At 39.7% G+C, this 576,716-nt stretch overlaps 3 protein-coding genes, 1 non-coding gene and 1 pseudogene across 9 annotated transcripts; 1 reads left to right on the top strand and 4 right to left on the bottom strand.

Moving 5' to 3' along the window:
- Nucleotides 1-2,326: 2,326 nt before the first annotated feature.
- LIPF (lipase F, gastric type) lies at nt 2,327-19,349 on the bottom strand. Its single transcript, XM_027960331.2, has 10 exons — nt 19,289-19,349; nt 16,496-16,604; nt 16,162-16,279; nt 15,223-15,421; nt 14,036-14,145; nt 8,217-8,353; nt 6,203-6,349; nt 4,952-5,023; nt 4,460-4,531; nt 2,327-2,695 (listed from the first exon to the last, which is right to left on the bottom strand). Exons 2-10 carry the CDS (start codon nt 16,595-16,597, stop codon nt 2,459-2,461), a joined length of 1,194 nt encoding a protein of 397 aa, XP_027816132.2. The 5' UTR covers nt 16,598-16,604; nt 19,289-19,349; the 3' UTR covers nt 2,327-2,458.
- Nucleotides 19,350-33,938: 14,589 nt separating this feature from the next.
- Nucleotides 33,939-82,420, bottom strand: LOC121817662 (gastric triacylglycerol lipase-like; annotated as a pseudogene).
- Nucleotides 82,421-92,860: 10,440 nt separating this feature from the next.
- LOC101122743 (lipase member J) lies at nt 92,861-114,375 on the bottom strand. Its single transcript, XM_027960658.2, has 9 exons — nt 114,270-114,375; nt 113,405-113,525; nt 108,995-109,193; nt 108,387-108,496; nt 104,842-104,978; nt 104,318-104,464; nt 101,068-101,139; nt 94,240-94,311; nt 92,861-93,094 (listed from the first exon to the last, which is right to left on the bottom strand). Exons 1-9 carry the CDS (start codon nt 114,372-114,374, stop codon nt 92,861-92,863), a joined length of 1,197 nt encoding a protein of 398 aa, XP_027816459.1. The 5' UTR covers nt 114,375.
- A 17,304-nt stretch (nt 114,376-131,679) lies between these two features.
- RNLS (renalase, FAD dependent amine oxidase) lies at nt 131,680-495,297 on the top strand. 6 transcript variants are annotated; one of them, XM_060404926.1, is made up of 8 exons: nt 131,680-131,917; nt 132,791-132,896; nt 133,506-133,648; nt 136,369-136,485; nt 143,636-143,794; nt 342,810-342,983; nt 385,296-385,471; nt 489,019-495,297. In XM_060404926.1, exons 1-8 carry the CDS (start codon nt 131,800-131,802, stop codon nt 489,058-489,060), a joined length of 1,035 nt encoding a protein of 344 aa, XP_060260909.1. In that variant the 5' UTR covers nt 131,680-131,799; the 3' UTR covers nt 489,061-495,297. The 6 variants fall into 6 exon arrangements, with proteins under 6 accessions (XP_060260909.1, XP_042094978.1, XP_060260911.1 ...); XM_042239044.1 differs by lacking the exon at nt 489,019-495,297 and adding an exon at nt 411,565-412,112; XM_060404928.1 differs by lacking the exon at nt 489,019-495,297 and adding an exon at nt 407,808-407,867.
- On the bottom strand, nt 290,321-290,393 carry TRNAG-UCC (transfer RNA glycine (anticodon UCC)). Its single transcript has one exon. It is a non-coding gene; the product is annotated as a tRNA-Gly (tRNA).
- Nucleotides 495,298-576,716: the final 81,419 nt, after the last annotated feature.

Below are 576,716 nucleotides of genomic sequence, written 5' to 3'. Positions count from 1 at the left end.
TAGGAATCCTCACTGTGACATAGATACGCTGTACATCCAGTGTTCATCTGGGTCTGCCTTCACATTATCCCCATAGGTCTTGAGGATCAAGAGAAGTGTAAAGATCATGAAGTCTGCTGTTCAGTAGACAGTACATTTAATGTTGACTGGTCTATGAACTTCTCACTAAGTAGGTTAGTCCACCTTAAAGCTAAGATTTATTAAAGCTGATATTTAAGAACAACAACAAAATGATCTTAATACATAGTGCCTTGGAGTTATAAAAACTATAATGGGTCATATTAGTTGGGCGCTCTCATGGATCATGCATTAATTATACTAAACTCTCTGGCGCAGAGAAGACATTCAATAGATGGTTCAAAATGAATACAGAAATCCTCACAATGCTTTGAGGTTGAAATATAGATCCATATTTACTGTAGACCTTGCTGTGTTATCAACCTGTTATATATAGTTGACTTGTTTATAATTTATTTCAGCTATAATTTAATATCTTTGATGAGGTTTTAGATATACTGTTATGAGCAACCCATCTAAAAACTACTTCAGGTGGATTACCTAAGCAGACAGTTCTCATCTATATTTTAATTTGTTTCCCTAAGTGCTATTTTCAAAAGGAAATTCTATGGTGGCATCCTCCTTGTATGCTTTAAGTAATTTTTCCTGTTTGGTTTAGATTATACATGGCTTTTGTGATCTGACTTCTCTGAGTGGGGCTGCAAAAATGACCAGCTGAGACATAGCAAAGCAAAAAGTTTTGCATGTGAAAGCACAAATCCTTTCCTGCGTCTTCTAATATTTTCCAGTCTTTACTTTTTTCTCATCTCTATTCCTTTTCCCTCCTTCTAACATCTACTTAGCTACTTCTACCTTCTTTCACACTAGCAGAGAAAACTCCCATTCAACTGGCATTTTTCCCTTACTAGATATCTATGTAGAACCTAGTAACTCATTATTATTGAGTTACCCAATAATTATTATTATTGAGTAATAATCTGAGTAATACTTTATAAAATCCTAAGCATCACCTTGTTCCATTTCCCCTCTTAGATAACTCTGTTGCTGCTGCTGCTGCTAGGTTGCTTCAGTCGTGTCCAACTCTGTGCGACCCCATAGATGGCAGACCACCAGGCTCCCCCATCCCTGGGATACTCCAGGCAAGAACACTGGAGTGTGTTGCCATTTCCTTCTCCAATGCATGAAAGCGAAACCTGAAAGTGAGGTCTCTCAGTCGTGTCCGACTCTTAGCGACCCAATGGACTGCAGCCTTCCAGGCTCCTTTGTCCATGGGATTTTCCAGGCAAGAGTACTGGAGTGGGGTGCCTTCTCCCAGATAACTCTAGAAATATTTAATTTGAAAATGCAACAGAGCTGTGTAATCAACTTTGTGCAGAAGAGTATTTGAACTAGAATATGTGGATTTCAGCTCTGACAATGCCAATCATATATCCTTTATTAAAGCGCTCAACCTTTATGAACTACAATATCCTCATTTGCAAAATGATGGGGATTAAACTAGGTAATGCTTAGCATCTTTTAATTTTAGATTATCTTGATTTTTAAAAATATGAATTGCATCATATCTAATAAGTTTTAGATCACAACACAGTTCAGATATATTAGCCTTCTTGTATACAGAGAATATGAATACATACTTGTAACCCCAAAATAAATTAGACCAAATTTTGGAGGGGAATGTGAGCAACAATATGATGGTGCAAAGTAAGATGTCTATATGAGGCACAACTCAGGGAGGGTGTGTGCTCAAGGCATCTGGTGAGTAGAACCTAGGGATGGTGCTAAGTACCCTAGAATGCCCAGGACAATAAAATGAAACCTGTCCCAAAATGTCAACAATATTGAGGGTAAGAAATCCCTTATCTCCCAACTTCCTGAACTGGGGTTGCCAGTTGCTTCCTAACCTACCTGTGTTCTTTTCTCCCTAGAAAGGGAAAGTGAGCTGGCCTCAATGCAACTTACAGTCTACTTGGCCTTTTCATGGAGTGTAACAGTCAAAAGAGCAAGTGATAGCCCCACTGCACAAGTGAAGAGACTAAGCTTAACAACAGCAGATGATAGAAAACAATCTACTCAATCTCCAAGTGTGCCGAAGAGGCATCAATAGTCAACCCCAGGACTGTCTCTTGGCAACACTCGTGATTCAAGGCTCATTGTCACTCTGGAGTTTAGAAGAAACCTGAATGGGAGGATTGGAAGAGAAGTTTCACTTCCCTGAGATCACAGTCTGTCAAGAGTTTCTAGATACATTTCCAAGGGAAAAAATAATTTTAAGCATTTTTTTCAATTAAAAATGACCAATGGAAAGTTTGTTGATGCTGATATATTTTGAAAGTCAACATTACAGAAAGAAGCATTGCATTTATAACAGTACAGAAATCATGTAGGTGAGAAGAAACTATTTTGGAAAAAGTAAATGAATAATTCTCTAAATCCAGAACTACTTTTTGTCTTCTGCCATCAAAGAAATAATTTCATTGTAAACTTCTTGAGGGGCATCCATTGCCCAGATAAAGTCCAGATGATTGTAATTTGGAATTTCCTTGTAGTGAATGAGATTAGAGAGTTTTGAAAGCAAAAGGTCAACATCCTGAGGGTCAGCCAACAGGTCTTGGCCAGCACTCCATACTGCAATTGGGACATTCATGGCTGTTAAATTGTAGATGGGAGGTGTGGGCTAAAACACAAGAGGAAAAGAATCAGAATTTTCATAGGTAAATGCACTTGAAACTCAATACTTATTCAGTGGGTAAATCAGATATCACTTAAAAAATTGAGATATAATTTATAAATAACATTATATTTGTTGTAGGTGCACAGCAATGATTCCACACATGTATACATTGTGAAATGATGACAACAAAAATATCTAGTTAGCATCTACCTCCATGTGTAGTTTTACCCTAACCCTAACCCTAGAGAGAGAGAAAGAGATAACTTTTAAGATTTACTGTCTTGGCAAGTTTCAAATGTACAGTACAGTATTAGTAACTACAGTCTCCACACTGTAATTGCATCTCCAGGTCTTACTTATTTTATGACTGGAAGTTCATACCTTTTGACCACCTTAATCCATTTTGCCCATGCCTCTAGCAACCACCAATCTGTTTTCCTTATCTATTAATTCCAAACTTTTCATGTTTTAGATTTCACATTTAAGTGAGATCATATAATATTTATCTGTATATGAATAACATTTCACTTAGCATAATATTGTCAAGGTCCATCCTTGTTGTTACAAGTGGCATGACCCAATTTCATAATTAAATTTTAAGAATTTACACACTCTAAAGGTATAAGCTTCTCAGAATGGCCTGAGTCATTTATGTTTACTTTGTCTGACTTCCCAGTATAGTCATTGGAAAGGTAGTCAGTTGGTTAAATGAGTTGTATTCTAAATACTTGCCTGATTTTTACTAAATATAGGTTCAAATTCTTAGAAAATCTATCAGTAGCCCCGTTTCCTATTTCGACAAAAATCACCATTCACAGAGATTTTAAAGGCATTTATAAAGCAGACCAATGGTAGACATAAAGCAGACAAGAAAATCACTACTAATTTTCCCACTGTTCACAGAGAATTTTGTTAGTTTTTAAAGATGATATTCTCAAGAATTCTGATTCAATACATTAATGTAATGGCTATATACTTATGCTTATAGCTATTATACTAATAGCTATACACTACAATGTACTTATATAAGTATAATATATAGCTATATACTACAATATACTTATACTTATAAAAGTATATACTTATACAATATACTTATATACTTATATAAGTACAAGCTATATACTTATACAAATAGCTACATACTACAATACTTACGCAATAGCTAATTCACAAAGAAATGTTTTATTATATGTATATAGTATTATATGTATAGTATTTTAATACTTTATTATGCTCCTTTACATGTTGGACAGAAGGGAAAATTGTAGAGAGCGCCCATGAGAATTAACCCACTTTTCTTCACTCATATGCCACTGTTAGAAGTGTTTTCCAGGACCAGCTTCTGGATCTTAAATTATCATCACTTCCCCAGTTAGCTGACACCATCCTGAGTTGTGTTTGGCTTGGTTGCAGGGAGCATGGAGTTGGGGGTGGGTGTTTCACCCGCTTCTCCGCCCACGATGGATCTCTGGTTACTAGTGTTAAGAGCCCAGGATAAAGGCAGCCTCTGAGGTGCTGCTGGTTTGATTCTTCCCCTGAGCCTTCACAATCCAGTGTCTGTGCTCATTCAGCTGCCCTCAAAGTACCACATGACTGCAGTAAGAAACTTCCAGAACTTATCACCCCTGGTGGCATTAGACAGACTTCTGAGGTCTGGACAACAACTTGACTTTGGAAAATACATGGAAAGTTATCACAATTTCATCTTTAACCTTTTATATGTTTGTCTTTAAAATGTGAATAACTGCTACTTAAGACGCTTACCTGATTATAATGCATTAGGTTCTCAACTGAGGCTCCCCAGTCAAAAGCTTGGAATTTCCCAGACTTAATAGCCTAACGGAGAGAAATTTAAAAAACTAAGAAATTTAAAAAAATTACTTGGCTATGTGAATGATAACATACCAACATTTCCAAGTAGTTTACTTTTAATTTAAATATTATTTATTGTTTTCTCATTCCAAGAATAAAGACTATTAATCCTAGAGAACAATTTATTCAAGTTCAAATGCAGCTCTGCTTGAAATAATTTTTCTTGCCACTCAAGTCATGAAAATCATTTATTTCTTGCTACCCAAAGCACCTATTTTTACAGGATTTTCATTCACATGGATTGATAATTTCACCTGGTAGTCCCATGCCAGAAAAATTCCCTGCTAGGAACCTTTACTTTGACAGACTCTTTTAAGACTTTGCTTTAGGTAAATTGGTGATGGTTGAGGCCCACAAGAAAGTTTTAACAGCTTGAAATGATACCTGTCTCCAGTGGAGGATGTTTTGAACAGAAGTTCCTGCTGGATTATGTGCTATATACACATCTAAGCGACTCTAGAAAGCAAGCACATAAGCACACACACACACTTAGATATACGTTGAGTTTCTTGAAAACACCCAAGACTTAAACTTTCCTGATCCATATCGGGTTTTACCAGCAGCATTACTGGCAGGATATGAGCAAAAGAGTTGTACATCACTTTATGGCTGGCAAGCTCTGATTATATGGGCTAACTTTAAGGATGTATAGCTATACTAAACAATTTTCAGTGAGAATAGTTGTCAATGGATAATACAAAACATGAAATATGTGACATACTGTGAGCTAGATTGTTTTGTTCTATGAGCTGCATATGTTGGGGCTTCCCAGGTAGCGCTAATGGTAAAGAATCTGCCTGTCAGTGCAGGAGACACAAGACACAGGATCAATCCCTGGGTCAGGAAGATCCCCTGGGGTACAAAGTGGCAACCCACTCCAGTATTCCTGCCTGGGAGATTCTATGGACAAAGGAACCTGGTTGGCTACAGTCCATGGGACTGTAAAGAATCGGACATGACTGAGCACAGTACATACTTTACATATGTTAGCTCATTTAATGTTCGCATTGACTCATTTCATGGATAAGGAATCAAAATGAAGGTGTTCAAGTGTGTTACAGAGGTAGGATCTGAATTATGCTTTTAACCTGAATCCATATTTTTAACTTCTTTGCAATACTGCAGTATGTTGTATGTGTTTTTAAACATCCACTTGGTGCAAAGCAAATGAAATAGAAGATGAAGAGTATGGACAAGATCTTACATAAAGAGCTGCTCTGAAAGAAGTTTTGGAAGATTTATAGGGTTGACTATCAGCATTACAATATTTTAAATAATATTCATCCAGTATCTAGACATATTTTTCCTGCAGAGGAACCTGACAACATGGTTCAATACCTCATCTCACAGAAATTAAAGTCACAGTGATTTTCAGGTGATCAGAGGTGAGCAGCGAGTTTTCTGTGTTTGTTTTTTCTACAAGCTGTTTACTTCAGGGCACAACGAGGTGATGGAAGGAACCTGGAGGCAACAAAACTAGGAGCCATGGCTTGTGATTTCTCTTGGGCTTATCTGCATATTGGACAGAATTTTGAAGTGACTCCTGGTTCTAATAAAGTACCATTCCTAAGTGATGATAAGACAAGAAATCAAGAGAGTTTCTCAAAATAATCAGAAATTTCAGGGCATACAAACCATGTTGAAGTTTTTATTGTCAGCTCCAGTAATGGCAAACAAGGCATTCTTACAAAGGACATCCAGTGTCTCACGAGAGCACACTTCAACACCAAGAAATTGTTCAAAAAAATTGTGTGGGTAGAACATTTTGTTACCAAATATAATCTGAAAAATAAAAGCATCATTATAGATTTGCAAATAACAAGCTACAGAAAAGACTTCTTAATTTGTCTAGTTTACTGAGAGAAATGTCTATTTCAATATTTCTATATGTTGTCTTAGGAAGTTTAAATACTTTCTCTCATTGAATCCCAATGATAAAGATGTGGAATGGACAGGGCAGGTATGAATACTGGGTATTTATTGTTGCATTGAGAACTATACTGGCTAATGAAAATTGTAATGCATAAAAATGTACAGTCTAGTTGGGGTAAGAGGAGCTATGGGATTAAATCAAAAAACAACATCGTAGAATATCAAAAGTCAGTTCCAAGATGTGTGGTTTCAGCAATAAATGACCAAAAATCATCAGGGAAAAGGATGACTTCAAGCCATATTTTCATGAAAACGTTAAAAAGACAAAGAGGTTTGGTAGCTTAATAATTGAAAGGACTCACCCTCATTGTTCTTGAGGAAGGTTGACACTTTGTTATCCCCATTTTATTTTATTCATTGTTTATTGAAGTACAGTTGATTTACAATATAATATTAATTTCAGTTAGATGACTTAGTGACTCCATATTTTCAAAATTATACACAAAGTTTCAAAATTATACACATGCAAAGCTACTATACAGTATTGACCATTTTCTCTTTGCTGGACATTTTATCCATGTGACTTATTTAATTATTACAGGTAGTTCGTACTCTGTCATCCCCATTTTATACAGGAGAACAGAAGGCTAATAAATAGTCAGGGTCTTGGTCTAGTGAGAACTCGATTGCAGCTAGAATCCTGATCCAAGCCTCAAGATTTTGACTTAAAGTCTAATACTATCTTTTTTTAAACCCCTCTCTCCACTGCCTGTCAGAAATTCTGAGTACAAGTGAAAAATAAACATGTTCTGAATCAGGGCAGCCTGTAAATATATTCAGGGTCATCACACAATTTTACATTTTGAGTAAAAGTTTTACAAATATAGTTGCAGGTAAAAATCTTTTAGGTTTTAGACACCTGTGTTAGTTTAGTGAGAAAAAAATGAACAGCACACACCTGAGTGAAAAAAAGAAAAAAGAAAAATACACAACCATAGAAGAGAATGGCATCAGTAAATTTTGTAGCCTGAGGCAAACTGTTCTCCTAATGGAGTGTGTGTGTGTGTGTGTGTGTGTGCGTGTGTGTGTGTGTGTGTGTATGCACTCGTGTGTCTGTTGGTTACAGTGGGTGGGAGAAGTTGGTGATTAGACTTTGGATACAGGAAAGATTATTAAATCCCTAACATATATGCCTACATATATATCTACAGTTTATTGAAATCTATTCTACTGCCCTACGAAACCCCCATTTAAAGAGAAAAGACCTCTTAGGAATAAGACTTGGAAAGCCAAGGGTATTTGATGAGGGGTCTCCAAGTTCTTGCTTCACTTCTCCACTGCTATCTTACCCTTTCTCTCCTTTTCCTTTCCCTTCCCTTCCTTTCCTGTTCTTCCTCTTCCCACCTTTCATGGACTAGGTAGTTGAGGTATTTTATTTGACTCTTCTGTGTTGCTTTTAGCTCCTCTTCCCCAGGCTGAGGGTGGAAACACAGCCTTGAAGACTTGTGTGGATACTTGGTAAAGAAACATCCATGAAGGAGCAAAAACACTGCCAGGTGTTGCTAGCACACAAAGAAATGGAGAATTTAAAAAAGTGGGGATCTCTTAAACTATAATGGGGATTCGAACATGGTCAGTGCTATTCAAGGTGTAACATAAACACATTCGTTTCCATTCCTGGATATAAACACGATCGTCCACCATGTGTGTTTTCTCTATCACTTTGAAATCCACAAACAATTCAATATCTTAGGTCTGGGTAAAGGGAATCACATACCTTGAAGAGGAAGTGAGGAATAAGTGCAAGTTTGTTAAACAGGCTCTGGGTGTACTTCACTGTGGCAACTGGGGCTAATGCATGGAAGACTTCGATTTTCTCAGCCAGTGTGGGATTGGTAGAAAAGGCAACAAAACCTGAAAGAGAACAAGGAATATGTGTAAAGGTAGGGATGTGAGTGTGTGTGTGTGTGTGTGTGTGTGTGTTTTACAAGTAGGACATCATTACTTTGGACTTACTAAGGGTGCCATCTGGACAACCTGAAATGAACAAAATGGTCAGATTTTAGTATATTTTATTTTCATAGATTCTCTCTGGGGACATGAGGTTTGCTGTTGTTTAGTTGCAAAGTCGTGTCTGACTCTGGCGACCCCATGTACTGGGGCCTACCAGGCTCTTCTGTCCATGGGATTTCCCTAGCAAGAATACTGGAGTGGACTGCCATTTCTTTCTCCATGGGATTTTCCTATCCCAGGGATATAACTCACATCTCCCATTTGGCAGGCAGATTTTTTTTACCACTGAGCTACCTAGGAAGCCCTGGACAGGAGGTTAGAACTTTTAAAAAGTTACATTTAATAAAAGCTATATATGACACACCCACAGCAAACATTATCCTCAATGGTGAAAAATTGAAAGCATTTCCCCTAAAGTCAGGAACAAGACAAGGGTGTCCACTTTCACCGCTACTATTCAACATAGTTCTGGAAGTTTTGGCCGCAGCAATCAGAGCAGAAAAAGAAATAAAAGGAATCCAAATTGGAAAAGAAGAAGTAAAACTCTCACTGTTTGCAGATGACATGATCCTCTACATGGAAAACCCTAAAGACTCCACCAGAAAATTACTAGAGCTCATCAATGAATATAGTAAAGTTGCAGGATATAAAATCAACACACAGAAATCCCTTGCATTCCTATACACGAAAAATGAGAAAGTAGAAAAAGAAATTAAGGAAACAATTCCATTCACCATTGCAACGAAAGAATAAAATACTTAGGAATATATCTACCTAAAGAAACTAAAGACCTATATATAGAAAACTATAAAACACTGATGAAAGAAATCAAAGAGGACACTAATAGATGGAGAAATATACCATGTTCATGGATTGGAAGAATCAATATAGTGAAAATGAGTATACTACCCAAAGCAATTTACAAATTCAATGCAATCCCTATCAAGCTACCAGCCACATTTTCACAGAACTAGAACAAATCATTTCAAGATTTGTATGGAAATACAAAAAACCCCGAATAGCCAAAGCAATCTTGAGAAAGAAGAATGGAACTGGAGGAATCAACTTGCCTGACTTCAGGCTCTACTACAAAGCCACAGTCATCAAGACAGTATGGTACTGGCACAAAGACAGACATATAGATCAATGGAACAAAATAGAAAGCCCAGAGATAAATCCACACACATATGGACACCTTATCTTTGACAAAGGAGGCAAGAATATACAATGGAGTAAAGACAATCTCTTTAACAAGTGGTGCTGGGAAAACTGGTCAACCACTTGTAAAAGAATGAAACTAGATCACTTTCTAACACCGCACACAAAAATAAACTCAAAATGGATTAAAGATCTAAATGTAAGATCAGAAACTATAAAACTCCTAGAGGAGAACATAGGCAAAACACTCTCAGACATAAATCACAGCAGGATCCTCTATGATCCACCTCCCAGAATTCTGGAAATAAAAGCAAAAATAAACAAATGGGATCTAATTAAAATTAAAAGCTTCTGCACAACCAAAGGAAAATATAAGCAAGGTGAAAAGACAGCCTTCTGAATGGGAGAAAATAATAGCAAATGAAGCAACTGACAAACAACTAATCTCGAAAATATACAAGCAACTTATGCAGCTCAATTCCAGAAAAATAAACGACCCAATCAAAAAATGGGCCAAAGAACTAAATAGACATTTCTCCAAAGAAGACATACGGATGGCTAACAAACACATGAAAAGATGCTCAACATCACTCATTATCAGAGAAATGCAAATCAAAACCACAATGAGGTACCACTTCACACCAGTCAGAATGGCTGCGATCCAAAAATCTGCAAGCAATAAATGCTGGAGAGGGTGTGGAGAAAAGGAACCCTCCTACACTGTTGGTGGGAATGCAAACTAGTACAGCCACTATGGAGAACAGTGTGGAGATTCCTTAAAAAATTGCAAATAGAACTACCTTATGACCCAGCAATCCCACTGCTGGGCATACACACCGAGGAAACCAGAATTGAAAAGACACATGTACCCCAATGTTCATCGCGGCACTGTTTATAATAGCCAGGACATGGAAACAACCTAGATGTCCATCAGCAGATGAGTGGATAAGAAAGCTGTGGTACAGATACACAATGGAGTATTACTCAGCCGTTAAAAAGAATTCATTTGAATCAGTTCTGATGAGATGGGTGAAACTGGAGCCAATTATACAGAGTGAAGTAAGCCAGAAAGAAAAACACCAATACAGTATACTAACACATATATATGGAATTTAGGAAGATGGCAATGACGACCCTGTATGCAAGACAGGAAAAAAGACACAGATGTGTATAACGGACTTTTGGACTCAGAGGGAGAGGGAGAGGGTGGGATGATTTGGGAGAATGGCATTCTAACATGTATACTATCATGTAAGAATTGAATCGCCAGTCAATGTCTGACGCAGGGTGCAGCATGCTTGGGGCTGGTGCATGGAGACGACCCTGAGAGATGTTGTGGGGAGGGAGGTGGGAGGGGGGTTCATGTTTGGGAACGCATGTAAGAATTAAAGATTTTAAAATTTAAAAAATAAAAAACTGAATATATATATATATATAATAGAATAAATAACTATGTTTCTAGTCTTTAAAAAAATAAAAGTTACATTTAACTCTTTTATCTGACTTTTGAAAACAGGCCAACTTTAGAATAATCACATGGTAATAAAAGTGTTATAATTTATATGACAGCAGGTTTGGTTCAGCTTAAAATTATCTCATCTTATAACAATGAGATAATTAACATTTAACATGAATAAGGTATATAAGTGGAAAGGTTAAAGCACAAATTTGAAATGTGTCGAAACAGAGTTTGAAACTTAGTTCTGTGGTTTATTAGCTTTGTGACCTTGGAAAAGAGACCTAAACTCTAAAAGTTTTAGTTTCCTCATCTAAAAATAGGTATAATACTGACTACTTCCTTAGGTTGTTTAGGAATAATTAAGTTGAATCATGTAAAATATTTACCAGGAATTAAGCCATGCCAGTGGGGCCACTCAAGATGGGCGGGTCATGGTGGAGAGGTCTGACAGAGTGGTCCACTGGAGAAGGGAATGGCAAACCACTTCAGTATTCTTGCCTTGAGAACCCCATGAACAGTATTGAAAGGCAAAATGACAGGATACTAAAAGAGGATCTCCCCAGGTCAGTAGGTGCCCAATATGCTACTGGAGATCAGTGATGAGATGGCTGGATGGCATCACTGACTTGATGGACGTGAGTCTGAGTGAACTCCGGGTGTTGGTGATGAACAGGGAGGCCTGGCGTGCTGCAATGCATGGGGTCACAGAGAGTCGGACATGACTGAGCGACTGAACTGAACTGAACTGAGTCACATAGTAATGCTTAACAAATGAGTAGCAGAGATAATTCCAATATTTGTATACAATATTCTCAGCCCTTATCTGCTTTTAATTGTTTTCATGAATAGTACCATATAAAGTGAAAGTGAAGTCACTCAGTTGTGTCCGACTCTTTGTGACCCCGTGGACTATAGCCTACCAAGCTCCTCTGTCCATGGGATTCTCCAGGCAAGAATACTGGAGTGGGTTGCCATTTCCTTCTCCAGGGGATCTTCCCGACCCAGGGATCGAACCCGGGTTTCCCGCAATGGAGGCAGACGCTTTAACCTCTGAGCCACCAGGGAAGCCCTACCGTATAAATAGACTGGGTTCTAATTAAACAGTTATTAACTTAAATTCTTTACAGTTGAATTTGATAGGACAATCTCTCCTTACTGTTAATAATGACATGTTGACTAGACTTAAGAACAGCTTGAAACAAAACTTTTCAGATTGTGCAAAACTTAAATAAAGCAAAAAGAAAGAAAAACTTTTCAGGTTTATGCCACTCAGTAATATGCAGCCTGATCCACTGGAAGAAGAACATGCTTTCCAACAGCACTGTGTTGATTAAGGAGTTCTTTATCTGGCTTCCTAACTCTGAAGATGAGAGCCAGCAGGTCACCCAGAGCAAGCAGGACTCCTTCGCAAGGAGAGTCAGTCTCCTCCTGCTAGAGAATTAGTAGCAGCACCACTGACACTGAGTGATGGTCAGTAGGTCCATAAAGGGTCAGATAGGTAATTTCTCAAAACAAGCTTAATCCCATTGTAGATGCAATCCATCAAGGACACTTCACTAAACATCGTGTACACAGCAGATTGGTAGATGTCAATTAGAAGGCAGAAACACCTTGCTGAAATTTATGAGTATGGTGACACAATGACAAACTGTCCACTGGTGAGGAAGAAGAATGGAAATGTTCAACATTTAAATACTCAAAAGAGCAGTAGCTTGGAGTGATTTTCCGTCAGGACAAGCGGTTCTATTTACCTCAACAAATCTTAAGGACATTTCTGCATTTCAGCTAACTGCAATAATTTTATAACCCTGTATCACTGAGAAAAGGTTAAGCTGTGTTCAACATGTTCTATACAAAAGCATAGGAGTCAGTCATAAGCACCCCTCTGATGCTCCCAAATCTGACTCCCTGATTTATTTTTCTCTTCATAGAAAAATGCTACCATCATCTAGCATCATATATATTTTACTTATCATTTTCTCTGCCTCCACCTGCTAGAGTATTAGTAGTAAAAAGACAGAGATTTTAAACTATTTACTTTTTTGCTATATCCTTAGGATATGTTATATGAGACCCATAAATAGGGTTGACTGAATGAAATAAACTGAGACCAGAGACCATGTGGTACAAAGTTTCAGAGCATTGGTTCCTACCTGTAATAACTATGTTATCTTACACAAACTATTTCTTCACCCACTATTTAGGTTGCCTATTTTGGGGCTCCAAAATCACTGCAGATGGTGAATTGCAGCCATGAAATTAAAAGACACTTACTGCTTGGAAGGAAAGTTATAACCAATCTAGATAGCATATTCAAAAGCAGAGATATTACTTTGCCAACAAAGGTCCGTCTAGTCAAGGCTATGCTTTTTCCAGTGGTCATGTATGGATATGAGAGTTGGACTGTGAAGAAAGCTGAGTGCCAAAGAATTGATGCTTTTGAACTGTGGTGTTGGAGAAGACTCTTGAGAGTCCCTTGGACTGCAAGGAGATCCAACCAGTCCATCCTAAAGGAGACCAGTCCTGGGTGTTCGTTGGAAGGACTGATGCTGAGGCTCCAATACTTTGGCCACCTCATGCAGAGCTGACTCATTGGAAAAGACCCTGATGCTGGGAGGGATTGAAGGCAGGGGGAAAAGGGGACAACAGAGGATGAGATGGCTGGATGTCATCACTGACTCAATGGACATGGGTGTGGGTGAACTCCAGGAGTTGGTGATGGACAGGGAGGCCTGGTGTGCTGTAATTCATGTGGTCACAAAGAGTCGGACATGACTGATCGACTGAACTGAACTGAACTGATACAAACAGTAGGAATAATAATGGCCTTATATCAGTGGGCTGTTGTAGACATTGCATTATATAATGAATGGAAAGCAATTAGCAAGCAAGAAGACCAACATACCTGCATGACCATTGGTAAAGGATCTATACGAACTACACTACTTGCTAATTGCTTTACCTACCAATGGTGGTGCCTTGGGAATGGCCAACATACTGTAGCTTCTTCTGTCCTGTTCTCTTTAAGATGAAATCAATTGTAGATGGAAGGTCATATTCAGCCATTTCATCAAAGCTGTAAAAAAGACAAAATAAGCTAAATGCACATCTTTGTTATAATTGCCGTAAGTCAAACCTATTTAAGCTAAAGCTTCCTTTGAAAAATAGAAAACTGGATGCTCTAAACATTGCTGCTTATAGACTATTTGAGAGTCAGGGGCTCTTTGCCGATGACTTCTTTAAAGAGCTGACATTATTTCTAAAGCACAGCATGGTAGCTGCCATTTGATCCAATTTGAAACACTAGTATTTGTAGTTGGGGACTACTTCCATCCCTGAATCTGACTGTCAGATTTAATAATGACTTGTATTTAGTGTTCCACTACCATGAAATATGAATAATTTCTCTATTTTATTCTTTACAAGTCATCCAGAATAATTTTTTTGAAAATGAAAACAGGCTATGCCCTCCCCTGTTAAAACTTTCCAGAAGCTTCTCCTTACATTTAGAATGAGCTCCAAGGCCCTCATTGTGACCTACACTGCCCATCCTGATCCTGGCTTGTTGGCATCTCTAGTCTCCTCGCCTCTTGGTCTTCCTCTTCCTCACTACATTTGGGGCAGACAAGCTTCCATTCGGTTCCTAGAATTTTTAGAGCACTTTTGTGCCTCAGCTCCATCAACCAACTTTTCTGTTCTCCACTTCCACTAGTAATTCCTAGAGATAAGGCACCAGAAGGCCAGTAAGAGAAAATCTTTGATAATCTCTCCATGGTGTCTGAATTTCATTGTCTCCCCCTCCACTTCATTATTGCTGGTGAGAGATGTTGCCCATGAACCCCAGCTGGGTTTAAATCCATGTGGATGTTCCTCTAGAAATTGCCAAGGACAACAAATTTCCTTGCTTACTCATTTTGCTCAATCCTTGTGGAAAAGCAGATTCAGGGAATCTCATAATAGTGGGCCCTGGGATCACAGTTAGGAAGAAAACTATCCTTGGAATGAGGTGTATGAAAAATCTAAGATAGATTAGAATCAAAGGACTTCCTTCTCCTCCTACTTGAAGTGGGATTTGTTAAGATATGACTGGATTGGAAGCAGTGACTACTGATGATTTTTAACTCAATATTTATTTTTAATTCTCCCTCTTTACCTGAAAGCCCAGAATTCAGGGGAGTCTGGTGAATAGTATAAATGTTCCCTGGCCCAAGTGTTTCCTCTGCTGTTCCCCAGCCACACGTCATAACCAGCATCTGCCAGGAGGAAGCCCAGGCTGTTGTTGGGAAGGTTGGAAATCCAGTTTGTAGCTGAGGCAAGAAGACCATGCTGCAGAAACACAACAGGTCTCTGACCTAAGGAAGAAAATTATTCAAACCTTTATAAACTCACTCCTTATTCTCAGAGAAACATTAATTTAGAAAGACTAGAATTAAATGTTTGCTTGGTGGGGTGAATATTTTTCAAATTGTTATCTTAATTGTGATATTTTCTCAGATGACAAAATATGTGCACCTGTATACTTTAAATTGTGTGCAGTTTGTTGTATGCCAGTTAAACTCAAAAAGCTATTGAAAAATTATATTAAAGAAATTCAGCATAATGTTAATTAAGTGGGTTTGTTATTCAGGGACTCTGAGTCCCCACCCAGCACAACAAACTAAAATCGTGGGCCAGTGTGCTTCACATCATAGAAGCCAGTGTAAATCTGGTGCCACTCAGACCCTTAGCTTAATCTCAGAAGTCCAAGGTGGATCAAGGATTTTTTTCCCTGTGAGTAACTTAATCTCATGTTCTAGAATTAGAATATATTTGAATGGAATGTATTTGATTCACAATTCAAGGCACTCATCTTTTCCCGTCATTCCAGCCCCCCAAGCTTCCCTGGTGACTCAGTGGTAAAGAATCTGCCTGCCAACACAGGAGGTGTGGTTTCAGTTCCTGGGTCGGGAAGATCCCCTGGAGAAGGAAGTGGCAGCCCACTTCAGTATTCTTGCCAGGATACTCCATGGACAGAGGACCCGGGCAGGCTACAGTCCATGGGGTTGCACAAGAGTGGAGCATAACTTAGTGACTGAACAAAAACCAGTCCTACCTAAATGATTAGCGTCATTCTTTCCATGAGGAATCCGATAGACCTGAAGGATATAGCCATCTGCAGTTATGACTTTATGCATCTCACTTGGGTAGCCCCAGAAGGAAATCATCTGACTCTGAATGGAGGGAAAAAAAAAATTAACTTCATGAGTTCACGGGGCCACTTTTATGATTCCTATTGTAAAACTTCTCATTGATTGTTAACATACATTGTGTGAAGAAATATTTCAAGCTTTAAAATAAAAGATATTTTTAAAGAATTAATGGGAGCAAATAGCATCGATATCTTTGGAAGTGTTGTTTTTAAAATATTAGTGATATGAATAACTTACCACATTCATACTGGCTTCAGGGTTCTCAGCAATTTTTCCAAGGAAACAAAATGCATTTCCAGACATGTGGATGAAACATACCGTTACAAGTAGCCACCGCATTTTCAACCTATTAGGGAAAACAAAACCTTATTGCATCATGTGGTAAATCTTACAATATAACATGAAGTCATGATATTGACCTGCCTTGCTCTTTTCTTCACATATTTTTCACTTATTACCTTCTCTGTCATATCATTCTCCTGTTTCTTATTAGTTTGTCAATTAGAAGATTTTTATAGTACTTCTGCTATTCTGGTCATTTATTCAGTTTTGTACGTGATTCTAGTTTTCCAAAGGACCTTTTATCAACCTACCCTTGTAGATATTTGCTATTTACCATCTGTTATGGTTTGAGTTGGTCTTCCACTGACATCCCAAAAATAGATATATTGAAGACCTCAAAACCGCTGAATTTTACTCCATTTGGACGTAGAGTTATTACAGATGAAATTTAAGTTAAGATGAGGCCATCCAGGAGTAGGGTGAACCCTTAATCCCATACGAATGGTCTTCTTCTAAGAAGATGGCCATGTGAAGGCAAAAAGAATGGAAGCCAAGGGGCAAAAGAGATTACTGGCAAACTACCAACACCTAGGAAGAGACATTGAAAGATTTCTTTACATGTTCTGGAGGGAGCTTAGCCCTTCAAACACCTTGGTTTTAGATTTACAGATTCCACCAATGTAAGATGATAATTTTCCATTATTTTAAGAAACCTGCTTGTGGTTCTTTGCTCCAGCAGCCCTAAGAAAATGATACACCATCTGTCAGAAAAGAGAGAGAAAGCCAACACTCAGGATGGTTCTCTTTCTTGAAACTGTGAATGAAACAAGGAAGTCTGTCTGTTTTGTATGTGAAAACTTGCTTTAATCCCCTCAAAATGGCAGAACAAATGTTACTCAAACATTGACAACTCAGATAAATTTTTTTATTATTGTTTTAAAATATCTGGATTCAAAGATGACCCACTTAACACGTCTTTTGTTCACCCGCTGTACCTCACATGATAAATATGACAATCGATAACCACTGCTCTATTTGTACCTTCAGGCATCCTGATTCCTCTCCATTCCTATTGTTGATCGCCATCAACTCTTCCCCTTTCCTAATGAATACTTTTCCCAAGGGGCGCCTGCACTAACATACCCCTGCTCCCACCCCCACCTTGCAAATGCTCCATTGTGTTCCATTTGCAACTATGTAATTTTTTCAGTTTCAGACTTAACATTTTCCCCTACACTCTGTTCAAATACATCATATCTGAATATGACTGTAGGTTTCCACAGCTGCAGTATTCTGCTCTAAACTTGACATGATCATTTAACAAAAAACAAAAAAAATTAGCCCAAGGAATACATGAAGGAATGACATGTTCTCTGCCTTCAAGGAACTTACAACCTAGTGATAGCTCAGTAGTACCAACTCTTTCTACTTGCTCTCTTACCTGTACCGTCCATGCATTTCTCAGTCCCTTTCACTTCAGGTCAGCTCAGGGCTTGCTTGCCTGCTCTTAAAATCCCATAGGTAGACTTAGGCTTTAGACTTAGTCAAACAAAAGGATGGCTGGGTAACAAGGTAGCTATAGAGCATTCTGCTCAGATCTTGGCTTCATAAGCATTTGCTGCTCAATGAATGAAAATTCATCACACTATTAGCAGTACTTTTCAAATCTAACTTTTTGTTAGCTCCATAAGTGATTTCTAATAAGTGGGCTTCCCTTGTGGCTCTGCTAGTAAAGAATCTGCCTGCAATGGAGGAGACCTGGGTTCAGTCCCTGGGTTGGGAAGATCCCCTGGAGAAGGGAAAGGCTACCCACTCCAGTATTCTGGCCTGAAAAATTCCATGGACTGTATAGCCCATGGGGTCACAAAGAATCAGACACAACTGAGTGGCTTTCACTTATTAGAAATCATGTAGGTACTAACAGCTAAAATAAAATTAAAAATGATTGACTTTACTATTCTTAAGAGCTACCTATGTCCCTTTACTTTTTATCAAAAATTAAAATAAATATTCTATCTCATTTACTACATGAATCTCTTCAAGGTTTATTAGGGTTATTTTTTCCTAAAGAAATGAATTTATGTATGTTCTCTTGATCAAGGCTGTATAGAGCTCAATTCAAAGCTTTCAGGTTTTAGTGGTAGAAGGAGCCTAGGAGAGAAGGCAGAGGGAAGGAAGCAATTAGAGATGAGAGGGAGAGAACCAAAGAGAAATATGTCCATAGGGTATCAAGACTGGTGACTGTGAGGAACCTAAGCTGGTCTTTTCTGATAGCTATAAACATAGACATTCTTTGAATATTATTTGAATTGCTAAAATAAGTGAGCTTTTCCAGAAAACCCCACAAACATAGTTAATAAAAACTAAATATTTTTCCAAACTCCTACTACTTCTCATAGAGATTGTGAACAGAGTACCATTCTACCCATGTTGATTTGAAAATCAGTCAGGTTTTATTTCAAGATAGAAACTGCACAGTGAGGAGATAGAGCCCAGTGGACATATGGCCTGTACCTGTTACAAATTCAGAGCATTGCTTGTTCTTTCTTTTTCCCAAATCATTGACATCAAGCCCCAAAGAAGGAGAAAAAGAAGAAATCTCCTAGAAAAAAACTATATACATATAATCAAGGTTTAAAACTTCAATGGAAAATTATATTTTTTAAGGTAGAAATAAATTTCACATATAGATACATTACTTTTGAAGTATATGAAATAAACTTTATAACACCAGAGAATCATACTCACTGTCACCAAAGTGAATGCCTTCTAGTTTCTCGAAGGTAAATGAAAAGCCTAACTCTCTTTGTCCTTCTCTCTCTCACTATATGTCTATATATATAGATATAGTTATAGATAGGTGTACATGTGTATGTTTTGGGTGACCTTTCCCAAAAACGTACAGTCACTGCATTTCCAATGAACTCCAATATTTGCCAAACAGCAAGTCAAATATTACATAAGCGGTAAACCCGCAAAAGGATGTAGTTCAAAAACATCCTTAGAGATTCATTCTTCTTGATTTATCACCTGCTGAAATTCTGCCTCCTGCTTCCTTGTTCTTTGGGTTTTCTTAATCCTAGCAATTATCAAGTCTTCTCCCACACTTGGGTAGGAACACTTTAACTCATAAAGAATCATATATATATTAAAACAAGTCAATATGTCCCACTGGAATAATTTTCAAAATTTGAGAGCAAAATAATTATTATCACAAGCTTTTCATAGTTGCTTTTGCCTAAATTAAGAAATAATGCCAAATATTGCACATGTGAACAAAATGAAATTATATCTATTTATGTATTGAGATGGTATTTTATTGTGTTTCGAACATTTAATATGAGAAAAACTGTACGAAAAAGATCTTCACAACCAAGATAATCATGATGGTGTGATCACTCACTTAGAGCCAGACATCCTGGAATGTGAGGTCATGTGGGCCTTAGAAAGCATCACTACGAACAAAGCTAGTGGCGGTGATGGAATTCCAGTGGAGATATTTCAAATCCTGAAACCTGATGCTGTGAAAGTGCTGCACTCAATGTGCCAGCAAATTTGGAAAACATAGTGGCCACAGGACTGGAAAAGGTCAGTTTTCATTCCAATCCCAAAGAAAGGCAATGCCAAAGAATGCTCAAACTGCCGCACAATTGCACTCATTTCACACGCTAGTAAGGTAATGCTCAAAATTCTCCAAGCCAGGCTTCAGCATTACGTGAACTGTGAACTTCCAGATGTTCAAGCTGGTTTTAGAAAAGACAGAGGAACCAGAGATCAAATTGCCAACATCTGCTGGATCATTGAGAAAGCAAGAGAGTTCCAGAAAAACAGCTCTTTCTGCTTTATTGACTATGCCAAAGCCTTTGACTGTGTGGATCACAAGAAACTGTGGAAAATTCTGAAAGAGATGGGAATACCAGACCACTTGACCTGCTTCTGGAGAATGCATGTCAGGAAGCAACAGTTAGAACTGGACGTAGAACAACAGACTGGTTCCAAATAGGAAAAGGAGTACATCAAGGCTGTATATTGTCACCCTGCTTATTTAAATTATATGTTGAGTACATCATGAGAAATGCTGGGCTGGAAGAAGCACAAGCTGGAATCAACATTGCTGGAAGAAATATCAATAACCTCAGATATGCAGATGACACCACCCTTATGGCAGAAAGTGAAGAGGAGCTAAAAGTCTCTTGATGAAAGTGAAAGAGGAGAGTGAAAAAGTTGGCTTAAAGCTTAATATTCAGAAAACGAAGATCATGGCATCTGGTCCCATCACTTCATGGCAAATAGATGGGGAAACAGTTGAAAGAATGTCAGACTTTATTTTGGGGGACTCCAGAATCACTGCAGATGGTGATTGCAGCAATGAAATTAAAAGACACTTACTCCTTGGAAGGAAAGTTATGACCAACCTAGATAGCATATTCAAAAGCAGAGATATTACGTTGCCAACAAAGGTCTGTCTAGTCAAGGCTATGGTTTTTCCAGTGGTCATGTATAGATGTGAGAGTTGGACTGTGAAGAAAGCAAGCTGACTGCCAAAGAATTGCTGCTTTTGAACTGTGGTGTTGGAGAAGACTCTTGAGAGTCCCTTGGACTGCAAGGAGATCCAACCAGTCCATTCTAAACGAGATCAGTCCTGGGTGTTCTTTGGAAGGACTGATGCTTAAGCTGAAACTCCAATACTTTGGCCACCTGATGCGAAGAGTTAACTCATTGGTAAAGACTCTGATGCTGGGAGGGATTGGGGAAATGAGGAGAGGGGACGACAGAGGATGAGATGGCTGGATGGCATCACTGACTCCATGGACATGAGTTTGTGTGAAGTCCAGGAGTTGGTAATGGACAGGGAGGCCTGGCGTGCTGCGATTCATAGTATCACAAAGAGTTGGACACGACTGAGTGACTGAACTGAACTGTACTACCATCTTAAGGGCTTCCCTTGTGCTCATTTGGTAAAGAATCCACCTGCAATGCAAGACACCTGGGTTTAAGCCCTGGGCTTGGAATATTCCCTGGGGAAGGGAAAGGCTACCCACTCCAGTATTCTTGCCTGGAGAATTCCATGGACTCTCTAGAGTGGCAAAGAGTCGGACACACCTGAGTGACTTTCACTTCACTACCATCTTAAGAAAATTGTATGTGAACAGTCCAGTACTGGCCCAGCACTAGTACACCGGGATCTTCCCCAGGGCTTTAAAACTTGTAATTTTTTTCCCCCAGTGATGTGCTAAAATCCCTTCCAGATGGCTGGACTTCTGCAAAGTTCTTCTCATCGCTAGGTGCCGATCCACATCAGCATCCCACAGGTTTTCTCAATTGCAGCTGTGAATCGTTGTGTTAGCGACTGAACAACAGCAACAGTTTCAAAGGCTTCTGCTGATTCCACAGCCCACACAGAGGTGGATTAGATTTTTCTTGGGTCTCTTGTAATGACATGCTGGATACTACAACTCCCAAAGAGATTTTCTTGTTTATGATTGATATTGATTTTTAGTTGTTAAACAGGGGAACAGAAAAGAGGAACATTTAATATTTACTTGATTGTGATATTATCTCAGCATTATTAAGATGTTAACTATCTCAATTTTTTCTATATATTCAATAGATTCCAGTAAAAAATTTATCAAACTTTTAGTCAAAGTTAACAAGCTGACACTAAAATTAATATAAAAGCAAAAAATCTAGAATATTAAATGAAAATACAATTAAAAAACCAATGTTGGAGTATTTCTTCCTGATTTGACTTAAGTTATCATAAAGGTACTCTCACCAAGACAGTGTCATAAACAAACTATTTCTCTATCCATTCAATAGAATTCTACTCAGTAATAAAAGTGAGCAAACATAGATGAGTCTCAAGTCATTCTGTGGAATGAAAAAAAGAAAAAGAGATCCAAATCATAAAGGAAAAAGTAAAATTTTCACTATTGGCAAATGACATACTAAATATGGAAAATCCTAAGGACTCCATCAAGGAAAATTAAAATAAACAAATTCTGTAGAGTTTCAGGATACAAAATCAATATACAGAAGTCTATTGCATTTCTATTAACTAAAAATGAACTATGAGAAGTATAGATGAAAAAAACCAATCCCTCTTACAATTGCATCAAAAAGGAGAAAATACCTAAAATAAATGTAGACAAGGAGAGGCAAATGGCAACCCACCTCTGTCTTCTTGCCTGGAGAACCACAGGGACAGAGGAGCCTGGTGGGCAATAGTTCATGGGGTCACAAAGAGTTGGACACAACTTAGCAACTGAACAACAATAATGAGGTGAAATATTTATACACTGAAAACTGTAAGACATTAATGAAAGATATTGAAGAAGACACAAGTAAATGTAGAGGTGTTCTGCACTCATGACAGAAAGAATATAAACTTTTCATCTTACCTAAAGTAATCCATAGGTCCAATGCAAGTCCTATCAAAATTTCAATAGCTATCTTTTTTTTTTACAGAAATAGAGCACACATCCTAAAATTTGTATGAAAACATAAAAGACCACAAAGAGCCAAAGCAATCTTGAGAAAGAAGAACAAAGCATCTCAGTTTCCGATTTCAAACTATAGTTCAAAGCTATAGTAGCCAAAACAGTATGATATTTACATAAGAACAAACACATAGATCAATGGAAGAGAATTGAGAACCCAGAAACAGATATGCACATGTATGGTTAGTTAATTCATCTCAAGAGAGCCAACAATGTAAGTGGAAAAAAGAGACTCTCTTCAATAAATGGAGCTGGAAAAACTGGACAGTCACATGCAAAAGAATGAGACTGGACCACTATATCCACTAGCTGCTGTTCAGTCACCCAGTCATGTCTGATTCTTTGTGACCCCATAGGCTGTAGCACCCCAGGCCTCCTTGTTCCTCACCATCTCCCAAAGTTTGCCTAAGTTTATGTCCATTGCATTGGTGATGTCATCCAGCCATTTCATCCTCTGATGCCCTCTTTCCCTTCTACCCTCAATCTTTCCCAGCATCAGGGAATTTTCCAATGAGTCAGGTGTTGGCATCAGGTGACCAAATACTGGACTTTCAGGTTCAGCATCAATCCTTCTAATAAGTATTCAGGGCTGATTTCCTTTAAGATTGACTGGTTTGATCTCCTTGCTCTCCAAGGGACTCTCAGGAGTCTTCTCCAGCACTACAGTTTGGAGGCATAAATTCTTTGGTGCTCTCCCTTCTTTATGGTCCAGCTTTCACAACCATTCACAACCACTGGGAAGATAATAGCCTTGAGTATACATACCTTTGTCAGCAGTGTGATGTCTCTGCTTTTCAACACACTGTCTAGGTTTATCATAGCTTTCCTGCCAAGAAGCAATAGTCTTCTGATTTCACGGCTGCTGTCACCATCCACAGTGATTTTAGAGCCCCAAAAGAGGAAATCCGTCACTACTTCCACCTTTCCCCTTCTATTTGCCATGAAGAAATGGGGCAGGATGCCATGATCTTAGTTTTTTTAATATTTAGTTTTAAGTCTACTTTTTCACTCTCCTCCTTCACTCTCATCAAGAGGTTCTTTAGTTCCTCTTAGTTTTCTGCCAATAGGGTAGTATCACCGACATATTGAGGTCGTTGATGTTTCTCCCACCTATCTTGATTCCAGCTTGTAATTCATCCAGCCCTGTATTTCTCATGATGTGCTCAGTGTATAAGTTAAATAAACAAGTGAACAGACAGCTCTGTCATACTGCTTTCTCCATCCTAAGCCAATCCACTGCAGGAGGGAATGGCAAATTTCCCTTGAGAACCTCATGAACTGTATTTTAAAAAGACCACTAATTAATATACTATATATTTGAAAGTTGCTAAGAGAGTAGATCTAAAATGTTCTCATCAAAAGAAGAGAAATATGAAACTATGTGTGATGATAGATACTAACTAGATTTATTGTGGGGTAATCATTTTGCAGGATATACAAAAATCAAATTACTATGTGGTAGATCTGAAGATACTGCAATGTTATATAACAATTATACCTCAAAAATTATCTATTTAAAATTAATTTCTTAAAGAGTAACATCAGCTTAAGGAAAGCTCCTTTTGACTTTGCAACTTTATAATTAGCAATGCCATAAGGTTTCTTTGTTGTTGTTGTTGTTGTTGTTTTACCATTGCTGTGATATCTGGAAAGCCCTCTGTCAAGGTTCTGTCATACGTGTGTTTTAAAATTTCAGGACATTTCAAATATCCTTAAATACTAAAGCACTCTCTACACTGACTACACTATTCCTAGAAGTTTTTAAAGACTTTTATACATAATTTACTTACACGTAAATACTGCAAACTACAAAAATACATTATTGTATATTTAGACTATGTAAGTTTTCAGTTAAGTGTCCATAGTCAAATTCCAAAACTTCCCATGGCCATGCCAACATTCGCTAACAGAAGGAGAACAACGACAGAGAAGAAATAAAACTGGAAACATCCAATTGTCTTCATCAGTTGTGGTTAATACACATGGATTCTGCAAATTTCATAAAAATACATCACCTTGTGAGTAAATCAGAGACCTCTGGAATGGACTTATGCAAATGAGGGTCTTCAAGCTTAAGCTTCATGACTTTCCACTATCACTCCAGGTTGGCTTGGATAGAAGCACTCAAATTTGCAGAAGAGCAGGGGAAAAGGTATAGCTGAGAGAACTGAACACGCTAACAGAAAATGTGTTAATTTAAAATACATGCAATCTACTATAAGGGAGAAATGTTACCATATTGGAATAAATTTATTATTCTGTGCTGGCCTCCACCACCTTCCTTTGCCCAGATACCTGGGGTAGGGAGGTTAGACGAAGACTGCATTTTTTAATGGAAAATAAAGAAACTCTGTTTTCTTTGCACTTCTGAATATAATCTGAATAAATGACAAATATTATTTTTAAAAAGACAAAAAATCATATCTACTGTATTACTTGACATATAAAATTATAGAAAGTGAAAACTGATTTTTGATGACTAAAATTAGATCAATGTTTGGCTATGGAAAACTATGAAGGGATAAATTAACAAGAAACATGAGGGAACTTTTTGGGGTGATGACAGTGTTTGGTATCTTGATTAGGATGTTAGTTTTCTGCATGTACACTTGTAGTAAAACTCATAAAGTTGTACCTTTCAAATATGTATAAATTAATGTATGCAATTACATTTCAAGGTAAACAGAATAAGAGAGAAGTCTTTCTTACAGAATGATCTTCACACTTACTCCAAAGGTGTAATTCAAGCAGATAGGGTGGGTGTTATGAAACCTGAATCTTAGTTTCACCTTTCTTTGGAATTCCTGGTCTTGATCTTGTTTTTCCTAAATTAACACCTACTCATACCATCTGACTTAATTGGTCCTAAGAGAGGCATCACTTACTTGGTCTTGAAGATTATGGTTTAAGCCACCCTCTGAAGTTTATTTCAGCACAACTCCCAAATATCTATTATGGTGATCTTTCTAGACCTAATTTACATATGCCAAATTTTCATATAAACTCCCAATATAAAGAGACCACATTCTTCATGACCATGAAATTCACTGAACCTATTCATTCATTTTTTAAAAGGATAAGCCTACAGAGAAAATACTTTACTGGGCTATGGATATCAATATGTCTATGAACTCTAAAGACATTATAATTTGAATTGTGTGATTTATAAACATATTATAATGGTGATTAATAATTTAAGATCTTGTCAAGGACTAAACCATGAAAGAAAACTGTTATTTTGGGAGAAAGGTTAACATATCATTCTTTCATCTATCCATATTCTGGTTTATAGAAAGGATACTTGGCAGAAAGGTGGGGCATGACATGTGTCTTTGTACAAAATACTAGACTTGGGCACTTTGCACTACCAGTTTTGTGGCTTGATAGTGCTCAGTAGGTGAAGATTAAGCTGCTTCTCAGGTTTAAAAGTGGTATCTAAAGACTGGCATCAACTCATCTCTGACCTAATGTATCTATAGCTGTCTGACCCTGTACGCAGGTGTGCTCAGGGTACCCAAGGTTCTGTGCAGAAGTGAATATTTTCATGTTTCTACTTAGTCAGGGCTTTCTGAGCAAATAAATGTTCAACCTGAATTAAGGGACAATCCTTGAAAGTTAAAAACTATTAGGCCTAGAGTGATTTTCTCCCATTCAAAGAGTAATAACTCTTATTTCCCTGAAATCAATTTCTTTCATTCTGATAGAGACTGCCCACTTTCTCTTCCAGAGAGGTTGTTCACGTTCAAAGAGGGATGAAACTCTGAGTCATGGAGCCAGCCATTTACATTCTAGTGGAGCGGCTTTCTTTTTCTCTCCCAGAAAGTGAAGTGACAAACAAACAGCTCTCCTATCCCTATTTAAACTGCAGGATTCATAAGTCTAGGGTTCTTTCCCTATGGCACAAGAGAAATCCTTCGTGCCTCAGGCTTAGTCATCCTGCAGTTTCAGAAGGGGAACAGATTAAGGCATGAGGAACTGATGTGTTTATCACTACAATAGTCTTGCTGATACAGAAACTTCGTGTTTACTTGTAGGATGAAATAAATGAATAAAGATAGTAAAAACTATCAGCATAGTTTCAATTAATATCTAGTCTGACTAGTATCAGAAAACAAGTGCACTAAAAATCACTTCAATACTTCAGTTCAATAGACAGGATTTTCAGATTACCTGAAAACGCCAACTAGGGAAAAAACAAAACAAAACTGTAGTATGTGGGAAAAACCTCCCTGTGTCTCAATGGGATCACATGCAATTTTTCTAAAGAAGCTATTACCATACAAAATAAACAAACAGATTACCAGTAATATGAAGAGTCTTTGTACTGTGTAGTTTGGACAACAATGTCTTTAGGAGCTAAAGGTTAGGATACTCATGAATGCATGGAAATGTCTGGAAGGCTTGTACAACTGTTCAAACAACTAGTAAATAGCTAATGAGAGTTCCTGCCAGTGCTGCCATTCATGGAGATGCATAATGCATGAAGTGAATTCCGGAGCTGTTGAAAGAGGGAACAAGAGGTAGGGGAAAGTAAAATAGAAGGTGATTCAGAAAATAGAAAAGGTTGAAAGAAAGTTTTCCAAGTACCTGTGGGGCAGGGTCGAGAAAAGTAAAAGGAAATATTTTCAACAGCTTTAGCTAAAAGTAGTTGATGACAATGTAATAGAGGATAATGTCAGTTTACATAACATTTTGGCATATCTGATGCATTTTGACATACATTCTTTGTTGGCAGGGGTGAAACTACATAATCCCATTGGGATTTTACTTTTAACTGTAAAGAGGACATGTGCATTCCCAGACCAGAGACTGAACCTTTGCTCCTGGCAGTGGAAGCACGGAATCTTAACCACTGGACTGCTAGAGAGTTCTCCAAAGTTTTTTTCAGTTCTTAACATAAGGAATCTCATTCCTTTAATGGAATTTAATGGAATCTCATGGTTCCAAGGGGAAAAAAAAAGAACACATAAATTCCATATGGCATCTCATGTTTCATCAGATATAAATTGATATTTATATTTATCAATATGGACTCTTTTTGTATTTGATAATGTAAAATCAACATTGATCTCTAATTATGGTGTCATTAACTACGTTGTATTGATAAAGTCTTACAGAAATCCTACAATATAGAAATCATAATGAATAAACACATGACTTTGTTTGCTTTGTGCCTTCTCCACATGGAACAGCTGAATGCACTGGGATAGGACAAATTGCATTTCAGAGATCTTCAGTTCAGAGTACAGATGAAGGTCAGTGAATGAAAGTCATGACCCACTTAGTTACCACAAGAAAATATCAAATGCCCCTACTTCAGTCAAAGGCCAGCTTTAGACAACATGGAAATGAGAGGATGTCTGAAAGGATGAATTTTTGTCCCATAAACTAAGTTACCTAAAATACTGTACTAATTATGAGATCAGGAGCTCCAGATTGTTTTAAAGTGTACTTCTGTCTAGCAGGTTGAGACTCACAAGGTTCATAAGGAGATCTTCCTATTAGTTATAGTAACTCAAACTATGTTTTCTTTGTATATTAACAGTTTCAAAAAAATTAAAATATCTATAAAATCTAAGAGACAAGTTAAATGCAGCCCTGAAATTATGGCAGTATGCTATAGTAAAGGGCCCGCTGTCAAGGGAGTATGGTGGTCTACAGGGAAAGAGCCCAAGCACAGCATCAGGAGTCAAGTCATGCATTAGTGGAAGGAGCTTCAGTTTCATCCTTGGAAGGACAGGCAAAGGAACCAGAGATCAAATTGCCAGCATTTGTTGGATCATGGCGAAAACATGGCAGTTCTAGAAAAAACTTCTGCTGCATTGGCTACATTAAAGCCTTTGACTGTATAAATCACAACAAAGTGTGGAAAATTCTTAAAGAGATGGGAATATCAGACCACCTTACCTGTCCCCTGAGAAACCTGTATGTGGGCCAAGAAAAAACAGTTAGGACTGGACATGGAACAACCGACTGGTTCAAAATTGGAAAAGAAGTATGACAAGGCTGTATATTGCCATCCTGCTTACTTATTGTTTGAACTTTTTATTCTGTATTGGGATATAGCCAATTAACAAAGTTGTGATAGTTTCAGGTGAACATCCAAGGGGCTCAGCCGTGCATATACATGTATCCATTCTCCCAGACACCCCTCCCATCCAGGTTGCCACATAACATTGAACAGAGTTCCATGTGCTATGTAGCAGGTCCTTATCGGTTATCCACTTTAAATCTAGCAGGTGTCACCCTGTTTATTTAACTTATATGCAGAGTACATCATCCAGCTGAGCTGGATGAATCACAAGCTGGAATCAAGGTTGCCAGGAAAAATATCAACAACCTCAGATAGGCAGATGATACCATTCTAATGGCAGAAAGGTAAGAGTGACTAAAGAGTCTCTGGATGAGGGTAAGAACGGAAAGTGAAAAAGCTGACCTGAACTCAACATGAGAAAAACTAAGATCATGCCATCTTGTCCCATCACGTCATGGCAAATAGAACAGGGAAAAGTGGAAGCAGTGACAGATTTTATTTTCTTGGTTTCCAAAACCACTGTGGACAGTGACTGCAGCTATGAAACTAAAAGATGCTTGCTCCTTGGAAGGTAAGCTGTGACGAATCTAGACAGCTTCTTAAAAAGCAGAGACATTACTTTGCCAATAAAGGTCAAGGCTATGTTTTTTCCAGTAGTCATGCACAGATGTGAGAGTTGGTCCATAAATAAGACAGAATTCTGAAGAATTGATGCTTTCAAACTGTGATTCTGAAGAAGACTCTTGAGGGTCCCTTGGACTGCAAGGAGATCAAACCAACCAGTCCTAAAGGAAATCAACCCTGAATATTCATTGGAAGGGGTGATGCTAAAGCTGAAGCTCCAATACTTTGGACACCTGATCTGAAGAGATGATCCACTGGAAAAAACCCTGATGCAGGCCAAAACTGAAGGCAAAAGGTGAAGGAGGCGACAGAGGACAGATAATTAGATATCATCATTGGCTCAATGGGCATGAATTTGAGCAAATTCTGGGAGATAGTGCAGGACAGAGGAGCCTGGCAAGCTACAGTCCATGAGGGTCACAAAAAGCAGACATGACTTAGTGACTGAACAACAGTTACCATTGTAATCATTGTTCAGATCATATTCACCCACATGACTGAGACTTGTAACAACCTTTAGCTATGACTGATGGCTTTGTTTAAGATTTAAATATAAATCTTTAGTTTATATTTTATTTAATTAACATAATTAAAATTTAATAAGTAAACACTAAAAAGTTACATATGTATATCACATAATTGCACATGTAATTACACATGAAGTATATGTAAACTAAGTTAAATAATTGCATGTGAAATTTACATAAGTGAATCTTAAATATAAGATTTAAATCAGGATTTAAGTTTTAAATTAAGAAACTTCATGATTTAAATCAGGACAGTGTCAGTAGGGATTTAAAAATAATCACATAGACTGATTATATGTAAACAAATCAAAGATAGTGATAGATCTTTAGGATGCCATATTATGCTTAATAGATCAGAGAAAATTATCTGAACTATTAGAATACTCCTCTATTTATTCAATTCTTAAATGTATAACAAAATATGTTTGAAGGAATTTTCTAGAGCAGTGTTTGTAAAGAGAAATGATTGTGACATTTAATTGAAAACCCTTGGCTTCTAAAAGTTTTAAAATTTGAAAGAGCTTTCTCATCTTACTTTTCTTTCAGATCTGGGACCTCAGCAGTGTTTGAAGAATGTGCGAAAGGCCAATTTATGGTGTAGGATATAATTCCTAAATGGATTTTTCATGAATAAATGTCAATTCTGGAATACTTCTGTGACCATTTACTGAGTACAAACCCATATTTAATCTACAAAATATTGTGGATACTTCAGGTATAGATTCAGTGAAGGCAAAATAATATACAAATATTTATTGAGTAGATGTCAGTGGACTAGCTTACACAGTAAGACAGCCTCAGGGTTCAGAATTGCAAGAGATTAAAAATTATCTATACAGAAAGTTCATCAAGATCAGAACAAAGGATGAAATCACTTAGACACAAAGCACAGTGGGGAAGTGTCAAGGACTCAGTATAGCGAGATGAGCAATTAGAATACACGAGAGTAGATACAGGACAAAAGAACCAGAATAGGAGAGTGTAACCTGGGTTATAGGGCAGCAGAGGTAGAAAGGAAATGATAACAAATAGCCATAAATGTAAGAGATGAGAACTGAAAGTTTGTTGATTAACTTGCTGAGCAGGTTTAGTAATATGATACAGGAACCACTTCAATTAAAAGACAGTTGGTTGAGGACTTCCCTAGTTAACTGCTTAAGACTTCACCTTCCAATTCAGGGTGTGCAAGTCTGAACCTTGTTGGGGTGGCCAAGATCCCACACTACTTGCAGTCAAGAAACCAAAGCATAAAAAAAAGAAACCCAGAAGCAATATTGTAACAAATTTAATGAAGCATTAAAGATGGTGCGCATTAAAAAAAAAAAGTTGTGTGTTTTTTAAATGTAGGTGGTTGGTAAATATAGAAATTGAACATAAACTATTGAGTGAAATTCAACATTAAAGGAAATGACAAAAACTAAAGCAGAAGAGGAGTTACAGAAGGTAACAAAATGGGCTAGTCTTTCATTTAAGTAATTTAAGACCCACTGTTGACATCAAGGAGGTGTACAATGACACAGGGCTCCATGTTGAAAGAGCCCATCTTTGATCTAATGCTTTACTATTATCATATCAAAATACTTAGTAATCTTAGAAAAAGGGGCCTTGCATTATCAAAATTCATGGGCTCAAAATTCATGATGTCCTTGAATTATGTCACCAGTCCTATGAAAACCTGAGTATATCTGTTGAGAAGAAGAAGCCCTAAATTATGGTAGTACCTTCAGAATATGTTCACAATTCTACTATGTATTGAGTATATAATGTAGGATAGATACTTTTACAATTAGTATTGAGTTGCATCACACAGTGTGGTCCTTTGAGGGTATCTGCATATTTCCTGTGAGGATCAATAAAAATTAAGACTCTATCTATGATTTTGGAAAGGCTTTTGATACCTGAGTCAGTGGCAATGCCCAATAACTTGAATGTTTGTGGCAGTGTTTTCCAGTCCTTTGTAACTGATATTATAAACCATCTATTTTTTTTTCTGCTTCTTTTGTGGTATATTTTGTGGAATGTTCTAAACCTTGATAACTCTACTGTTTGCAATCCCCATGTTTTGCTCTCTTCCTTTTGTAGGACTTTTCAACAGAACTTTATGTAATAATTAAGTGTTGTCTATCCATGCTTTCCAATATGGTACCCAGTAGCCACATATAACTATTGAGGACTTGAAATGCAGCTAGTGAGACTGAGAAACTGAAATTTTAATACAATTTAATAAATTTTGATTTAAAGTTAAATAACTACATGAGGCTGTTAGACATCTAATTTACTGGACAGCTCTCTGACAAATACACAAAAGAGGCTGAAGTATTTGGGTAAGTCATGTTAATCTTGGGCTATCAATACATCTGGAATGACTAAATCCTACTGCATAATATGTTAATGTCTTAGATTCTTTTACATCAATTTATGACTGAAAAAGAATGGAAACAGGAGTAAATAAAACATCTTCTGGGCTTTTGGCACTTTATATTACCAGTTAGCAAACTTTTCTCTGAAACTACTGTCCTAGGGCAAGCATTATCCATAATAAAAAATGATGCTTAAAAAATTTCCTCTTTTCCATACTAGAGAATACTAACATATTCAGTTTCTTTGAAATAGTTCCTGGTTCATATAGCTGGTGCGACAGGATAAGACTTGGTTTCGTGGAATTACATCCAAGAGGACTAACTAAAAAAGTTCCCATTTGGTTTCTTGGCCAAAACGTATGAAAGGCATCTTTAGGATCCCTTTTCCAGGAACCATGTTTTCTTTCTCACCCAAACCAAAAAGAGTTTCATACAACTTAGTTTCTTCCTGCATGAATATTTCAAGACTTTTAAAATTGCTAGTAAGATAAGGCTATGGTTTTTCCAATAGTTATGTATGGATGTGAGAGTTAGACTGTGAAGAAGGCTGAGCGCTGAAGAATTGATGCTTTTGAACTGTGGTGTTGGAGAAGACTCTTGAGAGTCCCATGGACTACAAGGAGATTCAACCAGTCCATTCTGAAGGAGAGCAACCCTGGGATTTCTTTGGAAGGAATGATGCTAAAGCTGAAACTCCAGTACTTTGGCCACCTCATGCAGAGTTGACTCATTGGAAAAGACTCTGATGCTGGGAGGGATTGGGGGCAGGAGGAGAAGGGGACGACCGAGGATGAGATGGCTGGATGGCATCACCGCCTCGATGGATGTGAGTCTGAGTGAACTCCGGGGGTTGCTGATGGACAGGGAGACCTAGCGTGCTGCAATTCATGGGGTCACAAAGACTTGGACAAGACTGAGCAACTGAACTGAACTGAGCTGAAGATGCATATTTGTGCTTCAAAGAGCTCTCTTCTTGTCTAAAATATCAAAATCACCATGGCTTGGAACACATTCACAGATGAATAAAATATTTTAATAGTGTTCATACTTCATACAAGTACAAAAGTTTTATCAAGCAGATTCTGACTTAAAAATTATAAAGATCATTTTAAAAAGCAAACAAAAGAGACTAGCAAAAAACCCTTTGCATACAAAAAAGCAAGGAAACTTTAGGAAAGATGGAAAATATGTGTAAAAGTGAAGAAAATTTCAACGTCATTAAATTTCATTCATTGTCATAATGATTTCAGTATAAACTTGATAATAAGCATCTAATCTGGCTACTAAATCAAAATGATTATAGGTGGGAATCTTCTTATGGTAAATGAATTTGGAGATATGTGGTTCCAAATTCTAACCATCTATTGGATTGGCCAAATTGTCCCGTCCACCACTCCACATTGCAGTTGGAACCTTCATGTTCTTCATATCATAAAATGGAAGAGTGGGCTAAAAGAAAATGAGAAATTGTAAGATTTATGTTAATAGCATATCAAATTAAAAATAGTAACTTGATTATTTTCTTCTCCCAAGAAAACAAAATGCAATTATCCATTGAATCTCAATTATTTTCAGACAGAAATGGACTACTGTCCAAGCCTTTAAATTATAGTAAACAAATGATTTTCACAAACTAGAAATTCTGTGTACCTTAGGTTCTTTATATATGAAATAGTGATATTAATAAGTATATGGAAAATTTCATAAGATTGTTTTGAGGTTCAAATAATATACAAATTTGCTCTGCATAGTATTGTCATAAAAATTGATCTAATTGTTTTGAACCTATCATTATGTCTATTTATATCATTTTCCTGGGAAATGTAAAATATTGCATAATCTTTCAAAATCTAATGTTTAATTAAATCTTTAATTCTATTTTCATTTTTGTCTTGTAAGTGGGGTCAATTGCTAAATTTCGAAAAGTGAGCTTACCTGATTATAATGAGTTCAGTTCAGTTCAGTTGCTCAGTAGAGTCCGACTTTTGCGACCCCATGAATTGCAGCATGCTAGGCCTCCCTGTCCATCACCAACTCCTGGAGTTCACTCAGACTCACATCCATCGAGTCCGTGATGCCATCCAGCCATCTCATCCTCGGTCGTCCCCTTCTCCTCCTGCCCCCAATCCCTCCCAGCATCAGAGTCTTTTCCAATGAGTCAACTCTTTGCATGAGGTGGCCAAAGTACTGGACCTTCAGCTTTAGCATCATTCCTTCCAAAGAAATCCCAGGATTGATCTCCTTCAGAATGGACTGGTTGGATCTTTTTGCAGTCCAAGGAACTCTCAAGAGTCTTCTCCAACACCACAGTTCAAAAGCATCGATTCTTCGGTGCTCAGCCTTCTTCACAGTCCAACTCTCACATCCATACATGACCACTGGAAAAACCATAGCCTTGACTAGACGGACCTTAGTCGGCAAAGTAATGTCCCTGCTTTTGAATATACTATCTAGGTTGGTCATAACTTTTCTTCCAAGGAGTAAGCGTCTTTTAATTTCATGGCTGCAGTCACCATCTGCAGTGATATTGGAGCCTCAAAAAATAAAGTCTGACACTGTTTCTACTGTTTCCCCATCTATTTCCCATGAAGTGATGGAATCGGATGCCATGATCTTCGTTTTCTGAAAGTTGAGCTTTAAGCCAACTTTTTTGCTCTCTTCTTTCACTTTCATCAAGAGGGTTTTTAGCTCCCCTTCACTTTCTGCCATAAGGGTGGTGTCATATGCATATCTGAGGTGATTGATATTTCTCCCGGCAATCTTGATTCCACCTTGTGTTTCTTCCAGTCCAGCATCTCTCATGATGTACTCTGCACATAAGTTAAATAAGCAGGGTGACGACATACAGCCTTGACGTACTCCTTTTCCTATTTGGAACCAGTCTGTTGTTCCATGTCCACTTCTAACTGTTGCTTCCTGACCTGCACATAGGTATCTCAAGAGGCAGGTTAGGTGGTCTGGTATTCCCATCTCTTGAAGAATTCTCCACAGTTTCTTGTGATCCACATAGTCAAAGGCTTTGGCATAGTCAATAAAGCAGAAATAGATGTTTTCTGGAACTCTCTTGCTTTTTTGATGATCCAGCGGATGTTGGCAATTTGATCTCTGGTTCCTCTGCCTTTTCTAAAACCAGCTTGAACATCGGGGAGTTCACGGTTCACGTGTTGCTGAAGTCTGGCTTGGAGAATTTTGAGCGTTACTTTACTAGCATGTGAGATGAGTGCAATCGTGTGGTAGTTTGAGCATTCTTTGGCATTGCCTTTCTTTGGAATTGGAATGAAAACTGACCTTTTCCAGTCCTGTGGCCACTGCTGAGTTTTCCAAATTTGCTGGCATATTGAGTGCAGCACTTTCACAGCATCATCTTTCAGGATTTGAAACAGCTCAACTGGAATTCCATCACCTCCACTAGCTTTGTTCATAGTAATGCTTTCTAAGGCCCACTTGACTTCACATTCCAAGATGTCTGGCTCTAGATTAGTAATCACATCATCATGATTATCTGGGTCATGAATCTTTGGGAGTTGGTGATGGACAGGGAGGCCTGGTGTGCTGCGATTCATGGGGTCGCAAAGAGTCGGACACGACTGAGTGACTGAACTGAACTGAATTGTAATATTATACCAATTATATATGAATAAAGATTATCACTTTAAAATTGATTTATTAATGTTTTAGCTTCAGAAAAGTTATTTTCAACTTCACACCTTATAATTAATAATGCTGTGAGGTTTTTACCACTGTTGTTAAATCTGGAAACCCCTCTGTCAATGTCCTGTCATATGTGTGCCTTCAAATTTCAGGACAGTTCAAGTCTCTCTAAATATTTAAGTACTCTCGACACTGACTACATTATTCCTAGAAGTGTTTAAAGATTGTTAGCAATAATTTACTTACACAGAAATGATGGCAAAGTACAGAAATGATGGCAAACTACAAAAATACATTTCCCTCTATTTAGACTATATGTATCAGCTAAGTGTCCATAAGCAAATTGCGAAACTTCCCATCACCATACTTAGCACTAGCTAGCAAAAGGGAACAGTGACAGAGAGGAAACTAGAGCGGAAACATCCAGTAGTCTTCGTCAGTTGTGGTTGATATATATGGATTTTGCAAATTTCATTAAAATGTATTACCTTGTGAGTAGATTAGAGAGCCCTGGAAGGGTCTTGTGCAAACGAGGATCTTGAATTTTAGATTTTGTGACTTTCAGAGTCACTCCAGGTTTGGCTTGGAGACCACTCAGATTTGGAGAGGAGCTGGGGAAAAGATAGATCTGAGAGAACAGAACAATCTAAAAGAAAATATGTAAATTTAAAATATATGCAATTATAATGCACAAATGTCATATGGGAATAAATTCATTATTTTGTACTTGCCTCTGCCATCCTTCTTTACTCAGATACTCAGGAGGTGAGGGGACTCAGGTGAGCATTGCATCTGTTAATTTAAAATAAAGAAGTTGTGTTTTGTTGCATTTCTGAATATAATATGAATAAACACAAGACATTTTTTAAAAGACAAAAAGGTATATACTTTATTATTGGATTTATACAAAATTACAGAAAGTGAAAGCTGAGCTATAATGACTAAAATTAAGGAATAAATTAGCAAGATGCATGAGGAAATTTTTTGGGGGTGATGAGAGTGTGGTCTCATTCTAGTGTGACTAGAATGTTAGTTTTCTGGATGTATACATATAATAAAACTCACAAAACTGTACCCTTTAAATATGCATAGATGAATGTACATTAGTTATATTTTAAGATATTTGTAAAAGAAAAGAAGAGAATAAGAGAGAGACTTTTTTAACAGAATGATCGACACACTAATTCCAAAGGCGTAACTCAAGGGTGTTATGGAGACTGGGCCTTGGTCTTATTTTTCTTTGGAACTCCTGGTCTTGAACTTTTTTTTTTTTTCTTGAATCAGCACCTATGAATACTGTTTGGATTAACTGGCCCTAGCAAAGGCACCTCTTACTTAGTTCTCTCCCTCTCTGAAGCTCTTAGCATAACTCCTAAACATTTATTATGGTGTTCTTTGTAGACCTAGTTTCCACTAGGCACATATTTTCACCTAATCTCTTAATATAAAGAGACTACAGTCTTCATGAATCCATGGGACTTATTCATTCACTTTTAAAAATTTAAGCTTACAGAGAAAACATTTTACTGAGCTACAAATAGCACCATCCCTATAAACTCTAAAGACTGTAATTTGAATTGTATGACTTACAGATATATTAGAATGGTGATTAATGAAGTCATTTGAAAGAATAAAAAAAGTGAACTATTATATTTGGGGAAAAGTTAACATATCAAGAGGTTAATAACATCTATTTTTAATTTACTGATATTCTGATTTATAGAAGAGATGCTTAGCAGAAAGTTGAGGCATGACAAGTGTGTCCTTACAACATAATACACTCCTATGCAATCTGCACGGAAGGCAGAAGGAGAAGGGGATGGCACAGGATGAGACTGTTAGATAGCATCACCGACTCAATGGATATGAATCTGAGTAAACTGGGAGATACTGGCGGACAAGGAGCCTGGCATGCTGCAGTCCATAGGTCACAAAGAGTCAGACGTGACTTAGCAACTGAACAACATTTGGACTGATAGTGCTCAGCAGATGAAGATTAAACTGCTTATCACATTTAAAAGTTGTATCTGGAGATGGTCGTTAACTTATCTCTAACCTAATATATGTATGGCTGTCTGCTTCTATAGTCAAGTTTGTTCAATGCACCAAAGGTACTGTGCAGAAGTACACATGTTTCTTCTTAGTCAGTATGACTTCTTCTCAGCACTTTGTGAGCAAATAAAACTTCAACCTGAATTAAAGGATAAGCCTTGGAATTTAAGGGTGTTAGACCTAGCTAGATTCCCATTCAATGAGTAATAAATCTTATTTCCTTGGAATCAATTGCTTTCATTCTGTGATAGGGTTTGTCCCCTTTCTCTTCCAGAGAAGTTGTTCACATTTAAAGAGGGATGAAACTCGGAATCATGAAGCCAGTCATTTGCAGTCCAAGGAGTAATGTTTTCTTTCTCTCTCCCAGGATGTGAGGTGGCAGGTAAACAACTGTCCTATTCTTATTTAAATGGAAAGATTCATAAGTATGACAGTAGAGAAGTCCTTTTGCCATGGGCCTAATCATCTTAAAGCTTCACAAGGGAACCAATTCAGGCATGAGAAACCGGTGTGATTATTGCTATTATAGTCTTGCTGGTGTGGAAACTTTATGCTTACTTGCAGGACAAAAGAAACGAGTTAAGATATTAAAAGCTATCAGGAAACTTCAAATGAGTATCTAATCAGAAAACAAATACACTGAACATTTCACTTCAATGGTTCAAAAAATTCACAGGTTTTAGATTTCTTGTCAATGCCAACTAGGAAACAAGATTGGAAATATATGGGAATATACTGCATGATCAATGAGATCACACTACTTTTCTAAAGAAGCCAGTACCATAAAAATAAACAAATGGATTACAAGTAATATAAAGAGTCTTTGTACTGTGTAGTTTGGACAACCGTGTCCTTGGGAACTAAAGGTTAGGATGCTCACGAATGCATGGAAATATCTGGAAGGCTTTTACAATTATTCAAACAACTACTGAATAGCTAATGAGAGTTCCTGCCAGCGCTGTCATCTATGGAGACGCATAAGGCGTGAAGTGAATTCCGGAGCTGTTGATAAAGAGAACTGGAGAAAAAAATGGGTGACAGGAAATACAGAGAATTGAAAGAAAATTTTCAAGGCAACTGGGGTCTCTTGAATTGCAGGTGGATTCTTTACCAACTGAGTAAAGAATCTTTACCAGTTAAGAACATTTAATTTTACTTCATTTAACTCCTGGGTCGGGAAGATCTGCTGAAGAAGGGATCTACTCATGCCAGTATTCTTGGGCTTGCCTTGTGGCTCAATTGGTAAAGAATCTACCTGCAATGTGGGAGACCTGGATTCCATCGCTGGGTTGGGAAGATCCCCTGGAGAAGGGAAAGGCTACCCACTCCAGTATTCTGGCCTGTAGAATTTCATGGACTGTATAGTCCATGGGGTCACAAAGAGTCATGACTGAGCGATTTTCTTTAAGAAAAGGCCTAAATTTAAATCTCAGCTCCTTTATTTGCTTTGTGATTTTGCACACACAATTTATCCTCAGCGTCCTCTCTTTTTTAAAATCCCTGATAGCTCAATTGGTAAAAAAATCCGCCTGCAATGCAGGAGACCCCGGGATGAATCCTGGGACAGGAAGATCTGCTGGAGAAGGGGAATCCCCCTGCAATGCGGAAAACCTGGCTTCCATCCCCGGGTTGGGAAGATCCCCTGGAGAAGGAAAAGGCTACCCACTCTAGTATTCTGACTTAGAGAATTCAGTCTATGGGGTCACAAAGAGTCCGACCCGACTGAGCGACTTTCACTTTCATTTCACTACCAATTTTGTAGCATTTTTGTGGGAATTGTGATGTCATTATAAAGTACTTAGGAAAGTACTTGTTTTCCCTACCTTCTGCTTGTGAGATTGTCTAAGATTTAATTACTGATTTTTAAGATAAACTCTGCATAATTTTTAACACAGAAGTTTAACATGCTGAGTAAAATGAGCACAAGAACCACCTAAACACAGTAAATACCCAAGATTAAGATGAAAACAGAAGCAAATCTCCAAATGTTCCCTCTAGTGGCAAATCTGGGTAACTGCATATGAGGTGGTTCGACAGCATCACTGACTCCATAGACTAGAACATGAGTAAGCTCCAGGAGATAGAGGGGGACAAAGGAGTCTGGCCCCCTACAGTCCATGAAATTGCGAAAAATCAGACACAACGTAGCGACTGAACCACAACAAATAATTCCTATAAATTTCCTTTGAAAATAGACTGTGAATATGAAAATATGATACTACTTTACCAAGAGACCCCTGGTGGTTCAATGGTAAAGAATCTGCCTGCCGATGCAGGAGACGTGGGTTCAATCCCTGGGTTGGGAAAATCCTAAGTAACAGTAAGTATTTTTCTCATAAGGTTACTGCCTTCTTGTCCCTGTCTGACCACTTCCAGAATTTATTTCATAAAATGGTTTTAGAGCCGCTAACACTAAAACACTGCTAGATCTGTAGCAATTCTGATATTACCATTAAGCACATTTCTGTATTAATGGCATTCATTGATTTCTGGACCTGTGCATAATCTGAATTATTTGAATACTAATAGGTTATTTAAAACTCAAATTTGACCTCAAAATGTCTTTATATCTGAAGAAACCAAGAGTATGTTATAGCAGATAGAAAATAATCATCACTTCTAAAATGATCTGAAGAGTTTCAGAACAAACCTCCCTAAATGTGCCATTTGGGCATGTAAACTACTTTGAGCTGAAGGCAGTTGGGACTCAGAAGACTCAAGAAGAAATGCTATCCTTCTTTTAACTAGTTAAAACTATTGAAATGTGGGACTGGTCTAGGAAGAGAGTTATTGCTAAGAGAGAACTTTTTATCTGAATGACTATCTGTATGGCAGGACAAACATAAAATTACCAAACACCTTGCCTTCTTCTTGTTCAGGGAGTCACCTGTCCCCACTTGAAGCCCCAGGCTCCTATCCTGTTCTTTAGCTCAAGATGGTATATAAGTCCCAATTATCTGCCTTGTCCTTGTGTCTCATTGTCACTGTGGATCTCTGATATTTACACGTTAAATTTAGCTTTCTCCTTTTAATCTGTTATATTAGTCTGGTAGAGGAAAGTTTTCTTTCTCCCCTGCAGATCTGTACTTCAATCAGTGCATCTTATAGCTATAGACTGGGAAGTCACTAATATCAACATTAGACATGAAATTACCATTAATATTATAAAGATAATACCAAGAGAAAATTTTTTTCTCCACTATCTCAATCGTTTCTTTGTTTCATATCTGGATAAACTGAAGTTGATAATAGCTAAAGTGTGTCGGGTGTGGAAATAGGAAAGCCCCTAAACTGAACCCCATTATGTGATATAAGAATTATCTCTAATAAGAGATACTTACCAGAGTCAATGAAATAAAGGTAACAATGGGTACAAGTATTTAGAACAATGGGTGTAAGTATTTAACACGTTTCTGACTATAAAGCATAGACAAAGGAAAGCAAATCAACAATAACACAACAAAATTTGTCTGCTTAACAGACTTAGAACAGTGATACTCTTAGTATTTCTGACCAGAAGCATCAATGTCACTTTAGAAATTGTTATAAATACAAATTTTTAGACTCACTCCAGACCTGTTCAATCAAGAACACCTAACAATTTATGTCTGTAAAAGTCTTTTTGATGTATATCAGAAGTTAACATTGAAAGCCTATTCTTCAGGATGTTTCTGCACTTCTCAGATCAGGTTTTGTTCATTTGAAGGATGTCTGTATAGCAAACAGCCTCAGAAGACAGAAGTATTATCTCTCTTCAGGTAGAGGGCAGGGTTGTTCTAGATGGGCATGATTAAAAAAAAAAAAATCTCTCTCTGGGGCAGATACTGGATAGGTTTGCTAGCACATATCCCCCTTTATAAGACGGGGTTTGCTGAGCCCTGGAATCCTCACTGTGACATGGACACGTTGTATATGCTGTGTCCATCTAGGTCTGCCTCCACAGTATCCCTATGAGCCTGAAGATCAAGGGAATAGAAGGGTCATGAGGTCTGCTGTACTGTGAGTAACAGAGTCCTTTATCTTTGCAATGGGGGCTTCCTGCGTTCTGCCAGCATCCATGAAATTGTGCCAGGCTACCATACTAGCTTACAGGACTAGTCTTATCTGTGACAGATCAGACCCACTGGACCAGGACACTCAAATGCAGTGGAATTCCCTCACTTTAGTCAGTTCCCTGCTTAGAGGGGCCTTTCCTGATCATTCTACTTAATGTAGTGTCTTGTGTCCTTCCTGCTCCTCTATCTACTATATTTTTATCATTAGCTGTGATATTACCTAATTACTATATATATGTATATACCTGTTTATATTTTATTATCAATCTTCACCACTAAAATATAACTTCTAGGTGGGCAAAGGGTTTGTCTTTTGTTCTTTACACCCAGAACAATGTCTAGCTTGATAAACATTTATTAAATGAATATCAGTATCACATATTCTATATAAGCTTATCAAATGAATATAAATATTTTCTACAAGAAGTAGAGCTACGATAGACCAAGAAGCTTCTTTAAAATATTTACCATAACAGATTTACATGTTTTTCCCCAACCACCTTCTCAAACTTTCCAAACAGAGACTCTATCTTTCTATTGGGCTCTAACATCAGTAATCAAGAGGCTCCATCTTAGAGGGCCAACTGGGGTGTGAAATATCCACTCCAAGTCCACCCTCCCTCCAACCAAGCCAATGACAACTTTGGATTATCTTCAACTAACTCAGGCAGTGACATTAATTTAAGAATCAGAAGCTAGCATCTGGGAAACTCTTTGAACAACAGAATGTAAGTGAAGGAAAAGATGTTTGTTATTATGGGTATTCCCCACACTTTTCCTTTTCCCCAGTATATAAGGGAATATAATAAAGTATCCCGCCACTTCATTATTGATGATGACATGTGTTTTCATGAACCCTAACTGGGTTTTATTCAAATTAAGTGACTTTCTTTAGTTGGTTGAGATTAAGGAGCATCCTAGTAAATTGTTCATTTCGCCTGAGGAGTAAGTACAATCAGTAGCTTCTGAGTTGGTGTTGTTAACTTTGCTTATTTTGTGGATAACAGATAGATTTAGTTTGCAAGTGAATCTAAGGGAATGGGAACTCTGCTTATATTTTTCTAACAGTATATTGAATCCTAATTTCTCATATCTAAAATACTGCGAGTTTTCTTTTTTTGACCTTTCCCCATCTTTGTTCTTCAACACTAGCTATTACCTAATTTCTCTTCTCCTTTCCCTCTTTCCTCTGTCTGTTTCTTCTCCACAAACTGATGGACAAAATTTCAGAATTAAATGCATTGAACAACATAAAAGGTAAGGGGTCAAAAGCCTGAGCTAGGAGGGAGAAAAATCCCAGATTTTTTCTCCTTGTGTTTTAAGTCTTTAGAATAAGTAATCAGAAATACAAACTATATGAAAAACTCTCAAAGGTGGTTCTATAAATCCACCCCTTATTAACACAATGTTCAGTCACTCAGTCGTGTTTGACTCATGGACTGCAGCGCGCCTGGCTTCCCTGTCCTTCACTATCTCCCAGAGTTTGCTCAAACTCATGTCCATTGAGTGGACGATGCCATCCAACCGTCTCATCCTCTGTCGCCCCTTCTCCTCCTGCCCTGTTTTTGCCAGCATCAGGGTCTTGCATCAATAATATGCTCCTAATGCCACTAATGACTTCCCTGGTGGCTCAGATGGTAAAGCGACTGTCTACAATGCGGGAGACCTGGATTCGATCCCTGGGTTGGGAAGTTCCCTGGAGAAGGAAAAGGCAACCCACTCCAGTACTCTTGCCTAGAAAATCCCATGGACGGAGGAGCCTGGTGTCCATGGGGTCACAAAGAGTCGGACACAACTGAGCGACTTCACTTTCACTTAATGCCACTAAGTAAAAAGTATTGAATTACTGAGACGCTAAATTGAGAAGTAAGCAAGTGTGTTTAAAGGGAGAATCAGAGGTGGGAACTGTTATTCAGTATAGAAGTATCCATATTAGGAGAAAAATTATGGATAATGGCTCCTTATGTTATTTCTAGTATAATTAATCAAGAGTGGCAGGCTAATTGTTTCACCAATGAAGGAGATGCTAACATTTTTTAGAGTAGTTCCACCTTGCCCTCAGAAGATTTCAAGAGAGGCTTACTTCATAGCAGCAATGAAACAATAACTGGAAAAGGTCTTATTTAGGACTATTCTTAAAAGTAACCTGACCAAGTTTGGGCCATCTTGGGTATACTAGGATACTAACTGGTATTTTAATAAGGTCAATTTGCTTCATGTGTGAAATGAAAAAAAAAATTCTTTTAACTTGGAACTTCATAGAGCATAAGTGATTTGTTTGACAAAGATTAAACTTGCAATATGAATACATTTTATATTTTATTATTTACATTTTGATCTATATTTTCTATAGCTCAAATACAGATAAGTATTAATTTGAAATGGTAGATCTAGAAGTGTGATTCTAATATTGATCATGAACTTGTTCTCTATAATGTAATGGTGAAGCCCTGAGCCCTAATGAATGGAAATGTTTTTTAACTGTGAAAAAATGATAATTCTCTGGAGTCAGACTCTTTGTGTCTGAATGCTGGCCTTGCCACTGACAACTTGTGAGAGTTTCAGCAAAATTAATTGCTATCGACTGACCTGTGTCTCCCTCCAAATTCCTATGTTGACCCTTCACTGCCATATTCAAAGCCTTTGGGAGGTAATTAGCTTTAGGTGAGATCGTAAGGTTTAGGCCCTCATGATGAAATTAGTTCTCTTACAAGAAGAGATCAGAGAAGCTGCTGTCTAATTCTGTTTCTTCCATGCGAGGACACCATCAAAAAGGTGGCTATCTGCAAGTCAGGAAGAGGGTCCTCACCAGAAACCGAATTAGTCAGCACTTGGATCTGAGACCAGTCAGCCTCCAGGGCTATGGGAGGTAAATGTCTGCTGTTTAAACCACTCAGACTATGGCATTTTTTCTCCAGCAGTCCCAGAACACCATGATGTTACTTCTCCTTCCCTTACCTCAAATTCTCAATCTATAATATAGAGACAGCGATGGTTCCTATCTTACAGGTTTTTTTTTTTTAAATTATGTGTTATTTACCATAAAAAAATTTTCAAATGCACCTAACACATTTTCATCCTCAGTAAATGTCATTGTTTTTCCTCTGTATAAAAGTTCTCTGAATAATTAGGGAGTTCGGGACGGACATGTCCACATTGCTACATTTAAGAAGAATAACCAACACATAGCACATGGAACTCTGCTCAATGTTATGTGGCAGTCTGGATGGAAGGGAAATTGGGGGAGAATGGGTATATGTGTGTATATCACGGAGTCCCTACTTGTTTACCTGAAACTATCACAACATATTTAATATGTTATAGCCCAATACAAAATAAAAAGGTTTTAAGTCCCTGAACGTAGGGATCTTTATCTGTTTGGTCTCAGATGTACCCCAACTGCTTAGTATAATGCCAAATATTAATGGTGGCTCAAACAGTAAAGAATCTGCCCACAATGCATGAAACCAGGGTTTGATACCTGGGTCGGAAAGATACTCTGGAGAAGGGAATGGCTACCCACTCCAATATTCTTGCCTGGAGAATTCCATGGACAGAGGAACTTGGTGGACTACAGTCCATGGGGTCTCAAAGAGTCACATACACCAAATACTTTCACTACTTCACTTCAAGTGACCTGTTATTTGTTAAATGATTGAACTTATCCAGGCTCTCCTTTTATTCCTGTGTCATTCTAATTTTTCATCACTTCTCTCTTTCAATTTCCCACTCTGATATTCAACCCATGATGAGCAAAATTTTATTTATTTTTGTCCCAGTTAGCACATATATGCAAATTTTGGAAAATTGTTTTTCTCTCTCTACTGCTTCTCAAAGTTCAACTTTTATTTGAGCACTTCCCATTTGTATTGTCCCTATAATAAATATCATTGCATTCCTGTTCGCTATTTTACAAACCAATAAAAATGTTTATAAAAATTTTCTCCATATTCAAACATTCTTCCTTCAGTTCCTGTTGAATTCTATATGAAGCTGCTTTGTAAGGGAATTTCTAGATCTAAACAGAATTCTAATTTGAGATGAATACTAACAACAGGTCTCCTTAATTCTCAAAAGCCCTAGAGCATGGTTATTGTCTTTAGAACACCATTGCAATTCTACCAGTTACTATGTATTGAATATATAATGCAGGGTAAATACTTTCACAATCAGCATTAAGTTGCATCACACAATGTGACTTCTATGAGGGCATTTGCATATTTCCTGTGAGGACTTATAAAAATTAAGACTCTCTCATTTTGGAAAAGCGTTCAACACCTAAGTTACTGTCAATGACAACTTGAATTGTCATGGCAGTAGCAGTAGATTCAGGTCTTTGGCAACTCTTGTTATAAACTCTTCAAAAGAACTTTGTGCAATAGAGAAATGTATATCTGTGCTTTCCAATATGGTACCCAGTAGCCACATATGGCTGTTGAGGACTTGAAATGCAGCTAGGGAGACTGAGAAACTGAAATTTAATATAACTTAATTCTGGTTAAAATTTAAATAGTCAATGACTTAGAAACTGAACAACAACAAATGTAGCTCTTGTCCACCTACATTTTGGACAATATTTTGGATATTGGACAGTATTTTGAGACTGATAAATGAAAGGAACCAAAGTATTTTGGTAATGTCACATTAATTTTGGGTTTTCAAAACATAGAATGACTAAGTTCTACAGCATAACATGCTAATGACTCAGATTTAGTTAGACCAATGAGTAACTGAAAATGAATTAAATCCTGAGAGTCAATAAATAGGCATATCAATTTCTGACACTTTATGTTTGGTTTTTTTTGACATTTTAATATAATTACTGATGGACAAACTTCTCTGTGGAACTACTAGTGCTAGGATGAGCATTTTCCATAATGAATAAGTGATCCATAAATATTCCACTCCTTTCCATTTTAAAAAGCACTAACATAATCAGCTTCTTCAAAACAGTTCCTAGTCCATAAAGATGGTGGGACAGAGACCTGGTTTCATTGAACTCTAGCCAAGAGACTAATTAATGAGGTCTCATTTGGCTTCTTTGCCAAAAGAATAGCAGGCATTTTTACAGTCAATTCTCAAGGCACCATAGTGCCCAAATGCATACCATAAAACTTGCATTCTTTCTCCATAAATATTTCAGGATTTTTTTTTTTTTTGCTGGTAAGAAACGTGCTTACTCTTCAAACAGTTCTCTTGTCAAAAATACTGAAATCACCATGGCATGGCAAGCATGACAAAATGAATGAAATATTTTATTAGCCCTTAGTATACTTCTTTGGACAAATGCATATGATTAAGCAAAATGATTCTGGCTTAATCCAAGATTATTTAAACAAACAAACAAAGAGACAAGCAAGAAAACTTTGTGGATAGAGAAGTGAGAAAACTCAAAGAGGTGGAAAATAGGAGTAAAAATTTTAACCTTATTGAGCTTCATTTATTATTGCAATGATTTCAGTATAAATCTGATTGTAAACATCTAATTCTAGTACAAAATAAAGATGATTGTAGTGGAGAACATTCTCACAGTAAATGAAATTGGAGACTTTGACTTCCAATGCCTTAACATATTCTCAGTTCTGTCCAGCTCAGTCACTCAGTCGTATCTGACTCTTGGCCGACCCCACAGATTGCAGCATGCCAGGCCTGCCAGTCCATCACCAATTCCCGGAGTTTACTCAAACTCATGTCCATTGAGTCGGTGATGCCATCCAACCATCTCATCCTCTGTCATCCCCTTCTCCTCCAGCCTTTAATCTTTCCCAGCATCAGAGTCTTTTCCAAAGAGTCAGCTCTTCCTATCAGGTGGCCAAAGGACTGGAGTTTCAGCTTCAGCATCAGTCCTTCCAATGAATATTCAGGACTGATCTCCTTTAGCCTTGCTTTTTAATATGCAGTCTAGGTTTGTCATAGCTTTTCTTCCAAGGAGCAAGCATCTTTTAATTTCGTGGCTGCAATCACCATCTGCATATAAGTTAAAAAAGCAGGGTAACAATATACAGCCTTGATATCCTCCTTTTCCTATTTGGAATCATTCTGTTTCACGTCTAGTTCTAACTGTTGCTTCCTGACCTCCAATACAGATTTTTCAAGAGGCAGATCAGGTGGTCTGGTATTTCCATCTCTTTAAGAATTTTCCAGAGTTTGTTGTGGTCCACACAGTCAAAGGCTTTGCCCTAGTCAATAAAGCAGAAGTATATGTTTTTCTGGAACTCTCATTTTTTTTGATGATCCAGCGGATGTTGGCAATTTGATCTCTGGTTCCTCTGCCTTTTCTAAATCCAGCTTAAACATCTGGAAGTTCATGATTCACATACTGTTGAAGCCTGGCTTGGATAATTTTGAGCATTACTTTACTAATGTGTGAGATGAGTGCAATCGCGCAGTAGTTTGAGCATTCTTTGGCATTGCCTTTCTTTGGGATTGGAGTGAAAACTGACATTTTCTAGTCTTGAGGCCACTGTTGAGTTTTCCAAATTTGCTGGTATATTGAGTGCAGCACTTTCACAGCATCATCTATTAGGATTTGAAATAGCTCAACTGGAATTCCATCACTCCCACTAGCTTTTTTTGTAATGATGCTTCCTAAGGCCCACTTGACTTTGCATTCCAGGATATCTGGCTCTAGGTGAGTGATCACACCATCATGATTATCTGGGTCATTAAGATCTTTTTTGTACAGTTCTTCTGTGTATTCTTGCCACCTCTTCTTAATATCTTCTGCTTCTGTTAGGTCCATACCATTTCTGTCTTTTATTCACCCATCTTTGCATGAAATATTCCTTTGGTATCTCTAATTTTCTTGAAGCAATCTCTAGTCTTCCCCCATTTTATTGTTTTCCTCTATTTCTTTGCATTGACCACTGGAGGAAAGCTTTCTTGCTATTCTTTGAGATTCCTTGCTATTCTTTGGAATTGTAGAACATTAACATCTCCTAGAACTTCCTAAATGTCCTGTCCACCACTCCACATTGCAGTTGGAACCTTCATATTCTCCACATGGTACAATGGAGGAGTGGGTTAAAGAGAAATGAGAAATAGTAAAGTGTATGTTAATAACATATCACATGAGGAACAGTAACTTGATTATTTTCTTTCTCCTTAAAACTATAATAGTAATTACCTGTTATTTGGTCCGCAGAAATTATCAGTGGAATCTCAACCATTGTTAGACAGAAATGGACTATTGTAAGCCTTCCATCATAGTAAAATGATTTTCACAAATTAGAAGTTCTGTGTACCTGGGTTCTTCATGTGTGAAATGGTAATAATAACAAACATCTGCTGAATATCACAAAGTTTCTGTGAGGTTCAAATGGCATAATACATTGGATTTTACCATGTGTGGTACTGTTGTAATACAGTTATGCTTTATTATTTTGAACCCATCCTTAGGTCTATCTATATCATCTTTCTAGAAATCATAAAACATTGCATTATCTTTTAAAAATAAGTGGTTTGTTAAATCTTTGCTATATCTTCATTTTTGTCCTTTAAGAGCCAAATAATTTTGAAAACATAACCTTGCCTGATTATCATGTAAAATATTTAGAATTGTATTTCCCCAGTTATATGCTTGAACTGTAACTTTAATAACAGCCTTAAATCAAGACAAAATAAACTATTACTTATAAAATCTTACAAAATAAGTAGAGCTGGAGACTAGTGGGTTTAGTTGCTTCATTTTACAATATGACCTATTGACTCAGATTTAATGTTTCTCATATATAAGTCCAGTCTTTCTGCCACAATACTGTGTGTTCCTGGATGAATGACTGCTAAAATATATTCCCATAGAACTAGAAGCAGACAATTTGGTAAAAATATCATACTTTCAATAAAAGTAATAAGGACATTAAACACACATTTTGGCAATGTTTGAACCATAGTGACTTATACTACCTATTAAGGAAGGACCTAATAAACAGATGAAAAACTATAATTATGATTTCACACAGACAAATGAATGCTTGTCACGTTTTCTTAAAATGTAAACTTACTATAATGTTAAGTTTTGTATTATATTTTATTTTGGTGGTATAAATTAAATTTCAGTCTATAAATATTGCTTAAGATCCAACTACTTCAAGTCACTAAGATCCGAATTAATTCCTATAGCACATAAAATATGGAATACTAATTTACTACAGGTATAAAAGCTGCTTTGTTGCTTTACAATTCAATTATCAAATACATTTTCAAACAGAATAATTCAGTTAATATTTGCATACAGAATTGATATTCAGGAAAAGTTTTTATCCTTTATATAGAATTTCCTTTTAGTAAAAATTTCCTCATGATACTCCAAGAAAAGTTAAGTTTTCAAATACAGTAAGACAAAGATTTCTGGTGCAAAAGAATGGCCTCAGAATTGGAAGGAGTGAAATGGGGCTTTAGTAGCATTCTATTATAATTGTGAGACAAGAGTAATTCAGGAACTATCTTTTCTACAAAGTGGAGATGCTAGGCAGTGGAAGTGTCCTAAACAGATGCCTGCAACCAAGATTTTGAGATGAGCCATCTCTTCTAAGGACAAATGTTGATTTGTTGACTATAGGTAAGTGGAGTAAAAACTTTTAGGGCAAAGAAGGCACATGACATCCAAGAGTATCATTCATCTACAGATTTCAAGGGTATGTACCTTGGAATAATATGCACTCACACCCTGTATGTAGATATCAGCTTATACCTTAGCAAATGATTTTAGTAATGTGAGGTCACTTTGGCCCTAGTATTTCTTCTATCACATGGGAAATTCTTCTGAAAGAGTAAGAATACTGGAATGGGTTGTCATGCCCTCCTCCAGAGGATCTTCCTGACCCGGGGATCAAACCCACATCCCTTATGTCTCCTGCACTGTAGGCAGATTCTTCACAACTGAGCCACCAGGGAAAACTGATGGTAAGTTGACATAAAACACATTTGTACCAGTTCTCCAATTTGAAATGAATAGAAAGCTATCACCTTTGAACATAAAAGTAACAATTCTGTCTTTATCACATCCCCCTAATCTTCAGTCCCTGGCCATTATCTATTTTTGATATCAAAGGAGTTCCCTTCCATCTCCTCAAAAAAGATACAATATCCTGGCTACAATAACAAACAGAGAATCACTAAGGCTTATAAAGGAGGAGAGCTTTCAAACAAAAAAGAGAGAGAGAGAGAAGAAAGGGAGACAGGAGAGAGGGAAAAGAAAGAAGGGTTGAATGGAAAGAAGAGGGAAATGTTTAAGAAATTTGCCACTTGTCATCTGGTTGGAGATGACTTATACAATTATTTTAACGAGACTATGAAAAGAAATGACAGAAATGTTACTGATATATTTATGAAACATTTCCCTTTTCTACTAAAAACTCAAACTGTTCCTTTAATTATGGGATAAATTTTGGGTTGCCAGATAAAATACAGAATTCTAAATTAAGCTAAATTTGGAATGCGATAGTAGATATACTAAAAATTTATTTGTTTATCTGAAAATAAAATTTAACTGAGTGTCCGGTATATTTTTTAAATCTGACAACCCTAAACAAAAGTTATCTGATTGAGATTTAAGCTCTGGAATAACTTTTCTTACTCTAGTCTCCAAAATCAATTTAAAAAATATAACACATCACCCAGCAGTGCTTTATTCCCCCCATGCTTTTTAAATAAGTATTGGAAGTCCCATAAATACTGAGTGGCAGAATTTGAAAAGTCAATCTTGACAATAGTTTAGCACATTTTGAACTGATGTTCCTGCTGGATTCTGTGATATGTATACATCAATATGACTCTAGAAGAAAGAAAAACAGCATATATATTTGTCAGTCATTAGCTCCTTTATAAGAATTAGTATTTTTCATAACAGTATAACTGTTCTACCTCAATCAGTTTAGAATGAAACACTGTGCATTGCCAGAGAAATCTAAATCACTTTTTTTAATATGGTAATGTTTGATCAAAATTTTTTTCTGAGATAAAGGTCTTAAATTGAATCAGTGCCTAGATAATGATACTAGATTAATTAGGAGGCAAACAGAGGAAAAAAGATTAAAATTCTTTTGCATACCATATTCAAACATGCTTTCATATAAGACATAAAAACATAATTTGAATTATCTACATAGTCATATTGAATAACTTCATCCCAGAAATATTGAACTTTAAATTTTGTGCAAAATACATCTTGGATTATAATATAGTTTACTTTATTATATATATGGTATATTATATTATACATATAATATAATATATCAAACATTTTAAGATATACATAAATTGGATAAGTTGTCCCTGGGTCTATACAACATCATTAACACATCATCAAAAAATTTTACTTTAAATCATTAAGTGACGCCTATCTTATTTAATTTTGGGGATCATTTCCAAAAAACAATATAGTTAATTTGCTACATACATCAATTACCACATGGTTGCACACATTCTGACCAATGAACTTGCTAATGTATGTGTTACGTAAAAATTCTTTTTCACCAAACAGGATCTGAAAATGATATATTTGAAAGATAACTTTTGATGGAAAAATGTATTTCATGCAAGAGAAATCAAGAATGACAGAATTAATGAAATATACAAAATTTGCAGTGTGTTACTGAGTAGTAGAGTTAGTTCACTGTGATACTGTACCAGCAGTATGAAAAAAATTGTCTAGTAAAATAGAATATGTTAGACATTTTTTAAAAAATTCAACCAAACGAGTACCTTTGAGAGTAATGAACTGAATCTCACCTCAAGTAGAGCAAGTAGAATACAATAAAGCTAATGGGCACAGAACATATTTTTTGATGCCGTGCTACATACATAAAAATGGAAAGAAAACACACCCACACTTAAACATTCACAGTTAAGCAAATAAACCTGCTCATCTTAATATATGTTCTTTGTAAGAAAAGGTAATAGAATGAGATTTATAAAGTGAATCTTTTAAAAGAGAGAAAATAAATTTCCAGAGATAGTGGATGAGAGGCAAAAAAAAAGAAGCCAGATTAAGCACTGTAATAATAAAAATAGCAAGAAACAATACCAAAGAGTAAATTATGGAATGCATTATAGGAAAATATGTTTTCTCTGAAATCCTTCAAGAAGAAGACAGCGGAAGAAGTATATTTAGAGAAATTTATAAGTTAAAAACAAAATAAATTAGATAAAATTTATAATTGAATTCTATCTCAGAGACTGAAAAAAAGGAAAATAGAAAATACACAGATAAAAGTCAAAGAATAAATGTAAATCAAAAAGTAAAGCACAGATTTATACATGATATATGACTCCACTTACTTGCATTTCTATAAATTTAAAAACGAATTGTTAGCAACAAAAAGCACAATCAACATAGTTAAAGTGACTAAAGGCTGGGAGTGGGAGAATACCTGAGCTCTAAGGACAAATGGAAACTTTCTGGGATGATGGAGATATTCTATAGCTTTATTTTGGTGGTAGTTACATAGGTTTACACATTAGCCAAAACTTACTGGATAATATATTTTAAATAAGTGCATTTTGTTGTATATAAATCTTACCTGTGGTAAATTAATTAAAAAATAGCATCATGAAGTGAAGTGAAGTGAAGTCGCTCAGTTGTGTCCAACTCTTTGCGACCCCATGGGGTGTAGCCTATCAGGCTCCTCCGTCCATGGGATTTTCCAGGCAAGAGTGCTGGAGTGAATGGCCATTTCCATCTCCAGGGGACCTTCCCAACCCAGGAATCAAACCCAGGTCTCCCTCATTGCAGGCAGACGCTTTACCATCTGAGCTACCAGGGAAGCCCCTGGTGTTAAATTTATTAAAAAATAGCCTCATAATATTATAAATATGGCAACCATAACCTTTAAAGGAGCATTATACAAGACAGATAGTAGAAAGAAAAACCTACAGCACAAAGACACAACTTTGGGATGTTGAGAGAAGATAATCTGTATGTATGTCCTGTGAAAGGAGCAAAGCTAAATTATGAGTGAAATTAATTCCATGGAAAGGGGCTTCATCTCCAGTATATCTAGGTAGTAAACAATGCAAACCAAAAAAGACTACAAATTTAAGCAGTTTAAGCAACATAATGTATTTAAAATATTTGTAACATGGCCTGGGAACATGAGAAAAGCCACATTCTTAGCAAGTATATACAAGAATAATTTACAAAATTTGACCAGGGGCGTGACTTCCAACTTGGTGGTATAAAAACCTACAAAAGACCCACTCCTCAGTAATGGCAATGAAAACTTCTAAAATAAATTTTTTGATGATTCTGAAAATTAACCAAGAGCTTGCAAAAATCCATAGAATGTATGTTAAAGAAAACTCCTGAATCTTGGTAAGAATAATACATTATGAGGTGTTTAGCTTATGATATGCCTATGTGTTTTTCCAAACTTGTAGTAGCTTTGAAAAACAGGAGCCTTGCCACCAGTGTAGCTTTGTAAATCAGCAGCTTAGCAGACACTGAAAGAAAGTGAATGGGATCGAAGCTTTTCAAAATGTCCAATTTCCAGAGAACTAATATAATTCGATTAGCCTGACAAATCTTGGAAAAGCCTTTTTCATAGAATTTGCTTTTATTTGCCCTAACTTAGAGTTAACCAAGTGTGAATAGCCCTAATTCATCCTTAGAGATTCATGAGACACCACTAAACATGTTAATGAATGCATAGTTGGAGTTTGGGAATTGAGGAGAGTTAAGAAAAATATTTGTAAGAAGAGTGGAAAATTTTCCAAATTTACCTTGATATAAGAGGCTAAATAAACTCTAAGTAGGATCAACTCAAAAAGATCCAGACCAAGAGACATAGTCAAACTGTCAAAAGGCAAAGAACTCTGAAAGCAGCCAGAGAAAACAGTTCATCACATGAAAGCGATTCTTCATACGAGAAATAATGACATTTCCAAAACTCACAAAAAAGTAGAGAATTGGCCAATAACAGAACTGACCTACTAGAAGTACTAAAGAGAGGCTTCAGGTTGAATAAAAAGACACTAAACAGTAACTTGAATTCACAATACCAAATAAAGAGGAACAGTGAAAAGAAGTATAAACATATTCATAAAAGGCAGTAAAAATATATTTTGGGTTTTTCCTTTCAGTTTTCTCGAGATATAGCTGACATAAAAAACGATATAAGTTTAAGGTGTACAGCATAATGATTCAACTTACATGTATCATAAAATGATTAACACAATAAGTTTAGTAAACATCATCTCTTATAGATAGAAAATTAATAAAATAGAAACACTTTCCTTGTGATCAGGATTTACATCCTTAGCAATGTTCATGCATGATATACAGCAATGCTAACTATATTTATCATGCTATACACGACATCCCTTAGTACTCATTTATGTTATTTTAAATTTGTTTACATATTTTATAACATTATGTTAGTTTCAGTTGTACAACACAGTGATTCAATATTTTAGATTATACTCCATTTAAAGTTATTATAAAATAATGGCTGTATTTTCCTATGCTGTACAGTATATCTTTGTAGTTTACTTCTTTTATACATAATAATTTATGTCTTAATCCCCTACCCCTAACTTGCTCCTCCCTTCTCTCTCCTCACTGGTAACCACTAGTTCTCTAAATCTGTGGATTTGTTTCTTTTTTACAGTATATACATTCATTTGTTTTGTTTTTTAGATTCCACTTATATTAAATTATATTGCATACAAGTGAGGGCATAAACTGTTTTTCTCTTTCTGACTTGTCACTAAGCATAATCTAGGCCCATCCGCATTGTTGCAAATGGCAGAATTTCATTTTTTTACTTATGGTTCAGTAACTTTCCGTTGTGTGTGTCTACCAGAACCTCATCCATTCAGCTGTTGATGGAAACTTAGGGTACTTCCCTATCTTGGTTATTGTAAATATTTCTGTCAGGAACTTTGAGGTTGCATGTATCTTTTCAAAATAATGTTTTATCTTTCTGTTTTTACCGAGAAGTAAGATTGCTGGATCATATTGCAGTTCTATTTTTAGTTGTCTGTGGAGCATCCTTTCTGCTTTCATAGTGGCTATAACAAGTTACATTCCCACCAACAGTGTACTAGTCTTCCTTTTATGCCACATTCTCACCAATATTTGTTACTTATAGACTTTTCAATTCACAGATGTGAGGTGATATATCATTGTGGCTTTCATTTCTATTTGAGCTACATTAGTTCAAAGTGTTTATATACTACTGGGGTTTAGTTGGTATTAATTTAAACTTGATTGCTTTAAGATGTCATTTGTAAACCTACAAGTCATTCAAAAAAAATAAACAAAAAAGAGCAGATAAGAAACAATGGGCTCTTTTTCTCTGCCTAACTAGTGCTATCATGGGTCACGTGCATGCTCCTGGGAAAACACCTATCCCATTGAGCTCTGCCTTACAACAGCACTGTCACCACCTGGCTGAAGTTGACATCTGATGAGATGAAGGAGTAGAGCTACAAAATGGCCAAGAAGTTCCTGATTTCCTGAAAAATCAGCATGATTCTGAGACTCACATGGTGCTACACAAATATGTTTTGTGACATGCAATTAACTATTGAATTCTTAAGTCAAAAAACTTGCTCCTGATCTTCCTGAGAGTATCCATATTTTACAGAAGCTGCTGTTCTTTTAAAGCATCTCAAGTGGAATAGAAAGGATAAGAATGCTAAATTGCTTCTTATTCTGATTGAGAACCATAATTATTGACTGGCTTGATATCATAAGACCAAATGAGTCTTCCCCTTCAACTGAAAATAGGAGTCATCTACAGCCTTTACCTTAGTTCTATAAATTTGTCTATGTACTGAAGCAGCAAAGTCATTGTTTAACTAAAAAAGAAAGAAAAGAAACAACAACAGAATTAAATGGTATGTTAAAAAGTCTACATAGCACCAAAAATATCAGTAAGGAATGAATAAAGGAACAAAAAGGCATGAGACATTTAGAAACTCAACAGTAAAATGGGAGAAATAAATCTTGCTTTCTCAGAAACTACATTACTCCTAAATGGATTAAATACTCCGGTCAAGAGGAAGAAGTCAGCAGAATAGATTTAAGTAGGAAACATAATCCAATTACAGATTCAGTTCAATCCCTATAGAAATCCCATTTGCCTTATTTGTAGAAATTGGTAAACTGTTCCTAAAATTCATGTGGAAATACAAGAGACCCTAGTGGCTGAATTGTAAAGAATCCACCTGCTCATGCAGGAGATGTGGGTTTGATCCCTGGGTCAAGAAGATCCCCTGGAGAAGGAAATGGCAACCCATTCCAGTAGTTTTGCTTGGAAAATCCCATGGACAATAGAAACTGTGATGGGCTACAGTCCTTGGGGTTGCAAAAGAGTCAGACATGACTTGGTGAGTAAATAAACAAAAGCAGCCAAAACAATTTTGGTAAAGAAGAAAAAAGCTGGAGGATACACTGTTCCTGATTTCAAAACTTACTACAAACATAAAATAATCAAGATTATGTGGTATGTTCCAAATAGGAAAAGGAGTGCGTCAAGGCTGTATATTGTCACCCTGCTTATTTAACTTCTATGCAGTGTACATCATGAGAAATGCTGGGCTGGAAGAAACACAAGCTGGAGTCAAGATTGCCGGGAGAAATATCAATAGCCTCAGATATGCAGATGACACCACCCTTATGGCAGAAAGTGAAGAGGAAGTAAAAAGCCTCTTGATGAAAGTGAAAGAGAAGAGTGAAAAAGTTGGCTTAAAGCTCAACATTCAGAAAACGAAGATCATGGCATCTGGTCCCATCCCTTCATGGGAAATAGATGGGAAATAGTGGAAACAGTGTCAGGCTTTATTTGGGGGAGGGGGCTCCAAAATCACTGCAGATGGTGACTGCAGCCATGAAATTAAAAGACGCTTACTCCTTGGAAGAGAAGTTATGACCAACCTCGATAGCATATTCAAAAGCAGAGACATTACTTTGCTGACTAAGGTCCGTCTAGTCAAGGCTATGGTTTTCCTGTGGTCATGTATGGATGTGAGAGTTAGACTGTGAAGAAGGCTGAGCGCTGAAGAATTGATGCTTTTGAACTGTGGTGTTAGAGAAGACTCTTGAGAGTCCCTTGGACTGCAAGGAGATCCAACCAGTCCATTCTGAAGGATATCAGCCCTGGGATTTCTTTGGAAGGAATGATGCTAAAGCTGAAACTCCAGTACTTTGGACACCTCATGAGAAGAGTTGACTCATTGGAAAAGACTCTGATGCTGGGAGGGATTGGGGGCAGGAGGAAAAGGGGATGACAGAGGATGAGATGGCTGGATGGCATCATTGACTCGATGGATGTGAGTCTGAGTGAACTCCAGGAGTTGGTGACGGACAGGGAGGCCTGGCATGCTGCAACTGATACAGATTAATGGAACAGAAATAAGAGGCAAGAAGTAAACTCATATATCTATGGCCAGTTGATTACCAACAAACACGCAGGGCAATTAAATAAGCAAAGAATATTCTTTGCAAAAACCAATGGAGTGTAACAATTGGATGTTTACATCAAAAATAAAATGATCTCATTCCTCATTCCATATACAAGAATTAACTTAAAATGGATCATAGATTTAAACACAAGAAGTAAAACTATAAAACTTTTAGAAGGAAAATAAGAAATGTTTCTGATCTTGGGTTGCTTTGTTTGTTGTTTAGTCAGTAAGTCATATCCAACTCTTTTGTCTCTAGCCCACCAGGCTCCACTGTCCATGGAATTTTCCAGGCAAGAACCTGGAGTGAGTTTATCATTTCTTTCTCCAGAATGTCTTTCCGACCCAGGGATTGAACCCATGTCTCCTGCATTGGTAGGTGGATTCTTTACCACGAAGCCACCAGGGGTCTCTTGATCTTGGTTTAGGTAATGATTTCCTAGATAAGACACCAAAACCATAAGAGACAAATGAAAAATGATCAATTAGACTTCTTCAAAATTCAAGCCTTTATGCTTCAAAGAACACCATGACGACAGTGAAAAGACAGCACACAGAATGGGAGTAAATATTTGCAAATCATATATTTAATAATGTACTCATATTCAAAATGTATAAAGAAGTCTTACAACTCAACAATAAATAGACAAATAATTAGCAAATGAGCAAAGGATTTAAACTGACATTTAAAGAAGCAAATGGCCAATAAACATATGAAACAATTTAAGACACCCTTGCGTGTTTAGTTGCTCAATCATGTGCAACTCTTTGCAACCCCATCGACTGTAGCCCTCCAAGCTCCTCTGTCCATAAGATTCTCCAATCAAGAATACTGGAATGGGTTGTCATTTCCTTCTACAGGTGATCTTCCTTACCCAGGGATCAAATCTGGGTATCCTGCATTGCAGGCAGATTTTTTACTGTTTGAGCCATCAGGGAAGCCCAAGACATCATTAGTCATTAAATAAATGCAAAATAAAACAAAACTGAAGTAATGTAATATTTGATAACAACTTTCAAGGCTATGATCAAAAAATAAATAATAAGTGCCAAGATGTGGAATGGTCATAAACTGTTGGTGAGAATAACAAATGGTATAGCTACATTGGAAAACATCAGTTCAGTTCTGTTGCTTAGTCGTGTCCAACTCTTTGTGACCCCAAAGACTGCAGCATGCCAGGCTTCCCTGTCCATCATCAACTCTTGGAGCTTGCTCAAACACATGTCCATCAACTTGGTGATGAGATCCAATGATCTCATCCTCTGTCATCCCCTTCTCCTCCTGCCCTCAATCTTTCCCAGCATCAGGGTCTTTTCAAATGAGTCAGCTCTTCACATCAGGTGGCCAAACATCAATCCTTCCAATGAACACCCAGGACTGATCTCCTTTAGGATGCACAGGCTGGATCTCCTTGCAGTCCAAGGGACTCTCAAGAGTCTTCTCCCACGCCACAGTTCAAAAGCATCAATTCTTCGGTGCTCAGCTTTCTTTATAGTCCAACTCTCACATCCATACACGACTACTGGAAAAACCCTAGCTTTGACTAGACAGACCTTTGTTGGCAAAGTAATGTCTCTGCTTTTCAATATGCTGTCTAGGTTGGTCATAGTTTTTCTTCCAATGAGCAAGTGTCTTAATTTCATGGCTGCAGTCAGCATCTGGAATGATTTTGGAGCCCCCAAATATAAAGTCTGTCATTGTTTCCATTGTTTCCCCATCTATTTGCCATGAAGTGATGGGACCGGATGCCATGATCTTAGTTTTCTGAATGTTGTGTTTTAAGCCTAAATTTTACTCCCCTCTTTCACTTTCATCAAAATGCTCTTTAGTTCTTCTTCACTTCCTGCTATAAAGGTGGTGTCACCTGAGTATCTGAGGTTATTTGTCAGCAAATTGGAAAACATAAATTGGAAAGTTTGAAACAATAAATTTCCTAAAAATATCAAACATAGCTATCAACATGACTCGGCATTCAATTTTCAGGTATACACCCAATAGGGATAAAAGCATGCTGCTGCTGCTAAGTCGCATCAGTCGTGTCCACTCTGTGTGACCCCATAGATGGTAGCCCACCAGGCTCCCCCGTCCCTAGGATTCTCCAGGCAAGAACACTGGGATGGGTTGCCATTTCCTTCTTTTATATATAAAAACATATATCCACACTAAAACTTTAAAGGAATGTACATATCAACACTATTCATATTAGCAAATAACTGGAAACAATGCCAGTGACCACCAGTGGATGAATAAACAAAATGTGGCATATATATATATACAATGGAAGGTTATTCTGTCATAAAAAGTGAAGTAAGCACAAATGTATTAATATGCTACAGCACGGGTGAATCTTGAGAATTTTATGCTAAGTAAAAGAAGTCAAACACACAAAATAGCACATGATTGTATGATTCCATTCATGTGAAATGTCTAAAATAGGCAAATCCATACAGGCAAAAAGTATTAAAAGATTACTAGTTGCCCAGATTCTAAAAGAAAGGGACAGTTGGGTTTTTCTTTTTGAGATTACAAATGGAACTAGATAGCAGTCATAGTTGAAACATAAAAATCCATGAAACAAGGGTTTTCAAAAATTGGCTATTAGGCAGCACAAGACAGTGATTTCTTAAAAAATTAAAAGGTGAAACAAACAATTTGAACCCCACAAATGCTCAGCTATTATCAATGATCCCAGGCTGGCTGCAATATAGAAACTCAAGCAAACCAGGAAAACCATGTAAATTAATGCGACAGGGTTGAGATTTTGGAGTCTGCCAAAGCAGCTAGAGTCACCATGGGGAAAAGAGAGAATGAGAAATTGAGAGACCCTGGAAGACGGAGACATCCAGAGAGATTCAGAGATCTATAGAGGTCCCAAATGAATTCTTCAGCTTACTACAGAACTGCATGTACTGGGCTTCCCAGGTGGCAGTAGTGGTAAAGAACCTGCCTGCCAATGCGGGAGACGGAAGAGACACTGGTTTGATTCCTGGGCCAGGGAGATCCCCTGAAGGAGGAAATGGCAACTCACTCCAGTATTCCTGCCTGAATAATCCCGTGGACAGAGGAGCCCGGCAGGCTATAGCCAGCCCATAATGTCACACAGAGTCAGACACGACCGAAGCAACTCAGCACACACACAAATATATGTGAGGAAACTGACTCAAAGCCTTGGATTAAGCCATTTGAAAGCATTCAAGATAACAATGCTTAGAGCAGAAGGCCTTAAATTGTATCTGTCTGCACCAAATGCATTTGAAAACTTCATGATTAACCAGGATTGGAGTAATCAGAAAATAATTGACTCATAGGAAGAAAAACCTAGACTGACACTAAAAGGCTTTTCTGGTTCCTAGTGAAAAGTGAAAATGAGGTCGCTCAGTCATGTCCGACTCTTTGCGACCCCATGGGCTCTAGCCTACCAAGCTCCTCTGTCCATGGGATTTTCCAGGCAATAGTACTGGAGTGGATTGCCATTTCCTTCTCCAGAGGATCTTCCCAACCCAGGGATTGAACCCGGGTCTCCCGCATTGTAGACAGACACTTTACCGTCTGAGCCACCAGGGAATTCTGGTTTCTAGTAATGAAGCAAAAAAGCAAGCCTCAAAAGATCAAAATGTTTCCAAATAAGCTAACTGTATCCCACAAGAAAAGTTAAAAACAATTCCCAGAAATACAAGAATATTCTACCCAACAACAACAACAAAAACAGTTACAAAGGCTGATAATCTGTTAACAATTTCCAGTCACACCAAAACCCAGGAATTAGGCCTTATAGAGAGATTAATGAATCAACAAAAGGCTCAAAAGACAGATAATGTAATTAATAGATGAAAGTTATTTTGATTGCATTCTGTATGTCTTAGAGGCTTCTTTGGCAGTTCAGCAGTAAACAATCTGCTGGCAATGCAGGAAACCAAATTTGACCCCTGGATGGGGAAGATGCCCTGGAGAAGGAACGGCAACCCACTCCAGCATTCTCGCCTGGAGAATTCCATGGGCCACAGTCGATGGGGTTGGAAAGAGCCAACACGACTGAGCAACTAACTCACATGCAATGTCTAAGACAGAGAATGAGCAGGTCAAGTATTAACATGGGTGACAGGAAACCTACATACAATTTTTGGAAATGAAAACTAAAGTGTCTGAGACATAAAACACACTGTGTAGAATCAGTAGGAAATGAAATAGTGTAAAAGAAGATTACCTGAAGACAAAACAATGGAAATTAAGCAAACTGAAAAGGAATGAAAATTCATTTCATTTTCATTTCTTTTCAATATCTTCCTCTCATTGTTGCATATCAGTGATGCAGGGAGCAAATTTAAAAGTCCAGTATATGTATAATTGTAGCTCCTGAAGGAGAGGCTGCAGACGTGCCCCTAGAAAACATATCTGAAGAAATAATTGCTGAAGTTTTTAAAGTTTGATTTCCCCAAAGTATTGGGTTGCCAGAAAGATGTAAGATACTACAGAAAAACCAGAATGAACTGTTTCACCAACTCAATGTATAGTCATAGATCCAAAAAGTGTAATGAATACCAAGTGTAAGAACTATGAATGAATTATATCAAGGCATAAAATTTTAAAACTGCTTAGAACTAATGATAAAAGAAAAAAAATCTAAAAGTGGCTAGGAAAAAATCATTACATATAAAGCAAAAATTATAACAATAAAAGACCTCTTGCTGGAAATATCTGCCATGTCAGAAACATGGAACAACATTTTTAAAGTACTAATGAAAAACTAAACGCTATAAACCTCGAATTCTATGCCCAGTGAAAATATTTTTCAGAAACAAAGGCAAAATGAATAGCATTCATGAATAAGAAAATGGATATAATTTATTATCAACAACAGGAGAAACATTAAAGAAAGTTTTATAATGCCAAGAAAATGATACATCAGGATCTATACAATGAAATGCAAAGCACAAGACATAGTTCATACACAGGAAAATATAAAAGATGGTTTTTCTGCTTTTAATGATGAACTAATTTAAAAGATAAATTTCTTTCTAAAGAATAATAATATATTTTAGTATTGGTAAGATATGTTAACATAAAAATTATGACAAAAATAGCACAAATGCTGGGAGAAAGGGAATGAAAGTTTAATGCTTTGAAGATATTATACTACATGTTAAGTAGTAAATATTACTTACACATAGACTATAATGAGTTTAAAAAGTATACAGTGCTATAAACCTTAAGGCAACCACTAGAAAACAAAATAAAATGATATACCTAAGACAATGAAGGAGATGAAATAATAAAATATACACAATTCAAAATAAGGCAGAAAAAAAGAGAACAAAGAACATATTGGACAAATACAACAAATAGTTTTAAACATAAAGATCCCAATTATATTGTTAAATTTAAATGGTTGAAACAGGGTGATTAAAAGACAGGGATGGTTAAATAGCATTGAAAGGAGAGATTCAATTCTTTATAAATAATGCCAAATAGAGAAAATGGATAGAAAAAATATATACCATGATAATGATTAATAACAAGCTGCTGCTGCTACAGAGATAATATGGATCATTTATTGGCAACAGGATTAATTCATCAAGAGGACATTAAAAAACCTTAGAAGTTTATAGACTCTGAAGAGTTTCAAAATGAATGAAACAAAAAACTGATAGAGCTCAAAGGAGAAATGGACGAATACATTACAGTTGGAGGTTTCAACATTTTCGTAATAACTGACAGGAAAAAACACAAAGTCAGTAAGAACAAAGAAATCTTGACAATACTTTTGACCAACATGACTTACCTGAAATTTAAAGAACACTCTACCCAATGGCAGCAGGATATACATTCACTGCACATTGTTTTCAATGCAAATGATAGATTTACCAAGATGGATTCATATTCAGGACTTTAAAACAAGTCTCAATGAATTTAAAAGTTTTCAGATCATGTTCTCTGGACAAGCTAGAAATGATTTTAAAGCAAAAGAAAAATCCCTGGAAAATATCCAGAAAGATCACTGGAAACTATATAACACACTTTCAAGTAGCAAAGATCAAATAAGATAACAAAAAAGAAACTGAGGTAGCTTAACTTGAATGAAAATGAAATCATAACCTTTCAAATTTATTTGACAGCTCTAAGGCAGTGCCTAGACAGAATAATATGGCAATAAATGCTTAAATTATAAAACAAAGATTAAAAAGTGATGATCCAAGAAATCAGGAAAAAAGAAATCACAAAATCAAAAGTTAGAAGAAAGGAAATGCTAAACAGCAAATGGAAATCCATGAGCAATCTTTAAAAAATATAGAAAAAAATCAGTAAAATTAAAGACCAGTTCTTTGAGAAGATTAATAATATTTGTAAGTATCTAGCCAGACTTTCCAGGACAAAAAAAAGAGATGTAAAATATTATCAATATCTAGAATGAGAAAAAGGACATCTTTTAACAGATGTTAAAAGAACAGGGGAAAAAATGTTAGGCTTCCCAGGTGGGTCAGTGGTAAAGAACCTGCCTATCAATGCAGGAGACACAGGAGATATGGGTTCAATCCCTGGGTCAGGAAGATGACCTGGAGTAGGAAATGGCAAGCTGATTCAGTATTCTTGCCAGGAAAACTCTGTGAACAGAGGAGCATGGTGGGCTACAGTCCGTGAGGTCATAAAGAGTTGAACACAACCGAGCAACTAAGCACACATGCAAGAAAATATTATGTATAATCTTATGACAATAAATTTAAAAACTCAGATAAAATGGGCACATTGAGGAAAGATTACCACAGTATATTCATGCTTCCCTGGGAAATCCCATGGACAGAAGAGCCTGGCAGGCTACAGTCCATGGGGGTCACAAGAGTCAGATACAACTTAGTGACTAAACCACCATCCATTCATAAATAAATAACTTGAATAGCCATAAGTCTATTGAGGATATTGAACTTGTAGCTAAGTACTCCCAGCAGAAACTTTCAGTCTCAGATGCCTTTACTGGTAAAATAGATCAAATATTTTTTAAAGATAGAATATTAATTTTACACAGCATCTTCCAGGAAAGTGTAAGAAAAGGACTACTATCCAACTCATTTTATGAGGTCAAGTATTACCTTGATACCAAAATTAGAAAAACAGATTACAAGAAGAGAATTATAGCTAATAGACTTTATGAATATACTTGCAAAAATATTCACAATTTTTGCAAAATGTTAGTAGAGCAATAGAAAAAAGCATAACACATCAAAAAAAAAAAAAAGATCAAGAACAAGATGGCAGAGGAGTAGGTGGATGTGGAGTACATCTCTCTTCACGGATACATCAGGAATACAATACTTCTGTGTCTGAAGCGCACGCAAAACACCAGCTGAGAGTGGACAGAAGTACCTGACCAGTGGAAAAGAATATATAGAACCATGCAAAACTCAATAGGATGAAGAACTTGGGGCGGGGGGGGGGGGGGGGGGGGGAAACAGGAGTGTTAGTAGGACTGGATCTGCCCTTTGTGGGTGGGGGAACTGAAGCAGGGGTCCTATCCTCACATCGGGGCAATTGTCTGAGTCAGAGGAGAAACATTTAAGGCTGAGAGTGAAACAGCTGATCTGTGGCAGCCTAAATGGAATGAGAAGCAGACAGTCTTTGCTGTAACCATACATACCCTAGACAGGGTTGCAGGTCCCCTGGAAGGCACAGCAGCTGGGAGCTGGAGTTTAAGGATTGTGGAACAATCCCAGGGCGAGGGCTGCTATTGACTGTGGAGAGATGGACCAAGGGGAGGTGAGGGTGGAGATTGTGGTGGGAAATGCCTGTGGAGGAAAAGCTGGCCAGCCGTGGAAGCAAGGCGATTTTGCTGAGTCATGCATAGGAGGTGGAGCCATCTTCACACCTCTCTCTCCTCACATGCCAGCGTGGCAGCTGAACAATAGAGAGGCTGGCCCATCAAATGCCTGATGCACTGAACTACAGAGAAGGACCCCAGCCAGAGGGCCCCTTTATGTGCCTGATCCACCTAACAGCAGAGAAGGACTCCAGGCAAGGGAGCCCTCTAAGTGCCTGAATGTGCGGAGCTATGGAAAAAGACTGGTGAAAGAGGCCTTCTGATTGCCAGCTACAAGAGGCTCAAAAAAAGACTCTGATAGAGTCATAACACCTGCAGCAGAGGCAGTCTGTGTCCCTGAACACTGCCAACAGGGTCCCCGCAAGCCAAGTAGCTCTACCACCTTCGCGCTCAACCTTCACCAGGGCAGAGCAGCCACAGGCGAAAAAAGTCTTGCATCTATGCATCCAGGGTTGCTTCAGTCGTGTCCAGACCCTTTGCGACCCTGTAGACTATGGCCTGCCAGGCTTCTCTGTCAGGGAGGGGGGTTCTCCAGGCAAACATATCAGAGCATACTGGCCAATATTTGTTGCCATACCGTTCTAGAGAAGCATATTTCTTGCTGCCTGAGTCGCCAACTCCACTGAGTACCTGGTGCTGCCATAACCCCTGAAAACCAAGCAGCTGCACCACCTCCATACTTGGCCCTCACAGGGGCAAACTCAAGTGCTCCAGGGCAACCTCAGGAGCAAACCCCAGTTGATGACCCACATGCGGAGGTGGAAATAAAACCACAATTGAAATCCAGGGGCAGTGTGACTAAGGAAGAAGACCCAAAACGTTCCCACCAGCTGTACAAGCTACAGATTAAATCCTTATGATCAATTAGGTAGACTCTGTCTATGGAATATATAAAAGATCATTGAGAGCTCCCACAAAAGAAAACGCACTAGTTCTGGTAGCTGTGAACATTGGAGGCAAGAACACACACACAGGAGTAGGACCAGATTAGAATCAGAGCTGCCCCACAGCAGGTCAGAGATCAGCACAGTGCTGGAAGGAAGTGGTGAAGTGGACTGTGACTCCAAGCAAGGGAAAGGGCTCTGATAGTAGCGATTCAGGAAAACATTTACTATTCGTGGGTTTTGACTTGTTCTATAGATTATTTTGGATTTCCCCCCACCAACACTTTATTTTCCCTCTCTCTGTTGTAGTTGTCAATTTTATTGGCACTATGAAATCTAATGAAACTTTTGAGCTTTTTTTTCTTTTTTCTCAGTCACATATTTTATTGTTATAAACCTCTGTCTCTAAGTTGGGCTTTTGCAGTTCTGTGGAGTTTTCTTCTTTTTTCTCTTTTTTTAATTTTAATTTTTAAAACCTATTATTTTTTCTACGTTTATTCCTTTGTTTGCCTTTCCTACTGTTCTTTTCCCTGGGAGTTAATCATTAATGTATATAAATATTCTTCATCTACCTCTATTTAACTTTGCAAATCTATTCTTTCTTTTCTTTCTTTCATTTCCTCTTAACATATTTGTTAGTTTTGTTTTCATTGCTTTATTCCCTGCTTGGCACCTTGCTTTAGTTTTGCTTTCCAGTTTGTGTTTTAATTAGATTTGTTCTTAACTGGTATATATTATTTTTTATATTCTTTGTTTGCTGGGTCAATCTATTGTACTTTATTTTTGTTAGACTGTTTTGACTTTGTTCAGAGGTGTATATGTATATGTGTATATTTCAGTATTTTAATTATTATTTGCCTGATTTTGTAACTGCCATTTGTCTGGGGTTCATTTTTGGTTTCATATTTTGGGATATTTGTTTTAATCTCACTTAATGTCATAACAAACCACTGTGGAATCTTCGTTCCCAATCAGAGATCGAGTCCTGAGCCTTCGGAGTGGGAGCACTGACTTCAAGACCCTAGACTACCAGAGAACTAACCCTAGGGAGTATCAAATAGTAAGATCTCACATGAAGGAAACCGCTTGAATACCAAACCTGGCATCACCTAGCCACCAGAAGCACCCTGTGCAGGACACCTCATCTAAACAATAAATAACACAGAAATACAAACCCAGTCATCAGCAGACAAGATTACCACCTTACTCACCCTTGTCCATCAGAGGAAAAACGAACAAACAAATAAAACTCAGCACAAATCTCACCCTATAGGAACCTTACACAAACCACTGGACCAGGCAGGGCAGAAACCAAAAGGAAGAAAGAATTAAACCTTGAAGCCTGGGAAAAAGAGAACTCAAACACAATAAGTTAAAAAAAAAAAAAATGAAAAGGGAGAGAAATACTACACAAATGAAGGAACAAACCAGAAACACAGAAGTCCAAATAAATGAAGAGGAAATAGGCAAACTACCTGAAAATGAATTCAGAATAATGATAGTAAAGATGATCAAAAACCTTGAGAACAAAATGAAGAAATGGCAAGAATCAATTAATAAAGACCTAGAAGAATTAATAAAACATACAGAGACAAACAGCACAATTACTGAAATTAAAAATACTCTGGAAGGAATCAATAGCAGAATATCTGAAGCAGAAGAAAGAATCAGTGAGCTGGAAAATAAAATGATGGAAATAACATCTGAAGAGCAGAATAAAATAAAAAGAATGAAAAGAACTGAGGAAAATAGTCTCAGAGACCTCTCGGATCAACATTAGATGCACCAACATTAGAACTATAGGCGTCTCAGAAGAAGAGACAAAGAAAGGGTGTGAGAACATTTTTGAAGAGATTATAGTTGAAATTTCCCCCAACATGGAAAAAGAAATAGTCAAGTCCAAGAGGCACAGAGTCCTAAACAGGAAAAACCCAAGGAGAAACATGGAAGACACATACTAATCAAATTGACAAACACTAAACACGAAAAAAGAATATTAAAAGCAGCAAGAGAGAAGCAACAAGTAACATACAAGGGCAACCCCCTATGCTTAACAACTGATCTTTCAGCAGAAACTCTGCAGGCCAGAAGGCAATGGAAGGATATATTTAAAGTACTGAAAGGGAAAAATCTACAACCATGATTACTGTCCCCAGCAAGGATCTCATTCAAAATTGATCTCATTCAAAAGCCTTAATAAAAGGCTTTTCCCATAAGCAAAAGTTAAAAGAATTCAGTAGCACCAAACCAGCTTTACAACAAATGTTAAAGGGACTTATATAGTCAAGAAATACAAGAGAAAAAAAGATCTACCAAATCAACCCCAAACAATTAAGAAAATGGCAATAGGAACATATATATGAATAACTACTTTAAATGTAAATGGTTTAAACGCTCCAACCAAAAGACACAGCCTGACTGATTGGACACCAAAAAAAGAAAAAAAAAAAAGACCCATATATATTCTGTCTACAAGAAACCCATTTCAGACTTAAAGACATATATAGATTGAAAGTGAGAGAATGGAAAGGTATATTCCATGCAAATGGGAAACAAAAGAAAGCCAGAGTAGCAATCCTTATATCAGACAACATAGACCTTAAAAAAGAAGATTACAAGAGATAAGGAAGGATGCTACATAATGATCAAGGGATCAATCCAAGAGGACGGCATGACAATTGCAAATATCTATGCACCCAATATTGAAGCACCTCAATACATAAGACAAACACTAACAGACATAAAAGGAGAAGTTGATGTAACACAATCATAGTAGGAGACTTTAACTGCCCCCCCCACTCACACCAATAGACAGATCATCAAAACAGAAAATTAATAAGGAAACACAAGTCTTAAAGGATACATTAGATGAGATGGATCTCATTGATATCTTCAGGACATTCCATCCAAATGCAGATGAATACACCTTCTTCTCAAGTGTACATGGAACATTCTCCAGGATAGACAACACCTTGGGTCACAAATCAAACCTCAGTAAATTTAAGAAAATTGAGATCGTATCAAGCATTTTCTCTGACCATAAAGCTATGAGACTAGATATCAATTACAAGAAAAAACTGTAAGAAACACAAACACATGGAGATTAAACAATAGGTTTCTAAACAACCAAGAGGTTACTGAAGAAATCAAAAGGGAAATCAAAAAATTTCTAGAAACAAATGTCAATGAAAGCACGACAACTCAAAACCTATGGGATGCAGCAAAAGCTGTTTTAGGAGGGGAGTTTATAGCAATAGAATCTTACTTCGAGAAACAAGAAAAACATCAAATAGGCCACCTAACTTTACACCTAAAACTACTTGAAAAAGGAGAACAAAAGCCCCCAAAATTAGTAGAAAGAAAGAAATCATAAAGATCTGAGCAGAAATAAATGAAAAAGAAACAAACAATGGTAAAGATGAACAAAACTAAAAGCCGGTTCTTTGAGAAGATAAACAAAATTGACAAGCTTTTAGCTAGACTCATCAAGAAAAAAGAGAGAAGAATCAAATGAACAAAATTAGAAATGAAAAAGGAGAGGTTACAACAGACAATGCAGAAATATATAGGATTACAAGAGACTATTATGAACAACTATATGGCAATAAAATGGATAACCTGGAACAAATGGACAGATTCTTAGAAAAGTTCAATCTTCCAAGACTGAACCACAAAGAAGTAGAAATTATGAACAACCCAATTACAAGCAATGATATTGAAGTGGTGATCAAAAATCTCCCAAGTAACCAAAGCCCGGGACCAGATGGCTTCACAGGAGAATGCTATCAAACATTTCAGTTCAGTTCAGTCAGTTGCTCAGTCGCGTCTGACTCTTTGCCACCCCATGAACAGCAGCACGTCAGGCCTCTGTGTCCATCACCAACTCCCGAAGTTCACTCAGATTCACATCCATCGAGTCAGTGATGCCATCCAGCCATCTCATCCTCTGTTGTCCTCTTTTCCTCCTGCCCCCAATACCTCCCAGCAGCAAAGTCTTTCCCAATGAGCGAACTCTTCGCATGAGGTGGCCAAAGTATTGGAGTTTCAGCCTCAGCATCAATCCTTCCAACGAACACCCAAGACTGGTATCCTTTAGGATGGACGGGTTGGATCTCCTTGCAGTCCAAGGGACTCTCAAGAGTCTTCTCCAACACCACAGTTCAAAAGCATCAATTCTTTGACACTCAGCTTTTTCACAGTCCAACTCTCACATCCATACATGACCACTGGAAAAACCATAGCCTTGATTAGACAGACCTTTGTTGGCAAAGCAATGTCTCTGTTTTTTAATATGCTATCCAGGTTGGTCATAACTTTCCTTCCAAGGAGTAAGCAACCCAGAAAATCCCGATTGTGTGATCACTCACCTAGAGCCAGACATCCTGGAATGTGAAGTCAAGTGGGCCTTAGAAAGCATCACTACGAACAAAGCTAGTGGAGGTGATGGAATTCCAGTTGAGCTATTTCAAATCCTGAAAGATGATGCTGTGAAAGTGCTGCACTCAATATGCCAGCAAATTTGGAAAACTCAGCAGTGGCCACAGGACTGGAAAAGGTCAGTTTTCACTCCAATTCCAAAAAAAGGCAATGCCAAAGAATGTTCAAAGTGCCACACAATTGCACTCATCTCACACGCTAGTAAAGTAATGCTTAAAATTCTCCAAGCCAGGCTTCAGCAATACGTGAACCGTGAACTTCCAGATGTTCAAGCTGGTTTTAGAAAAGGCAGAGGAACCAGAGATCAAATTGCCAACATCTGCTGGATCATGGAAAAAACAAGAGAGTTCCAGAAAAACATCTATTTCTGCTTTATTGACTATGCCAAAGCCTTTGACTGTGTGGATCACAATCAACTGTGGAAAATTCTTCAAGAGATGGGAATACCAGACCACCTGACCTGCCTCTTGAGAAACATATATGCAAGTCAGGAAGCAACAGCTGGAACTGGACATGGAACAACAGATTGGTTCCAAATAGGAAAAGGAGTATATCAAGGCTGTATATTGCCACTCTGTTTATTTAACCTATATGTAGAGTACATCATGAGAAACGCTGGGCTGGAAGAAGCACAAGCTGGAATCAAGATTGCCAGGTGAAATATCAATAACCTCAGATATGCAGATGAAACCACCCTTATGGCAGAAAGTGAAGAGGAAGTAAAAAGCCTTTTGATGAAAGTGAAAGAGGAGAGTGAAAACGCTGGCTTAAAGCTCAACATTCAGAAAACGAAGATCATGGCATCCGGTCCCATCCCTTCATGGGAAATAGACAGGGAAATAGTGGAAACAGTGTCAGGCTTTATTTGGGGTGGGGGGAGCTCCAAGATCACTGCAGATGGTTAATTGCAGCCATAAAATTAAAAGACTCTTACTCTTTGGAAGGAAAGTTATGACCAACCTAGATAGAGGCAAGGTGACAGCAAACAGAAAGGAATTTGAAAGGGGAAAAAAACCCCATACAACCTTATGAAATTTCAGTGTGTAAATTAAAAGGAAATTACATGATAGTAAAACTTGAAGGGGCTTTCCTGGTGGCTCAGACAGTAAAGAAACTGCCTGCAGTGCAGGAGACCAATCCCTGGCTGGAGAAGATCCCCTGGAGAAAGGAATGGCTACCTACTTTAGTAATCTTGTTTGGAGAATTCCGTGGACAGTGGAGCCTGGCAGGCTGTACAGTCCATGGGGTCGCAAAGAGTCAGACATGACTGAGCAGCTAACACAGACACACACAAAACTTGAAAGAGAAATACTGATTATGGATTTACATATGAAAAAAGGACTAATAATGATTTCAAAAGATTGATGATAGATATAAGGAAAAAGGTAAAATAAACTGGGTGATGCAGGCTGAAAACAATGCAGAATGCATCATCAAATTCCAGAGAACGCTGCATTACGTACTGAAGCCAGTGAGGAAAATGGAATATTTTAATCCAGCAGGAGCCTATGTAAGCATCCCTCTTCTTCAGTATTATTCACATTTCCTCATTTTGGAAACTATAAGCATATGCTATAATGAGTCACAAACCTTTAACTGTGTTGGTTTGGTGAAAGTAGGAGGATGCAGTAAAATTGTGTTTTTAATAGAAGTAGCTGGAGCCAGTGCAAAATAAATTTTAATCTTTTCAGCCAGTAGTGGATTTATTGAAAATTCTCCAAAAGCTGAAAGTAAACAAGAAAATTGACCAGTTTACTCGAGTTCTGTCTTGCCTCAACGTTTCATTGTTACTTGCCTAGTTTACCTATGATTACGTAATAGGGTTGCTATCTTTACCATATATTCCAAAGTGGTCTCTAAAGATTTCCTCTACAATTTACTCTGCACACTGCTGCTGCTAAGTCACTTCAGTCGTGTTCGACTCTGTATGACCCCATAAATGGCAGCCCACCAGGCTCCCCCATCCCTGGGATTCTCCAGGCAAGAACACTGGAATGGGTTCCCATTTCCCTCTCCAGTGCGTGAAAGTGAAAAGTGAAAGTGAAGTCTCTTAGTAGTGCCCGACCCTCAGCGGCCCCATGGACTGCAGCCTTCCAGGCTCCTCCGTCCATGGGATTTTCCAGGCAAGAGTACTGGAGTGGGGTGCCATTGCCTGCTCCAGCTCTGCACACTACACAAGATTAATTTCTTGGAATTTCATTTTGTTTGTCTTTTTCCCAATCTGCCTGTGGTCGCTAAATCCATAATTTAATATTCAGTGACACCTGTTGTTTATTTCATTAGTAAAAAATCTGGGTAAAATGAACCATTTCTCCTCCCATTGAAGAATTTCCCTTAGGCTTTCAGGATTATTTTTTAAAATTTCATTTGGTTTGATTTGATATTGTAGTATAGTTGATTTATTATGTTGTGTTAGTTTCAAATGTATAGCAAAGTAATTCAGTGTTTTATATATATTCTTTCTCAGATTCTTTTCTCATATGGCTTATTATAAAGTATTGATCTGAGTCCCCTGCACTTTATAGTAGGTTCTTTTTGATTTTCTATTTTATACATAATAATATGTATATGTTAATCCCAACGTTCCTATTTATCATTCCCCCTTCACCTTTCTCCTTTAGTAACCATTAGTTTGATTTCAGAGTCTGTGAGTCCATTTCTGCTCAGTAAATAAGTTCATTTGCATTTTTTTAAGATTCCATGTATAAGTGATATCGTATCATATTTGTCTTTATTTGACATCTCACTCAGTATGATAATCTCTAGGTCTCTCTATTTCATTCTTTTCAATGGCTAAGTAATATTCCATTGTAAATATGTATCACAACTTCTTTATCCATTCATCTGAGATGGACATATAGGTTACTTCCATATCTTGGGTATTGTAAATAGTGCTGCAAGGAACATTGGGGTACATGTATCTTTTTGAATTACAGTGTTTTTTTCTTTATAAATGCCCAGGAGTAGAATTGCAAGGTCACAGGACAGTTTCCCCTCTGGGCTGTTTCACCTGCTTTTGACTCCACTGATCACTTTAAATGTGGTTTACACTTACTGAGGGCCTAGATACATCCTCTCCTCTTTTGACCTCTTCTCTAAAACAGAGGCTGGGCCATCTTTCTTTCAGAAACCATCCATATTCAAGGTGCAGTTAGTTCAACACTCTTTCTTTTTATCACAAAATCTTCCCTAATAACTGTGATCGAAGGAAATGTTTCCTTTCATGGCCACACGATTACTTTCAAGGCCCAGACGCTTTTGCCTTCACAGGTCCCTTTCTCCCCACTCCCACCCCAAAATCTATGTAAAAACCATGTTTTGTGACTGTGTTGACATGAACATAATCCAAAATGAGTTATATTCCTTTACTCTTTTGATTTTGAAAGTAATTAACTATTTTGAGGTGCCCATAAAGTATTATGAACCCTAGGAGCTTGGCCTCCTATGCTGGGTTATTTAACTCTCTCCTCTATGCTCTCCTCATTCTGGTTCACTCGACTGACTATAAGCCTGCTGAAAGCATCATCCCTTTTGCAGCAATTCTCCATAGTGGTGATTTGTCCCCAAGGGTCATCTGAAAAAGTCTGGAGACATTTTGGTTATCATAACTGCAAGGACAGAAGGGGGCGGTGCGAGTATCCTACTATGCGCAGGCAAGCCCCAACCCTGACCCCCAGCAAAATACCAGTAGTGATGAGGGAGACAAACTTTGCCTTATTAGATTGTGAGCTTTGAGGAAATGAGATTTCTTTAGTGTATACATTGCAAATACCAAATAATGTTGCAAATAATAGCCAACAAAGTATATTTCAAATAGTAAATACACTGCACATTTAAAGAATGAATACCTGAAGTAATTAGAAACGTTTTACTGTCCAACTGAAAAGTTTTGAAGCATCTGATCTTTCAGGATGTAAATTAATATGCCTCATACTACCCTCGGAGAAGGCAACGGCAACCTACTCCAGTACTCTTGCCTGGAAAATCCCATGGATGGAGGAGCCTGGTAGGCTGCAGTCCATGGGGTCGCGAAGTCAGACACGACTGAGAGACTTCACTTTCACTTTTCACTTTCATGCATTGGAGAAGGAAATGGCAACCCACTCCAGTGTTCTTGCCTGGAGAATCCCAGGGACGGGGGAGCCTGGTGGGCTGCCGTCTCTGGGGTTGCATAGAGTCGGACACGACTGAAGTGACTTAGCAGCAGTAGCAGTAGCATACTACCCTAGATGGGATCCCAGGCAAAGCGCAAACAAAACTCACTGGGCAGCAGAATGTCACTGATCAAAGAAACCATACCAAGCAACTTCAGACTTTTTCTAAAGAGTATCAACACATCAACCTTCTGTTAAGAAAACACTGTAAGGGCTTCCCGGCTGGCTCCGCAGTGAGGAATCCACCTGCCAATGTAGGAGACACAGGTTGGATCCCTGATCCAGGAAGATCCCACGTGCCAGGGCAACTAAGCCTGTGTGCCACAACAACTGGGTCTGTGCTCTAGAGCCCAGGAGCCAGAGCTACGGAGTCCACATGCTGCAACTTCTGCAGCCCACATGCCCGAGAGCCTGTGCTCAGCAACATCAGAAGCCTCCACAGTGAGAAGCTCACACACCCCAAATGGAGAGTAGCACTCACTTGTCACAACTAAAGAAAATCCCGTGCGGCAACAGAGACCCAGCACATTCGTAAATAAATAAACATTTTTTTTTTAAAGGGAGCACTAAAGGAAAAAAAAAATTTAAACACACATGCCAAGTCTTCAGTCTTGGCAATTCTAGTTGTAGAGAATCTTAGGTGATTCTAACACATACATCTTGTTTAGAATGTGCGGTATGATTGGAAAGATCACATTAATAGATGATGATATCCATTAATCATTTTTAAAGGATCATATACCTATATGCCATAATAAAACAATACTCACTGGCTTTTAATATTGTTCTCTTATGGCTTGTCTGTATGTTCTAAATAATTGTAATGAATAAGTATACTTTCTAAAATAAATTCTTTTTAACAAGAAAAGTTTTCTGTTATTTAAAAAATAAAAACTATAGCACAATCACATTTCATTATTTCTTAGCATACGAGTAAGTGCTCCTTGGGAATGGCCCACATAATAAATTTGCTTTTGTCCTGTTTTCTTCACAATATAATCAATGTTGGCTGTAAGATCACATTTTAACATTTCATCAAATTGCATGAAACAAAATGAATAAAACTTGTTTTAAGTCTTTATTATAATAAGAAAGTTATCTTCATACCTTAAATTATGGACTTAAAAAGCCCTCTGTAAGGACACCTGGATCATAAGAACTAACATTGATTTCACACTTCCTATTTGTTAGCTACTAACATGTTACCTTCTTCTAAGCACCGCTTCATTCCATGCTCACAAAATACCTTTAACCTAAGTAACTATGGACATTCTAGAACAGAGGAAACAGGAAATGTGTCTGTGAGTATAACCAATAAGTGATAGACTAAATTTCAGAGTGTTCTTGTTCTAGAGCCCAACTTCTAAGATATATAGGAAAGATATGGCTTTCCCATAAAAGAATTTTGAGAAATATACTTTTTAAAAATATGTAGTGCACAAAAATCACTGTCAAGTGAGTGATAGGAAAACTAAAATATGCAATATGCTATAATAATTTCCAGGTATACAGAAGTAAAAGTAGAAATTTAAATTATTTTTGGCAACTGATAAGAGTTGATGCTATTATATTATTTGACTTTTCTGTGATAAAACCCTGGAGGAGGAAATGGCGGCACACTCAAGTATTCCTGCCTGAATAATTCATGGACAGAGAAGTCTGGTGGGGACTAGTCCATGGGGTTACAAACAGTCAAACACGACCTAGGGGCTGAGCATAGATGCACACTGTGGTAAAAAAGTAACCATTGACACATTTACCCTTGCCTTTTCCTCTCTTCTCTATGTTTCTCTGAAAAGCCTAAAGCAAAAAAGTAGTGATGGGTTCGCAAAGTGATGAACATTTGGAAAACTGGAGTTGTTATTGTTCAGTGGGTCAGTTGTGTCTGATTCTTTGCAACCCCATGGACTGCAGCAAGCCAGGCCTCCCTGCCCTTCACCATCTCCCAGAGCTTGCTCAAACTCATGGCCATTGAGTCAGTGATGGCATCAACCATCTTGTCCTCTGTCGTCCCCGTCTCTTCCTGCCTTCAATCTTTCCCAGCATCAGGATCTTTTCCATTGAGCCAGTTCTTTGATCGGGTGGCCAGAGTATTGGAGTTTCAGCTTCAGCATCAGTCCTTCCAATGAATATTAGGATTGATTTTCTTTAGGACTGACTGGTTTGATCTTCTTGCGGTACAAGGGACTCTCAAGAGTTTCCTACAACACCACAGTTCAAAAGCATCAGTTCTTTGCCTCTCACCCTTCTTTATGGCCCAACTCTCACATCCATACATGACTAATGGAAAAACCGTAGCTTTGACTATATTGGCTTTTGACTATATGGACAATATGGACCTATATCGGCAAAGTGATATCTCTGCTTTTTAATACACTGTCTAGATTTGTCATAGCTTTTTTTTCCACGGAGCAAGTGTCTTTTAATATCATGGCTTCAGTCACCATCTACAGTGATTTTGGAGCCCCAGAAAATAAAGTCTGTCATTGTTTCCCCATCTATTTACCATGAAGTGATGGGACCAGATGCCAAAATCTTCGTGTTTTGAATATTGAGTTTTAAGCCAGCTCTCTTTCATCTTCATCAAGAGGCTCTGTAATTCCTCTTCACTTTCTGCCATGAGAGTGGTGTCACCTGCATATCTGAGGTTATTGATATTTCTCCCAGCAATCTTGATTCGAGCTTGTGCTTCATCCAGCCCAGCATTTTGCATGATGTACTCTACATATAAGTTAAACAAGCAGGGGGGTGATATATAGTCTTGACCTACTCCTTTCACAATTTTGAACCAGTCTGTTGTTCCATGTCCAGTTTTAACTGTTGCTTCTTGACCTGCATACAGATTTCTCAGGAGGCAGGTAAGGTGGTCTGGTATTCCCAGCTCTTCAAGAATTTTCTACAGTTAAAGGCTTTAATGTTCTCAATGAAGCAGATGTTTTTCTGGAATTCTCTTGCTTTTTCTATTATCCAACAGATGCTGGCAGTTTGATCTCTGGTTCCTCTGCTGTTTCTAAATACAGCTTAAATATCTGGAAGTTCTCAGTTCATGTACTGTTGAAACCTGGCTTGGAGAATTTTGAGCATTACTTTGCTAGTCTGTGAGATGAGTGCAATTGTGCAGTAGTTTGAACATTCTTTGGTACTGCCTTTCTTTGGGGTTGGAATGAAAACTGACCTTTTCCAGTCTTGGGGCCACTGCTGAGTTTTCCAAATTTTCTGACATATTGAGTGCAACACTTTTACAGCATCATCTTATAGGATTTGAAGCAGCTCAGCTGGAATTCCATCACCTCCACTAGCTTTGTTCATAGTGATGCTTCCTTAGGTCTACTTGACTTCGCAGTTCACAATGTCTGGCTCTAGGGGAGTGATCATACCATCGTGGTTATCTGGGTCATTAAGACTTTCTTGTATTCTTGCCACCACTTTTTAATATCTTCTGCTTCTGTTAGGTCCATACCATTTCTGTTCTTAATTGTGCCCATGTTTGCATGAAGTGTTCCCTTGGTATCTCTAATTTTCTTGAAGAGATCTCTAAGTCTTTCCCATTCCTTTTTCCCCTCTAATTCTTTGCATTGATCACTTAAGAAGTCTTTCTTATTTCTCCTTGCTATTCTCTGGAACTCTGTATTCAGATGGGTTTATCTTTTCTTTTCTCCTTTGCCTTTCACTTCTCTTCTTTTCTCAGCTATTTGTAAGACCTCCTCAGACAACTTTTTTACATTTCTTTTTCTTGTGGATGGTTTTGATCACCACTTCCTGTACAATGTTAGGAACCTCCGTTCATAGTTCTTCAGGCACTCTGTCTATGAGATCTAATCCCTTGATTCTGCTTGTCATTTATACTGTATAATCACAAGAGATTTGATTTAGATCATACTTGAATGGTCTAGTGGTTTTCTCTACTTTCTTCAATTTAAGTCTGAATTTGGCAATAGGGAGTTTACGATCTGAGCCACAGTCAGCTCCTTGTCTTGTCTTTGCTGGCTGTATAGAGCTTCTCCATCTTCAGCTGCAAAGAATATATTCAATCTGATTTCAGTATTGACCATCTGGTGATGTTCATGTGTAGAATCGCCTCTTGTGTTGTTGGAAGAGGGTATTTGCTATGACCAATGCATTCTCTTGGAAAAAATCTGTTAGTGTTTGCCCTGCTTAATTTTGTACTCTAAGGCCAAACTTGCCTGTTATTCCAGGTATTTCTTGACTTCCTGTTTTTGCATTCCAGTCCCCTATGATGAAAAGGACAGGTTTTTGGCAGGGAAGCTGGGGAATTCTTTACAATCTGGGGAATAATAGGAAATGATGTTTTTGGACATATTTTCATTTTAACTCTTGTTGCTGTTAGGCCTCTAAGTTGTGTCAGGCTCTTTTGCAACCCCATGGACTATAGCCTTCCAGAGTCCTCTCTCTGTTGAATTTCCCAGGCAAGAACACTGGAGTGGGTTGCCATTTCCTTTTCCATGGGATCTTCCTGACCCTGGGATTGAACCCAGGTCTCCTGCATTGGCAGGTGGATTCTTTACCACAGAACCCTCAGGAAATTCTTAGGCTCATTAATAACCAGAAAAATTAACATCTAGAATAACTTTTACATATAAACATTTAAAATATTTAAAAATATTATTTAAGCTACATTTGTTAATGAAATACCTTCATTCCACTGAAATACCTTCCGAGTTCTACAAAATTATATCAATATTACTAATTTAAAAACACATTCAACACATTTTTATGTCAAAATAAAACAAACTTTTTTCCCCTACCTGCAAGCCCAGAATTCTTTAGAATCTTGATCTAGGTATAAGTGTTTCCTGAACCAAGTAGTCCTCTGTCATTCCCCATCCACACATCATAACCAGCATCTGCCAGAAGAAAGCCTAGACTATTGCTTGGAAGATTGGAAACCCAAGTGCTGGCAGTTACAAGCACGCCATGGTGTAGGAACACAACTGGCTTTTGGACTGAAAAGAAAGCATTGAAAATAATTTGATAGCAGAAAATATATCTGAAAGTATAACAAAGGTCTTCAAGTCACTTTAATATAGTTAGGACTGATTGGATTGTATCCAAAAGAAATATGCTAACAATTCATTATGTTTATTTTATGCAAACATCGCCTAGAGAATGATACAGCAACCCACTCCAGTATTCTTGCCTGGGAAATACCATGGACAGAGGGACCTGGTGGGCTATAATCCATGGGCTCACAAAGACTCAGACACAACTGAGTGTGCGCACACACACACACACACACACACAGACACACACACACACACACACACACACCAAATACTGATATTTTTCCTTAATCTTCAGAGCAAAAGAACTGCAACATCATCTATGGGGTCCCATGTCCTCTTCTTATCCCACTTCCTGGAGCACACTTTTCCTTAGTTACTGATTTTAGTTTCTAGGGCTTACAATTTATATTTTTTATATATCCATATAAAGAGTTTACACTTCATGAAAAACTGAAAGAGAAATCTCCAGAAACAGGAATGCTTTGGGTCTTTAAAATCTCATGTGCAGATAATCGAAGGGAAAAAAAAAAAAAGATACCCTCGTAAGCTTGAATAATGCTTGCTGTAAGCACTTAAGGCAGAAAAGAGGAGTGAACCAGAACTATGCTATTATACCAGGAAGAGCAATGATAATCCACACTTGGGTAAACCGAAGAATATCAGAGAAAAACTGGTTGAAAATTCTGGGTTGGGCTTCTATTCAGAGGCTTCCACCCAGTTCACCAAATCAAATTCATGGGCCAGTGTGTGCTCCACTTTGTTATAGAATCCAATGTAAACCAAGTGTCATTCAGACCCTCAGCATAATATTCAAGAAGTTTCTATGTTTTTTATGAGTAAATTAATCTCATATTCTGTGATTAGAATATATCTGACTGGATTGTATTTGATTCAAGATTTGAGATACTCATCTTTTTCCATCACATAAATCCTACCTAAATAATTAGCACCATTCTTCCCATGAGGAATCCGGTTGAGCTGAAGGATGTAGCCATCTGCAGTGATACCTTCATACTCTTCACTTGGGTAACCCCAGTAGGAAATTATCTGACTCTGAATGGAGAAAAGACAGACCGTTTAGTTTTATGAGTTTACTTGGCCAATTTTATGATTCTTAAGGTAGAATTTCATATTGGTAGGTTTCATATACTATGTAACGAGAGCTTTCAAATTTTATAATAAAAGAAATTTTAAAAGAATGAATGAAAGTAATAGTGACAGTCTTTGGAGGTGTTTTAATTAGTGATAGTAATAACTTACAACATCTATATTGGCCTCAGGATTATTAGTTTTTTTCCCGAGGAAAACAAAATGTATTTCCAAACACATGGAGGACACACACTGTTTTAAGTAACCACCACATTTTCAACCTACTAAGGAAAAAAATTATTAGCATGATGCAGTAAATGTTTCAGTATAAAGTCAGGGTTCTTGTGCTGTCTTGCTATTTGCTTCACAGTGTTTTTGTTTGTTACCATATCCTCTGGTTCTTCTTGTTTTATTGCCTTGCCTATTAGATGGTTTTATAACACTTCTGTTTTCCTGGTTATTTTCTTTCAGTTGTGTACATGATATTTCCTCAGAGGACCTTTTGTCTATCAGCCTGTAGATTTGATTTCAGAGCTACCATTTACTATTTGTTATAGGCTGAACTGTGTCTCTGCACCACACCCCCTGAAAAAGGGTTTAAATCCTAACACGCAATACCCTAGAATGTTTTTGCATATGTATATAAGGTTATTTCAGATGTAATTATTTAAGTTAAGGTAATACTGGAGAAGGGTGAGGCTCAGATCCTATAAGACCAGTCTTTATAAGAAGATTATGACATGAAGACAAGGACGTGCAGGGAGAATGCCATGTGATAGAGAAGACAAAGGTGGGAGGTATATAGGTGCAAGCCAATGAATGGTAAAGACTGCTAGCAAACACCAGAATCTGGGAAGAGGCAATAAAGGATTCTTTCACTGCCTCCTTCAGAGGGAGTATAGTTCTGCAAAGACTTTGATTTCAGACTTCTAGCTTCCAGAACTGTGAGATAATAATTTTCTATTATTTTAAGCTACCTACTTTGTGCTATTTTGTTATGACAGTTCTAGGAAAATGAAAAACCATCTGTCAGAGAAGGGAAAGAGTTTTAATACCTGGACTGATCTTTGTCGAACTTATAAATAAAACAAGGTGATCCCTGATTTAGTGTCTGTTTTGTATGTGAGAATTCACATTAATCCCCTCAAAAAGGCAGACCAAATGTTACTCAAACACTGCCAAAACAAATAAATTTTTGTATTTTTGCTTTAAAATATCTGGATTCAAAATGACCTATTAAATGTTTCACTCACTGTAATACATGATGCATACCACTGTAAAGATCTACAGCAAGTCTTCACCTGTCTCTAGTAGTTTCCCTAAAGGACATCTGCACTAGCAAGCATATCCACACTCTCACCCACACCTTGGAAATGCTCCTCTGTGTCCATTCACAGCCCAATAATTTTTCAAAGTTTTAGAAATTGAGTTTCCTGCTCCACAGTCTTCTACTCTAAACCTGGCCTATTTTTTCACCAGGAAAAAGTTTAGCCTGAGGGGATACGTGAAGGAATGACACATTTTCTGCCTTTGAGGTGCATATAATCTAGTGATAGTTCAGCAGCACCAGGTCTCTCTACTTGCTCTCTTGCCTGTAATGTCCATGCATTTCTCAGTCCCTTTTACTTTTGGTCGACTCAGAGCCTACATGTTTGCTCTTAAAATCCCTTAGGTGAACTGAAACTTTAGACTTATTCAAAAAGAAGAATGACTAGGTAACAATGTAGATATAGAGCATCCTGCTCAGTCCTTGGTTCTAATAAGTATTTGCTGTTCAATAAATAAAAATTAATCATATTATTAGGAGTACTCTTCAAATTCAATGTCTTGTTATAATAACACTATCCTTTCGAAAGAATAGTTATAATTAAATGAAAGAATAAACGATACCACTGTTCCTAAAATCTACCAATGGTCCCTTATGTTTTCCTCAACAGTATAATAAAATTCTTTCTCACTCACTGTACAAACATCATCAAATGCTCCTTAAGGACTTGTCTTGAAGTACTAAAAATTAGTGTTTGCTGTTTAGGCCAAAGACTGTAAAGATCTCAACTCAAAGCCCCCATATGTTGAGTCGAGGTAGCCTAAGAGAGAAGGCTGAAGGGAAATTAACATTTGGGGGTGAGAGGGAGAGAGTAAAGAGGATGACCTCCCTAGGCTACCAAGACTGGTGCCTGTGAGGGACCCAATCTGGTCAAGTTCCAACCTGGCTTCTTTTAATAACTATAAATACCAGAAACATTCCTTGCATCTTATTGGAATTAGTAAAATAAATGAATTTTTCAGAAGACTCCACATCCATTTGCTAATAAATACTGAATATGTTTTCAAACACCTCATGTCTTCTTATAGATATTTTATTAGAGGGCCGCTTTCCCCTTACTGATTTGAGAATAAGTCAGATTTCATTTTAAATTAGGAACTAGGAGCTAGAGCAAGTGGCAAGGCAGCCTGCTCCTGTTACACATTCATAGCACTGCTTCCCCTCCCTTCCTGCGGTCACTTCAGCCATGTCTGACTCTGTGTGAGCCCAGAGATGGCAGCCCACCAGGCTCCCCGTCCCTGGGATTCTTCAGGCAAGAACACTGGAGTGGGTTGCCATTTCCTTCTCCAGTGCATGAAAGTGAAAAGTGAAAGGGAAGTCACTCAGTCATGTCCGACTCTTTGTGACCCCATGGACTGCAGCCTACCAGGCTCCTCCGTCCATGGGATTTGCCAGGCAAGAGTGCTAGAGTGGGGTACCATTGCCTTCTCCACAGAGCACTGCTTAGTCTTTCCTTTTTCAAATTCTCTGAAATCAAGTTCCTAAAGAAGTGGAAAAGAGGAAAGAAACTTTTTCACTAAAGGTTTATATGTATATAATCAAGGCTGAAATTTTTAATAATTACATTTTACCTAAAATAGGACTAAACTTCACGATTAAATATATTAATTCTTAAAGTATAATAAATAAACTTTACCATGCCAGAGAGCCATAATTACTGCCACCAAATGTGGATGCTTTCTGCTTCCTGGAGAAGTGAAAATATTAATTCTTTTTTCCCTTCTCTATATTTATATACATGTATCTGTATATTTTGGATGGCCTTTCCCAAGAATGTTCAGTGGTTACATTTCGGGTAAGTTCTTATATTTGCCAAATTGCCAGTGAAATACTGCATTAACAGTCAATTCACAAAAGGATCTGGCTTCAAAACCATCCTCCTTGATCTATCAGCTAGTCAAACTCCGCTTTCCCTGTATCTTTATTCTTGGAGTATTCCAGACTCTGGGCTTCCCTGGTAGCTCAAATGGTAACAAATCACCCGCAATGAAGGAGACCTGGATTGGATCCCTGGGTAGGGAAGATTCCCTGGAAAAAGGAGTGACTTCTCACTCTAGTATTCTTGTCAGGAGAATCCCATGGTCAGAGGAACCAGGAGGGCTGAAGTCCATGGGGTCGCAAAGTCAGACAGGACTGAGCAACTGAAAAGAAAAAAAAAAAAAAATCCAGACTCTAGCTATCAAATCTTTCACCAGGACTTGGATAGGAGCATTTAGCTCATAAAGATGTCCATTTATCTTAAAACAGCCAGTAAGGCTTCAGTTCAGTCAGTTCAGTTCAGTTCATTTCAGTCGCTCAGTTGTGTCCGACTCTTTGCGACCCCATGAATCACAGCACGCCAGGCCTCCCTGTTCATCACCATCTCCCTGAGTTCACTCAGACTAACGTCCATCGAGTCCGTGATGCCATCCAGCCATCTCATCCTTGATCGTCCCCTTCTCCTCCTGCCCCCAATCCCTCCCAACTTACTGGTATAGTTTTGAAAATTCTGGGCAAGACAGTTTTTACCAGAGTTTTTGAGAGTTGTTATATCCAGAGTTATTTATAAAATGACATACCAAATTTAGTATATACTAACAAAATGAAGTTTTATATGTCTATTGAAATTTTATTTTATTGTTCCAAGAACACATAACATGAGCTCTACCCTCTAAAAATTTTAAATGCATGACACAGTATAGTGGCAGCCCTTACAAAGTTCTTAACCTCTCCAATGTGCCCAAACTCGTGGGGACTTGGGTTTTGTTTTTCTCCAGTGGTATGCTGAAATCTCTCTTCCAGATGGCTGGATTTCTACAAAGTCTGGAGGTATCTGCTCAAGATAACATCCCCAGGTTTTCCCCAAACTCAGCTTAAAGAGACCGTGGCAGGTTTGCTGGCTTCTGCTAATTCTGGAGCCCCTATGGAGGTATGCCTGCCTATTACCAGATACACGGGGAATGAGGTTTCTCCTGGGTCCTGTGGGCTGGATTCCACAACCCTCAAAGAAATGTTTTGTTTTGCATGGTTGCCAATGTTTAGTTGTCAAAAGGGAGTACAAAAAAAGCATATCTTTCGCCACCTTGATGCTGACATCATCTCAGTATTTTATAAAGTCAATTTTCCTCAAATTTTTCTATATGTTGAATATAACTGCAGAAAAATTACAGCAGACATTTTGCTCAAAATTTTCCAAGCCAGGCTTCAACAGTATGTGAACTGTGAACTTCCTGATGTTCAAGCTAGATTTAGAAAAGGCAGAGGAACCAGAGATCAAATTGCCAGCATCTGTTGGATCATCAAAGAAGCAAGGGAGTTCCAGAAAAACATCTACTTCTGCTTTATTGACTATGTCAAAGTCTTTGACTGTGTGGATCACCACAAACTGTGGAAAATTCTTAAAGAGATGGGAATACCAGACCACCTGACCTGCCTCTGGAGAAAGCTGTATGCAGGTCCGGAAGCAACAGTTAAAACTGAACAAGGAACAACAGACTAGTTCCAAATAGGGAAAGGAGTAGATCATGGCTGAATATTGTTACCTGCTTATGTAGTAATATGCAGAGTACGTCATGAGAAATGCTGGGCTGGATGAAGCACAAGCTGGAATCAAGATTGCTGGGAGAAATATCAATAACCTCAGATATGCAGATGACACCATCCTTATGGCAGAAAGTGAAGAAGAACTAAAGAGCCTCTTGATGAAAGTGAAAGAGAAGAGTGAAAAAGTTGGCCTAAAGCTCAACATTCAGAAAACAAAGATCATGACATCTGGTCCCATCACTTCATGGCAAATAGAAGGGGAAACAGTGGAAATAGTGACAGACTTTATTTTGGGGGCTCCAAAATCACTGCAGATGGTGACTGCAGCCATGAAATTAAAAGACGGTTGCTCCTTGGAAGAAAAGTCATGACCAACCTAGACACCATATTAAAAAGCATTACTTTACCAACAAAGGTCCATCTAGTCAAAGCTATGGCTTTTCCACTAGTCATATATGGATGTGAAAGTTGGACTATAAAGAAATCTGAGCACTGACAAATTGATGCTTTTGAACTGTGGTGTTGGAGAAGACTCTTGAGAGTCCCATGGACTGCAAGAAGATCCAACCAGTCCATCCCAAAGGAGATCAGTCCTGCGTGTTCATTGGAAGTACTGATGTTGAAGCTGAAACTCCTTTGGCCTCCTGATTGGAAAAACGGACTCATTTGAAAAGACCCTGATGCTAGGAAAGATTGAAGGCAGGAGGAGAAGCAGATGACAGAGGATGAGATGTTTGGATGGCATCACTGAATCAAGGGACATGAGTTTGGGTAAACTCCTGGAGTTAGTGATGGACAGGGAGACCTGACTTGTTGCAGTCCATGGGGTTGCAAAGAGTTGGACATGACTGAACGACTGAACTGAACTGAACTGAACTGAACTAACAAGCTAATACTAAAATCTATATGATTGACAAGGAACTTAGATTATTCAAGAATTTTAAGAAAGAATAATAAGTTGGGGGACTTGTCCCTGATTTCAAGACTTTATCAAGTTCCTGTAAAATTATTTTAATCAATAAAGTGTGATAAATAAAATATAGTATATATCCATACAATGGGATTCTACTCAGTAACAAAAATGAGCAAACTATAGTATATGCAATGCCTAAAAGACCCGAGCTCCCTAGTGAATTTCAGGGAAAGCAAATTTTAAAGGCAAAGTGAGGGAGAGAGTATAGATTAAATTATCGTCTTGTGCATAATCCTCTGATGGTTGATGATGTCCTACAGGTTAACATTGCCAATCCAGCTGGACTGGGGGCTACTACATGCTCATGGTCACCATGCAGTCAGCTTCTTCCATTTGGTAGGGACTTCAGTGTCTTGGGTTTCCCTGATGTCTCAGAAGGCAAAGTGTCTGCCTGCAATGTGGGAGACCTGGGTTCTATCCCTGGGTCAGGAAGATCCCCTGGAGAAGGAATTGGCAACCCACCACAGTACTCTTGCCTGGAAAATTCCACAGAAAGGGGAGCCTTGTAGGCTACAGTCCATAGGGTCGCAAAGAGTCGGACATGACCGAGTGACTTCACTTCACTTCACTTCAGTGTCTGTAAAATAACTTGTTGTTCAATTGCTAAGTTATGTCTGTCTCTGTGGTCTCATGGAAGGCTGTTTGCCAGGCTTCTTTGTCCTTCACTGTCTCCTAGAGTTTGCTCAAATTCATGTCCATTGAGTGAGTTTTCATTCCCATCCCAAAGAAAGGCAATGCCAAAGAATGCTCAAACTACCACACAAATGCACTCATCTCACACAGCTAGTAAAGTAATGCTCAAAATTCTCCAAGCCAGGCTTCAGGAAGACGTGAACCGTGAACTTCCAGATGTTCAAGCTGGTTTTAGAAAAGGCAGAGGAACCAGAGATCAAATTGCCAACATCCGCTGGATCATCAAAAAAGAAAGAGAGTTCCAGAACAACATCTATTTCTGTTTTATTGACTATGCCAAAGCCTCTGACTGTGTAGATCACAATAAACTGTGGAAAATTCTGAAAGAGATGGAAATACCAGACCACCTGACTGCCGGGGTCCAGCCCCGGTGGATCCAGGGAATTCGAAGGGTGGACGGCGTCGGCGTGGAAAGACTTGTTTATTTATTAATGTAAGATTAGATTAAGAAACTATAGTGTAGTAAGAAGATTAAGTGGAGGAAGAGGGCTGAATAGCTTGGTTTACGCGGAAGGCCAATAAAATTCCAGACAAGGAATTTGCACCATCTACGTTGGGCCACCGGCGCCCGCTTGAATATCTAAGGGTGCCTCGCTTTAAGCTCCCTTTCTCGCAGGTCTTAACAGCCGGGGCAAGTAAGTAGACCTGGCGAGCCTCCGCGCCCCAGGTGGAGATTCAGCCCGAAGTTAAAGTAAAGAGCAGAGAGAGGAAAAGAGAGAAGAGAAGAAAGAGAGAGAGAGACACGGGGGGAGCCAGAGTGCCAAGAAACCAGGCCGGGAGACTAGTTAGAGAAGCTGGTCCAAGAAGCTGGCCCCCGGCCCCAGAAGCTGGCCCCCTCCTTTATTGTTCAGAAGGCCTTTTATACTTTTGATAAAACACAGAGATCAATGGGTAACACAAGATTATGTAGCATTCGCAGCTCAGGCTCTTTCTATACATCATTTGGTATACAAAAGGTCTCAGGTGATTTACATTATCTTCTGGCCAAGAGGCTTGTTAACACTTTTTGGCTCTCTTCCTTAATGAATGTTAATCTTGTTTCCCCTGAAGTGTTTTTCTTTAATCTACATCTCCTTAAAGCATTAACATTAAAGTTACATCTCTATAGAACAAAGGTGCAGTGGGATATAACAAAGAAGGTACTTAACTCAAAGATCTAATGTTGCTAACACAAGGTCTACTACTTGTTTTTCTAACTATATCTACAACTAAAGGATGTGAAAATTTGGCAGCAAATGTTGACTCAACAAATGAAACCTTTAATCAGTCCTATTCTAAAGATTTTGACTCCTCGGAAGCTCCTACATTCCTAGGATGTTTTAAGCTTCCTGTGCCTCCTGCGGTCAGGAGGCCTCAAACAATCACACGCGCAGCTGTAGGAGTCCTGCAGGCAGGCTAGAAAGCCATCAGAGGGTTTTTTGGATTGAAACACTCTTTCAAATGCAGAAGACTAAAGCCCTAAATTGACTTTTTCCAGAAAATGTCAGAAGAGTGGAAAAGCAGAGCACAAAAGCCGGCAGATTTTTGTTGGGGTACATGCTTAGGAATTTCCAGAGGGGTCCCTGAAGTCTGAGCACGCCTTGCGTATGTCAGCTTCCTTCCTCATGACCTTGTCACGGGCGGGATTCCTCACACTGGCTCCCAGCACCTGACCTGCCTCTTGAGAAAACTATGTGCAGGTCAGGAAGCAACAGTTTGAACTGGACTTGGAACAACAGACAGGGTCCAAATAGGAAAAGGAGTACACCAAGGCCGTGTATTGTCACCCTGCTTATTTAACTTCTATGCAGAGTACATCATGAGAAATGCTGGGTTGGATGAAGCACAAGCTGGAATCAAGATTGCTGGGAGAAATATCAATAACCTCAGATATGCAGATGACACCATCCTTATGGCAGAAAGTGAAGAAGAACTAAAGAGCCTCTTGATGAAAGTGAAAGAGGAGAGGAAAAATGTTGGCCTAAAGCTCAACATTCAGAAAACGAAGATCATGACATCTGGTCCCATCACTTCATGGCAAATAGATGGGAAAACAGTGGAAATAGTGTCAGACTTTATTTTGGGGGGCTCCAAAATCACTGCAGATGGTGACTGCAGCCACGAAATTAAAAGACGCTACTCCTTGGAAGAACAGTTAGACCAACCTAGATAGTATATTCAAAAGCAGAGACATTACTTTGTCGACTAATGTCCGCCAGTCAAGGCTATGGTTTTTCCAGTGGTCATGTATGGATGTGAGAGTTGGACTGTGAAGAAAGCTGAGTGCCAAAGAAGTGATGCTTTTGAACTGTGGTGTTGGAGAGGACTCTTGAGAGTCCCTTGGACTGCAAGGAGATCCAACCAGTCCATTCCAAAGAAAATCAGTCCTGGGTGTTCTTTGGAAGGAATGATGCTGAAGCTGGAACTCCAGTACTTTGGCCACCTCATGGAAAAGACTCTGATGCTGGGAGGGATGAGGGCAGGAGGAGAAGGGGACGACAGAGGATGAGATGGCTGACTGGCATCACTGACTCGATGGATGTGAGTCTGAGTGAACTCCGGGAGTTGGTGATGGACAGGGAAGCCTGGTGTGCTGCGATTCATGGGGTTGCAAAGAGTCGGACATGACTGAATGACTGAACTGAACTGAGTCAGTGATGCCATCCAACCATCTCATCCTCTGTCCCCACCCTTTTCCTCCTGCCCTCAATCTTTCCCAGCATCACGGTCTTTTCCAGTGAATTGACTTTTCCTATTGGAGGTGGCCAAAGTATTGGAGCTTCAGCTTCAACATCAGTCCTTTCAATGAATATTCAGGGTTGATTTGCTTTAGGATTGACTGTTTTGATATCCTTGCTGTCAAAGAGACTCAAGAGTCTTCTCCAGCACCAGTTTGAAAATGTCATTTCCTTGGTGCTCAGCCTGCTTTATGGACCAGCTCTCACACCTGTACATGACTACTGAAAAAACCATGGCTTTGACTCTACAGATACTTGTCAGCAAAATGATATTTCTACTTTTGCTTTTTTTAATATAAATTTATTTACTTTAATTGGAGGCTAATTACTTTACAATATTGTATTGGTTTTGCTTTACATCGACATGAATCCTCCACAGGTGTACACGTGTTCCCCATCCTGAACCCGCCTCCCACCTTCCTTCCCATACCATCCCTCTGGGTCATCCCAGTGCACCAGCACCGAGCATCCTGTATCATGCATTGAACCTGGATGCATCTCTACTTTTCAATATGCTGTCTAAGTTTGTCATAGATTTTCTTTTAAGGAGCAAGCATCTCTTAATTTCATGGCTGCAGACACTGTACACAGTGATTTTGGAGCCCAAGAAAATAGACTGTCACCGTTTCCATCTTTCCCTCATCTATTTGCCATGAAGTGATGGTACCAGATACCATAATCTTTGTTTTTTGAATGTTGTATTTTAAGCCAACTTTTCCACTTTCTTCTTTCACCTTCATCAACATTTTGTAGTTCCTCTTCACTTTCTGCATTAGGGTGGGGTAATCTGCATATCAGAGGCTGTGTGCATCAGACACTATGTTCTTCAGGAAGTAACTAAAGAATCTACTATATGGTTGATTTAGTGTTTAAATTGTTATGGGTTCTTCTGGCCCAACTGCTATTTTTTTGCTGTTGCTACATATTCACATTATTTTAAACATTAATTCTTGAGCCAGCCTTTTGTAACTCAGGACAGGCCTGGATCACTAAAGCTTTTCCATAAACATGAGGCAGCCAAAAGACAGGGAGGTGGTGGGCAGGGTCTGTCCTGGGAAAGCCCCAAAAGGCCCTACTTGGTTACAGAAAAATTAGCTTTCATATCAGCAAGTATTCTTCCAAACTCTTATGTTTCTAAAAATTCATATGTTCTCATATTTCTTGAAGGAAAAAAAACTCTACCTTTCTCAAAAAGCCTTCTCCTGTAATTGAAAATATTTAAGATTATCGTTTCTGTTTTTAGTTATTTACATTCTACTTAGAAACTCAACAGACGGCTTTGGGCTGAGTTATAATCTGCCATTACCCCTAGTGTAATAAATGCCACTGACTTTATGAATGAAGAGCCCAGGGGCAATGCCAAAAAGAGGAAAAAATTCCAGACTTCATATAAATAACTGGAAAAGTATACATAGCAAGGACAAAATAATTGGATTTTAATAGAAATTATATAGATCCTTCAACACAGAATACCATGGTTCTTTATGGGTTGCCTTGGATAATATCAATGATCTCACTGTAAACTTGATGATATACATCTAATCCAAACAAAAAGTCTAAATGATTATAGTAAGAAATAGTTTTATGGTAAATATGATTTGTGATTTCAGAAAGTAAAATTTTAACATCTTCAGGATCAGCCAACAAGTCACTTTCACCACTCCAAGTTGCAGTTGGCACATTCATTTTTGTCACATTGTACAATGGAGAAGTTGTCTAAATGCAAATAAGTAAAAGCAAGAGTTTTCAAAGAGAATAATACATATAAAGTGTTACTTACTAATTCTTTAAATTATAATTTAAAGTACAATTTAAAAGTAAGCTTAATCTAAAATAATTGTTATTAAGGAAGCAATGAGTATGAAAGAACATTGTAGTTTTAATTATTAATAGAAATAAATCAGATACAAATTAAAACTAATGTTTGTTCTGATTCAGAGTATTAAAATTTTATTTGGCTTATATAATGGTTCAGTTATTTGGCTTTTTATTTGGCTTATATCAGTTCAGTTCAGTTCAGTTGCTCAGTCATGTCTGACTTTTTGCAACCCCATGGACTGCAGTACGCCAGGCTTCCTTGTCCATCATGAACTCCCAGAGTTTACTCAAACTCATGTCCATTGAGTCGGTGGTGTCATCCAAACATCTCATCCTCTGTCATCCCCTTCTCCTCCCGCCTTCAATCTTTCCCAGCATCAGGGTCTTTTCAAATGAGTCAGTATGTTTATTAGTAAATGATAAACATTGGCAGTCAAGTTCAATATTATTTTAATGAATTAGATCTTTATATTTCACCTCAAATGTTTACACAAGCAAACTACATCAGGCATTGGAGCTTAACAAACGCAGAAAAGTATGGTGGACAAGCATAAATTTTGAAGTAGATAGACTTGGGTTCTAGTATTTCAAGACATTTGTCATCATACTCAGACAGTTTTTATCAGCTTCTCAGTAACTTCTACTTTTTCTAGTTAGTATATGTGTTTGTCTTATCTTCCCAAACACAACAGTCTTAGGGTCAAGAACAATGGTATGCTTGCTTTTTTATTTCTTATTTAACCAAGCTCAGAGCTATGCACATTATAAATACAGTATTTTTCCTCTTGAGGGATGATGAATTATTCTACTGCTTGTCAATTTCTCTAGACTTATCTAAGATATTTGTTGTTAAAATACATAGAGAATATGGAAAATTCACTTTGGTTGGAAATGAACCTATGGATCCAAATCAAGATAATCTTCGTTTACTGGTCCTTCTCACTGTACTACCGTACTCTTGGGTTTCACAGATGAATCTTTAATAGTAAAAATCATTTCAATTGATCAGGGAGATAGTCTTTAATTTATACATAATTCTGTACCTGATTAAAATGAACCAAGTTCAGATCAGGACTGCCCCAGTCGAAAGCTTTCAAGTGACTAGAATTAAAAAGCTGAAAGAAAAATTTTGAAGTAAGACTATACTCATTTTTCCATTACAGTGGCAGCTGATACATGTTAGGTATGCATTGCACAGAAAGCCCCTTTGTACTAAGTCTGTTAGTATTTGTGTAGGTGGGATTCTTTGCTCCTCTCTTCCTATACACAAGTTAAGAAATGGAAGAGCTAGGAGATGGGGGGCAGAGAAATCTGCAGACAGTAATTCTACCATCTTCATATAAATGCACATCTCCTGAAGGCCTTTTACCTTATTAAAGGGGGCGTGTGTGTTTGGGGTAACATTAGGCTTCCCCAGAAACTCTCTGCTGTGTCTATAGAGGTCTAAGACTAAGCGTGCTAGGACTAAGATGACACTACCCTAAAAAGTATTGCTTCAAATAACAAAGATCAAGAGCATGTCCCAGAAGCCACCCCCTTCTTCACCCCTTAACACTTGCAGCTTCACCACCAGCTTTGAACCTATTAGGTCTAATCAGACTTCGACTGTTTTCTCCCGATTATGTTTTCATTTCAAGAAGGCTAAGTTTCTCATGTTACTCATCTTCTCCAGGATGATAAAATGTCTACATCTCTATATATCCCATATTTTATCTCCTCCCAGCACTCCCCAACTCTTAAAACTCTATCATCTGTTATACCATCATCAACCTATTAAAACACTTCTCTGATTGTAAATCTGATTTTCCCTGAGAATACTTCTTTCCATGGCCAAGTTTATTTATGACATTAACGTTTGTAAAACTTTGGTCTTTTCTGAGACATTTTTTTCATCTTATCTATGAGAAGCATTTGATTACCTATTTATTCCCTTATCCTTGAGATATTTTCTTCACTTAACTTCTAGAATAACATGATATCTTGGTCTTCATTATTTTTTTTTCATTGTTTCACTCAGTGCTTCTTTTAAGCTTCCTTGGCAAATTTAGCCTCTCCTGCTGACCTCTAAATCTTTCCATTTCTCATCACTTAATCTTTGCTCCTCTTTTCTTCTCTATTTATACTCAGTCTATTTGTTTCCTCATCCAGTCTCTTGGCTTTAAATGTTACACATATTCAAAGTGTTTATCTTCTTTTATAAGTCTTTTCTAAATTCTAGACTCCTATCAGGCTCCTGCTCAGTTGCTTCAGGCACGTCTGACTTTTTGTCACCCTAAGGGTGTAGCCCACCAGGCTTCTCTGTCAGCGGGATTCTCCAGGTAAGAATGCTGGAGCAAAAAAAAAAAAAAAGAAGAATGCTGGAGCAGGTAGCCCTGCTCTCCTCCAGGGCATCTTTCCAACACAGGGATCAAACGCCTGTGGCGTCTCCTGCGGCTCCTGCAATGCAGGTGAATTCATTACCACTGAACTGCCACAAAGCCCTCTAGACTTCTAAACACAATTTATTCAAAATCAAGACTTAAATGTCTAAAACAGCACCTCCAAAACAGAACATCCTATCTTTCCTCTAAACCCATTCCATCATCAAACTTCTCGCTCTCCTTCAAAATTAATTTCATCTTTTCATTACTTAGTCCAAACACTTCGGATCATCTAAGATTCATTTCTTTTACTTCTCATATTTTCATGATTAAATTTTGTAGGCTCCAATTTCATGATATACACATGCATATTCAGAATCTAACAATTTTTACCACCTCTACTGGGAACATATCAGAGCAAGCTATCATCAATTCTCTTTTGCATTGCTGCAATAATCTGACTTTCACATTGCTTATACTCTTGCTTCACTATAATCTATTCAACATAGAAGCTAAAAGCATTCCTTGAAACGTGTTCAGTTCAAGTCGTTCAGTCGTGTCCAACTCTTTGTGAACCCATGGACTGCATGCAGCCTGCCAGGTTTCCCTGTCCACCATGAACTCCAGACCTTGTTCAAACTCATCCATCGAGTCGGTGATGCCAATAAACTATCTCATCCTCTGTTGTCCCCTTTTCTTTGATTCATGGACCTAACATTCCAGGTCCATTTTCAGCCTGTGATTCATCCAGCCCTAAATAAAGTCAAGCACTGTTTCCACTGTTTCCCCATCTATTTGCCATGAAGTGATGGGACCAGATGCCATGATCCTCGTTTTCTGAATGTTGAGCTTTAAGCCAACTTTTTCACTCTCCTCTTTCACTTTTATCAAGAGGCTCTTTAGTTCTTCCTCACTTTCTGCCATAGGGGTGGTGTCATCTGCATATCTGAGGTTATTGATATTTCTTCTGGCAATCTTGATTCCAGCTTGTGCTTTATCCAGCCCAGTGTTTCTCATGATGTACTCTACATAGAAGTTAAATAAGCAGGGTGACAATATACAGCCTTGATGTACTCCTTTACACATTAGAATATGGTATTTATCTTTCTCTTTCTGACTCACTTCACTCTGCATAATAGGTTCTAGGTTCATCCACCTCATTAGAACTGATTTAAATGCATTTCTTTTTATGCCGAGTAATATTCCATTGTGCATATATACCACAACTTCTTTATCCATTCATCTGTCAATGGACATCTACATTGCTTCCATGTTCTAGCTATTGTAAATGGTGCTGCAATGAACAATGGGATACATATGTCTTTTTCAATTTTGGTTGTCTCAGGGTGTATGCTTAGAAGTGGGATTCCTGGGTCATATGATGGTTTTATTCCTAGTTTTTTAAGGAATCTCCATAAAGTATTCCATAGTGACTGTATCAGTTTACATTCTCACCAACAGTGCAAGAGCTTTCCCTTTTCTCCACACCCTCTCTAGCATTTATTGTTTGTAGACTTTTTGATGAGGACCATTCTGACCACCAGACCATCTGACCTGCCTCTTGAGAAATCTGTATGCAGGTCAGGAAGCAACAGTTAGAACTGGACATGGAACAACAGACTGGGTCCAATTAGGAAAAGGAGTACGTCAAGGCTGTATATTGTTACCCTGCTTATTTAACTTCTATGCACAGGACAGCATGAGAAACGCTGGACTGGAAGAAACACAAGCTGGAATCAAGATTGCCGGGAGAAATAGCAATAACCTCAGATATGCAGATGACATCACCCTTATGGCAGAAAGTGAAGAGGAACTAAAAGGCCTCTTGATGAAAGTGAAAGGAGAGTGAAAAAGCTGACTTAAAGCTCAACATTCAGAAAACGAAGATCATGGCATCTGGTCCCATCACTTCATGGGAAATAGATGGAGAAACAGTGGAAATGTGTCGGACTTTATTTTTAGGGGCTCCAAAATCACTGCAGATGATGATTGCAGCCATGAAATTAAAAGACGCTTACTCCTTGGAAGAAAAGTTTTGACCAACCTAGACAGCATATTGAAAAGCAGAGACATTACTTTGCCAACTAAGGTCCGTCTAGTCAAGGCTATGGTTTTTCCAGTAGTCATGTATGGATGTGAGAGTTGGACTGTGAAGAAGGCTGAGCGCTGAAGAATTGCTGCTTTTGAACTGTGGTGTTGGAGAAGACTCTTGAGAGTCCCTTGGACTGCAAGGAGATCCAACCAGTCCATTCTGAAGGAGATCAGCCGTGGGATTTCTTTGGAAGAAATGATGCTAAAGCTGAAACTCCAGTACTCTGACCACCTCATGTGAAGAGTTGACTCATTGGAAAAGACTTTGATGCTGGAAGGAATGGGGGCAGGAGGAGAAGAGGACGACAGAGGATGAGATAGCTGGATGGCATCACTGACTCGATGGACGTGTGAGTCTGAGTGAACTCCGGGAGATGGTGATGGTCAGGGAGGCCTGGCGTGCTGTGATTCATGGGGTCGCAAAGAGTCGGACACGACTGAGCAACTGAACTGAACTGATTCTGACCACTGTGAGGTGATGTCTCATTGTGGTTTTGATTTGCATTTCTCTAATAATGAGTGATGTTGAGCATCTTTTAATGTGTTTGTTAACCATCTGTATGTCTTCTTTGGAGAAATGTCTGTTTAGGTCTTTTTCCCACTTTTTGATTGGATTGTTTGTCTTTCTGGTATTGAGTTGTATAAGCTACTTGTTTATTTCGGAAATTAATCATTTGTCAGTTGTTTCATTTGCTCTTATTTTCTCTTTTTCTGTATTTTCAGCTTGCTTATAGTTTCCTTTCCTGTGCAAAAGCTTTTAGGTTTAATCAAGTCCCACTTGTTTACTTTGCTTTTATTTCCATTACTCTAGGAGGTGGTCATAGAGGATCTTTCTTTATGTCATCAAATATTCTGCCTATGTTTTCCTCTAAGAGTTTTATAGTTTCTGGTCGTACATTTAGGTCTTTAATCCATTTTGAGTTTATCTTTGTGTCTGGTGTTAGAAAGTGTTCTAATTTCATTCTTTTACATGTAGCTGACCAGTTTTCCCAGCACTATTTATTGAAGAGGCTATCTTTGCCTCATTGTATATTCATGCCTCCTTTGTCAAAAAATAAGGTACCCATAGGTGCCAACATCCGCTGGATCATGGAAAAAGCAAGAGAGTTCCAGAAAAACATCTCTTTCTGCTTTATTGACTATGCCAAAGCCTTTGACTGTGTGGATCACAAGAAAGTGTGGAAAATTCTGAAAGAGATGGGAATACCAGACCACCTAACCTGCCTCTTGAGAAATCTGTATGCAGGTCAGAAAGTAACAATTAGAACTGGACATGGGACAACAGACTGGGTCCAAATAGGAAAAGGCGTACATCAAGGCTGTATATTGTCACCCTGCTTATTTAACTTCTATGCAGAGTACATCATGAGAAATGCTGGACTGGAAGAAGCACAAGCTGGAATCACGATTGCCAGGAGAAATAGCAATAACCTCAGATACGCAGATGACACCACCCTTATGGCAGAAAGTGAAGAGGAACTAAAAAGCCTCTTGATGAAAGTGAAACACGAGAGTGAAAAAGTTGGCTTAAAGCTCAACATTCAGAAAACTAGGATCATGGCATCTGGTCCCATCTCTTCATGGGAAATAGATGCGGAAACAGTAGAAACAGTGTCAGACTTTATTTTTGGGGGTTCCAAAATCACTGCAGATGGTGACTGCAGCCATGAAATGAAAATATGCATACTCCTTGGAAGAAAAGTTATGACCAGCCTAGATAGTATATTCAAAAGCAGAGACATTACTTTGCCGACTAAGGTCTGTCTAGTCAAGGCTATGGTTTTTCCTGTGGTCATGTATGGATGTGAGAAGAAGGCTGAGTGCCGAAGAATTGATGCGTTTGAACTGTGGTTTTGGAGAAGACTCTTGAGAGTCCTTTGGACTGCAAGGAGATCCAACCAGTCCATTCTGAAGGAGATCAACCCTGGGATTTCTTTGGAAGGAATGATGCTAAAGCTGAAGCTCCAGTACTTCGGACACCTCATGCGAAGAGTTGACTCATTGGAAAAGACCCTGATGCTGGGAGGGATTGGGGGCAGGAGGAGAAGGGGGCGACCGAGGATAAGATGGCTGGATGGCATCACGGACTCGATGGACCTGAGTCTGAGTGAACTCCGGGAGTTGGTGATGGACAGGGAGGCCTGGCATTCTGCGATTCCTGGGGTCGAAAAGAGTCGGACACGACTGAGCGATTGAACTGAACTGAACTGATAGGTGCACGGGTTTATTTCTGGGCTTTCTATCTTGTTGCATCGGTCTATATTTCTGCTTTTGTGCCAGTACCATACTGTCTTGATGAGTGTAGCTTTGTAGTATAATTTGAAGTCAGGAAGGTTGATGCCTCCAGCTCCATTCTTCTTTCTCAAGACTGCTTTGGCTATTCATGGGTCCTTTGTGTTTCCATATGAATTGTGAAATTTTTTGTTCTAGTTCTGTGAAAACTGCCATTGGTAATTTGATAGGGATCACATTGAATCTGTAGATTGCATTTGGTAGTATGGCCATTTTCACAATACTGATTCTTCCTACCCAGGAACATGGAATATCTCTCCATCTGTTTTATGTCATCTTTGATTTCTTTCATTAGTGTCTTATCAATACTAGTAACACTTTAAATGCTTCTAGTGTTCATTAAATTTAAAGACACTCTCATAATCATTATCCTATTTAATTCTCATAGTTATTTTTATTAGGTGAGAGCACGATTATTAGTTCTATTTTTAAAATTAAAGAAACTGAATTCATAAAGATTTAGTGATCTTATTTAACATCCTACTGCCAGTAAGATTTTGAGAAAGAATTCAATATCTTATATTTTGATCTCAAGCATATATATTCCTATTTTATCTTGGCTCTCAACGTTAAGATGGCATTCATATGGAATTTTCCTTTATCAGTATTCACTCAACAAATATTCTTCAGTATCTACTATATGCCACAAACTTAGTTTTGCAATAGATAACTGAACAAAACTTGGTCATGGTCTTCATGGAGTTCATAATTTAACAGAGGAGAAAGTATAATCTAGTGAAAGAGTAGGTATTAAGAGACCTCTGTTCTTGTCTTAGTTTTTTTGTTTATTTGTTTTGTTTTTTAAGAAAAAGTTTTAAATATATGAGCATATTAACTCATGAGCATAGCCTAGTTGATCCCTTGCCTACTGTTCTGAATGAACATTTTCTCATTTGTAAAATAGAAAATAACTATCCCGATCTTATTGCCTAAACTGAGGATCTAATAGATTCTATTATTAACATATATTATAAACTTTTAAGAATCATAGATATTTTTAATAATTTCAATGTATCCTTCTAAATGTATCATTCCATGGCAATGGCCAGCACTAGAATGGTGAGATAAGCTGCAAGCAGTTTAAATAAAATTGTACCAAAATGCACTTTAAAATGTATTTTAGTGTACCTGACTCCAGTGGAGCATATTTTGAACAGATGTTCCTGCTGGGTTTTGTGACATGTACACATCCACACGACTCTGAGGGTTTAAAACATTATTTTTATTCTTCCAATCAGAAAAAATAATCTTTGATATTTATTAAACTAAAAAATTTCAAGGAAATTTAATTTACAATAAATAGTGTTAGTAAAACAAATTATATTTAACTTAAATACATTAAAAATGTACTTATTAAATGTAAATTTTGCATTAATATAGAAGATATTATTGGATTTCTAAGTGCTGAGGTCCATCACCCATACTGAAAACAATCAAAACTGATGTAACACACACCTTTTGAAAGCACTAAAGAACTGAAAAGATAGAAAGAAATTACCAGGACAAATGGAAGAGAAAAGAAAGAGAATTTAAAAAGAAGAGCAATGTACTAAAGTCATTTAAGTTTATCTGCCAATCCTAGAAAATTTTAAGTTTCATTTTAAGAAATCAGTTCAGTTTAGTCGCTCAGTCATGTCCCCCTGAACTGCAGCACACGAGGCTTTCCTGTCCTAGAGAAGGGAATTGCAAACCACTTCAGTATTCTTGCCATGAAAACCCCATGAGCAGTATGAAAAGGCAAAAAGATAACTAGTTAAGGATAGCAAAAATCAGCCCAGGACTTTTTGAGGACAGTGGGAAAGTTTAAAAAGAAATTCTTTCCATAATAAACTGGGGTCCCAAAGTTCTACACAACTCAAAGTAAAGCTTAATCAGAAATACAGCTGTGCTCATGCCAATCTGTAACCTAGGTCTGCATTGCCTACATATTCCCTGGGAACCTGCATCAGTGATATAAGGTCAATGTAATCCTTACTAAAACCTCAACAAATTATGTTTATGATACTGACAAACCTCTTCCAAAGTTTATGTAGAGAGACAAAAGATCCCAAAATAGCCAACACAATTATTAAAGGGAGGACTGACAAGACATAACCTCAAGACATTATTAATATAAAGCTACACTAATCAAGACCGTGTAGTATTGGTGAAAGAGTGGACAGATAGATAGATAGAGCCAAATACAGAGCCGAGAAATAGACCCCTAGAAACACAGTTAACTGATCTTTGACAAAAAACAAAGGCAATGTAATAGGAAAATGATAATCTTTTCAATAAATGGTGTTGGAACAAGTGGATATCACATGGAGGGCAGGGGGCGGGGAGAATCTAGACACAGACTTTACATCCTTCACAAAAAATGACTCAGAATAGACCATAGGTCTAAATGGGAAATGCTAAACTATAAAACTTCTAAAAGATAACACAGGAAAAAAAACTAGACAACTTGAGTGTGGCAATGACTTTTCAGATACAGTACCAAAGACACAATCCATGAAAGAAATAATCAGTAAGCTGAATTACAAGAACTGGACAAAGTCAAAATTCTGGGTTGTTTGATGACATATTTTCCAAATTACATTGATGAGAGTTTTTGCTACCCAGTCTTTCTTGCATGATAACTTCCTTTCAGTTCGCTGAGTGACATTGGCCTGATTCTAGTCACTGCCTATCTGCAAACTGCAAGATTCTCTTCTGGTTTTTCATACTGCCTACAGGAAAGAAATTTCAAGTCAGATCCTAATTTCCCCATCGATCTTGATAGGATCAAGAGGACTGAATTAAAGAAAAAAAGAACTGAATCAAACTGAACTATCACTCTTACTGTTCCCATACACACTGTGTGTGAATTTTTTCACTTCAAACTTTCCCAATCCTAGATAACTTAGTACACAATTAATTGCAATTGATGACACCGTCAACTTTTGTCCCAGAAAGTAGACTCACAAATTTAATGGCTAAGAAGTTAGAATATAAGCTTTCCTACTGCAAGGAGATCCAACCAGTCCATTCTGAAGGAGATCAGACCTGGGATTTCTTTGGAAGGAATGATGCTAAAGCTGAAACTCCAGTACTTTGGCCACCTCATGTGAAGAGTTGACTCATTGGAAAAGACTCTGATGCTGGGAGGGATTGGGGGCAGGAGGAGAAGGGGATGACAGAGGATGAGATGGCTGAATGGCATCACTGACTCGATGGACGTGAGTCTGAGTGAACTCCGGGAGTTGGTGATGGATAGAGATGCCTGGTGTGCTGCGATTCATGGGGTCACAAAGAGTCGGACACGACTGAGCGACTGAACTGAACTGAACTGAATAGTCCACCTACAAAAGAGTTCTCAAAGACATTATAATTACAATAAAGACATCAATAGCTAAATATACTATCCAAGACATAGAATAACTAAGAAAGGCAAGCAGAAATAAAGATTATATTTATGATGTTTCTAGACATTCTATGGTAGATATATAACACTAGATAGAAGAATATGAGAGGCCTTTTTAAAAAGGTAATCTTCTATGACAGAAAATTATGCTTTTCATATCTTTGGGGAAAAGGGAGAGAATGGAGTTCTTTTCTTCTATTATGAAGAATATTAGTGTTTCTTTCAAATATCTGTAATTGTCCGAAACTTGCAATAAGACCTTCTTGAGGTTAAAGAAAAAAATCAACATATATCCTTGTGGTATGAAAATGTGCTTGGAAATGAAGAGAATACCTATTTTCTTATGAACAGATATATTGGTTCTCATTAAGAACTTTCTTTAAAGGCCCAGGAGCAAGAATCAATAAACTAGTCCAAATGCCACAAAAAACTGCTTTTTCCAAATTTGGGTTTTTTAATTTAATGTGCTGGTAAAACCTTGCATCTTTAAGAGAATTTATATACAATCAATACAAATGACCTTCTAATAGTAGCTTGAGTACCAACAGAGTTTCCCACCCCAGTAATTTTGATGAATGCCAAAAGCATATAAGTTAATTGCCAGGAACCTTGATTATGGAAAAATCAAGGAAGTGGAAGAGTGTTAGGTATCAGGATATAAGAGGAAGAGTTATGTAAGACAGTGAATGGAAGACAAATACATGAAACCTCAGACAACTAACATCTAATTGCAAAGACTAATAAAGATAACTATAGCTGTAGCTAGTCTCTATTCTTTACAGAGATTAAGAAAAATATGGAAGTAAAAAAAATCCCAGCATGCTAATACAAATTAGTTTCTTAATGTTGGTACAGTCACAAAATTAGAAAGGCTAAGAATCTAACTACAAGAGTAAATGGATAAAACATAATACACAAAGCATAGAATAAGCACTATTAAAAGCTGCTTTCTAAAAATTGGCAAAATATATTTTAAATACAACTTGTTCTCACCGTGTTTAAGTTCTTTAGGTCATATCCACTTATCATAAACAAGACATCACGACAAATCTTACCAAAAATCTTCAGTGGACACAGCTTTGAGCCAACAAATCTTTTAAAGGAGGTATTAGGTAAGAACTCTTTGCTGCCAGTAAAAAGCTGTAAAATAAATTTACTGTATTCATGTTTGGAAGACTAAAACAATTTAATCAAAAATTGATGTGATGAGTTCACTATATTTACAACCAAATACATTATCTTACTGTTTCAAACATTTAAATTAAGGGATGAAATTTGAGAGCAATATATAGAGACAATTTGATTAATGAATTTCTTATACAATGAGTCATCCAAAAGTATCATAAGTAAAATCTTATTCCTGTGTAGAAACAAAGGCAAGAATCCAGTGTAAATGAAGCCAAAAAATTCAAATCATACATGTGGCTGTGCAAACATAGCTAAGACCTTTTATTTTGAAAGCAGAGCATCATTATCATTTTGGGTTGTCAACTACAAAAAGGGAAGAAATAACATACCTTGATCAGTGACTTCCAGTTGTATGCCATTTTAATTAAAGGGCTTTTTGAGTATTTAATGGAAAAAACTGGGGCTAAGGCAAAAAATACTTTGATTCTATCAGCTATCTTTGGTATTGTGGAAAATGTTATGAAAGCTGAAAGAAAATAAGATATAAATAAACTATTCTTAATTACGATCATGTAAGAAATGACAATGGTAAGTTCAATAATTAATTTACTAATTCATTTCTTAATTTATATATCAGTTATTGACTACCCATAATGAGACATGCATATTGATTACAACATAATGCTGGTTATTAGGATCGAAAACAAATGTGTAGATTGTAAATGAGGATAATTCAGCAATAAATCAGTTTTATAACACCCTAGTTTAAAATCAGAAATATTTGCTATTATACATTAGTATAACTGGCAATGGTAAAAACGATGTAAGTGAATTTTTCAGATAGATGAATCTACTTTAGGTGAGAAATTCAATAAATATCAAATTGTTTTAATATTTACTTTTAATTAAAAATTTCCTTGCCTTCTTGAACAGAGGCTACTAAACACAATATTTTATTGATAATTCAGAGTAATTAATATGACAAATAGAAGTGTTTTTTTTGATAACTTATCAAGCTATGTAACTGCACGTCACCTCTATTTTTATTAGTTCTTTTTTCCCTGGGTTCTGAGAAGTCAAAGAAGCAAAGAATTATATATCATATCAAACTGTGAGTCAATAAGCTCTGGCACATCACTCATTTTTTTTTCTTATTTGATTATCTCCTAGGATTCTTGGTTCCATACAACTGAACAGCTGATGAAAACTTGGATTAAAATTCACACATGGTTAATAAATTTCAGAGAAAATGTCTATAAGAAATGGAATGCAATTGTTATTCAACATAATTTTTCTGGTAGAAAGTGGATGATTGCTATAAGAAATACTTCATACACTTCAGTCTAGATAATAGTCTTATGGTCTAGATGAAATGATGATGATCAATACAATCTAGACGTTACTCTACAGTTTAGAAAAAACTCATTTAATGTCTGGTTCTATTATAAAGTAGACTTTTCTGCTTCCCAAGTAGAAAGATTAAGTTTTATGGTACCATGGAAGAGAATTACATTAAGTTTTAAGGAATATTTTTCTGAAAGCAAAATTGATACACATTAGATAGAAGTGTCAAGCATTGTAAAGGGATGAAAGTTCTTTTCTACTCATCTTTAAATATAGGAAGGATTTCTTCAACTTTGTTCATTTCTTAAGTTTCAGTTCAGTTCAGTTCAGTTGCTCAGTCATGTCCGACTCTTCGCGACACCATGAATAGCAGCACGCCAGGCCTCCCTGTCCATCACCAACTCCCAGAGTTCACTCAGACTCACGTCCACCAAGTCAGTGATTCCATCCAGCCATCTCATCCTCTGTCGTCCCCTTCTCCTCCTGCCCCCAATCCCTCCTAGCATCAGAGACTTTTCCAATGAGTCAACTCTTCGCATGAGGTGGCCATAGTATTGGAATTTCAGCCTCAGCATCATTCCTTCCAAAGAACACCCGGGACTGATCTCCTTCAGAATGCACTGGTTGGATCTCCTTGCAGTCCAAGGGACTCTCAAGAGTCTTCTCCAAACACCACAGTTCAAAAGCAGCAATTCTCCGGTGCTCAGCTTTCTTCACAGTCCAACTCTCACATCCATACATGACTGCTGGAAAAATCATAGCCTTGACTAGACGGACCTTAGTTGGCAAAGTAATGTCTCTGCTTTTGAATATGCTATCGAGGTTGGTCATAACTTTTTTTCCAATGAGTAAGCATCTTTTAATTTCATGGGTGCCATCACCGTCTGCAGTGATATTGGAGCCCCCCAAAATAAAGTCTGACACTGTTTCCACTGTTTCCCCATCTATTTCCCATGAAGTGATGGGACCAGATGCCATGATCTTCGTTTTCTGAATGTTGAACTTTAAGCCAACTTTTTCACTCTCCTCTTTCACTTTCATCAAGAGGCTTTTAGTTCCTCTTCACTTTCTGCCATAAGGGTGGTGTCATCTGCATATCTGAGGTTATTGATATTTCTTCTGGCAATCTTGATTCCAGCTTGTGCTTCTTCCAGCCCAGCGTTTCTCATGATGTACTCTGCATAGAAGTTAAATAAGCAGGGTGACAGTATACAGCCTTGATGTACTCCTTTTCCTATTTGGAACCAGTCTGTTGTTCCATGTCCAGTTCTAACTGTTGCTTGCTAACCTGCATATAGGTTTCTTAAGAGGCAGGTCAGGTGCTCTGGTATTCCCATCTCTTTCAGAATTTTCCAGTTTCACACAGACAAAGGCTTTGGCATAGTCAATAAAGCAGAAATAGATGTTTTCTGGAACTCTCTTGCTTTTTTGACGATCCAGCGATGTTGGCAATTTGATCTCTGGTTCCTCTGCCTTTTCTAAAACCAGCTTGGACATCTGGAAGTTCACGGTTCGTGTATTGCTGCAGCCTGGCTTGAAGAATTTTAAGCATTACTTTACTAGCGTGTGAGATGAGTGCAATTTGTGTGGTAGTTTGAGCATTCTTTGGCATTGCCTTTCTTTGGGATTAGAGTGAAAACTGACCTTTTGCAGTCCTGTGGCCACTGCTGAGTTTTCCAAATTTGTTGGCACATTGAGTGCAGCACTTTCACAGCATCATCTTTCAGGATTTGAAACAGCTCAACTGGGATTCCATCACCTCCACTAGCTTTGTTCATAGAGATGCTTTCTAAGGCCCACTTGACTTCACATTCCAGGATGTCTGGCTCTAGGTGAGTGATCACACCATCGTGACTATCCGGATCGTGAAGATCTTTTTTGTACGGTCCTTCTGTGTATTCTTGCCACCTCTTCTTAATATCTGCTGCTTCTGTTAGGTCCATACCATTTCTGTCCTTTATCGAGCCCATGTTTGCATGAAATGTTCCCTTGGTATCTCTGATGTTCTTGAAGAGATCTCTAGTGTTTCCATTCTGTTCTTTTCCTGTATTTCTTTGCATTGATCACTGAGGAAGGCTTTCTTATCTCTTCTTGCTATTCTTTGGAACTCTGCATTCAGATGCTTATATCTTTCCTTTTCTCCTTTGCTTTTTGCTTCTCTACTTTTCACAGAGAACATTTAAACATTCTTAAGTTTAATGTGTCCTAAATGTAAAAATCCAAGCACCCTTTTAAAACTTCTTACTCATAAATCCCTGTGCTTGATTTTTAAAAGAAAAATATTTATACAATTTCTATTTGTGGAATAAATGACAGCTATGACTTCACTGTGCTATCTAGATGGATATCCAGTTTTTATACATTGCAAACAAACAAAACTTTGTTTTTACAGTCAATTCTTTGTGACTAGAGAATACAATACAGAATTAAAACAGGATATAATCTTCCAGGGCACTGCTCTATATATATGTCTCTCAGTCCTGCTTTGGTTCACTTGCAGGTCTAGAAGCTGACCTATATCCTTAAGAATATATCTACAAACTTTAAAAGTGTAATAAAATAAGAGCAGCAATGATCTTTCTTGCCATACCAATGGTAGTGCCTTGTGAATGGCCTACATAAAATATTTGCTCTTGTTGGGTTTGCTTCACAATGAAATCAATGGAGGCTGGAAGGTCATATTTAGCCATCTCATCAAAGCTACAAAAGAAAAAAGAAAATAAAAATGTATATTCTACTATTGTTATGTTAACATTTGAATATTTTGATTAGGTAAATATATTTAAAGCATTTTTCAACTCTCCTTGGGTACTATCAATAAGTTAGATAATATAATTTATCTATTGACTAGAGACTTCTATGAGAGCACAAAGTTAAGGAAATAATATAGCCACAAGACAGTTTTATGAAGAAGGTGATTGTATATTCTAAGTACAGTGAAGTAGACTAAATATATAGGTTACAGAGAGAAAAAATAGAGTAGGGTAGTCAGTAAAGCTTACTGCTTAAAAATGAGAAATAAGCTAAAATCAAATAAGTACTCTTTAATTTTCCAGGTAAAATTTATATAAGTTTTAATAGTCTTTTGAGAGCCTTAAGTTGAGAAAAAAAGACTTATGTTTCATTTAATTTCATTTAAAAAGAAGAAAACAGTCCAATACACTTATACAACAAAATATTACTCAGTTTTTTCTGTACCTGAAAGCCCAGAATTCTTTGGAATTTGTTTTTAGGTACAAGTGTTTTCTGGACCAGGTAGTCCCTCTGCTGTTCCCCATCCACACATCATAACCAGCATCTGCCAGAAGGAAGCCTAGGCTGTTATTAGGAAGATTGGAAATCCAGCTGCTGGCAGATGTGAGCAAACCATGTTGCAAGTATACAACAAGTCTCTGTACTGGAAAAAAAATGTAGAAAATTTCTTTTAAAATATTGTAGTGTCTACATGAGTATTTCACCTCAAATTTAATCTTATAGGATAAAAATTTTTTAAATTGTATAAATAGGGTAAGTTTTACATGTTTTAATCTGATTTTATGTCAGAGTTGTTCACTAATGAATTTCTTTCATATGACCAAGCGGGCAATTAGGTCATGTCACATACATAAACATGGGCTTCCCAGGTGCCACTAGTGGTAAAGGACTGGCCTGAGAATGCAGGAAAAGTAAGAGATGCGGGTTTGATCCCTGGGTCCAAGAGGTCTCCTGGAAGAGGGCATGGCAACCTGCTGCAGTATTCTTGCCTGGAGAATCCCCATGGGCAGAAGAGCCGGGCAACAGTCCATAAGGTTGCAAAGAGTCAGTCATGACTAAAATTACTTAGCCCACACATACTTAAACATACAAATTTTAAAGGATATATAATATTCAAATATCTCTTAGTAACTTGGGGACTCATTTAAATAGCATTGTTCAGTTCAGTTCAGTTGCTCAGTCATGTCTGACTCTTTGTGACACCATGGACTGCCGTAGCCAGGCCTCCCTGTCTATCACTTATTCCCAGAGCCTACTCAAACTCATGTCCATTGAGTCAGTGATGCCAACCAACCATGTCATCCTCTGTCGCCCCCTTCTCCTCCTGCCTTCAATCTTTCCCAGCATCAGGGTCTTTTCGAATGAGTCAGCTCTTTGCATCCGGTGGCCAAAATATTGGAGTTTCAGCTTCAAAATCAGTCCTTCCAATGAACACCCAGGACTGATCTCCTTTAGAATGAACTGGTTGGATCTCCTTGCAGTCCAAGGGACTCTCAAGAGTCTTCTCCAACATCACAGTTCAAAAGCATCAACTCTTTGGTGCTCATCTTTCTTTACAGTCCAACTCTCACATCCATACACGACCACTGGAAAAACCAGAGCCTTGACTAGATGGACCTTTGTTGGCAAAATAATATTTCTGCTTTTTAATATGCTGTATAGGTTGGTCATAACTTTCCTTCCAACAGGTAAGCATCTTTTAATTTCATGGCTGTAGTCACCATCTGCAGTGATTTTGGAGCCCCCAAAAATAAGTCAGCCACTGTTTCCACTGTTTCCCCAGCTATTTCCCATGAAGGGATGGGACCAGATGCCATGATCTTTGTTTCCTGAATGTTGAGCTTTAAGCCAACTTTTTCACTCTCCACTTTCACTTTCATCAAGAGGCTTTTTAGTTCCTCTTCACTTTCTGCCATAAGGGTGGTGGCATCTGCATATCTGAGGTTATTGGTATTTCTTCCAGCAATCTTGATTGCAGCTTGTGCTTCTTCCAGCCCAGCGTTTCTCATGATGTACTCTACATAAAAGTTAATAAGCAGGGTGTCAATATACAGCCTTGATGTACTGCTTTTCCTATTTGGAACCAGTCTGTTGTCCCATGTCCAGTTCTAACTGTTGCTTCCTGAGCTGCATACTTATTTCTCAAGAGGCAGGTCAGATGGCCTGGTATTCTCATCTCTTTCAGAATTTTCCACAGTTTATTGTGATCCACACAGTCAAAGGCTTTGGCATAGTCAATAAAGCAGAAATAGATGTTTTTCTGGAACTCTCTTGCTTCTTCAGTGATCCAGCAGATGTTGACAATTTGATCTCTGGTTCCTCTGCCTTTTCTAAATTCAACTTGAACATCTGGAAGTTCACAGTCCTGTATTGCTAAAGTCTGGCTTGGAGAATTTTGAGCATTATTTTGCTAGTATGTGAGAAGAGTGCAATTGTGCAGTAGTTTGAGCATTCTTTGGCATTGCCTTTCTTTAGGGTGGGAGTGAAAACTGACCTTTTCCAGTCCTGCGGCTGCTGGTGAGTTTTCCAAATTTGCTGGCATATTGAGTGCAGCACTTTCACAGCATCATCTTTCAGGATTTGAAATAGCTCAACTGGAATTCCATCACCTGCACCAGCTTTTTTCATAGAGATATTTCCTAAAGCCCACTTGGCTTTGCATTCCAGGATGTCTGGCTGTAGGTGAGTGATCACACCATCATGATTATCTGGGTCATGAAGATCTTTTTGTACAGTTCTGTGTATTCTTGCCACCTCTTCTTTAAATAGCAGGTTACATAAGATATATTTTATATGATTACTCCACCTTTCTCACTTCATAAAATAATTTTATACTCACATTTTCACAGATATATTTAATATAGATTTTATCACTAGAACCATTGCTTTAATCACCAGTGTTTCCAGAGCTCTCATTTATACTTCCAAAGTTTTTGAGAGGCAACAGCTTTGAATAACATAATGTGTACTCACTGATAACTTTGTTTTACTCCAAATTGCCCTTCACACATAATCCACATCATTATTATCATTACTGAATCCAGGCATTGTAGCTGGAATATTGAAAAAACCTTGCATATTACAGCACTTTAATGGCTAAAATATTACATTTCCTGTGATGATACAGGAAAGTTATGAATGGTTTGTACAGACTCTCTGACAGTGCAGACCAGCCCTAGATCTGGAATAACTGGCCTTGATCATCATAGAGAGGTAGGGCTGCTGATATATAAGTCTTTATTGGGAAAAATTGGGAAAACATATTTGGTATTGAAATGATACACATAGGCATCTTTTGTTACTCCTATGCCTTGTTTTAACTGTAAATGTGCAAGTATGGCAACTATGACATATTAGGGACCTAGTAGCCCTTAGGGATAAAGACCTGGTTTATCAAATAGAGAAAGACAGCCAAGAGGAAGAGAAATTTACAGTGGGTAGTGGAGGGAGAGATGTATGAATACCAGATATGGCATTAGGATTAAATGTAATAGCAGATGAAATAAACAATGTGAAAAACATGTAGATCTGAGCAGTGCAAGAGGTACCCTTTACTAGGTTATTTTAGTGTCACACCTAGATTGCCTTTGTTAAGCAGCTGAGTCATTCTTCCAGCTATTGTGACTGGTGATTTTGAAGGGTTCACTATTGCCCCTTTCTGTGTGGAACTGCCCCAAGGCTAAGGGGAATTTCCTCAACCAGACTTTATTTCTTTCTATGGATGCCCTGGCAGTGACTAACTGATACAAGAATGTAAAAAAGCTAGCCCTCTACCTTCAATGTGGGACCATGTCTGCAGGGCAATTCAGGGATTCATAAACTCCTCTGAGACAACATTGTATTAGCTGAGTCTCATCCTTCCTTAGCTCCTTCCCCTGCCTTCCCTTCTTGTCCACATTATCTTCTCATGAAAGTATTCCAATCAGTAAATTACATGCGCCTATATCCTTGTCTCAGGGCTGCTTCTGGAGAATTCTAAGGTACTTACTATATTTTAAAATTATCTTTAATTCTTTTATTACAGTGTTTAAAAAATTGAGTCAAACCCTGAGGAATGATTACAATAATTATGTCAAAATTTTCTGCCTAGTAGATGTGACCTCTATAAGGATCAAAAATTATATTGGTAGAGGCTATTCAAAATTAAACAATTTTCTCTGAAATGTACCATAATGTTCAAAATGAGAACTTGACAGAGTGTTTTAAAATATGAGAAACAATTTTTTAAAGGAAAAACTTTAAGGAGAAAAGGAAAATTCTCCGTTTTTTTTTTTTTTTTTTCGCAACAGTTAGACAAATAAGAAAAGTAGTCAGTTACATATTGTGCTAGTAAGTGGTACATCTAGAATTATTAACATGACCCTAGTGACAAATTCTAGTGCGTTTTTCAGCGTCTCATTCTGCTGATAGTAGTGTATGTAGTACTGGAGTAAAGAGCCATGAGGCTGCTACCAAACTTATCTCTTTGCTATTACTAGAGGAGAGATTCATAGGCACAAAGAAAGAAATTTTTACCAGCCATACTTCAAACCTACAGAATAAAGCTACTGTGTTTCAGAGCGTTTCTAACCCCTCATTAAACAAAGAAAATTCTAGGTAATCAACATGTATGAGTGTGGTGATCCACAAAGGAAACTTGGGAGGGGCAACGTGCGTTCCACCGTACTTTAAAACCACTCTGAATAGGAAGCTAAAGGAGAGTCAGATCCTCTTTCTGGGGCATATAGAGATATGCATGACAAGTTAACTGTTCACTTAATCTTTAAACCCTTTTCTTGTTCTAAACTCACTGAGAAGAAATGGAGAAATTAAGAGGTTCAGATAGTCACCAGTTTACCTTGAACTGAGCGTTACCTGAATTGTTTTCACTGTTTGTCTTCCCATAAGGAATTCTATAAAGGCCAAGGATATAACCGTCTTCAGTTGTAATATCATACTCTTCATCTGGGTAGCCCCAGTAGGAAATAATTTGACTCTAGATAAGGAAAAAGCAAACCTTTTAGAATAAGACTGTTAGTGAATTAATGCAACCTAATTAATCTAACCTAATCCCATGGACAGAGGAGCCTGGTGGGCTATAATCCATAGGGTCACGAAGAGTAGGACATGACTGCCTAACACACACAAACACACATTAATGTAATAATGAATCTTTGTATTCTCAATCTTAAACCTATGTATTTTTTTATTTTCACTGATTCACTGATTAATTCAGTAATAAATATTTATAGAACATCTACTAAGCATCAGTCTTATATACCAGGGGTTCATAGATAAATAAAACAGCAACAACAAAAAATTAAAACCCCTGCATTCAAGGAGATATCTCAAGAACTAACCAATTATTTTTTTCTGACTACTAATCATAGTTTTACCTACATACCAATATACAATTTTAAAATATGTTTACCCACAAGTGTTTGTTTGTTTATATACATAGCTAAGAATATATACATATGTGGAATTTTTGTGTAAATGCATATATAGAATAGAGAAATGATATGTTTATGCATATTTTTATTTCAGACACAGAATAAAGCAGAAATGGAAACTGAAAGCTATAGGATAGCAGATGAGAAATATTAGTTGACCCATATTCAAAATACATGAATGCAGAGATTAAACTGACTGTAGAACTATTCAAATAAAACCCCTCAAAACAGAGGAGTAGCATTCCCCATTACTTTATTAGCTTAACATTTATGTCCTAGCAACTTACAATATTCATATTTGCTTCAGGGTTCACAGATCTTTGTTTTCTAAAGACACCATGAGTAGTTCCAAGAATTAGGATGAAAGACATCACCTTGAAAAGGTACCACATTTGGAATCTACACATAAAAAGAGATTTTAATAGTATTAAAATTGCAGCAATTAATACTATTTGACTGCTTAAATAATTCTGTGAGGTAGGGAATATTACCATTTTCAGATGATAAAACAGGGGCTCTGAAAAATTAAATAAACCTTTTTAAGGATATACAATGTATAACTGGCAATCATGGTTCAGATTTAGGCCTACTTAACTCCAAAATCCATGTTTTTCCAACTACTCTTCTGTAGCACAAATTCCCTCTTTAAAGTCTTCTTAATAGTATTGCTTAGCTCAGTTTTAAGAGTTTTACTATATACTGCAGGTTAACTAATATAATTGATATAACTTATATAACAATACTCTTATCAGACTATTATTTATTTAAAGTATGTTTAAAGGTTTTTGGGTTTGGGAGAGGGAAAGGGGGCTAATGTGAAGATTAGAAAGCTTGCATAGCTTACATTCAGCCTCTCAGGGTTTGGATTTTATTTTGTTTACAGAGAAATGACTTTGAGTTTGAGTAACCAAATTCTGGAAAGCCAGGACAAGTAAATCATTTCTAGAAAACTGAGAAACCAGGGAATCACAGAGGTCACCATCTAGATTCTCTCCCCAGACCTTGATTTACCAATTTCATGAGACTTGTAAAATGAGCCAGACACTGTACCTGAAAGGATATTATGAGGCATTTTTAAAACTCCCGACTTCACAACTTATAAACTGTGTGACTTAAAGCAAGTTACTTACCCTCTCTGAGCATGTTTTCCTACTTAAAAAGTGTAAATAATGCCTACTTCTCAGGTTTGTTATAAAACTTAAATTTGAGAAATGTGACATGATGCTTTCTTAATATAATATTTCATTTTCTTGGGCTCCAAAATTATCGCAGATGGTGTCTGTAGCCATGAATTAAAAGACGATTTCTCCTTGGAAGAAAAGCTATGACCAACCTAGACAGCATATTAAAAAGCAGAGACATTACTTTGTCGACAAAGTTTCATTTAGCCAAAGTTACGGTTTTTTCAGTAGTCAAGTATGGGTGTGAGAGTTGGACCATAAAGAAAGTTTTTGAACTGTACTGTTGGAGTAGACTCTTGAGAGTCCCTTGGACTGCAAGGAGATCAAACCAGTCAATCCTAAAGGAAATCAGTCCTAATTATTCATTAGAAGGACTGATGCTAAAGCTGAAGCTCCAGTACTTTGGCCACCTGATGCAAAGAACTGATCCACTGGAAAAGACCCTGATGCTAGGAAAGATTGAAGGCAGGAGGAGAAGGGGAAGACAGAGGATGAGATGGTGGGATGGCATCACTGACAGGATGCACATGAGTTTGAGCGAGTTCCAGGAGTTGGTGATGGACAGGGAAGCCTGGTGTGCTGCAATCCATGGGGCCACAAAGAGTTAGACAAGACTAAGCAATTGAACTGTAATATAATACTGGCCATATAACTAACATTTAATACATATTAGGCCACCTTAAGAGAACAAACAAAACACTAGAAATTCAGGAAAATAATTTGCATGCAAATAATTGCTATATCTTATATATTTGTTAAGCTAGTCTCCAGTGCAAAATTTAATAACGGTATAAATTAGGTGGATATGAAATTGAAACTGTGTTTATTACTTAAAGTTTCTTTTAATTTAAAGCTTTGATTTATGGAGACTGAACATATCACCTTTGGTCCAGAGGTTTGCATTATATTTGGTATAATAATCTGTGCTTTTCACTGAAGGCAAAAAGCAAATTTTAAAACAGTATTACCAAACTTTTTACCAAAGAGAGAGAAACCTGCTAATTTAAGTGCATAAGAAAAAAAGGTATAACATTTGTAGTCACAACAGTGTTATACAAAGTGTTAATCAAACAGTGTTATGTAAAATGGCAACAACAACAAAAAGTTCAAAGACTACTTTGTTCATACTGATAAACTCATAGTTGCTTTTCATCTCAAATTGGATTTGATATTGATGTTATTAAGTTAACATGAGTTTTCAAATATACTTTGGACATATGCAATTTTTATACTGGTATTCTGCTTAAAAGTTAAATCAATCCATCTAAAAATATTGGAAATAATTTTGTCAAAGTAGATGAAAATATATAAGAAATATTACTTATTGATAGTCAATTCAGTTACTGAGAATTTAAAATATATTCAGAACAATTTGGGTACTTGAAACTACTCTTTCAAGTATAAATTTTATGGAATCTAAACACATTAAATGTCTGATAAAAATTTAGCTCTCAAATTGAAATTTTTTAGGAGTAAAAGGCACATCAATTTTTAAAGGCTTAGTATAAAGGAGTTTTTAAATATATCAATGATTTTTTAAATGCTTATGTTTTAAAATGATCATTTGAATACAGTGGACCACTATTTCTTAAATTTATACAGATACCATAGAGTTAGATGTTGTTACTAAAGTATCATTTTACCTGTAAAACCTAGTATCTAATCTAGTAATTACTATTACCTCAACTTTAGTCATCAACCGTAATTTTTCATCTATGTTGGCTGGTTGGTGAAATACTATGTCATGAACTGGTGCTTTGCTTAGTGTAGGGGCAAACTTTTAAAAGATGATTTTAAAGATGGAAGCGTGACAGAAAATTGAGCTTTGTGCAAGAGTAATAAAATTCAAGGTAGCCAATATCTTACATAATGATTTTTAAAGATTATCACACAGTTAGCAAAAGCACTTAAACAAAATTAAACCAAAAAGCTGCATTACTAATAGCACCCATCTGTAATTAAATATAATTTTCTAAAAGTTGATTTGAGGATCAGTTTTCTTCAGTTTCTGCCATTGAAATCACTAGTTTGACTTTAGATACAACCCACAATAATAAAAAAAAAAATTATGTCATACTTCTTTGTTCTTCTTGATTTTAGGTGCCTAATATATGTGTCTTCAAAGTAGTCAATTACATATTGTGCTCCTTTTGGCAAAGGTTGCTAAATATAATCATAGATAAACTGAAAAATAAAATAAAATAAAAATGAGAACATTTAATTTCAGTGCAAAAATCAAACCTGGCATTATATAAATTGGCAACAGAAACCACAAAAAATTTTGAAAGAACACTGTTGATACTAATAAATGCTAAGTAGCTTTTCAAGTCACTGTCCCATATGCTACTCTAAATACATTCACAAAAATATCCACAGAGGTTGTTAGTGGTAGTTTCCCACTAGTGCAGTTTTTTTAAAAATCAGAATTATTAAGACATAATCTAACTCCCTTAAAGTGTTAAAATAGATTTCTGTTCTTCTGACTGGCAGTCACTGTAATAACAGTAATGAGTAGTAAACACGCAGTCTATGACGGTGTAGAGCAGTTTAAATATAGAAGAGACTGTCGTATCATTATTGCTGGGTTCTGAAGATTTCTCCGTATGGAAAACATAAGCAAGTGCTTATTTCTTTCCCTAAAACATATAATAGGAAGAATAATATTGAAGTTTAGCTTAAGTTATTTAAAAATATATGTTGTAAACTCAAGAAAATCAAAAAAACCTTTAAGAAGTACAAACAGTGAGTCAATAAAGAAGGTAAAACAGATTAATGAAAAATGCTCAGTTAGACCTTAAGAAGTAAAAGATTTTAAAAAAATAAATGAAGAACAAATAAACACGGTAGTAACATGGTAGATTTTAATCAACAATATAATAATCATTTGTGAAAGTGAAAGTGGCAGCCGTTCAGAGGCGTCTGACTCTTTGCAACCCCATGGACTCATCCACAGAATTCTCCAGGCCAGAACACTGGAGTGGGAAGCCTTTCCCTTCTCCAGGGGATCTTCCCAATCCAGGGATCTGAACCCAGGTCTCCCACATTGCAGGTGGATTCTTTACCAACTGAGCCACAAGGGAAGCCAAAGAACACTGGAGTGGGTAGTCTATCCCTTCTCCAGGGGATCCCGATCCAGGAATCGAAAAATCATTCATAAATGCTGTATATACCAGTTAAACACAGAAATTGTCTAAGTGGATTAGAAAAGCAAGACTCCACTCTGTGATGCCTATAACTACAGTGAAAGTGAAAGTCACTCAGACCTGTCGGGCTCTTTGTGACCCAATGGACTATATAGTTCATGGAATTCTCCAGGCCAGAATACTGGAGTGGGTAGCCTTTCCCTTCTCCAGGGGATCTTTCCAATTCAGGGATCAAACCCAGGTCTCCCGCATTGGAGGTGGATTCTTTACCAGCTGAGCCACAAGGGAGGCCTATAAGAAATCTGCATTAAATACAGATTATTATTATCAATAGACAGATAGGTTGAAGAGTAAAAGTGTAAAGCAAAATATACCAAAAGAAAGCTGGACTATGTTGATTTCAATTACAGTAGACTCAGAACAAGAAATATAGATAAAAAGCAAGATTAAATAACAATAGGGAATCAGTTCTCCAAGAAGACATAACAATCCTAAATGTGTATGCACCAAACAGCTCAGTGTCCGCTTAGTCCCCTCTGACTCTTTGTGGCCCTGTGGACTGTAGCATGCCAGGCTCCTCTGTCCATGGGATTTTCCAGGCAAGAACACTTGAGCAGGTTGCCATTTCCTACTCCAGGGGATATTTCTGACCCAGGGATCAAACATGTGTCTTTCATGCTTTCTGCATTGCAGGCAGATTCTTTACCACTTAGCCATGTGGGAAGCCTCTGCACCAAAAAACAGACTCTTAAATATATGTAAGCAAGCATTAATAGACTAAAAGGAGAAATAGACAAATTTACCATTATATTTGGAAAATTCAACCCCTCCTTTTCAGTATTTGATAGAATGAGTAGACAGAAAATCAGTAAAAATATAAATGACCTGGACAATACCTAGCAATCACTTGATTTAATTGACATTTATAGAACATTCTATACAACCATAGCATAATACACGTTCTTCTCAAACACAAAAAAAATTCATCAATATTGTGGCCAGTAGGAAAGATTTAAATTAAAAGGAATAAAATTCATACAAATTTCTTGGGCCATAACAAAATTAAAATAGCAATCAATAATAAAAGTTATCCAGAAAGTACCCAAATACTAGGAAATTAAATAATACATTTCTAAGTAATCCATAGGTTAAAGAAGAGGGACTTTTAAAAATATCTGAGAGTCTTCTCTGGTGGCTCAATGATAAAAAATCCGCTTGCCAATGCAGGAGACACAGGTTTGCTCCCTGGTTGGGGAAGATCCCACATGCCACATAGCAACTAAGCCCTTGTTCCAATTATAATAAGGGACTACTTAACTCTATGCTCATAAACTTGAAAATGTAAATGAAATACAATAATTCTTTAAAAAGAGAAACTATTAATGTTAAAAGTCACATCCCCCAAAAAGTGATAACCTGAATATTCCAGTATCTATTTTTAAAATTAAATATATAGCATAAAAACCTTCTGAAAAAGAAAAATCCAGGTCAGATAGTTCACTGCCAAATTTCACCAAACATTAAAAAAAAAAATTCTTTACAACCTCTTCCAGAAAATAGAAGAGATGGGTATCCTTTCCAATTAATTAAAAAAAATTGTATTGGCGTATAATTGATTTCCTTTTCAATTAATTGTATAAGGTCACATTATGAAAGAAGAAAACTGTAGACCAATTTCACCCATAAATATAGATTCCAGGACTCTCATCAAAATATCAAAATAAATCCAGCAATATATTGAAAAAATACATCTCAGTCTAGTGGGGTTCAACCCATAAACAAAAGACTGATTCAACATTCAAACATCAATTAGTGTTATTTACCATATTAATAGGCTAACTGAAAAAAAAAAAAACCAACCTCAGAAGATGCAAAAAAGTGTTTGACTAAGTTAATCATTTAGTCATAAAACTTCTCAACAAATTATATATAGAAAGAAACTTCGTTAAACTAATAAAGGCCATTTATGAAAAGTCTACAGTTCCAATCATACTGGATAAAAGACTGAATGCTTTCTTGATAAGAATTAGGAGCAAGAAAAGAGGTCCTTTCTCTCCACTTCTATTCAACATTGTACTGAAAGTCCTAGCCAGTGCAATTAAGCAAGGAAAAAAAAAAAAAATTAAAGGCATACCTGGTTATCTATGTAGAAAATAACAAAGAATCTATGTATGCTTTAAAAATTTCCTAAATAAATAAGTGATTTTTAAAGGATTAAAGATAAAAGATAATATAGAAGAGTCAGCAAAAAGCACTTGAAATTTAAAATTTTAGAAATCCCAATTATAATAGCACTTTGCCTCATAAATGGCTACTTATGTATAAATCTAAAAGCCTAATTAAAAGAGATTGTATCGAACAGTCTTTTGGACTCTGTGTGAGAGGGAGAGGGTGGGATGATTTGGGAGAATGGCATTGAAACATGTATAATATCATATAAGAAACGAATCGCCCGTCTAGGTTCGCTCGATGCAGGATATAGGATGTTTGCGGCTGGTGCACTGGGATGACCCAGAGGAATGGTATGGGGAGGGAGGTGGGAGGGGAGTTCAGGATTGGGAACACGTGTACACATATGGCAGATTCATGTTGATGTATGGCAAAACCAATACAATATTATAAAGTTAATAATAATAATAATAATAATAATAAAATAAAATTTAAAAAAAGAACATCATGAACAGAATTACCTTTACAAATAAATTAAGCAAAGGAAACATCCAACTGTAACTTTATTACATGTACTGTTTTTGTGAATTAACTTAATAAATAATTTGTGTGAGGCAAATGACAAGAATAAATCTTACCTAGGATAAAAAAAAAAGAGATTGTCAGATTGGATCAAAAGGAAGGCTATCCTCAAGAAATTTGCTCTAAAGATAGAGGCATGACTATAGTAAAACTGTAAAGAGGGAAAATAATATAACAAACTAATATTAATCAAAGGAAAGCTATATTAATATCAGGTAGTACAGATTTTAAAGGAAAACATAACCTGTGACAAATAGTACAATTTCAAAATGATAAACAGAGCAATCAGCAACAGTTTATCAATCTACATATTTATATCCATCTCTCTCTAAAAAGAGAGTCAGGAGTCAAAAACCCAGACCTGATTAAGCTGTAAGAAGAAAGACTTATGTATTTATATCCTTATTTACAGTTAGAAATGTTAATTTATAAAGGATAGGGCACATATATAGAAAATCAGTAAGGATTTAGAAGGGCTGAAAAACACAATTCTTATTAAAATCTAAGGCATTTTCATAGAAATTAAGCTCTTTGTAGACGGTATATGGAAATGGTGAAAACCTCAAAGAGTCAAAATAATTTTGAACAAGAACACAACTGGAATATTCACAGTAACCAAATTCAAGATTTATTTATTGTAAGGCTACAGTTATCAAAAGAGTGTGGCACTGGTAGAACAAGATAGATACATGGATGAGAACAGAGTTTAGGATAGATCTACATTTACATGGTCAATTAATTCTCAACAAAGATGCAAAGGGAATTCAGTCTAAAACACAGTGCTGAAACAAATATTCATATGCGAAGGTATGAACTTTGATCCATATCTAACATCAAATACAACAACTAACTTAAAAAGGACCATAGACCTACAAATCTGGAAAACTCAGCAGTGGCCACAGGATTGAAAAAGGTCAATTTTCATTCCAATCCCAAAGAAAGGCGATGCCAAACAATGTTCAAACTACTGCACAATTGCACTCATCTCACATGCTAGCAAAGTACTGCTCAAAATTCTCCAAGCCAGGCTTCAACAGTATGTGAACCGTGTATTTCCAGATATTCAAGCTGGATTTAGAAAAGGCAGAGGAACCAGAGATCACATTGTCAACATCTGCTGGATCATCGAAGAAGCAAGAGAATTCCAGAAAAACATCTACTTTTCTTTTATTGACTATGCCAAAGCCTTTGACCATGTGGACCACAACAAACTGTGGAATATTCTGCAAGAGATGGTAATATTAGACCACCTGACCTGCCTCCTGAGAAATATGTATGCAGGTCTGGAAGCTGCATACATATTTAGAACTGGACATGGAACAACAGACTGGTTCCAAATAGGGAAAGGAGTACATCAAGGTTGTATGTTGTCAGCTGCTTATTTAACTTCTATGCAGAGTACATCATGAGAAATGCGACTGGATGAAGCACAAGCTGGAATCAAGATTGCCAGGAGAAATATCAATAACCTCAGGTATGCAGATGATACCACCCTTATGGCAGAAAGCAAAGAACTAAAGAGCCTCTTGATGAAGGTGAAAGAAGAAAGTGAAAAAGTTGGCTTAAAGCTCAACATTCAGAAAACTAAGATCATGGCATCTGGTCTCATCACTTCATGGGAAATAGATGGGGAACAATAGAAACAGTGACAGACTTTATTTTGAGGGGCTCCAAAATCACAGCAGCTAGTGACTGCAGCCATGAAATTAAAAGACACTTGCTCCTTGGAAGAAAAGCTATGACAAACCTAGACAGCATATTAGAAAGCAGAGACATTACTTTGCCAACAAAGGTCCATCTAGTCAAGGCTGTGGTTTTTCCAGTAGTCATGTATGGATGTGAGAGTTGGACTGTGAAGAAAGCTGAGCACCGACGAATTGCTGCTTTTGAAGTGTGGTGTTGGAGAAGACTCTTGAGAGTCCCTTGGACTGCAAGGAGATCCAATCAGTCTATCTTAAACAAAATCAGTCCTGAATATTCATTGGAAGGAATGATGCTGAAGCTGAAACTCCAGTACTTTGGCCACCTGATACGAAGAAACTACTCTTTGGAAAAGACCCTGATGTTGGGAAATATTGAAGGTGGGAGGAGAAGGGGATGACAGAGGGTAAGATGGTTGGGTGGCATCACCGATGCAGTGGACATGAGTTTGAGTAGGCTCCAGGAGTTGGTGAAGGACAGGGAAGCCTGGCATGCCGAAGTCTATGGGGTCGCAAAGAGTGGGACATGACTGAGCGACTGAACTGAACTGAATAACACTATAAAAATCCTGGACAAAAACATAAGAGAAAAGTCTTCATTACCTTGAGGTATAAATCCAGTATTTCTTTGATAGCAGACAAAAAGTAGAAACCATATAAGTTAAAAATGGACAAATTAAGGACATCTGCACTTGGAAAGATGCTGATAATATAATGAACAGAAGTCATATACAGGAAGAAAGCATTTGCCAGTCCCACATTTTATTTGTATCCAAAATATATAATAAACTTCGTAAATTCAGTGATAAGAAAATAAACTACCCAATTTATTTAATAGGTAGAAACTTTGAACAGACACTTCACAAAAGTAGATATATGAATGGCAAACGACCACATGAAAAGATGGTCAATATCAAACATCATTGGAGAAATTAAAATTAAAACCTTACTGAAATGCCATCACATACTTATTAGCATGGCTAAAGTTGAAAGGATTGGTCATATTCAATGATACTAAGGATGGGGAATAACTGGAATCTTCAAATGGTTCTGTCAGAATGTAAAATGGTAAAGCCGTTTTGGGAAACAGTTTCACTTGATAGTTCCTTTCAAAGTTGAACACACATCTACCATATAATCAGACTATTCTACTCCCAGATATTTACACAAGATAAATGAAAGCCAATATTCATATAAAGACTTTTATACGTCATAGCAGCTTTATTTTTCATAGTAAAAAACTAGAAACAACCCAAATGTTCATCAGGAGGTGAACAGATAAACATACTGCGATATATCCATATAAAGAAACACCATTTATCCATAAAAAGAAATGAACTGACACATTAGACAACATGAATTTCAAAATAATCATGCCAAATAGTCAATGAAAACAATACAAATAACAATAAAATAATAACATTTGTAGAAAGAATATTTTTTTTGACCACTGCTGCTGCTGCTGCTAAGTCACTTCAGTCGTGTCCGACTCTGTGTGACCCCATAGACGGCAGCCCACCAGGCTACCCTGTCCCTGGGATTCTCCAGGCAAGAATACTGGAGTGGGGTGCCATTGCCTTCTCCAAAGCATGAAAGTGAAAAGCGAAAGTGAAGTCGCTCAGTCGTGCCCGACTCTTAGCGACCCCATGGACTGCAGCCTACCAGGCTCCTCTGCCCATGGGATTTTCCAGGCAAGAAAATGGAGTGGGTTGCCATTGCCTTCTCCATTTTTGACCACAGTTATATGAAATTAGAAACCAACTACAGAAAGAAAACCAGGAAAAGAACAAACGCATGGAGACTAAACAACAGGCTATTTAAAAAATGAATTCAAAGAGGAAATAAGAAAATACCTCAAGATAAATCAAAATGGAAACAAAATTTTCCAAAATCTATGGGATGCTGCAAAAGCAGGTATAAGAGGGAAGTTCACATATATACACATACTTTACTATATACTTGAAACTAACACATTGTTGTGCATCAGCCATACTTCAATAAAAAATTAAATTACATTAAGGAACAATCTAAAATAGCTCCATGGGGCTATTTATCTTGATTTTATGCCATCTAAATACTATTAGATATGCCATTAATGATTATGTAAATTATCAATGCAATAAATAAGGACAGAAAGTGCTGTGAATCACATTATCAAGTATTCTTTGTTCACTGACACTGTATTTTATATCATTATAGTCATATTATATCATAGAAAAGAACCCTCTGAGAAAATATGTTTAATATTGATATCACCCCACTGAATTACCATTCAGCCTATCTTCCTTTAAGTATTATCCTCAAAAGTCTTGGCTATCTTCTAGGCAAAGAGTTAGTGAACTCTCAGTCTCTGAGAATTCTAATTTGGATTTCAGTTGCCAAAGATACTGTATTGAACATGACAATGTTTCTGTCCTTTTGTTGCTTAAATTCTAGTGAGAGAAAAACTAAACTAAATAAACAATAAATAGTTAGATAAGTAAAAAGCAAGTTCAATTCTAAAGGTAATTAAGTGATATTAAGAAAATAGGTTAATGGAAAAGAGGGTCACTGGGTGGCTATTTTAGGTCAAGTGGTTGGGGAAGACCTCTTTAGGTAACTTTTAAGCTGGACTTGAATGATCAGGAGGAGCCAGCCTTGCAGAAAATTGGGAAGAAGGTAAAATGCCAAGGTGAATAGGAAGAGTAAATATAAGTACATCTGTCCCAGCTGTTTTACAATACTACCTTCTCTAGGTCATTGAGTCATTCACACATCTCTCAGAGAGATACACCAGTGCTAGTAGCCAACCATGCACCCACACAACCTTACAGTTATAGCTCTGAATTAATATAATCCATTTTGGAGGTTAGGAGTGCAGGTGGGGAGGGTGGCTCTATCACTCCCTGAAGACTACACGTGATAAGAAATCACAAGCCACCATGGATACTTCTACTGAATGGTCATAACATTCCCAAATTTTGGATAACTTTTTAAAAAGGATATTGTTGATCATAGGGGGGAAAAAAAAAGAGTGAAGAATTAACGCAAATTCACAACTACTGGCAACACAATTCAAAAAGTATAACTTATACTCAAGAACAACAGAAGCAAATGTTTCCCACTTCCACAGATAAGTGGAAAATCTGAGAATATGTTCACCGGAACTAAAATAACTCAACTTAGTTGTGAAAGTGAAAGTGTTAATAGCTCAGTATCTAGCTCTTTGTGATGCCATGTACTACAGCTTGCCAGGTTCCTCTGTCCATGGAATACTACAGGCAAGAATACTGGAGTGGGTAGCCATTCCCTTCTCCAGGGGGTCTTCCCAACCCAGGGATCAACCCTGGGTCTTCAGATGTTATGACCATTGCAGTCAGATTCTTTACTGTCTGAGCCATCAGGGTAGCTCCAACTTAGTAGCACAAGACATATAAACACTACCAAGATAAGATATAAACATAGACTTGAGAAATATCATTGAATACTTTTTAAAAATAAATTATTGGTGCATTATTGATTTACAATGTTGTGTTAGTTTTAGGTGTACAGCAAAGTGAATCAGTTATACATATACCTATATCCGCTCTCTTTTTTTTTTTTTTAAGATTCTTTTCCCATATAAGGCATTGCACAGTACTGAGTAGAGTTCCCTGAGTTATACAGCAGGTTATTCTTAGTTATCTATTTTATATATAGTAGTGACTGAATATTTTATACCAAGTAGTTGAATTTTCATCTGTATGAGACTGAGAATTACTAAAAGTTATTTGAGAATGGCAATGACCAATCTAGAAACTTGGTGCAGAATAGAGATTAGGAGCAGAGAGGTCAGTTAGAAAGCTACTATAATAATTAAATTAAGAACTAATGACTGTTTGAACTTAAGTAATAGATTAATCTGCATTTAGATGCTTATATCTGATAGACAGAGTGCCTGATGAACTATAAACGGAGGTTCGTGACATTGTAGAGGAGACAGGAATCAAGACCATCCCCAAGAAAAAGATATGCAGAAAAGCAAAATGGCTGTCTGAGGAGGCCTTACAAATAGCTGTGAAAAGAAGAGAAGTGAAAAGCAAAGGAGAAAAGGAAAGATATACCCATTTGAATGCAGAGTTCCAAAGAATATCAAGGAGAGATAAGAAAGCCTTTCTCATGATCAATGCAAAGAAACAGAGGTAAACAATAGAATGGGAAAGACTAGAGATCTCTTCAAGAAAATTAGAGCTACCAAGGGAACATTTTATGCAAAGACGGGCTCGATAAAGGACAGAAATGGTATGGACCTAACAGAAGCAGAAGATATTAAGAAGAGGTGGCAAGAATACACAGAAGAACTGAACAAAAAAAGAGCTTCACGACCAAGATAATCACGATGGTGTGATCACTCACCTAGAGCCAGACATCCTGGAATGTGAACTTAAGTGGGCCTTAGAAAGCATCACTACGAACAAAGCTAGTGGAGGTGATGGAATTCTAGTTGAGCTATTTCAAATCCTGAAAGATGATGCTATGAAAGTGCTGCACTCAATATGCCAGCACATTTGGAAAACTCAGCAGTGGCCACAGGACTGGAAAAGGTCAGTTTTCATTCCAATCCCAAAGAAAGGCAATGCCAAAGAATGCTCAAACTACTGCACAATTGCACTCATTTCACACGCTAGTAAAGTAATGCTTAAAATTCTCCAAGCCAGGCTTCAGCAATACATGAACCGTGAACTTCCTGATGTTCAAGTCGGTTTTAAAAAAGGGAGAGGAACCAGAGATCAAATTGCCAACATCTATTGGATCATCGAAAAAGCAAGAGTTCCAGAAGAACATCTATTTCTACTTTATTGACTATGCCAAAGCATTTGACTGTGTGGATCACAATCAACTGTGGAAAATTCTGCAAGAGATGGGAATACAGACCACCTGACCTGCCTCTAGAGAAACCTATATGCAGGTCAGGAAGCAACAATTAGTAGTGGACACGAAACAACAGACTGGTTCCAAATAGGAAAAGGAGTACATCAAGGCTGTATATTGTCACCCTGCTTATTTAACTTATATGCAGAATACATCAAGAGAAACGCTGGGCTGGAAGAAGCACAAGCTGGAATCAAGATTGCTGGGAGAATCTTAATAACTTCTGATATGCAGATGAAACCACCCTTATGGCAGAAAGTAAAGAGGAACTAAAAAGCCTCTTGATGAAAGTGAAAGAGGAGAGGAAAAATGTTGGCTTAAAGCTCAACATTCAGAAAACGAAGATCATGGCATCTGGCCCCATCACTTCATGGGAAATAGATGGGAAAACAATGGAAACAGCAGCAGACTTTATTTTGGGGGGCTCTAAAATCACTGTAGATGGTGATTGCAGCCATGATATTAAAAGACGCTTACTCCTTGGAAGGAACGTTATGACCAACCTACTTAGCATATTCAAAAGCAGAGACATTACTTTGCCAACAAAGGTCCATCTAGTCAAGGCTATGGTTTTTTCAGTAGTCACATATGGATGTGAGAGTTGGACTGTGAAGAAAGCTGAGCACCGGAGAATTGCTGCTTTTGAACTGTGGTGTTGGAGAAGACTCTTGAGAGTCCCTTGGACTGCAAGGAGATTCTACCAGTCCATTCTGAAGGAGATCAGTCTGGGTGTTCTTTGGAAGGACTGATGCTAAAGCTGAAACTCCAATACTTTGGCCACCTGATGCAAAGGGTTGACTCATTGGAAAAGACTGATGCTGGGAGGGATTGGGGGAAGGAGGAGAAGGAGACAACAGAGGATGAGATGGCTGGATGGCATCACCGACTCGATGGACATGAGTTTGAGTGAACTCTAGGAGTTGGTGATGGACAGGGAGGCCTGGTGTGCTGCAGTACATGGGGTTGCAAAGAGTTGGACATGACTGAGCAACTGAACTGAATGGATTAATCTGTCAATGATCACCTTTCAAAATTCTCAATATCCACAGCTGACAAGAATGCAGTAAAATAGGCACTGTAGAATATTGCTAGTAGAAATGGAATTTGTACTTTTCTGAGGTACAATGGAGAAGGATTGGATTTGAGAGACAGAGGAGAAGAGATAAAAAAGACCAGAAGACTAACAGAAATCAAGGATGAGAAAAGAGAATAGATATATTGAAGATGACTATGAGATTTCAAGTCTGATTATGCAAGGTTACCAGACTATTAACAGAAATGAGGTAACGAGGAGATGACAGGAAAGAGAAGAACATACTCAACAGATCATGAGGACCTGCATTGATTCCTCAAGATACTGCTTAACCTAGGAAAAATTCACTTGAATTTAGCGTGTATATTTACATATGTAAAATGATGCAAGGATGGTTCAATATCTGCAAATCAATCAATGTGATACACCACAATAATAAGAGGATAAAAATCACAAGATCATAAAAAGCATTTGACAAAATTCAGCATCCATTCATGATTTAAAAAAATACTCTCATCAAATTGTATAGAGGGAACATATCTCAGCATAGTAAAGGCCATGTATGATACAATCACAGCTAATATCACCTCAATGCTGAAAAGCTGAAAGCATTTCCTCTAAAACTGGGAACAAGATAAGATGCCCACTCGTACCACTTCTACATAAATGGTACTAGAAGTTCTAGCCATGGCAATCACATAACAAAAAGAAATTAAAGCTATTCAAATTAAAGGAAGGGCAGAACTGCAAAAATGGGGCTTCCCCGCTGGCACAGCAGTAAAGAATCCACCTGCAGTGCAGGAAATTCAGGAGATGCAGGTTCGATCCCTAGGGAAGGAAGCTCCCCTGGAGTAGGAAATGGCAACCCAGTATTTTTGCCTGGAAAATTCCATGGACAGAGGATCCTGGCAGGTTACAGTCCATGGGGTCACAAAGAGACACAACTTAGCAACTAAATGACAAAAACAAGGGCAAAAATGACACTACTTGCAGATGACACGCTACTCTACATAGAGAAACCTAAAGTCTCCACCCAAAAGCTATTACAACTAAAGAATGAATTCAGTAAGGTTGCAGGATACAAGATTAATATACAGAAATCTGTTAGTTTACTATACACTAATAATGAACTACCAGAAAGAGAAAGCAAGCAAACAATCTTGTTTAAAACTGTGTTAATAAAATACTTAGGAAAAACTTAATCAAGGAGGTTAAAGACCTATACTTTGAAAACTATAAAACATGGATAAAGGAAATTTGTAGATGATACAAAGAAATGGAAAGCTATTCTGTGGTCATAAATTGGACAAATTAATATTGTTAAAATAACCATACTATCCAAAGCAATCTATAAATTTAATGCAGTCTATCATCATAACCAGGACATTTTTCACTAACGAGAATAATCGGAAAATTTATACAAAACTGCAAAAGACCCCTAATTGCTAAAACAATCTTGAGAAAAAAGAACAAAGCCAGAGGTATCACCTTCTCAGATTTCAGACTGCATGAAAAAGTCTTGAAATCAAAATGCTGGTATTGTCACAAAAACAGACACATAGATCAATGGAACAGAATAGAGAGCCAGGAAATAAATCCACACACTTAAGGTCAATAAATCTATAACAAAAATGTAAGACTATACAGTGGAAAGAAAGATAGTCTCAGTGCTGGGAAAACTGGACAGCTACATGTAAAGAAATGAGATTAGAACATTTCACATTTCACATTTTAGCCAAAAATAAACTCAAAATGATTTAACAGTCTAAATGTATGCAACTGAACTGAAAGCCATAAAACTTATAGAAGAGAATACAGGTAGACCACTCTCTGATATAAATGTAAGCAATATTTTTTTTTGGACTTGTCTCCTAAGGCAAATGAAACACATGCAAAAATAAAGCATGAAACTAAATTGAACTTATACGCTTTTGCACAGCAAATGAAATGATTATTAAAATTAAAAGACAATGTATTGAATGGGACAAAATATTTGCAAATGATACCACCAATAAGCGGTTACTATCCAAAGTATAGTTCGATTATCTTTTCTTAGATATTGTATCTTTATTAGATATATGTAATATTGATCTATCACCAACTTGAAGCCTGATAATTTCTCCCTCGTGTGTACATACAGTAAAACTTCTAATTTTTAATGTTTTCATTACAATTGACTATCATTGTCAATTTTCTTAGAAAAGTTTCTCTAGTGTCCAGGTAATAATTTATTTGCAATTCAGGGTAACTGAAATGGTTCAGTCTTATCCTTGCATATTACTGTTTCCTTGAGAATTTCCAGGACAACGTTAGAAAGCAAACAAACAAAAAACTAGCGGTAAGGGCATGAATCCTTGTCTTGCACATCCGCGCATCTCTTACAGCAATTGGAATGGGTTTTGTCATAAAATTTAATATTTACTGAAGAGAAGATTGACCTAAAATTCTCTGGTGAACCAAATATCTTTAACTGCCAATCACCTGGAATACAGAATTTTCTGGCCCCCTCTTACAGGTGGAAAAATCGAGGTTCAAAAAGTTTATCATTTACACAATGCCCGAGGGTTAGTTTAAACAAAATTTCTCCCAAATTCTTTTTCTGTTATGTGAATAGTGACTGTTAAGGTACTTGAAGAAAGCTGGCTCTGGCATCACTGCTGTGTTCCTTTCAGACTTAAGGCTATTAAGCCAAGGTTCCAACAAGGCACAGTTACCCTAATAGTCAACCCTGGGCTGGGTCTCCGCAGTAGTCAACACCAGCCCCGTGGCGAGGCGGGGTCTCACGCTCTAAAATCTATATGATTTACAGGTTTGAGGGGCGAGAGACAGGTTTGAGGGGCGAGAGGCAGGTTGGAAATCACAGCTTATCGGATGGAGCCACGATCCTTGAAGACAGCTCCTGGCTCTCAAACCAAGAGGAAGGCCAAGATTTGCTGGTCTTCAGCGCTGATCATTCTCTCAGCTCGAGTCGCCTCCTCTCCGCCCCCTGCAGGCCGACCAGGGAGCTGCTCAGGGGCCGAGTTGGGCCGGGAGCACTGAGCCTACAGCTCTGGCCCGCTGGGCTGTGGCGGCGGTTCCACCGACTGCAGGCCGGCCACCCGGGCGCGGGACAGCGGGCCATGGCGCGGGTGCTGATCGTGGGCGCCGGGCTGACGGGAAGCTTGTGCGCGGCGCTGCTGAGAAGGGAGGCGTCTAGTCCTCTGCGCCTCACTGTGTGGGACAAGGCCGAGGATTCAGGTGGGTCGTTTCCGGACGGAAGCCAGGGAAACGAAGCCGGCGGGGGCCTTCTCCGAGTAAGGCTCGGGGGAACACCCAGCAGGTCGGCGGGCGCCGGTCACGTGATCGGAGACTTCCGGCGCCCGGGACGGCCAGAAGAGTGGGCGCGAGCTGGGGCGGCGACCCAGGCCGGGCGGTGGGGCGGGTGGGGGAAGGGCGGGGCGCCGGAGCGCTTCACTGGGAGGCCTGAGCGGCCTGGGAGGCATCCTGACTGCAGTTTGCAAAGCTTGCGGCTGCCGCTGTCAGCAAGAAGTGAATTTTTTTCCTTGGCTGCTCGGTATCCTGGCAGCTTTCTTTAGATTATGAGAATCCTCCAGTGCCCATTGACCACGACTTTCCGAAGATCTATCTACTTGAGAGAATCCTGTCACTCTCCTGAAGCCTGACAGCAAGAGGGAAAGCATTCGTTGATTCATTCATTCTGACATTTCATTCATTATTTTGTTTTCTTTGGTCCGTTCATTCATTCCCTTTTTTCAGATCAGTACGTAGATGCAGCAGGCACATTGCTGAAGGCTGCTGTATATTCATGTGTCCTTTTAAAAAAATATCTCACACCCCCTGACTGAATTGTCTCTGTTAATTACTTCCTAGCAGTGTTAGATGACCCTTGAACTTAAAAAACAAACAAACAATTTTTTTTAGATTTCTGGAATCTGGAGAAAACAAGATTTTAAAATGTATTATTATGACATCTAAAAGTAAAAAAAAAATTAAAAATATATTTTCTGAAACAGTTCTAAGTTATCCATTGGCGTAACCTGGGGTGATCAGTGTTAATTGTGAAATATTCATTCTAATATATTAAGATATTTTCCTGGGGACTAATTCAAGGAGGAAGAATGACTACAGCCAGCAGTCCTCATAATCCACAGAGCACAGTGGACTTGGGTGCCCAGTACATCACCTGCACTCCTCATTATGCCAAAATACACCAAAGGTGAGTTAGTTGAAAGGAGTGGTATCAAGCCTTCCTGGTTGAGGATGTAAAAAGATACAAATCATCCATTTTTAACAGAGTTAAGCTTTGACTCTTGTAATATAGTGAAATTATATCATCATCATCATTGATCAAAATGTTAATAGCAATAAAAGATTCACATGAGTAAAGTGGGAAAACTGCAATACATGCCTCTCCAATTGTGAAGATCAGGTGAGATGTTATATGGAATATGGCAAGGGCTCAATAAATACCAGTTAACTATGTTGGTGTTGAGAAAGAGGACAGATAACTGTGATGGAAGTCAAATCTTAACCAGATTTAAAATCGGTGTAATGAATACTGTTCTGTTTATTTTCACTGACTTTAATTTAAAATATATGAGAAAGTAGACCTTTGACTACGGTCAGCAAAAGACTATGGATTCTCAAAATATTTCCATTCTTCACCAAAAGTATGTCTTATTAACAGAAAACATACGTTGAGTTGTTTATAAGAAGATTTCTAGGTTTTATTTAGGATTATAATCTCAAAGAATTCTTCAAAGAGAGTATAATGTTTAGAGCTAAGTATAGCATATAGTTATGTTATCCATTTTGATTTTTTCAGTTTTTATGATGAATTGTTAGCTGGTGGCATTTTGAAGCCTCTGACCTCTCCTATTGATGGAATGGTGATAAAAGAAGGAGATTGTAACTTTGTAGCACCTCATGGAGTTTCTTCAATTAGTAAACATTACTTGAAACAATCAGGTGAGAATAAAATTTTCTCTGCCTTCTTTTAAAGTAAGCATTTTAAACTAAAAGTTATACACATAATTAAATATTAATACTGTAAGGAAAGTTATAAAATAGATGTTCTCCTATGCACCACTCAATAGCTGGTTTTCTTCCCCTAAAGTAATCACTGTTTCCTATATATGCTTCCAGAAAAATGTTTATGCATCTATCTCTTGCTCTATGTGACTATCTCTATTTCCCTATTCATAGACATTTGTATATATTCTTTTTTAAAACATAGATGAGATTATTTTATATAAGCCATTCTATGCTTTATTTCATCTATGTTTATAACAAACCAATCTGTATCTCTGTCTCTCTACCTATGTCTATGTCTATCCTATTGATACTATCTCTCTGGAGAACCCTGACTAATATATAATCATTGACTGAATCTTATCTTTGGTCTATTTTCATATCAGCAAACTCAGTGTTCTTCATTCTTTTCAATGCCTGTTCAGTATTACATGATATATATAAAATTATTTATTTAACTGTTAACTTTCTGTTAAGTATGTAGATTGTTTGGGGAGTTAGGGATTGTTTTGCTTTATGCTAGTACCAATATTGCTGCAATTTCTAACTCTGAGACACTTTTGAAAGTATATCTGTAGGATTAGTTCCTAACAGTATAGGAGGAGTGTCAATAGTTTGTGCATTTTTTATTTAACTAAGTTGTGTGATCTATTCCTATCAAGGAATATATCATCAATAGTAAATGAAAACATGTCTTTCTATACATCTTGATATTATAGAAAATAAAATTTTTGCCCATATGATGGGTTGAAATGATATTTCCTTGTGTTATGATTTGCATTTACTTAGTTATGAGTGAGTTTATGCACCTTTGTTTTGCTAACCAAGTCTGTGCATTTTTTTCTGTAAATGTCTTGAAACCTTTGCCTAGTTTCTATGAGGGTTTTCTTATGTTTTTATGTATGAGTGTTTTAAAATGGACTTTTTTGAGACTTTGTATTATTTAATAAGCTATATCTAGAATAATTACTGTTTTGGACTACATCAAATATTACTTGGGCATCTCTGGTGGCCCAGATGGTAAAGAATCTGCCTGCAATGCAGGAGACCTGGGTTTGATTCCTGGGTTGGGAAAATGGAGAAGGGAATGGCTCCCCACTCCAGTATTCTTGGCTGGAGAATTCCGAGGACAGAGGAGCCTCGCAGACTACAGTCCATGGGGTCTCAAAGAGTCTGACATGACTGAGCGACGAAGCACAGCACAGCACAAATATTACTTATTGTCAAGCCTGAGAATCCCAAATCTGGGCATGAGAGAAGGCAGTGAGATTGAATATACAATATGAGGACACAGTAAATACCATTCCAGGCAAGGCCATTTCTTCATCTAGGATTTAGAATATTCTGGGGTAGTCATCAGGATTTTCCAGAAAGAAACAGAACTGAAAGGATATATTTATATAGATAGGTAAATTTATTGTACAGAATTAGCTGATGTGATTTTGGAGGGTGGCAAGTCTGAAGATCTGCCGGGTGAATTGACAAGCTAGAGATCCAGGAGAGCTGATGGTTTAGTTTCAGTCCAAAAGCCTGAGACCCTGGAGAGCTGAAGGTACAGTTCCAGTTTCCATGCTGGCAAGCTCAATACCCAAGAAGACAGATGTTTCAGTCCAAGTGTGAAGGTAGGAGAATGAAACAGTGTCCCAGTTCAAAGGCTATCAGACAGGAATACTTTTTTACTGGTGGGGTGGGAGTGTCAGCCTTTCTGTTTTATTCAGGCCTGTGACTGATTGGATGATACCCACCTACATTAGGGAGGGCAACCTGCTTTATTCAGTCTACCAATTTAAATATTACTTTCTTCCCAAACACCCTCACAGACATACCCAGAATAGTGTTTGCCAAATATATAAGAACCTCCTGACTCAGTCAAGTTGACACGTAAATTTGACCATCACAGATGGTGACACTATTTGTATATTTTGTAGATTGTCATCAGCTTCATATATTGCCACCATATAACTTTTTTAAAAAGTCTCATTTCCATCATGACTTTACTTAACCCAAATTAGATGTACATACGTATTAGAATCTCCAAGTACTTACTAATTGTATTATATATCTAGCCATCCATATATGCATAGGTTAAAGTGTCTGCCTGCAGTGTGGGAGACCTGGGTTTGATCCCTGGATCGGGAAGATCCCCTGGAGAAGGAAATGGCAACCCACTCCAGTATTCTTGCCTGGAGAATCTCATGGACGGAGGAGCTTGGTAGGCTACAGTCCACGGGTCGCAAAGAGTCGGACACGACTGAGCGACTTCACTTTCACTTTCTATTCATTCAATAAACATTTGCTGAGTGCTTACTATATACTGTTTTAGACACTAGTGATACAGAAACCAAAGTTCCTGCCGTCATATAGCCAAGGGACAGTCCTTGAATACACCACACCTACACCCTTTTTGTGTTAGGTGTTTGGGGTAATATATGGGTTTTGGTTTTCTTTTGCTTCGGAAACTCTTGGGAGAAGAGGTCATATTTAATTATTTGTAGCTCACATAGAATCTAATGGTACCTGGTATATAGTAGGCAGGTATAAATGATAGAGATTTGGATTTCTAATATATGTGTGTGTGTGTGTGTGCGTGTGTGTGTGCGTGTGTGTGTGCTTAGTCACTTCAGTCATGTCTGACTGTGCAACCCTATGGACTATAGCCCACCAGGTTCCTGTCCATGGCAAGAATACTGGAGTGGATTGCCATGCCCTTCTCCAGGGGATCTTCCCCACCCAGGGATTGAACCCCATGTCTTTTACGTCTCTTGCATTGGCAGGTGAGTTCTTTCCCAGTAGTGCCATCTGGGAAGCCCTATATATAAATATACATATATTTATTCATTGTAGTTTAACCAGTTCTTCCTAAAAACCTCTTTATACTTTGAATTTGAACAGTCTCTTGAGAGCATGAGTACTTTAGATTTTCTTATCACTATGTGAAATAATTCAGTAATTTTTAAAAAAGAATTACATACTAATAGTTGAAAATTTGGAAAATACAGAAAAATAGCAGGGAAAAGTGTCACAATAATATGTAAGTCAGCTGTAAGTTCATTCTCTGACATACTTTCAGCTTTTTTAAAAAATAATTTTTATATAATTGAGTTCAAGTCCTACATAATTTGAGTGTATATAAACTTCTTCTTAGTTTATTTTTACATTATCTTTGTAACGTTTCAAGAGGTCTTTCCACCCACTACCCAGATCTGTTATTAGAGATTTTATAAATCATCTATACCATTTAAAATTTTATAATTATATCCATTCGAAAAAGTGTTAGTTACACAGTTGTGTCCCCATGGACTATAGCCCAACAGGCTCCTTTGTCTGTGGAATTCTCCAGGCAAGAATACTAAAGTGGGTAGCCATTCCCTTCTCCAGGGGATCTTCCAGACCTAGGAACTGAACCCGGGTCTCCTGCATTGCACACGGATTCTTTACTGTCTGAGCCACCAGGGGAGCCCCTATATCCCTTTAAACATTCTTCAAACTTCTTTAAATCTTTCTGCCTATAAATGGCTCCTATCCTATTTTAATATTTCCACAGTGAAATTTCAGAGAGTCCCTGGAGTCAGAATGACCTGGATTCAAATTCACATTCTACCACACTTTCCTATAATATTAGGAAAGTGTTAAAATCTGTACTTTAGTTCTTCACTGGAAAAATGAGAGCGCTAACAATACCTACTGCAAAGTTTTGTGAAGAATAAGGGATATAATCCACCCATTGCCAATTCAAGCAAATAATAGGCCATATACTTAAAAATCTCTTGATAAATGTTAGCTTAAAAAATAATCTTCTTAAATGAAGCTGATCTTTGCATATGCTCAGTGTATAACAACCCAAACTGCCAGGTCATTCCAAAATATGCTTTACATTTTGGAATCAGTTGAGTTCACACCCCTGCAATCTTGTGATACAATCAGTTTTATTTAGTTTGCAGCCAGACTTCCAAGGAAATTATCTGTAAGGGGTATGTCCAGTCAGGTATGCTTTAGAATAGGTCCAAATCTCTAAAGCCAGTATTGAAATAGACCAGTTTTCCAGAAGGAGTGGTAAAGGGTAGGAGGAAATAGGCACATGCTACTCGTCTTCTGTTCTCATTTATTGTTCCATGTGTTCACATTAAGCTTATTACAGAGAAAACTGTTTATTGGCATTAATTTTACCCACTTTCTGTTTTCCCAATTAATGCTGTCTTCTGAGTAAATAAAATGTGATTTTCCTACTTTTCTGTTTTATTTATTTATTTATTTGTTGTCGTTGTAGGAGTAGGAGAAATTCAAGAGAACAAAAACTACTCTATCATTTGTTAAAAGCTATTTATCTGATGCTGTGTTAGGCATTTAGCATACATCATTTCTAATTATTTTATAGCCATTCATAGTAGTTATCATTATCCTCATTTAGTAATGAGAAAAATGAGACTCAGACAAGTTAAGTACATTGCTTATAATGGCTTAACTGGTAAGTAAGACGCGAGCACTCTCTTTAAGGTGACCCTGCTGTCATTTCCTTTGGAGGATTCCATGGAGGACAATGAGAAGGCCTCAAACCTCTGATTTAACATCTTTTCCTTCCTGGTTTTTGCCCTACGGTTTGAGAGGATGCTCCCATCCCACCCTGGTTCAAGAGAACAGACTCATAGAGCCCTTTCCCTGGGCCCCATCTTTTAGTGATTAGTCTCTGCCCCAGGGGGAAGGAAGGGGCTACCAAGGAGTCTTGCCATTTTATTTCTTTATGCACCCAGGAAGATCAGTCACATGATGGTTCCTTCTGTGACATTTGAACAGTGATGAACCAAATCCTTTTGCTTTTGAATAAGGCCCATGTTATTAAATCATTCATAAGAGGATGAATTTAGTTTCTAGGACAGGGTGAGCAGCTTTTATTTGGTTTGGCCTTGTGGCTCTGGTAAAGAATCTGCCTGCAATGTGGGAAACCTGGGTTCTATCCCTGGGTTGGGAATATCCCCTGGAGAAAGGAATGGCTATCCACTCCAGTATTCTGGCCTGGAGAATTCTGTGGTCCATGGGTTGCAAAGAGTCAGACATGACTGAGTGACTTTCACTTTCATTTCTCCATAGGAAGAACTATTGCTATATTTATCTGTTTTTATTTTACCATCTACTTCAAAAAGGGACATGGACTAACAATTGAAAATCAATGTGGACAACATATTGGTTTGGCCAAAAAGTTCATTGGGATTTTCCATAAGCTGTCATGGAAAAGTCTGAACAAGCTTTTTGGCCAACTGGAATGATTTATTGGAAAAGATAGTTTAATTTGCAGATGCTATCAGCTGGTGTGATTTCTTTCTGGCAATATTTAATTTTATCATATTCTCCCTTTTTACTTCTGTGTTTATTTTCTTTCTAAAATTAATGTAAGGGAATTAAGCCTGGGCAATTCTGTCTCAAAATGGCTCCTACGCAGGTGATCATGGCGCTCATCCATAACAGTGTCTTTCGGAGAGAAAGTAGAGGGTAACCTGGGAGCCTTGGTTAAGCACTCCACAGTGAACTTTAAGCAGTGCTTATAGTTAGACACTGCTTACTGGTCTATTTCAGTAGTTCTTTGTAGGAAATTATTGGAGAAAGGTAAGTTTAGATTCTCTAACATGGAGGGGCTTCCCTGGTGGCTCAGATGGTAAAGAACCTGCCTGCAGTGCAGGAGACCAGTTCTATCCTTCGGTCAGGAAGATCCCCTGGAGAAGGTAATGGCAACCCACTTCATTGTTGCCTGGAGAATTCCATGGACAGAGGAGCCTGGCAGGCTATAGTCCCTGGGGTCACAAAGGGTCGAACATGACTAACACTTGTGCCTAACATTTTCTAACATGGAGGAAGGCAGGGGATAGGCATTGAATAAATATGTAACAGAAACATATTTGCCTTTGTAAAATGGTTAAAATTTCTTTGTAGTTTGATATCTTTGTAGCTGTCTGGAGATTTAAAAAAAAATTTTATGAAATATGTGCTGGGGAAACAGTGGTAAGTAAAACACATTGAACCTCACCTTTGTTAATGTAGAGCATAGTTGGAGGGAACAACAAAAACTAATTTCATGTACACAAAAATGTACGTAATAAATGCTAAGAAGAAAAAGTGAGAGCATTATGAGGGAGCTATAGTAATAGGACCTAAACTAACGTGCGCCTGAGAAGAATGAGAAAGGGGAGATGTGTCAGGAAAAGCATCTCTAAGAAACTAATGTTTTCATAGATGCTTGAAAGGTGAGCAAGAGTGAACTAGGCCAAGAGCTGAGTGGTGAGAATTGCGTGCAATGGGCATATCAAGTTGAAACTATTCTCAAGTAGGAGGAAGACGGTACATTTATGGAATGAAAAGATCATTGTGACTGGAGGGTAGTAAATGAGGGAGAAAACAGTAGGTGAAGTTCAAGAGTAAGGCAGGGGCCAGATCATAAGAGGCTTTGTAAACACTATTAAGATTTTATACTTAATCCTAAATACAGTGAGAAACCTCTGAAAAATTATATGTAACACAGGGACATGGTGACATTTACTAAGCTCAGACTGAAAATTTTTATGGCTGTTTAAAATTTTCTGGCTGTTTAAAAATGATCTTCCAGAGCCTTACATTTGGTTGTGTGGTCCTTTCAAAAGTTATTAGTTACTTTCACAAGGAAATGCCACTTTCCCAGAAACTTGAATCATCACAATTGGAAAGGAAAACTTCCTGGTTAGAGCAGGTATACCACTGCCCCTAATTCTTGGAAAATGAGTGGCTTTGCCAGTTTCAGTGTTAGATTTGGGTCTATTTATCTACCCCTGTGGTTCTCACAGTTTAATGTGCATGGTAACAAACCTGGAGGCTTCTTAAATGCAGACTACTAGGCCTGATCCCCAGATTTTGATTTAGGTCTGAGTTGGGACGTAAGAATTTGTATTTCTAGCAAGTTCCAAGGTGCTTCTTGTCTGAGGTCCAGAGAACCGTGGTCCTAGAGAACCATGGATAGTCATCTTGCAGAACTCTTCAGGACCACTGGGATAGATGTCTAAGGCATTTTACTGGATATGAAGAATTTCTGTTAATAGTTGGTGTCGTTCACTTCTCTTAACCACACCCTCCTAGTGACCACCAAAAACAAAACCAATGTAATGCTGTTTTCAAAGGGAATATGATGTAGAAATGCAACTGAATAAAGTTTATAAAGTCAGTTGACTTACTTGGAGTCTGGATCAGGGCCAGGACTAAAGAGAGAGGCACGTGAGGCAACTGAGTCAGGGGAAAGACATCCTGAAGAAACCGAAGAGAGGGAAGTGGAGCCGCTCTGGCTGGAGTAAAGGGAATGGTGGGTGTGAGTTCAAAGCGCCAATTGTTTGCACCTTCTCTAAAGAGGGGCCTCAGAGAAACCTTCAGGCAAGTTGACGGAGAAAGCGATGGCGCCCCACTCCAGTACTCTTGCCTGGAAAATCCCATGGACAGAGGAGCCTGGTAGGCTGCGGTCCATGGCATTGCAAAGAGTCGGACATGACTGAGCAACTTCCCTTTCACTTTTCACTTTCATGCATTGGAGAAGGAAATGGCAACCCACTCCAGTGTTCTTGCCTGGAGAATCCCAGGGACGGGGGAGCCTGGTAGGCTGCCGTCTATGGGGTCACACAGAGTCAGACATGACTGAAATGACTTAGCAGCAGCAGCAGGCAAGTTGGAACGCTATTTACAAACCCTTGCTCTAATTCTTTGAACAGAACGACTCTAATTGCCTCAAAGAGATTGAGGGCATCAGTCCTTCTATTTGCATTTGATTTTTAAAATTTGTAATTACTATATTATAGAGTTATTCAAGGGAATATGAAGGATATAAAAGTGTATGAGATCTAGAGAAGACCTGACACGGAGGAGCCCAAGAGTGCTTGGGGATTGATAAGACATATCTAGGTCTTCCCAGGCGGCACTAGTGGTAAAAAGCCTGTCTGCCAGTGCAAGAGATGTAAGAGATGTGGGTTCCATCCCTGGCATGGCAAGATCCCCTGCAGGAGGGCATGGCAGTCCAGTCCAGAATTCTTGCCTGGAGAATCCCATGGGCAGAGCAGCCTGGTGGGCTACAGTCCATAGCGTTGCTAAGAGTCAGACACAACTAGAGAGACTTAGCAAGACATATATAAAACATAGAGATACTTTGAATCAGTGTCCGAGTGAGAGGTAAAGGCAGTGATTATGGAGATGAGAAGTTCACGCTGAGCTAGAGTAGCTGTGGAAAGGGAGCTTCATGCCAAGGTTGGGCGTAAGCTGGATTCTTAGTAGCTAGGAATATGAGATGTCACATTCAATGATGGACATGATCTTTTAGTGTCTTTTTTCCCCCCTTTATTCCATTTTCATTTATTTCCTCTCTATTCATGAGGCCAAATGAAAGTAGATTTATTTTAAAATGAAAGTTTCCTGAAAACTAGAATGTGAGGTAAGAAGTAGTATACCAAGGGGACTTAATGATCCAATTATATTTTCCTAGCTTTCAGTTCATAATTCATTCTCTTAAACATATATTGATTAAATACCTCTGTTCCCAGTACAATACTTTATATACTATATAGCATATTCAAAAACAGAGACATTACTTTGCTGACTAAGGTCCATCTAGTCAAGACTATGGTTTTTCCTGTGGTCGTGTATGGATGTGAGAGTTGGACTGTGAAGAAGGCTGAGCGCTGAAGAATTGATGCTTTTGAACTGTGGTGTTGGAAAAGACTCTTGAGAGTCCCTTGAACTGCAAGGAGATCCAGTCAGTCCATTCTGAAGGAGATCAGTCCTGGGATTTTTTTGGAAGGAATGATGCTAAAGCTGAAACTCCAATACTTTGGCCACCTCTTGTGAAGAGTTGACTCATTGGAAAAGACTCTGATGCTGGGAGGGATTGGGGGCAGGAGGAGAAGGGGGCGACAGAGGATGAGATGGCTGGATGGCATCACGGACTCGATGGGCATGAGTCTGAGTGAACTCCGGGAGTTGGTGATGGACAGAGAGGCCTGGCGTGCTGCAATTCATGGGGTCACAAAGAGTCGGACACGACTGAGTAACTGAACTGAACTGACACATAGGAAAAATAAGTGTAAACTCATGGAGCTTACAAATTAAAAGAGAATAAAATATCAATCATATAAGTACTCAAATAATTATTAAAATATATTTGTGATAAGTGCAAAGAAGGGAAAAGAGAGGATATTCCAGATTGTATTTTTCTTAATTTTGATTCTTCTTAATTAAGATAATTGATCTATTGATGAGACTTGGATTTTGCTTACAGAGATACTTTTTCAGGTTTAATAGGGAATATCAATACTTTTAATAAGGAATATTACCGGAGAGAAGAATCCTTAACCACCTTTACTAAGATGTATACTTGCTCCACCAAGATAGTGATCTTTATAGTCAGAAGGATGTGGATTTAAATCATGGCATGACAATTCTAAATCTGTTTCCTTTTCTGTGCAATGAATTGGTATAATGTATATCTAGTGTTTGGCATCGGAGAAGGCAATGGCACCCCACTCCAATACTCTTGCCTGGAAAATCCCATGGACAGAGGAGCCTGATGGGCGGCTGTCTGTGGGGTCTCACAGAGTCGGACACAATTGAAGAGACTTAGCAGCAGCAGTAGCAGCAGCAGTGTTTGGCATAGCCTTGGCATACAGTAGTTGATTAATGAAAGATAGCCATGGTTACTGTTGTTATTAATTGCAGCATTATTTTTTTCCCCCAGCAGGCATTGACAGGGAAATCTAACAGTGCCAGAAGGGAGGGAGTCCTATTATGTGAGATAGAAAGTGAAGCCCAGGAAGCTGTAGAAGATGAACCTCACATTCTACTCATCTGAGTGGATCCAGTTTGTGACTTCTCTTCCCCCTCATTCGCATGGAAAATCCAGATAATGTGAGCATGGTTTTGCTTTTGGAACAGGTGCTGATATCTGCTTCAGACAACGTGTGACTCAGATCAATTTGAGAAACAACAAGTGGGAAGTCTCCAGGGAAACGGGCTCCTCTGAGCAGTTTGATATCATTGTCCTCACGATGCCCGCTCCTCAGATTCTGCAGCTTCAAGGTGACATCGCCAACTGTGAGTCTCAGCCCGTGCTCTTTACCTCAGGGACTGGGCTTTCTCTGATCTGAGTGAATTCAGCTTAAGTGTCTTAGCAAAGGGTAGATATGGGTTCTACTGATTTGCATGTTCTAAAAACAGATACTATGGCCTGGTTCATGATACTAGTCTAGGTCAAACTGCAATCCAGATTTTTTTCAAAAAAATTAAGAATTGAGTATTCCTCTTTTTGTTTTTGCCTTTAAGAAGTAAATATTTTTGAGGGAGATGTAGTAGTCTGACTCAAAAGAAGAACAGTCTCTTTGTGGCCATTCTGGAAAAAAAAGATTTTTATGATGTAAACATTCATTATGGGACAAACATGGTAAACTTTATCTTGACTTGTTCCTGAGCGTGAGTCTCAGGTTCTTCCGTGACTGAAATTTGTTGGGACTCACCCTTTATCTGACTGCTCCCACCTCTTTTCCTAAAAAACAGCTTTGAGACTAATTCACATACTATACCACCCATCCACCTGAAGTGTATATTTCAATGGTATTTATTTCAGATATCCAATGACATGAAACCATTCCCACAGTCAATAGCTCTCACTTCCATCCCTCCATCTTCCATCCCTGCCCCCAGCTCTAAGCAGCCAATACTCCAGTTCCTGTCTCTACAGAGTTCCCTGTAATCTGGATTCTCAAGCTTTTCTATAGCTCTGCTGTGCGTCTGCCTGTGCCAGGTTTAACTGATTATTCCCCGACCTTCATCACGTTTTGAGTGAATCTGACACATCAAAGTCGTTGATTTCTGGATGATACTTCATGTTGCCTTGAATTCCATGAGTTGGAACAAAACAGAATCTGGTGATGGTGGCAAGACTTCAAGGATGTGACATGCCTATACCTTCTGACTTTGTTGCGCAACTGAAGGCGTTTGATTGAGAAATGGCCTTTTGTCACCATTAGAAAGAAACCCGGCAATAACTATGGTTTCTAGATCTTAGATGTAGAACTGTAATAGAGCTTGTTCTCTGAGTAAGAATGGAGCTGGGTATTTCATCTTGAAAGCAGTTTGAGTATCAGTTCTATCATGCAGTAACAGTATATAGCTTCTTTTCCAGTACAGTGTCAGATAGGAATATAAAAAGGATTGAAATATTTATTAGATGGCTATAGGCAAGCTAGAAAATGAACGTCAAAGATCTCTTTCATGTGTCTATATCTAGTGTGCTGCCAAAGTCATTTTAAAGTAGGATAATTTATTGTCATGGATTCTGTAAAAATTGAATTGATTTTGAGACAGTGTTAAATAACATACTGTAACTTTTAACTAAAACATGGTTATTGGTCAGTGTATTCAGTTGTATTATAAATTGCATATTCCAGTTTTTAAAGCTACATAGCTTTGTATGTGATGAGAGACCCTTCAGTGTTGCATTTAAAAAATATTTCTCAATATTTGTATTAAATGACACGCAAAATATCACACCATGACATAGAATGAGTCCTAAGATGTTCAAGGGCCTGCTAATCAATAATTTTATTTAGATCATCTATAATCTTATTTTTTGAGTGGCTGAACTGTGTTGGGCTGAGAGAGATAACTTAATTCTACTATTACTGTATTGCTGGTTTCCCGGGGTTTGGGGAGGTGAATTTTGCTTTATGAATTTTGATACTATATTATTTGACTCATAATATGTCTCCATTAAAATTATACCCTTTAACTTAAATTCTTTCTTTAGTGTCATTTTTATTTTATTTTGCTTTCACATCAACCTTGACTGATAAGTAAGATGTTTGTTCTTTTAATTTGTCTGGTACATCCTTTTTACTGTAGCTTTTTGGAGATATTTTAGAAGTACTTTTTTATTTGTTTATTTTTGAGTCCAGTAATTTCATAAAGATATATCTCATTGTTAATAGCTTTGTATCAGTTTTTCACAGATTGTGTTATTTGTTTTTTATTTGAAGATTCAGCTTTTCCCTTATTTTCAATTCAGTTTCCTTTTAATACTTAAATGACAGTTTATCTTTGTTCCATTTATTCCAATCCCAGAGTATCTTAAAAATTTCAATACACAAATATCTGCCGTTCGTCTCAACTCAGTTTCAATTTTGGTCTTTCTGTTATTTTTTACTTTCTATTTCTAGCCTTCCTCTATGTCATCCATGTTGCTTCAAATGTATTCCTTTAGCTCCCTTCCTTGAGATGTTGTTTCAGAGAGGTCATAGATTTCTTCACTGTTTTTACGGCATTCATTGCCTGAGTATTTGTTGAACTAATCTGCTTCCTAAGAAAACATTTTCTAATATGTCTTTTCCTCAGCTTATTTGTTAGTGTCTATTGTGTTCTATCAGAGATTGTCTTCCTTTCCTCTGCATAGGTTCCTGCTTAATAACTATTCATCTTTAAACAGGGCCATTTCTGTCAATTCATGAAACAAAGTGTTGTCACAGAAGACCAGACATTTGAGTTAAAGTATGTTCCACAAATTTTGTAAATATCTATCTGTGAACTATTAAATGCTAGTGATCATTTTATTTACTAACGTGGGAAGATTTTTAAATATTTTTAAGTTAAAAAGGATAAAAAGATGCATCGCTTTTTCTTGTGTCTACCGAAAATAGTTTAATAGCATTGTTACTGCTTTGAGATGATTTTCATTTTCTTTATTATACTTTTTTGAACAGTCATAACTTTGAAAATAAAGGTAGTTTATTCTTACTATAAAAATGTAATGTTTACATCATTTTAAAAGTGTATCTTGCTGAAAAGGAAATAGATCTTTTTTTCCTTTTCTTTTTTAGTGGTAGGATACATAGGCTCTTTAGGGTTTTTCCAGGTGGCTCAGTGGTAAAGATCTGCCTGCCAATGTAGGAGATGCCAGAGACACGAGTTCAGTCACTGGGTTGGCAAGAACCCCTGGAGGAGGAAATGGCCACTCACTCCAGTATTCTTGCTTTAAAAACCCCATGGACAGAGGAACCTGGTGGGCTACAGTCTATGGGGTCCCACAATCTCTGGGGCCCCAAAGATCTGGATGTGATAAGAGAGAACATATAGGGCTCTTTGTGATGAAAAAGATTAAGAATGATTGACTTAGTACTTTTGACTGAGGGCAGGGATCTTTGGGGTGTTGTTCCAGCTCAGTCCAGAATTGGCCTTCATGCAAATAATTCTGTGTTTACTTCGTTGTTATGAAATAACCCACTCTAGCAGTAAAGGTTAAAAACAGAATGTCCTAACATGACCCTTGAATACCTGTGGGTCTAAAACAAAGGGATTAAAAACATGTGATTCTCTTTATGTTATAAATCTCAATAAGGACCTCAGTATGAGAAATTAGTGTCATCTCTCTGTTTTTGGAGAACCTTAAACAGTGTTGCTTGCTTGTTCAGTCAATTCAGTTCCAACTGTCAATCGTGTCTGACTCTTTATGACTCCATGGACTGCAGCAAGGCAGGCCTCCACGTCCATCACCAACTCCCGGAATTTACTCAAGCTCAGGTCCATTGAGTTGGTGATGCTAGCCAACCATCTCATCCTCTGTCATCCCTTTCTCCTCCTGCCTTCAGAGTCTTTTCCAATGAGTCAACTCTTCACATGAGGTGGCCAAAGTACTGGAGTTTCAGCTTTAGCATCAGTCCTTCCAAAGAACACCCAGGACTCATCTCCTTTAGACTGGACTGGTTGAATCTCCTTGCAGTCCAAGGGACTCTCAAGAGTCTTCTCCAACACCACAGTTCAAAAGCATCAATTCTTCGGTGCTCAGCTTTCTTCACAGTCCAACTCTCACATCCATACATGACTACAGGAAAAACCATAGCCTTGACTAGATGGACCTTTGTTGGCAAAGTAATGTCTCTCCTTCTGAATATGTTATCTAGGTTGGTCATAACTTTCCTTCTAGGGAGTAAGCATCTTTTAATTTCATGGCTGCAGTCACCATCTGCACTGATTTTGGAGCCCCCAAAAATAAAGTCTGACACTGTTTCCACTGTTTCCCATCTATTTCCCATGAAGTGACGGGACCAGATGCCGTGATCTTCATTTTCTGAATGTTGAGCTTTAAGCCAACTTTTTCACTCTCCTCTTTCACTTTCATCAAGAGGCTTTTGAGTTCCTCTTCACTTTCTGCCATAAGGGTGGTGTCATCTGCATATCTGAGGTTACTGATATTTCTCCTGGCAATCTTGATTCCAGCTTGTGCATCTTCCAGCCCAGCGTTTCTCACGATGTACTCTGCATAGAAGTTAAATAAGCAGGGTGACAATATACAGCCTTGATGTACTCCTTTCCTATTTGGAACCAGTCTGTTGTTCCATGTCCAGTTCTAACTGTTGCTTCCTGACCTGCATATAGGTTTCTTAAGAGGCAGGTCAGGTGGTCTGGTATTCCCATCTCTTGCAAAATTTTCCACAGTTGATTGTGATCCACACAGTCAAAGGCTTTGGCATAGTCAATAAAGCAGAAATAGATGTTTTTCTGGAACTCTCTTGCTTTTTCCATGATCCAGCGGATGTTGGCAATTTGATCTCTGGCTCCTCTGCCTTCTCTAAAACCAGCTTGAACATCTGGAAGTTCACGGTTCACGTATTGCTGAAGCCAGGCTTGGAGAATTTTGAGCATTACTTTACTAGCGTGTGAGATGAGTGCAATTGTGAGGTAGTTTGAGCATTCTTTGGCATTGCCTTTCTTTGGAATTGGAATGAAAACTGACCTTTTGCAGTCCTGTGGCCACTGGTGAGTTTTCCAAATTTGTTGGCATATTGAGTGCAGCACTTTCACAGCATCATCTTTTAGGATTTGAAATAGCTCCACTGGAATTCTATCATCTCCACTAGTTTTGTTCGCAGTGATGCTTTCTAAGGCCCACTTGACTTCACATTCCAGGATGTCTGGCTCTAGGTGAGTGATCACACCATCGTGATTATCTGGGTCTTGAAGATCTTTTTTGTACAGTTCTTTTGTGTATTCTTGCTACCTCTTCTTAAAATCTTCTGCTTCTGTTAGGTCCATACCATTTCTGTCCTTTATCGAGCGCATCTTTGCATGAAATGTTCCCTTCGTATCTCTAATTTCTTGAAGAGATCTCTGGTCTTTCCCATTCTGTTGTTTTCCTCTATTTCTTTTCATTGCTTGCTGAGGAAGGCTTTCTTTTCTCTTCTTGCTATTCTTTGGAACTCTGCATTCAGATGCCTATATCTTTCCATTTCTACTTTGCTTTTCACTTCTCTTCTTTTCACAGCTATTTGTAAGGCCTCCTTAGAGAGCCCTTTTGATTTTTTGCATTTCTTTTCCATGGGGATGGTCTTGATTCCTGTCTCCTGTACAATGTCAAGAACCTCCGTCCATAGTTCCTCAGGCACTCTGTCTATCAGATCTAGTCCCTTAAATCTATCTCTCACTTCCACTGATTCGGTTCAGTTCAGTTCAGTCACTCAGTCATGTCCAACTCTTTGTGACCCCATGAATCGCAGCACGCCAGGCCTCCCTGTCTATCACCAACTCCTGGAGTTCACTCAAACTCACGTCCATCGAGTCGGTGATGCCATCCAGCCATCTCATCCTCTGTCATCCCCTTTTCCTCCTGCCCCCAATCCCTCCCAGCATCAGTCTTTTCCAATGAGTCAACTCTTTGCATGAGGTGGCCAAAGTACTGGAGCTTCAGCTTTAGCATCATTCCCTCAAAAGAACATCCAGGGCTGATCTCCTTCAGAATGGACTGGTTGGATCTCCTTGCAGTCCAAGGAACTCTCAGGAGTCTTCTCCAACACCACAGTTCAAAAGCATCAATTCTTCGGCGCTCAGCTTTCTTCACAGTCCAACTCTCACATCCATCCATGACCACTGGAAAAACCATAGCCTTGACTAGACGGACTTTTGTTGGCAAAGTAATGTTTAGTCATCTTCAATTTTTATGAAAGATCTCCATTTACAAAGCTATCTATTGCCATCTTGTGGCCACTGTATATATTGCAGTTTCCCTCCAAATTGTTTAACTCTAGAGAACTGGGGGTTTCCCTGATGGCTCAGAGGGTGAAGAATCTGCCAGCAATGCAGAAGACACAAGTTCCATCCCTGGGTCGAAAACTATGAGTAAGACTGAAATATAGGCTATCTATAAAATTATCTCTAATATAATTCACAAAACTCCATTCACGCAAGGAAATAAATTTAGGCCCATGATAATTAACTGCTGCTAAGTCACTTCAGTCGTGTCTGACTCTGTGGGACCCCATAGACAGCAGCCCACCAGGCTCTCCCGTCGCTGGGATTCTCCAGGCAAGAACACTAGAGTGGGTTGCCATTTCCTTCTCCAATGCATGAAAGTGGAAAGGGAAAGGGAAGTCGCTCAGTCGTGTCTGACTCTTAGCGACCCCATGGACTGCCGCCCACCAGGCTCCTCTGTCCATGGGATTTTCCAGGCAAGAGTACTGGAGTGGGGTGCCATTGCCTTCTCCATGATAATTAACTAATTTGCCCAAAAGTTTATAGCAATTAGTGACAGACCTAGGGCTGTGCTACAGGTCTCACATCCATGCAGCCTACCAGCAGCCCTGTGTCTCTGGATTCCTCTGTTCTTTTCTTCTCATTCTCTCTGTCCCTCTTTCTCAATCATGACTACTTGTAGAATCAATATAGAACCATCTCTAACCTGAAAGACTTCCCTTTGGATTGCAGCATGGTCTGGATTTCCCCTTATCTATTTCTCCCTTTCCCTATATTCCTTTTTACAGGAAAAACAGAGCTAGTGTTTTTGGCAGTTAATTATTACATTCTCCAAGTTGGGAGAATAAGGAGGCGTTATGCACAATATAGTGAACGTCCTGTGATTCATGATTTGCCATCTGGTTGTGGAATGGCAACCCTCTCCAGTATTCTTGCCTGGAGAATTCCGTGGACAGAGGGGCCTGGCGGGCTACAGTCCATGGAGTCCCATAGAGTCAGACACAACTGAGCGACTAACACTTTCACTTTCACTTTATAACTGTGCTGCTCTCTCTATATTAATATGGAGATTAACTCACTTGATCCTCACAACGATTCTAAAGACTGCTCTTTCCATTTCTGGTGGTGATGGTGAGACGTGAGCCTTAGTAGTACGCTTTCAGGGCCCATGTGCATAACCGCTTTTAGACACAGTGTCTCAGACCTTGCTATTACTGATTGTTTCCTGTGCTTGTGAATTCCCACAGTGTCCCGCTCATTCTTGTTCACCATGTTTTCCAAACTTTCCTTAATGAACACTGTGAGTTAAAAAAAAAAAAACTTAAGGGGCTGACAAAGGTCTGTATAGTCCAAGTGTGGTTTTTACAGCAGTTGTTTATGGCCGTGAGAGTTGGACCATAAAGAAGGCTGAGTGCCAGAGAACTGATGCTTTTGAATTGTGGTGCTAGAGAAAACTCTTGAGAGTCCCTTGGATGGCAAGGAGATCAAAGCAGTTAATCCTAAATGAAATCAACCCTGAATATTCATTAGAAGGAATGATGCCAAAGCCAAAGGCCTGATACTTTGGTCACCTAATGCAAAGAACCAACTCACTGAAAAAAGGTCCTGATGCTGGGAGAGATCAAAGGCAAAAAGAGAATTGGCTGGCAGAATGTGAGATAGTTAGATAGCATCATTGACTCAATGGACGTGAGTCAGAGCAAATTCCAGGAGCTAGTGAGGGACAGAGGAGCCTGATATGCTGCAGTCCATGGGGTCTCATAGAGTTGGACATGACTCAGCGACTGAACAACAACAAGGGGTACCTTTGAGAAGATTTTGGTTCTTACTCTTTGGATCGAGCCCAGGAATCTGTATCTTTAACAGGTACCCTTATGGGAGTTTTTTCCTCCCAGTTAGGCCTGTTTGGCCCAGTCTTCCCTATCATAGTACTCATCAGACTTTATTGTGATCCTTATTTTTTCAGTAAGTGTCTTCCCCACTAAGCCATAAAATTCAGAGAAAACGGCTCCTATAGGCCACTCCATCCCCACCCAGCATCAAATACCATTTTGCATCCAGACCCACCATGTGCTGTGTTCAGTCATGTTTGACTCTTGGAGACCCCACGGACTGTAGCCCACCAGGCTCCTCTATCCATGGGATTTTCCAGATAAGAATACTATAGTGGATTGCCTTTTTCTCCTCTAGGGGATCTTCCTGACCCAGGGATCAAACCCATCCTACATCTCCATGTAGACCCACACATCATAGTTATTGTTCAGTCAATATCTGCCAAGTGAATGTCTCTTTTATTTCCAACTTGATTATAAGCTCCTGAAAGTCAGTGAATCTTTGAGTCTCCTGGTCCTGGCTTGGGCCCTGGTTAATGATACTAGGATAGAATGTCAATAGACCATGGAATTTTAGGAATAGGAGGAACTTTGAGGCTAATTGCTGCTTTCACCCTCATGAGCCATTTAAGACATCATCAGTCCTGTATAAGTTCATATAATATAGGGGCTGGACAGGAGAAAGTATGGTCAAGAAAAAAGGAGACACCTTTCAAATATCATTGTCTTGATTTCGTGTTTCCTATACATTTAAAGTGGAGAAGGAAATGGCAACCCACTCCAGTATTCTTGCCCGGAGAACCCCATGGACGGAGGAGCCTGGTGGGCTACAGTCCACGGGGTCGCAAAGAGTCGGACAGGACTGAGCGACTTCACTCACTCACTCACTCACACATTTAAGGGGGGCTTCCCTAGTGGCTCAGGAGTAAAGAATCCGCCCACAATGCCGGAGATGTTCAATCCCTGGGTCAGGAAGATCCCCTAGAGGAAGGTACAGTAACCCACTCCAATATTGTTACCTAGAGAATCTCATGGACAGAGAAGCCTGGAGGGCTCCAGTCCATGGGCTTGCAGAGTCAGACACGTCTGAAGCGACTGAGCACGCACACTTCAATAGAGCTCTTCATCAGTTGTAATGGAACATCTGAAATACACATCCTGACTTTCCTGCTATAGTCGTTTTATTCTCTTGCTGGAAGAGTGACAGAGGCAGTGAGATAAACATGTAAAAATAAAGCAGACGGCATGTGCTAAGTGATTTTGAGGAATGCTGCTACTGCTAAGTCACTTCAGTCGTGTCCGACTGTGTGACCCCATAGACGGAAGCCCACCAGGCTCCACCATCCCTGGGACTCTCCAGGCAAGAACACTGGAGTGGGTTGCCATTTCCTTCTCCAGTGCATGAAAGTGAAAAGTGAAAGTGAAGTCACCCAGTCATGTCCGACTCTTAGGGACCCCAGGGACTGCAGCCTACCAGGCTCCTCCATCCATGGGATTTTCCAGGCAAGAGCACTGTAATGGGTTGCCATTGCCTTCTCCGTTTTGAGGAATGAGAAACATGAAAAGTTTCTTTTCTCTGCACCAGACCTCCCCCTCTATGGGGCTCCTTAGGTTTTCTCCCACATGCTTAGATGAGAGGAGTGAGTATTTTTAAGGGTCTCAATGAATATGCGCCCTTTATAGTTTAGTCCTTAAAACAGAGTGATAAATTTTTCTAATGAAAAGAAAGGAAAGAAGGGAGGAAGGAAAAGAGAATGGAAGGATGGAAAAAAGAAAGAGAGATAGAGACACAGAGATCCAGGGAGAGAGGAGACGGACTGGGTGAGAGCAGAAGTGAGGGGCTATGTTGAGTTGAGCACATGGCCACAGATTGGACGAGTCGCCAGGAGGAGAGGGGAGAGAGGCAAGGGGAGTCATCGAGCTAGCCTCCTTCGGGGATCCTGGTTTCCTCTGGGGTCTTGGAATGAAGCACACACTCTTCACCTGTGCTTTGTTCACAGAGCTCCCGTTGCCCAGCACAATTCGACACATCCTCTGTGTTCTTTCTCCTTCAGGATCCAGCTCAGCCTCTGTCCTTCAGCGCTTCCAGGGGGAAGCTGGAATGAAATGAAATCTGTTTCACAGCAAGTGTGTTTCACAGAAAGTATTCTGTGCTTCACAGAAAGTGTTCTGGTCACTTGGTGTTTATTTATTTAGCATTGGCTACTCTGTGGAGGGAGTTAAGGGACAGAGCCAGAATTTGTAACCCAGCGCTGCCTCTTAATGTCTGGGTGATCTGGGGCAAGTTGCTTAACTTCTCTGAACTTTGGTTTCCATCTTTATAAAATAAGGATAAGTATCATTATCTAGCCACATAGGATTTAGTGAAGATTACATGAGATAGCCTGAGTAGAGGACTTAGAAGTATGCTGAGCACACATTAAGAACTTGTTAGTATTGATATTAATACTGCCAGTAACTTTTTAGTGTTTACGATTTCTTTACCCTTAATGAAAAGTTCTGAGATGTCTGTTTAAAGGGTTGTATGCTTAGTGTTGGGGTTTAAACAATGGTGACTATTTTACTTTCAAGGTTTTACAAATAGAACACATCACAGACATATTCACTATTGTGAAAGAACATGACAATTGCCTTGAAAACTCTACTTTAATTAACTTTTGATTAATGAGTTGATCACTTTTGTAAGAGGAATAAGTCATTATTGAGCTTTTTCACAAGTCAGCAGCTACATTTTTATGAAAGCCACCTTTTTCAGAGGGAGGTACAATCTCACTCGTCTGCTACATCTCTTTACCTCACACCCCAAACCTGTACCACAGTCAATGAATAAACACCTTGTCATAACTTCTGCACCCACCCATGTGACCTCCATGTACACTGTTCACAGAATCACCCCTACCTCTGAGGAAGCACCATGATGGGAATATTTCTTAAGTGTCCGCATGTTCCTGACATTTTTTCTAAATGCTAACTCTCGTAAATTTAGAAGATGCAAAGCCCACTGGCCAGGTGTTCTCTTTAGGCTGTGTGTGAGAACAAAAATAACAGATGAGCTTTACCTCTGACAAGTGTCAAGTTCTGTTTTAAGGGACACCAACAGGAAAGCATTTTTATAAGGTGGTGTGATCTGAGCTCTTGGTTATGAATAAGCAAATGATGGTGGTACAAATCATCTCTGTAGACAAGTCAGATTCATTATTATCACTCAAACGTGTGCTACAAAAAAGCAGCCAGAAATCTCCTAGTAAGGATTTTTGATATCAATAAAAAAGCATATTGGAAACACAATGAGAAACATTAATTTGCCCTTCTGCGAAACAATGGTGTATTTGTATCCAGAATATCCTGTGATCATCTTGAGTTAGAATTTGCAACACTAGGGAGCAAAGGATCCTTCATTCCTTCATTTCTCTAAATATGCAAATTATCTGCTTAGACCATCTTTCTATCCACCTGATAGCAAACCCAACCTCAGTAGGCATTAGAGCTGCTTCCCTTCCCTTGGGGATCCCACCGGAACCCCAGGCTTCTGTAATGCCAGAAAACAGAGGAGGCATGGGACCTAAGTCCATAAGGCTGTCATTGTTACTGCCCCGTCATCTCTGCTGCATGGGACTGGGCCAGCCCTGGTCCTCTGACATGCGTTAGATGCGATGCCTTGTGTGAACTCAAGGATGCCTTTCAAGGGATAACACTGCACTGACACTGAGCTTTCCACTGTTCTACATGCTGAGAGATACACTTCATAGGCATTGTGCAGGAAGATCCCAGCTGGGCCGGGCACACAGTAAGAGTTAGGTCTCCACCTGGACAGGAATCCCCCCAAACCCCTGTCCCTTAAGCATCCACCCCCTCCCCCTCCCATTTTCAGGAATCTGCCAACTTAATCCAATTTAAGACTCTGCAAAAGAAAGACACTTTACTTTTGGCTGTGTGTATGTGTGTGGCTATCCCAACCTTTAGAAACACAATATTGAGCGTCACTTTCCTAGATTGGAAGGTGGAGAAAAGGGAGTTCATTTTTCCTAAATAACATATTTTGGAGAGTTCTTTAATTTCTAGTTGCTGTATTATAGCAAAAATGTGGTAAAGCTACAGGTCTCAAGAAGGCAAACTATAATAACCAAAGGATTACATGCGTATATGAATATAATCCAAGAGAAATGAAAATTTCTTTATCTAGAAATATAATACTCCACACTTGTACAGTGGAGATTTACAGTAGTGATGAAGATGCATGTATACATGTACATATATATTCAATTATAAATTAGGAGAACCTGAAACTGTTATTAAAATTCTAGAATATAGCCACTAAAGGAAGAGCAGAAACCTTTAAGCCTTAAGGTACATAGTTTTACACTAAGGAGATGCCACTCTACTTCAGTGTACAGAAGGTTTCAATACAATAAAATATTATTTATTTGACTACATCTAAAAAATGCTTCCCAGGTGGTGCTAGTGGTAAAGAACCCACTCGCCAATGCAGATGTAAGAGACTAGAGTTGATCCCTGGGTTGGGAAGATCCCCTGGAGAAGGAAATGGCAGCCCACTCCAGTATTCTTGCCTGGAGAATCCCATGGACAGAGGAGCCTGGAAGGCTACAGTCCGTGGGATTGCAAAGAGTTAAACATGACCAAAGTGACTGGGCACACACGCACGTACCATACAGTATAAAAAATGCTTACTTGGCTTACATTTTAAAAGTCAGAACACTTGTTCATCTCAAGTGTAATCATTCAAAAGTTTCAGTAAATTCACAGATGGTAGGTTTTTAATGAACTATTAAAAATCCTGGTGTTAGATTTTTTACTTTCTAAAGCTGTGCTGGTAAATAACCAGCTTCTCAGTAGTTGCCTACGTACCACCGCCCCTCTCCTCTCACGCTTGTGCTCTAGCAAGCAAAGCAGAGCTCCTCAGGCTGGCCCCTCACCCTGTTCCTTTCCAGTCTCTGATTCCAGATATTCTACCACCAATTTGCACCTTCGTGCTTATATTTAAGGTACATAAAATTGTTCAGAACATTTCTTTTTTTGATATTATGTACTTCTTAAATTTGAATTTTATTTTAAAATTGATATATTTTATTGATGAAAGTTTTGAAAGTAAAGAGAAAATAAAACCAGTCAATTCCAGCCACATAGATATTAACCCATCTAGCTGAGAGTTTCTAATCTAACATGAAAAGTCTATTTCTTTTGATAAGAGAATTCAACCCTTTTACAGTTACTGAAATAACAATTAAATTGTATTTATCCTTAACATTGATGTCTATTTTTTATTTTACTTTTTTTCCCACTTTTTCCCTTTTTATTATTAGCCAACTCTATCAAGTATTCTTATTCCTTTCCTCACATTGTTCGTTTATACGATCTATAGTGCTTTGTCATTCCATTATTGGTTACCTTCTTACCTCTTCCAAACACACTTAAATGTAAACATATTTCTTCTCCCTCCTATTCCCCTGCACTTCATTCCACAAATATTGTTTGAATATTTGCTATATTACATTTTGTTGGGTAAGTTAAAAAAATTAAGTAGTCCTGCTTCTCTTCTCCCCCAAATAATTTTTCATCACTTTAAATGACAAGGCTGATTAGTAATCTTATAAAAATGAAACAACCCAAAGTTGAACTAATAATTCATTTCCTGTTCTGTCTTCCTTATCTACTCCCTGGAGGTATAATTAACATTAACAGTTTAGTGAGTGCCCTTCTACACTTTGCTCCAGGTATATGGGTATCTTCTAAATATATTGTCTTGAAATCTGCATTTTAAATTAACATTCCTTTTAAATAAATACATCTGATTTATTTCTGTTTAACAGTTGCATGATTTTCTGTAGTTTGGGAGTACTAGAATTTTGATTGTCGCCTCTTATTGCTCATTGATAGCATTCACCTGGTTTCCAGTTTTTTCCTTTTTATTCCCATTTATTTCTAAACTGGGTGATAAAGGATCAACATTGGAATTTTGACATCTGTATGTTTTAATACATATTGCTATATTACTTTCCCAAAATTTTGTAATGGTTCTCATTCTAAGTGTTTGAGAATGCCTGTACACTCATTAGCACTGAATATTTTACATTTTTTATTAATCTTTTAAGATTTCTGCCAAAATGATAAATGAAAACAGGAACTTTATTCTTGCCTTAATTTGTATTTCCCTTGACTTAAAGTAAGATTGAGCCTCACGGCCTAAGTTTATTGGTCACTTAGATTTCCTCTTTTGTAAATGTCCTCATCATCTATTATGCTTTCTTTTCTAGTGGGCTATTCTTTTAGGAGCATTTCATATATGAGACATTAAACTATATCATAGGGAAGAGATATTACAAATATTTTCTAGATTATTATTTACATTTTGCTTTTGTTTGTCATTTTTCCGAATAATTTGTTAAGATTTTTATTTAGTTAAGTATGTCTGTCTTTTCTTTCATAGATGTTCCATTTTCTGACTTGCTAAGGACTATTTTTCTCACTATTAAAAATGTTATAAATTATATTTTAATAATTTCAATTCTTATGCCTTACATTTTAATCTTTGTCGGTAACGTGTTTTATAAGACATGAGAAACAAATCCAGTTTTGTGGGCATTTCCCCCCACAGCACCATTTATTTAGTATGGGTTTTTCACTCTCACTAAATCAAAATTCCACATTTATCACATGTTCAGTTCCATACATGCTTGCATCTGCTTCTGGATAGCTATTCTATTCCACTTGTTTATTCCTTTGCCAGTACCATCACTATTTTCTTTATAGTCACTTTGTGGTGGTAACTCATTTTTAAGGAGTCCGAACTATATGGGTACAAAAATGGGGAAGTTTTATTTTTTCCTGGAACTGCCCTCACATTTTCCTACTTGAACTCCATGTCTTTCTAGAGGTTGAGTGCCTTAATGACATCTTGGTCATGTGCTCCAACTTTCTAGTCACTTTTGTCTGTTAAATATTTGGTTTTTAAGACTCAGCTGTGCTTATTTTTGAACTTCAGTCTCGATTCAGAATCATTCTTTCTATCCCTAGTGCCAAGAAGGCCTGTCTGTGGTACCAGGGACTTGTGGGGTCTATTTTATATCAATACACATACCCTTTCCGTTTCTTTTTTAATATCTATGCCTTCCTCCCTTTAGACTCTGTATTCTCCGGGAAGCATCGATTGCTCCCATGACTGACTGGCAGCTTGGTGGTGGTAAGAAGATGGTCTAGGTTTCCCTGTACTTCATTCCTGTTGTCTGATGGTTGGTGATGGGTCCACATAGACAGTGTGTGATATGTTTTCTTGGTCCAGTGGGCAGATGTCAACTTCACGCTGAACATTTCTGGGGCTGTTAACAGCCCCCTTCTCTAACCCAGAAACAGCAATGTCTCTCCCAGGCAGTCGCGTCAGCAAAGTTTTGCCCTAGCCCCTGCAAGTTCTTCAGTTCAGGAAGTATCTAGTTAGAAAACAAGGTCCTGGCTACCCCTTTGGGGAGTTTTCTACCCAGAGTTTGTTTCTGAATTATTCTTTTGGGGCCTTTTGGAAGGGGAATTATCCCCTCCCTGCAGGATCTGGGGAAAAAGCTTCTCTCCAGGAATGTGACATTCTTCATCAAGCTGAGCTTACATATCCCGTTGAGTCTTCTTCCTGTACTGACTGGGCAGTGGGGCTCGAAGCAGTAAGGCCTGTTCTTATGGATAATTTCTCAGACCCCTCTGAGAGCAGTTGGCCAGGTCCATCTCCAGGGGCTTTTGTAATTGCTTTTTATCCCCAGTTCTATAGAGAGCCAGGGTAAAGGGGCAAAAATACTATTGCAGTTTTAATGTCTGAAAGGCAAGAGATTCCTTAACTGTGTTTTTATTGTTGTTGTTTAGTCAGTAAGTTGTGTCCGACTCTTTGTGACCCCATGGGCTGTAGCCTGCTAGGCTGTCTGTCCATGGGATTTTTCAGGCAAGAATACTAGAGTGGGTAGCCATTTCCTTCTCCAAGGGGTGTTCCCGACCCGGGGATCAAACCCATGTCTCCCGCATTGGTAGGTGGATTCTTTACCACTGAGCCACCTGGGAAGCCCTTATTTTTTTAATACACCCCAATTTAATGATAACTATGCATATGGGCTTCTCCAATGGCTCAGATGGTAAAGAATCTACCTGCTATGTGGGAGACCCAGGTTTGATCCCTGGGTCAGGGAGATGCCCTGGAGAAGGAAATGGCAACCCACTCCAGTATTCTTGACTAGAGAACTCCACGGATGGAGGAGCCTAGCAGGCTACTGTCTGTGGGACTGCAAAGAGTCGGACACAACTGAGTGACTAACACTTTCACGTTCACGTGTATGTGTGTGCTAAGCCACCTTAGTCCTGTCTGACTCTGTGATCCTGTGAACTGTAGCCCACCGGGCTCCTCTGTCCATGGGATTCTCCAGGCAAGAATACCGGAGTGGGTTGCTGTGTCCTCCTGCAGGGGAACTTCCCAACCTACGGATCAAATGCACATCTCTCATGTCTCCTGCATTGGCAGGTGGGTTCTTTAACATAGCACCGCCTGGGAAGCCCCAGTAGTAACCATGAACCCATCAAAAAAGCTTACTTGTTGACCTCCTTTTGTCCCACTTTAGCCCCCTTCTCATCCTTCAAATTCAGTTCAAAACTGCTTCTACAATAATGTCTTCCTAATCCTGAAGAATTAGAGAAGGAAATGGCAACTCACTCCAGTGTTCTTGCCTGGAGAATCCCAGGGCTGGGGGAGCTTGGTGGGCTGACATCTATGGAGTCGCACAGAGTCGGACACGACTGAAGTGACTTAGCAGCAGCAGCAGCAGCAACCCCGAAGACCAGGCTATTTCTCCCGTTACTTGTTATCCTCATGTGCCTCATACTTGAACACTATCACAGTTGTAGTTAATTAATGCTTGGTCCCTTGTGCAATGTGTGTCTTTCCTGGTAGCTTGTGGGAATATAAAGTCATAAGGATGGGAACTGGCTCTGACTCACCTGCTCCCTGTGAGTGCCTCACGCGTGTAGGCCCTCAGTCTCTATTTACTGAGCAGGAGAGTGACACAGTCTGAAGTGCATCGCAAAGCACAGGCAGAAGGACAGGAGGAGAATGCTTTGAAGAGAAAACTGGTCTTATCAAAACGTTGAAAGTATAAGCACTTGTTTTATATGTTAGGACCTGAAAAGTAGATTGGCTTAGTGTGAGCAAGGGCTTTGCAGTGGGGAACTTTGGGGAGATAAAGCTGGAAATGGGGATTTAGGGTAGAATGCAGTGAGTCTTGTATATGAACATCTGATGAACAAACAACAGAGGTCTTAGTTCATCAAAAAATATAAAATCTACCTTTTAAAGAGGCTTCCCACAACCTAGATGTCCATCAGCAGACGAATGGATAAGAAAGCTGTGGTACGTATACACTATGGAGTATTACTCAGCCATTAAAAAGAATACATTTGAATCAGTTCTAATGAGGTGGATGAAATTGGAGCCTATTATACAGAGTGAAATAAGACAGAAAGAAAAACACCAATACAATATACTAATGCATATATATGGAATTTAGAAAGATGGTAATGATAACCCTGTATGCGAGACAGCAAGACACAGATTTATAGAACAGTCTTTTGGATTCTGTGGGAGAGGGCGAGGGTGGAATGATTTGGGAAAATGGCATTTAAACATGTATAATATCATATGTGAAACGAATCACCAGACCAGGTTCGATGCATGATACAGGATGCTCGGGGCTGATGCACTGGGATGACCCGGAGGGATGGTGTGTAGACGGAGGTGGAAGGGGGATTCAGGATGGGGAACACGTGTACACCCATGGCAGATTCATGTTGATGTATGGCAAAACCAATACAATATTGTAAAGTAATTAGCCTCCAATTAAAATAAATAAAATTATATTAAAAATAATAAAATAAAGAGACTCAAAGCAGTAAAGAAAAAGAAAAGAGGCTTCCCAGGTGGCGCTAGTGGTAAAGAATCTGCCTGCCAATGCAGGAGATGCAAGAGATGTATGTTGATCCCTAGGTCAGGATGATTCCATGGTGTAGGAAATGGCAACCCACTCCAGCCTTCTTGCCTGGAAAATTCCATGTGCAGAGAAGCCTGGTGGACTACACCCCATGGGGTAGCAAAGCACCCACACACCTTTTAAAACCTGCCTAGATACATTGAGATGGGAAACAGCTTTATCTAATTGGATTAAGAGGAATAAAACAGTTGAAGACTTGGGAACATTGTTCAAAGGCTTCTAATCTTAACATATGCACTCTCTCCTTAAACAGATGTTTAGAACTTTGGTAAGAGTTCTTAAATAGATGCTTGTTGCTAAGCTGCTAAGTCACTTCAGTCGTGTCTGACCCTGTGCGACCCCAGAGACGACAGCCCACCATGCTCCCCCATCCCTGGGATTCTCCAGCCAAGAACACTGGAGTGGGTTGCCATTTCCTTCTCCAGTGCATGACAGTGAAAAGTGAAAGTGAAGTCACTCACTCTTGTCCGACTCTTAGCGACCCCGTGGACTGCAGCCTACCAGGCTCCTCCGTCCATGGGATTTTCCAGGCAAGAGTACTGGAGTGGGTTGCCATTGCCTTCTCCGTAAATAGACGCTTAGTACTACAAAAATGCATAATCTCAGAACTTATTATGTATAATGAAATGTAATGATACAATACAACTCATAATGAACACCTTCAGCCTCCTTCCTGGAACTTCTAGAATTTCCCATCATCCTTGTTGGAAAAATGAAAACCAATTCTTTTTGCTAAAAGTTTAAATTCTTTATTTTTCCTTGATATTTTGCTGAAAAGATTTTGATTAGAAGCACAGGAAATAAAAGTCCTTTATTCATCAAATAATATGCTTCACTGCTTTCTCCAGCAGATCATCTCCATAGGAGGGGAAATAACTCAGTTTCCGAAGTTCTTTAGATATTAGCTGTTCTGTTAGGCATTTCCTGCAAGCTTATGAACTGATACCTCAGTTTTAGGGGGAAAAAAAACACAATTATTACTATTGAATTCCTTTTATTTATTATATCTTGATCTTCACCTTTTATATCTGTCTCATCTAGTTGTCTTTATTATTATTTATAAAATAGTAAATAATGAGAATTGATTTCACTTAATCTTCCATTTTCTCTCTAAATGCCTGATAGCAACCGAAGTTAATTTCTCCCTCTCTGTCACCCTTGCAAAACTCAGGAGTCAGTGGAGTGGCAGAGACTTTTACCCATCTTGGAGTTTCAAGTGATCTGACTCTAATTGTTGTGGCTGTTCAGTCACTAAGTTGTGTCTGACTCTTGCGACCCCATGGACTGTGGTCTCCCAGGCTCCTCTGACCGTGGGATTTTCCAGGCAAGAATACTGGAGTGGATTGCCATTTCCTTCTCCAGACTCTGCTATTACTTGTGCTTATTACCACTCCATGTCCTGGGAGGACAGAGGAAGTTAATATCCAATGTAGAATGTTGCTCTTGCTCTTTTTTAATCTTAATGCTTTAGATTCCCTGCTTTAAAATTAGTAGTTGGTTGTGGTAATATGTTCTTATTTGTGTTTAGCACAAATATCCCTCTAGGGAACAAATTATTTGTGATAAAAAAAAAAAAGATCAGAGGATTAACTAGATGATGATGAGAACCAACATCAAACAGCACTTTGTGATTTTATTTATTATTAAGAATTTTTGGCTATATTATATGTTTTACTCTTTATAATTACCTATGAGAAGTATTTTATTCCCATTTTATAGAAGGGAAAAGTGAGACTCAGAAAAATTAAATTAATTTGTCTAAGGTCATATAGCTGTTGGGTAGCAAATCTGAAATCCAGATTTTCTCTAGGTTCTAATAACAACTGGGATAGTATACCGCTTGCCCTCTTTACCAGGCACTTATGTATGTGATCTCCCCATGCTTGATGTAAATGCACCTATAATGTAAATATTTGGACTCCTTTTTTCTTGTACACATGCTTTCAATAAATGTATGGGATATGAATAAATGTATGGGGTATGAATCTAGACCACAAGTTTGCTACTCTAAAGGAAGAAAAGATCCCTTCTTAATGATGTCTTACTCTGTACTTCCTTCTAAACTTAGAACTCTATTTTTCAATCAGGGTTCTTCAATAACAGAAATGCTTTAAAAGGGAATGTCAAAACTAGAGATGGGGTGAGATGAAAGAGTGGAGAGCTATATTTTATTGAATTGCATCATTATCACCAACTGAGTCACCAACTGAGTAGAATTAAACTTTTCCCCATCTGAGCTGGCAAAGACATTTTAAAGACAGAAGAAATTTGAGAGCTAGGATTCTTAGCTTTCTGATAGAAAAAAATCTGAAGATTCAAATAAAGTGTGCTAAACACAAATAAGAATGTATCACCACAATCAACTACTAATTTTAAAGCAGGGAATTTAAAACATTAAGATTAAAAAAGAGCAAGAGAGAGATTAAAAAAAAATACCAACATTCCACATTGGATAAGCTTTTACTCAAATTTGTTTTTATTTTCCACCAATGTATCTCACTTAAGAAGTTTCTTACTCTGTTGTATCAGATCTACGAGACATGGCTATATGAAGATCAGACATTCATACTTATCATTCTGATGAACCCTGTTTCCAGAGTCTGACTTTTTCTCATTCTCGCTTGAATGTGTGCTTCCAGAAAAGAATTAGAATCTATGAAAGTACTTGTGTAGCTAGCACAGAGCATTTTATGTTTACCAGTGCTGCATTCTCTATTAGTTTGAAGGAACTGTTTAAATGTTGGTCTCTCCCAAAATTTCTTCCATGAAACAGACAAAGAATATCACCATATCCAAATTAGAGTTTGCCTTCCGTTCTATGGGCTGTTAAATATTTTTCATATCTTAATGATTTTATTTGCCACAGGCATGTGAGATTATAAAATTAAATTCCAAGAAAAGGACTTAAAATCCAGCTTTATTTTTTTTAAAGTAGAAATTGTAATCTCTTTTATTCAGATATCGAATTTTTATTATATAAATATTTATTGAACATCTGCTATATGCTAGGCTTTGTTCTAGACACCCTGAATACAGCAGTGAACCAACAAGTAAGAGCTCCAAGGAATTTCTTTTCCGTGTGAGAGGAGGCATAATATTCTATTCCAGTAGGAGGAGGAAAAATAAATATCTATGTGAGATGATAGTAAGAGCTGGGAAAGAAAATGAAGCAATATGGAAATAAAAAGTGACAAGGAGTACTTAAGTGCAGACCTGTGACAAAGTGATTTTTGAGCAGCAGAGACCTCAAGGTAGGAGCTGAAAGTATGAGCCATGAGGTTATCTGGAGGGGTAGTCTAACAGAAGTAGCTGCAAGTAGAAAAGCCCCAAAGAATGAGGAATTTCACACGGGGGTTGTTGTGGCTGCCATACAGTGTATAAGGAGGGGCAGCGACAGGAGGTGAGAGGAGACGGAAAGTGGGAGGCCCAATTATGTAGGGCTTTGCAAGTTGTGGTAAAGACATTGGGTTTTACTCCATATGAGATAGAAAGCCATTGAAGGAATGACATAATCTAACTTAGACTTGAAGTATTTTCCTGCTGTTGTGTGGAATTTAGACTATAAGAGAGCTGGGTTGACCAGATAGACTGATGCTATAAAGATACAGGGAAGAAATGAGGGTAATTTGGATTATAGCAGGTGGTATGTTGAAGACTGGTTGCAGTCCAAATGTTCAATAATCAATCATTCTTGCATCAATTCTGTTCCTCATATAGGATCTCTTAGAAGAAGCAAACCAAGTATTAGTGGTGCCGAGAAAATGTTTGTAGAAAGAAGAGTGAAAGTTGCTCAGTCGTGTCTGACTCTTTGCAACCCCATGGACTGTACAGTCCATGGAGTTCTCCAGGCCAGAATACTGGAGTGGGTAGCCTTTCCCTTCTCCAGGGGATCTTCCCAACCCAGGGATCAAACCCAGGTCTCCTGCATTGCAGGCGGATACTTTACCAGCTGAGCCACAAGGGAAGCCCAAGAATACTGGAGTGGGTAGACTATCCCTTCTCCAGCACATCTTCCCAACCCAGGAATTGAACTGGGATCTCCTGTACTGCAGGCAGATTCTTTACCAACTGAGCTATCAGGGAAGCCCATAGAAAGAAGAAGTGATAAGCTATAGCAAACGCTACCTATAGTTTCATGTAACAGTTAGCCTTTGTATTTAGCAATATGGAGGACATAGGTAACATTGACAGTAGTAGCTTCCACAGGTCATTGGGAGTGAAAAACAGATTGGAGAATGCTCTAGAAGAAACAGGAAGAGAGAGGACATAGAGAGAGTGGTGTAGAGTATTTCTTAATCTTGTTTTCATTACCACCTCCCTAAGGAGCTTTTTTAGGACAACTTTCCTAGTTGTCCTCCATCTACCCCACCTACCCCAATGGAATGATAATATCATGGATATACTTTATATTTGCTACACATTGTATATACATATATTGTATATATATACATGTATATGTATATATATGTGTATGTGTGTATATACACATACACACACATTATATATAAACAGAATAAGAATTGTTTGCCATATAAGAGCCAATTTTTGCTCTTTGAAGGTTATGCTATTTCTACAAGAATGTCATAGTTTAGACAGTCCTATAGAGGAGTTTTTTCTGTAAAAGGGGGCAAAGAATTGGACTGGTAGCTAGAGGAGGAGGTTGTATCATGTTTTCATTGTTTTGTATATTTTAAGATGGGATGTATTATGACATGTTCATTACTGATGGAAAGACTGTAACAGAAAGGGCAAAATTGATGTTGTAGACCCAGCTGGACAGTGACCGGAGTCATGGTCTTGAGTAGGAGATAGGGGATGGGGCCTTAGATGGGAGCCCCAGTTCTCCCAGAATAACAGGAGGGAAGCAGAGCATACAAGCGTATGTGGGGACAGGAAGATGTCTTTGGAAATGAGAGCCTGTGAAAGCCATTTTCTTATTGATTTGTTTCTCAATGAAACAGGAAGCAGAACCATCAGCTGATATTGAGGAGAGGCGGGAGGTTTTGAAGGTTTAAAGGGAGAAGAGAGGTGTGATCATAGTCACCTTGGGAAATAGATTGACCAGAGTGTAGTAGAGTCATTGGGCAGCACTAAGGTCCACTCAGACCCAGGGATTACGAGTTTAGAAATGAGACCAGCCAGTATTTTTCCCTTCAGCACTTCATCTCCTCTAAGCACATTAGATATTTTAAGTATTTGAATCACTGAATAAATGACTAAAGTGAGTGAATACTGAGTTTATGCTGCATGCCCCTTAAGATTTTTTCATTTTACTACTGACATGTTGTTAATTGGAATGCTTTATACTTGATTTTTGTTAAAATTAAGGCCTTTACCAGGTGGAAGGATGAGCAGAAGGGATAGATTGGAATGGACATGTACACACCGCTATATTTAAAATGGATAACCAACAAGGACCTACAGGATAGCACAGGGAACGCTGCTCAGTGTTATGTGGCAGCCTGGGTGGGCGGAGAGCTTGAGGCAGGATGGATACGTGTTTATACATGGCTGAGTCCCTTTGCTGTTCACCTGAAACTGTTACATTGTTTGTTAATCGGCTATACCTCAATACAAAATTAAGTTTAAAAAATTAAAAATAAAATTAAGGCCTTTAGGTAAGAATTTAAGAATGGCACAACTTGGTTCAACTTTTCTGGTCAAAATAACAAAAATCAATGAAGATCTTTAGTGCCTTTGTTTTAGTTGATACTGTTGCTGAACATGGGAAGAAGATGTAAAAATGACAACTAGCTTGAATCTCTTTCTAACTATATTATTTTCATAAAGAGGAAATAAGAAGTCAGTGGTAGTTTCTTTGAGGATGTGATAGTCATTCTCTATAAATTCCTAAACTTTTAAACTATGCTTATTCATTCATCTGTTTATTAATTTAATAAGTATTTTCTCAGTATCTTCTCTTACGTCTGCTGTGGAAAGAACAAAACTGAATATAGCATGATTCCTGCCTTGAGGTACCTTACAAGCATCTGGATGTTATACTGCTTTTAGAACAAGTGTATGTAATTTGCTGTAAACTACAAAAGATATACTCAAACTAATATTTTTAGAGAATGTGGTTCCTATGTAGTATCGCGTATAACACTGATAAAGAGAGAATGTGATGAAATTTGTAAACTAAAAATTTAGAGCACATTAGTCAATTCAGTATGTTAAATGTAAGATATGTTTAACTGAAAAGAGTGTGCTCACAGAGACTGCTGTGTCGTGACTATAACTGTGTGCTTCATCTTAATTAGAAACTACTAATTCCTTTTTTTAAAGACTTTTTATTTTGTATTAGGGTATTGTGAATCAACAGTGTTATGATAGTTTCAGGTGAACAGCAAAGGCACTCAGCCATACATATACATTCTCCCCCAAAGCCTCTCCCACCCAGGCTGCCATATGACATTGAGCAGAGTTCCATGTGCTATACAGTAGGTCCTTGTTGCTTATCCATTTTAAATATAGCACTGTGTACATGACCGTCCCAAACCCCCTAACTGTCCTTTCATCCTGGCAACCATAAGTTCATTTTCTAAGTCTGTGAGTCTCTTTCTGTTTTGTAAGTAAGTTTGTTAGCATCATTTCCTTTTAGATTCCACATATATGGGATGGCATACAATTTTTCTCCTCTCTGTCTGACTTGACTTCACTCAGTATGACACTCTCCAGGTCCATCCATGTTGCTGAAAATGGCATTATTAGAAATTACTAATTCTTAAAAACTTATTTAATTCTCAAGATTTTTATACTTCCCTTTTTCAAGACTGGTTGGTGCTTTTGAAGAGTTAAGTGTGAAGTGGAAGTGTTAAGTCGCTCACTTATGTCCGACAGTTTGCAACCCCATGGACTGTAGCCCACCTGGTTCTTCTGTCCATGGAATTCTTCAGGCAAGAATACTGGAGTGAGTAGCCGTTCCCTTCTCCAGGGGGATCTTCCCAACCCAGGGATCGAACCTGGGTTACCTGCATTGCAGGCAGATTCTTTACCATCTGAGCCACCAGGGAAGTTTCCTTTGAAGAGTTAACAGCTTCATTAATTTGGTGCACGATTCATTCTTCTGTTGGGGTTAGCCGGAGCCACAGGCTGCAAGACACACAGATGAACAGCATGTGGCAGTGTTTAAATGCTGTTTGGAAAGCCAATGCCACAGGCCTAAGACAATTTAGAACACTTTTCTACAGTGACTGCACATGCATCTCGGGATTATATTTTTCTTTTATATTGTTATGTGTCACGTTTTGTTTGCCAAACAGAATATAGAAAATGAATAAGCAGTTTTCTGGCATGAGTCTTAGCAGATAAATTGTCAGAATGAGCTCTGTTGCTTAAGAAAAGCTTAAACATAATTTAGTCATTGTGTGTGACTATATGTAGGTTGTTGCTATGGGGAATTTTGGTCTGGCCAAAGGGTTATTTATTTTCTTTGAAAATTCTGATGGACCGAGGTTCTCTTTGTTTTCGTAATACTCCCATTCTACTCCCTCCCTCCCAAAGAGCAAGCTTTCCTATTACTGAGGTTTCACTTGCGTACATGTAGTTGCATGAATCTAACATAACTGTAAATTTATCTTGTCAGGACTTTAAATTATAGATATTATTTGAATGAAAGAATTAAGCTTTTGTTTCATTTTTTTAAGCTTTCGAAGAGATTTTTCTTTTATTTATATTTTTCCCTCATATACAATGGAGTAAATTTTAGGTCATCCCCAAAATACAGATGTGTGTATCTGTGAATGTGGGTATCCTCCTCATTGTCCTTCACATTTTAAGATAATACTACTCATAGTGATTGGACTCTTTATATAATAACATAATGAAGTGAAAGCTCTATGAACAGACGTTAGTATTATCAGACAGTAGATACGTAAAGATGTTTTTAGTTTGTGGCTGTTGTCTTTCTGCATGAATGTTCTCACTATACAGCCTTTTATATTTACTGTCATCACAAAGACTTTGCTTTGACAGATGTGATATCGTATTGCCCCCATTGCCAATTGCTTCCCAATTAATTATCATACACATATATCTAATGAGCACTCTCTGTATTCCAGGAATTGCCCCAGATTCTGAGCTCACCGAGGTTAATGAACCCTGGCCCCAGTTCTTAGGTGCTCATAGTGGGAAGATGTGTATGTATCTGTTGCATTTATCTTCTATTTGCTTCTGAAATATATATTTTTTAATGTACAATTAAGCTTAAGGGCAACTTCAGGCCATTTCTTCTGCCCTTTTTCCTACTTTGGCTCTGTTGCTTCTTATCTGTGTGTCCTTGGGCACATTACTTGACTTCTCTGACTCCCTGATTCCTTTTCTATACAATGGAGGTGATAATTCCTATCTCATCAGGGCATTTGGGGAGATTAAATAAGATAATGTATTAAAGCTCCTAATGAATTGCTGGCATATGATCAGTGGTTAGTGAAAGGAAACGGCTACTGCTGTTGCTTAACTTGCATTTGTCACATGTCTGGCACTTATTGCTAAGGTTTATTTCCCTTTCATTCCCTTGCTGTTATCCATTCTTCAAGCACATGGCCAGTTGGGAATTTAAAACTTAAGTAAATAGAAATAGCTCCAATTTGTTATTATTTTTTATGTGCTAGTTATTTTACATGTCTAGCTAATAATCCTTAAACAATGTAGTATTATTATCCCTACTATATAGGAGAAGACCAGGGAGATTTAGGAGAAGACAGTGGCACCCCACTCCAGTACTCTTGCCTGGAAAATCCCATGGACGGAGGAGCCTGGTGGGCTACACTCCATGGGGTCGCTAAGAGTCGGACCCGACTGAGCGACTTCACTTTCACTTTTCACTTTCATGCTTTGGAGAAGGAAATGGCAACCCACTCCAGTGTTCTTGCCTGGAGAATCCCAGGGACGGGGGAGCCTGGTGGGCTGCCGTCAATGGGGTCACACAGAGTCGGACATGACTGAAGCAACTTAGCAGCAGCAGCAGGGAGATTTAACAAAAAAAAAAATCGTTTCTTTGCAAGCTGAATATGTCTTTATTTTCTTTAAGTATTTATTTTCAATTGGAGGATAATTGCTTTACAATATTGTGTTGGGTTTCGGCCATACATCAGCATGAATAAGCCGTAGGCGCTCATGTGTACCCTTCCTCTTGAACCTCCCTCCCACCTCCTACCCCATCTCACCCCTCTAGGTTGTTCCACAGCACAGGATTTGAGCTCCCTGCATATGATACAATATAGCAAATTCCCACTGGCTATCTGTTTTACCTATGGTAATGTATATGTTTCAGTGCTATTCTCTCTATTTATACCACCGTCTCCTAAAAATTACTTTCTGAAGGTATGAAATTAGCTACCTAGAAGGATGAAATACTGACTCCAAAACCAATCATTATCTTACTACCATATTTTTTCCTAAGATCCCTTCTAATTCTAAATACTTCAATTTTTTAAAAAATGGATGTGCCTTATGATCATAAGCAGTAGAAGTTTTCATTTGAACCCAGTCTCAAACTCTCAAAGTCTGGATGCCCAATGCTGTCATTAACAAAACAAAATATAAAATCTGAATTTTTATAAATAAGTATGACTGATAGTCTGTGGACAGACCAGAGTTCCCCTGGTAGTTCTCAGATCCTATCATCTGCATCAGTTGATTTTTCTGTATCTTCTGGAAGATTTCTTTATAAGGGAGGAATTGGGGGGGGATATAATGAGGGGAATACTTTCCTTTCTTAGGCGTTCAGAAAGATTTTTAAAATTTTGATAAAAATTTATCACTTTGATTTTTACTAAAAGATTTGTTTTGATATTTTGACTTTTCTTTAATCATAAGTGGTAAACATGGACCAACAGTCTGTGCTTACTTAGGTAAAGTAGTTCTCTATCTTTATTTAGTACTTTGTGGTCCCTTGTAACCTGAGGACATCAGGCATGAAGAGATGATGCAATTAGGGAGAGGTACAGCTGACCCCTAGGGCTCAGTTGTTGAGCCATTGCCTTCTGGGTTCAATGTAGCAAGAGTTCCTGATTTGAGAAAGAGGAACTTATGGGTGTGTATTTTCCATGGAGAAACTGAACAAACTCTTAAATTGAATTAGAATAATGAGAATTCTATGTAGAATTCTGAATATTAGCTTCTAAATGGTTACTTTGGGCAAATGCCCATCTATCTGGGTTTCATTTTTCCCCTCTGTAAAATGAGACCATTGAACTCTAGAACTCTAAGATCACTTCTCAGTCTAAAATCTAATCCAAAAGGATTCTGTAAGAGAACAAGTGTGTGTGTTGGAGGGTTGGGGTGGGGGTGGGTGGGTGATCGCTGTTTGAAATGTGAATTATTTGAACGTGAATCCATAGAGTATAGGTGTCAGAATCACGTTTAGAAAATGTTAATGTGGGTGAGTGAGAGAGAAATATCTCATAGTTGTTTACAAACACCTTAGTTAACAAGCTTGCAGCTTTCCTGAACACATTAGATTTTGGGGGAGGAAAGAAAAAGGCTTGTATTTAAACCAGGATTCAATTTTTTAAGATTATGTTTAGTTTGTCTTTTTTATCCATTAAACTTGAGTTTCTTGAGTCTTACACTATTTCTACCACCTTACATTGCCCCAAGTGATGTTTCTTGAATGAATGAATTAATTGAATGATAAAATCTCCAGTGTGCCTTGTCACACGCTGTGGACAACTATGAGAAAGTAAGACTTCTTCAATTTAGCACTCTCTTTAGCTTCAGCTATCTCATCACCTATTGTGTACCTACATTATGTTGAAGGGAAAAACATTAGGTACCAAAGGAAAAAAACAACTCTCTGCTTATCCTCTTCCTTCACTGCACTGTCATTAAAGAAAAGCACACTGCTGTATTTTTAATGGCTAGCTGAATGATTCTTTGAACTTTTACAAACAAATAATTTTTATTTCAGTAAGCAATTCTACTTATACAATACAATCACTAAATGAAATATAACAGAACTGTAGGTAAGGCTTTTCTTCCATTTACAAAATTGTGTATCTAAAGCAACAACCAACAGCAAAATAGCAAAAACCAAAAAAAGAATGTTTGGGTGTGGACATGAGGTTGGATGGGTAGGTTTGGGTGTGACTATAGATATTATAATGAGGGAGGAATGGAATTTAAAGACATTGTTATTTGGATACATTAATATTCTGAAGGAGCTCAAGAGTTTAGTACCATCTCTAACAATAGTAAGTTTCAATATTTAGTTCAGTTCAGGCACTCAGTCATGTCTGACTCTTTACGACCCCATGGACTGCAGCGCGCCAGGCCTCCTTGTCCATCACCAACTCCTGGAGCCTGCTCAAACTCATGTGCATCAAGTTAGTGATGCCATCTAACCATCTCAACCTCTGCCGTCCCCTTCTCCCCTCCTGCCTTCAATCTTTCCCAGCATCAGCGTCTTTTCCAATGAGTCAGTTCTTCTCATCAAGTGGCCAAAGTATTGGAGCTTCAGCTTCAGCATCAGTCCTTCCAATAAATATTCAGGGTTGATTTCCTCTAGGATTGACTGATTTGATCTCCTTGCTGTCCAAGGGACTCTGAAGAGTCTTCTCCAACACCACAGTTTAGATGAATCAGTTCTTCAGCACTCAACTTTCCTTATGGTCCACCTCTCACATCCATACATGACTACTAGAAAAATCAAACTTTGACTATATGGCCCTTTGTCGTAAAGTAATGTCTCTGCTTATTAATATGCTGTCTAGGTTGGTCATAGCTTTTCTTCCAAAGAGCAAGCGTCTTTTAATTTCATGGCTGCAGTCACCATCCACAGTGATTTTGGAGCCCAAGAAAATTAAGTCTGTCACTGTTTCCATTGTTCCCCATCTATTTGCCATGAAGTGGGACCAGATGCCTTGATCTTAGTTTTCTGAATGTTGAGTTTTAAGCCACCTTTTTTCTCTCTCCTCTTTTATTTTCCTCAAGAGTTTCAATATTAGTTGTTTTTAAATCTGATAATGTTTTAATCCATGGAGAAGTTTAAAAACTGGATTTCAATTTGTGATTACACAAAGAAAACAAACCACCATTTCTTTTTCTGGGCCGCAGTCTCCTGAAGCATGATATGATTGGATTGGGTAAATGATGTTTAATGTTCTTGCTTCATATCTGCATATCTCATCTCATGTTCTCGCTTCATATCTGTATATCTCATCTCAGATATGCAGATGATACCACTCAAATGGCAAAAAGTGAAAAGGACCTGAAGAGCCTCTTGAGGAAGGTGAAAAAGCTGGCTTGTAACTCAACATTAAAAACACTAAGATTATGGCATCCAGTCCCATCATTTCATGGCAAAGAGGGGAAAGGGGGAAGCACTGACAGATTTTATTTTGTTGGGTTCCAAAATCACTGCAGAAGGTGACTGTAGCCATGAAAATAAAAGATGCTTTCTCCTTGCAGGAAAGCTATGACAAACCTAGACAGCCTATTAAGAAGCAGAAACATCACTTTGCTGACAAAGGTCCATATAGTCAAAGCTATGGTTCTTCCAGTAATCATGTACAGATGTGAGAGTTGGAACATAAAGAAGGCTGAGTGCCAAAGGATTGATGCTTTCAAACTGTGGTGCTGGAGAAGACTCTTGAGAGTCCCTTGGACTGCAAGGAGAGCAAACCAATCAATCCTAAAGGAAATCAACCCTGATATTCATTGGAAGGACTGATGCTGAAGCTGAAGCTTCAGTGCTTTGGCCACCTGATGTAAAGAGCTGACTCATTGAAAAGACCCTAATGCTGGGAAAGATTGAAGGCAAAAGGAGAAGGAGGGAACAGAGGATGAGACAGCATCACTGACTCAATGGACATGTGTTTGAGCAAACTCTGGGAGATAGTGAAGGGCAGAGAATTATGATGTGCTACAATCCATGGGGTCACAAAAGGTCAGATACGAGTTAGCGACTGAACAACAATGAAGGTTCTTTGAGGACCAAACATTCACTGATTTTGTAAATCAATTGTTCAGTTGACTGTAACACTTACTCTAGAGTGACGTTTCTCTACCTCTTTAAATTCATCTCTCCTACACTGCTTTTTCACTCCCTTCCATTTTCTCCTCTAAACAAGATTTTTTTTAGTTCTCCTATTTGTATTATGAAAAAAATTAAGTAGGTGCCTTAGTTATATTAGATATATTTTTCAAATATATCTTTACATGATGGGCTTTTTAAATTTTGATATACATGGGACCAAGTTTTAGGAGATGAAATAGTATCAAGCTTCAACTATATGACAAAAGCTCTACCTTGTTCTTGTGACTCAGTATGTATGGGGGCATGCTACGGGATTTTTCACACTGAACACAAACTATTAGTTGAATACACTGAATCCAGTCATTCAGTGCTGCCAGTATCTTATGCCATACATTCAGGTGTATCAGTTCACCCTCCTTTTTAATGATTTGAATAAGCATATTTTAATGCATGATTGATGCTATTAATATGGCACTTTTTGATAGCCAAGGAGTGTGCCTTCATTCTTGCATTCTGAAGCCTAGCAGAATGCTAGATACTACATGTGTGTTAAGTGAATGCTTTTATTATCTGTTGATCTTTGTATGTGTCAGTTCAGTTCAGTTCAGTCGCTCAGTCGTGTCCGACTCTTTGTGACCCCGTGAATCGCAGCACGCCAGGCCTCCCTGTCCATCACCAACTCCCGGAGTTCACCCAAACTCATGCCCATCGAGTTGGTGATGCCATCCAGCCATCTCATCCTCTGTCGTACCCTTCTCCTCCTGCACCCAATCCCTCCCAGCATCAGAGTCTTTTCCAATGAGTCAACTCTTTGCGTGAGGTGGCCAAAGTACTGGAGTTTCACCTTTAGCATCATTCCTTCCAAAATATCTGTAGACTTTTAAAAATACATCAAGTTCTCATAAATGTATAGGGATATATTTATAATGATGTAAAAATGTAATCAAACTAGTTATGATGTGTAACTACACAGTTTTTAAAAGTTTACTTAGCTTACCTTTTAAATTAGTTAATGGAGGACTTGTAGTGATGCTACCTCCTCAAACATTCTTTGCCAGGATAATTTCTTGTTTAATCATTGACATATGGCATAAATTTTCTGAATCATGGATTAGATTATAAAATTTCTATTTATCCCTAACATGAAGCCAATAATCAACTATTTTAACCACGATAATTATCAGAAGTTTCTTTAGTGGTGGTGTTCATTGACTTATTCTTTATTTCTAACATAAAAGTAAGAAAAACTGTCTATTTGCAATAAAAACAAAGGCAATGATTAATTATTTTGCTTAATTGCTCTCAACGTAAATCAGTGAACTCTGTCTTTAACTGTTGAGAGTTTTTAAAATTCACCACTCTTTATTTTAGAATGTTATTCTTTTCATATCTGGTTCAAGTAGGTGAAAAGATCAGCAAAGCATGTTTTTTCCTTTTATAATAATTTGAAATGTTCTGACCAGACAACATTGTCAAAACAGTCTTTTGTGTTTACAAATGACTTCACAATAGGTATATAAAAAGTGAATAGGAAATTTTATCTGTTAATATGAAAATGCTACAGACATATACTTATTCTCATTATTATTCTTAATGTGGAAGTAATTGCAGAACTTTTCTACCATTAAAATACATAGATATTAAATATATTATCCATTTTTTATTATTCAATGGCATTATACTTATCATATAGATTTTTTCTTAATATGACTCCCAAATTTTCAGTGTTTCATTTCTCATGACCATACACATAAATTTTTATTTAATAATTATTTATTGAACAAGTGAATAAGTGATTCAGATTTTTGAAATACCCCAGAATGATCATCTTAGCTAACTTTATCATTCATTAATACTACCATTAAGAAATTTTTTACTTAATAATTCTAATTAGTCAAAGTGTATCCTTTTGGATAGTTTTCCACCTGAAACAGCAAATCTCATATTGTCTTTAATTAGCTGTAGATTTAGATAGATATATTATGGCAGGAACTTACAAAAACTGATGTTATTGACAAAATGACGTTTCTAGGAACTAAAATGGGCTTCTTTCATAGCTCAGTTGGTAAAGAATCTGCTTGCAACATATCAAATCACCAGAGTTTGATTCCTGGGTCAGGAAGATACTCTGGAGAAGGAAATGATAACCCACTCCAGCATTATTGCCTAGAGAATACCCCTGGACAGAGGAGCCTGGCAGGGTCTTTTCCAATGAGTCAGTTCTTTGCAGCAGTTCAGTTCAGTTCAGTCGCTCAGTAGCGTCTGATTCTCTGTGACCCCATGGACTGCAGCACGTCAGGTCTCCCTGTCCATCACCAACTCCTGGAGTTTACTCACACTCATGTCCATTGAGTTGGTGATGCCATCCAACCATCTCATCCTCTGTCATCCCCTTCTCCTTCCACCTTCAATCTTTCCTAGCATCAGGGTCTTTTCAAATGAGTCAGTTCTTCACATCAGGTGACCAAAGTATTGGAGTTTCAGCTTCAATGTCAGTCATTCCAATGAATATTCAGGACTGATTTCCTTTAGGAGTGACTGGTTGGATCTCACAGTCCAAGGGAATCTCAAGAGTCTTTTCCAACACTACAGTTCAAAAGCATCAATTCTTCGGCACTCAGCTTTCTTTATAGTCCAACTCTCACATCCATACATGCTGCTGCTGCTGCTCAGTTGCTTCAGTCGTGTCCGACTCTGTGTGACCCCATTGATGGCATCCTACCAGGCTCCTCTGTCCCTGTTATTCTCCAGGCAAGAATACTAGAGTGGGTTGCCATTTCCTTCTCCAATGCATGCATGCATGTGAAGTTGCTTCTGTCGCGTCCGATTCTGTGCGACCCCATGGACAGCAGCCCACCAGGCTCCTCTGTTCATGGGATTCTCTAGGCAAGAATCCTGGAGTAGGTTGCCATTTCCTTCTCCATCCATACATGACTACTGGAAAAACCATAGCTTTGACTAGATGGACCTTTGCTGGCAAAATAATGTCTCTGCTTTTTAATATGTTGTCTAGTTTGGTCATAACGTTTCTTCCAAGGAACAAGTGTTTCATGGCTGCAGTCACCATCTGCAGTGATTTTGGAGCCCAAGAAAATAAAGACTGCCACTGTTTCCACTGTTTCCCCATCTATTTGCCATGAAGTGATAGGACCAGATGCCCTGATCTTAGTTTTCTGAGTGTTGAGTTTTAAGCCAACTTTTTCATTCTTCTCTTTCACTTTCATCAAGAGGCTCTTTGGAGCTTCAACTTGAGCATCAGTCCTTCCAATGAATATTCAGGACTGACTTTCTTTAGGATTAACTGGCTTGATCTCCTTGCGGCACCTCCACTAACTTTGTTCGTAGTGATGCTTCCTAAGGCCCACTTGACTTCACATTCAAGGATATCTGGCTCTAGGTGAGTAATCATACCATCATGGTTATCTGGGTTATTAAGATCTTTTTTTGTATAGTTCTTCTGTGTATTCTTGCCACCTCTTCTTAATATCTTCTGCTTTTGTTAGGTCCACAACATTTCTGTCCTTTATTGTGCCCATCTTTGCATGAAATGTTCCCTCGTTATCTCTAATTTTCTTGAAGAGATCTCTAGTCTTTCCTATTCTATTGTTTTCCTCTATTTCTTAGTGGTTTAATACATTGAAAATAGAGATTATGTTGTGAAATGCTTGAGAAGCAGTGAATTGGGAAGGATAGCCCTAGCTAAGAAGGGAGCTTTTACAGTTAGATGGTGATGCTCAAAGGACGTTATCAGTTGAAATGCTAATGCTAGAGAACCCCCAAAGCAGAGCTGTCCAGGATAGCACACCCTGGAGTGTTCCTAACAAGTGGGGATTATTCCAGAATTGTGTAGGATCTAAGACTGGAATGTTATTTCTGCATTCTGCACTTTACATCACAAACAGCATGCTCTTCTTCACATTTTTATTTAAAAAAATTAAACTCAAAATAAAATTCTGCCTTCTGTATGACTGTCTTTTCCATGGTGATATTTCCCACTTAAATCATGAAGGAGGACTGAAAAGTCCCCATTCGTGTCAGTATACTTAAGGAATGGAAGCCCTGTCTCGTGGAGTGGTGTGTGTCATTTAGGCACCCATGGCTGTTTGTTATTTCAAAATAAAGCAAAACAGAACATCCATTCTTCTCAGAGTTGTTTATTTATATGCCATGCTTGACATTTTCAGTTGAACTCATTTCTGGATTGTCAGAATACAGAAGAACCTTGAAAAGATTCTTGTAAGTCAAAACTTTTTGTTTGCTAGCAAAATAATTAGACAAATCTTGTCAGATTTTTCCCTGATTGTTTTGCCTGAAATTTTTCAGACTTAACAGAAAATAGATATTTTGAATAAAATGTTATTGCTATAATCACACTGTAAATATTCCATACTTTAATTAAAATCAAAACTCTTATGGTGTCTCAAAACAAATATTCAATAATATATATTTTATTTGAGGGACTTTAAATCCTTTTTGGTCATTCAGATTTCATATAATCAATTGGCCACCAAGACCTGTATTAGGAACTGCTTCTTACATAGATTACCTTGTAGTTCTTAAGATGCCTTCTGTGGTCATTTTAATCCATTCACAATCTTCGCAGTTGACATGCCTTGCGTCTTATTATGATTAATTTACAAATATTTTATAAGATGTACAAAGCATTTTTGTGTGTAATTAGTACTTTTTAACTGATTATTTCTGTTAAGTAGATGTCTTTGGGAATTTTAGATTTGCTTTTCCAGAGACATTTAAATTTGTTCATCTCCTATGTGTTTTTTTTTAATGAGATACAATTTCTTAAAAATATAATTTGGATTGTACTAGGCAGCCGCTAAATGACCTACTGGACCATCTGAATTTTAAAATATATAAAGAAAAAATATGAAGTGACCTTTAAGATATTTCAGAAGAAGATGGAAACTGGTTAAAAACCAATTTTAAAAGGGTTTTTTTTAAAATTACTGTAATGCATTTCTTCACTTGTAGGGTTTTTCTTTCTTTTGGACAGTTATTAGTGTCTGAATTTTCCACTTCACAAGTGATAAGAGAGAGACCTTGGGCAAGACCTAGGGTGGGAATACTGGAAGCTGGGAATGAAAATGGGGGACAGGGTAGAAGATGGAGGGATGGTGGATATTGGAGGAAAGCTGGCAGCCACATTAGTTCATCAAATGTTGTGAGGAATTAGCCTGGAAATATTGAGCAAAAGAATTATATAACTGAGACTTGAGGATAAAGAGAAAGAGCAGAGAGCTGGGAACACACACGTTGGGGTCAATTTGGATAAGTCCATCTCTTTTAAAATCACAGTTTTAAAAGACTGATCATGGAGTTGCTTGAATCATGAACTAGACTTTGCCTCAATGTGGGGGTAACTTTGCCTTCATCATTGTGTATTAGAAATGGAATGGTTTTATATCACTCAAGGGAGATGTCCTTGCAAGTCCTATGAGAGCTCAGAGCATTTTTATTATATTTTGTGATTACAGTTGGAGATGCTGCTTATCTTATTTCTTGTAAAACTCAGAGGGAAGCCTTCCAAGGGCTTTACTGCTCTTGGGCCCCTCTGTAATCAAATATGCTTTTTCAGCAGTAATTTTAGCATCTATTATCGTGCTTGCGCCTTTGGCAGCCCGGCAGCTTCGCAGCTTTGACATCACTTGTGGTTTGCAGACCATCATGCAGTGCTGTCTAGTGCTCCTGATAATAGTTTCTAAATGCATAGCTGATTTATACTGCCTGGAATTGTCCCATCTCTTCCTAGCAATCGGATTTGGCAGATTAATCATTTAACCTTTTCTGCCCCATACCCAGGCCTCACTGTGAGGTCATTGGTGTCACACCAAGTAAGACTGCACATGGACAGAGGAACGTTTGTGCTGGATTTGTGAATGTCACCCCCTCCAGAAGACGTATGTGTTGTTTTTACAGATGAAGAAACGAAAGCCAACAGGGGTGTATTTTTTTCAAGTTCACCTAATGAGTGCACAGTAGAACAAGGAGATCCACGCTTCTCACTCCCAGTCACGTGCTGGGCTCCTTGGCCTTCTTCCTATTCTCGCCAGAATTCCAGTGCCTGCTACACAGAATAATCGTGCTCAAACATAGCTTTAAGCTTAAGTTCCAGAGCCGATTCCAAGATGCTAATGTTTAAGGACTTAGAGGGGGGGAACTATAAAAGGAACCTGAATTAATCTGATCTGCTGGCTCTCCTTTCATTGTACCTTTGAATTTTGATGTCACAGGAATCCATCTTTAATGAAAGCTTGTAACAGGGCTTCCCTGATAGCTCAGTTGGTGAAGAATCCACCTGCAATGCAGGAGACTCTGGTTCGATTCCAGGGTTGGGAATATCCACTGGAGAAGGGATAGGCCGTGCACTCTAGTATATTCTTGGGCTTTCCTTGTGGCTCAGCTGGTAAAGAATCTACCTGCACTGAAGGAGACCTGGGTTCTATTCCTGGATTGGGAAGATCCCATGGAGAAGGGAAAGGCTACCCACTCCAGTATTCTGGCCTGGAGAATTCCATAGACTATATAGTCCATGGGGTTGCAGAGAGTTTAACACGACTGAGCAACTTTCACTGTAATTAAGCAGAAACTCAGTGGAAAAAGACTTTGATAGTCATATGATTTGTTCCACAAGCAAAATGCAAAAGGGTCCCTCCCCAGGTTAGCCCCCCTACCACCACCCTCAGAAATGCCTCATTATGTCCTTGGAGTGAGCATGAAGGGTTCCATTTAATTATCCTATCCCTCTTATGGGCTCAGATCTCCACTCTCACTAAATAGACACTTCCACCACTGAGGTTTCTTTCTCCATAAGGTATCCTGAAGTAAACATCAAATGCAGGAAGTTCTTAATACCATATGTTGACTGGAGTGGCACAACAAGGATCAGTTCAGTTCAGTCGCCCAGTTGTGTATGACTGTGGCCCCATGGACTGCAGCACGCCAGGCCTCCCTGTCCATCACCAACTTCCAGAGCTTGCTCAAACTCATGTCCATTGAGTTGGTGATACTATCCAACCATCTCATCTTCTGTCATCCCCTTCTCCTCCTGCCTTTAATCTTTCCCAGCATCAGGGTCTTTTCCAATGAGTCAGTTCTTTGCATCAAGTGGCCAAAGTATTGGAGTTTCAGCTTCAGCATCGGTCCTTCTAATGAATATTTAGGACTGATTTCCTTTAGGATTGACTGGTTTGATCAGCAAGGATATTTCCTCTTTTCTCAGGGGTCAACTTGACCTACACCCGGATTTGCTCAGAATATAGATATACAAATTGTAAGGCTAAAGAAGGAGCCATTGTTAGGGTCAGTTGTTTTCTCAAGCTGAAAGGTTATGATTGTTTTCTGTTTGCAAACATAATCTTCCCAACCTGATTTCCTGATTTATGTTGCATTATAGTACAGTGTATTCTCAACACGAGTTCTTGGAACAGTATAGAAGGTTTTCACATGCTTCTTATTCTGTTGCTACTTGTTGAAGTCCAAAGGGGTTGAATGTGTCAAACACCCACAGTGGGTCATTTGTATGACATGCTACATATTAATAAAAAAGGATATGTGAGAATTCAAGGATACATTTCATCCTGTTTCAGCATTTAATTTCAGAACATGGCCAAGTATCTGTTTTCATTGAGAAAAGCCGTAATTTGCCAAAATCAACATGAAGCAAATGATTGTTAAGACATGTACATAGACTTGTTGTTCCTTTCAGTTGTTATCAAAGTAGCTTTGTGGGGGTTTTTTTAAGTATTAAATTTTTAACTGCAATTTAGAAAACTTTCAGTTAGACAATTCAGTTTGTGTATTGATTTATAGTATATTCTGAAACTGCTCACAGAGTGTAGATATTCCCTCTCTATGTAATCGAAATACTAAGAATATAGTTTTCACAGTCAGGAGTTTTATCACCTGGCAAAGGTGACAACTGGTAGAAGTGACAACTTCACAAATTAGGAAAAAAGTTATATTTTTTAAACCAGATAATTACTTGGAATGCTTTTTGCACAACCATAAACTTTACATTGAAAATTATATTGACTTTTTTCTGGTAGAAAGTATCTAATTTAACTCATCTTTGTTAGTTTGTGGCTTATATTGTGGCATTTTTAAATTGAAACCATATTCTAGAATTTCAATTTCAAACTTGTTAAGAGATGCAGTAAGAAGAGACCTATAGTGACCACAATATATGAGAATGTGATTCCTGATCATCTGAGAGCAATCTGTAGTTTCTAAAACTTGGTTTCAGAATGAAAGTAGGAAATTATCCTGCTTTCCAGCAAATTAGCATACATGTTGCTTAATCTAGATTTGACATATGAAGAAACTCTATATGGCATGCTCATAAAGTAATGAGACTTGGTTTTTATTTATATATAACTTATTTTTTAAATGTATGTTGTCCTTGAGAGAGTTCCTCTGGAAATTTGCACTTATTCCACAATTCTCCAAATATTTTTTGAAGCTTTTGGAAAATTCTTTTAAATAAAGTTCTAGTCAATTCTTTCAAATAATGGTAGGACAAAGTATTTTTTGAAACTGCATAAGAATGGATTTAAGAATTTGGAGCCACCCTGGAAAAGTTCTTTAAATTGCTGTTGCAGCTACATGTTCTTCTAGACACACACCTATTCTCTAGCCATAGCCTGAATACTTTTTGACTCCTCTAAAATTATTTTTTCCACTTTCAATACAGAGTGAAGTAAGCCAGAAAGAAAAACACCAATACAGTATACTAACACATATATATGGAATTTAGAGAGATGGCAATGACGACCCTGTATGCAAGATAGGAAAAAAGACACAGATGTGTATAACAGACTTTTGGACTCAGAGGGAGAGGGAAAGGGTGGGATGATTTGGGAGAATGGCATTCTAACATGTATACTATCATGTAAGAAAAAAAAAAAGAGAGAGAGAAAAGATTTGCTATCCTTGCAGATATTCAAAAGAATGATCTGTGTTCTCTAAAAGCAATTCTGGAAGGGTACTTTTCAAAATATTTACATTAGTAATAACCTTGATATAGCAATATCACTTTTGAAACAACATAACTTTCTGTATCTGTTAGTTCTGACATGTTTGTTGACAAAATGTAATACTTCACTGTTAACACATCCAGTAGTCAGAGAGTGGATGCCTTGTTTTGGAAAATTTTCGCCTGAACCTGAAGACAGTTGCTATTCCAAATAGCCTCCATAGTAGCTTATGAAATGCTTGTTGTTGAGTTTTGGAGGAATATGTGATCTTGTAGTTTCTCAGCAGTCATGATAGCAGAGCCAAGCATAATAGTTCCATAAGCATTTTTAAAAAATTACATCTTTTATTAGTAAAGACATGTTATTAACACAGAAAGACTTCACAGATTAGGAAAAAATATATATTTTGTAAACCAGATAATTACTTGGAATGCTTTTTACACAACCATAAACTTTACATTTAAAATTATATTGACTTTATTCTGGTAGAAAGTATCTAATTTAACTCATCTTTGTTAGTTTGTGGCTTATATTGTTAAAATAATAGAATTATGTTGTCCATAAGTCATGTTGAAAAAAAAATCTATTGATAGAATAAATGAATGTGATGATTGAAAAGTTAGATTATGAACATTTGATACATTATAATAGTTTAATGGGCATTTAAAGGTAAAAACAAATTTACTTCAAAATCTTAATTTTGAATGATTTCAATTTTTGAGTATGTTACATTAGCACCAAAGTTATGAACAGGAAATTAGATTCAAAAAAGTGTTAGATGTGTTAATGTTAAAAATAAAGTTCTTTATAGAGGGTAATTCATTCAATACATTTTACTTGAGTAACTATTATAGTTCTAGATGTTGCCCTAGATGCTGGGGATAATGTGATGGAAAAGCAGATAGCACCCCTGCTATATGAGCTTTATACTGTAGTGACTGGAGGGTTCTGGAGAGAAGAGACCAAACTTCTCTCTGGAGAGAAGAAAAGTTTTTGTGTGGCCACTCTGTTGCATGGAAAAGGTCTCATTTCAAACCTCTGGGTTCTGTACTTTATTTTGAAGTGTGATGAATTTGGACTCATGGTCTCTGAAGAGTTTTCAGATTAGAGTTAATACTGTGGTTTTCTGATTTCTCCTTGGTCACCTTAATTGATATTGTCCTATCCTCCCAATTCCTAGCATTTTTATTTTTCCTAGTATTTTTAATATGTAGTATGAAATGTAAGTGCTGCAAGAGAATTTTGTTAAATTCTTAAACTGTAAGGTAGTGTTGTTATTCAACAAGAAGGCATTTGAACTTCTACCTACACAGAATATAGTCAAGACTCACACAGTCACACAGCTTTGCAGATAATAAGAAAACAGCTAACCTGAAGGTCTTCTTTTTCTCCCTCTTAAACATTAGAGGTATTTTTTTGCCTGCCTTTGATTTTTAATTTATCAACTGTCTACCTCACTTAGTCTTTGAAGAAACAATTTCTAAATCTCTTGAAACTATATTTACTTTCACTATGGTTTAGAGCTTACATTTTCTGGCGGGCACAGAATGTGTCACCCCATTAAACAGATACTCTCAGTATTGTTTATGGAAGTAGAGAACAAAATGAAGTTATAAATATGGGAGATACCCTATTTGACCACCTCCTTTTGGGGAAAAGTAATTCCAAATAATTAAAAAGGGCCAGTTACCTCTTTTTTCTTAAACATTTTTAACAAGACAATGTTATAATTTCCCTAAGTAACCTAAGTCAACAGCCATGTATGTTAAGTAGATTCCTTCATGTCAAAAACCAAGGAAATGATAGGATAATGTCTAAAACTATATCCTAAATCTTTCTCAACTTTTTTATCTTGTTTTTTTTTTAATGCCTCAACCCATATTTAAGCCCTATTAAGGATAAAACTGCAACTGAATATGCTCAAAACTTATTTTTTAAAAAGAGAAAAAAAATCAGATTTTACTAGTCATGATTTTCACTAGGACTGAAAGAGTATTCTGTTCTTTCTTTCAAGTTCTGCTTCCTGTAGACTTTTCTGGAAGCATCTTTGAAGACAGGTATTACAAGAGGTTTTGAGGAGAGAGAAATGATGATCAAATATAGCCGTGGCAGAAATGTCTTTTCTAAGGGTTAATGAGGTCACCACATTGTTTGTTGTATTTTTTTTAAGTCTTAGAATACTTGTGGATTTTTATTCTGAGAACAAAGTGCAGCTGTTTCTAGTCAACTCTTTTAAATAAAGTTCTTTCTTAAAATCTATTTCAAAATCAGCAAACTTCTGGGCTCAGAGGCAGTCTTGCCCTATGTGGATGCCAGACACTTCCATTAATTGTGAGAGTCACAGGTTAATCTCCAGTGATAAATTTTTTTCCAGTTAGAGTCACATAAGGGTAAGTAAAGGCATCTGATGCTTGTTTTGAATTCATTTAATATATAAATTCTTTGTTTTCATACAGTTCTGCTTCATCAGCCATTTCTTGAATATCAGTTACATTTTTCTACTGCTGAAACTCTCAAGTGATTCAACTAGTACAGCCTTCTTCCTTTGTCCCAGAGTTTCCTGGGACTAAATTTGGAAAGAGTTCAGGTATAAAATTGTCATCATCAACACCATCTTTTTTCTTGCCTTAAGGAAAAAAAAACTTTTATTGAGATATACGTCTAGAAAAATACACATGTGTTAAGTATAAATCTTGAAGAATTTATAAAGGGAACATACACCCTTCCTTGAAGGAACACAGCACTCCTTTAAGAAACAGGGCACATTAGTGTTCTGAGAAGCCTCACTTGCATTCCCTTACAGTCACTAACTCTTCCATCTTCCCAGTAGCTGTTATCCTGAATTCTAGATTTTTTATTTGCCTGTTATGTGCTTCTTTTAAATAAAATGAAACAGCACGTGCTCTTACATGTATTTAGCTTCATTCACTTACCATTATCTGTGAGAGTTACTGATACATGTGGCTAAAATCATTTTTTTCTAAGTAATGTATAGCATTACATTGTGGAGATATAGCATACTTTATCTATTTCACTGTTGATGAAGTAGTTTTCCAGTTGGTGCTATTACAAATAATGTCCCTATGAAGAGTCTTATAGATGTACTTGGTAAGAAATTTGTATATACATAGAAGATCATCAACATATTTTAATTTCTCAATTTTATTGATGAAAAATTTATGTAACTGAAAATTTCTGATCCGTGTGAATCAACCAAAAGTACTATGCTGAGTTGGTAGTTTTTTTCTAAATCATAGAAACCTGACATTTTATTTACCTAATCCTGTTGGTTTCAGTCAAGCTAGCTTCATTTCTGCCCTTTTCACTTACCTCCTCTCACCCTGCACACCAACTAATACACTTTATAAATTTATGCTTACTCCTCTCTCTTTACTTCTGTCTCCTAGAATGGTATAGTAACAATACTTACAGTAATAAATAAGAGCAGCAGCTGTTTATTGAGCAGTAACTGTAGGAAAACACTATTATGATATTTTTGTATTATTTTACCCTCACATAATATTTACATGGATATTATTCCTGCAATTGATCAGTATATTTTAAGAAGATTGAAATCATATCAACCATGATGATATGAAACTAGAAATCAATCACAAGAAAAAAAGGGGGAAAAGCCCCACTAAAATGTGGAGATTAAACAACAGGCCACTAAAAAACCAATCAGTCATTGAAGAAAGAAAAAAACACCTAGAGACAAATGAAAATAGAAATATGACATACCAAAAGCCATAAGATGCAGTAAAAATGATTCCAGGAGAGAATTTGGTAGCAATGAGGCCTACCTCAAGAAATAAGAACAATCCCAAATGAATCATCTAAGTTTACATTGAAAAAATTTGAAAATGTAGAGCGAGCAAAGCCAAAAATTAGTAGAAGGAAGGAAATAATAAAGATCAAGAGACAATAAATGAAATAGAGACTACAACAACAGAAGATCAATAAAATTAAGAATTGTTTCTTTGAAAAGATTAAACAAGAATTAATCAACAAATCTGTTACTAGATTAACCCAGAAAAAAAGAGAGGGGACTCAAATAAAGTCAGGAATGGATGACAAGTTAAAACTGATACCGCAGAAATACAAAAGATCTTAAGAAACTACTGAGGATAACTATACGTCACCATATTGAGCAACTTAGAAGAAATGGACAAATTCCTAGTATCATACAATCTTCCAAGACTGAATATTGAGGAACTAGAAAATCAGAATAGACCAATTACTTACAAGGAGGTTGAAACAAAATTTAAAAATCCCTCTGCAAACACAAGCCCAGGACCATACAGTTTCACTGACAAATTCTACAAAACATTCAAAGAAGATTTAATAGCTATCCTCAAACTCTTTGAAAAAATCAAAGAGGAGGAAAACTGTCCAAACATATTTTATATAGCCAGAATTACTCTGATATCAATATCAGACAAGTGTACAACAAAAATAATAAAAATAAGGAAAATTGGAAGCATTTACAAAATATTAAAAAGCTGAATCCATTGATATATTGAAAGGATCATAGCTTACAGTCAAGTGAGATTTATTCCAGGTGTACAGGATGGTTCAGCATCTTCAAATCAGTCAACACAATATATTAACAAAATGAAGGATAAAAATTGTGTGATCATCTCAAAAGGTATAGAAAGAGCCTCTGAGAAAATTCAACATCCACTTATGATAAAGACTCTCAACAAAATGGGAACAGATGTATTGTACTTCAACATAATGAAAGTCCATATATGACAAACCCATAGCTAACATCATACTCAACAGTAAAAAGCTGAAAGCTTTTCTTCTAATATCAGGAACAAAATAAGAACGCTCACTTTCACCACTTCCTTTCAACATAGTTTTGGGTGTCCTAGCCATAGCGTTTAGGCAAGAAAAAGAAATAAAAGTCATCCAGATTGTAAAAGAAGTAAAACTGTTTGCAGATGACATGATATGGTGTACAAAAACCTGAAAGACTCCACTGAAACCCTAAAGAAACCCTACAGACTCCATTACTATCACTAATAAATGAGCTCAGTAATGCTGCAGAATACCAAATCAATATGCTGAAGTCTATGGCATTTCTAGACACTAATTATTATTAGAAACAGAAATCAGGCCATTTAAAATACCTAGGAATAAATTGAAGCAAGGAGGTAAAAGACTTGTACTCTGAAAACTATAAAGACACTGATGAAATGAATCGAAGACACATATAAATGGAAAGATATTTCATGTTCATATATTGGAAAAGGCAATGTTGTTAAAATGTTTTTACTATCCAAATCTACAGATTCAATGCATCTCTTCAAAATTCTAATGATGTATTTCACAGAACTAGAACAAATAATTCTAAAATTTGTATGGAACGTCAAAAGATCTCAAACAGCCAAAACAGTCTTGAGAAAGAAAAACAAAGCTGGAGGTATCATGCTCCCTAATTTCAAGCCATACTATCAAGCTGTAGTGGTCAAAACAATGTGGTACTGGCCCCAAAAAAGACACACGCATCAGTGGAACAGAACTGACAGCTCAAAAATAAACCCACACATATATGGACAATTAATTTATATCAAAGGAGCACTGAACATACAGTGGAGAAAGTATAGTCTCTTCAATAAACTTCATTGGAAAAACTAGACAGCCACATGCAAAAGAATGAAACAGAACCACTGTCTTTAACCATACACAAAAATTAACTCAAAATGGCTTCAATATTTGGATGTAAGGCCTGAAGCCATAAAATTTCTAGAAAATAAAATAAGCAGTAACCTTACTGACATCAGTCTTAGCTATGTTTTTGTGGATCTGATTCCAAAGACAAGGGAAACGAAAGCAAGAATAAACAAATGGGACTCTAATCAAGCTACATAAATTCTGCACAGTGAAGGAAACCATCAACAAAATGGAAAAGCAACCTACTTAGAGAAGATAAACGCATTGGAGGATTTGAGCTTCAGCGTCAGCACTAGTCCTTCCAGTGAATATTCAGAGTTGATTTCCTTTAGGATTGAGTGGTTTGATCTCTTTGCAGTCCAAGGGACTCTCAAGAGTCTTCTCCAGCACCACAAATCAAAGTCATCAGTTCTTCAGGGATCAGCCTTCTTTATGGTTCAACTCTTATGTCTGTACATTATGACTGGAAAAATCATAGCTTTGACTATACAGACCCTTGTCAGCAAAGTGATGTCTCTGCTTTTTGATATGCTTTTAGGTTTGTTATAGCTTTCCTTCCAAGGAGCAAATATCTTTTAATTTCATGGCTGCAGTCACCATCCACCATGATTTTAGAGCCTAAGAAAATAAAATCTATCACCGCTTCCACTTTTTCCCTTTCTATTTGCCATGAAATATACCAGGCCATATAATGTTTTTACTAGCCTAGTTGTACCCAACAGCAGAACTCTAGTCAAATAAATAAAAAGTAATATTCTTTACCACCAACTTGAACTGATTTATTCTTCTTTGTTGCTGAATATTGTAAAATCTTAATAGCAAACCTGAGTATCTAATTTAGTAAGATTTAGGGACCTCAAAGCCTTAGGATCATTTTCTTCACCACAGGATCAATTTGAATACTATTAAGTAGATGAGTATATATAGATATAGATAGATACTGCAAATTCATGGAGCATTATTTGTGAATATAGTTCTGTATTAAAATAAATAAATAAAAATTAAAAATTAAAATGAGGCCTGCTAAAAACCTGTTGAGGGAAAATACTCTCCTGTTAGCCTTGAATGCCTTTCTTGCATTGCCATGGATTCAGCCATCTGAACTGTTTTATTATTTAGGTGCTCTCCATGTAGTTATTTAGGGCTGTCTTATGCTCTTTATAAATGTGGAGAAAGTTTTGTGTTGTGAGAAGAGGTTCACAGATTTGCTTCTGTTCTGTATAATATATTTCATATCAGCGATGATCAGCAGGGAATTCGGGTTGGGAGGTAGAATGAAAAGATTAACTATTTAATTAAATATTTGGTTCTCGTATCTGTCATATACACACCCACACATATAAACACATTACACACGTGCATGCACACACAGAGCAGCCTGTGTCATTTAGATGTTGCCTGCTATTGTGTTGCCAGATTGGGAAAATAAACTGTGGTATGATCTGCTTTAGACTAGAGCAAGGGATTTTAATACTTGAAGTGGACTGAAAAGTTAGATACACCCAGTGTTTGGCACAAGATTATGTGGACAGCCAGTATTGTACTGATAAATGTGAAAGTGGTCTAATCCAGTACTATTCAACAGTACTTTCTGTGGTGATGGAAATGTTCTGTATCTCCACTATCTAATGTGGCTGAAACCAGCCATGTTTGGCTCTTGAGCCCTTGACATAGTGTGACTGAGGAACTGAATTTTAAATTTTGTTTAATTTCAATTAATTTCAATAGCTAATAGATAATAGGGTGTTCTTTAACAATCGCCTAAGAATATAGGTAACAGAGTAAAGTTATTTTGCCCAGCAGGTCTACTCTATAAAACAGAAAATTGCCAGCAGCTTGACTAGGACATAGGTCGTTTGTTCACACATCTATTCCACAAATATTAAATAGTTACTCTATACTGTTGTTGTTCTGTTGCCCAGTCATGTCTGACTCCTTGTGACTCCATGGACTGCAGCACGCCAGGCCTTTCTGTCTCACCATCTCCTGGAGTTTGCCCAAGTTCATGTCCATTCATTGGTGATGCCCTCCAGCCATCTCATCCTCTGATGCCCTCTTCTCCTTCTGCCCTCAACCTTTTCCAGCATCAGGGGCTTTTCCAGTGAGTCAGCTGTCCTCATCAGATGACCAAAATACTGGAATTTCAGCTTTAGCATCAGTTCTTCCAACGAGCACTCAGGGTTAATTTCCCTGAAGATTGACTGGTTTGATCTTCTTCCTGTCCAAGGGACTCTCAGGAGTCTTCTCTAGCACCCCAGCTCGAAGGCATCAATTCGATAGTTGTATATTATACTATATACTGTACACTACTTAAACTATTTGATCTTGGTATTAAAGTAAGCAAGTTTTTCTGTTGCTAAATTGAGCCTCAAATACATAAAAATTTTTAAAGATTACAACACATATATGAAACAGACCAGTTGAGGTTCTATTTTACAGCACAGAACAGGGCCCAGAAAACCCTCAGGGACACTTCCTAAAACCAAAGAAAGAGGACAGAAGCCAAGAGACCTTGTTAATGTTATAATTAATCAGTTTGAAGAAATAATATATGGCCAAAAATTACCAGAAGATAGAATTTTAAAAGCTGAAACAGAAACCAGGGCCAAAGCCAAATAGAAATTATTGCAAGATTAGCACATCTCAGGAAGCTGCTATTCAACCAGGATAGAGCATTGTTCCAAAGAACAGCTGAGTGACCATAGCCCCCAAGTGACATCCATCTAGCAGGCAAGTGCAGGTTGAATGAGATATGAGCCTGCCATGCACCCATTCCCCTTATGTATTGTCCTGGCTCAATAGTGAGGGAGGAAGTGGTGAATTTATAATTTGAACAGTAATTCTTCTATTCTGCAGGTAATTCTGAAACCATGCTTGCCTTCAGAATCACAATAGCTACAAAGGACTTCCCTTGACTTCTTTTTAAACGAAGTCTGTGATCCAAAAAGTCTAATGACTCATGAATCTGAAATTCTGGAATCCAAGAAAGAGATGGGAGTCTTGTAATTTCCTTGTAATTTTCTAAACTCAAAGCGAAGGATGGACTGAAGCCGAATGTTCCTGAGCTTGGAACCTGATGTAAAGTGATCTTTTACTTTCAAAAGAGTAACGAATTGGAACAGGACAGTAATAAAAAGGCCACCATGTAGTCACTTTGCTTTATAGGCTTACACTGACATTTGAATAATTCTTTACAGAAGAGCTGTAACTTATTTTCAAAAAGTCTACAAACTTCTTGTTTTGTGGACTAATGTCAAGTGGGGTGTCCTTTTACCCTTGGCTAGGAATATAGATAACCGGACAAAGTAATTTTCTGAGTGGCACAGTGGGACATACACCAAGCAGACGTGTAGCTAAACAGCAGGAAATTTTTCTTTAAAAACTATTTTTATGATTTAAGGTTCAGAATTCACCCTCGTAAGAATCTCAAGAAGATTTCTTCTTGCATTTCCTGATGGCTGTGTATATGGGATGATTTTGAGAACTATAAAGCTAGGAAAAGACTTACCTGTTTATAGATTTTTCTCCCCTTCCTCTGGACAGTTGTTCAGATATATAACGGCACATTCATGCTAAAGAAAGACCAGAGAAAGAGAAATGCCACTGCCTGTTAGGGTCCTCTCAAATAGTATACCGCAGTTCCTGCAGGAAGGAAGCTCTTAGGGGAAGGCCAGGGTTGCAGCCTGCTTTCCTTCCCTGCGGAAGTTCATTCTCTCCTGTCCTGCCTACAGGGAAATGGAACAGCTGCTCACCACATTGGCAAAATACTTGAAGGCTGTTACTTGCTTTTCAGCCTTCTCTTTCTTAGGTTAAATAAACCACATTTATTTGTCTTTCTGTTTGGGGTCAATTTTCTTATCATTTTTTATTCCTCTAATCTCTTTGATCAGTGTCCTCAGGATCCCTTCCAAATCCTCTCTAGATGTATTCAGAGCCCAGTCAGTACCTTTAAAAAGGCTTGCCCAGTACTGAGCCTAAAGGGCTCAGTATCCTGTTTCCTAGCAGTAACATGCTGAAAATACTCATTCAAAGCTTGGGTTTTAAGTTATAGCATAGCAACATTATGGACTTCCCAGGTGGCTCAGTGGTAAAGAATCTGCCTGCTAATGCAGGAGACACAGGTTTGATCCCTACATCGGGAAGATCCCCTGGAGAAGGAAATGGGTCCCCACTCCAGTATTCTTGTTTGGAAATTTCTGTGGACGGAGGAGAAGGGCGGTTGCAAAGAGTCCGACACGAGTGAGTGACTAAGCACGCATGCATAGCAACATTGGCCCAGATTTAACCTGCATTGTCCACAGGGCACAGTTTTTTGTGTCATGGATATTCAACCCCCTGCTAAATCTTTATTGGATCAGAGTGGGTTTGCTTAGAAGACCTATTCGGCCATTCTCGTTTCATCTACCTGGCACTTGTACAGTATTATGGCCATGTGGAGTTTTGTTCCATGTTCTGGTTTCTAGGCCCAGTTTGTGCTGCATTGTACTTTTGCACATTCTGTCTCTCAATTATTCCTTTAACATGTTTCTTAAGCCCTTATACTTCAGGCACTGCCTGTCCTACTGTGCACATTTTTAACATGTTGAGAAATACAATTTTGTTTCAGCCCAAGGTGAGAGTGCATAGGACTCATTTTGGGGAAATTTAAATAATGAAGTATAAAAATCCCCATTTGAAGAGGAATTTTCAAAGACAGCATTCGGGTGATGTTCTGGTATAGTACCAGCCAGTGAACAGAGCATGCCAGAGCTTGTTTGAGCCTTTACTCCAGGGTAAAAACAAAGCAACAGTTACCGCCTCTTGAGTTGTTTAATGGGACTCACTCTTTAATGTCCCCTTTTTGGCTAAAGTCCGAATCTCCTTTTTTCACTTTCCATTCTGGTAACTGTGGGTGTTTCCAGGGTTTATTTGGTTCTTGGTGTTCAGTTCTCTATGTTCTTTTCTTTGGTAATGTGACCCCGTGCAACAATTTAACTCTTTTTCTCTCTATTTATCTTTATATCATCTCTATTAAGCTCCAGTTTTGTATCAGTAGCTATCTCAAACACCATTATCTGAAATGAGTTTTATCCCAAGTTTAGTCCATTTTATTCTCTCCAAAATTATTCGCTGTTCTGATAGCTGCATTTCTATTGCTGGCATATATACATCTTCCATTTAAAACATTACTTAAAAAATTCTGTCACCTTTTTCTTCCATTGTATCCTAACAATAACCTGTTTCCACATCTCCCTTCATTAATACAGATTACCCACTACGGGCAGACAATTTCATTTTATCACACTTCTCAAAAACCACCAGTGGTTCTACATCATCTAAAAGGTCAAGTCCACAAATTTTAAGACCCACAAACCGGCAAACAAGGCAAGATCACAGTAGTAAACACAATTACTTTATAATCCTTCTTCTGTCACTGCTCCTAACCTTCAGTTCCATCCACTCTGTTCCCTAAAAGCCAATATCACTGGAAGTTGGGTCAAGGAAATAGAATAGCCAGGGTTAAGATCTGAACTAGAAAAGACTGCCTCAGGAATAGGATGAGTTGGCCCGAAAAAAATTTGTACATGTCCTAATAAAGTCAGAAAAAAAGCCGAAACTCCAGGACTGTCTGATAAGTTAGTAAAAACTGGTGTTCACATAGATTCTTGGTTTCTGATATCCTGCCCCTTCCTACAGCTCTCCCAGGTTTGTTTTCAGTAGACCAGTGTTCTGGGGACATAGTTCTGTTGTGGATTTAGAATTTTTCCTCCAGATGAAAGATTTTCTGTGTGTGTGTTCAGTAAGATGTTTATTCAGGGATGTGACTAGCTCATGTTCTGGGTATGAGATGTAGAAGAAGGCAGAGCAGAGGTATTGTGCTCCTTTACCACGCCAATCATCTTCTTTTCTTACCGCATACTTTTCGAACCAGTTTCATGTTGACGTGGGTATCACGGTGGTCTCTAGTCTGGGCCTAAGCCAGGCCCATAGCCAACAGTCTGGTATGCCTGTTGGACTGGTGCAACTGATCAGCCAGAAGACAATTTACAGGAAGAACTTCCGGAGAGCGAACTCCTTTGCAGGGAAGGTGAAGTTAGACAAAATTAACCTAGTAAGAAAGCTTTAGTAATTGTTAGGAGAGGGCTTCCCTGGGGGCTCAGCAGTAAAGAATCTGCCTGTCAATGCAGGAGATGTGGGTTTGATCGCTGAATCGGGAAGATTCCCTGGAAAAGGAAATGGCAACCCACTTCAATATTCTTGCCTGGAAAATCCCACGGACAGAGAAGCCTGGTGTGCTATAGTCCATGGGGTTGCAAACTTAGCAAGTCTACAACAGCAAGCAATAGATATGAAACCCTTTTACACAATGCCTGGAACTTGAGTACAGTAGATGTTAGATGTACTCTTAATCTTCCCCTTTCAACCAGAAAGATGTTTATTTGGAAAGGGCAGGGATAGGACGTTTGGTAGGCTTGGAAAAGAACAGAACTTTAAGCCTGAAAAAGCATCAAATTCACTTACAGAGATTTTTAAAAATAGAAATGCCTGCCCCAAACCTTCTGAATCAGGGCCTCTGGCTGTGGAGCCCAGATATGTTTTAAATGCTCCTCAGATAATTCAGATGAGCAGTCAAGCTTATGAAACACTGGTTGGTGGCTAGAGAAAGTACTGGTTTTCTGTTTTATAAAAACAAAAGTCAGTCCTTTATAAAAGGCTTATCTTTGCTTTCCTTAAGGTTACACTGTGGCCACTTGGAAAATGTACGGGGTTGGGATCTAGTCCTAGACCTAGCTCTGCTTGTGAAGAAGGTCTCTTAATCTCTTTTATCTCAGTTTTTCAGCTGTTTAATGGAGACTCTGATACTTTCTGTCCAAAGCTGTTGTTAGTATTAAAAGTAATAAAGCTTCTATAGCACAGGAACTGACCTGTAGTAGGTAGACAATAAATATTAGTTCTTACTTGCCTTTCTTCTCTCTCCCTGGGTAAACAGTGATTCTTCAAAACAAGTACTTCGGCACCCTTGTTTATAGTCCAATGAAGGAGATGAGTAACAAACCAATTACATAAATATTTATTCAGTTCCAGTTTTCAATGACATGTTACAAGGGTCTCTAGTAAAATTTTCTGACCTAATTTACATAGTATTTTAGCCTTATGTTTTAACTATGATTTTTTTCATATTGATGTACTGAAATAATTTTTTATCAGGAGGACAGGTGGCGGGGGAGGCGGGGGGGGGGGTGGCCCAGGCGGTGGGGAGGGCAACAGAGGATGAGATGGTTGGATCGCATCACGGACTCAATGGACATGAATCGAGCAAACTCCAGGAGTTAGTGAAGGACAGGGAAGCCTGCCGTGCTGCAATCCATGGGGTTGCAGGGAGTCAAACATGACTGAGCAAATGAAAAAAAAAAATTTAATACAATAAAGCTTATTGTAAGGAATAAAATTGCCTTATCCACAAGTATAAATGACAGAGGCATACTATTATTTTGTCTGTGGGTTATATTATACATATGTATGTTACTTACTATTATGGATAACTATGTATACCTTAATGCCAAGCTTTTAAATATCCCTTTTTCATGTATTTTAATAAAGAATCCAGATTTTAAATTTTATTTAAGCTGTTGGGTTAGAAAACAACAGGACTGGTTCTCATTATGGTCTAACTTGACTAAAAGGACAATGAAGAAATGTCCAGAGTCAGTTCTGTTTGGCAACACTAAAAAGAGAAGTCTCTCCTACCATGTTTTTAAAAACAACTTTCAATTAAGTTTCATTTGGAATTAGGGTCTGTTCTAGTTATATGCTTCAGCAAATTAAGATTTATAACAGAAGAATTTTAGTGCCTTAACACCATTAGGCAGAGCTGTAATCTGTTCATTGTTTCCTATTGTGTAAAACTCAGTGTTCCTTTTCAAATGGCATGAGAATTGTCTCTCAAAATCTTCTGGCATCGATAATCAAGTTTTTGTAGGTGGGAGAATCTTTATTGAGTTTAAAATTTTATGACCCTCTTTGGCTTTTCACTTTTCATAAGTAACATAGGCCTTTGGCATTTGTATCTATAAGAAGTCTAGGAAAAACCTCTTCACCAAATAGTGTATGTGCCCTTTGGTGTAGATATTGAAAGTAAAAACCATCAGAAGAATAAAGACTGGCTTGAGGAAACCACATAAGTTTATCACACCTATGTTATGTATGTGTAAAACAAAAGGCCATTTCCCTGAATTTGCTTCATTATGTTGCTGTTGTTCAGTCGCTAAGCTGTGTTCAGCTCTGTGACTCCATGGACTGCAGCATGTCGGGCTTCCCTGTCTTTCACTATCTCCCAGACTTCGCTCAGATTCATGTCCATTGAGTCAGTGATGCTATTTAATCATCTCATCCTCTGCCTCCCTCTTCTCCTTTGCCTTCAGTCTTTCCCAGCATTTTCCAGTGAGTCAGCTCTTCTCATCAGGTGGCCAAAGTACTGGAGTTTCAGCTTCAGCATCAGTCCTTCCAGTGAATATTCAGGGTTGATTTCCTTTAGGATTGACTGGTTTGGTCTCCTTGCTGTCCAAGGGACTCTTTCAAGAGTCTTCTCCAACACCACAATTCAAAGGTATCAGTTCTTCGGTGCTCCGCCTTCCTTATGGTCCAATTCTCACATCCGTATATGACTGCTGGAAAAAACGTAGCTTTGACTCTGTGGAACTTTGTTGGCAAAGTGATTTCTTTGCTTTTTAATATGCTCTCTGGGTTTGTCATAGCTTTTCTTCCAAGGAGCAAGCATCTTTTAATTTCATGGCTGCAGTCACCGTCCTCAGTGATTTTGGAGCCTAAGAAAATCTGTTACTGCTTCCACTTTCCCCTTGTTCTTCATGTGCGCTCGGTCAGTTCAGTTGTGTCTGACTCTTTGTGACCCCATGGGCTTGTAGCCCATCAGGCTCCTCTGTCCTGGGATTCTCCAGGCAAGAATACTGGAGTGGGTTGCCATTACCTTCTTCACTTCATATGTCATGAGATAAGTATCAAAGTGAACCTCTGAGACAACATCATAAAAAGTAGCAAATTCAAAGCATTGCTACAACATTAAGCCTTTTAGATATTTCTCAGCTAAATATTATTGTCCCCATTTTATAGCCAGCATTATAGACATCCAAGAGCAGTGTCAATTTTGTTGATAAATGGTACATCAAATATGTGTATGGTTAAAAAAAATTTTGACACACTAATTCTTTTCTTATTATGGAAAGTCTGTGATAAAAAGGGGTACTGTACATAGGGCAATAGATTTATGCACCATGAATTCATAATGATTTCCCAGATGTTCATATTTAACTAGCAACCATTATGAAAGGAGCAAGGCTTTCAAAGGTTATCTTCCTGATTAACAGCTTTCACCATTCCTGGCTGGGTGATTTTATAGTCTGTCAGGGAAATTAACCATGTAGTCTCCTGATCATAGCTATCATGATATAGACAGAATATAATTTCACACATTTTAATCATATTTTGAGATGAAAACCAGACATTATTTGATTTCACTTAATGATTTATGTACTGTCCTAGATATATTGACTTACCCAAAATATGAAGGGAAATGAACAGTTTGTCAAAGCTGGCGTATAGTTTTTAACACAAAAATATGACCACAACATGAGATGAAACAGAACCACAACAGAACCACATGTCCTGTGATCAATTTTTCCTTTCTCATAATGCCACTGAGTGTGTCAATGTGTCAAATTTCATCTTCTAAGGAAAACATCTCTTTGAAACAAACTAACCCAGTAGAGAAGAGGGAAATACTAAATCATAGAATTCCATCCAACTTTATAAGCAGACTAAAAATTATAGAGATTTCTCAGCAGTCCCAACAATGTAATATTGCTGTGAATGCATGTGCCTCCTTAAGCTTGAGTGGCTTATTATAATCAGACTAAATTCTCACACCATGTAAATCCATTATAGTTTATGACTTAAATCCATGAGAATTATAACTGAGAGAGCCTTACCCAATCAAAATCAAATTTAATTATATGTTCACATTATAATCTAGAGAACAGAGGGTTTAATTTAAAATCACCCTCTTCTCTTTGTTCTGAATGAAAAAGGAAGAATCAGGTTTTTTTCCTCGGTTGTGACATGCTTGCCAGGACATCTGAATCTTCTGCATGCCTCTTACGCGCTGCGCTTAGGCTCGAACCGAGCCGTCTTCTCTCCTATATGCTCTAACCCTCTGTATTATTTTTTCTCGGACTGTGTATTAGCTTGTGAGGGCTGCTATAGCAAAATGCCAGAAACTGGGTGACTTAAAGCATGGGAATTTACTTTCTCCTAGTTCTGGAGACTACAGGTCCAAGATCAAGCCCTCAGTAGGTTCTCCTGAAACTTTTCTCCTTGGCTTGTAGACAGACACCTTCTTCCTGTGTCCTCACATGGCCTTTCGTCTATCTGCATGCATCTCTGATATCTCTCTGTGTGTCCAAATTTCCTCCTTTTATAAGGACACCAGGCACATGGGGTTAGGGCCCCAACCTAATGACCTCATTTTACCTTAATCACCACTTTAAAGGCCTTTTCTCCATATAAAGTCACTTTCTGTGGTCCTGGGAGTGAGGGCTTCATTATATGAATTGGAAGGGCCAGTTCTGCCCATGTTACTATGTGTGTGTTGCTGTCATTTTCCCCACTCCCTCCCCTTTTTATTTTCTTACCTTTTCCCTTAAACATTTATCAGCATCTACTTGTATGCCAGGTACTTGGCTAAAGGGTGAAGATATAATAATGAATGAATAAATAACAGTCTTTTCCTCCAGAGATCTGGAGGGGAAAGTAAGAAAATGTTTAATTACATTACAGAAGGGTAGTGTTCTGATCAGGGAGCACACAAGGCACTCTGAAAGGATAGGCCATTCAAACCTGTCTTGAGGAATTAAGGAAAACCTTTACTGCAGAAGCAGTCTTTAGGTGAGTTTCGAATGACTAGTAGCAATCTGTCAGGAAAAAAAAAAAAAACAAAAACGGAAAGAATGCTCCACAAAGAAGCAATGTATATAGGAGCCCATAGGTGAGAAAGACACAGACACCTAGATGCTGCAAATAATTCAGTAGAATTTGAGTGAAGCGGTTGTGAGAGTTGAAACTGAGAAATCTCAGTGATGATATCTGCAACATATTCTGAAATTAATAAAAATAGGAGGGATCCAGTTTCCCTGGTGGCTCAGATGGTAAGAGTCAGCCTGCAATGGTTTGATCCCTAAATTGGGAAAATGCCCTGGAGAAGGGAATGGCAACCCACTCTAGTATTCTTGCCTGGAGAATCCCATGGAGAGAGGAGCCTGACAGGCTACAGTACATGGGGTCACAAAGAGTTGGACACGACTGAGCAACTAACACTTTCCCTTTCACTTCATAGGAGGCATGGATAGATATGTGATAAAGCAATGTATAATAAAATATTATTTATAGAATCTAGCTGGTGGACGTGTGAATGTTTTACTATAAAATTAAACTTGTGTTCATGTTTGAAACCCTTTACAGTAAAATACTTGGGAAAAAAGTATTGCTAGTAATCTTAAAGTCTATCCATAGGGGAATGGCTTATCTAATGATAGTACATCCACTAACTTGGAACACTAGAGCTATTTAAAAAAAGAAAAAGACAAATGTTTATGTGCAGGCAGGAAAGACTCTCCAAGATATAATTATGAAGTGAAATAAGAAAGATGTCAAAGACTGCATATATATACCGTCACTTGTGCATAATATCTAAAAGGATTGAAAAAAAATGGAAATAAAAATATAACCTCTGTCAAAGGCACTTCATCTGGTGGGTGGAATAAAGGGAGATCTTTTCTTTTATATATTTTGAATTTTGAGTCATGTGCGTTTACTCTCTACTCAAAAGTAGAGTTTAAAAACATAATAGATACTTTTGATATCTTACTTTACTTAATTCTCACTGTCATCCAGCAAGGTAGGTATTATTATCACTGTTTGCAAGTGAGACAATTCATTTCTGAGAAGGTTAATAATCTGTCAAGGCCACACAACTAGTAAATGAAAAAGGCAAGCTGGGACCTGGGTCTGTCTAATGCCAAAGCCTTTGCCTTTTGCACGGCCAAGTAGCGCAAGGAAGAACTGCATTTCAAGCAGAGGAGACTGCCTGGGCAAAGGGCATGGAAGTGGGAGGTGAGGTGCTCACTGGAGAACGGTGAGCGGTCCAGAGCAGTGGGAGTGCAGAATGCATTATGTAGAGCAGCGGCAGAGAATGAAGATGGCAGGCAGAAGTGTGCAGTCAATCTAACAGACGTTTGGGAGCCATGCATGACGTTGGAGATGAGTTTCTTACTGACCATGTATGGGGAAGAATAAAGAAGAGGAAAAAGATGAGAATTTCAGACAACTGGCTAAATGAAGAGCTTTAGTTACCCACGCTGCTTTCCGAGCATTGGTCAAGAAATGGAATGGGAACTGTTTTGTGAACTGTGGAGCACTTTCATTATAAATTGTCATGTTTACATTTTATATGCACATATGAAGACAACTCTGCTTGTGTGTAATAAAAACCTCCCAAATAAGATTTTCACTGACAGTTTACTGCAGCTAGAATTATAGCAGAAGGGGACTTGTTGCTGACATAAAAGTATGCAAACATTTTTTTCTCTAAATCTCACCCTCCTTTAAAAAAAAAATAAGAGCTAATAAAAATCATCAGAGCTATTGAGGGATTACTATGTATAGGATTTTCTGAGCTTCTTTGTTATAATATTATATTACAAATGTAAGAATAAATATTATAAGCATGCTCCTTAATATTAATTATTATATAATTAAATAATATAAATGTTATGAATAATAATTAGTGTAAATGCTATTTAGAGACAAAATTTCCCTTATATTTTGTACTATTTTAGTGCATGCTATACTACTCACTTGAATTCACTTAAATAGTATGACTGATTTATATTCAAGAATAATTTTGCTTTGTTACTTATAAAAGTAAAAAACTGAAAATCATCTAAGTATCCATTATAACCATTTGATTAAATAAGTCATTGTGTGTTTATATTATGAGATACATTCATTAAAAATATGATTTCAAAGAGTATTTACTGGCAAATGAAAAAAATACGAAGCAGAAGTTTTTCTATAGCATGACTATCAGTCTATCAAGGACATCCGTGATCTCCAGGTTGCAAAATCCAGCTATTAATATCCGTCCTTGGCCTTCATCATACTTGACCTACCTGGGGTACTTGAGTGTTGATTACTCTCACTCCCTGTTTCTTGAAATACTGTCTTCATTTGGCTTTCTAGAGAACACTCCTTGTGTCTTTCTTACTTCTCGTCATGCCCTCTGCTCATTTTCTCTGATCTCTATAACTCTACATGTTGGAGCGTCCAGGATTCAACTTAGTGTCTGTCCCTTCTCCTCTACATCCATTCTCCTTGTTCAGCTTCATGACTTTTAAGTCCCAAATGTACATCTTGAGCGTGGGTCTCTCCCCCAGACCCCAGCCTACCTGGGAATTCTACCTGCTTGTCTGATAAGCACCTCAAACTTAACTCATCCAAGTAAACTTCTGATTTCTCCCACAGTTTTCCACATTTCAGAAAATAATACTGCCATCCAACTCCAGTTGCTAAAGCCAAAATCTATGGTGTTATTCTTGAGTCTTTTCTTTCACACCCCACATGTTGGTCACTCAGAATGTGAGGAAGCTACCACAATCACTCCTGGCCTATGTATCACTAAGAAATGATTCTCCTGAGAAGTGAGGGCCTAAGGGTCTCAGTACAGCTGAAGGCTAGGAATCCAGCACTGACTGGCCTGATAGGGAGGGTGATAATGCCCTACAGAATCCACATTTTTAGAATGGATAAATTTCTCCCTCACCCTAATCTGTATTCTTATGTTTCCTATCGTTTCCATTCAAAACCTCAGTTTTTCATCTGTAAAATGGGCATAATAATTGTATATACCTCAGTATTTTTATGTAGATTAAAGTTTTAAGTGTGTATATAGATTAAAGTTTTAAGTGTGTGCAAGGTACTAATGTATATAGTACTTGGCATGTAGTAAGCTCTTAATAGCTACTAACTTGCTTACTTTTTATTTATTTTCTTCTCTGATGACACAATATATTCTGTATATTGACAGAGATATTGTTACAATTTGATCACTATGGACTGAAGCATTTTAGGGATAGGAGAAGTTTGGCAAAAGCTTTATTCTAAAGCTGCTTGTAATGTAAGTCAGTGGAAATTTTAACTGACACTGTTAAGTACTTTCTTGCTAGCTTGAATAGCTGAAAATTTTTAAAGGTTTTCTTTTCTGTGCTATTTTCTTGCCTGTTAATATCGGGATGGTTAGAATTATCTGCCCAAATGTTTTTGTTATAATTTTTAAATGTAGATTTTTCTATTACACCATGTAGTCACTTATTATCCCCAATATGCATTCAATTTATATACATACCATGGTATTCTACTGGGGAAAATACAGTTCTTCATCTAAAAGTCTGACGTAAATTTGATATGCTTTAATGAAATATGAAATGATTGAGACTTCTAATCCTAAATTATTCTCTAAATATTCATTTATATTAAAAGTCTCAGTAGGCACATGTACTCCAAATGGAAATATCCTAGGGGATTATTTACATTGGCCATTTGGACATAGCTAGAAAGGAGTCTATGAAAAACTTATCAGCATGGAAATGGGGCTTGATAAGTCATCTTGGCAGAAACATTCCTTGATTGTTCCAGGCAGGTGAATATCACTCTTGTGTTTTCAAAAATATTTGAGAAAGAGATTGGGTGACCAATTTGTCATCTGTTTTGGTATTCCATAATTATAGCTATAAGGATATCCTTCCTTATAGGTGTTCCTATTAATATTTAAGCCTCCTTACGTTTTTATAGTTGTGTTCTTGGTAGAGAACAGCTCACCTATGTAGTAACATTTTTGCATTGTCTTTTGAGTTGTTCCCTAATTTTTCATTTTTTTCAACCTATTTTTTAAACATTCAACTTAACCATTTTATGGCATTTTTTAAAAAAGCAATCAATCTTTTATGTATTTCATCTGAGTTCAAAACTGAGATTAGAACTGCTATTTTTCTTTTTTCTGCTTCCTTTTTCTCTCTTATTTTGCCTCTTCCTTTCTTTCTGCCATTCATTCTATCATTCAGCAAATACTTTCCCAGTGTCTACCACACGAGCCACTATGCCAGGTGTTGAGAATGGAGTGAGGATCAAAGCATATGTGGTCTTTTTTCTCATAGATATCACAGATAAAGCAGTTCTGTCTGTCATTTAAGATGATGGGCAAAAATTGTCTGTGTTAGTTTGTCAAAGACTATGGTCATGAAAATAATGATCATATAAATAGAGAAGAAAGTGGTGAGTCCCACCTGGTCACACATTAGTGTTGTGACATTGAACTTTGGGGTACTGGAGTTGTTCTTCTGGAGGCCAAAGAAGAACTGGAGAGGAATTTAGTTCAGACATACAGGAGGAGAACACCACTGGGGCAGTCTTATAAGGGGTTTAAGAGCCACCCCCCTCCCCTGCAGACACAAAAAAGTATCTTGCCAAAGGAAAAACAGTCATCCTAAAACTATTGCATTCTGAAACCCAGAGGGAAATGTTCAGTGCTTTTGAGAAAGGATGGAGGAGGGTGATAGTAAATCAGTAAATCAACAGTTATATTTAGGGATTAAGCTGAGAGTAGAAATATTTGACGTTATCCATGCCAATGTTTCTTTAAATTTCTGCATAGTTTTCTTCTATATAAACATTGTCTCAAAGAGACATTCCTAGATGGGGTAGAATACTGGGAAAGCAGTAAAGGGAATTATAGGAAACAGGCTTTGACCAACAGACACAGAGTTCCAAGCTGTGGTCTTTTAACTCCCCACCACTACAGTTGCTACAGCCACTATCATCACAACCACTACTATCATTCATGATTCACAAGCTACTGAAGGGGAAACACTAGTAGAGAACACTGTTTTTGTTGTTCAGTTGCTCAGTCATATTCTAATCTTTGTGACCCCATGGACTTCAGCAAGACAGGCATTCCTGTCCTTCACCATCTCCCAGAGCTCGCTCAAATTCGTGTCCATTGAGTCAGTGATGCCATTTCGTCCTCTGTCATCCCCTTCTTCTCTTGCCTTTAATCTTTCCCACCATAAGGGTCTTTTCTAATGAGTCGGCTCTACACATCAGGTGGCCAAAGTATTGGAGCTTCAGCTTCAGCATCAGTCCTTCCAATGAATATTCAGAATTGATTTCCTTTAGGATTGACTGGTTTGATCTCCTTGCAGCCCAAGGACTCTCAAGAGTCTTCTCCAACACCGCAGTTCAAAAGCATCAATTCTTTGGCATTCAGCCTTCTTTATGGTCCAGATCTCATATCCATACATGACTACTGGCAAAACCATAGCTTTGACTAGATGGATCTTTGTTGGCAAAGTAATGTCTCTGCTTTTCAATATGCTCTCTAGGTTTGTCATAGCTTTTCTTCTAAGGAGCATTCATCTTTTAATTTCATGGCTGCAGTCACCATCTGCAATGATTTTGGAGCCCAAGAAAATAAAGTCTGTCACTGTTTCCATTGTTTCCCCATCTATTCACCATGAAGTGATAGGACTGGATACCATGATCTTAATTTTCTGAATGTTGAGTTTCAAGCCAGCTTTTCCACTCTCCTCTTTAACTTTCATCAAGAAGCTCTTTAGTTCTTCACTTTCTGACATCTGAGTGTGTCATTTGCATATCTGAGGTTATTCGTATTCTCCTGGCAATCTTGATTCCAGCTTGTGCTTCATCCAGCTCACCATTTCACATGATGTACTCTGCATAGAAGTTAAATAAAAATGGTGACAAAATACAACCTTGACGCACTTTCCTTTCCCTGTTTAGAACCAGTCCGCTGTTCCATGTCTGGTTCTGTTACTTTCTCGACCTGCAGGTTTCACAGGAGGCAGGTAAGGTGGTCTGGTAGTCCCATCTCTCTAAGAATTTTCCACCATTTTTTATAATGCACACAGTTAAAGGCTTTGGCGTAATCAATGAAGCAGAAGTAGATATTTTTCTGGAATTATCTTGCTCTTTCCATGATCCCACAGATGTTAGCAATTTGATCTCTGGTTCCTCTGCCTTTTCTGAAACCAGCTTGAACATCTGGAAGTTCTTGGTTCACATACTTCTGAAGCCTAGCTTGGAGAATTTTGAGCATTACTTTGCTAGCATGTGAAATGAATGCAATTGTGTGGTGGTTTGAACGTTCTTTGGCATTGCCTCTCTTTGAGATTGGAATGAAAACTGACCTTTTCCAGTCCTGTGGCCACTGCTGACTTTTCCAAATTTGCTGGCATGTTGAGTGCAGCACTTTCACAGCATCATCTTTTAGGATTTGAAATAGCTCAGCTGGAATTCCATCACCTCCACTTGCTTTGTTCATAGTGATGCTTCCTAAGGCCCATTTGACTTCGCACCCCAAGATGTCTGACTCTAGGTGAGTGATAACACCATTGTGGTTGTCTGGGTCATGAAGATCTTTTTTATATGGTTCTAATATCTTCTGCTTCTGTTAGGTCCATACAGTTTCTGTCCTTTATTGAGCCCATCTTTGCATGAAATATTCCCTTAGCATCTCTAATTTTCTTGAAGAGATCTCTAGTCTTTCCCATTCCATTGATTTCCTCTATTGCATTGTTCACTTAAGAAGGCTTTCTTATCTCTCCTTGCTTTTCTTTGGAACTCCACATTCAGATGGGTATATCTTTCCGTTTCTCTTTTGCCTTTAGCTTCTCTTCTTTTCTCAGCTATTTGCAAGGCCTCCTCAGAGGCCTTTTTGCATTTTTGCCTTTTTGCATTTCTTTTTCTTGGGGATGGTTTTGATCACCACCTCCTATACAGTGTTATGAACCTCTGTTCATAGATCTTCAGGCACTCTATCTGTCATAGCTAAACCCCTTGAATCTATTTGTCACTTCCACTATATAATGGTAAGGGATTTGATTTAGGTCATACCTGAATTGCCTAGTGGTTTTCTCTGCTTTCTTCAATTTAAGTCCGAATTTTGCAATAAGGAGTTCATGATCTGAGCCACCGTCAGCTCCTAGTCTTGTTTTTTGGCTGACTGTATAGAGCTTCTCCATCTTTGGCTGCAAAGAATATAATCAATCGATATTGACCATCTGGTGATGTTGTATGTAGAGTCGTCTTTTGTGTTGTTGAAAAAAGGTGTCTGCTGCGACCAGTGCATTCTCTTGGCAGAGCCAGAACTGTTAGCCTATGCCCTGCTTCATTTATACTCCAAGGCCAAACTTGCCTGTTATTAGAGGTATCTCTTGACTTCCTACTTTTGCATTCCAGTCCCCTATAATGAAAAGGACATCTTCTATGGGTGTTAGTTCTAGAAGGTCTTATGGATCTTCATAGAGCCGTTCAACTTCAGCTTCTTTGGCATTAGTGGTTTGGGCATAGACTTGGATTACTGTGATATTGAATGATTTGCCTTGGAAACAAACAGAGATCATTCTGTCATTTTTTGAGACTGCACCCAAGTTACTGCATTTCGGACTCTTTTGCTGACTATAATGGGTACTCCATTTCCTCTAAGGGATTCTTGCCCACAGTAGTAGATGTAATGATCGCCTGAATTAAATTCACCCATTCCAGTACATTTTAGTTCACTGATTGCTAAAATGTCAGTGTTCACTCTTTCCCTCTCCTGTTTGACCATTTCCAGTTTACCTTGATTCACGGACCTAACATTCCAGGTTCCTGTGCCATATTGTCCTTTACAGCATCAGACTTTACTTTCACTACCAGACACATCAACAACTGGGTGTTATTTCCAGTAGATAACATTAGGATTGCATCAAATAATGAGTATCAAGAACAACAGTCTACCGAATGCTTAATATATGTCAGTTGTGGTTGGTTGGTTGTTGTTTAGTTGTTCAGTCATGTCTGACTCTTTTGTCTGGGAAGTCCCATGGACAGAGGATCCTGGCGGGCTATGGTTTTCGACCCGAAAACACAACTCAGTCAGACACAACTGAGCAACTAAGCACACACATTAGAAAATATTATGTATAATCTTATGACAATAAATACAAAAGACAACCTGTCACAGCAGGTAGTATGTACAAGGAGTCTGTTACAATCAAGGGATAAAAAAATGAAATAAAATGAGAAACAGGGAGTGAATTAATGAATAAGTTGCTTAGTCATTGTGTCCAACTCTTTGCAACTCCGTGGACTGCAGACTGCCAGGCTCCTGGTGTCCATGGAATTCTCCAGACAAAAATACTGGAGTGGGTTGCCATTTCCTTCTCTAGAGGATCTTCCTGACTCATGGGTCACAACCGCACCTCCTGCATTGCAGGCATATTCTTTACCCCCGAGCCACTGGGAAAGCCCAGTCGTGAGATAAATATCCTCATTTACAGATGGGGAACTAAAGGCACGAAAAACTGACGTGGTTTTCATTAGGTTGCACAGTTTGTAGGCGGTGGAGTTATTCAAACACATCTGTCTGTCTGCATAGGACACAGTCATAACCACAAGGCTAAAAATTCTCTCTGGAGCCCTGTTTCACTTGAAAACCTTCCCTCAAGAGCCCTCAATTTAAAGCTATTCACTGATTGGAATTTGCTCTTTTCCCCAAGTCTGATGGATATGCAGCTGGCAACTGAAGACAGGATAAGAGACTTAATAATAAAAGGCTTCAAAATAGTTTTTCCTTGTAGTATAGAGACCATTCAAGATTAAATTCAGATTTTCAAAGAATGGTAATTCACTTTGCAGCTGCAACTGCTATCCATTAACTAACTCCTCTCACCATTGACTATTTATTCAATTTTAAGGTTGCAGAAATGTCTAGTAATCCTACAGTTATCAGTTGTAGAGACATGAGATTTACGTATAATCACAGCTCAAAATCATGCCTGTGGATGTAATAAGTGGTTACATTATTTTATCGGTGGATTTAGTTTCTTAGTGGCCAATAATTTTGAACTCTCAATGTGTGCTGCATTGAAATTAAATATTCATTATGATCTTTTAAAGTTTACATTGGAAAGTACTTCAAAAACTATCAGTACATCAAATTATAATGTATTGCTTCTCTTTTTAAAAATCTGATATGGTAATCCTTTGTGAATTTGGCTCTTTTCAATTCTTTCATCAGTGCAGATGTTAGCAGCTCACATGGGACAACTAAAAAATGTTTTCTCTTAAAAGCTATAGAAGAAAGTTAGCCATAAATCATATACTTTAAATATGGAGATAGCATCTTGCTATGGATAGTACAGTTTCTCAAGAGCAGATTGCAAAATTAAAGGTTTAAGACTTCTATTAACATAGTGCCCACTTTGATTTGTTTGCAGTTGATTGGACCCCTTCTTGCAGGGATGTCATTTAGGACTTACTGTTTTTTATTTTACAATAGCTTTTTTAAGGTTCCAGGAAAATATTTAAAGAAAATATTATACTCATTTGTGCGTGTGTGTGTGTGTGTGTGCATGTGCGAGAGAGAGAGAAGCAGTGTGGGGGTAGGGAGGAGAGAGAGATTGGGGCAGGTAGGCCCTCAGACTAACATTCACATTTAATTGCATTTCATATTTCATCTCATAGCTCTTGGACTTGACTGATGGTTAACAGTAAACATGTATAATTATTCTTTCATGCAACTTGGCCATTGGCAGTGATTTTCATAGCAGTAATTTAACTGCTGAGGCTGCAAGTCGAGATTCATCAGTTTTATTAGGATGCTGAACCTTAAAAGCTTATGGTTGATGATGTTATTAACTCTCTCTGCATTTCCTCTGTAGTAAAGGGAAAAATTGGAAGTGCAGCACTTTTTAATATAGTCCACGTGTGGGTGGCTATAAAATATGGGGGTGAAACCTATGTCAGAGCTCAGTAAGTGACTAACCCTGTTATCTCAACTCTGCCACTTCAATTGCCAAGCATTTAATTGCTTCAGAATAATTTATTTCACTTTGCAAAAATGAATTTGTTTGATTGTTTTGTGGGTCGACTTCTGTTTTTGGTTTTTAGAATACTCATTTTTCTTATGGTTTCTAGATGTATTTTTGCATTAATTTTTGTCCATCTTATTGTGAAAATGTTCAAAATTGCAAAAAAAGCTAAAAAATAGCTCAATGACATCTATATGCATCAACTGTTAGCATCGTTTCAGGTTTATTTTCCCTTTTTACATAGATTAGACCTGTTTATTTTTTATTTGTTTATTTTTGCCTGTTTTTATTTTTCTTGGATCATTTGAAATTAAGTTGACAAGTTGCAGACATCATAACTGGATGTTTTTTATTATGTTAAATTCAGGACCCAATTAAAATTCACTGTATTAGATTGCTACATCTCCTTAGCTTTAATCTAAAAGTTTCCTCCCACAATTCCTCCTAGACTTTACTTTTTTGTTATTTGCGACCTCAACTTTTTTTAAGATTTCAGGCCAGTAGAAAATTTGATTATCTGAATCTACCTCACAGTTTTTCCATTAGATTCAGGTTAAACCACTGGTTCTCCAATTTTGACATGTTTCAGAATCATCTAGAGGCCTTATTAAACATAGATTGTTTGGCCAACTTCCAAAGTTCCTGATTCAGTAGGACCTATTTGCATGTCTAATGCTGATGCTAATGCTGATGCTGCTGGTCTGGGGACCACACTTTGAGAACCACCAGGTTAAACATTTTTGACATAAATGACATGTGTACTTCTTACTGTATCACATCAAAAGAACAAGAAGGTAGCTTATTCCTCTGATGATCGTAATCTGATCATTTGGTTGGTGAAGGTGGTGACTGTTAGATCTCTCCGTTATAAAGGATCATTTTTCTCCTTTGTACTTAGTGAGTTATTTATGGAATGATACTCTGTAAATAAAAAGTAGGGCTTCTCTGTTGGATCAGTGGTAAAGAATCAGCCTGCCACGCAGGAGACTTGGGTTTGATCCCTGGGTTGGGAAGATGCCCTGGAGATGGAAATGCAGCCCACTTCAGTATTCTTGCCTGGAGAATCCCATGGGCAGAAGAGCCTGGCGGGCTACAGTCCACGGGGTCTCAAAGAGTTGGGTATGACTGAGAGACTAAACAACAAAACAGTAAGTAATCTGTGGGGACAAAATGTGAATTTCTGTTCCTTAATAGCGTGGTTTTAGCATCAGGTGATAATCCTTGTCTGAACTGGTTATCATTATTCTATTATTCTTTAAAGAACACTTCCTTGTTGTCTGGCAAAAGATTTTCACACCTCACGTTGTACTTTTTCTTCTCTAGACCTGGAATCAGCCATGTCTCTAAGGACAGTTGGTTTCTTTTGATCAGGAATAGTGTTTACAAGCCAATGTCTCGGTCCTGGGGGTATTTAATTACTCCTGGGATGTCATTGCTCCTACAGCCTTTCAGAGGACAGACCTAAGATTTCATTTTTAAACAAGTGTTGAGTTCAAATGCAACACCAGAGTTCTTCCTCATTTTCCTCCAGTCCCCACTGGTATCCATAGTCATCCACAAGGACAACTCTGATTCTCAAAAAAAACTATCAAAACATTTTTTTTAAATTTAAGCACATCCATAAACAGGCTTCCCTTGTGGCTTAGCTGGTAAGGAATCCACCTGCAATGTGGGAAACCTGGGTTCGATCCCTGGGTTGGGAAGATCCCCTGGAGAAGGCAAAGGCTACCCACTCCAGTATTCTGACCTGGAGAATTTCATGGACTGCATAGGCCATGAGGTCGCAAAGAGTTGGACGTGACTGAGCGACTTTCACTTTCACATACATAAATATTTGCTCATTTGCTCCAGTCCATACAAAATAGATTCAGAATTACAGTAATAAGACTTCAACCAGTAATAATCAAACTACTAAGAAAATTAGTATCATGAAGCCCTTCTTCTGTGAGAGAGTTCTCAAATTTTGCTGTATGTAAGAAACATCTACAGAGCTTGTTAAAATCTCCCCAGGTCCCCAGACCAGCAATTATAATTTAAAATAAATCAGTAGAATAAAAAAGTCTGCATTTTAAGCAGATACCTCTGATATTTCTGATCCCAGTGATAAATGGACTCTAATTTGATATACACTGTTCTATGGATTTATAGTGAGGGCACTCTTATGAGTAAAGCAGTATGATAGATACAAAGATGAATGTAATAGTCTCATACTATGCTGTATTTCCTAAAGGAACTGACAAACTAGAAGAGAAGAAAGATATGCACAGAAAGAAAGACATGGGAGTATCCATAATTGGGTTGATTCTATGTTATGCTACCAGCTCTCAGCAAGGAATGAAGATGACATGGGAGCAAGTTTCTTGTCTGGATGAGCAGAATATGATAAGAGCTTTGAAAATATAGAGGATTATATCATTGTTTGCTTTTCTAGAGATCAGCTGTTTCAAGCCAGTCTTGTCAAGGGCTGAATAGTGTTCATTTTTACATAACTGCTCTGATAATGGCCAGGGCTTTTAGGTTATTGATTAAAGAGAAGTCTACATGCTTTGACTATAAAATGTGAAAATGACAAACACCTTGTTTCTCACAAGATCAATTCACTGAAATGTCATGGTATACCTTAGAGGAGCTCAGTAGTGTGATGGCCAAAAGTCATTGTTTTATTCTTCAGATCTGCTCAGGAACACTGATAGACTGTTAAGAGCTTACACTGTTGAGAACCCAGGGCTCAATACCCATGGTCCCCGCAGCTCTCCCCTCACAGACTTCCCTCTTGTGGCCACCGAAACTGCCCTCAGGGGCGGCCCCGGTGGCCCCTCGGGGCAGCCAGCACTCCCCTCCCCCTGTCCTCATTACCCCTGGGCTGCCTCATTCATCAGTTAAAATACATTTTGTGAATAGAATTGTTCACTACTAGGCATAGCAGTCGGAGAAGGCAATGGCACCCCACTCCGGTACTCTTGCTTGGAAAATCCCATGGATGGAGGAGCCTGGTGGGCTGCAGTCCATGGGGTCGCACAGAGTCGGACACAACTGAAGCGACTTAGTAGCAGCAGCAGCAGCAGCAGCAGGCATAGCAGTAGAAGGCAAGAGAGAGAACTCTCATTTCATTGAGTGTCTGCTGTGAATCTTGCCTTCTTTGCACATTATGATATAGGTATTTTCCTCATTTTAATAAGGACACAGCTTTAAAGGCAATGACTTTTACAGCTAATTTATAGCATTCAATCAGGTAAAGTATATTCCTAAGTGATCAAATGATTTGCTCTTTAGTATGAAATTTAATTAATATTGTTGATATAAAGTTTTGCTAATAATAGCCAAGTAGAAGAAAGATATTCCTAGTTCAGTAACACCAAGATAGTTATAAATGAGGTATAGTGTTTAGCAACTATATGTTTTGTTTGCTGTTTAGTCACTAAATCATGTCTGGCTCTTTGATACTCTATGGACTATAGACCACCAGGATCCTCTGTCCATGGGATTTCCCAGGCAAGAATACTGGTGTGGGTTGCCATTTCCTTCTCTAGGATCTTCTTGACCCAGGGATCAAACCTAGGTCTTCTGCTTGACAGGCAGATTCTTTACTACTGAACCACCTATGGAGACGATATAAGATGGATTTATATATACTCCTGCTGCTACTGCTAAGTCACTTCAGTCGTGTCCGACTCTGTGCGACCCCATAGACAGCAGCCCACCAGGCTCCCCCGTCCCTGGGATTCTCCAGGCAAGAACACTGGAGTGGGTTGCCATTTCCTTCTCCAATGCATGAAAGTGAAAAGTCAAAGTGAAGTTGCTCAGTCGTCTCCGACTCCCAGCAACCCCATGGACTGCAGCCCACCAGGCTCCTCTGTCCATGGGATTTTCCAGGCAAGAGTACTGGAGTGGGTTGCTACTTCCTTCTCTAGGATCTTCTTGACCCAGCAATGAAACCTAGGTCTTCTGCTTGACAGGCAGATTCTTTACTACTGAACCACCTGAGGAGACGATATAAGATGGATTTATATATACTCCTGAGTTTAGGCAATTATATCATTATATAGATAGCTGTTTATTTAGGGTAAGGGAAAGCAGATCTAATTCATGGACATGGTTATGCTTTTATTATCTATCTCCTACCACTATACTGCTTGTGAGTAATCTCTTCAAGGAATGAATAAATTCACAGGAATAATATTAACAGTCAAGCTAAACTTTTTGAAGAGGGGACTAATTTAAAATGTGTCTTTGGATTAAGCACGAATGGATGATTGTTATATTTCTCTCAATTTCAGAGAGATGCCAACACTAAGTAGAATGATTTGCTTGCCTTAGTTTTTATCTGAAGTTTTGAAGAACTAATTTTATCCTGAATGAAATTAAATAATGATATGAAAGTTGAAGTAAAACTCTAAAAAATTCAAGTGATTGCAGAAATATTAACCTACTAGTGAATTCCTAAACAGTAGTCCAAAACTAATGCCTGTTATGCCCAAAGTTATTTCAAAGAAAATGTACTTCTAAGAAAATATAGACCTCCCAAGAGCAGATGAGTTCATTCAGCTCTGGAACATTGTGTGACATAACTGCTGGAATAAGTTGTATAATCTTCTTAATCACAGTGTTGCAAGTGAGGCATATGGCCCCACTTACTGTCTCCAGTGGAGTTAGTGAAGGAGATGATTCCTCTGGTGAAATAATGAGTCAATGGCCTCCTGTTCAGAGCAGAACAGGAGCTAACTTATATACATCTGAGGATGAGCCCTCAAATTTCATGTTCCATTGGTCAGAAGTTCCATTTGGTGCATCAACAGAAATGGCTTCTCAGAAAAACGCTATTAAATTTATAACCATAAACAGAGCTTTTCTCTCATCAAACCTTTGCAAGTTCATCGTAAAGCATATTTATGATTATACATATTCATAATTTTTTTCCCATGCTTCTTCCTGCCAATAGGAGAATTTCTGAAAACTTACATATCTTATAAATACACATAGAAAGTTAATACTCCCTTCTTCTATCTGTTTGACACTTGTCTTTAGACTGCAGTGCATCCTTCTTTCTTGTCTATTTCTTATATGTACTTCTCAGATCTCAGCCCTGAGGGCTTTGGGCATATCAGGACATACGTGCTAGGTCAGAGCTGACAGAAATTAACTGCTAAGGTGTGGGGAGAGGAACCTAAAACTTCTTGAGACATAACTCATGCTGTGTCCATCTCTGGAAGTCATGTCTATCTGGTTATTTTGGGAGTAGTCTGAATAAATCTATTTGCAGAGCAGCTGAGAAACTTCTGACCAGGGGGCAGGAAAGGAGGAGAATACATCCAATGCCCAGTCCTGACAAAGCAGTCACAATAACAAATATTTTTGTAAGAGCTTGTAACACATTAATTGTTACAAACCCAGGCTTGAGTCTGGGGACAGCATGGTTGAAGGGGGGTGGAGAACCAAAGGAAATACGGAACGGACATTTTCACTAAATTTTGGAACTCATTGGAACCCATAAATCCTGCTTTAAGAGCCATCTAACAATGTTAATCAAATGGGAGCCTTTGCACCCCAGGGATCAAGACAGTCACTGACAGAGAAATGCTGTATCTGGCTAAGGAACAAAAGAAATACTGTGCCCAGAGCAGAGCAATGCAGATGGGTGAGTGCCCAACTGCTGCTGTCAGATCTAGTGAACAATAATGGAATCAATGGCACCCCACTCCAGTACTCTTGCCTGGAATATCCTGTGGATGGAGGAGCCTGGTGGGCTGCAGTCCATGGGGTCACTGAGAGTCGGATACGACTGAGCGACTTCACTTTCACTTTTCACTTTCATGCATTGGAGAAGGAAATGGCAACCCACTCCAGTGTTCTTGCCTGGAGAATCCCAGGGACGGGGGAGCCTGGTGGGCTGCTGTCTATGGGGTCGCACAGAGTCGGACACAACTGAAGCTACTTAGCAGCAGCAGCAGCCACATGCATGACACTTTTACCTTTAATTACTTCGTCACTCGTCTCCTAAAACTAAGGACATCCCTCTACATAAGCACGGTACCGTTGTCAAATCTGGGGATAATTGTAATCATTCTATAATTTCATCTAGTGTTCTTTATTTCCCCAGTTCTCTCACATTGTCTTTCATGGCTGTGTTTTTCCCTCAACCATGATCCAATCAAAATTCATGAATTGTGTTAGTCTGTCCTTTCAAGAAAAGTTTTAACTGTTCATTTTGAAATAATTTCAAATGGAGAAAAAGAGATGCAAATATAATGCAAAAACATTACTATGTATCTTTCACCTGGACTTTCCAAATGTTAACACTTTAGCACATTTGTTTTATCAAATCTAAGAGCTGCTAGAGTAGGTTGCAGGCTGGTGCCTCATACCCACAAATACTTGAGTGTGTACTTCCCTAAAATAAGATATTTTCTTACATCACAGTAATACAATCATCAAAATCAGGAGATTAGCATGAGTATCAAAGCCACAGACTTTATTCATATTTTGCCAATAGTCTCAGTAATGACCTTTATAATAAGAAAAAAAATCATTATTTTTTTCTGCTCTAGGATTCAGGATACTGAATCCTGGATCACGTGTTACATTTTGTTGTTCTGTCTCTTTGGTTTTCTTTAATCTGGAATGGTTTTTCAGTTTTTGTCTTTCATGACCTTGATAGGCTTGAAAAGTTGAAGAGTTCTGAACAATTGTAATACAACATGCATCTTGATTTTGGTTTGTCTGATGTTTTCTCATGATTAGAGTCAGGTTTTGCATTTTGGGGTTGGATGTGATGTTGTGTACTTCTCAGAGCGTTATGTTTAGATAACACATGATATTGATTTACCCTATCACTGATGATGCTGTCTGGTGATGAGGATGCTACCTATAATGTGAACTGGTGGTGACCACTTGGTTCATGTGATGTTTGTTAGCTAGCTCCACTGTTAAGTTGCTATTTTCTGTTCTGTAATTAATAAGCCATTTATGGGGAGATACTTTGAGACCATGTAAATATCCTGTTTCTTATCCAGCTTTCCACCCATTAGTTTTAGTATCCTCGATAATTCTTGCCTGAAGCATATCCAAATAAGTTTATTCCCTTGACCAAGACTTTACTTTTTTCTCTCCTGAGAAACCTCATGAACACTATTTTATAACTTTACTCAAAATTTCTTCCCAAATCCTAGTTAGTTGGCTCCAAAAATCTTCGTATGGTATATTAAGGGACCAGGTGTTGTTGTGTCTCCTCCTCCTCACACCTTCCCTTTGGACAGGTGCTGCTTCTCTCCCAGAGCTTTTACTGGCATAAGCCATCAGTTTGTTATATAAGATATTTCACATGACATTTCTGCTTTGTCCTAGTTTTTCTCCTGCCTGTTCCTGGATTTGGATAAAAAACATTTTTTAAATGTCCACATCCTCAAATCTGCCTACTTCCTCTTCTCAAGTTTAGGCCTTTGACATCTTTCTTTGTAACAAAGACTTTCCCATTATTAATTGTTGTTTTAAATCCATGGCTTTTATTTTCCACATCTGCCATTTTATTTATTATGTCCTTTTTGCATCTCTCCCATTTAACTTTTGAAGATAATCTTCATCAAGCCATTTAAAGTCTCTTTCAGTGTGGGCTCCTGGAATTTGAAGCCTGCTTCTCTAGGGTTGATCTTCTTTTGTCTTGAAACACTAAAATATGAAAATAAGCTAATTCTATACTCTTCTTGTCTGCTTCCAGGAAACTGTTGTATGTCCTTTATCTGTATCATTGTTTGTTTTTTTCCTTTAGCTTGTTTCTCCAATATTTTCAACAAATTCAGTTTGTCTTTCAAAACAACTTTGATTTCACTTTTTAAAATTAATTAACTTATTTCCCATTTACATATTCTGTATGCTCCTCCAGCTTAGGTAGCTGCTAGCAATCCAGTTCATTCTCACTTGGACTTGTGAGATAGCCTATGCATTTTCCTCTTTCCTTTCGTTTTCATTTTGATATGTTTCCCCAGGGAAGCAATGCATTCAATTTTAGTTTCTCGATATTTAGTGTACCTATTCTTTCCTCTCTTTTAGAATACTCTACAGTTTGGCCATCTCCATAGCTATGTCTGTATTCCCATGAAAGTTCCATATAATTGCCCTCTTTAAAAAATGCCAGGTAAGTTGCAGTTCTTAAACTTGGAAACTTCCCTAACCACAGGCCACAAGGAAATGTTGTGGTTTTTTTTCCCCCGCACACTGCATGGCATGCACAACTTCCTGGACCAGGGGTTAAACCCACACCCCTTGCAGTGAGTGTGCAGAGTCTTAACCCCTGGACCACAGGGAAGTCCGGAAACGCTCTCTTAAATTAGTTAAGATCCACTTCTTGATCTGTTTAGCATGTATTTGCCTATCCCAGCTTTAACTTTTCTCTTCCATGAAATCAAGTGTTCTTTAAAAGGAATCCAGTTTGTTTGTGTTGTATGTGGCAAATGAATGTGGCACTTGATCATAGATAGCCTCTTAAATCTTTGAAATTGTAGCAGATTTTAGTGTACTTTTCTTGGAAGAGAGTTTTTGGTTTCTTCAAATTCTTGAAAGCATTCTATCTTCCTTTCTCGGGTTTTGGTTCAAGTACATATTCTCTAGTCAAAAAGCCAAACAGGCTATTTTTCTTCATTTCAGTGTCTAAAGAAGTAAATCATCAAGCCATAGAGTCTTCTTTCTCCTGTGCCATTCTTGAAGTGTGCACTGGGTTTAGCCTTTGCCAAGTTAATGAAATTCCAAATAGTTTTTTTTGGAAGTTTTAGATCTTTTTATCATAATATAATCCCTCCCAGGGAGCCCAGCTTTATAATTTGAAAATCCTATCAGTTCCTTAATTCCAGGGGTTTTATTTTTGGCATTTAATCCATACAATATAGTCCATAATCACTCTGTCCATTGGGCAACTGCTCTTCTGTTCTTTCATAGATAATTTCAAATAGTTTTCCCTTAAAAAGTATACTTCCAGGGTACCTCTCCCCTTCCAGAAGCTGCATAAATGTTCACTCCCCTCTTCTGTCCCCTTTGCCTTCTGCACCCCATATGGAAGGAAAAAGAGACAAGTTAAAAATGGTTGCCTTCTTTCCCTTTTTGTCTTCTGCATCCCCCATCACAACTTTTTAAAACTGTGCTCCTCTGTCCTGCTCCAATTTTTCAAATATGCTCTGCCTTCCCTCCTTTCAAAATTCCCACTTGAAGAAGATAGTCATCAAAATCCCAAACCAAAAGAAAAAATGCTAAGGCACACCCCCTCATTTCCACTCCTGTTGCCCTTGATCTTAAATTCTTTTCTTAGTTAGGCTTTGCCGTAACTAAATCCAACCCAAGTTTTCATATTGCCTCCCTTTTTCCTCCCATGTCTCCCCTTTTCTCTTCTCTACTCCTTCCTACATACTCCCTTCTGCCCATACATCACCCTGTCTCATTTCCATTTCTACATTCTCTGCTTCCTCCCCAAGTTTTTCTCCTTTTCTCATCTCCCATTGATAGCCCCTTTTGATTCCTTTTCTCTTTGTATGCTTCACTCACTTAAATGAAGACTGTGTATTTTGACACAATCTCTGTGAGGTGGTAAGAGCAAATGTATTATGTGCTACATCTTACATAATAACTGAAATTTGGAAAGTTTAACTTTCATGTCTAACCAGTTGTCATAAAATTTATAACCAGTTGTCATAAGATTTATAGACCAAAAGCTCCCTTGTCACACTCAGTTTATCTAATGATCTCCCCTCCTTCTTGGAACTAAAGATGACAATAACAACTTGAAGCTATTAACTATTTTCTCAAATTATACCAACCTCTGTGTGCATCTTTCTCAGAAAAAATAAATTTTATATTTTTGCAATAAGTAAAATATGCAATGACTGAAAAATCTCTACAAAATCTTTGTCTGGAATTTGTACCAGATTATTGTCTAATATTGCTTCTTAAAAACAGAGCAGGATGTTTTAGTATGTCTAAAATTAGGTAGCGGGAATAAGATTGTATTAATAGCTGTTGTAGAAGAGGTTATTTTAAAAAGTATAGAGCACCTTCCTTAATCAAAGCAGATGCTGAATTGGAGGTAAATCTCAATGTCTAATCTGCAAATATTAAGGGGGAAATGTGTCTAAATTTAGAAAAGACCCTAATGCTGGGAAAGATTGAAGGCAAAAGGAGAAGAGGGAGGCAGAGGATGAGATGGTTGGATAGGCTCGCTGACTCAGTGGACATGAACTTGGGCAAACTCCAGGAGATAGTGAGGGATAAGGAGGCCTGGCTTGCTTCAGTCCAGTGGGGTTGCAAAAAGTCAGACAGGACTTAGGGACTGAACAACAAAGTGTCCAAATTTGTTCAGACATAGAAAGAAACTGGTAACATCTGAATGTTGTTTATTTTTCCCTTGAGTATAGAAGATAAGGACAGTAGAGTAACTGTTTAGCTAGTGTCTTGAACTTCTGCTTTATAGTTTAATTTAAAATAATCAATAATTATATCTGTCCTAGAAAAAAAGTTCTTTACTGATCTTGATAGGGACCTATCAGAGTTGTCCTAAATTACACAGCTAGTAAAGCAACTGTACAAGGACTTGGGCCAATTTCTCCAGTCCCAGATCTAATGCTCTTCTGATTGTTTTCCATCATTATTGGTAACATTAGCCTTTGAAAGCAGTCCCTCTGTCAGGCTAGCTTTTGAATGTAGCACCACTCATATTCAGAAATACTTCATACATAAAATTTCTGAATGATCTTGGGTCATCTTAAAAACAATGCAGTGAATATTTTTGAAAAGTTAACTAGAACTTCAAATAAATATTTTAATGAAATGCAAAGGAAATAATAAATGAGATTCCATTAACTTATAGAGTCGTATTTAATTTTAGTCACTCCTGTTTAAATTCTTTACTTATCCTTGCATCCTTCACTGGCCCCAAACAAAGACTGTGTACCGCATGGCTGAGGAAAATGTCTTGTTGGATGGATGCACGCATGCGTGCTCAGTAGCTCAGTCGTGTCCAACTCTTTGCAACCCCATGGACTGTAGCCCGCCACGCTCCTCTGTCCCTGGGATATCCAGGCAAGAGTTCTGGAGTGGATGTCCATTTCCTGCTCCAGGGGATCTTCCTGATCCAAGGATCGAACTTGCGTCTCCTGCATCTCCTGCATTGGCAGGCAGACTTTACCACTGAGCCACCTGGGAAGACTGTTGGATGGATAAATGAACAAATATTCCATTTGTATGCTGATTATTAAGAAAGGAAAAGCTACTGAGCTTTGTTTTCATATTTTTACGTTTTTTAAATTAAACAATCTTTTAACATTTGCCTTATAACTTCCTACTATGGACATTTCTCCATACTAACGTGATTGCTGTTCAAAATCTGAACATCCCCAACTCCTGCTTTCCGTGTTCCTTTCAAAAGGCTGTTACTGTCAATACATGTATTTTAACAGGATCCATATGTTCCTGTTTTCTTCTGCCTGACTTTTGTGTGTGTGTCTACTATGCATGTCAGGGGTGGCTCTTGACATTCATTTTATACTGTAATGACAAAGTATGATCAGTGTTATTTTAGTTTAATTTCAAAATCAGAGGTCAAGACATTGTCATCTGAATGTCTTTAAAAATTTTACGTCTTGCTTGTGCTGTTAGTGTTAAGAATTGTTTGGTAATATTTTTATAACCCAGTTGCCAACAGTGGTGAAAAGCAGCATGAACAAATACAGTTTTGAATGACTTCACCTCCTCCATTACACCTAAGGAGGCAATCAGGATAGTTGAAATTTGTGCCTTTCAAGTTGTCCCAGTTATAACAAAAAGAGAGAGCAGAAAACAGGTCAGGGGAAAGAGAGAAAGAAATAAGGGAAATCATTATCCTATAATTTTTTAAAAGACCTCAATTCATAGTGATAACCCTGAAATAATATAAGATGGTGGTCTTGAGCTCGTTTGTAAGTGATGAGAACAGATAGAACACATTGTTTAGAAACTAAAGAAATGTTCGGGGGAAAAGACACTTAAAAACTTACAAATTAGAAAGAGATCTAGGGGGAAATAATTGCTGAGTATTAAAAAAACCCCACAGAATAACTGATATCATGTTGTAGCTGTTCGTTGACTAATAACTAATGCTCAACTTATGCACTTCCCTCTGTTCCTAAACATAGTTTCTGTTGACATCAAAAGATATTCTGCATAATATGGGGGAAAACAAGATCATAATCCACTTAAGCCTCTATTAAATATCCATTTACTACATTTCTTATCTAATTTGCCAGAATATCATAATATATATCATTGGTGAAAAATTATCATAAATGTACCTCCCATTAAATATCCATTTATTATCTCTCCTAACTAATCATCAAATTATTATAGTGGTCAATTGAAAGCTGGCTTGCAAATAAACCACATGTCAAGACCAGAGATGACATGTGTTGGTGAGATAGTGAAAAAAAAGGATCCATTACATTGATTTAATTTTGTACATAGCAGAAAAAGTTGACTAATGTAAAATGTCAGTTGTAAGTAACACTTGTCCACAAACATTTTGAGTTATGAAATATATTTAGTTTCATAGTTTTATTCACTTTCAAAATTTAAAAATTTTAAACCCAGAACTTTATCCAGGGAGAAAAGAGGACTGCTTATAAACATCAGGAAATATGAAAAAATATGCTTTTAAGTTTGGTTGTTCTCCTCCTTTCAGGAACCATCTTCAGATAGTCTTTTAGTAAACGTTTGGGGATGATGAGATTCAAAAAGATAAGGTAGAAAAATCGGGAGAAAAATCATGTGGGGGGAAAAAAAGCAAGTTGTTTACCTTTCACTCCTATAAATACATTAGCAGCTCGCATGCCATTTCCCAGCACTACCCCTAACAGCCACATTCTGGACTGGTTTTTGTTTGTTTTCTTAAAAGGACTAGATACTACTTCAAACATTACTTTCTAAAATGAAGCAGAGCCTCCTTTCCCAGAGTGTATCTTAGGAAATGGTCTGCAGGCTGAAGGATGATGAGCTAGGAATCAGGTTCCTGATGAACTAAGGTCGGGAGCTTCTCACGTAGTCTCTTTTTCTCTGGACACACATGATGCATTTTGTATATGAAAAATTCTGCTGTATGGCAACTTATTTAACATTATCCCAACTCCTCTCAAACCTACTTATTTTTTTTAACCATTTTAACTTTTCATTTTATTTTACCTTACTTTGAAAAGTTTCTTTTACTCTAATGTGCTTTGACATCTCTAAGAGCTAGCATCCTCACTTCAGGAAACACTGGATTAGCCTTCATCGTCATAGTCCTTCATTACTCTGTTGTTACGTCATCACTACGTCTTCAAGATCTGCAGTGCTGTCAGTGACAAACGTAAATGAGTAATTAATGTTCATTTTCCTACCACATATTCTGCAGATACACGGAGCTATCGATAGTACTCTCAGCACTGTTTGATTCTGATGAGGAAATATTAATAAATGAATAGTGGGTTAATAAAAAAATTGCTTGGATACCTTTAATACAGCTTTGAAATATAGGCCAGAGTATTCAGTAGGCTTTCTGGGAATAGTTGGCTCATGTGTATTCAATGGAAACTGACAGAATCCATTTCAGTCCGTTTTTAAGGTTCACAATAAAGAAAAATATTTCTAAAAAGGTTTTGAAGTGCCTCTGGGTTTTGGTTGTTTTTTCCCCTCATATTTTAGGTTTTATTCTGTTACAGATCTTAGGTGGCTTGTCTGCTGTGGCCTAATCATGTAACCTTAGTCACTTCAGGAAATTTTATATGAAAAACAAAAATTTAAATTTTGAAAATTGCAGTTTTTTCAATTTAACGGACCATAGGCATGGGTTCACCAAACTCTTCCACTTGACTGAAAACCTGAGACAATAAAGGCATTGACCCACTCACTCACTGGCTTATTGCAGCTGGGTCTAGCTCTGGGCTTCTTGACACCATTTCTAGTTGTTAACCTAAAAGTGTCATTATGTAGTTCCGTGGTCACCTAACACAATGGCAATGCCCTGAATACATTTTGTCTCCATCTTTGAATATTACCTTGGAAATCTTTACTTTTGATATTTTCCAAACTGGGAATGGGTTAAAACTGGATTAGTCTTCCCTTTAAGGCAATAATCGGTGGTTCTGACTCTCAGTGCCTAAAGAATGTGAAAGTCATTCAGTTGTGTCCGACTCTCTGCCACCCCATGGACTATACAGTCCGTGGAATTCTCCAGGCCAGAATACAGGAGTGGGTAGCTGTTCCCTTTTCCAGGGGATCTTCCCAATCCAGGAATCGAACCCAGGTTTCCCTCATTGCAGGCAGATTCTTTACCATCTGAAACACCAGGGACACCCAAAGAATAGAACATCAACCCTTAACAATCTGAAATTAGGCAAAAGAAATCCAGGATAATCACATGATTGCAAAAAGGTATTATTGGTTTAAGTAAAATACATTAACTCCCTGAAGGGAAACAAATCTCAGTTTTAGGTAAGAAGAGATTGTTGTTTTGATGCTCAGTTGTACAAGCTTAGAATACTGAGAATCTGAAAATGCTGTGCATCAAAATAAACAAAGTTTCAAAAACAAATGTTTATCATATTTTTAAGTAGATTGTTACTATAACTTGCAATATATAAAGTTACTTTTAGGAGAGCTAGAACACATATTCCTGGAAAATGCACTTTTACATTTGCTAACAATAAACAAGATTTTTGATTTTTTAAAAAAATAGCTTTCTGTATTATCTGATCTTACTTAGTAAGTTCTTGTCATAGTTGTGGCTAATGTTTACTTTGTGTGCACACAATTCTTTTATGTAAAGGTTATTGAAGCTCCAACTCATATGCTTAAGAAGTTTATAGATAAGAAAATATTTTGGTTGCAATAGAGAATTAGCTACAATTAAAGTAACTGCTGAAGAATTGATGCTTTTGAACTGTGGTGTTGGAGAAGACTCTTCAGAGTCCCTTGGACTGCAAGGAGATCCAACCAGTCCATTCTGAGGGAGATCAGTCCTGGGTATTCTTTGGAAGGAATGATGCTAAAGTTGAAACTCCAGTACTTTGGCCACCTCATGAGAAGAGCTGACTCATTGGAAAAGACTCTGATGCTGGGAGGGATTGGGGGCAGGAGGAGAAGGGACCAACAGAGGATGAGATGGCTGGATGGCATCACCGACTCGATGGACGTGAGTTTGAGTGAACTCCGGGAGCTGGTGATGGACAGGGAGGCCTGGCGTGCTGCGATTCATGGGGTCGCAAAGGGTCGGACACACTGAGCGACTGAACTGAACTGAACTGAACTGAACTGAAAGTAACTGCATATTTCATGCACTTTTTAAAAATAACCTTGGACTATTTGACATTTAAAAATCATAAAGATCACATATTAGAGAATTATCTTGAGGCACTGAAATAATTTTACTATTTCAGTTTCTAAAGGTAAACATTTTGCTTCAGCATGCTCCAAAATCAACTTGAATTGAGTCTTTTGGATGACCGTTAAGAGCACAAATTGAAATCAGCATTCTACAACATAGTTTTTCCCTATAAAATCTAGCCAGAAATCCATACAGAAAGTTTAGTTTCATAACTTTTAAGTAACTTTTCATGTTATTCTAAGAAATATTCCAATAGAGCTGGTTCCTGTAGCACATACAGTGGAAAGCCTGCTGGCAATATCTCACCTCTCAGTTCAGTTCAGTCACTCAGTCGTGTCCGACTTTTTGCCACTCCATGAATCGCAGCACACCAGGCCTCCCTGTCCATCACCATCTCCCGGAGTTCACTCAGACTCACGTCCATCGAGTCAGTGATGCCATCCAGCCATCTCATCCTCTGTCTTCCCCTTCTCCTCCTGCCCCCAATCCCTCCCAGTATCAGAGTCTTTTCCAATGAGTCAACTCTTTGCAAGAGGTGGCCAAAGTACTGGAGTTTCAGCTTCAGCATCATTCCCTCCAAAGAAATCCCAGGACTGATCTCCTTCAGAATTGATTGGTTGGATCTCCTTGCAGGCCAAGGGACTCTCAAGAGTCTTCTCCAACACCAAAGTTCATAAGCATCAATTCTTCGGTGCTCAACCTTCTTCACAGTCCAACTCTCACATCCATACATGACCACAGGAAAAACCAGAGCCTTGACTAGATGGACCTTAGTCGGCAAAATAATATCGCTGCTTTTGAATATGCTCTCTAGGTTGGTCATAACTTTTCTTCCAAGGAGTAAGCATCTTTTAATTTCATGGCTGCAATCACCATCTGCAGTGATTTTGGAGCCCCCAAAAATAAAGTCTGACACTGTTTCCACTGTTTCCCCAGCTATTTCCCATGAAGTGATGGCACCAGATGCCATGATCTTCGTTTTCTGAATGTTGAGCTTTAAGCCAACTTTCTCACTCTCCTCTTTCACTTTCATCAAGAGGCTTTTGAGTTCCTCTTCACTTTCTGCCATAAGGGTGGTGTCATCTGCATATCTGAGGTTATTGATATTTCTCCTGGCCATCTTGATTCCAGCTTGTGTTTCTTCCAGTCCAGTGTTTCTCATGATGTACTCTGCATAGAAGTTAAAGAAGCAGTGTGACAATATACAGCCTTGACGTACTCCTTTTCCTATTTGGAACCAATCTGTTGTTCCATGTCCAATTCTAACTGTTGCTTCCTAACCTGCATACACATTTCTCAAGAGGCAGGTCAGGTGGTCTCTTTCAGAATTCCCATCTCTTTCAGAATTTTCCACAGTTTATTGTGATCCACACTGTCAAAGGCTTTGCTGCTACTGCTAAGTCGCTTCAGTCATGTCCGACTCTGTGCGACCCCATAGACGAGAGCCCACCAGGCTCCACCATCCCTGGGATTCTCCAGGCAAGAACACTGGAATGGGTTGCCATTTCCTTCTCCAGTGCACGAAAGTGAAAAGTGAAAGTGAAGTCGCTCAGTCATGTGTGACTCTTTGCAGACCCCATGGACTGCAGCCTACCAGGTTCCTCCGTCCATGGGACTTTCCAGGCAAGAGTACTGGAGTAGGGTGCCATTGCCTTCTCCAAGTCAAAGGCTTTGGCATAGTCAATAAAGCAGAAATAGATGTTTTTCTGGAACTCTCTTGCTTTTTCCATGATCCAGAGGATGTTGACAATTTGATCTCTGATTCCTCTGCCTTTTCTAAAACCAGCTTGTACATCAGGAAGTTCACGGTTCACGTATTGCTGAAGCCTGGCTTGGAGAATTTTGAGCATTGCTTTACTAGCATGTGAGATGAGTGCAATTATGCGGTAGTTGGAGCATTCTTTGGCATTGCCTTTCTTTGGGATTGGAATCAAAACTGAACTTTTCCAGTCCTGTGGCCACTGCTGAGTGTTCCAAATTTGCTGGCATATTGAGTGCAGCACTTTCACAGCATCATCTTTCAGGATTTGAAATAGCTCCACTGGAATTCCATCACCTCCACTAGCTTTGTTCATAGTGATGCTTTCTAAGGCCCACTTGACTTCACATTCCAGGATGTCTGGCTCTAGGTGAGTGATCACACCATTGTGATTATCTGGGTTGTGAAGATCTTTTTTGTACAGTTCTTCTGTGTATTCTTTCCACCTCTTCTTAATATATTCTGCTTCTGTTAGGTCCATACCATTTCTGTTCTTTATCGAGCCCATCTTTGCATGAAATGTTCCCTTGGTATCTCTAACTTTCTTGAAGAGATCTCTAGTCTTTCCCATTCTGTTGTTTTCCTCTATTTCTTTGCATTGATCACTGAGGAAGGCTTTCTTATTTCTCCTTGCTATTCTTTGGAACTCTGCATTCAAATGGGAATATCTGTCCTTTTCTCCTTTGCTTTTCACTTCTCTTCTTTTCACAGCCATTTGTAAGCCCTCCTTAGACAGCCATTTTGCTTTTTTGCATTTCTTTTCCATGGGGATGGTCTTGATCCCTGTCTCCTGTACAATGTCATGAACCTCCGTCCATAGTTCATCAGGCACTCTATCTATCAGATCTAGTCCCTTAAATCTATTTCTCATTTCCACTGTATAAGCATAAGGAATTTGACTTAGGTCTTACCTGAATACTCTAGTGGTTTTCCTACTTTCTTCAATTTAAGTCTGAATTTGGCAATAAGGAGTTCATGATCTGAGTCACAGTCAGCTCCCGGTTTTGTTTTTGCTGACTGTATAGAGCTTCTTCCGGAGAAGGCAATGGCAACCCACTTCAGAACTCTTGCCTGGAAAATCCCATGGACGAAGGAGCCTGGTAGGCTGCAGTCCATTGGGTCACCAAGAGTCAGGCACGACTGAAGCGACTTAGCAGCAGTAGCAGCAGCAGCATAGCGCTTCTTCATCTTTGGCTGCAAAGAAGATAATTAATCTTATTTTGGTGTTGACCATCTGGTGATGTCCATGTGTAGAGTCTTCTCTTTTGTTGTTGGAAGAGGGTGTTTGCTATGACCAGTGCATTCTGTTGGCAAAACTCTATTAGCCTTTGCCCTGCTTCATTCTGTACACCAAGGCCAAATTTGCCTGTTACCCCAGATGTTTCTTGACTTCCTACTTTTGGATTCCAATCCCCTATAATGAAAAGGACATTTTTGGGGGGGTGTTAGTTCTAGAAGGTCTTGGAGGTCTTCATAGAACCATTCATCTCCAGCTTCTTCCGTGTTACTGGTTGGGGCATAGGCTTGGATTACCATGATTTTGAATGGTTTGCCTTGGCAACAAACAGATCATTCTGTCGTTTTTGAGATTGCATCCAAGTACTGCATTTCAGACTCTTGTTGACCATGATGGCTACTCCATTTCTTCTGAGGGATTCCTGCCCACAGTAGTAGATATAATGGTCATCTGAGTTAAATTCACCCATTCTAGTCCATCGTAGTTTGCTGATTCCTAGAATGTCGATGTTCACTCTTGCCATCTCCTGTTTGACCACTTCCAATTTGCCTTGATTCATGGACCTAACATTCCAGGTTCCTATGCAATGTTGCTCTTTATAGCATAGGACCTTGCTTCTATCCCATCACATCTCACCTCTAGTTGCTCAGTATAGAAAATCAGTAATTCATAAGAGTTTATAGTTCAATCAAGGCCAGACTTTTGAATTTCCACTCTTGTCTCACAAGAAATTACAGCCTGAATACTTTAATGTAAAAGAAACTAAAATACAAATTGGTGGTCTTAAAATCTCAGGTGATGAACTGAGGCTTACAGATCTAACAGACATGACTGCTTGGAGGCACTGATGTAGTCCTCTCTGCAAGAGGTATCTATTCTTGTGAGAAAATGAGGAACTCAAATTGATGAGGTCCTTGTTATTAAGTTCCAGTTTAAATCACTTCAGGAACCATAAGCTCCACATCCATTTTGGTCTCCTACTTGTTTACACAAAGGGAATGGATTCAAAGGACTCGTTTCCTAGAATTATACTGGCCGCATCATACAGAACTATGGTTTTGATGTTCTTGTTCCCAATTTATTGCAGGATCCGAGAACCTGGGTACCATGGTGATAAAGTACCATTGAAATACATAGGTAATCAGTCCGTGTACTGGAGGATTGATTTCTTTTTTACTTTCTCTGAATAGACAAAAGCAGTCTTCTTAATGGCAATGGGAGTAAGAGGACACTTACCATTTAAGTTATGAGAAAAGCAATGATAAAAGCAAAGATGCAATTTAATTAATAACTTCACCTGGGCAGTGGCTAGCTCCACGGAACTGAAAGTATTTGAAACCCTAATTGACCTCTCCATAAAGAACATAGGCCTCTGTTTTCCCATTTTTAAATTGGAAGATATTGAAAAGGCAAATCATTTGCTCTCAAGATGACTTCTAGTCCATATTGGAATTGTGACCAGGACTTGGAACTCTTGGATTTCAAGGCAAGACTTCTGTATACATTATGTCTTATTGTGGGTAATAATCCTCACTTTAACTATCCGTCTATCCTGAAGAGCACATCACATTTTAGAAGAGTCCATGTCTGAACTGACTACAAAGAATTTTTTTTGAAAAGTCTTGTAAATATTCAGATTCATACACTTTATTTTAAATGTTGGCAACCCTACCATGCACAACTATGACCTGAATCCCTCCCTTAAGTGTTTTAATTAAAACCAAACTAGTTCACTTTCTGCTTAGCACACTCATGGCCGTGACTATAATCACAGAAAATTTGGCTTCTGGTACTTTTGTTCTCTCAGGCATCAACCTCTCTTTCTTCACATTTATTTCCTTTTTCACTCCACTTTCTCATATTTTGAAATTGTATTTTCTCTACTTTATTCATTGGTCTTTACAGCTATCTCTGAAGTTTTTAACAAGTGACATGTGGTTATTTTTTCCTTAAACAAATTTATGGTATGTATTTGACAGACAGTAAGTTGTACGTATTTAAAGTGGGCAGTCTGATAAATTTTATATGTACAAATTTTTTATACAAAACAACTTACCATAGTGAGTATATCTATAATTCCCCCAAATTTCCACATGATTCTGTATAATCCATTCCTCCACTCATTCTTCAGCCCTTACTTTCCTAGGCAACTGCTGATCTGCTTCATGTCTCTGTAGATAGATTTGCCTTTTCCAGAACTATATATAAGTGGAATCACACAGTCTGTACTCTTTTTGTCTTACTTTTTCACTCAGAATGATTATTTTGAAAGTCATCCTATTTATTGCAGGTATCAGTAGTTCATTCCTCTTTAATGATGATTAGAATTCTAGGTATGGGTATATAACAGTGTGTTTGTTCATTCCTCTGTTACAGATGTTTGGGTTGTTTCCAAGCTGTGTGTGTGAGTCTTTGTATGAATATGAGTTTCCCTTTCTCTTGAATAAATGCCTGGGAGTTAAATGAGTTGATCATATATGAAGTACATGCTTAATTTTTTAAGAAACTGTCTAATCATTTTCTAAATTATTATATTATTTTACATTTCCACCAGCAATGTTTGAGAGTTTTCAGTTCTTCCAACTTGTCGCTACCTTCTTGCCAACTCATAGTATTGTCTTTTTTCACTTTAGCCATTCTAATAGGTGTGTATCTCATTGTGATTTTAATTTACATTTGCCTAATGACTAATAATGTAGGGCATGTTTTCATGTGCTTTTTTTGCCATCTGTGTATCTTCTTTGACAAAATGTCTACTCAAATCTTTTGTGCACTTTTTTTATTTGATTGCTGCTTCTCTTATTTTTGAGTCTTGGAAGCTCTCTATATATTTTAGATTCTAGTCTTTCATTAAATATGTACTTTGGCAATATTTTTTCTCAACCTCTGGCTCTTTCCTTTCCTTAACAGTATCTTTTGAAGAGCAGAAGATTTTTAATTTTGAAGGAGGGGAACTTGTGATTCTATTATTTTGTAATCATATCTTTCATGTCACAAAGATTTTTCTCAAACTTCAAGAAATGTTATGGATTTTTAGGCCTATGGTGCACTCTGAGTTAATTCTTGTATCTAGTATAAGGTATGGAACAAAGTTCATATTTTACATACAGATATCTTATTGTTCCAGAAGAGCTTATTAAAATCACTATTTTTTCTCCACTGACTTGCCTTTGCACCTTTGTCAAAAATCAATTGTCTGTGTATGTGTGGGTCAATTTCTGGGCCCTCTGTTCTGTTCCATTAACCTAATTGTCTGTCTCTACACCAGTGTCACACTGTCTTCATTACTACAGCCTTATAATAAATCTTCTCCAGATTTGTTCTTCCTTTTTGAAGTTGTTTTTTCAATTTGTATTTTTTGCATTTCCATATAAATTTTAGAATCAGCTTTTCAATTTATTAAAAAAAAAAACTGTGTGAGTTACATATACTGAAACCACAAAATATTGCTGAGAGAAATTAAAGACCTGAATACATACATTTCAACTGGTCATTTAAAAAAATCATCATGCTTTATATACCCAGTGATTTTTCTTTTCTTCCTCTTTGCTTGTAGTCCAGCTTCAAAGAAATTAGATATAATTCAAAGGTGTGCTGTGCTGTTTGTCTCTACCTTCAGTTACTAATGAAAAAATGATTGATGGAAGTTTAGAAAAGGAGTGTTTATAAATAAATTATTCATGGACTCATTAGCTGTTCTATGTATTGTCTAGGCACTTTGTTCTTTCTCTTCTTCAATTTTTTTTGTCTACTTCTGGGACTTTCACTTCTCATTAGTGTCTTCTGGGGTAGACGGGGTAGAGAGAAGAAATGAGACTAAACTGATAATTTCTTTTTTTGCCTGTTATTAAAAGCCTTTTTGAAAAAGGGGATTGAATGCTGTGTTTAGGGATTTCACTCTTTCCTGAGCCTGTTCTGTGCCCCACATTTCCACAGATGAGCGATGATTGGCAATAATAAGAAAGTACAAATATGCACATTTAAATATCAAATGCTGCTTTCTAAATTTGTTAATGTATTTTATCAGTGAATACTCACAACATATGTGAAGTACATTTCTCAAGAGGGAACTGTATCTTTTTGAAGAAGATTTTTCATTATATTAAAGATTTAGAATTTTGAAATTTGTTAAATGATCTAATAGGCTTAACTTGATAGCTGTTGAGATTAAAACAACAGAGGGTTCTATTACTGAGAACCCTCATAAACTTTTATGTTATTCATACTTAGGATAAATAATTCTTATGAAAATTTGCTTTTAGTTCACATTGTATAAGAGACTTGATGGGTATTTTACCAAGATGTACTTTTCAGAATTGTGTGGTATAATAAATTGAATATTATTCATAAGAGAATCTTCAATAAAATATAATTAAAGCTATGTTACTCTTTTTTTTACTTTTATTTTTTAAATTGAAGTATAGCATCACTATGAACAAAGCTAGTGGAGGTGGTGGAATTCCAGCTGAGCTATTTCAAATCCTGAAAGATGATGCTGTGAAAGTGCTGCACACCATATGCCAGCAAATTTGGAACACTCAGCAGTGGCCACAGGACTGGAAAAGGTCAGTTTTCATTCCAATCCCAAAGAAAGGCAATGCCAAAGAATGCTCAAACTACCACACAATTGCACTCATCTCACATGCTAGTAAAGTAATGCTCAAAATTCTCCAAGCCAGGCTTCAGCAATACGTGAACTGTGAACTCCCTGATGTTCAAGATGGTTTTAGAAAAGGCAGAGGAACCAGAGATCAAATTGTCAACATCCGCTGGATCATGGAAAAAGCAAGAGAGTTCCAGGAAAACATCTATTTCTGCTTTATTGACTATGCCAAAGACTTTGACTGTGTGGATCACAATAAACTGTGGAAAATTCTGAGAGAGATGGGAATACCAGACCACCTAACCTGCCTCTTGAGAAATGTGTATGCAGGTCAGGAAGCAACAGTTAGAATTGGACATGGAACAACAGACTGGTTCCAAATAGGAAAAGAAGTATGTCAAGGCTGTATACTGTTACCCTGCTTATTTAACTTCTATGCAGAGAACATCATGAGAAACATTGGACTGGAAGAAACACAAGCTGGAATCAAGATTGCCAAGAGAAATATCAATAACCTCAGATATGCAGATGACACCACCCTTATGGCAGAAAGTGAAGAGGAACTCAAAAGCCTCTTGATGAAAGTGAAAGAGGAGAGTGAAAAAGTTGGCTTAAAGCTCAACATTCAGAAAACGAAGATCATGGCATCTGGTGCCATCACTTCATGGGAAATAGCTGGGGAAACAGTGGAAACAGTGTCAGACTTTATTTTGGGGGGCTCCAAAATCACTGTAGATGGTGATTTCAGCCATGAAATTAAAAGATGCCTACTCCTTGGAAGAAAAGTTATGACCAACCTAGACAGCATATTCAAAAGCAGGGACATGACTTTGCCAACTAAGGTCCGTCTAGTCAAGGCTCTGGTTTTTCCAGTGGTCATATATGGATGTGAGAGTTGGACTGTGAAGAAGGTTGAGCACCGAAGAATTGCTGCTTTGAACTATGGTGTTGAAGACTCTTAAGAGTCCCTTGGCCTGCAAGGAGATCCAACCAATCCATTCTGAAGGAGAGCAGCCCTGGGATTTCTTTGGAAGGAATGATGCTGAAGCTGAAACTCCAGTACTTTGGCCCCCTCATGCGAAGAGTTGACTCATTGGAAAAGACTCTGATGCTGGAAGGGATGGGGGCAGGAGGAGAAGGGGAAGACAGAGGATGAGATGGCTGGATGGCATCACTGACTCGATGGATGTGAGTCTGAGTGAACTCCGGGAGTTGGTGATGGACAGGGAGGCCTGGCGTGCTGCGATTCAGGGGGTCGCAAAGAGTCGGACATGACTGAGCGACTGAACTGAACTGAACTGATAGTTGATTTGCAGTGTTGTGCTAATTTCTGATATATAGCAAAGTGACTCAGTTTTACACATACATACATTCTTTTTTAAATATTCTTTTCCATTATATTTATATGTGGCATCTAAAATATGACACAAATGAACATATCTACAGAACAGAAACAGATCCACAGACATAGAGACCAGACATATGGTTGCCAAGAGGGATGGAAAGGAAGAAAAGGGCTTGACTGAGAGTTTGGGCTTAGTACATGTAAGCAAAACTCTCTTACTCTTGATAAAATAAAGAAGACGTATTGTGATAACAGTATCCCAATTATCTTTATTATAGTCACTTAAGTGTTAATTTGCAAAATTAGATAATCTGCAGAGATTCTCCATTATTACTACCAGTTTTTTGGGTTCTTGTGTAAAATAGTTTAGAGTAAAATTAATTGCATAGTATAAAATATGAGGGTTTATTTTCTCTTATCATGTAGTATGAGGTTATTGATTGACTGAGAGGAAGAATAGTGCACAAAGGAAGCAAAGAATGGAACCTAGAACTTGTCAGGAAAAACTGTATTTGTTCTTTGAGAAACAAATGTAAAAAAAAAAAAAAACTGGAATAAAGGAAGAAATAGTTAAAGAGTGTCAAGATAATTATTTCGCATTATGTGCGTGTCTCCCACTATCATGTTGTACACCTAAAGCTTATACAGTGGTTAGAGTGAAGTCGCTCAGTTGTCTCCGACTCTTTGCGACCCCATGGACTGTTGCCTATCAGGCTCCTCTGTCCATGGGATTTTCCAAGCAAGAGTGCTGGAGTCGATTGCCATTTCCTTCTCCAGAGGATCTTCCTGACCCAGGAATCGAACCTGGTTCTCCCACATTGCAGATGCTACCATCTGAGTGGTATATCTCAATAAATAGGTGGAAAAGAGAGTCCCAATAAAGACTGCGTGCATGTGGGCTAAGTCGCTTCTGTCATGTCCAACTCTTTGTAACCCTATGGACTGTAGCCCACTAGGCTCCCCTGTCCACGGGATTCTCCAGGCAAGAATACTGGAGTGGGTAGCCATTCCCTCATCCAGGGGATCTTCTGGACCCAGGAATCAAAATCCTGCATTGGCAGATGGGTTGTTTACCACTAGCACTACCTGGGAAGCCCACCAAGAAAGACTAAGTTTATTCAAGTAAGCAGCTATTGTGATGTGTACCATGTGACATTTTGCATTATAGGTCATCTCGGTACTCTCCCTTGAGAGTCCCTTTGGCTGCAAAGAGATCCAACCAGTCAATCCTAAAGGAAATCAGTCCTGAATATTCATTGGAAGGACTGATGCTGAAGCTGAAACTCCAATACTTTGACTACCTGATGCAAAGAACTGACTCATTGGAAAAGACTCTGATGCCGGGAAAGATTGAAAGCAGGTGGAGAAGGGGACGACAGAGGATGAGATGGTTGGATGACATCACTGACTCAGTGGACATGGGTTTGAGCAAGCCCTGGGAATTGGTGATGGACAGGGAAGCCTGGTATGTGGCAGTCCAAGAGTCAGACCACGACTGAGTGACTGAACTGAACTGATCTGAACTGGGACTCAGTAGCTATCATTCTGAAAAATCATGATTAACAGGACATTTTCCTATAGCCTTTAGGAAACTTTTCCATCTTAAAATAAAGGAAATTTAAAAGTGAAATTCTGCCAACATTTACTGCAAACCTACTGTTTTAAGCACTGGAATACAGGAATGAAGTAAAAATCCTGATTTCAGGACTCCCAGCTGTGTCCAAGGGAAGAGTTTGGCAAATCCTCTTCCCAAAAAAGCAATCATGAAACTGGACAAAACTTATTAGGAAAAAAATTAACAGGAAACCATTGAAGTCCTGTAGAACAACCAAAATCATCATAATCTGAGAAGTTTCATGCTTGAAAAGCTATTGAATGTTAGATCTATTCATCAGAAAATAGAAGCTTTACTAATTCAAGGTGTTTGAGCATAACCTCAATCCAGTCATTGGCTGACCTCTAAATTTTGCGGTCACAAGGGTGACTGCTAGGAATCTAGGTTTAAAAACTCAAACAAGTCCATTCTCTACATCTGCATCTCTATTCCTGCCCTCCAAATAAGTTCACCTGTACCATTTTTCTTGATTCTAGATACACAGTTGGGGAGAGGAGGGTGCCTTGACATATATACACTACCATGTATAGAGCAGATAGCTAGTGGGAACCTACTGTATGGCACAGGGAGGTCAGCTCAGTGCTCTGTAATAACCTAGAGGAGTGAGATGAAGGCTCAACAGGAAGGGTATATGTGTGTCAATATAGCTGATTTACTTCATTGTACACCAGAAACCAACACAACACTGTAAAGAAATTATACTCCAATTAAAAAAATAATAAAGCAAGAATAATAAAAGAAAACAGTGGAAACACCAGTGACTGTACTCCCTTAGGAGACAGATCTCATCCAGGCAAGTAGCTTAAACAAAAACAACAGTACAGCAACCACAACCACAACCAGGGCCATGAAGTGGATAGTTCAGAATCCAAACTTGCTGAATATATTATCTTAAATGTGCAGTTTACAACCAAAAGTTAAGACTAGAAAGTGTGACTAAGGAAAGAAGCAGTCAGTAGCAAGTGTCTCTGAGTTTCCCCAGATGTTGGATTCTGTAGACAAAGACTTCAGAGCAGCTAAATGAAATCATTTTTAAAGGATTAAAGGAAATTATGACAGTATAAATCAAGTAATCTCAATAAATAGAGAGAAATTATAGAAAGACAAAGATGGAATGAAAAATTCTGACTCAAGAGCAGTTTTGAGATGGCAGGAGAAAGAGTCTGTGGACTTGAGTGATCAATAGCAGTTATCCAATATGAAGAACACAGAGAAAAAGAACTGAAGAAAACACGGTTCCAGATCAAGATAGCAGAGTAGGAAGACCCTAAGCTTCCCTTCTCCAACATACACACCAAAAGTACAGCTCCATCTGGAACAGTTCTCTCTGTAGGCCAACAGGACAGATTTTCTACAACAAAGAATATAAATGAAAGGCCACTTGAGGCAGTTAGGAGGAGCAGTCTATTCAGAATCCACATCTCCAGTGTGGCAACCTACAAATGAGAGGGATTTCACAACCACAGAGGCCCTCCCTGAAGACTGAGGGGTTCGAGCACCATATGGTGCTCCCCAGCCTGCTGGACTTATACCAGAAAGATGCACGTGTGTGCTAATTCGCTTCAGTCATGTCCGACTCTTTGCAACCCTATGGACTGTAGCCTGCCAGGCTCTTCTCTGTCCATGGATTCTCCAGGCAAGAATACTGAAGTGGCTTGCCATGCCCTCCTCCAGGGGATCTTCCCAAACCAGAGATTGAACCCACATCCCTTGTGTCTCCTGCACTGGCAGGTGGATTCTTTACCACTAGTGCCACCTGGGAAGCCCACTAGGAAGATGACCCCCTGCCTTCCCCACAGTGTCTGGCTTTGAAAACCAGCAGGCTTACATCTAGAAGAGCCAGGGAGTTGTGGGGAACCAAGACTCTCACGTACAAACTCATTTCTCCAAGTTCCAGCACAGAAGTAACAGCTTGAAAAACACGTGGGTCATATAAGAAGGACATTCCTTGACTAATATTAGAGTGGGTGCCCAAGGATCAGGGATCTAGTGGAACTTTCTCTGGAGACAAACCCTGGTGGGTGCCTTTTTTTGTTGTTTCGCTAGTGGCTTAGCTGGTAAAGCATCTGCCTGCAATGCAGACCTGGGTTCAATCCCTGGGTCAGGAAGATCCCTTGGAGAAGGGAACAGCTACCCACTCCAGTATTCTGGCCTGGAGAATTCCATGGACTGTAAAGTCCAGGGGTCACAAAGAGTCAGACAAGACTGAGTGACTTTCACTTTACTTCACTTCCACCTAGCTGACCTGTGTTTGGCAGGTACCATTTCTGTCACTCCCAATCAACCTACCAAGCACCACGCATCCTGCCCCGGCATTCCCAGAGGACTCAACCTGCCTACCCTGGCTGGCCCCTTCTAAGTAGCTCCCAACCCATCCCATCTGGCACCCCTCCAAAGTAGTCCCAACCAGTGCTGGTGGCCCTCCAAAGCAGCTCCCACTTTGAGGGCTCAACCTAACCTATCTGACAGGTTGCCTCAGCTGGCACCAGTGCCCTTCTAAAGTGGCTGTCACTTCAAGGGGCCAGTCCTATATACCCCTGTGCCTACAGCCATCTCAAAAGGCCTTGTAGCCCATTGCTCTGGGGCCAGTCTCACAAGTCAATGCACCAGTAGCAGTCATGGCTGGACCTCTCAGCCAGCTGGGCTCGGGGCCAGCCCCACCCAACACTGAACCTACAGCAGTCACAGCCCAAACACAACACAAGGACACAGGGAGCCCACATAGGGGGCACTCCTGGAGTGCCTGGCTTTGGTGATCACAGAGGGTTGTGCCATGGAATCCCTCAGGTTACCTTCTACATAAAGCCACTCTTTCAGAACTAGGTGATGTAGCTGATATACCTAATATGTAGAAGCAGAGAGCCAAAATGAAGAGAGAAAGGAGTACCTTCCAAACAAAAGAATAAGACAATACCTAAAAGAACTAAATGAAGAGATAAGAAATTCGCCAGATAAAGAGTTCAAAATAATAGTCCTAAAAAAGCTAACTGAGCTCAAGAGAAGAATGCGTTAACTCAGTGAAAACTTCAACAAAGAGATGGAAAATTTTTAAAAGAGCCAATCAGACTAAACAATACACTAGCTGAAGTGAAAAAATATACTGCAGGGAATCAACAGAAGACTGATTGGATATAAGGAATAAGAAAGAGGGGAAAATCAGATGACCTCATGTTTTCAAGCCCAGGAAACTTGGAAACCAGGAGGACTGTGGCGTTGGAAGCAGACACTCAGAAACTGGCACAAGGAATGTGTTTAATGGGGAGAAAGTAAACTTTTTTTTTTTTAAGTCTTTGAAAGATAATATGAGAGCCTTTTGGAATAGATTTGAGTCTTTATTGATAGTGATCCTTAGTCCACAAAAAACCTGAGGCAGCTGATTCTCAAGTTTTAATGTTTGCAGGTTTAAAAAAAAAAAAAAAAAGATCTAACCAAGATGAACATTAATCCAGTGGGACCACATGGCCTCATAAAATTTCATGCATGCATTCAACATGCATTGTGAACTCTTAGAGAGTATTACCTAGTGGATGGTCACCCATATATGAAGGATTTTTAAAAAATAGATATTGGAAAGAAGTTGACTACTTTTTCTTTACTGCTGATGCCTACATGTATAGGGGAAGTGATTCACATTTAAGATGCATTCTTCTTAAACAATGATTGAAGGAGGTGGTTTATATTGTGTTCAGAATTTGGCTTTGAAATATTACAAGGCTGTTGATGTAGAAAGTAGCTTTGATGAACATTCCTTAAGATAAAAGCATGTTGCTTTTCAATCTACTCATTTTGGAGTAGAGGGAGCTTATTTTAGGTACTCTCTTATTCTCTGCTTAGCGACATGCATTTCTCCAAGCTTAAGGATAGTACATAGTGAATGATATTAGAAAATTGATAACATTGACCACAGTGGTAACAGTATAGGCCATGTTTCAAAAATTATAAAATAAGGGAAAAATCAAGTTTGGAGACTCATAATGCTATATTAGTGCTATGTGAGAAATAGTTGAAAAATTGCTTCTCTATCGTGTCCATGGGCTGGTGCCTACCTGCACACATTTTGCTAGAAGTCTAGGATACATCAGAGATTGAGAGTAAGTGCTTAGAAACTTCTATGATAATTTGACATTGCCATGACATCCAGATATATGCCTCTTGTATTCGTCAACAGTTGGTTGGAAGCTTTAAAAAATGGAAAACTGTAACAACAACCAGAACAAAGGCAAAATCTAAATTCTGATCCTTGACCACATTGTTCAACAGAACACTAGTTCTGTGGGATATTTATAGATATTCCATCAAAAGTGCACAGTAAAGGGCTTCCCTGATGGCTCAGATGGTAAAGAATCTGCCTGCGGTGCGGGAGACCTGGGTTTTATCCCTGGGTTGGGAAGATGCCCCGGAGGAGGGAATGACTACCCACTCCGCTATTCTTGCCTGTAGAATTCCACACACTGAGGAGCCTGGTAGGCTGCAGTCCATGGGGTCACAAAGAGTTGCACATGATTAAGCAACTAAGACACACAGACACACACATACACACAGCCTTAAGTAATTTTGGGAAGAATGTATAAATAAGTTGGAGTTCTTCAGGACTCCTCAGGAACTGCATTGTGAATCACCAGGGGAGGAGAAAGGTAAGTGCAGTCTCTGATCTCATAAAACCCTAGATTTGTACAGTATCTGTAGTGTCCTATAGAGGTGACTTTATGAAAAAAAAAAAAATTCCATAGCTATCTTTAACTTTTCAGCTATTACTTACACAGCTTTAATATAGCATTATGAGTCTCCAAACTTGATATTTTCCTTATTTTTAAAAATTTTTGAAACATAGTCTATACTGTTACCACTATAGTCAATGGTTTTTTTTTTTTTAATTTTTTTTCTAATTTTACAGATTTCTTTTCATTTAGTTAAAAAAAAATACGACCAGTTGGTCAAGACAAACCCTACCTCCTAGAAGTCAGAGACTCCATTTTGCTTTTGATTTCTGGATCATCACAAAAAATCTAGAATGAACCTCTGCAGTAGATGTGTGGGATGACTTGAAAATAATTGTATTGGAGAATCCCTCTTGGCATAGGGAGCTAAGATTAAGATCTGAAAGGACATTGGAATAAACCAGATATGAAACGGTTTTTTAGTGTTACTCATGAAGCGTAAAGGAAAAGAAAAAGGGCAACTGAGTGTTAAAAAAAAAAAGTCATTGAAAAAGTACTTAAAGAAAATGTCCAAGTGGTCTTTGAAAGGCTATCAGGTATCAGAGCTCTGAGGTCAAGATCTAGTGCCAGGACAAGTTATAGGAAAGAGATTGCTTCACTTCCCAGTGAATTGGTCTCTCTTATTAAACCAGCACACTCTCAAAACCAGGCTCTTTCCCCCCCTGGTTCGATAACATTAGAGTAGCTCTGTTGATTGCTGGTCATCGCTTGAGAGTGAGGTGCTAATAAAGTATGGAGTAGGTGAAAATCCCCATGAAAGCGGCAGACTGTGACCACGTAAACACACAGCTTCATGTTTGGAAAAGCTCCAAGGGAACGCCAGTGATCTCTTTTCTTTCTGTGTGCCCAAGCCTGCTGGCTTCCTGATCACATTGCCTCACATAGCCACCCTTTCTCTATTCTCTTGAATCTCAACCTCATTGTCACCATTTTCTACCTTCCCTCTGTCTTCAAATATACAAGTTTCCATATCCTAGATAGTGGGGGAGGGGTAAGAGAGAAGCTGGCAATTGTACACTCCCTGCTGCTGCTGCTGCTGTTGCTAAGTCACTTCAGTCGTGTCTGACTCTGTGCGACCCCAGAAACGGCAGCCCAACAGGCTGCCCCGTCCCTGGGATTCTCCAGGCAAGAACACTGGGGTGGGTTGCCATTTCCTTCTCCAATGCATGAAAGTGAAAAGTGAAAGTGAAGTTGCTCAGTTGCGACCCCATGGACTGCAGCCCACCAGGCTCCCTCTGTCCAGGGGATTTTCCAGGCAAGAGTACTGGAGCGGGGTGCCATTGCTACACTCCCTAAGTACTTTTTATTTCCCACTTTTCCATTTTTGCAGAACTTCTTAAGAAAGGTGTCTTATTTCCTTGCCGCCTCCTGTCTCCTTAGACTCAGGCATCTGGCTTTAATAACAGTAATGACTGCAGGAACTATGGCTGGCTTGACTGAGTGTTTACTCTGCACCAGGCTCAGTGCTTACAGCTTAGCACATGTTACTTCAGTGAATTCTCACAATAGTCCTCTGAGTCAAGTATTACTCTTGTTTTAATTGTACAGATGAGATGCTCAGGTTTAGATGAAGCAACCCAGTCACTATCGACAGGGCTGAGATTTAGCCCAGGTCTGACTGACCTCAATGCATTCTCTTAACTACCTCTTTGTTTTCTCAGAAGTGCCAGGAAAATGCTCCCAACTGAAGAGATATTATTATAATCCATTTAATCTACTTGCTGTTAGCAAGGAGCATCTGCATCCTCCTTGGGGGCATTTGCAAATTTGTAGTGACATTTGGTTGTCCTGAAGTTGGAGCTGGGAAGGCTACTAGTATTTAATAGATTAAAAAAAGAGGTGTGGTGGTGAGAACTGTCCTGTAATACTGAGAAGCACCTCATGCAACAGAGTTATCCTGCCTCAAATGCCAGTGATGCCCCACTCAGAAATAATGATAATGGATGAGAATCTAATAATGGATTCAGAAAGCCTAAATAACTTCCCCGAATCTGGAGCCATAAATCAAACTGATATCTGTCTGGCTCTAAAGCTTATGCCTTTTTCTCTCTATTCAACAGAACATTAAAATATTATGCATAATTTGATTTCCTCTCAGAATTATCATATTTTATATGTAACAGCTCAAATATAATTTATTTAGAGAATAGTTAACTAATTTCCTGATTGAATGTTCTTTTAATACATTTAATGGAGATAGCGTGTATCATAGTGTTTGCCAGATTTTCAGAAGGATGCTAAAACTTAATGAAAGAAACCATCAACATTATATTAAATGAAGAAAGCTGTATAATTTGGAGCATGCTATCTTCTTTACTGTCAGCCAGAAGTGGAAAGGACTCATTTAGGAAAGGAAAAAGGGAAAGGATGGGGAACGATAGCTAAAGAGGTTAGAAGAGAAGAAAACATATATACTGGCATTTTTAAAATTTAATTAGTCATATACAGAGCTCTGAGCTGTCACTTGGAATCTTTGCTGATTCTTTTGAAAAAATCTTTTGCATAAATATCCTCAGGTCCAAAGGGCTGCCCACATTTAAATAAGATTCACATATAAAGACATCACTTAAATATACTTATTTCCAAAATATATGTCATATATTTTTTGTAGCAGTTTTAGGCTGTGCTAGGTAGAAGACCCTGTTACTCCTCGTTAAGGAAAGTTGTGCTTTTCATAATCATAGATTGCATACCTGAACATACATTTAAATATGCCCAAATCTGCAAATTTCAGCCATTCTTTCCTAATATCAAGACCCATCACCATTTTTTGCCACCCCCCCCAAAATACAGTAGTAGTTTCAGCCTCATTCTTGTACCTACCTTTGAAACTCCCATCCTGAATTGCCTGAAAGAAAAAAGTGTCTGTTTCTTTATATAGTATTTTTCTCCTTCCTGTTTTCACAACTTGAGATATATTTAAATTCAGATACATAGATGATTTTCTGGGCACCACTGAGAACTGAAGATCTCAAACTTTATTTTGATAAGAATATCTGGAAAGCTTGTTGAAAATGCAGATTTCCAACCCTGTCCCAGAGACCTGAATTTAGTAGCTCTTGAAGGACATAATATGCTTCGTCCCCCAAGTGATGGAATGTAGGTGCTTCATGGGCTGTATTTTGGTGGCTATTATTTTAGCACTTAGTGGGCCCTTGATAAACTGCTGTCAGGTATATGAATTCATAGATACGTATGAATGCATGTGAAAGTTGTCCTGACATCTTTATTTCTGCCAACAGAGGCTTCTGCCTGTAACCACAGGAGCTTACAGTCCTAGAAGATTCATTAACCCTTAACCCTTCACCTTTGTCCTCCTGTTTTCAATGACTCGTGAAGTCTTACTGTGGTTGCTTCTCACTGTTTTCTTGCATAGGTCCTTTACATCTCCTTGGCTATCACTCTGCTTCAGGATCTCCTATCTGGTAGCTTGTGAACAGATACCCTGGAATCCAGATTCTTTTTACTCTAACTCAGCTTTTAAACCACTGTCAATTAATAGTCCCTAACCCATGCTTGTCTGCATTGAAGACTCTTGACTTAAGCTACATTTCCACTTAATCTCCCTCTGCTCTCCTTCTCTTTAATCATACCGCTGCTGCTGCTGCTGCTAAGTCACTTCAGTCGTGTCCTTCTCTTAGCGACCCCATGGACTGTAGCCACCAGGCTCCTCCATCCATGCGATTTTCCAGGCAAGAGTACTGGAGTAGGGTGCCATTGCCTTTTCCGTTAATCATACTAGTTTCACTGTTATCCTTAATCGTTGTTTATGCATCCCCATCTCCCTATCTTTGTTCATGACATCCCCTCCATGGGCAGAAAAAGGTTAACTCAGCAGGCACGGCTTGTTCAAACCCTACACCTTCCAAAGAAATGACTTGCCTTCATCTAGTCCATGGCCGGCTCCTGGGAGACAGCCTCTGAGCCGCTGAAATTTTCTTCCTCAGAAGTGTTTCTGTATGCCTAATGCCTTCGACTGTACTATGTTGTCATTCAGTCACTTGAGTCCTGTCTGACTCTTTGTGATCCTATGGACTGTAGCATGCCAGGCTCCTCTATCCTCCACTATCTCCTGGAGTTTGCTCAAATTCATGTCCATTGAGTCAGTGATGCTATCTTACCATCTCTTCCTCCACTGGCCCCCTTCTTTTGCCTTCAGTCTTTTCCAGCATTTGAGTCTTTTCCAATGAGTTGGCTCATTGCATCGGTTATTGGAGCTTCAGCTTCAGCATCAGTCCTTCCAGTGAATATTCAGGGTTGATTTCCCTTAGGATCAACTGGTTTGATCTCTTTGCTTGTCCAAAGGACTTTCAAGAATCTTCACCATTGCCACAGCTTGAAAGCATCATTTCTTCAGCACTCAGCCTTCTTTATGGTCCAACTCTCACTTCCGTACATTACTGCTGGAAAAACCATAGTTTTAACTATATGGAGCTTTGTTGGCAAAATGATGTCTCTACTTTTGAATACCCTCTCTAGGTTTATCATAGCTTTCCTTCCAAGGAGCAAACATCTTTTAATTTCATGGCTACAGTCACTGTCCACCGTGATTTTGGAGTCCAAGGAAACAGAATCTGTCACTGCTTCCACTTTTTCCCCATCTGTTTGCCGTGAAGTGATGTAACCAGATGCCTACTATATTTATGGTAAAAGCCTTCCCTTCCACATTGCCTTTCCAGAAAGGCAGGTGGCAGGTGGCACCCTCTTCTGGTGATAGTGCCCACTGAAAACACTCATCTGAAAAGAAATGTGGCAATATTAGAACAGCTTAAAGTGAGCATGCCATTGACCCAGCGGTTTCACTCTTTGGAGTTTATAGAAATCTTTATTCAAGTGTGTACTGAGTGTATTGTTGTCTTATTTACAAAAGCAAAAATTGAAAATAACCCAGTCATCCACTGATAACAATGTTAATAGAATAATAATCCCTTAATAGTAATAATGATAAAGCTCCCATTTATTGAACACATTCTGTCTAGGTGCTTTACTTATAGTATTTCACTTAAATTCATAGCAAACCTTTCACATAGGTAGATTATCCCCGCTGAGAAAAACACTGATGCACCTAGAGGTTAAATGAGGACACATGGCAAAGGTCTGTATGATTCCATCCTTACAATTCAAACTAGGCTAATCAGGATTGGTTAATGAGCTCTGTATGCTGTCATGGAAGGATGCTATCGCATATTATTAGGTTTACAATTAAATTATGAAAATTTGTATAATATGTTACCATTTTTATAAGCTGTATCTATATACACACACACTTGCATAGGAACCATAAAATGCAGTAGGATTCATTAATTTACTGAACAGGTAACAAAGTGACTTCTTTTCTCCTAATACACTAGAGTGATGATTATATGATAAACTTGACTACCCTCATGCAAAGATATGAAACAGAGAAGACAGAGATCTGAAATTAAAAAATAAAAATTATGTGCCTCCACTGGTAAAAGTAATACTACTAATATAAATATTTATGAAAAGAAAACATGCTTGCATCCTTTCACAGATTATAAGCAGGCAATATATTAAATATCATTATATATATATAAATATATATTTTGTTTACTATGTATGCTAAACATAATTTTTAGTGGTAGAAAATTTAGAAAATGAGGCAAAGCACAAAGAAGAAAGTAATGGACTGATCCATTATTTTCATAGAGTAGCATTTTTTTTTCTGTATTCTAAAAACAAATCTTATCAGCAGACATGCTAGCAGGTTTTCTGAAAAAAAAAGGGAAAAAATAGCTTTATTGTTTTAAATAAATTTGATAAACACTACATGTTGCATCCTCTCCTGCTCTAGTGCAAATATGTTTATTAAAGGAAACTTAAAAAGAAAAAAAGCTCTTCCTTAATCAGTATTTCTTAGATTATGTGACCGTATAACCCTTCTGCTGTATGAATGTCTGTCCCTGGGGAGCCCACAGGATGAAGAGTAACTGTGGCTTCCTCCCCTACTTTAGGAACCTGGTCACTGGCAGCAACGATGTTCTCATCTTTGTCCAAAGAGGAATCAAAAGTCTCAATTTAGTTGTCTCAACATTTGTACATTCAAGATGCCCAACAATGATTCTGATTGATTCTACCTGAACAACAATTCTACCTGATCAGCCTGGGACATAGGCTGAGTTCTGTGGCCAGGACACTGAGCTCTGTGATGGTCAAAATGGCAAAAATTACAAGTATTAGAGTGGGGAAAATTAGTTGCTCCCTAAATTAGTTCCCTTCCCAAGAGAGAAGGGAAAGGGATGTCTAACATGCTGCCTTACGCTCTTTTTCTGTGCTTTTCGGTTGAACCTCCTTGTGGGTTTTATACAAACAAATTTATATATGCATGGAAAAAAAAAAGAAAAGTGAAAGCGAAAGCCGCTCCATTGTGTCTGACTCTTTGCAACCACGTGGACTATACATTCCATACTGGAGTGGGTAGCCTATCTCTTCTCCAGCAGATCTTCCCAACCCAGTAGTCAAACTGAGGTTTCCTGCATTACAGGCAGATTCTTTACCAACTGAGCTGTCAGGGAATCCTTATTATATATGCATGCCATATATTTATTCTCACATTATACTTTTTCCGTTAATATACCATTAAAATTTATTTTCCATTGAAACATGATATTTTAGAGCTGCGTATAATCCATGTTATGAAGGAACTATATTCTTCTAGAGTTAGGCATTCACTTTGTCCCCAGTTTTGGTTTATACAAAGCTCTAGGTTGCACACTCAGCATCAGGATTTCTTCTCGGGTCTTCTCAGTCTTCAGATTCATAAGCCACATTTGACATCATTCTATTCCAAAGGGTATAGGATAAGAACAGGGCTTGCTAGAAGGGCAGTGATGTTCATACCTTTACTATAGAAGTCCTTGCAGTGGTCCATAGCAGCTCATGTGCAAAAAGATGAGATGCACATTAGGTAAGTGTGAGACTTGTGTCCTGGTTTAAAAGCCTTATTCCCCACAAAGAAGCAAATCCATAAGGATAACCTTCAGGGTCCTCGTGAAGAATATGTTCAGTTATAAGAGTGCTGCACTCAGGGAAGTTCAAGTTATGGGTAGCATCAGTTATTTATAGTTCCCCTAGTATAGGGCTTCCCCAGTGGTTTGGACGGTAAAGAATATCTCTGCAATGCAGGGACTCGATCCCAGGGTCAGGAAGATCCCCTGGAGAAGGGAATGGCAACTCACTCCATTATCCTTGCCTGGAGAATTCCATGAAGAGAGGAGCCTGGCGGGCTACAGTTCATCAGGTCGCACTCACTCCAGTATTCTTGCCTGGAGAATTCCATGGACAGAGAAGCCTGATAGGCTACAGTCCATGGGGTTGAAAAGGTTTGGACATGACTGAGCGACTAACACTCACTCCCTCCCTCCTAGTAGAGATGCCACCTACCAATCCAGGGTCAGTGTTACTATAATTTTTGTTGACTAGTTCTCAACTTACTTAACACGCCCCCTCATCAGGTTACCAGATGTTGATCTTAAACAGACTGCCAGTAATTTCTCCAAGAAAAAATGAGTTTATTTGGAATAAGCTGTGCTGTGCTGAGTTGCTCAGTCCTGTCCAACTCTTTGCAACCCCATACAGAGAACTGCAATTCAAGGTCTGCAACCATGTTGAACCACATGTATAGCAAGCAAAGAACTTTGTTAGAAGGGAAAAAAGGAAGGTGGCTGAAGGGAAGGGGCTAGAGTAAGCAAAGAGTTCTTGGCTTTCCTTGGCTGAGTCCTTGCCAGCCAGGAAGAGAAGTCTTTCTTCCTGTTGAGCTCTACTATCATGAAGCGCCTCCACTCTTTGGTCTCCCAACTGTATTTAATTTAGATTTCTGCTTTTTAATTTTTTACCCAAGTAACTAAAGATCAAATTCTCATGCACAAATGAGGGAAGCTTTTAACTATTTACCTACAGACATTCTTAGACATGAATTATTGTCCAGATAATGTGATTGTTTCCTTAAATAAATCCTATAAAGTAGGAATAATGAGTCATGCAAAGTAAATAACTTAAAAACTTCTGATGCATGCCGATAAATTATTTTTCAGAAATGTACACGAATCAAAATACCTTTGATGATATACTTATTGGGCTCCCTATGACTTTCCAGCATTATTTCTGGCACTTTCTAACTAAATGTAACTTTTTCTCCAGTCCCATTAGCCTCTTTACTCATTTCATTTTCTTTAGCATTTCTTGCATCGCCTGGTCCTGACTAGAATATTGTTATTCCTCTACGGGCTGCCACCTGGTTTACCTTTCAAAATACACTAAAAATGTCCCCTCCTCTTGAAATGGTCCTCAAAGACTGCTTCCTCTCAACACTTTCATAATGAATTCTTGACCCACCCCCTCATGCCTGTGGTTTTCTTTCTGAAGGTTACATTAGTGCTTTGGGGGTTGTATTATTGTGTGGTATTATGTGTGTCTGTTTTTTATACTATCAGTAGAATGTGAACTCTCTGTAGCTAGATAATGCGTTTGCAATTCTCCAACTCAGAGCACTTTAAATAGTCTATAATGGCCTTTAAAAAATGTTTGTATTAATAGAAGGATATCAGTTAATTTGACAATAAACATTTATTGAACAGTTACTATAGGACAGGCACTGTTAAAAGTACTCCATCCCCAGCATCTAGAGCTGTGGCAGCTGTGGCTGCACATTAGAGATGGCCAATAAACACAGGTACAGCACTCGATAAGACAAGGACCCTATTCGCACAAAGTATAAAATTTAAAGAGAGAAGAGAGAGAATACGCCAACAACTAGGAGAGTCACTAGATACGAGAAGCGCAAGGAAGAGAACGAAGATGAGGATGCTGTTATAAAATGTTGGGTGGGCACTTAGGTAGTCAAGGAAGGTTTTGCTCTGGAAGTGACAAACTGAGATCTGTCTGCTAAAGAGTAGTTGGCCATGCCAGGCGCAGTTAAAACCTACTGCAAAGACCCCGTGATGAAAAGAGCCTGGTATATTTCAGGTAATGACAAGAAATGCTCTGGAGGTGGGCCAAAAGGGAAAAACAGAGATGGCTGTCGAAATATGAAACGACCAGTACAGTATAAACATTGATGAGTCAACTCATTTCAGCCACTGGCTCCCCTCCACTTTCTCCCCTCCCTCCCACCATCCCACTTTCTGACTCTGTGTCTGCTCTCTACTCAGAGCTCAGAAATCTTTCGAGATTCCTGCCTCAGTCCCATCCTGTCATTCTCTTCCAACTCCTAATCAGATGGAAGAAAATCCCTTATTTATTTTTATTTCGTAGAAGGTACAGCAGGTTGTGCTTTCAGTGAGTACTTTGGAATTCTTGTAAGACTGACTCTCAGGCTGTCAGGAGGTTACTTGGGGTGGCAGTAGTATAGGGCAGTGTTTCCTAAACTTTAATGTGCAAGAGAACCCCTGAGGATCTTGTTAAAATTGATGCTGAATCAGCAGGTCTGGGAGGGGGTTTGAGAGTCTGCCTTTGGAATACACTTCCACATGATGCGGACACAGCTGGTTTGTGGTCTTTACTTTTAGGAGAACGAAACAGAGCAGTCTTGGTTGCTTACTGAAATCTACTAAGGAACTTTTAAGTCTCCTGACTCTTAGGCTGCACCCTATGCTTACTGAATCTAAAACTCCAATGCTGGGACTCAGGCAGATTTTTTTTTTTTTTTTTAACTCTGCCAGGTGATTCTAGTATTTGAGGAGCACTGGGTTAGGACAAAATGTTGGTAAGTACCTCACCCAGTCTCTTAGGTCTCAGGCTAAATTCTGCAGTCATTGATGAAGTGCTGGGTGTTCTTTCAGAAAACAGACCTCCTAGGAAGAGTAAACTCTACCCTGTCAAAGTCCTAAAAGACATCTAAAGACAGTTAAGATTTAACCTTTTAAAAATTTTTCTGAAGAGCATATGAGTGATTTCTTCCTTAAGAGCAAGCAGGACTTCTTTCTTGCCCTCAGGCTGTCCTAATTTAAACCTGTTATTTGATGCCAACTGCTCTTGAAGGAACGTTTCTTTTTCTGAAACTTTTGGGCAAACTGATGCTATAAAGTAAAGAAAGGAGGGACGTCCCCCGCTCACTGGCCTTGAACGTGCAACCCAACAAAATGAACTAATGGAGCCTGAGGTTCAGGATAAATATGGTCACATCAAGATGGTGTTCTCTCCAAACTCTAAACTGATGAAAAAAATTATACCCTAGCAGAGCCCATTGTAACTAACCCTCGGACAGCATTTCCATTATAAACCCAAGTTTTAGGAGGTTTGTTACTCAGCTGTAAAATTTTGCTTTAGGCTATGGCTTGGACATTGCCAATTTCAGCTTGAAAGAAGTTTTAAAAATAAAAGGACATTTTTTTTTTTCCACTGAGCAAGTGAAGTGTGGTTTTAAGGGGATGAAATGTCTACTATGCTCAGACATTCTTTGCATCTCTATTTTTCCCAAGTGGTCTTGATTTCTAAGAAATGAAACCTAGTTTGTTTGCATATTTTTAAACCAAGTGTTTAAATTATCAAATGTTTGGGGGACTCTTTGAATTACGGAAATGTGTTTTGAGGATCACAACTCAATAAGAAGGAAGAAAAGTTCTTTTGCTATTTTTCATTAGAATTAGGGTGGGGCAGAATTCTGTTCTTTGAAGATCTTCAATCTGTTGCACTTCTTTTTTTTTGCCGAGGTGTATGGGCATAAGGGATCTCAGTTCCCCCAGCCAGGGATGGAACTGGTGCCCTATGCACTGGAAGCGCTGCGTCTTAACCACTGGCTCACCAGTGTTGTACATATTTTAAAAGTGGGTTGCAAAACACGAAAGCTGAATTGAACAATAGGAAGCCTGTTCATTATTTGTATGCTTTCACTGAAAATATCTTAAGGAGTTTCTAAAATATCTATTGTACATATCTATTGTACATTAAAAATAAACCTTGGTCAATTTCAAAACAAAATTTTGATTTCTGCTAATTGGTGTTGAGGACTTTTTCTGAGATAACCTCTTCATATTCAGAAGGGAGCTGTTGCTTCTCTCTGGTTTACATTGTTCCTCCAGTGGCATATTGAGCAGGACAGTCTTAGACTTCTCACAATACATCACTGGTTGTTTCCTTTTTCTCCTCTTTTGTCTCTCCCTTTCACAATGGATGTAAGAGTCATCACATTTATCTCCTTTCTGACTGTGGCATAATAAAAACCCAACTATACACTGGTGCCCAGAGTAGCTCTGCCCAAGGACTATTTGTTGTTCAGTAGCTTAGTCATGTCCAACTCTTTGTCACCCCGTGGACTGCAGCACGCTAGCATCTCTGTCCTTCTGGGCTGCCCAGTCCTCTGGGCTGCCCAGAGCTTGCTCAGATTTATGTCCATTGAGTCAATGATGCTATCCAGTCATCTCGTCCTCTGTCATCCCCTTCTTCTCTTGCCTTCAATCTTTCCCACCATAAGGGTCTTTTCTAATGAGTCAGCTCTTCACATCAGGTGCCCAAAGTATTGAAGCATCAGCTTCAGCATCAGCCCTTCCAATAAATATTCAGGATTGATTTTCTTTACGATGGACTGGTTTGATCTCCTTGCAGTCCAAGGGACTCTTAAGAGTCTTCTCCAACACCACAATTCAAAAGCATCAATTCTTTGGCGCTCAGCCTTCTTTATGGTCCAACTCTCACATCCATACATGACTACTGGAAAAACCATAGCTTTGACTAGATGGACTTTTGTTGGCAAAGTAATATCTCTGCTTTTTAATATGCTGTCTAAGTTTGTCATTGGAGAAGGCAATGGCACCCCACGCCAGTACTCTTGCCTGGAAAATCCCATGGACGCAGGAGCCTGGAAGGCTGCAGTCCCTGGGGTCGCTGAGGGTCGGACACAACTGAGCGACTTCCCTTTCACTTTTCACTTTCATGCATTGGAGAAGGAAATGGCAACCCACTCCAGTGTTCTTGCCTGGAGAATCCCAGGGACAGGGAGCCTGGTGGGCTGCCATCCATGGGGTCGCACAGAGTCGGACACGACTGAAGTGACTTCGCAGCAGCAGGTTTGTCATGGCTAGTCTTCTAAGGAGCAGGAATCTTTTAATTTTATGGCTGCAGTCACCATCTTTAGTGATTTTAGAGCCCAAGAAAATAAAGTCTGTCTGTTTCCATTGTTTCCCTATTTGCAATGAAGTGATGGGACCAGATACCATGATTTTAGTTTTCTAAATGTTGAATTTTAAGCCAACTTTTTCAGTCTCGCCTTTTACCTTCATCAAGAGGCTTCAGCTCCTCTTTGCTTTTTTCCATAAGGGTGGTATCATCTGCATATCTGAGGTTATTGATATTTTTCCCAGCAATCTTGATTCTACCTTGTGCTTCATCCAGCCTGGCATTTCGCATGATGTACTCTGCATATAAATTAAATAAGCAGGGTAACAACCTTGAGGTACTCCTTTTCCAATTTGGAACCAGTTCGTTTTTCCATGTCTGGTTCTAACTGTTGCTTTCTTGACCTGCATACAGGTTTTATAGGAGGCAGGTAAGGTGGTCTGGTATTCCCATCTCTTTAAGAATTTTCCAGTTTGTTGTGATCCATACCGTCAAAGACTTTGGCATAGTCAATGAAGCAGAAGTAGATGTTTTTCTGGAGTCTTAAGTCTAGAAAATGTTTTTATTTAGTGGTCAGTTGAGTCAACTCAAGGCCCTATAGGACTTCATGCATCCAAATAGACCTTACATAACTGTGATTGATGCAAACTATTTTTAAACACATGATGTAATCATTAAAAGTAATATTTCCTTTGAAAGAGTAAATATAAAATCATGACACATAACGATTCCATAAGCAACCACCAACCAAAAAAAAAAAAGCAAAAGTAGGCCTTAACTTTAAAAACACACATTAGGCTGTTTGTCAGTGACACTAGGGACACCAAGGTGTTCTAGGTATTACCTGACTTGCCTGGCCATCTTTAGTCTAACTAAAACAACATTCTCTCACATTTTAGTTCTGATATCACCTCTAGGGAATGACGCCTGACCATCACCCCACCCACCCAATTTGGAACAAGAGTTCCTCCCTCCTCACTCTTTGTATTTTTATTGTATCCTCCACTTGGCTCAAACTAACTCCTCAGAATTCCATCTACTTTCCACCTAGGCTGTGAGCCCTTTGGATTCAGAGACTATGTATCTTATTCACTGTTGGAACCCAAGTATGTAACTCACTGCCCTAGCACCATGCTTAACAAATATTTGTTGTATAAATCAAAATTAATAAACAAACAAAGCGGAAGCATAGGGATTTGAGCCTAAATAACAACCAATGAATTTCTTTGCCATTATTCTATAATACTTTCTGATTTTATCTAAATACTTGGAAAAATGGTCTTGTTTTATTTGACAAGTACTCACTGTCTAATAGTAGCAATAGAAGCAGAAGTAGTAATAGATTACACCTATTGGTAATATATTCAATTATAGACACTATCTGAGGACCTTTACCTATTATTAACAATGCATCTAAGCTTCTCAACAGCCTATATGATGGACACTGCTATTATTTTCTGTATTTGACATATAAAGAAACTGAGCTACTTGCTCGTGTCGCCACAGCTAGTGGTTCAAACCCAGTCATTCCAATTTGAACCACTTTAGGTACCATGCTATGTGGATGAGATGATGAGACCCACGTGCAGCCCTTACCTATGAGTGTGTTATGGTTAAGTCTGTCTTCACATCAGCTTTCCAGTCTCCAACGTTTAGTTTGGCAGCCACCATACTCCCATGTGAAGTCCTTTTCTCCTGATCTTGGTTTCCTTGTAGTGTGCACATGTTTTTCTTTCATTTCCTCATGGTTAGTGTTTTATGACTTGGGGATCTTGAAGAGGCAGCCGTATTGTTAATGTAAGCCATTACCACAGAGGTTTCTGCTCTTTTTCAGAACCTCATAATTTGTTAAAAGTTCTGGTTTGGGTTTTCCTCACATCTTATCACTGACAGTTTTAGCAGTGTATGCCAACATTATTGACTGTCTCCAGGGTACTGATTGAGATATAAAGGTTTCTGTAATTGTCTAAGATCATTTGCCACTTTATGTAGTACAACTTGCTCACTTAGGTACACTCTGCTTCCAAGTGGTTTTTCTGGCCCCCATGGGCTATAAAATCATTTGATACTGCTATAACTTTAAAGACACTAGCAAAACAAAACACTAGCTTTGAATCATTTGCTTTTGTTAGCTCCTATTTTAAGGTTACCTTTTTAACTGAGGAGGGAGGCATGATAAGCAGGGATTCTTTTTTGTAAACGGAGAAAATAGAGGGATTTTTTTTTTCTCTCTCATTTCTATTCCTTGCTGAGGATATCAATTGGCAGTGATTTTCTTATGAGCTTTCTGTTAGTTTTTTTCTCGTTTTGAAGCATATCCATTTCCAATAGAAATTTTTGAAAACTGTGGATCATGACCAGTATCAAGAGCTGCTCTGATCCAAGTCTTTTTTTTATCTGATAGCTATTTGAAAATTAAGCACCAGTCCAAGGCCACACAGTTTGTTAGGGTCAAAACTAAGGCTAGATTCTTGGTTTCCAGACAGACAGTTCAGTGCTCTTTCTATTGTTCCACATCCTCAGAGTTTGTTTGAAATAAAGGTCAATATTGCACCTTCAGGAGAAAAGTTAAAGGAAGATTTACTTCGTAAAAGCTGATTATTTTGAGAGCTCAGAGCCCTCACAGATGTAAGTTTCCATAGAATAATACACAATCACAAGTGTAGCTTTCCAAGAACCTAGCAGGAAGAGATAGAAAACCTGTATTTAATTTTCTAGCCAAATGCTAGACTGAGCTAAAAGTAAAAATTTTTTTAAGTGTATGTTATATATTTGAATGCTCTTAGGGATTTCAGTTCAGTTCAGTCGCTCAGTCATGTCCGACTCTTTGCAACCCCATGAATCGCAGCACGCCAGGCCTCCCTGTCCATCACCAACTCCCAGAGTTCACTCAGACTCACGTCCATCGAGTCAGTGATGCCATCCAGCCATCTCATCCTCTGTCGGCCCCCTCTCCTCCTGCCCCCATTCCTTCCAGCATCAGAGTCTTTTCCAATGAGTCAACTCTTCGCATGAGGTGGCCAAAGTACTGGAGTTTCAGCTTTAGCATCATTCCTTCCAAAGAAATCCCAGGGCTGATATCCTTCAGAATGGACTGGTTGGATCTCCTTGCAGTCCAAGGGACTCTCAAGAGTCTTCTCCAACACTACAGTTCAAAAGCATCAATTCTTTGGCGCTCAGCCTTCTTCACAGTCCAACTCTCACATCCATACATGACCACAGGAAAAACCATAGCCTTGACTAGATGGACCTTAGTCGGCAAAGTAATGTCTCTGCTTTTGAATATGCTATCTAGGTTGGTCATAAGTTTTCTTCCAAGGAGTAAGCGTCTTTTAATTTCATGGCTGCAATCACCATCTGCAGTGATTAGGGAGTTATTAAATAGTAAAACTTGAAAAGAATAGTATTTTCTTAACTCCTTTAATTTTTTTTCTCAATTGAGTTAATATTCCAATATAGTAAGGAATTCAGTTTTAAATTTCTGTGGCCCTTCATCAAGTCCCTAAAAAGAACTTAGAGTCTGTATTAGTTTGTTACTGCTACCATTACAAATTACCACAAACTGAGTGGCTTAAACAAGAGCAATTTATGATTCATAGATCTGGAGGCCAGAAGTCCAAGATCAAGGTGTCAGCAACACTGGTTCCTTCTGAGGGTTGTAAGGAAGAGTCTATTCCATGTCTCTTCATTAGTGTTTTAGTTTTCTGGACTGCTAAATGAAATGCCATAGACTGGGTAGCTAAAGAACAGCAGAAATTTGTCTCATGTACTTCTGGATGTTGGAAAGTCCAAGATCAGAACACTGGGAGTTTCAGTGTCTGGTGAGAATCAACTTACTGATTCATAGATGATGACTGTCTTCTTTCATAGTAAAAAGGTCAAGGGATCTCTTTGAGATCCCAGAGGCCTCACCTCCTGACACTTTGGGTGTTAAGATTTCAACAAATGAATTTTGGAAGTGGGAAGGGAGAAAAAAACATTCAGCCCATGGCACCTAGTGTATGGTGGTTTGCTGATAATCTTTGGCATTCCTTTGCTTATAGAAGCATCACCCCAATCTCTGCCTTCATCTTCATATGACATTCTCCCTGTGTGCCTGTCCATGTCCAAGTTCCCCCCATTTTATCGAAGGACCCCAGTCATATTGGACTAGGAGTCCACCCTGTTCCAGTATGACCTCAACAAATTTTATCTGCAACAACCTTATTTCCAAATAACGTTACATTGTAAGGAGCTAATGTTGAAAAGACCCTGATGTTGGGAAAGATTGAAGGCAGGAAGAGAAGGGGACAACAGAGGATGAGATAGTTAGATGACCTCATGGACTCAATGGACATGAGTTTGAGTAAACTCCAGGAGTTGGTGATGGACAGGGAGGCCTGGAGCGCTGTGGTTCATGGGGTCGCAAAGAGTCAGACACGACTGAGTGACTGAACTGAACTGAACTGATGATGCTTAGAATTTCAGCATATGAATTCAACCAATAACACTGTCTATTTAAGAAAAGGCTAATTCTTTAATTAGTTAAATTAAATAGGAAAAGCCTAAATATAAGCAATATGGTTGCCTATCCAGAAAAGAAAATGCAAGTGCTAAGTGTTTACTTGAATTAATCATTTAATACTATTAAATCCATCATGTACTTTTAAATAAGTCTCTATAATTCAAGATCACACACTACCTGGAGATTAAGTACATAATGAATTGCCTCATCACCTTGAGATACTACCTTGATTTTTGCAGGCTTTCCTCTCATCTATTTTTTTTCTCAGCAGAACAAATATTTTCATTTACTCTGAGTGAATTTTTGATAAGTTCTTGATCCTCAACTTCCAACTCCAATTTATTTAAAAGGTTATTTAGAAGACAACATTCTCTAACTCTTCCTAGGCAGATTATTATCCCCTTCTCTGTGTTCTCACAGTATTAGGTACCTGCCTCCATTTATTGCATTTATTAAATTTTGTTCGTTTGTTTTTTATGCTTGACTCATCTGTTTGGCTATGAGTAATTTGAGGACCAGGATTATCTATCTTATTTATAAGGGTGTATTATTTATTTTTCCCTGGTATAGTGTCTGGCACATAATGCTTGGGATGCTTTAAGCACCCAATAAAAGCTCATTAAAGATGGAATCACATATGTATACCTATGGCTGATTCGTGTTGATGTATGAAAAAGAAGCCAACACAAATTATAAAGTGATTATCCTCCGACGAAACTAAGTAACATTAAAAAAAAAAGGAATCAACCTAGAAAAGTTCATATATGCATATCATCGAAAAGATCTCACAACAAATCTTGTCTAATATAGTCTGTGCATCTAGTAGCTGGTCAATAGTTTGTCAACCTACATAAATATAAAGTAGTAAATAATTAACCCTAATGAACATTTATCAAGCAGGTATTTTCAAGGATAATAGAAAAACTAACACTTAACTTTTAGGACAATCATCATTTGACAGTTTCTCAGAAGTATAAAACATATGATCTTTTGAAACCTATTAAATTTTTTTTAATGTCTAAACATTAAAATTAGAAAGAAAGTATTCCAAATTGCTTTAGATTTCAAAACTTTTGGGAAGTCTTTATTATGCTGATTTAATTCCAAGTAATAAATAATATTTATTTGTGTATGTCATATCTGCTACTTTGTAGCTACCTGGGGCAATAACTTTATCTTTCTTTGGGCTTTGTAATATCACAGACCACTAGTTGGCATCCCTTATAGCTCCAAAGTTCTATTATTCAGGTATATATCCTGCAGTTAAATATTGCACACTTGCTATAGTCCTAGCATCTGACAACATACTAGGCTCTTGATTGAAGAATGCAGAAATGTGTGAAACACATTACCTCCATGAAACCGTAAACCAATCCAAGACACGTGAGCATGTGACTGTTACACAGGGTAAGTCACTTCTGTAAGAGGCACAGAGGTGTTAGTATGGGAAATCAGAGAGCTCTTCTCTGTGCCTGGGAGAAGCCAGGGAAAGCTTCAGAGGGGCCAGGAACATTGAACAGTGTTTTGTGCTGTAATTATTGAAAGATTACCCACATAAAAGAAAAGATGACTTTCATGGAGAAAGCCTTGCTTAAAACTTGGCAGACTCTTTAACAAGGTGATCAGATAGATGATCCATTTTCACCCTCACTTGACTTTGTATTGACAGCTGAAAGGTCAGCAGTTTCAAAGGTTGCAGAGCCCAGCTAAAAGCACCCAGGCGGCCTCCTAAGAACAGGCAACCCATCCTTCACCGACTGAGCTCTGGAGAGATCCCAAGTCTTGAGGGAAGAACCTACGTTTGAAGTGCAGGAGTCAAGGAGGGCTCTGGACTTGCTGCGACCTGCAGGCTAAGGGCAGATTGGTGCCATGGAGAAGCACTTCAGAAGCTTTCTGAGGAAGATGGGGCATGGTCAGGGCAAGTTTCTATACACAATAGGAGCCATTCCTCCCATCATTAAGTCTCTCAATCCCTGTATAGACACAGGAGTCACAGATCTTCAGTTTCTACCTCCTTACATTTTCTCCATTCAGGCTCAAATTAAAAAGGAGGAAAACAGCCTAAATCATTTTGCCACAGAGCAGGAGGTAAGCTAGGTTTCCTCTTCTGCTTCAAATGCATCTCAGTGTAACATAAGTCAGCATCACTGGTCACCATAACGAAAAATGAGGTCAAAAGGAAGTGAACCCAGAAATGGTCAGAGGAAAAGAGGGAACTAGAAGGGAACTTACACGTATGTGTATGCAGTAGCTCTAAATTTTGGGGTGATTTATTAGTTATTCATGCTGTCACTCAACCAGTATTTTCTGAGCAGCAGTTAAACATGCCAGGCACTGTGCTAAGCACTAAGCATAGAGCATAAGCAACAAAGAAACGGCCCCTTTTTTTATAGAAGCTTCTTTCTGTGGGAAGATGGATAACAATAAGATAGTTACAAATTGTGATAGGAGCTATGAAGATGATCAAGGAAATGTGATAGCGAGTCAGGAGGTTGAGGATAATTTAGGTGGGTAACCTGGGCAGGCTTCGCGGAGACAATGACTTTTAAGCTGAGGCCAGAAAGAAGAGTTCGCTAAGGCAAAAACGCCACGAAGAGGGAACTACAAACATAAAGATGGCATGAGCTGTTTCATTTATTCCTCATGGCAAGTGCTTGAAGTCCTTGTTCTTCATACAGCCAGAAAGAAAATAGAAGTAAGAAAAGAAGAAAAATATACTGATCAGATTTCTCTCTTGTCTATTAATGAACCGATTTCCCTTAAGAGAAGCTTTTCTGGCATCTCTCCTGGCCACGTCACTTTCTTGCAGGGTTACAAAGTTCTTTTACCCCTATGATTCTCAGTTCCCACTTCTGTAAAAGAACTCAAAACCCACCTTTCAGAGGGATCGGTTGAGGATTAAATAAATGGGTAAATGACCTGGCACCATGCTGAACTCAACAGATGCTCCCTCCGTATTTGCTCGTTCCCTTTCTGCCTTCTGTCCAGTGCCAGGCTTAAAGGTACCATCATGTGTCTGCGATGTAAGGTAATGATTCTGAAGCCAATATATTTCCAAGCTGAGAATTACAGAAGTCACCTCTATCTCAGTTCTGCCTAACAGTGTATTTATACCATGAAAGATCTGGAGTGATCCAGTGCCCTTTCATTGTGAGCCCTGTTGTGGAGGAACACAGGTGCCTTTCAGTGAACAGAGGGCTCACCTGAGAGCTACCGTCAGACTGGAGAGAAGTCACAGGTGCATCGCATGCCATCACCAGGAAACATCATTTGCCTTCTGCCTTGCAGAGTGGAAACACAGAGAAGAGCAGGCATTTGTTTTCCTTTTCAGCTATCATCACTGAAAACCTTGAGTTTCTTAACTATGTCTTGGGGCTCTGTCGACTCTAACTAAAACTGATTAGCAAGCTCCCGGGGTTCTGGGAGCATTCTAGTAGCAGAGATACACACCACGCTTCTGCCCTGGCGCAGTACCGAACAGACAGACAGAGCACGCTGCTCTGTAGAGGCTTACAATGAATGAACTGCCTCTCTTCCCTAGTCCGGACGTTTCAATAAAAAAAGTGGTGGGTTTGGTCTTATGGCTTTGTCTCTAAATTGAACACTGAATTTACCCCTGACAGACTTAATCACTATAAACATCAGAACATGTTTCCATCAAAGGACATAACTGCTAGAAAGTAGGGATGCTGTAAAATGCATCTCTTAATAGCAAAATGAAAAAGGAAGGAAAAGGGAGGGGAAGAGCCCTTACCCACCTCAAATCTTCTGGGGAACAGTCATGCCCTTTCTTCTTCTCCCACCTCTCCACCCCCACAACCCCCACCACCAGATCCTCCCTCTTCTCCATCCTCACCATGCAAACGACAAAAAAATGAAAAAGGAAAGAACAGTTCACACCATATGCTTCTATTGAACAGTGAATTTCTGGTTTATGAAAAAATATTGGAAGCATTAAGTTAAATTTCTAGCTCTGAGGGTCCACATGCTGTGATGCAGCCCACCCTTTCTTCTTTCCTTCCTTCCTTTTTTTTTTCTCCCTCATTCAAAAAGCCTTCTGCTGCTCATTTTTATAAGCCATCTTCTAGTGTTCCCTGGAGAAATGAGCCCTTTGGCTTCTAGCCAGAAACTCACCTGTAAAATATAAACCTGGGCAGAACGAGAATTGAGGATCACATCTGCTCTTCCCAGAGTCAGGTTGGGGACTGTTACCATGTTTCTTTGATTTTATTTATTTATTTCTTCTTCTCTATCTTAGATGGGAAGCCATCTTAATCAATAGACAAGTACTGCTCTGTTCTCTCTTTGAAGGTTTGTGTTCAGTAGTTTATAGGGAGAGAGAATGACAAATTAGACAAGGTACCATTTCTCAGAGAGTTTATAGCACACCGAACTCAAGACATCTATATATAAAAAGAAAATTAGTCAACCGGTGTGTCCTAACTACACAACAGAAATTCAGCAGAGAACTGAGAAATATTCCCATGTTCTTCCTGCTGAGTAAGACTGGGAGAATTCCTGAGGGATGTGGTAAGCATGGATATAAGAGGTGTTTGGAGATGCAAGAATGGAGAGGAACAGAGAGGAGGAAGGTCTTCCCAGAGGAGGAGGGTACTGTGCACAAGGGCCTTTGCTTTACTAAAAAAACACACACACACACACACACACAAACACAAAACACCTCAGTGCTCCATTTGGTGTTTGCCTAACAAAATGGACAAGAAGAGTCAGCAGTTTCATATGGCATGGGTAGATTTTGCTAGGCTCTGTTGCCTCTGTGCCCAGTATCTGCAGAATGGGCAGATGGAGAATTGTGGGGCAAAACCAATGAAAACAATTTGGAAAATATTTGGCTAATATGCCATGCTGAAAGATGGGGCTAGTCCAGAGGGGCATGGGGTACCTCTCATGCTTACCCTGCAATGAATGGCCTGCGAGGACAAGGTTCCTTAAGGAGGAAAAGGATTTGGGTAGGAAAGCAGGAGTGATTCCCAGAAGGCTACCATTCAGGCTGAACGGTGCAGATAAGAGGGTATATTAGCTTCAAATAGTCTGGCTGGTCCCAGAGTCTCCAGGAGGGAATATGAGCCCACAGACTGCCTGCGTGTCTGTGGCAGGGCACTCAGCACCAGCAGATGGCACGCCTCCTCCCCACTGCCTGCTGCCTCTGAGGTCAAATCTAGCTTCAAGATTTCCATAGCCTCTGGAGAGTTCAGGACACTGTGTTCACAAAGACATTTAGATATTGAGGAATGACAGGATATGGAGGAATTCACCCCCAAAAATGGCACCTGCTGGGTCTGAGTTAAAACATAAACCCTCTGCTCAAAATCACAAAATATCAACAGCAGAAGCCCTATAGATCCCACATCCTTTTGCTGGTAATGGACCTCACACCAAAGGCAATTCGGTTTGAAAGCCCGTTGCATTCATTCAGCAGAAAATTTATTAGGCTTATTGTGAATGTGGGGCTACAGCAGCCTGGATCAGCTTTATTAGGCAGTCAAGGCGGCAAATGGTTTTCTTTAATGATTTGCATCATCTTCATCTTCATTGTTCCTGCTCCCCTGCTGATGTTTTCCTCCTTGAGGTGGACCAAGGCTTCAGATAATGAACTAACATTTAGTATTACGATTTTGTTACACTTTATTACCTCTTGTAGCCACATAAATCTCCTGCCTCTTTATAAAAACAACCACTATGTGTTATGTTTAGTGGGGGCAGCCCCTGGGGTGTATAATATCAACTGTGTCACTGAAAACAACAGCATAAATGAGGATGACTGCCTCAAATTTCATTTCTTCAAGCCATGGCTGCATAAACTCTTGGGTAATTGTGGAGGAAGAAAACTCAGATTTCAGAAGGGCTTGAAGGATTTTGGCTAGAGCTGGGATTTTTCCTAAAACTTGTGTGTGTGTTTTTAATGTGGGTAGAGGAGGGAGAAGCTGCCTTTGTTTTCTATTCTGCTTTATCAAACCATTTAGAAGCTTGTGCTATATAAATCCCACAAGTATGACTCAATAGGATCTTTCCAAAAACCACCAATACTGCGCAGAGCAGCAGTGAGAAAAAGTGCTTTTAGATAGTAAGTGTTATGATGGTGAGGTGCACTGGTGAAGCTCGAGACTTTCTACTTCTCTTGATAAAACCTACCCTGGTTCTCTTAAGGAAACCAGAACTGGCAGAATTGTTTTATTGAATGAGGCATCATAAACTTCATAATGAAATAATGGATGGGTGGCTGGTGTTTCTGAGTCTGCTGTGTTACTGGAGTCATCCAGACTCCCACTGTGGCTCAGCTGGTAAAGAATCCGACTGCAATGCAGGAGACCCAGGTTCAATCCCTGGGTGGAGAAGATCCCCTGGAGAAGGAAATGGCAACCCACTCTGAGATTCTTGCCTGGAGAATCCCACGGACAGAGGAGCCTGGCGGACTTCAGTCCCTGGGGTCGCAGAGAGTCGGACTTGACTGAGCGACTAAAGCACCAACAGGCTCTCCCTGGGGCTGGTTCCAGGCCTGGTCCCTGCTGGACATTCAGGGTGTGTTGTTGCCATTCTGTGTGCATGCTGCCCTTGGCTTTGTGTGGTGTGCAGTCCTGCCTGCTGCAACAGCCAGCAGAGGACCTGGTTCCTTCACCTGGGTTCTATTCTCAGCTCTGCTGTTAGATAGTTACTTAACCTTGGGAAAGCCATAGAACCTAATTTTTTTTTTTTTTTTTGGCCATAGTTATAAATATTCCTCCTAATCATTTCTATTTCTAAAATGATGTCATACTCACTTTTTATTCTGTCTCCATATTATTTGAGAATTTTTGAATACAGATTTCATAGTAATTTATCAGTATAGTATAAGAAATATATAATATATGTCTGGGTATCTCTGGAGAAGGAAATGGCAACCCACTCTAGTATTCTTGCATGGAGAATCCCATGGACAGAGGAACCTGGCAGGCTATAGTTCAAGGGGTTGCAAGAGTCGGATACAACTTCGCGACTAAACCACCACCATCACCACCATATAGGTATATAATTATATCTCATCAAGGGAAGATGTCATAGAAACAAAAGCAAGCTGGAAAATGAACTTCAGGAAAGCCATAAAAATTTTAATTCTTCTAAAGCTTGGAGTGCTTATTCAACCCTCTTGGAAACATAGTTTGGAGTCAGTTGAGAATTAATGCCTAGAATGTGGAGAAATAACCATGAAAATAACCATTTGTAATTCAGTTAGTTGAAACGGGAAATAAGAGTCCCCTGTCAGTAAGACAAACAGGATTCCCTTTCCGAAACTTAAGAATTCTGATTAGGACTAGTTTTATCAAAGAATGTTCTTGCTGACTTCTTGTATATCTTCTTCCATCCCTTAAGCCCATCAGTTAAAGCTGTTTCATGTTCACTGGAGCTGAGGCCCCCTGGGAGCCTTTCACTGGAGGTAGATTAGAATTCACTTTCAAGCAAAAAGACTAAATGAAGAATGGGCGTGCACTGGGAGAAAGTGATGGGGGGGGGGGTGGGGGTGGGGGCAGTTGTTTTGTTTTCTGGAAAGTAACAGAGCTGTTGAGAGATACTTCTATCAGAAATGTAAACACCGTGTTAACTCTCTGTTTCAGTTTTTTCCTCGTGGAGAAAAAGAAAGGAAAGAGCTTAAAATGAATTATAAGGCCATGATGTTAGAAGTAATTACAGCAATAATTCCCTCTCTGCATAGGTTTTTAATAACCCTGAACTTGCTGCCCTACATAGTTTAGAACTTTTAATTCTAAGATTTTTCTAGAAAATAAAAGATTTTCTCTCCCTCTGCTTTGCTTGCACTTTTGTTCTAATCAACCTGCTGCATTTCTGGCGGTACTTTTCTAGTGGTACTTGCCCAGGCTAAGGGCAGTGCTCTCTCTGTGTCTCTGTCTCACTTTACACATACCACTCTTATCCTTTGAAATCTTATGGTAATTTTGTATGTGTTCCTAGAACTCCTTGAGGACAGAAGGCCATGCCTTTATTTGTATGATTTTCTTTTTAATTTTCTCAATCTTTTTTTTTCTCAGTTCCTAAAATAGTGCCTGACAGATAACAGTACTAAATAAATATTTGTTGAATTGTATTTGTATAGATAAAATAGTTCAAATGCAAGAACTATGTCCAGACTTGATTAACTAACTCTCGGGAACAGGCACAGGTTATCCACATTTCTGGTTTCCATGCTCTCCATCAATCTCCGGGTACACCCCCACCTTTATCCCCACACTTTGGAACAAATTCTACTTCTGGCTTATTTGGTCACAGGGGAAAGAAATCTGATAAACGTACTCATATTGAGTTGTAATTGACTTTATTATGTTTCCCTTGAGTGACTTAACCACCTCTGTTTATTTGAGCTCTGAGTAGTTCTGGGTTAGGCTTTATAACTTTCAGTAAGGAACTGACCTTGTGGGAGGTTTGAAGGTTATAATCGTATATCTGACCTCTCTAAATTCTAACCATTGAAAACAGAGTCAGAGAGCCATGTGGATATAAAAGCATTATTAGTGAAACCTCAATAGACCCCTAAAGAACGAAGTCCCCTGCTGAAGGGGGGATTAGAGAGCGTCTTAAACAGGAAGCTGAAGTTGATGCTGCGTATTTCCCAGATGTAAGTGGACCAACCACTTATAGGAAAAGATGGCACTCGTAGTAAAGAACCCACCTGCCAATGCAGGAGACATAAGAGATGTAGGTTCGATCCCTGGGTCAGGAAAATCTTCTGGAGAAGGGCACAGCAACTTACTCCAATATTCTTGCCTGGAGAATCCCATGGACAGAGAAGCCAGATGGGCTGCAGTCAATAGGGTTGCAAAGAGCTGGACACAACTAAAGCAATTTAGCATGCATGCACAAAATTTACTCAATATATTTCCTCCCGTGATGCCACCAAAGTATCACTGGACAAAGTCATTGATGGCCTCCTAATTATCAAATCCAATAGCTATTTCTTTGCCTTTATTTTAATTGATTTCCAGTTGTTATTTGGCTCTGTTGAGTACTGCCTTCTTGGATTTTTCTCTACGTGGGCTTCCAGGATAATACCCTTCCTTGATATCCTTTTCTCTACCAACCATCATCCCTTAAGAGTTGGTGTTTCCTCATGGTTCTGAAATAAACCATCTTTTCTTCTTGTTGCTGCTGCTGCTAAGTCGCTTCAGTCATGTCTGACTCTGTGCAACCTCATAGATGGCAGCCCACCAGGCTCCCCCATCCCTGGGATTCTCCAGGCAAGAACACTGGAGTGGGTTGCCATTTCCGTCTCCAGTACATGAAAGTGAAGTTGCTCAGTCATGTCCAACTCTTCGCAACCCCATGGACTGCAGCCTACCAGGCTCCTCCGCCCATGGGATTTTCCAGGCAAGAGTACTGGAGTGGGGTGCCATTGCCTTCTCCGATCTTTTCTTCTTACTCTCTGACTAATCCATCAGAAGTTTCATTCCTATAGTTTCTACTTCTGTCTGTACGTCACCATGAAATCTGTATCACTAATTTAGATCACTATCCATATGCCAGACCAATATATTCTCTTTTTTTCAAATTTCACAAATATTTATTGACAAATCGTTGTGTGATAATAAGTAGTGGGGATACAAAGATAAGAGTCTCTGCCTTTAAGAAACAAACTGGTAGTAGAGAGAGCCATGTAAACAGAGTGGTGATATTCAAGAGAATATATGGGAAACACTGAACAAGGAAACCTAAGTCAAACAAGGAGATTTAGAGAAAGAACTAGGAAAGAATATTTGCTTTAATGACTCTTAAATGCTGATTCACAGTGAATACTGTTACTAATTCAAGATTCCCTTCTGTTCATTTCTTCTCTTTCTCTTGGGTGATGGATGATCTGAATTCCAAGGAGGGTATTGGTCTGCAGGCCTCCTCTTTCCTCGCTGAACTCGGGCAGTTTCATTTGGTCTGTATTACTGTATGTTGGCTTCCTCTGATATTCTGATAACAGTGGAGACAGTGTCAGACTTTATTTTTGGGGGGCTCCAAAATCACTGCAGATGGTGACTGCAGCCATGAAATTAAAAGGTGCTTACTCCTTGGAAGAAAACTTATGACCAACCTAGATAGTATATTCAAAAGCAGAGACATTACTTTGCCGACTAAGGTCCATCTAGTCAAGGCTATGGTTTTTCCTGTGGTCATGTATGGATGTGAGAGTTGGACTGTGAAGAAGGCTGAGCGCCGAAGAATTGATGCTTTTGAACTGTGGTGTTGGAGAAGACTCTTGAGAGTCCCTTGGACTTCAAGGAGATCCAACCAGTCCATTCTGAAGGAGATCAACTCTGGGATTTCTTTGGAAGGAATGATGCTAAAGCTGAAACTCCAGTACTTTGGCCACCTCATGCGAAGAGTTGACTCATTGGAAAAGACTCTGATGCTGGGAGGGATTGGGGGCAGGAGGAAAAGGGGACAACCAAGGATGAGATGGCTGGATGGCATCACGGACTCGATGGACGTGAGTCTGAGTGAACTCCGGGAGTTGGTGATGAACAGGGAGGCCTGGCATGCTGCGATTCATGAGGTCGCAAAGAGTTGGACACGACTGAGCGACTGAACTGCACTGAACTGGATGACTTCTAGTCTGATAGCCCTGGCAGTACTTGTGGACCTTCCATAAAGGGCGCTGAAATCTTTCAGCTGCACTCCTACCTCTTCCTGGGGTAATCCACATCCTTAAACCTGCCCCCAGATCCATCTTCATGGACACTTACTCTCAGATGGCATGATAGGGTGGGAGTATTCTGGTATGCACAGTCTTCCCAGGCTAAACAACTTATTTTCTGTCATCTAATTCTGAAAGAGTTCACCTTAGATGGGAGACAGAGAACAGGCATTCCATGCTCTTGTCTGGCTTCTTTTCTCTCTTCTGCTTTTCTTTCTCTGAGCTCTACCCTTTATCCCAAGAAAGGTGTTGATTTCTTCTCTGTTCTTTGCATCAAGTATGTAGCTTTCCCTTATTCTAATATTCTTCATATAGCATATACATCTCAAGTTTCCCAGACTCTACTGCAACTTACAAATATTTTTTTTTTTTCCTCTTCAAACGAATAGCTCTTGTGAATCAACACTGTTTGGCTTTCAAAACTGTTGACTCTGCCATGAATTTCAAGGGCCTATTTTGGAACTCAAAGCCAAAAATTGGACTTTTTGTTCTTGATGTTGCTTTTGTGTCCTCCCTTCCCTAAAGCAAAAAGCTTCAGCTTTCTTTATTTTAATGTTAGAAAAACCAAAGTTTGTTTTTTTTTTAATTAAGTAAGAAAAGGGAAAATATGCTGGATTTCATAATATTATTTTGCTACATAAGAAGCCCATACCAATTTCCCATATTTAATTATACGCCCTTCCATTTTTAAGTTGTCTCCTAATTTCTTGACTCTGGCATTAAGTATTTTAATTATTTGGAGCAGAGAATAAGTCAGATACGTCTTTTGTATTCCTCCATGCACCTGGGATTGTTTATTCATTCATTCATTAAGCAAACATATATCGAATACCAAAAGCTATTGACAAAAAAAGTGAATGGCAGTCCTTATCCTTCATGAGTTCATGAGTTAGTAAAAGTCACTGTTAGGTAATAAAAAGGAAAGTGGAAAGTAAACCAAGATAACTCAGAGGAGAAGAATATAAATCAGAATGAGGAGTCCAAAACAGTTTCCTAGGGAAGGTGACACTGGAGCTTAGTTTTGAAGGTCTGAAGAGTTCAACATGTCAAGGAGAGTTTTATTCCATCCATAGAGATCTGCATGTATGAATAAATGGGAGCATAGTTGGGGATTATAACTATTTAATTGTGCCCAGAAAAAGTGAAGAGTCTTTGGTGATCAGAGAAGGCTATGGAAAGAAGAGATTAGTATTTAATAAATAGTTCAAGAAAGATCTTTTCATATTTAATAGGAATTTGAACTTAACTTTGAAAACTGTGAAGAATTATAAAGAACTTAATTTTGAAAACTATGAAGAAAATTATTTCTATAAGGAAATAAAAGAATTTAAGGACTTTTAGAAAATCTTTTAAAAGGATTTTAGAAAGTTCGCTGGCCACTATGTCAAAAAAGTAGAAAATGAATTACATTTTTAGATGGATTTCAAATTAGAAAGGACAGAAGTTAGAGGATTACTGCAAAATTTAGATGAGTGATAAGAACCTGAGTACAGGTGATGAAATACAGAGGGAAATATAAGGAAGATATACAGCAGATCTAATCTTTATTTAGTCCATGGATGTGGGAATTGAGGAAAGGGAAGGTGACGCTGAAATTTCTAGTCATTGAGTGATTATGAAAACAGTCATTTTAATCTCCAAAGCAGGGAAAAACGAATTTGAGGGGGAATACCAAGTTCAGATTTGGCTGTCTTAAATTTGACATACCCAAGGGGCATGAAGTAAAGGTATCTGGTAGTGAGCTTCACATTAGGATCTGTGACTCAAACAAGTGCTGGAGCTGGAGGTGTTGATGTGATTGTTAAAAGCATAAATGTGGGCAAAGACGATGAATCAGGAGGAAGGTGAAAGCGAAGAAGGCATCCTGTGGAACATGATGTAGGCCAAAGAAAAGGAACCCTCAGAGGCCAGTAACAAGGAGCTAGAGGAGGAGAGGAGAGCCGGGGATTTAGGGCTCAGAATCCAGGAGATGAAACAGATAAGACGGAGGGCTTAGTCAGCAGCTGCTTAGGATGCAGTAAGGATCCTGTAAATTAAGGACAGAAAAGTAATGAAGAGGTGAGTGGAAAATATGAACACAGAATTCTGTGGCTTAGGAAAGAACAGGTAGTGGGTCCTGATTTTTCTAGAAGATTAACAAGAAGGAGAAGTCAGGGTGATATATCAAAGGGGGGAGTGGGAATTTTTTTCATTTAAAACCAGATTTTGAGGCATTAGAACCAAGTTTTGATCAGGTAAATATCCAACTGTGATTTATCAGGGAAGCTCATTTTAGTAAGGCATATATATAGCCCCCCTTCCTAAATGAATAGTTTTTATATAATATATGCAAAATGTACTTAAGAGAGAAATGTCCTGAAGCATTAAACTGTTTGTTTTCTCTGGATGTCCTTTGAAAAAAACAACTAAACAACAAAATCCCACATAAAACAGTATTAAGTTCCATGTTAAAAGAATGATATCCCCTCCTCAGTGTCATAAACCATACAACCAAGGACCCAGGAGGATCCCCGTCTCTGCAGAAGGGCTTCTGAACAGTTTCCAACTTCTAGGGAAATGTTCCCAGCCTCTCATCATATTTTGTGAGCTTGTCGTTCCTGTGGCAGAGAAGCTTCTGTTGAGGGTGTCACCGTGGGAGACAGCAACCCTGCCACCTCTGCCTCAAAGGAGCTGTTTCCCTCCCTGAACACAAGAAGCTTAAGCTGGCTGCACAGTGAGAACATCATAGCCAGGAGCTGTCTTCCTTAGGAGCCCCAGTAATCCCTGTCAAGGTTTCCTATTTCCCTTCTCTGTTTATTAGTCATGGAGTAAACACAGTAACAGGAAAGTGCTGCACTCAATATGCCAGCAAATTTGGAAAACTCAGCAGTGGCCACAGGACTGGAAAAGGTCAGTTTTCATTCCAGTCCCAAAGAAAGGCAATGCCAAAGAATGTTCAAACTACCACACAATTGCACTCATCTCACATGCTAGTAATGCTCAAAATTCTCCAAGCCAGGCTTCAGCAATACATCAACCATGAACTTCCAGATGTTCAAGCTAGTTTTAGAAAAGGCAGAGGAACCAGAGATCAAATTGCCAACATTGCTGGATCATAGAAAAAGCAAGAGAGGTCCAGAAAAACATCTATTTCTGCTTTATTGACTATGCCAAAGCCTTTGACTGTGTGGATCACAATCAAGTGTGGAAAATTCTGAAAGAGATGGGAATACAGACCACCTGACCTGCCTCTTGAGAAACCTATATGCAGATCAGGAAGCAACAGTTAGAACTGGACATGGAACAACAGACTGGTTCCAAATCGCGAAAGGAGTACATCAAGGCTGTATATTGTCACCCTACTTATTTAACTTATATGCAGAGTGTATCATGAGAAATGCTGGGCTGGAAGAAGCACAAGCTGGAATCAAGATTGCCAGGAGAAATATCAAGATATGCAGATGATGCCACCCTTATGGCAGAAAGTGAAGAAGAACTAAAGAGCCTCTTGATGAAAGTGAAAGAGGAGAGTGAAAACGTTGGCTTAAAGCTCAACATTCAGAAAACAAAGATCATGGCATCTGGTCCCATCACTTCATGGGAAATACATGGGCAAGCAGTAGAAACAGTGTCAGACTTTATTTTTGGGGGCTCCAAAATCACTGCAGATGGTGATTGCAGCAATGAAATTAAATGACGCTTGCTCCTTGGAAGGAAAGTTATGACCAACCTAGACAGCATATTAAAAAGCAGAGACATTACTTTGCCAGCAAGGTCTGCCTAGTCAAGGCTATGGTTTTTCCAGTAGTCATGTATGGATGTGAGAGTTGGACCGTGAAGAAGGCTGAGTGCCGAAGAACTGATGCTTTTGAAGTGTGGTGTTGGAGAAGACTCTTGAGAGTCCCTTGGACTGCAAGGAGATCCAATCAGTCCATCCTGAAGGAGATCAGTCCTGGATGTTCATTGGAAGGACTGATGTTGAAGCTGAAACTGCAGTACTTTGTCCACCTGATGTGAAGAGCTGACTCATTTGAAAAGACCCTGATGCTGGGAAAGATGGAGGGCAGGAGGAGAAGGGGACGACAGAGGATGAGATCGTTGGATGACATCACCGACTCAATGGACATGAGTTTGAGTAAACTCTGGGAGTTGGTAATGGGCAAGGGATGCCTGGTGTGCTGCAGTCAATGGGGTCGCAAAGAGTCGGACACGATTGAGTGACTGAACTGAACTGAACTGAAACACAGTAACATTTGACTACAGCTGTTGTATCCCTAGCCAATCTTAGATGTTGTTTGATAATATTTATGATACTTAGAAAATGATTTCTTCTTCATGAAACATATACGCCCCACCACCACCCCCACCACCCTCGCCCAACTACTTCACATACAGTGAGAAAATACAGCCCTCACCAAGCAGACTGTGGCTGGACAGAGCACACCTATGCTTGCCAGTGGGAATAGAATTAATTTCAAATATCCCAAATCATGGAGTGCCAGGCATCCCCGAGTTAGCATTTCTTTACCTTCTCTGTACAGAGAGCATGGCACGGAATGCTGCAGTTAGGCTGGGAGATTTTTGAGACCCTTAAACAATTTGCCTTTCTGTATCAATTTTTTTAAAAAAAAATCTTGAGAAAATGCCCACTTTCCAGCACTCCACTCCTTCCTAATCATCGTGATCAGCATAGCAGCATTTCAGTGAATTGCCATCAACTTGTATGTAAGTAGGTGGGAAGGAAGAGCTTGTGCTATATAAGTGCTTCCTAGATAGGAATTTGGAAGACTTGAAAGGGAAAATCCCAGTGAATCTTCTGAGAAAGAAATCGTTCAATCTAAAGATTTATAAATTGCCACAGCTTCCCAAAAGTACATTCAGTTCAGTTCAGTCACTCAGTCATGTCCGACTCTTTGTGACTCCATGAATTGCAGCACGCCAGGCCTCCCTGTCCATCACCAACTCCCAGAGTTCACTCAAACTCACGTCCATTGAGTCGGTGATGCCATCCAGCCATCTCATCCTCTGTCAGCCCCTTTTCCTCCTGCCCCGAATCCCTCCCAGTATCAGAGTCTTTTCCAATGAGTCAACTCTTTGCGTGAGGTGGCCAAAATAGTGGAGTTTCAGCTTTAGCATCATTCCTTCCAAAGAAATCCCAGAGTTGATCTCCTTCAGAATCGACTGGTTGGATCTCCTTGCAGTCCAAGGGACTCTCAAGAGTCTTCTCCAACACCACAGTTCAAAAGCATCAATTCTTTGGCGCTCAGCCTTCTTCACAGTCCAACTCTCACATCCATACATGACCACAGGAAAAACCATAGCCTTGACTAGACGGACCTTTGTTGTCAAAGTAATGTCTCTGCTTTTGAATATGCTATCTAGGTTGCTCATAACTTTTCTTCCAAGGAGTAAGCGTCTTTTAATTTCATGGCTGCAGTCACCATCTGCAGTGATTTTGGAGCCCAAAAAAAAAAGTCTGACACTGTTTCCACTGTTTCCCCAAAGTACATTACTAAAAGTGAAAAAGAAGAAATTTTTCCTTGCTTTGTCAATTCAGAAATCATCATGATATAACTCATTTGATCCAGCAAAAAGATAATACTGAAATGTTTATATTTATCTATTCGGACTTTATTTTTTGGGGGTCTCAAAGAGTCGGACATGACTGAGCGACTGAACTGAACTGAACTGATACCACATCATTATTTACAAAAAGAAATAGTGATTTTCTTTCTCTTAACTCAAAATCCCATAAAAGAGGTTATTTCTGCCAATTTACAATTTGAAGAATTGTCTTCCTTGGATCATGTATGCTAATGATTCCCTCCCAAGCATCCATACCTCCTTCCTTCTTCCAAACAGAATCTGAATATATTCAGGTATCCACCCCTCCCCCAAGCAGCCCAGGAGACTGAAGGGAAGCTAAATACTTCCCAGGATCCAGAGACAGTCTTAAATTTCTAAGCTAGGCAGGATCAGACTCTATTGTAATGACTATAGTAAATCTAGTTAGTTGGTCATGTGATCTAGATTCAGAACACAGGGAAGGCTTTTCATTGCATAGTTGGGGCAGGGGTTTTCTTTCTCATGCTGGACATGAATAATGAAGTACTCAGTTCTCATTGCTAGCAGCAGATATCCAATGAAGAGGACAGGAACCAGCGTTAGGAACAAGACAACACCAAAGATTATAGGGGAGAGGGATAAAAGAAATTTAGCCCAGGGGGACATGGTATGGCTTTTGAATTAGCCAAACATGAAATCTTTTCTCCTTGTGGGCTTCCCATTATACGAGATAATTGATTTCCATATTATTTAAGTGAATGGGGCTTTACTTTCTCTGGATCTTAAACAGTAACTCATGATTAACATTTTATATTCATGTCTGGGCAGACCCTGCAAATAATTGAAATCCAAGTCTGTCTGGGTGCTTTAATTGGAGGAGGACCAACCACAGATTATCTCTTCTCCCAGTCTGACACCAGACCTGCAATCTTGGCCTTTAATGACTGCTTTAGGCTAAAGCACTGTGTATCCATGGAGGTGGTGGTTAGGATGCCAACAGTACTGACATCTTAAACTGCATGGTCGAATGGAATCAAAGTTTTATTAGAAAGTAGAGTTTGGGAGTGAGAATTGGGAAGACTTCCAGCAGTGTCCAGCACAGTCTATTATCCTGGTATGTTGAGTAAACTTTGAATGAGATCTCCCCCCAAGACATAAGCCTTGAATGAAATAATTGCAACAGTTCTTATTATACTATCTTGATTCTAAAATAAATTACTTTAAATCATAAATTTTTCTGGTTTTAAGAAATATTGCTAACACAAAAATTAGCCCAATCATTTATGAGGCTTTAAACACAATCTTTTATAGATTTCCCTTTTGCATGCCAATGTTAATGAATGGTTGGCATTGCTGGAGAACTGAGAGGCAGGTAGGCAAGAAGATGCCTGTGCCTGTCTCTTCTCTTCAGGCCAATCGATGCTTTTTTAGATGCTCACAGATTGAAAGCCAATAGTCTTATTAGTTTCCCACAAAAAGTCTGCCTTGTTACAAAAACATAAAACTCAAATACATTAGTTTTATAGTTAGTATTTTCTCAGGTAGGGCGTATCATGCAATTTTCACTCTTGTTCATGAAGTTGTTTAGTGTTGTAAATTATACATTAGCCTCCAAACTGCTGTAAGCATCACCTCTATTATTTGTGTGCTTTATCAATAAATTATGCCATTTCAATAATATGTAAATTTCTATCAACATTTTTGGTCTTGCAATTACAAACCTCAAACTTGTATAAATAATATATGGAAATGGAGATGGTATCTGCAAACTGATTTTATTGTTAGACATTTAATGGTAATGAGATATAATATTTAGTTAAATGAGTTCTTTCTAAAACGTCTAGAAATGGGTGTCCTGCGTATCTGTCTTAAAAATAAAGATATTTATTTAGGTATTGGGGTAAATGATAGAATTCTGAGGTACAAAGACCAGCTTGAAGCCTAAAGGAATGTTTTAAACAAGTAACTCTCAAAAGGCACTCAGGGGTTTACCTGCATTAGGGATTCGTAAATTCATATATTAGTCTATAGCCTGGCAACATGTCTCACGAGAAAACTGAAAATCACTTTGATGCCAGTATTCACATTAGGTGACCTTGTCCAACTCTTTATGACCCCATGGACTGTAGCCTTCCAGGCTCCTCTATCCGTTGGACTCTTCAGGCAAGAATACTGGAGTGGGTTGCCATGACCTCCTCCAGGGCATCTTCTCAACCCAGGGATTGAACCCAAGTCTCTTCCATCTCCTGCATTGGCAGGTGGGGTCTTTAGCACTAGAGCCATCTGGGGAGCCTCTTATTAGGTGATAGAAGCTTTAATTGATTAAGAAATTGTGAGTATCTCTGACAATCTTGATGAAAATAAAATGTAAAACCTTCTTAATCTGTGGAGTTGCTATAGTACATACTCCCGAAATGTTCGTTCTAATTCAAAACCATCCTGGGAGACCCATTTGGTCTAAGGTTATCTCTGATCCAAAGGACCCATAGGATGTTTTGGTGGGCAGGGCATAGGGTGCCATGAGGTGAGCCTAATGCTGGCTTTCTATGTGGCCTCTGACCAGCGTGGGGCCTCCATCTGGAGGAGGGCACGGCAACCCACTCCAGTGCCACGATGGGCCCCTGGTACCATCACACTTTTGAACCCAGAATGAATCTACAACATCAGCCCCATAGTTGCTTGTCCCTAAACATCAGGTCAGGAATTTCTCTTTATGTTCCCCTTTCCTTCTTGTCCTCACATCTAGCTTCCTACTTTCCCTCACCTAAACTAGCTACTGAATGTCATCACCCTGCCCCTAGGTCCTAGAGTCCTATTTCCTGGCTCCTTTCCACCTCTACTTCCTCTTATTGTCATCAGCTCTTAGAATATTAGACGTGGGACCTTGCAGAGAATGTATTTTAGTGATAATATAATAACAATGATAAAATTAGTAACTAAGAACTGGGTAGTTTGGTTATAACAACTATAATAGTAATACAGTTTCTATAGAGTGTAGCCTTCCTATGTGGTAGCCACTGAACTAGGCAATCTTACCTGTTTTCTCTTGTTTAATCTTCTAAGAGCAGTCACTCTTACTATCCCCACTCTGTACCTTTTTATTCATCTCCTTTTGCACTGAAGCTGTGTCCTTTCTGCTTTCCACCTGCCTATGGAGACACTTTTTGTGTTTTCTGGAAGTTTTTAATTCCACATTCTTTAACTATTTCATTTTTTATAACTGTCTTATTTTTATGATGCTGTTATCCTCTAGATTCTCTTTTGGAATGTTATTTTTATTTAAATATTAAAATATTCTACTAGACTTATTGATTGTTTCCTTATGTACTTTTGAGGGGTATTATTTGTTGACCTTTGTTCATATTTTTCATGTTGTTTTTGCTTCAGCCCAAATATTTCCTAATTTGATTCTTATTTGTATTTTCACTTTGTGTTTGAAAATCTTTGGGCGAGAGGGTTGAGGGAAGAAGATACAGGTTCTCATTATAGGTACTCTTAAAGAAGGGAAAAGGAGAAATATAAGTTCGTTGTAGTGTGCTGGGATCTCTCTTTCTGGGCTTGGGGGTGCCTTGCCCCTCCTAGAAGTCTCTGGTTCTTCTTGATCATGGCTGTCTTCCAAGTACCAGGGCCCTTTCTCACCGTTTCAGCAAATGGAGGAATTGAAGTAGGGGAGTAACAAGACTGCTGATGAGAATTTAGTTTCCCGATTACTCACACAGACATGCCTCTTCTCCTTGTATGTCTCTAAGCACTGAGTGCATCTTTCTAACTGTTCTTATCTTCAGAGCGTGCTTTGCTGCTCGTATCTTGGGGCATAGTTTCCTCCTATCTTAATGTCCTATTTCTAACTTTCAGGAATGCTTCAAAATCTCTAGCTTTTTGATAGCACAAGTCCTTATTTCCCAATGCTACATGGTTTTATCATTCTTTTTAAAAATACCTTTCCTGTCATTTCATAGGACTTTTTTTTTAATACAAGACAGTGTGATTCCTGGATTCTTCTTTTTTTTTTTATCTAGATTCTTTCTATCTACCGTCTCAAACCAATATTTACTCCCATTTTGCAGATAAAATATAATTAGCTTAAAGAATGTGCACAAAAATCTCAGATCCTATCTATTCTGATCAAGTCCTCTGATGCCAGAGCCTGTGTTCCCAATCAATATGAACTCTGATTTTCATTATAGGCTTTCAGTTTATGTGTGATTGCATTCAATGGTTTAGCCCACAGAGTATAGCCTGTAAGGTTTTGTGACTGTTGTCTTCAGTTGACTGATGAGTAGTCAGATTCGGAAATGTTGACTACCCCAGGAACTCACAGCTAATAGTGGCATGTAGAAAATATTCTACATGTGCAGCAGATAATACTTGGTACGTAATTGGAGCTCAGGATGCAAAGAAAAACTTTATGCCCCTGCACTCTATGACCTCACAGAATAGAACCTGGCGCAAAACCCAACTTTCATAATTCTCAACCTTTTAGGCACCTTTATACTAAGCCTTACTACTTGCATTTCCTTGGTCCTGTTCAAAGTCATCTTGTTAACACACATACACAGCCACACACACACCCTTACTTTATTGGAGATTACAAATGGCAAATGGCAATGCCTGACCTTTTTTGATATGACTACATTCAATAATGCATTGCTGTTTTATGCAAGTATATATCAAAGAATTAGCCCTTAAGGTTTGCAAAAGATTTCCAATATGGTCTCAATGCTCCAAAAGTTTTGCATCTTTGTTTTAAGGCAGTTCTGCAATGTGCTTAGAAATGAAAGAGAGAAAGCAAGCTTTGTCAAAGAGAAAACATTGACAAATCAGAAGTTTACTGAAGAATCTAATCAACTGGGGAGTCTAGCAGACCATGCTGATTAGTGCTAGTAGATACTTCAAATAACACAAGCTTCTCTTAAGAAGCCACTTCTAAGAGGCCATCATTGTCAACTGGAGCAAAAATGGTGAGCCTGTAATGAAACAGTTATAAACACTGCATTCAGTCAGTCAGTCAGTTCAGTCGCTCAGTCATATCTGACTCTTCATGGCCCCATCGCAAAACACTGCATTACACTGTTTTGATTTGGGTACTGTCACCTAGATCATTGTACTCAGGGTGGGAGGGTACGAAAATGGAAAGCATTAAGTATCAACAATGAGTGGCATCACTCAAGAGAAATTCCACTGCCCTGCTGAATAAAGAGGTTTGATCTAAGTCCTCACTTACCCCTTCATTAATTATTGTTCTTAATGATAACTAATAATAGCAATACCATATGAATATCTGGATTCTAAGAAGGAATTTTATCTTCTTCATTACATCCCTACTGCTATACTTCTGTTTTGCTCTAATACAAAAAAAGGAAGTAAATAATAGAAACAATGCTTTACATTTGGTGGTGGTGGTGTTGTTAGTCGCCCAGTCGTGTCCGACTCTTCACGACCCCATGGACTGCAGCACTCCAGGCTTCCCTGTCCCTCACTGTCTCCCAGAGTTTGCACAAGTTCGTGTCCATTGAATCGGTGATGCCATTCAACCATCTCATCCTCTGTCACCCTCTTCTCCTTCTGCCTTCAGTCTATCCCAGCATCAGGGGAAGAGTGGAGGACAACTACTAATAACTCCAGAAAGAATGACATGGCAGGGCCAAGTGGAAACTTTACATTTGCTATTGTTTAATTAATCATAGTTGTTTCAAAGTTTCCTCTTTCAATTCTCTCCAAAACATTGTAAAATAAGCATTATTTAGATTATAGCTAAAATATGATATGTAGATATTAAAATAAGGAAATATTCTGAGAAATTAAGTAATCTATCCTGTATAGCACAAGCAGAGATTAAGTGGTGCTGAAAGGAACACTCATACGGCGGTTGTCTGTCTCCAAATGTCCATGTTTCTGCCACACCAATTGCTTCTTTAGCAATACTTAGAAGAACAAGTCCAGACCACGGGGGTTTTCTATACTAGTTTCCATTTCTCAGATGGAGACATTCACATTGTAAATACATGGGTCTTAGGATCCTCTGACCAGCATAGGGTCCTGGAATTTCTCAGTTCTGCCCCCAGCTGTGTTCAACAGAAAATTACAAAGGCATATAAAATTGAATCTAGTGTTTCTCCTGTATTACTGAAATAACAATTTCATTTCTGTGACCACACCACTATATTAACATAACTTTTAAGTTCATTTTCAGTGTCAGGTATTAATATTTTGTCTGGATAAGCACAATTTCCAATACTCAGAACTTATCGAGAAATTCAGCATGGCATCACTAAGAGCAACATATTATTTAAAAAGAAGAATTTTCAGCTTGTTCCAAAATCTCACTTCGGCTCTGTACTGGCTATGGTGAATTTGGTTTAAAAGCAGTAAAGTGTATTCTGGCATTTTGACTCCATTTTAAAGATTATGAATTGCAGGCATTCATTTTAGCTTGATCTTTTCAGCCCATTCATTTCAGTACCTCTTAAAAAAAAAAAAAGACAAAACACATAACCACAGACTTTTTAAAGGGTTTCAGATTTATATACTCCTTGGTATTTGAATGGAAAACTTTTGACTTTAAAAAATGCATTACAGCCCCTAAAATAACCAAACCAAGAGTTATAGTCCATAATCCAACAATAGAAATGAAACAGGAATCATAAAAAAAAAAATGCATTTAATCCAAAAGAAAAGAGAGAAAATAAGACAAAGAACAAATGGGAAAAACAAAAAACAAATAGCAAGTGATAGACCTAAATCAAACCATGTCAATTATGACATTAAATATAAATGGTTTAAATGCCTTAATTAAAAGCAGAGATTGTTATATTGAATTTAAAAAATCAAGGCACAACTATATGCTGCCAAAAAGTAATATACTTTAAATATTATATGTATATATAAAGTAAAAAGGATCAAAACTAAATACTATGCTAACATTAATCAAAAGAAAAACAAGCTGAATGGCTATATTAACAGTAGATTTCAGAGCAAAAAATATTAACAGGAAAAAGAAGGTCATTTCATAACAATAAAGGAGTAAGTTCACAAAGACAAAAGAGTCCTAAATGCACATGTATCTAATGAGTTTCTAAATACATAGGGAGAAAACAAACTTGATAGAGCTGCAGGGAGAAATGGTGATATCCACAGTAATTGTTAGAGATATTGATGCTCCTTTGTCAATAATGTATGGAAAAAGAAATTAAAACATCAGTGATATAGTACCCTTGAATAATGCTTGTTAATCGACTTTATCTGCTTAACTTACAGAACACTCCACTGAACAGCAGCAAAATGCATTCTTTTCACAAGCACATGGAAAATTTATTGAAATAGACCCCATCCTGAGCCATTAAAATATTTTTAGTAAATTTGAAAGTATTCAAGTAATTCAAAGTATGTTCTCTGACTACTATGGTGGAATTAAATTAAAATCAGTAACAGAACTATTTCTGAAAAATCTCCAAATATTTGGAAAACTGCATAGCACAAATCTGAATAGTTCATGGATCAAGGGAAAAATCAAAAGGGAAATTATAAAGTATGAATGTGAAAATACAATACACAACTGAATGAGTGTGAAAACATAATACATCAGAATGTGTGAAGTACTACTAAAACAGTGTTTAGGAGGAAATTTATAGCAGTAAGTTGGTAGAGAATAAAGGTCTTTAGAGGTCTAAAATTAGTGACCTCAGCTTCTACTTTAAGAAGCTAGAAAACAAACAGCAAATAAAGCCAATGCTAGCAGAAGAGAGTCGGAAACAACTTAGTGACTGAATAAGCAGAAGAAAGGAAATAATAAAGATCAAAGTAGAAACTGATGAAATGGGAAACAAAGACAATGAGAAATCAATTAAACCAAAGTTGGTTCAGTGCAAAGATAAAGAAAAATTAGTAAATCTTTAGCCAGATTGGTCATGAAAACAGGAAAGACACAAATTACCAATATCAGTGATTAGAGTGATACTGTCAGTACAGATTCTACAGATATTAAAAGGATAATAAAGAGATATTATGAACAGCTATACCTATAAAGGTGACAACCTAGATGAAATGGACAAATTTCTTGAAAGAAACAAACTACCAAAGCTCACTCAAAAAGAAATAGAAAACCTGTATAAACCTAGATCTACTAAAAATTTTTGAGTTAATAGTTGAAAACCTTCTCACAAAGAAAACCCCAGGCCCACTACAGTTTCACTGGAGAAATTCTACTAAACAATAAGAAATAAGTAGAAATCCAATGTAGTTCTTTCAAAAAATTGAAGTAGATGAAAGAGTTTCTAACTCATTCTGAGACCAGCATTATTACCCCAGTGACAAAACCACACAAAGACATTACAAGAAAACTACAGACCATTAGTACTATGAACAAAGAAACAAAAATTCTGAACAAAATGATAGCAAAGGGAATCAACTCTAATAAATGGATCATGACCAAATGGGTATTATCTCATGAAGGCAGGGTTGGTTTAACTTGCAAAAAATCAATGCAATTCACCATGTTAATAAACTTCTGAAAAATCTATGATCAGTTCAATGGGTGCAAAAAAAATTTTTTTAACAATGTGCTTGGAAAATTCAGTATTCATTCTTAATAGAAACTCTTGGCTTATCAGCAATAGGAAGAAAACTTCCTCAATCTGATAATGGTGTCTACGAAAAACCTACAACCAGTTTTTTACTTCATAATAAAAGACCAAATGACTGTTGTCATCACTTTTATTCAGCATTATAGTCAGGGTTTAGCCAGTGCAATTAGATAAGAAAAAGAAATATGAAGTATAAAGATTTGAAAGGAAGGTAAAAACTGCCTTTATTCACAGATAACATAATCTAGATAGAAAATATAAAATTTACAAAAGCAGAAAGCGAGTAAGAGAGTTTATTAGCAAGACTGCAGACTACAGATCCATATGCAAAAATTAATTGTATTTATGCTAGCAGCAAGCAATCAGTTTTTTTAGAAAATTAAATAATACATGTACAGTAGCATTTTTAAAAAGAAAATACTTTGAGATACATCTGACAAATGATATGCAAGACCCATAAACTGAAAACTATAAGTCATTTCTGACAGACATAAAGATTGAAGTAAATAAAGAGGTGTCTTTTTCATTGATTGGAAAACTTGATGCTTTTCCCATATTGATTGATAGATTTAATGTCCAAATCAAATTTCCTAGGATTTGTGGTGGAAACGGACAAACTGATTCTGAAATTCATGTGTAAATGCAACGGTAGAATAATGAAAACAACTTGGGAAAAGAATGAAGTTGAAGAGCTAATATTACATGATTTCAAGACTATCATAAAACCACAGTAACCAAACCAGTGTGACATAGGCATGAAAATCAAAAGCTTGTCAACAAAACTAAATAGAAAAAGGTCCACATATATATAGACAATTGATTTTTGACAAGGATTCAAAAGCACTTCGGGTGGAGAAAAGATCATCTTTTCAACAAGTTGTGCTGGATCTGTTGGATGTCTATACACTAAGAAGAAAAAAACTCTGATCTGTATCTCAAAATATATAAAAGAGTAACTCAAAGTGGATTATAGAACTACATATAAAACCTAAAATTATTTACAATAATTAAAAGAAAATATAAGGAAAATATCTGTGGCCTGAAATTGTTGTGCCCAGCTCTTTGAGACCCCATGGACTGCAGCACTCCAGGCTTCCCTGTCCTTCACCATCTCCCAGAGCTTGCTCAAACTCATGTCCATTGAGTCAATGATGCCATCCAACCATCTCATCCTCTGTCATCCCCTTCTCCTCCTGCCTTCAATCTTTCCAAATATCAGGGTCTTTTCTAATGAGTTGGCTCTTTACATCAGGTGGCCAAAGTATTGGCGCTTTAGCTTCAGCATCAGTCCTTCCAAAGAATATTCAGGACTGATTTCCTTTAGGATGGACAGGTTTGATCTCCTTACTGTCCAAGGGACTCTCAAGAGTCTTCTCCACCACCACAGTTCAAAAGCATCAATTCTTTAGCATTTACCCTTCTTTATGGTGCAACTCTCACATCCATACGTGACTACTGGAAAAACCATAGCTTTGACAAGATTAACCTTTGTTGGCAAAGTCATGCCTCTGCTTTTTAATACATTGTCTAGGTTTGTCATAGCTTTTCTTCCTAGGAGCAAGCATCTTTTAATTTCATGGCTACAGTCACCATTTGCAGTGATTTTGGAGCCCAAGAAAATAGAGTCTGTCACTGTTTCCATTGTTTCCCCATCTATTTGCTATGAAGTGATGGGCCCAGATACCATGATCTTCGTTATTTGAATGTTGAGTTTTAAGCCAGCTTTTTTACTCTCCTCTTTTACTTTCATCAAGAGGCTCTTTAGTTCCTCTTCACTTTCTGTCATAAGGATGGTGTCATCTGCATATCTGAGGTTATTGATATTTCTCCCAGCAATGTTGATTCCAGCTGTGCTTCATCCAGCCCACCATTTCATGTGATGTACTCTGCATATAAGTTAAATAAGCAGGGTAACAATATACAGCCTTGATGTACTCCTTTCCCAGTTTGGAACCAGTCCATTGTTCCATGTCTAGTTCTACCTGTTGCTTCTTGACCTGCCTGCAGGTTTCTCAGGAGGCAGGTAAGATGGTCTGATATAAAAATTTTCCACAGTTTGTTGTGGTCCACATAGTCAAAGGCTTTGGCATAGTCATTGAAGCAGAAGTAGATGTTTTTCTGGAATTCTCTTGCTTTTTCTATGATCTGGTGGATATTGGCCATTTGATCTCTGGTTCCTCTGCCTTTCTAAATCCAGCTTGAACATCTGAAAGTTCTTGATTCACATACTGTTGAAGCCTGGCTTGGAGAATTTTGAGCATTACTTTGCTAGCATGTGAAAAATGAGTGCAATTATGTGGTAGTTTGAACATTCTTTGGCATTGCCCTTCTTTGAGATTGGAATGAAAACTGACCTTTTCCAGTCCTGTGGCCACTGCTGTGTTTTCCAAATTTGCTGGCATATTGAGTGCAGCACTTTCACAGCATCATCTTTTAGGATTTGAAATAGCTCAGCCGGAATTCCATCACCTCCACTAGCTTTGTTCAAAGTGATGCTTCCTAAGGCCCTCTTGACTTCACATTCCAAGATGTCCGGCTCTAGGTGAGTGATCACACCATGGTGGTTATCTAGGTCATTAAGATCTTTTTTATATAGTTCTTCTGTGTATTCTTGCCACCTCTTCTTAATATCTTCTGCTTCTGTTAGGTCTGTACCATTTCTGTCCTGTATCGTGCCCATATTTGCATGAAATGTTCTTTGCCTGAAATTGGGCCAAGATTTCTTAGATATGGGCTTCCCTGGTGGTTCAGACAATAAAGAACCTGCCTGCAATGTAGGAGACCCAGGTTCAATACTTGGGTCGGAAAGATCCCTGAAGAAGGGAATAATCACTCCATTATTCTTGCCTGGAGAATCCCATGGACAGAGGATTCTGGCAGACTACTGTCCATGGGTTCCCAGAGAGTCAAACATGATTGAACGATTAATGCAATTATTTAAATGTAAGCATAATCCATAAAAAGAACGAATTAGTGAATAGGACTTGAGCTCAGCAAATGACCCTAACCACCCTTTTCCTTCCTAGTCCTTACAAGACAGATCAACTTGAACTCAAGATTCATTCAATATTCTTGTTTAGGAAACTGAAACTTGACTTATATTGCCTGAATCGTTTTTGTTTGAAACATAGCAGGCATGCCTAACTTTTGTATAGCATTGTTAAAGTTACAGATGGATTTTCTATATATCATCTAATTATATAGCAACTTTTATAAAAAAAAAAAAAGGATACTCTTATTATGCACCTCTTACACATGACTAAACTGAGACTCAAAGATTCAATTACTTACCCAAGGTTCCATTGCTAGAAAGTAGCAGGGCCAGACTCTAACAAGTTCCTTGATCTTGGAATCTGTTTGTTGTTGAAAAACTGTCTCATTTCGCCTCTCTATACAGAATGGGAAGTTGGTCTATGATTTTTTAAAAAGAGCCAGTTCTTGCTAAAACAGAAGACTAATGACATCATCAGCTCTCTCAAGACACCAGGATATTACGTAGTGAACTAGATATCTGTCCTTTATTCTTTATTTCAAGCCTATCATGGCTGCCATCCATGTTTGTAAGTGTGGCGAATGAGAAAAGATGCATGACCTACTGCCCTTTCTATTTTGTATAGAAATAAATTTACCTTAGCCTTTAATGACACTTTGCCACTCTATATTCATATTGCCGTAAATTAGTGTAATTCCCAAAGTGACTACCAAATGCCCACGGTGTAACCTCTTCACCCAGTAGGATCTGACCCAATATTCCTCTGATGTTGTCTAAATAGATGACTCACTTCAGGGAGCCTCCCTTTGAATTCAGTGCTCTTGGCATTTGCCCCAGTTCTGTAATAGCCACATACCCCAGGGGTAAAGTAATGAATCTCTGGCAATCTGGCTGTCCCCTTTATTTCTCTTTCACATTTGTTTACACATCTGTGACTGTCCTCTGAGAATGGTACAAAGTGTAAAGGATAATATCCACCCACTATCCTCTCTAAGGGTCAAAACCACTTGAGTGGTCTTCTCAGTCTCATTCAGATTATTCTTCAACTGTGCTTCTAGACATCATTAAGCCATTTGAAAGCTGAAGCAGAGTATTATTAACAGTTTCACATTTAGATCAGTATACTTATTGCAAAAGGCAATATTTGAGAAATGTACATAGATAGAAAGTGAGCCTTTCATATTATGTGTGTGCGTGTATGTGTGTGCATGCTCACACGTGCACACCCAGTCATGTCTGACTCTTTGCAACCTTTTGGAAGTGGGAACACATTTTATAAAGCTATCCAAAGAAATGCAAAAACATATTTTCTTATTAGTAATAGTCCTAGTCCTTTCCCTTGAAAAACAAATTTAGTATCATACTTGTATGGCACCTGGAGAAACAAGTGGAGCAAGAGGTTGGAAAATTATGATTGGAAGTAAAATACTTGACTTCAAGTGCCCCATATACATGTTTTGTCCAGCTCAAGCAAAGGTTTTTGTTCTTTTTCATTTGCATTATTTCTGCCTATAAACCTCTCTTCTTTTCCTATTGTTGAGGATGTTTTTAATCTTTATAACAATTCTTGCAGAAGCAAAGAGTTGGTTTCTTTTCTCTTCTAGTACAGGCCAACATAGTTAAAGAGAGAAAGAGAGAGAGCTAGGTCTGTCTACCTTGCCTCTGCCACTTGTTAATGGTTTGATTTACTTAACCACACCGAAGTTCAAGTGTTTCGTATATAAAAGTAGATCACAATACACAGGTCATTGTTAGAACCAAATGAGTCACTGTAAAATATGTAAAATAACAGACATATAGAAGACGTCTAATAAGCATCATTTTTAACTTTCCCCTTATTAAATTTAAGAAGATGACTAATTTCTCTCTGTTCTATACCTTTGTTGATGTACATATCTTTATTTGGATCAAACAGTAAATAAATTCTTATTTGGCCATCAGAAATTTAACAGAAATAGTGTAACCTCCAAATCCTGTACTTCTGATGATTATGGTTCTCTACTTTGGAATCTGAAGGAAGATGTGATTCTCAGTTCTGTTTCTGTACCTTTTAACTTAAGATGTGTCACGTAGATAAAATTTCTCATTTTAAGAGAAAGAATAGTTCATAAATAAATATTTAAATATTGGTTATTGGAAAGAGATCCACAGTTTTCCACACTTTTGGTAGACAGGAATGGATTGTCCCTAATGGTTCCCAGATAGTTTTTCTGGTTCCAAAATGCCATGAAGAGCCAGCTACCTTGTCAAAGAAATACAGCTTTATCCCCACAGTGCCATTCCCTAACTCCACTCCAGTCTAGCAGAACTTTTGGATCCTAATAGATTAGTGGAAGAAAGGCAAACCCACGGAGAAGGCAATGGCACCCCACTCCAGTACTCTTGCCTGGAAAATCCCATGGACAGAGGAGCCTGGTGGGTTGCCGTCTATGGGGTAGCACAGAGTCGGACATGACTGAACGACTTCACTTTCACTTTCCACTTTCATGCATTGGAGAAGGAAATGGCAACCCACTCCAGTGTTCTTGCCTGGAGATTCCCAGGGACGGGGGAGCCTCATGGGCTGCCGTCTATGGGGTCACACAGAGTCGGACACGACTGAAGCGACTTGGCAGCAGCAGCAGCAGCAGTGATGGTAAAGATTTGTCAGACACATCTAAATTCCAGCACTTGCTGACTGTGTAGGTTGTGATAAAGACCAAACAAACTTCTTTCTTTCTAATAGGAGTCTCTTCAATTTTTTCTGTTGGTGGTAGAGTAAAATGGGAATAATAATGGTACCTGTGTGGAGTACCAGGTACATACAGATAGATGGTCAGTCAGTATTCAATACCATTATTATTTATCTAAAAGAGACCATTCCCTCTTTACATTTCATTCTACTACAGTCTTCTGCCAGCTTCCTTGGTGGCTCAGAAGGTAAAGATTCTGCCCGTAATGCAGGAGACCTGGGTTCAATCCCTGAGTCGGGAAGATGCTCTGGAGAAGGAAATAGCAACCCACTCCAGTTTTCTTACCTGGAAAATCCCATGGATGGAGAAGCCTAGGGGGCTGTAGTCAGTGGGGTCTCAAAGAGCTGGGCACAGCTGAGCGACTAACACTTTCACAGTCTTATAAAATGGAAAAATACAAAAACAGAACAAAAATGTGGATTCTCATATCAGTTCATTCCACCCATTCTAAGTTTCCTCAGATTTAAATGGTCTTTATTTGACATCTTTCTGAAGACCCCCCTTCCCCTGTACCACCATTGTTTGAACCCTAGCTCCTTCTCTTCCTGACTTTGTGCTTGGGGCACAAATACTTGTCTGAGATATTGTGATAATTGTGTTAATATATGTGAAACACCTAGAAGAGTGCCGGAAAAGTACTGTAATGTGTATTCTATAAGCTGTAACTATGATTAGAAATAACAAAATGTATTCATTTTTTTCTCTTCTGAAAGCACCTGTTTATTTTGGGGTCCTGACCTTCTATTGTGATTATTTTCCCCCCGATCTCCTTTTTTTTTTCTTTTTTCCCAATACTAAAAGAAGAAGGGCAAAGTATTATCTACTTACAGCATATCAGTCCCATGTATTGTCAATACGGTTGTCCTGTGTTGCAGTACTGAAGGGACTCATTATTATACATGAGCCCCTCCCTCCCTCGACTTCTTCATTATTCTCATGAGGGTTCATTAAAGCAGGGCTTTTGTGAAAGACCAAAGGTACTCCAATTTTGACATGGCTATGACTTTCAAACTGGATTGTAATTCACAAGTATTTCTCTGTATTCCACATTAAACTGTCATCTTCTTGAGGTCAAAGGACCATACCCTAACTTTATTGTATCTCTAGCACCTAATGCATACGCAGGAAGGCTCCGCAGACTGCTGCATAACTGAATGAGTGAATGGAGTCATATTTGAAGTATAGTACACTGGCTTTCTGTTCAGCAACAGAGTAAACCTCCAAGTAAGTTTTGAGATAATCCTGAAACTTTTAAATTTGGGGGGAAACTCTCGTGCATTCTATCTGGGGACTTTCTGCCTCTCTAGCACCACCATTCCTGCCATAGTTCATTGTCTATGCCCCCAACATAATTCATCTTTTCCTGTCTCAGTGCCTTTGCTCTCACTGCCCTTTCTTTTTGGAATGCCTTTGTCTGCTTGTCCACCTATCTGAATCTCAACTCACATCTCGCGTAAACATTTCCTTCTCTATTCTGTGTGTGTGTCATTTCACCTTCTCCTGACCTACAACTACAGCTGTTGTCTAAACCAATAGCTGTCACTTAGTATGTACTGTTGAGTGTTTTTAGTTATAATTTTCCATGAAAAATACTTAACCAGATTTTAAATCCCTTGAAAGCAGTGACCTTACACTTTTATGCCTAGCACTGCACCTCCCCCATGGTGCAATAACAATAATAATTGTTACTAGGGTGACTTGGTCTATACCATCTTAAACAAATAGCAATGAAAAATAAAACTAAACACAACACAATGAAAACATAGTTTATGGGTGAATAGGGAGATTCTGTGTGCTGAAACACATCAGGACAAAGATCTAAGTTGCAGGTAGGGTTTCGGCTTCATTCATTCCTTTTGATTCTATGCTTTATTTTTATTTTTATTTTTTGATTCATGCTTTAGGTCAAGGGTAGTGGGATAACAGCATTTAACTTTAAGTCTAGTTGCATATGCTAACAAATAAAAACTCTACTGCAGAATTGTTTATTTTACAATGAAACATTTCAAAACAAAACATGAGACAACTAATGCCTCTCTGCCATCTGTTCTGAAGAAGTGTGGGGAAGGTGTAGACGGGGGTGAAGTGTTATGTGCAGAGTTCCCGCCTCCTCTTCATACCTTTCAGGAACATGGTGCTAATGACTGTGGCGCGGATATTACCCAGATTTACCGTGTGGCAATGTATTTGAGCATCCTGATTATCACAATATATGGAGCTACCAAATCCAAAGCAGTGTAAAGTATTGTAAATGAGCAGGATGCTGGACGGTCATATAAGTTCTTGTTCATATTTTATTTTATTATTTTTAAGTATTTATTTATTTGGCTGTGCTGGGTTTTCATTGCAGCATGTGGGATCTAGTTCCTTGTCCAGGGATCAAACCTGGGTCCCCTGCATTGGAAGTGCAGAGTCTTAACCCCTGGACCACCAGGGAAGTCCAATTGTTTATATTTTAAATCCTGATAAGTGAGTCTCAAATGAAGATGAAGGGAAAAGCATTACCAACCATTGCTCCAAGTCTCAGAGCAGCCACAACGACAGCTGATCTCGTGACAAGGACCAAGGTTGTCTTTGACACTAAGCACTTCTTCTGCCTCAGTGGCCAAGAGCATCTGGTGCCATGCATTTTCCTTACTCTGCATTTATGCATTAAATTTGTTTATATCTATTCATTGTCTGAATGTTACCACCTGGGTAATGTGTCAGCATTGTATGGAACTAGATCAGCAGCTTCCTTCATTCATCACCTTATTAACATTTGCCTTTGATTATATATCCTCCGAGGAAAGAATAATGTCCCGTTTGTTTTAGGATCTGACAGAACACTTTATGACTGGTGTGGGCTGCCCCAAATCATCAGCTAGGCATGAAGCCATCTCCTCCAATGAGCCTCTACCTCAGTTCAATTTGGCACACTGCCTTTCTTGTGGCCTGCATCTGACAGACTCACTGCTCATGCGTTTCCATGAAACTAATTTAACACTACCTAGACCTTTCTTCTATTCACTAGTATCGAGCTCTCTTTCTTCCCATTCCTGGATTATTTCTTTTATTCCTGTGATAAACTTCCAGTTTTTATTTTTCCTTCTTCTTCTCACTATTGTCAGTCTTCCAGGAGCATCAGAGAAAATTGACATTTTGCCCAATTTGGAGACTTCTATCTCCATTGTCCATCCATTCATCCATTCATTCAGCTCTCCATCAACTTACTATAGATTGCTTTGTTGTGTGTCAAGCACGATTACATGTATTGGGTGAATGAGACTAGGTTCTTGCGCTCACAGACCTTCAATTCCATTGGAGGGGATCAGAAAGTGAACAAATAGACAAACACATACGTGCCAGGTGGCAAGTTACGGCTTGAAATAAAAGAGGGTAAAGGAGAAGATGGGTGGGCAAAGCAGGAGGAAGGGTGTTAAGGCAAGACCTTGCATGACAGATGAGAAAACAGACACAGGTGGGATAGGTAATTGGCCTGAGGTCACACATTTAGTGAATGGTCAAGCCAGATTCAAAACCAGGCCATCTGGCTTAAGAGCCCATACTCTTTGCCATGGTACCAAGCCGTGCTCTTGATCCTGCATTGTCCTATAATGGATAACTGAGAGTATTTCCAGGGGAAGGCTCCATACCTGCTGTGTGCAGCACTGTAATCGCAGCAGTTCACAATACAGGAACCCAAGGACTTGAGGAGAATGTGCAATATGAATGCACTGCCCAACTGACTGAAAACTGACTGAGCAACAAATAACGTTTAACAGGAAAATACCAAGATTGCCAGTGCAGTCAATTCAATTCCTTTCACTCTAGCAGTAGGCTTTGTCACCATTTACATAGAAGTCTCAGTTTGAAATTGTTATATCCGACTTAAATCTATTACAATTAAAAGCCATGCTAATTTCAGGAGACTCTTAAATCCATAGTCTCAGCATCACATGCCTTATTCAATAAAGCAACTCTCTCAATCAATGTTTCTTCAGATGTGGTAAATACTAAGTAATTAACGTTAACAAAGTCAGTCTTTGTCCATTTCCAAGAAATTAGTTTCTAAAGCAGTGTTAAGAGCGCTGCTTGCACCACATGTCTATTAATAATATTTCTGGGTCCAAATAACTAGAGCATGTCCTTATGACATAGGAGATCTGGAAAACGCTGACAGGTTGCTTGTTAGCTTATGTGTAGGGTTAATGTGCGCTCAAGGCAAGTCTGATCATGCCACCTTCTTACAACTTAGGGTCATCAGAAAAAAAAAGAAATTAGATTTCCATAAAACGGTCTAGAAGTATGAAAAGAATAAAATGTCTTACCTTAGAATTGATATTCAGTCATTCTGGATTTATTACCAAAGCTCCTGGCATTTTGAAAAGTAGTCCCTTTATAAAAATCTATCCATTTGGGAAACCAGCCATGACGGAAGAAAACAGAACTGATTCTTTTATTTGCCTTTTTTATCTTATTTTTTGTTGGATTTCTATCAAGTGTTTCACTTAAGGAAAGATGAATTATGAAATATGAACACTTTCAAATCAAACATCAGCTATATGTCCTGCCATTTAGTCACAATTAGTAAACAGAACACCCTGATGAAGCTTAAATTAGTTAATCCTCAGAATTTCCGGATATCTGGAAGAAAGTATAGGGAAACAGCACACTTCCACAGCAGATGTTCCATTAAAGGAAATCCAGGCCATCAGAAAACTGCATTTCCAAATCCTTGAAAGAAATACTGAAAGGCCGTATATATTTTTAGTGATTTGCTAGGTGCCATAGATTGGTTTTGAAATGGTAACTGTCTGAAGTAAAATTATGTACCTCTTGGAAACTACTTTTTTCTTCTAGGCTTCTAATTCATATGCCCCATCCTTCAACATAAGACAGTTTTAAAATCATGAGTGCATTGAATAAGGCAGTGTTAGCAGGAAGCAAGATTAGATACAGGGAATATGTACGTGCATGCCAAGTCGCTTCAGTCATGTTCGACTCTTTGCAGTACTATGAACTGTAGCCCACCAGGCTCCTCTGTCCATGGGATCTTGCAGGCAAGAATACTGGAGTGGGTTGCCTTGCTCTCCTCCAGGGGATCTTCCCAACCCAGGGATCAAACATACATCTCTCATGTCAGCTATATCTGTACACATATCTCCTCCTCTTCAGCCTCCATCCTACCACCCCATTCTACTCTCTAGGTCACTACAGAGCAGCAAGCCGAGCTCCCTGTGCCGTGCAGCAGTGTCTCACCAGCTTTCCCTTTCGCACGTGGCTGTGTATAAATGTCGCTGCTACTCTCCCGATTCGGTCCACGCTCACCTTCAGCCCCTGTGTCCACATGTCCACCGTCTGTGTCAGTCTCTATTCCTGCCCTGCCAATAGCTTCATCAGTACCATTTTCCTAGATTCCATATATATGTGTTCATATATACTGTTTTTCAGAGATCTTGGTTAGTCTCATGTGTAATGGGAGCAAAGGAGTATACATATAGTATCAGATGCAATATGGATTAGAATGGAGAGCGATTGGAAGCAGAGGTTCTAATTAGGAGACTACTTCATAACTCCAAATGTGTGTGGCCAGCACAGTGTCAGGAGATGGCAGTAAATACGGACAACTTTGCCGACTAAGGTCCGTCTAGTCAAGACTATGGTTTTTGTGTGGTCATGTATGGATGTGAGAGTTGGACTGTGAAGAAGGCTGAGCGCTGAAGAATTGATGCTTTTGAAGTGTGGTGTTGGAGAAGACTCTTGAGAGTCCCTTGGACTGCAAGGAGATCCAACCAGTCCATTCTAGATGGCTGGATGGCATCACGGACTCGATGGACATGAGTCTGAGTGAACTCCGGGAGACGGTGATGGACAGGGAGGCCTGGTGTGCTGCGATTCATGGGGTCGCAAAGAGTCGGACACGACTGAGTGACTGAACTGAACTGAACTGATGGACAACTTTTTGAAGATGTAGGGACTGTCTGGAGAGTGAATGAGAAGCAAGACTGTGTTACAATAACTTATTGTTAACACTTATGTAGTGTTTGTACATAAGTGTTAACACTTATGTAGAAGTCGTTTGGATCCTTAATCACTGTTTGCTAGCTTGATTAAAGGCTTTCTTTTTCTTCCAGGAGTAAATAAGAGTAGCTTCTTTTTGTTCTAAGTGAGTAGGCCTTTTCACAGAAAGGACAGAATGTACAAAATCACAAGATTTGGGTAAAATATCATCGGCAATATTAATAATGCTTCCTGTCCATTTGAAACCCAGAAAAGGGAGTATCCTTAGAGGAAAAATGTTCAGTTCTCTCTCCAGGCTAATAATATTGGCTCTGTATCTGTAAGTGCCTACTGTATAGGGCCTCCACCAGGGTCTTAGTAGACATTATCTCATTTAATTCTCCCCAAAATCCAGTGAGATAGGTTTAAATCACCTTTCTACAACTAATAAAATAGTGACCAAATGAAGGTAAAATCACATCTCTAACTAGGACCAAGCCAGGACTTTCCCAGACTAAATCTGATGCTCCTTCTATTACATGGCATGTGTGCAACTGAACAGAATCTCAAGGAAGGGTAAGACACTTTTTAAATTTAGAAAATGGGGAAATTTAATTTTTTTTCCAAAAGGCGTCTGAACATTTTAATAGGCTTTCCCCCCCCACCTTCTGACTGTTGCTACATGTTTAAAAAGGCAAAAGAACAAGAAGGAACAGGAATTAAAGCTGGAAAATAAAGCTAGTGACTTGACCCCCATCTTATTTTCCTCTGTCTGTCTCACCTCTCGCCCTACATGAAGAGGTCAGAGAGAGTTCTAGACATACAGTGGAGTCCTCAGGTCTTGAGAGTGAGCAACCCCACCACAAAGCAGTTGCATGCATCCTCAGGCAATAGCCATATGACTCATCTCTGAAGCAGAATTCTGTCAGTTCTGCGCTTAGAGCTTTTAGAAGCAGCAGCTTGCTCTGGAGGAAGAGCTGGGAGACCTCCTTGAAATGTCATTTGCATACCAAAGGCACTGTGTTTACTTAGATAGCTTGTTTGTGGGGGGTGGGGGGCTCAAGTCCCACTCGGAGCCACATTCACCCTGCAGCAGACTTTGGCAAACAATCTAAGGAACTGTCAGGCTTGCACGGGGTCCTGAGGAATCTGGGCCTCCCTAGCCCTGACACTGTTCCTCGAGGTCAGCCAATGGGGTATTTGAGCAACTCTGCTTAATCTGGGACTCAGCCATCCATGATAAGCAAGAGAGCAGGAGAGAGGTAAGCCCACCAGCCTCTTAAAGTCATTTAGAAAATTGCTTTTAAGAGAATGTCCATTGTGTATATGTACCACAGCTTTCTTATCCATTCATCTACTCAGCCGTTAAAAAGAATTCATTTGAATCAGTTCTGTTGAGATGGATGAAACTGGAGCCGATTATACAGAGTGAAGTAAGCCAGAAAGAAAAACACCAATACAGTATACTAACACATATATATGGAATTTAGGAAGATGGCAATGACGACCCTGTATGCAAGACAGGGAAAGAGACACAGATGTGTATAACGGACTTTTGGACTCAGAGGGAGAGGGAGAGGGTGGGATGATTTGGGAGAATGCCATTCTAACATGTATACTATCATGTGAATTGAATCGCCAGTCTATGTCTGACGCAGGATGCAGCATGCTTGGGGCTGGTGCATGGGGATGACCCAGAAAGATGTTATGGGGAGGGAGGAGGGAGGGGGGTTCATGTTTGGGAATGCATGTAAGAATTAAAGATTTTAAAATTTAAAAAAATAAAATAAAAAAAAAAAAAAAAGAGAATGTCCATAGTGTGCTTAAGAATACAGACCTTTCCATAAAGCTCCTTCTCTGGATCTAATAGATTATCTACCTCAGTGTTTCACTCCTAAAGTTCTCCAGCACATTTATAAAGACTCCTTAGCCCAGAAATATAAATACAGTATATAGTTTATGTTTTGGTATATACACATATGCCTGAGAGTGGTCAATAAGAACTATTAGATGGAGATATTTCACCAACTTTATATCTTGGTTAATCGAACTGCTTGATCAAGTCCGTGAAAATCCTGCTAATGGAAACCGAATACGGAGAGAGCAATGTGTGATTCTTGGGTTTCCCTGGTGGCTCAGTGGTAAAGAGTCTGCCTTCATTGCAGGAGATGCAGGAGACCCAGGTTCGATCCCTGGATCAGGAAGATTTTCTTGAAGAGGGCATGGAAACCCACTCCAGTATTCTTGCCTAGAGAATACATGGATGGAGAAGGCTGGTGGGCTAGAGTCCATAGGGTCGCAGAGGTTGGATACGACTGAAGTAACATAGCATGTATACGTGTTTGATTCTTACCTTGAATGAGAGTCTTTTGAGTCCTTCACTCAGGAGATTCAAGTTAGATTTTATAAACCTTTGATGAAACAAACACCATCATTTTAGATGGCCTAAGTTGAGGACACACTGCTAGTTTCAGTAATGGCTTAATGAAATAAGTGTGCACAGACATGGCACAGTATGATAAAATAACCGGGCATGCTTTCTAAATCCCCCCAAACTATTATCTAACTTCTGAGGGGGGAGGGAGTCTGCCCCATATAGCATGCAGAACTTCCCCAACCAGGGATCAAACCCATGTACCCTGCAGCTGAAGCATAGAGTCTTAACCCTTAGACCACTGGGGAAGTCTTAATGTACCCTAATTTTTGTGTTATATTATAGTGAGCAGAGATCAGTGTTAGAGTTGGATTCAGTTCTCAAACGTGCCACACACCAACTGAGTGGCCAGGCAAGTCATTTTACCTCTGAATCTTTATTTCCTCAACTGTAAAACAGGATTAATTATGCATACCTACCAGGGTTATTGCCAGAAGAAAATGAGGTAACTTTTGAAAGCATCTAGCATGTAGGAGAAATTCTGATGAATAAAAGAAATTCTGATGAAACATTAGCTTCATCAAGACAAAAAGATGGCTACCTACCTCTGCATCTCTAGCAAGGAATTTTTAAAAAATTTATTGTTTCCATTCTGAATTTACTGGTTGATTGCTGACCCTTGGCTTCATTTTATATGGATATTTTTGTGTATTTTTAAAATCCATGGATGTCCACGTCAGATCACTAACTCCAAAGAGGAAAGTGTGAGTAATTATACAACACGTGCATATAAAGTGAGTCAGAGATGTCAATACTGTCACATAAAACTGTATTCATTCTCTTCCTCTTAAAAAGAATTCATTTACAATACATAAAATTATGTGGGTAACAGAAAAAACAAAATCAGAGAGATTCCAGAGAAAATAACCTACTGAGGTCCTAAGCTTGAAATTTCATGAGGTGAAAATGAAGACCGTTTCTAATGGGCTTTCTTTTTTCCTATTCTCCAGGGTAGATATTGAAGTTATGGCTGAGGTCCTCAGCATTGTCATAGTCATGTAGACATTTAAAGGACTACAGCTCATATTTTAGGAGCTGCCCTTTAAGTCACCTCAAGAAACAAGAGAATCATTTTATTCAGTACTGTTGGCACTTTGACCTTTTGGGGAAACATGCTGTATTATGTTTCACGCTGTTACGCTATTTGTTAATTTGCCTGTCATATTAACATAATAGACTATTTACAGCTGTTCTAATGTAAAGTTTTACTAATAATAATTCACCATAAATGTGGACTCTAGTCATTTCAAAAAGAACTAGCTCATTAATCAAAGGCTTTTAAATCTAAATTCCGACTTAAATATGGTATTTTATACCAAGATTTTCCGCTTATAGAAACCATAGAAGAAGAAACACTTATTTAAAAGGTTTGGGAAATATCTTCTCAAATCACACGTTCAAATCCAAGGTTTAGACTATTAAACATTACTGCATTCTTTAGACCCTGCTGTTTTAAAGTCTTTGGAAATTTTAAAACACATACAGTCTTGATTCAAAAAGTACAACTTCCCCCAGAAGAATTCAGTAGAAAATAAAAATAACCTAGCTGAGCGCCTACTCCCCTCTCTAAACATATCATAAAGCCTAGGAAGGGCCAGATTCTCATCCTATATAATTCTGTGAGAATTCCCACAGGGAAATTTGTGAAAGAATTCAGAAACCTCCCTTGCGGAAATTCTCATAGAGCTATATAGGGTGAGAATATGGTTTATAAACAATAAACATAAAATTCTTTAAGTTGTGATCTTTGCCCTCAATTAAGCCCCAGATGTTAACTGGGATAAAATCATCTTGGAGCTCCAATACACTGTTTCCTGGGTTCCTAAGTATTCAGTCAGTCATTCAGCAACTATATTGCCAAATGGAGACATAAAGATATTTGTTAAATGAGCCCATTGGTTTTTTTTAATCCTGTTTTCAATAAGGTAGAAGCTAGGACACATAGGACAAATCACAGTTTAGGCAGAAGAGGATTATTATTATAGTTTGCATATGTAGGTTTCTTTACATTACAAAAATGGTGTAGACGTTTAAACATTTGAAACATACAGGTAGGTATAAAGTTAAAAACTAAAGTTCTCAAAAAATTTTAATAGACCTTGCCAATTTAACATAATTTTCATGTTTCTCTTCTAAGAGCAAAGAGAAAAAATGAGGTCAGGTTATCAGGTGGCGACTGAATAATTTTGAAACCTTCACCTACTTAGAGTTCATGTTTTCTCTAAGAGAAAGAGAGTGGGAGTTTTCAATGCGCCTCAGTTCATAAGGTAGAGCTGTTGTGACGCGAACACAGAAACAAAAGGCAAGATCGGGGTTATGGATGGTGAGAAACAGGCTTTGCCATGCTGACCATGGTCAGAACACTGAAGGTCTAAGGAGAGGAGGCAGGAGGAGTCCCACTGATTAGATTTACGGAAGAGTGCGGAAGTCAGGTCAGAGAGAGGAGGGGAAAGCTTGGAGGGCCAGAACTGCTGCCATTGAAACCTTATTAATGTATCATCTTCTTCCACCTCTTCTTGACATTCAGACTAACCAATTCATGTGCATTCTCGTCTGGGAGCAAGAACAGATGACCTTTATGGAGAACACTGGGCTAACACTGAGTGCTTACTATATGCCAGATTCTCCTCTAAGGTTTTGTATAAGTACATCTCATTTAACCCTAATGAAATTACAGCAACTCAATGAGATAAAGGCTACCATTATCCCCATTTTACAGATAGTTAAACTGAGGCTTAGAAAGATCAAGTAACTAGTCAATCATATAACTAATAAATGTGTATGAAGTCAACTTTTATTCTTTGAGTATGTCTATAGCCACAGAAACCAGTATCATTGTATTCACCTTACTGATAGAGGTGGGGGAAAAGACTATTCAGAAAAGTACAGATCAATTCAGTCTAATAAATGGCATGGCAGGTATTTTGGATATGAAATCATCAGTCCAGACAATCCAGCCAAAATCTATCCTTTGAATATATATATAACCTATGCACTCTTGAATTCCAGTGCTTGCAAATGCCATATACCCGTTTTAAGCTTCATAATGAGCTCTAGTTATTTCCAGCATGGATGGTTTATTTGGAGAGAGGTAATAACTGATATCATTAACAGGCAAAGAGAAATAAATATTTTACCATCTCATAAAACCATCTCATATGGATTCACTTGCACATATGTTCTTAAACTTTCACCCTGATCTTCAGTTGCCTTTCTAGCACCATGGAATATTTTTGCTCAAAGTTGGACCTTTTTACCACATGCAGAAGCATAATCTGCCTAAGTGCTCACATGTACTTTATAATATGTATGTGCTTTCCATCCGAGTACTTTGGCTAAAGGCAGCATTGAAAATTAGAGATTTTTGGTACCTTTGCAGTCTTCTTTCTATCCACCTCTCCCAAAGTTCTAGCTACCCACAACCTGATTTTCTGCCTGTCCTTCTCAAAAGCATTCCTCCCTGCCCAAGATCAAACTTCAATTTATTCATTGCAGCAGATCCGAGAGGCACAGAAGCAATCTGGTGAGCTAATTACAATCCATTTAATAGATGAGTTTGGTTAACTAAATGAATCTCTAATGGGCAGGTTGATTAGAGGGGTCATTTCTGAGCAAGGAAGTATTTTCAATACACAACTTCTAACCCCTACCCGATCTGTCATTAAAATGAGAGTTAACAAGATCCAAAATGTTGCTAGTGACTGCATTTGACTGTAAACTTCAAGAGAGCCCTTCTGCTTTTGTGATTTTCCTGTTCCTACAGTAAGCAAAATGCACACATATATTTTAGAATTTCACATAAGAAGACATCATAGTCAAAGTTGAACCTCTAAAATCATCTCAAACAGTAACTTTAATCTTCTGCAAGAGTCTGATTAGCGGTATGTGCACACTCACATACATGGATATAGCATTAAGATCCTATGATGTAAGCAGTTCTAGAGCAAAGGAAAGAAGTGGAAACTATGCCCTGAACTAGCCTTTAAGGAACATCATCATCTTTTCTAGCTTTGGTTTCCTCATCTCTAAAAGCGTGCAGTTGAATTTCCTTATCTCTGATGTCCTTTCAGCTCTAAGAGTTTTTGACCACCTTTTTCACTTATACTCCAGAAACACTTTCTATTACACTCTTACAGCAGTAATGATACAGTCTCCCAAGACAAACTTAACAGAAGACTCAAGTAAGCCTTCTGTATATTTCTCCAAATGGATTCAGAATATTTGCTTCATGGTAACCAGACATCAAAAAATAAACAAAACAAATAGATTCCTTACAGTTTCTTTAAAGTGGAAGGCATGGATAATAGAACCAGACTCAATACGAAAATGACATTATTTGTATTAATTTCTTCAGATAGAAAGTATTTTCTGTGTCTTTAATTTTGGTGTAGATGTGACTGTGAAGCTTGTTTCCCTTTGGTATGAAATATAAAATGAGAGGATCGAAATAAGGTCAGGATTCTCAGTGGCTTACCTAGTAAACTCAAATTATGAGTAGACGATATTGACACGGGAAAACCTTATCACTGTCTGCAAAAGAATAGAAAATATAATGGGTCAGATCTGCCCAGATAAATTGTCTGAAATATATCAGTACATGAGAATTGGAGACAAAGCAAAAGAGTTGAGTCTGATTTGCCAACCAAAAAAAAAAAAAAAAAAAAAACCCCACTGAAGCACCAAAAGGAGCTATCTGAAAGAGGAAGGAAGAGGCCCTTAATGTTAAATGGAAAATATGGTCCCCACAGTTTCACCTCAGTGAGGCTTAGGAGTTTGGGCCGTGCTACAAATAGAACAGTGAACATTTGGTCAGCTACTTGGAAGAAGACCATAAATACAAAGTAGAGATGGTGTAAGATCAAGTCGATGTAAAATCAAGTCAGTGTAACACCAAGCAGGTGGAAATCCTTCAAAGTGAGCTGACTTTAAAGCAGGGGAAGGGAACACACTGCCATTCACTTCTGTTTTCACAGTGCCAAAAAGTAGTGTTGGTGCACAGATGCTTAATATCTGTAGAATTAAGGAATGGCTATCAGGCAATGTTGGAAATAGAGACCTAGTTTATATGTGAGAAAAACAGAAGAAAATGCAGGTCAGCAAGAACTATACATAAGATCTAGATTAATGAAGGGGAGTGGAGCAGAAGAAAATCAAGGAAAGAAAAAGACATTTGCTGCCAGAACAGAAGGATTTGGGAGCACAGTGGCTGGAAGCTTCTCAATGGGAACCGCAGGCGGTCTTGTTCTCAGCCTTCACCGTGGTACATTATGTGACCTCAGGCAGAGGACCCAGCTTTATACTTTCTTCTTATTAACTGGAGTTGACATTTTCTACCCCCTTGAAAGGGACCAAAAGATTCCTCAAACACCGTTGAGAGAATGAATACTTCTCCTTTGGGGCTGGACATTATCAACATATCTGTGTCCAAAACATAGATGTTAAGTATTTCTCGTTTTTCTTGAGAATCAGTGCTAAAGAAGAAAGTTTATTCAGTCAACAGATTTATAGAGCACCCACTGTTTAGCAGATACCATTCTAAGCATGAGTAAAGATATTTTGATGTCAGGTAGTTCAGTTGTTTGAGGAATAATCCACAGAGAGCAGTGGGGAAGCTACAGAGTATTTAAAATTGTTTTAATTAGTGTGAAATGTCTTGAGAGGGTGGTTCCCATACCACCTCATTCATCTCTCTTCCCTGAGCCACCTGATCTCAGGCCTCCTGGTTCCAAAGAAATTACCCTCCTTTAAGGTCATCCATCGGAGAAGGCAATGGCACCCCACTCCAGTACTCTTGCCTGGAAAACCCCATGGACGGAGGAGCCTGGTAGGCTGCAGTCCATGGGGTCGCTAAGAGTCGGACATGACTGAGCGACTTCACTTTCACTTTCATGCATTGGAGAAGGAAATGGCAGCCCACTCCAGTGTTCTTGCCTGGAGAACCCCAGGGACAGGGGAGCCTGGTGGGCTGCCATCTATGGGGTCACACAGAGTCGGACACAACTGAAGTGACTTAGCAGCAGCAGCAGCAGCAGCAAGATCATCCATGACTGTTGAATCCTTTCAATGTAGTTTGAGTCTTTCATCTTTTAATTTCTGTTGAGGCATTTGAGATTATTGATCATTCTTCTTGATAAAACTCCCACCTTCCCTGGTCCTCTTATCAATGATGAATATGTCCTAAAAATTTACAAAGTAAGCTTGGAGTCACAGAGATATGAGTGCAGATCTCAACTTTGTCATCTTGCAAACCTGAGCAAATTATTTAACCCAAATTAGTTTCTTCATGTGTAAAATGAGGTGCACCCTCTCCTTATGTTACTGTTATAAGGATTTCCTCAAGGTAAAGCATCATACCTGGTACATACTAGAATGCTCAGATCAACATGAGAGTTCTATTTAGGTTTCCCTGTCTTCATCTGCACTGTGTATCAGTCAGTCATGTCCGACTCCTTGCAGCCCTATGGACTGTAGCCCACAGGCTTCTCTATCCATGAAATTCTCCAGGCAGAACTACTGGAGTGGGTAGCCATTCCCTTCTCCAGGGGATCTTCCCAACCCAGGGATTGAACACAGGTCTCCTGCACTGTAGGCAGATTCTTTACCCTCTGACCCACCAGGAAAGCCCTAATAAATACTACTACTATCTTACTTCAGAACCTCCTCATCTCTTCCCTAAATTATTTCAAAGGCCTTCTCACCAGTCCTGCCTCTTACACCTTTCGCTGACTCCATTCTATTTCTCACTTGCAGACTTTGAAGTGTAAATCTGATCATACCACGTTCCTTCTTCAGATTCGTCAGTGGAACCAAGTCCAAACTCCTCAGCATGATGTAACCCAGCTCATCTCTCCAGCATCATTAACCGTAACAGGCTTCACTTGTGCTGCCTACAGTTCCCAGAGCACTCGTGGGCTCACACATCTCTAGGCCTTTGCACGTGACTTTTGCTCTACTTGGAAAGACTTTTCCCTCCTTTTCTGCCTGAATAACTTTTGTGTATTCTTCAAATTCAGCTCATCATTACATCTTTCAAAAAATTTCCTAAAGCAGATAGATCTCCCTCTGACATACTTCAGTACTATCTAGTGCATACATTGTGTTTTACCTATTAATTTTGCTTATTTGTTTTCCTAACTGGGTATATACTCCATGGGGCTTCCCCAGTGGCTCAGCATGTAAAGAATCTGTAATGCCTGTAACGCAAGAGACACAGGAGACATGGGTTCAGTCCCTGGGTTGGGAAGATACCCTGGAGGAGAGTGTGGTTACCCAATTCCAATATTCTTGCCTGGAGAATCCCATGGACAAAGGAGCCTGGTGAGCTACAGTCCAAAGGGTTGCAAAGAGTCAGTCACGACTGCATGACTGAGCAACTAAGCACAGCAGAGCACATGCACTCCATGAGGGACTGTATCTAAGTCCCATTCTTTTCATAAGGCCTGGTACCCAGTATAATCAATATGTGTTTATTGACCTAGTTATATAAACACTGACTTTTAGTGTTTTGGCAGGGATAGAAGTGGTAAAAAAAAAAAAAAAAAGAGAGAGAGAGAGAGAGAGAGAAAATGGACTTTGAGCCAGTGTGCAGTATGTATGTAAACATGAATCAACCAGCAATAAGTGGGCAGATTTGCAAAATCAGTGATGAAGGTGGTGTGAAACAAAATTAGAGTCCATCTAACAACAAACACGTATACAACATGCATTTTCCCCATGGTCCAGTGAGGAAACAAACTCCACCTTTTCAAAAGCAAAGGAATGTGTAACAGTATATGTAAGTTCTAAAACATGGAGCAATGATTAAATGTTCATATGTAAAATCTAAAAAAACCTGAACTTATAGATACAGAGAACAGATTGGTGGTTGCCAGGGTGGGAAGTGGGTGCTGGGTGAAATGGGTGAAGGTGATTAAAAGGTAGAGATTTCTAGTTATAAATAAGCCCTGGGGATAGAATGTACAGCGTGGCAACTGTAGTTAACAATACTGAATTATATGTTTGAAAGAAGTTAAAAGAGTAGATTTTAGAAGTTCTCATCATAAGAAAAAAATTGTAACTATTTGAGGTAATCAGTGTTAACTAAATTTATTGTGGTTATTGTCTCATAATTTTCACAGATACCAAATCACTATATCATATACCTAAAACTAATACAATATTTTATACCAATTGTATCTCAATAAAACTGGGAAAATAAATTTTAAAAGAAAAAGGTCTTTGAATTTTTACTCCTATGCCCTTAAATTTGGCATAGAACCTTTCCTGTATCCACTGTTTTATGAATATAGCCATTTTATAGACCAAAAGTTGGCAAACTACAGCCCATGGGCCACATCCAGTCTGTCTCTTCTTTTATAAATAAAGTCATATTGGAACACTAGCACACTGATTCATTTATGTAGTGTCAGCAATGCCTTCCTGGTATAATGTCAAAGTTGAGTCCTTGCAACAGAGTTTGTATGGCACATGAGGCCTAAAATATTTACTGTCTGTCCCTTTACAGAAAAAGCTTGCAGGTCTTTGATATGGCAGTAGATATTAGGACAAATAAGTGAAGTCTGCTCTTTAGAGTGTAGAACCCAGAACTGCTGAGCTGACAGACTTAAGAGTAATTTCTCTTAAAAAAAATGAAATATAGAAAAAAATTTAAAAGAAAAACCTGTCAGTTATCTCAATGAATTTCAGCTCCACTGGTGATTTTTTGAACAGCTAACTGACAGAGTTCCGTCAGTTTGGAAGCTTAATGTGAAAGGGCATGTCATATGCATGCATGCTGCCTTGCTTCAGTGGTCTGTGGCTCTTTAGGACCCTATGGACTGCAGCCCGCCAGACTCCTCTGTCCGTGGGACTCTCCAAGCAAGAATACTGGAGTGGGGTGCCATTTTCTTCTCCAGGGGATCTTCCCAAGCCAGAGGTCAAACCCGGGTCTCTTCTGTCTCCCTGCATTGGCAGGTGGGTTCTTTACCAGTAGCGCCACTTGGGAAGCCTTTATTTTATATGCATAGTCAGTGTTTTATTTGTCTCTGTTGCTTTAATTAGTCCTTTGAAAATCATAAGTGACATTCATGTTCAGGTGTAGGGGAGATGGCCTGCAATCTAGATGTGATTTCGTATAAGAAAGTGGAGAATGAGATACAAAATCACTATCAAAGTCAGAGGCCCTAATGACTCCTAGAAGCTTTCTGGGCTCTATTTAAATCATTTGAAACTGAAATTAATGATTCATATATGTGCTGGGGCTTACAGAAGTAAGAACAGGATTGTGATTCATCTAATACTAGTACATGAACTTTGTTCCTATGACATAGGGTGGAAAAATGCATTTCTAATGCTTTGAGATGTGTAATCAAGCACGTTCTTTTTCCTGATTTTGGATCCCAAATGGAAAATAAGGCCAATTAAATTACTTCCTTAATCATATTACTGTGAAAATGTTTACAAACAACACCTAAAACTGGGAAGTCATTCCTGATCCCACTGATTGGAAAGGGTGACCTCAGTGTACATTCAGCAATAACTAAATGACATTGTATATAGACTCTTATTTGTTCGTATCCGTATCATGTGTGTAAAACTTTTGCTTGTAGACAGTTTCTTGAACAGTTGAACAATTCAGTATAAAGTCACATTTTTGTGAAATGAATTGTATTTTACTTATTTAAATTGCATATTCAGAATGGGTTTCCACTAAGGTTTTTTCTCCTCAACACATTATTAAAACACACATATATACATGTGCACACAAATACACACACACAATTAAACAAATCCCACCTCTCATAAAGAAATGTAATTGACTAATGAGCCAACTCATATCCTTTTCGGAACAAAGAAAGTTATAAAAACAACTATTGAACAATAAGCTAAAAATAATTTTCTAAATAAAAAATTTACATTATTTAAAACACCAAATTGAAAATTCAGTATTAGAAAAGGGAGAAGTTGCATCTCACTGCCTAATGCTTACAGATTAAAGAGAAAGAAATGGAAAAGAAAAGCTTTCACACCTAATTGAACAATTCTCTTCCACATAGAGTCACCACAATTACCTTTTTAAGATGTATTTTTGCCACTTTCCAGACATCCTTAAATGAGGTGCTGAAGGTATAGTTTAAACACATTTAACAGTTGCGTCTATGTGATATGTGTACTATCTCTTTAACAGCTTGCTTTTTCTTTCATCTTTTATCAGCACACACTGCTAGCACTGGACGTGGGGGGTGGAGGTAAAGGCAAGTACAGAAAAAATTCAGCAAAACAGTAGAGAGAACAGAAGAGTCAAAGTTCACACTAATAGTGATTTCCTTAGATGGAAGCGTTTCATGCTGTATGTTAACCAAGTCTGCAAGTCAGGTCACCAATGTCATTTATGTTTTGCCCACAAAAAAACAGATTTCCCTGTATTACAGAGTCAGTACTAAAACTGAAATCAGAGTGCTCTAATAATGACTTTCAAAGAAGGGTCATGGCTGTCTTTTTTTTTTTCCTGTATTTTATTTTTAATTTGAGTATAATTGCTTTACAATATTGTATTAGTTTCTGCTGTATCATAGCATACATCAGCTATATGTATACATAGGTATGGCTGTCCTCTTTAACCCCAATAATTCTGATACCCTTGTCTAGGCCTGCAGCCGTAGCAGAGCAGTGGTAGGCACCATGAAGACAAAACCTGTGCATTTGCATTTTGCTGTCGGCACTTAATAAATATTTGCTGACCCACCAAAGAAGTTAAAAGTTGGCTTTTCTTCATTTGTTTACACTAACTCCTGCTATTTTCCTTCCATTTTCCTCTTATGATGATGTCACCTATTACCTTAATTCTCATGCCCCTGTCCTCCTCTGTTCTAGCAGCATTAATTCTCTGCTAACACATTGGTCATAATGTAGCACAATCATCTCTCTCTCTTTTTAACTCTCTCAGCCATAAAGGAACCTAAGAGGGTTCCTATAGAAAAGGAATCACAAAGCAAACTAAACCAGCAATGAAATCCATAAGCCAGCCTTTCCATGTTGCACTTTTATCACAATAGTTTTCTTCCCCCACAGGTACAACATAATGATTAGATCTTTCCATACATCATACTAAGTTATTATAATATTAGTGTCTACATGCCCTGCGCTGTAAGTTACATCCCTGTGACTCTGTTGCATTTTTTCTTGGGGGGAAAGGACTAGACACTCAAGACGATGGACATTATGTTCTTTTATTGGCAATAAGCTGGCATATTCCACCTGCACCTAGAGCTTAATAAGAACTTTTTTGATGTGGATGATTATGATAGTTCAGGGAGCAGGAAATTGAAAGAATCAGAGAAGGAAATGAGGCCTGATCTGTGTCTGCCAGATTTGTATCTGCAGTCCACACCAAAGCAATTATTTTCACCCACATCTATAAGATTTGGACATAAATCACTAGATATGCATCATTTAGTCATCCTCACAACTGCAAGAACGCTGCACTAAAATCATCTCAAGGTAGATGTCTTCCCTTTGCTTAAAGATCTCCAGAGAAGAAGCATTTCCAATTTCCCAGGTGCCAGGAAGTTTTTCCTAAGCCTAACTATAATTCTTTCTTCTGTAATATAAGCTCCAACTCTACCCAGCTGACTAAAACAGCTCCTTATCTTCATCTGGATAATATTTCTTTGCCTATTTGAAGGTTGTTATTACAGCTTCCCTTGGTCCAGCATTCTTTCCCTGGGTCAGCTGGTCCTAGTTCCCCTAGCTTTGCCTATTTTGTAACCCTTTCAACACTTGTATGTTTACCATTTGGATATTCCCAAGTATACTGGATTTTACTAAATTAACCAAGAATAAACTAGATGGAATTTGGGCAGTGCCAAGTTAAATACCCAGGTTACCTCATGGTTTCTCTTTGCTACAGTTACTTATACAACTTGTGTTGTCACGCTTGAGTTTTCCATTTTAGCACCATTTTGCTTCTTCCTGATAAAATCGCCAGATATTTCTTTTTAAACTTGAGTTGTATTCTTCCCTTTCTCTAATTCAAAATGAGGTTCTTTCTCTGGGTCAATTGCTCTTCCATTTTGAATATTATTTGGCCCCTGACTTAAGGGTTTAGAAAATAGTTTTAAGCTCCTTCCTGTCTGTTTTTAGGAAAATCCTCTTCTACTTTTTCAGAATAAAATGTCCAAAAAAAAAAAAAAAAAAAAAGTGGTAGAGGTCTGAATTGTAGAAAAGATTAATTATAACTCCTTCATTATACAAATGATGAAACTTAGACACAGAATGATTAAACAATTTGTCCCAGGTCACAGAGATTCCCAAGAGCAAAGGCAGGATAGAAACCAAGGTCACATGATTCTCAGTTGCATGCCCTTTCTACAGTTCACTGAAGCCTGTAAACCATGCCTTATGTTACACTAACAAAGTTGCCAAATGAGAAATTGCCAAATGAGAAAGTATGGAAATTGTAAATTCGAAGGAATTTAACAGGAAATTTCTTTTATTGTAAATTACAAAATGATACTAATGAATAATATAGGCATTATAAACTAGATTTCCATCCTATGTTATACTGGAAGACTTGATGTGTTTCAGTTAACCATAAAACAAACCAAAAAAATCTATAAGCACTCTTTAATTGATCAAAATATGTTCTCCCCATTGAACATTTATTTTTAAATTTTTATGATATAAATCTGCAAATATATATAAATGTAGAGAGCATAGAGTAGTGAATCCAGATTCAGCAATTATTCCATGGCCAAACTTGTTTCATCTAAGTCCCCATGTCCCCCACAATTTATTTTATGGAAATCTCAAGCATTTTGTTTTATCCATATTTCAGTGTGAATTTCCTTAAAATTGTAAACACAATTTGTCTGAGGCTGTGAGGCTGTGAATGCTAAGGGTATTTGAATTCTGTCCATCTATTCCAATATTTTATGGACCAAATTTCAAATATATGATTATAAAACCTGTCTCAATATTTATTATGGTTAATTTACTGATAATGCATATGTTATTTGGTATTACTATATTTAGGAGGAATTTATATCCTTCCAGTTTATGGAAAGCATGTTGATTTTTATTTTTTTATCACATTGATTTTTCAATTTGTTTTCTCAGAATAATCAGAAGTGCACTTCTGCTAATCAGCATTTCTCCTATAGATAAAATTTACCTTATAAGTCAGTGGTAGTCATTGGGAGATAGGGAAAAGATGAAAAGTTGGAGGAAGTCCTGGAATTTAACATCAAGAATAATTTGAATTCTTGTTTCCTGAAAGAAAGTTAAAATGTTTTACTAAAACACAGAACTGAATGTTATTTTAAATATGATAATATTCAAGAAGTAAAATTCAAGAAATTATTAATATGTTAAATAGCACACTGAGAAATTTGAGCTATATATTCATATTTGTAAAAAAAAAAAATTAAGATGTCCTTCCAAACAAATCTAGGTCACATAGAACTATTGGGAGAACTCTCAAAAACTCAAAGAGCAGGATCTTTCCACAAGCAGCATAAGTCCTGGATGAGTAAAATTTAATTCAAGCCCTGCTCTTAATGAGCAGTGATTGCTTGGGTACTTACAGTGATCACTGATAATCAACTGTTAATTTGTTCACTCAAAATACATGTAGTTTTGTGCCTTTTATATGTCAATCGTACTTAACATATATGTGGATTAACATCATATTGTTCCTACTTTAAGAAATATGGTCTAGTAGGATAACCAGATATATAAACAAATTAATAAAATACCAAGTGCAAATTAAAAGATGCTTGCTCCTTAGAAGAAAAGCTATGACCAACCTAGACAGCGTATTAAAAGCAGAGACATCACTTTACCAACAAAGCTCCATATAGCCAAAGCTATGGTTTTTCCAATAGTCATGTATGGATGTGAGAGTTGGATTATAAAAAGCTCAGCACTGAAGAATTGATGCTTTTGAACTGTGGTGTTGGAGAAGACTCTTAAGAGTCCCTTGGACTGCATGGAGATCAAACCAGTCATTCCAAAAGGAAATCAGTCCTGAATGTTCATTGGAAGGACTGATGCTGAAGCTGAAGCTCCAGTACTTTGGCCACCTGATGTGAAGAACTGACTCATTGGAAAAGACTCTGATGCTGGGAAAGATTGAGGGCAGGAGAAGGGGATGACAGAGGATGAGATGATTGGATGGCATCACCAACTCAATGGACATGAGTTTGGTGATGGAGAGGGAAGCCTGGTGTGCTGCAGTCTATGGGGTCAGACATGACTGAGCGGCTGAACTGATATGTCAAAACGGTGTGGCAGTAAAGAGACTAGAGATGTCACTTTTTCTTAGAGAAACTGTGAAAGGATTCACAGAGAGGTGCTTAATAAGGACCTGAAAGATAGGATGTGTGACAAAGAGAGGAGAATATGTTCATGGGGGAGCAACAGACACAGAGCGTGAAAGTATGACACAGCATGGGATGAGCCTGGCATAAGGCGGCCAGAACAGAAAGTCGGAGGAGAAGATGAAGCTGTAAAGGGAAGTTGGAGAAAAACTGGGATTCCTGTATGTCATACTAAGGAACTCTGATCTTATAGATTGGTGGTTTCCAGTTCAATCAGACCCTTTAATATGCTGAATAATGAACACCTATATATCAATATTATTGTTGTTCAGTCGCTCAGTTATATCCAACTCTGTGACCCCATGGACTGCAGCACCCCAGGCTTCCCTGTCCTTCACTGTCTTCCAGAGCTTGCTTAAAGTCATGTTCATTGAGTCAATGATACCGTCCACCATCTCATCCTCTGTTGTCCCCTTCTCCTCCTGCCTTCAGTATTTCCCAGCATCAGGGTCTTTTCCAATGAGTCAGTTCTTCACATCAGGTGGCCAGTGTATTGGAGCTTCAGCTTCAGCATCAGTCCTTCCAATGAATATTCAGGACTGATTTCCTTTTGGATTAACTGGTTTGATCTCCTTGCAGTCCAAGGGACTCAAGACTCTTCTCCAACACCACAGTTCAAAAGCATCAATTCTTCAGTGCTGAGCTTTCTTTATGATCCAATTCGCACATCCATACCTGGCACAAGGCAGACTTTTCTTCCCTGGCAGCTCAGGCAGTAAAGAATCTGCCTGCCATACAGAAAACCTGGGTTCAGTCCCTGGGTCAGGAGGATCCCATTGAGAAGGGAATAGAAACCCAGCCCAGTAGTCTTGCTTGGGAAATCCCATGAACAGAGGTGCCTGGCAGGCTGCAGTCCATGGGGTAACAAATAGTCAGACACGACTGAGCAACTAACGCTTTCATTTTCAGTACCTCCTGGGAAGCCCGGATTATCTGATAGACCCTAAATCAGATCACAAGTGCCTTTGTAAGAGAGAGGCAGCAGGGGAGATTTGACATAAAACAGAGAAGAAGAGGAGGCACTGTGACCACAGAGGCAGAAATTATAGTGATTCAACCATGAGTCCAGGAACCTTATGCTAGCAGAAGCTGGAAGAGACAAGGAGCAGCTTCTCTTCTGTGCTCTGAAGAGAGCACAGCCTTACCAACAACCTGATTTTGGCCCAGTAAAACTGATTTCAAACTCAGCCTCCAAAACTGTAAGAAAATAAAGTTCTCTTCTTTTAAGCCACCAAGCTTGGGGTAATTGATTATAGCAGCTACAGGAAACGAATCCATTGTCTTCTTTTTTTAATTGAGATATCATTCACATATCATAAAACCCACCTTTTAAAGTTTACAATTTAGTGGTTTTAGTATATTGATAAGGTTGTGTTTTGATTTGCAACCATCACCTCTGTCTAATTCTAGAACATTTTTATAACTCTGAAAAGAAACTCTATGCCCATTAATAGTCACTGGTTGTTTGCATCTCTTGTTGTTCAGTCACTCAGTCATGTCCAGCTGTTTGTGACCTCTTGGACTGCAGCTCGCCAGGCTTCCCTGTCCTTCACCATCTCCAAGAACTTGCCCAAACTCATGTCCATTGAATCAGTGATGCCATCCAACCATCTCATCCTCTATTGCCCCCTTCTCCCCCTGCTCTCAATCTTTTCCAGCATCAGGGTCTTTCCAGTGAGTCAGCTCTTGGCATCAGGTAGCCAAAATATTGGAGCTTCAGCTTCAGCATCAGTCCTCCCAATGAATATTCAGGACTGATTTCCTTTTGGAGTGACTGGTTTGATCTCCTTGCTGTCCAAGGGACTCTCAAGAGTGTTCTCCAACACCACAGTTCAGAAACATCAATTCTTTGGTGTTCAGCCTTCTTTATGGTCCAACTCTCACATCCATACATGACTACTGGGAAAACCACAAGTTTGACTATATGGACCTTTGTCAGTCAAGTGGTGTATCTGCTTTTTAGTACACTGTCTAGGTTTGTCACAGCTTTTCTTCCAAGGAGCAAGGGGCTTTTACAGTCACAGGTTCACCTCTGCTGCTGCTGAGTCGCTTCAGTCTTGTCCAACTCCATGCGACCCCAGAGATGGCAGCCCACCAGGCTCCCCTGCCCCTGGGATTCTCCAGGCAAGAACACTGGAGTGGGTTGCCCTTTCCTTCTCCAAGGCATGAAAGTGAAAAGGGAAAGTGAAGTCGCTCAGTCATGTCCGACCCTCAGTGACCCCATGGACTGCAGCCTTCCAGGCTTCTCCGTCCATGGGATTTTCCAGGCAAGAGTACTGGAGTGGGGTGCCATTGCCTTCTCCGATTTACCTCTGAGCATTGCTTACCTACATCCTATAAATGGGAAAAGTATTCTCTAGCTTCCCTTTCCTCTTCTTTGAGTCTTTGGTTATTCAGGTGTGTGTTGTTTAATTTCGACATATTTCTGAATGTCTGCCTGTTGCTGATTTCTAATTTCACTCTACTGTGATCAGAGAGTATACTCTATATGATTTCAGTCCTTTCAAATTTACTGAAATTTGTTCTGTGGTCTGACGTAGGTCTGTCCTGGAGAAGGTCCCATGTGTACTTGGGAAGCATGTGTTATTCTACTTTTGTTAGGAGGAATGTTGTGTATTACTGAGGTGGTAGGAATCACATCTGCCATTTTGCTACTTGTTTCCTAATTGTCATTTTTGCTTCTTGATCCCTCCATTAATACCTTCTTTTGTATTAAGTAGATATTTTCTACTGTAGCTTTTTAATTCCTTTGTTGTTTCATTTACTATGTTTTTTAAAAGTTATTTTATTAGCAGTTTCTCTGGGCTTACAGTTAACATTTCAATTTATTAATATCAGCCTAGTTAGAACATATTAATAACAATTGAAAATGCTTGGCTACAACTACACTAGAAAATACAGGGAAAGAATCAAACACACCTCTTTGTAACAGAAACATTGGGAGGTTGGATGGCATCACTGACTCAATGGGCATGAGTCTGAGTAAACTACGGGAGTTGATGATGGACAGGGAAGCCTGGTGTGCTCAGTCCATGGGGTCACAAAGAGTTGGACACAATTGAGCAACTGAACTGAACTGAAACAGAAATGATTATGGTAGTGCTCTAGCAATACCATAATCGGTTACCACGTATAACCACTGATATAATTTTCAAAGATGCTGATTAGTTCTTTGTAAAATTTAAAAGAAACCTACAGTCTCTCCCCAGTTTACACTGGACTAACATTCTGAAAAATTCAGTATATATTAAAACCATGCATATCAGTGTTTTTATGTAAAGCTGAACTTGGTTCTAGGCTTAGATAATTACATACAACTTTGGGTTTTTTTTTTAAGTCTGCATGAATGATTGGTGGGAACATATAGCTCAATGTGGACCTGCTCCTCCCATCTTTGGTCCCTGCCACTGCCAACTGAATGTCAGTAATAGCCACATAGTCATTTAGATACTTTGAGACACCTTCCTGACAAGATTGTCCCCGAACACCCCCTAGGGGGCAGTACCACTACTTTGAAAACCAGTGCCTTGGAGGATTTAGTAGTTATTTTTGCTTTTGTTTTAGTCTAATATACATCAAGCTTCAAAGAAAGGTCCCCAGTAAGACAAGCATCGAGCAGGTCAAAGGCAAGTGTGTTGTATTCACGAGTCTCTGTTTCCTCTGCCCTGCGTTCCACCTTTCAGGAATGCTGAATAGTGACATAAACACTAAATCGTTTGCAGACACTCTGATGGATTAGATGCTCACTTTGTTTTCGTTTTCCTTTTTAGCTTTTATTTTAAATAACTGTTTTATTTAGTACGTTCAAATGAACAAACATATAACTGTTTTATATGGAATAACACTGTTTTCCTCCATCTGAAGACCCTAAGTCCTCGGCTAAGTACTTTGTAATTCCATTGATATCTTTTTATGATTGGCTGGTACTCAGATTCCTTGAGTAGGATCCCTATGATATGAAACCCAGAATATCTCCAAGAGATCATCACTTTATCCCCTTATAGAGATAAGTGAGAGGTACTTTTTGAAGAGTCACTAAATTTTACGGTCACAAGTTTCAAGGAACCAATGCTGTGACGCTTGCCATTTTGATGGACACATTATGGCTTTATCAACTCTGATGAGGAAATGAATCTGCACTGGTTCTCAATAAACCACAACCAAATTCTACTTTCCTTTTGTGTTCATGATTATTTATAAATATTGTTGCAAGTGCTGAAACATCCATAACCTTCTTTTGCCCTTCTGAATATAATACCTAATTAGTCAGCTTCCATGTTGCCAGGTGATGTGAGATGCTGTGGCTCCTAGCCTTCATTCTAACAGGATTGAAATTGCACACATTTATATCATGGCCTTTCCTTTGCAGCTCCTTCAGGCTGTATCCCTGAATTTGCAGGCTAATATTCTGAGGCATGTATTTCTTACAGTCCCTCAATGACAATAGAACCTTCTTACAGTATGCCCACAGTATTATCTACAGTTACTCCTTTTCTTTAATGCAGAGGGATGCATTCTCACTAGATAAGGCTTTAGTTTTAAAAATGTCCAGACGGGATTCCACCAGAGGGCACCATGGTAAACTTCATTTTCACAGGGACCTATAATAGGTCAGATAAGAAAATCTCCAAAACCAAAATGTTGAAACAAATGTAATTAAAGCAGCAGTACCTTGACCAAAACATTGATTCCATTGTGATTCTAAACCCTGTATAGAATGATTCATTTTGCTAAGATTGTGTTCATTTTTCATAGGCATCACTTTGGAAAAAATAGACACAGGCTTTATCAGGCCCAATGTATGAGTTCCACAGATTGTCAAGAAAATGGCAGTTTTCTTAACTGTTGAGGAGTGGGAGCCTCTACTTTTCTAGCTCTAAAAAAGAATGAATGCCTTTCAGCACATGCATCTTAGGAGCAATTTCACATTTTCCTACATGCTACAAAATAGCTGTCTGGTAAAGCTCCAGTTTCAGGATGGATTTCAGTTGTTTACTACTAGAGTAAATTTATAATATCCTTTAAGTCCCAAACCAAACAGGATTCAGCTCACTTTTTCAGAGATCACAGTGTTGAGATTCCACAAAACTTCCCAAAAGATGGCATCTATATTAGTGCTCACACCTCCAGTGGGAGTTAACAAACAACTGAGCACAAAAGGAAACAGGTGTACTGTGCCCATGGCTTCCAGAGTACAAAAGCGATATGGCACACAGGTATGTTAATGTCCTAATCTTCGTTCATTCATTCATCAAACGCTGTCTCCCGTATATCACTGTTGTGGGCTCTAGGAATACAGTGGTGAGGAAAATCAACTTGATCTTTGCCTTAATGGAACTTGGTGACTAGTAGGGTCACCAGCATATAAAAAGAAGTTGATAAGCAAGGAATCAAATAAAAATATCTATAATTTCAGATTAAAAATGACCAGAAGTTAATACCTTTTGGTACTATGACTGAGAATGAAGGAAAACTCTTACTTAGACAGGCTTGTGAGAGAAGCTCTATCTGTGTAGGTTACACGAAATCAGAGAAAGAACCAGCCATTGCTGATACCACAATAGGGAGTGGCAGCATTGAAAGCTCTTCAATAGCTAAAGCCTAGTAGCTAGAGCGGAAAAGGCAATGGCACCCCACTCCAGTACTCTTGCCTGGAAAATCCCATGGACGGAAGAGCCCTGTGGGCTGCAGTCCATGGGGTCGCTAAGAGTCGGACGCGACTGAGCGACTTCACTTTCACTTTTCACTTTCATGCATTAGAGAAGGAAATGGCAACCCACTCCAGTGTTCTTGCCTGGAGAATCCCAGGGACAGTGGGGCCTGGTGGGCTGCCATCTGTGGGGTTGCACAGAGTTGGACACGACTGAAGCGACTTAGCAGCAGCAGCAGCAGCAGCAGCAGTAGCTAAAGGGGTGAGTTTGCAGAGTGTTGCAAAGTAAACTGGGGCCAAATGACACTAAGGATATTGAGTTATATTCTCAGGGCAAACTTTAAGCAAGAAGCAGGCATGACCTAGAGAATGGATTTGAAGAAAAGGGGACACAAATTGGAGAAGAGGAGATATAAGAAATTAGAGAAATCCAGTAAGAAGCTATTGCAGTGGTCCAGGAAGAGAAAATGGTGGTGAGTGTAGAGATGGAGAGAAGGAACCTGATGCAAGATACATTTTGGAAATGGAATCTACATTACAGATAAATTAAGCATAGGGAGAAAGCAAAGACAAAGATGACTTTCAGGTTTTTAGCTTGAGCAACTGGTGAATGCGAATGTTATTAGTATTTACTAGGCTTGAAGGAATAGCTTTCAAAGCCAGGGGGGCGGGGTGGTGTGCTCAATTGCTCAGTCACATCCAACTCTGCACTCTGTCCATGGAATTTTCCAGGCAAGAATATTGGAGTGGGTTGCCATTTCCTACTCCAGGGGAATCTTCCCAACCCAGGGATCAAACCTGCATCTCTTATATCTCCTAGACTGGTAGACAGATTCTTTACCACTGTGCCATGTGGGAAGCCCTTTAAAGCAAGAGGTGGGAGGTAATAGTTACGTACCCAACTCTACATGATAAGTGCAAGAAGACAGTGATACACCCTGAAATAGATTCAGAGCTGCCCTCAGCACACAAGACACAACCCTCACTTGAACCACTATAATCTTCTCTTCCAAATACCTAAGAGATGATCCCCTTCAAGGTCTAAGGTCTTGAAGGGCAGCGACTCCCCCTACTCCCTTTCACCTTTCTACTAATATGCATGCTGATGTGGCTTCTGATTCCTTTTTACATTTAGAGCATTTACTACTCTCTGCCCTGCAGGACAACTTTGAATCATCTCCACAACACCTGTGTGGCATCAAAAGTGTTGGATTTGTGACCAGAAAACCTTCACTATTTTTCTGATTAGCTGAATGACCTGGGGGATGCTACTTCGCTTCTGGGAGCCCTGTAGGTCTTTGAAAAGACAATATTAATGATTACACATAAAAGCACTTTGTAAACTTGTAAGCACTATCATAAATAAGTGTTGTTATTCTTTTTCTCATTTTGGTCTTAGTCATCACCTCTGCTACAAATAATCTGCCATTCATTTTTCCCTGTTGTCTTCCCTTTCTCCTTGCTTGTTTCTTCTGTCTCTTGTCCCTTCTGCCACATAAATTTGCTTTCCTGAAAAAGACTGGTTATTTGGAGACATCATCACCAGCCAATCATAGCTCACCATTCCTTCTAGCTGGTAAGCCAATCAGATGTAACCTCCAGGTCTCTTTTCAGTGTTGCTAGGGCTTCAGGTCTACTTCTGAAAGCTGACTTGCTTGCTTTCTACTGATTCTTATTCTCTCTCTTTCTCTTTCTTCCTCTCCCTCTCCTTTACCCTTCCTCCCCCTCCCTCCTCCTGGCCTTCCTCTGCATCCCTCTCCCCACTCCCTGTTCAGAGTTTGGAGCAATTCCAAATACTTAAGCCTCCCGGAAGTTTGGGTTATGGATAAGCAAGATTTGACTGTATTTTTTCCCTTGAGAAATAGAGAACAACCATTCCATGTTCAATATTATAGCAAGTATTTTAGCAGCTTAATGTCCCTTGGCTGCATACAATTTAGTTTTGTTTGTGGGGTTTTTGGTGTACAAATCAATTTTAATTCAGGTAGATTAGAGCATAAACTGGCATTAAATTTGGAAATGAAACATCATACCTCTTGAACCTCATTGGGCTTCACAAAATGCATTCAGAATATTTTAAAGCTCTTCTCCAGTTTTTAACTGATGACAGAAGATGATAAACACATTGTGCTTATCATGCTCCTGTTTCTTCAAGTGTCAGTGCTGGGGTTGTTGAAGAAAACCACTGTGGACAGCAGTAATTTGGGAACTAATACCTAATGGCTAAGTGGGTGTTCTCTCACTCACTTCCTGTTTATCTTTGGAAGCTAATTAACATGGGAATAATAGCTAGAAACCCTGCCTTTTTAGAGGACCCGCCGGTCCATCTTTAAATGCGTATAGCTGGGATGTTAAGAAGATTCCCTTAACACAGAACAGCTCTGCTTTCTAAAACCATAAAGGCGTTTGATAAGGAAAAATAACTAACAAGTGATGTCTTTCTCATAACCTTTGCTACCTACTTAAAAACTGACACAGTACAAGAATTTGCAGCTTAAAATGACCAGAGAAGTGGCAGAGAGCCAGAATTCTGTCAGAGATGGCTTAGAAAAGCTTAATGATTAACAAATGGGTCACTGCCTTCAGGCTCTGACCTTTAGAACTAACCAGTTTTAGCCTTTTGGTTCGGTTTCTTCAAATCATTCTGTATCAAGGCAAAAACATTCCCTAATGGCATAGAACCACCCATCCAAAAAGGAATTCTTAGGCAGCCCACATGTTTGGTGAGTAGCTCTTCTGATAGCAAGTAGTTGGTCCTGAGCACAGCATTAACAACTGGTAAAACGTATTTTTGGTTAGAGTTTAGGGAAGGCCCTAAGCACTACCACATATCCTGCAGGTGAAATGTACGAAATTCGGTTAACATGGTAACGGCTCTAAAAATACCTAGGCTACAGTTTAACCACAGAGTTTCCTCCTTAACGTAAAAGAGCCACCGTCAGGAGCTGTTCGAAAGTGCAACAAAAGCAATCTCTGTCGGACTTTGTGCAAGCAGGCTATTAAATCAGGCCTGGCAATGACAATCTGCAGCCACCCTGCATCAAAGTAATAATTACGGTTTTGCAGACCAGGACAGCCAAGCACAACCCAGCTCAGAAAAAAAAATGTTAAACTGATAAGCCTTTTCTTTTCCTCCTCCAACCCATTTTTTCTCTCCCTCACCCCACCCCCACCTCCAGGTGGACTAAGCAGGGCGTGGCATGGGTGCAGAGACAAAGAGTCACCACACTGTAACCACAGGGCCCCACCCGGAGGGAAGCCTGGGGCAGAGGGACCCAAGGGACAAGGGGCTGAGTGCCCTGGTTTTCCCAGCAGCCTCTGCACCAGGCTCCCACAGAGGGTACACAGGAGGCAGAATCCCTCACATCGGGCAAGGTTCCCATCTGGGCCCTTTGCTTGGCAAAGACAGAGAGGGTGGGATCAACCTTTTCCTTGAAACTTTTGCAGTTTGAATTGGAAACACAGTTGTTGTTCAGTTGCTCAGTTATGTCCAACTCTTTGTGACCCCATGGACTGCAGCACACCAGGCTTCCCTGTTCTTCACTATCTCCTGGAGTTTGCTCAGATTCATGTCAGTTGAGTTGATGATTCCATGTAACCATCTTATCCTCTGCTGCCCTCTTCTTTTGCCTTCAGTCTTTCCCAGCATCAGGTCTTTTCCTATGAGTCAGCTCTTCACATCAGATGACCAAAGTATTCGGGTTTCAGCTTCAGCTTTAGTCTTTCCAATGAATATTCAGGAAACACAGTAGGCTCTTTTGAATTCTGAAGGTGGTTGGCTGTGCAGGGTAAGAGGTTTCTTACCTAATTCAGTCATGTCCAGCCTGCCAGATTTTGTAAATAAGAATACCTGGCACCCAGTTACATTTGAATTTTAGATAAACGATGAATAATTTATTTAGCGTAAGTATGACTCATGCAATACTTGGGATATACCTATGCTTAAAAAAAATAGTGTTCAGCTGAAATTCACATTTATCTGATTGTCCTGTATTTTTTCTGGCAGCTCTAATAAGGTCCTTAATATTTTTCCTTCCTAATAGTCTCCCTAACCTCTAATACCTAATCAATAAGATGGGGTTTGTTTGAGTTGTTCACTTTGGTTGGTTTTTTAATCCCCATATCGTGTCCCACTCTTTGCGACCCCGTGGACTGTAACCCACCAGGCTCCTCCCTCCATGGGATTCTCCAGGCAAGAATACTGGAGTGGGTTGCCATTTCCTTCTCCAGGGGATCTTCCCAGCCCAGGGATTGAACCTGGGTCTCCCGCATTGCAGGCAGACACTTTAACCTCTGAGCCACCAGGGAAGCCAAAAGATAAACTACTTATAATTAACATTTTATAAAAGAGAATACTGATGATCGAAGAGGTTGAGTGACTTGACCAAGATCACACAGCTAACGAGTAGCAAAGCTTATAATAAACCAGTTGAGTATGATCCCAACTGACTTTCTCAACTACTTTAGTATGTCCAATTGTTTCAATTATTTAGTTGCTAAGTCCTGTCCAGCTCTTGTGACACCCTGGACTGTAACCTACCGGGCTCCTCTGTCCATGGGATTTTCCGGGCAAGAATACTGGAGTGGGCTGCCATTTTCTCCTCCAGGGGATTTTCCTGACCCAGGGATCAAACTCGGGTCTCCCACGTCTCATCTCCTGTACTGCAGAAAGATTCTTTACTGCTGAGCCACTGGGGAAGCCCTATGATATAGGTAATACTATAATAAAATGAAGATTCATTTTACAGATTTAGGAACTGAGGTTTGGATACATTAGGTAATTTCCCCCAAGATCACACAGGCTAGGCTTTGTAGCCAGAAACACAAAATTTAAATCATGGCTAATTTATTTATTAGCGTACAACCTTAGGAAAGGCTCCATAGCATAAATTGGAAATGTTAATACCTCTCTCACAAGGAAAAAGCTATGTACATGGTAAGCACTCAACACGCATGCACTTATAAAATGATTCTGAGGATTATCTTTACTTGGCACCTGTGACAAGAGACATAAGAGAATATTCTAGGTCAGGGATTGGCAACATTTTTCTATAAGAGCTAGAGAGTAAATATATTGGTCTTTGTAGGACAAGAGGCAGAATCAAGGATATTATTTAGGCAGTTACATAACAGGAGAGAGAACAAAGTCCCACAAATCTTTTTGTGAAGAATCACAAATTTAATAATAATAATAATAACTGAGTACAGTTTTCCATAATATAGGTCTCCTAATGAGAAGAAGGGAATTCTTTTATTGTGGAGGAGGGATAACATTTCTCTTAATTGGGGTTCAAAGTTAGTGTTTCCTGTCATCAAAATCAGTTGCACATGTCCATCTGTTAATGCTGATTCATAATGAGATTTTACATATTTCATTTTTGAAAAATGTCCTTTCATACAGATAGGTACTGCCAAATACTAATATCTGTCCATGAGCATATGATTTTAATTGAGCACATTCATTGCTTGGAAGGCATTTAAAGAATTCTGCCCGATTCGTCTCCTGATATTTGCCTTTTAGCATGTCATTAAATTAATTACTTCCAATTGAAGGGTAGGTGGAAGCTCCTCAATTGCACAGTTAAATAGATTTTGAAATATGGAAATTTCATTTGGACTTGGCATCAAGGTCCAAAAAAAATGCTGCTGGAACTGTAGTTTGAACTCAGAAAATGTATCTGGTGCATAATTGTGTGGAAATGGAGGCCTTGCTTCTTTTAACTTTTTGTAGCACAGGAAATGTATAAAACAGCTTGACACTGCGTGTGATTCAAGCAACATTAATTGTCATTGAAATGACTACAGTATAAATTTTACTTTTAAGTATTATTTTGCCTTATAATTTTAGGTTGTATTTGTTAAGAAGCATTATCAATTCTGCAGCAAAAGCTTTTTTCCAAGTCCATTCAACATCCAATGATAGTAGTTCATGGTAGCACATACCATTTATAAAAATTTCAACCTTGACCCTCAAGAAAAAAAAAATCACAAAAATTATTACTATTACTTAGTAATTATTCTGTATATAATATTCTGATAATTACTTACAGAACTTATAATGGTTAAGTCTACAAAAATAAATGAAGCTCCCCATTAACACTGTTTCAGTTATACATGATTCATTTAAATATTTTCCGCAGACCACCTGCTTGTGAATATAGGCTTAAAATGCCTTACAAGTTCATGAGCTTTGTAAATTTGTGTAACTAAGCCTTTTTTTCTGCTTAATCTTACCACTATCATTTGGAACGCATCTTAGAAGAGTCCCCTTCAGGTTGTACTGAGTCAGTGTTCTCTCCATTTCTTCAAAAATATACTTGTCTATAGTTTTTACAATACAGACTGTTTGTAGAAGATAATTCTTCAGTCTCTTTTAAAGGCAGGATAGTGAGCAGTATCAGTAACATCTGTCAATTCATCAAGAGCCAGAGAAAACCACCCAAAATCATTTGCCTTGTTTTTTAATTGACTATTGATGTTGCTCCCAATATTCTGAACTCTTCAAGCAACTGTTCTCCCCATAAGCCAATAGTCTTACTTTATTTTGTCTAGACAATTTCTTCAACTGCTGCATAGTTTAATTTACTCACCATCAGCAAAACGCTTTCCTTGCTTGGGAAACAAAGAAGACACTCAGAAACTTGCTTTGGTTAAAGCCTCATTTTCACTTTTTATTTTTGTAAAAATTCTGCTCTGGTGAGATATTCCATTTTAATTTTTTCGATTTTATGACTATTGCTTTCCTATAACTTGCAATAAGTATTTAAGTGTATTATTGGCCAAGTGTCCTATATTTCTTTTTTTTAAGCTGTAGTATCGTTCCACAATAAGCACAATGATTTGCCATTAATTTGATAACAAAATCATCCACATGCTACTGTCCTTGCCATTTGAAGTCTACTTTTTTCTTCTTGTTTGGACAGGATGAGTATACAGTGGTAATTTTAAAATAATAATAAACAGTGTCACAGTACAGCATGGTACTTGAAATACAGTCAGATCATAACTGCATCACTGCGGTTTACAGTGCACCTAAGCAGCACCACAGTGATGAGAGCAGCCTATATGAGCTGTCACAACCACTCCACTTAACTCTGCTGGTTTAGCAGGAAAGCAGCAATGAGCAATATGTAAACAAACAAGCATGCCTTATTCCAATAAACCTTAATTTATGGATACTGACATTTAATACATCTATTTTCATGTGTCACAAAGCATTATTTTTCTTTTGATTTTTTCAATAATTTAAAAATCTAAAAACCATTCTCAAACAGAGGGCCATACAAAAGCAAGTAGGGGTCAGATATGGGCCATGGGATATCTTTTTCCAACCCCTGTTCTGAGTAACTAAATGTTAAAGCAGTTAAAAAATCTGACACAAAATATTCTAGACATATACTAATTTTTATCACAGAAAGTTAGTGTAGAATAAATATTAAGAACAAAGGCTTTGAACTTGTTCATATTGGACTGAGCCTTGCTTTGACATTTTCCACATGGGCAAGGTCGTTAATATATTTACATTTGTTTATCTACATAAATGGGGCAACATAAATTTCTAAATACATAATTAGAATTCTTAGTGATGTCATAAATAAGACACGGAGACCTGTATCGTCACTACTACTTAACAGAGGAGAGGAAAACTTGATCGCTCAAAATGTGGTCTGCATCACTTGGCAGCTTATTAAAATCAGAATCAGCACTTTAACGGGATCCTTGAGTGATTTTCATGCACATTAAAGTTTAAGAAGCACTGATAAAGGAGACACTAGCCAATGCAATCATGCAAAGAAAGTAATTAAAGATACACATTTTGGAAAGATAGAAGTAATCCTGTCGTTATTTGTAGATGACATGATGGTCATTTATAATCAAAGGAGAATCAACTGAAAATCTATTACAATTAATAAAGTCGTAAATAACAGAAGTGAAGTGAAGTGAAGTGAAGTCGCTTAGTCGTGCCCAACTCTTTGCGATCCCATGGACTGTAGCCTATCTGGTTGCTCCGTCCATGGGATTTTCCAGGCAAGAGTGCTGGAGTGGATTGCCATTTCCTTCTCCAGGGGATCTTCCAGATCCAGGAATTGAACCCGGGTCTCCCGCATTGCAGGCAGATGCTTTACCATCTGAGCCACCAGGAAATAGAAAGCTAAATGTATAAAATATAAAATATATTTTAATATATATAGGTATAAATAAACACATACACAATTTTCTATTTTTATTATAGAAATGACTGATTAAAAAATATGCTCTTCTAAAAAAAAAATCTATCTTCAAGAATAACAAAAACAGTAAACTAGAAATAAATCAAATAAGAATTGTAGAAATGAAGAAAACACTAAAACTTTACTAAAGGCCCTAAAAAATGACCTGGATGAATAAGGAAATATGCTCATGTTCAAGAGGACTCAGTACAATAAATATGTCACTTCAGTTCAGTTTAGTCGCTCAGTTGTGTCCGACTCTTTGCGACCCCATGAATCGCAGCACTCCAGGCCTCCCTGTCCATCACCAACTCCCGGAGTTCACTCAGACTCACATCCATCGAGTCCGTGATGCCATCCAGCCATCTCATCCTCGGTCGTCCCCTTCTCCTCCTGCCCCCAATCCCTCCCAGCATCAGAGTCTTTTCCAATGAGTCACCTCTTCGCATGAGGTGGCCAAAGTACTGGAGTTTCAGCTTTAGCATCATTCCTTCCAAAGAAATCCCAGGGTTGATCTCCTTCAGAATGGACTGGTTGGATCTCCTTGAAGTCCAAGGGACTCTCAAGAGTCTTCTCCAACACCACAGTTCAAAAGCAGCAATTCTTCGGTGCTCAGCCTTCTTCACAGTCCACCTCTCACATCCATACATGACCATAGGAAAAACCATAGCCTTGACTAGATGGACCTTTGTTGGCAAAGTAATGTCTTGCCATCTAGGTTCGTCATAACTTTCCTTCCAAGGAGTAAGCGTCTTTCAATGTCATGGCTGCAGTCACCATCTGCAGTGATTTTGGAGATCAAAAAAATAAAGTCTGACACTGTTTCCACTGTTTCCCCATCTATTTCCCATGAAGTGATGGGACTAGATGCCATGATCTTCGTTTTCTGAATGTTGAGCTTTAAGCCAACTTTTTCACTCTCCTCTTTCACTTTCATCAAGAGGCTTTTTTAGTTCCTCTTCACTTTCTGCCATAAGGGTGGTGTCATCTGCATATCTGAGTTTATTGAGATTTCTCCTGGCAATCTTGATTCCAGCTTGTGCTTCTTCCAGCCCAGTGTTTCTCATGATGTACTCTGCGTATAAGTTAAATAAGCAGGGTGACAATATACAGCCTTGACGTACTCCTTTTCCTATTTGGAACCAGTCTGTTGTTCCATGTCCACTTCTAACTGTTGCTTCCTGACCTGCATATAGGTTTCTCAAGAGGCAGGTCAGGTGGTCTGGTATTCCCATCTCTCAGAATTTTCCACAGTTTCTTGTGATCCACACAGTCAAAGGCTTTGGCATAGTCAATAAAGCAGAAATAGATGTTTTTCTGGAACTCTCTTGATTTTTCCATGATCCAGCAGATGTTGGCAATTTGATCTCTTGTTCCTCTGCCTTTTCTAAAACCAGCTTGAACATCTGGAAGTTCACAGTTCACGTATTGCTGAAGCCTGGCTTGGAGAATTTTGAGCATTACTTTACTAGCATGTGAGATGAGTGCAATTGTGTGGTAGTTTGAGCATTCTTTGGCATTGCCTTTCTTTGGGATTAGAATGAAAACTGACCTTTTGCAGTCCTGTGGCCACTGCTGAGTTTCCCAAATTTGCTGACATATTGAGTGCAGCACTTTCACAGCATCATCTTTCAAGATTTGAAATAGTTCCACTGGAACTCCATCACCTCCACTAGCTTTGTTAGTAGTGATGCTTTCTAAGGCCCACTTGACTTCACAGTCACTTAGCTCCACATTAGTCAGAACAATTTTCTTAATAAGACAATTGACAATTTGTTTCTAAAATTCATCTGAAAGATGAAATATTTAAAGTTAACCAAGAAATTTGGAGTGTGGGGAATAAATGAGGCCAGGTTACTTGCTCTATCAGATATTAAAACATATCAGAAAGCTATAGAAATTAAAATTGCACAGAGTTGGACACAACTGAAGCGACTTAGCAGCAGCAGCAGCAGAAATGGTCAAATTGATCAGTGGGTCAGAATGGAGTCCAGACATTGACATATATTTAAGAATTTAGATGATAAAAGAAGCATATTAAATCAGTGGAGAAAGATTATTTAAATAAATAATATAAAGACAACTGACTATCCGCTTCAAAGGAATTCAATTTCCCCTACTTTATACCATATAAAATAATTTAAAAATGGATTAAAGAGTTGGTCATAATTCAATATCCTGTAATAACCTATAATGGGAAGTAATATGTACATATCCATACATAACTGAATCACTTTGCTGTATACCTGAAACTAATACAACATTGTGAATCAACTGTACTTCAGTTATAAAAAAGAGTTAATCATACATAAAGGTGTAAAATTACTGGGAGACTATAGGATTATTTTTATAATATTCATTTGGAAAAGCCTTTCCTTGAAGATACAAAATCTCAAGACTAAAAAAGAAAAAAATTGGAAAATTTGACTGCATAAAACACAAAGTTTTCTATCACCCAGAAACAACTGATTGAATACCTTTGCAATATCTATAACAAGTGCAGGATTACACGCGGAATATATGAACAGGACAAAAACAACACGGGAGTCAAAGGGCAAAGTTCACAGAAGTAATGCGAATTGTCAGTAATCATATGAAAAGAGGATGTACCTCCCTGGTTGCTTATTGCAGTGTGACAGATCACACCAAAATTTAGTTATAAAACAACCATTGTACTACCTTAGCAACTCTGCAGGTCAGAAATCTGGACAGATCACAATGGGAACAGCTTCCCTTAGCTCTATAGTGTCTGAGATAGATCTCTTCTAGAAGGACTCAAAAGCTTGTGGGTGACTCCACAGCTGGGGGATGATACCTCCTGGAGGCACCTTCATTCCACTGTCCAAGCTGACACTGGTGTAGGCTGGAGCTGTCCACCAGACACCTGTCCACCTTTCAAGCGGATTCTGCATAACATGGAGACTGGGTTCCAAGACTGAGCATCCCCAAAGAACCAGGCATAGATGGTATTTTATGGTGCCAGTTCTGCATTAGTCATAAGCTGTCTCAAATTCAAAGACAGGGCACATAGACCCTACATCTTGATAGAAAGGATGTAACAAAAGAATGTATGATGAGGGATATCATTGCACCCATTCAAGGAAACTCTATCTACCACACTGGTTATCAGGAAAATGCAAATCAGATAACTGGAGACCATTTACCATATATCAGACTGATATTTCTTCCCAGTTTCATTGACTCTTTGGGAGAAAGAGTAGGAGGGGGGATAAAAAGGGAAGATAAGAAAAAAAATTAGGCTAAATTTACCATTATGTTTTTGCCTGATTAAAAAAAACAACAACTTGGTCTTGGACAAATTTCTTCGTTACTCAAAATATTGTTAAAAAATGACTGTTTTGAGTCAGTTCTAGTGAGGTGGATGAATCTAGAGCCTGTTATACAGAGTGAAGTAGGTCAGAAAGAGAAAAACAAATACTGAATATTAATATGTATATATGGAAGCTAGAAAGATGGTACTGATGAACCTATTTGCAGGGCCTGACTACAGACTCAGACACAGAGAACAGATTTTGGACACAGTGGTAGTCATGTCCAACTCTTTGTGACCCCATTGACTATACAGTCAATGGAATTCTCCAGGCCAGAATACTGGAGTGGGTAACCTTTCCCTTCTCCAGAGGACCTTCCCAACCCAGGGATTGAACCCAGGTCTCCTGCACTGCAGGCGGATTCTTTACCAGCTGAGCAACAAGGGTAGCCTGGGGGAAGAAGAAGGTGAGAAAAATTGAGAGAATAGCATTGAAACATATACACTGCTTTATGTAAAACAGCTATGGGAAATTGCTGTGTAACACAGGGAGCTCGACATGCGAAATTGTGAAACCTGGAGAGGTGCATTGGGGTGAGGACTGGTGGGGAGGCTCAAGAGGGAGAGGACATATGTATACTAATGACTGATTCATGTTGTGTGTATGGCAGAAGCCAACACAATATTGTAAAGCAATTATCCCCCAATTACAAATAAAATTTTAAAAAGACTGCTCATTTTATTAGAATATGAAAAATTATTAATTTTGCACACTCCACTTAATAGCTATACATTTTCACATTTATGTAAACAAAAGCAAAGAAATTCTCTGTCCTTAATTTGACTCACTCTTTGCTGCTAAGTCGCTTCAGTCGTGTCCGACTTTGTGGGACCCCAGAGACGGCAGCCCACCAGGCTCCGCCGTCCCTGGGATTCTCCAGGCAAGAACACTGGAGTGGGTTGCCATTTCCTTCTCCAATGCATGAAAGTGAAAAGTGAAAGGGAAGTCGCTCAGTCATGTCCGACTCTTAGAGACCCCATGGACTGCAGCCTACCAGGCTCCTCTGTCCATGGGATTTTCCAGGCAAGAGTACTGGAGTGGGGTGCCATTGCCTTCTCCCTTCAACATTAGCGCATATCCACTATTGAACATAAAATTGCTTTTTTTTTTTTTTTGCTGTATTTTGTTGTAACTACCAAGAATTAAGTGATTTGAGTTTACAAGTGAATAGCAAAAAAGCTTTCTGTGTGTGTGAGAGAGATCTGTGGGAGGAGAGAGGGAGGGAGAGAGAGAAACATGAAGAATATACCTTACCTTGTATCTGAACTTTTTAAAGAATTTTTTTAATCATATTCAAGAGAGCAAGAAGCTCATGTAGCTAATTTTGTGATTTTAATAAGCTACACAAATACTTTGCTTCAAGAGAATTTTCCTATATAAAAGAGTTTCTTAAGTTTAAGAAATGATTTGTAAAATGGGTTACTATTTCTGGTGAAATTTAAAGTATTATGTTGTTTTTTTCTTTAAGTGCATTAGTACATAGAGTAGTATTTTTACCAAGACTCTTAGAACAAAGTTTTTTTTTTCCAAAAAGAAAATAGTTTATATTCTTTATTAAAGCTGTGTTATTTTAATATTATTAATATGAATGTCTGATTTTGTTTATTTACTATACCTGTGATATTTACGTAATGTTAGTTGACTGTTAACTGCAGGGTACTTAGCAGAGGATTTGCATAAATTTCATGCAGCTAGATTGCTGAATATACTGTTACGCAAATTCATAACCCTACCCTGATTTTATTTCTTGCCTTCATAGAAATAAAGGCAGGGGAGTCAGGGACTAGCAAAGAAAAATGAAGAGTGCGTGCTTGTTCTAGCCATCCTGGAGTAATAGTTGGAGCTGTTTTCCCCATAATATCATCTTTTTTGACACTTGCAAGAGAATAATAGATTATTATTTTGCAATTGCTCTTAAAATACAAACACCAAGTTAACAAATTAAAAAGTTAAATTTCTCAGAGTGACATTGATTCATCTCTATTGCATATATGAAATAAATATTTTATTCACTGCATCATTCAATTCAGTTTCTCTATGTGCATTACTCAAAACAGAGGTGAATTAACTTTTTTTGCGGGCTGCCTGTTCTGCTTTTCTCCTTTTGCACCATTTCCCTGCATCGTTATGCAAAAGGACAAGCTAGCATGAGTGAAATTGGTACTGAGAAACCAGAACATAAATGAGTTCCCACTCCAGGCAGTTCTCAGTCTATAAATTCTCTGTCTGGAATCTGGTTGTTTTGAATAAGGAATGTGTATCTTTATAGAAGGGGCTTCTCTGTGGTAGAGAGGGGCCCTAGTGGTAAAGAATCCGCATGCCAATGCAGGAGACGCCAGAGACTCCGGTTCAATCCCTAGGTCGGGAAGATCCCCTGGATAAGGAAATGGTAACCCACTCCAACAGTCTGCCTGGAGAATTCCATGGACAGAGGAGCCTGATGGGCTATAGTCCGTGGGGTCGCAAAGAGTTAAACACAACTGAGTGACTGAGCACAGCACATCCTTACAGAAACAATGTTCCAATCTGCTATCTCCATTTTGTTTAGCCTTAATAAAATAGAAATACTATTCATTTGCTCAAATAAAGTAGAGAACAATGCAAGTGTTCTGTTTATACTGAACACTAGCTCTTGAGGGAAAGCCAGATGAGGTTGATGGAGTCATTTGTGAGATTCTGAAGGGGGCTCCAGGGAACCCTTACAAGGTAGGTCCTTTATTACTTCTAATTTCACTACAAAATATGTGGTTTTCCTTATCCTTGCATTACCAACTATTAAGGCCATTTTCAATTTATTTGGGGGTCGAGGACTTATTCTGTCCTGTTACTGTGATAGTGGCCCTTGTTTTGTTTGTGAATAGAATACGAGGAAGAGAAGAGAAGGCAGTTGGTGGCTAAGACGAGATCTCCCTGTGACAGCAGGACTCCTTGGATGAGGGGGAGGGGAGAAGGGAGGAGGTGATTTGGGTTTGTAGTAAAGGAAAGGAGGTGGCTAAGGTAAGCCATCAGGTGTCCATCTAACCAGGACAGACTGTTTGCTACCTAAGCCTGGAGGTGAGGGTGAGGTGGTAGGGTGGAAGCTTGAAAAAAGCATCTGCAATTGAATTCTCATATACATGAGTTAACCATAACGAAGGGTGAGACCAGATATGTCTGACATGACTTCATCAAGTAATCCCATATTTTTACTCTAAATTTTCTTGTAATCAATGAGACTGCTGCTGCTGCTAAGTCGCTTCAGTCGTGTCCAACTCTGTGCGACCCCATAGACGGCAGCCCATGAGGCTCCCCCGTCCCTGGGATTCTCCAGGCAAGAACACTGGAGTGGGTTGCCATTTCCTTCTCCAATGCATGAAAGTAAAAATTGAAAGTGAAGTCACTCAGTCATGTCCGACTCTTAGTGACCCCATGGACTGCGACCCACCAGGCTCCTCCAATGTCCCCAAGCACACAGGTATGGAGAAAGATTTGATCTTTGGAACTTTCTCTTTAAATAATACAATGACAAGATCCTATTTGTCATCCCATCATGGAGATGATGCTCTAGCAGCTGCATACATTTATCTTGTTTGGGAAGATCCCCAACTTCCCAAACTTCTTGTTTGGGAAGACCCACTCCAGTATACTTGCTGGAAAATTCCATGTACAGAGGAGACTGGCGGGCTGCAGTCCACATGGCCTCAAAGAGTCAGACACAACTGAGAGACTAACACACACACACACACAAAGAGTAAACAGGTTTGGAAGGTAAGTGTTTAGCACAGGAAAGCAAAGGAGGAATTTATGTTTCTGACTGCAGATGGTAGAACAATGGATCTGGACTATGTTATAAGAAGAAAGAAAACTACCTAGTATGTTCCAGGCTAAGGAAGTGCTTTGGTTGACTATATTAGATTTAAATTATATACTAACTCTGATTAATAACAGATACCTGATAAAAACCCATACCTGGTTTAAAAAAAAAGTAATAGAATAAACTTGTTGAGAAAACAGTATTTAAATGAAGTTAAGTTATAGGTCAGAGATGAACACCTTGAGGCTATAAAATTGGCTATAAAAGTTATATCTTCCCAAAGATGAGTTAGGAAAAATTCTTTGTTTCCTTCCTTGCTCCCTCTTCTAAATCTCCTTTTAATAATTGTACCTTCCTATACCTTCCTATGGAGAAGGCAACAGCACCCCAATCTAGTACTCTTGCCTGGAAAATCCCATGGATGGAGGAGCCTGGTAGGCTACAGTCCATGGGGTCGCTAAGAGTCAGACACAACTGAGCGACTTCCCTTTCACTTTTTACTTTCATGCATTGGAGAAGGAAATGGCAACCCACTCCAGTGTTCTTGCCTGGAGAATCCCAGGGACAGGGGAGTCTGGTTGGCTGCCGTCTCTGGGGTCCCACAGAGTCGGACACGACTGAAGCGACTTAGCAGCATACCTTCCTATACCAGTTAAGGCTATCTTATTAATTCCTTTCCCTGCGACAAGAACAAGAGCAATACTTATTATTACTTTTGATTTGCCTCTATTTTGTGCCTGGTATGTATATGTATGTATGTATATATGTGTATATATATATATATGTATGTATATATATATATATATGTATATATATATATATATATAAAAAGTTGTGTCTGGCACTTTTGAGACCCCATGGACTGTAGCCTGCCAGACTCCTCTGTTCATGAGATTTTTTCCAGGCAAGAATACTGGAGTGGATTTCCTTCTCCAGGGAATCTTCCCAACCCAGGGATAGAACCCACATCTCCTGCACCTCTCCTATACTATAGGCAGATTCTTTACCACTGAGTCACTAGGGAAGCTCATTCATATATATATATATATATATATATATATAATTTTATAATATTCAGAATGTAAAACTTTGTTATATTTAGAACTTAAAATTTCTAATCTTCATATCACCCCTTTAAAGCTAAGGTCATTCCACTACTTAACAGATGAGGAAACTGATGCTCAGTAAGGAGAAATATGTATATCACATTATATTGATATGCACTTATTTATACACAGAAAGTTCTTTGCTGAGGCTCAGAAATGCAGGTGTTCAGTTAAGGAAAACCTTTGTCAGATGTTTCAGGTCAAACATTCACAGTGATGTAAAGGTCAGATGAGAAATAGGGGGAAATGATTGAAACTTGGCAGCAAAAACTTAAGTTTAAAATGGGAACAAACCAAAGATAACAAAGAAAAAGGAACAATGTTTTACCAGTAAATTAATTAAAAAAAGAAACTTTTAAATAATTGTGCTTTTCATCAAATTAAGGTTTTTGTTAGTTGTGGGAGTATGGTGACTTAAAATGAGTAAAACGCTGCAGGCTTCCATTAAATGAAGTCTGGTGCCACTTACAGTTTTATCCCCAAGTCCAGTTTATTTGCTTTGGCTTTAGCTAAGCATTGTGGGGAGCTGTTATTATGCAAACAGAAAAGAAGCTAGTGGGTTTTCAAAGTACTAGATGAACATATTTCTGAGTGTCCTAAAGCTTACACCACCAGACTCTGACATTTTGCCTTAATACTGCAGATTCCAGGTCCTCATAAACCTTGCTTTCTGATTTCTAAAACTATGGAAGTTTTGAGTTAAAATATTAATTCTTTGAGTCATTGCCTCAGTCTAAATTAACTCTAGTCCTAAATATAAAAATATATATCTGTATAAAAATATGAGGTGACATGTAATAAAGTTTTTACTATTATGAATTTTAGAATGACTGTATTGCTCACGAATGGCATGGCCATAAAGTAATTAAATGGATAGGCTGGGAAGAGTGGCTGTAAAATATGTATGATATTCTGTGACATTTTATATGAGTACACACAATACTTTATTATTATATTCTTTTTCATTTGAAGCTCAACACTTTTCCTATAATAAGAATGATGGCATAATAGTCTAAAAATTTAGAATGCATGGAAATAAGGCAAGAATTTCCCAACCTTATTATTGTGGTTTCCAGACTTATTGTATATGTTTGCTCTTCTGATATCCAAAAAGAAGTTTCCCAAGGATAATATTGATAATACCCAGGGTCAAATTATTTAATGTCTCAGTCCAAAATCTATCCTAGAGTCTGTTCAGTGTTTTGTTTAGAGGTGTTTTATGGTGACTGGCATAATGCTGGACACATAGTGGACTTACTGCAAACAATGTTTGAGTTAAATCATCCCACATTCTTTGAGAAAACAGCGTCTATGTTTAAAAATGCTTATTTTTTCTAATCCTGTGGATAGAACGAATTGCCGTAGAGATAAGCAACTATCATCTTAGTTTCACAGACCTTCCATCCAGATAAAGAGAAGAGTGGATAGTGAATATCTAACACAGCAGAGACTTTCTATGATTGGGAGAAGGTCCAAGACTTTATGGAGAGCCAACTACAGCCACAGCTGTATAGCTGAATACTCCTTTTCACAGGGCACTGGGATACAGTGGCAAGAAAGCAGAAACAGACCAGAGAGAAAACATTGGTTTTTGTCCTTGACAGATTGTTCCTTATGGTTAGAGAAATGGAGAGGCAGCAGGGATTAGAAATCCCTCTTGGATCACTGAGGGCAGGGGAGGAAACCTGATTCATCACCAGTGCTAGAAACAGCACTAACAGTTTGGGCCTTCACAGAACTGCAAAGACATTTCAGCATGAATTCTGGCCCCAGTATAGCTGAAGTGCCAGGAAGCCTAAGAACTTCCTCCTAAAATAATTCCCTGTTTATTATTTTTACCACAAACAAAATCAGATTAAGTCATGATCAAGTAAGTATTATTATAGCTTAGAAACTGCAGTGTCTTTATGTCTCAGGGGCCTAGGAATCTTTCTTAACCAAAGCAATAAATGTTGTTTATGACTTCTTTAAGTTTGCATAATATTCTAACATGTTAATACTCTGTGCACTTTAAAAAAAACATTTACAGTGATATAACTGGCCACCAAAATGAGAGGAAGGAAACTTTACAACTGTGAGAAGTGCCAATGTTTTCATTAAGGCAGTATTGACCCAGAGGATCATTGAGTATCTATCCCCTCAAATACCTCACAACTCTGGAATGCCCGTTGTGACAAACAAAGGTCAACACCTAAATTCCTATACTTCCTTTACTTTCTGATTCATCTGGTGAGCTGGGAGTAGGAAGTATCTTTTCTTCCCTTTTTAATGCCACTTAACGCGTTGATTTTGAAATCAAAAGACGCTTGCTCCTTGGAAGAAATCCTATGACCAACCTAGACAGCGTATTAAAAGCAGAGACATTACTTTGCCGGCAAAGGTCCATCCGGTCAAAGCTATGGTTTTTCCAGTGGTCATCTATGAATGTGAGAGTTGGACCATGAAGAAAGTTGAGCAACGAAGAGTTGATGCTTTTGAACTGTGGTGTTGGAGAAGACTCTTGGGAGCCCCTTGGACAGCAAGGAGAGCAAACCAGTCAATCCTAAAGGAAATCAGTCCTGAATATTCATTGGAAGGGCTGATGCTGAAACCGAAGCTCCAAAACTTTGGCCACCTGATGCAAAGAACTGACTCCTTGGAAAAGACCTTGATGCTGGGAAAGATTGAAGGCAGGAGAAGGGGACGACAAAGGATGAGATGGTTGGATGGCATCACCGACTCAATGGACATGAGTTTGAGCAGGCTTCTGGAATTGGTGATGATCAGGGAAGCCTGACGTGCTGCCGTCCATGGGGTCACAAAGAGTCAGACACGACTGAGTGACTGAACTGAATGCATTGATTTGGGGGTCCCACAAAATTTGGGAAACATGGTAAACTTCCCTTACTAGATATGAACTTAATTATCCTAAGATGCCTCTGATTTTCAATGTGTTCTAAAGCAGAGAAGAACTAAGGAGCCTTTTGATGAAAGTGAAAGAGGAGAGTGAAAAAGTTGGCTTAAAACTCAACATTCAGAAAACTAAGATCATGGCATCTGGTCCCATCACTTCATGGCAAATAGATAGGGAAACTTTGGAAACAGTGACAGGCTTTATTTAGGGAGGCTCCAAAATCACTGCAGATGATGGCTGCAGTCATGAAACTAAAAGACACTTGCTCCTTGGAAAAAAAGTTATGACCAACCTAGACAGCATATTAAAAAGCAGAGACATTATTTTGCCAGCAAAGGTCCATCTAGTCAAAGCTATGGTTTTTCCAGTAGTCATGTATGGATGTGAGAGTTGGACTATAAAGAAAGCTGAATGCCAACGAATTGATGCTTTTAAACTGTGGTGTTGGAGAAGACTCTTGAGAGTCCCGTGGACAGCAAGGAGATCCAACCAGTCCATCCTAAAGGAAATCAGTCCTGAATATTCTTTGGAAGGACTGATGTTGAAGCTGAAACTCCAATGTTTTGGCCACCTGATGTGGAGAGCTGACTCACTTGAAAAGACCCTGATGCTGGGAATGATTGAAGGTGGGAGGAGAAGGGGACAACAGAGGATGAGATGGTTGGATGGCATCACTGACTCAATGGACATGAATTTGAGTAAACTCCAGGAGTTGGTGATGGACAGGGAGGCCTGGCGTGCTGCAGTCATTGGGGTCGCAAAGAGTCGGACTTGACTGAGTGACTGAACTGAACTGAATTACTCCCTCTGCCCCCCCCAAAAAAACAGCTATGTGTAGCAACTAGGTGGAATGTACCTGTTAAAGTTTGTATTTAGATAATGATTAGCATTCTCCCTAAACATGAGTGTGAAACCAGCTTAATCTTAAATTTTTAATAAAGGTATTTTTGTTTTTGATAATACAGAGAAGCCCATTTATTTGGCACCTTTCATTTTTATATAATCCTGGGCTAGGATTAGGATTAAGAAAATGTAATGCCAGTGTACTAGGATAATGATGATACAAAATATGGGTTTTCATTACTTTCAAAAAATAAATCTTCAAACAGTCAGCATTCTAGATTAGATAGCTAAAGAAGTCCATGGTTTATTTTAATTTTTCAAAAACTATTATCTGAAATGGTTTTAGAATCTTTAATACATCTTACTTTTCAAAGAAATGTTTTGGTTTTTCACCCTCTGCTCTGAAAAGTGAAGTGTACCCAGTATGTATACTTTACCTACCAAAGAGATATCTTTGATTTAGTATTATCTTGATGTGCTTGAAACTTAGGATATTGCCTCTAAAGGCTTCAAAAAACTTTTTCTAAAGTATGTTATGCTTTATATATAGACACCTCGAAAGGTATTTAAATTCAAGAATTGCAGTGCTGGGTTTTTGTGGTACACTTATATGTTAGGCATTATGCTAAGCACTTGATATTATCTCATTTAATTTTCTTAACAATCCTTTAAGGGCAGCACTGTTCTCATTCTCATTTTATAAGAAAACAGATGCTTAGGGGGATTGAGCAATTTGACCAAGGTCACACAGATTCTGGGTCAGAGCCAGATTTCAAACCCAAATTTTTCTAACTCCAGAGATACCTCTCAGGATGGAAGAAATATTTCCCTGGGGAAATCTCACATAGATACAACTGCTGAAGTCTGTCCCCAGTAAACTTTAGATTTAGTGCTTGCCAAAGCTATTTTTGAAACTGTGCTTCCAGGCGTGATGACTTCAATACTCATAGAATCCACATGAACGTCCAATTTATTCCAGGTGAAATGAAATGAGACTGGTTCTGTGATGCTTTTACACAAAAGGAATGGCTCATGATTGGTAGAAGTTTAGACTCTACTGGCCCGCTAGGAGAACTATATATGGAAAATAGATCTTTCAGCGCTATTTCTACAACCACTTTGAGTAAAGAACAACTGGCTATTCAGCTAAAATACTATTGGTTTCATGTACCCACAGAATTAGATGATCTAAGATTAAGAATGAATTTGTGCATAAAATTTCTTGATATTCTTGGAATTCAATATAAAAGATAAAACAATAATAAGTAAATCAAGAGTAGCTAGTATCCACTGATGGAGAGCTTAAATAATTATACTACAAACTGACTTCCTAACTTCAACTGTCCCTGAGCTGAAATTCTTCATATATGGTAACAAATTGGGAAATTAGCCATCCTCTATAACTGGCTATAAACAAAAAAACTTCTAGGAGGAGGTTACTGCTGTGAGCACAGATTTCCCATCAATATAACATTTACCATTAGCTATAGTATTGATAATGAATATCAAACTAATGCTAAAAGGTGTTTGTTTTACTATTATTATTGAAATAGTCATTGTTGTGACAAAAAACATCAGCCGTCAGGAAGGAGAAATTCAGGTGAATACATTACTGTGTTGCTTTTTTTTTTTTTTTTTTTTGAAAAATAACAGGCCTTCAGAAATCATAAAATACTTTCATTAGGAAGACTCCTGGGCCCAAGGATTTGTTTTGAAGAGATTGATCTCTATCATTCCAAACGAGTAGAATATATCACACTTTGTTCCATGATCGAGGAATCCCTAGTAGATACACAAAAGAAGCACATACATATGTTCTTTACGTTACGTTTATAATTGTCAAAACTGCAAACAATCCAAATGTCCATCAGAGGTAGAATAGATACAGTGTGTTGTTGTTGCTTAATCGCTAAATTGTGTCTGACTGTTTGAGACCCCGTGGACTGCGGAATGCAGGCTCCTCTGTCCTCCACTATCTCCCAGAGTTTGCTCAAATTCATGTCCATTGAGCCGGTAATGCTATCTATCTATCTCATTCTCTGCCACCCCCTTCTCCTTTTGCCTTCAGTCTTGCCCTGCATCAGGATCTCTTCCAGTGAGTCAGTTCCTCACATCAGGTGGCCAAAATATTGGAGCTTTAACTTCAGTATCAATCCTTCCAATGTATATTCAGGGTTGAGTTCCTTTAGAATTGACTGGTTTGATCTCCTTGCTGTCCAAGGGACTCTGAAAAGTCTTCTCCAGCACCACAGTTTGACAGCATCAGTTCTTCAGTGCTCAGTCTTCTCTGTGGTCCAACTCCGGCATCCGCATGTGACTACTGGAAAAAGCATAGCTTTGACTTATACAGACCTTTGTTGGCAAAATGATTATTCTGGTACATTCACTTTATGAAAACTTAAGGCATTCTTTTCTGTAAGTATAGTTAAGCCTTAATTAAAATTATATATATATGTGATATATATATAATACATGCATACATATATTTATTAAAAATGTATAATGCAAATGTATGTATTTATACACACATGTATACACATAGACATGTATTACATCCAAAATGTAACTACTTCTGATCTTCTCTGCTGTTACCTCCAACCTAAGACTACTTCAATACCTATTTTCCCCAGTTCCTCTCAGGCATCCTTGGAGTCCTCATTTGTAGCCAGGATAGTTTTTAAAATAGAAGCCAGGTTACATCTGTCCTTGGCTCATAACCAGTAGCAATGGTTCCCATATCAATCAGAATAAAATCCTCAAAGGGGACACATCCTTGAAAGCCTATTTAAAATAGCCTTACTGCCCAGACCTGTCACTTTTATCCCTTTACCCTGCTTTATTTTTCTTTATAATTTGTGTCACCAACTGACATACCATTTACTTGGTTATTTATTGATAACTGGTATATGTAAGCTACCTGAAAGCAGGGACTTTATTATATCCTTAACATCAAGAACAATGCCTGCCATCATGTAGCAAGCAATGAATGAATGAATGAATGAGATCGTCACCAAACCACACAGGAATTAAGGCAAAATATGTATGTCCAACCCTCTTCTATATGTTAGGCAACTAAAGAATTAAATTACTTAAGAAACAAACAAAAAAATGAAATTAAATATGTACTTAATTTATTCAGGAGCAGCAGTCAGGTCTTCTGTTTCTCTCTCCTTCCCTCTTCAGTTCTTCCCCTCCCCCAAGCCCGCATGTACTCCTGTACACACTGGCGTTGGCACAAGGAGAATGGAATAAGAACAGTTCTCCTAATTGACAGAAGTATGAATGTAAACTATAAACTACCCCCTGCAATACAACTTATAGTCACTTTATTTACATCAGATAGCCATAAATTATATTAATTTTATATATATATACTATATATGCATGTGTGTTTGTGTGTGTATAATTACAAAAATTATGTAATTCTTGTGGTTTAGAATTAATTGAGAGTGACATCCAAGTAAAGTTTTATTATATTTGAATCAAGCACTTTTACATGAGCCTTTATTATGTGGCCCTTTTAAATACATGATAGTAAAGAACTCATTTATTTTCCTTGCCAAAATGTATATATTTAGGACCTAGGGCAGCTCCCTCCAGCAATTTGCATTACAAAAATTTTCAAACAAAATAAAACCATTCTGTTAGATCCTGCAACAATCAAAACTTTCTAGGCCCAGAAGATAAAATTATTTGGAAGTGAATCTGTATAGAAATTGCGATTGTTTCAGTCAAAAGTCGTGCCTCCCTGTTCTCAGAATGAATTGTAGAGCCCCTGGAGCAGACAAGGGTGTCTAAGGTTAATCTCTGTTTCTATATAGATATCAATTACCTTTTCAAAAGGCTACCCAGTGGGATTTGCTACTTGGCAGCTTGTCTAAAAACTAGCTAAATGTACTAATGTGTGTGGCAGGGGAGGAAAAGGTCCAGTTTGGTTGTCAACCTAGTTGACCCTTCAGTTTTTGTACGAAGAAAAAAATATGTTTTTTTTTAAAAAAAGGGAGAGTTTTAAGCCCTTTCAGTTGCTAAAATAGCTGATTTCACAGTTTTGTTGGTTTATTTTTTTAACTGAAAAAAATGGGAAACCATGATAGCCCTCAAGCCCATAATATGTGCTCACCTGCTAGTATGAGTCTCCTTCGTCTCCTCCTCTCTCTTCCTAGTGAGAATATTTTATGATTTCTGAAGATCTGTGTTTTCATAAAGAAAAGCAGTAAGCGTAATATCAGGCCCCATAGCTCCAAAAGTAGGTTAAATAATAAAATGAAGCCCAGGATACGAGTGTAACAAGGCCAGTGTCAGAAGATCACTCATTTATCAAGTAATTAAATCTTTTAATAAGACTGAAAATGATGGTTAAAAGAAACAATGGCTTTTACTTCTGAGTGCAAAGTAACCGGTAATGTCAGAGGAGAAAGCAGTGCTAAAGTTCATCTTAAAGCTCAGACGTGCAGATCTGGAAGGGAAGTGTGGAAGTGATGAAGATATGCATGACTCCAGTGCAGGAATTCCTGCTTCATCTTGGCCACACAAACTTGGAAGCTGTGTAACCTAGGGCAAGTTACTTAACCTCTCTGAATCTCAGCTTCATAGTGATATAAAATTAGGGCGGCAAAATCATCTATCTTGCAGGGATTTTGTGAAGATTAAATGAAGTCTTGGTTCTAAAAGTGTTTTGTAGCCAAGAATATGCTGTGATAATGTTAGGATTATTACTGTGCTTAAATAATTTATTGAATACCCTTCTTCCCTTCTGTCTTCCTCCAAAAGCCACTTCTCTAAAGTTTAGCTAAAGTTATCCCCATCCTTCCCAGGTGGCTTCCCAGGTAGCTCTAGTGGTAAAGAATCTGCCTGTGAGTGCAGGAAAACATCAGAGACACAGGTTCGATCCCTGGGTTGGGAAGATTCCTTGGAAGAGGGCATGGCAATCCACTCCAGTATTTTTGCTTGGAGAATCCCATGGACAGAGAAGCCTGCCAGGCTATTGTCCATATGGTTGCAAAGAGTCAGACAGGACTGAAGTGACTTAGCAGCAAGAGCATCACAATCCTTGAGGTTTGCCTACTAGATTAGGATATTTTTTACCAAGTAAATGAGAATTTTTCATATGTTCCATTTCTGAACTGCTTGCCTTATGCCTTCAGAGTAGAACTATGGCCTTCTCTGAGACTCAGATTATTAATGCGAATACATGAACAAGAAGCTCCCTGAGACCCTTAAAGATAGGAAGACTGGAGATGGAGATTAAAATGTAAGCTGGGGGGTGGGGGGGGGGCATCTTTCCTTTTTCATCCCAGGATGGAACATTGTCCCATTTTCCTAAATATTTTTCTCTCTATAATAGAAAAAAATAATGAACACTTATCATATGCCATGCATTGTGATATGCATTATTCATATAATCCTCACAACAGACTAATGCATCCTATTTTACCACTTATAGACAAGAATTATAGTTAGAATAAGTATTAATAGCTTGACCAGGGTCACCTACCTACTAAGTGGTAGAGTTGGGTTTTGAACCCAAACCTGCCTAATTCATTTCCCAGTATTTTTCCATTTTTTGATTATTTACCTCCTACATTTTAACTAATTTTGCATGTCTCGTTTGCCTTTCTATTCCTCTATACATTCATCCTTTGTATTTTTGTAATGAGTAGGGTAGAGGACTGTAACAAAAAAGACTAAGGCATAGTCCCTGTGCTCCAGAAACTATGCTAATTGACTGGCAGAAAGATGACAAGTGAACAGTGACTGTATGACATGGGAGAACTTAAGAGATCCATGAGATGAATCATTAGTCTCCTCCTATACCATGGGAATAATACCCACCTTGTATGGTGGTTGCTGGATAGAGTGAAATGCTCATGTTACATGTCTGGCAAAGACCCTGGTCCACAGTAAGTGCTCCGTGAATGGGATCTATCATGTTGCAATGTTGCCAGCCAGTCCCAGGATAATTACTAGGATACAAAGCTAGAAAAACAACTTAGTGTCAGACTCAGAGACATTTTAAATGCCAGTCTAAAGAGTTTGGACCTTCAGTGTGATGAAAACGAGTGTGCCAAGGACAGTAATCATTCTGCAAAGAAATTAGAGCTGATGCTATTTTACATTACCTTTCAAAATTCATCATAAGTGAGATGGAGTCAGTAAAAACAGTTGGAACTGATTTAAAGGAGTGTGGTATTTGATGTACTGAAAGGAAAGATGATATTTTCAAGTTTGATGCCCTGTACTTTTTCTTCCACAGTAATTAGTGAATGCCAAAGGCAGCAACTGGAGTCTGTGAGCTACTCCTCTCGCTACGCTCTGGGCCTCTTTTATGAAGCTGGCACGAAGATTGATGTCCCTTGGGCTGGGCGGTACATCACCAGTAATCCCTGCATTCGCTTCATCTCCATTGATAATAAGAAACGCAATATAGGTCAGTACCCCCATTATTTCCCTTAAATACAGTAACAATGGTGGGTGTAGATCATGAAAAATGCTGTTTAATTGAGTGTTGCCATTCTGAACAGAGCAAGCATTTAACTCCAAGCCACGGGGGATAAAATTTAATGTCACATTTGGCCAATAATAAATACGCAGTGAAACCAGCAAAGTTTTTCAGAAAATCATTCACCACATGGTTTGTATTACTTGAGTTTATGAAAATAGTGTCAGAAGGTTTAAGATTTCAAAATGGCCCAAGTTTCTATTGCGTTAATATGGATCCATCTATATGCAAATTGATCTCTCATCATTTGTTTCTTGATGGAGTTTGTTTTTTTTTATTTGGTTTTGTTTTTAAAATTTGATGAGTACTGCTCTTTTCACTTGCCAGGCTGGATATAAAAAGTGAATTTTGCTACATTATGAAAATCCTTCACTACGATATAATTTTATTTATTTAATGTTCATCTAGAAGACTACATAAAATTACTTTGTATACAATGTAAGTAAAATAATAGGTAAAATGTTTCATATGAGCTTTACTAGGATAGGAGAAAATCTACACTCCACCCTTTTTGTTGAAGATACTAAAATTAGATTTGAATTGCAAGAATAAACATAACTGATTCCTTTTGGTCATAAAGGTGAAAGCATATTCTTATTTGTAGAATTGTAGTGATCACTAAGATACTACTTTTTGTGGAAGAAACCGTAATGATCTAAAATGACTAAGTTCTTAAAAAGAATCGTCACTGCAATTTGTTATGGTGTTTTATGGTGCAGCGATGGTTTCATCAAGCATTAGTTAAAAGTTTTGCCTGATAAAATCACCAACTAACATCTCTTGGCTTGCCAGAACTTTATAATGACAGAACTGGGCTGGAGTATGGTTTTTATATCAGAGCACGTGATCTTAGAAAAATGTTTCTTTTATAACTTAAAACTCCCTAAGGGCTGGCCTGTTTATGTTAACATGATATTGCATATATGTACAATCAGCAGTTCATGAAATGCCCTGTAATAGCAATGGACTAACCATTTTTAACTCGACAACTGCTTTGTTTTGAGAAAAGGCAAATAGCCCTTGATCTTCTCATGTTGTATGTCAAACCTTCTGTCTGTGAGCCAGAAAGAGAGTCCTCACCAGAAACCAAATCAACCAGGACCTTGAGCTTGGACTTCCCTTCGCCGGAACTAAAAGAAGTAAATGTCTGTTTTTTAAGCCATCCAGTCTATGGCAGTCCAATCTAACTGATACATTAGAAGGAAGAAGCTAGGGAGAGTTTGTGACTGATTGAGTCAGTAAAAGAGCAGTGTCTTCAAGGACCTAGGATTTATCCATCTCTGCTCTCTTCCATTCTTTTTTTTTTTCTAAGAGTTTTTTCTTTTTTTAAATTTATTTATTTTAATTGGAGGCTAGTTACTTTACAGTATTGTAGTGGTTTTGCTATACATTGACATGAATCAGCCATGGGCATACATGTGTTCCCCATCCTGAACCCCCCTCCCACCACCCTCCCCATCCCATCCCTCTGGGTCATCCCAGTGCACCAGCCCTGAGCACCCTGTCTCATGCATCAAACCTGGACTGGCAATCTGTTTCACATATGATAATATACATGTTTCAATGCTATTCTCTCAGATCATCCCACCCTCGCCTTCTCCCACAGAGTCCAAAAGACTGTTTTATACATCTGTGTCTCTTTTTCTGTCTCGCATATAGGGTTATCATTACCATCTTTCTAAATTCCATATGTATGCGTTAGTATACTGTATTGGTGTTTTTCTTTCTGGCTTACTCACTCTGCATAATAATAGGCTCCAGTTTCATCTACCTCATTGGAACTGATTCAAATATATTCTTTTTAATGGCTGAGTAATATTCCATTGTGTATATGTACCACAGCTTTCTTATCCATTCATCTGCTGATGGACATCTAGGTTGCTTCCATGTCCTGGCTATTATAAACAGTGCTGCAATGAACATTGGGGTACACGTCTCTTTCAATTTTGGTTTCCTTGGTGTGTATGCCCAGCAGTGGGATTGCTGGGTCATATGGCAGTTCTGTTTCCAGTTTTTAAGGAATCTCCACACTGTTCTCTATAGTGGCTGTACTAGGTTGCATTCCCACCAACAGTGTAAGAGGGTTCCCTTTCTCCACACTCTCTCCAGCATTTATTGTTTGTAGATTTTTGGATAACAGCCATTCTGATCAGCGTGAGATGGAACCTCAAGCCTCAAATAGCCAAAGCAATCTTGAGAAAGAAGAATGGAACTGGAGAAATCAACCTGCCTGACTTCAGGCTCTACTACAAAGCCACAGTCATCAAGACAGTATGGTACTGGCACAAAGACAGAAATATAGATCAATGGAACAAAATAGAAAGCCCAGAGATAAATCTTCGCACCTATGGACACCTTATCTTTGACAAAGGAGGCAAGAATATACAATGGAGAAAAGACAATCTCTTCAACAAATGGTGCTGGTCAAACACTTGTAAAAAAATGAAACTAGAACACTTTCTAACACCATACACAAAAATAAACTCAAAATAAATTAAAGATCTAAACGTAAGACCAGAAACTATAAACTCCTAGAGGAAAACATAGGCAAAATACTCTCCGACGTAAATCACAGCAGGATCCTCTATGACTCACCTCCCAGAGTAATGGAAATAAAAGCAAAAATAAACAAATGGGACCTAATTAAACCTAAAAGCTTTTGCACAATGAAGGAAACTACAAGCAAAGTGAAAAGACAGCCTTCAGAATGGGAGAAAATAACAGCAAACAAAGCAACTGACAAAGAATTAATCTCAAAAATATACAAGCAACTCCTGCAGCTCAATTCCAGAAAAATAAACGACCCAATCAAAAAATGGGCCAAAGAACCAAACAGACATTTCTCCAAAGAAGACAAACAGATGGCTAACAAACACATGAAAAGATGCTCAACGTCACTCATTATCAGAGAAATGCTCTCTTCCATTCTTAATGTTGACATCCTTAGAGGAGTGGTAGCAAGATGGCAATAACTGTTGGAGTCACATCCAAACCCAGCAACATGCTTAGGAGGAATAAGAACTGTTACTGTCTCTGTCCTTTTCTGAGATCAAGGAAATCTTTCCAGAAACCCCTCAACAGACTATCTTGTATTATAGGTCATAATTGTGTTACAGGCCATCGTGGGTTACTCACAAGTCTGAAACCAATCACTGCCAAGCGGGGGTGGGACTACCATTACAATCCTACAGACAAATCAAGATCTACTCCTGGAACTGGTATTAGGATCATCTTCCCTTGAGTCATATGAGTGCATGCCTGTGTGCTTAGTCACTCAGTCATGTCCAGCTTTTCACAACCCCGTGGACTCTAGCCCACCAGGCTCCTCTGTCCATGGGATTTCCCAGGCAAGAATACTGTAATGGGTTGTCCTTTACTTCTCATCCTCCAGGGGATCTTCTCCACCCAGGGATTGAATCCGTGTCTCCTGAGTCTCCTGAATTGACAGGCAGATTCTTTACTCTGAAGCCACCTGGGAAACACCCCACATAAGAATAGATAGCTGAATAAAATATGAGTTTGTGGGGAAGAAAGAAGAGAATAGTGATGCTGGGTTGGCAACAAATAATTTCCATTCTCTTCAAGTAGATTCATGTCTCATGTGGAAGATAAGGTTGTAAAGGTTGACACATAAAGAAAAGAATCATGTATATTCAAAATTATCTTTGGAAATACCTTAAAACTACATGATATTTTGAAGAGTGACTTAATGTTCAATAAATTCAGTATAGCCATTTTGCTAACATTCAGTAGATTTCAGTTTATTTGGGTGAGGCCAGATGAAATTGTGAGTTTGCATTTGTAGGCCAGAGTGATATTTTCTACTGTGAAAGGTGCACAGGAAAGAAAGAAATAGCAGTCATACAGCCTAACAGAGTAAATCGCTGGGCAAGTGGAGTAGGATGGTGAGTGAAAGTACCCACCACTACAATGCAGTAGCCAGTTTATAAAATCAGAGCTATGCAAACTTGAAAGAGTACAACATGAGAATATTAATAAATTTTCACAAGATGGCAGCTTTTGAAATCATGTATGTGTACAGACATGCACTCTCAGTCATGTTCACCTCTTTGCGATGCCATGGACTGTAGCCCTCCAGGCTCCTCTGTCCATGGAATTTTCCAGGCAAGAATACTGGAGAGCGTTGCCATTTCCTCCTCCAGGGGATCTTCCTGACCCAGGAATCAAACCCAAGTTTCTGGCATCTCCCTGCATTGGCAGGCAGATTCTTTACCACTACTGCCATCTGGGAAGCCCTTTGAAACCATAGAAATACCAGAAAGAAAACAACAACACTTTTTAAAATGTATAAACAATCTCACAGTTTTAAAGCTTGAGGGTCAGGTATCTGGGAACCATGTTTTTGCCAAATGGTACACCATGGTGATGCCACTTCAGACAGCAAAGAAATACCTTCCTTCCTTTCTTTGTCAGTTTTATGAAAAATTAATTTGGGGTTATGTAAATTTTAAATTATAGGAGGCCCCCTGTTAGCAGGAGACAAGGGTTTGATCCTTGATCCAGGTGGATCCCAGATGCGACTCAGTCCATAGCCACAACTCCTGAGCCTGTGCTTTAAAGCCTGCAAGCCACAGCTCCTGAAGCTCTCATGCCTAGAGCCTGTGCTTTGCAAGAGAGGCCACCAAAATGAGAATCCCTTGCACTACAACTAGAGAGCAGGCCCCGCTCACCAGCTAGAGAAAAGCCCCTTTAACAGTGATGACCCAGCATAGCCAAAAATAAATAAATAAATTTAAACAATTTTTTCTCACTCTCTGGGGCCAAGGTGCTAAGTATATCTATTTGAATTCACATAATATAAATGTCCATATAATGTAGCTCCACTCAGTTTTATTTGTACTGGTATTTAAGTAGACCAGTAAGAATTGTCTCTTTGTTACTAACACTACCCAACTCCAGCCTTTATTTGGGGGTGTTTGATTGAACCAAAAATTCATACTATAAATACACATACTTAACAAAAGAAGGGGTAGGGAAGCAACAAAATAGACAAAGGGTGGCAGAGTTGAGTTCACAAAATAAAGTCTGCTGTCAAGTTTTGGAGAGAGCCAGAGGGTAAAGGGTTAGTAGCCCAAACCTGACAAAGGTCAAGAATAACCATTTGTCCAGTGTCAGAAATAGACAGTACACTAACCAGAAAGAAAAGTCTCCTTGGGAAAAGAGGAGCTAAATGCCAAGTATTAGACCCATCCCAATGCTTATGAGTATGACTCAATATACTTAGGATTGTGCTTTCCAAAATATGTTCAATGGAACATCAGTTCCTTGATATGCTCTTTAGGAGGGGACTCTGTCATCAAGTGTGCAAAATGCTACTGGCTTTACCCCTATCTTAAAAAATCTCAGTACCTATTATCCTATTAAAAGACATTCCTGTAGAAAAGACACCTTCTCACCTTACAAAGCACAAATGGTGACATCAAGTCAGACTTTTCCAAGTGTGTGCTGGGGAACGATTTCTGTGGGATATTAGCACGTTTGGTGCCTAAATAAAATATTCCATGGTTCGGTATCTTGAAGTCATCTGACTTGATGTCCCCATTTTTACTTCATACCTGAGCAGGAATTGTAGGCCAGATGAGAGGATGTGTAAGTCTAGTCCTAAAGTCTTCAGAGGGAAGATACTGAGTCTTTTAGAGGTAGAAGAAGACTTGTTGCAGATAAATTCAAAACTTGGTGGGGTTGTAACTGGAGACAATTTAGGTTGAAATACAGTCTGAAATAAGGTAATATTAATTATCATTAATGGCTTCCCTTGTGGCTCAGTGGTAAAAAACCTGCCTACCAATGCAGGCAACTCAGGTTCAATCCATTGGGAAGATCCTCTGCAGACAGAAATGGTAACCCACTGCAGTATTCTTTCCTGAAGAATCCCATGGTCAGAGGAGCCTGGCAGGCTACAGTCCATGAGGTCACAAAAGAGCTGGACATGACTTAACAACTTAACAACAATTATCATTAACATGGATAATTTTTTATATTATCAGTAAGATTATCATTGTGGGAAGAATTTGAAAGACTCAGATTCAAATTCTTGCTCTGAAACATGATAATGATGTAATCTTGTATGACCCTTGTTTTGTAGCATTAGTTTTTGTAACAAACACACAAAAAGTTGAGTGGTCTGAGCATAACAGAAGTTTGATTCTTATTCCCTTAAGACCCAGACAGATGTTTATGATTACTGGGTAGCTTTCATCAGAGAGGTTATTCAGAGACCCAGACTCCTTCCATCTTTTGACTCTGCCAACTTCATCAGGTGGCTTACAGAGTCACTGTGCTCATAGAAATCAAGTCAGTGGTTAAGAAAAAGAACAGAGGAGAGCAAACAGGGCACTTGTAGCACACCTCAGGAGGGCTTACATCCTGTTGGTTAGAACAGTTACATGACCACACCTGTTTGGAAGGGAAGCTGGAATTGTAGTCTACCCATGTGAGGAACCAGAGATCAAATTGCCAATATCTGCTGGATCGTGGAAAAACCAAGAGAGTTCCAGAAAAACATCTATTTCTGCTTTATTGACTATGCCAAAGCCTTTGACTGTGTGGATCACAATAAACTGTGGAAAATTCTGAAAGAGATGGGAATACCAGACCACCTAACCTGACTCTTGAGAAATCTGTATGCAGGTCAGGAAGCAACAGTTAGAAGTGGACATGGAACAACAGACTGGTTCCAAATAGGAAAAGGAGTACGTCAAAGCTGTATATTGTCACCCTGCTTATTTAACTTATACGCAGAGTACATCATGAGAAACGCTGAACTGGAAGAAACACAAGCTGGAATCAAGATTGCTGGGAGAAATATCAATAACCTCAGATATGCAGATGACACCACCTTTATGGCAGAAAGTGAAGAGGAGCTAAAAAGCCTCTTGATGAAAGTGAAAGTGGAGAGTGAAAAAGTTGGCTTAAAGCTCAACATTCAGAAAATGAAGATCATGGCATCTGGTCCCATCACTTCGTGGGAAATAGATGGGAAACAGTGGAAACAGTGTCAGACTTTATTTTTTTGGGCTCCAAAATCACTGCAGATGGTGACTGAAGCCATGAAATTAAAAGACGCTTACTCCTTGGAAGAAAAGTTATGACCAACCTAGATAGCATATTGAAAAGCAGAGACATTACTTTGCCGACTAAGGTCTGTCTAGTCAAGGCTATGGTTTTTCCTGTGGTCATGTATGGATGTGAGAGTTGGACTGTGAAGAAGGCTGAGTGCCAAAGAATTGATGCGTTTGAACTGTGGTGTTGGAGAAGACTCTTGAGAGTCCCTTGGACTTCAAGGAGATCCAACCAGTCCTTTCTGAAGGAGATCAACCCTGGGATTTCTTTGGAGGGAATGATACTAAAGCTGAAGCTCCAGTACTTTGGCCACCTCATGCAAAGAGTTGACTCATTAAAAAGACTCTGATGCTGGGAGGGATTGGGGGCAGGAGGAGAAAGGGACGACAGAGGATGAGATGGCTGGATGGCATCACGGACTCGATGGATGTGAGTCTGAGTGAACTCTGGGAGTTGGTGATGAACAGGGAGGCCTGGCATGCTGCGATTCCTGGGGTTGCAAAGAGTCGGACACGACTGAGCGACTGAACTGAACTGAACTGAACATGTATGTAGGAAGAGTGAAAAAGCAAGTTGATGAACATCTAGCAAGTTTCTGCTACAGCACTTAACATAAATCTTTCTGTGAGAAAGATTCATTAGACCTACATAAATGATAAATAGATTTCAACACAAGTGCCAGTCATTCAACAGACAGTCATTACCTGGGGCAGAAACTAAGAGCAATTCCATGGTTGGCTCTGGACTCAGTAGAAAATGACTTTACCAACAACTGGCAATGTGTGTCATGCAGAGGGCGTATGGAGCAGTGGGATAAGTGATATACATTTACATCCTATATAGAAACAGACTCCTGTGTGTTTCTCCTTTACTCTCACTCTACCATCACACTCACAACACTTCTGACACCAGATGTGTGGGTTTTCCACAACTCAAGCAATTCTGCGACACCTACTTGATGCCCTACAAGTCAATTCAGTTCTGACGCTGTCTTTAAGGAGTTAGCAGCAAAGCCCACAGGCAAAGGGTTCAATCCCACAAGGCTGCCTCCACTTCAAATATCACTTCAGATCGCACATTTCAAGATGTCGATCATTGTTCCCATGACCCCTCCTTGCATTTGATAAGTTGCTAGTTACTTATACTTACTAGTTTATGGTATAATAAAGGATAAGATGGGCTTCCCAGGTGGCACTAGTGGTAAAGAACCCAGCTGCCAATGCAGGAGACATAAGAGGCATGGGTTCAATCCCTGGGTTGGGAAGATTCCCCTAGAGGAGGGTATGGCAACCCACTCCAGTATTCTTTCCTGGAGAATCCCATGAACAGATAAGCCTGGCAGGCTACAGTCCAAACAGTCACAGAGATTTGGATATGACTGAAGTGACTGAGCACATACACACACACACACACACACACACACACACACACACAGAGGATATAATATAGCACACACCAGATAAAGAGGTACACAAGGGAGGTCCAGGAGGGTCCTATGAACAGGACTGTCTCTCCCTGAGGAGTTGAGATGTACACCTCCAGGAAAGATGTGTTCACTAGAAGCCCTCTGAACCACATACTATTGAGAGTTTTATGGAGGCTTCAGCATGTAGGCATGATTGATCATAAACTCAAATATAGCTCCTTTGCCTTCCCGGAGGATAAGGAGTGGGGCTGAAAGTTCTAGGCTTATAGTCATGGCTTGGTCTTTCTGGTGACCAACCCTCATCCTGAAGCCAACCAGGAGCTGTTTCATTAGATGTTTCATTAGAACAAAGACACTTCTGTCAGCCAGGAAATTCCAAGGGATTTAGGAGCTTTGGAACAGAGCTCCTAAGCTATATATATAACTCAAAACTATATATATAGTTTTATACCCCTAAGAAGATCTGAGTCCTTCCCAGCATCTTATATTTGGAGTCAAATTGGCCAGGAGTCAAACTTCCTATATTGAACTCAGTTCTACCACTTACTAGCTATGTATGACCTTGGATAAATTACTTAATCTGTCTGCTCACTTATCAATAGAATGAGGGAAATAATACCAACCCTAAAAGGTTGAAGATGGCTCAAACATATGAAGAGCTTCATATAACACTCAGCAAATAATGTCCATTCCTATGTACCTAATATTATAATTAATAATTCCAATCTCTAATTTAGATATTATATTCTCCAAAGCAAAGGGCATAAATATTAAAAGTCTAACTTAAGTGAATGCAACCCTATGTTACCAGGACAGATAGGAGTTGGGGTGGCTTAAATAAATAAAATATGACTCACCGTCAAATAATTGGTCAGAATTTTAGCATCCTTCTCTGTTCACCATCTAAAAGAATGTTAATGACCACGAAGAAATTAATAGTTTGCAGCTCTAGAAATGTGATGTCCAATGACCATAATTACATGGCATTAGTATCTCATTAGAGGAAACAATCCGACTCATCCAAAAAGAAAACAAGTGAACAGACTTTTTCATGGCATGGAATTTGTACATGCAAGAGTTGTATTGTTAGGATCCTTGAGTAACAAACAGTAATATAATGCATTTAAAGGCTCTTTTATAAGAGATACAGAAAGATTATTCCATATAGCTGTTTGTTATATCAACTCTATAAAAGATAATAACATAATACAATGTTCTGTAAATAATTGAAGTAGGCTTGGGGTCATAAACCCAATCACCTTATGTTCACTTGGGCTTCCTTTACAGTAAAGAATCTGCCTGCAATGCAGGAGACCTGGATTTGATCCCTGGGCCAGGAAGATCTCCTGGAGAAGGGAATGGCTACTCACTCCAGCATTCTTGCCTGGAGAATTCCATGACAGAGGAGCCTGGAAGAGTCGGACACAACTGAGTGACTAACACTTTCACTACTTTACTGTGTTAAGAGGAGAGGTCATGATTATTCTAACTAAGCAATAGCCATGCAGTTGACAACGTGAAATGTCTGCTTTTGCATTAGAAACACTATGGAGTTAATTGTCCTTAAACTTTCAGAAAATGCAGTCCAGATAGGTAACACTTTCTAAGTAGAACAAAAAAGGAAAAGGGAAAGAAAACATGGCGGGAAGGAAAAGAAAAGAACTGTGATGATGAAAAGCTATCAGGTTTCCAGTTCAGACTGTTGTTTTAAAATATCAATTCCAGAAACCAAGCTTGCAGATAAAATAGTAATCACCATCTTAAAATAGCAAGCAGCAACCAGTTACAAAATTCATAATATTGTGTCTTTTGTATCATAGACATAATCATTTGTAATTCAATTATGTAACTGATGCTGTCCATATACATCTGTTAAGGCAGTTTAATAAACAGCAGTCAAGTACTAATTACAAATATCCATCTCACTGTTACAGTGCCACAGAGTATCACATGATTGTAATATCCAATCTTGAGATGTTCTCTCAGGAAGAAAAAATATATATATGTATGTGTATGCATATATATGTATGTATACATATATGTGTGTGATGTATGAATGTACTTATATAAAATAATGTACATATATACATTAAAATGAGTTCTCATATGCTGTCATTTAAGGTAACTGGTACAAATTATAAAATAGATGAATCTTATTTCACATAACATTTGCCACTTTGAAAATCAAAAATGGGTTTTTTTAGAAAATGAAATAATTCATTTTGTAAGGAGAACATTTGCACACAAAGTAAAAACAGAAAGATCCCTTTCAACCTCTGATTTCCCTATCAGGCTATCCTCAATGGGAAAGATTTACATTCATGATAACACTTGTCCTCCCACTTGCCAAGCAAGTGAACTCAGTATGAAAATCGGTGCCAGAGCCAGAAAGTGGAAATGTGGAAAGTGGAAAATGTTACATATAAATATATAACAACAGAATTAAACCTTAAAAATATTCTAAGGAGTATATTACTGGGAAAAAAATTTATGAGCATTTCTTTCAGAAAAATTGAATTCACAAATATTTTATATATATGTTCTCCATTCTCAGTCTATTCAAAGAAGTATTTACAAATGTGTACTGGATGCCTCTGTTTTCTGGGCAGTGTGCTAGGAAATGAGGATGCTATAGACTCTGCCGTCACGAAACAACATTTTACGAAGTTTACTCAAATGAGAAATTTTGAAAGAAATCGATACGTAAGGCTTTGTTGGACTAGTGACTTGAAGTCAACTAAGTTTTTCCTGTGGTCATGTATGGGTGTGAGAGTTGGACTGTGAAGAAAGCTGAGCACCGAAGAATTGATGCTTTTTAACTGTGGTGTTGGAGAAGACTCTTGAGAGTCCCTTGGACTGCAAGGAGATCCAACCAGTCCATTCTGAAGGAGATCAACCCTGGGATTTCTTTGGAAGGAATGATGCTAAAGCTGAAACTCCAGTACTTTGACCACCTCATGTGAAGAGTTGACTCATTGGAAAAGACTGATGCTGGGAGGGATTGGGGGCAGGAGGAGAAGGGGACAACAGAGGATGAGATGGCTGGATGGCATCACTGACTCTATGGACGTGAGTCTGAGTGAACTCCAGGAGTTGGTGATGGACAGGGAGGCCTGGCATGCTGCTATTCAGGGTCACAAAGAGTCGGACAGAACTGAGCAACTGAACTGACTGAAGAGTCCTCATAAATATAAATGGTTGCACTGATATATATGTTACAGAGAGCATCAACTCACGTGTATGATCAAAACTGGGGAGAGTCATGTTGTCTCATGGCAATATTATGATCATTTTTAAGGATGCTTAAGACCTAGGATCTTTTGTCAACACAAGCCTAACAATCTTCTTTCTTTAGATGGGGAAATGAAAGATGGAGACTATGGAACATTTCAATTCATGAAAATATTAGAAGCTTTAGCATGGCCTATTATTTAACTTTCTCCTGGAGCTGCTAAAAAATTCAATTAATGCAAATAGTAAGTCATGAAATGTCCAAGAAGCAGTGAACAAAAGTGTAAAGAAAGTCTGCAGTCTACAGTTGCCTGGCATTTCTGTGAACAAATTGCAGATGTGTATAGCATCCACACTAAGAAGAGAATCTTCAACTGTATATGTGTAAGTCCCTTTCTGTGCCAGCATTCCAGCTTTGTGTTCTGCCTGCCCTTTGAAAGTGGTGTTTTCACTTGTGGTATTGGCCTAAACTTGTGGCTCTCAGGCTGAGATTGACAAAAGACCTTCAGGTTGGCCAAGAGTTGGTCCAAAACACAAGACTCAGGTGTTTTGGTGACTGAGTGTAGTTTGGATCTGCTATTAAGGAGAGAAAACGAGAATGAGAATCAGATGACTGTATATGATGAATAAATACATGGATCTGAAATTTACAGGTTATAGATGAGAGTAACAGAAAAACTGAGAGGCTGCTATCACTGTGGCCAATTAAGAGAAGAAACAGCAAAGGAAAGCCCTCTTTTGGCTTTGTAAGGAGATGAGGAAGGCCAGTGTACATGAACAAGGGAAAAAAATCAATGGAGGTGCACAGGTGGGAATCGCCACAGTCCATCTGACCCCTTCACGAACAATGGTCAGGTGACTTAGTAGGTAGCTATCATCTAAGGGAGGCACTGCTACATTCAATGCAATGCCATCTAATTTTTGCTATTTATAATTATGATCTTTTTAAGTGATGGTTCTTCTGTCTGCCAAGTACCTAGGGAGAGGTTAAAATTCCAGTTTGGGAGTGAAAACAAGGAGAGCTAAATTGTTTTGCCTAATTGAGGGGAAATTTTCTGATATTCTTTGACTAGGAGAAGGGCAAAGAGCAAAGAAGAGAAAAAAGAAAGAGAAAACTAGACAGTGTGGGGCTCTGGTTTGACCTGAGAGGTTGCAATGTAGGTCTGTTACTCGTTTGCTATCTAACTTATTTTGTGGACACCCCTATGAATTTCTACCTCCCCAACATAGTTCTGGATTGAACAATTGTTTTAACTGATGTGTGCTTTTTTACTGGAGAGTTGCTTTATAAATCAACATAGTCCAGGCACTTTTTGGAAGATTTAGCATGAAAAGAGTTAGGAACTTGATGGCTTCTTCAGGTTAGTTCCTGTGCAGAAAATTGGAGTCTGCTCTATGTATGGAAAACCTCACGTCTATTTGAGAACCTTATTTTGAATCCAGACAGAATTCCTCATCGCCTGGACCTCAAATAAAGCAAGCTCAACTTACTGTTTCCATGATACCTGCAACCAAGTCAGTCTGTTGAGAGTGAGAGAGCTGGAAATTGGGAAGAGGCTTTCTCTGTGGGACTAAACAGTTTCGAAGTCTCTTGAAGTTAAATCTTGACTGCAGCCTGAAGTGAAGCCTGTCAACACCCTGGGTTGTAAGCCAGAGCTCAAAATGATGTGCTCTGCTCTGCTTCCCAGACAAGAGCCTGGTTTTCATCATTCTGGAGGCATCTCAAAACCTTTGCAAGTTGAGAACAGTCTTGTAAAACTGTGTAACTCTCAGACAGCTTGTGAGCCTCAGGTCCTGGGAGACAATAAAGACTTGTTGAGCTGGATGAGAGCTTGACAAGTCTTCCTTCTGTTCCATTTTTAGCTGGGACTGCAGCACTGTCCCAAAGAGATGGAAACTTTTCTTTGCCTAGAGCTCTCTCAGAAAAGATTTCACCATTTTTCTCACCGTCAAGAATTCTTTCTCAGATCAATCTAAATGTCTCATGGGCTAAAGAATTGATATGCCCTGTTTGCAGAGCTTGCTGCTTTCTCTAGATTAGAAGCTCTATCCTTTGGTGGGAATTCATGCCACTGTCTATCCCACACCCTATCCATCAACTGATCCCTCTTATCTTCATCAAGATTGAAAATAAGAGAGAGACGCTAACATCGCAGCCTAGCAGAAATGTGTATTTGGTGCTCAGGAAATAAGGGCGACTGGTCGTCCTTAATGCAGCTCCAAGATGCCCTTCCCTTGTCCCAAAATAAACGCTGAGAATGAATGCTTGAGCACTGGTCACCCGCTTAGCAGGCAAGGCAAAGCAGTGACTAGTCAGCAAATTGTTCATCCCTGAGACAGCCGAGGGATCTGTGACCACTGCCCTTTAACTCATATGAAATGAATGAGCTCTTTAGTTGCCAAATCTGGAAGCCTTAGAATGTCAACTCTTAGTATGTCAACTCTTGGTAATTAGAATGATCAGAAACCTCTTATGGAGACTCTGTCCCCTGCCTATAACATCGGGAATATTTGACTACATAGTATCACAGGTATTGCCAGTAAGACATGGAAATTTTGACAAATTCTCTTCCCAAAGAGGTTCAAGTATTCTTGGTAACAGTTTTACCCTTGGTCTCTGGGGAATATGCATCTGCTTTGAGTGATGCCCTGTAACACAGACCTTGATTTCCAAGGTTACACTTCAAAGGATCCACTGTTCTTTTTGTGAAAGATTAAAAAAAAAAAAAAAGTGGTTAAAGAACAACTGTGCTCCAGCTGAGATATTTAACTTAGAAAATTTGCGATAAGCTCTGCGAATGTGCCATTTCTTGTCCATGGCTTAGCAGTTATCTCTTTTTTATGTCACAATGACATTAAAATGATATCATGCATAGGAATTTTGCCACAAATGAGTTTATATTAACCCAAATGTGGTGAATGGTGAATTCCTTACTGTATAATTCATTATTTGGTTTTTATTATCATGGATGGTCAAAAATGGCCAGTATTATTATCCAGCATGGTTTGATTACATGGACTTTGCAATCACACAGACCTAGTTTCAAATTATAACTCGATACTTAGGATTAGGTTGAACTATATTATATTGCTGCCTTTGTAATTTAAAATGGTCAAATAACAGCAAGCATTTTCATGTGATTCAGCCTAATAGCTCTGTGACCATGAGTTGTTATGCCCAAGTCGCGAAATCTCCCAATGACCACCAGGGAACCGATATCCAATGCAAAAGCAAGAGAGTTTTTATTACCAAGCTCGAGCTGGGGCTCCCACCGATACTGATGCAGTGGCTATAGGGAGGAGCCCCAGGTCTTGGATTACATTGCTTATATAGGGAGTATACATGGAAAAAAAGGATTTCTAGGTAGGGGAACATCTGATTGGTCACTTTCTTTTGAAGGGTTGTGTGTTGGTTCTTGATTGGTCCCTATTGTCTAGGCAGACCACAAGTTCCTGAGCCTTAAGTCAGGAGATTTTGGTATGGAGTCCGATAAGCTCATGGGCAGTGGGGTGAGGTCAAGGAATTTCCAAAGACTCTTGGATTTCCAAAGGCTCTTTTCCCAAAACCTTACAAAATGGAGTTTTTCTGTTAACAAAATGGAGTAGCTTAGATTATTCATTCCTCCCTTCTCTAGGATCCAGGACAGACCCAGTCATGGGTCTGGGGTCAGCTCTATATTGTCTCCCGCTAAGGGGACCGTTGCAAGGCCGTATATTGGGATCTGCGCACCATGAGCTGCACTGCGTTGAAGCGGCTTTTAATGAAGGCCACCAATTAGTTTAGTAAGCATGGCCCCAGAGAGAGTGGCAGTAACAAAATAATCAGGGGCCCTACCAAGGAAGATATGAGAGTTGTGAACCAGGGGGATGAGTTGAACCAGGATTCAAACCAATTTTGAGACATTTCTCTTTCTCTTTTTTCTCTGACTCAGCCTTTCTCTTATCTTGGCCAGGGACTCCCTAACTACCCCCGAGTGATTCACATAAAAACAATGTTCCTCCCCTAACACAGCACATAGGCCCCCTGAGAGACTTGATACTCAAGGTACTTCTTGGGAATTGGGACGGAGGTCTCTTTCTTCTGTAACTTCTTCCTGCTGTGCATGGGCATAGGCCTGCCTAGCAGAGCAGAAGTCTGTCTCTACCTGATCTAGGTTGGGGTTTTCCACATCTGAAACCAGCTTCTACCCTTGTAGTAACAGCAATTTAGTTGGCCCCTCTCAGAGATGAAATAGACAAGGGCCAAACAAGAGACCTAACAGGATGGTCATCTCTGGTCCCTGGGTTTGTGAACCTTTCTGATTGGTTGGTGATGAGGCAACAGAGCTGTGCTCCAGGAATCTTGTGTTCAGTCTGAAGTTACCATCTTCCACCTGGGTGGGGGCTCAAAGACATTGTTATGCATATTTCTTTGAGTAGGAACCAGGACTCTGTCTGGAGCCTGTACCAAACTTTGATTGTTTCTGTTTTTGTATCCCCTCCCTTCCCTGATTAGCAATTGTTTGAATCCACGCTTTGGAATTCAGGGAAGGCCAAGGAGGCTGAACAAAGTCTATATCCTACAGATAAGAAATGGAGAACACAGAACAGATCTGTACTCCAGAGCCCCACAGAGTCCCGCTCAGTTTTAATTTTAGGGAACTAGGCAACTATGACTGTGATAACTTCCTGTCAAAATGGGGCATAGGACTGCCCCAGCTTGGAGTATAGACACTGAATTGGAAGTATTTCTGAGTTCCAAGTTCTAGATCTGAGTCTTGTATGATTAAAATCCTAATCCCTTGGTCTGCCATTTTGGTGTAACAGACCCAGTTAGAAGTAATTGGAGGAGTGATAACTGGAATTTAGTAGACAAAATAAATCTCATTTCTTTTTAGAATAGGCCTGAAACCCAGTCTGGTCCTGGACTTCAGGGAGACTTGTAGCCATGTAGCCAGTTGCCTAGTTTTATAAAAAGTAAGGTTACTAGCTTCCTGCAGACATTGTTTTGAAAATGGTGGCATCCAAGCCTGACATGACTCAGAAAACTCAAGTGTTTTTAGCAATACAAGGTCTAATCTGAAAGTACACCCATAGCATCACCTAGTTATTTCCCAGGATATCTGAACCGTAGCTACTCTATTTTGACTTTTAATTGTAAACTTTTCCTTAATAGCCAAAGCAGGTTTCACCATTAATGATGTCAGTGTTTCTCTAGGTACAAGAAGATGCAAGAATTGGGACTCATAAAATCTTCTCCTAAAAAGATCTAACTATCTGAAGGCCTGTTCTACCAGCTTTTCCCAGAGCAAAGAGTGCCTCATTCCTGATTTTCACCCTGAACTCCTTTCAGGGGCGTTGAAAGTCAGCAGTTGCAGCGGCCATGATTTAATCTTTGTAGATGCAGATGGCGAGTGTCAGTCTTCAGTTGGCAGAGCCCCTTTTGCTCATAAACTTGACCATGATTATGAGAGGGGCACTTCATGACCATTTTATCCCATGGTGCTGAGAATGTCCATTCTCAGGTTTGGCAAAGATTCTGTTGACAGGCCACTCAATGTGCCATGACTGGACTAGGCCATAAAACAGTATCCAAAATTCTCTGGACCACCTGTCTTACTAGCTTCTTGGTCCAGGAAAATATTCCCTCTTGATGCTTCTTGCCATATCTAGAGTTACACTGTTACCACCATCGATCTCATATGGGACTATATATTATCCTATTAGAGGCCTCCCACACATATTTGACAGTGTAAGAAACAGCAATTTTGTAAAACAGGTGAAATACAAATAACATAGCCAGCAGTATTAGTAAAGTCACAAGTAAGACTTATGTTAAGAACTTCCATTAGATGTAGCCCAGTATATCTCAGGTCATCTGCACAGTGACCTGAATATGACTATAATTTTTTTTAAGTAAATTTTCTCATGGCCAACCAGTTAGAGTCTGGTAGTAGAGAAATTTACCAAGGTAACCCAGAACTAGACACAGGTAATTGGCCACAAACCCAACAATTGGATTGATTTTTAAATCTAGCATAGGATCAGGCCTATGATAGAAAAGCATTTGACTTATATGCAAAGGTCTAAGAAGTCAAGAAAACATAAATGATCATACGAATCAGGTCCCACATCTCGGGGAAGCTGTCTCCCTCTGATGTCGTCGTCTTCTCATCCTGGTGTCGTGTAGTTTCTCCTGATTAAAAAGTCCTTCCATCCATGTTGGAGACAGTCCCTTAAATTATGTCTTTTTCCAGTCCTGGTTGCAGGTCATGAGGCATCTGATCTTCATCCAAAGACAGATTACTGAGATAAGCTTCAGAAACAAACTTAGGGTGTTTTTCAAGAATTCAATTAAATTTTACATTAATATCACATAACAGCAAAGAACTGTCTAAGAGATGAGTCTTACTAGATGCAGACCTCCATTAACAAACTGGGATTTAACATTTTGAAATATCTTTTTCTCCTTAAAGTTACCCTTATTTTTATTAAATATAACCAAATTAAGGCTAGTTTGTTTGCAAAATAGGTCTGTTCTCACTAATTTTGGTCTGATGATTTTTATAACCATAATTGATTATAGGCTTTTTATTTTGCTGAAACATTTATAGAGTCTCAGACTGAACTTTTAAAATAAAACAGGGCTGGGAAACTCACACCAAAGGCTTATCACAGATTTTGCCTAACAAATCTAGGTGAATTTTTCCCTTTTTAAGGTCTCAAAAATTTCTTGAGATTTTTGTACCCATGAGATAACCTTCCTAACTCATTTGATAAACTTACTGGAAACCTAAGAACTTCCAATTTTTGGAGGAGTCAGATAGAAAATATAATTGTTTTGTTTATAACATTTAATTTTACCAAAGTATTGTCATAATTAGTTTGAGAGGAAGATTTTCCCTACTCCCTGAAAACATAAGATTCAAACCCATAATTTTTTAGATAGAAACCATAAAAGTTATAAGCATTCAGTCCTTTTGTTAACTTTTGTGAAGACATCAGGTTTTCCATTAAAATACCAGGACATATCAGAATGTTAAAAAACCCATATAATTTCTAGGATATCTGTATTAGTAATTTTACCATACATTATAACATGAGCATGAGTGGATTTATTACTCATTTGATAATCTTTTCCATGTAATTTAACCAACCAGATAAACACAGTTTAATATCTCTCTTTGGGATGTTCCAGGGGCCCTCTGAAGCACCCCAAAGTTAGCTAGAGATCAAAAGAACTCAAAAGAGTTCTATTTAGGAAGCTTTACCAAAAAGATCAATTAAAAGGGTTTAGAACATTTGGTCAGATTTAGTCAGTGTTGATGGGTGTATCACTTAGCTTGTTGATATGTCACAATGGGCCTAAATACCAAGACTCAAGGTCTAGTGAAAGTCAGCTCTGCCATCTTGGACCTAGTTGACTCTAATTTCCTTGTTGACAAACTTGTAACAGATATAATATTTAACTTATATTAAACCTAGGTACAATGAAAATATTCTACTTAACGTTAATTACTCTAAGACATGTCTATATTAGATAGGTCAACAAACAAACATTAATATCAGGTATTCAACATTGACTATTTACCAGTTCACATGAACCTGGAATTTATTGTTTAATTTAGAATTACTTGATTTGTAAGTGCTTACCTTTTTTTAAGCCAAATAAATAGAGCTCATATACAAATTAACCTCAAAAATATTACCCAGAGACAGAGACATACCAAGACATATTTAGACAGACACAGTGCAAGATCTAGCTTCAAGTCTTTTTTTTTTTTTTTTTTTTTCCTTTTCCTCAGTGTCAGGAGTTAGAGATGGTCTAGATAAGTGTTCCTGAGAGCCCTGGTCTCAAGGCACAGGGAAAGAAAATCAAGTTCTGATAAAATGGCGGCAGGTCTAAACCACATGGTGGCCAGACAAAGCAAAATGGCCATCATAAATCACAACACAGAACACAGAGTTAAAACACACACAGATAAACCCGGCAGTCCTCATCAAAGTGAAAGTGAAAGTGAAGTCGCTCAGTTGTATCCGACTGTTTGCGACCCGTGGACTGTAGCCAACCAAGCCTCTCTGTCCATGGGATTCTCTAGGCAAGAATACTGGAGTGGGTTGCCATTTCCTTCTCCAGGGGATCTTCTCAACCCAGGGATCGAACCCAGGTCTCCCATATTGCAGGCAGATGCTTTAACCTCAGCTCCACCAGGGAAGCCCTTAAATACAAAAATACAGTCTCTCAGAAAACCTCCTATAGAGACACAGAACTTCAGATCCAAGTACTAACATCAAAGATTTCAAGGGAAGAAAGGAAGCCAGGTTGAAAGAAGAAGGGAGAGGAGGCAGGAGAGGAGGGTAAAAGGGGTGGCCTTACAGACGTCTCCTGCACCTACAGATACCCAGGCGTTACTGGACTTTTCCCTGGGCCTCCAGAGAAGGGAGGACTGGAACTCGGCCCTACCAGAAATCAGAACCAGAATTCGAGTTCTCTGCCAAGAGGAGGGGATCAGTCTCCAATCCTCAGCTCAGTCTGAGGGCCCTTTGACCAGATTCCTGCATCCAGGACTGGGGGGCTAGGAAAACAGGGAAGGATAGGAAGGGTTAAGGAGAGGAAAGAGAGAGGGAAGGGGAGAGAGATCAATAAAGTCTCTTTCCTTACCGGTCAGGGCACTCTGGCCAGTTGTCCGTGTCAGGAGGAGACCAGGGACAAAAGGGTCCCAGTTGCGGCCGCTGGGTCTGGTCCGTTGGCAGGCAAGCTGGCCCCTGAGTACCCCCAAGTGGTCAGGATGTCAGTCTTGGCAAAGAAGAATCCCACCAGAGTCACCATTTGTTGCAGGAAGAGGGACCCCTTCCAGGGCCCAAAACTGGGCTCTTGTCTAACACTCAGAAATGAATTGTCCGAGGAGACACGTGCTGACAAAGCAAGAGATTTTATTGGGAAAGGGCACCTGGGTGGAGAGCAGCAGGGTAAGGAAACCCAGGAGAACTGCTCTGCCGCGTGGCTCGCAATGTCGGGTTTTATGGTGGTTCTGGGAAGTGGACGGACACGCGGTGTCTCCTTTAGACCTTTCCTGAACTCTTCCGGTTGGTGGAGGCTTATTAGTTCCGTATTCCTTTTCAGGATCTCCTGTCATAAAACAACTCATGCGAATGGTTACTATGGTGCCTGGCCAGGGTGGGCGGTTTCAGTCAGTGTGCTTCCCCTAACAACTCCCCCCTGCAAGATGGGGTCTAGCGGCGCCGTTGGTTCAGGTTCCTTGGGATTCTTCGGATTCTTTCCTACACGTGTCGCCAACACCTGAGGTGTAGAAAATCCCTGTTGAGGCAAAAAAAAAAGGGTTTTACCCAAGGAAGGGGGGCACAATATGATATTTTCCCATACTATGATATAGGGAACTTGGTCAGGGTGTCCGATCCGCAGTCGGAAGATGATATCTCGGACTCCGTGTACAGTTCCCAAGTCGAAGATGCCTTCTGAGGGCCAGCCTACATGGAAGGTCGGCCATTCTATGCTGCAAAAAGTGATTAATTTATTCCTTTTAATTTCTACACTGAGGTCATGAGAGCGCATCTTGACCTCCTAAAATTATCAGTAACCAAGGATAGAGGTGTGGGGCTAGAATGGCATTGCCCCACCGTCCCTGGATCAGTCAGATGTTGGTAAATTAACACAGACAGTACAAACAGCCACACAGACAGACAGAGAGACAGGAGAAATACACCTCCGGGAGTCCGGAGGCAAAACCGAAAGACGCCGGCCTCCGGCCGTTCAGTGGAAGCGACCCGCTATCATCTACACAGAACAGGGGCGCTCAGTCTCCCCTCACCGGAGTCGGGGACGTCTCCCAACTACCCCCCACCAGTGACCCGTGGGTGCGTCCGCCTGAGTCGTATACCGGTCTCAGAAAATAGGCCCTGTCAGAAACGAAGACAGAGAAAAGCTTACCGGTTGCAGATGACTCTCGGGATTGGTCTTCCCATGGAGCCGGTGGGAGATCCCAGACGAGCCCCCAAATGTTATGCTCAAGTCGCAAAATCTCCCAATGACCACCAGGGAACCGATATCCAATGCAAAAGCAAGAGAGTTTTTATTACCAAGCTCGAGCTGGAGCTCCTATTGTCTAAGTAGACCACAAGTTCCTGAGCCTTAAGTCAGGAGATTTTGGTATGGGGTCTGATTGGCTCCTGGGCAGTGGGGTGAGGTCAGGGAATTTCCAAAGACTCTTGGATTTCCAAAGGCTCTTTTCCCGGAACCTTACAAAATGGAGTTTTTCTGTTAACAAAATGGAGTAGCTTAGATTCTTCAGAGTAAGTTTCTCAGTCTTTCTGAGCTTCACTTATTTGTACTATAAAGTTAATAGTATCTCCTAGAAATGTAATAAGGGTTGAAACCAGTGAATCCTAAAGGAAATAAACCCTGAATATTCATTGGAAGGACTGATGCTGAAGCTGAAGCTCCAATATTTAGGCCACCTGATGCAAAGAGCCAACTCACTGGAAAAGACTCTAATGCTGGGAAAGATTGAGGGCAGGAGAAATGGGTGGCATACAATGAGATGGTTAGATAACATTGCTGATTCAATGGACATGAATTGGGGCAATCTGTTAGAGAGAGTGAAGAACAGGGAAGCCTGGCGTGCTGCAGTCCATGGGGTCACAAAGAGTCAGACATGATTTAGCAGCTGAACAGCAACAACAAGTATATCCAAAACTCCTAGTCCCAGGCCTTGCTTACTGAAGACGCACAGTAAATGCTGTCTTTATAGCTGTTCTCATATAATTATTTTATGATTTAAGTCTATCAGCTATACAAACTTCTTTTTTTTTTTTAAGAAAGAGAAAAGGGAAGGAAAAGGCCAATAGTGCAAGTTTAGTTATATTCTGTTAAAAATCATAACAGTTACACATTAGAGTAGTTAAACAATATCTCATTTCTCAAATAAGGTGTTAAACTCAGAGAACATTAAGTTAGATTCTCTCTTTATGGAATCTCCAATCACTTTTTGAGTAATTCCCCCCAGATTTATACTCCAGCATATCAGAGAAGAGTTAGATACTGTAAAGTAAGTCGTCAGCAAATCAAAGGCCTAAGACTAATTCAAGAGCAGTTTTCCAAGTCTGACTGCAGAATCTCACCACAAGATATCGCTTCATTGTGTTGCATAAATACTTTAGAACAGTTAGCATTTTTAACTCTGTCCAGAACCACCAATCCATCATTTTGCCCAGATGCTATATTCGTGAGTCGATTTAGCCTAAAGAATCCTTTGGTTTATTAACAGTGACTTTCCTGTTATTAAGTGAACTGAGAAGGCTTTGATATGCCCTTTAAGATCATATGGGGGCACTGCTATTTTTAATAATCATCGCCCCTACAGACTTCATATATGTGCTCATTTAGATAATGAGAAGAATCTACATGTACCGTATAGGACTTTGAATTCCCTGCATAATATGAATGAATATTAAACATCAGAATCTGAAAAGAATCTATTGAAATTCCATTAATATTTATAACTGATCTGTGGGACTAAGGGAATTCTTCAGTATAAAATATTCCAAATTCATGTTTGTAAGAATGAAGCATCCTTGAATTTAAAAATAGAGTTTTCCTCACTGAAATAGATTTCTATTATATACATACCTAGTGAATTCTTTCTGTTGATATTCTATATCCATACATTATTTAGATTCAGGAAAGGCATTTTAGAACCTTAAGCTCAACTGAACCTAACCCACTCTTTTTTATTACAAATAGCATGCCTGTTTGTTCCCTTTTCCACCGTCTATATTCCTAATATTGGTTTCTCAGGAGTAGCTAACAATATCATAAAGACTGTAGTCTATTTGATTTAAGAATTTTGGGTGAAATATTCAGATTCAATATTTTTTTTTGTCAAGATATAACAAGAAGAATAATTTCACTGGTCTTATTAGTAAAGGAGATAAGAATGTCCACAGTAAACCAGTAAATTTCTTCTATGGAAAGGACCAGAAATATTTTGACACAATCATAAATAAAAACTTCATCTGATTAGTCTCAGTAGTTCAAATTTGACATTTTATCATCTCAAGGCAAAACCTTCTCTTTAATGTGCCAAATGAACAAGAGCAAATATTAGGTCAAACCCTCCAGCCCAGATACTTATTTCATCTGTTCATGGTATCCTTTTGAACAGTTATAAATCTAAAGCTGAGCTGAATTATGCAGCTAACTATGGTGATAAAGTGTTATCCTTAGAGCAGACCAGCATGCTGGCACCAAGGAAAAACCTTGCCCAACTCCAGGAAAAGAGTCCAATCATAATACCACTTAACACACAAAATTTCATATACGGCATGATGCTAAGTAGGCCAGAATAACAGTGTATAATAGGGGATGACTGCTTATTGCTGGGGAGTATTGGGAAAGTGGGACATTTTCATTGACTGTCATCATAGAAAATCAGGGCTTTCTTACGTGCTGCAAAAGAACTCCAGCAAGGTCTGGAACACCAAGTGCGAGTTAGGACAAATCGCCTGCTCTGGGGACCTCGGTAGGTCCAATTAAAGGACTATTGAAATGCTTCCATTTTTTTTCCTTTTGGCAGTGCCAATAAAAGTTGCAACAGGCTGAAAATCTCCTTGTGACTAAGGATAAATAGATGTTTTCATAAAACTTGGGAGGTCTTAACCAAAGAAAAAACTTCTCCCAAACAGATTCTGAAATGTATGCAGTCCACTCAGTGAGGCCCCATTTGCTAAATGGGCAGAATCTATGGAATTTTTAAAGGAACTGATGCAAGGATCACAGAGGAAAGATTATTCCAACCCTGGAAAGCAAGTAGAACTCAAAATATGGTTGACAAGAGTTACTTTACTCCTTTTTTAAAAAAAATCTCTGTATGTTATAATCAAACTTAGCTTGTGAAACACTGGCTCTTGATTGTCTGCCTTCGAAATTCAGAACTTGTTCGTCCTCTAATCTTCTCCGTTTCCGCAAATGGAGCCACCAATCAATGTCTTAGCCCCTTTAGCCTCAAATCAGGAATTATCCTTGCTTTTTCATTCTCTTTCATTGAACTCACTTCTGTTCACCACTGCAGTCACAAACCACGCACCATCTTGCTTTGTTTTGTTGTTTTTTTCCCTCTGGTTTTAACTGGTCTCTCCATACTGCTCTTTTCCAGTTCATTCGTCACATAGCCAGAATGATCTTCTTCAAACACATCTGGTTTTGCCCTTCACTTTCCTATGCAGAATGCTTTACTGCTTTCTCTCTGCACATAAGAATAAACCTCAGATCCTTAACATGACCTACAAGGTCCTGAATGAGCTCATTCAGGGGTCACAAGCCTTCTATAAAGGGCGGATAGTGCATACTTTAGACTGTGAGCTGTACGGTCTCTTGTTGCAACTACTTAGCTCTACTGTGTCACACAGGGCTTCCATGGAGGCTCAGACGGTAAAGAATCTGCCTGCAGTGCAGGAGACCCAGATTCGATCCCTGGGTCAGGAAGATCCCCTGGAGAAGGAAATAGCAACCCACTCCAGTATTCTTGCCTGGGAAATCCCATGGACAGAGAAGCCTGGCAGGGTACAGTCCGTGGGATCACAAAGAGTTGGACATGACTGAGCGACTAACATTCACACAAGTCATAGACATTATATAAAGAAATGAAGATGACTGTGTACCACTAAAACTTTATTTACTAACGCACGTGGAAGCCAGATTGGTTTGCCAACCCCTGATCTAGCACACGCTGATTTCCTGGCCCCTCCTTCCGTATCTTACTTAGCTCTGCATCACACATTTTGTTTGTTCACGCCATGGTTTTTCCCACTGAAAACTATTGTCCATTTTGTTCTCTCTGCCTAGAATGTCTTAGCTTAAATATCACTTTTGTAAAGGTCATTCCTGAATCCCTAATTTGATTAGGTTTTTCTGATTATGTGCTGTGCTATGCTTAGTTGCTCAGTCATGTTCGACGCTTTGTGACCTTGCTGGAGTGGGTTGCCATTTCCTTCCCCAGGGGATCTTCCCAACCCAAGGATCAAACCTACATCTCCTGCTTGACAGGGGGATTTTTTTTTTTTTTTTTTTTACCACTGATCCACCTGGGAAGCCTCTGATTTTATTAGAGAGTGTATTTACATGTTCTATAACTTCCTGGATCTTTAAATATTTGTAGAGTGACATACAAAAAACAGAGTAGTTGTCACCAAAAAGTACTCAGTCTAGAATTGGTGCTCTACCACTGGCTTTTCCCCAGTCAGTTCATTTACATTCTCCCAAAACAGCTTCCCCATCTGTAAAATGGAGTTATGAATTCCTTCCTCGTAATAATATTAAGAGAATCAGAAGATAAAATATATTTGAAAAAGATCTATCAATCAGAATCATGTAACTCCTATTATACTCTTTTTGTAACACTTTATGCGGCTTCCCAGGTGGCTCGGTAGTAAAGAATATGCCTGCCAGTGAAGGAGACGAAGGTTTGATCCCTGGGTGGGAAGATCCCCTGGAGGAAGAAATGGAAACCCACTCCAGAATTCTTGTCTGGAAAATCCCATGGACAGAGGAGCCCAATGGGCTACAATCCATGGGGTTGCAAAGAGTTGGTCACAACTTAGCAACTGAGCACACACATGTAACACTTTATATTTTTTTCATTTGATTTTTATTTTATATTGGAGAATAGTTGATTTACAATGTTATGTTAGCTTCAGGAGTACAGCAAAGTGATTCAGTTATACATATTTCCCATTCTTTTCCAGGTTCTTTTCACATCTAGGTTATTACAGAATACTGAGTAGAGTTCCTGGTGCTATACAGTAGGTCCTTGTTGATTATCTATTTTATATGTGGTAGTAACAGTTTATATTTTATTTTGCAGTAACTAAACATTGATTTGTGTAATCATTTGTTTGATGTCTCCCTCACCTTCACATTGTAAGGTCCATGAATGATGAGGCTGAATTTATTTTGCTCCTCTGTGTATCTCCCACATATGGCACAGTGCTTAACATAATTTCTCAAATACGTGTTAAACGAATAATGAATTAATGAAATCTAATCAAAACCTGAGAGGGGAAAACAGAAGATACCAGTTTGGGCTCAGAACTGAAATAAGAGATGTTTTAAGTCCATTGATTTCCGAGGTATGCCATTTTAAAAGTTCTGCTCTTGAAATGAGGGGTGTGTAATTCATAGGCATACCTCAGAATGTCAGTGCTACAAAGGCATTTGTGGTCGACACACTGTGACTTTTTCACAAAGCTGCATGCAGGTTGGGCTTCTCTACTCCACCATGTAGATGTGCTATCTCGAGCATGAGCCCCAAGGTCAACATAGAGGTGAGAAAGAAATGGAAGACATGCCATAGCTTTTAATAGCCTTGGACTAGTTGGGATGCACTTCACTCCCCATCATGTCCTCTGATCAAAGCTAGTTACATGGTCCAGCTTAACTGCCATGAGGACTGATAATTTCAGGTAGCACATGAACCATTTGGTAAAAATTAACTATCTCTGCCAGACAGTATAAAAAATAGTGCAAATATATTTCCTAATATTAAACAAAATTGGCTATACAAAGGTACTATAAACCACATATACTGGTATATCATAGGTGATATATTTTATCAATTTGAAAAAGCTTTTCTTGAACTGTAATTAATCTCTTTTATATTAATATCTCGCTTGGTAGTAACCATTAGAATCTTACTTGGATGTCTTCTTCAGACACTTTTCTACAAAGACTTTTTAATGTTTAGGAGAGGAAAATGCTCATTTTGTAATAATTTCATCTTATGACCATGAATTTTCTATATAATCTGTAAACTTGGGCAGAATTCATTTTAAAAGAATTCTAGGTTCGTTTCTTCTTAAAAGTGAAATATTATAATAAAAGTTGACTGTAAGGAAATGAACTTCATAAGAAAAGAAATATCTAATGTTCTTTGCTCTCCAAATTATGAGTCTCCATAAGTTATTCATCAGTCATGCATTCAATGAATATTTATTGCATTTCAGTGATGGGCCAGACATCGTTCTAAGTGTTCAGGTGAATAAGACAGCTCTTCTACTGCTTACATTTGACAGAGAATAGTCAAACATATTACAGAATAATGATAAAAAGTTAGAATTCCTTATCAGCAAAATTTCAACAGTATTTAATCTGATATTCTCTTGTGTCCTTGTTATTTTATTTCTGCAAATATTTGTGAAATTGAAGTATCGGTATCTCTGTAGGACACTGTCTTTTCATCTAGTCAGTATTCCTAGTCAGGTCTTTAGTAATTTCTGAGTTACACTTACAGGAATATAAAAATGTACCTTGTTTTAAAGGGACAGTAATAAGCTCTGAAGCCATATCTGCTCCACTGAAGAAGATAGAAACGGTTCTCTATTTTGAAATCAGTCTCCTGGGGTCTCTCCTCCTTATTTATATGGGCATACCTCGCTTCATTGCATTTCACTTTACTGTGCTTAGCAGATATTTTATTCCTTACAAAATGAAGGTTTGTGACAACCCCATGTCAAGCCAGTCTCTCAGTGCTGTTCTTCAATATCATTTGCTCACTTTGTTTCTCTGTGTCACATTTTGGTAATTCTCATAACATTTCAAGCTTTTAAATTATTATTATATTTGTCATGATTATCTGTGATCAGTGATCTCTGATGTTACTATTGAAATTGTTTAGGGGCATCAGAAACTGTGCCCATATCACAGCGAACTTAACCCATAAATGTCCTCTGTGTTCTGATTGCTCCACCCAAAGGCCTTTCCTCCATGTCTCTCCCTCTCTCCAGGCCTCCCTATTCTCTGAGACACAACAATATTGAAATCAGGCCAGTTAATAACCCTACAGTGGCCTCTAAGTATATAAGTGAAAGAAGAGTCACATATCTCTCACTTTAAATCAAAAGCTAGAACAGATTAAGCTTAAGGAGGATGGAATGCCAAAAGCCAGGAGAAGCCAACACCTAGGCCTCTTCTGCCAAAGTCAGCCAAGTTGTGAATGCAAAGGGAAAGTTCTTGAAGGAGATTTAAAGGGCTACTTCAGCAAATAAAAATGATAAGAAAATGAAACAACTTTGTTAGTGATAATGGAGAAAGTTTTAGTGGTCTAGATAGAAGTACAAGCCAGCCACAGTGTTCCCATAGGCTGAAGTGTAACTCAGATCATGGCCCTTACTCTTCAGTTTTGTGGAGGCTGAGTGGTGAGGAAGCTGCTGAAGAAAAGTTTGAAGCTAGCAGAGGCTGGTGATTTATGAGGTTGAAGGAAAGAAGCCATCTCCGTAACTCAAACGCGCAAGGTAAAGCAGCAAGTGCTGATGCAGAAGCTACAGCAAGTCATCCAGAAGATCTGGCTGTGAAAATGAAGGAAAGTGTCTACACTAAACAACAGATCTTCAGTGTGGAAGAAACAGCCTACTTTTGGAGGAAGATGCCATCTAGGACTTTAATAGCTACAGAGGAGAAGTCAGTGCCTGACTTTAAAGCTTCAAAGGATAGGCTGACTCTCTTGTTAGGGGCTAATCCAGCCGGTGACCTGAAGGTGAAGCCAGTGCTAATTTACTATTCTGAAAATCCTAGGGTCCTTAGGAATTATGCTAAATCTATTCTGCCTGTGCTCTATAAATGGAACAACAAAGGTTGGATGACAGCACATTTGTTTACAACATGGTTTACTGAATATCTTAAACGCACCTTTGTGGCTCAGCTGGTAGGAATCCACCTGCAATGCGGGAGACCTGGGTTCAATCCCTGGGTTGGGAAGATCCCCTGGAGAAGGGAAAGGGTACCCACTCCAGTGTTCTGGCCTGAAAAATTCCATGGACTATATAGTCCATAGAGTCGCAAAGAGTCAGACACGACTGAGCGACTTTCACTTTCTTTCACACTGATACCTAATGCTCAGAAAAAAAGATTCCTTTGTTTATTGACATTGTATCTAGTCAACCAAGAGCACTAATGGAGATGTACAATGAGTGTTTTCATGCCTTCTAACACAACATTCATTCTGTAGCCCATAGATCAAGAAGTAATTTTGACTTTCAAGTTTTATTATTAAAGAAATAATTTTGTAAGGCGACAGCTGCCATAGATAGTATTCCTCCAATGGATCTATACAAAGTAAGCTGAAAACCTTCTGGAAAGGATCTGTGATTCTAGATGCCATTAAGAACATAATTCATGGAAAGAGGTCAAAATATCAACACCGATAGGAATTTGAAAGAAGTTGATTCCAAACTTAGTGGATGACTTTGTGGATTTCAGTATTTCAGTGGAGGAAATAACTGCAGATGTGGTAGAAATAGCAAAAAACTAGAATTAAAAGTGGAGGTGGTAGAATTAAAACTGAATTGCTGCAATCTCATGATAAAAGTTTAACAGATGAGGAGTTGCTTCTTAGCTATGAGCAAAGAAAGTAGTTCCCTGAGATAGAATCTACTCTTGGTGAAGGTGCTGTGAAGATTGTTGAAATTACAACAAAGGATTTAGAATATTATAAGGGGCTTCCTCAGTGGCTCAGCAGTAAAGAGTCTGCTTGTGATGCAGTATCCGAGAGAGACACAAGTTCAATTCCTGGGTTGGGAAGATCCCCTGGAAAAGGGCCTGGCAACCAGTATTCTTGCCTGGAGAATCCCACAGGCAGAGGAGCCAGGCAGTCCCCAGTCCATGGGGTCGCAAAGAGTCAGACATGACTGAAGCGACTTAGTATGTAGTAGTATAAGCTTAGTTGATAAAGCAGCAGCAGGGTTTGGGAGGAATGACTCTAATTCTGAAAGTCCTACAGTAGGTAAAATGCTATCAAACAGCCTTGCATGCTACTGAGAAATTATTCATGAAAGGAAGAGTCAATTGATGTGGCAAACTTTATTGTTGTCTAATTTTAAGAAATTGCCACAGCCACCTCAACCTTCAACAACCACCACCCTGATCTGTCAGCAGCCATCAACATCAAGGCAAGACCCTCCACCAGCAAAAAGTTTACACTGGTTGAAGACTCAGGTGATGGTTAGCAATTTTTAGTAATGTGGTATTTTTTTAAAAATAAGATATGTACATTTTTTTAGACATAATGCTATTGCATACTTAGTAGACCACAATATGAGAAATATAATTTTTATATGCACTGGGAGAATGAAAAATTCATATGACTTGCTTTATTTTGATATTTGCTTTATTGTGGTAGCCTGGAACCAAACCCACAATAACGCTGATCTGGGTCTGTGCAGTTTGCCTCATGGTACTGCTCTAGTGAGATCTATCTCGTGCTTCCACCACTGCCACCGCCAGCCCATCACTGAGAACCCTGGGGATGAAAGAACCTGGGAAATCTAGTTCTCTTACCATCACTCACATGACAGATGATATTCATACGCACAACATACATCATGAAGATAGCTCAAGTTATTGTGAATCTCAAGAGGCTTAGCATTCTCAGATCACATATATCGAAATACATAGACTCAACAGTAATGTTATTTTCAGAATGAACTTGAATCCAACTTAATATATCTTTAGAAAGAAAAGTATTCTCAATCCTGGTTAGAGTTAACAATTTAACTCTTGTTAGTTGCACATGATTTTCCACAGAGCTGTGACATTTGTGAATTATTTATCTGTTTCCCTGTGTGAATTGAGTAGCTGTGGTATGTCAAGAACTGTTCTAGTTGGTGGCAGAGCTGAATCCAGACCAAGAAATTCTTAAACAATGTAGTATGTTTTCTTACCATACTATAAAATAGTTCGCTACAAAAGTGGGATAGAAATTAAAACCCTAAAATCTAGGGCAAACTCAAAGCTCAGATAAAGGAAGGTATTTTCATCACGTTGGTCCTATGCATTCTTAGTTTTAGTGTTTTCTTTGAGGGCCAGGGATTTCTGCCTCAGTGACAGCATGGAGTGATTAGGGAAAGAATGAGCTTTGCTTTTAAAATTGTCACCAATATCTGGGCCACCATTTTATAGTCATGGAAAATTAAAGTTGAAAGGAATCTGAAGATACCAAACTTTTCTAACCCCTTTACTTCACATATAAAGAAACTGAGGCACAGAAGGAGGATTTTGTTTTTGTTTTTCATAATTATTGTTTAATTTTTCTAAAGAAACTGGTAAAATCTAACCTTTTTTGATATATTGGAGATATCAAGTAAGATTAAGGGCAGACAAGAGGAGAAGAGAAGGAAGAAACGAAATGCATTTGTCAGAACAGGCATACCTATGTCAGGCTTTGTACTAGATATTTCATATGTTTAGGTTAGTTTAGGTTACAAATAGGGCTTCCCAGGTGGTTCAGTGGTAAAGAATCTGCCTGCCAAGCAGGAGACACAGTTTGATCCCTGGGTCAGAAAGATCCCCTGGAGAAGGAAATGACAACCACCCCAGTACTCTTGCCAGGATAATCCCATGGACAGAGGAGCCTGGTGGGCTGCAGTCCATGGGGTTGCAAAAGAGTTGGACACAACTTAGTAACTAAACAGCAACAGGTTACAAATAACATAAAACCTGATTTGGATGTCTCAACACCCCTCCCCTCTAGAAAAAAGAGGAGGAAGCATCTATTGGTATTATTCTTGAAAATTCCAGAAGTAAAGCTTCAGGCGTGTCCAGATGGATCTATGAACATCATGAAGACTTAGTTTCTGTCCATTTCTTGACTCTGCCTTTTTCTGGATGGGATTCATTCATAGTACCAATCATTTCAATGCCAAGTTTTACAAAGAAAGAACCTATTTCCCCATAAGCTCAACGCTAGTCTAGGGATTGAATCTCATTGACCTGATTGACCTGCCTTGAGTTAATGCATTGCTAAACAAATCACTTAGTTAGGAAAGGATTAATTGATCAGTTAAAGGGTCACCTTTATCAGGGGTGAAAGTAGTGGAGAGGGTTGATCCTCTAAAACAAAATTTAGCTACTCTTGCCAGTGGACACTGAACAGGTAATGTCTGCTACACAGATATTCACTCATATGACCTTTAAAACTAGCTTGGAGGTCCATATACTATAGTATGCCTTTTCTCTAAAGAATACTGGGTTGTTTGAATCTATTAGGTAGATCACTAGGCAGAAGATTTGCACCACTTGTGAACTGGTTTGAGCCCCTTCATGAGACTGAAAACCAATTCAGTACGAAAAGAACTATTAAAATGAATATCTGTAGGCAATGTATTTTTTTTTTCTGCCTATAACTAGGAGTTATAGTTAACTGTCCATCCCCCCAGGCTCAGCCCAGCCTGTCATCCCTCATCCTTTCCACCTCTCACCTTGTTTATTCTGAAATCTTATCCACTTTGAGGATTTGGTGCAACACCTTGATGCTTATACTACTCCATTCTCCGGACTCGAGGATGCGCCTCTAATCAGCAGAAAAGTATCCCCAGTAGTTCAACCCTGTCCCTGTTCCCACCCTCCTGACCCCGTCCCACAGCCTCTGGCGTTCAGTCCTCGTAGGTATTGAGGACATAGACAACATGTGTATTATTCAAGTGGTTTGGATCACTGGCGAATGTTATCATTTACTGCTCAACTGGCTGCAGATGGCAAACACACTTTCTGTGAACAATTTTCCATTGTTTACTGGTAGATTATTTCCTGAATTTGTATACATTTATTTATACTGGAGCTATGGGGAAGAATCTTCTGAAATTGGATGTATGAACTTTTGGGTAATGCTCATGTTATTTTCAATTCATCATGTGGGATTTTACACACTTGCTTATATTTAACTAAATGCCTATCAAAATGGTATCTTATACAAAATTGTTTAGAGGATGTCCCTCTGTCTTTTTAAACATAAGAAATCCAAACATACGTAGCCTGGGATAACAAGGATTGCAAACATACATGTGTAGTCGTTTTAAAACTTTCCTTCCTAGCTTCTATTTAAAGTGGCAAATGCATGCATTCCTAGATATATTAGTAGCCACAGGCCTTCTAATAGGCAAGTCAAACATCAAAAGAAGAGAAGAAACTAATGTCTTTTAGTTTTTTTTTTTTAAACTAGTGCTTCCAATTCAATAATGGAGAAGTCCCTCCTACAGATATAGTTGGAGGCAATGAGATTGCCCAGGACATGAGTAGGGCTCTTCTAAGTGAATTTTGGCTTCTGTAACATACACACACACACACACACACACACACACACACACACACACACACACATACATATACATCCAGTCCCATCACTTCATGGCAAATAGATGGGGAAACAACAGAAAACAGTGACAGACTTTATTTTCTTGGGCTCCAAAATCACTGCAGACAGGGACTGCAGCCATGAAATTAACATGTGCTTGCTCCTCAGAAGGAAAGCTATGACAAACCTAGACAGCCTATTAAGAAGCAGAGACATTACTTTGCCGACAGAGGTCCGTATAGTCATGCTATGGTTTTTTCCAGTAGTCATGTGTGGATGTGAGAGACCATAAAGAAGGCTTCAGTTCAGTTCAGTTCAGTTGCTCAGTCGTGTCCGACTCTTTGCAACCCCATGAATCGCAGCATGCCAGGCCTCCCTGTCCATCACCAACTCCCAGAGTTCACTCAGACTCACTTGCATTGAGTCAGTGATGCCATCCAGCCATCTCATCCTCAGTCGTCCCCTTCTCCTCCTGCCCCTAATCCCTCCCAGCATCAAAGTCTTCTCCAATGAGTCAACTCTTCACATGAGGTGGCCAAAGTACCGGAGTTTCAGCTTTAGCATCATTCTGCGCAGAATTGATACTTTTGAACTGTGGTGTTGGAGAAGACTCTTGGGAGTCCCTTGGATAATCAGGAGATCAAACCAGTCAGTCCTAAAGGAAATCAACCCTGAATATTCACTGAAAGGACTGATGCTGAAGCTCCAATACTTTGGCCACCTGATGAGAAGAACTGACTCATTGGAAAAGACCCTGATGTTGGGAAAGATTGAAGGCAGGAGAAGGGGTTAACAGAGGATGAGGTGGTTGGATGGCATCGCCAACCCAGTGGACCTGAGTTTGAGCAAGCTCTGGGAAGTGGTTAAGGGCAGGGAAGCCTGGTATGCTGCAGTCCATGGGGTTGCAAACAGTCGGACACAACTGAGAGACTGAACTGTAACTGTTTTTATGTATGCATGCTGAGTCGCTTCAGTCATGTCTGACGTCCGCTAGGTTCCTCTGTCCATGGGGATTCTCCAGGCGAGAATACTGGAGTGGGTTGCCATTTCCTCCTGCAGGGGATCTTCCCAACCCAGGGATCGAACCTGCATCTCTTGCATCTCCTGCATTGGCAGGCGGGTTCTTTACCACTGGACCACCTCAGAGGCCCATATAGATACTCGTGGTAAAGAAGCAAGAGACACAGGTTCAAGACCTAGGTCAGGAAGATATCCTGGACTTCACTTTCACTTTTCACTTTCATGCATTGGAGAAGGAAATGGCAGCCCACTCCAGTGTTCTTGCCTGGAGAATCCCAGGGATGGGGGAGCCTGGTGGGCTGCCGTCTATGGGGTCGCACAGAGTTGGACATGACTGAAGCAACTTAGCAACAGCAGTAGCAGCAGCAAGGATATCTCAGTAAGTCTTAGCTTGCTGTATGAGTGAAGAGTGTAGTATATTCATGTAATTTTGGAAGAAAGTAGTCAGAAATGGTGACAAATTTGGGTCAGAATTGGGAGGGGAATATTCTAAGTTAAAACTATCCATATATCCAATTTTCTAGGACAATATAAAAATGCATTCTTCCTCCATTGCTCTGTTAAATTTGTTTTCCTGTACTAAATATTATATTTTAGGATTTATTTTCCAGCCAGATCGGTTCTGATTCACTGGCTATTATAGTCAACCAGTACCAGGCTGATTTGATTGCTGTGTCTTTATAATACATTTAAATATATGGTAAAGTAAGTCTCCATTCAGTGATTTTTTTTTCAAAAACATGTTTTAATATTCTCATTCTCTTATTTATTCTTTAGTATTATTTTAAATTCAAAAAAAATTTTGTAGAATTAATTTACAATTTTGTTTCTTTACTAGTTATTGTTGGTATGTAGGGAAGTCAATTTAATATCAAAATTTTTTAAATTAATGAATTTTATGTTGACTTACTATTTTAAAACTTGATTTTCCTTCTTCACTAATATTTATAAATCTTATTTTTATTTTTTATCTTACTGCATTACACTAGCAATGTTAAATAGCACTGGTATTGCCAAGTATCCTTGGTTTATGCTAATTTACCATGAAAATCTGTATTATTTCATAGTAAAGTATGATATAGACCAACAGCTTAAGAAAGCTATTCTATCTCATTTTGAAAAAGTCAGTTTTTTCATGTTTGATATTAAAATGTTACTGGATGCCTTTTAAATACATATTGAGATTATCATGTTTCTTTTCATTGTCCCTGTTTATATGAAAGAACACACCCTGTTAACACTCGTACAAGAATGATCTGTAGTTTGGTGTGTGTTTATATATGTCAGTGTGATATGTATCTGTAGTCAACATTATACTAGCTTGACAATTTTAAACTACTCACAAGTAGAACAGTTAGATCTTAAAGTATTTCTTTTTTGTTTTGAATATTTATTGATTGTGTTTTCAATTTCTTTTGTACATTTTAGTTTATACTGATTTATTTTATAACGAGTTAATTTCAGTAACTTTTTGTCCAAGAAAAATTAGCCAGTTTCTTTTGATTTGAAAGTTTTTTCACATGGATGGGTATACTTTTATGGCTTTAAAGAACTTATTTGCTGTTTCCTATCTGGTAGAGGAAGACGTTGGGGACGCTTGCCTATTTTTGAGTGGAGTGGAAAAAAACAAAAAAAGAAATAAAAGGTCTCCTCTGAGATGCCAAGCCACATATCCACCCTCAGGCAGATTTGGTGCCAGAATTCATTCTGCTAGTATGTTCTAAAAACCCAGTTAAAGTAGCCATATGCAGTATTGCCTCCAAGGTACCTGGCAGAAATGAAAGTAAATCTCTAAAGGAATAATCTTTAAACTTGAGCCTTAAAAATTTCTAACCCCAACCCTAATGTATTTGATTTTAAGCTACATATGCTGCTGCTGAGTCACTTCAGTTGTGTCCGACTTTTTGCATCCCTGTGGAAGCCTGCCAGGCTCCTCTGTCCATGGAGATCTCCAGGCAAGAATCCTGGAATGAGCTGCTATGCCCTCCTCCAGGGGATCTTCCCGACCCAAGGGCTGAACCCACATCTCTTAGGTCTCCTGCATTGGCAGGCAGGTTCTTTACCACTAATGGCACCTGGGAAGCCCTAAGCTACATATAGTTAGATGTTATTTTCTGGATGAGCTATGACAACCTTTGTCTTTAAGTAAACAGTATTTAGCCTGCTATTGTCTGTTATTATGACTGATACGGCCATGGACCTGAGGTGGCAACAATATTTATTTCAGCACAAATCTCGGGGTCTGTGTGGGGAACAGGTGACTTCTGTAGCTTTTAATTGCACACATTTCATGTGCTGTGCTTAGTTGCTCAGTCGTGTCTGACTCCATGGACTGTAAACCACCAGGCTTCTCTCTCCATGGGGATTCTCCAGGCAAGAATACTGGAGTGGGTTACTATGTCCTCCTCCAGGGGTTCTTTCCAATCCAGGGGTCAAACGCAGGTCTCCAACATTGCAGGTGGATTCTTTACCATCTGAGCCACCAGGAAAGCCCAAGAATACTAGACTATCCCTTCTCCAGGGGATCTTCCTGACCCAGGAATTGAACCTGCATTGCAGGTGGAATCTATACCACCCGAGAGGCTTGTCAATCTTAGTGTTATATTAATAGTATGTGATGATGCTGCTGTTCTTAATATTATCAGCTTTCAGTGTCAGCCCTGGGATTTCTTTGGAAGGAATGATGCTAAAGCTGAAACTCCAGTACTTTGGCCACCTCAGGCAAAGAGTTGACTCACTGGAAAAGACTTTGATGCTGGGAGGGATTGGGGGCAGGAGGAGAAGGGGAACACAGAGGATGAGATGGCTGGATGGCATCACGGACTTGATGGGCGCGAGTCTGGGTGAACTCTGGGAGTTGGTGATGGACAGGGAGGCCTGCCTCATGGGGTTGCAAAGAGTCGGACATGACTGAGCAACTGAACTGAACTGAGTGTCTTGACTCCCCACCCAAAAATGTAAACTAAAAGAAATGTAGTGTCCAGTTCACACTCATTAGGATGACTGTTAAACAAACAAACAAACAAGTGTTTGGAAGGATGTGGAGAAATTAGAACCTTTGTGCGTTGCTGGTAGGAATGAAAAATGGTGCAGCCACTATGGAAAATGATATGGTGATTGAGCAATAACTGAAACATGCGATTATCATATGAATCAGCATTTTCACTTCTGGGTGTATCCCCAAGAAGAAGTGAGAGCAGAGACTTAAACAGGTAAATTGTACACCCGCGTTCCTAGCAGTATTACAAACTCCAAAAGGTGAAGGAATCAACAAATATGGTATATATACACAATGGAATATTATGTGGGTTTAAAAAAGAAGGAAATTCTGACACCTGTTGCAACATGGATGAAGCTTGAAGACATCATGTTAAGTGAAATAAGCCTTTTACAAAAGGACACATTGTATAATTCCACTTATGTGAAGTACCTAGAGTGGTCAAATTCATGGGAAGAGAAATAGAATGGTGACTGGATTTCCCCGATAGCTCAGTTGGTAAAGAATCTGCCCTGCAATGCAGGAGACCCTGGTTTGATTCCTGGGTCAGGAAGATCCACTGGAGAAGAGATAGGCTACCCACTCCAGTATTCTTGGGCTTGCCTTGTGGCTCAGCTGGTAAAGACTCTACCTGCAATGTGGGAGACCTGGGTTCAGTCTCTGGGTTGGGAAGACCCCCTGAAAAGGAAAAGGTTACCCACTCTTGTATTCAGACTTGGAGAATTCTATGAACTGTATAGTCCATGGGGTTGCAAAGAGTCGGACACGACTAAGCTACTTTCACTTGGCAGGGACTGGGGCAAGTGGGAAGTGGGGAGTGGGGAGTCAGGAATTAGTATTCAATGCCTATGGAGTTTCAATTTGGGAAGATAAAAAAGTTCTAATGATCAGTGGTGGTGATCTTTACAGAACAATGTAAATGTACTTAATGCCAGAGAACTATATACTTAAGATATGCTTAAAAGGTAAATTTTTTATTATATACATTTTACCACAGTAAAACAAAGCCAAAAAACTGCTGTGCCTAAACCCAGGAATAGTCCGCCACTATTCCTGGGGTTTTAATAAAAGAATTAGTCAGTACTTTGAGAGAAGTCAATTCTGTTATCCTTTCTAAAGCTGTTCTTACAACAGCTCAGAGGTCAAAATAAAAATATTTTCCAGAGGTGCCTTATGTTTGTATAGCACTTTGTATTTGAAGAAGACTTTTATGTATCCAAACCCATTTAATCCTCCTGACAGCCTTATAAGGTAAGTAGTATTACTCCCTTCTAATTGATGGAAGAAAGTGGAGCCTAAGAGATTAAGTTGTCCAAGACCACCAGGCTATTAAAGATGCAAAGGTTCAAATAGTTATCTTCTGACTGAAGTCATTGATCCCAACATACAGAAATAGTTGTCAACTTACTACGAACTTTACATTTAAAATGCCAAAAGCAAAGTTGTATGCTTGTTAAACTGAATAAAGCAAAGAAAAAGAAAGATAACATCATCACCTTCTCAGAGACCAAGGAATAATGATTGCACTGAATTTATGCTCTGAATCCTATTAACATATTTGTGGTTTTTTATGATACTCAAGTTCCAGGCCTTGGTCACGTTTAAGCTCTTGTTGGCTATTTGTATTTTTGCACTTTAGCTTCTGAAAATACCCTTGAATTTAGGGAACGAGGGCCTCTTCCTTAAAAGTCATTGTCTGAGGTTGCAGGTATTCAAATTTTAATTGAAATTCTCAAAAATGTTTGTCTGAGTCCAATAAAAACAAGTAGTCAGGTTGCTCTCTCATTGTTATGCAAGAGCTGTTTCATTTTTAGTCTTAAATTTCCTTTTTTATTGCTCTCCTTGGAGTGGATGGCTAATGTAAATGGAAGAAACCTGGCAATGCACCATCACGACCCTTAACAATTTTATGAGCTCCCCGCTAGAACAAATGTCTGGGTCAGTGCAACCTCACGCACACAGCTCAAGTTCCTCTCCCTTTGAAGCCTGCCATACATAAGTCAACTCAGAACCTCAACTCTCTTGCTTCCGAATGCTGACCCAGTAGCTTTCTCTGTCTCTAGGAAGATTTGGTACCGCATGGAAGGCGGGTGTCATTGCCAATCCCTTTCTGTGTATGAGCCTTCCTGAACATATTAAACTGAAACGTAGGTAACACCCGCGAGACAATATGCAATAGGTTTCTCACTGTTGGTTGTATCCAGTGAAAGCATTGTGAGATTTTGCCCTCCTGTGTGGTATCAGTAAAGTTGACCCCAATAGGTTAAGCATCGCATGTTCAAAGAAAGGGTCCCCCTCTACCCTCTTTCAAGTTGTTCTAGCCACTGTGAGGTGAAACTGGACAGTCTTCTTACCATCGCATTTACGGCACAGATTCTGAAGTCAGCTCTCCCAGTCTCATATATCTTGCAGTGTTTGGAAGCATGCCTCTTTATAGTGCTCACAGCGTCCTGGGCCTCTCTTCCATTTTGCTGTAAAATTCATAAGCCAGAGTGTAATGGGGAAACGAAGTACTTTAACAACAACAACAAAATAATAGCTCACATCTTCATTTGAGCAACACCAGGCAAACTTTCCCCTTGGATATATCTAACTAATTACTTTTATTCCCATAACTTACATTTATTAAGCACCTCTTCTGTACCAGAAACAGTGCTAAACACGTCACACACATTATATCTTTTAATCCAGACCACAGAGCAGCATAGTAGATACTGACTTATTCTCATTCTGCGCAGAGACTCACAAAGTAAAGAGGCTGAGTGCATACAAAGCAAGAAATTGTCTTGTGTAAAGCAAGAAATTTGTCTCTGTGTAAAATTACTTTTTCCGTGAAATATTTTACAAACCTATCTCAAAGAGACTGTTATCTTTTATCACAACTCTAAAAAAAGCTTTATACTCCCAACTGAAAGAATTTTCAGAATCGGTCTTCCCAACCCCCATCAATAATTTATATATTCTAGTATTTTCTTCTTTCAGCAGGAGGGAGCACCAACTTTCATATTATTATTTCATGTGTTTCATATCTATTTCGTTTTCTCTCAGCTTTTCTCTTCTGCATGATTTAAACAAATAGTAAAAGCAGGAAATCCTGGTTAACATTCCTTCCAACGTTGTATTCTCTGATGCCTCAGCCACTTTGTTTTCAGTGTCAAACTATTCTATTTCCTGTATTCTACTAAAGAGTGAGAGATGTGAAGCACTTATTGTCATTGTGAAAATATAGTAAAAAAAATTCAATGGTAGACAAAAATGAGAAGTAGCTCCATGTTATGAATAAAGCAGACATTATTTTTAATGCTGCCTAAAAGATGAAGAACATTATGAAGTCAAGCTTATTTTTAGAAAGAAGCTTGGATTTTTTTAAAGACATTTTACTCTGGTATTTATATAATTTCAACAAGGCATTTTGCAATCCATTTAACATAAAATTAAGAAGATGAACATCTACTTTGTTCTCAGAATTTAAAGTGAGTAAAGGTTATGTATGGGCTTCCCTGGTGGCTCAGGTCAATCAGGAAGGTCCCCTGGAGAAGGGAATGGCAACCCACTCCAGTATTCTTGCCTGGGAAATCCCATGGACAGAGGAGCCTGGCGGGCTACTGTCCAAGGGATTGCAAAGAGTCAGACGCCACTGAGCAACTAACACTTTTTCAGACTATATATAAGAAGTGGTTCTGGGCTTCCCCGGTGGCTCAGTGGTAAATAATCCACCTGCTAGTGCGGAAGACACACGTTCCATTCCTGATTGGGGTCGATCCCACATGCAGCGGAGCAACAGAGTCCTTGCCTGTGCTCAATAGCACAGGAGCGGCAGCTACTGAAGTCCACATAGCCTACAGCTCAGTGCTCTGTGACAAGAGAGGCTGCCACAATAGCAAGCCCGCACAGCGTAGCTAGAGGGTAGTCCCAGCTCAAAGCACTAGAGGAAAGCCTGTGCAGCAGCAAAGAGCCAGCACAGCCAACAAATAAATAGGTAAAATTTTAATAAAAGAAAAATGAAATGGCTCTTGCCCTGATGAGCTTGTTTTAGTGGATGAGAAAGATACAAGTAAATTCAATTATACCCAAGGCACTATATATTAGATTCTCTCTCAAATACATCTTGGAACCAACGCAACATTGTAAGCAATTATCCTCCAATTTAAAAAAATAAAATACCCCTTGAATCTGTCCTTCTCTTCAGTGCAACCTGATTTGGAGTTTCAGAACTAGCCTAATTTTATGCTTCGAAGTTTAGATTCTGTTTGCCTTTCATTTATTGTCTGATTATTGTGATCAATTCTTAAATCTGGATTGAAAGGCTGAGAGACACTTCCATATTACTCACTTCAAGATACATTTTTATGTTCCTCTTCTACTAGAGTCATCAGAAATCGGACCTTCCCTTGTGATTCACACCACTGTCCCATTTGGAGTTACATACTTGGAACACAGCATTGAGGATGTGCAGGAGTTAATCTTCCAGCAGCTGGAAAACATTTTGCCTGGTTTGCCTCAGCCAGTAGCTACCAAATGCCAGAAATGGAGACATTCACAGGTAATCAGAGAACCCAGTGGTATGAGCACAGTTTTCTTAATCAGATCTGACTTTACTTTTTCTCATCTTTTGCCACTCTCTAGTACTTTTGCCTAGAAAATCCCATGGACAGAGGAGCCTGGTAGGCTGCAGTCCCTGGTGTCGTGAAGAGTGGGACATGACTGAGCTACTTTACTTTCACTTTTCACTTTCATGCATTGGAGAAGGAAATGGCAACTCACTCCAGTGTTCTTGCCTGGAGAATCCCAGGGACGGGGGAGCCTGGTGGGCTGCCGTCTATGGGGTCACACAGAGTCGGACACGACTGAAGCGACTTAGCAGCAGCAGCAGTGAAATAAATTAACGTGATCTTGGGAGCAAATATGCATTTGCCTAACAGAGAAGTTTACATGTAAGTTTTTATTATCCTGTTATTTCTCAGTAAGAGACATATATAATTTTCTCCAATGTTACGTTCAAATTCTCGCATCTAGACTTGTATAACCTGAAAGGGTTTCTTATGCAGGCAAGGCAGGTTATGTATCAAAATGCAGCTGTTTCTCTGAGGTTTTTCTAAATCAGTACTGTGGTTATATAGAAACCACTATAACCTCCCAAATTTTTTGCAATATGTCAAATTAACCTTGTAAGTATATTTTGCTACCACAATTTTCATTTTTATTAAGTTCCCACTTTGGTTTTGACTGCTGCCAGTAGAGCTGTTTGGGAGAGAGAAATGAATACCTGAATAGATCAGGTATGAATGATGAATGAAAAATGAATAGATCAGCTAGTTGAGCTGTTTTTTCAGGATTAGATAAACCTGCTGATCAGTCTACTAGTTCAAACTTTAAAAACTCTACACTAAGTAAATGCTGGCTTTTCTGAAAATCCTCTGTATATTCCAACAGAAGTTTCTGAGTATTCAGAGAAAAAGTATTGATCTGTAAACTCAGTTGTCAAGTCGTGTGAGGACAGGGGAGCAGAGGGAAAAGGAACCAGTGACTTGTCTACTTTTCCTAAGATTTCCTAGCACATTGATTACCTGCTTTATCAGCACTATTTGTTACTAGAGCTGTGAACCCTTTAGAAAAAGTAGTTGGGAGAAATCGCAACAGATTTTGTATATTTTAAAGGACTTTCCAAAATCAAAGGAAATGGTAAATTACTTCCTAAAATATTGCCGCAGCTCTATGTGTTTACCCATATCTTCTCAAGTTAAATTATACAGTGAACCTTTCAGGAAAATATTTACTTAAGCACATCATGGTCGCTTTAGAAGACTTCTTCCTTTTAAAACAACGTTTTCAAATCTCAATAGCCAATGTCTTTAAATGATAGTTAACTTAATCTTAGGTTGGTCTGAAAAAGAAAACACGGAAATAATCTTGTTGATATAATTTGAAGCTAGATGTTTTACATAGCAAGTGAAGTGAAGTGAAAGTTGCTCAGTACTGTCCGACTCTTTGCAACACCATGAACTATACAGTCCATGGAATTCTCCAGGTCAGAATACTGGAGTGGGTAGCCTTTCCCTTCTCCAGGGGATCTTCCCAACCAAGGGATCAAACCCAGGTCTCCTGCATTGCAAGTGGATTCTTCACCAGCTGATCCACAGGAGGGGAGCCTTACTTCTGCCTGTCATAACCTTCCTTCCCCCAGAATTCTTTGGCAGATTCCTTTATGAGGCAGTGTTGCCTGCCCCTCTAATAAAACCTCTAGGGAGAGCACCAGCCCTTTAAGGCTCAAGCCACTTTCTGGAAGTGACTGCTTTCTGAAAGAGGTAAGGGAGTATTTTGTGTAGAGTCCATTTTATGTTTCCTGATGTGGCTCTCGAGGCCTTCTGCTGCCTCTACTGTCTTACATCCATGGGGGCAGGGCCCGGGGGATGGGATGGGGTGGGGTGGGTCAGGGCAGTGAAAGATGGTTGTTCATTTATTCATTTGTTTACTCATTTATTCCATGAGCATATAACAAATGCCTAGGTCACATCTAATACTCTGTCCATGGAATTCTAGAGACTGATCTTTGCTGAAAGCCTTCTCCTAAGACACTAAATTTTTTTGCCTTGAGTAGGATAGCACTGCTTTCTAGCGGGTGCTGCTATTAAGGAAGGAGGCAGATGAAGAAAGAAGGTGTGTTTGAAAGACTCAATGGGGCTGCTCTGTGCTTCCCATTTGGGGTTTGAATAAAACACATGAGTAGGTGGTTCAGACAAACGCAGCAAAGCAATGGCAGATTTTTCGTGATTCTCAGTTCCTCCCCTTTCCATCATTTAAATGTTTACCCAGTTAATATACCTTGATGCCTAAGCTGTGATACATTGAATTAAGATTTCTGTAACAAGTATGATATATTAATCCTCTCAGCAGAAGAGTAATAACTGAAAACAACTTCCGTGTACATTGACAGGGGCCACTTAACCAGTTTGATAACCCTAATCCTCTCACCACTATTATTCGCTGTGCTTCCCTTTGTTTCAGAGTCTATCATGATGTCTTTCCCAAACTACTATAATTTTATACATTTACTATAAAAGTATGATTTGCTTGTGAGTTTAACTCTAACTTTCCCCCATATTTCTGTAGTTTCTGAATATTTCAATGCCTTTTTTGTCACGTAGCACATTCATGGATTACTGTTTTGTAAAAAAAAATAAAATAATCACTGAATGCATTTCAAACACCATGGACGTCAAGAGGGGAATTTAGGGGTAGGGAAAAAGGAGAGTCAGGTGGTAAATGAATGCTTTGGTATCTTTGGCAAAAATAAATGGATTTGGACTAGCCTATTAAACTCTTGCTGTGAAATTAGAATTGTTCTCTTCTGCAGTTCCATTTCTTCACTTGGTCTTTTGCCCTGAGTCTGTACTTTCTCTCTGCTCAATGTGAACCCTTTTATATTCTTTAAGAAGGATCATGAACTCTTTAAGAACCTCATCAAAGCCATGAATATGAAGATGCACAGCCTTTCAAAATATACATGCACACATAAACACAAAGTTGCATCTAATTATGAAGTAACTAAAATTACAAGCAACCTAAAATGCCTCCCACAAGCCCAGCATTAAGAACACCTGCTGTAAATGTTATTCTCCTATAACCCAAATAAATCAAGAATCCCTTATAGCCCAGTCTTGTGTTCTAGTCAAAGAAACAAAATTCAGCAGTCTAAAGGAATGTAAAATAATTATCATCTTTACTAGTATTTTTTATAGGTCTTTAAAGATATCCAAAATTCGTTATCCTTAGCAGTACTTTTTGAAGTTTCTCTTCTCATTCCTTATATATCTCACTTCTGTAAGCTCCCTCAAAACTTTTTGCACCTTAACTCTAGTTTTCCACAGTTTTCCAATTATCAGCCATGTAGGCTTTTCTTTTTTCTTTCCTTTCTTCAGCCTTGCACTCACATTCTTCATTTTTGACTTGATGTTTTCCCCTCTCCTAGAAGGAAAATCTAAGAACTTGTCAATGCAAATTCCCCATTTTGGCTTCCTCAGGTCTCCCCCAGTTGATTACTTTGGTTGGCATAGTACTGCCCAGGAGTTGGAAAAAATAAAAGAGGAAATAGGTGACAACTTTAGGCCAGAATTTTTCTTAAGAGGTTTGTGTTTGGTGGGATAAGGTGGTGGGGTGTGTATACATAGTAGAGCCTGAAATCACCTACATATTTACATTATTCCCTTATGAGATGAATTTCTGACCGGTAGCTGTGTCTTATTTCAGCGTTGGAAGGTCAGGTAGTAATTGATAGTTCCTTTTTTTTTTTTTTCTTTCTTACACATTTTCTGTCATATCTGCCTCACTGTCTTCTCTGTGGTAGGATCAAACTGAAAAGCAGTGACTGATTGATTGTATGAATATACCAAGACTATAAATTCAAACAAGTGTCCCTTTCAACATAGTCAGTCACCCTAGTAAGCCACACCCTTATTGCAGCCAGATTGGGTTGCAAAAAAATCCTGACACTTATTCTTCAGCATGTACTCAGTTCAATCAGGTCTTTGAAAGGTGAGCTTGAATTTAATGTTTCAGAAACAACTGAAGTCATTTGGACATATAACTTTTTAGTAAAGTAGATGGGCAATCTTGACAATTTTCTTAAATGTTTTTATATAACTAAAGAGATATAACTGCTTGTGTTTATCTGTGTTAATGTGTCCAGTAGCTCATTCTAAAAGCTCCTACCCTAAAAGATGCTGGCCAGTGTATCACTACGGATTTAGTCATATGGCCTTCTAGAATAAGTGCTTTGAAAGACAAAAGTCAATTGTGTTTATCAGTTAAAGTACATTAGATATGTTGTTGGATAATTTATTTAATGTGGGGTGATTACGACTTTGGGCTTTGGAGTCAGATAGACCTCAGTTCTCCCTGTGCCTTTGAGTAAGCTAGACTATAAGCCCATCTATAAATGGTACAACTGAACCTCCCTCGTAAGAAGAGAATGACCCCTCATAATAGTCAGAATGAAAGGAGAGAGCACAGTAGGAAACATTTACTGTAACACTCGTACAAGGCAAGTTCTCCATTATTGCTATATAAGAATAGCAAAAGGAAGAGGAAGAGAGGAGGTGGGTGAAGGTGATTCTCTGGTATTTCTTAGTAGATAAGCTCTTTTCTGGTACCTTTCTTCATGCATGCTGCCGCACTTCTTTTTTTTTCTTACTCACTCCCTTGTCTTTTCAGAGTCTCTGTCTTTTCTCCTTTCTCTTTTTACATACACAGATATTTCTGGACAAGGATATTTCAGGACTGACTCAACTTCAGGGGCTATGATGCTAAGTCATACCATAGGGGCTATTAACATCAGAACAAGGTGACATAAAAGTGATGGATCCCTGTGGACACAAGGAACTCTTATCAGTTTTTTTCAGCTTATAGGTTTTTCAGTTTCATGCCATTCATTCCTAAGCTAACTTACACATTGTCCAGTGTCTGGTAATTTAACACAATTTATACCATGAGTTAAAATTTCCTGCCTGAAATTATGACCTCAAGAGTACTCTTGCTTCTGTGCATAAGTTTATGGTAAGCCATGGAGAGCCGAAACAGGCCCTTTGGGGTTGGTAGGCTATGGAATGACCCAGTCTGCCAAGAGCAGGAGATCTAACACGTGTCAGTCCTAAGCATTCCACCGAGTAATCTCTCACCTCTTTCTCACTGGTACAGAACTAACCCATTGCTTCACTTTATTATGAGGTAGCTACGTATGTATGAGATCATCAGCTGAGAAATTCTGATCATTGAATTAGGGATGTTCAGTCACAGTTTAATTGGCATTTATATGGGCAGATATTTCCCCTTTTCATAAAATCTCACATTATATGAGCTATTAAATGTTTTAACACATGTAAGTTTAATTAAATCACTTTTTTCAAACACTTATGGCAGGAACTTACCCTGCCATGTAGTCAGCATCACACTTTTTCAGAAAAACTAATTATTTTGAACAGCAGTACTTTGTAGGAAACTTTAGAAATGAATCTGTATCATTTTTCTTGGACAAATGCAATATATCTTCATCTGCACCCAGTATTACTACTGAAAACTGAATGATGGATGTTATTATACATGGCTCTGTCCTATAAAGGGAAGTCCACTTGGTCTGTGCATAGTAGACCTCAGTATTATTCTCTGAACTAACAAGCTGAACTAAAAAGTTCAGTTGACAAAAGCTATTTATACCCACATTGGAAATTAGTAATATATATTCAGCTTTTCATTTAGCTGACATTTATTGGGTTTCATGGGCTTCCCTTGTGGCTCAGCTGGTAAAGAATCTGCCTGCAATGTGGGGAACCTAGGTTCTATCCCTGGGTTGGGAAGATCCCCTGGAGAAAGGAAAGGCTACCCACTCCAGTATTCTGACCTGGAGAATTCCATGAACTATATAGCTCATGGGGTCACAAAGAGTTGGACACGATTGAGTGACTTTCAACAATGTCAGCAATTGGTTTCTACTGTACGCCAGACATTATACTGGATTCTGTAGACTCAAAGACAACTCCATTCATTCAAGGACTTTCCCATATAATCAGCAAAACTGACCAATAAGCAGATAATCATTATATGGTGCATTTTCTTCTAGGAAAAGGAAAAACAATGTATTGTGTGAACACAGAGCAGATTTGAGGAGAAAATGGTAATAAATACCTTCTTAGAAGAAAATGTCACCTGAGCTAAATCCTACAAGATGAAGCCAGAGAGGCAAAGGAAATGATGTTGGAATGATGTTCTAACAATGTGTACACTTTCCCAGTTCCAAGACAGTACAGGATACATTCTTGCTTTTTACCTTGATCTTGCCTTAAAGAGATAGGAATACCAGACCACTTGACATGCCTCTTGAGAAATCTGTATGCAGGTCAGGAAGCAACAGTTAGAACTGGACATGGAAAAACAGACTGGTTCCAAATAGGGAAAGAAGTATGTTAAGGCTGTGTATTATCACCCTGCTTATTTAACTTATATACAGAGTACATCATGAGCAATGCTGGGCTGGATGAAGCAGAAGCTGGAATCAAGATTGCCAGAAGAAATATCAATAACCTCAGATATGCAGATGACACCACCCTTATGGCAGAAAGTGAAGAGGAACTAAAAAACCTCTTGATGAGAGTGAAAGAGGAGAGTGAAAAAGTTGGCTTAAAGCTCAACATTCAGAAAACTAAGATCATGGCATCTGGTCCCATCAATTCATGATGGGGGAACAGTGGAAACCATGACAGACTTTATTCTGGGGGCTCCCAAATCACTGCAGATGGTGACTGTATGCATGAAATTAAAAGACACTTGCTCCTTTGAGGAAAAGTTATGACCAACCCAGACAACATATTAAAAAGCAGAGACATTATTTTGCCAACAAAGGTCCATCTAATCAAAGCTATGGTTTTTCCAGTAGTCATGTATGGATATGAGAGTTGGACTATAAAGAAAGCTGAGCACCAAAGAATTGATGCTTTTGAATTGTGGTGTTGGAGAAGACTCTTGAGAGTCCACTGGACTATAAGGAGATCCAACCAGTCCATCCTAAAGGAAATCAGTCCTGAATATTCATTGGAAGGACTGATGCTGAAGCTGAAACTCCAATACTTAGGCTACCTCATGCAAAGAGCTGACTTATTTGAAAAGACCCTGATGCTAAGGAAGATTGAGGGCAGGAAGAAAAGGGGACGACAGAGGGTGAGATGGTTGGATGGCATCACTGACTCAATGGACATGAGTTTGAGTAAACTCCAGAAGTTGGTGATGGACAGAGAGGCCTGGTGTGCTGCAGTCCATGGCATCACAAAGTCATACACGACTCAGCAACTAAACTGAACTGCCATCAACTGTTATAACATTCATATAAACTATGACAGTCTGCATCATCATTTTATTAGTGTACATGCATAATCATCCTCTCCCTCTCTTTCTCAAATACCAGTTATCAATCCCCTACCCTTTGTGTAACTCACTTCATCTCCACCCCATGGAGGTTTTTACTCCTTCCCAATTGCAAAGGTCAGAAAGTTAAGAAGTTGAGAGCGCAGAGCCCTTTGTGAGGCTCTTCCACTAGGAAGTGGCAAAAATGAAATTCAAACAGAGGTCTCCTTAAAAGTTAGTGTTTTTTTAGTGCAGCCAGAAGAAGCAAGAAGAACCACAGTCTAACAGCAGCCAGAATGAAAACCACATCACGGAAAGTTAATCAGAATGAAAAAGCAGAGTCATGTCCCAGATGAAGGGACAAGATAAAACCCCAGGAAAACAACTAAGTGAAGTAAAGATAGGCAATCTTCCAGAAAAAGAATTCAGAATAATTATAGTGAAGATGATCCAGGATCTTGGAAGAAGAATGGAAAAGATGCAAGAAATGTTTACCAAAGACCTAGGAAAAACTAAAGGACAAACAGAGATGAGCAGTGCACTAGAAGGAATCAGTAGCAGAATAACTGAGGCAGAAGAATGGATAAGTGACCTGGAAGACAGAATGGTGGAAATCACTACTGCAGAACAGAATATAGAAAAAGAATGAAAAAAAAAAATGAAGACAGCCTAAAAGTTAGTGTTTTTAAACACTCGCTCTGCTACTGGTAATTTAGACCTGGCTTTCTTCCAATTATGACACATTCTTATGCCATCATTCTGTTGGCTGATGTTAGAAATAATAATAGTTAACATTTATACTCTGAGTTTAGAAAGTAATTTTATGCTTGTTTTCATTTGATCTTCACAACAATTCTGACAGATCAGGAAGTAAATATTTCTAACTTGGTTTAAATGAGGAAACTGAAGTTCAAATTGATAGTTTTGCCTAACACAATGCAATGAGTGAACAGAAAAATAGAAATTGAACATGTCACTTTAGGTAAAAAAGTTCAAGGTTCACACTGTATACAAAAAATTAACTAAAAATAAATCATAGACCTATATAAAACATTATAAAACATCAAACTATGAAACTTCTAGATAAAAACATAGGAGAAAATCTTTATGATCTTTGGTTTGGCAAACATTTCTTAGGATACACAAAGCGCAAACCATAAAGAATAAATTGATAAATTATGCTTGATCAAAATTTTAAATGCTTTGAAAGATACTGTTAAGGAAATGACAAAACAAGCTACAGACTTGGAGAAAATGTTTGCAAAAACATATATCTGATAAGAGATTGGTATCCAGAATATATGAAGAATTCTCAGAAGTCAGAAATAAGAAAACAAATGGCCCTGTTATTTAAAGCTAGGCAAACTATTTGAAAGGCTACTTCGCTGAAGAAGAGGTGTGAATTTAACCATGGCGGCATAAGAGTTCTGCAGTGAAAACTACAAAGCATTGTTGAAAGAAGTTAAAGAGGACTTAAATAAATAAAAATTAAAAAAATAAAAATTAAAAAAATAATAAAGACCTCAGAAGAGGGCATTCCAAGAAATTCAAAATAAATAAATAAATAAATAAATAAAAATCATCCCAAATTCATAGATCATAAAACTCAGTATTTTTTAATGGCAATATTACCCAAAATGATCTACAAATTTATTACAGTCTCTATCAAAATCCCTGGGAAAGTAAATGACAACCCACCCCAGTATTCTTGCCTGGAAAACTCCATGGACAGAGGAACCTAACTGCCTACAGTCCATGAGGTCGCAAGAGTTGAATACAACTTAGCAACTAAGCTACTATCAAAATCCCAATGGCCTTTGCAGAAATGGAAAAGCTAATCCAAAAATTCATACAGAGTTGCAAGGGACCCCAAATAGCCAAGACAATCTTGAAAAAGAATAAAGCTAGAGGACTCACACTTTCTGATTTCCAAACTTGCTATTATACAAAGCTACCATAATTAAAGTATTGTAACAATATAAGAATAGACATATAAATCAATGGAATAGAATTGAGATCCCAAAAATGCTATACCTATGATGAGCTGATTTCTGACAATGTTCCCAAAAACATTCAATGGGAAACGAATAGTCTTTTCAACATACTGTGCTGGAACAACAGAATATCCATATATGAAAGAATGAAGTTAGATCCTTACCTCACACCACATGCAAAATCCACCTAATATGGATTGAAAACATAATTATACAAGCTAAAAACATAAAAGTCTTAGAAGAAAACATAGGGGTAAATCTTTATGACTGTATCTGACAGTGATTTCTTAGATATAGCACCAAAATCATAAGTAATAAAAAAAACAAGTAGAAAATTTGGACTTCATCAAAATTCAAACTGTGTGTGCATAGAAGGATTAGCAAGGAAGTGGAAAGACAGGCCATAGAATAGGAGAAAATATTTGTGAATCACTTATCTGAGAAGTGTCTACTATCCAGAATATACAAAGAACTCAATAACTTAACAACAAAAAGTCAAACAGTCCAGTTGAAAATGGGCAAAGGACTGGAATAGGACTCCTCCCCCCTAAAAATATAAATGGCCAATGAGCACATCAAAAGACATCCCATATCCTTAGTAATTGTTGTTGTTCTTGTTGTTTAGTCACTAAATCACGTTTGACTCTTGCAACCCTATGGACTGCAGTCTACCAGGCTACTCTATCCATGGGATTTTCCAGACAAGAGTACTGAAGTGAGTTGCCATTTCCTTCTCCAGGGGATCTTCCTGACCCAGGGATCAAACCTGTGTCTCCTGCATTGGCAGGCAGATTCTTTACTGCTGAGCTAGGGAAATGCAAATTAAAGCCAAATGAGATACCATTTCACATCTGCTATGATGGCTATATTTTTTAAAAAAAGAAAACTAAGTTTGGGTGAAGATGTAGAGAAAGCGGAGTACTTGTAGGGAATATAAAATGGTTTAGCCACTGTGTAAAACAGTTTAGCAGTTCCTCGATAAAATAAATGTAAAATTATAATTTGATCAAGCTATTCCAATCCTAGATATATACCCCAAAGAGTTGAGAACATGTGTTCAAATAAAACCATGTACACAATGTTCACAGCAGCATTATGCAGAATAGCCAAAGGTAGAAATAACCCAAATGTCCATCAACTGATGAACAAAAAAAAAAAAAAAAACAAAGTGTGGTATACCCATAAGATGGAATATCATTCAGCTGTGAAAAGCAGTGAGGTTGGTACGTGCTTCAGCATGGATGAACCGTGAAAATATTAGACTGAGTGAAAGAAACCAGACGTGAAGGTCTCTTCTTGAATGATACAGCATATGTGAAATATCCAGAAGAGGCAAATTCATAGAGACAGAAAACAGGTTAACGTTCGCCAGTGGCTATTACTAATGCTAAATTTCTTGTTGTATATTATAAACCCACAAACCAAGGAAGAGATATGGATGACAAGCAAGCACACAAAAATATCATCACTGGTGAACATCACTGGTCCTTGGGGATATGCAAAGTAAAATGACAATGAGATACCCTGACACACCTACTCGAATGCCTCGTATCAAAAACTCTGAAGATACCAAATACTGGCATGGATGTGGTGATTCTCACATATCACCATGGGAGTGCAGCATGGCATAGCCCCTGAGGAAGACAGTTCCACTGTTCCTTACAAAGTTAAATATACACTTACCATATGACCCAGAAACTCTACTTTTAGGAATTTACCCAAGAGAAATGAAGCCATAAATCTACATCAAAACATATATAGACAAGAATTTATAGCAACTTTATTAATAGTAGTCCCAAACTGGAAACACCCCAACTAGCCATCACCTGATAAATGGGCAAACTGTTGCACATCCATAAATGCAAAACTACTCTGTAATAACATGCCACAGACTACTAATATCTGCAACAGCATGAGTGAGTCTCAGAAGTATTACCTAAGTGAAAAAAGAAGGCCACATACTGTATTATTCTAAATATTTGTGTGACTTTCTGGAATGGACAAAACCGTAGGAACAGAACACTGTTGCCGGGGCTGTGATTGGCCGGCTGGTGTTAACCACAAAGCGGCACAGGGGAATTAGGTGGAAACTGATGAGAACATTCTCTGTAGTGTTTTATAGAGGTAGTTACACAACTCAGTATATTGTCACAACTTATGAAACAGTACACATAAAAAGGGTGAATTTTACTGTATTGTAAATTACACCTCAATTCAGTTGACTTTAAAATCCACTTGTTTCTTTATCCTCAACTATTGTCTTAGGAGCACAAGCATTGAACCTTTTATTTTCACCATATTAAAAGTAGAAAGAAGGTTGTTTTCTAGATGCAAAAGTCAAAATGGCTGCAGTATTTTCCCCATAATTGCTCAACCCAAACAAAAGGCTGTTGGATTTATTCAGCATGAATGAGAACCAGAGAGAAATAATGGTCATACTTCTGGATTGTCAAGAAAAAGAAGAAGGAGAAGAGGATGGGAGAAGGGATGGAGGATTGAATTAGTTGGAAATTAAGCAGTTATTAATTTAAATGGAAACTTTCCTGGTGGCTCAGACGGTAGTGTCTGCCTACAACATGGGAGACCTGGGTTCGATCCCTGGGTCAGGAAGATCCTCTGGAGAAGGAAATGGCGACCCACTCCAGTATTCTTGCCTGGAAAATCCCATGGACAGAGGAGCCTGGTAGACTACAGTCCATGGGGTTGCAAAGAGTCGGACACGGCTGAGCGAGAAGTGGTGATTAAGTTCAGTTGAGTAGGAAAGATGATTTTAAGTTTCTTAATTCAAAATCGAAAGCATTCTGGGCCCTGTGCATCCTAGGAACCTAAACAATGGTATCATTTGAGAGAGAGTGACACAGCATTATATTTAAATGAAACCAAAGAATGCAAGTCCATTAAATCACCTTGTAACTTAGGAACTGGTTTGTCTATCCTCACACCTTACACAGTGCTCAGCAACTACTATGAACACAGCAGATATTTGAAGAGCTAATAAATGAATGTACTAAAACTTGCTGAAGGACCGAATAATTTTCTATTCAATTAAAAACTCTAAAGGGAAATGTCCCACGACTGTTGTTTTGTCTATTATTACTGCCACAGTACTAGAGAAAACAGTATCTCATTCTTTATTGTGTGCTTGTTCTGAACAAGTCCTCATCAAAATAGACTGCTCCAGTGTTTTCAGGACTTTAAAAGTCAGAATAGATCTGAAAGGATTCAATGTAGACTTCAGCAATTGAATATACAATTTCAGCAAAGTATGTTCTTTGCAGTTTGAGCGCACTAAAGCTGCTGCATGGACCATATAATTGATTTGTGGCACATTCTGCCTGCATCTACCCAGTGGTTTATTAAAATAGAATAGACAAATACCAATAAAGAGAAAAGCTCCACTGAGAATTGACCAAACCACATCACTTTCTTCACACCTAGAGTATTCCAACCAATAGTAATTTTACAGCAGCTCTCTGTGTACCAGATACAGAGCTCTGTAGCCAGAATCCCAAAATACAAGCAAGACTTTCCCTAAAGCACAACAAAGAAACAGGTTTATGAAATCACCATTAAATATAATAGAACATTGGAGAGATGAGTAGAACAGAGGCAAGATGAGATGATGCACATAACACATAAGAACCAATTAAAAATGTACCGTCTCTGCAGGAAATCACCGTGTTGATAAAGCTCTTTATGAATATTAAGTACTATAGCATAGTATAAGATAAATCTGAGAGCCTGAAACACCAGTGGCCAAAAGAGGTACAATATTTTTTAAGGAGATGCATATAAAAATAGATTAAATGGTATATCAGCACCCTGAATTTATCATCATTTTCCCAGTTCTGAGTATCACTTATCTTCCGTACTATGCAGTATATGGTTAGAAATAATTTTTATCAACACTTTTCTTAAGAATATAACAGATATATCCCATATGTCTGCAATATCTGGCTGCGCCACAAAAAATCTGCACATGGAGAGCTGATTCTCCTAAGTAAGGATTTTTAAAAGATTTTTTTAAAAAATTAGATGTAAATTGGCTAGGTCATCCAGAAAAAAATGTAGCTTTTTTTTTTCCCCTCTGTGACATCTATAGCTTTTAAGAATGTATTTACCATCTCATGAGGGAAAAAATTATTTAAAGGGTTATTTAGACTTTATGTCTGTGCAGGCTCACTGCAGTTTAGCTATAAACTATGATAATAGCATGGATTGGTCACTGTGGTCTCCATCTTTTTAAATAAAGGCAAACATCTATATATCCCATTATACACACGTATAGACATTCACACATATACACTCAGCTAGTTCCATTTTACATACTTTCAAAGTATTTTCTATGCAATGGCATTTTATGAGATGAGGGTGAATCATCTGGGAAAGAAACCACCTTTGCTACCTATTTGAAATTCAGACTGATTCATGTGTTCCTAGTGCCTTTGCCTGGACTCTGCAAAAAGTGAGCTAGCGGTAGAGAATTCAGCTTTCTGGGAGTTTCAACATAAGTGTTAGCACAAGGATTACAGACATCAGAATACTTGTTTCCTGGACAATGACGTTGCTCAAGGACAGAGTTAGAATGGGGAGGTGCGATGACACAGAACGTAAAAGAAAAACTCAGAGACTGAGAAACCAAGGGAAGTTATTTTCATAAAGGAAAAATCTCCGCCAGATGTAAAAGACCACCTGAACCCTGAGAATTTAAATCTTTCAAAATTTGAGTCAGTTTTTTGTTGGCCCATGTGCATAGAGCCTTTGAGCAACACCAACCATGTACAAAGAAGATGTAAATAGAGGTGCTGGAAATACAAAAATGACTAAAACCCAGTCCCCATAGCTCTCTACTTCTGAGGACTCAGAAGACTTTTTAAACATCAGATATCTCTTACCAAATTGTTATTTGGTGAGTTAAGTGTAGAGGAATCAAGAGGAATCAACATTTTACTGCCTTTCTACCAAACCCCAGAGGAACTTTAAAAAAGGGAGAGAGAAAAGGATAAACGTAGTACATTTTTAATTTGGCCAATAGAAAACATTCTGTGCTGTTAAAATGAAGTCTGTATTTCGATTTTCACTTCTCAGGTGTCCCTTTCCTGTATCACAGAAATTTACTTAGGGGGTCAATAGTATTTTTCACTATTGACATAACACTGAAGTCTCATCATTTTCAGAGTGCCTGGACTAGCTTCCCATCTATAAATATGTAAACAAGCATTTCCATTGACATCAGTGTAAGTTATGGTCTCGCCTTCATTTATTTATATTTCTTTCTCTTTTTGTAAACAGGCATATGGTAAATGCTTATAATCAATGCCTTGGGAATATGGTAAGAATGGAGAGAGATAAACAGAGAATCAATACAAACCACATTTACCTTCTAGGTGCTTGCAATTTGAAAGTAGGTATTTATCCCACATTTGTTTAAATCTTCCTCCCCCAGTTCCTCCTTTGCTCCACCTTTTATGGTTACTCCCTGAATATTTCACTTCAGATAAACAAACAAACAATGTTTTACCCAGATTCTAGGTCTGTCCTGATTAATATTTGTATCATAGGGAGGTTGTGCAAGTTTCTGGGAAGTAAGTTTTACACAAGGTTTTATTCCATCTGTTAAAATTACTCATCCACTCACCAAGTCCAAACTAAGGTTGTCCAGTGTTACTTGAGATTATTGATGTTTTTTTGAAACTGACCTTTGCTGCCCCCCAACACCCCTTTTATGGGAGACATTCCTCAGGCTGACAGAGACTCTGCTCCGAGCCACATCAAGCACCTCGCCCCAGAGCACTGGCTCCAAGTGTGTTTATTTCATGGACCAGTAAAATTCTTCTGAATATTTTGGGAACCAGTATAATATTGCTATCTTTTTATTCTGCAGTTAAGAATTTAAAAAGCAAAACATAGCTATAAGAATTTAATGAAAATAATAACCCTCCCCCCAAAATATGTAGTAACAATAGAACCTGATAACAGTTTATAAGTAGAATACATTTTGCTCTATGAAAAAGTTCATAATTCTTCTTATTTTTCTCTTATTGCCATAGATCGGCTTTTGAGAACCACTACCTTTGAGCATTGCATAGGGACTATAAAAGAATAAGTTAACCAAATATTCAATTTCTGCTGTTTATGTACCATGGCAGGGGTTCAGGTTGACACTGGCAACAGAGTAGAGGAAATGAGGAAATGTATGAATCAACTCCATACCATCTTAGGCCTCCTAGCTATTCCTGTCACAGTGTGGTCAGTACCTCACACACACAATGGGCAGGGGAAATGCCAACACAAGGATATCATTACTCGAAGTCTGCCCCAATCAAGTTAGCATACAACTAGAACACAGTAAGATTTTCTTGAAATCCAAGGACAGTTTAAGGAGTCACCCTCACACATAGAAATTGATTAAAAATCAAATAAAAGAAACTGTGCATATCAAAAACACAGGTGATGGTTTAGTCTCCATCTGCTGTCAAAATTCAGGCTTATCAAGGTTAAATAAAGTGACCCTTAGGAATGTAGAGTAACATAAGAAAGCAATAAAATTACCTACAGTCCTTTATAGCTCCAGAGGGTTTCTTAATGTAAATTCTTTCAAATGCAATTGAGAAATAGGAGATCAGTAGCATCACAGGGAAATCATATTGGTTTTGCACATGTTGATGTTTTCAAGTGATTGGGGTACGTTTTCTCACAAGCAAACAGAAAGTCTCAGAAAATATGGAAAACCTTAAGAAAAAAACTGAAAATCTCCAGAAGTATCTTCCTTTAGTTCCATAGTGGCAGCTACAGTGACCTTAAGAACCACTGGATTTTGCACTATGCTATGCTTTTCAGCAAAAGTGGGAGTACTGATGGAAAAATCACAAAGACATTTCCCCTTTGCTAAAATGATGGACTAATGAAGAAGGCTATATCCTGGAGATTTTTAATTTTGGTCAAACTGGTCTCTTTTAGAAGCAACTTCCCTTCAGGACCTACATCTCAAAGGAGAAAACATAAGCCCCAGAGTTTAGGATGCATAAATGTTCCAAGATTCAGAGTCTGGGAGAATGTTAATATTGCTAGCCACTTCACGTTATTGTTTTTGTTAGTATCAGTAGTTAGGTTCTGAGCTGGCTATGCCAACCTATTTTCCTACAAACCCTGATACTGGTAATGCACAGTTTTATAGAAGTATGGTTGTTTAGTTTTCTACAACTATCTTGTAGTCAAAATATCTGTATTTTATTTTCACGTCAGTCAAAGCCCTGATGTGACCCACGAAAGGGCAGTGGTCTAGGAGGCTACTGGAAGGTTATTAGAAGGAATTGGAATTGAACTTCCAGCATCATTAGAGGAAATGGCTCCTGATGTGACTCTCATTCTTGGCATTGAAGTACCTCTGCTTTGGACAAAGACAGTGCATCAGACTCTCCTGGCTTAATGGGGAAAGAGGGAAAAAAAAACAGTAAAGAATATTTAATTCTCTTATTTGTAATTACGTGTTTGCTCTGTAATCTTGTAATCCAGGATTGGTATATAGGATTCCTCTCAAGTGCCAGCTTCAATTGACTGGTAGTGGCTGCCTGAAGCAATGAAGTGAGAAGGATGCTGAAGCCACCTCTGGGCTCAGCGGAGAAGAAATGCCACAGTCGATTAGTGATGTCTGTCAGGCGGCACCGCACTTGTGTCACCCCCGTAACCTGTGACACAGTTGAGGAAATTTGCCTGCTAAGATGAATGGTCTGGGAAGACAACCAGATTCAGCTTTAGAATCGGTACATTTACCTTTGTAAATGAACAAATCGATTCTGTGGTAACCAGTCTGTCTCTGTCAGTTTCACCTGAGGCGGCTCATTTGGGTGAATTGGGAAATTGGAGAGTTTAAACTACCAATGCCGAAGACCTTGGATGCTCATCCACTGAGATGCTGCTGCTTTCCTGAAAAGGCTCTGCTTAAAGGATCCTGCCACTCAGTATCTTTGTACTTGTTATGCTTTTACTAACTCGTGGGTCTTCACCATACTGCTCCCCTTACCCTACTTACTATTTGCTGTATTTCCTCAGTTGTAAGATGCCATCAAGGGGACAGGTAGGGTGAAGTTTTCACACATGTGAACTTGGTTATTTCTAGTGGCCCAACGGGGGGGACCACCACTATAAACATGTAAACAAACATTTCCATTGACATCAGCATAAAATGTGTTAGTTGCTCAGTCTTACCCAATTCTTTGTGACCCCATGGACTGTGACCCACCAGGCTCCACTATCCATGGGGATTCTTCAGCCAAGGATACTGGAGTGTGTTGCCCTTTCCTCCTCGAGGGGATCTTCCAGACCCAGGGATCGAACCCTGGTCTACCCACATTGCAGGTGAATTCTTCACCATCTGAACCACTAGAGAAGGACCATTTGGGAAAAGAATGTCTTGCTGATTACTTAAAAACTTTTCTTTCCCACTGAGAAAATACACAGTCAGAACCTGAAGAACAGATGTCAACATCTTGGAGGAAAACCCCAGCAAGGACAATTTAGTGGACTGTTTACTCTTGTGAGAAATGCTGCATGACCAGCACTCGAGGCAGCACAGAGGACCGATTGTTGGGGGAAGAGCATGGACATTGACACCCTGAGTGAAAGAATTTTTTCGCAAAAGTCAACTCTGATTATGAAGAAGTTTTTGGAAAAGCCAACCAATCTATTCCTCTCTTATTCCCTTTTTATGTTTGCAAAAGATCTACATGTAGATAATTCTAAAAGAACTTCTCTAGTAAATATAAAATAAAATTTACGCTAACATCATTTTTTAATTATTCATATATCTAAAATATCAGTGCCTCTTCCAACTGATGGTATCTGAGATACTGTGGGCAGGAATCCCTTAGAAGAAATGGAGTAGGCATCATGGTCAACAAGAGTCCAAAAAGCAGTACTTGGATGCAATCTCAAAAACGACAGAATGCTCTGTTCATTTCCAAGGCAAACCATTCAATATCACAGTAATGCAAGCCTACGCCCCAACCAATAATGCTGAAGAAGCTGAAGTTGAACGGTTCTATGAAGACCTACAAGACCTTATAGAACTAACACCCACAAAAGATGTCCTTTTCATTCTAGGGGACTGGAATGCAAAAGTAGGAAGTCAAGCAACACTGGCTGCTGCTGCTACTGCTGCTGCTAAGTCACTTCAGTCGTGTCCGACTCCGTGCGACCCCATAAGACGGCAGCCCACCAGGCTTTCCCATCCCTGGGATTCTCCAGGCAAGAACACTGGAGTGGGGTGCCATTGCCCTCTCCAAGAAACACCTGGAGTAACAGGCGAATTTGGCGTTGGTGTACGGAAGGAAGCAGGGCAAAGACTAATAGAGTTTTGCCAAGAGAACGCACTGGTCAGAGCAAAGACCCTCTTCCAACAACACAAGAGAAGATTCTACACCTGACATCACCAGATGGTCAACACTGAAATCAGATTGATTATATTATTTGCAGCCAGAGATGGAGAAGCTCTATACAGTCAGCAAAAAACAAGACTGGGAGCTAACTGTGGCTCAGACCATGAACTCCTTATTGCCAAATTCAGACTTAAATTGAAGAAAGAAGAGAAAACCACTAGACCACTAAGGTATGACCTAAATCAAATCCCTTATAATTATACAGTGGAAGTGACAAATAGATTTAAGGGACTAGATCTGATACACAGAGTGCCTGATGGACGGAGGTTCGTGACATGGTACAGGAGACAGGGATCAAGACCATCCCCATGGAAAAGAAATGCAAAAAAGCAAAATGGCTGTCTGAGGAGGCCTTACAAATAGCTGTGAAAAGAAGAGAAGTGAAAAGCAAAGGAGAAAAGGAAAGATATTCCCATTTGAATGCAGAGTTCTGAAGAATAGCAAGGAGAAATAAGAAAGCCTTCCTCAGCGATCAATGCAAAGAAATAGAGGAAAACAACAGAATGGGAAAGACTAGAGATCTCTTCAAAAAAATTAGAGATACCAAGGGAACATTTCATGCATAGATGGGCTCTATAAAGGACAAAAATGGTATGGACCTAACAGAGGCAGAAGATTTTAAGAAAAGGTGGCAGGAATACACAGAAGAACTATATAAAAAAGATCTTCACAACCCAGATGATCACGATGGTGTGATCACTCACCTAGAGCGAGACAATCTGGAATGTGACGTCAAGTGGGTCTTAGAAAGCATCACTACAAACAAAGCTAGTGGAGGTGATGGAATTCTAGTTGAGCTATTTCAAATCCTGAAAGATGATGCTGTGAAAGTGCTGCACTCAATATGCCAGCAAATTTGGAAAACTCAGCAGTGGCCACAGGACTGGAAAAGGTCAGTTTTCATTCCAATCCCAAAGAAAGGCAATGCCAAAGAATGCTCAAACTACTACACAATTGCACTCATCTCACATGCTAGTAAAGTAATGCTCAAAATTCTCCAAGCCAGGCTTCAGCAATACATCAACCATGAACTTCCAGATGTTCAAGCTGGTTTTAGAGAAGGCAGAGGAACCAGAGATCAAATTGCCAACATCCGCTGGATCATGGAAAAAGCAAGAGAGTTCCAAAAACATCTATTTCTGCTTTATTGATTATGCTAAAGCCTTTGACTGTGTGGATCACAATCAACTGTGGAAAATTCTGAAAGAGATGGGAATACCAGACCACCTGACCTGCCTCTTGAGAAACCTATTTGCAGATCAGGAAGCCACAGTTTTAATTGGATATGGAACAACAGGCTGGTTCCAAATAGGAAAAGGAGTACATCAAGGCTGTGTATTGTCACCCTGCTTATTTAACTTCTATGCAGAGTACATCATGAGAAACACTGGGCTGGAAGAAGCACAAGCTGGAATCAAGATTGCCGGGAGAAATATCAATAACCTCAGATATGCAGATGACACCACCCTTATGGCAGAAAGTGAAAAAGCCTCTTGAGGAGAGTGAAAAAGTTGGCTTAAAGCTCGACATTCAGAAAACGAAGATCATGGCATCTGGTCCCATCACTTCATGGGAAATAGATGGGGAAACAGTGGAAACAGTGTCAGACTTTATTTTGGGGGGCTCCAAAATCATTGCAGATGGTGATTGCAGCCATAAAATGAAAAGTCTCTTTGGAAAGAAATTATGACCAACCTAGATAGCATATTCAAAAGCAGAGACATTACTTTGCCAACAAAGTCCATCTAGTCAAAGCTATGGTTTTCCCAGTGGTCATGTATGGATGTGAGATTTGGACTGTGAAGAAGGCTGAGCACTGAAGAATTGATGCTTTTGAACTGTGGTGTTGGAGAAGACTCTTGAGAGTCCCTTGGACTGTAAGGAGATCCAACCAGTAAATCCTAAAGGAGATCAGTCCTGGGTGTTCATTGGAAGGACTGATGCTGAAGCTGAAACTCCAATACTTTGGCCACCTCATGGGAAGAGTTGACTCATTGGAAAAGACCCTAATGCTGGGAGGGATTGGGGGAAGGGGGAGAAGGGGACGACAGAGGATGAGATGGCTGGATGGCATCACCAACTAGATGGACATGAGTTTGGGTGAACTCCAGGAGTTGGTGGTGGACAGGGAGTCCTGACGTGCTGCGATTCATGGGGTTGCAAAGAGTCGGACACGACTGAACAACTGAACTGAACTAAACTGAACTGAGATTCAGTGAAAAGCAGTATATTTACATCCATAATAAGCCCCAGCAGAGAACCTGACTTTTCATGGGTTGTCTAAGTTCTCTCAAGTTGATTGCACCTCTAGGATTAGAGTTTCTGAGATCTTAGTTATTTTCTTGTTCACTTGAACATCACCTATTGTAGTATCTCATATGGTTGGTTTTAAGTTACCAAATGGGCTGAACTGCCAACTGAAACAGGTCGCCCTAAAATATAGCCTCTCTGTAGGCCAAACCAGTGAGATCATTTTATTGGTAGATGTCTGACAGTCCAAGGACAAGCTTTAGCTGTCGGCATAGTTTGGAAGAGAGAAGGTACGTTATCACATGAGTCACTGAATTTTTTTGCTATTTGTCTATAATTTTGTGGAAATAACCATTAGCCTACTTGTCTGCCTCCCTCTTTCTTTTCATCTTTAATTTCATTCTCATACCCAAGGGACTTTTTTTGTGTGACTGTTCACAATTAACAATCAATATAAAAAACTATTATGTTAAATCATATAAAAATTGACAGTATTTTACCATTTCTGACCTACAGAATCAGCAAGTTTGTGTAGTTTAACATATGACATAGGAGACATTCACGGACAGCAGTTGACAGAGATGTTTATCATTACTGAGAGCCTTCTAAATACAATAGCTCTTCCATTTGAGCTTCTGCCAGCTCTGTGGGGTTTTATGTAGCCAGTTCCATATGAAGACCTTCATTTGATCAACTATGTGTACAATATTCTATCTTTTTTTAACAACTCAATGAACATTTTTTGCACACTTATTATGGGGTAGGCACCACTTTCAGCCTTGGATACAAAGATGAGTGCATCACAGTCCCCACTTTGCAGAGCATGCAGTCTAAGAAGGGAGACAGGCATGGACATAATTATAGTGCAAAACAGCAAGTAACATAATAGATACAAATAACATGCTGAAAAGGCACTTACCATGCCCGGCAGAGCAAGAAGACCTCTAAGCAGGTGACATTTGTGCTAGTTCTTGAAGGATGAGCAATTTGGTGGCAGAAAAGAAAGAGAACAATGCAACAGCACCAAGCAGAATGACTTGTTCAGAGTCACAGAAGCACAACAAAGAAGGATGTGCTTGAAGAACCTTAGTTTGAATATAGATGGGATGCGAGGCAAAAGAGAGAAGCAGCAAGAGGGGAGGCTTGGATGGAGGGAAGATTAGGTTATGAAGGGCCTTTCATGGGGGATGGGGGCTGAGAAGTTTGCATTCTATTCAGCAGGTAGAGAGGAGTCACAAAACGCATATGGGTTTAAATCACTTGGATGTAAAACTGCTTTTTCTGCTTCAAATTCATATGTCCAGTCCAGTCATCATCTAATTGTAAAGAAACCTTACATTAGTGACCCCAGAGCACCAGTTTCTGCAGTGTGAGTTCTTTGTGACCCCCCACCCCATCCCGGCACACATGTGAGCCCAAGCATCCTGGATTCCCAAGGGGTTGTTTCAGCCCTGACATCTCTCTTAAACATAGTCATTGAGCTGCGGTTCCTCACTGTGGCTGGAAGCGTAGCCAAAGACTGCATTACTGTGAGAGATTGTGGCTTTGACTGTTACGTGTTCCTCCTCTGCAGGGCTCTCTGCTTCACTTGGGTGAAGGAGCTTGCAAGCACACCCTTCGTGTTTTCATATTTTCCTCATTGGGTAATTGCAAAATGGGCGAATCCACCTAAATGCAGCAAGATTGATTTCATCCCAACTGCAGACTGGCTAATCAGTGGCCTAGTTTTCCAGCCATGTGATCTGGCATCTGGCACTCACCACTCATCAAATGAAATTACACAGCACCAATAAATTACCCACTCTCTCCTGGGCAGAGCTTTTTCCCTTAAGCTACCTCCTGCTTAACACTTGTGTAATGTTTAATAGTACCATAGTTTATCTATACCAGGATGCCGGCTGGAATGTATGGAAACTTTACTAAGAATGGAGAATTATATATGTGTGTGTGTGTGTGTGTGTGTGTGCATACATATAAATTATACATAGACACCTGTTTATGTATTAATATATATGTGAATGAATTATCCCATTTATGTGAATTTTCCACATGATGATAACGCATTTTTTTTTTACTTAAATCTTTATGGGAATGTTTCTAGGGTGGGGTGGAGGGGAAATTCTGCTCTGTTTGAATGCTTCTTCACCTCCAAGCCTTCTGTTCTTGGGCAGGAAATAGTCTCTCTCTGAGTCTTAGCTGTCTCAGCTATAAAATGAGAATAGTAGTAACCACCTCATAGGTTGATATGTGAATTAAGTAGGATGTGTGTCTGTGTAAGGCATTTGGTATGCAGAGAGCATCCAAAAAATGGCAACAATTAATACTTTATGCCTGTTAGAATTGGTCCCTAAATATTGGGGCCTTCATCAGTAGCAGTGATCATTGCCGGAAAACTAATAGCTGGCACCCTCAGGAACTATTAAGAGCCAGAGAGGTATTTGCCCTGCACTAAGTGACCGCAGACTGCCAGGCTTTTCCCCAGCCCTGTCGGGTTTTTTAGTGTTTCTATAGCATCCCTTGTTTTCAGACTGTGGATTGTCACATTCTAAAATCAATAGTATGTATAGGACCCAGCAGCTTTCTTCCTCCCTTCATGATTCACTGACAAATCAAATCATCCAAGTTGCTAACATTCCATCTAAAGCAGGATATTAAAAGCTCTGATGGAACACCCAAGTCTGTGCTTCAGTGTCCTCACTATGTCCTATCTATTTTAGCCACTCAAAGACCTTTTATGCCCATTTCAAGATTGTCGGCTATGGAGGACAAATAATGCATGATCTCACGTGTGGAATCTAAAATAATCAAATGCATAGAAGCAGAGAGTAGAATGGTGATTGCCAGAGGCTGGTGGGAGGGGGAAATAAGGAGACGTTGGTTGAAGGGTACAGAGTTTCAGTTATATGTGATGGGTCAGTTCTAGGGATCTACAATGCAGCTGCGTGACTGTCGCTAATGATTTGTTGTCTAGTCGCTCAGTCGTGTCTGACTCTTTTGTGACCCATGGACTATAGCCTGTTAGACTCCTCTGCCCATGGAATTCTTCAGGCAAGAATACTGGAGTGGGCTACAATTTTGATACTCTATTGTATACTTGAAATTCGCTAAGAGTACAGATCTTATTAATTAGCTTGATTATTGTGATTATTTTGCAATGTATACATGTCATAACCTCAACTTGTACATCTTAAATGTATATGTAATTTTTATTTGCCAATTATACTTAATAAAACCTGGGAGGGCATGAGAGAAACTATAATTTAATATAATAAATTAAAACTGTGACTTAATTTTTAAAAGATTATCTGCTATGTCTGTGATAGATGATATTGCTATCAAGTGAGATCAAGAAAAGTGAGATGATACTTAGGTCATTTTACATTTGTGTCTGAGTGATACTGGTCTTTAAAGGTCCATATCTTTAGTGATTCAAGAAGGAAATAATTGTACCACCTCCTTTTAAAGACAAAGTATGGCATATAAATAAAAATATCTATGTAAAGTTTTTATGGTTTTAAGAAACTGTAAAAGCATTATGCTAACTCAACCTATCAAGAAGCAAAATCGGCTCCATAATCCAAATAACATTTATCATATTGCTTGATTTTTTGGTGTGATTTTTAAACAAGTAAATTCTCATGGGTCTTATTCTGCTTCTCTTCATGAAAACACTGTATGAGAGAGACCAGAACTGCCATGTTGTAGTTTATGTGAAATGCACCCCCTGAAGTTGTGCAGGAAAGTGGTCTCAAGTGAGACTGTCTTTATAATAGCTTTGAGTAATTTGGTTTTTTAGGGAGTTTTTGGTGCTTCAGTAGCCAAACCACCAGTATCCAAGATAAATACATTAATTGCCCACTCATTCCCCTCACTGTGAATGTTTATTAGCAACATACATTCTAATTTAGAGAATAATTTTTCCAATAATTCTATGCCTTTTTCATCATTTCAAATATTATAAACTTGGTTCTACAAAATAAGTCCTAGACCTCAGCTGATTCTCCTTTTTGGCGCATAAACAGTACTCCGTTCTTTGTTGCTGTTGTTTAGTTGCTAAATCATGTCCTCGTCTTTGCAGCCCCATGGACTAGATTGTTTGTGACCCCCAAGGACTATAGCCCACCAGGTTACTCTGTCCATGGGATTCCCCAAGAAAAAACACTGGAGTGCGCTGCTGTTTCCTTCTCGAGGGGGTCTTCCTGACCCAGAGGTTGAACCTGGGTCTCCTGTGTTACAGGCAGATTCTTTACCACTGAGAAGCCTAAGTAGACTTTGTTTGAAACAAAGTATTCCTCTTATCTCACCTCTCAGTTATGTTCCTTCTTCTAGTCAATCTCCTTCCCCAACACACACGTACACACACACATGCGCACACATGCACACACGCACACATGCACACACACATACGCACACACACACACACACACACACATTGGCTGTGGACATTTACACATCTTACTCCTTCCCTTTGGAAAGCCTTATACCTGCTTCCTTCCCTGGCAAATTTTGATGTTTCCATTAGAACTCAAGTGAAATGACCAGTCACACCCTTTTGAAACTTTCTCTGTCCAGTATGCTGGCCTCCTCCCATGCGTTTTTATAGCACCTTGCCCTTCTCCCTGTCTTAGTCCTTACCTGCCAGCAGTTGTGCTGAACTGGAAACTCCTTAAAGACATGACCCTTTAAATCTCTTTTGTGTTCACCTTGTCTGGCATATAGCAGGTTCTCAATACTTGGGGAATGATTTCATGAATTTCATTTCCCCCTAATGAAAAACTTCACCGTACTTCCAACTGATTTAGCAGATCGTGACCAATTAAGTTTGAAGTTCAATACACTTCTGATTATCTTATCAAATGACTGAAAATGTAAACATTTAAGAATTCATTGTAAACACTTGGGCAAGGGGGAAAGTTTAGGAGTCTTAACCTAGTTTCCTTGCTCTTTATAAAACATCTTGATTTCTTCAGGTAGGGAAGCTTCCCCAGGTGGGCATTGACATGATAGCACAACAGAGCACTGAATGTCATCGCAATTCTTTTTTTTTTCTTTTTTAATATTTTCAGGTTACAAATGCTGCTGCCAACTGTCTTGGTCAAATGACTCTTCATCTCCAGCCTTTTCTTGTGTGTGGAGGGGATGGATTTACTCAGTCCAACTTTGACGGCTGCATAACTTCCGCCTTATGTGTTCTGGAAGCTTTAAAGAATCATATTTAGTACTGCCTGTATTCTTATTTTTCACATGTACTTTGGGGTTTTTGTTTTCACAATTTTCTGTCATTGATTATTTTGTTTTCTCTTTTGTTGAGAGAAATTACTGGAAAATTTGTTCTTTACTGATTATTATTTTTCACATGAAGTATAAAATCAATTATATAATTTCAGTACTTACAACTCCTACAAGAATGAAAAATCCTTTGTACTTTATACTTTCTCCACTTTTCTGAATTGCCATGTTTACCCACTCCTTGTTGGAGGCAAAGCAGTGCTTAAGAAAAAGCAAAGAGCTCTCCCTCCAAATTATGTCAAATCCAAGTAGCGGTTCATGTTCACAGACCTTTGCTGTCCTTTTGAAAATTTCAGTCCCAAATAAAGAATAATCTTTACCAAGATATCGCGATAAATCTTCAAGTATATCATTGATTTGATATTTTTGCAAATTGCTGAGCTACAAGATTTCTCCACACTGTGGAAACAAAGGGTAATTTTTGTTTCTCGTTTCTCTTCCAAGTTATTAAATGCTCCTGAATTGTAGGTCACGTATGTCATCATCTCTAAGAACGCAGTTTGGAGGGCAACTTGACTGACAAAGAAATGTCTCTTCAAATTTTCAGAAAATAACCAGATTCAACTTGACTTTCCGAGTCACACAGTACTTCTTAACCTTAAGAAATCCAGCCTTAATGGGAAAGATAAAAATTAAATAGAAGCTGAGAGGAATTATATTGATCTTTACCGTGTGCTATCTCCTGCGGCTAATGCTGTTACTTTTATGCCCTCTCCAGTGTGTGCTGTGGCATTTAGACTGTGTCAAGTTTAATGAATTTAATACAAAAAATTTTTACTGAACCAGAAAATAGATGCACTTAAAATAGTTCAATATTTGCCAACTTAGCGGTTCAGCATATCACCCACATGCATCAGTGACAACCCATGACTTGCTGGCTCGAGAGAAATTGATCCCCAGCCTTCTGAACAAGCTACTTGTTGCTAATTTAGAAAGCAAACTGGTGAGTTCCATTTTGTCATTTTGAAAGGAAGGAAGTCGTCACAGCCTCTCAGATCATTGCAGTCTCTCAAACTAAGAAAAGTTCCACAAAAGACCCCTTAGCTTGGTAGTATTTAAAATCTCACACTGACATGCCCACTATCAGGCATGGGCAGAACTTGTTTATGTAACTACAGAGTGGGTTTTTTCTATGGAATGTTCTTATACATCTCCTACTTGTGATCAATTGATGGAAAACTGAAATGCCTACGTGTGGTTAACATCACTTATTTTTGAAAATATAGAAAGGAAAAGGGAAATTAATGTGATCTCTTTTATGATACAAAGAAAAATATTGAGATTTCTTTCATCATTTTGTCCTATATTTGATGAACATTTGTCTTTCTTTTGGTTATATCCTTAAAATACAGTAGCAAATATATTCAATATATTAACTGTTTTGTTTTTAACTAATATAATTCTGGAGCCATCTGACTGAAAGCATCCTAAAGCTTTAAAGCAATGTTATATTTGTTTCAAGAGTGTTTATATTCCAAAGAAGAAAAAATTATTTATAAACATGGGATGTGTTGCTTAGAGAAAGTACGCTAAGCCATTACGGACGAGTTATTTTTTATTTAAAACGTTTTTTAATGTGAACCATTTTTGAAAGTCTTTATTGAATTTATCATGATATTCTTTCTGCTTTATGTTCTGCTTTATGTTTTGGCCATGTCTCATGTGGGATCTTAGCTCCCTGATCAGGGTTCGAACCCACACCCCCTGCATTGGAAGGCAAAGGCTTAACCACTGGACCACCAGAGAATCCCACTGATGAGTTTTAATATCTGTTCATTCGAAATGTGCTTCCCTAATAATTGTGCATTTGCTTAGAAAATACTGTAGCAATGTGAGAAAAGATATACAACCCTGCTTAGTATGTAGGTCATTGTTACTTTGCTGATTTAATCATTTGAAAACTCATTTTGCATTTTGATCCATCTCTGATAGAAACAGACCTGATGCTCAAATAAGGAAAGAAAATGTATCAAAAGCTTGTGTTCTCTATCTTCATTTACCCCTTCCTCTTTAGAAATAGAAATAGATATGGAACTGTCTTGTGCTAGAAGCCATCCCAGAGGCCATGAGATTCAGATGGCCAGGATGTCCTAAAAGACCCAGGGCCAAGGTGGCCAAGTCCCCTGAGAAATACGGGTCAGTATCTTTTGGAAAAGGGCTCCCACAGGACCACACAGCACCACAGTACTTCCAAACAAGAACTTTTATTAATCAAACACAGTCAAGGAAATCTGCTCTGTTTTGAAAGGAGCATATTCAAGTGAGAAACGGCTTGAGCAGTGGGGTGATTTAATACTTTTTAGCTGATAAATATAGCCTTTGCTGGAATAAAACTGTACAATGCAGGGTTGAAAAGCTTAATTACTAAACTGTCTATGCACGTCTTGCTCAGGCAGCGAGGGTGACAAATTATAGCAGTCGAGTAGTATTTTTCACCTTTGGCATTTCTGAGGGGAGAAGTATGTCTAAAAACATCGAGTGAGCAGTAATAATCCCAGACCAGATATTACTGAGGGGAAAAAAAAGACATATTATTGAGTCACCAGTCTTCTGTGCAAAATGCCGTCAGCCCCACCCCTCCTCCTACTTGGTACCTTGTTAAGTAAAAAGAACAAGGTCAATTTTACATTTATCTGGTATTTTATTCTCATCCAAGTATATGTGCATATGTATGTGTGTGTGTGTGTGTGTATATATATATATGCTTTGTGCTATGCTCAGTTGCTCAGCTGTGTCCAACTCTTTTGTGACCCCCATGGACTGTAGCCCACCAGGCTTCTCTGTCCATGAGATTTCCCAAGCAAGAATACTGGATTGGGTTGCCATTTTCTACTCCAAGGGAATCTTCCCGACCCAGGGATAGAGCCCACGTTTTTTCTGCATCTCCCGCATTGGCAGATGGATTCTTTACCACTGCACCACCTGGGAAGCACAATATATATAAATTCTGGCATTACTTTTGAAAACTCAGATATTGATTCTCCCATCAACTTGAATAAAAAGCAGCACTGACTGCTTTATATTTTAGAAAAAAAGATTACATATATATAAAACACATATATGTGTATTTCAAGTATATCTGTATATATATGTGTTTTTCCATCCTCCTAATATCTTGTAAAATTAACAGAGCAGGGAATTATTATTCACATTTGACAAGTGAGGAGACTGAGGCACAGAGCTTGGCCAAACAAGGTCGCATCATCAAATGCAGGGCAAGAACCCGGGCCTCCCGTGACCCATTTCTATGTGCGTGGCACTGGGCTGCTGCCAGATGAGCAGGGTAATTAAAGCTGAACTGAAGTGTTGGTTGGAGGTGCAGTCAGCACCATGTGGTCCCCTTATTGATGTTTCATTTCAGAGAGCTAACACTAATCCTGATGTGATGTATACAGGAGTCTAATACGGAATAGAGTCTCTGTAGGTACTGACTAAATGATTTATATTCCGTTATTTTCATTTGCTGGTTTATTTCCTCCTTTGGGGGGCACTTGCTGTGAGAAATGGTTGCATCCTAATGACACTGAATTTCAGCCCAGCAGTAGCTGGTGAGCGAACAGGCTTCCCCTGCATCCAGCCTTCCCTTCTGCACTGCTCTTTGTCTCTCCGCTCCCTTTGTTTCATGCTGTCCTCTACCAGTTTCTACCATCACTTTCTGCCCTCCTATTTTTTTCCCCTCCCTCTTCTTACCCTGTGTCCAGTTCTCCATTCTCAGAAATCTGGAATATAAATACAACTACATTATGATTCATGGCATTTGTAATTTTTTGCCTTAATGTAATCTCTTTTTTCTACAATTCAAAGCAGTCAATCCTGCTTTTTATTCAAGTTGACGGGATAGTCATTACCTTGATTTTTCCAAAGTAATGCCAGAATTTAAAACTATCTGTAGCTTTCAAGGATCTCAGTGCTAATAACCTAAAATATGGTACCAGGCTCTGTGGTGGACATAATGGAATATAATTAGCCATCTCCACCTAAGATGCTAGTTAGGGGAAGACAAGTCCAATAGAGTGGGAGGCAGTAATCACAGACAGTAGATAAGATACTGGGAATCCTGAGGAAGAACCATGTTTCCTCTCCAGAGAGAGGGTCTCCAAACAGAAGCAGGGATCCATCAGGAAAATAATTCTGGCAAAATCCCTCTGCGCCACACCATAACTGGGCAGCCCTGGCTGCCTTTAGGAATCCAAACTGTGTATCAGAGTGGTCGGGAAAGTGATTGCTTTCTGTGGAAAAGGCTCAGTAAAACACAGAAGGTGGTCTCTGGGAAAAGGAAGGAGCCTCAGCCAATCTCCGACTAGCTGGTGCAGGACTGAGTTGCTGTATCCACTCTGGAATGTCTTTGTGTTTCAGCCAATATCATCCGGCCAGGTAAGCCAGGAATGGTTGAAATGGTACTATGTCCTGTGTTTTCTTCTCAACAGACAGAAATTACAGTCTACTTAAGAGTTCACAGCAGAATCTATCCAATGTGCCTGCTAAGGAGAAAGAATTTCCAAAGAATGTGTTAATTGAAAGGCATGTAGAATCATCCTGGAATGTCTAAGTTTAGAGGGCCTTGGAGACCGTTTGGACCAGTTCTTAGCCATCTTGGATTTTGAACCTACTTGAGAAGCTTGGGAAAGCTATGAGATTTTCTCCCAATAACAACGAAAACAAGGATACACGTGTGCAAATAGAATTTGCATACCATTTTAGAGCCTACTAGCTAGCTGCTTGTTTTTGTAAATACACTTTTATTGGAATACAGCCTTGCCCACTTGTTTGTGTATCATCTGTGGCTGTTTTTGCATTACAACGGTAGAGAGGGATGTTTGCCATAGAGACCATTTGGCCTACAAAGTCTAAAATCATTACTATCTGGTCTTTTAAGAAAAAAATGTGCTGACTCCTATTTTAGGAGGTTACAAACCCTCCAAAATCTATTTTTAAACACTGAAGGGGGAGCTCCATGGACTTCAGATTAATAACCTCTAAATCTGTATCCTATCAATTTATGTAAATATAGGCTTATCTTAGATGTACACATTTGGTCCACTACTCCTTGATCCCATGCCCCATTGTAAATCCTTTAAAGCAAGCAGTACTATTTTGCACATATCCCCTGGAGTTAAATAAATCTGTTTTAATCCAGACTTTTGCTCCTCATTCTGTGACCTTGCAGTTAAACAGCTACACAGCCCCCTTCATCGTTGAAAACTGAGTTAATGGTAGCTGCCCCGTAAGACTGTTACAAGGCTTAAATATACATAAAACCTTAACAAAGTCCTGGACACATAGTAAGTGCTCAAGAAATAATAGCAATGATGGTGATGATGATGATGAAGGGAATAAGAGTAAGGAAAAAAATGTAAGCAGATCCTGTGCCTCAGAGACCCCTGCAAAGGGCAGTTTCCTCTGCATTTATATAGGACATGGTAAGAGTTTGTTCATTGAATTAATGCTGATGAAACTCGGAAGCTTAACAGCTCTAGAATCTCAAAACCTTCATGAAACAAAACAGTAGGGTCTGCCTGAGACCAGGTATGGGCCACTTTCTCCTTTCCTGTCATAGCTAATAAGTATATGCTTGGGGAAAAGGGCTTGCTCTAACGTGGTCCTTGGAAAAAAACCAGGATAGGTCATGACCAGGAGTAGGGACGATGTAAAATAAAAGTGTTCTCTGCAGTGAATGGTGTCTTCTCCTTAGCAAGTATGTGTGCTGAATGCAAAGAATTGCACGCTTGGATTGGATTCTGCTGAAGATTATTTACTTAATCTCTGAAATGCTGTGAAAACTGGGAGTGAGTTATTTCACATTCTTGACATGTTTGGCTAAGTATGCAGATTCATTTCCTGTCTCTGGCCTTCGTTTTAAAAAGCTCAACTCCTGGTAAATTCTGTGACATCCTAAACTTACCACTTTCTAGATGTGTAATCTTGGACCAGTTTCTTATATCTTTGAGCCTCAGGAGCTTCATCTATAAAATGGGGACACTAATTTTTCCTGCCTTAAGGTTAGGAGTTATTTGAGTGTTTTAGAATATAATATATAAAGTGTTGAGCATTGTGCTCTGCACATAGAAAATAATAAATGTTAGCTGTTACTGTGAATCTTACTATTAGTGAAGTGTGGTTTAGGAAAATAACTCTGTCTCATAACCATCCCACCACCTATAGTAGCTTTAAACCTAGCTAGGAAGCCACTTTATTACCTGTAAAACTCATTGGGGACTGTATTCAAATGCCAGCATAAGTTTGGCTTCATTTAAACTAACTTTTTGTCAGAAATTCTTATTGACTTTGAGTGAATGAGTGAATGAGCGCTTCACTATTGCTGTGCTCCTTAATGTGGTTCACAGCACACTGCTTTTCCCCAGCCAGTCTAGTCTCCCCACTCTTGTGATACCAATCACGTGTGTACCAACTGGTTCAGTATCTCCTTGCCACCAAAACTGGCAAGATCAACACCATCAGGGCCCGGCACTTAGGAGGTACTCAGTAAACAGATGTTGATGCAGTGAGTAAATACATTCAACTGATGAACATTTCTTAGTCTAATTTCAACAAGTAGCAAAGAAAATCATTGCTGATACAGAATCATCCCATAGAAGAAAAATGTACCAACCTTATCTTCAGTGTGCTGGTGCTCAAACGCTCAGGCGTGTATGACTCTGTGACCCCATGCACTGTAGCCCACCAGGCTCCTTCATCCATGGGATTCCCCCAGCAAGGATACTGGAGTGGGGTGCCATTTCCTCCTCAGGGGATCTTCCCGATCAAACCCATGTTGCTAATGTCTCCTGTATTGGCAGACAGATTCTTTACCACTAGTATCACCTGGGAAGCCTTATCTTGGGTAGAGGAGATAATTACAAAAGTACCTACGTTCTCCCTGTTTGGTCTGTATCCATCAATAGGTGAGTTCAGAAAGTCCCTGCTTTATGCTCCCTCTAACTTTGAGAAGTCCTTATTTGGAGGCGGGGGAATATGGGAGAGCTGCTCTACTTTTGCAACTGCCTAATAAACACTTGTATTTCACTTTTCATTTTGCCTAATATATAAAGGTTTCTGCCTATGAAGCCAAACATTTGAGCAAAGGAATGCAGCAGACTAAAGAAGCCTGATGAGTCTGTTTTACGTTTCTTATGAGAAACTGAAGTCATATATATTGAAAATTATTAAAATTAGACAGAAGAAATAGCTGAAGAGGGGAATTAACAAAACTTCAATTTAAATAATTATTAACTAGAAATTCATTTTTTGCATCAATTTCTGCATTTTTACCATTCCAGAATACTTGGTTCACTTCTTTTTTCTTTCCAGTGCCTCTGATGCACATGGCTAAAGTCGGATGAATCTTGCAAAGCCTTGGAATCAGGATTTCTTAGAACATAGTAAACTCTATTACTACTCTATTAGCCTATAAAGGACTTCCCTGGTGGCTCAGATGGTAAAGCGTCTGTCTACAATGTGGGAGACCCGGGTTTGATCCCTGAGTCGGGAAGATCCCCTGGAGAAGGAAATGGCAATCCACTCCAGTACTATTGCCTGGAAAATCCCAAGGACAGAGGAGCCTGATAGGCTACAGTCCATTGGGTCGCAAAGAGTTGGACACGACTGGACGACTTCATTTTTTATTTTAAACTCTATTGGGAGAGGGGTGTGTGTGTGTGTGTGTGTGTGTGTGTGTGTATTTTTTCTTCACTTTGGAATTCCCCAGAACAGTGATTGTCACAAATTGAGTGACTAATTCAAGAAATTTAGACCATCAGATTTTAGGAAGCTATGTTATATAATTAGAAGATGTAGCAAAAGAAATGAAAAACTAGAAGTCTTTCAAGTCCAAAAAAATACCAAAAAATGAAAACGAAAAGCTTTTGAGTCAAGAATCATGTCTGACTTATCTAAAATAAATTCCCCAAGCCTAGCACAGAGTAGGTCACATAGTAGACCCTGAATAATTTTTTATTGAATGGTTAAGTGATTGAAAAAAGGAAAGCTTATGTGAAAATGAGCATTAGATTCTAAAAGACCCAAGAGAACTAACCCTAGAAACATATTACTTAAGATGAGCCGTTTTAAACAGTGGGCGCTGGTGTCCTTGTGCATGCACGCGTGTGCTGGAGTGGGGAGGGGGGCGCAGGGAGGCTTTTCCTGTGCAAACAATCAGTGGAGCGTCTGTGGCAGTGTGTTCCGCACTGTGGTTTATCATCTACCAACAGTGTGTACTCAGGGTTTATTGGGTCACATTTATATTTCTTGGTATTCTCTTTATTAGAATTGACTTAAAGGTGACAAGCTTTAGGTCTAGTGTGGGATCCACTTCTACAAGTCACCAACCTCAAACTCACATAGTATGTTTTAGCCATTAAAATAAACCGTGTTTACTTACTTTTTGGAAAACAAACTATTTGCTGCAAACCAAAAGACTGTCCCCAAAAAGTGTAATACGGAGGTCATTGTGGAGAAAACGAAACCTGGCAAGTGTCGCTTCATTGAGAGAAGTATATTATCCACGGTGAACAGTACTGTGACAAATAAACTCTGTATTAGAGGAAAGAGCTGAAAGAATGTGTCTGTAAACAGGAAATCTGTTCATTTAATAAACCATATTAATAATAATAACATTATAATTATTTAAATAAATGCTAAATATTGTCATAAAATTAACATATATAACTGATATAACCAATAACATATATAACCAAAGGTAAACTCATAAGAGGGGGAAGCTATCTTAGAAGGATAAAGATTATTTTAAAACAGACATCACAATTAAGAACCAATTCTAGAATTATCTACATTAAATTGGGAAGACATCAAAGATCCTTGCATCAATGTTTTGAAATTTCTAGGGAATGCATTAAGGCATGGAACATATTTAAGAGATGTGAACACTAGAAAAGAAAGGTGAAATGATTACTAATTTCTGTCAATATGATTATACTTCTTAGAAAACTCAGGTGAACTAACTTTTTGAATTAGTAAGACACTTCTAGTCACTACTAGAGACTACTACTAGTCACTACTTTGAGTATTATAAACACTCAAAGACCAATAATTTTTCTGTATGTTAATAATTAATGCAAATATATCATATTTTTTAAATTAAGAAACAACACAGAATACAAAAACATATCTCCAGGAAAATATATCTAGAATTTGTATAAGGAAATTTTTTTTAAATCTTAATATATTTTTAACAAATTGAATAAGTAGAAATATATACCATGTCCCTGTAGGGGTATACTGAATATAATGAATTTGTCCATTTTCCTCTAATTAGTCTATAGATTAAACATAATCACAATGGGATTTTGTTAATATGAAAAAATAAATCTAGAATTCATCTGGAAAAAATTAACAGATGAAAGGAAGTAATAAGTTTATGAGCAAGCAGGCCATAAGTATTGAACTTATCAGCTATTAAGATATATTATGCTGCTGCAGCTGCTGCTGCTGCAAAGTTGCTTCAGTTGTGTCCAACTCTCTGTGACCCCATAGATGGCAGCCCACCAGGCTCCCCTGTCTCTGGGATTCTCCAGGCAAGAACACTGGAGTGGGTTGCCATTTCCTTCTCTAATGCATGAAAATGAAAAGTGAAAGTGAAGTCGCTCAGTCATGTCTGGCTCTTAGCGACCCCATGGACTGCAGCCCACCAAGCTCCTCCGCCCATGGAATTTTCCAGGCAAGAGTACTGGACTGCGTTGCCATTGCCTTCTCCGAAGATATATTATAGAATTAGGTAAATAAAACAATTCACTAATGATCCTAGAATTGACATAAATGAATGGAAATAATGGCTATAAATGCACTTAAGGTAGTAAAGGAAACATTACAAAGCTATTGAAAAAGGAAGACACATGCGACAGCATGGATGAGCCTCGAGACGTCATGCTAACTGAAATAGGCCAGTCACAAAAGGACAAACAGTGTGTGATTCCACTTATGTAAGGTTCCTAGAGGAGTCAAGTTCACAGAGACAGAAAGTAGTACAGTAGTTGCCAGGGGCTGGAGGAAGTGGGGAATGGGGAGTTAGTATTTATTGGTACAGATGAAAAAGTTCTGAAGAGGGATGGTGACGATGGTCGCAGGATAATGTGAACATACTTAATGCCGCAGAACTGTACACTTGAAAATGGTAAATTTTATGTTATGTATATTTTACCACAATTTTTAAAGAAGAAAAAAAAGTTGATATTTCTTACATTTAAAAAAAAGGAGTAGGAGAGCATTTACAAACCCATAAGAGAAGCACGAGGCCCCTTCTCTCCAGCAGAGAAATATACCACATCTATTCTTCCCCCCTTAACATCCGATGTAACAGAAAAGGCCAAAAAGTGGGAGAAAATACACACATGTATGAACATTTTTCACTTGGTAAGTGATCAAAATACAAACCTATGTATATGTATATACATATATATGGGCTTCTCTGGTGTTTCAGATGATAAAGAAACGCCTGCAATGTGGGAGACCTGGGTTTGATCTCTGGGTCAGGGAGATCCCCTGGAGAAGGACATGGCAACCTGCTCTTCTTGCCTGGAGAATCCCATGGACAGAGGAGACTGGTGGGCTACAATCCATAGGGTCACAAAGAGTCAGACATGACTGAAGCCACTTAGCATGCACATACATGTATATATGTATACACATATTTGTATGTGTGTAGGGTTTCCCAGGTAGCGTTAATGATAAAAAACCTGCCAGCCAATGCAGGAAACATAAGAGACACATATTGTATCCCTGGGTCAGGAAGATCCCCTGGAGGAGGAAATGGAAACCCATTCCAGTATTCTTGCCGGGAGAATCCCATGGACAAAGAAGCCTGGAGAGCTCCTGTCCATAGGGTCACAGGGAGTTGGACACGACTGAAGCAACTGAGCACACACGCACACACGCATATGTGTATATGTGTCTGTTCACGCTTGCCTTATGAATAAACAAAGGTTTATAAGGTTTTTAAGGTTTTATAGGTTAGAAACCATAACAAAGGTTTATAAGGCTTTATAGGTTAGAAACCATAACAAAATGTAATTTTTCATCTATCAAACTGATGATTTTAAAATTACTAACCTCTAAAAGGAGAAGGAAATGGCAACCCACTCCAGTATTCCTGCCTGGAGAATACCATGAACAGAGGGGCCTGACAGGCTACCATCCATAGGGTCACAGAGAGTCAGACATGACTGAAGCAACTTAGCAGAACTTCTAAAAAGAGATCAAAACTGGTAGAAGTTAAAATTTTCACAACCTCTCTGAAAACTAAGTTGGCAATACGTATCACATTTTTAAACATGTTTTTTGACTTGATAATTACACTACTAAGAATCTATCTTAAAGAAACAATCCAAGATTCAGATAGTAATTCATATTGTTGTATGTTTATTTAAGTATTAGTTATTATGATAGTTCAGTTCAGTCACTCAGTCGTGTCCGACTACTTGCGACCCCATGAATCGCAGCACGCCAGGCTCCCTGTCCATCACCAGCTCCCGGAGTTCACTCAGACTCACGTCCATCGAGTCAGTGATGCCATCCACCCATCTCATCCTCTGTGTTCCCCTTCTCCTCCTGCCCCCAATCCCTCCCAGCATCAGAGTCTGTTCCAATGAGTCAACTCTTCGCATGAGGTGGCCAAAGTATTGGAGTTTCAGCTTTAGCATCATTCCTTCCAAAAGAAATCCCAGGGCTGATCTCCTTCAGAATGGATTGGTTGGATCTCCTTGCAGTCCAAGGGACCCTCAAGAGTCTTCTCCAACACCACAGTTCAAAAGCATCAATTCTTCGGTGCTCAGCCTTCTTCACAGTCCAACTCTCACATCCATACATGACTACTGGAAAAACCACAGCCTTGACTAGACGGACCTTAGCCGGCAAAGTAATGTCTCTGCTTTTGAATATGCTATCTAGGTTGGTCATAACTTTCCTTCCAAGGAGTAAGCGTCTTTTCATTTCATGGCTGCAATCACCAACTGCAGTGATTTTGGAGCCCCAAAAATAAAGTCTGACACTGTTTCCACTGTTTCCCCATCTGTTTCCCAAGAAGTGATGGGACCAGATGCCATTGTTTTCTGAATGTTGAGCTTTTAGCCAACATTTTTACTCTCCTCTTTCACTTTCCTCGAGAGGCTTTTTAGTTCCTCTCCACTTTCTGCCATAAGGGTGGTATCATCTGCATATTTGACGTTATTGATATTTCTCCCGGCAATCTTGATTCCAGCTTGTGCTTCTTCCAGCCCAGCGTTTCTCATGATGTACTCTGCATAGAAGTTAAATAAGCAGGGTGACAATATATAGCCTTGACATACTCCTTTTCCTATTTGGAACTAGTCTGTTGATCCATGTCCAGTTCTAACTGCTGCTTCCTGACCTGCATATAGGTTTCTCAAGAGGCAGGTCAGGTGGTCTGGTATTCCCATCTCTTTCAGAATTTTCCACAGTTGATTGTGATCCACACAGTCAAAGGCTTTGGCATAATCAATAAAGCAGAAATAGGTGTTTTTCTGGAACTCTCTTGCTTTTTCCATGATCCAGCAGATGTTGGCAATTTGATCTCTGGTTCCTCTGCCTTTTCTGAAACCAGCTTGAACATCTGGAAGTTCACAGTTCATGTATTGCTGAAACCTGGCTTGGAGAATTTTGAGCATTACTTTACTAGCATGTGAGATGAGTGCAATTGTGCGGTAGTTTGAGCATTCTATGGCATTGCCTTTCTTTGGTGGAAAACTGTAAACAACCTAAATAAACACTAATAGATGGCTGAATGAATTCCAATAGATCAAAACAGTAGAATTGAATGCAGTCATTTGAAAATGCGCTCTTCAAGCATACTTGCCCATCTGGAATAGTTCTATGATACAACATTAAGAGAGATCACCCCAAATATGTAACAACAAATTCAGGATGTATTATGGTTTTCATTTGATTAAAATAAAAGATGTATGTCATGTACATTTGTGTGTGTATATAAAGAAAAATACTCAAATCTTAAAGTTCTGAAGGTGGTGGGATTTTGAGTGATTTTTATGTACTTTTTCAGTATTTTACAAGGAACAGACAGGCTGCCAATTGACCTTGTTTTAAAGTGCTCCAGAGGGCAGAACCAAGACCAGTGGCATTAGGAAAGCAACTGGAACTAATATGAGAAAGAAATTTCTAAGAAGCAGAACTTTCCAATGTGCAGCAGAACTCTGGGGGCTTCTCTCTGCTCTCCTGGGACATGTGGTCACCAACTAGAGTATTCCACCAACTAGAGAGGCCACAGGAACTGTGCTGCCCAACCCCAGCTAAGCCATAGCACCTAGGCGAGGGCAAGGGAGGTGGGGATTGAGGTGATAGAATGCAGATTCCTGCATCACGCATACTCATCTCTCTGAGCTGAGCGTCCAGGACCGAGGTCTGGAAATTTGCATTTTCTTTAAATTTCTCCAGGGGACTCAGAGGCAGTCAGATAATTTCTGCATTGGAGAAGCCACAAATTAGATTTAAGTTTGCTTCCCATGTGGAGACTCAAACCATGCCTGAGACTCAAAAGTCTGGAGATTTTCTGACTACTGACTGTATAAAACCAAGGAAATGCAGATGTAGAGAAAGGACTTGTGGACGCAGTGGGAGAAGAAAGCGGGACGAACTGAGAGAGTAGCATCGGCATATATACACCACCATGTGTGAAACAGGTAACTGGTGGGAAGGCGCGGCATAGCGCAGGGTGCTCAGGGCTCTGTGATGACCGAAAGGGGAGGGGGCGGGGATGGAGGGAGGCTCAAGAGGGCGAAGATATTTATATTTACCGGTGATTCACGTTGTTGTACAGCAGAAACCAACACAACATTGTAAAGGAATTATCCTCCAATTAAAAATAAAATAAAACCAAGGAGAGTAATATAGATAAAAAGGGAAATATGCTAGATGGGGCTGGAAGGGAGAATGGAGTCACCTGCTGTTCAGCACTGCCCAGTGTTTAATAATTTAAGCATTTAACCTCTGGTCTAGGAGCCCCTCATCTTGTAACCCAAGTGAGAGAATTTTCTTGTTCTTAGAAAAAGGCATGCTAACGTATTTGGTAGTGTGAAAATCGCTCAGTTCAGTCCAACTCTTTGTGACCCCATAAACTATACATTTCATGCGATTCTCCAGGCCAGAATACTGGAGTGGGTAGCTGTTCCCTTGTCCAGGGGATATTCCCAACCCAGGGATCGAACCCAGGTCCCCCACATAGCAGGCGGATTCTTTACCAGTTGAGCCACAAGGGAAGCTCAGTAGTAATTTAGTAGTAAAGGGGCATTTTTTTTGCCTACAACTAACTCTCAAATAGTTCAGAAGAAAAAAAAATTAGATGAGGAGATGAGAAAATGCTAATGTAGCTAAGCTAGAAATTTAAGTAAAAGATAAATGGACATCTTTGTCCTGTTTTTTAATCTTTTCTGTAAGCTTGAAATTTTATTAAAATAAAATGCTACCCCATCAAAAAAGACAATTTACAGACAAAGCGAACATAATGGTGATCCCTAGTCCACTTGACTCTAAATCACCAAGCATGCTTTTCCATTCATTCATTTATTCAACCAACATGGATCAAAGGCTTATTCTGTACCAGGCTCTCCATTAAAAACACTTGGGATGTATCAGAGATCCAGCACTTTTCTGCCTGCACACTGGTCACAGTAGAGTTTGGTTAACATAAAATGCAGATTCAGGGGGCTCAAGACTGAGTACATTAGATCTCTGAAGCAGGGACAAGGGATCCATAATGTATAAAATTTCCTGCAATGTTGCTTATATACATTAACGCAGAGCTGTTTTTCAAAATATGGACTTTGATCCATAGTGGTTTATAATAGCAATTTAGTGAGCAAAGATTTTTTTTACATTAAAATAATAGAAAAAGAGAAAACAGAAAAGAAAATAAGAATGCTGACACATGGTAAGAGTCACTATTATTTTATAAAACTTTGGTTTCCATGCCCTTGAGTCACTAAGTAAACTAGGTTTCATGTAGAAAACCACTGCTAGAAAATATGATATGTGAAATATATCACTTCTTTTTTCCTCTCTAGCCCCTGTACCCAACAGTTCTCCCTTAGTCCAGATTGAGGGCTATTGAGAGCCTGGGGCACATTCACAGCCTTGAGAAGCAACAGGCCGTTCCAGGAATTTGACTCACTGGCTGTATCCCTGGTGTGACAGCCCTTCCTTTTCCTCCTGCGTAGGGCCCAGAGCCGCACTGTCCCACAGATGGCAATGTCTCCAGCACGTCACCTCACCTCTTTTGAAGGACGCGACAGAGCATGGCACGCTGTCTATCCTGGCACTTGTTGGCAGAGATAGAGCCACCACAAGAAAGGAACTTCTGAGACTGAAAACTTCCACCTCCCTGGATGCTTTTTTGAGGAAACAAGAACACAGGACACAGCCCAGCCCCTTTTCCAGGCCACAGTGCTGGGTGTTTAATTCAGGCTCCTCATGTCTGGTTGAAATCCTATGTAGCCCATACTTTCTGACCCAGATGAGACAGAACCGTTGTCTTAAATCAAAATGAAACAGGATGGGGTTAACAAACCCACATGAAATACGCTGAGGACTCCTCTCGGGGAGCCCAAGAGCCTGCTGAGCTGACCAGACCAGGGACGTTCCTGTGGTTGACTTTTGAGCTGGCCACGCAAGTCTTGTTGTCACTAGGAAGAGAAATCCACAGGCCAGTTCAGCAGAAATGGTCCCCTAGCTCCAGCGAGGGCAGCCATAGGTGAGTCATCAGCAGTTCAGAGGCCTGAGAAAGGCTGCTTTCATCTCTGTCTCATAGCAAGAGGACTCTCTCTTAAGGAACTGAAAATGGAATTACTCAAACTAAAAACTGCTAACCTCACCAGGACGATTCCTTTCCTGACCCGAGAATGGGAATTGCCATTGGTAACCGCCCCCCCCCCCCCCCGCAAAATGAATGTGGGTAATCAGAAAAGGGCAAAGTGAGATACTCTCAGATGTATTTAGTGACATGTTCACAGCATTAGAAGCCAGCCCTTCCCCACCTCAAACCAAAGCACTGAAATGCTTGATTCTGTGCAGTTGTGGTAGAAATGTCCTCTATCAAAGGCAGACTCTAATACCGCAAGCCAAAGATAAATAACAGAGGAAATCATTGAGACCATGACCTCTTGATGACCCCCTGGAGCTAAATCTTTGCTAGACCTCAGAATATGAAACAGGCCACCAAGCCCGCCAGCAGCAGTTTGTGTATGAACAGCCTGGAAGCCATCTCCGCCTGCAGAAGACTGGCTCTCTAGAAGTTTGAGAAGAGAAATCCCAAAGGAATTTCTTGTTCTATTCCCCAAAGCAAGGGTTTGCTGTTTAGGTGAAGAACCCTATTCTGAGAAATGAGCTCATTCCTGGGCCTCTGACAGAGTTGCCCTGAAAAGGTATTTGCCTGGGAGTTGGGATGGAGTCTACCTCCTGTCCAGTGTGAGATATTAGTATTTGAAAAATGTGTTCTCTCACTAGCTAGCAAATAAAATGAACCTCGGGATCTCACAAGGGGCTTCTTCCCTCTGCTGATTTCAGTGACGGATGTAGATCATCAAACATTACGGAGTGTTTGCTAGCTGAAGAGGATTGTGCAAAGTTCTCCAGGGATCCTGAGCAGAACCAGACTCAAGGTGCTCCTGTGAGGAAGCTCTATGGTGTCCCTTCTTGAGACAGTGTCACAGCACAGGAAAGAAACTCCTGACTACCACTTCCGGTTTAGAAACCCCGGAGGCACAAGACAGCAACGGAGACTGTAGGAAGGCAGTATTTAACAGTCAGGGTGTGGCCTGCTCTTGGACTGTCTGGCTTGATGACTGAGGCAAAGCCAGCTAAATCTTTAGAATAAAAAGTATGGAGAGAAGCTGAAAGATAAACCTGACCCTCAGTGCAATAGGAAGGAGACCTTGATGGGAGGAGGGATTCAAATGATCAAACAAATTGGCATCTGTTGGCTCTAAGAGTCACCAAGCAGCAGAGGTCAATTGACAGAGATTATATATATAGACATGGATGTCATTGGGTTTTTTGTTTTTCACCCCTTTCTCTTCTTGTCAAAGAGGTCATCTCTCCCCCAAAACCTAAAATAGCCCCAAAGTTTAGAAGGCTTATGGGTCCTCTTCTCAGATTTCCCTGGTGGTTCAGATGGTAAAGCATCTGTCTACAATGTGGGATACCTGGGTTCGATCCCTGGGTCAGGAAGATCCCCTGGAGAAGGCAATGGCAATCCACTCCGGTACTATTGCCTGGAAAATCCCATGGACAGAGGAGCCCGGTAGGCTACAGTCCATGGGGTCACGAAGAGTCGGGCACGACTGAGCGACTTCACTTTCACTTTCTCAGAATATAAAGGATTTGGGTGAGATAAGTGGATTTCCAAGTATGCTTCAGTCATGGAAGTTTTTATTCAGACCAAATTGCCTGTTGTCTTGTAAATAAATGCATCACATACAAGGAAAGCAACCCTTCAGGGGGAAACAGGACTCCCACTGGGTTCCTTTGTGTGCCCCATCCCCTAGTCCTGTCTGACTCTTTGTGACCCCATGGACTGTAGCCCTCCAGACTCCTCTGTCTGTGGAATTCTCCAGGCAAGAATACAGGCAGGGGTTGCCATTTCCTCTCCAAGAAGTCTTCCCGACCAGGGATCAAGCCCACATTCTCTTGAATCTCCGTCACTGGCAGGTGGATTCTTTACCACTAGCGCTACCCTGAGAAGCCCCTGAGTTCCCCTGAGGGGTCTTCAAAGTACAGTTTCAACCAAGACTAAGAAGAACTTCTCAGATCCTTGCTGCCCGATTCTGGAACTTCATGAGCCTATGTCCTCTCAGAATTCATGACTTCTGTCCTTGACTTATCATGCGCAGTCATCCAAACGGCTTGTCTAAACCTTGTGAAACCCAAGTGTCCTCTCTCGCCACGTCTAATCTCTAGGAGTGAGCTAGCCCAGGCTTTGGTTTGATGATGGGTGAGAATAACCACTCAGAGCTAGTTAATGTCACTGTCACTTTGGGTTTCTGCCACTGCATCAAATAAGCAATGAAAAAATACGAAGATAGGAGAGGGAAAAAAAGACAACCAATAAACTTGTCTTGTGCTCGGGACCTTAGTTTAGTATCCTAATCCTATCCGCACATAAGGAACCAGCTCTTAGGGAGTCCTTTGTTCAGAGAACTGCCAATTCACACCCACTCCTTGTGAATGCTAAACCAGAGTCTTGTTCACTAAAACATTTTATTCAATCTCATGGTTATAAAATACTTTTTAAAGTTGCCAAAGAAGCCTGATGGATGTGATTCCCCTGGATTTTGCATTATATTGCTTCTTCCCCCAAAGAAGCTACCCCTTCCAACAATTCACTGATCTGTTATTATAGACTCCAACAATTTGCTGACTTCAGGGAACATATGTCAGTTGTCTCACTAGTATCTACTGCCTTTCTTTCCAAAGACTTCTTTTGGATACCTTCCCTTTTCCCATCCTCAGTCCATGTGATCTGAGATGGGGTATCCCTCCTACATCTATTTTAATCAGACCCTCACACAATGTTGGCTACAGCAACTGGTTCTAGGTCAAAATAAACATGAAATAAACACATTCTATCAGGTTGAACCTCAGAACCTTGCAAGAGTTTCCCAGTAGACTTGGATTTGTGAATATCTGTCACCAGAGCTCCCGTAGCCATGCCACTATAGAAAGACTGCCATTAAGAATAGGGGTCCTAACTGTGATATGATAAAACCATGAAAACCAGAATAGAATCCTTCTGTCTGGAGGGCCGTATCTCACCCCCAAACTCTAGGTTGTTGGCCTGGTTGAAAGAGGATAATTTCACCACTTTAAAAAGGAACAGAAATAGAAATGCCAAGAGTGTGAAGTATTCTGGGACTACTGGGCATCCAACATGCTGTGTTAATCACAAAGGGGAAAAGCCCTCTCTTTTGGCCGGGAATCAGGGGAGTTATTTTGGGAGCAGCCTCATCAGTGACCCAGACGTTTCCATTTGAGTTCCAAAGTTTCAAAGAACATAAGCCTTGAGAATCTTTTCCATTGGCCCATGTTTCTTTCTCCACAGTGCTTTCTGCACAAATCTGCTACAAATCCAGCATGCGCCATCTCCAAGGAGCCTGCAGAGAAGCAGATCATTGTCATTAGAGAGGGTGAGCTTTCCTGGGAAGTGACTTATCTGCCCATTCAAAAGACCTCATGGCTCATAGTCACTTGTGTCTTAACTGGCTTCATTAAAAAAGTATTTGGAATGCTACGTGCTGTGCTCAGTTGCTTCGGTCATGTCCAATTGCTTGAGATCCCATGGACCATAGCCCACCAGGCTCCTCTATCCATGGGACTTTCTCAGCAAGAATACTGGAGTGGGCTGACATTTCCTTCTCCAGGGGATCTTCCCAACCCAGGGATCAAACCCGCATCTCCTGCACTGCAGGCAGATTCTTTCACTGCTGAGCCATCAGGGAAGCCTTCAGAATGCTATACACACCAAATTTTACCAGCCTATCTTCTATCAGTAAAGTGCCCCATATCAAAAAGCCCAACAAATGACAACCATTTCTACAATTTTTATAATGTTTTCAATGTGAATTTCTGTAACCTGAGCCACTAAATGCCCGAGAGATGAGGGAAGAGGGATTCAGAGAAAAGCACTGCATGATACAAGCCCTAATGGGATGACGGACAAGTACTCTACTCAGGTAAGCTCAGACCTTCCTCTCCTTCAAAAGAGAATGATAAATCAGTTATAGTAACTGATTATGTCCTTTAATTATCAATTATGTACTTCTGCATGATCTCATTTTATACTTAGACAAATCCTATCAAGAAGGTAGTATTTGTATAATCCTCTTTGAAGAAATGAGAACACCTAGTCTCAGTATGCATAAAAAATTTGCCTGAATTAACCTAGGGAGCAAATGACTGAGCTGAGACTTGAACCCAGGCCATCCTGAATCCAAAACCTGGACCCTTAACTTCACTTCCCTATATCCCAAATCATTGCGACTTTGGGAGAGCCTGAGCTTATACATTTGATGGGTTATTGTTGTTATTTAGTCACTAAGTCATGTCTAACTTTTTGCAATCCCATGGACTGTAGCCCACCAGGCTCCTCTGTTCATGGAATTTTCCAGGCAAGAATATTGGAGTGGGTTGCTATTTCCTCCTCCAGGGAATATTTCCAACCCAGGGATCAGATCGAACCCACATCTCCTGCATTGGCAGGTAGATTCTTTACCACCACTGACAAAGCACATTTGGTGGGAGGCAGCTCTTTTCAAGAAAGAGAAAAAACTATATGAAAACAAAATTCAACACAGAGCCTTAGAAGGGGTTCATGCAAGTGAGAGAGGCTGAAGTTTAAGCTCTATTAACTTTCCAGTAAGTCTGCTTTTGATTGTAATGATGCCATTATTGGCAACAGTGTTAATAATTATTCTTCAAATGCAAATATATGAAAATCTGGTTGGTTTAGGATTTTAGGATTTACTTTGGAAAGCAAAGTTGTTCTGGGTGCTCAGAGGTCCTGTCTGCTCCCTTCCAAACCACTGTATAATTTCTCTGCATCTGAGTTACACCCCACCTGCTCAAAGTTTCTCCATATTATCCTTGTATCTCTATTGATCTGCCTCACTTTCAACTTAACAATAATTACAATTATGATTAACATTACTAAAGGTGCAAGGCACTGCTTTAAGCAATTTTTTCATTGCTTGTTAGAAACTTTTCAGATGAGGATATTGAAGTGCTGAGAGAAATCTGCATTCTTAACCACTACACCAGAATGCTTCAGGTAGCCCAGGTCAATCAAACGTCAACACAAGAAGACTCCACAGAGGCCAGAATAAAGTACAGTATCACAGTGTCTTGATAAAGTAACAGACATAAGGCTAGATGTTCTGTAAATCACAGACCTAATGCCCTGATCTGAAGTCTCCCTTTAGGCACCTGTGAAGAGTGCAAGAACAAAAATATATTTCAAGTCAAGTCAGCTATTCTGAGACATACATGACCTTGAAATCTGTGATTTATTGATAAGAAATACATTTTTCCCCCTGGGTTGCAACTGTTGAAGAATAAGCTTGGCAGTGCCTGAATTTATGTATTTATCATAAGTTTTATACTTTTATAGTTATTATCGAATTACTCATACCAGAAAGTTGTGCTTCCCCAGAAAACTGGTCGCTAACCAGGAATGGTGCCAGAGGAAACTAGGAGGGTTGTGTCAGATTACCTGGTCAAACTGGCTTGGCCAACTTCCTGGGATTGAAGTGCCAAGAAGAGTGCATATCTGAGTCCTGTTCCATGAACCTCAGTGTTTGGAGAAAACACAAAATTCATCTAGCTCAACCCCCTTTCATTTACAGATAAAGGCAATGAGACCTTAGATGCCAGAGGTCACTAAGATCATGAGCATAGTTCACTCAAAAAACTAGTTGAACAGATTATGGAGCTAGCACAGAGGATATCCCACTGCCCCATATTGCCCCATGGTTAAGACATGCCATTGGGCACTAGATCTATAATACTTCAGTTAAAAAAATAATTCTATCGATGACATACACGTACAAGGTTTTCATTGGTCTGAGCTCTGCCTGCCTATCACCATCGTCTCCTAAAACCCCTCAGTATGAACATTTGTTTGTTTTGGTTTTGTGGCTGTGTGGCATGCGGGATCTTAGTTCCGCAACCAGATATCAGACTCACACCCCCTGCATTGGAAGCACAAAATCTCAACCCCTGGACCACGAGAGCAAGTCCTCTCACTCTCTATTTTCCAGAAAGTACTCACTATGCACTCTTGTCTTAGCTCTGGCTGCTGGAACCAAATACCATAAATTGGTGGCTTATAAATTTAAAAAATGTATTTTTCACATTTCCAGAGGCTGAAAGTCTGAGATCAAGGTGTCACCACGGTTGGGTTCTGAGCCCTCTTCCAGGCTGCAGACAGCCAACTTCTTGCTGTATCCTCTCAGGGTGGGAAGTGGGGGCACTAATTCCATTCATGAGGGCTCCACCTTCATGACCATGGTGGTCAATAGCCCTCCATTCAAATATCCTCCTCTTGGGAACTAAATTTCAACATATGAATTTTGGGAGGGGGACACAAACATTTGATCCATAACAACTCTCGCTGCTCTGAGCCTTGTGTAGACTGCTTTCTCCATCTGGGCTGCCTTTCTCCCGATTCTCCACCAAATGAACTCCTTCATTTTTCAGAACTCGCAAGTGTCACCTTCACCATGAAACTTCCCATGAAGACTGCTCATACTCCACCCATCCATCCAGAAAGGATCGGTGTGATCCTTCTGTTTTCTCAGAGCACAGTTCTCAGGGCTTTTAGCACTTGCCACACTGTTTTTGGCTCTGGGTTTAACTTTATTCCCTCGATTAAACTCTGAACGGCTTAAAGTCAGAGATTCAATGCTGGTCATCCTTTTAGTCACTTAATGCCTACGCTCTAGTGGGCACTAAAAAATTGTAACAATAATCAGTGACCTTCAACACCCATAATAATCCTAAAGGGAGGGTCAGGTAGGGGTAGATACTACTACTCACCAAGGCTTCTGGTTCTCTTCTTGAAGTTAAGCACCTGCTTTGGCTGATGAAATTTAAGTGAAAATGATATATGTCACCTCCACATATAATTATCTAAGAGCAGGCACTCTTCTCCCCTGCAGTGGTGGACCCTAAATTCTCATGGTTGTTAGGCAACATCATAAGGTGGGGAAGCCTCAGTCATTGAACAAATAGTGTGGGTGAGAAATAGATCTCTGTGGTTTAAAAGTCATTGATAGTTTGTATTTGTTACTGCAGCATGACTTAGCCTTTCCTAATACCAATAGGGTCTCATGGTATCCCCTTTTTATAAATGAGTTAAGGTCACTCCGGTGAAAAGTGTCAGAGTGAGCATTCAAATTCTCTTAAGATGTCATGTTAGACCTTGCCTTCTAGACCACTGTGGAATAGAAAAGGAGGAAGGAAAGCAGTCTTTTTCTATGCTTGAGCATCCCAGCTGCTGCTTCCTTTCCAGCTCCCTGTCATTGTCAGGAATTGGTAGAGCAGCTGTTCCCTCAGAAAACACCTAAGCAAGTTCTGCTGCACCGCCTTCCCATGTGTGGGACGGTGGAGACATCCGCAATGCGCTTTAGCTTGAGAGATTTGAGCTTATCAGTAACAGAGTATCAGAGACTGCACTTTATTTCCCCCACTTTCTCATGATCCCTTTGCCAAAGATCCAGATCTTTGGCACAGGGATGAGCCTATCTTTTCCAACATCCAGACCTCACAGGTTCCTAACATTCAAGGTAAGAGCACCTCTATAGAATCTGATCAAATGGTTTTTATTGTGACCTAATGGCCAACTCTTAGGCCAGAGATTTATTGCTAACCATCATCACCTTAGCTCATCTTGTAGCTTTGAATTTATCACTTTTCCCATTATTTCAGTTTGTTCACTTGTAAAAGAAAAGAATGAATATTTGCCATCATCAGATAATAATTGTGCTTTGCATGGAAATGAGCAGTCATGATTAGCATACATATCAGGGTTACACAGTTAATATTAATTATCTCATGTATTTCTCACGACAGCCCTAGGAGAAAGGCATTATTATATCCTCTGTTTACAGCCACGGAAACTGAGGCTCAGAGAAATTAACTAACTCACCCAAAGGTATCAAAATAAATGAGTTATGAAGTCAGGGTGCAGACCTGACTTTAAAGACGGTTCTTTCCACAAGTCAAATTAGGTTTTATTTAATAGGATCCAGAATGCATAGTTTTAAACATTTATCTTTGGTGTCCAAAGTCCTTTGAAAATGTATGCCTAAAAGACTCTCTTACAGGAATCACCATTAATGTCACAGTCAGTCAATGATATTCATAAACTACCCTTTATGTCCTACCAAGAATAATGACAATAACATTTTACATACAAGACTGCCTTTCAACTTCTCAAAGAACTCTCCCTATCTATTGATGCATTTTATTCTCCCAGAAATACTATGGTTCTTAAGACATGAGGTTGAAAAATTTGCCTAGGCAGTTATTAAGTCTTCTCACTCTTCATCCAGTGAAATTTCTTCCAGGAGGAGAAATGTCTGTTCATGCCTATATGATTTAATTATTTTATTGGATTTTTTTTAAGTTAAAAGGATCAATGTTTGTTGTAACAAACCAAACAGTACAGATACGGTTTTCAGATAAATCACCTTTCTCCTTCTTCTTCCAATCCCACGCCTCCCCCCAACAAAGGTATCCATGGCAATGGATTGGTGTATAATCTTTCACTTTCACTCTGGATAATGAAAATCTATGGCTTCTAAGAGAATATCATAGCCTGGGTCATGTAGTAAAATGCACTTCCTCCAGGAAGTCAGAAAGTATAATTCTGATAAGTTTTAGCACAGGAATCCATCTGGTATGCTCTCACTGACCCTAGAGTCAACTGCTGGCTCTCCTACTCATGCCTGCATCCCTCCTCCTAAAACTCTAGGCCTCCCAGCCTGACCAGTTACAAACTAGGCTCCCAGAATTAATTGGCGCTGGTTGAGTTTAGTATGTTCCCAGTTTCTCACCCATTTGACATAGTATGTGTTCATCCTTGTGCGTAAAAATTAAGAACTAAACCCACTCTGTCACCCTAGCCAGGTGCCCCTCAGTTTCTGCTGAGGGATTTTGTGGTGTCTAAGGATGACTTTGTGTGTGTGAGCTCAGTTGCATCCGACTCTTTGCAGCCCTATCGACTGTATCAGGTAAGGCTCCTCTGTCCATGGGATTTTCCAGGCAAGAATACTGGAGTGGGGTGCCCATTTTCTACTCCAGGGGAATCTTCTCGAGGGATCAAGCCCATGTCTCTTGCATTGGCAAGTGGATTCTTTACCACCAGTGCCACCTGGGAAACCCCAAGTATGACTTTATGAGAACTTTATTATTTTTTATATAAATTTATTTATTTTAATTGGAGGCTAATTACTTTACAATATTGTATTGGTTTTGCCACACATCAACATGAATCCGCCACGGGTGTACACATGTTCCCCATCCTGAACCCCCCTCCCACCTCCCTCCCCATACCATTCCTCTGGGTCATCCCAGTGCACTAGCCCCGAGCATCCTGTATCCTGCATTGAACCTGGACTGGCGATTCGTTTCATATCTGATAATTGGGAGTGAAGTCTTGGTACGCACAGGGCTCCGGGAACTCAATGCAGCAGATCTGCCACTAATTCCTTCCTGCCACTCTCCTGACAGCGTAAGGGGGTCTCTTGGGCTCTGTCCTAAAATTGTTTTACAATCGTTTAACTTACACTCACATCACATCAATTTTGACATCATAATGTGATTTATATTGATTTGAGGCTGCCATCAGGATGAGCTCATTACTATGTCAAAACCTCTGCTGAGTAAATAAAGAACTGATTTTGAACGTGGGGAATGATGGAGGATGAAAAAATCACGGAGAGAGACCAGAAACAATACAAGCTCAGCAGGGAAATTTTAGACATCAAATATTCTTTTTTAACACTAAATACCAAAGGTCACTAGTCTCCCACATCAAATACACAGACAATTTTTTTTAAACAAATCCATTTCAGTCTGAGTCTCGAGACAAGTCTAAAATATGTGATTTTGCAAAGAAGAGTGGAGGATAATTTTAAATTTGCTGTTTTTTTAAAAAATGAAGGAGGAACTATTTGGGGTAGTGGGGCAGGCGGGGGTGGGGGGACCAGATCAGAGAAGAATGGCACCCTCTTCCTCTTCACCCTCCTCTAGCACATGGACTTCAACTTATCCAGAGAGGTCAACATCAGAATAACTGATCTTTAAGCGCAAAATTCCCAATTCATACTAATTTGCGGCCCTAAGATGCCACCAGAGGGGCAAAGCAGCCTCCAAGGCGTGGTGTTGTGGCTGTTTTTAAAGAGCTGGTAGCCCCCCACATACTCAGTTAAGGCTGCCTGGAGCACCCAGACATGGCCCAAATGCAACTGCCACCATCTCTCTTGGCAACAGTTCAACAAGGGGACGAGGTCTGGCCAAAGGTGGATGGAATCAGGCTGAACACGTTCCTTCACCCGTCCCATCCTGTCTGAAAAAAGGCGGATGGACACGGAAGGCTTTCTGCTGAGTTCCCGCCGACCTTAACTGGAAGAGCTTGCGCTCTTTCACATCTGCAGCTGTGTCCTCCTCGGGGAGTTGTCCAACTAAATGTGATTTTAAACATCTGTCAGCTAAATCAGAGCTCCAGATTTAGCACTCAGGAACATTATGTGGATTTGTGATGCTCGCCGGAGAAGGCTGGACCCATAAACCAAGCTCACATGAGACAGCCGGGTGGTACTTCTGGTTGGTCATTTCATCTATGACACGTTTAATTTGCCTGCACATTTATGAACGTTATGTAAAGGGAAAGAGTGACCGTTTCCCTGCACACAGCTTTCAGAAATGCTGCAAGATCAATAGCCAGAGGGGAATGTCTTTATACTGGAACACTGACTGTATTCCAATCCAATCATTTGCCTGGAATTTAAAAAATTAAATAAAAAAAAATCCCAACAGGCCCATTTGGCCTGGATTTCCTGAAACTCTACTTTCTGCCCTTCCTGGTGCCACTATAACTTTGCGCCATGGTACCTATCCTGGAGGAAGAGAAGTTCTGCACGTAGCCATGATCCCTCATTGCCGTGTTTGAAGAAGTCAAGCATGAGAAAATCGTCCTCCGTCCATTGGATGGTTTCTAAAAAGGTATGCTACCATTCATGGGAACTGTGCAGCCAGGACTTCACTTAAAGACTGTCTCTTTGCTGAGGCACTACTCCTGGATGATTGGCTAAAAATAATGTTGTTCCTGAGATCATGATGTCCTTGGAGGACACATAGCCTTGCAACTCAGTATGGGTTCCCAACAGACGATTGATCATAGTAGATGAGAACTTGTGAATTTGCTTTGCTTCAGTTCAGTTCAGTTCATTTCAGTCGCTCAGTCATGTCCGACTCTTTGCGACCCCATGAATCACAGCACACCAGGCCTCCCTGTCCATCACCAACTCCCGGAGTTTACTCAGACTCATGCCCATCGAGTCGGTGATGCCATCCAGCCATCTCATCCTCTGTTGTCCCCTTCTCCTCCTGCCCCCAATCCCTCCCAGCATCAGGGTCTTTTCCAATGAGTCAACTCTTCGAATGAGGTGGCCAAAGTATTGGAGTTTCAGCTTTAGCATCAGTCCTTCCAATGAACACCCAGGAACTGATCACATTTAGGATGGACTGGTTGGATCTCCTTGCAGTCCAAGGGACTCTCAAGAGTCTTCTCCAACACCACAGCTCAAAAGCATCAATTCTTCGGCACTCAGCTTTCTTCACAGTCCAACTCTCATATCCATACATGACCACTGGAAAAAACATAGCCTTGACTAGTTGAACGTTTGTTGGCAAAGTAATGTCTCTGCTTTTGAATATGCTATCTAGGTTGGTCATAACTTTCCTTCCAAGGAGTAAGAGTCTTTTCATTTCATGGCTGCAATCACCATCTGCAGTGATTTTGGAGCCCCCAAAAATGAAGTCTGACACTGTTTCCACTGTTCCCCATCTATTTCCCAAGAAATGATGGGAACAGATGCCATGATCTTCATTTTCTGAATGTTGAACTTTAAGCCAACTTTTTCACTGTCCTCTTTCACTTTCATCAAGAGACTCTTTAGTTCTTCTTCACCTTCTGCCGTAAAGCATCTGCATATCTGAGGTTATTGATATTTCTCTTGGCAATCTTGATTCCAGCTTGTGCTTCTTCCAGCCCAGCATTTCTCATGATATACTGTGGATAGAAGTTAAATAAGCAGGGTGACAATATATAGCCTTGACGTACTCCTTTTCCTATTTGGAACCAGTCTGTTGTTCCATGTCCAGTTGCTGCTGCTAAGTCGCTTCAGTCGTGTCCAACCCTGTGCAACCCCATAGACAGCAGCCCACCAGGCTCCCCTGTCCCTGGGATTCTCCAGGCAAGAACACTGGAGTGGGTTGCCATTTCCTTCTCCAATGCATGAAAGTGAAAAGTGAAAGTGAAGTCACTCAGTCGTGTCCGACTCTTAGCGACCCCATGGACTGCAGCCCACCAGGCTCCTCCATCCATGGGATTTTCCAAGTAAGAGTACTGGAGTGGGATGCCATTGCCTTCTCCAACTCCAGTTAGGTTAGTGCAAAAACTCAGCCTCCAAAGTCCATTTCTCCATTAAGCCTTCCCTAGTTCCTCAGATGTAGTTACTTCTCCCTTCACTGATTTCCCAAGATAGCCTGTGGGTGCCGCTCATCTGGTAGTAATGTGTGATGTTGTTAGGGAGTGTCTTCAGATGCCACTGTGATCTCTAAGGAGGCAGAGATAGTGTTCAATTTGTTCTGTCTGTATTTCTAAGATTAGGATAGGCCCATAGACCCTGGCCAACTGACATTTTGTAGACAGTGAATAAATGCATAACAGACTGGCTCTAGTTTGGTGCTTTCAAATTGTGGTGCTGGAGAAGACTCTTGGGAGTCTCTTAGTCAACAAGAAGATCAAACCAGTCAGTCCTAAAGGAAATCAGTCCTGAATATTCATTGGAGGGACTGATGCTGAAACTGAAGCTCTAATACTTTGGCCACCTGATGTGAAGAGATGACTCATTAGGAAAGACTCTGATGCTGGGAAAGACAGAGTGGAAGGAGAAGGGGGTGACAGAGGATGAGATGGTTGGATGGCATCACCAACTCAATGGACATGAGTTTGAGCAAACTCTGGGACATAGTGGAGGACAGGGAAGCCTGGCGTATTATAGTCCATGGTGTCACAGAGAGTTGGATGTGACTGAGAGACTGAACAACAACTAGTTTGAACAGCTTAAAAATATACCAGCTAGAAGCAAGGAAAGGTGGTCAAGGTGCGAGGTTGATGGCAAAAGGAGGACCTTTGCAAAAGTCCTCTGGATAAGGCACACTTGGATAGGGCCTTGTGTGTAGGGTACTGACTCAACACAGGTTCCCTTGCTGTGGGAGAGAGGGTCGTCCTCTTAGAGGTACCAAAGTCCAGGAGAGGACAGCCAGGAGCTAGTACATAGGAGGAGCAGTGTCATCTGAATGGAGCTGTTCAAGGGGATGAGCAGGGAGGGGCTTCTGCCTCAATATGTCTTCTTCTGTAATTAGAGCATTTGACATGTATTCCTGAAAGGCATGTGCTTCCTTCTATTCATCCTACCTCTGGGATGACCCACGTACCTTGGGTGGTCACATAAGATAATAGTTAAAACCAAAGATTATAGCACCAGACAGATCAGGGTTCAAATCCTGGTCTATGATTCACCAAGGTGTTAATACCTGGGAAAATGTCTAAACATCTCTGAACTAACTCATTAAGTAACTGAAGGGATTAAATGAGCCAGTGTGAGTAAAGTAGCTGCCACATAGCAGTCGTTCAATTTAGTCAGTAATATCATCATTAATGTAGGTACTTTGGACTCCCCTTTGCAAATGATTAAGAATGAAGCTGACTTAATAGGAAAAAAAAAAAAACAGATGTGCCTCACAGAAACCAAGGACAGGAATGTACCTGGACCTTAGGATACCTCTGTCCTGGTCGGCTCATTTGTTCCATTCTCGTCTCTCAGCTTCTTCTCTTCTCAGATCCAGGTTGTTGATGGAGAAAACTCACCCCTCAGCTCCTAAGCTGACATATTGCAGATTCAGAGCCTCCAAAAGAGACCAACACCAGTCTTTTTCCTGGCCTTCATTTCACATTTTTTAGGGAAAGACTCTGAAGGAGTCACCTGGAATCTGGTGCTAATCCTGCTCACTCAGTTGCGGCCGAGGTCAGGCATAGGTCAGGGATAGGTCAGGGATAGGTCACAGCTACCCAATGGCCCCTTCCTCCTGTGTGCATGCTAAGTCGTGTCCAACTCTTTGCGACCCCATGGACTGTAGCCCACCAGGCTCCTCTGTCCATGGAATTGCCCAGGCAAGACTACTGGAGTGGGTTGCCATTTCCTCTTCCAGGGGGTCTTCCTTCCACCTGGGGCCCACTTTACTGGTGAGGAGGCTGGCAGAATGGGAGGGCAGTTGGTTGTGTGTGGAGGGTGGCAGGGGCAGTAATCATCATGAAATGTGCAGATGCTGCAGAAGGCATCTTCAAATTACTATGATGATGAAAACAGAGCTTTTTTTTTAGAAATGTGAAGAAATGTATGAAATATCGTTCTGTGTGAAAAAAAAACAAATATTGCATATAAGTTGTAATCATAACTATATTCACTCATAAATGTAAAGATTTATAGGGAACACAAAGAAATTGTTTTTCTGTCACGTGATGAAATTTTAATGCCCCTTGATTTAGTAACAAAATTTTTTAATGTGGAAAGCTCCTACAAGGATTAATAACCCTTGAGCCTTTGCCACCTAACACCTTAGCGAGGATTAGTTGACAACTGGCTGAAAGCCAGGCCCCAGGGGACAGATCCAGGCTTGGGGAAGAGGCAGGAGGGAGCGGGGACACACCAAGGGCACTGGAGCCTAGCTTCTTGTTCCTCATCACATATGGACACTGAGACTCTCTGCCTGAAAAGGCAGATGCCTGGCTTAAGAATTCTGAAGTCCACCATCATATTTTCACAGAATGTCAATGAATTTCAGGCCAAAGACAGGGCAGTTACGATAAAACTCCTTTGGTAAAGAAAAAGGCATTGGAAACATTGTGAAAGGCATCACCTGGTTTTCAGGGCAAGGCTGGTGCCAACTTCTAAAGACCCTACAGACGTCCCGTAGAAACATGTCTATGGAAGCAAGTACTCCCACACTCAGCTCACCCCAGCAGTGTCCCAGTCCATCCAGCATTCCGTCCCTGGGTCCCACCCCTGGACCCAGTGACGATAACCCAGAAGTCTCTCCATGTCAGCACAGGCACCTGGCTTCCTGAGCCCGAGTATCGATGTGTTTCTGCTCCTAGGGTCCACCTAGGGATTGGGCAGGAGAGATGGTCACTGTCTTGTTAAAGCCAAAGACTCAGGAAGCATCTCTGAGAGCATTATGACAGCTTCACTCCTACCCCAGAGACAGACCCCTGAGACTCCAGCCTGGACAGTGACCCAGGCTCCAAAACGCAGCAGGCAAGTCACATCCATAGCCTAAGCTGCAGAGGAGAAACACTGGTTTTGAAATTGCTCAAGCTGGCTGCCCTGTGACATTGCCCAAATGTTTTCTTAAATTCTGCTTTTATCTTCAGCTTAATTATATAAGGCCAAAGCTCCAGAAAAATTCACCTCCCCCTAAGGAGCAAGTGACCAAGGCCCAAGCATTCAATGCTCCAGCAAAGATGCTTCCTTTCCATCTCCACAATTACTGTCTTTTTTTTTTTTTCTTGGAGTATAGAATCTGCCTGCAATGCAGGAGAGCTGGGCTTGATGCTTGGGTTGGGAAGATCCCCTGGAGAAGGGAAAGGTTCCCCACTCCAGTATTCTGGCCTGGAGAATTCCATGGACTCTATAGTCCATGATGTCACAAAGAGTTGGACACAGCTGAGTGACTTTCACTTTCATAGTTGATTTACAATGTGTTAGTTTCAGGTGTAAGGCAAAGTGAAACAATTATACATATACATATACCCACTCTTTTTTTTCGGTGCAAAAGGTACCTTTCCCATATAGGCCATTACAGAGTATTGAGTAGAGCTACCAGTTCCCAGTTGGTCTTCATTAGCTATCTATGCTATGTATGCATGTGAGTGCTAAGTCAATTCAGTCTTTACCACCCTATGGACTGTAGCCCACCAGGCTCCTGTGTCCATGGGATTCTCTAGGCAAGAATGCTGGAATGGGTTGCCATACCCTCCTCCAGGGTCTTCCTGACCCAAGGATCAAACCTGTGTCTCTTCTATCTCCTGCATTGACAGGTGGGTTCTTTACCACTAGCGCCACCTGGGAAGCCCATTCTATATGTAGTAGTGTCTGTATGTCAATTCCCAATCTCCCAATTTATCCCTTCCCCTCTTATCCCCTGGTAACCATAAGTCCACAGCTATAGTCTTAACTGAAAGTCTTAGCACCACCAGCTTATGCAATATCAGCAGTGTTACTCTATAGCTTAAGGCCTCTGTGTCCTAAGGAGAATAGACCTACAAAGTTATCTATGTAACATATTTGTAAAATAGTCATTCATTCAGTAAGGCAGTCAATTAGTTAAGCACCTATTCTGTGCCCAGGAGTGAACCAGGAATATAAAGTGATGGATAAGCCTCAGCCCTGCCCCCAAGGTGTCCACAGTCCAGTAGGGGGAAAAGATATCTACATAAGCAATGACAGTACAGGACAATAAATGCTCATGGAATTAAGGACAGAGGACTTAGTGCATCGGCAGAAACTTCACAGGATCTTGGAGAGGCAAAGAAGGGTCCCAAGAGCAAAGACTGGATCTGAGGAGTCCTACAGGAAATTAAGGATGTGTGCGAAGGAAGACGAGAAACCAAACTGCAGCCCTAAACCCTCCAGCCACGTCCTCTGACCCATCACGTGTCGTGAAGCCTGGTGGTGAGCCAAGCTTGCCAGCAGGACAAGGCTCTATGTCTGCAAGGAGAGCTGGGTTGTGAGGAGCCGGGCACTCAGAAAGGAAAACAAAGGCTTTCCTTCTTCCAGAAATTATTACAAAATCAGACTTTCTGATTGGCAGCTTAGTCTGAAATTTCTGCCATCACAAATTGGTCAGGACAATCTGAATAGTTCACCAAATATGTAGAGTACCTACTCTGAGCCAGGGAACAGGGGGTGTGGGATAAATAACTCCTGCGAGACCAGAGAGAAGAGAAGAGAGATGGGAAAGTGTGAGGGGTAAAGGAGAGAAGGAAGGGGGCAGACTAGGGCACCCAGAAGCTGCTTACGAGTAGAAGCTCCCTGGCTGATTTTTATCTAATGACTGGTGACTAGCAAGCCCATGTCTGCCCAGACGATCAGGGAGGGATGCACTTGGAAGGAGGGATTCAACTCCACATAATAAAATTCTTCTTGCCAATTGTCTCTAACATGCTTTGAAAGGGGAATAAATGCTCTGTGATGGCACACCATTGGAAGAGGCTTTATCAGTTCAGTCGCTCAGTCATGTCCGACTCTTTGTGACCCCATGGACTGCAGCACGTCAGGTCTCCCTGTCCATCACCAACTCCCAGAATTTACTCAGACTCATGTCCATTGAGTCAGTGATGCCATCCAACCATCTCTCTGTCGACCCCTTCTCCTCCCATCTTCAATCTTCCCCAGCATCAGGGTCTTTTCAAACAAGTCAGTTCTTTGCATCAGGTGGCCAGTGTATTGGCGTTTCAGCTTCAGCATCAGTCCTTCCAATGAATATTCAGGATTGATTTCCTTTAGGATGGACAGGTTGGATCTCTTTGCTGTACAAGGGACTCTCAGGAGTCTTCTCCAACATCACAGTTCAAAAGCTGTTTTGATTCAATTCTTTGGAGCTCAATTCTTTGGAGCTCATCTTTCATAATAGTCCAACTCTCACATCCATACATGACTACTGGAAGAACCATAGCTTTGACTAGACGGACCTTTGCTTTACAGGTGAGAAAAAATCTTAGGTGACCCACTTAAATTTTTTCCCTAGCCTGTGCTTAACATTTGACAAAGCTTACCTGAAATATGAAGGGGAAGAAACTTCAAAGGGAGTTCAGAGATTTAAATTGCGTGAGTTTCTGCACTAACACACAGAGTTGAGTCACAAGAAGATGCCAAACACCAAAAGGTGTCATCCCAGCCTTAAGTGTATTTGTGCATGGGCAAGCTCATGCGTTTGATTGTATGTGTACTTGTGTAAATGTTTGCATGCGTGTTTATGTGAGCATGTGCTAGGAGGTGTTTGAAGTCTGACTTTTGGTGAACTTAAGATCTCTGTTCACTCTCACCTGATTCAAGAGTGAAAACTTCCCTGGTGGTCCAGTGGTTAAGTTTACACATTTCCACTGCAGAGGCCACAAGTTTGATCCCTGGTCAGGGAACTAAGATCCTGCATGTCACACAGTGTAGTCAAACAAAGAAAAAGCTTTTAAAAAAGAGCAAAAGGCAGAGCTGCCTACTAGGTAGTTACAGAACTTTCCAATCCATTCCTTGGGACTCCTTGGAAAACTCTTTGTTTATAGATGTTTAGAGCTTATGTTAATAGAAATGAGAACTTATTTATTAGGAGGTTTGGTATGTGCTTGGAATGTTTATCAATGATGAATAAAATAACTTTCATATTTCTCATTTACATATATAAAAACTAATGGACGCAAGCAGTGGAGAGGAATTGTTCAAAGTTCCACAGCTGCTCATTCTTTCATGTATAAATTCATGAAAATATTACTGAGTGTCTGCTTCATGCTAGCTGTCGTCCATGAGGCTCTGGCCAGTCCAAGTACTAGAAGGCAGCCATTGGAGTTCCAGTCCAGTGCTCTTCCTTTATATCCTGAAATCTACATTTTTGGTACTCTTTATAACAGTTAGAGACATCAGCCTGCCGTCTTTGCGATGGGTAATCGTGGACGAGTGATCTAATCCCTAGATAGCAATCTATACCTTCTCTCTGACTACGCAAGTGTTTGGATCAAAGACAAAATCTGGAGGAAATATTTCAACCTCAAAAGACAAAACTACTGTGAATTTTAGGTTTACAGCTTTTAAAACAAGCAAGGTTGGCAGGATGGAGCCAATTGACGTGCAGTTTGCTCTTTTATCCTGTTAGATTATTGTCTGCTTTTTTATGTTACAGAGCCTAACTAGTTAACAAACTTATACGCCTCTTTCACAGATTGTACTTTTAGGATGATGATCTCAAGCCATTAAAGTCTGGGTTAATAAAGTTATCTGTGGGTCATTCCCAGAGAACTCTAAATCAGAGGACATATTTGAGTGGTCCCAGCCAAAGGTTATATTTGGTTTGGCTGGCAGAGTGTTGGCCCACACAGCAGTTTTTAAATTTTTGAATTACTTCACAACATTTAAAAATCAGGAGATTATTATATACAAGGGAAGATTCTAACTTCTCCTAAATCAGAAGTTCTTGAAACACCAAGTCACAGTCTCACTCGCTGACAGCATGGATTGACTAGGACTGTCTACGGGGTAGCCTCTTTAGACGGAAAAACGCTGTCCAAAGCCCCCCTCACCCCTCCTCTCCCCTGTAACTGCCTGACTTTCATACACATGCCAGGCCCTTCCAGCCCTTGAGTTCATAACCTTTGCTCAACATCAGGGGGTCAAAATCTTTAAGAAGCTCGGTAGAGGCCTCCAACCAAGTTTCCCCAGGCATTGAGTGCAAAATTATTTTGGTGATCTGTGAGGTTAGAGTAAAATATGCTATAATTCACTCAACATATATTATTGTCTACTGTGTTCCAGGCACGTGCTAGGAGTGAAGGATTCAGAGATACGTAAGACTCCCTCCCTCCAGGAATCCATGATCTAGTGAGGGAGAGAAACATGTAAGTGATTAGAACAGTTTATCCAAATATTATGGTGAGACACAGTAGCACAAAGGTGGAAGCAAGCAATTCTAATTGGAAGAATTTAAGAAATTGTAATAGAGAAAATAACTGAATGGAATGTTCAGGGCCCAACTAGGAAAACAGAAAACATTCTAAGTAAGGCAAATGGAGCAGTTTCTTATTGTAAATTGCCAGTTCAAGAATGATGGTCTTAAAATATGACCCCCAAATTATTTGATGTTTCTTTCTCCCATTGAACGATGTGTCTTTGCCCGCCCCACACCCCCCCATCCCATTTGAATCTAGTAAACTTGTGACTGTTTCAATGAACAGAATAGGAGAGTGATGATCTGTAACTTTAGAAGCTAGGACTGAATTATTCCACCACCTTTCCTGCTTCTCCAGCTTGCAGATGGCAGATTACGACACTTCTTGGCCACCATAACCACCTGAGCCAATTCCTATAATAAATTTGCTGATCTATCTATCAGTCTACCTATTATCTATCTATTTATCATCTATCAGCTATCTCTCCTATTAATTCTATTTCTCTTGAGAACCCTGACTAGTATACTTATCAATATCAAGTACCATGTTTTAACATACTTCACTTAATCCTCACTACATCTCGATGATGTTAGTGCTCTTATTGCCCCATTTTATAGATGAGAAGATTGAGACCCAGCAAGAATAGTGAGCGCAAGGTCACACAGTAAATGGCAGGCCAGGGACTCTATGCCAGGCCTGTCCAGCTCTGCGACTTAGTTCTACAGACTCACTCTGTTCTTGCCAACTTAAAGTCTTCATCCACGTTGTTCCCTGTGCTTGGCACTCACCTTTCCTGTCTTCACCAGGCTTCCTTCAAATTCAACTCACATGTTGCCCAGGGAAGCCTTTTCTATTACCACAGATGAGGCCAAGTATTAATAGTTTTATCGGGTGTGCCATATTTATGCTTGATCAGTTACGTGCACTTCAGTCTTTTCTTAGACTAAAATCCCTTGTCTTTCTCAGGGCCCTGAATCAACCAGTACGTCTCCAGCCTTCTCTCTCCTTCCGTCATCTCTCTTGATCTTCTTATTCTGGCCTTATTCACCTTCTTTCAACTCCTTAACTCATCAAGTTCTTCCTAACTTCAGGGCCTTTGCACACATCTTTCCTCTAGCATGACTTTCCCACTTCTTGGCTTGGGTAATTCCTCACCCTTCAGGCCCCAGCTTACACAGGTCACTCAAAAGTAAGTTAGGCCCCAGCCCCATATTATATCCTCTAATGGCCTCCCGTATTTCTCCTCTGTGGTGTTCATCATGATTGTAATTACATGATTATTTGGCTGCTTCTGTTCTTAATGGGCTTCCCAGGAGAAGGCAATGGCACCCAACTCCAGTACTTTTGCCTGGAAAATCCCATGGATGGAGGAGCCTGGTGGGCTGCAGTCCATGGGGTCACTAAGAGTCGGACACAACTGAGCGATATCACTTTCACTTCTCACTTTCCTGCATTGGAGAAGGAAATGGCAACCCACTCCAGTGTTCTTGCCTGGAGAATCCCAGGGACAGGGGAGCCTGGTGGGCTGCCGCTATGGGGTTGCACAGTCAGACATGACTGAAGTGACTTAGCAGCCGGCAGTGCTAGTGGTAAAGAATCTAGCTTCCAATGCAGGAGATACAAGAGATATGGGTTCAGTCCCTGGGTCAGGAAGATCCCCTGGAGGAGGGCATGGCACCCCACACCAGTATTCTTGCCTGGAGAAATCCACTGACAGAGAGGCCTGGTGGGCTATGGTCCATAGGGTCACAGAGCTGGACTTGGCATGCACACATGTACTTATTACCACCTCTGCCATGATACCAAATTCCACTGCTTCAGAGCATGGTTAGTAGCATTAGTCAAGCAAGTGTGTGAGCCTATCCTGGGTGTGTATGTGAGGACTTGGAAAACACTCAAATGGCTTCAGTTTAGAGATACTGGAAAACTGGAAAGTGGTTTTGCCTCTAACGGTCAGAAGTTCACAACTCCTCTCACTCACCCCACTCTTTATGAGCACCGTTGGTCAAAATCAAAGGCTCTGGATGAACCACATTTCTTAAATGAAGAGCCATGTAGGAAGAGGATAAACATACCTGCACTTGGGTAGCTCCTCTTGTTTCTCAACAGTCTTTCTTCCACGAGGCCAGCCCCGAGAAGCACTGGAAAACAAGGGAGGGTGCTAAGCCTGGTGACTTTCAATCTTTGGAGTGTATCAGAATCACTCGGGCTTCAACTGGGTATCATCCTGGAGATTCCCAATCAGGACTTTGGTGTCTGGAAAATTGCATTTCCCACCAGGAGGGCGGGTGTTGATTTGGCTAGTTTGGGGACCACATTTTAAAATTTTTTTAGTTTATTTATTTTTTATTGAAGGATAATTGCTTTACAGAATCTTATTTTCTGTCAAACTTCAACATGAATTTTTTAAAATGTGAACCATTTTTTGAAGTCTTTATTGAAATTGTTACAATATTGCTTCTATGTTATGTTTTGGTTTTTTGGCTGTGAGGCATGTGGGATCTTACCTCCCAGACCAGGAATCAAACCCACAACTCTGCACTGGAAGGTGAAGTCTTAAACACTGGACCACTAGACAAGTCCTCTGGATCACATTTTGAGAGGCAACGATAAGAGTTCTCAAAATTTGGTTGTATACATCATCACCTGCAGCCCTGTGCCACTGAAATAGGAGAGAGCCTGGAGCTCTGTATTGTTACCAGGTCACCGAAGTTTCAGAAGCACTGGCGCTCAACCTTGGCTGCAAGTTGGAGTGACGTGTGAGTGCTGTTACTGCGGTCATATCTGACTCTTTATGGCCCTATGGACTGTAGCCCTCCAGAGTCCTCTGTCCATGGGATTCTCCAGGCAAGAATACTGGAGTGGGTTGCCATGCCCTCCTCCAAGACATCTTCCTGACCCAGAGTTAGAATCTGCCTGTCCTGTGTCTCTTGCATTGCAGATGGATTCTTTACCCACTGAGCCACCTGGGAAGCCTCTTAGAATGACTGGAGGAGTTTTAAAAACTACTAATGCCAGGCACTCAGAGCTAGGGATTCTGAATTCTGATTCAGCCTGAGCGTCAAGAGGTTTCAAAGTCCCTAAGTGATTGAGTGCATAAGAAAGCTTGAGAACTCTTGACCTAGAGTAGTGGTTCTCAAGTTTCAATGACCTCAGAGTTACCCAAAGGGCCTTTTAAACTTTGGAATGCTAGGCAGAGCCCTCTGTTTCTGGTTCAGTAGGTCTGTGTTAGGGCCTAGGAGATGTGTATGCCAACAAGTTTCCAGGTGTCAGTGGTGTTGCTGACCCAGGAACCACACTTTGAGAACCACTGATCTAAAGAAGGAGGACAGAATAAACTGGGCCTGTTCTTCAACTTGAACTTGCATAAAAATCAGTGAAGATCTGGTTATAATCCATGTTTTGGCTATGGAGGGTTAAGGGGTAGGGGTGTGGGGGGATAGTTACACAAGTCTACATTTCTAACTGCCATTGCTGCCAGTCAGCAGGCCTAAATTCGGTGGCAAGACCTGGACTGTTTGGGTCCTAGTCCTGGGACAGCATGGAGCCCAAGCCAAGGCATTTTTTCTAACGATGCTTCATTGGGTCATGCAATCAGTTTGTGTCCAAGCCCTGGGTATGAATAAAAAGATCTTTCACACACCCTTGTTATCTCCTTGTATATTTCCCTCCATGAGTGCAGGGAAAGGAGTCTGATTGAGAATAGGATTCATGTGTTTCTATGTCCCTGCCCCTGCCCCACCTCGAACCGTCTTAATCTCACCATTATTTGCAACAAAACAATACAATGGACAGTTATTTGGGTCAACTGCTTACCATTTTTGCCTATTACCGTACAATAAGAAAAACAGTCAAAACACATGTCAGATTAGCTTGTGTGAGCTTTATCTGGTTATAAGAGTAACCTCCACTCTGGATGCAGCAACCTTCATGGCTGGTTACACATGTGAAATGGTTGTCTGCTCACAACTTCAAAACATCAGAGGGAACACTGGGCGTTAGAGACATGGTAAATTATCCAATGTGATGACTTCCTGCAGTAAGCGAATGGTGAAAACTGTGATTGCTAGTTTGAGGAGGAAGGGGGCTGTCTATATTCCTCCCTCTGCCAATGTCCTAAACATAAGAGGAAGAGAGGGGCAGGAACAGGAAGAGAGAAAAATGGGATTTAGATAAATGTGATAAATCTGTTCTATTACTTACATTACAGACTGAATGTGTTTTTAAAAAAAAAGAAAAGAAACCCAATCTAGAGCAATTGCTACAAATCACACATCCTTGATTATATGGCAGTATTCCTGGTGGGAAAGCCAGAGTAGTGAAGGATGGATTTTAGCATGTACTATGCGTTTATTTATGGTACAGCACATCATCAAACAACACTTCACAGCCTCTAAGCTGGCAAACCAGAGGGCTTTGAAGAGAAATAATGAGCTGAGAGGTTCATGACATGCTATTTAAAAGTTTGTGATTGGATCTGGAAAATCCGATGGGTCTCCAAGGAAAGAGACCATTTCTGAGCCATTGCACTCAGAATATTTTTTGAGCTCCAGAGCAGATATTTATGAAAAGAGAGAGTTGTTTTTGTCTCCAGTCCAGGTTCTGACTCTGATGTACAGCGGGGAAGCCGCTTTGTACTGCAGACCTGAAGTTCTGAAATAACCATGATGTCACCTTTTTCTACTGATCTGCTACCACTGCACAGAGGCGCACTATTAGCCCTGTGATGTCTTCACTTAATTCTCCCCTATATGGGTTGCAGTTGCAGCCAAAACAAAGTCGGCAGGGGATTTTATAGCCACTGAATTGCTCAAGGTGCTGCAGGGTTCAATGAGATTAGGGAGATCAGGTCAGGAGACATTAGGAACAAAAAGACAAAAAGAAAGAAAAGGCACTGGGACAGTGGGATTTCCGGTTGCCTGGTCTATGATTTCCAAATCAAGCCTTTGGTCTTCCAATCAGTGATTTGATGCTCTGGGTTTTCACCTTTGAGATATTCAGTGCTTCTCTGGCAGACGTGATGAGACAAAGCACCCTGTTCTGAGTGGTGAGTCGTGGATGGAATCCCTCGCACTAAATTAGAAAGGAGACATTTTAGGATATGAGTTCATGAAAGACAAGAGTTTTGAAATGGAAAAAAAAAAAAAAGTACACACACAGTAACACATAACTAGGCCAGCACAGGATGCATTTGCGGTTAAGCCATTTTCCCATTGCAGATGACACTTTAACGCTTTGATTCCCAGAGTCCTCCTGCTCACACTCAGTGGGAAAAGATGCCTTTTAGGCATGCAGCTGCCACTCTAAAACCAGATTGCGCCAGAGGTAGAAGGAGGAAGTTCTGGCCACCCGCAATCTCAAACCCTTCGATCTGAGATCAGCCTGTGACTCCTCTTCTCCCCTCCAGCAATGTCATGACATAAACGCAGAACCCTCGCTCCCAGAAGATCTTTTGAATCAAACCAACGTTGGAGCCAAGCAATTACACCATGAAAGGTGACTTGTGATCATCAGGGGAAAATAAAGGGGGAGTAGGGTGGATAAACTGTTAGGCTGATCAAAAACAAGTAGCTGTTGTTTCTTCTTCAGCTTTCCTCGCAAAAGTCACAAGGATGATGGTACATTTTCTGCTCCAACCAAACTCTGAAATGTGCATGTGTGGGTTTCGTTGGCGTAAGACTGTTCTTTTTTTTTCTTTCACTGTGGGAAAATGAACTTATTTTCAGTCACCCCTGACATCTGACCACTCAACTGATCACGAGGACACTGTGGTAAACCACAGCTCAACTTGAAATTATCTCTTTCAGGCACGGTTCCTGTATTTTGGATGGCATCAGCCCTGGCTGCCCAGCTTTGCTCAGCTTGCCTCTCTAGGGGTTCCATTTTCACTTTACTCCGTCCACTCAAAGTGAGTGGTCTTATTCTAAGATCTTTCAACTGGGCTCGTCCTCAAAATAAGCTGAAGACAAAAAATGACACCAGCGTTCCCAGCCAAAGCCCTAAAAGTGGCCGATTTATACATAGTGTTCTTTTTTAAAAAGGGCGGGGGTGCAGCTTTGAAAGCCTAAAAACTTTAAACATCCTGGAAGGAAAACCAAAAAAAAAAAGAAAAGACAAAAAGCCAATTCTCCTGATTAATATCAGGATGATCCAGCAGGGTTTATACATATTCCTTGTGTTTGAATCATCTTGTTTTTTTAGCTGTTTTACACCTCCAGAATCCTGCCATCTGCCCACTCTAAAGAAACGCAACCGTTCGGTCCAAAAACAATGGCTGGAAGACAATCATTTTGAACAAACTCAAGAGGTGGACTTTTCCGCACCCTCCTGGTTAGTGCTACGCTCCCCGGAGGAGAGACAGTGTGGGATGACCCTGAGGCTCAGGCTCTGGGGGGGGCTCTCCTCCTAAATAAACCCCACTCCCCAACCCCGGGGCCCTGTCCTGCCATTAGGTTGACAAGAGAGGACTTCATGTGCAGATCTGGCCGCCGTCAGGGCTGGGGAAGGAGGAGGAGGAGGAGAGGTGGGCGGCTCCCCGGGCCGTTCTGTCCTAGTCTGAGGTGCCGAGTGTCACTGAAATGTAGGTCGGCCTTCGCTGGACAACTTGGAGGAGGCTGGAAGCATGTGGACCCCCAACGGGGTCCCCCTCACTCTCTTCCTACCCAAGACTGAAGTTAAGCGGCCGAAAGAACTCAGGGAGGCCATCAAGACAGGCGAAAGCGGTCGTTCCTTTTGCTCGCAAAAGCCTGGGAAATCTAAAGCTTAGCAAAGGCTTTATCAGTCCTGGGGCTGAGCCAAGGAGCAGGCTGAAGTTCAGCTGGCTGGGCCCAACACAGCTGCTGGCTCTGCACGCTTCCCACAGGGACTTTTCCTTGGCCCTCTGATTTAGACAACGAACGGGACGGGTGATATGCGTGTAGCTGTCGAGGGTGATTGGAGAAACAAAATGACTGGCAATTACTGAGCAGTTCAGGTGGAGGTGTAGAGTGCAGAAAAGGTGTTCTTTCCAGCAGTAAAATGAAGTGTCCGTGAAAGGGCGCCTGGCCTTATGGAAAGGCTGTAACTTTAAAGAGATACTGGCCAAGGCTTTCCGCTGAACGTTCAGGCTTGGTCACTTGCCTTTCCCCCACAGTTCAAAGAGGGATAGAGATATTCCATGAATTGAATTTTTCTTGTGAATTAAAACATCGATGTCCTGATCTGGGGTAACAAGCATTGCCAACCTAGTGCTGAGCAGGCAGAAAGGAGGCATAGGACGAATGCTTTGCCTTCGGGGCAAGGCAGAAAAATTGTTCACAAAAGAGCATCATTCCACTGATTGTTCAAGGTCACCAGACTGTGCATGCTCAAAATGGGACTCAAGACTCCCAAATCCCAGTGTCTGATTAATTGTCCTTTGACTAAAACAATGAAAGTAAAATGGATTAGCAAAAACGATTGCTCCAGGCCAAAAAGTTCAGAAAGCAAACAGAGCCTCAAGCGAAGTAGGATTTTCTTTAATTAGGTTGAATGCCTTGGTAATAATGCTGTAAATATGAAATTGTCATGTGAACAGTAAGTATACTGGTGATTCTGTTTTATCATGCCACTTAAAAAATGGTGAGTGTTGATGAGCTGTGGTGCTGGCACTGAGCAAGGCATTCCCCCTATGCTATGTGATCTAACCCTCACAAGTACCTGGTAAGTCTGATGGCCACTGTATTACTGATGGGGCTAATGGTGATTAACGTTTTTGACTTGATGTATAAGTGGTGAACTAGGATTCAGTTTTAGGTTCTGACTTCCATGTTTCACAACCACGTGTCTTATTTTGTGTATTCATATCTAGGTTGATTGTTGTAAAGTGTAAATTTCTAGATGAGAACAACTATGAGCTAAAACAGAGTTAAGTGTTGTTGCTCAGCAGTGTCCGACTCTTTGTGACCTGCCATGGACTGTATCCCACCAGGCTTCTCTGTCCGTGAGATTCTTCAGGCAAGAATACTGGAGTGGGTTGCCATGTTCTTCTCCAGAGAATCTCCCCGACCCAGGGATCAAACCTGGGTTCCCTTCGTTGCAGGGAAATTCTTTACCATCTGAGCTACCAGGGGAGATAAAACAGAGCTTTCTTTGAATTACCTACTTGCAATAGTTTGCCTAAATATGAAGGTAGTGGGGTTGGTCATGAAATGCTAGCATTCTTTATAATTAATAGTGTGCAGGTTTATAAATAAACTCTGTGAGGAAGACAATATGTACCCTTGATATTTGAAATGCATGGAGATGTCCAGACATAAAATAGTTTGGCTCTTATAAGAGGAAAATAGTGGTTCGAAAAGTTGGAAAGTGAAAGATATTAGCACACAGGGTGTTCAGTGCTGAGTGCATGTTGACAAAGCAGGAAGAGTGAAGCTAATTCAGTTAGCTTCTTATTTGAAGGGTGTGGCTGCTGACCTTTCTTAAAATAGAGGGAAAAGACATAGTATCTATTTTCTCAATTTTTTGTTTTATCTTTCATTTTGATGAAGGAAAAGACATGGGGTATTAAAATAACAGTGCTAGTAACAATCAAGATGCCAAGTGGACGGCACCTGCCTGCAGGGTATCTTGTGGTCCAGAAGCAGAGGCAGACATGTAAACAGAACAATCTGGTAGATGAAAAAGATGAACATGTATCAGGCACAGAATAGAGAGGTACGTGATTACCTGCAGAGAGGACGAACAGGCCAGGAAAAGCTTCATCAAGGAGGAAGACTTGAGCTGGAATTGAAAGATTTTGACTAAGTGGATAATGGAAGAAAAAAGCAAAGTCTGTACAAAGGCACAGAGCATGAAATGAGCTGACATTTTGGGGCCCAGAAGGAATCTGATATTGCTGGAGGGGAGAGCAGACGGGCTAAGCGTGGAGGCATGAACTGGTGAAGCAGTTGGGAGGCCGGGCCTTGGATGTGGTGTGGTGAGCCACTGATGGGTTTTCGAAAGTGGATTTGAGTTTCCAAAAAATTACTCTTGTGGTGCTGTCAAGAATGAATGGTTGGTCACCTGATCAACAAAATGAAAAGCCGGTTGTTCCAAAAAAGTCATTAAATAGACAAACTCCTGCATGACTGATTTTTTTTTTTAACAGGCAGAAATAAACAGTGCTAGATATGAACACGGACACTGAAGCAGAAAAAGTAAATATTTAAAAACCATAAAGGAATGACATGAACATTTGCAGACCAATATATTTGAAAGATTGGTACACCATACAATTTTTAGAAAGCATAAATTATGGAAATGAACTTGAGAGGAAACTGACACTGAATAAACCTATGACCAGTAAGGGGAAAAAATTAACTCAACAATCAAAAATATACCACAAAGGCTACTAGTTCCAGAAGGTTTTGTGGACATTTTTTTTCCCAAAACATTTCAAGGAAGAAATAATAACATCTAACAAATAGCCATTCCGCTGCTGCTGCTAAGTCGCTTCAGTCGTGTCTGACTCTGTGTGACCCCATAGACGGCAGCCCACCAGGCTCCCCCGTCCCTGAGATTCTCCAGGCAAGAACACTGGAGTGGGTTGCCATTTCCTTCTCCAATGCATGAAAGTGAAAAGTGAAAGGGAAGTTGCTCAGTCGTGTCTGACTCTTCACGACCGCATGGACTGCAGCCTACCAGGCTCCTCTGTCCATGGGATTTTCCAGGCAAGAGTACTGGAGTGGGGTGCCATCGCCTTCTCTGAATAGCCATTCTAGGGAATAGAAAAGGAGAGAAAAGTTGTCAATGTGTTTTATAAAGTCATTACAATCCTGATGTCAAAACCAGACAAGGACAAAATAAGACTCAATCTCACATATGGACAAAGGTGTAAAAATATTAAATAAATATAAGCAAGAAATCCAAAATGAGTGGGTATATATAATATAAATATCATATAAAATATGTTTCATGCAAGAATTGTTTAACATAAAATCAATCATATAATTTATCACATTGATGTATTACAGTTGATACTGGGGAACATTCAGGAAAATTCTGTTCCTATTCATAATTTTTAAAAAAACCTTTGCCAACTGATTTGAATCCTAGCTCCATGGGTTATTAGTTATTATATTTTAGTGCATGTGAAGACATTCTAAGCTTTGTACAGAAAAGGAAGCTAGTAGATAAGAAGAAAGAGAATGGACGCAGATAGAATGATTAGCATGTCATCATGGCAAATCCAGGTATGAGACACACCCTTTGGAGGCTGGAGGAAAGTCCTGATGGTAGAGACAGTTGTTACTCAGTCTCTCAGTCATGTCTGACTTTTTGCAACCTCATGGACCACAGTGCACCAGGTCTTCTGGTCCTCCATCATCTCCCAAAGCCTACTCAAACTCATATCCATCGAATCAGTGATGCCATCCAACCATCTCGTCCTCTGTCGTCCCCTTCTCCTCCTGCCTTCAATCTTTCCCAGCGTCAGGGTCTTTTCTAATGAATCAGCTGTTTGCATCAGGTGGCCAAAGTATTGGAGCTTCCTTCCAGTGAATATTCAAGACTGATCTCCCTTAGGATGGACTGGTTGGATCACCTTGCAGTCCAAGGGACTCTCAAGCATCTTCTCCAACACCACAGTTCAAAAGCATCAATTCTTTGGCTCGCAGCCTTCTTTATGGTCCAACTCTCACATCCACATGTGACTACTGGTAGAGACAGAGGGAGGGCAGATTTCAGCAATAGTTAAGAGAAAGACTGATAGAAGCTGTTAATTGACTGGACATGGGAGAAGGATCATAGTGAGGAAATAGGAGTCCCTTCTGACTCCGAACTTTCTGAATTAGGGGACTCTGTGAATGGCAATTCAATTAGTCAAAATTGAAAATGCAGTTTGAAGGTTTTTTTTTTTTTTCAATGGTATACATATTTATTTATTTTCAGTTTTTGGCTGTGCTGGGTCTTTGTTGCTGCGCATGGGATTTCTCTAGCTGTGATGAGCAGGGGCCACTCTTTGTTGCTGTGCCTGACCTTCTCATGCTATTTGAAGGTTTTTCTGATATTAGCAAAGGGGAAGTCTTGCATGAGGGGGAAATTATTAAGAGAAATGAGTGCCATCAGCCTGAAAAAGAACTTTTGCCATTACTGGATTTCCATAACAGGAGAGAAAGAGGAGAATTACCAGATTTTGAAGCCTACAGTAGAGCTGGGTCTGACAAAGTTGCCACTTAATAAATGTTTACTGAACTAGGCCAAAGATACCAGCAGTGTACAGAGTGTATGAATTACTAAGGAGCTGTGGCTTTTGTGTACCCAGCATCACAACAGGCAAGAAAAAATAAAGTCTACTGTGGAAGTATATAGTTAATCTAGGGTTAAGAAATACCTAATAATGGTAATATTGCTGATACAAATATTTTTAACATTGAAAACAGAGCAAAGAGGGAAAGATATTTCTATTTTCTTAAATCTTGCTCTATCACATATTTTGTTGTTTTTCTAAATAGTTATTGCATCTTCTCATTAAAAATTAAGCTTTGTTCACAATAGATTTAATCTATAGGAAATCACAAAATGTAATATTTTGGTCCTCAGTGATTCCCATGTGCCCAAGGCACTGTGTCCATAGGCTGGCAGCTACCAGAATAGCCTTTTTCTTCCCCCTTCACTCCTTTAATTTGCTCTCCCAACTTGGTAATATCAACATATATCCCACTGATTATGTTATGACTGAATATATATCAAAATCTGTAGAAATAAACCAAATGAAATCACCACTTTACTATGTATGTGCAAAGTGTCCAGAAAGTCATTGGCTGGCTGAAAATCCCACCACCCATTCTTTTCCCAGTGGACAAGACTATAGAGCATGGAAGGTGACTTGGAAGCAATCATCCTAGAGAAGGCAGCATCAGGCAGCTGCCAACCAGTTTCGTTAGTAGGAAGACCAGTCTTCTCTAAGGCAGTTGAGAATGAGGATGACTTCACTGGGCTTTAAGGAAATTCATTCAGGCATGAACTGGGTGGAGAGTGCTGGAAAAGTATAAGTGGCCCATCTAGAGTTTGGTAATTATTTCACAACTGCCTGGTGCTTAAACCTTTGGGATACCAGATTACAGATGGCATTACCCAGGGACAAAACCCAGATCAGAGGGCGGATATACTAGAACCCTTTGCCAGGAGCAATCTCCTGCCATAACCATCCAAGTGGCAGGATCCACCGCAGGACAAAGGAACTTTTGAAAGGGACTGGAAAAAAAGAGTTCAGTTACTCTGTGGTTAACCCATCAAAGACGTCTTCCTGTAACCCAAAGGACAGCAGACTTCGACATGTGCTGGCCATTTGGCAAACAGATTCATATGGAGTAGATCAAACATTTCAGGAGAGCCCCTTGCCTTGAAAAGATGGAGCCTTATGAAAATCATTAAGCAATTTGTTGATATTTATTTGCTTACACTGTGCTTCAGCAAAGCAAGCAGGAAGATGAGGATAAGAACCATTGACCCAGTTTCAGAGGCCCTAGTTCAGGAATGAAGGATTCCCTTACACACTTGATTTTAAAGAGCCTTTTAAGAAGACATCCTACCACACAGCTGGCATGGGGAGGCCGTCTTGGCTCCCTCCGACTGTGTATTAGGTTAACAACCACCTCAAGCTTCTTAGAAACCTAGAAATCCCCAGGCTGTTAAAGGAATTCCACAGGGCTAAGAAAATGCTTGCAATCGCAGCACTTGAAGCAGAAAAATATTTCCAAACATCGTCCTTTCTCGCTCTGTGTTGCTTTGTGTAACCCACTCCCAGCCTCCCAAAACCCCGGGTGGCTCCACAGCATACCCAATAATCTGTCCTTCTTAATGAGCCAAAACTCTTCATTCATGGCTTGGGTCCATGGACTTGGGAATGAACAAGAAGCAAGTCTGTGTTTTCACATTGGAAGTTACCAGGTTATATTGTGCATGAATTTCTTCTAAAGTAATTCCACTGTCTGATGTGGGGAACTTTGCCTGCTATAAAGTTTAAGGAAGTGGCCCTTCCAGATTCTTCGGTCTCTTAGCCTCAACTTCCCTTTCACTCAGATGCAAAGTTTCTGTGAGTGGAGAAGGTATCAGTAGAATGTCATCATTCTTACACTTGGGCTTTCAAGTGATCTGTTCTCTGGGAGGGGCCAAATGCCTCGCCTCAGAGGCACTGGGGAGTCGGCTGGCTCTTGAAAGCTGAGATCAACTTCTCCCAGCACATGACAGAGGCTGAAAAATCTGTCCTTCGAATAGTCAACACATATGTTCTGAAATTCATTAAGTTCCAAAATCAAAAAACAAATTTAAAAGATCCAGGATTGGTTCTTGTACAAAGCAGATACTCAAGGAATGCTTGTTGACTGATGAATTTCTTAGCTGATAAATATGAGAAATACAGTCTGTTGCGTACTACATGACAGCTGAGGTTGCTAGGAAGACATTTGTCCCCAGTTTGTCGTTATACAAGTTTTAGAAAATGAATTACCTAAACTCTACCTGTGTTTGAAGGACAACTTTCCTCACAAAGCTTTCCTGATACTCTGTGCTTTGTCACTTTTGGAGGGGAACAATTGTCACTTGGCTTTGAGTTGTTAATTAACTTTTTGTTATCTTCTCAACTTCATGGTCCTGCAAAGGAAAAGTTCTGTCTTATTTTTTGTTTACTTAAATTTTAGGGGTTACCCCTTCAGGATCCAATATGAACTTTTGCACAAGTCACTCAATAACTATTTGTTGCCAGATCGATTCATTCTTTGCTACATGTTAAAAATATAGTCTGGTCTGTACCTTGTGACAGCTGAAGTTGCAGGACACAAAAGGTGTCATTCTCTGCTGTTTTTTTACAGCCTATATTTAGAAGAAATGTTGTCTTAGAAGAGCTTTTCTATGATCTCAAGTTAGGTTTAGATACCACTATTTAAGAGGGAATAATGTGTTTTATGCAGTAAAATAAGATAGCAAGTGTACAGATATTGCAACACTGCAGTGACATTTTTGTTGATTGACAGAGATGCTGATTAATTTCTAATGGGCTCATAACAGCTATTTCTGAGAAGCCTTTGGTATGAGCGATACTTTGTAGATGAGCTAATTAGGCTTTTAAAATACAAGACCTAGTCTTGATGCTTCTTGTACTAAGAAATAGGAAGAAAAGGAAGGGGAGAGACAGAGCAAGTGAGGAAAAAGAAAAAGAAAAGAAGAAAGGGAGGGAGAAAGAAACTGTTAAAATCTCCATATACATGATCTAACCACTTTTAACTAATGACTTGCATACATAACACAGATGTCAATATAGGCAGTTGAATGAAATAAGAAATTCTAACCCCAGAAATATAATTTGAGGATCTTTCTCCCACAAAACGTTGTTATCAGTGACCACCTTGCCCTGTGCCGTCTTACTTCCAGGCCTAAGGAAAGCCCATCGTGGGAGTTCACCTAATACTGAACTGCTAAGAAGCACTCTGTGTATCAGTGCTTCAGCTGAGGGTCTTCTTCCAAAAGAGGCCCAGAAAATGGGCCTTGACTGACACTTGTGCTTCTTGTCATCCCAACAATAGCCTCCCCCACAGCAGGTGTTGACTCCTTTCAGTGGACGCTGTAGGCATCGTCTCATTTAATGGCTCCGTGCAGGTAGAGGCTGTCTTGTTTATTTGAGGACGGCTGATACATGAGAGATCCTCAATACCTATTTGTTGAGAAAGTACATTTTCATATCAGCCCCATGAAATAACAGCAGGAGCCTTGTTTACTGGCCGGGGAAATGCAAATGTGAAGAGAATAAGTCACTTGCTTGAGATCTCCAGTGAGCCCTGATTTTTTTCCACTGGCTCTCTGAGTAGCATCTCTGCTGAGCCTCCTGTGAGAAGGCAACCTTGGTATGCCATCATTATATCTGAAGCGCTACTTTCTAGGGTATCCTTTCCTTTTGCTGATAAGTTAAGAAGAACAACAACAACAACAAACATTTGGATCCCTTGAAGATGATTAGCTATTAAAAAAGAAAAAAAGCTAAACCGTCAAGGCTATATAATAGTCTTTCTCCTGTGCACTTTTTTTTTCCTAAATCAGAAAATGGTTACTTAGGCCCCCATAAAAACAGCTCGGAGCTCCACTTCTTCTTCTTTTATCAAGACTGCCTTCACGTGGAAAGTGGCTTGTACTCCACGGAGTGTGCCAACAGTGTTTACAGGCTGCCAAAGTTCTTTGCCTCTTTCTTAAAAGAGCCAGGACTTTTCTTTTCAGAACTTTATGACACAAGCAAAACCCAGTCACTTTCAAACACTGTTATACCTCAGTTTCCTTAAAATATTTTAGAAAACTTCCCATATCTTATTAAAGTATTTAAGTATAATACAAGTTTTCAATGCTATCCTCCTCACATAAATACTCTACTGAAAGAACAAAAATTTCTAAAGAGGTAGACAAATATTGATCAGGAACTACCAAAACCTTACTATATAATTTCTTAATTAAGGACATGTGTTATATTTGCACATAGAACAGTGCACAGAGATAACAAGAGCTCAAAACAGCACTTGCCTCCCCAAACCAAAACCTGTGTTTTAGCAAAACACATTTCAATACTATTCCGCATGTGATATACTTCTACAAAATAAATAAATTAAAAAAAAAAAAACAATGGAGTAATAAAACCTATCAGTCCATGTTGATTCTCCGATAGCTCAGTGGTTAAAAAAAAAAATCCATCTGCAACGTAGGAGACACAGGTTCAATCCTGGGTATGGAAGATTCCCTGGTGGAGGAAACAGCAACCCACTCTAGTATTCTTGGCTGGGAAATCTCATGGACTAGGAGCCTGGCAGGTTATAGTCCTTGGGGGTCGCAGAGTCTGATATGACTGAACACTCGCATAATCCATATTGGCCATTTTTACTGAATTAAACATTGCCAAAGGCTGTATATCAATGAAAAAACTTGGAGGAAAAAATAATAGATAAATTGCATTGTAATATCAGTGGAAGACTACCTGGATCTGAGTAGATGGGTAGATAGGCATTTTGTATAAATTGACTCAATCACATTCTTTTTTTTTAATTGATATATAGTTAATTTAAAATGTCATATTAGTTTCTGGTATAGAGCAAAGTGATTCATAGATCTATTATTTTCCATTTTTATTATAGAATATTGAATATAGTTCCCTGTGCTGTACAGTAGGAGCATGAAGTTTATCTATTTTATACAGAGTAGTGTGTATCTGCTAATCTCAAACTCCTAATTTATCCCTCCCCCACCCCCTTTCCTGTTGGGAAATCATAAGTTTGTTTTCTAAGTCTGGGAGTCTGTTTTGTAATTAAATTCATTTATATCTTATTTCAGCTTCCACGTATAAGTGATATCATATAATACTTGTCTTTTTCTTTCTGTTTTACTTCACTGAGCATGATAATCTCTAGGTCCATCTCGACCATGTTCTTCATCTTGCAACTGAGATGATAACATTATTCAGGAAGCTGCTGTTCATTCCTATTGAGTGAGATATGGTAGGAAAACCACACGGCACCACATCTGGCACGTGGGCTTGGTGTTTTGCTCTAGCCAACCATGTCACATATTGATGCCACCAAGGCTATTCCAGGAGGAGGAAGCATTATAATGAAACTGGTCGTGCTTGTCAGCTTTGAATACTACTCCCGTTATGACCATGCTCTCCACTAGTGGCATTCATTTTATATCTGTTAAGAACGAATTTAGTTCTATGGGAAACACAATAAAACACCGGTTGCCAAACATATCTTCTCCATGCCTGACTTAATTAAATCTCACCCATCCATCAAAGCTCGTTTTGAATGCCACCCCCTCCGTCACATCTTTCCTGACCTCTCCAAGTGTTTTCATTCTCTCTTGAACGTCTTAAAAACTTTGGCTGTTACTCCTTCAAGGATACTAGCCTTGTCTGCCCGTCACGTTACTTTCTCTTTGCCTGATCCCCAGTTCGATTTCAAATCCCTTGAAAGCCAGGATCCGTTCTAATCTTTACATTTCCTACAGGCTAAGCAGGGCTTCCCAGGTGGCACTAGTGGGAAGAACCTGCCTGTCACTGCGGGAGACATAAGAGATGAGAGGCCTGATCCCTAGGTCAGGAAGATCCCCTGGAGAAGGGCAAGCAACCCATTCCAGTGTTCTTGCCTGGAGCTTTCCATGGTCAGAGGAGCCTAGTGGGCTACAGTCCATAGGGTCGCAAAGAGTCAGACAAAATTGAAGTGACTTAGCATTCACACAAGCTAAGCACAGGGCATTGGACTTAGAAGTTCAATAAAAATGTGTTGAATTGCAGGGACTCACAACCTACCCTGGCTACCAGGCCTTGGGCCAGCTTCAGAGTGCAGAACACAATGGCTTCTTGTATTCGCTGCTGCGCACACCCACAAGCATACACTAAACACCTGGAAACATGGAGCTACTTAGTTGCTTGGCAAATACTCTTCCTCCCAGGGTGTTTTCCCTTTTGAAGAGGCTGCTCTGACAGCTGGCCTGCTGCTGGTTAGAGGGGGCACTCCCTGGAATGGTCCATCAATGCAACAAATGGCCAAATTCACGGTGCCAGAAACTAAGAAAAGAGAAGGATCCAAGTAGGAGAGCCTCAGTGCCAAGAATGCACTCTCAGATTGATCACTAAGAGGGAAGCTGGGAGCTCGGCAATGCAGAAAACAATGTTGAATTTCCACTGGAGCCTCTTCTCTCTTCTGCCCCCTTTTCTTTCTCCATCCTCCCATTTGCCTCTCCTGTACCCCATCCTCCACTGTCACTTGGTCTTGAGGAGCTTAGAGTTCAACCCTAATTATGAGGAAGAAGCCTCCACTCCAGTGAGGTCAGGGCCGTCTCCCACTTCCTCTCTGGGATGCTCTCCCAAGATGCTGTGGCACCGATGCTCCTGCTCTTTATTAAATACAAATTGCACTGAGCAGCTTCCAGGAACTTGAGTGGAAAGTTGATTGCCCCCAAACCCTCAAGGCATTTCCCAGATCCTGAAAGGATTATTTATTATTATTATTTACAGGCCTACATCATTGTTTCGAAGTTTCCTTAAAGGAACAGCATAGAATAAGCATGCAGCCTCAGAATGCATCCTTAGATTCTGAAATAATCTGCCAGATTCTGGTCGGCCATCAGGGCAGAAGGGAACGGGCTTCTCCCTGAAGCTCATGCAAGGTTGGCAGATTTGCAAAGATAAATACAGGACACCCAGTTCAATTTGAATTTCAGATAAATGATGAATAATGTTTTAGTATAAGTATGTCCCCAATATTGCATGGGACATACTTGTACTAAAACAATATTTGTTGTTTATCTGTAATTCAAGTTGAACTGATTATCCTGTATTTTATCAGGCAACCCTAAGCCCAGGGAGAGTCAAGACCGTAAAGAGATTTTCCCCAACAAAAGCTTCTTTTAAAGCCCTGGCTGAATGGCTTTGGACGACATTTCAATTCAGGCCCCTGCATTTTCCCTGGAGTGTGAGCTCCATGTCATAGAAAAACAATTAGGAGAATGAACATTCAGTGAACATTCCGCCCCTTCCTTGCCCTCAGCAGCCTGTGGCAGAATGCTCCCCCTCAAGCAGCTGGGGAGGAAAAAGCTCTCTCTTTTAAGATGGCTTTCCCCTCCCCTTTTACAGATTGGATTGTTTCTGAGATGTGCTGGAGAGCCGCTTTTGCTAATTGCTTGCAGACTGCGATCCAACCAGGCTTGCCAACTGTGGAGGCAGTATGGAGGGGCTAAGAGGCACAGAGGAAGGAGTCTGGCGTCAGGGGGACTGGGTTTGGGATTCTGGCTCTGCCACTTCCTGCCTGTGACACACTGGGCGAGTTGCTTAACCTCTCTGTGCCCTGGTCGCCACATCCATAAAACGAAGGAATTCACGGGGTTGAGGGGACGGTGACGTGAGACTGAAGCATGCCCAGTGCTTGTCACAGTGCCTGACACATAGTAGGTGCTCCTTTAATATCAAGGAGCTATTGTTATTATTGTATCTCTTTGGTATTTCACACGTGACAGAAATCGAGTCTACTCAAGCCTGGGGTTTGGAAATGTCGGAACGCAGATTCTAGAAGGCCATTAAGCCCTATCTATATACCCAGAAAGGGTAACTCACCTGAAGCCTGGCTCTGTTGCTCTCCAGTCCCTGCCCCATTCAGTCTGGTAGGCTGAACCCCTCTGAAGTCGATGATCAGAACACCAGTGGACCCGAACTGTTGCTGTTGTTCAGTCACCAAGTCATGTCAGATTCTTTGTGATCCCGAGGACTACAGCACGCCAGGCTTCCCTATCCTTCACTATCTCCCAGCGTCTGCTCAAACTCACATCCATTATGTCAGCGATGCCGTTCAACCATCTTATCCTCTGTCGTCCCCTTCTCCTCCTGCACTCAATTTTCCCAGCATCAAGGTCTTTTCCCGTGACTCACCTCTTTGCCTCAGGTGATCAAAGTATTGGAGCTTCAGCTTTAGTCCTTCCAATGAATATTCAGCGTTGATTTCCTTTAGGATCGTCTTGCAGTCCAAGGGACTCTCAAAAGTCTTCTCCAGCACCACAATTTGAAAGCATCAGTTTTTCAGAGCTCAGCCTTCTTTATGGTCCAACTCTCACATCCATGCACAACTGCTGGAAAAACCATAGCTTTAACTATACAGGCAAAGTGATGTCCTTGCTTTTGAATATGCTGTCTAGGTTCATCACAGTTCTCCTTCCAAGGAGCAAGCATCTTTTATTTTCATGGCTGCAGTCACCATCTGCAGTGATTTTGGAGCCCCCCAAAAATAAAGTCTGTCACTGCTTCCACTTTTTCCCCTTCTATTTGCCATGAAGCAATGGGACGCCATGATCTTAGTTTTTTGAATGTTGAGTTTTAAGCCAACTTTTCCACTCTCCTCTTTCATCCTCATCAAGAGGCTCTTTTGTTCCTTTTCACCTTCTGACATTACAGTGGTACCATCTGCATATCAGAAGTCATTGATATTTCTCCCAAGAATCTAGATTACAGCTTTTGATTACCCAGCCCAGCATTTCACATGATGTACTCTGCATATAAGTTGAATAAGCAGGGTGACAATATACTGCCTTGATGTATTCCTTTCCCAATTGTTCCGTGTCCAGTTCTAACTGTTTCTTCTTGATCTGTATACATGTTTTTCATCTCTTTAGGAATTTTCCACAGTTTGTTGTAATCCACACAATCCAAGGCTTTAGTGTGGTCAATGAAGTAGAAATAGATGTTTTTCTGGAATTCTTGTTTTCTCTATGATCCAGTGAATGTTGACAATTTGACCCTTGTTTCTTCTGACTTTTTTAAACCCAGCTTGTACATCTGGAAGTTCTCAGTCCATGTACTGCTAAAGCCTACCTTGAAGGACTTTGAGCGTTAACTTGCTAGCATATGAAATGACCACGGTTGTACAGTAGTTTGAACATTCTTTTTAGCATTGCCCTTTTTGAGACTGGAATGAAAATGGACATTTCCCAGTCCTGTGGCCACTGCTGGTTTTCCAAATTTGCTGGCATATTGAGCATAGCACTTTAACAGCATCATCATTTAGGATTTGAAATAGCTCAGCTGGAATGACATCACCTCCACTAACTTTGTAGAAATGCTTAATAAGGCCCACTTGACTTCACACTCCAGGATGTCTGGCTCTAGGTGAGTGACCACACCATTAGGAATTAGGATGTGAATTAGGTCACCACAAAAATGTATTGGGAGTCAGATGTCTACTTGAAGCAGTGGAAATAAGAGAGAGGTGAAGAGAGGTGGAAGGAGAAAAGGGAGGAAGAAGAAGGCAGGGAGAGAGCAGTCTTCTTATGAGCACTCAGTGGAATTGTATTAGAAGGGTGCTGACCTGTAATCACAGCTTAGCAAATGTTAGCTCTCATTTGAGATGTCTTAAAGAGTGGGTAGGGCTTTTATAAATAGAAAAAGGAATTTGTAACTTAGAAGAATAAATAATTAAAGTTATTAAGAAGTTGACCTTAATAACTGTGTGCTTGATGAATTTGGACTTGGTTTTATAGGCAATGGAGCTGGGGGAGACTTCTGAGCAGGGGCTGAGACATTATTCCTAGTAGAGAGATGCTGAGAAAAATGTGCTCTCACCAAAATATGTAGATGGACTGGAGGGGGAAAAGGATGCAATAGAAAGACTGATATAAGCAGGAGGCTGTTAGGAAAAAAACAATTGAGAAGTGGTATGAGCGTGAAGGGGGAGGGGAGGGCGCACCCAGGAGGGTAGAGGGAGAGAAGGGAAGGGAGGGAGAGAAGAGCAGAGAGAAAGAGAGGGAACTGTGGAGGTTGAATATACAAGTTTGGTTACCAAACTTTGGTTACCAAGCTTTGACTGTCACTGATCAGAACGAAGAAAGAACCAAAGTTTTCAGACTTAAAAAATATTGATTGCTGCCTTTAGCAGATCCTGTTTTTTGCCCAGCCCACATTCCCCATCTCTCCTCCCCTCCTCCAAATTTATTCAAATATTTACCCTCCTTTAAATGGCCATTGCTTAACAGAAGACGCACTTGTCCTCAGCACCTGTGGGTGGATATTGACTTGTCCAAGACATCCAGGTGGCTCCATTTTCTTCCCAGTGATTGGATTCAGCATGAGCATATGGCAAAATTCTTGACAAATTTATCAAAAGAGTGGAAACAGCCCAAACATTCGTCAGTTAAGAAATGGATAAATAGATGTGGTATGTCTATGCAGTGGAATACTATTCCACAATAAAGAAGAATGAGATACTGCTTCGTGGTACAACATGGATGTGCCTCAAAACATTATGCTAAATGAAAGGAGTTTGACACAAAAAGCCATGTATTGTGTGATTCTTTTTGAACAAAATGTTTAGAATCACAAATCCATAAAGGCAGAATGTAGGTTAGTGCTTGTCAGGGGCTTGAGAGAGAAGGAAAACAAAAATGATTGTAAATGGATACAGGCTTTCTTTGGGAGCAATGAAAATGTTCTAACATTGATTGGGGTGATGGCTGTGCAGTTCTGTGGATCCTGTGAATCTATTCAAAAACTGAATTGTGTGAATTATGTGGTATGCAAAGTATATCTCAATAAAGCTGTTATTAATTTTTTTTTTAAAGAACCAAAAGAAAGACTGCTAGGGAGACTTTTGGAACAGATTTTATTGCTTAAAAAAAAATACCACAAGAAAAAAAACAACCTCAGCCTCCTTTTTCTAGAGACTGACGTATCTGAATATAATCACTGGGGATGTTATAATAGTCTACCTACCATGACAGAAACCAGCAGAAGTCAGAACTGACCCACAGAAGAGGCCAGAGCCAAGAGAAGCACCTAGATTTATTATTACTTAAGATAATAAGTTTTCTATTTTTTAGGCCACCTGAGTGGGGGCATCATATCATTTGTAGCCACAGCATTTTAATTGATACAGTTCCATGAACAAGAAGGAGAAGTGTTGGGTTTTCAGAGAATCTATGAGTTTATGTTAATTTGCAAGTATAATCCAAGTGAAAGTTTGAGTTGTAATTGAAGATCTGGAGAAACAGATGGATAGATGAATGGATGGATAGATGGACTGGAAGTTCCATGTTTGGAGCTGAAGGCTGAAGTCCCAGGGAAAGCACAAAGAGAGTATGAGAAGTGTCTGAGCTGCCTGGACAATCTCTACGGAACAGGAGGAAGAGCAAGAGAGATTAGTGAAGGAGACGGAAAAAGTGTGCAGAAAGGAAATTAGAAAGCTGGAAAATCCTGCAAATGCTAATCACACAAACCAAGAACAGGATTCAAGTGGAAGGAAATTAAAGTTTGGGTCAAATTTTACAAAGAAAACAAAGAGGAAATAGCAGAGAAAATATGGTTTTATAACAATGTGGCCATTTTAAGAAAAAAAAATTTCAAAACAGCAAAATGTGATTTTAGTGGCATAATGGTGACAGAAGCTATGTTTTAGAAGATACGAGTGAGGGGAAGAGTGAGTGAACAGAGGAAATAGGTGGCGGCAGTGTAGGGACATCATACAGAAGTGCAGTCACTGTGGCAAGCCACTGACATGTAGGGGCTGCGTGCCGTTACATCAGATGCTTGCGTGCATGCTAAGTCACTTCTGCCATGTCCAGCTCTTTGCAGCACCGTGCACTGTAGCCTGTCAGGCTCCTCTATCCATAAGATCCTCTGGGTAAGAAGACTGGAGTGGGTTGCCATGCCCTCCTACAGCAACCCAGGGATCGAACCCACATCTCTTCCATCTCCTGCATTGGCAAGGGGGTTCTTCACCACTAGTGCCGCCTGGGAAACCCTGTTGTTACATCATAACCTAGTCCTATACTTGTTGCAGATAGTGAAAGGATTGAAAAAGCCAGAAAATAGCAAAAGAGAACAACTAAGTTCCAAGGGAACATTTCATGCAAAGATGGGCTCCATAAAGGACAGAAATGGTATGGACCTAACAGAAGCAGAAGATATTAAGAAGAGGTGGCAAGAATACACAAAAGAACTGTACAAAAAAAGATCTTCACGACCAAGATAATCACGATGGTATGATCACTCACTTAGAGCCAGACATCCTGGAATGTGAAGTCAAGTGGGCCTTAGAAAGCATCACTATGAACAAAGCTAGTGGAGGTGATGGAATTCCAGTTGAGCTATTTCAAATCCTGAAAGATGATGCTGTGAAAGTGCTGCACTCAATATGCCAGCAAATTTGGAAAACTCAGCAGTGGCCACAGGACTGGAAAAGGTCAGTTTTCATTCCAATCCCAAAGAAAGGCAATGCCAAAGAATGCTCAAACTACTGCACAACTGCACTCATCTCACATGCTAGTAAAGTAATGCTCAAAATTCTCCAAGCCAGGCTTCAGCAATACGTGAACCGTGAACTTCCAGATGGTCAAGCTGGTTTTAGAAAAGGCAGAGGAACCAGAGATCAAATTGCCAACATCCGCTGGATCATGGAAAAAGCAAGAGAGTTCCAAAAAAAATCTATTTCTGCTTTATTGATTATGCCAAAGCCTTTGACTGTGTGGATCACAATCAACTGTGGAAAATTCTGAAAGAGATGGGAATACAGACCACCTGACCTGCCTCTTGAGAAACCTATATGCAGGTCAGGAAGCAACAGTTAGAACTGGATAGACATGGAACAACAGACAGGTTCCAAATAGGAAAAGGAGTACGTCAAGGCTGTATATTGTCACCCTGCTTATTTAACTATATGCAGAGGACATCATGAGAAACGCTGGGCTGGAAGAAGCACAAGCTGGAATCAAGATTGCCAAGAGAAATATCAATCACCTCAGATATGCAGATGACACCACCCTTATGGCAGAAAGTGAAGAGGAACTAAAAGCCTCTTGATGAAAGTGAAAGACGAGAGTGAAAAGTTGGCTTAAAGCTCAACATTCAGGAAATGAAGATCATGGCGTCTGGTCCCATCACTTCATGGGAAACAGATGGGGAAACAGTGGAAACAGTGGCAGACTTTATTTTTGGGGGCTCCAAAACCACTGCAGATGGTGATTGCAGCCATGAAATTAAAAGATGCTTACTCCTTGGAAGGAAAGTTGTGACCAACCTAGACAGCATATTGAAAAGCAGAGACATTACTTTGCCAGCAAAGGTCCATCTAGTTAAGGCTATGGTTTTCCCACTGGTCATGTATGGATGTGAGAGTTGGACTGTGAAGAAAGCTGAACAGAGAAGAATTGATGCTTTTGAACTGTGGTGTTGGAGAAGACTCTTGAGAGTCCCTTGGACTGCAAGGAGATCCAACCAGTCCATTCTAAAGGAGATCAGCCCTGGGTTTTCTTTGGAAGGAATGATGCTAAGGCTGAAACTCCACTACTTGGGCCACCTCAAGTGAAGAGTTGACTCATTGGAAAAGACTCTGATGCTGGGAGGGATTGAGGGCAGGAGGAGAAGGGGACGACCGAGGATGAGATGGCTGGATGGCATCACTGACTCAATGGATATGAGTCTGAATGAACTCCGGGAGTTGGTGATGGACAGGGAGGCCTGGCGTGCTGTGATTCATGGGGTCACAAAGTGTCAGACACGACTGAGTGACTGAACTGAAGTGAACTGAACTGAAGTTCAAGAAAAGATGTTTGGGGTTTTGATTTTTCATATTTTTGGGGCAAATGAGACCCAAGCACATTAGTCAGGGAAACAGAAAGAGTCAATAGAAATAAAGAACCTACAGATGACGAAAGAGTGTCCTAAAGAGAGCAGAAAACATGGCAATGCTCAAGCCCAGAGGTAGGTCTCTGCCCTTCTTCTTCCAAGAGAGGAGTGAAAATCCAGACTCAGGAAGATTACCTGGCAGTTGGCACTGGATAAGAAAACTGAGGGAGCTCACCCTCATTAGCCCATGCACTTGACCTTTGAGCAGGGGCAAGAGGAAGCGGGAATTTAGAATCCTGAGTGTGGAGCAGTTTCAAAGGATGAGGAGTGTCTACGCCTTAAATAACTGTGCACGCAACGATCGCCTTTGTGTATCAGCCTCCTGGCAGCTGTCCACATGGGGTGACTGGCGAGGACAACTAGCAGGACTTATTGCATTCTTTTGGTCTAAATGCCACAGGCATTTCTTGAATAAAATCATCATTATTTAAAAAGTAAATTAGTCCTGCCCAGGAAGGGTTAAAATTGTTTTTCCCAAGTTCTAGCCTAGCTCCCAACCCCCACTGTTTCCCCAAGTCCTTTAACAAAATTAGTTATTCCATTGACAGGCCAGTGCTGGTCCCCTCGCAGAACAACACATGCTGTGCTCCCTCTGTGAGCGCACTCGAGATGAACTTTGAGCTACACATCTGCTTCAGAGAAGGAACTCTTATTCCCAAATGGCTGAGATTAGCTGAAGACTCTGGGTTCATCTCCACCATAGCATATTTTTATTAGATAGGCTGCTGGAGAATCAGAGGAATAAATTTAGTTACTGTGTCTATACCTCATTATGATGCATCCCCAACTATTGTTCTTTTCATCAGATTAATGTTATTCTCAGACTCTGTTTCTGCAAAGTGACTGTTTGGATGAAAACCAATGTCCATCCTCAGTTACCCCCAAGCCACTGGTGTATCTGGGCTAAGGATGTATTTTCATGATGTCACCACCCCAAGCCTCTTTCTTTGATTTAAAGCAGTGGTTGGCAAACATATTGTGTAAAGACCCAGAGAGTAAATATTTTAGGCTTTATGAGACTGCAAGGAATCAGTTCTGTCACTGTAACACAAAAGCAGCCAGAGGCAATACCTAAATGAATGAGCATGTTTGTGTTCCAATAAAACTTTACAAAAACAAGCAGTGGGTTGAATTTATCCCATGGGCTGTACTTTGCCAACCCTGGATTAGCAGGAAGACTTCAGGTGAACTGATAGATAAAAACCAATATCTTTTCATGTTTTCATCTCCGAGAAGGAACAAAAAAATCACCAAAACATTCTGTTGGACATTTAATTTCTTTTGCAGGCAGCAGTGTGGCGTGTCTTTCTAATATATGGCATCCTGGAACTTTCTTGGTGATCCAGTGGTTAAGACTTAATCTTCCAAAGCAGGGAGTGTGGGTTCAGTTCCTGGTGGGGGAGCTAAGATCCCACATGCCTTCAGGCCAAAAAAACAGAACATAAAACAGAAACAATATTGTACAAAATTCAATAAATACTTGAAATTGGTTCACTTCAAAAAAATACTGTATGGCATCTTAAGTTTTTAGATTCCCCTCCCCAGAAAAGTTGAGAACAGCAGTAGAATTTAATTCAGAGAAGAGAGGGTTAAATGGTTAAAAATTGGAGGGTGAAAGTATCATTTATCTGCAAACACAGACTCCTCTTTAGAAACTGATTTATCCAGACATTGAGTTGATTATGAGATGTAGAGTAAAAACAAATTTGCTGACCTTCTTTGCAGGGATCAAAGGTTAAATTCATTCCCTGTAGGATGGTTCTGTTAAATCACTCCCAAGCCGCCTGGTGACATATTTTTGAAAAATATTTCTCTCTAACTTTATCAAGTGTTCTTTGTGTTCTGGAAACATGATTTGAAGTCCCACTTAGAGCTGGGAACTTATGAGTCTTAGATAGCTGAAATTCTTCTCCAGCTCCATACAGAGACATATGGTTGATTGGAATAGATGTTAATTTCAGTGGTTAATACCTTTGAGTCTAGCTTTACTTATCAAAGATTGATATCCTACTTACCTCATATTATTTGTTGAAGATTAAAATTAACATTTTACACTGGATAACCAAGGGTTGTATGAACAATGCATAAAGAGCTAAAATTATCCACTTTGATGTCCTTGACATTGGGCTGGATAAACATGTCTTAAATTAAAATGTCTATCAGTGACTGAGTGTTCTCAACTTTTTGCCTCCAAGCAGTATCTCATAGCAGAACTGCAAAAATTCAAAAATTAGGAAAACTTTGTGCACAAATTAGTTGAGCTTAAAAACATTTTCTTTAATAAAGCAAAGTTTCTATCTCTTCCACTGTAAATTCATACTAAACATTTCAATAGCAATGGTTTACAAAATTCATTTTATGACAAAGTTTTGTCAGCACATAGAAAAATTTCAGACAATGCTGTAAGTATTTCATATAGCTAAGTACATGTTAAGGACCTTCCTTTAGTCTATTTATATGTAAAACAGTAAAATTTAACTAATTTTAAATAATTTGTTACTTCACAAAATAGTGTTATCAACTCTCTGTTGGTCCCCAGTTGTTTTAATTACAATTGCTATGTTTAGAATTGTGGCCCTCCAAAATTCATATGTTGAGACCCTAACCCCCAATTTATCTATTTTTTATTTTATTTTTGCTTACTTTAAAAAATTTTTTTAATTATGAAAATATGATAATACATTTACAGGAAACTTGGAAAATACAGAACAAAGTTACATATAGTTCCACTATATATTATAATTATTTTTCAGTAGATAAATTAAGATTTTTAGTTGGAGTTTCAATATCAAACTCTCAAAAATTAGTAGAATGAATGTACAGAGAAGTAGAAGGATGAAGAAAGTGAAAGTGAAGTCTCTCAGTCAGACTCTGCGACCCCATCGACAGTAGCCCACCAGGCTCCTCCATCCATGGGATTTTCCAGGCAAGAGTACTGGAGTGGGTCGCCATTTCCTTCTCCAGAGGATCTTCCCGACCCAGAGATCGAACCCAGGTTTCCCACATTATAGGCAGATGCTTTACCGTCTGAGCCACCAGGGAAGTCCTGAAAAGCACTATGAATCAATTCAACTTAATTAAGATTTATATAATTTTCACACAACAGTAGATACAAATTATCAAGTTCCTATGGATGATAAACTAAGAGTCATTGGGGCATATCCAGGGACATAAACCCAGGTGCAAAAATTTCATGCCTGACTCCCAGTTTCGAGATATTATTTGGGAATTCTTTGGGAGATACTTAGGGTTAAACGAGGTCATGAGTGTAGGACATTCATGATGGGATCAATGATAGGTTTAGAAAAAGAGGAAGAGAGAGATTTCTCTCTTTATGCCATGTGAAGATACAGCAAGAAGCTGGCCATCTACAAACCTGAAAGAAGGCCCTTTCCAGGCACCAGTTTGGCTGGTACCTTGATCTTGAACTTTCCAGCCTCTGAAATTGTGAGAAATGTCTTTTGTCTAAGCCACCTAGTCTACAATATTTTGTTATGGTGGCTCCAGTCAATGGATATAACAATTTTACAATTTAATGAGTAGCAAACTAAGAATATAAAAGGGTGTTAGTAAAATTTTAATTTCTAGCATTTGCTGGCTTCACAAAGAAGAGCAAATTTGGATTTTCTTCCCTACAAAGTTCAGAGACTATGTCATTGTTGGCTGAACTCTGAGAATCTAGGTTGTTAAACCTAAGCCGAATGACTTTCTGTCTTTGGGGAGCATGTGTGCACACCCAGACGGAAGTCTATTCATTGATGGAAGAGGAGGCAGGAATAAGGGTACCCGATTTGTTGGGTGAAGAAACTGAGAACTGATTTTTCAATTCAGCTGTGAGAGACAGGAAAATTAAACCCAAATGTCCTCACAGATGGGATTCCTCTCACACACCATATACTTTCTACTATACCATGAAGCGAATCAAGGATATTTTAGTAACTGAAGTTTCTAGTCAGATACATACCAGGTGACTTTGGATATGTTCTTTTTCTTTGCCAAGGCTTGGCTTCTTAACCTACAGGTGGAAACAATGACATATCTAATCTCATAAGGTGGTTGGGAATTGGAGATAATGCAACACACTATTTTGGAGTGTTAGCCGCTCAGTTGTGTCTGACTCTTTGTGACCGTGGACTACAGCCTGCCAGGCTCCTCTGTCCATGGAATTCTCCAGGCAAGAATACTGGAGTGGGTAACCATTCCTTTCTCTAGGGGATCTTCCTGATCTAGGGATAGAACCCAGGTCTCCTGCATTGCAGGCAGATTCTTTACCATCTGAGCTGGTAAGGTATCACCCAACACACTAGTTACTGGCATAAAATAAGTACTCAAAAGTGTTTGTACTATTATTCGGATTATATGTTAAAAAGAGACAAAATGGCTCATTTCATTCATGGAGTCACTTTCACAAATTTTGAAGCTAAAATACAAGTAAAGTTCCCTCAATCTTAATCAACCAAAGCCAATAAAATTTTTGGAAATTGTCCTTTTAAGACTTTGCTACTGTGTGTATATGTGTGTGTAATCATGAAGTATTAATTTAAAAAATTGCCAAACTCTTATTGGGAAGCAGAGACATATCAGATGGGATCTTGAGCTCAAATTCTCTCCTCTTGAAATCCACCACAAATGATAAGCAGAGCTAACAAAGGAAGACTTAATTACCCCCTGAGGTTTTATCCCCAACCCCATGACTTATGGGCTCAGACCTATGTACTTGTGCGGATTTATTTTGCCTGGTTGGGGAGGTCTAATAGGCCCCGCTCTCCTCAAATATCTCCCAAATATGAGAAGACCCACTGTTAATAGTTTTAGCCACACTTCACAAGTGAGAGAAATGCAGAATATGACTAAAGGGCCAGGACACCCACCTGGAGGTCAAGCAATTGTCTTTTTTTCTTGCCACACAAGAACCCCACCTAGCTCACCATGACTGCAAAACTCTTCCTTCTTGGAGTTGAGTGAGCAATGAGTGGAGGCAAAGAGGATCTTAAGTTTCCTTTTAAAGTACATATTTTTCATTTTGGAGATAGGGTTGGGAGAGCACAGACTTGGGTGAAAACTGTTGAAAGCACATATTCTCCCCAGCAGAAAAAAAAAAGAAGAGTGGACATTGACATAAATATAAAATGTGGCATGTAACTTACAGGAGTAAACAGAGCTGGAGCCCATCAATGGACCTCAGTTAAGAATCTCTGACTTACTGTTATTTTAAACAAATATTCATTGAGCACTGACTGTGGGACACCGTGTTAGACACTTTTATGTCTTCATGTCTTGTCTTTAGATCTCAAAATATCCCTTTCTTTTAGATACTATTGTGTCCATTTTACAATAAGGAAACTGAAACAAAGAAATGTTACATGACCTGCCCAGTTGTAGATTTTAATAGTAGCCCTGCCATGTAGTGCCTATATGAACTTAGGTCAGATCAGTTGTTCTTACTCTTATCCTTGTTTTCCTTCTCTATAAGATTGGTAGTAAAGATACCAACCACTTTACTTACTTTAAGTACTATACAGTAATATTTATTGCTGCCTATTGTGTGTACAAAATCATATGCACAAACCTAAATTGTTGTGTGGCTTAAATGAGATCACACAGTGAAATATTTTGCAGATTCTGGAATGTGTAAAACGCATAATAAATCATTACATTAAAGAAAGAAAGAAATCACCTGATCATTGGAATGAGCCCCACCAAATTGTAGGTCAGCTGGAGAAAACTGTACCATACCAATCAGACTTTTTGGTTACAAGGGATAAAAATCTACTCAAAGTAGCACAAAGAAAGAGGGTTATTTAATGAACAATTTACTCAACAATAGAGTGTCACACTCTGTCCAGATGTGAGGGCATCTTAACAGAATGTCATGTAATCTTAGGTCAAGAAGTCCAGCCAGACCTCCTGGACTGGAGTTGGGCTTTGAAAAGCAGTCCTTCTGTGTTTTCAAGACCTACCCAGTCTTTCTCATATCTTCTCATGCCTTCGCTTCTTTTCTTGTATCTGCTTGTCCCTGCTTGTCCCCGTGTTGTTTCTCTGTGTGCTCACTTTGGACATGGCCCAGTGTAGCTATCTTTGGCCTGATCTCCATGTTCTCCCCACCCATGTATTTACGCCAACTAGAATCCTCCACTCTGTGGTTGAAAACATCTAAAGAAAAGGATCTTGCTGGCTTACTCAGACTATGGCTCCCCTTGGGGTCAGATCATTTAATCAGCTGAAGCCATAGGACTATGAGAATGGGGACTCTCAACTGTGCAAACATGGGGACCCAGCCCCACTCATTTCAGGTCATGGAGTATTTTGGGAAATGGATTTACTGCATACCCATTACGCCCAAGTCGTGAAATCTCCCAGTGACCACCAAGGAGCCGATATCCAATGCAAAAGCAAGAGTTTTTATTACCAAGCTCGAGCTGGGGCTCCCACCGATACCGATGCAGCCGCTATAGATAGGGAGGAGCCCTGCGCTCTGGGTTACATTGCTTATATAGGGTATTATCGTGCGAAAAATTCGAAAAACGGGAGTCTCCAGGTCTGATTGGTCACCTTCTGGTGAAGGGTTAGGTGCTGAGTTCTGATTGGTTCTCCTTTCCTGGGCTTGATTCGAATTTCCCGGGCTGGCCAAGGGTTCTGATTTGTTCCCAGGTGGTGGGGTGAGGTTAGGGAATTTCCAAAGGCTCTTTTCCCGGAACCTTACAAAGTGGAGTAGCTTTGATTCTTCATTTCCCCCTTCTCTAGGATCCAGGACAGACCCAATCATGGGTCTGAGGTCAGCTCTATATTGTCTCCTGCTAAGGGGACCGTTGGTAGGGCCGCATATTGGGATCTGAGTACCATGAGCTGCACCGTGTTGATGCAGTTTTTAATGAAGGCCACTAGTTAGTTTAGTAAGCATGGCCTGAGGGTGAGTAGCAGTAACAAGATAATCAGGGGCCCCACCAAGGAGGATATGAGAGTTGTGAACCAGGGGGATGAGTTGAACCAGGATTCAAACCAATTTTGAGACGTTTCTTTCTTTCTTTTTTTTTTGAATCAGCCCTTTTCTTATCTTGGCCAGGGACTCCTTGACTACCCCTGAGTGATTCACATAAAAACAACGTTCTTCCCCTAACGCAGCATAGGCCCTCTGAGAGACTTCATGCTCAAGATACTTTTTGGGAATTGGGGCGGAGGTCTCTTTCTTCTGTTAACTTCTTCCTCCTGTGCGTGGGTGTAGGCCTGCCTAATAGAGCAGAAGTCTCTCTCTACCTGATCTAGGTTGGGGTTTTCCACATCTGAAACCAGCTTCTACCCTTGTAGTAACAGCAATTTAGTTGGCCCCTCTCAGAGATGAAATAGACAAAGGCCAAACAGGAGACCTAACAGGATGGTCATCTCTGGTCCCCGGAAACAGAAGGCAACATTTGGGGTGAGGGTTGCAGGCTTTGTGACCCCTTCTGATGGGTTGGTGGTGAGACAACAGAGCTGTGCTCCAGGAATCTTGTGTTCAGTCTGAAGTTACCATCTTCTACCTGGATGGGGGGCTCAAAGACATTGTTATGCATATTTCTTTGAGTAGGAACCAGGACTCTGTCTGGAGCCTGTACCAACCTTTGATTGTTTCTGTTTTTGTATCCCCTCCCTTCCCTGATTAGCAATTGTTTGAATCCACGCTTTGGAATTCAGGGAAGGCCAAGGAGGCTGAACAAAGTCTATATCCTACAGATAAGAAATGGAGAACACAGAACAGATCTGCACTCCAGAGCCCCACAGAGTCCCGCTCAGTTTTAATTTTAGGGAACTAGGCAACTATGACTGTGATAACTTCCTGTCAAAATGGGGCATCGGACTACCCCAGCTTGGAGTATAGACCCTGAATTGGAAGTATTTCTGAGTTCCAAGTTCTAGATCTGAGTCTTGTATGATTAAAATCCTAATCCCTTGGTCTGCCATTTTGGTGTAACAGACCCAGTTAGAAGTAATTGGAGGAGTGATAACTGGAATTTAGTAGACAAAATAAATCTCATTTCTTTTTAGAAGAATAGGCCTGAAACCCAGTCTGGTCCTGGCACTTCAGGGAGACTTGTAGCCATGTAGCCAGTTGCCTAGTTTTATAAAAAGTAAGGTTACTAGCTTCCAGCAGACATTGTTTTGAAAATGGTGGCATCCAAGCCTGAAACGACTCAGAAAACTCAAGTGTTTTTAGCAATACAAGGTCTAATCTGAAAGTACACCCATAGCATCACCTAGTTATTTCCCAGGATATCTGAACCATAGCTACTCTATTTTGACTTTTAATTGTAAACTTTTCCTTAATAGCCAAAGCAGATTTCACCATTAATGATGTCAGTGTTTCTCTAGGTATGAGAAGATGCAAGAATTGGGACTCATAAAATCTTCTCCTGAAAAGATCTAACTATCTGAAGGCCTGTTCTGCCAGTTTTTCCCAGAGCACAGAGTGCCTCATTCCTGATTTTCACCCTGAACTCCTTTCAGGGGCGTTGAAAGTCAGCAGTTGCAGCGGCCATGGTTTAATCTTTGTAGATGCAGATGGCGAGTGTCAGTCTTCAGTTGGCAGAGCACTTTTTGCTCATAAACTTGACCATGATTATGAGGGGAGCACTTCATGACCATTTTATCCCATGGTGCTGAGAGTGTCCATTCTCAGGTAAACAGGCCACTCAATGTGCTGTTACTGGACTAGGCCATAAAACAGCATCCAAAATTCTCTGGACCACCTGTCTTACTAGCTTCTTGGTCCAGGAAAATATTCCCTCTCTTTGCTTCTTGCCATATCTAGAGTTACACTGTTACCATCATCGATCTCATATGGGACTATATATTATTCTATTAGAGGCCTCACACACACACAGTGTAAGAAACAGCAATTTTGTAAAACAGGTGAAATACAAATAACATAGCCAGCAGTATTAGAAAAGTCACAAGTAAGACTTATGTTAAGAACTTCCATTAGATGTAGCCCAGTATATCTTCAGGTCATCTGACTTAGACTGCCCTGTAGAATCTTTATCTTCCAGGGAAATTATATATTGGCACCATCTATAAGGAACATAGCCCAGTTTTCTAGTGTCACTAGACTGATTATCTTTAGTATGATTTAATTTTTTAAGTAAATTTTCTCAGGGCCAATCAGTTAGAGTCTGGTAATAGAGAAATTTACCAAGGTAACCCAAAACTAGACACAGGTAATTGGCCACAAACCCAACAATTGGATTGATTTTTAAAACTAGCATAGGATCAGGCCTATGATAGAAAAGCATTTGACTTTTATGCAAAGGTCTAAGAAGTCAAGAAAACAAATGATCATACGAATCAGGTCCCGCATCTCGGGGAAGCTGTCTCCCTCTGATGTCGTCGTCTTCTCATCCTGGTGTAGTGTAGTTTCTCCTGATTAAAAAGTCCTTCCATCCATGTTGGAGACAGTCCCTTAAATTATGTCTTTTTCCAGTCCTGGTTGCAGGTCATGAGGCATCTGATCTTCATCCAAAGATAGATTATTGAGATAAGCTTCAGAAACAAACTTAGGGTGTTCTTCAAGAATTCAATTAAATTTTACATTAACATTACATAACAGCAAAGAACTATCTAAGAGATGAGTCTTACTAGATGCAGACCTCCATTAACAAACTGGGATTTAACATTTCAAAATATCTTTTTTTTCCTTAAAGTTACCCTTATTTTTATTAAATATAACCAAATTAAGGCTAGTTTGTTTGCAAAATAGGTCTGTTCTCACTGATTTTGGTCTGATTATTTCCATAACCATAATTGATTATAGGCTTTTTATTTTGCTGAAACATTTATAGAGTCTCAGACTGAACTTTTAAAATAAAACAGGGCTGGGAAACTCACACCAAAGGCTTATCACAGATTTTGCCTAACAAATCTAGGTGAATTTTTCCCTTCTTAATGTCTCAAAAATTTCTTGAGATTTTTGTATCCGTGAGAAAACTTTCCTAACTCATTTGATAAACTTACTGGAAACCTAAGAACTTCTAATTTTTGGAGGAGTTAGATAGAAAATATAATTGTTTTTTTTATAACATTTAATTTTACCAAAGTATTGTCATAATTAGTTTGAGAGGAAGATTTCCCCTACTCCCTGAAAACATAAGATTTAACCCCATAATTTTTCAGATAGGAACCATAAAAGTTATAAGCATATTCACTGGTTCATTTAGTCCTTTTGCTAACTTTTGTGAAGTCATCAGGTTTTCCATTAAAATACCAGGACATATCAGAATGTTAAAAACTCTACATTATAATATGAACAGATTTATTACTCATTTGATAATCTTTTTTTTAATGTAATTTAACCAACCAAATAAACACAGTTTAATATCTCTCTTTAGGATGTTCCAGGGGCCCTCTGAAGCACCCCAAAGTTAGCTAGAAGCCAAAAGTGCTTCATAGAATGATTTAGGAAGTTTTGTCAACAAATATCAGAAAGGTTTTGAGCACTCAGTCAGGCGGGACTATAGGTCACTGTGAAACAATAGCTATTCACTCAGCCAAGTAACAATATGGGATTTCAGAAGCAAATACAGAACAGACCATTTAAGAAGCAAATGAACTTAAATCTATTGTCAAATGCAGTTCAACATCTGAAGAAAGTGTGTCCTTTTAAGAGAGAGAAAAGCCAAATTCAAGTTTTTGCGCCAGCTTATTTTTAGTCATTAACAGTCCCAAATTTCTTTAGCTTCTTTGTAAGAGGAAACTAATGTTCAGTAATAAATGTTTCAAAATTTTACTCTCTTTGGAAATGAGCTAGCTAGTCAGTGAACTTCCATCACTTAGTTTAGCACAACCCAATTCAAGTTACCCCAATTTGGACAATTTCAGACAGACATTCCTAAAGCATAATTATTCTTAATAGAGTTTATGTAAATGCTCATATCTCATTTACATTTTTTAGAATTTTTTTTTCACTTGAGGTAATTTTCTTGTTGACAAACTTGTAACAGGTATAATATTTGACTCATATTAAACCTAGGTACAATGAAAATATTTTACTTACCGTGAAGTACTCTAAGACATGTCTATATTAAATAGGTCAACAAACAAACATTAATATCAGGTATTTAACACTGAATATTTCCCAGTTCACATAAACCTGGAATTTATTGTTTAATTTAGAATTACTTGATTTGTAAGCACTTACCTTTTTTTAAGCCAAATAAATAGAGATCATATACAAAAATATTACCAAGACATATTTAGACAGACACAGTGTAAGATCTAGCTTCAAGTCTTTTTTTTTTCCTTTTTCCTCAGTGTCAGGAGTTAGAGATGGTCAGATAAGTGTTCCTGAGAGCCCTGGTCTCAAGGCACAGGGAAAGAAAATCAAGTTTTAACAAAATGGTGGCAGGTTTAAACCACATGGTTGCCAGACAAAGCAAAATTTCCTTTTCCAGGGGATCTTCTCGACCCAGGGATCAAACCCAGGTCTCCCATATTGCAGGCAGATGCTTTAACCTCGGCTCCACCAGAGAAGCCATTAAATACAAAAATACAGTCTCTCAGAAAACCTCCTATAGACACAGAACTTCAGATCCAAGTACTAACATCAAAGATTTCAAGGGAGGAAAGGAAGCCAGGTTGAAAGAAGAAGGGAGAGGAGGCAGGAGAGGGGGGCAAAAGGGGTGGCCTTACAGACGTCCCCTGCACCTACAGATACCCAGGCATTACGGGACTTTTCCCTGGGCCTCAAGAGAAGGGAGGACTGGAACTCGGCCCTACCAGAAATCAGAACCAGAATTCGAGTTCTCTGCCAAGAAGAGGTGATCAGTCTCCAATCCTCAGCTCAGGCTGAGGGCCCTTCGACCAGATTCCTGCGTCCAGGACTTGGGGGCTGGAAAAACAGGAAAGGATAGGAAGGGTTAAGGAGAGGAAAGAGAGAGGGAAGGGGAGAGAGATCAATAAAGTCTCTTGTTCCTTACTGGTCGGGGCACTCTGGCCAGTTGTCTGTGTCAGGAGGAGACCAGGGACAAAAGGGTCCCAGTTGCGGCCACTGGGTCTGGTCCATTGGCAGGCAAGCTGGCCCCTGAGTACCCCGAATGGTCAGGATGTCAGTCTCGGTGAAGAAGAGTCCCACCAGAGTCACCATTTGTTGCAGGAAGAGGGACCCCTTCCAGGGCCCAAAACTGGGCTCTTGTCTAACACTCAGAAATGAATTGTCCGAGGAGACACACGTGCTGACAAAGGGAACTTGGTCAGGGTGTCCGATCCGCGGTCAGAAGATGATATCTCGGGCTCGGTGTACAGTTCCCAAGTCAGAGGTGCCTTCTGAGGGCCAGCCTACATGGAAGGTCTGCCATTCTGCGCTGCAAAAAGTGATTAATTTATTCCTTTTAATTTCTACACTGAGGTCATGAGCGTGCATCTTGACCTCCTTAAAATTATCAGTAACCAAGGATAGAGGTGTGGGGCTAGAATGGTGTTGCCCGTCGTCTCTGGATCAGTCAGATGTTGGTAAATTAACACAGACAATACGAACAGCCACACAAACAGAAAGAGAGACAGGAGAAATAGACCTCCGGGAGTCCGGAGGTAAAACCGAACGACAACGGCCTCCGGCCGTTCAGCGGGAGCGACCCGCTATCGTCTACAGAGAACAGGGGCACTCAGTCCCCCAACGCCGGGGTTGGGGACATCTCCCAAGGACCCCCACCGGTGACACTCCGGTGCGTCCGCCTGAGTCATATACCGGTCTCAGATACCAGGTTCTACCAGGAGTGAAAAGAAAGATAGTCCGGATCGGTCTTCCCGTGGAGCCGGTGGGAGATCCCGGACGAGCCCCCAAATGTTATGCCCAAGTCGCGAAATCTCCCAATGACCACCAGGGAGCCGATATCCAATGCAAAAGCAAGAGAGTTTTTATTACCAAGCTCGAGCTGGGGCTCCCACCGATACCGACGCAGCAGCTATAGGGAGGAGCCCTGAGCTCTGGGTTACATTGCTTGTATAGGGTATTATCATGTGAAAAATTCGAAAAACGGGAGTCTCCGGGTCTGATTGGTCACCTTCTGGCAAAGGGTTAGGTGTTGAGTTCTGATTGGTTCTCCTTTCCTGGGCTTGATTCGAATTTCCTGGGCTGGCCAAGGGTTCTGATTGGTTCGCAGGTGGTGGGGTGAGGTCAGGGGATTTCCAAAGGCTCTTTTCCCAGAACCTTACAAAATGGAGTAGCTTTGATTCTTCATACCCTGGTCTCAAGGAAGAAGGGGGGATGAATTGATTTTGCTCTCTTGTAAAAGTATTCCCATCATGGAAAAGAAAACTAAAAGTCATGTCTATTCAAAAGGTACATGTTCCTTTCATTTTTTTTTTTTTTTTATTAAAGGGCAACATATAAAGTCCTGGTTTCACAATGTGTCCAAGTCTTTAGGCAAACATGTCCAACAGTGGTTTGTTCCTGTTTCATACTTGTTTTATTTTATTTGGCAGCAAAATGAAGATCATGTTTCGAATAAAAGCCCAGTTCTGTCCCTTATACGTTTCATTAGGCATTATATGCTGTTCCTGTCGTCTCTTTCCAGGCATGCCCAGGCATGTTTTACAGACTCTTTTTGTAGAAATATTTTGGTCATAGGATTTGAGGAAGATAAAAGTCACTCATCAACTCATTATTTATATTAACAAAATCACTTTTTCTTGATGCTATTTGGAAAACAACTGCTGGGAAACCTAAAACTGGAGTGTGCTGTGGAGAACAGGAAGTAGAGAGGATAGAGGAGATTGTGGAGACAGGAGTCTGAGTGCAGACTCTGTCTCTCCCACATGAGCTGTGCGTCCTTCGGCAAATTAACCTTTCTGGGCCTCAGCTTCCCTTCATCGGTCATATAAATGTGATACTGCCTTGAGCTTGAGTTTGTAAGTTTGAGGACACAATGAGATAAAAATGATATATTCTCATGAAAGTACTTTCATGATTTGAATATGCTTCAAAAAATGGAAGCTTCTAATTTAAAGAACAAAAATTGCCTGAGCCCAGAAAACTGAGCAGAGCTTTTTCCCTCATCCTGTGTCTCCCTTCAGCAGTTCTCAGGGCCTTAAAAGCAGATGGATCCAGACCCTTAGTACTAACTCTTCCCTGTTCAGTTCCCCACTAGCTTGTGGCAACATCCTGTCTTATGTGGCTTCCTGCTGGTTCTTGGATGAGTCTCTCCAAAGGTGCATGTTCACCTCTGATGGTCATTTAAAAATTCAGTCAACATACATCAGCCCAAGTGTTCATCATGCATTGGGGTAGGCTGTGATTTTATAATAAAACAAAAGCAAGAATATACCAGGTGGTCTTCTAAGCACTTTCATCAATAACCTCATCTGACAGGCACCATGTACCCCAGAAGTATATACTATTATTATTTCCCTGTTTATTAAATCAAGAACGGAGGCAGAGAGAGGTTAAGTGATTTTTCAAAGGTTAAACACTTTGTTATGGAATCAGGCTGTGCATCCAAAAGATAACTAGAACCTCCTCCCTGACTCTGAGGGGCTTCAACTTCACTAGGAGCTTTGTATTTCACATCCCACTAACTATAACATAAATGACATCTCCCAGTCTAGTGCTGTGGGCAGAAGGAACTCAGATGTGGGCTTACTGACTTATGCCTGTTTCTATGAGGGGGACTTGAATCTTAGGTCTTGAGCTAAGCTGATCAATCCCTCTTGTCACCATCCACCCCGGATTTTAGATGAAATTCCACCATAGTTTTCAGTAGCCACATTTGCCTAGGTCTTAGTAGTTTGAAGGAGAAAAACAATCACAGTTGAGTGGTCATGTACTCAACACTTGATCATACCACCAACTATTCAGCTTTGCATAGCTTTGTATCCTCCATGCACTTACTCCAGGCAACTCATAAAAGCCAAGACCATAGATATCATCTAGTTCAAGGACAGCAAATAGATTTCATTTCATGTGCCAACTCCAATCCACTGAGGGTTGGTGCTGGAACATCAGATGTAAAGAAATCCTGAGGCTGTCAGGGATTAAAGGAAAAACTGCCTCAATTGATTCGTGATGTCTGATATGGGCCCAGGAGCAGGGTACTAAGGCATGCATGCAACGTGTATACCAAAATGAATCAAATCCAGCATGTTTGTGTTACAGAGGAGGAAATAGGACTCAGGAAGGAAAAGTGGAATGACTCAGAACCACAGCAGGTTAGTTACCTGGTTTCTTGCGCTCTTTTCATAATATGTCCTGTTAAGTGAAAATTGGTGCTCATACGATCAGCACCAGAACCCAGCAAGCAAATTACGTTGTGCTTAGTACAGTTTTTGTGTTAAGTGTATTTCATTCTAATTCCTTAAAAGCTGATGATCCAAGTAATGTAACTTTGTCCATCAGAATATCTGATTATCCAGAGCATTCCCTGGCTTGGCTGAACAATAGCAAATAACCCTCCCCCGGGCAAGGAGCAATTTTTTCCCAACAAAAAGAAAAAAGTCAGGTTAAGGTCTTCCTCAGTTCTCTAAAGGGCCAGCAACAAAGGTCTATGTAGCAATACTGTTTGCTCATCTGACCTGGGCTTGTCAGTAAAATCTGACCAAATAAAACAGATTTGAAGGAATGATGGCTGTCTAAATAGTAAGCTCAGCGAAGTTAAAACCTGGTGGCTGGATTTCATCATTTCTAAACATTCCTGAAGCATGAGCCAATTAAGTTGTGATCCCCAAGGGAGATGTAGAAATAAGGTAGAGAGAAGGAAAGAGGGTGGGCAGGCAGGGGGACTCCATTTCCAAAGGTTTCCTGGTAAAAAGGAGAGGAGCCCCTTGGCGGGGAGTGAGATCAACCTCATTAGAGCATGAAGTTTTGGTAGAAATTGAGCTGCTAATGCACCATGATGGAAATGGAGCTTGGACTTTGCAGTCAAATGGTCTCCCAACTCAATCCCAATTCTACTCCTTACTGGCAAACACAGAGCCTTGATTCCCTCCGCATACATCTTTCAAGATGGTATAAAATTGATTGAAAACCTTGTGTCGCACACCAGAGCCCGCAATTTAGCAGGGGCTTGATGAATGGTCAAGTAACTAATCAACATGCTGACTTACGATATTTTGTAGGGAAAACAATACATATAGCAATACTGGACCAGGAAGGAGGAGCCCTGAGATCTGGTCCCAGTTCTGCTACAAACCAGCCCTGGGACCCTGAACACTCTGCCTTGCACATTTGTGGTTGTTGTTTAGCTGTTAAATTGTGTGCAACTCTTTGTGACCCCCATGGACTGTAGCCTGTCAGGCTCCCCTGTACTTGTGATTTCACAGGCAAGAATACTAGAATGGGTTGCCATTTCCTTTTTTAGGCGATCTTTTTGATCCAGGGATGGAACCCGGGTCTCCTGCATTGGCAGACGAATGCTTTCACCACTGAGCCACCTGGGCAGCCCTAAGCACTAAATAAATATCCGCAGAATAAATAAATGAATGAAGACGAAAACCCAGGAAGAATTTTACATACTTGTTGGGCCCCAGTTTTCTCATCTATGGAAAGAAGACTGACTGCTCAGATCCCTTTTAACAATAATGTTCTTTCAACCTTTGTATTTCTCACAGATGCTCAAGTCCACTGTGAGTTGCGTACAGTCCTGGCCATGAGATGGAAGTCCCAGGGAAGATCACAAAATACGGCACTTGACCTCAGCAGGCCCTGGGCTAAGTCACCCCTGAAGATTTGACCCTGACCACCCGGGGATCCTGAAAGCCTCCTCTTCTTCCTGGAGTTGACTCTGAGCAAATGAAAGCAGATTTCCAAACAAGGGATAACCGAGTGTGAAGATGAGACCTGGGGAGGCACTCCAGCCTCTGTTTGCTCATATTATTTGCCGTCACCAGCACTGTTCTCCTTCTGGGCTCTTAGCCCCTTTGCCTGTGAATCAGGGACCTGCAAGCGGAGGGCTTAGGCTGCTCGGCCACCACAAAAGTTAGGACAGTCCATCCACCCACGCCCCTCACTGCCAGCACTCAGGTGGAGAGCCAGCTTGGTAAGCGGGAAGTGAATGGCAGGCAAGGCTTGCTAAGCCATCAGGGCGCCAGCTTAGCTCGGGGACAACCACACTTTCCCTGGCTTCCTTTTCCTTGGCGGAGACTCCCTTGAAGGGTGGGCCTCAGACCCCAGAAGGGGACAAAGGCTCTCAGGAGCAGGGAGACAATAACATTCACAAGATGAGGAGTTCAAAAGGAAACAGCACAAGCTGGAAGTAATTGATGTGTCTTTAATGTTTCAAATATGCCTGCTTTTGTTTATTTTTTTAATCTCAACAAGTCGCAGACACTGAATGGTAACTCTGCACCTCCCCCGCTTTGGCCCTCCAGCTTTAGAGGCGCTTTTACACAGCTTTAAAGATAAAACTTCAGAAGGCTCTAGCTTTTTGCCCCGCAGGCAAGGAAAGCAGCCCATCTGACTGGGAGAGGAAAGGGGCAAAGGCAGGCTGCTCAAGTTTCCTGAAAATGAGGTTGGAACCAGGAAGTGGACTGAGGTAGGAACCAGGAAGAGGAGTCTCTGGGAACCGATCAAAGCAAGGAGGCAGGAGAGGAGAGAATTCCAGGGGCTGGCTTGTTATTGATGTTGTACCGAAAGAAAATCACTAGAGGTTTCTAAGCAGAGGATGAACAGTAGAAATATTCCTCTGATGAAAGATGTTTCTAGTATCTTTTCTTGCTGAAAATTAAAACAAGTGGTGCAAAGGGCACCCTAACCTACCTGTAGATCAAATTTAGATGTTGAAATCACAAGGTTGGGAGTAGGTTGTCATTTTTCTAACCTGTTTTACTCGAATCACAAGAATGCTTTCAGTGCTATCGATGCCCCTGAGTTATGTATTCATCTACTCAATAAGTACTAAATGTCTCCTATGTGATCATCTCTCTGGGAGATACAAGAGAGGAAGAAATTTATAGCCTCATCAACATAAGTACATAAAAATGTTCTAAAGAGAAAAATGGCACAATTAATTGTCCAAGGAGCAGTTTAGATGCTGTACAATATAAGCAATCTGTTGAAGAAAACCCTGAGAGCTGGAGTGGTCTGGAGAGGGTAGGTAAATACTGGGCGGCGTGGGGTGCAAGAGAAATTCTAGCCCGAGGGAAGAGATGGGCAAAGATTGGGAAGGAGGCATGAGCAAGGTGTTTGAGGGCCTATGGGGATGCGACACTGGCCTATCTGAGATGGAGGTATTCAAAATCCTTCTGGAAACAAAGAAGAGTCCCTGCTGACCTTTGAGACAAGGATTCACCACTTTAAATGGTGATTTGAGAAGGCAGCAATGTTTGGAATGGTCAGAAGTAGGAGAATCGAGGAAAGAGAGGTCAACTGAGGGTCATGTTGGTGTTGCAAAGGCAGAAACATGAGTCGCCTGGGTCAGACACAACCTAGGATAATAGTGGGTTCCCACTGGCCCTTTCATATATTCCAGGGCCCAGCCAGCTGTCCAAGCTATCCAAAGAGCAAATTGGACATCCACGCTCTGAATCCACAAGCATGCCAAGAAATGAATACTTCTGGTGCCTAAGAGGGGCCTGGATAATAGAACAAAACCCCAGGAAAGTGTGCTTCCCATCTGCAGCCCACATCTCCAGCAGCCAGCCCACCACTGTGGAAAGGGGGAATAATGAGCTGCAGACCATCTCAGGCCAGGCCTTATACAACTCATTTTGCTTCGGAATGCCTGAGGGTCCATGCGCTGTGCTGTGCTGTGCTTAGTTGCTCAGTCATGTCCAACTCTTTGCAACCCCATGCACTGTAGCCCACCAGTCTCCTCTGTCCATGGGGATTCTCCAGACAAGAATACTGGAGTGCGTTCAGTTCAGTTCAGTTCATTTGCTCAGTCATGTTCGACTCTTTGCGACCCCATAGACTATAGCACACCAGGCCTCTTTGTCCATCACCAACTCCCAGAGTTTACTCAAACTCATGCCCACTGAGTCAGTGATGCCATCCAGCCATCTCATCCTCTGTCATCTCCTTCTCCTCCCGCCTTCAACCTTTCCCAGTATCCAGGTCTTTTCCAATGAGTCAGTTCTTCGCATCAGGTGGCCAAAGTATTGGAGTTACAGCTTCAGCATCAGTCCTTCCAATGAACACTCAGGACTGATTTCCTTTAGGATGGACTGGTTGGATCTCCTTGCCATCCAAGGGACTGTTAAGGATCTTCTCCAACACCATAGTTCAAAAGCATCAATTCTTCAGTGCTCATCTTTCTTTATAGTCCAACTCTCACATTTACACATGACTACTGGAAAAACCATAGCTTAGACTAGATGGACCTTTGTTGGCAAAGTAATGTCTCTGCTTTTGAATAGGCTGTCTAGGCTGGTCATAACTTTTCTTCCAAGGAGCAAGCGTCTTTTAATTCATGGCTGCAATCACCATCTGCAGTGATTTGGGAGCCCCCAAAATAAACTCTGTCACTGTTTCCACTGTTTCCCCATCTATTTCCCATGAAGTGATGGGACCAGATGCCATGATCGTCATTTTCTGAATGCTGAGTTTTAAGCCAACTTTTTCACTCTCCTCTTTCACTTTCATCAAGAGGCTCTTTAGTTCTTCTTCACTTTCTGCCATAAGGGTGGTGTCATCTGCATATCTGAGGTTATTGATATTTCTCCCGGCAATCTCGATTCTAGCTTGTGCTTCATTCAGTCCAGCATTTCTCATGATGTACCTTGCATAGAAGTTAAATAAGCAGGGTGACAATATACAACCTTGATACAATCCTTTCCCAAGTTGGAACCAGTCTGTTGTTCCATGCCCATTTCTAACTGTTGTTTCTTGACCTGCATACAGATTTCCCAGGAGGCATGTCAGGTGGTCTGGCATTCCCATCTCTTTCAGAATTTTCCACAGTTGATTGTGATCCACACAGTCAAAGGCTTTGGCATAGTCAATAAAGCAGAAATACATGTTTTTCTGGAACTCTCTTGCTTTTTCAATGATCCAAAGGATGTTGACAATTTGATCTCTGGTTCCTCTGCCTTTTCTAAATCCAGCTTGAACTTATGAAGTTCGGGGTTCACGTATTGCTGAAGCCTGGCTTGGAGAATTTTGAGCATTACTTTGCTAGCATGTGAGATGAGTGCAATTGTGCGGTAATTTGAACATTCTTTGGCATTGCCTTTCTTTGGAACTGGAATGAAAACTGACCTTTTCCAGTCCTGTGGCCACTGCTGAGTTTTCCAAATTTGCTGGCATATTGAGTGCAGCACTTTAACAGCATCCTTTTGAAACAGCTCAACTGGAATTAGCTGTTCCCTTCTCCAGGGAATCTTCCCAACCCAGGGATCGAACCCAGGTTTCCTGCTTTGCAGGCAGATTCTTTACCACCTGAGTTACTAAGGGAAGCCCCTGAGGGCCTATGCTCCCTCTCTAATCCCATATGCCATCCTAAGCTTATATTTTGACAGGCACAGGGCAAGTTGCTTTAGCCAATATCCACTTGAGGATGGAGGAGGTACTCACTGTTGTTCCTGATGTGGCCAGGACACCCATTCCAGGTGGCATCCATTAGCCCTGGAGCCCAGCTCTCTGGCACTTTTCACAGGACAGGAAAAACCAGAAAACAGGGTATCTTTTTTTTCTTCCCCTTTTTAAAATTTGGAAGCATCAAGAGTTTTTCTCTAACACCCAACTGAATTAAATTTCTGAGTTTAGAAAATTCATAAGAATTATTTAATCTATAACTGCTCTACTCCAAAAGCATCTTCTGAACTTGGGCTTCCCTTTATAGCTGAGGCCCTTGATTTTACTTTTCTGGATGGCCTGTAATTTATGCTATTATCTAGTAATGTGTTCCCAGGATCCTCTGCTCTGAACCAAAGGTTCCTTGGCTTTCTATATTAAATATGACTCACAGAGAGCATCACTTTCTACAAGTGAGAAGACAAGATTTTTTTTTTTCGGGAGGTGTGGGGGTGGTGGTGCTGTTATCTTCCTTTCTTACTGAAAATGTTGAACCATAAACCCAAATCCTTTTAATATTTTTACCCAACTGATAAGAAAGTGATTTCCACAAACTATATGAATCCACATCCTTCTAAAAAGACCTCTATTTAACTCAGTGCCACCCACATCACTCCTGTTCCTGATGGTCCTATATCGTTTGACGTAGTTTCCTATTTCATCCTTATTTTCTAGTCACTAGTAACAGTGGGTGTTTTCTCCCAAATGTCAAATCTTAAGAGAGCAGCCCAGCAGGGGCTTGGAAGTGTTCTAAAAGGCTTGTTTAACAATCATCCCAAATGGATGTTTGAAAATAAATCTGTTTTTCCTCAAGATGGATCTTGCTCTCCCTCACCCATTTCCCAACTGGGAAGCATTCCCAGCTGGGACACATTCTTATCTTAGCAATAGTTACTGTAGCCTGCAGGCTTGCTGGGTCACTAGAATGCCCAGAGCTCATCTTTGTTACCCTGACTAATGCTCGCCTATATACCACATCTTTCTCTGCCTGCCTCCCCCACACCAGTGGGTACACAGGAGCACAGTATTCTGGAGTCAGATTTGATTCTAGATAGAGAAACTGAGTTCTAGAAAATATAGGGTGGACACCTATGTTTTTGTTGGTGATGGTGGTTAATTGATTGGTTGATTCCTTTGGTCCTCCTTCTTCCTGACTTTCTTTTGGAAAAACATTTTTCTGTACATTTCCAGAATGTATGGTTCTGAAGGGGCTAATCCCACTTTTAAGTTCCAGAAGAAAGTATACAACTGAGGCCTGGCTAGTTCTCTTCCTTCGTTTCAGTGATTGGTTTAAAAAGTGGGTGTATGAGCCAAGCCAAGCTAAGCCACAGTGTTATTCTCAGGACTTGGGCTAGCACTCTTCGGAGAGAAATAACTGCCTTTGTTCTGGATGTGAAAACCGATAGGTTGTAAGCATGAGGCTTGTGAGGGCCCTCCTGTTATCAGGAGTACAAAGCTCAGAGAGGAAAGCAGAGATGAAAGGTACACAGACAAAGATGTCTAATGGCATTTGTTTGAGACCCTAGACCAAGCTGTGCCTGAAGCTGACACGGCCTGAACTTGTCAATGACGTTAGCTGCAAGAACTCCTTTTCTTGCTTAAAGCAGTTTGAGCAAAGCTACTCTCCTTGAAGAGTCTTTCCCACCTGAGGCCTTGGTGCTTTGAGCCTACTGTTAATGGAAGGCTTCCTGTTCATACCAATGTGCTAAAGTCTGGGAATGGATTGATACATCCTTGTTTATCCACTAATTAAGACACAAGATAGAAATATGTAGCTTTTGTGAACACTATAACCACTTCCAACTCATCTTAATCAAGATCTTTAAAGCTTTCTTTCCCAAACATGACAAAGTAATGATCAAGTAACAAATTTTATAGATGATTTGCCAGTGTGAGGACTAATAATGAAAGGTCCAAATGTGAAGAGCAGTCACATGGGACCTGTCTGATAGACAAAACTGGAGCCCAGTCCCCAAAGACTGTGGACACGTTATCTACCACCCAAAGGAAGCGCCTCTCCAGAACGGGCCAGTCAGGGCCAGGTAGAAGTACTTCATGAGACAATGCTATTTCTGTTTTGTAGACGTAAAGACTAGATCTTTCCGTTAACAGGACCTAAATGGAAATCGTGAGCTTTGAAATTAGGCAGACTTGTATTTAACTCTCAAGGTTTGTGATTTACTGGTTGTGTGAAATCTCAGAAAAGTTTTCTTAATTTGGTTTCCTCACTCAGAAATGGGAATAAATACTACCTATAGTTGTTGAAGAAATTCAATTGAATTGTGAATCCAAGTACCTTCCCTGGTCACTGGCACACAGTAAACAATCAATAACTGGGAGCCATCCTCAGTATAGTTATTAGTAATAGTAATAATAAAGGAGGTAGGGGTTTTCTCACTCTTATTTCTATTTAAACTTCATGTGTGTGCTATAATTGAGATTTTAGGCCCATAAACAACATTAAGAATAATTACCAGGCATAGGCTTTACTATCCCTGATAATTATTCTTAATGTTGTTTTATAGGCCTAACATCTCTTAATCTGTCATATAGGGATAAGGGGAACAGAAAGATTTTGGTCAATTTTGTGGAGGCCAATATAAAATACCTTGACTAAGCCAAATTTTTCAAACACTTTTATAGAATTTTGGTGAGCTAAGCTTTCCCTCAGAGAAGGCAATGGCACCCCACTCCAGTACTCTTGCCTGGAAAATCCCATGGATGGAGGAGCCTGGAAGGCTGCAGTCCATGGGGTCGCTGAGGGTTGGACACAACTGAGCGACTTCACCTTCACTTTTCACTTTCATGCATTGGAGAAGGAAATGGCAACCCACTCCAGTGTTCTTGCCTGGAGAATCCGAGGGATGGGGGAGCCTGGTGGGCTGCCGTCTATGGGGTCACACAGACTTAGACACGACTGAAGTGACTTAGCAGCAGCAGCAGCAGCAGCAACTTTTGCCTATCTCAATTCAGACAAAACATCACATTTAAAATAATGCTAGCAGATATCTTTAACAGTTGAATTTTATAACCTTTATTAAAAGATAAAAACTAATACATTCCACTCATTTGTTGAGTCTCTACAAATGGCATTTAAAATTATACGTGTGAGTGCTAAGTCACTTCAGTTGTGTCTGACTCTTTGCTACCCTATGAACTGTAGACCCCAGGCTCTTCTGTCCATGAGATTCTCCAGGCAAGAATACTGGAGTGGGTTGCCATTCCCTTCTCCAGGGGAATCTTCCCAACCCAGGGACTGAAACCGCATTTCCTGAAGCTCCTGCATTGCAGGTGGATTTTTTTTTTTTTTTTTTTACTGCTGAACCACCAGGGGAGCTCTTAAAATGATATATGAACTTTTTAAAAAGAGAATTTTGAAAATGTAGTCTAGATTAGTCCACTTTGAAAATGCAACATAATGGGAATAAAACAAAACATAAAACTGAAAATGAAAACTCAAAAACAAATACAACCACAATATGAAACACAAAAAGTAATGTTAATGAATGCAAAAAGAATATCAGTTCAGTTCAGTTCAGTTCAGTCACTCAGTCGTGTTCGACTCTTTGCGACCCCATGAATCTCAGCACGCCAGGCCTCCCTGTCCATCACCATCTCCCGGAGTTCACTCAGACTCACGTCCATTGAGTCAGTGATGCCATCCAGCCATCTCATCCTCTGTCATCCCCTCTCTTCCTGCCCTCAATCCCTCCCAGCATCAGAGTCTGTTCCAATGAGTCAAGTCTTCACATGAGGTAGCCAGAGTATTGGAGTTTCAGCTTTAGCATCATTTCTTCCAAAGAAATCCCAGGGCTGATCTCTTTCAGAATGGACTGGTTGGATCTCCTTGCAGTCCAAGGGACTCTCAAGAGTCATCTCCAACACCACAGCTCAAAAGCATCAATTCTTCTTTGCTCAGCTTTCTTCACAGTCCAACTCTCCATCCATACATGACCACAGGAAAAACCATAGCCTTGACTAGATGGGACTTTTTTGGCAAAGTAATGTCTCTGCCTTTGAATATGCTCTCTAGGTTGGTCATAACTTTCCTTCCAAGGAGTAATCGTCTTTTAATTTCATGGCTGCAATCACCATCTGCAGTGATTTGGGAGCCCAAAAAATTAAAGTCTGACACTGTTTCCACTGTTTCCCCATCTATTTCCCATGAAGTGATGGGACTAGATACCGTGATCTTCATTTTCTGAATGTTGAGCTTTAAGCCAACTTTTTCACGCTCCTCTTTCACTTTCATCAAGAGGCTTTTTAGTTCCTCTTCACTTTCTGCCATAAAGGTGGTGTCATCTGCATATCTGAGGTTATTGATATTTCTCCCGGCAATCTTGATTCCAGCTTGTGCTTCTTCCAGCCCAGCGTTTCTCATGATGTACTTTGCATATAAGTTAAATAAGCAGGGTGACAATATACAGCCTTGATGTACTCCTTTTCTTGTTTGGAACCAGTCTGTTGTTCCATGTCCAGTTCTAACTGTTGCTTCCTGACCTGCATATAGGTTTCTCAAGAGGCAGGTCAGGTGGTCTGTATTCCCATCTCTTTCAGAATTTTCCACAGTTGATTGTGATCCACACAGTCAAAGGCTTTGGCATAGTCAATAAAGCAGAAATACATGTTTTTCTGGAACTCTCTAGCTTTTTCCATGATCCAGCAGATGTTGGCAATTTGATCTCTGGTTCCTCTGCCTTTTCTAAATCCAGCTTGAATATCTGGAAGTTCACAGTTCACATATTGCTGAAGCCTAGCTTGGAGAATTTTGAGCATTACTTTACTAGCATGTGAGATGAGTGCAGTTGTGTGATAGTTTGAGCATTCTCTGGCATTGCCTTTCTTTGGGATTGGAATGAAAACTGACCTTTTCCAGTCCTGTGGCCACTGCTGAGTTTTCCAAACTTGCTGGCATATTGAGTGCAGCACTTTCACAGCATCATCTTTCAGGATTTGAAATAGCTCCACTGGAATTCCATCACCTCTACTAGCTTTGTTTGTAGTGATGCTTTCTTGTAGTGATGCCCACTTGACTTCACATTCCAGGATATCTGGCTCTATGTCAGTGATCACACCATCGTGATTATCTGGGTCGTGAAGATCTTTTTTGTACAGTTCTTCTGTGTATTCTTGCCACCTCTTCTTAATATCTTCTGCTTCTGTTAGGTCCATATCATTTCTGTCCTGTATTGTGCCCATATTTGCATGAAATGTTCCCTTGGTGTCTCTAATTTCTTGAAGAGATCTCTAGTCTTTCCCATTCTGTTGTTTTCCTCTATTTCTTTGCATTGATCACTGAGAAAGGCTTTCTTATCTCTTCTTGCTGTTCTTTGGAACTCTGCATTCAGATGCTTATATCTTTCCTTTTCTCCTTGGCTTTTTGCCTCTTTTCTTCCACAGCCATTTGTAAGGCCTCCTCAGACAGACATTTTGCTTTTTTGCATTTCTTTTCCATGGGGATGGTCTTGATCCCTGTCTCCTGTACAATGTCATGAACCTCATTCCATAGTTCATCAGGTGCTCTATCTATCAGATCTAGTCCCTTAAATCTATTTCTCACTTCCACTGTATAATCATAAGGGATTTGATTTAGGTCATACCTGAATGGTCTAGTGGTTTTCCCTACTTTCTTCAATTTAAGTCTGAATTTGGCAATAAGGAGTTCATGATCTGAGCCACAGTCAGCTCCCGGTCTTGTTTTTCCTGACTGTATGGAGCTTCTCCATCTTTGGCTGCAAATAATATAATCAATCTGATTTCGGTGTTGACCATCTGGTGATGTCCTTGTGTAGAGTCTTCTCTTGTGTTGTTGGAAGAGGGTGTTTGCTATGACCAGTGCATTTTCTTGGCAAAACTCTATTAGTCTTTGCCCTGCTTCATTCCATATTCCAAGGCCAAATTTGCCTGTTACTCCAGGTGTTTCTTGACTTCCTACTTTTGCATTCCTGTCCCCTATAATGAAAAGGACATCTTTTTTTGGGTGTTAGTTCTAAAAGGTCTTATAGGTCTTCATAGAACCATTCAACTTCAGTTTCTTCAGCATTACTGGTTGGGGCATAGACTTGGGTTACTGTGATATTGAATGGTTTGCCTTGGAAACGAAGATAGATCATTCTGTCGTTTTTGAGATTGCATCCAAGTACTGCGTTTCAGACTCTTCTGTTGACCATGATGGCTACTCCATTTCTTCTAAGGGATTCCTGCCCGCAGTAGTAGATATAATGGTCATCTGAGTTAAATTCACCCATTCCAGTCCATTTTGGTTCTCTGATGAGCCCCATGAACAGTATGAAAAAAAGAATATACACATGTTTATAATAATGGTTCATTCAGTCTCTGACAACTGGGTTTTAAATGGTTTTACAGGGTCGTGTATCCTTTAAAGCCAACCTGGCCTTGGAGTACAAAATGGCAACCCCTCTCCAGTAGTTTTGCCTGGAAAACTCCGTGGACTGAGGAACCTGATGGCCAACAGTCCATGGGGTCATAAAGAGTCAGACACGACCGAGCTACTGAGCACACGCACAGGCTGGCAATGCTAATTTGGGGGTGGTAACCTTCAAGTTTTACCTCACATAAGCATTACATTCCTGAGAACGGATGTACTTTGCGGCAGATCGAGCATGTCTGTGGCCGGCACTGAACCCTTCTGTAGTCTGAAAGCCTGTGGGGCTGCCTGAAAGGGCCACTGTGATGGAACTGGGGCTGTCAAGAAATGACTATCACTTCATTCAACCAGTAATTCATTTATTCAATAAGCTTTTCTTTTGTTAACTTTGCTCCCAGCACTGTAGTAAATACCAAAAGTTGAATAGCAAGAACTGCTTTCAAACATTGTGTAAGGTACAAATAAATACTTTTTCTAATTGAAACAACAGCAACTTGGATCCTTTGTGAGTGAAGGAAAGAGAAAAGGGAATTCCCCACCCAGGTTGGGAGCTGAGGGGGAATAGCTCTTCTGATTTGCTGCGTTTCAGGCTCTTTACCAGGACTCCCACATCAGGGATGTTCTTTGCTACTCCACATAAGCCTAGCCACAGTGAGTGCTTCAGGGATGAGTACATGAAAAAAACTCTGGTTAATGATAGGTTAAGAATTGTATTGAACATCTTGGATCACTTTTTTCCACCGGACCTGGAAATTAGAGGATGTATCTATTATCGCCATGTGCTACCACTCCTGTGCATGAAACATGGGACAAAAGCCACCCACAGCAGAAGGCAGAACCAAGGAGTAGAGAGAAACTGAGTCCTAAGAATTCCCTGTGAGCTCTGAATTCAGCTGTGCCTTACCTTGCTTCCTGAACTTCCAAGGTTAGGTAAGCCGGTGAATTGCCTTTTTGTTTAAGCCAGTTTAGGCTAGGATTTTGTTACATGCCAATTAAGGTGACCTAATGATACAGAGCCTGGAGAAGGGAATGGCAACCCACTCCAGTATTCTTGCCTGGAAAATTCCATGGACAGAGGACTCTAGCGGGCTAGAGTCCAGGGGTTGCAAAGAGTCAGATACAACTGAGCAACGGAACACAAACAAAACAAAAACAAACAAACAAGCAAACAAAAAAAAATCTAAGTCTAAAGGAGGTGTCGGGCATATGAGGAAAAGTTCTAGGATCACAGCTGAGAGACTGAGGCTCAGCTCAAAAGCTGGTGGAACCTAGACATTTCTGCACGCTGACTCACAGACTCATGGTGCACCTTCAGGTAAAAATAATTGGGCAAACAAATAAAACATCTGATTTCTTCTGTGTGGCCACATATAGTTTGACTGGGGAGTTTCGAGAGAGAGAAACTGGAAAAGTATCAGAATCCAAAATGGTGGCTCTGGCAGGAACGTGGAGCAGAGATTGGGAGTTCTCTTCAAGAAACGAGTTGAGGAGTCAGCCATTTTACCATATCTGCTCTGCTGGGGAAAAGCCACGGGGTAGCTTGCTAAATGTTGAGCAAGGATGCTTGCAACAACTGTATTATTTAGGCTTCTGTGACTTCAAATAAGAGGCTTTCCCAAACTTGGGAAGGTGCCTTTAGGGCCAAAAATAAAGGGGTGTGACTTTGCTAGCACACAAGCAGAAAAAACTTAGACAAATGAGGAATTGTAGTTTTATGAAATGGGGACTGTACAAAGCGGATGCATTAGGAATTTGGAACCAAGATAAGACAGTACATTGTGTGTTCAATTCCTGGTAGAAATCCTGCCCCCCAAATTATTTTTAATCATATATGGCAACTTCTTCACCAAAGAAGAGCTTTGATGCAATGCTAGCATAAAAATCGTGGCAAGTAGAGCTCAGAAGTATTTTGGAACTCAGAAACTTTCCTCCCAAACCACAGTTAGTCCAGTGCCTGTTTCTGGCAGGAATGGCCGACTCAGGGCTGATCAGGCAGCCGGGGCAAAAGATCAAAGTTTTCTTTACATTAGGAATTGTACGTTAGGGCTCTCACATTTTTCTTATTCATGAGTTTTGGAGTATTTGGGACCGTTTAACTCTGCTTCTACTGAGTAAACGTTAGAAACTATTTAAAAAGCAAGACAGAATTAACTCAGTCCAGTACACACTCAAATACCAAGGTCTAAGTCCCTTGGGCAAGACATTTGCCGACTACAGAAATCTAGAGCTCCATCTAGGAAGCCAAAGGAATCAGGCCACACCTTAGCCCCTTCTCATACCGTAAGACAGCTCATCTGGGTACCATGTGCTAAGCTATGCCTATAGCAGAAAAACATTTCCAGTACCTTCAATCCTTGTTTTATATGGCAAATAGGAGACGTGGTCTGGCTCTGTGATAAAAGCTCAGTACCCAGAATTAAACAGATAGTTGAGAAAAAGGCAATAGATCAACTCGAGAACAGTGCCTAAGGCATAGCGAGCATTTAAAAAATACGAGTGAATGAATAAAGCACAAACTAAGTGAATGGATAAAGGCACAAGCTAATGAATCAGTGAATAACTGAACTACTAGACTGGTTGGTTGTGCCGTTTAAAATGAAACGTGGAAGAGAACCACCTGGAGAATTTTTGGAAGCGCAGCAGCATCACAATTGGTCAATAGGACACATATTTATGGCTCATCCACCCAGCCCAAGATGAGGAGGGAAATACCAAAGGGGAATGAGATGAAAAGGTGTATTTACATGATTTCTGCTCCTACTGCTTGTCACCCACTTGAGAAAATAAGTATGCTAAGGAAACAATTTGACATTGCAAATTAATTCTTTTTGTGAAATAAGGGGTGCAGAGAGAAAATATCTTGCAAACATTCATACAGGTCCTAGGGTTGAAAGTCAGAGAAGACATCACATAGAGCATCAGTGTGGGTAGAACTTGAATCTGTGCAGAGAAGGAGCAAGGCTTGCCTGGCAGTGAATGTACAATGTGAATACAATCGTGTGCCATATTTGGAACCCGCGTGACATCTAAATATCTCTGTCTCTCTCTCGGTCTGTCTGTTCCTGGTTCCTACAATTCTCTTATCTAGATTTCGGCCTCTGGTTCTGTTTCCAGTCCCATTACTTTGCACTCTTCCGATCCACTGTCCTCACGAAGCAAGAATCATCCTTTTACAAGATAAATCTTATCTGTTTTCTCATCCATTTAAACCCTTCAGTAGTTCCTCACTGACCTTAAAACAAAGTCCCCACTCTGCCCTCCAGCTACACTGAACCTCTTTCAGTTCCCAAGTGTGCTATGGTGTCTCACCTCTGGGCTTTAGACAGGATCTTTCACTCACCAAGAAACCTTTCCCCTGGCCTTCACCTGGCTGACTCCTATTCCCAGGATTTCAGCCTAGAAAACACTTCCTCAGGAAGGAGTCCCTTGGCCCCAGACTGTCTCTTCTCTTTTCTCATAGCCCCCTGAGCTTTCTGCCAGAGTTTGTCACAGTGCGTGATCACATTTATTGTTCCATTGTGCCACCAAATTATACGCTCTATGCGAAGAGGGACAAGGCCTGTCCATGCTGCATTCTGTTATCAATGCAAATGATAGTGTTTGACACTTGTTAGGTATTCAATGGGCTTCACTGGCAGCTGAGGTGGTAAAGAATCCGCCTGCAGTGTAGGAGACCCTACTTCTATTTCTGGGTCAGGAAGATCCCCTGGAGAAGGGATAGGCTACCCACTCCAGTATTCTTGGGCTTCCCTGGTGGCTCGGACGGTAAAGAATCCACCTGTAATGGGAGAGACCTGGGTTTGATCCCTGGGTGGGGAAGATCCCCTGGAGGAAGGCATGGCCACCCACTCTAGTACTATTGCCTCGAGAATCCCCATGGACAGAGGAGCCTGGCAGGCTACAGTCCATGGGGGCGCACAGAGTCAGACATGACTGAGCACAGCACAGGTATTTCATAAAGTTTTACTGAATGGATAGATGGAGGGATGGATGGATGAATGAATTTTTTTACAAACAAGTTAGAAGGGGATTGAGGATGTGGTAGACCTTTAACAATAAGCTTCTGAATTTTACCTTGAAAGCAACTAATTATCAAATAATTTTGAGTATAAAGTGTGACAAAGCAAGAGCTGATGAAATTGATATTCACAAGAAAAATATAGGTACAATTAATTATACAGGAATGGGAGCTTTGAGAATAAAGGAAAAGAAGTCAATGATTTCATTTTACAAAAAGAAAGGGTTTAAGAGAAGGCAGCATGAAATCAAGGGTATAGTTGAAATGCTTCTTAGAGGAGGTACTAATATTTGGGGACTTTTAAGATTGAGCTCAACCCAAAGTTGGTCCTCAGGACCAAAGACCATTCTCCCTCCATGCCACATTATAAATACCAGTACATGCCTCACCCAGATACACACACACATAGAAAAAAGGAAAGGCGAAGTCCTGAAGACAGTTTGTAAATAACCCCTTCCATGGGGATGAGCCAGTTTCTCTGCCTGGGGACAGAGAATGACAAAGATTCACAGCTGAGCAGAGGATATAGACACACTCAAGCCTGACTTGAGTTGGAGCGCCAGCAAATATGCAAGCTGGTCCTCAACTTACCCAACCAATGGGGATGAGCTGGTCCTTCTTCAAAGATTAAAAAGAAGGAAAAAAAGAAGAAAATTAAAATGTTACCATTGTTCTATTATTCTGTGCGTGGTAAGTGCCATGTAGGCAGAGGAGGGACAAAAAGACCAGCCAGTCTGCAAACACTGGAAAGGTCAAAACAGCCCAACCAGCTCATGAGTGGTCTTGGAATACACAGCCAGGGTGATTCCTGAACCTCATTCTGTGTTTGGAGTCAAATGTTGTTTGGATTATAGTATTAAACTAGGACTAACATGACCCACACTGTTAAGATTACTAAGAGTGGAAAATTGCATAACAGAATTTTTTTTTTTAGTCTTCTAGCCTGAGGGTCATAATTTGTAGGGATCACTTAAATACTGATTATTTACTAACCGTTGACAGCTTTTTCAGTTCGGTACAAGATGGAAAAGAAGTCCCAGTGCCTCTTCCAGGAGTGATACGTTAAAGCAGGCAAAGAATCTAACATAATATAGACAAGGTGTGGCTGTAAAGTTATGACTGGGAATCTTTTCAACAAAAATACCAGAGCTTATCGTTCAAGAGAGCCATTCTGCAAATCCCTAACTTTGGGGTATAGTGCGATTAGTTCAGAGGTACATCTATTGCTCAAACATTTTTGGAAGGCATCTTCAGACATTTCGACTCGATGTGGTGTAATGAAAGAAGTGTAAATTTTGAATTCTGACCATTACCAGCTGCACGAGTGTAGTCAAGTTTCCTAAGCTATCAACTCCTTAGATTTTTTTTTTTCTCCCATGAATTGGAGATACTATGGTTTTAGGAGGATCAATGAAATGATGCTAAAGCCACGAGTCTTAGCCCACTGGCCATCAGAGGCAGCCATTCCCGTGTCATCTAAGTTCAGTTTGAGATAAAATCAATCTTGTTAGGTAATCATGGAATTTTTTGACTAGCAGCACAGTTACTTAGCTTGATTATTTTTACAGACATTCATCTTAGTCCCCATATTAGTTTCCTAGGGCTGATGTCACCAAGTACCATACACTGGGTAGCTTAAACAACAGAAATCCTCTCACAGTTCTGGAGGCTAAGTCCAAACTCAAGGTTTCAGCAAGGCCATGCTCTCTCTCTCTAAAGGCTCTTGGAGAGGATCCTTCCTGGCCTCTTCCTTTCTCTGATGGTCCCTGTTACATCCTGATGCCCTTTGGCATGCAGATGCAGCTCTCCAGTCTCTGTGTTCATCATGACTTGGCATCTTCCCCGTGTATCTTGGTCTGTGTGCATCTTCTCCTTTCCTTATACAAACTTCAGTTAGATAGGACTTAAAGTTAGTCGTTCAGTTTTGTCCAACTCTTCGCAGTTCCATGGACTATAGCCAACCAGGCTCTTCTGTCTATGGAATTCTTCAGGCATGAGTACTGGAATGGGTTGCCATTTCCAGGCAGATTCTTTACCCTTTGAGCCACCAGGGCAGACAGATAGAACCTAGGGCCCACCTTAATGCACTGCTGCCACTGCTGCTAAGTCGCTTCAGTCGTGTCCAACTCTGTGCAACCCCGTAGATGGCAGCCCACCAGGCTCCCCCATCCCAGGGATTCTCCACTATGACCTCTTTAATTATAATTGCAAATATCCTATTTCCATGAAAGATCACATTCTGAGACTCCACGTATATGTGAATTTTAAAGAGTTTCCAAAGGTTCATCTAGTCAAGGCTATGGTTTTTCCAGTGGTCATGTATGGATGTGAGAGTTGGACTATAGAGAAAGCTGAGTGCCGAAGAACTGATGCTTTTGAACTGTGGTGTTGGAGAAGACTCTTGAGAGTCCCTTGGACTGCAAGGAGATCCAACCAGTCCATTCTGAAGGAGATCAGTCCTGGGTAATCATTGGTAGGACTGATGTTGAAGCTGAAACTCCAACACTTTGGCCACCTGATGTGAAGAGCTGACTCATTTGAAAAGACCCTGATGCTGGGAAAGATTGAGGGCAGGAGGAGAAGGGGAGGATGAGATGGTTGGATGGCATCACCGACTCAATGGACATGGGTTTGGGTGAACTGCAGAAGTTGGTGATGGACAGGGAAGCCTGGCATACTGCGGTTCATGGGGTCACAAAGAGTCGGACATGACTGAGTGACTGAACTGAACTATTCAACCCACAGTGAAAGTGAAAGTGTTAGTCGCTCAGTCATGTCCGACTCTTGGTAACCCCGTGGACTATAGTCTGCCAGGCTCCTCTATCCCTGGAATTCTTCAGGCAAGAATTCTGTAGTAGGTAGCCATTCCCTTCTCCAGGGAATATTCTCAACCCAGGGATCAAACCTGGATCCCCTGCATTGCAGGCAGATTCTTTACCATCTGAGCCACCAGGGAAGCCCATTCTGTGCCCAAAATCAAACTCTTAAAAAAAAAAAGCAAAGAGTTTAACATTCTTGAGGACTTTCAAAATAATCCAATGCAAGGTTTTACAAAAGTTAGCAAAGAAAAAGAGTTCCAGAGATGTTTCAGACCGTGGAAGCTGGCAACTTTATTGAAAAACATGGCATGGCTACCATTGTGATTAATTTAAGGCCATCATGTCTGACTCTGAGTATATATCTCATGATATAAACTTTAGTTAGACCACTCTTTTGTCCCTTCATGAATGTGGAATGGAGAGTGTACTCATGCTTGTCTACGCTTACCAACTGACATTCATTTCAAGAGTTATTCACTCAAAAAGAATAAAATAATAATAAAAGAGGTGTCTTCTAAATTTGACCTGGCCAGAAACATATCCAGGCTGAGTTACTCTCTTTCTACTTCCTACCTCCAAGCTCTGTGTTACATCTTCTGCATTTGTGGAAATATCATATACTTCTCTAGATAGGCAGCCTTTATACATCTTTTGTCACAAACAGAGAATCGAGGATATACTCCAGTCTCAGATGAAATCCCTTAATAAAAGAAGGCAGATTTTTGATGGAGACAGATGCCTAAAGAAAACCAAGTTTACTGCAAGGGTCTTGGAGAGAATCCTTCCTTGCCTCTTTCTCACTCTGATGCTGCTGCTGCTGCTGCTGCTGCTGCTAAGTCGCTTCAGTCATGTCCGACTCTGTGTGACCCCATAGACAGCAACCCACCAGGCTCCTCTGTCCCTGGGATTCTCCAGGCAAGAATATTGGAGTGGGTTGCCATTTCCTTCCAATGCATGAAAGTGAAAAGTGAAAGTGAAGTCGCTCAGTCGTGTCCGACTCCTAGCGACCCCATGGACTGAAGCCTACCAGGCTCCTCTGTCCATGGGATTTTCCAGGCAAGAGTACTGGAGTGGGGTGCCATTGCCTTCTCCTCTCACTCTGATGGTCACTAATAATTCTCATGGCTCTTGGTTTGTAGACATAGCTCTCCAATCTCTGTGTTCATCATCACTTGGCATCTTCCATTCTGTATTAGTGAACTTTGACACCAGGCTTACACCTGAAAAACTGATCTAAAGGGAACTTAACCTGGGAAGCAAGGTGCACATTTGAAAACTCGGATGCCTACAAGAAGCATGGCAGCCTAGGGCTGTAAAGTCAACAGCCTGCAAAGGCCAAGCAGACAGGCTGCACAAGCGAAGCAAAACTGATTCAGTTCACAGTGAACACACGGGGGACATCCTCTTGAAGGTAATCAGTGGTTTCCCTGAAGGTTGGTGTCCTGCTTCATTTGTAAGAGAAACCCAATATACAATACTATATTTAGATGTAGTATACCAGTTTTTAATGAGGATATTGCAATATAATTCCCAAATAATAAATTGCACATATTTAAAAAGTACAACTTGATAAGAAATGTCAGATGAATGGATAAAAAAACAAGGCATGTACATGCAATGGAACATTACTCCAGCCATAGAAAACAACAATGAAATACTGCCATTTGCAACAACGTAGATGGGCCTGGAGAGTATTATGCTTTAAGTGAACTAAGTTAGACAGAGAAAGACAAATACACTAGATTATATGCGGAATCTAAAAAATAAAATAAATGAATGCCTATAGCAAAATAGAAACAGACTCACATAACTATAGAGAACAGACTAGTTGTTATGGTGGTAGGGCGGGGGCGGAGGGAGGAGAGAAGCTAGGGATTAAGAGATACAAAATACTCTATATAAAATAGATAAGCAACAAGGTATATTATTGTACAGCACAGGGAAATAGAGCCATTATTTTGTAATAACTTTAAATGGAGTATTTTTAAGTCGCTAAGTGGTGTCCGACTGTGCAACTCCTGGTCTCCCTATCTTTTACCATCTCCCAAAGTTTGCTCAGACTCATGTCCATTGAGTTGGTGATGCCATCCAACCCTCTCATTCTCTGTTACCCCTCCTCCTCCTGCCCCCAGTCTCTCCCAGCATCAGGGTCTTTTCCAATGGGTTGGCTCCTCACATCGGGTGGCCAAAGTATTGGAGTTTCAGCATCAGTCCTTCCAATGAATATTTAGGGTTGATTTCCTTTAGAATTTACTGTTTTGATCTCCTTGCAGTCCAAGGGACTCTCAAGAGTCTTCAGCACCACATTTTGAAATCATCAATTATTCGGTGCTCAGCCTTCTTTATGGTTCAACTCTCACATCCTTACATGACTACTAGAAAAACCATAGCTTTAACCAGATGGACCTTTGTTGGCAAAGTGATATCTCTGCTTTTTAATATGCTGTCTAGGTTTGTCATAGCTTTTCTTCCAAAGAATGAGCATCTTTTAATTTCATTGCTGCAATCACTGTCTGCAGTGATTTTGGAGCCCAAGAAAACAAAATCTGCCACTATTTCCATTTTTCCCCATCTATTTGCCATGAAGTGATGGGACTGGATGCCATGATCTTAGTTTTTTGAATGTTGAGATTTAAGCCAGCTTTTTCACTCTCCTCTTTCATCCTCACCAAGAGGCTCTCTACCATTAGGGTGGTAGGTTTTTTACCATTAGGGTGGTATCATCTGCATATCTGAGGTTGTTGATATTTCTCCCAGAAATTTTGATTCCAGTTTATGATTCATCCAGCCTGGCATTTCACATGATGTACTCTGCATATAAGTTAAATAAGCAGGGTGACAATATATAACTTTGACATACTTCTTTCCCAATATTGAATTCATCCAATATTCATGTTGAATACCTGACATAATATTATAAATCAACTATACTTCCTAAAAAATAAATAAAAATAAGATGTGCAATTTATAAACATATATATATATATGCTAAATATTTAACCATTTACAAAACTACCAAACCAGTTCCAGAATGCCAGTTACCACTTTACACTCCTACCAGCAGTGTACAAGAGTTCCATTTCTCTGCCTGCTTGCTAACAATCAATTTGGCCAGTCTTTTTAATTTTAGCCATTTTAATAGTTGTGTAGTGATATCTTCCTGGTGGCTCAGATGGTAAAACGTCTGTCTGCAATGCAGAAGACCTGGGTTCGATCCCTGGGTTGGGAAGATCCCCTGGAGAAGGTAATGGCAGCCCACTCTGGTACTCTTGCCTGGAAAATCCAATAGACAGAGGAGCCTGGTAGGCTACAGTCCATGGGGTCGCAAACAGTCAGACAAGATCGAGGGAAATCACTATCACTTCACTAGTGATACCTAATTATGGTTTTAAATTGCATTAATTTACATTCCCTTAAATATATTCCTTACTTCAGTTGAATATCATTTTATGTGTTTATTTGCTGTCTATATATCTCATTTGCTTAAGCGTCCATTTAAATCTTCTGCCCAATTTTATTGGGTTATTTATTTTCATATTATTGAGTTTTCAGACTTCTTTCTATAAACTCTATACACGTCCTTTATCAGATATGTGAGTTTCAACTATTTTCTCCCAATCCATGACTCGTCTTTCATTCTCCTAACAGTATCTTCCAAAAACACAAGTTTTTAATTTTTCTAAGGCCCAACTTATTTTTTTTTTTCCTGTAATCATGATTTTGGTGTTTTAGCTAGGAAATTTTTGCCTAACCCAAGATCATAAAGATGTTCTCCAATATTTTCTTTCTCCCATTTTAGAATGCTGGGAATAATTTTAAATTCTATGAAAGTTCTCTTTAGGCCAAACAAACATATCTATGGACTCCATGTAATGTGTGGATCACCTACTTATAATCTGTTATTTATAACATGATCCCTCAGATCCCAATTTTTTATCTAAATATAAATATATTTTTAAATCCTAAAATCCCAAATTTTATATCATGCAATGCTAATGAGTCCCTTGCTGAAATTTTTCACAACACATCGTCTCTCAAAAGTAACTGTGCTAAGTCTCACTCGGGCTCATCTTTTCCTTACACAGAAGATCAGTCCTTTCTTTTTAAAAAGTATTGAATGTGGGACTTCCTTGGGAGTCTAGTGGTTCAGACTGCACACTTGCAATGCAGGGGTTACAGGTTCCATCCCTGGTGGGAAAACTGAGATCCCACATCATGCTCTGTGGTGTGGTCAAAAATAGATAAATAAAAAACCACATGGAGAGAAGTTTAAAAAAAAAAAAGTGTTGGAAGTCTGAATTCTTTTATTGAGTAATGAGACAAAGAGTAAATTATGACTTACTTCTTCTGAATTTAAATTTGCTTGGACTTCTGGTCGGATGAAAATGACCTTCACTAACACAATGCATTAACAATCTACCACATCAGCCAACTATTACTGACCTTTAACTAACAAGAAAACTGGTGAGAAGGGTTAAAAGGGAAGGGGCAGAGGGAAACCAGACTTTTCTGTTTAAATTCTGCTTTTGGGTGATCAGGGTCAGTGCTAGTTGAGGCACTTTATTCTTCAGTGCTCTCGCAGAACCCCTCCCAAAAAAATGATTTCAAAAGCACTTGGCTAAATAAATGTTCTTTCTTTAACATGGGCTCTCCAGCTTAGTGTTGTTAATATACTGGAGAAGATAAACTTCTGGCCCTGGGCAGATGCTGAAAACGTTTTTGTGTAGTCAACAGAGAAAGTGTGTTCTTAGCCCCTCTGGCATTGTTCTGAAATCCACAGGTGATGCAGGAAATTAGTTGTTTCATGTCCAAATACTGTTCACGAGAACAGTTTTTTAAAATATGTTCAGACACCACGAAGATGCAGGGTGCAGTTCAGAATGTGTGATGTGTCCCGTGAGGCTGGAGCTTAAGAATGTCACTGCGTGGTTAGGCAGACCACAGGCCAGGGAGAGCAGGAAGCTAGCAGAGCCTGCTACTGGGAAAAAGCCTTGCTGGACCCTCTGAAACCATGACAGCATTAAACGTCAGGAAATCAAAAAGAGCAAAGACAACTATTTAGCCCCAGTGCTCTGTAAGTGCATAAAATTTCTCTTCTATTAAAGCTGAGAGGCTGATTTGGACCAAAGACTGTAAAATTCACAAAACTTACATTGGTGACTCTGCTACTGTGTTGATCATTTCGATAATGGTTCAAAAGCAGTCCTGAACTCCTGTAAAAAGCACTTCCAGAGAAGTGAAAGTTTCCCATTGCCCTTACAGGAGAATATTGCCTCTGAACCCTTTTCATCTCCTCTTCCAGGGCATCTGTGGTATTCTCAAAGTGGTAGGCCAGTTTCTGCTCCCTCTGAAGCCATTCCATGCTACTGTGCTTATTTAAAAAAAGAAAGAAAGAAAATTCAGAGGACCAGCAAGAGGTTAAATGTCTTGGAACTTCCAGTGTGTTAACAATTCAGACTCAGACACCCTGTGGAACCTCACATCCTCAATTTTGCCCCAGCCACCAAGTACCCTGTATTTCAAGTACCTCCATATTTCTTTGTATTTTTTTTTTTCAGTATTTAGTCCTTGTCCTCAATCAGTCCATCACAGCCCAGAATGAAGCTACTGATTCTTGGTTTTAATTCAAGGTATGGAAGGTTTAAGGTTTCCCTGGTGGCTCAGAGGTTAAAGCGTCTGCCTCTGATGCGGGAGACCCGGCTTCGATCCCTGGATTGGGAAGATCCCCTGGAGAAGGAAATGGTAACCCACTCCAGTATTCTTGCCTAGAGAATCCCATGGACAGAGAAGCCTGGTAGGCTACATAGGTCCACGGGGTCGCAAAGATTCAGACGCGACTGAGTGACTTCACTTTCACTGGAAGGTTTAAATAAATATGAGCTAAGGAACAACTTTCTTAGCAAACTCCATTACAACAGAACTTGAATTGTAAGATCTGTTATCTTAGGGGGTTCCTCCATATCCTCACAGAAAGGATGGTCGAAAAGCAAGAGTTTTGGATGTTGTTTTTCTGAAGTGTGTGGAGAGATTATATTTTGGCTAGGAGGAAATTTAACTATTTTATTTAGTAGAAAACATATTGCCCTCCATGGAGAAAGGTGGCCGTTTTATGTTAGTTTACTTTATATTAGTCCTGGGTGACTTGGCCTGGTAAGGAAAGCACAAACTTGGGGATTTATGGCAAGTTTGCCACTGGATGTCTGTGTAGCCTTGAGCAATTGTTCTGACTACTCCGAAACTCAGCATCATCACATACAAAGAGGACTACTGACATCCAGCCCAGACGGTTGGTATGAGGACTCAGGGGTCTTCAAGAGCCTAGCAGGTCCCCAGGCGTTATGGCTGTTATGCATCTGCTCTCAAAACACTGTCGCCCTCATATTTTATAACTGCTTATTTCACCTCTGATTTCCCCCAATACTTTTTAGGGAAAGGAAAGTGTCTTATCAGCTTATCTTTGCATCATTCATCTTACAGAGGCCCAGTGAAGAAGAAGCATTCATTAAATATTTTTGGAAGGAAGGAAAGAAAGAAGGAAGGGAAGAATGAGCTACTTAGAAGAGTGATTAAATGATTAAAAGCATTTACTCTGGAGTCAAATTAGATTTCATATCTGAACACTGCAACTCACCAGCTGGCTGATTTTTGGGCAGGTTATTCAACTTTCATCTATAGAAAAAAGATAACAATATCTACCTCAAAGAGTTGTGATAAGGGTTACGAGATTAATTTTGCAGAGAGTTTAGCATAGTTTTCAACACGTGGGAAGCACTCAGTGACTGTTATTCTCATTATTATTATATAGTTTACTGGAACTCCTCTTAAATCTGATAGATGCTTTGCAAATGATTAGATAACAGTTTCCGTGGCCCTTGCTGAAAACAGGCATGGGAATCCTATGATCACTAGAAACGAGTTGTAAATAATCAGTGCTCTCCTGGAACTGCATACCACAGAAGATGGGCTGCCACTGCCACCAACAAGCCTGACCCTGTTGGCAGTGTGGAATTTTAACCAATTCAGACAGTGCTTATCTGAACAGCGCTTATGCGGTGTTCTGAACATTTTAACAGTGCTTATCTCTAAGTTCAAGCCACAGGGCTGAGGGTTCTGAAGCTTTCAGATATAAATTGCACTCTGCCCTCCAGGAGCTGGTAACTCATAACTCACTCTTAAAAAAAAGGCAGATGGTGATCAAGTGTTTCAGTCCAAGTGCAGACCACAGTCTGGACCCAAAGGGTGAGGAGAGGTGACCTGCTACCTGGGGAAAATGGGTTCTGGGTTCAAATCACTTACTGTTTTCTGGCTGGGAAAAACGTTGTCTACTCATATGCAAAGAGAAAGCATTTGGAGTAACCAACCACTTTATGGAATGGTGGGAACATTAGATGAGATCATGCTTGCAGCTGGACATAACATCTGGTCAGTGCTCAATAAATGGTAGCCATTATTATTGTTGTGGCCGGTTTTATTACCTAGCTAGTATTATTTTAATTGGATAACAGTAATATTGTTATAGGTATTAATACACAAGATAATAACACTACTAGCATATTACAACTAGCAGGAGTGCATGTGTGCTAAGTCTCTTCAGTCGTGTCTGACTCTCTGTGACCCCATGGAGTCTAGTCCACCAGGCTCCTCTGTCCAGGGGATTCTCCAGGCAAGGATACTGAAGTGGGTTGTCATGCCCTCCTCCAGGGGATGTTCCCAACTAAGGGATTGAACCCATGTCTCTTACATCTAACTTACATTGGCAGGCAGATTCTTTACCACTAGTGCCAACTGGGAAGCCTCATCTTTATAAAACAGTAGCTAATATTATTATAATGTTAATCAGCATCATATTACTTCAAGCTGTATATGGGGGCTCAGATGGGAAAGAATCTGCCTGCCCATGCAGGGCACTCAAGTTCCGTCCTTGGGTCAGGAAGATCCCCTGGAGAAAGGAATGGCTGTGCACTCCAGTATTCTTGCCTGGAAAACCCCATAAACAGAGGAGCATCACAGAGTCAGACACGACAGAGCAACTAAGCTCTCTCTCTATATATACATGCATATTGTATGTATAATGGTATAACTACATAAACTATAAAAAAACTAACAATATAATAAGAGTATTTGTAATGTGGTAAGTGCTTCATGGAGAATCTGTCATTCAGCTCAATCTTGAAAAATGGATATATTTAAGCAACACTTGGCTATTTCATTATGTCTAAGGAATGAAGGGTGTTCTTACCTGATGCCTTTCCAAGTTTCTAATCAGTTCTAGGTTTTCTCTACTGTAATGTGAAGGACCACTTGCAGAAGTTTCCATTAGGGAAGGGTTAATGAGTATGAGGCCTGGAACCAAAAACTGTCAGGGGTGAAGAACAGAAAACAATGCCTGTTCAACACAGATTCCCCAGGTCGCTGCTTCCCATTTTTTCCTGCCTTGCCTCACTCACCCTGACATCCCACAAGATAGCCAGGGCAGCGCTGATCGGAGCACTCCACGCACTATAAACATTCACTTCACAATTACTATATTATTAGTATTTATGTTGAACACAAATTCCCCTTTGTGATTCCCATTCAACTCTATTGGCACCTGGTGGATCCTTTAATATTTAAGTTCCTCCATCTTCAAAGATCCATATCAGAGTCTTTCCTGAGGCTAACTGAAAGTTCTTGCACCTGGGAATTTCCCTTGTGGCGGAAACCCTAAATGGGGAATGTTTCATGCGAAAGAGAAATGTTCAAGGGAGCAGATAAGGCAACATGGAGGGGTGGGTCAGTCCTGAGGTCCAAAACCCACACAGAAAGATTTAAATTAGTCTGCCTCCACCGCCTTTCCCCATTCCCATTAGAGGCTTATAAAACAAGTGTGTGTGTCTGTATGTGTGTTTGTGTGTGCATGCGAGCGTGCTTATACACATGTGCAGATGCAAGAGTTAGGGAGGGAGCAACAAATCAGAACTGAAATTTGCACGGACTTCCCAGAAAATACTTCATGAAGTGTGTGTGTAAAATAAAAAAAGGCAGCCATTCTCAAACTTCAATGAGCAGAAGAGCCACCAGAAGAAACAACGAAAATTTATATTTCCACCCCCAGAGAACCTGGTTTAGGAGGTCCAGACTAGAGCTCTGGAATCTTTAACAAGCGTCCCATGTCATTCCAGTGCAAATGGTCCTTGAACCACTCTGCAAAATGCTAGTCTAAGGTTTATATTTTTCTCTTTTTATATATTTTTTATGATATCTGCGGACAGGGGAGTAACTTTTAACTATCTTCCCCAATTTTCCCACTAAGCCTGAGTCCCATCATTGCCATGACTAGGGATTTTCCCCCTCATTTTTGAAAACTGTTTTTAGTCTCTAAAACCTAAAGTCCCTTTGTGTGGATGAAGGCTGGAGCAAGTGTAATAGAGACTACTTTACTGAATCTGGATCTCAGTTAGACAACGAGAATACCAGAAAGGTTATTTCTTCAGAAGTTTTCCACCAAGAGCAGTTTAATCTAAGGAAAGTCAGCTAAACTGGGTCTCCTGCCAGCTACCCCTCCCTTGTGAACTTAAAAGTGAGGTGGTTAACTTATGCACAGAGCACATGGGCCACAGAAACACAACTATGTGAGCCGGTGAGGCGGGGGTGGGTGGGTGAGCCGGTGAGTGGGTGGGTGGGTGAGCCGGTGAGTGGGTGGGTGGGTGAGCTGGTGAGGCGGGGGTGGGTGGGTGGTGGGTGGAATCCAGGGCTTTGACCTGCTACATGTGAGCAGCCGTAGGATGAACCCGAGGGACCCAGGACCCAGGCAGATAATGCAGGAGCCTGACCCCATCCTGTCCTGGGGTTCGCCGTTTCTTGGCTTCCCAGGGGACAGCCCAGGCACCTGTTGTAAAGGAGGGAAACTTGATAGCATGAATCACGATGGCTTTTGTGTCTGCGTTTGAGGTTGAATGAACTCTGCTCCTGGATGAGGTGGAAGAAAAAGGAAGGTTTCCCGGAACCTGGACTAGACATGGTCCCTCGGAGGGAGCCCTGCCTGCTGTCGAACAGTGAGGAAAACAAGAGATTCAGACTTCAGTGGCAGAAGTAAATATCCCCACAAGAAATTTGAAGACCAAGAAATGCTCTTATCTGGGAAAGTTGTCCCAAGGTTGTTAGAACAGCAGTTAACCCCCTCTCTCTAGCTGCTGTTTTCACATCTATGGATTTCAACTTCTTCTGTGAAATAAACATGTCAGAACCAATGATGTCTTTAACTCTCCACTCCTTAACATCTGAAGAATTATTGCTTTATCCACGTTGAGAGCTAGAGAACTGTCTTAGGATTTGCTACAATGATCTTTAGTGGTTGAAAATGTTATCTATTACCATGTTACAAACAACTCCAAAATGTTGTGGCTTAAAGCAACTGTTTTATTTTGTTCCCAATTTTGCTGGGGCTGGAGGATCTATTTCTGAGATTCTAGAATTGCTTCTCACTCACTTAATAGATGCCACGTTGCATGTTCTCACTCTCTGTCTCTTTCCTTCCTTCCTTCCATCTCGCTCATCTCTCTCTCACTCCTTTTGTGGCACCTCACCTGCCAGGACCCTCACATGCCTCTGGCTTCCCACAGCCTGGCAACCACAGCAAGGGCGGACTTCCCACATGAGGCCTTGATCTTCTAAAAGACCAAATCAGAAGCTGCTGATCCTCTTAAACACAAGGCCCAGAGCCAGCCCAGCATCACCTCCACGCACTCTGTTGGTCAAAACATCACAAGCCAACTCAGATTTAAATGGAGAGCTAGAACCCTCTGCTCTATGGGAGAAGAATCAGAAAATACCAAACTATCTTCAGTCTTCCACAGTCAGCACTAAATAGAAATCGATTCCCAACATGATTAAATCTACCCCACGGCAATGACTCCCCCCAAAAAGAAAAGTTTGTTCTTTCACAAAACCGCTAAGGTTCAGATTTCTTAAAACAAGAGGACTGTTTTGTATATTCATTGATTGTTCTTTGGCTTATTCATACCCAGTCAAGAAGCCAAGTGTGTGGAAGTTCAGGTTCATGAAGACACTGTTTCCAGACCAAAAAGTTGTACTAAAAATTGATACTGATATCTGTCTTTTAAAAAGTGTTTTAAGGATTCATTTTAGCATAACTGACTTTTATCTTTGATAATGCTGAGTCCCTGGCTGTTTCAGAAAGAACAGCAGAAGAAGGGCTGAGAAGGATCCAGAAACTCTATCTATGAGACATTGTTACTGAGGACCACTCCACGGGGCCCAAGCAGAAGCTCATTTCTCAGTGCTCTGCTTATGGTGTTCAGTGTGACACTGTTGCTACCCTTGCAGTCTACACACAAACAGATCTTTGTTGCTCTGGGTGCAGCAAATTCTTTACTATGAATAATCTATGATAACAAATGCTCCCTTTAGTTCCTTCTCAGTCTTGAGAGTATTGGAGCTCCCAAGAGAAAAAAAAAAAAAATCAGCGCGCAATAGGAATGAGATGCTAGAAATGCTCTCTTTGAGCATTGCTAGGGAAGAGAAATGGAATGACAGCGTTTGACCTATGAATATGGGACAGAGAGTGAGTGGATGCATTTGGGACATAGACACAAAATCCCAGAGCACTAACAAGGGAGCATGTCGGAGTCTGGGGGCACCTGGGCTCCGGAATCACCTTGCCTGGGACCCTCATCGCTTCCCGGCCAAAACACCTTGGACCAATAAGTGAGCTTAGCTGCAAGTCAGTGTCTACAGAAGTAAGGAAAAGACCACAGTAGAAGGGTCTACTGTGGGCAGCTTGCTGCTGCTGCTACTGCTGCTAAGTCGCTTCAGTCGTGTCCGACTCTGTGCGACCCCACAGGCGGTAGCCCAGCTTGCTGAGGGTTAAATAAGATGATGCCTGCAGGGTACTCAGCATGTAATTTATATGTGTTTGTAGAAGGCAATGGCACCCCACTCCAGTACTCTTGCCTGGAAAATCCCATGAATGGAGGAGCCTGGTAGGCTGCAGTCCATGGAGTCGCTAAGAGTCAGACACGACTGAGCGACTTCACTTTCACTTTTCACTTTCATGCATTGGAGAAGGAAATGGCAACCCACTCCAGTGTTCTTGCCTGGAGAATCCCAGGGACAGGGGAGCCTGGTGGGCTGCCATCTATGGGGTCACACAGAGTCGGACACGACTGAAGCGACTTAGCAGCAGCAGCAGCAACAGTACTGTTATTATTACCACATCACAGATTCGCACACACTCACATTGCTCTTCAGATGTGCAAAGGAGATGTAGTTTCTTAATTTTTTCATCCCTGATCATTGCACTGGGTAGTTGGGAAGAGAAAATTTTAAGCATGTCAGTGAATGCTGTCTCAATCTCTTTCAGTTTGAATTCTTTTTGGATGATACAATCTTGTTTAGGTCATCTAGAATGTCTTCCTTTCCCACTTCTTCTCACCAAAAATGGATTCAATCTAAAGGGAAATGTGAGGGTCTGGGACCCATGACCTTACTTTGGTTCCTGCTTGTCTCGGTAGTGGGGATGCCTTGTCTGGCAAAGTCTAGTAAGCACTCAACGTCTATTATTATCATTGCAACTGCTGCTGACCAGCACCCGCTGACCAAGACAGCTAGGCCTACTGCTTGATAACCACTCTGAAGGAGTTTACTGGGTAGGGACTAGGGAAGGAGGACCTAGTGGTAGCGTGCAATATCAGACTCAGACAGGCACCAGCTGGAGCTCAAGGAAGGTGCCATGTTTGAAGAAAGAAGGAGGTAGGTATAATACCTTATAAAAAGTTTGCTACTGACAAAAACTAGCACTCGTTGATTTATTTCACAAACATAACAGTTGCCATTTATATAACAATCATGATGGGCAGAGCACTTCATGTACATTATCTCTACTTTCTCCCAGCAAACTCAACAGATGGTGAAGTGGAGATTCAGAGAGGCTCATGAGCTCCCCAGAGTTACACAGTGATTAAGTGGCATAAGCTTGACTTCACTCTAGGACTGGACTGTTTCATACAAAAGCTCAGTGTGACGGATGTAGAGATCAGAAGCTGTAGATTTTACCCTGAGCCATTCTTCATTAAAACAGGAGCCGGTGGCTAACATGTTGTCAGTGAAGCCAACATATAGAACCAGCCCTTGTAGCATTTTGAAGGGTCCAGAAAATACTATCCATTCATCCTTAAACATACTGAGCTGAGAATTAAAATGTGAATTGGGGAGATAAGTGGATTAAGAGCATTGCCTAACAAGTAATTCACTCCAAAATTCAGTGGATTAAAGCAATAATCATTTATTCTTGCTCAGAGGTCTGCAGGTCAACTGGGTATTGGCCCATTTTGGTTGTGCTCAGCTAAGTGGCTCTAGATCCAGCTGCACTTGGCTCCAGGCTGCAGGTTCCCAGTGCCTTTATCCAGGCCTGGGAAGGGGGGTGGTAGCTCCTTGGGGAAAACTTTTTGCATAGAAATGGGAGCAGTGACGTCTCTTAAAGCCCAAGTGCAGAGCTGGCACATGGTCCCTGCCACCCACACCCTATTGACCAAAGCAAGTCACCAGTGGTAGAAAAATGCACTCTGCCTTTCATTGGAGGGGCTACAGAGACATGCCATAAAGGGTGTGGACAAAAAATGGAGGCCAATAATTCAATCTACCAAAGACTTTCTGATGGAGAGCAGCTAACGTAGAGGGGGGTGGTGTGGGCAGAGAGGATCTATAAAATCCCACTAACTTTCAAAAGATTTGCCAGAAAAATTTGCCTATGAATAAAAACACCACATTTCCTTACTTCTCCAGCAGAGATAATGAAAGACAAACCCTCCCACCCTCCCACTTTCCTTTCCCTTTTCCTTAAAAAGTATACAAAATTGTAGGATGCCAGAATATTAGGCAAGGCTGGCTAAAAAGAGAGATTCCCTCCAGTCCCAAGTTTCAACCAAACAGCTGTGAAAAATGTATTATCCTGCACCGGGGTCTCAGATCCCCATTTGGTGTTTTACCTACGCCCCTAAAATCTGTAAACACCCAGACACCAGTCTAACTGCTTGACAAATAGGAAAAGCGTGCTAATAAAACAAAAACGAAAGACCCTAGAAACACAAATCTGAAAGGACTGGGGCCAGATTTTATTGCAGAGGTCAGGATAGGCCTCTGGAGGTATCCCATTACTGGATAGGGCTTTATTTACATTTCCTAGTGTTGGCTCTGTGGTTCTAATGATGGGGTTGTTTTTAAACTGGGCAGATACAGTCCCAGCAGAATCTGGATTGCTTGTCTTTTCAATAGAGGTCTCCTCTGGCATCATTTTCTATGTTCTGTCTTTTTCATCCAAGCTCCACAGTGCCAGTTATTTCAGTTCCCAGGAAGCAGGTGCCAGGAGAGCACTTTCTAGAGGTTCATGCAGTGTCTGGGTACCACCCCCATCCCCCATCTCTTACAACCTGTAGGAAAATTCTCCACATAGTTTAGTGCACAGATCAACATCCAGATATCTTTTTGCTCCAAACTAGTGGGCCTATGGGTTGTACAGTACTGAATTCCAATCATCTAGGAGTTACAGACCTCCTACAGTGGACAGAGGATGAGGTGGTTAGATGGCATCACCAACTCAATGGACATGGATTTGAGAAAACTCTGGGAGATAGTGAAGGACTGAGAAGCCTGGCCTGCTACAATCCATGGGCTCTCAAAGAGCTGGACATGACTTAGCGACTGAACAGCAACCGTGGGCCTGGCAGTGATGCCAGATAAGAGAAGATAGCAAATGATGCAGAAATACGTATTCTCAGAACAGAAAGAAACGACAGTCTATCCATCTATTAAGTTCTGAGCTGCTGTGTGGCACTCCCTCTGGGAACTGGGGGTTAAGAATTTGGGGCTTCACGTATAGAAACACAGACCCAAATCCGATAAGATAACTCATTTAACAAGCAATTAGAATGCATTTTTATCCTCTTCTTTTGCCAAAGAGTACATTATCTGAGCTTTCCTTTCTTTTTACTTTTCCTTCTCAGTCTCAAAAATATCTCTTCCTGGGTCAGAAAAAAGAAGTGCAGACCATGCAGAGGGAACGGCAACGGCCCTGGGTGCCCACATCTTGCAGAAAGGAACTTGGATCCAACACCCACCAGGTACCAGGGTGGACTGACTCACCCAAGTGTGCCCAACGAACCTCACATGCTAGTGGGGATTTGTTTTTTTTCTGGGACATATGGATTATATTAAGAGGCAGTTAAGTTAAAACGGAGAGAAAACAAACAAACAAAAAAGAAAGCAAAATTAAGGTAGAGTACTTTTTCTTATCTTGAAGCCATGTTCTGTGTGTGCCATTAATACACTGTCCCTGTGTGTATGTGTTAGTCGCTCAGTTGTGTCCAACTCTTTGCAACCCCATGGACTATATAGCTCACCGGGCTCCTCTGTCCATGGGATTCTCCAGTCAAGAATACTGGGGTGGGTGGCCATGTCTCCTCAAGGGGATCTTCCCAACCCAGGGATCGAACCCGGGTCTCCCACATTGCAGGTGGACTCTTTACCATCTGAGCCCCCAGGGGCACCCACACTGTGCCTAGTTTTGTAAAGTAAATATTTTTAAAACAAATAAGTAAGCAGTGTTGTCCAACACAGTGCTGGATGCAGAATGATCCCTTGGGCATCGTGAAAACATCCAAATTTCAATAAGTACATCCAGCGAATAGCCCAGGAGTCTCCGTTTTAATCCTTTCTTCAAAAGATGTGGTTCATGATGAACAGGACTCTGGGAAAACCACTGATCTAACTGCCTCTCTGCTTTTCTTTGGTTTATGTCACTTGGCCGTGGCCTATTTCTGACTGTACAAGCAAGTGACAGTACGTTGCCTATTTCGTCTTTTCAGATAGTATTTGCCTAACCCTGGTGACAATCCTTCCCAGTTGGTTCCAGACCAGCAAGATATCACCCGAATGCTAGAGAGACTGGCATGAGCCATTTTATCCCAAGATTCAGAGCAGAACATTGGAGACCTCTAAATCAGTGGTCCTTAACCAGTAGTGGCACTGTCTGGAGATATAGTATGCCTGGTTATCCCAGTCTCAGGAGAAAGGGCCAGTTAGGGAGGATGCTACTGCATTTGGTAAGTAGAAGCAGAGATGCTGCTGAACAGCCTGCCGTGCACAGGACAGTCACCAACAACAAAGTGCCCCTGCCCAAAATGGTAGCTGCTACGCTGAGATGAATAAATTCTGCTTTAGAGTCAGCTGTTCACCAAAGGGAATGTGGAGAGATTACAGCCTTTCTCCGTGTGCTCAAAGGTATGGTGAGCCCAGGTGGTGGAGGGCCCTGAGCACCATTCTTAAGCATATAGACACTGTTCCATATCCAGCGAGCTTAGAAAAATAAGAAAATCACCTGAGCCTGCAGAACAATTAGCCCAGAGGGGACTAAGTCATGATAAGTCAAAGCAAAATAAATAGCTCCCCACAGATGTACGTATGTTGAATTTTGACACTAAAGAAACCACATCATAGTGGAGCAGTGACTCTAACTGATTGATTTTGGCAGATATTTCTCAGTGCAAACTTGTTCAGATGTGGCCAGAGACATGAGTAAAACGATGCAGTCCCTGCCCTCAAATAAATTATTTTCTATGGGTGGAGATCATGTCTACACCAAGAGCTATTACGCAGAGAGAAATGAAATAGAAAAAGGGAATCCTGTACCTTCCGACGGGCAAGGAGTAGGTGGGCATAGTTGGGAAAGCAAGCGTGATCATTTTTAGTTTGATCTTAAAAATAAGTATGAGATTAACCAAACACACGGAAAGGTTATTTAAGCAACGATTCAGAGGCAACAAAGTCCTGGGTCACCTGAGGATGGTGATTCCAGAAGAGTGGAGATGAAGGTTTATATTGATGTGTGAGGGAGAGAAGAGAGATTGGCCCGCTTTGGGAAAGTTTTTTTCTTTTTTCTTTTTTTTTTTAACAAAGCTTACGGTTCTTTTATGTTTTCATGTAGGTTGTTTTTATCTATATATTTATTTTTGGTTGCCGTGTGCCTTCATTGCTGTGTGGGGGCTTTTCTAGCTGCAGAGAGTGGGGGCTGCTCTCTAGCTGCGATGCACAGACTTCTCATTGCAGCGGCGTCTCTTGTTGCCTGCAGAGGCTCTAGGCGCTTGGGCTTTAGTAGTTGCGGCTCAAAGATTCAGTAGTCGTGGCGCACAGGCTTAGTTGTTCCACGGCATGTGGGATCTCCCCCGACCAGGGATTGAACCCATGTCCCCTGCAATGCCAGATGGACTCAGCCACTATACCACCAGGGAAGTCCCAAGAGAAAGTTTTGACTGCTTGGCTAATGCATGGGGCTTTTCTCTGAGAGCAATAACGGGCCACTCAAGTCCTACGTCCCAGGAGGTTCTAATCCCTCATCTAATTCTTTTCGCTCTAAACAGATCTTGTGCAAAGTCAATAAGCATGTGACTTTGGCAAGGTCTAGCCCTACACCTTCATCTGTTTTATAGCTGGCGACTTGGCTTTCTGGAAGGCCTGTTGAATATTGGAGCTAGGTAACAGGTAAGAACATTTGATAGTTAGAAGGTCTTAGCAGGAGTCTGGGGAGAAGAATTTCTAGCTTACACAGAAACACTACACTCCTAAGCATCATGGAGCCAGATTTCTGGCTCTCTTTAATCCCAGGAGCTCACAGGCCACCTCTTCTTAACAAAGCCAGAGTTTTGCTATTGGGTGGGGGATAGTTAGAGATAAGTTCGCTGGGTCCTGCTGTAGGCTGAGACAGTCTGCACTAACTCAGCATCAGTAGAGACTAAGGGTTGGTTGCTTCCTTCAACAGGGTGCCTCCAACTAAGCTATTTCAGTCTTTAAAATAAGCAAGTAATTGCTCAAGCAAAAATACAAATATAAAGTCTCCGTCATTGGCAGGCAGTTTCTTTACCATTGAGCCACCAGGGGTCTCATTAATATAAAAGGCAGATTTTATACAAATATGAAAAGAAATAGAGGACAGCATAGCAAGTGGCAGATATCCCCCCTGGAGAAGGAGAATATGAGGACCAAATCAGTGGAAGAAAACCTCTGATGAGTGCTGAACAGTTGGGGAACTGCCTCCATGAGCCTGAAACCACATTTCTAATTGTGTTCCATGAGATGCATGTGGGCTCAGCGGTAAAGAGTCCTTCTGCCAGTGCAGGAGATGAGGGTTCAGTCCCTGGGTGAGGGAGATCCTCTCGTGGAGGAAATGGCAACCCACTCGAGTACTCTTGCCTGGGAAATCCCATGGACAGAGGAGCCTGGCAGGCTACATCCCACAGGGTCGCAAAGAGTCCAACACGACTGAGCGACTAAACAACAACAACTGAAAGACACACTTGAGTTCCCTGAGACCACAGTGTTTCATGAAAACAACTCTATAGTCAAGTAAGCTTGGCAAATTCCAAATAATACCTTATACCCTCCACAATCTCCAAGGAAGTTTCAAAATTCTCCCACAGAGTAGCACACTACATGTTTTAAGTATTATACTAAAGGGGGAAAAAATGTGTTCTAATTTGATCAACACAGATTTTCCAAACAAACTTATTTTACTTGGAGATCTCTTTATGTCTTTTGTAATAGCACACCTACTAACATTTCAAGGTACTGAGGTGTTAAACGGGCACTTACTATGTACCAGGGACTGTTCTAAACCCTTTACAAAATATTAGTCCATGTCACCCTTGAAACATACCTAAGAGGAAGATAAGATGGATTTATTTTGCCAGATGAGACGCACAGAGGGGGAGCAGGGAGGGCAATTTGTCTGTGCCATCCTGGCAACAAGATTCCTCAGTGCAAGTTTTCAAACCAGCACGTGGAACATAGTGTTCCAGCCCCAGGAGGGGCTGTCCTGGGATAGAACATGGAAGCATTTGGTTTCTTATTGAGAAGCTCCCTCATCTGTACTACTTCTTGATACGCCTTTGGTATCTATGTTCTGGTTTAACAAATGTTCTCCATCATAATGGGCCATAGGCAGGGACTTCCCTGGTGGCCTAGTGGTTAAGAATCCGCCTGCCAATGCAAGGGACATGGGTTCCAGCCCTGGTATAGGAAGATCCCACATGCCAAGGAGCAACCAAGCCTATGGGCCACAACTACTGAGCCTGAGCTCTAGAGCCTGCGCCCTACAGCGACTGAGCTCTTGCGCTGCAATTACTGAAACCCACATGCCTAGAGCCAGTGCTCAGCAACAAGAGAGGCCACCATAATGAGAAGCCCTTGCGCCACAACAAACAGCAACCCCCGCTCGCTGCAACTAGAGAAAGCCCACACAAAGCAATGAAGACCCAGCGCGGCCAAAAATAAGTAAATAAATAATGAACCACAGGTAGAGACAGGGAAGAAGACACATTATCCGATCCAGACTGAAAGTGCCAGCGGTGGACACTGCCAGCGGCACGGAAACATCAAGGGACATCATGGACTCAGAGGCATGCTGATGCCAGGGTCAATATTGTAAATCCAGGACTGGTCCTGCGGAGGGGACTTTCAGAAGCATCAGCCGTGCCTTATACGTTACACAGAAGTGAGCAAACTGGGTCTGACAGATTATGTGCCTGGCCCGAGGACGCATAGTTCCCACCGGGTACCTGCTTCCTGCTCTAGGACTTTCTCCTACAAGTAACTTCACCACTGCGAATGCAAAAGGCAGAGAGTGGCTTAGACTCAGCCGCTCCGCTGACACAAGCGACCGAAAATCGGTGAACACGGAGTCATCACGGGAGGCCTCTGCCTGAGATCATGGCCCCGCTGACTTATTTCCTTGGCCCCAACCTCTGCATTTGGTTTCCAAGCGAGAAAATGAGAAGTCCAAAGGTCTGGTATACTTTTCTTAAACACAAAGTGCAGTTCACCCTGCAAAATCCCCTAGGATTGAGATCGCAGACCACAGTAGACTGCAGTTTCGGAACTTCATGATATTCCTCCTTGCCGTGGCAGGTAGACCGCGCTGGACAGGGTGCACCGGAAAAGGGAGTGGGGAGTTTGTGGGAGGTCAGAGATGAGCCCCCTTTGAAGGACAGTGTGGGTGGGAAGACTAGGGAGCCGCTCCATGACTGCAGGAGCTGCCAAAAGCCTCTGCTAACAGAGCACACATCCTGGCCCCCACACACGTCACTGTCACTGAGCCATGCCTAGCAGGCCTCAGAGCGGCGGCCGGTGGAGAAAGCTCCTGGCCCAGTTCTGTGGCTCCACTTCCAAGCCATGAACCGGGCCAGGCAGAGCTCAAGCAGGCCTGCCACTTGGCGCTGGGAACTTTTTTCCCACCCTGGTCCAGGCTCCCCCGGACCCGGGTGCTCGGAGAGTTCGGTTCAGTAAGTAGTGTGGATGGCCACAAACAATATGGCAGACACAGCCCACTCAATAGCTCCCCAAGAGGAACCCCAACATGGAGCTGAGCTTCCCAACTCTGATTCAAGAAGATAGAAAATAAGTAAGCATAGGTGTGCATGAGCAGGGAAGGAGGAAGGAGGTGGAGTATGCCTAGAATCCTATGCCCAACCAATTCAAGTCACAGAAAGTTTATAGCTTACAAGGGAAACCAAAAAACCTTATAATATATGGAAACTAGAAAGGCTGATGTGAATTAATGAAAAGCCTCAATATTCTAGCTTACAGAAGTCCCGTTTTACTACATGTGGGCTCATGCAACATTTGTACCAACAAGAGGAAAAGCAGAGTTAATCCACCCTTGAAATTCTACTTCCCTTGAAAAACCTTCCCTCGTCTCTATAATCCACACAGACCTCCCTTTTCTGTGCCTGCGTCTCTAATGGCTCTGCTGATGTTTGTCTTATCGGCTTGGGTCAGCTGGGGTGCAGGCAGCAGGAGATGGGGCTCAAGTCTCAGTCAGGTGGCCAAGATCAGAACAGATGGTGAGTGAAAAGCCCAGGTAGAGAGAGAGAGAGAGAATGAGGTGCTTCCTCTAAATCAGAGCAGAGGATGGGTGGAAAATCTAGGGAGACAAATCCATCTCAGGGAGCTAGGTATCTAAGATGAAGGCAGGAAAGGTCCAGAGCTCAGAAGGTCAGAGAAGTTGAAGAAAGAGTCCCACAGAATGGGAACCTTAAACTTAGCTTTGGTCCCAGCGTGGAGGCCCTTATCCTTCTGTCCTTATGTGAGATCTTGCTTCCTGCTATCATTTGTTCATCCCTGACCCACAGAAGGAGACAGACACGGGAATGGTTATAGTATTTTGAAAGTTGGCGAGCAGGGGGTAGTGTGGTATTAAAAGCGTAGGCAGTCAGTATTTTAAATATGCCCACCACACTCAATTGGGACACCTGTAAAGATGCAAAGAATGCACAGAAAATCATTTCTTACACCCTAAGAACAACAAAGATGTCCTAAACTTCTATCCCCCGGTTCTTCACTGCACTGTATGCCAGGTCAAAGAGAGGAGCAATCAGTCATTCAAGACTTCGTTAGTGGCCCAGTGGTTAAGACACGGTGCTTCCACTGCAGAAGGTATGGGTTTTCTCCCTGGCCTGGGAACTAAGATCTCACATGCCACATGGTGTGGCCAAAAAGAGAATAATAATAATAATGATAAATCTTCTTTTTTTTTTTTTTAATCAGTCATTGTTTCAATGACAAAACTTTTGTTCAGGTCAGTCGCTATGAAATTGTCATCTGGTCAACAAATATTTACTGACATTCGCAATGCACCAAGCATAGTGCAGGTTAATCCCCCTCAGTGGATGTGGGGGAATAAGACCAGGCAGCAGTCCCTGGCATCAGGAAGCTTCCCATACAGCCTAATGGAAACGTTTCCTTTTTCCCTTCCTTGCTTCTGTATATTTTCATTATCTTGGAAGAGTAATGTTCATAGTCATAGGTAAATCTCATCACAGATTTTCTCTATAGCAAAATTATTACTACATCCCCTTAGAGATCCAGACTGTTACTTTTCTTTGATGCTCAACCTAAAGTACATAGAATGAAAGGATAAGTTATCGGCACTTCAAAAATCACAAGTGAAAAAAATGTAAATAATTATAAACTGAAGGAAATAGTATTCACATGTTAACCTCCCTTGAGAGCTTTTAAAGTCACACCTGAAATGTTTTTAAAAATGTATATTCTTTCTTCTCTCTCTCTCTGTCTCTCCACACACATTCATTTAGACAGATAGTTAGGAACATACATACAAATAGTTCTTTTTGTGTCCTTGGAATGTACATCACTACCATGAAAGCTGAGAATGTTAGAACTAAGAAAATGTGGACGATGATTAAACTGAATTTCAGTTATCATCAAACACTCAGTTTGAGAACTATAGCTTGTGTCTGTTGACTACTGGCAATGAAATGCTTCCATCAACATCATTTTAGGGGGTTACTCAAATCTAAAAGTAAGACTCTTGCACATAGAAAAGTCAGTTTGGCTCTCACAAAGCAATGAAGAAGAGACTCCCAAAGTGTGATCATTTTAACTAGCAAAATAAAGGTCAAATGAACAATGAATTCTAAGTTATTTTTATATTATTTATACTCACTTATATTGTTCCGCTGGTGACTGTAGTAATAATTGCCTCTTTTGTGCATTTCTTAGAAACTGCAGTAGGCTTTCTAAAAAGCTAAATAATTCATTTTTAAATAAATCCCCAAAGCAATACAAATTAGTGTTGGGACTTTTTAATTATACGAAACTTTAGCCACTTGTATTGTCTGAACCTTTACACAGTGTATCCTTGCAGCTCTAGTGCCTTTTAGGGTTTCATCCAGAAGGGAAAGTCATGTAACCACAATCTCTGCTAGACAGTCACCTTTGGTATAGTACTCTGCTTGAAAGCCTGATTTTAAAATAGAATAGATATTGTAATAGAATACATCTGACATCAGAAATGTCATATTAACAGTTCAGTTAAAAAAAAAAAAATTCCCTGATGTGCCCATGGTGAGAAGGGATGTTTCCACAGATGTTGTGGATGATTAATTTATCAAAAAGCAAGGATGATATCCATGGAATGTCAAATAAATCTCAGTGCATTTTTAAAATTTTATGTATTTGTCTATTTTTGGCTGTGTTATTCAGGCTTTTCTCTAGTTGTGGAGAGTAGGAGCCACTCCTTGTTACGGTGTGTGGGCTTCTCATCGCAGGGCCTTCTCTTGTGTGGAGCATGGGCTCTGGGCGAGTGGGCTTTAGCAGTTGTGGCACACAGGCTTAGCTGCTCCTCAGCATGGGGAAATCTATCTGCACCAGGGATCAAACCAATGTCTCCTGCATTTCCAGGGGATTCTTTACCACTGAGCCACCAGGGAAGCCCTTGAAGCACGTTTTGAAAGACTTTAAGGTAGAGAAACACTTGGGGGTTTATTTTCAAGTAAAGAACAAGGCACATGGCCAATCAGCTCAGTTCAGTCGCTCAGTCGTGTCCGACTCTTTGCGACCCCATGAATCACAGCACGCCAGGCCTCCCTGTCCATCACCAACTCCCAGAGTTCACTCAAACTCATGTCCATCGAGTCGGTGATGCCATCCAGCCATCTCATCTTCTGTTGTCCCCTTTTCCCCCTGCCCCCAATCCCCCTCAGCATCAGAGTCTTTTCCAATGAGTCAGCTCTTCACATGAGGTGGCCAGAGTACTGGAGTTTCAGCTTCAGCATCATTCCTTCCAATGAACACTCAAGACTGATCTCCTTTAGAATGGATTGGTTGGATCTCCTTGCAGTCCAAGGGACTCTCAAGAGTCTTCAACACCACAGTTCAAAAGCATCAATTCTTCGGTGCTCAGCTTTCTTCACAGTCCAACTCTCACATCTATACATGACCACTGGAAAAACCATAGCCTTGACTAGATGGACCTTTGTTGGCAAAGTAATGTCTGTGCTTTTGAATATGCTATCTAGGTTGGTCATAACTTTCCTTCCAAGGAGTAAGCGTCTTTTCTTTTCATGACTGCAATCACCATCTGCAGTGATTTGGAAGCCCCCCAAAATAAAGTCTGACACTGTTTCCACTGTTTCCCCATCAATTTCCCATGAAGTGATGGGACCAGATGCCATGATCTTCGTTTTCTGAACGTTGAGCTTTAAGCCAGCTTTTTCACTCTCCTCTTTCACTTTCATCAAGAGGCTTTTTAGCTCCTCTTCACTTTCTGCCATAGGGGTGGTGTCATCTGCATATCTGAGGTTATTGATATTTCTCCCGGCAATCTTGATTCCAGCTTGTGCTTCTTCCAGTCCAGCATTTCTCATGATGTACTCTGCATAGAAGTTAAATAAGCAGGGTGATAATATACAGCCTTGACGTACTCCTTTTCCTATTTGGAACCAGTCTGTTGTTCCATGTCCAGTTCTAATTATTGATTCCTGACCTGCATACAGGTTTCTCAAGAGGCAGGTCAGGTGGTCTGGTATTCCCATCTCTTTCAGAATTTTCCACAGTTGATTGTGATCCACACAGTCAAAGGCTTTGGCATAGTCAATAAAGCAGAAAGAGATGTTTTTCTGGAACTCTCTTGCTTTTTCCATGATCCAGCAGATGTTGGCAATTTGATCTCTGGTTCCTCTGCCTTTTCTGAAACCAGCTTGAACATCTGGAAGTTCACAGTTCACGTATTGCTGAAGCCTGGCTTGCAGAATTTTGAGCATTACTTTACTAGTGTGTGCTGCTACTGCTGCTGCTGCTAAGTCACTTCAGTTGTGTCCGACTCTGTGCGATCCCATAGACGGCAACCCACCAGGCTCCCCCGTCCCTGGGATTCTCCAGGCAAGAACACTGGAGTGGGTTGCCATTTCCTCCTCCAGCGCATGAAAGTGAAAAGTGAAAGTGAAGTCGCTCAGTCATGTCTGACTCATAGCGACCCCATGGACTGCAGCCCTCCAGGCTCCTTCGTCCATGGGATTTTCTAGGCAAGAGTACTAGAGTGGGGTGCCATTGTCTTCTGTGACTAGTGTGTGAGATGAGTGCAATTGTGTGGTAGTCTGAGCATTCTTTGGCATTGCCTTTCTTTGGGATTGGAATGAAAACTGACCTTTTCCAGTCCTGTGGCCACTGCTGAGTTTTCCAAATTATTGGCATATTGAGTGCAGCACTTTCACAGCATCATCTTTCAGGATTTGAAACAGCTCAACTAAAATTTCATCACCTCCACTAGCTTTGTTCGTAGTGATGCTTTCTAAGGCCCACTTGACTTCACAATCGTAATTATCTTGGTCGTGAAGATCTTTTTTGTACATTTCTTCTGTGTATTCTTGACACCTCTTCTTAATATCTTCTGCTTCTGTTAGGTCCATACCATTTCTGTCCTTTATCGAGCCCATCTTTGCATAAAATGTTCGCATGACCAATAGAGGCACACAAGTATTACAGGGCCACTATGGAAAGGGTGCATATTTGCTTTTACGCAACTGGAGTAGCAAACGTATGGTCTAGGAACTGATTAAGATTTTACAATTTTATCCCTGTGTTCTAAGAGTGAAAAGGTGAGAAATGAATCAGGGGAAAAAAAAAAAGTGAACGTCATAAATATTCAAGTTCCCTTGTGGCAACAAAGTTATCTCAGGCCTGTCTATTAGACTGACTGTGCTGTGACAACAAACACTTGCCTAAATCTCAGGGATTTAACCAGACTCACAGACATAGAGAACAGACTCCTCGGGAGTCTCTAACTTCACGGAATGCTCAAGTCTTCTTTCTTTCTGAAGAGCTTTCCTAGCAGAGTTCAGTGTGTCTCCACCTGAACCAGGCTCCAACGTGCTGGTCAGCTGTCAACTCTGATGGTGCCTACACATGTCCCAACCCCAGGGACACCCTGCTTAGGCAGCTATGAGATTTGAGTGCATCATGGTGTAAACGAGTTTTGATCTTTACCGAACGGTTTGAGATGTGGCATTACTTTCTGTTGCAGGACATGGTTTTGCTTACAGGAATTTGATGGTTCTCTCTAGAAAGACTACCTGAGCTGTGCCATTCTGCTTTCACACTTCACAGCAACCGCAAAGCAAGGTTGCTGCAGCCACTGCCACCCTTCGAAAAATGGGCGTGGGAATATTCTCGGCTTCAGATCTTGTTCATTTTTGTTTAAACTGCTCAAAAAAATTGTTTTTTTTACTATGGCAAAATCTCCATATATTTTCCAACAGAGTTAGCCAAGAATGCATCCTAAGTGGGAAGCGTTACATTTGTTACCATTTAGCGCTGATATCACTTAAACACGCATGTGATTGCGTACCCAGCAGTGTAAATTCATGCTCATGGCACTGGATGGAGTGTCTTGGGTTCTCTTCCAGCTCTCAAGCACTTTCATCACGCTGTGACCTTGTCTGAGTCACTCATCATTTTCCCTCTGGGCTTTCATAATGAGGCGAGAGATGAACAGAGATGACATGTCTAAAATACATGTTCTTTGAGGAAAGGGAGGGTGTTATGTGAATTTAATAGTGAGGCGTGAATACTTGGCTTTGCATTTATATGCTGTATATCATTTACGGGAGATGTTAACTCCGTCCTGATGGTTTTGAAAAATGAGATTAGCAGATTTTACTCTGACTTTTTTGCTAAAATACATGATCGTCTAACAGAACGGCTCCCATTGCCTGCAGCCCCCAGAACTCTGCATTTAACGTCCTAGCATATGCTCATTTATTAAAAAGTAATGGGTTTTTATTTCAAGTTCGCTTAAACCTTCTGTCTTTGTGTTTGCCAACCAAGCTTCAGAATGCTCCTATTTCAACAGCTGATCTAATATTATTTACTTACTTAGGGATTCCTCAAGCTGCGATTTTCCTTGTCTCCTCTGGTTTTCACTTTTAATCTCTGGACTACATTAGAAATTCACAGTTGAGCAATACATCCCAGGAAAGAAGAGCTTAGGGACTTGTTTCCTGGAAATATTAACAGGTCCTTGGTAAAGAAAGACGTTTCCACTAAAACTGATTAGTAAAATCAAGACCAGGAGATATTTTTGGCTCTGTTTTTCAGTGCACTGGGTAATGTTTTATTTCCAAGCATATTGATTAAATTTTACTGGTTTTTGTAGCCCAAAGATGCAGACTTAGTACTGTATTTTTAAAATGACCTCTCTTTGTTAGCTTAAGCCCGACATTTCCATCACATAACAGGTCTCAAAATATCTAGGACAGCACCAACATCAAAATATTTGATTGAGTCATAGGGATTAGTCAAAGAATGTGACCAATGAGTAAAAAAACAACACTCAATTTACACTGCATCCTTATGTAACAAAATTGAGCAAATAAGATGTGAGAAATGAGTTGGAACCACATCATGGGAAATATTGAGGACCAGGGTGACGAGTTTGGAATGTGTTATGTAGAAGGAGACCCTTTAGAAGCCTTGAGGAAGACAGAGTATATTATCTCATCTGCAAAATAACCTTGCCAGTATTAAGAATGGATTGAAAGAGGAGGAAAGAAGAGGAAAGAAGACCGTTAAGGAGCCATATTTTAAATGAGATCAAAGCTAGTCCAGGGACCCTGAGAATGAAGAGAAAGGGAGAGACTAAGAGACATTTCAAAGGTAAAATGATCATATCTTAGTGACCAACCAAGCAGAGATGATAGGGATTTAAATGGTGAAAATGATAGAGACAAATGATTAATTAATGAATGTGAGTGGTATTAATGGAAAAACCAGTACTTCGGGGTCCCCTCTCTCTCCAATACTTTTTGATGGCACGTTCAGTCTGAATTTACGGGATCTTTGACAATCTCTGCCTTTTTCACTTATAACTTTGGCCTCCGTGACTATACTGCTGATCAGCTGATGCTGAAGGAAAGACAGAGCCACAGGAGATTTGAAAACACCTAGTTCTTCCCTTATCTTCATTGCCTCAAGGCTGAGCAAGGACAGGGCATCAGTGTCCAAAGAACACGGAGTCACTGAAAACACTGCCTTTTCTCCACAGCCTCTGAGTACTGGTATACTGGTGGAGACCTGCAGAACCTCAGGACCACAAAGGGAGATGTCTCAGGCAGATGTACGGTTGCAAAAGAACCTTCCAGAATGCTGAGCTTTCAGATAAACTTAGATACGTTATTGATTGCTATTTGAATCCATATATCACTAGGTTAGCTTGACATGACATTTATAAATAATAACTTTACAGTTTACCCTCAACTAGTATTGGAGAAATCTTCAGGGATGCAAAATTCAAAGCTAGCCGGTCCAAATCCAAGTCTGTGTTCTGACCACTCAGTCGGGCTGCCTTTCCACCACTGAACTTGCTAACAGTATCATTTCCAAGGGCACTCACTGACTAGAGTTTCCAATTTTAAAAAAAGATCTGCTATTGATAAAGTCACTTGTCATAAATGAGTTTATGGTGTGCCAAAAGTAATAGCTGTTCTACACCGTGAGAACTTAAAGTCACACACACGCACACACACACACACGAATGGACAGTGAGTGACAGAGAGAAAAAGAGAGAGATGTGCCCCCTCTATGAAAGTGAAAGAAAGTTAGTCTCTCAGTCATGTCTGACTCTTTGCCATACACTGCTTATATATAGTTCTGATTTTTGTAAGTTAAGTGTAATTCTAGATTCCCCAGAGACTTTCAGTACTGTTTAAAAGAATACTGAAATGGGTCCTTTTATAAAATGAAAAGTTTTAATGTAGCCACTTTATTATTTACTGTTCATTATTTCAGATACGGATATAGCTGAGTAGTCCCAAAGCCTTATCCCTATGCATTCTGTATCTAAAAAAACAAGTGTGATCCGTTGTGGCTCCAGAAAAGAATACACAGCCAAAATTTTAAATACGGTGTCTGAAACTAAATGTTGTTTTAAACTTTAAGCCAATCCAAACGTGAAGGATGAACACTGGCTTAGACCTGGGAACATGACTGAGGTGCATCCAGTAGCCTGGCAGGGGGTAGGATTTTTGTTTTCTAAATTCTTCATCCAGATGAACAACCTCCCAAATGACATTTCTGAGTTCTGATGTGGTTGAACGTATTTGAGGGCAGCTACCCTTGAGGCTCGTAAAAGAGGCAGTTAGCCTCTGACCAACTCTGACTAATATATATGGGGAGAACCCCAGAAAATAAACATACTTCAAGCTGTTTGCCCAGTAATGGATATTTGACTTACCCCCAGCCTTCTTTAATGCCAGCATAAGTGGTGTTTGAAGAGCAAAGCACATTCCATTTTGATTCCAACATTTGGTCTGATACCTTTTGACTAATGTTCCAAATTTTAGGGAGCAGCTGTACCATAGAGATCTTCCCCAGAAGCTCTTGAGTTGGCCATTATTCCACTAAGGCAGCAGGTATTTCAATCTGCACAGAAAGCACAAAGGTTGCTGAGGTCAGCTAAGAGGAGGAAAGAGTCATACTGTATGAGCTGGAAACCAATAGCTGGAACCAACAGCTTAGAAGAGCAGTGGCTTCCTTTTGCCCTTTGCTCTCTCTGTATGTGTGTGTGTGTTTGTGTGTGTGTGTGTGTGTGTGTGTGTGTGCATGCACGCCCATGCGCATGTTAGTTGCTCAGTCATGTCTGATTCTTTGTGACCTGGTAGACTATAGCCTCAGAGCAGGTAATGGCACCCCACTCCAGTACTCTTGCCTGGCAAATTCCATGGATGGAGGAGCCTGGTGGGCTGCAGTCCACGGGGTCTCGAAGAGTCGGACACGACTGAGCGACTTCCCTTTCACTTTTCACTTTCATGCATTGGAGAAGGAAATGGCAACCCACTCCAGTGTTCTTGCCTGGAGAATCCCAGGGACGGGGGAGCCTGGTGGGCTGCCGTCTCTGGGATCGCACAGAGTCGGACACGACTGAAGCTATTTAGCAGTAGCAGCACTGTAGCCTGCCAGGATCCTCTGTCCATGGGATTCTCCAGGTAAGAATACTGGAGCGGGTTGCCATTTCCTTCTCCAGGGGATCTTCCCGACCCTGGGGTCAAATCCAGGTCTTCTGTACTGGCAGGCAGAAGACTGAGCCAGGAGGGAAGCCCACATCTGCTCCACGCACGCGTGGGTGCTAAGTTGCTCCAGTCGTGTCCGACCCTTCGCAGTCCTATGTACTGTAACCCACCAGGTTCCTCTGTCCATGAAATTCTCCAGGCCAGAATTCTGGAGTGGGTTGCCATGCCCTTCTGCAGGGGATCTTCCCAACCCAGGGATTGAACCCACCTCTCTTGCATTGCAGGCAGAGTCTTTATTGCTGAGCCACCAGGGAAACCCTGAGAAAAGCATGGGACATGCATAAACTTAAATGGAATATAAATAAAAGCAATGGTGTTGAAAAATATCTAATGTCATGGAAAGATGGTAAATGAAATAAAGAAAAACACTTAAGCAAAAAAAAAAAAAAAAAGCTGCCCCATGCAGATGGGTTCATTCATTTTTATAGCATGAAATTAATCTATAGTTTGATATGTCTATATATCTGTACCTATCTCTATAGCTATTCAATATTTATATATTTGCCTAGGTGGAAAAGTCTACCCAAAATTTTGAGCAGTTATTTGAGGTTATTTGTTTAGATTAATACATAGATTTTAATGTACCTGAAATGACTATGTATAGTATATACTTATAATATATACCACACACTTACATAACTTAAAAATTAAACCTTTCTCTTACAAGCTGAATCAGATAGCTTTTTGGCCAGCTGGTTGACCTATCCAAAACACAAGAAACTGTTTCTTCTAGATCAAAAGATATTCTCATTCTCTTGGGACTCAACTCAGTTCCCGCATGACAACACCAATCCCACGCAGTCTGCCCTAATTCTGAGAAATCCAATATCTTTAGCACAGAGGCCCCGTAGCCATTAAACCAAGTTACGAGAGAGGAACTTCACTGACTTTCTACAATAAGCAATAATACATTGTTACTCAATGTCATCTCTGAGAAATTTTTTGACATGGTGCAGCCTGAGACTTCTATATGTCAATGTTGGGTTTGGTTTAAATTTCAGATAGCTAAAAATAAGTCTTTCTCCTCCTTTTGGTTTTAAAGTGTAAGCAGATCTAGCTTTTGATGTACAAAGCTTATAAACGAAACAATTTGCTATCCCCACCCAAAGACAGCTAATGCAACTCCAGAAAGAAGGGTCTATCTTTAACAGTTTACTCTACATTCTAACTGTGGTTTCCGTAAGAACACACTGTATACAAACTTTGTTCCTAAGGTTATTTCTGTTGGTGCCAAATTGACTTCAATTCACAAAAATCATGTGGTGCATTCCCATGTAACTTGGATGTTTTTGTTCTAAAGAAAACAGAGGGTTTCTTTCCCTTCGGCAACTATTCCTGTTTATGGAAGATCCACTTCCACCCTGGGGATCATACTTAGAATCAGTCAGCAAATGTGGGCTTTATTCTTAGAAGGCCTAGCAAAGCCTTTGACCCCCAACTCAGACTATGTTCCATCAGTAGCAGACTGGCGGGGTGTCTTATAACATCATGGTGGAAAAGTACGTGCTTTCCTACCAAAATCTAGGGGACCACAATCCCTGGGTTCCAATGTTGTCTCCTCTTTACCGTCTGCTTTACCACGGGCCAGGTTTAACCATGGCCATATTTAACCCCAGTGTGTCCCAATTTGTAAAATGAGTATAATAGTGTTACCTGCTTCTCATGACTGTTGTGAGGTTTCAGTGAATGAAACATACAAGGCATCTAGAACACATACATTTGGTATGTGCTAGTAATAGCACTTGTAAGAGAACCGTGCAAAGGAGACAGCCATTACTAAGCAGCGTTTAGGATACTGTCAGTGAAAGAAAGAGAGAGGGAGGAAGGGAAGGAGAGAGGGAAGAGAAGAAAGGAAGTAAGGAAGGCAGAGGGAATAAGGGAGGGAAGGAGGAAAGGAAGGAGAAAGAGAGGAGAGAAGAGAAAAAAGGAAGGGAAATAAACGAGAAAGAAAGAAAGCTTGCTTAATAGAATCATGACCATTTTATAAAGTGTTCAAGAAGCTGAAGCTCTGTTAACGAGCCAGCACCCTTCTGCCTCAAAGAGTTGGCTTTTCCCCTTGACCAGCTGCCTCCTCTTTGAAATAGCTGCACAGTCCATTCCATTACTTCCTCCAGGACTTTGTGGGAATAATAACGTCTCAGCGAAGCCCACCCTGATCACCCATTTTAGAATTAGGCCCCCACCCTGGGTCCGACACTCCCCATCCCTCTGTTTCCTTTTCTCTACGGCATGTTTAACATTCTTCATATCAATAATTTACTGTGTTTACTCTTCTGTTCGGTTCCAAGAGGGCAGAGATTCTTGTCTGTTTCTTGCTGCTGTGTCTTCAGCGTCTACATAGTACCTGACTCATAGCTGATGCTCTATAAAGATTTGTTTAGTGCCTAGAAGACCACCTACCTTAAAGAGAGGAAACTTCTTATAAAAAGGAGGGTACTAAGAGAACAGACTCTGTATGCTTTCAAAATCTTTAGACCATGAAATCTTTGTACCTTGTTTGATGTCTTTGGATATGTTCCAGTGTTTCCTAGTTTGTAGTCTATGGGAACTTGAATAGAACTTGTAATCCTACTGTTGCATGAAAATTGCATAAATCTTAATTATGTTGAATTGGTTCATGGTGCTCTTCAGGCCTACTAGATCCTTCTACTTCTCTGTATATTCACTCCATTCATTTTTGAGAGTTTGATACTGAAACTACAACTAAAAATCTTAATGTGTCTACTTTAAAAGTAGTTGTAATATATAGTGTAATTATATGTAACTTTGTTCTGTATTTTCCAATTCTCCTGGAAGTGTGTTATCATACTTTCATATCTGAAAATAAAGAAGAAAAAGATAAAAAGGAGGAGTGGATATGGTAAACTTCAACTCAGAGTTCCCAAGCAATCTGTAGAAAATCACAGGGGGAGTCCCGCATCTTGGGGGTCTCTCCTGTCATAAAGGCCCTGATGGAGGTTCTAAAGGGACCAAGTGAGGTAGAACCATGAGCTGGATGTCAGGAGACCACACTCCGGCCCCACTGCTGCCCCACACCATCAAGTCCCTCCAGTTTCCCTCGAATCTAAAACGAGAACCAAGTGATTGGTCAAGGCTCATTTGGATGTAAAACGGCCGGGTTTCTGTGAGTAGAGGTGATTGGATCAGCATTTATTTAATGGCCATATGCTCAGACTACTTCAGTCGCCCTTATCAAAGCCTGACTGGAGTCAGCAAAGCCAGTTACATTTTCCATTTTACTTGTGGCTACAGCATCTGGGTGATGTATGTAAAGAGAATGCTCCAAGAATCCCCAGAGATGTTAATTATTGTTTTGTGTAAGATCTCTCAGGAAAACCATAACAGAACTTTTTCAGTTTGATTCAGTGACTGACAAATTTAGAAATAAAATATCCTTTGCATTTCTCTTCGTTTAAAAACAATTGGATAAAATTTTCTATGAGGAAAGAAAAATGGCCTCTCTTCCTCTCGCTGACAGAAGCAAAGTATTAGTTTATAAGCAATAGTGGCAGAAAGGGACCCGATGACACTTAGCATATAAAAATTCTTTGGGCAGAGAGAGAAGGTCATGTTGCCTCCAGCTTTCAACTGCTGCGGCAATATTAGCGTTTCCACTTCCTGTCTGGGTTTTCTGGTCTGTTCTGGGAAATGGAAAGCCCACAGGAGATATAGATTTTATCTTCTCTCCTCATCTGCCCCTTGAGATCAAGATAAGATTTGGCTTGAATCTCAAGTGCAGAAGCTCTTCAGAAGATTTCTGTGAATTCTTGGGTTGGGCATGCCTATGGTTACTTTTATTTCTTAGGGTTCAGTCTCAGCTACTATAATGAAAAGATTCAGAACAGCAGTGGCTTAAACAAAGTAGAAGTTGATTCTTTCTCAAGCAGTGATCCAGGGGTTGCCAGGGAAAGGAAGGTAAAGACACTCCGCCATTTTCGATGCATGCGCTCGAGCTCAAGGGGACTGGTCCAGCTCTTGCTACCACATCTGCATCCCAGGCAGCAGGGAGAGGGAAACGACGTGCAAAGTTCACACTCCCGCCCAAAAAGGCGCGATGCAGAAGCGGTGCACTTCATATCTGTTCACATCTCATTACCTAGAACCGACTGCATTGCACAACTGGCTGCAAAAGAGGCTTGGAATTGCATTTGTTACCTAGGCTCTCATAGGTCTCACTCCAGAAAGGACATTCTATGAGTCAAGCGAGGAGAGAATGGTTGATGGAGGACAACCAGCAGTCTCTGCCGCGGTCCCCACCTCCAACCACTCCAACATTCACTCACACCCTTCATCCCACAAATAGCATGGGACATACTCGCCCCACCCCTGAGGGATTCAGTCTAATGTCCCATCTGGTTGCTGTTTCTAGCTTCAAGTTCGGGCTCTGTCCAATGAGGAGAAATCTTTCCTGTGGTCTAAGTGCAGCTCCTTGGGGCTCACTACTAAAGTCTTGTCTGCCTCTTTCACACACACACACACACACACACACACACACACACACACACACACACACACACCCTATGGACAGTGGCAGAATAGAAACTAACAGATGGCAATTTAAAACTCCCATGAGGAAAAGGGAAGATGGGAAAACACAGCAGCCACTTGTCCGCAGCAATGACCCAAGTTCCCCTCCCCGGACTGAATAAATATCCTTGGTGTGATCCTGCTCCTGCCCACTGTGAAGTTCTTCCTTCTCTCTTATACTGAAATGAGCGGCAAAGAGCAGACCTTCCTTGGGACCTGTACAGCTTCAGTAACTCACTTCTTGCTTGGGACAGATCTAGGGGATTAGGGTTGTTCTGGGGAAGAAAAGAATTACAGGCTTCTGGCTACTTGGTTCTAGCTGATTGCACGTATATGTAACTATGGCCAAAGAGCTCATTCAGAGTTGTGCTTTTATTAACTGATCTTATATTTACTCATCTTTGTCCTCCCCTCCCCACTCTCTCTCTTTCTAATTTTAGCTCCCTTGAAATGATCAGCAACAATAGGTTTCAGTGGGATAGCAAAACCCTTCAGGAGATTTTGGCTTCTGAATCAGCTCCCATATCTGAACAAGAAGTCTTACTGGGACACAGTTGGAAGGTCTGAGGGCTATAATATTATCACCTGCTAAGGCCGCCCCTTAAAACATGAGTCACATTTTGTAATTCGCCTGAGGTCATCAGTCTAGAAGTAGCAAAATGTTTGTTGATTACATCAACATTCTGAGTTTTCCCAACCAGTTTCACTAAAATTTCTGGATTTCATACCATCCAGTTTGTCTTCCCAAGACTTCACTGTAGACAGGTTTCCTGAATAGTTTGCCATCACATAGCCAGAATCCCCAGATTTCTAGTTTGCAATGTTTTTCCTTGCTTCCCACTACCAGATCCCTAAGCCCCTTATTTTTGGCTTTGTTATGGTAGCACCCCACTTCTGATTGCAAATTCTGTGTCAGGTAGGATATAACACAAGCTGCTATCACATGTGACCTAAACAGGACACATTTCTCATATTTTAACAATTTTAAAATATTGTTTTCACTTTTAAGCAATTCTGAAATGGGAATGTGCCTTATCATTAATTACATCTTCATGCTGAGTCATAGCTTGATTGGCTGTATGTGTTTTTCCTCTTGAGGCTACATGAAATAACAGGGTTCTTGCAACTGATGGCATCTCAGATAGGATCTCTCTCTCTCTCTCACAGAACAGTCCAAACATTGACAATCCAAGATGAATACAGCATTTCTATCATCCCTAATCTGAGACTCCCCTATTTAGGTTCAAGGTGGCTACTCCAATTCGTCCATCACCTCCTGGCCAACAAAAATGAGGAAAGACTTAGGGAAGTGCATGTTCATTTCTTTTAAAGACACAACTTAGGAATACTACATATTATTTCTACCCCAGCCATTAGCCATCCATTAATCATATGTTCAGTCATAACTTCAAAAAAAAAAGTCTTAGAAAGTAGTCTCTATCTGGACAACCATGCTCCCAGCTAAAACTGAGTCAGTTTTTTAATGATAGGAAAGAGAAAGAATGGATATTAGGAATGAACTAACTGCTTTTCCCATACCTCTACTTCCAAATTCCTGTTTCCCCAGTTTATATCCCAACTCATTATTTATCAACCCCAGTCAGTACCTTGATCCCCCAAATTCCCTCCCTCAGGCAGTTTCTGTTTGAAAGGTTGACTTTATGAAGCCATGGCTTTGCGGAGGCAAGATTTTCATCCCAACAATGATAGCAACTTCAAGCTAGATAGGAGACATCCCTCGTCTTGTCTACCTGCAACCCAACCAACAGCTGTAGGCTGGTGCCTTTTCCAATCTGATCATCTTCTCTCATAGAGTGACCACCACTCTCTCATAGGTCAGTTCATGTCCAGTGTAGGGCAAGCCTGCACTCCCTTCCCTTCCCCTCAGCCCTTTGAACCTATGCCTTCTGAGCCTCCCTTTTATCACTAACAGCATCAAGGATTTTTCCTAAATAGACACCTTTCCCCAAAAGAATTCTGATGGAGCTACCTGTAAAGACAATAACACTATCATACTGCTTCAAAAAGCCTGTTGGGAACCCAGGGAAGGATATCAAAGTCAAGGCCAGATGCTTAAAATTCTACCAGATGTCACCTGACACAAATCTAACATGGAAAAAGTGGGGTTCAGGAAAGCCATGGAACTGAGCATTCTCCTAATACATTGTGTGTTGTTTTGAGAACAAGTCCAAAAAATGATATTTATTTTCTGCCTTGTTAGCCCTCAAACAATGTCATGTTCTATATCTGTTTGCCAGTTTCCTCACTGAGGTTTTTAGCAGTATCTCCACCATCCACACATTGATGAGGGTATCTGCTCAGCTGTAAAAGCCATACAGTTCTTCCTTAGATGCCAGTAATGAGGTATTGATGTGCCCCAGCTCCAGAAGGCTGCCATTTATCCTTCCCCTGGTCTTTCTAGTGCCTGACTTCCCTGGTGGCTCAGAAGGTAAAGAATCTGTCTGCAATGTGATCCAGGTTCGATCCCTGGGTCAGGAAGTTCCCCTGGAGAAAGGAAAGGCAACCCACTCCAGTATTCTTGCCTGGAGAATTTCATGGACAAAGGAACCTAGAGGGCTACAGTCCATACGATTGCAGAGTCAGACACAAGTGAGCAACTAACTCACACACATGCCAGCTATTTGTAGTCTCCTTCCTGGTGCCTGGGTATCTGTTATTCATATTCTCTTTCCCACCATTTTATTTGAACTGAAAACAGGTCTGTTGGTGCTGGGATTAATATGTACAAGATTCATCCAGTGTGGGGCCTGATACCATCAATGCTTTCCATCCGGCTTTCCCAGCATCTGTAGCTCACTACCAGGCTTGGGAATTCCAAGTAGGACAGAACTCAGATCCTGCCAGCCTGTGAGCACAGACATGGTGGGTTCTAGCAGCTTCCAACAGTGATGTGTAACACTGGGCATGCGAGAGGTGGTGAGAATCTGGCAGCCTCATGCCACTCATTGTCAATCTCCAGGTTTGTGTCAGTTCCTGTAAGTTTGGGTCAGTTCCTGTAATGGCTGAATCACACTGGTAATATCCTCTTTCAATAAGAAGTAGACTTTTCACATTTTGCTTTCATGGAATTATATGTGAATGCCTCATATGGTCAAGAGAAAGCAGTTCTGCACGCCTATATTTAAATGCTGCAAATAATTCCTGCTCGCTCTAATTCTATCCAGATGTGGATACTCCATGCCCATGTAAATGAGATGGCTGGCTTTCTTTTCGGCCTTGTCGAGAATCTGCATTCTGACTCACACAGAAGAAAAAAAAAAAAAATGGAAAGAATGTGCGGCAACTACACACAAGACATGCTATTTTAATAGTACCAGCTCTGTTGAAGGGAAAATCAGTGCTTTTGTGCTGCAGACAACAGCATTTGCATTTTGAGGGGCTAGACACCACAGCTCAGTAAGGACCATGCCCCCCATGGCCTTTCATCCTGGGTGTCAGCTTTTTCTGTGGTTGGATTTCTCCTTTGGGTTCTAAGTATTCTTGACTAGGAGCCACATCTGTTCTCTGCCCCCAGCCTGGCTGCGGTGGCTTTCTAAAAGGGAAGAATTATTTTGAGATAATGGGTCCTCTGTCGTGCCTACAGCATTTTTCCATTCCATGCCTCTCTCTCTTGAGCAATGAGCTGCAGTCAGGCAACTGTGGGCACCCAAAACCCAGAACACAAAAAGCAATTCACATGGCCCATCATGTTTTGTTCCACAGAGTGTCTCCTATAAAACACAACTCACTAAAGCCCATTTCACAAAACTGGGCTCTTACAAAATGGAAAAAATTAAGAAGGCAAAAAGGCATCCTTTCTCATTTTTTACATTCTTGAGTCATTTACTGATGGACCTTGGGATAAGCTGGTTCCATAACTGACAGAACTGAATCAATCTTCAATCCACCTTCACCCCAATCTCATCCCTCCTGCTTGAGACAGCAGGGGCAGGGGGAAGAAAACCCACAGATGGTGGAGGTGCCTGGAGGCACCAGGAGCAACCACTCACCCTTTCCCCGAGATGGCCTCGAAGCAGCTGCACAAGGCTCGTCCAGCTCTGCTGGAAACCCAGCCCCTTACCACCGTCTCAGATGCCCACAGTCAGGCTATGACTTTTGACATGTGTATTCATTTACCCTGAACTAAATGTGAGCTGAGAAATGAAATTCAGAATAAATGGAATCAATCACCACTAGGACTATCATTAACCATAAATTCCTTAGAACAGTAAAGCCACGTTACACTGACCAAGTTTGTACAGTGTGAGGCTGCTTTTTTAGGCAGCCTCATGCTTGATCCTCGTGGGCATTCTCTGAGGCAGGCAGGGCAAACTTACACTCAGGTGTTCCAGGAGAGAAACGTAAAACACAGGGAAGCGTGTTAACGCCCCAGGATATCAGAACTCACGAGAGAAAGAGATGAACTCAGCCCAGGGCTTCTGTTTTCCTGCTCCCAACTATTTCCACCACGTTTTAAACAGACGCCCCTCCCAGAGTCACTATCTCTACTTTACAGTTGTCTAACTCGGTAGTGTCCCAAAGGGGGGCATTTATTTGGCAACAGGGCACCCAGCTGTCCCAGTTTGCCTGGAGTCTCAGTGCTAAAAGCAGGACTGTCCTGAACAAACCAGGACAGTTGGTTGTCACCACAGGCAGGACCTCCAGCCCAAGTGGGGCTCACAATAGCCACACTTTCCCTGCCCCCGCTCAGCAGATGCCATTCTCAGACCAAGTGTGCTTCTTCCCGGGGATGCCTCTAGCACGCTTCCAGAGGATGGAGAAATCTGAAGGGCTCAGGCTTTTGATGAGACATGCAGGAATCCTTCAGCAGCCCTGTCCTCTGAAAGCATCAGTGCCAGACTATTCATAGAGCAGTAACTCGGCTCCTCAGAGTGTGTCCATCACAAATAACTCTGAACCCATTTTTTCTGGGCTGTCAGAGAACTTCCCTCCCACCTGGCTAGACTGAAGCCCCAGGACAATGTACGACCACTGGGCAGATTGAGTAGGAAGTGAAAAAATAAAAAATAATAAGACATATGTTTGTGACTTTCGCCCCCAATGACCCTGAGCATCTGGTAACTGAGTTAGACTCTACCAAAGAGAGGACTGATGCTAACATTTTTGTGTAATGTCTGTACTCTAAACAGAACAAGCCCTCTATGCTCTAGGCTCTTGATGCTAAAACTAGTCTGATAACAAGCCAAGTGTGACAATGGGTATCAAAGTCCCTTAAAAATGCTTCAAAGAATTTTAGCTTAAGAAAACAATCAGGGACACATAAATTAATATGCATATTATTAAGATCATCAGAGCAGGAAAATCCTCTTGCCATGCTACATTTGCCACTGAGGGTTCAGGAAGGTCTGAGTATGTTTGGAGCACCAATAGGGCTGGCTGCAAAAAAAACCTGAGCTGTGTTTCCTGTTGGGGATCAGAAATAGCCAGTAACTGGGAGATTGCAATGGACACATTTACACTATTGTTACTATGTACAAAATAGATAACTAATGAGAACATATTGTATAGAGAAGGAAAGTCTATTCAGTGCTCTGCAGTGACCTAAATGGGAAGGAAATTCAAAAACACAAGGATTGTGTACATGTATATGTATATCTGTATGTATATGTATATACTTATGTATATGTATAGGTAGGCTGCAGTCCAGGGGGTCGCTAAGAGTCGGATTCAACTGAGCGACTTCACTTTGACTTTTTACTTTCATGCACTGGAGAAGGAAATAGCAACCCACTCCAGTGTTCTTACCTGGAGAATCCCAGGGGCAGGGGGAGTCAGACAGGACTGAAGCGACTTAGCAGCAGCAGCAGTATGTATATGTATATGTATATGTATACATATATGTATATGTATTGTGGGCTTCCCTGGTGGCTCAGTGGTAAAGAATGTGCCTGCCAATGCAGGAGATATAGGTTCAATCCCTGGGTTGGGAAAAATCCCCTGGAGGAGAAAATGGCAACCCACTCCAGTATTCTTGCTTGGAAAACCCCATAAACAGAGGAGCCTGGAGGGCTACAGTCCATGAGGTCACAGAGTCAGACACGAGCTAGCAACCGAGCATAAATACATATATGTATATCTATATGTATAACTGGTTCACTTTGCTTCACAGCAGAAACTAACACAACATTGTAAGGCAACCATATGCCAATAAAAATTAATAAAAGAAAGAAAGAAAGTGAAGCTTGCATGGGGCACTGGTCAACTGGTACAGAAGCCCAGATTGAGGGAAGTGAGAGAGGTGAGTGAGAGGCTGAAAAGCATTCTTGGGAGCAGGTCAGCCAGAAGGAAGAAACCAGGTAGGTCAAGGTTAGCTGAGGAATAAAGACTTGCACCTTCAAGGGATAAAGAGATGCTAGGCAGAATGGAAGTTATTACATTTCATCTATCCCCACCCAATTATAGAGGCATATTTGAGACCCAGGAAGAGGCTAGGCAAGAAGGCAAAACTGAAAGAGTAATTTCACCAAACTCTGCAATACTCTGGGGCCCAGGGAACACCGCCCTGGAAACCTTTGGGAAGAAGGCAAGTCACGCAGATGAAAGAGTTATCCTTCCTATTCAATCACAAGACCCTGCACAGCTTTGCCACCACAAGGCCCATGGCAGTCACTGGCCAAGAAATGCTCTGCCTGGAGCAGCAGGAGAGGCTGAAGTTGTGCCTAAGCCATGTAGAGGAGCCGCCCTAAGTTCCAAGGCAACTGCACAACAGAAGAGATGGAGCACAACCAATCAGCTTCCAGGGACACAGGGAATATCCTGGGGACCGTGAGGGGTGTGGCTGGAATCACAAAATTGCGATTAAACAGTCATGATACAGCGCAGCAAATGTCCAATGTAAAATGTGGGTTATAGAAGGGAGAACGTGGTTATCTGCAGAAATGTTATGTAGGCATTAAAAATGGTACTCAAGTACAGTACTCAATTACAGAAAACTATTCTGATATATTACATTTATAAAAAGTTTAATGCATATATATATATGATATTAACACAGTACACACATACAGATGTCTCAGACAAAAGTAATCACCATCATCATCATCATTATCTTCAAATTGCTCTCTCTAACTCCCCTGTTAGAGTCTAATTTCCCTGGGGAGAGAAATCTTTATCTGTCTTGTTCACCTTGATACCTTAGCACTTAGAAGAATATCTGGCTTATAGTATGCACTTGGTAAATATTTATCAGATAATTGATGGCTATCACAACACAGATTCTTATCAGGATAATTCCTAGAAATTAGGCCCTTTCGAAATATTCCTCCATAATTTTAGAAAGTTGTCAAAGGATTGTCTTATGTATCCCACCATCAGCATCTCCCGGCATTCAGCATGCTGGTCCCCTTGGTCAATGTCCTCTGACCACGAAACTTCAGCTGTCACCATTGCTTTCAGCCACAACCTCATCATCTGTGCCCTGGATTGACTTCCAATAGTTAAACAGCCAAACTACTGCCAGGTTTAAGTCAGAGGTTGAGAAAAGGTCCTCCTCTCCAATTCTGGACCTTCCTTTGTCACTAGGGCCCAGAGGAGCTCTGTTTGGCCCAGAGATTGGCTGTCTCTCATGACTTCTGTGATTTTCTGATTTGAGGCCCTCATTCTTCTAACCATAAATGTTCAAATCCAATAAAAGACTTAGGCAGGGATAAAATACTATATTGCTCATCCCAGCCTTTCTGCTCTCTTCATTGGTCCAAACTCCCCCCATCTCTACCATGATAAAACAAAACTTCCCTTGCATCATAATGGGCAACAGACTCCAAGGAAAGGGAGAGATGGGGCCACATTTTTAGCACTTACTGCATCTGGTCCTCAGCTCAGCCAGTCCAACAAAACTCAAGGTGGAATGGAGAGACAGGGACAGCAGAGTTTCGAGGGCTCAGAAACAACAGTCCTCTTTTCCTGCTCAACCTAAAAGACAAAGGCAAATGAAGACTTGACTCTCACTTTTCTTGATGCAAGGCTGAGCAAAAGCTAATTCTCGTATATTGTGATTTACATCTGCTGGTAAACAAATTTCCTAATCCTGGACTCCTAAGCAGCCTGATTTAACCATCCAGCCTCCCCAGGGAGCTTCCATAGACTTACCCCTGAGCTTGCAGCATGACTGAGAGCAAGTGGGACCACGCATTCCCTCCAGGGGCACACTCCAACAGAAGGAGGAGCTGGGCGCTTCATACCTAATTCCTCTCCCCAAAATTGCCAATCCAAAGACATCCCCTCTCCCCAGGAGTCAAGCTGGGGATAGGAATGAGAGTCTAGGAGTGTTATAGCCAGCGGTGGGGGCAGGGTGGGGAGGTGTTCCTCACCATGCAAAGCAATGCCTATAATAGGAAATAAATTTCCCCCGACAACAGAAATATACAGCTATAAGAAATGTAAAAACTCTAGGTCAACTGTTTTGATTCCCAGGTCATGAAATCATGGGTGATTTTCAGTTTCCTCCATGAATGAATTCTGTATGTGTGTGTGTGCGTGTGTGTGTGTGTATGAAAATGTGTGTGCATATACATTTTCTATACATATGCAATTTGTTTGAAAAATTGGAAAAGAAAAATAAATAAAATTGGAACAGAAAAGGACTCATTCAAGGTTATAGTTCAAATAAAATGAAGGAAAGAAAAAGAAAGAAAATCTCACTTCCAGATAGTAACTGAGATGACCATGAGATTTTCTCTTTTCTTGATTTTATTTGAAATATAGCCTTGAATAATTAACTCAGCTACTGTCTAGAAGAAACAGGCACCTTGACAACTGATGACATTGCATCTGCGTTGGTGGCCCACGAATAAACTTTAAGCCTCAGGTGCAGGGAAGAAAGATTGTTCAGAAAATTGCAGGCTAAAGACTAGACATCCAGCAAAAATAATTGTTCACTGGTGCTCTCCAAAGACATGAAGAGGGCCCATTGATGTCCTCTAACCAGTTATTGAAGATGCCAAGAGAAAAAGACTGTAAACCCCTAGAGAGATGCTTCTTGGATATGGGGGTGTGAGGTTGTTGGTGCAGAGGGGCAGAAGGAACCTGAAACACTGGAATCACAGAAGCTGAGCTGGGACAATCCTTGGGGAAGGGAGAGAAGCTGGTGTTCAGCCATCTCAACTCACTGTTGAAGAGCAAATGGAATGCAAAGTGATATGATGAGCCTTCCACAGTTCTTTAGTAGCATCAATGCATCTTCCACTTTTCTTTCCCCTTTCTTCAGTGAGAAATGGTAAATGTCAGGTGGCCAAGAGCAAAAGAATTGACATAGTAAAAATCAAATTGTAAGAAAGTGTCTGGTCTTAAGAATACTCCTCTTCATAAAAGCAAGCAGGCGGTCAATGCAGTTTGCAGGGCTCACACAAGAGAGCTGAGGAATAATGAGTTATAGCCTGTCCCCAAAATGTGGTCAGTGGGCTCTACCTCCATGGGTTACAAACAGGTCTGATGTGGGAGAAGAGGAGAGAATAGTGGCTGAGAAAGATGGGGTTGAACGACATTTTAAATGATTTCTGATTGCTAATGCGTTTGTGAATTTGTATCTCAAACAGCTTCAACCGATGAAACTTTCCATACCTTGTAGGAGTAATGATGGATAGATATAATTTGGATACTGTTAGGATAGAGGGCCATGGCCTTAGGCAAAACCCTTAATTTATTTGCAGCAGAGGTGCAGCCTAAGTTGTCCAAGGCTGTTGCCCTCAGTCCTATACCCTGAGTCTTTCTTAAGATAGTTAGAAATTCTACTCAGGAATGTTCCTGAACAGTAATCTGCTATTTGAGAACCACATGTCTGTTTATTTTCATGTTGCTAATTTTCTTGCTTCATCATCTGTGATTCAAAAATTCTTTTTCTGCACTGTAAGAGATAATGAAATATCTTCCTTAAAACTCCAGCCTTATTTTGATCACAAGCTTCTCTTTTGATGGACTATGGCATGGTGCCAAATAAAGCCAGGAAGAAAATCAGTAATGCCTGATAGAGGAGCCTAGACAGGAAACAAATCAAACCACCTCAATTTGAACAGTATCTGGTCAATCACTTCTAAATGACAGCACTGCAAGAAAGTACAAGCTATTGATTTGGGGCTGGCTTTTATATTTTTTAAAAAAAGTTCCTTTGTCAAACTGGAGTTTCAAAAGACATCTGTCACTGAGATAGAGCAGGTGTCTTTAGATATCACTTGGAAGAGAAGTAGGTGGCAGGGCTTCCCCAGGGGCACAGTGGTAAGGAATCCACCTGCAATGCGTGAGCCTCTGAAGACACAGGTTTGATCCTTAGGTTGGGAAGATCCCCTGGAGCGGGGCATGGCAACCCATTCCAGTACTCTTGCCTGAAGAATTTCATGGACAGAGGAGCCTGGCAGGTTATAGGCCATGGATTTGCAAAAAGTGGGACACAACTAAAGCAACTTACCGCGCGTGCACGCGGGTGGCGAACTGAAGATCGTATACAAATATACAATCTTGCATGTGGATCTTGCTATAAATAGGCTATTTTCTTAGCAGTTCCCAAATGTATAATAAAGAAATAAACTAAAATTTGATCTAAATTATTATCAGGATCTGCAGAGCCAGTGGCTAAATCTAGATGCCAATCAAAGTCAAGGCTGGAGAAATAATTGTTGCTGTTGTTTAGTCATAGTCATGTCCAGCTCTTTGTGACCCCATGGACTATAGCCCTCCAGGCTCCTCTGTCTATGGGATTTCCCAGGCAAGAATCCTGGAGTGGGTTTACCATTTCCTGCTCCAGGGGGTCTTCCCAACCCAGGGATCGAACCCGAGGCTCCTGCATCACAGGGAGATTCTTTACCACTGAACCACCAAGGAAGCCAAAGAAATAATACGCATACACAAACCTGGTCAAGAGAATAAAGAATGAGTGTCACTGAACCCATGAACGACAAAATACTTTTCTTTGTTTCAAACCTACCTCCAGGTACAGGAATATTCACGATGAATGTAGAGCAGTCTTGCTGAAGATCTTAAGCCATCCAAACCATCAGATGCATCTCACTTCTAGTGAAGGCAACTGAAAACTTAGAATATGCAGCCTTTAATATGAGATCCTTTTCTTCTGCAAGAAAATACCACAATGCCCACCCCTAGACTAAATGGTCAACTAGTGGCCCTACAGAGAGAAACCAAGACCAGTGACTTCAGTAGCCACAAAGAGGTGTAATTATTGTTTGTGAACAATTTAGATTAAACTCTGGCACATCTACAGTTGGGAGAACAAGTAACAAACTATTTTATCATATGCCTCTACCTTCACAGTCGTTTTTAAAATGTTTTGCATTGTGTTCCTTAAGTAACATATCCCCCTATTCTCATGATCGTCAGGAAGAGAAAATTGGTCCTCGTGGTCTACAAGCCCTGTTTCATAAACAGGAGCCTGTCTTAGCTAGTGCTTTCTCAAGACAACATCATCAAAGAAATATTTATCCTTGAAAATAGAAACATCAATAGAACATAATTAATTAATTTCTTAATTTTTGTCTCCCCTGCTGTGGAAATTAATCTGCATTTGCATTTTAGAAAGAGCTTTGATTTTGCCTAGGGTGGGGGCAGAATCTGCACTGCGTCAAGGAGTGGAAGTGGTGGCTCTATAGGAATTATTGGCTGCACAAGGAGCTATGAGGGAGGAGAGCTGGGAAGAGGAAACGAAGCAAGGTGGGACCGGGTCTCTGGGAGGAGGGGGAGGGCTAAGTCCAGCTAAATTCCCCATCCTGCTACATCGGCTTCCCCATTCAGGCTGCATTCTTGGGTTCTAGGTGTTTCCTGAATGTCAAGCTCTGGTCCTTTCCCAAATTCATAGAAAAAAAAAAGTTTTTTGGTTTTTTTTTTTTAATTTACTAGCAAGTGACAATACTATTTCATAGCAGGTATTTCATATAAGATACACATGTAGAACTGAGAGTCAGACACACAAAGGAAAACAGAAGGACAAAGAGAGAGGAAGCAGTGTGAGAAGCCCTGCCCATAGGCAAAGCCTTCTAAATTATAAAAAAAAAATAATCAAGGGTAATGAAGACATACATATGGCCAACAGGCACATGGAAAAATATTGTGTGTGAGCGTGCTCAGTTTTGACTCTTTGCAACCCAGTGGACTGTATTCCACATGGGGAATTATTACAGAAATGCAAATCAAAACAACAGTGAGGTACCCCCTCACACCGGTCAGAATAGCCATTATCAAAAAATCTACAAACAACAAACGCTGGAGAGGGTGTGGAGAAAAGGGAACCTTGTTACCCTATTGGTGGGAATGTAAGTTGATACAGTCATTATGGAGAACAGTATGGAGATTCCTTAAGAAAGTAAAAAATAGGCTTGCTACATGATCCTGCAATCCCACTCTGGAGAATAGATCTGGAAAAAGATGAAAATTCTAATTCCAAAAGATAACACGCACCACAATGCTTATATTAGCACTATTCACAACAGCTAAGAAATAGTAGTTACCTAAATGTCATTGGAAGAACTGATGCTGAGGCTGAAACTCCAGTACTTTGGCCACCTCATGTGAAGAGTTGACTCATTGGAAAAGACTCTGATGCTGGGAGGGATTGGGGGCAGGAAGAGAAGGGGACGACCGAGGATGAGATGGCTGGATGGCATCACTGACTCGATAGACATGAGTTTGGATGAACTCCGGGAGCTGGTGATGGACAGGGAGGCCTGGCGTGCTGCAATTCATGGGGTCGCAAAGAGTCCGACACGACTGAGCGACTGAACTGAACTGAACTGAAGTGTCCACCAACAGAGGAAGGAATAAACAAGATGTGGTGTGTGTGTATATGCCCGCAGTGGAATATTACTCAGCTGTATAAAAGAATGAAATAATGTCATTTGCAGCAACACTGATGGACCTAGAGATTATCACACTAAGTGAAGTAAGTCAGAGAAAGACAAACACCATGTACTGATAATATCACTTATGTGTGAATCTAAAAAAATAATAATATAAATCCATTTATTTACAAAACAGAAACAGACTCACAGATATAGAAAACAAACCTAAGGTTACCACAGGGGGAAAGGGAAGAGAGGGACAGATTAGGAGTACAGAAGTAACAGACAGATGCTGCTGTATATAAAATAGGTGAACAATGAGGATTTACTGTATAGCACAAAGAACAATAATATCTTATAATAACCTATAAAGGAAAAGAATCTGAAGCTGTACATCAGAAACTATCAGAATACTGTTAATCAAATACTGTTAGTTTTGTAAAACGTTTTAAAAACAATTTCCTCAAGGGCAATATACTATGTTCCCTGTGAATAAATGTGGTTTTACTTTCCCTAAAAAAAAAAAAAAAAAAAAAAAAACCAGGAAGGAAATGAACCTCCACAGCAAAAATGGGCAGAGGAGTGTTGGAGATCCAGCTGGATGGGTTGAGATGGAAGAACTTCCCACAAGTTGCTGAGATCTCGAACTGGGGCGCTGAGACTGCAGAGAGCAGAGCAAGCTTTGGCCATGATGATTCAGGGTCCAGGAGCAAAGATGGGGAAATGGGACCCAGTCATGGACTCTACTATGGGGAAACTGGTGGCCTCACCTGCGGGCGACTCATGCAGACACTTGATATGTTCTCCTGTCTAGAGAGGAATGTGAAAAGGGCCACAGTTTAGCAACTAAACACAAGCCCCACAAGCATAATGAGACTAAAATTAGAGCATGGGAAAGAGAGCAGCAAAAGCAGGGAATCAACCTGACGGGAGCAGAGAGCATTTACAGAGAAGGGACCCAAGTGTTCTCATGTACGGGCATCCTGGACATTTGAAGTCAGTTAATCATTTCTGACTCATTAGAAAAGACCCTGATGCTGGGAAAGATTGAAGGAAGGAGGAGAGAAGGAGATGACAGAGGACGAGATCGTTGGATGACGTCAGCGATTCAATGAAAGTGAGTTTGAGCAAGCTCCAAGAGACGGCGAAGGAATTGAAGCCTGGCTGCAGTCCATGGGGTCACAAAGAGTCGGACACAACTGAGCAAATGAACCACAACAAATCAGTCCTGAAATTTCTGATCTGGTGGACTTCTCCAGAGGAAGACAGGACCTGTCCTCATCCGTAAGGGTAATAATCTCCTTTGCTGAGTATTTTATTTGCTGTGATCTGATGATATTGTATGTGATATGATATAAGTCTGTGCCTCCATCAAACTGCAGCATTAAAATTATGTAAGACTTTGGGGTAGAAGGACAAGTCAAAAGCCACAATTGCTGTATTTACACAACACAGATACATTTCAAAAGGAAATATAAGCAATGCCCTTGCATTTTGCAAAAGCAATCCCATTGAAACATAAAGAAGTTTACACAGTCTTCATCACGCTGCAAGATGTTTTCATTTGTTTGGTCCATGTCCCAAACTGCATTTTGTTTTCAACTTCTGCTCATTCCCTTTTGTTTGTGAAGGGCTATGTCAGGCTGAGTCTCCTTTTCCTCAAACATCCCAGTTCCAAATGAATTATTGATTAGAGAAAGAGGAATGCTATCATCTGGGTGTCTGGCAGTCTTCCTTGGTTCCAGTCGCGTGCTTACCATCAGTTCTTTCTTTTTCTGAAAAGCAAACATATTAAGTTAAAGGAAGGAGGGAGCAGAGTGTGGAATGGTGGGTTTGGAAGGGAAATGGTGAAGGCATAGAGCTGATGGCATCCTATCAAGGTGGTGATATAAGAGGAACTGGCTGTGTCAGTCAGAAAGATCCACTACAATCAAGGGCTTCCATAGGTGATGGCTGGTAAAGTATTGATAGCATCAGAGGTTTTGAAACACGGAAGTCAAAAAGGGCTAGAAGAGTAATCAAAAGAACAGCCCTTGGCTATAAACTTGACTGTGGCTCTGAGCCTAAATAGAAAACCATGCCAAGAGTTTGGGATAATCTGTGTAAGATGGTGTAGGGAAAAAAAAAAAAAGTAATATATGTTTATGAGTGGGATAAAGTTGGATAAATCTGAAATGCTCCTAGGCTGAGTCACACACCAGGGCAAAGAGGACTAGAACTAACCATAGGAAAGAAACAGGAAGTAGCCTGGAAGAAATCTGAGGCTGAGGAATTTTTCCTTCTGTAGGGCAAGCACACCCAAGGAAACAGATATTTTGCAATAAAGGGGAAGTCCATAGATGAAATGATATATTCGCAAATCCTGAAACTATTCCAACAACCCTGAGAAGCCCTTATCAGCAGTACTTCTTACCTTAGCAGACCAGGCAGCAGTTTTCCATCTGAGATGGTGCACAGTGAAGGGAAAAGAAAAAGAGCATCCACCGGGGTCTGTGCAAGGTGTCATCCTGATCCTAGAAGTACAGTGGCTGATTTTCCCAGTAATAACGAAGACAATAGTTTGGCTTCTTCCTTTCCAAAGATCAGGGGAAGCGTTTCTCCCCAGTAAGGAGTCAGGCCATTACAAGTGATACATCATTTTTCACCTTGTCTCTTAACACCATCTTTTCTTTTGCCTGCCTTTATTTGTCTCTTGTCCTCTCCAAACCCCTTTAACTTGCCTTTTCTCATCTACTAAGACAGCCAAGCTCTATAAAATAGGTTGTAAAGTAAGCACAAATAACACCTTTAAAGGGTAAATTTTATGATATGTGAATTATATCTCAATAAAGCTATTTTAAAAGTGAATTGCAGACTGTAAAATCTTACAAAAGGTGAGATATCACATCATTCTGTTTATATTGATAATAAACCATCTCACTCTTTTATTTAAGCATTAAAAAAGTACGAATAGGCTCCAAGTGAGGACTTAGAATTTTTCCATAAGTAATATGTCTGAGTGTTAAGGTATGGTCCTTCAGACATCTATTTTTATTTACTTGACATTGGGGCATAGTTCTTAATCCTGTAAGTAAAGCTTATTTTAGAGAGATGTAGTATGACTCTAGATTTTGTTTTATTATTACAGTCTCTCCTCTTTTCCCTTGTTCATTCATTTGACATTTTTAATAGAATGGCCTACTATGTGCTAGGCTCTAGAAATGAAGATAAGTCTCTAAGTGACTCAGATTTTCTTTGTGCAGACTTTAGGTGTAAATCTGTAGGAAGTATGAGTTTTGATCTCTTTGATTTGCAATCTCCTAACATCTCCTTGACTCTCAAATCCATTCAGCCCCCAGGAAACCATCATAACTACCACCTGGGAAGCCAGCCCCCTGCTGGAAATCTGGTCCTGAGTGGGTGTCCTGGATCTGAGGAGAATGCCAAGGAAGTGAACAAGAACTACTTTCCCTTCTTTCTTTCTTTTGGAGATGAGAACTTTTAACACTCCCTTAACACATTTCACATATACAGTACAGTATTTCTGTTGGCTTGTTTTACAGTTTACATTATTTATGTATTTATTTTTAATTGAAGGATAATTGCTTTCGAATATTGTATTGATTTTTTCTGCCATACATCCACATGAATCAGCCAAAGGTATATATATATATGTCCCCTGCCTCTTGACCCTCCCTCCCACCCCTCTAGGTAGTCACAAGGCCCTGGATTGAGTCTGCATCACACAGCAAATTCTCACTGACCATCTAGTGTACATAGGTAATGCACATGTTTCCATGCTACTTTCTCAATCTGCCCCACCCTCTCCTTTCCCCACTGTGTTTACAAGTCTGGAGAACTACTTTCAACTGTTGCCTTCTCTAGTATTTTTCCATGGAGCAGCACCTAGAACTCTGTTACTCCAAGTATTGTTCAGATCAGCAGCATCAGTGTCACCTGGTAGCGTGTAAGAAATACAGAATCTTAAACTCCACCCAAGACCTATTAAATTAGAATCAGCCCTTTGAAAAGATGCTCAAGTGACTCATATGCTCATTAAAGTCTGAAGAGCACCGAGCTAGGAAATACTGTACAGAAGCATGCCTGAAACACCTGGCACTTTACCCTCTGCAGTAACCACATTTTTCAGAGCTCTGAATGACAATGCCAAACGTGAGAGGCCACCACTTGACACGGGGGCACATCCCATCAGCCAGAAGGCAGAGATGGTCTGGCTGATGCCGAGCAGATGTTCAGCATATTTCCTGAGCAGTCACAGACCAATTCTGTTCTCTTCACCATGCCTGTCAGGTTCAATAACTCTTTTCCAGTGACTCATCTCTCCATACATATGTGTTGTAATTTTCTCTAAAGACCAGCTTGTCAGCAGCATTCAAAGCTGGGTGTTTTTCCTTTGTTGCAAAACTTCATCCATATTCCTGGAAACACCCCCCAGCTCAAATTCAACTCTAGTCTTCCTGACACCATTTCATTCATCCAGTCATTCACTTGAAAAGCACTTACTGAGTGAACTATGTGCCAGGCACTGCCAGCATCTTCTGCATTTTCCATTCAGTGACCACCACATAAACCATTCTGTTTCCACATCTTATATAAGACTGGGAATATATTTTTGAAGTGTGAAATATGACTCCGATCCTTAATTAACTAGTACTTGCACTGAGTAGGCAAGATTAATAATTTTGAAGTTTGTGGAGAGCAAATTTTCAAGGACACAAATGGATACTATGTGCTGTGCTGGAAACAGCACTGGGTGTGCCTCAGTCAGAAGACCTGGGACCAGGTTCTGGTTCCTCCATTAACCTACTTCAGAGTCTTCAGCAAGTTTTTCTGCCCCTCTTGTACTCAGTTTTCTCAGTTACTAAAAAGGTGTTGAGTCATCTGATCTAATAAGAATTCCCACTTGTATTCAATACCCAAATGCCCAAGGACGGACCCTAAACTACATACGTGAACTCTGATTGAATTCAAGTTAGAAAGCCTGGGGTCAACAGGAGGCTATATGTTATCATGATTAAGAGCTCTGACTTTGAACATCCCTGGTGGTCCAGTGCGTAAGAATCCACCTGCTAATTCAGGGGACACAGGTTCGATCCCTGGCCCGGGAAGATTCCATATGCCTTGGTGGAGCTAAGCCCGGGTGCCACAGCTACTGAGCCCGTGCCCAAGAGCCTGTACTCCACAAGAGAAGCCATCACAATGAGAATCCCATGCACCACAGCTAGCCCCAGCACAGCGACAAAGACCCAGCACAGACAAAGAAAATAATTTTAAAATTTTTAAGTTCTGGCTTTGATATCAGACAGACCTAGGTTCAAATCCTTGATATGGTATAAGCTTAGTAGCCTTGAGGCCCTTCACAAGTCACTCAATCTCTTTGATCCTCGGTTTTCTCCTTTGTAAAGTGGGGGTAATAATAGTACTCACCTCATAGGATTATCATGAGGATTAAATGGATTAATCCATGGAAAGCCCTAGCACAGAGCCTGGTGTAAAGGATGGGCTAATAGATGATAAGGGTCATGCTGATGGTGATGATGGTGGTACTTTGAGGTTGTTTTGAAGCAGCTGGCCTTTCCAGTAAGGATAAACGTCAAAACTAGGTTGGAAGAACTAACAGGAAATATGGGATAAACTAGAAGGAAACTGACCAGCTGGCAGCATAGAAGAAAAGAACGAGAAGAGGTAGGGAAGATGGGAACACTGGGTTAAGCCGATGGACCACTTTGTTGACCAGAATGGACAGGGAAGACTTGGTTTCATAGAAACAGCTGGATATGATGGGGCATTGCTTAAGTACAGTGACTCTGGCATCTCTGTCCAGACAAGAAGTTGAGAGACTAAAGAAAAGGAGATCAGCTTTGTGCCTACTGGGTGGTCACTCCTGGGTTTAATGCTGACAGCTGGACAATAGGGCAAAAACTCAGGAAGGAAAAGCCATACTCCTCTGTAGCCCACCAAGTGTCTCTTCAAAGAGTCTCCCCAAGATATTCCTTTCCATCTCCCACATGCACATGTTTAGCATTTCTTCCCACCCCAATTAACACTGGAGGAAACACAGGACCATGCCCATGTGTGTGAAGGTATGCAAGAAGCTGAGCTCACATCCTGTCTGTGAGTTCTGAGTCAGAGAATCCCGTAAGAGGATATTGAGGGTTACTGAGTAGGCCATGTCACTTTCAGCCTGGCTGTAGTCAGAGATCTAGCTGGATAAGAACAGGAACCAAGCCCTCCAGGCACGGCAGGGCCTTGGCAGCACCCTGTGGTTGCTATTACTGAGTCTGAACAGTGAGCTGAGTGCTTGTGGAGGCTGTGTCCCTCTTCCTCTCCTTCAGAGTCTTCACTCCAGGGCTGTCCACGAAGAACAGAGACCGCCCGTCCCAGCCATGGGAGGCAAATCCTGTTCCCTAGAAACACCCCGGAGGTGGAATTAGGAAATAACTTGGCCTAATTACAGACCAAATTGACCCGAACTTAGCTCCTGGGGCTATCACTGATTGTCCCTCGGCATGCTTCACTTGGGTTTGGTGCATTCTAGGGGATCGGCTCTTCTCCCCAGCTTCCTGGATGACAAACACCACCCTATACTAGAAACAAAGAAACTACCATGGTGTATACAGAGCTGTGCCTGGAAAGGTAGGACCTCCGAGGGAAGACAGTTAATACCACCATCCCCAACACAGGACCACACTTCACACCGCCCCCACTGGAGTCAAGTTGTACTTCAACTTCCACAACACTAATAATCTTCTGCCGAAGGGAAACAGAAAGTGATGGGAGGTAGAAGCAAGTTCCGAAAGCAATACATGTGGCCTTATACTGAAGGCTATACCCAGGTGAAGAACTGAGGCAATTACTCAAGTAAAGAACGGAATGGTTTCTTTGAGGCCATCACAGGAAGAGCCTCCTCAATCTTTCTCTTAAGTCTTGTATTCAACAAGCAATTACTGAGGGCTGGCTGTATCAGTCTTAGTCCCAGATGCTTTGATGAATTCCACAAAGCTCCCGATAATCTACACAGCAGATGTGGCAGAGGGAGAAACAGAAGACTTCCCCGAGGCAATGATATTTGCATGGAATCTGGAACGATGAGCAGAGTGTCCCGGTCAGAGGAGGAGTTCAGGTGGAGAAAACTGCAACTGGAAAGGCCTAACTGGAGATAGCCCATTGCAGGGGTAGCAGGGGAAGGACGTGCTCGCCTGCAGCCCAGCAAATACAATGTTCCTAGCGAGCAAAGTTCCATCCTTCCAGATCTTAGCTCAGTCTCCCCTTCTCCCACCCTAATGTTCCTGAAGGTATCTTCCACAATCGAGAGTGACTGGTTATCCTTGAAGTGAGCATCTCTTTGTTATTAAATGGATTTCCCTCTCTGTTCTTTGCTGGTCCCACCCCTCCCTAGATCACAGCCCTCATAACTAGCAGTAACAGCACTAAAACTTCAGCATTATCATCAGAGAAACTGAGATCTTACTTTCTAAATGGAAACTTAGAATCAGTGGTCCAATTCAGTAGTACACAAAATGACGTGGCCAGAGCCTAAAGGTCCACAGTGATGCCAGAGGGGCTGCCTCAAGAAGCACAGTAAAGACCATGAGGACTTTACCGTGAGCAGCTCTATTCCTATCCCTCTTTTAAACTGTGCTTCTGTGTAAAAATCTCCAAAACAAGGGCGGGGCCGAGAAACTATGAATGCATATAGGTTTGAGTGCACACTACACGGTAACACTTGCTATGCTGGGAGGTATGGTTCCCCAAATGGGTAAGGCCCAGATCTTGCCCTCGAAACACACAAAATCAAAAAGACAAACAACGAATTTTTACAGTCTCTAGGGAGGCAGCTACAAAGAAACAAGAACACAGATCCTAAGCCAGGTTATGTAAACGCTAAGACGTGTGGCCAAGGACAAGTTACCTAATTCTCTGGGCCTCTGTTTTTTCACCTATAAAATAGGTGCAATAATTGTACCTCCCTTGTTGGGCAGTAAATACGAACATAGTAAGCAAATATATCTTAGGCACTAGCATGCCTTAGAAAGGAGTGTGACGTGTGTGAGCACTGTGTAATGTTTTAAGAACAATAATGAAGTGAGTGCGTTCATGAGCCAAATGCTAAAGGTGGGAGAGGCACCCAGAAGCAGGAATAATTGATTCTGTTGGGGGAGTCAGTTAAGGCCTAAGGAAGGTGATTAATTGGTTCTAGATCCTGAAGTTTGCTGGGCAGAAGAGCAATGGAAGAGTTCTCTAGGTTTAGGAAACAACGCTGGCAAAGTTCTTCCAAGTCTTGTGTCCTGATTTGAGATGGATTCCTAGTAAAAGTTTTAGAAAGCTGTCGACATTGAATGAGGCTTAGCAGAACATTTCATAAACTATCTTGCAGCAAAGAGTACAGAATTATCCGATATCAGGGCGGTGATAGGCTGGCAAATGTTTAACCGACTGGGAAGTGGGGGAGGCCTGATTTGTAGCATTTGCAAGTTTCTGCAATATAAATACTCCCAACATAGTTGATTTCAAGCTATCAGAGTTGTCAACAGACTCATAAAATTCCTGAAAATGTAACACTCAACTTTCAGAAGCCAGTAGAAGCAGGCTCCAGCACACCACAGCAGTAGAAGCATTGAGAAATACAGGGCTTGAGCCCCCCTTACTCGGCGCCACTGGACAGTGGAGACCTCAGACCTGACCTTCCACTCAGAGTGCAGCAGCAAGTAAAATCTTTTGAAATGGCCAAGCCCTCCTACTCATTCAATGTCGTGACTACTGAATCTGGCACGAGTTTTATTTGCCAGAAACAGAATCCACCCTGGCTCATTTAATTAGGAGGAGGATATTTTGAATTTTATTTTATGAAAAGCAGTTTAGGCATCCAATAGCAACACCCAAGACCAGCATGAGAAAACCCAAGCTCTCAAAGGCAGAAAGTCCCCACTCAGTCCCCATCGCAGGGCCCTTCCACCGGCACCAAAGCCTCTCGTGCATCAGGAATTGAAGACCCCTAGGGAGCTGTCACTTCTGCTGCTGCCTTCACGGAATGCCAGGCACCAGTGCCCAAAGGAAAGGGCCACACTCACACAAGCCCATTTGTTCCTGTGATCCCTGTTCTCTGAATGAATGACTCTACTGGGAGCTTGGGATCTACAGGATTTTGGTCCCACGCTGCCTCTTAGCAGCACTGGAGTCTGGGTGTGAACTCTGAGGCTCCTGGGGTAATAAGACTCAGCAGGAGTATTTCCCCCAGTTGGAATACCTGCACAAAATTTGGCAGGCACAAATTTCCACGAACTCCGCTGAGATTACTTTCAGGTCCTTTTCTGTCTTATACAAAAAGGTTACCCCTGAAACTTTTTTCTGCAAAGGCAAAGGTCAAAGGCAAAGGTCACCTGGTACATATTATGACTGCATTCTTGCCTTTCAGACAATAGAAAATAGAAAATTAGGTGTATCCCACTGTTTCTACATAATCACCTACACACAATATTACAAAGTCTAGAGCCATGCTTTGGAATCACAGATCTGGTTCCCTAGCCTTTCTAGGACTCAGTTTTGTCATCTCTGCTGCTGCTGCAGCTGAGTCACTTCAGTCGTGTCCGACTCTGTGTGACCCCATAGACGGCAGCCCACCAGGCTCCCCTGTCCCAGGGATTCTCCAGGCAAGAACACTGGAGTGGATTGCCATTTCCTTCTCCAATGCATGAAAGTGAGAAGTGAAAGTGAAGTCGTGTCCGACTCTTAGTGATCCCATGGACTGCAGCCTACCAGGCTCCTCCATCCATGGGATTTTCCAGGCAAGAGTACTGGAGTGGGGTGCCATTGCCTTCCAATATAATAATACGACACCTCTTGGTTGTGGTGAGGATTCAATGAAATCTGCTGCGTTAAGGAACCTGTTATCACAGTGGAGCTGAAAACCTTGTGAAACTTTCTGTAAAGGGGATCATGGTCTAGTGGAATGGGTGTGAACACTGGTGTCAAACAGATCAAGTAAAGGATATGACTTGAGTTCCCATTTTCTCGTCTGTAAGATAAAGCTAATAGTAACTTGTCTTATAGAGCTGTTGTGAAGATTACAAATAATGTGCCATGTCTAGCACAAGATCGAGCTTATAATAACTGCTCAATTAATGGCAGTCATTGTCATTATTATTACTATTATTTATGTCATTATATAGCGCAACCTAAGTGAGAACATCAGCTATTCCCAACTTGATTGGCTTCTCAGAAACTAGTGGTAACTTGATTATGAACTTAAGAAGTGGCAGAGTTTTATATATATATATTAAATTGTCATTTGTATCATGCATTCCTGTTTATAAAGCATATTCATTATTTCATCTGCATATAAGGCTTGCCAGTCTTATGAGGCCACCCAAACATCCCTACGAGATCAGTAGTATTATACTGCTTTGCCCCCATCATCAGAAGAGTCTGCCTCAGAGAAACTAAGTCACTTGTCTAAGTTACACAGTGAATCAGTGATAAAGCCAAGGCCACATGGAGATTTTCTGGGTTTCTGGGAAGTGCTCTTTCCACCACTTCATGCCAGAAACAAACTTTATTCATCTATTTCTCCACTTAATCAACAAACTTTTATTTATTGCCTTTTATGTATCAGTCACTGTGCTAAATAGGTTGTGCTGATCCAAAGATGAATAAAAGAAAGCGCTTGGCTTCTAACACAATTTAAGAAAACATCCCCTTCACACACCCAGGGAATTTACAAGAAAATACTTTTAGCAATTATATGACTCTTAATGTTTTTAAAAATTGTATTTGCAAATGAGATGATCAAATTTTCAGTGGTACAACTGCTCTCACTTGAGCCACAGCATATAAAATTAATATAATAACATTAAAAAGTAACATTAAAATCATCACAGTGAGTTTTTTCAAAAAATTACTTTTCAGCTTAAAAGTTGTTTCATTTTTAAAAAATTAACTTTATTGCTAATGAGACCAGCTAATTTGCCAAAAAGAGTCTAAATATGATGCTGGTACATACTGTTTACAACACACAGATTCAAAGAAAAAAAAAAAAACTCTTGGCTTTTTTTGGGTCCAGATCTTAGACAGCTTTCCCTCCAGCTTTGCTTTGAACCCAGCCACTGTGAGAATGTGAGAAGAGGATATAAAGCACTGTGGTTTCCAGAATGTTCTGTCCTTGGAAGATCTCCATTCAGCGTTTTTGGCAAAATGTCCCATTAATTCCCCTTTGACTAAGGCACTTTGGGGTCAGATGAACTTGGGGTCTATGGGGATTACAGAAAAGGGACTGGGTGCAGAGTTCACGCCAAGGCTACATGTTTCTGAAACTTGGGGTGAAGCCAGGCTCAGCTACAGGGATTTAGAAGGGAGTTAGCTCAAGGAAGATTTTCCCTAATAAAAGAATTTTGAAGTTAATATTGTTGTTCTTTTTTTTTTTAACCAATAATAATAGTGCCTGCCACTGACCAAGGAACAAGTATGTATGAGCACTTTATATATACTATTTCTTTTTAAATTTTATTTATTATTTTTTATTGAAGCATAGCTGATCCATAGTATTGTGGCAGTTTCAGGTATACAGCAAAGAGATTCACATAGATATAGATATCCTTTTATATTCTTTTCCATCATGAGTTATTACAAGATGTTGAACACAGTTCCCTGTGCCATACAGCAAATCCTTGTTGTCTAAACATACACGCTTTCTAATCCTTATAAATAATAATGTTGCAAGGTATTATAATTTCTGTTTTACAGATGATAGAACTGAGGCTCAGGAGGTAGGCAATTTTTCAAAAGTCACATAACAAGAGGCAGAAGATGGCATTTAATGCCAAGATCTGCTTACTCCAGTTTTCTCTGTGTCTCTGCTACTTTATCTGACATCTTCTCCACAAAATAACAAGTCTAGTTTTAAATATATATGGCTATACAGGAAATTTCAATTGCTGGTCTAAACTTATTTACTAATTATCACCTACACACCCAGCTCTATATGAGGCACTCAGGAATTGAGAAGAATTCCTGTTTTGGCATATTTCTTGACTTAGGAAAAATTTTCCTCTGTATCCTGTTCCCTTATTTTCCTATGATCTGTTTTTCTAGCTACTAGACATAATACAGAAAATTAGAAGCTTCTTTCTATGGCTTGGGAGAGGTAAATGAAAGATTTTGTTTAGTCAAAAATCATAATAATATCAATGGCCCATTTGAATCTCACAGATCTCAAACAACATAATTCGTGTCAAAATAACAATTTTTAAGAAGTATCTCATCCAGAAACTTAAACCACTGTATTTGCATTATTTTTAAAGAATTACCACATCTTCCCCTACTGTATTTAACACTGCAAAGTTTGCTGTTAAACTTCCTAAAAAGAATACCCTGAGACATTTTGCCAGAATTGACAGTAGACTCATATCATCGTGAGCAGGGCGTTTGAATTGTGCTGTTCACTTACCCTCAGGCACAGAGTAATGGGTAGAGGGGACAATATGGGAGTGGGCAAGGAATAGTATTTTGAAAAAGCACATTCAATATTTAATACAATATTCTATTTAGAAAGTGAAATATATTGCTTTCATAATACAAACTTAGAAAATGAAGCTTGCCAATAACTTCTTTGCTAGTGGGGTATGAGCATGAAAAAGTTAGCCTGAGAAATGCCACTCCACACATGTAGAGGAACTCTTCAGCTTACCCTTCAGTCTTTTTTCTTTTTTTTTTTTTTTCTTGTAAGGAATGCTTTTCATTTATTGTGTTTTCATTTAACATAATGTGTGCCTGGTGCCCTATACATAAATGAACTCATTAACATCAGGCATAATGCTTATTAGTTCTTTTTTAAATGTGCATAAATTTTTTAAAAAATGAAAAAAAGTTTTTAATTTCACTTTTTTTTTTTTTAACACTAAAAAAACATTTTGTATTCAGGTACAGCCAATTAACGATGTGATAGTTTCAGGTGAACAGTGAGGTTACACTTCAGCCTTAATTCCATAGCCAAATTCTCAAATCCATTGCAAAGACTCGTTCCATTTGTAAAACTTTAAGTGGTCATTTTAGTGACTCCATCGTAGATGCTTGTTTGGCTTTGTTTGTTTCATTTTATCTTCTGCACTTAAAGGAGAAATAAACCAAAGCTCTCTTTCCCCTAAATGGCCTGAGAGGGAGAAAATATGTATAAATTATGTTCTAATGGATTATCGAAGATTCCTACACATCCACCTGAATTCCACCCAACTTTCAAAGCAAAAAGCATAGGGTATACCCACTTCATAAAGAAACAGCATCTGGTAAATCGACTTCCGATTTCATGTAATTGAAAATAGGTCCACGCCACCAACGACACTGGGTCAGTGTGCACTGTTTTTCTCCCCGCCACTTTCTACCTCCATCACTAGGAAGAGTTTCACTTGGCCAACTCACCATTTTCTAAAGAGTCTTATTCACCAGCTCTGGTAAGAGTAGAGCCTCAGGGGACTTTTAAGATGCTTTCATAGTCTACAACTAGTTTGTTAGACTACTGGCAAAAATCAGTACTGTACTAAAAGGAAGGAAGGAGGGGAAGGAAAGAAGAAAAAGAAGAAGAGGCAAAGGGAGGAAGAGAGGGAGAGAAGACAAGGACCACACAGTTGGCAAGGGGTGTAAATCCAGCTTTCTGATGGCAAAGTGCAATAAATCAGATCCAGAGCAGCAAAAGGATATGAAGTGACCAAAAGCGAAGATATAGCCAAGTAACTGAAGAGCATTAGACTCGGGCCTTGTATTGAGGAGAAAACATTTGACATTGTCACCAGTATTGATTTATTCAATAAGCAATTTCAATAAGTCATAGTATTTTTGATTCCCTTTAGCAGTTTCTTATTAATATTTTAATATTAACAAGGGGCATTGTTTAGGGCCATTAATGTGGAAAGGGCGGAGGTATAATTGTAACAAAGAGGTATAGACCACTCGAGATCCAAATACGAAGCAGGAAGCAATTCCAAATCCCAGAAGGAAAATGACTCTTGGAAGAGATGGATGGCCCATTGATGCCTGTGTAATTTTAAGTATGGCACCTTTAAAAATTTTTATTTACTTATTTTTATTTTTGACTGCGTTGGGTCTTCATTGCTGTGCCCAGGCTTCCTCTGGTTGCAGCAAGTGGGGGCTCCTCCCCAGCTGCGGTGTGCAGGCTTCTCATTGCAGGCTCTTGTTGCAGAGCATGGGCTCTAGAATGCGAGCGCAATAATTGTGGTGCATGTCCCAGCCACCCCACAGCATATGGGATCCTCCCAGATCAGGGATCAAACCTGCGTCCCCAAAATTGGAGGGTGGATTCCCAACCACTGAACCACCAGGGACATCCCAACTATGGTTGTTTTATGTGTTTTATGATTACCTAAGACTTTTAACTCTCTTAAATTAACTCTCCACCCAGGACGGACAGGTCATGGTGGAAAGGTCTCACAAAACATGGTCCACTGGAGAAGGGAATGGCAAACCACTTCAGTATTCTTGCCTTGAGAACCCCATGAACAGTATGAAAAGGCAAAAAGATGGGATATTGAAAGATGAACTCCCCAGGTTGGGAGGTGCCCAATATGCTACTGGAGATCAGTGGAGAAATAACTCCAGAGAGAATGAAGAGATGAAGCCAAAGGAAAAACAACATGCAGTTGTGAATATGACTGGTGATGGAAGTAAAGTCCGATACTGTAAAGAACAATATTGCATAGGAACCTGGAATGTCAAGTCCCTGAATCAAGGCAAACTGGAAGTGGTCAAAAGGAGATGGCAAGAGTGAACATTGACATTTTAGGAATCAGTGAACGATAATGGACTAGAATGGGTGAATTTAACTCAGATGACCATTACATCTACTACTGTGGGTAAGAATCCCTTAGAAGAAAGTAGCCCTCATAGTCAACAGAAGAGTCCAAACTGCAGTACTTGGATGCAATCTCAAAAAAGACAGAATGATCTCTGTTCATTTCCAAGGCAAATCATTCAATATCACGGTAATCCAAGTCTATGCCCCGACCAGCAATGCTGAAGAAGCTGAAGCTGAATGGTTCTGTGAAGATCTACAAGACCTAGAACTAACACCCAAAAAAAGACATCCTTTTTACTATAGGGATTGGAATGCAAAAGTAGGAAGCCAAGAGATACCTGGGGTAACAGGCAAATTTGGCCTTGGAGTACAAGACAAAGCAGGTCAAAGACTAACAGAGTTTGGCCAAGAGAATGCACTGGCCATAGCAAACAACCTCTTCCAACAGTACAAGAGAAGGCTACATATGGACATCACCAGACAATCAATGCCAAAATCAGATTGATTACATTCTTTGCAACCAAGATTGAGAAGCTCTATACAGTCAGGAAAAACAAGACTGGAAGCTGATGGTGGCTCAGATCATGAACTCCTTATTGCCAAACGCAGACTTAAATTGGAAAAAAAAAATAGGGAAAACCACTAGACCATTCAGGTATGACCTAAATCAAATCCCTTACGATTATACAGTGGGAATGACAAATAGATTCAAGAGATTAGATCTGATAGACAGAGTGCCTGAAGAACTATGGATGGAGGTTCATGACAATGTACAGGAGGGAGGGATCAAGACCATCCCCAAGAAAAAGAAATGCAAAAAAGCAAAATGGTTGTCTGAGGAGGCCTTACAAATAGCTGAGAAAAGAAGAGAAGCTAAAGGCAAAGGAGAAAAGAAAAGATAAAAGGAAAGATATACCCATTTGAATGCAGAGTTCCAGAGAATAGCAAGTAGAGATAAGAAAGCCTTCCTCGGTGATCAATGCAAAGAAATAGAGGAAAACAATAGAATGGGAAAGACTAGAGATCTCTTCAAGAAAATTAGAGATACCGAGGAAATATTTCATACAAAGATGGGCACAATTAAGAACAGACATTGTATGGACCTAACAAAAGCAGAAGATATTAAGAAGAGGTGGCAAGAATACACAGAAGAACTATACAAAAAAGATCTTCATGACCCAGATAATCACGATGGTGCGATCACTCACCTAGAGCCAGACATCCTGGAATGTGAAGTCAAGTGGGCCTTAGAAAGCATCACTACGAACAAAGCTAGTGGAGGTGATGGAATTCCAGTTGAGCTATTTCAAATCCTAAAAGATGGTGCTGTGAAAGTGCTGCACTCAATATGCCAGAAAATTTGGAAATTCAGCAATGGTCACAAGACTGGAAAAGCTCGGTTTTCATCCCAATCCCAAAGAAAGGCAATGCCAAAGAATGCTCAAACTACCACACAATTACACTCATCTCATACGCTAACAAAGTAATGCTCAAAATTCTCCAAGCCAGGCTTCAGCAATACATGAACAATGAACATTCAGATGTTCAAGCTGGATTTAGAAAGGGCAGAGGAACCAGAGATCAAATTGCCAACATCCGCGGGATCATCGAAAAAGCAAGAGAGTTCCAGAAAAACATCTACTTCTGCTTCATTAACTATGCCAAAACCCTTGACTGTGTGGATCACAACAAACTCTGGAAAATTCTGAAAGAGATGGGAATACCAGAACACCTGACCTGCCTCCTGGGAAATCTGTATGCAGGTCAAGAAGCAACAGTTAGAACTGGACATGGAACAACAGACTGGTTCCAAATAGGAAAAGGAGTACGTCAAGGCTGTATATTGTCACCCTGCTTATTTAACTTCTATGCAGAGTACATCATGAGAAATGCTGGGCTGGATGAAGCACAGCTGGAATCAAGATTGCCGGGAGAAATATCAATAACCTCAGATATGCAGATGACACCACCCTTATGGGAGAAATTGAAGAGGGACTAAAGAGCCTCTTGATGAAAGTGAAAGAGGAGAGTGAAAAATTTGGCTTAAAACTCAACATTCAGAAAACGAAGATCATGACATCTGGCCCCATTACTTCATGGGAAATAGATGGGGAAACAACGGAAACAGTGACAGACTTTATTTTGGGGGGCTCTAAAATCACTGCAGATGGTGACTGCAGCCATGAAATTAAAAGATGCTTGCTCCTTGGAAGAAAAGCTATGACCAACCTAGATAGCATATTAAAAAGCAGAGACATTACTTTGTCAACAAAAGTCTGTCTATTCAAAGCTATTCCAGTATTCATGTATGGATGTGAGAGTTGGACTATAAAGAAAGCTGAGCTCCAAAGAATTGATGCTTTTGAACTGTGGTGTTGGAGAAGACTCTTGAGAGTCCCTTGATGGCAAGAAGATCCAACCAGTCCATCCGAAAGGAAATCAGTCCTGAATATTCATTGGAAGGACTGATGCTGAGGCTGAAACTCCAATACTTTGGCCGCCTAATCTGAAGAACTGACTCATTGGAAAAGACCCTAATGCTAGGAAAGATTGAAGGCAGGAGAAGGGGATGACAGAGGATGAGATGGTAGAACAGCATCAGCAACCTGATGGACATGAGTTTGAGTAACAGTGACTCAATGGACACGAGTTTGAGTAAGTTCTGGGAGTCGCTGATGGGCAGGGAAACCTGGCGTGTTACAGTCCATCGGCTTGCAAAGAGTTGGATATGACTGAGCGACTGAACTGACTGAAGACTTGATTTGAATAAATGTTTCCACTGCTGAAAAGAAACAAAGTTCAAAAATACTACATGAACATCATTACAACAGAACAATCTTCTTCTTGAGAATAATTTTTAAAACTGGATAGAATACTAAAATAAAACATTTCATTAAAAGTATTAAAGAACATACAAAAATAGTACAGATTTCTTAGGACAACATCTAGGATAAGGCAGAACCCAAAAGATAAGCTCAACACTCAAAGTTGCTTAATCCTAAGGGCATTTGCCAAATTTAAAGTAAAAGCTATAAATCCATACTGGAGTTGTGGATTTGCGGGCAAGATAACTAAAAGTCAAAGTGCAGAGCCTTCCTTGTACAGTCTGTGAGGATGTATATTCACGTAGCCATTAGGGAAAATAGTATGGGGGGTGGTTCTCAAAACATATAAATAGAACTGCCATTTGATCCAGTCATTTCTCTTCTGGAAATACATCCAAAATAAGTGAAATCACTATCTCAATGAGATACTTGCAATCCCATGTTCACTGCAGCATTATTCTCAATAGCCACAATTTGGAAACAATTTATGATATTATTATGAACATAAAAAATTTAAAAGAAACTGCATTTAAATCATAAGAATTAATAGTAGGATATGAAATCAACACACACAAAAATTGTAGTTTATAGTCCACCAATAAAAACTAGAAAATAAAGTTATTTAAAGATACCCTGTATGACAGCGTCAAAAACTAAGCACAATTAAGCATCAATTTCCTAAGAATAAATCTAGAAAAAGTGTGTGACCTCTATGGGAAAAACTAGAAATCTTTACTGAGAGTCATTGAAGAAAAGAGATATATGGTCCATGTTCTTAAACGGGAAAACTTACTGCAAAAATGTCAGTTCCCACATTGTTTTGAAAGTCATTGTGATTCCAATCAAAAGTTCAACAAGATATTCTTGTCCTTTTTGACTAGCTTGTTCTGAAGTTTATATGGAAATCCAAAGGAAAAAGAAGAGGAAAAAGCTTAGAACTTTTAGAGGAAGTTTACAACTTTAGAACTTTTAGAACTAGTTAGAACTTTTTAGAGGAAAAACTCTCCAAACTAGTTTTTCTTAGGGAAGAAAAACAAGGTGAGAGAATTAACTCTACCAGTTCCCAAGCCTTATTTTAAAGACGGTGTAGTAACTATAAAAACTGTAGTTAACTAAGAGAGTGTAGTATTGGTCTGAGGATACATAAATGAAACTACAAAACAGGAGAATTCGGGACTAGACACGTGCATATATAGATCTGATGTATGAAAGGCGGTACTGCAGACGAGTGGGAAAAGGGTGGTCTTTTAACAAGTTGTAATGGAACAATTGGGTATTTGTGGAGAAAACTGCCAATGGACCCCTAACTCATGCCATATGTAAAAATCAACTCCCAGAAGATTATAGAGCTAAATGTGAAAGACAAAACTATAAACTTTCAAAAGAAAATAAAAGAGATCTTTGTGACCTTGGGGTAGAGAACGATTTCTTGAACAATATGTGAAAAGCAATACCCATAACGAGTATTAAATGAATAATTACATACATATATACAAAGGGTGTGTGTATATATATATTTCATATTTCATATATATATACACACACATGCTTAGAACAGTATTTGGCACTTCATAAGCACTCAGTAAAATTAGCTGTCTTAATAATAATTTGCATTATTGTTATTATTAGGCTGGGATTCTTTTCTCCTATTATATCAGAATCAAAAATGCAACCCAAAAAAAGTGTATCAGAAATTACTCAGTGATTACCAGTTAATTCAGCATTTTGTGAGCTTCTGATGACTGTGAATATCCAGGCTAAGTCAGAGGCCCCTGACCCCTAACACCCATTTTCTAAAATGGCAGGTGCTCACTTTGTCCACTACAGAACCATTGAAACTGCAACATTTCAAAGGCAGACAGGCAAACCAAGGATAAAGTTGCAAGCACCTTTCTGTACCACAATCTGTCATGCTCTAATATAAAAGTGCTTTGGAAAGCAACCTAAAAAAGAACACTTTAAATTTTGCAAATGGACGAAGTTTCCAGTGTAATGCTTGAGGTCTCATTCATAATGACCACGGATGGAGACACAGCCACAACGCAGCCTCTACACCTGCCTTCAAAATATACTCATTGGGGTGTCAGACTAGGTGAATGCCAACATCCCTCCTAATCCTAGAATGTCAGAATTCCATTGGCCAATAACACATTTAAAATGTAGGAAATGAAACTGAAAATAATCGACAAAGATTCAATTAGAGTGTTTACTCAAAACTTTGTAAGGCCTACCCCAGCAATCCAGTGGTTAAGACTTCACCATCCAATGCAGGGGAGATGGTTCAATCCCTAGTTGGGGAGGTAAGATCCCAAGTGCCCTGTGGTCAAAAAGCAAGACATAAAACAGAAGCAATATTGTAACAAATTCAATAAAGACTTTAAAAATGGTCTACATTAAAAAAAAAAAAAAGGATGGGCCACATTTTAAAAAAAACAAAAAACTTCATAGTGAGTGTCAACGCTGGAACTCTCTACTCCACGAGCCACTTACTTTGCCTTGATTGGAGGGCTTTCCTCTGATTAACTTTCTTCCAGCACTGACTTGGACTCACTTTCCTGAGAGGGTTTGATTCTTAATTTTCCAGTTTGCTCTAATGAGCTTCTCTGAGCCTGCCTCTCCAAACTAGCTGAACCAAATCTGTGCCTCCTCCTCCTATAGAGATTACATTGCAGTTCAGTTTTTCAGAATCTCCAGCTTTTTCAGATTGCAATTACCAGCTACCCTGGGCCGTCTCCATTTCAATTCCAGCCTCCATTTAAAGAAAAAGAAAGAAGAAGAAGAAAAGAAGGATGATATTCCTTTCAATTAACATTTTGCAAAAGCAATCACTTCACGTCTTCAGTCTGTGTAGGGTTGGGGAATGTGAAGGGGCTCATGACATCATACAGTGGCTAAAATGAAACACTGGGAGTCGTGTCACTAGGGACAGTTCCTGCAAAACCAGAATGTCTAGTCACTTTGACCTACAGCAAAAAGTATCAAATAACTAGGACAGCGCTCGTGCAAACAGCTGATCTAGTCATTGAACCCTAACACGGTCTCTGGGTTCTCTGGAGCCACATTCAAATCAACCAATTAAAGAAGTGATCTGGGACAAGAGAGAAATTCCCTCTTTTAGTGTTTATTTTTCTTTTTTCTCAAAAGGACCTGGGAACATGGTGATGGAAGGGATAGCACTCTGACCAATGTGAGGAATTCCCAACTTAGAAAAATCAGCAGAATCTTTTCTCCCTAAGTAAGGTGAAACCAGGCTTCTCTGGTGGCTCAGATGGTAAAGAATCTGCCCACAACACAGGAGACCTGGGTTCGATCCCTGGGTTGGGAAGATCCCTTGGACAAAGGAATGACAACCCACTCCAGTATTCTTGCCTGGAGAATTCCACGGACAGAGGAGCCTGGTGGGCTATAGTCCTCAGAGTCACAAAGAGTCAGACATGACTAGCAACTAACACTTGCCAATTTTCAGATGAAACCGCTTTATCTCTTGAGCCACTGCTGCAGGAAGACAGACTCATGACAACCTCATGGGAGAGGGCCTCCTTCCTGCCAGGGTGTGGCTGGTTTGCAAAAAGACTATGATAGCATTTTAATGGGCAAAATAAAATCCCTGGTCAACAACCAGACTCCTCCTAGTCTTCTATCAGAACAGTTGTGCCAAAGAGCTGTCAGCAACTAAGGGCTCACCCAGCTGGTCTGGTGAGACCACCAGGTAGAACAAGCTGATGATTAATAAAAATAATACAATTGCTATTATTTTTGCTACTATAACTCAGTGGCAGTTCCTTTACTGAGCACTGTATTAGCTAGTTTAATAGTCCCAGTAACCCTAGAAAGAGCTTCAATGAGTATCCCCATTTTTCAAATAAAGAAACAGAGGCTTCGAGATATTACAAAATTTGCCAAGGTCACAGAACTAGAATACTGCTATGTCTGATCAACAATACATCCACGACACATCCCTCCTATGCAGCATCTCTGCCCAAGCTTTATTTTTTGACCTTCCTTCCTTCTGAATGATTGCATCAAGATGCCCTTATTTATAAGGTGTCTAAGAGTCAAGATCTAAGAACATATCCTCTCTTTATTTGGATAAAATCTCATTATTTTAAAAAATTAACATGTGATCTCTTTGGGCCCCCTACTACACCTTACTGAGCAGGTAAGGCAGGCTTTTTTGTCTGTTTTTAAACTCCCTTTGAAAATCCATTCGGTGACTAAACATTCCCAATGATTAAATTTTTAGAAGTTTCTTGCAAAACAGCAACTGTCAAGATAGAGTAAGTTGACAATTTTACCCATTAGCAGAAGGAAAACAGAATTGCCATTTGTTTGGAGCAGTGTCTGAATGTGGCCTGGGAGAGGAAAATGCATTATGAAACCACAGGGATGAGAGCCAGCACCACCCCAAGTAGCTCAGAGACTCTGGGGCACAGGGAATGTTTTTGGGTGTTTTCTCTGCCTTGTCTCTACAGGCTTTTGAAAGCTAAGACCAAATACAATAAGTACTTCAGGAAGAGAGAGCCATTTGGGAAATAGACAATTTTCCTAAATTCCTTCTCTCCTAATTTTTACTCCAATTTCTAAGTAACAACATGTAATGCACGCTCTGCAGGAACTCAGAGGAGTGACCAAATCTCTGCTCCTCTACTCATTAGCTGTAGGACCTATAGGAAGTTACTTTATCAATCTGAGCCTCAGTAATTTCATCTAAAGAATGGGGATATGGGTTGAGAAAATTAAATAAAATAATACATAGAAAAAGCTTGGCATAATTCTTGATAAATATGAAGCACTGAAGGACATACAGAAAACTAAGATCATGGCATCCAGTCCCATCACTTCATGGCAAATAGATGGAGAAACAGTGGAAACAGTGTCAGACTCTATTTTTTGGGTCTCCAAAATCACTGCAGATGGTGACTGCAGCCATGAAATTAAAAGACTCTTACTCCTTGGAAGGAAAGTTATGACCAACCTAGACAGCATATTCAAAAGCAGAGACATTACTTTGTCAACAAGGGTCCATCTAGTCAAGGCTATGGTTTTTCCAATGGTCATGTATGGATGGAGAGTTGGACTATCAAGAAAGCTGAGTGCAGAATTGGTGTTTTTGAACTCTTGTGTTGGAGAAGACTCTTGAGAGTCCCTTGGACTACAAGGAGATCCAAACCAGTCCATCCTAAAGGAGATCAGGCCTGGGTGTTCATTAGAAGGACTGATGTTGAAGCTGAAGCTCCAATACTTTGGCCACCTATTGTGAAGAGCTGACTCATTTGAAAAGACCCTGATGCTGGGAAAGAGTGAGGGCAGGAGGAGAAGGGGATGACAGAGGATGAGATGGTTGGATGGCATCACCAACTCAATGGACATGGATTTAGGTGGACTCCAGGAGTTGGTGTCTGATGTCTCTCAGACATGACTGAGAGACTGAACCGAACTGAAGGACATAATTCTCATTTCTATCATTTCAGTTCAGGTCAGTTCAGTTGCTCAGTCGTGTCCAACTCTTTGCAACCCCATGAATCGCAACACGCCAGGCCTCCCGGTCCATCACCAACTCCCAGAGTTCACTCAGACTCATGTCCATCGAGTCGGTGATGCCATCCAGCCATCTCATCCTCTGTCGTCCCCTTCTCCTCCTGCCCTCAATCCCTCCCAGCATGAGTCTTTTTCAGTGAGTCAGCTCTTCGCATGAGGTGGCCAAATTACTG

This window comes from Ovis aries, chromosome 22 (assembly GCF_016772045.2).
Source record: "Ovis aries strain OAR_USU_Benz2616 breed Rambouillet chromosome 22, ARS-UI_Ramb_v3.0, whole genome shotgun sequence".
NCBI lineage: Eukaryota > Metazoa > Chordata > Mammalia > Artiodactyla > Bovidae > Ovis > Ovis aries.
This window is presented reverse-complemented; position numbering and strand designations above follow the sequence as displayed.

Excerpts from the sequence above, each read along its gene's own strand:
- LIPF (XM_027960331.2), bottom strand. The coding sequence starts at position 16,597 with ATGCGGTGGCTACTTGTAACGGTATGTTTCATCCACATGTCTGGAAAT. Across the intron at positions 8,354-14,035 it reads TTCCCAAGGCACCACCATTG|GTTTTGTTGCCTTTTCTACC; the intron begins GTAGGTAAAGCA and ends GTTCTCTTTCAG. Across the intron at positions 2,696-4,459 it reads ACCTAATGCATTATAATCAG|CCCACACCTCCCATCTACAA; the intron begins GTAAGCGTCTTA and ends CTTGTGTTTTAG.
- LOC101122743 (XM_027960658.2), bottom strand. The coding sequence starts at position 114,374 with ATGTGGTACCTTTTCAAGGTGATGTCTTTCATCCTAATTCTTGGAACT. Across the intron at positions 113,526-114,269 it reads CTGAAGCAAATATGAATATT|AGTCAAATTATTTCCTACTG; the intron begins GTAAGTTGCTAG and ends TTCCTTATCTAG. Across the intron at positions 93,095-94,239 it reads ACTTGGTTCATTTTAATCAG|ACAACTTCTCCATTGTACAA; the intron begins GTACAGAATTAT and ends ATTTGCATTTAG.
- RNLS (XM_042239044.1), top strand. The coding sequence starts at position 131,800 with ATGGCGCGGGTGCTGATCGTGGGCGCCGGGCTGACGGGAAGCTTGTGC. Across the intron at positions 132,897-133,505 it reads TATGCCAAAATACACCAAAG|TTTTTATGATGAATTGTTAG; the intron begins GTGAGTTAGTTG and ends TGATTTTTTCAG. Across the intron at positions 385,472-411,564 it reads AGAAATGGAGACATTCACAG|GTTACAAATGCTGCTGCCAA; the intron begins GTAATCAGAGAA and ends TAATATTTTCAG.